General features: G+C 42.3%; 11 protein-coding genes and 1 long non-coding RNA gene across 30 annotated transcripts; 7 read left to right on the top strand and 5 right to left on the bottom strand.

Moving 5' to 3' along the window:
- Positions 1-20,190: 20,190 nt before the first annotated feature.
- On the bottom strand, positions 20,191-50,802 carry ENTHD1 (ENTH domain containing 1). Of its 2 annotated transcripts, none has more exons than XM_081928287.1 (7): positions 50,749-50,802; positions 48,964-49,423; positions 46,224-46,433; positions 43,677-43,792; positions 29,259-29,385; positions 23,937-24,377; positions 20,191-20,919 (listed from the first exon to the last, which is right to left on the bottom strand). In XM_081928287.1, the coding sequence occupies exons 2-7, from the start codon at positions 49,310-49,312 to the stop codon at positions 20,327-20,329; spliced, it is 1,836 nt and encodes a 611-aa protein (XP_081784413.1). In that variant the 5' UTR covers positions 49,313-49,423; positions 50,749-50,802; the 3' UTR covers positions 20,191-20,326. The 2 variants fall into 2 exon arrangements, with proteins under 2 accessions (XP_081784413.1, XP_081784414.1); XM_081928288.1 differs by having other exon boundaries at positions 43,689-43,792.
- A 5,566-nt stretch (positions 50,803-56,368) lies between these two features.
- Positions 56,369-104,924, top strand: GRAP2 (GRB2 related adaptor protein 2). 3 transcript variants are annotated; one of them, XM_081928423.1, is made up of 8 exons: positions 56,369-56,592; positions 86,736-86,821; positions 90,330-90,421; positions 91,911-92,030; positions 95,660-95,831; positions 99,891-100,022; positions 102,157-102,273; positions 102,871-104,924. In XM_081928423.1, the coding sequence occupies exons 2-8, from the start codon at positions 86,744-86,746 to the stop codon at positions 103,048-103,050; spliced, it is 891 nt and encodes a 296-aa protein (XP_081784549.1). In that variant the 5' UTR covers positions 56,369-56,592; positions 86,736-86,743; the 3' UTR covers positions 103,051-104,924. The 3 variants fall into 3 exon arrangements, with proteins under 3 accessions (XP_081784549.1, XP_081784548.1, XP_081784550.1); XM_081928422.1 differs by lacking the exon at positions 56,369-56,592 and adding an exon at positions 83,369-83,501; XM_081928424.1 differs by lacking the exon at positions 56,369-56,592 and adding an exon at positions 84,932-84,954.
- An 18,776-nt stretch (positions 104,925-123,700) lies between these two features.
- On the top strand, positions 123,701-156,741 carry FAM83F (family with sequence similarity 83 member F). Its single transcript, XM_081928316.1, has 5 exons — positions 123,701-125,710; positions 135,763-135,930; positions 143,924-144,045; positions 144,597-145,303; positions 150,216-156,741. Exons 1-5 carry the CDS (start codon positions 125,174-125,176, stop codon positions 150,278-150,280), a joined length of 1,599 nt encoding a protein of 532 aa, XP_081784442.1. The 5' UTR covers positions 123,701-125,173; the 3' UTR covers positions 150,281-156,741.
- A 7,703-nt stretch (positions 156,742-164,444) lies between these two features.
- On the top strand, positions 164,445-262,247 carry TNRC6B (trinucleotide repeat containing adaptor 6B). Of its 10 annotated transcripts, none has more exons than XM_081928160.1 (27): positions 164,445-165,002; positions 167,786-167,839; positions 170,798-170,870; positions 171,728-171,817; positions 198,140-198,207; positions 208,534-208,621; positions 215,492-215,513; positions 215,751-216,098; positions 218,275-220,593; positions 222,582-222,737; positions 225,386-225,564; positions 225,846-225,920; positions 227,444-227,489; positions 229,853-230,001; positions 235,798-235,965; positions 237,270-237,395; positions 238,866-238,997; positions 239,586-239,699; positions 239,870-240,038; positions 240,431-240,568; positions 241,287-241,463; positions 242,547-242,693; positions 243,275-243,370; positions 243,696-243,917; positions 246,626-246,696; positions 247,503-247,642; positions 249,997-262,247. In XM_081928160.1, exons 4-27 carry the CDS (start codon positions 171,773-171,775, stop codon positions 250,382-250,384), a joined length of 5,583 nt encoding a protein of 1,860 aa, XP_081784286.1. In that variant the 5' UTR covers positions 164,445-165,002; positions 167,786-167,839; positions 170,798-170,870; positions 171,728-171,772; the 3' UTR covers positions 250,385-262,247. The 10 variants fall into 10 exon arrangements, with proteins under 10 accessions (XP_081784286.1, XP_081784283.1, XP_081784285.1 ...); XM_081928157.1 differs by lacking the exon at positions 198,140-198,207 and adding an exon at positions 177,751-177,818; XM_081928159.1 differs by lacking the exons at positions 167,786-167,839; positions 198,140-198,207 and adding an exon at positions 177,751-177,818.
- A 2,645-nt stretch (positions 262,248-264,892) lies between these two features.
- On the top strand, positions 264,893-281,214 carry ADSL (adenylosuccinate lyase). The gene is made up of 13 exons (XM_081928346.1): positions 264,893-265,121; positions 269,465-269,668; positions 270,365-270,409; positions 271,851-271,930; positions 272,194-272,365; positions 272,831-272,877; positions 273,550-273,640; positions 274,414-274,483; positions 276,685-276,832; positions 277,734-277,824; positions 279,340-279,429; positions 280,254-280,430; positions 281,060-281,214. The coding sequence occupies exons 1-13, from the start codon at positions 264,978-264,980 to the stop codon at positions 281,144-281,146; spliced, it is 1,446 nt and encodes a 481-aa protein (XP_081784472.1). The 5' UTR covers positions 264,893-264,977; the 3' UTR covers positions 281,147-281,214.
- A 2,169-nt stretch (positions 281,215-283,383) lies between these two features.
- On the top strand, positions 283,384-313,174 carry SGSM3 (small G protein signaling modulator 3). Of its 3 annotated transcripts, XM_081928249.1 has the most exons (23): positions 283,385-283,491; positions 290,319-290,420; positions 291,929-291,991; positions 293,058-293,143; positions 294,349-294,415; positions 295,618-295,826; positions 295,932-296,039; positions 299,250-299,393; positions 301,264-301,459; positions 302,120-302,265; positions 302,823-303,047; positions 304,897-304,951; positions 306,629-306,756; positions 306,981-307,136; positions 307,389-307,443; positions 307,619-307,668; positions 308,348-308,500; positions 308,686-308,756; positions 309,283-309,331; positions 309,610-309,695; positions 309,936-310,058; positions 311,348-311,408; positions 311,657-313,174. In XM_081928249.1, the coding sequence occupies exons 3-23, from the start codon at positions 291,985-291,987 to the stop codon at positions 311,735-311,737; spliced, it is 2,256 nt and encodes a 751-aa protein (XP_081784375.1). In that variant the 5' UTR covers positions 283,385-283,491; positions 290,319-290,420; positions 291,929-291,984; the 3' UTR covers positions 311,738-313,174. The 3 variants fall into 3 exon arrangements, with proteins under 3 accessions (XP_081784376.1, XP_081784375.1, XP_081784377.1); XM_081928250.1 differs by lacking the exon at positions 309,936-310,058 and having other exon boundaries at positions 283,384-283,491; XM_081928251.1 differs by lacking the exons at positions 283,385-283,491; positions 290,319-290,420; positions 293,058-293,143 and having other exon boundaries at positions 291,968-291,991.
- MRTFA (myocardin related transcription factor A) lies at positions 313,121-379,057 on the bottom strand. Of its 2 annotated transcripts, none has more exons than XM_081928200.1 (15): positions 378,989-379,057; positions 344,045-344,110; positions 327,782-327,837; positions 326,885-326,960; positions 325,625-325,786; positions 324,353-324,528; positions 323,504-323,662; positions 322,795-323,048; positions 321,849-322,020; positions 320,111-321,217; positions 318,637-318,732; positions 317,667-317,825; positions 316,917-317,093; positions 316,519-316,579; positions 313,121-316,176 (listed from the first exon to the last, which is right to left on the bottom strand). In XM_081928200.1, exons 2-15 carry the CDS (start codon positions 344,049-344,051, stop codon positions 315,665-315,667), a joined length of 3,174 nt encoding a protein of 1,057 aa, XP_081784326.1. In that variant the 5' UTR covers positions 344,052-344,110; positions 378,989-379,057; the 3' UTR covers positions 313,121-315,664. The 2 variants fall into 2 exon arrangements, with proteins under 2 accessions (XP_081784326.1, XP_081784327.1); XM_081928201.1 differs by having other exon boundaries at positions 321,849-321,930.
- Positions 379,058-379,164: 107 nt separating this feature from the next.
- Positions 379,165-398,812, bottom strand: LOC309379353. Its single transcript, XR_014172428.1, has 3 exons — positions 398,654-398,812; positions 386,305-386,358; positions 379,165-379,250 (listed from the first exon to the last, which is right to left on the bottom strand). It is a non-coding gene; the product is annotated as an uncharacterized lncRNA (long non-coding RNA).
- A 6,308-nt stretch (positions 398,813-405,120) lies between these two features.
- On the bottom strand, positions 405,121-418,249 carry SLC25A17 (solute carrier family 25 member 17). Of its 2 annotated transcripts, none has more exons than XM_081928417.1 (9): positions 418,227-418,249; positions 414,007-414,067; positions 413,057-413,123; positions 411,828-411,979; positions 411,099-411,215; positions 409,250-409,395; positions 409,003-409,098; positions 407,928-408,010; positions 405,121-405,678 (listed from the first exon to the last, which is right to left on the bottom strand). In XM_081928417.1, exons 2-9 carry the CDS (start codon positions 414,059-414,061, stop codon positions 405,531-405,533), a joined length of 864 nt encoding a protein of 287 aa, XP_081784543.1. In that variant the 5' UTR covers positions 414,062-414,067; positions 418,227-418,249; the 3' UTR covers positions 405,121-405,530. The 2 variants fall into 2 exon arrangements, with proteins under 2 accessions (XP_081784543.1, XP_081784542.1); XM_081928416.1 differs by lacking the exon at positions 418,227-418,249 and adding an exon at positions 418,013-418,177.
- Positions 418,250-419,782: 1,533 nt separating this feature from the next.
- Positions 419,783-445,435, bottom strand: ST13 (ST13 Hsp70 interacting protein). The gene is made up of 12 exons (XM_081928401.1): positions 445,145-445,435; positions 441,629-441,710; positions 440,209-440,281; positions 440,009-440,079; positions 438,905-438,971; positions 437,479-437,563; positions 436,390-436,500; positions 435,442-435,544; positions 431,891-432,007; positions 424,164-424,227; positions 422,059-422,171; positions 419,783-421,364 (listed from the first exon to the last, which is right to left on the bottom strand). Exons 1-12 carry the CDS (start codon positions 445,252-445,254, stop codon positions 421,236-421,238), a joined length of 1,125 nt encoding a protein of 374 aa, XP_081784527.1. The 5' UTR covers positions 445,255-445,435; the 3' UTR covers positions 419,783-421,235.
- A 453-nt stretch (positions 445,436-445,888) lies between these two features.
- XPNPEP3 (X-prolyl aminopeptidase 3) lies at positions 445,889-472,382 on the top strand. Of its 2 annotated transcripts, none has more exons than XM_081928331.1 (10): positions 445,889-446,112; positions 448,936-449,052; positions 453,428-453,826; positions 454,789-454,991; positions 457,394-457,456; positions 458,832-458,945; positions 462,815-462,900; positions 463,654-463,837; positions 466,891-467,011; positions 469,342-472,382. In XM_081928331.1, the coding sequence occupies exons 1-10, from the start codon at positions 446,052-446,054 to the stop codon at positions 469,506-469,508; spliced, it is 1,515 nt and encodes a 504-aa protein (XP_081784457.1). In that variant the 5' UTR covers positions 445,889-446,051; the 3' UTR covers positions 469,509-472,382. The 2 variants fall into 2 exon arrangements, with proteins under 2 accessions (XP_081784457.1, XP_081784458.1); XM_081928332.1 differs by lacking the exon at positions 445,889-446,112 and adding an exon at positions 452,713-452,778.
- A 2,714-nt stretch (positions 472,383-475,096) lies between these two features.
- Positions 475,097-484,421, top strand: RBX1 (ring-box 1; the record flags this gene model as incomplete). 2 transcript variants are annotated; one of them, XM_081928493.1, is made up of 5 exons in its annotated part: positions 475,105-475,280; positions 476,530-476,608; positions 478,215-478,285; positions 482,880-482,965; positions 484,244-484,421. In XM_081928493.1, exons 1-5 carry the CDS (start codon positions 475,203-475,205, stop codon positions 484,254-484,256), a joined length of 327 nt encoding a protein of 108 aa, XP_081784619.1. In that variant the 5' UTR covers positions 475,105-475,202. The 2 variants fall into 2 exon arrangements, with proteins under 2 accessions (XP_081784620.1, XP_081784619.1); XM_081928494.1 differs by lacking the exon at positions 484,244-484,421 and having other exon boundaries at positions 475,097-475,280; positions 482,880-482,969.
- Positions 484,422-502,443: the final 18,022 nt, after the last annotated feature.

Below are 502,443 nucleotides of genomic sequence, written 5' to 3'. Positions count from 1 at the left end.
CCCTGGAATCGTCCTACACATTGTAGAAGTCTGCAAACCCTTCATTCTCATCATCTGGAAGATAAACCATCAGGCACGGCATGTGAAAATGCAGGTAACAAGACACCAGGCATAAGAATAGCCCCTCCAGTTCAGGCCAGAGGCCGATTTAGTCCACCATCCTGTTCTCTACAGTGGCCAACCAGATGCCTCTGGGAAGTCCACAAACAGGACGAACATGAGCACAATAGTCATCTCCCACCAGCCAGTGTTTGGAAACCGGGGGGGGGGGGGAGCAAGGCGCTATGTAGTGCCTGGAACCTGGGCTGTGGGGCGCTGGAACACCGCCCGGCACATCCCCCCAACTCATGCAGCACCAAAGGAGGCACATCTAGGGCTGCTCCTTGCAGTGTCAGGGGACAGCGAGATGCAAGGGGTGCTGTGGAGCCTGGGGGCGGGGAAGAAGCTTTGCTGAGGTGAGAGAAGCGAGGCTTCACTTCCCTACCTGGCCAGCTTTGCCTGGCAGAGGTTGGGGCCTAGGAGGAGGAGAAGGCAGAGTCAGCAGGATTGCTCCTGCTGCTGATGGTGCACACACAAAGTCAACCATACCCAAAGCAATTATTTTGAAAATAATATTTGAGAAAATTTGCCCCCCATCTCCATTTTCCCAAAGTCTGTCCCTGCTCCTGCTGTTGTACTCCAGAAGCTGGAGGTAGCATATAGTCATCAGACCTGGTCACTGGTAGCCTGTTCTTCCATCCCTCTCTTAAGGCCATCTACGTTGGTGGCAGTCATCACACCTTGTAGTAGTGAATTCTATAGCTTTACTAACTACCTATGCACTTTGTAACATAAGCATCAGGCCCATCTAGTCCAGCATCCTGTTCTCTCAGCAGCCCACCAGATGCTTAGGGGAAGCCTACAAGCCATAACTGAGTGCAGCAGCTTCCTCCCCCCCTCAGCACCTGGTATACAGAGGCCTGCTTCCTTCTGTCTTTCAAAATTCAGCTTCCATATCCTCCAACTTTACTCATGACGAAAATCAGGACTTTCCTACCTACTCAGCTCAAGTAATTTGTACTTCACTGTTGCTTACATTTAATAAATATGATCTAGCCTTTCTTTTTTTGTGTGGAGTTAAAAACCTCACATTGCGTGTGTGCTTTGCACCCTCTTCTCATTAATAATGAGATTATTAAAAGGAGTCTGCTCAAATATGAATTCAAGCCTTAAACATGTTTTTAAAAGGAGAAGAAATAAGCCTCCGGTCGTTATCCCTCCTTTTAGAACAGAATTCATGAATTTTAACCAAATATTGCCATGTTGAGTATTAATATACAATTATGCAAAACCACTGTTATGTCTCTGACAAAAATTAGATTCCATTGCCCTTGCTATAATCAGTGATGGCATATTTGTTGTGGGTTTATATATATATATATAACGACTCATGACCTAAGATTTCTGTTGCTATGGCAATAGGACTGTTAAGGAGGAAGAAGCTAAAGGTAAGTATGAGCATGCATGTGGATCAAAGGGAGTGGGTGGGTGTTGGCTGCCTATCATGGTTCCCTGGTGCAGTCCTCTCTCCTCTGCCTATTAGCAAACAATACGAACCTCCACTTTCCAGGACTGAAAGAATCCACACTCACAACCTGCTTCTGTATGGGAACGTAACAACACTGGCGAAAGGTGCCAAAGCGACACCACCAGAAAACAAGGTACTACTCCACAAAGCACTTCTACAGAGGAGCAGTGTAAAAACTGAAAATGCCTGGCATCACATTGGACATGATCACACACCTGTCTGTTTCGCAGGAGAGAAAGCGAGAGAGACAGAGTCACATTTGATTAGCTAGATATGGGTTTCATGCTTGTTCCCGCGCATACATTTCTTGCAAAGTCTGACGTGGTCCTTCCACCTTTGATTTATTCACAGAACAAATTATGTGTCGTTCTCCTCATTGGGGCCAAAACCAACTGGTGGGAGGAGGATTTGAAGACTCCAAACATTTTCCATGGTGGACTGCCCCCTTGGAGCCTGCAGCCTATGAGCTGGCACCTATGTGTGCAATTGTGATTGTTTCTATCATCTCCCTGCTGTCCTATATATACCATTCTCTGGGATTTGTTTTTGTCTTCATCATGCACCAACAGAGAAACTATTCAGATAAAACAGAAGAGAGTGTGTGTGTGTGTGTGTGTGTGTGTGTGTGTGTGTGTGTGTAAGGGAGGGAGGGAGGGAGAGAACAAATGACTGAGCTGGCCAAGTTAAATGCCAGCTTCCTGCAGTTCTATTGGCATTTCTTTCTGAGAAAACCACCCATAAGCAAAAAAATTGACCCTCAAAATGGGACAGTTCTATGAGTCATAGATGGATGTTCTCTACATGGTTTTTGATCCAGAAGAACAACTAACAAACTGGTGGTAGGTATAGTAGCGTTAATGGGCTGGGCTGGGGGTTAAAGCCAGTTGTGAAATTGCATTAAAGTGGCAGAACAGATGGATTACACAAAAAGGCTATATGCTTTCTGGAATGGCACTCACAGAATCACTGCCACCAGCTAATTGAAGAAAGCAAATCCTGGTAGATAATTCCCTGTGCCTGGCTATCAAACTGCCTGCCTCACCTGCTCATCCACTAACTATTCCGTCTTTCCTTTATAGATCATGAATATAATAGAAGGGTGAGACAGAAAGCAGCCCAGTTTGATCCTCCCACCCACCCCCAGCCCTCCAGTTCCTGCAGAGCCCTTTCCCCAATTATATTCTCCAGCACTTTGAACAGCCTACGGAGCCTGAGCTCTGTGGATTGCCCTAATTCCCCTTGAGGACTATTCTGTCACATTAGCAAATGCTTCCTGATCTATCTCCAGCCACATTTTCTCTTTGATTAATTTTGCCCACACCTCCTTCATGCCCATTATGCCCAAAAGGATGCTTCCCCTTGAGGTTTTTCATTGGTTTGTTTAGATTTCTAAACAAACCATGCTTTTTATTTTAGGAGGTGTTTTTTCCACACTGCCACGAAGGTTTAAATCCTTTTGGCTCAGGTGAGGAATGAATATTTGACAATTGCTTAACCCTGTTTTTTTTATAAGGGAGTGGGGAGAGGGGGAGAGAGAGGGGAGAGAGAGAGAGAGAGAGAGAGAGAGAGAGAGAGAGAGAGAGAGAGAGAGAGAGAGAGAAACTAGGCAAGAATGTCATCTGAATCATTACTGTCTGGGCTCTATCCCAAAGGATCCATAACAGAGGTAGGCCGCAGGCTGTCTGCTGCCCTCAGCCTTACTGAATGCCTCCTCATCTCCTGTTCCTTCCCTTACTGAAGAAAGAGCAATTTAGCTGCCACCACAGACAAGGAGAACCTCTCCAGCCGTTCCGGCTCATCTAACTCATACCCTTTAACATTCTTCAGATGAAAATAGAGACATTGCTCACTCCCCTCAAAACTGACCCTCCTCAACCCCCCATTGTTGGTGTCCCCCTCTCACAGAGCAATTCCTATCAGAAGAAAGGCGAGTGTCGCCACTACCACACCAATTGGACACAGCATACATGGCCTCCACTATCCTGAGAAAGCCCCTTAATCCTGATTTCATTTCATTTTATTCTTTGGTAGATTTACAAAAAGAACACCACACACCAATTAATAAATGTTTTAATGGGGCAAGATTGGATGTGGATGCACAAACCTTTTTATAAACAAGCAATAAATAAATAAATATTCCTTGTGCTCCACTCTGCTCCCCCTTTTCTTTGTCCGCAGGGCTGCCCTGAGCTCTGCCTGCCCCCCTCCCCCCAATAGTTTATTCAGGTTGGCACCTTTGGAGACAGGAGGATTTCTTTCCCCTTGTCCATAGGTACCTTTTGCTGTAAAAGTAACCCCCTCACAGCCGACACTATATATCAACCTGAACCACCAGTGCTGCTCCTCCTATCCTGCCTAGTTTGCCCCCCGCTGTCTCAGGAAAGAGGGAGTCTCAAAATTGTGTTATCACAATTGACATCTTCTTGCAGAAGATTTCTTGCTGGATTGTGAGGAAAACATGCCCTTGGCTATGCTCATCCTTTATCACAGGAGCAATAGCGAGAGTTCAGGTTTCCCAAGTGAACTGTGCTTTCTTCGGCCCTCCCAACTGCAGCTGCGGAGACAAACGGCCAAGGGAAGGGCAATTTGTTTTGGAAACCCAATTTGTTCCTTCCCTTCGCAATGAAAGGATACAAGTTGCCACAGGGGGAATCTTCAACAAGAAATATGCAGTGAGAAAGGAACGTGGTATCTGGATTTTTTTGTTTGTACTAGAAGCAGTTATGCAGAAGGCCATGCAGACTATTAATTCAGGTCTGTCATTTTCATTTGTGTTTTATGTGTGCAATTATACCACTCTTCCTTCTGCTATCAGCTTGGCATGCTCATGCTAACATTAATCCCAAAGGTCTTTCCATATATTTGACCTGATTCAATCCTTAGTAGTACTGTAAATGTGCCCTAACTAATCCAGCACCAGTGTGCTATCTTTTGGGGAAGGCTTGTATCTCAGCAGGACAGAATCTGCTATAAATGCAGAATGTCCCGTGTTCAGTCCCCAGAGACTCGAGGTCAAACTGGAAGAGAACCCTGCTTGAAACCCTGTGTGTGCAGTTTTGCTGCCATTTGAACCAGGGCTAGATGAGCCGCTCTTTAAATAGTGCTGGGTGAGCACAGGAGCTTTGGAGCAGCACCGCAGGGATGCGTTACTGTGATCGTAATTGAAAACAAACCAGGCAGCTGTGTAAAGGAATAAGACTGTCACCACCAACCTGGTGCCCTCCAGCTCTGCTGACTGAGGCTAAGGGGAGTTGAAACCCAAAACAGCTGGAGAACACTGGGTTGACACAGCCTGGCGTAGTGCATTGAAAAAATGCCAGACTTAAATGAATATAGTAAAGGTAAAGTGACCCCTGACCATTAGGTCCAGTCGTGGCTAACTCTGGGGTTGCGGCGCTCATCTCGCTTTATTGGCCGAGGGAACCGGTGTACAGCTTCCGGGTCATGTGGCCAGCATGACTAAGCCGCTTCTGGCGCACCAGAGCAGCACACAGAAACGCCATTTACCTTTCCGCCGGAACGGTACCTATTTATCTACTTGCAGTTTGATGTGCTTTTGACTGCTAGGTTGGCAGAAACTGAGCAACAGGAGCTCACCCTGTCGCGGGGATTCGAACCACTGACCTTCTGATCGGCAAGTCCTAGGCTCTGTGGTATATAGGTCCTTTGAAATTTGTTGGATAAGGGAGTCTCTTCTGGTGGCTGAAACTTACAATTTTATTGAACTGGGGGGCTCTATCTTTTTAATTTATGTTTTCCTTAAGTGGCTAGAATTGTAATGATTTTATGTGAGCAAAGAGGTTTACAGCAACTCAGCGTATACATAGCTTCTGTATGAAGTGGAAAATGAACACTGCACAAATGTAGCTAACCAACTAAAAAAAAAAAACACACACTGAAGAACCACGTTTGCCCTTCAAGAACAATAAAAAGAAAGTATGAGCCCATGTTTCCCATAATCTCAATGACTCAGACTTAATTATGCGATACTAATAATAAATCATGTTGTCCCAGTCTCAAATTCTGAAGCAGCACATTTCTGTACCACAACTTGATTGGACAAAGCTGTATACTTTTAAGTACCAAAGAAAATTTAAATCTACAATGCTAGTTTACTCAGCCTTCAAAGTCCTACAAAACTTGCTAGATCTGGTACCAAGGCAAGAAAGTTGTTATTTTACAAGCCAAAGTAGTTTGAGGCAGAGCTGGTCCAACTGGACAGAGAATAAGAGGTTAGGTGAAAGACCAATATTTTTAGGGACATCAATAATACAATAGTGTGCAGTCCTGCTGGTGCCACACAATGCCACAGGAATTCATGCTTGAATGTTTGCTTTATTTGGTTTTGTTTCTTTCTAGCATTGCTACCTAACCTTTTAACAAAATAGCCAAGCTGACAGTACAATATATTCAGCCAGCCTTGATTCCAGGATATACTCCGCTACGACCTACAAATCCAATGCACACCAAGTGAAAAAGTTGGCATTATGATAATCGCTTATTCTCTTGTTAATCATGCTGTTCTAAATGTGCCTTTTATATCTGACTGCCTTCAGTAACATTTTCATTTTACATGTTTAAGTTTTTTGCAACCCAGCCAGCCAGGCAGGGTATAAATAAAAAAAATATTAATTATTAAGTATTATTATTAACTTTGCTGCATTAAATGTGCATTCTGTTGTTGACCTCATTTGTAATGTTTCATTCCAAAATCTTTAAGATAATATTTTAGTTTCCTGTTAATTCTGTTGCTTTGAATGTATACTTGACTTTCTACAGCAATGTTTTATTCTGGATTGTTTTATTTGCTGTTTTATTTGATGTAAACCGCTTTGAGGTTTTTTCTTAAGAATATAAAGCAACATAGAAAAGAAATGAATAAGGATAATAATGATGATGATAATTTTAGAAGGCATGTACAACCAGCAGTCCCCCCTTTTTAAAGGGGTCCTGTAAGTATTGTCATCCACCCTCCCTACCCCCTTACTGCCAGTCTTGAATGGTGTTACATTTGCAGTAGTCCCAAGTTACATCAATGGATAATAAGCATGTGCTGGGACACCCCACACAGCAGGGCTAGGAAGCATGGATGACACACAGTGACCCAGCCAACATGTCCTGAATCCCTGGCCTACCTTGGCGCAAGTCAGGATGCCAAGTCCAAAGTTCAAAGACCAGGAGTCAATCCACACATCCAAAGTCCAGGAAACCCAGTCCAGAGTCAAAACCAAAGCACAGTCCCATAGAGGTCCAGGAACATCCTAGCCACAGTCCACCAACATGAGCAGTTCAGCAAACACAGCCCCTCAGCTCTGCTTCCATTTTGTGCTTTGCCTGCTGATTGCAGCATCTGGGCTTGACGAGGGATATGACCCTCACCTGCTCCAAGCCTCCTCCAGCTCTTCCCAGAGCTAGCAAGATCCACCTGGCCAGCTAGGGAGCTGGGCTGTGGGCCTTTGCTTGCCTCAGCCTCCTGCAATGCCCAGCCTGCTGCTCCCTACACCTCAGAGCCCTCCGTGTTCATGAAGAGAAGGGCTTCTCTGGTGATGGGTCCTGCTGTTCTGGTGGTTCCTGTGCACTGACCTCCATCCTCCTGCCACCCTCCGTCAACCTGTGAGTACTTCCTTCCCCATCCCCTGCTTGCCCCAGTGTGTCTCAGTCCTGGCTACACCCCTCGCTGGGGTCCTCTTCCTCCTCTTCCTCCTTCCTGTTGTCCTGCCAGTTCATGACACAGCACTGGGTTTAGGGCAGTTCCACCACACTGGGTGCTGTGCCAAGGGGGCACAAAATAACACCATCACCAACAACCTATATTTGTGTGGGTACCTACTGTTAAGATCCATAAAAGAGCAACTCTCTTTTGTGAAAATAAGAAATATTGGGGGGGGGCACATTTTGTCATCGGTCAGGGTACTCTATTACCAAAGTCCACCCCTGCCCCAGCTCCCAAAATTGAGAGTGGCCTTTGAAGGAGTGCATATGTAGGGATTGTCACTTGCTCATAGGCATTCTCCAGAGTCAGTTTATGACTGGGTCACAATGTGCCTCAGATCTTTAGGTCTGTGGGTGATGCTGCACTAATGGAACCAGCAAGACCCAGTTGCAATGCTAATGAAAAGCAAAGAGGATGTAGCCCACTGCAGTATGACTGGCCTTTCTGTGTGCTGCTTTCATTTAATTTCTAAATAGTGACTGGCGGTCAGTTGAACTGGCATTTGAGATTTACAATGTGTTCAGCTGATGAGGATTTTCTGATTGAACATTACTTGGCTATATGAAATACTGCTTTCATCTATCAAACTCTGTGTGTGTGTGTGTGTGTGTGTGTACACGTGTGTGTGTGTGTGTACATGCACCTTCTTTCCCCAGAATGCTCACTGCGCTCACACCAACTATTGTAAAACTACAACACTGGGGAGACCTGCATTCCTACCATGTCAACAACGTGAGGAACTAATGTTTTATTGCCAAGTGTTCTGTGCCTTTCAGACTCTCTTTTTTCACACTTGAAAGCAGGGTCAGGATAAAGAATAACCTCTACTCATGTTTAAACGTTTGGGAGAAAGTTTTCACTTCTAAATAAAATCTCTCGCTGCAAAAGGAGGAAAGGAAATTATGATCCATTTCCAGGAAAAGTTCTGCTTCTTCTGTGATTGGGTTCTAGTGACCCCTAATGGGCAACTTAAAGCAGCAAGGCAAGTCTGCAGTGGGAATATGCCTACCCTGACTCTGCTGCCAATTAGATTTTGTGATGTGTGTGGGGACAAGTTAAGCCTTATCAGCCTATGTTTGAGATCAACAGATCATTTTTAATGCATGTGTGCCCTTGGGTACACCTGGCTGGTTGGTTAATTCAGAGCTGGGGACAATCTCAAGTCACATTCCACCCCATTGTCTTATGGAAACTGGAGCATGCATGGGAAGGAGCTTACAGCAACTCAGTCTAAATGAGAAATAATAATGCTCAGTGGCAGGGAGAGGGCTAATGGCTAATGCCACTGTTATACTGTCAGATCAAGAGTATAGCAACCCCACAAGCTACAGTGGAATCAGCCCTATTTCTCAGAGACCCACTCTTCTCTTTTCCAAACACAGGAGGGCATTTTCCCAAGCCACCACCAGTTTCCCAGTTTCTTAGCGGTAGACTCTGCAGCTGGGCCCTCTCCAGGCCCAGAGTCCAGTGAATCTTATAATGTTTAATAGTAAGCAATGGGAATCATGGATTTTATTTGTGACACTTCTTACCCGCCCTTTGCCATAAGATCCCAGGGCAGATTGCAACAATATGTTAATTAGATGCTAGAAACAAGTAAAGCAATTCCAGACAAATGCAGCACAGTATACTGTAGGTTAAACAAAACTGAAGTGGCTGACTCCCACGCAAATACCTTTGCTGTCCACGGCCAGGTTCAATAATCCTGTCTTCAGCGTACGGCAGAAGCTATGCAGCAGCAAAAGTGCTATTGTATGTATGTGTTATTTGCCCATATTTTGGAAAGGGATGTTTGCCCTCGCTGTCTATCATCTCGTTTGTATCCTGCTTTTCCTCCAAGGAGCTGCATGTGGACTTGCCTCATTTTAACAGCAGGTTAATGCATTTACAGTAACGTAGCTACAAGCACATAAGTATATAGCACTGCTCTTTTTAATCATGAATTTCAAAAAAAGGTGTTTAGAAATACTCAGCATGGTTTAGTCAAGAGCAAGTCCTCATCCAGATTGCAGCAGGGGCTGCTATTTACTTTGAATACATCTCTTCTTTGACCCTCATTTGGCTGTACGCCAACAGGAGTCACGGAATCATCTGCCTTGGAGGTTTCGAACCAGAAAAAGGACAGACATCTTTCCTGGGGCCTTGAGGTCTTCTTGTCTTAGGAAACTAAGACAAGAACAGATATCCTACTGCTCCCCTTCAATCTCTATGGATCTATGATGGTATGCAAGACAAGAGGGACAAGCCAGCATGTTCTCAGCCAGTCCTGGAAATCACTGTGAGGGAGAAGGAGAGATGAGGAACCTGCAGCTAGAGCAGTGAAAGAACAGTCCCTTAAATTGCATGTTATTTTTATTTGTTATGTGCTACTGCCTCCAGATTTTGCTGGAGGGAGAGTGCCTATGAAGGTGGGCATGGTATAATCTGGAAACAAATGCTACAGAGGAATTTCTGTAGCAAAGCCTCATGGAATTATACAAGACAGACTCCGCCAGCATTTTCTTTTTATTTCATTATATTTATATCCTGTCTTTCCTCCAAGATAGCTTACATGCTTTTCTTCCTCCCTGTTCAATCAAATTAAGAGATCATGAATAGCCCTAGGTCACCTACTCACCATCATTGTTGAGTAGGGATTTGAATCGCAGTCTCCCATGGCCTAGCCCAACCCTTTAAATAGTACATTGCAGTACATTTGCTACCAGTTCCCTTTACCAGCCACAGAATATTCTGAAATCAAGTAATCCACACCTTTAATTCCATGGTACTATGGGATGGAAGGTCCCACTGTTCTAAGACACATGTTGTGGAAACTAACGTTCTGACTGCCTGATGATCAAAATCCTGTAGAATCGCAGCTTCAGGCATAGAGTGAGGAATGCTCAGCTGATACCTCACATGACCTCTTCCCTCGGCTTTGTTTTCCAAATTCAAAGCCAAATCTTGCTGTTTACATGCTCCTTGCTGTTTTCCTCCTTTCCTATCTAACATTGTCAGTCACATCCATGGGAAGATTAAGTGAAACGGAAGGTCGATTGATCCAGGGCACAATTTAAGACTTTCCTGTTCCAGAAGAATAAGCTGCTGACAGGATAAACAGGGCCTGTCATGTTCAAACTGGGAACTCCTGCTTGCTCATTTGTCTGCCCCCCTGTTCTGAGTACTGGAAACATAGAAAACAACGGGGGGTAGAGGCCGTGGGAGTGGGGTTGCTGCTGTTTTTTTTTTAATCTCTGAGGCGGCAGGGCTTGCTAACCGCTAGTGTTTGGGTGCTTCCTCTGTGAATCCTAAGTGCAATGGCTACTAGTATGCTCCACAGGATAAGCCAGAAAACAACAGAGATAGATCCATTAATTGCTTATGCATCTCTAGGCCCGCTGGATCAAGTTTGGTTTGTAGGAGAAGCATAACATGTATGAAATGATACACCAGTCATTCAAAATGCTGAAACCTTGTAAGCTACAGGTTCTTCATCAGGTCTCCGGCTCCCAGTCTTTCTCACTATGGTGAGATGTATTTCTATTCAAATTTTAGTGATCATTTCCGAATTTGCATGTGCACAAATCTGTGTTCTCTTTCGGTGATGCATTTCCTCTTTTTGGTAGCCATTCCCATACTGTGTGTGGAACTCTTTACAGATCCATATAACCTGTACAGTCCTCATAGCAATGTGAGCTTGCCTGTTTGCTTTACAGGACTGAGTCAGAAGTACAAGGGTCAGACTAGTGTGATCTGTGATGCATCCTCCAGCTGTGTCGTCCTCTGATTTTTCAGCAGCAGGAGAGACTAAACTAAACCTTGGTAAACAGGCTGCAATGACTCCACCATTTTTTCTTATTTTTCTTTTTTCTTTGTAAAAAAGCAAAGCCTTTTGTTCAGATCATCTGAGATAGAAAGGGCTCCTAGTACCTGCTTAATACCTTTTCCCTTCCTTTAATTGGCAAGGACCTATTATCTCTAGATCAGCTCCGCAAAGCAATGACTGGGGATTTATAGTCTTTGATCCCAGTTGCTTTGATTCTAACAGCTTTTAACTTACCTTATTTATTCTGTAAAAGTGAATTCAAGCCAACATTATCTGCCCTGGGTTAAATCATAGCAAATGTGGAAATACTATATTTAAGAAAGCAAAAAGCAGGTGCAAAAACACAAAATGAGAAATAATGTGTGTGAGTGGCAGTAGGGGCGTGGGTGTATAATGTATTTTACAGCTTTATAAGATGTCATATATATATATATATATATATATATATATATATATATATATATATATGGGGAAAGGCTACTAAAAATTAAAACCCCTATCATAGTTAAAATTACAAAGTATACAAAAATAGTAATAAACAAAATGCTGCAAAAGACCAATAACATTATTATTTTATTACTTATTACATTTATCTCTCACTCTTCCTCCCAAACAAAGAAGCCCGGGGCATTTTTGTTTTAAACAAAACCAATGCAATACAGTGGTCTACAAACAACAACAGCTAAAAGCATTCTAAAAGTGGTTACAGCTAAAAACATTCCATCTAGTGATCTCGAGGTTCCTATGAACAGCCATTAAATTCCTGGGCAAGCACAGATGTTTTCAAAGCCCTCCTGAAAGTTAGTAATAATGGAGACAGATGTACTAGGGCATTTCACAACTAGACAGCTACCACTGAAAAGGCCCTATCCTGGCTCAGTACCATCCAGGGAACCCCCAGAGTTGGCACCACAAATAAGACCTCGCCTGCCAAAAGTAGGGTCCAAAATGGTTGTTACTGGGGAAGCTGCCCTTTGAAGTACTTGGGCCCCAGGCCCTTTATAGGCTGGTACTAAATCGAAAAACACCCTAAACTGAGCCCTGAGAGTAACATAATGAAACCCTAAGCCCAATGGTGGGGAAACTTAGTCCCTGTGGTCCAGTGAGGCTCTTCAGGCCTCTGCCTGTCTGGCCCTCAGAATTGTCCCCAGGCTACACCTCTTACAGGCCTGGCTTGGTCCCCATATACACCTCAACTGTCATGATTTGACTGGGACATCGTGAAATTACAGAAGCCATCTTGGCTTCTGATTGGATCCTGGGATGTACCGTTTTTGCTTCCGCAAGATCACAGCCCCAAAAGATGCCCATTTTGTGGGTGGGGGCAAGATCGTAGCCTCCAAAGACGCATATTTTGGGGGCACTCATAGAGGCAGTGGCAGCATAGGCACGGGGGGGGTGGACCTTGACACCCTCATCCTTCCTCAGCCGTGGAGAGACAATAGTGTTTGAAAACCAGTTCATGTGGTCCCTGTGCTGCAGGCGTCTACATTATATTGTTCTTCATCTGCTGCTTCTTTCTGTATTGTGTTAAACTGTTTTTAGCTGTTATTACATTTTGTACATTGCCTTGAGACATGTGTGGAAGATAATTAATTAATTAATTAATTACTAGCTTAACGATGTTGTTGCTGATGATAGCAGCAGCAGCAGGAGGAGGAAAGGTGTGTCATTTCAACCAACGCTCATTATTGTGTGAGTGGTTGGGGAGTAGTGACATTCAAAATTATGCCCACGTACATAAATTTCATCAAAAAGTGCACAGCTTTAAGATTATTTTGAAAATAGGTTATCTTCGAGCAAGCTTGTCTCTAGCATATGAGTAATTATTTCAATTGTCTGTTTTCACATGCCGTGGATTAAATGTCCTCTAGAAACATAGGCCAGTTGTCACAGAAAGTATTATTTTCCCGTCAGTGAATTCCTGATCATTTTCAAATGCTATTTAACAGCAGCCTGGTGACTTTATTTATGTCCCAACACCTGCTTGAATCAGGCATTTAGAGCACAGATTCAAAAAGTTTGGCTTTTCCGTGTTAATTGCATTTTATATTTTATTTCTCCCTTTTGGAATGTTGCACATCTCAGATGCCAGAGGCAAGGAAACATATTAAGCTAAAGGTCAAAGAACTGAATTTGTAACTCAACAAAAACCCAACAAAACATTTGGCCACGTTCCATCGCACTCTTTACTGTTGACATGACTCAAGGGGTTTGCAGATGCATGTTTGTGTGATTTAAAAGTGAAGCACTTTTTTCATTTTCAAAAAAACATTTTGAATATACTTCACAGCACTTCAGAGACTCAGACTCAGAATCAGAAACATACTTGATGGCTTTCTGGGGAGGATTTTTTCACTTTTTTAAATTTAGAAGTCCCAACGAAAAGGTAGTTAAGGCTGCAATTCTATGTTTCTTAACAGTGTGCCCCAAGGGCCATAGGATTCCTCATATTTCCCCCTCTAAGGATGAGTGTGTTGTGCTTGGGCCATGTCTGGGCAGCATGAGGTTTGAGCCATTCTCTTTGACCACCTGCTGCCAGATACTCACAAAACCCTGCATTTCAAAACCCTGAGAATATACTCTGTCAATGACCAGATCAGTTATAAGATTCCAAGTTGACTTTGGTCATCAACCTGGGTGCTTCTGACTGACATTTTATCTCCACAGTCTAAAGATGAAACATGAGGGGAAAGGTTTTGAAGCAGAAATGACTCACAACCCAGCCCATGCCAAAGCCAACTGTTTGGCATATTTATCAACCTTTAAAAAGAGTAAGTTGTGGCTGTGGAGGAATAAATCATTTGTTGTCAATACAGTATTTTCAAGGTGTTCAACAAAGAAGTGAAGGCTGATTCCTAGATGTGTCCAAGGCTCTTGTCATCATTTTGGGGTCAGAATCAAACAGTGTCGCCTGGCTGATTCTCATACAGACAAGCAATGCTGATTAATTATTTGAGTCTGTCGGTGACCAACTAGAGTCATAGCAAGAAGAAACCATATTTGCTTTGGTTCAGTTCACTAAATGGAAGTGAACTTATTTTCTGGCTGGGAACAAGTGGGCTAGTGTGGAGAGTTGGATCTTCATGAACTGGTGATTTAACTGCCCCATCTTAACCCGATGACAAAATGATGATGCACCAAGCAACCATGTTTTTGGGGGAGATGTGAGGAGTAGCAATCAGGGTGTGCGGTGGAACAATCAAATTACCACTTTACATGTGCCATACAGCACTTGCTACTTCCTCAGCAACACACATGGCCACTGCACTGTGATAATGTAAATTAATCCTGAACATCTTTTGGAACATTTCCTTAGACCTTTGGGTGTCTACCAGCTTGCAGTGTGGATGAGTTTAAGATCAGGTTCCCAGGAAGCCAAATCTTGCACTAGATTAGGCAATGCAAAACAAGTCTGCGGATGTGAGCACTGAATGCTAATAACCTTGACAATTTTTATTTATTCAACTTGAGAATTTATAAGCCACTCTGTATTTAAGGAATATCTGAAATAAATTCACAGAGATAAGTCCTGCAACCTGCTTCTAGAAAAAGGAGTTATTTACTAATGCCGTTTTGAAGTAGAAATGGATGTCGTCTGTCTTGTCCCTTTAGCCTACTTTCTCTGCATTGAGTAGTGCAAACAATTCTGCTTCATAACACAGTCTGCACATGTCCCCTTCTATAGTGGCTTTACCTTTACAGGGAAATTGCTGAGCATTCTCGATGGATTCTCCCCACTTCCAGGGTCGCTTCTGGCAACCACCATTTTTTTTTTTATAAATATTTATTAGAATTTTTAGAAAAAAGAATACAATAGTAATAAACATTATTGCTTTGTTTTAACAAAATTTCATAATATCCTTGAACTTCCTCACGTCTCCCGCTCCCATTTACATCTTTAATAAATTTTTGTCAAGCAAATTATCATCTTATTTCCAAATCTATAACCACTTACTTAAATACAATAAAATAGTTCTCCTACAAATTTGTTTCTCTTAATCTCTCTTATCATCAATTCTTAATCTATTTTAGTGATGGCCAATTATTTATAACCAAGCATCCTTCTTAACATTCCACTAAATCACAATATTTCTGCAGGTAAATCTTGAATTTCTTCCAATCTTCTTCAATCCTTTCTTCTCCCAGGTCTCGGATTCTGCCAGTCATCTCCGCCAGTTGCATATAGTCCATCAGTTGCATCTGCCATTCTTCCAGTGTGGGTAGATCTTGAGTTTTCCAGTTCTTAGCGAGTAGTATCCTTGCTGCTGTTGTTGCGTACATGAAAAATGTTCTATCTTTCTTTAACACCTTCTGGTCGACAATGCCCAGAAGAAAGGCCTCTGGTTTCTTAGTAAAGGTATACTTAAATACCTTTTTCAGCTCGTTATATATCATTTCCCAGAAGGCCTTCACTTTGGGGCAAGTCCACCAGAGGTGGAAGAATGTTCCTTCATTTTCTTTACATTTCCAACATTTATTATCAGACGAATGGTATATTTTGGCAAGTTTAACTGGGGTCATGTACCATCTGTATATCATTTTCATTACATTTTCTTTCAAAGCATTACATGCAGTAAAATTCAACCCAGTGGTCCACAACCTTTCCCAGTCCTCAAACATAATGTTATGCCCAATGTCCTGTGCCCATTTTATCATAGCTGACTTAACCATTTCGTCTTGTGTATTCCATTTCAGCAGCAAATTATACATTCTTGAAAGTACCTTAGTCTTAGGTTCTAACAGTTCTGTTTCCAACTTCGATTTCTCCACCTGGAATCCTAACTTTTTGTCACTTTTAAAAATTTCCTTAATCTGAGCGTAGTGTAACCAGTCTCGCACTTTATCCTTCATTTTCTCCATACTCTGCAATTTCCAATTATCCCCATCTTTTTCTAACAGTTCCCAATATTTTGGCCAGTAGGCTTCCATATTGGGTCTTTTCCAAGCCTTAGCTTCCAAGGGTGAAAGCCACCTTGGAGTTTTATTTTCCAATAAGTCTTTGTATTTTGTCCAGACATTAAACACTGCTTTTCTGACAATATGGTTCTTAAAGGCCTTGTTTATCTTAGCTTTGTCATACCACAAATATGCATGCCAACCAAAAGCATTGTTATAACCTTCCAGATCTAACACATCAGTGTCTTCGAGAAGTAGCCAATCTTTTAGCCAACAGAAAGCTGCGGCTTCATAGTACAGCCTTAAGTCTGGCAGGGCAAAGCCCCCTCTTTCCTTTGCATCTGTTAATATCTTAAACTTGATTCGGGGCTTTTTGCCCTGCCAGACAAATTTGGAAATATCTCTCTGCCACCTCCGGAAACACTCCGTTTTGTCCACAATTTGCAATGTTTGAAACAAGAACAACATCTTTGGCAGCACATTCATCTTAATGGCAGCAATTCGGCCTAACAAAGAAAGCTTCAATTTTGCCCAACTTTCCAAGTCTCTCTTAATTTCAGACCAGCATTTTTCATAATTATCCTTAAATAGACTCAGATTTTTGGCTGTTATATTAACCCCTAGGTACTTTACCTTTTTCACCAATGATAATTCTGCTTCTGGCAACCACCATTAGGGAGCTGTTTGCAAAGCTCAATTAGTCTAGCTGTTTGCCTCAAGACATAAGTGGTAGTTGTTTGACATGCATGCTCAAGTGAGTTCAAGATAGATAGATAGATAGATAGATAGATAGATAGATAGATAGATAGATACACATAATAATCTTCTCCCTTTCATGTCCAAAATAAGAGGAAGAACAAGCAAATGGTAGGTCTTCTGCATGGAGAACATGGAGAAATGCTATTGGGTGACAGAGAAAAGGCGGAACTACTCAACACCTGTGATGCGGGTGGCGCTGTGGGTTAAACCACAGAGCCTAGGACTTGCCGATCAGAAGGTGGGCAGTTCGAATCCCCGTGATGGGGTGAGCTCCCGTTGCTCGGTCCCTGCTCCTGCCAACCTAGCAGTTCGAAAGCACGTCAAAGTGCAAGTAGATAAATAGGTACCGCTCCGATGGGAAGGTAAACGGCGTTTCCGTGCACTGCTCTGGTTTGCCAGAAGCGGCTTAGTCATGCTGGCCACATGACCCGGAAGCTGGCTCCCTTGGCCAGTAAAGCAAGATGAGCACCGCAACCCCAGAGTTGGCCACGACTGGACCTAATGGTCAGGGGTCCCTTTACCTTTACCTTACTCAACACCTACTTTGCCTCTACCTTCACCCAAAAGGAAAGCAATGCCCAACCTGGTGATAACAGAATAAATGATGTAAGGAGGGAGCTGCAGCCCAAGATAGGAAAAGAGGTCTTAAGGGAACACCTAGCTACTTTAAATGAATTCAAATCTCCAGGGTCTGATGAGCTGCATCCAAGGGTACCAAAGGAGCTCTCTTTTTAAACAGGGGTTGGATGGCCATCTGTCATGGGTGCTTTAGTTGAGATTCCTGCATTGCACAGGGTTGAACTAGATGACCCTTGAGGTCTCTTCCAACTCTAGGATTCTATTATCCCTGCAACACCAGGAAAAGCTCCACTTTGTGTGCTTTCTGTTCTCCTTAGTCCAAAAGTAGATCACCAAATAAACACTTTAGAGCATGTGGGGAGAGGGTAGCTGGGGATTTTCTCACTTTCTGTCAGTAAATTAACCACACATGCAAGCAATTTTCAAATATCTTCCAGTTACTAGTACAATTCATTACACACTTTGTACTGCCTCTAAAACATTAATAAGAAGCCATGTTGTACACGCTGGAAGCAGATCTGCTGACTCAGGAGTTCTCTTTCTTAGGATATCCTTTTTCAAACCTAAAGTTGCATTCAGAACTTTAAAGGTTTTTTGTTTGTTTTTTAGTACAGTAAGTACACAATTTGTCCCCATATGCAGTATATCTACAAGTGCTTGGGAATTATTATAGCCCTGGCCTGTTTTCTTGGGAGAAACAGACACACAGATACACAATTTATTTCAACTTAAGGATGAAAGTTATTTCTTTCATCCTATCAAGTTGGCTCTTGCCTGCAAAAGCATACACCACATCAATGCATTGGTCTTTCTCATTCTACACGGGAAAAACCTATAGTCATGCTGAGTTGTTCTATAAGGGCAACATAGAGATGAGGAAAGAGAAAACAAGAGAGCCATTGGCCTGGTTGTAAGGCGCCTGTCAGACCAGGCTTGGCGGGGCAACACCATCCTCCATTGATGATCAGGTGGGGTGGGGTCTGATGTGGCATTGCTTCTTGGAGAGCATTTTGTCAATGGAGTTGGGCTTTCAAGTCTCAATGAAAAATGGCATGCTTTTATACCATGTTTAATGTTGGAACAGCTTTCTTGTAAAAACACGTTTTGGTGCTTCTGCAATTTTAAATCTGTGCTATAGAATATAAATCCAAGAGTTGGGAGCTCAGGCTAGCATCTTGACATTTAATAGGCGACAAAACAGTTCTAACATTGTCGTAAATAATAATAGCAATAGCGTTACCATCAGAAAAATGCTAAATGAAAAGTTTTAAAATGCTATGCTCTGGCAGGGTTTCAGATTCTCAGCAGAAGTTTTTGAAGGGTGCTAGGCGAAATAATTGAATGGGGGGAGGGGTTACCTACCTTTCAGGGGATCTGCCCACCCCAATAATTTACAACATAATAAATATGCTTTTAAAAATTAAGAGATTAAAATAACAGTAAAATAATAAAGCAACATTAAAAATAGAAGCAGCAGTTGAAATAACTATTAAAATGCAGCACAATACAAATCAAGGAAATGTCAACTGGAAGGCCAACAGAGAGAACAACACATACGGGGTAGGGTGGGGTGCAGTGTAATTCAAATTGCAATGCGGCTACCACAGAGAACACCCTGTTCCTGGTCTTCTCTCCAACCTCTCTCCAGTGGACAGGCTGTGATTAGCCCTGCCTGTGTTTTCTAGTAGGGCAGGCATGGGGAACCTTGGCCCGCCAGATGTTGCTGAACTACAACTCCAATCATTCCTCATTATTCGTCATGTTTTCTGGGGCTGATGGGAGTTGTAGTTCAGCAACATCTGAAGGGTCAAAGGCATTGTTGCACACCATCCCAATCTCTGAGTGGTGTCTTTAGGATGCATGGTTTATTTACACCTATATACAACCTGAGCCTATGATGGAGGTGCTCACAGCATTAACACCTCAAGTGTGTCTTGCTTCTCCCATAGCCACAGCCTTGGACCCCAACAGAAATCAGCCAGTTGCTGCCTGCTTCTTTTGATGGAGTTGCTGCTGGATCATTTACTCAAGCTGCTCCATCTGGAGCTTCTCATTCCTAGCTCACGCACATACACATTTTCTAACTCTGGCCTTTGTCTTTCTAACTAACAAGCACAAAGCCACTTCCTTTGTTACCTTAATGATCCATACTTCAGAGGCCATTATCAAGAAACTTGCCTGGCTGTTCCAGCAATGTGAATCACTGCTGGATCCAGGAATTGGAAGGGACTCAAACATTAGTGCCTACCACCCTGCCCCAAACCCCTCACAACAGTATCATGTTCACTTTATGACACCACATGATCTCTTCTGGGAAAATGTCACTAGTCCCTTATTGTCCCATAAGGTATTTATCAGATGGCATATACACTATTCATTGTAATCAAATGGTTTAGCTTTCTTATTGGCATTTCCATTACTGTATTGTTTCCCATTGCAGGAACTTTCAAATCAATGAACATGGATTACATTTTGTGTATTTTCATCCTGTGGCCTTAAGAGCCACCAGGTAGTTTTAATGAACTTGTGTTTGGCCCAAAGGGGTCCTGTGTGCACTGATCTATTGAGTACTTATTGCAAATATTGGTGACCTCCATTTTCATGTTGTTTCATGGGTGGCATGGAATTTTAGGTATGCAGAGGCACTGAGGAATAAAAGGAAATATGGTCAGCATTTTTCGATAGTTACCTAACTGCTCTTTATTTCTGGGGCTAATGCTTTGCTTTCAGTGCTTAACTCAGATGCATTGGTTTCAAATATTCAATAAATCAAGCTGCAATTTTAAATAATGAAAATATTAACCACATTTAAAATACAAAGATGTAAACAACAATTTATTTTTCATAACAAGAATAACAGGTAAACATCTCTTTAAATTAAAACATTACTTCAGCTCTAAACTATGAGATCTAGCGAATTATGTAAAGCTGATGAGTAAGGCAAGATACATAACAGATCCATGGTTCCTTAATTAAGTTGCCATTGTGAGTGCCAGGGTCAGCTTCAGCAGTCTGGGGGAGCTGCCAAGATTTTGCTCATATTTTGCATGGAAGCCACCATATTTGTCAACTCACTACTGATAGTATGCAGCTCCTTTGCCATACTGCAGAAGTCCCCTCTAAGTCCACAAACAGCGTTTTTAATCTCTTCCAAAAGGGTCATGGCTTTTTGTTCAGTGTTCGTACAAAGGAAGTGTGTACCCGGCAGATCAGCGGCAGGAGACTCAATTGCGGCAGCCACAGGGTGTGTATCATGCACCACATTGTCTTCCCAACTCTCAGAATAAGCGCGGCAAGTTCTACGCCTACAACTATCAATGTTTTTGACCGGACATTTTGAATTATCTGGAAGAAGACTTAGGATGTTAGCATTTTCAAATACATCAGGCACTTGGCAGGGAGATAAGGAATTTGCAATCCTTTCTTTGAGATCGTTAAAGAAAAGAGAAGGCAGTCCATGTGGTGGTGTGAGCATATAAGAAGGTCCACGGGAAGGAAAACAATGAGGCTGTGGGGTGTTGTTTGGAACGGCTGACTCAGGGGATGACATTGAGAAAGTGGAAAAGGAGGATGTTGTTCCCATTGAGCCGGCAGAGTCTGAAATGTACATGAAAGAAAAGTACGTAATGTTATACATTATTTGCCAAAAGTAGATATTCATTTTTAAGACCCCCTGGACCGTGCTAACATCTTACTGAAAATAAATGGAAGTATCTTAACCTACAATGTGCCATGTTTAAAGAAACAACAAACAAACTGAAAGCAAAACATGGCATTCAATACACAGTGGAATCTGGAGCTTAAGATAGTGAGATTTATTTATTTATTACCTGGATCAGCTGTTCATCCAGATGGGGCTTGTCCATTTACATTATTGGATATGCAAGTTCAAGGAACAGGTCTTAGGAACTTCCCCTGAAACAGCAGAATGCTGGCAATGGATATGCCTTAAAGTGATCAGGCCTTTTATCCCCATCTAATCAATACATGGAATGAGAGAAGGGCATTTATTCTTTCGCCTCAGGCAATTTTACAGCCACCCAAAGCTGCTTCTGAATGGCAGCAACTCCACACAGCCAGACTGCATTTGTACTGTGTCCAGTGTGAGGGTCTGCTCAATAGTGTGGAACTTATGGCAACTGACACAAGAGGTGTTCCATGTGAATGCAGTGAAGTTTGTAGAGAGGTCTGTTGCACAGCATTGGGTATGCTCTGGCCACCTCCTGTGTTCCCCTGCCCCTCTCTCCCCCTGCCCCAATCCCTTTTCATTTCTCCCCATAACCTCAGCATTCCTTTCCTCCTCATATCCCTTTAATCTCCTTTTCCTCACGCTAAAGAAGTCGATTTTGTGTTTTATTTTCAAGACTCATGAACAGGGCTGGTCCAATACAAATTGCTGCCTGAGGTGAAGGACAAAATGCCTCCCCTTCCTGTTCCATATAAAGAAGCTAAGAGGGGTAGCAGGTGAAACTTGCTTCAACACTGACTGCATACGCACCTTACTTTAAAAGCACATTCCCTCCAACCACCCCAAGAATCCTGAAAACTGTACTTTGTAAGAATGTCAGGAACTGTAGCTCTGTGAGAGGTGAACTACAGTTCCCAGGATTCATGGGGAGTACTTGAAATGTATGGTGTGTATGCACTCCACTGTATCTGAGGGCAACAGAGCAGGTCATGTGGCACACACAATTCTGTCATCCAATACCTTGCCTCTGCTACTCACCCACCCCCCAAATTACCACCTAAGGGGCCCCCACCCAGTCTTCCCAACAGTAGAGCCAGCTCTGCCCATGAACACAAAATGCTTTGTGCATAACAATTCAGCTTTTTTCATGGCTTGACACCTAGAACTCCCAAATGTTTCAGTGAGTGAGGGTGGCGGGGAAATGCTGGAAAACTTTAATTCCTTAGTTCTGGCTCTTCATTTTGGGATATTCAGTAACTGTCACATATCTGAGCAGACTATTACTGACATGTAGCATTTTCTGTATAGAATTTTACTCACGTGCAAAGAAAATAAATGGATACAATCTGTTCATGTGGCACAATTTTTAAAATTGTATTGTATAAAGGTCAGAATGCTAAAAGACTGGGGAAATTGATAATGTATTGCAAAAGATGACCACTAGTTTCAAATAAATAATAGTTTTGGCATGATTGTGCATGCAGTTAACATGCCTTGTTTTTATATAAAAATAATGGAAGGGAGAAATCATGACCCCATAGAGAGGGAGGGATGTTAAACCCTTCCGCCATATCATGATCACTGTGAAAGCTGTTGGGCCAGATCAGACAACATGGTAGCTTTAGGGGGTGATTTTCACTCAAATTGCAGTGCAAGTGGAAAATGTTGTCCTGTTTCCCCTTTGCTGCATCCCCATTCTTGATAGGGTACCCTGCACCTGCTGTTTTCAAAGTAAAAAACAAGACATGTTAAATGCATATGCACATTTCATGCATTGTCTGGCTTGGCCCAAAATTTGTTCATCTTGCAAGCAAGCTATCCTTGACCTGTTTGAATTCAGTATGCAGGAATGGACTAGTTATACAAGTTCTTACAACAGCACTAAACTCATTAAGTTTCACCTTGGCTTCTGTTATTTAATATTTACTATGAAGCTTCAGAAAGGTGCCACTAAGGCTTTGTACACATTAGCAGCTTAAAATGCAGCAAGGTCGTTTTCTCCACTGCATTTCAAGTCTCATTTTTACAATGCTGTACACAGCAAAGAGGGGGTGCTGTTGTACTCAACCAAAGGCATCAAACAGCTGAAATTCTCAAGAAAGTAAAGCCTACATATAGATTGTGGATAATGGCATGTGTATTCAGCTTCAGACACCACTGGTGGTAGTCAGGGTTGGCTCACCCATGGGGCAAAGTGAGGCAGGATCCACAGGGGCAGCAGATCTCACCTCCAAGATTGCATCCTGCGGTGCAATCCTTGGAGACCAGAGCTCACCTCTACAGTGACCTCTTGGCAAACAGGAGGACTTTCTGGTCTCCTCCCGGCCCTAGGGAGGAAATGGTGGGGTCTGCCCTCTGGGGTTTCCTGAGCTCTGCACCCACCTGGCGTGATTCACAGTGAGCCCCTTCCCCCTTCTGTTGTGACAGCCTTTGATTCCCACTTCAACCATCAGGTAAGGTTGGTTTGATTCCCCACCTCCTCTTGCTCCCAATCTAGATCTTTATCCCCCTGTTGTTCTCAATGTAAATCTTCACTCATCCCTTCTTCCGGGGGGGGGGGGAGAGTGCAATTTTGTGGTGTACCTCAGGTGCCAAAATATATTAGGCTGGCCTTCGGGGTAGCGCACTGGGCCTGGATTAGACAGCAATATGTATGCAGCCATGACCACTTCAAAATAATGTCCACTTGATGTCCCTTTTAAATATGATAAGAGTTTTATCTGCTGTGTAAAGAGAATGCTATAAAAGCAATTACTAGCATCATAGACGTTCACTAACAGTGTCTTAACATCTAGAATCAATGGAACCCAATCCCCTGGGTATTATTCACAAAAGTATTACAGTTTTGCCAAAGCGATAGAGAAATAATTTGGATGGTGAAGCAACAGGCATGTTTCTATGATGGACATGGAAGCCACACGCTCACCTGGCCTTGGGGTTGGTTGGCTGCCTAAGCTGGCTGGCTGTACTGTGCTTTGCCTCAAGAAGCAGAAATTTTTCAGGCTAGATTCACTAGGTTCAAATAGTTGCTGAGAGGAAGCTGGAGTTGTGGTTTTCGTTATGCTGTTTCCCAAAGAATCAAATGTTTGAAAAGTTGGAGATTGGTAGAGGGTTTCAACAGAGGCTTCAGTCTGACAGCAAACAAAATCTGGTTTGGTGTTCTGTCTGTTGGTAGTGATAAACTCTTCTGGGCCCAATGACCAAAGATCAAGCAAAGTTTCTGCAACTTTGTGGCTGCATACACTGGACTGTGTCTTTGGAGGAGATTTAAGCATAGCTTTGGAAATAATAGAACTCTTTGATTTCCTGCCTGAATCCCATTTTGAAAAAGTTAAAGGATTTCTTTCTGAGGGATTCAAATAAGTACCTGCAAGGTAACAAAAGTTATGTCACAAAAAATAACATTATTTTTTGAGTGGAAGTATATAGTTTCATTAGTATATTATATCTTACATTATTGCCAAGTGGCCTCAAGGTGAATACAGCTAAAAAGCAGAAATATAACAACAGAAAACTACGGTATAAAAGATCATACAAGCAGCTGATAAAAGCAGTAAAAGACCAGCAGATAAAATCCAGACAAAACATCAATAAAACAGCAGGGTATCCAGTACTGTTAAAACTCCTAATAGGGCATGTACATTAAATATATATAGGTAATGTAAGGGGGGGAATGTGGGACACGGGTGGCGCTGTGGGTTAAACCACAGAGCCTAGGACTTGCCAATCAGAAGGTCGGCAGTTTGAATCCCCACGACGGGGTGAGCTCCTGTTGCTCGGTCCCTGTTCCTGCCAACCTAGCAGTTCGAAAGCACGTCAAAGTGCAAGTAGATAAATAGGTACCACTCCAGTGGGAAGGTAAACGGTGTTTCTGTGTGCTGCTCTGGTTCGCCAGAAGCGGCTTAGTCATGCTGGCCACATGACCCGGAAGCTGTACGCCGGCTCCCTTGGCCAATAAAGCGAGATGAGCGCCGCAACCCCAGAGTCTGTCACGACTATGGGGTCCCTTTACCGTTACCTTAAGGGGGGAAATATAATGCCTAGATAGTGTGCTATTAATTTTTCTTCATTATTATTTATTAAATTTGTATAACACCCTCCATCCATAGATCTCAACAGTTCACATCATTAAAATATCAAAAGTTTTTTTACAAAACCACAAAATACATAACAGCACATCCAGTGCCACACCTGCAGATGTAAAGGAGAAGTAGAGCTGTGTGTCCTCAGCATATTGCTGACAACATACTCCAAACTCTGGATAATCTGACTCAGTGGTTTCATGTAGATGTTAAATACCATAGGGGATACAACTGAACCCTAAGGAATCCCACATTGAAAGCTCCACGGAGCCAAAGAACACTCCCCAAGAATCACCCTCTGGAAATGCCCATCCCTATTTCAAATAAGGAAATGTCCATCCCTCTTTCAAATATCAGCCATAAAACTATACTATGACTTGAATATGACCTGATGAAACCTTGTTATTTCAAGCCTGGTTTCATGTAGCTAATCTATGTTACTGCACTTAAATATCTGTAATTATGAGCTATAATAATATTGTATTCAAATTTGTCTTGCTCAAGCTGAATGTTGATTTAGTGACTATAATACAGCCCTTAATGGCTATGTATCCTATTTAAATGCTAATCATCTAGAAGTAGTTTTCTTCCTAGGAATCTCCATATCAATTTTATTCAATTGCCTATTATACTGTTCAAATTTCAGTAAGGCAAATGAATGATCAAGAGTGATAAGGAACTAGGCTATATGCAAGCACAGCAGGGAGGGGATGACCAAGTGCTGGAAGTGCCTGGCAATAAAGATCCATAAACCTGACCTCCCACCCGAACATCAAGTTCAGGAGAATGCTTCAAGCCAAGCATTTCATCTGGGAGGCAAACAAGGGAGCCAGTAAAAGACTTGCGTCAAAAGGAAACCTGGTCATTCCCCACCAGATTCCTGACTCTGAGATAAGGAGAAAAATGCATGTGCACTATTTGAATAGCAATGCCCATCAACTTGTGGGGGGGGCTGGCCCCCTCATATATTTTATGGGGGCCCTAGGAGTTGGCTTCTATACCTTTCAGTGAAAACCTCATATTCAGTCTTCACTGAGGCATTCTGCCTCAACATGACAAGCAGTGGAGAGTTTGCAGAGCTTGTAAAGCTTTCCCCTTCCTCAGTGTTCGGTACTGAAATCCACACTCATCAGCTCCTCTGACTTTCCTGAAGACTCCCAGGTGAAAGTAAAAACACTATGCTAATTTCATGTGTGCAAAATGGAAAGCTAATTTTCTGAGTGGGGGAGAAAAGGAGAACGAGTCAAGAATTATTGTGTCTGTGTAACTTGCTGGAATGCTCTGCTGTCCTAATCCATCCCACTTTCCTGCAGAGATTAGCTGTTGATTAGTTTATAGAATTTTGCACATCCCTATTTCCCTATGTGGCAAATACTCTTTGGTGAGAGAACCCTAGCAAAGATTTAAAATCACAAAATATGCAGCAAAGTAAAATGTGGAAATATAGGCTTGAAAGCATTCCCTTCTAAGTTGCTGCCAAAGTTTTCCTCTTCCATTAGCATAAAAAGAGAAACCACATGTTTTACTTACAAATTCTTCAGAGGTAAAATTCATGTGCTTTTCCATACAGCAGTAAGAAAACACAGACTATAAAACTTATATTCCAAAGTAGGAAATGTTTTTAAATTATTTGTATAGAAACACAAAATTGGGCTTGTGTAAACCGTGCAGTCTGAGTCTTTTATTTCTAAAAATAAAACAAGTTACTCAACCTTAACTCCCCAGATGTTGTTAGACTACAATTCCCATACACCCCACCTTATTTGTACTCTTGCAATAAATATGCAACTTCACAGAAATTACTAGTTGCAAGGGCTTCAGACTAGCATTAGAACAAAATGTTGTTCATTTCATTGTTTAAAAAAAATCAGCAGATGGATAGTGGTTTGTGCTTACTACAATTTGCACTTACTCTACTCTTTATCCCTCTGTTCTACTATCTTTGTCAGTCTGCTTAACCTTTCAAAAATATATTCCTGCTGACAAAATCAAGGATGTTTTCACAGTTTGAAACATAATGAATCTGAAAGTCTCTAGAGAGAAAGCTGATGACCCTCTTTGGAAAAATCAAATGTCATAAACTATTAGTATTATCTGACTTGTGCACATTATTTGTGGAAAGAAGCCACGTAAGGAATGAAAAGCCAGGGAAGTACTTTAGATTAAATCCAAGGCATTTTAATAACATAAAACTGTACCACTAGCATTAAGAGAAGGCAAGAGTACATTCTCAGCAAAACAAATTAATTGAGATTTGACAGATTTGGATGTAACCCATGTTCAATTTGTTATCATTAGGGGTTATGCTGAAATTTGTCTTTAGGAAGTCTATTCTTCAAAGTGAATCCCAACCCCTAAATTAGCTTTGGTGAAAATGGAATACAGTGGTACCTTGGTTTACAACCATAATCTGTTCTGGAGGTCCGGTTGTAAACCAAAACAGGTTATAACCCAAGGCGCTCTTTCGCCAATGGGGCCTCAAAAAAAAAAAAAGGGTTGTAATAAAAAAAAGGGTTGTGATCCAAAAAAAGGGACACGCACTTCCAGGTTTGACGTGGTTGTAATCCAAAACAGTTGTAAACCAAGATACCACTGTATTTCACTGTTATTATTATTTTAAAAAATTAATTCTTAAATTGAAATTAACTTAATTTTGAGTGGCTCTATTCCTCCAAATATCCCAACTTTATTTCAGTCTACAAGATGGCAAGGGGTTATTATTTTCTGGCAAAATACAGAAAAAGAAGCACTTAAGACACTTCAGTGTTACTGTAGGATACTTTCACACTGTGTGTGTGTGTGTGTGTGTGTGCGCGCGCGCGCGCGCGCGCATTCTCCCACCTACATAGTTTTAAAAGCAGAAATAGGTATGTTATGGAACACAATAATGAAAATCATTTCAGCTTCTAATCTGTGAGATCTTCCACAGCACAGTCCGCACCCCACCAAGGAGACAAGGCCCAGCATGAAAATAGAATCCTGGTTTCTTGAGTCCACCAGCTCCCACTGCTTACTTTTCTATCAATAATATCTACCACCTGAGACCTTTTCTGTGTTCTTGTATGACATTGTTTGTCTCTATGGCAACGGTTTGTGAGGTTATAGAGAATGCACTAAACTGTGTTAGTCACAACATGTCATGGCAGTAAATTCTGTTGTTAATTTATGTTCTGTAAAATACTTTATTTTGCCAGTCATGAAACAGCCACCAACCCATGTACTTAGTTCATCTGACATTCTAGTACTGGGCCTTGCGGCAAAGGGATGTGACAGCCTCAGGCAGCAGAATCCACAGAGGCAGCAGAACTCAACTCCCAAGAATGCAGTTGCTGCTGCCATTGTTGTAGCAATGTGCTCCTTGAAGCCATGGCTGTAGCCAGGGTTTTTGTTAGTGGGATCAAGTCTTTGGGGGGGGGGGAGGACTTTTGTTGGGGTGGCAGAACTGACATGATTGGTTAGTTAAGTATTTCTATTGTTTTACGTGATCGGGGGGTGCAGCTGCCCCCCCCCCGGCTACGCCGATGCTTGGAGCCCAAATCTGCCACCAGCTTGGTAGCCCCCCACATGCCACCCCTACAGTGGCCTTTTGGTGAATAGGAGGTGCTGCTGGTCTTCTACCCCAGAGAGGAAATAGTAAGGCCGCCCTCTGGGATCTCCTGGGCTCTGCATCCACCTAGCATAAATCAGATTAGGTGCCTCCCCCCCTGCCCCCCTCACCAGACTTTGATTCCCACTTCAACCATTGGGTAAGGTTGATTTGATTCCCCCCTTTGTTCTCAATGTAGATCTTCTCTCACTCCTCCTTCGCTGGTGGGAGTGGGTGAAGACACCATTTTGTGGTTTGTCTCAGGTGCCAGAATGTATTGGGCCAGCCCTGGAAAGAAGTCTACAATGGTTTAAGAATTTTTGTGACTAGAATTGAGACTATTTTAAAAATAACACATTGTAAACTGGTCACATCTCTTTCTTTAGAAGAAGCAACTGTAGGGGCCCCCAATCTGGATTGGAGGGTTTTGGTTTTTTTAATCCCTTTCCATTCCTACACCATCTTCCTGATGAAAGCTGCCTTTCCTCCCAGCTGCTACTTCCTTCTGAAGGTGCAATTGAATGCAAATTCTGCCTTTGCTTTTAACCTACTTGCCTTCTACTTGTTGTTTTCTACTTACTCGCATTCCAGGAGTTCCCGGCCGTTATCTTTGTATCTGTTGCCAATTCCTCTACAGGGACCTTAGTTGGAAATGTTGGTTGCACATCAGTAGTTGAGGGCTCGTCGTCACTAAAGATTATCAAGTCCTGACACACAAGAAAAACATGAAGCAATCAAGCAGAAACAGTTAATTATAAGCTACATTAAGAAAAATATTATGTGGCATTTAACATCACAGGCAGCCAATGACAGGCGATCAATCCACCATCATCCCTCTACTGGCATAGGAAGAGGAGTGCGGGAGGAGCGCACCGCCCTGTTTCAGCAGCACGATCCTGGGGGGGTGCCATTGCGGCTGCCCCACTGCCCACGCTGGGCACCATGCCCCTGCAGGCGGCGTGCCACACCCCCAGGAAGCGCGCCAGCCCCGCCCCGCCTGCTCTCTGCCCCCCCCCCCCGGTGCCAGAGCATGGAGCTCCGCCACTGCGTCCCCAGCTTCAAAGAGATTTTCTGATCACCCAGGCCTTTTACCTAACTCATGTGGTCTAGGCTTCTCGGTTTTTAAACCAGTGGTTTAACTTGGGGGGGTTCAACGAGTTTTTGTATTTATATAGGATTTGATTTTTATGGTTTTATATATTATTGACATTTATGTTTTTGTTGTAATTTTCTCTCCTCTGAAATAAAAACATTTATAATTATATATCAGCTACTGAAAAACAGATTACATTAAAAAAAAAGAATTATTTTAAATAAAAATAACCATTATGGAATTGGGTACACTTTAATTGAGACAATCATGCCAAACCGTGATCATTTGAATAGTTTCCAATTATCTGTAGCCTCCTCTATGTATTCTTTATAACCAGTTCACAATTATTCACAAACAATAACTACAGGTCCTCTGATAAATATATTATGAGACACTTAACTGCTTTTCATAACATTTTAACCTATGTTTACCTTTTTAAAAAAATCCAGCTTGGCTATTCCACCAAAGTGCAGACCAATTAATTCTAATTTGTTTCTATTAATTTTATATCCAGATACTGCACCAATTTGCTGAATAACCTCAGACAGTTCCCCCAACGATTTCACAGGGTTTTGACAGCTAATCATTATACCATCTGCATCTAGTTTGATCTTAATTTTGCTGCCTCCAATTCTCTCAGCAGTTTGGCTGCTGGAAGTAAATGTGAGGAGACTATACATCCCAAGGCTGTCAATAATTTAATTTATTTACATTACTTGAAGGTATCCGTGACCAATTATATTATGGCCATAGGTGCTAGTGAAGGAACAGGAGTGCGGAGGGAGCGGACTGCCCCCGGCACCACTATTCCGGTAGGGTGCCATTGCAACACCCCCTCCCCGGATACACGCCACGCACTCCCGCATGCACCGGGCACTACACCCCCACAAGTGGCGCATCACGCCCCCAGAACGCATGCCATGCCCCTGCGGGCTGGCGCGCCAAACCCTCGCGGGTGGCATACCACGCCCCCGGGTGGCGCGTCACACTCCCGGGGGGGGTGCCATCCATGCCCCCTCCTGCTCTCCACCCCCAGAAGCAGAGCATGCAACTTCGCAACTGGCCATAGGCTCATCCATACCAGCTTTGGTTGGTAAGACAGATATGGCCATTCCTGGATCAGGACAGCTCGAATACAGCTGTCTATGCATTGGTAATCACGTGGTTGAATTAAAATTCTGGCTTTAAAAGTCATCTCTCTTAATCATAAACTGTGTCGCATTACAATATTTGCTGTATTTCTGATGAGGTCTCACACACAAGTGCTAAAATTTGGAGATGATTTTATTATTATTATTATTATTTATTTTATTTATCTTTTTATTTTTATTTGGGGCTGGCCTTATCTGAGATACTTTTTAATATTGGTAGGAAAGCTTTAAAACCATGGAAGGTTAATGAACATAGTGCTGGAAGCAAACTCAACCTTTTCTACAAGAGAAAAACAACTAAGCAGGTGTCAAGTGAAGTGCTAAAACTGGTACAGAAAACACTGTACAACCACAGGTGCAGCTAACTGTATTCAGCACTGTGTAAACCACAGCTTTTGAAGCAATCCTAAGCATTGCTTGCTTTTGTTTTTGCTTGCAGTTAAATCAACCTGTTGCCAGTGGTGTGTTTTTTAAAGGTATTTAATTCAAGTATTGTCACTTAAATTGAAGCTTGCATTTTTAAAGTAGTCCTGCTACTTTTGTTGTGTAAAATAATGCACAGGAGATTGGCATCACTTTTGATGCAGGTATAATTTTGATTTGACATATTGATGTCGCTATAGAGTCAAAATGAAATACAAGTATATTATCTTCCAGGGCGTGTTTGAAGATGATTAATTTGGACACAAGGAAGTAGGACAGCATTTCACAAGAGAAAGTGAATGGAAGTTAAGAGCTGAAAGCCATAGAACCCAAAAACATGTGTGTTAACTAACTCCTCTTAGAGGAACATTTCAAAGCTGACATATTTTATTATACCATCGTACAGCATACACATAAGTCTCCTTCACATATGTATTAAGTTCCAACCTTTACCAAAAGGTACACCCATTATTTTATATCAGACTGTGCAACTCTGCTATGATTGTGACAGAACATGTTTCGTTATTTTTTCAAATTACTTTTATTACTTTTCCAAATTATTACAAATCAAGCCAAATTAAATTAATTTAATACAATTTCTTAAAATCAGGTTTCCCGCTCCTGTTCTGAACATATGATCATCATCATTGCCTCACATTGCCGCAGTTGACATCCTTCACTTGCCGTCAAACATTCTTCCAGCACCTCCGTTGCATCTTATAAATGAGTACAGTGGTACCTCGGGTTAAGTACTTAATTCGTTCCTGAAACTGTTCTTAACCTGAAGCACCAGTTTAGCTAATGGGGCCTCCTGCTGCTGCCGCGCCGCCGGAGCACAATTTCTGTTCTCATCCAGAAGCAAAGTTCTTAACCTGAGGTACTATTTCTGGGTTAGTGGAGTCTGTAACCTGAAGCGTATATAACCCGAGGTACCACTGTAATCCGTTTCACGTGTGTAGTCCTTCATATAGACCTGGTGTGCTGGGAGAGTTAATTATTATTATCCATTGTTCAGTTCTTTGCAGTGTTCATCTGGATGGTAAAAGGTCACATTCCATTCCTTCCGCTGTTTACCGACTAGTGCACAAGCTGTGACCATAAATAACTCGCTGAGTGCATACCTAGTCTCCCGTCACTAAAATTCCGCTCTGTAATCCTTCCTTGGCACACAGTTGAAAACAAGATATTTTCTCAATTTCAGCCTCTTTGCCAGATCTGTTCAGCAGCCTTTCATTCTTTTATCACTGCACCAACAGCACTCCTAGTCCAGTCCAGGAATAATTTTAAATAAAGTCCATTCAACCTCGGTTGAGGTGGGAGGGCATAGTAAAACCTTGATAAATTCCTTGTTGAGCATAAACCAAAAGCCTCCCCCCTCTTTTCCAAGGTAACAAACAGAATAACATAACAGTTACACATCTCTTTCATTTTGCAGGGGTGGACAAGAAGAAAGACCATTTGAAAACTATATGAAAGCACAAAGCACCTTGTCCTCCCCCTTCCTTCCCTGTGTAAGGATTCAGCTGTGTAAGGATTCTCAAGCTTCAAAAAAAACATTCAAGTACCTTCAAAGAGCCAAGCCCAGTCCTTTCGAAAGCTGGCTGATTGCAGCCCTTTAGCATATGTTGGTCCTTGGCGCCTCATGATTAATACCAATTGTCCAAATTATGGAGGAACCAAGCGCAAATCATGCCAGAGACGGAGACTCATCCATGGCAGGGCACACTCCCAGGTCGCACCTGCTCTGCCTTTCAAGTTGGCAGACACAGGCTTGAGCGGCATAGTGGGATGCAGGGAGCTCCCCAGACCCCACTGGGGAACATTGCCAGGATTTTTGCCTCATGAATCCTGGCTTTCCCCTGCCTGAACCTCCTTGCTGCCCACAGAGGGCAGTGAAGAGTGACCACCATTGACTCATGACGAAGCCGGACACCAGAACCAAGTGTTTGTTAAAACTCTTCAGCAGAAGCAGCTCAAACCAGCCTAAGAAAAATTAATTAGTCAATGTGATGATGACTAGCTTTAACAAACATGGAAAGTAAATTATATTATGGTGTCATCAATAAGGAAACTAACCATTTCCAAATGAGCTGATAAATTAAGTTTCCTTTGAACAGCAATTGATTTGGGGCCTCACTTGCCAAGAAGTCTTGCTTGCATAATTATATAGTTCTAAGTTACACTTGTACTGCCTGTTCTGGAATTCTATTCCATGGAGCCTTGCTTAGATTCATGCAGCATTAAATTTTAATGCAACCATAACTTCAATAGCTTATTTTTATCAAATGTGAATACTGCTGCAGAGTAGGTATAATATTGACAGGAAATACAGTATAATGAGCAATAAAAAGGAGACTAAAGTTTATAAAATGTATCTTACAGTGATATCAGCTTTCTTTTAAACAGTCCTGTGGAAGCCTTGTGAAATGACTAGGGAACAGTAGTAAGTGTTCTAATAGAGAGTAGTGCTGAGTTGTTATTGTGCAAGATGTGTTCCTTTCTGTTTTATACCACTACATTAGTCTCCTGCTTTGACTTTCTTATCTTTTAGAATTTTTCTCCTCTTCTTCTAGCATGAAGAAAATATAGATAGATACCGAGATTTGGAACAATTATATATCTTCCTTGTTGTATGTTTGTGAACTTCAAGCTTATAAGTCACTCTTTACTTCTGTGAATCCAGTCTATCAGCCTCTACAACAAATTCTTCTGTCCCCATTCAAAATGATGGGAAACCAGGGTTTCCTGATACATAAATGAGCCCTGGTGAGCCTCAAACGAAAGGAAAGGAAATGAAGTGAAAGGAAAGTCCAATGCTGTAAAGAAAAATATTGCATAGGAACCTGGAATGTAAGAACCATGAACCTGGGTAAGTTTGATGTGGTCAAAAATGAGATGGCAAGAATAAATATTGACATCCTGGGCATCAGTGAACTAAAATGGACGGGAATGGGCGAATTCAGTTCAGATGACTATCATATCTACTACTGTGGGCAAGAAACCTGTAAAAGAAATGGAGTAGCCCTCATAGTCAACAAAAGAGTGGCGAAAGCTGTACTGGAATGCAATCTCAAAAATGATAGAATGATCTCGATACGAATCCAAGGCAGACCTTTTAACATCACAGTAATCCAAGTTTATGCACCAACTACTGCTGCTGAAGAAAGTGAAATTGACCAATTCTATGAAGACTTACAAGACCTTATAGAAGTGACACCAAAGAAGGATGTTCTTCTCATTATAGGGGATTGGAATGCTAAAGTAGGGAATCAAGAGATAAAAGGAACAACTGGCAAGTTTGGCCTTGGAGATCAAAACGAAGCAGGGCAAAGGCTAATAGAGTTCTGTTAAGAGAACAAGCTGGTCATCACAAACACGCTTTTCCAACAACACAAGAGACGACTCTACACATGGACATCACCAGATGGGCAACATCGAAATCAGATTGATTATATTCTCTGCAGCCTAAGATGGAGAAGCTCTATACAGTCAACAAAAACAAGACCAGGAGCTGACTGTGGCTCAGATCATCAGCTTCTTATAGCAAAATTCAAGCTTAAACTGAAGAAAGTAGGAAAAACCACTTGGCCGGTAAGATACAATCTAAACCAAATTCCTTATGAATATACAGTGGAAGTGAGGAACAGGTTTAAGGATTTAGATTTGCTGGACAGAGTGCCTGAAGAACTATGGGTGGAGGCTCGCAACATTATACAGGAGGCAGCAACTAAAACCATCCCAATGAAAAAGAAATGCAAGAAAGCAAAGTGGCTGTCCAACGAGGCCTTACAAATAGCGGGGGAGAGAAGGCAAGCAAAATGCGAGGGAGATAGTGAAAGATACAGGAAATTGAATGCAGATTTCCAAAGAATAGCAAGGAGAGACAAGAAGGCCTTCTTAAACGAGCAATGCAAAGAAATAGAGGAAAACAACAGAATGGGAAGAACCAGAGATCTGTTCAAGAAAATCAGAAATATGAAAGGAACATTTCGTACAAAGATTTCCATAATAAAGGACGAAAGTGGTAAGGACCTAATAGAAGCAGAAGACATCAATAAGAGGTGGCAAGAATACACAGAGAAATTATACCAGAAAGAGATGGATGTCTCATACACCCCAGGTAGTGTGGTTGCTGACCTTGAGCCAGACATCCTGGAGAGTGAAGTCAAATGGGCCTTAGAAAGCACTGCAAATAACAAGGCCAGTGGAAGTGATGGTTATCCAGCTGAACTATTTAAAATTTTAAAAGATGATGCTGTTAAGGTGCTACACTCAATATGCCAGCAAGTTTGGAAAACTCAGCAGTGGCCAGAGGATTGGAGAAGATCAGTCTACATCCCAATCCCAAAGAAAGGCAGTGCCAAAGAATGCTCCAACTACCGCACAATTGCACTCATTTCACACGCTAGCAAGGTTATGCTTAAAATTCTACAAGGAAGGCTCAAGCAGTATGTGGACCGTGAACTCCCAGAAGTGCAAGCTGGATTTAGAAGAGGCAGAGGAACCAGAGACCAAATTGCAAATATGCGCTGGATTATGGAGAAAGCTAGAGAGTTCCAGAAAGACATCTACTTCTGCTTCATTGACTATGCAAAAGCCTTTGACTGTGTCAACCACAGCAAACTATGGCAAGTTCTTAAAGAAACGGGAGTGCCTGATCACCTCATCTGTCTCCTGAGAAATCTCTATGTGGGACAAGAAGCTACAGTTAGAACTGGATATGGAACAACTGATTGGTTCAAAATTGGGAAAGGAGTACGACAAGGCTGTATATTGTCTCCCTGCGTATTTAACTTATATGCAGAATTCATCATGCGAAAGGCTGGGCTGGATGAATCCGAAGCCGGAATTAAGATTGCCAGAAGAAATATCAACAACCTCAGATATGCAGATGACACAACCTTGATGGCAGAAAGTGAGGAGGAATTAAAGAACCTTTTATTGAGGGTGAAATAGGAGAGTGCAAAATATGGTCTGAAGCTCAACATCAAAAAAATGAAGATCATGGCCACTGGTCCTATCACCTCCTGGCAAATAGAAGGGGAAGAAATGGAGGCAGTAAGAGATTTTACTTTCTTGGGCTCCATGATCACTGCAGATGGTGACAGCAGTCACGAAATTAAAAGACGCCTGCTTCTTGGGAGAAAAGCAATGACAAACCTAGACAGCATCTTAAAAAGTAGAGACATCACCTTGCCAACAAAGGTCCGTATAGTAAAAGCTATGGTTTTCCCAGTAGTGATGTATGGAAGTGAGAGCTGGACCATAAAGAAGGCTGATCGCCGAAGAATTGATGCTTTTGAATTATGGTGCTGGAGGAGACTCTTCAGAGTCCCATGGACTGCAAGAAGATCAAACGTATCCATTCTGAAGGAAATCAGCCCTGAGTGCTCACTGGAAGGACAGATCGTGAAGCTGAGGCTCCAATACTTTGGCCACCTCATGAGAAGAGAAGACTTCCTAGAAAAGACCCTGATGTTGGGAAAGATGGAGGGCACAAGGAGAAGGGGACGACAGAGGATGAGATGGTTGGATGGTGTTCTTGAAGCTACCAGCATGAGTTTGATCAAACTGTGGGAGGCAGTGGAGGATAGAAGTGCCTGGCGTGCTCTGGTCCATGGGGTCACGAAGAGTCGGACACGACTAAACGACTAAACAACAACAACAAGAGCCTCAAACTCTTACGCTTCCCCCTCTCCACTCCGCTTCTCTTTTCAGTTACCAGAGGGGAGAGGATTGGAAACATCTTCTTCCACTTTTGAACTAACAGTTTTCCACACTGCCTGAACTTGGAGAAGCATGGTTTGCTTAGGTCACAGAGCCTTTTGGGCCTGTGAGTGCATTTGAAAAGCAGAAAAACTGTGGCAGCATATGCACAATGCAACCATGCACACATATGGGTATGATCTCAGAAACATCGCAACCACATGCACACACACCCAAACCTAATTATTTTGGGATGGGAGGGAATCTTCCTGAAAGACTGAGTGCAGCTGGGGAGGAGGCAACAGTTAACCTTCCTTTCCCATCTGCAGTATCCAGGAAGCCGCCTCCCTCCCCTGCTTTAAAAAAAAAAAGGCTTGAAATAAGACATCTAAGGAAGCCCAACTGCAGCATATTTGGGGGGGGGGAGGCCACAGCTGGGGAAGAAAGGGGTATTCCTCCCTCAAAATCACTCCCTCCCCCCTCACAAAAAATGGGCTGGAAAGAAACCTATTGAAGGATTCTTGGAAGCCTAATTGTGTCACAGGAGGGAATCACAGTGGAGTAAAGGGAGGTTGATTCTTTCCTCCCAGTTTGTAAACCCACCCCATAATCCTATACCCCAGTCAAGCTTGAAAACAGCTTTCTACTGGCTACAATAGAAGGCTTATTTCAAGCTTAATTTGAAGGGAGGAGGAATATGAGGAGACTGGACCCTGTGCAGAGCCGACCCACCAATAAGGTGGGCTGAAGCACCCGCCCTCAGGTGGTGGAAGCCCCACCACGTTTGCTGCCTTGTGGAACACTCCTCCCCTTGCCAGGTTTGGAGAAAGGGGGGCGGGGGACACGTTCCCCTTTTGCCTTAGGTGGCAACACGGGATGAGCCACCCCTGGCCCTGTAAGTGCTCATGAAGCCTTCTGAAAGTGCATGTGTACCCACGGGTGCCACGCTGCCAATCCATGGTTTAAACTATGGTTAGTGAGAGCAAGTCAGAATCAAACGATGGTAACAAAGCCTGCCTTGTTGTGAAACCACCTTTTGAACAAACCAACCAGAGTTCCCCCAAGTTCAGAAATCACAGGGAACTATGGTTTGTTTAAATTTGGAAAGGAAAGCCTTGGTTTGCCTCCATGCAAGCACAAAAGAGAAGGAGAGAGGAGGGAGCCCATATGAGCCCAAGGCTTGCTGGGGCTCAGTCACAGGGTGTAAAACTAAGATTTCCCATTACATTTGAACAGCACCTTTAAAATGCAAGTAGTCCTAGATTAGTAGTGATTGGAAAGAAAGGTTAAGAAACGAATCAGAGTTAACTCTAGCAATAACACATTTTACACTTCAACAAAATACAATAAAAGTTGAGAATAATAAGTATAGTTACTTTCTCATTAGGTTAGAAGTAGTAGGAATATATTCACAAGGGGAAATTCATTTCTTGACAGAATATTAAAGTTTCCAGGTATTAGTATGGAGATTGGAAGATCAACACTGTGAAATTTGACTAGAGGGCTAGAGTTTTTGGAGGACCAACTTATTAGATTTAAGGGAAAACAAGGATTAACAGTGATAGATTCACTAGACTGAGAGAAGTATGTTTGGTATTTCACAGCAGATGGAATAAGAAAAGCAATTTTCTTCCCACCAGCATGACTTTGTTATTTATGCATCATGATGCCAGAAATTATTCCTAAAACCTATTACTGAATAATTCCTCAATAAAATATACTTTTGCATATAGGTAAGAAATTAAGGCTGCAATGCTACATCCACCTACCTGAGAGCAGGCCCAACTGAGCTCAATGGGACTTAGTTTTGAGTAGACCTGTGCAGGATTGCACTGCCAATGACCTTTAATAGAAGGATAAATTCCTTCACAATATATGATTTCCTAATTTTCTCACTGAAGCTTCTATTAGGGTTTGAACTGTTCCCACAAAACAAAGGGAATCAATTACAGCCATGCGGGGAGGAATCAAAGACAGAAAAGGTAGCTAGCTACTCAACTGGATTTGGTTACCAACATGTTTTGAAGAGGCTCTTTATCAAGGGGAATTTTTTTACACTCAATGAAAACTATTTGTGACCATGTTTAAGCTGCAACACACCAAGGCAGACATCTATGAAGCAAGTGCGTGCAGTTAGGCAGATAGAGATCTGTTCCAGTTCTCCTTTTTAAAATCCAAATTAGGTCTTTGTTTGTTCTCTCTGCAACCAGGGATGATGACTGAAGCTGGATAAGACTGATGTAAGAATGCTCAATAGATTTTCCAGTGCTTGTTTCTACTAATGTAGTTAAGATTAGCCAAAATTTTGGATGCAACATTAGATTGTGGTTAATTGAAATTGGAAACCACACAAGAGGAGGAGGACAGCTAAAGCAGTGCAGTAGTCCAAGGCTTGTGCATGTAGCAGTAACCCATTTTTTCATAATGTCCAGACCAGACCACTCTGTTAATTCCTTATTTTTAAAACAGGAAATGAATACATTTTCTCAAGCATCATGACACAGTACAATATCTGGGTCAATATTGACATAAATGGTGATTGAAGTGATCCTTAATTAGTCAGCAGCAGTGACTTGAAACTGTGAGGCACTTCATACAAGTAAGAAGTATGATTAATTATGAACATTGAAAAGGGAGGAAAGAGCGTACTGCTCAGAAATGAAATTTCTATTATGTGCATGGAAAACAAAACGAATTCAATTTGTTTATCTCTAGTTTTTCAAATTATAATATTGGCAGGCTTTGCCTATGCCAATTTTTGCAACATGGAGATGATATCTTTTCAACTCCCCAATGGGGTTTTGCTGAAGATTTCACACCAGACCATAGTGGCATTAAGTCGTATCTTACGGAGCTCCTTCTGAACAGATTGTGGCAAGTACTACTGATATTAATAAAAAAGAAAAGCTGCACAGCGGAAAGAGGGAAAGCTAGTATAATAGGATGCCTTTCAAAGGAACCTATTGTCACATATCCAAGTCTCTTTCAAAGCAGTTGCCATTTACAATAAAAAGTGTAAGATGAGAAAGTATTAGGCAGCAGCCATGTGTGCTAATGCTTTAGTGGGATTGTTTTATTATGGATGTTTTATATTTTTATATTTGGGTAACCTTTTTATACTTTGCAAACCACTTAAAAGCCTATTTTGACATTGGGGTGTTGGCATCTGTCTGTCTCAAGAGACAATGGAGTGCACCTCTGGGGGTGAAATCAAACCGCTGTGTTAGCAGCACAGAACTGACCTCCCTGGAGCGATGTGTACCAGGTGCCATTCAAGTGTCGTAGGGACTCCACTCCAAATTTGTGTAGGGTTTACTCCTTAGCCTTTTATTCTCCTGAAGATGTCCCACAAGGCAGCAGAGGTTTAGGATCAGAGTTTTCCTGATCTTAGATGGGCTACCTTCACAGGTTGAGGAGCTCCATCTGCCCCTCACTTCCCTCTAAAGCACGTGCAGGACCTGCCTTATTATCCGTTTCGTCTGCTCAATCCACCAGAGCCTGCCTTTGCATGCAGGGCAAGTACCTAACCCACCATGGGCCTGAGACCCATGGGCTACCTTTACTTGGTTTAGTCAGCCAGCTGAAGCCATTTTCTAGGGTTTGGCTGCTGTTATATAGTGACAGCTTCTAGGAGCCACAGGGAAGAGCTGAATGCAGGATGGAGACCAAAGGTGGACAAACTACCCCTGAAGGAGCATGGCATGGCATGTCCACCACCAGAGGTACTACCCCTTCTCTAACACCTCATACACTTCAACTTTCAGTAGTATATTAATTATTAATTCAAATAAATCATTTGGTGGTTGGAAGAGAGAGCTGCATGCAACACAACACATGCACCATTCCTTTCCCTGTGTGCTCCCAAAATCTTCTCTGCTCTAGAAAGTTCCCCAATTCTCAGGAGCAGATTTTGAGGGTGCATAGGCAGTTGCAGAAGAGAGGTGGGGAAGTTGCATTGTTCAGGTTGGTTCATATAGGTAGAGGCGGTCCTTGAGGTATTGCAGCCCTGAGCTGTTTAAGGCTGTATAGGTCAAAGCCAGCACTTTGAATTGGGCCTGGAAACTAACTGGCAACCAGTACAGTTGGACCAGGATCGGTGTAATGTGCTCAGACAGTCTTGCCCTGAATTCTTGCCACCGAATTCTGCACCAACTGAAGTTAGCTACCATGGCTAACTGCCACTAACAAACCTATCCCTCCACAGCATTTCCTAACCCCTCCTTTAAAGCCATCTGTGCTGCTGGCCTTCCAAACATCCCATGGCAGCATATTTCATGATAATTTTTCTCTGTGTATTCAAGTACTACCTTTAGACTGTTCTGAATGATGTCCAATTTTATTGGCTGATCCTGAGTTGTTTCATTATGATATGGGGGGGGCAGACGGACGGACGGACGGACGGACGGGACAGACTTCCCACTCTCTTCATAGCAATCACAATGTTTTAAACCATAAGAAAAACTTGTGTGGGTCTATGTTAAGAAAAGAGCCACAGGTTGCTTCATAGAATCCAGTAAATCAACCCATTGACCTGTGGTCCTCCAGATGCTGCTTGACTATCACCTCTGACCATTAGCCACTCTGACTGAGGCTGATGGGAGTTGGAGTCCAACAAAATATGGAGGACCACAGGTCCCCCACCCCTGCATTAAGTAATCATACACAGACTGTAAGGCTGCATGCAGGGATTTGTTGCCTTTTAATTACTTTTATATAGTACAGAGCTTTGCAGGTGTTTTTAAGCACTGAAGAAATAATAAATACTATTATGATAGTAACTTCAAGAGCTTCAGTTATGAGGCAGTCTATAATTTCAATCAATCAGCCAACCAACTAACTAAATATTAGCTATTCAAGAGACTGAGTTGTAGATATTAATAATTTAAACAAGAAGCAGGCAAAGGTAATTAGATTCTGGAATAATTACTAAGGAGCTTGGCAATTACCAACTACAATCAGGATCCCAAAATGCTGGAACTTGTGATATTGTAATTTGCATTCTTTAAACTTATTTTGTAATAAAATTAATGAAGGAATAATATTATTAAACAAAACGCTTGCTGTTTTAGCTAGGCTACAACTACCTATGCTTATGAAAACACCACACTTTTTCACACAGATGCAAATCCACAGATTGCCTATGTACTATATACAGAAGTTAGGAATTAAATAATATTTATTGGACTTTCTTATTAGGATTTTGAGCCATAGTAAACTAAAGAACAGTTCGGCACTGAGCTGAAATAGTTTTGCATATGAGAGAAAGTCAATAGCCACTTCATCATCCATCTGTAATTAAGGACTTCACAATTTCCTATCCTGTCCTGTTTCTGAATCGAAACTGAATGGCTTGGCTGCCCATTCTAGTTTGTTCATATATGACTGAACTATTAACTTCACGCTACCCAAAGCTTTAATACTCATTTCCTACACTGGTTTGATTGACTCCCAATTCGGTAGTCGAAGGCCACATGTTGATCTAGATTGTGCTATGATTTCTAAATTATATCTGTAGATTTAGAACTGCTCAGTGCCAGTGCACTTTATCTAAATTTAGGTAATGAAATTCACAAGTAATAACCTGTGTCTAGGAAAATCTACCATGGAAAGATGCCCCAGCACTCCCCAATCCCCATTTTTTCTTCATTTTTTCTTTATGCAGGCCTGGCACACAGGCACAAATTCCTGAGCAATATATTATAAGTCTCACAATTGTGGCCACAGCCAACATTACCACCAGCAGCAGGTAATGCAATTCCAGTTAAATGACTGCTTTTGACTTCAATCTGAACCCCATTTACCTGGCAGTAAGCCCTATTGGCTTCAGATCAACTCTGCATTACAAAGATGTCTGCAAACATGACATGAAGGCTGCCAACATCAACTCTGCCATGTGGGGACCCTTTGCAGACGACCAGTGCCTGGAGACAGACAGTCAGGTCATATATACATAGCAGTGATCAGAGGACTACTGGGAGGAACGCAGAGAGAAAAAACTTCATGGTACATCTGTAGCAGCACAACCGGACATCTTCACCTGCCCCAGCTGCAACAAAACATGTCACTCGCAACAAAACATGTCACTCTCTGAAACCTTCCAACAGTTTGACTTTATCCCCAAAGGCACACTCCTCCATTGTCTCCCGAGACAGATGGGTGCCAACAACAACAAACTGTTGTTTTAGATTATATGTTTGTAATGTTCATATGTCACTACAATATGTTCTTTTTTAACAGGGCCACAACTCATAAATCTTATATTTAAACAGTAAAGTTCATTAGAAGTACACGAGTGGCTTGTTGCAAGTATTAATTGACCTGGGATTGCACAGAACAGTGGGGGGGGGGGTTGATGTAGGAACTTAGTTTATACGGATAGACTAATGGATGACCCTGGGGTTGCTGATTTCCCTCCCAAGTTACATTATATAGAATTACCACCTAATGTTGCAATTCTGTACACATAGGAGTAAGCCCAACTGAATGTTGCAATTGGACTTGGCTCTTAGTTAACATGCATAGGATTGCTCTGTGAATTGCAACAGGAGTGAAATACATCATAGGCACATTTGATTAAATGCCATATTCAACTATGCCTTCCCTTCAAATGCAGTGCATGATTTACCTCTGACGATACCTTGGCAACAGCATTAAGTGCTGTTGTATCTTGGGCTATCTCTGCTTTGCCTGATGCCTGAACTGCCTGGCATAGTGCTCCTGCAGGTGCCTTAGGGGGGACATCTGTCAAAGAAAAGTACTGTTTTAAAACATATTTTGGTAAAAAGAAAAAAAATAGGCAGATGTTAAATTTTCCAGAGTTAATTGGGCAAAAAAAAAAAAAAGCCTCTCAAGTCTTGTTCAGTCCATTAGCTACAACGCTGCCTGCCAGTGGTTGGATCGGAATGCTAAAAGCTTTTATAATTTTCCGTGATAAGCAACAAACCCAGACAGAATCCTGTTTACCTGCTAACTCTGCTTATATCCTCAGTGCGTGAAAGAAGTCTCATTTTTTTTTCAAGAGGGACAAATTAACATAAAGAACAAACTGTTCTGGTTGTTTATGTGAAAATTATATGGAAGAAACTAGAAAATTAGGGCCAGTATCATTCCCTCTCTCCCACCAAATATTCCAATTAGTATTTAAAAGGAGCATTATTACTGCAGCATGGCAAGCATGTGTTTCACATTATGAGCAGCTAGAAAGGGATTTAGAGACCATTTGAAAGATAATGGAAAAGTTTAAAGGCTGCAGTCCTACAGCAGGGATATTTTATGTGGGAACAAATGAAAATGGATAGCAATAAATGAATTGATGCTGCAGTTTCTGCATTAACTGCTGTTTCACGTTTAAGAGTTCTCTTGTACTCTATATCTTTGAATGGTTAACAAAGAATTGTTTAACACGATACATTTATCTGCTTGCCTAATGCTGCAGCTCCCTAGAAATTACTGTACTACAGAAGGCCATTTACATGTTACAGCTCAGCTCACATCTCCCTCAGAGACAGACATATCTACTGTTATTCTTGCATTGCTCTGTTTTGCTTCCATCTTTGTACAAAGATGTGACTCATATGTATGTGCACGTTGTTAGAAAGTAACATGAAGCAGCAGTAAGTAAAAAGATGTCTTCAAACCTGGCTCAGCAACATAGAGAAGCTCACTTCTCGGGATCAGTTGTTTGGCTGGCCGGCTTCATCTGTACATTCATTAATGACAATATGCAAACAGCATTGACTCTCACAGTAAAGAATCAGCTCCTTCCATGCCGTGTGTTTTAGGCAGAGTTGCCATTTTTTGTTCACACCATTTTTACATAGAATCCTAATGATGTTGCCAGATTGCTGCATTTCAGTATTTTCTGGGTTGTATTCCCTTCTTTTTTTAATACCTGGTTCGTGGTGATTTTTAATTCTTGGCCATAGTGTAATTACATTTCCTATCCAGTGTGAACTAGCAAAACACCACTAAAGCTTTTTAAGAGATATTGCCCCTTTAATTAAAACTGTCTGGTGGTTTTTCTTTAATTAATTGCTTCCTGTTTCCTCATGGGTCAAGACATACCTGAACTCATCCATCATTAGACAGCTCCTGGTTCTTTGCTAGGGAGTTTAATTCCCACTTTCCAGAAACTGCTCATTATTTTTATTTTTTATTAGCACAATTTTAGTTCTGCAATTGTGGTTGGAGGGGGGGAACCCTACGAATTATAAATAATGTGCAACTGCTCTGGCTGCAAATAGGGCAGAAAGAGACTCTGGCAGGTCAGAGAGGTCAGGTTTGATGGGCTGAGTTGCAAGGGGAGACGTAATGTCAACTTGGATGGTGAAGGAGTTTATAGGAATCGGAGGGCTCACAGTGAAGGTGGGGAGCTATGTGCTGGGTGGCTTAGCAGTTGCTTAGCAGGTTCCCTCTGCAGTGCCCTCAGCTTCCAAACCAGCTACACGTCTGCTCTAAGGCTCCTCTGGACTGTGCCTGCCTGTGCTTCATAAGCCACAAAAATGACTGGAATTTGATGGAAGCAGCAAGAGGCCTCCCATCATTTGGGCACCACAGGAACTCCCCTTGCTCTAGATCTGTGGCAATCGCCACCTTATCCAGCAAGTGCTTCTGCACATCTTTGTGCAGAATAATTGAGGCATCTCTGGTGACAGCATCTCTGCAGTGAGACTACAATCCTAGGTTACCATTACCATGGTATAGGGACAGGTACTGCGGGATGTTAAGGAGCATATAGGGGAATATTAAGTGCTGTGTAGAACCATAATTAGAATTGCATTTCCAGCTGATTGTAGAAGAGCAATGTTTCTGCAGTGCTAAAGGGTTCTAGCATGGAAAGGGCTATTACTGGCTTTGTGCAGCATTTTGCTGAATGTTGTGGTGGTAATAATAATAATCCTTATCAGGAGACACAATAAATTAAGAATATAAAAGAGCCCCGTGGGATCAAACCAAAGATCCAGCTACCACAGCATTTTGTTTCCCATGCCAAACAGATGCCTTCTTGCTAAATCACCCAGTTGCTGGTTGGTTTGTGAAAGATGCTAACTGAGGCTAGGAGACACGGATTTAACCAAGAATACCAAGTGGCTCTGAGGTCATGCTGGAATTTCAGTCACTAAAGCTCTGAAATGCAAATACTTGCTTTGCAATTTAAAGTAGTGCTGCTTACGTTGGATGTTCTCTGAAGGAGGGAATTCTGACACAGGATCCGAGATAGGCATTGATGGAAAGTAAGCTTTTTCAGTAACCGTTGTGGGGGAAAGCATTGCATAGGAAGTGCGCCGCCTAGTCCGACGTGCAATTTCACGTTCATTGTACAACAGTTGATCATCTTTTAATAAAACAAGGACTTGCTTAGCCTTCTCCCTCACATGATAACCTGTTTAAAAAGATTAAAGAAATGATTTTTTTTTTAAATGTACTGTTTAGTGTAATGCTGACTAGCTCTGTTGAAGAACTCTATAGATACAGAAGATGCTGAAATTTGTAATGATGGAATGAAGCTCTTGATACCTAGGATAATGAGCTGGACAAATATTCAACAGTTGGTATACATTGGTACATATGTCTATATATTATAAGTATTTAAACAAAACTAAGACATTATTCATAATCATATCAGAGCCCTTGTCCTCATTCACTAATATATATATATATATATTCAATGAAACAAATGTTTTAATATCTGTTTATTTATTTTTAACCATCTATTATTTTAAATTGGCCATGCATGTGGAAATAAATACCAAAACACATATGCAAAGTCACTTTACAGTACAACCTTGGGTACATCTACTCATAAGGACGTCCCACTTCGTTGAATGGAATTTAGTCTCATGCAAGTGGATACAGAGGTGGTAACCAACTAAGTTTTTCTCAGAGTAGGTCCATTGAAATGAATGAGCATTACTGTCTATTCTGAGTAAAACGTAGTTGAATACTACCCTATGTTGGCATCTTTAGTTCCCCATGTGGGAGGAAAAGTTTGATGCTACCCTGGCTCCCATCCAAAAACTCGCAAGCAGAGGACATTACTTGTAAGAAAGAGTTATTTATTAAGGCAAATAATGGTACAGGCTCATCAGCAAATGTAAGATGCAGAAGTCATTGTTCAAGAGTTCAAGAACAGGGCAAGAAGTTCAGAATTAGATGGAAGCAACAAATATGTCCCAACAAGTTTTCACGCCCTGCCCAAGCTTTTAAAGATGAGGTGTAACATGCTTGTTCATAAGACTTGCTCTTCTTGCAGTAATGTCTGGATTGTAAATACATGCTCCTTCAGGTTGGGTGTGCTCCTGTTTGCAAAGGTAGTGCCTGGTTCTAGACAACAAGACTGCACCTTCCTGTTCAGTTAGTGCTGCCTCTAATTCCACCTCCAAGCCCTCCGCATCCCAGCTCCACCACCCAGTGTAGCAGAAGTCAGAGTGGAGAGGGGAAATTCTCCTTCCTTGAACCCAGCTTCCCAATATTCAGCCCCCCCACCCACCCTTTATTCCTCTTCCTGAGTCTGTGTCTGGCAATCCAAGCCCAATCTTGATCGCTGCAAGGCTCGTGACAGATGCCATTACAGCTATAGCAGACCTGCTTCTGCTGACTTGGCATGGTGCTTGCAGTCCAGAGGGGATGCAAACTTGACACATGATAGCCTATATATTGCATCTATTGTATACTGCTGTCCAAATATTGCAAATTATATTTTAGCCAATTTGTGGATACACTTTACCATAGTTTGTGACTTTACCAACTGCATAGATTTATATAATTTAAACTCTGCTGCAAAGAAAGATTGTTTTTCAGTTGAAATAGCTATACACTAGGTATCACTGACATCGTGATTTATGTATCAGTTCCAAGTGTTATCAATCTGAAGCTAAACAGCCATTGTGTCTTGCAAAATAATGAAATTATTTATTATCAAGTCGCTCTGTCACTCATGTAAATAGGTGATGAAACAATACAATAACTTTGCTTCAGTATTTCAAAAGCCATGCTGCAATTCTCCTTCAATATACAATTTTCTCATCCTGGAGAACACATAAATAAAAATACTTGGCACATCTAAATCATTAAAGCACAAATTAGGTTTGTCACAGTTGGAATTTGTTTACATGCATCATATAGGGTTGTAATTCATCTGACAGCAGATATTCATAGAAAGACTCAGAGTTGATGGACTGTTTCCTTCATCTACCAGCTGCTGATATTCTCAGCAAGTGCTGTTAATAATTTAATACATTTACTAGTGCAATACATTAATTATTCATGGCACTAACAGTTTTTCTAGCATTACTGGATTCATATATGAATTTACATAATTTTCTTTTAATCCAACATGTCACCTATTTAATCCATCCTGCTTGATGCCTGGCAAAAAAATATATGTTAGCATCTATATTTTTTTCAAGCAATGGATGCTTTAATAATATTTATCCTCATATCACATTTTGTATAAAGGCCCTCATAATCCTTATTTGGCTCATATCATCTAGGATCTCAGCTCTTTGCAGGGTATGGGATATTCAGCCACTTGCTCCTCCGTGAGTCCGTTTTGATCTCCTATTGCAACTTTTGGTAATGTTCAAGCAGATTTTACTGCGTAATACGCAGTGTCATTTCCGATCTCTTATTACCCTGTACTTCAAATGGAGATGAGTGAATGTGAATCAGCAGTGTGTGCTGGCACTGAGCTATGGCCTCTGCCCATGTCTAAAGCATCATAGCTTTTTAATCCCTCAGCAATTTGATGAATATGTAAATCACTTGGAGACCTTCAAATACAAGACGACACATAAGGTCATAATAAAACATAATAGTAACCTTCTATGTTCCTAACTGCCAACACACACACACATTCACACAGACCACAACTTTATTTTAAGGGAATTCTGAAAGTACTTGGGTAATTTTACCTTGGTCCTTTCCTGCTTCATCTAAATGATGGAAGTCCTTCAACACCTGGATATTAAAGAAGGCCTCTTGACAATTCTGAATGACTTTCTTTGATCCATTCTTGAGGAGATAATCCAAAAGTGTGAGAGACTTGTAAACATGCCTCCAGTTCTTTCCATGGTCGTTCAACCTATGCCATATCATGCTCATAATCTCAGAAAGAGAGACGGCATTAAAAGTCAAGTCACTTATCTCTAACATCAGAGAACTGGAGGGGCCCCAGGGGTCATTAGATGTTGCTTCTCTGACTTTTACCTCGGCTTCAGAATAATTCTTCACAAAGTTCTTTACATGCCTCCTGAGTGCCATGAATGCGGTGAATGGTTCCTTGGTTTAAAAAAAGGATGAGAAATGCTGGGAGTTTTTTCCTCTGATGTCACTCTCTTTCTCCATTCTCCTATGGAGTAAACTACTAAGATTCTGAAAACAGAAGAGCAGGAAGGAGGTTGTATGAGAACATGCAAGTGTTTTGAGAGAAAAGGAGTAGGTACAAAGAACTCAGAGCTGCCACTTCCTTAAAGAGACGCTCTGCCAGAGCTGACCCAAAATATTTTGCTGCTTAATTATTATTATTTGAATATATATACCACCCTATACCCGGAGGTCTCAGGGTGGTTCACAAAATAAAATCAAAATATAAAACCACAAAATACATAATCAAAATAAAAACAACAACCCGATAACCCCCCAAACAAAAAGAAACATTTTAAAAGGGCATAGGATGTCAATCAAATCAACCAAAGGCCTGGTTAAAAAGGAACGTTTTTGCCTAGTGCCTAAAGGTGTATAATGAAGGCGCCTGGCAAACTTCCCTGGGGAGACCATTCCACAGACAGGGCGCCACTGCAGAGAAGGCCCATTCTCATGTTGCCACCCTCCAGACCTTCAGGAGGAGGCACATGAAAAAGGGCCCCAGAAGCAGAGGTGTAGGTAGGGGGGCAGTTCACCCCGGGTGTCATCCAAGAGGGGGAGTGACAAAATCTCCCTGGGCGGATCGCATGTGCGCCACACCAGGTGCCTGAGCAGCTAACTCCACCGCTGCCCAGAAGATGATCTCAGGGTCCAGGTAGGTTCATATGGAAAGAAGCAGTCTTTGAGGTATTGCGGTCCTGAGCCGTTTAAGACTTTATAGGTCAAAACCAGCACTTTGAATAGGGCCCAGAAACTAATTGGTAACCAGTGCAGTCGGACCAGGATCAGTGCAGTACGCTCAAACCATCTTGCTCCGGTGAACAGCCTTGCCACTGAATTCTGCACTAGTTGAAGTTTCTGAACTGTCTTCAGAGGCAGCCCTATGTATAATGCATTGCAGTAATCTTACCTTGAGCATTACCAGTGCACAGAGAACAGTAGTTAGGCTATCTCCATCCTGATAGGGACGTAGTTGGATCACCAGCCAAAGCTGATGGAAGGCACTCAGGGCCACTGAGGCCACTTGAGCCTCGAGCGAGAGCAAAGGATCCAAGAGAACCCCCAAGCTATGAACCTGCCCCTTCAGAGGAAGTGTAACCCCATCGATAGCAGGCAATCGCCCACCCGTCCAGTCTTGGGAACCCACTAACAGTGCCTTAGTCTTATCTGGATTGAGGTGTAGCAGCAAATGACACCCAGGCCGAGCTCCCAGTTGTGGTGCATAATCCCCAAAGCTGGTCAAGTTATGTTGCCACCCAAGGCAGAAAATCCCACAAGTGCCTTTCCCCCACCCTAACAGTAAAAATACAACAACAGTAAAGTAAATAACTAACCATTTATTTGCTCTTTTGTGACATTCTAAATCAGCGATCTGAGGCAGCTGCTTCCTTGACACTAATTTAATAATCTTGGTCTATCAGAACAAAACCTTTATGTTGCTTATTGTTCCCATCGGTATGTTAATAATAAATGCTTACCTTCTGAGCAAAGAACTGTGTGAACTAAAGTTGTGCAAATTTAAAATATTATTACAGCTTGTATTATTTAGTTTGGATAAGAGAGCACCCAAAACAGAAAGGCTCCATTAAAACTTTGCTTTTCCTGATCCTACAAACCACAGGATTATGGATGCTCCTTTCTCATAGACTTGCTCCTCCTTTTCCCAGTTTGTGCAACCAGACTTTGCCACAATGACCAAAATATGGGTTAGCACTAGCCAGGATCGGCTCCAAATACTGGTTTGCAAATCTATTTCAAATCATGGTTTTGGAGACAATTCATGATTAACACTCACCCACAGATGAGGATTCTGACATCAAAGGAAAACAGGAAAGGTACATCAAGCATATTCATTATGCAGCTTTCATCATATACTAAAGACAGATCTCTTTACCCTGGACTTTGACAGTTAAAGTATTTTGCTTTGTGGGAGGAGGGAGCATGCAACTTTGCAGCACATTCTCAATGGTTTGGCAGATCAGAATAATCATGTCTGAAATAAAATAAGAGAGTGCAAACAACTCTGCTCTATGTTAGGCAAATTATTAATCTGCACAGTAGGTTCTGCTGTATCAGAATAATTCATGCGGGCTGCTCTGGCTCCATGTAAGCAACATACAGACACACACACACAGAGAGAGAGAGAGAGAGAGAGAGAGAGAGAGAGAGAGAACATTTAAGATCTAGGGCATGGCCAAACTTGGCCCTCCAGATGTTTTGGGACTACAGCTCCCATCAACACTAGCTAACAGGACCAGTGATCAGGGATTATGGGAATTGTAGTCCGAAAACATCTGGAGCGCCAAGTTTGGCCATGCCTGATAGGCGTTCTTTTGATCCTAATCTCACATCACCAAAGCAGAAATGTAGGACCTTTTTATGCATCTGCAGAAAATGAACTAATCATTTCTTGTCATCTAACATCCTGAGTGGCTCTAAAATTAAGAGGAAATGAAAAAAGGAAAGCCAAAGCCTTTGCTAAACTGTGGAACAGTGTTTCTGTGTACTGATTAGCTTGACTCTGTTGGGTTTCACAGCTGGCACTAGCAACTAGGAGTGCGTTTAAGTTGCTGCAGTGAGGGCATAAAAAGAGTATGCAGCCTCCAAAGAGTATAAATCCTTGTGAATTGCTAGTTCACAGCTTTTATGAAATGTTCCTCCATCTCCCTTCCCTTCTTTTCATTAGTTGGCATCAGGGTGGGTAGGTCTCTGTGCAATTCCTGACTGAGTCACCAGAAAATATTGTCACAAACATGTATCAAATTGATTTCAAGCTCTGACATGCGCCCAGCCTCAGCCAGAGATACAATCTATAATCACATTTTACATGCGCAAATGGCAAAATATTAAAATTCATGACAAATGTGTTGTTTGTTTTTCCTCTCGCATACTAGTGTATCCTAACAGCGTTGTCCTTTCTGACCACTATTATCTTTCAATTAAGTGTGTTTTAAATCCAAGGCTAAGTTGGAATTTGAAGTAAAAATGTTGCCTTATTAATTTTCCAAAAAATACACGAGGATAATTATCCTTTTGATCACAGAATACACAACCTCAAGTAAGCTAGATGGAAAATGTAGTGTTTTAATTAAGATTTGTTGGAAACAAAAAAAAACAAAGATGCTAAGACACAGGAGAGAAATGAATCTTTATTAGATGGGTACTATACATTCTACCACTTGCCATTTCTCCTTGTTTGCACTTCAAATGCAGCCGATTTTATCTGCATTGCTCATGCAGAGAAAATTTTCATTTTATAATGTGTTTCAACGAATCTATTAAAAATTTCAATCAAAGGATTTGTTCTTTGGTTTGTATGTGTCACTCTATCCTTTCAGGCAGAGATGCACTGTGACATTGGTTATCCAGCAGCAAATATTGATCTGTTTTTTCACAAGCCAAAGATAACTCTGTTGGAATCGTAACTTGCTACAAAGGAACAGTTGACCCTACTGCTTTTTTGTGAGTCAATCCCAGCCTGTTTTGATTTTTATGAGACTACTTCTATAATTTGTTTTTACAGTGCTCTCCTGACCAATAAACGTAAGTCAATATATAGCATAATATTGTAACACAGTTGTTTGGCAACAGCATTCCAGGAGGCAGTAAAACTCAAGCAGTACACTACAATAAAATAAATTAAAAATAAAAAGAAGTATAAATAACAGTTGCAAATCCACAAGAAATTATCTGGGGGAAATTTTACCTTTCCCCCAAATACTTGCCAGCACATTATAATCTTAATTGAGCTCGTGAAAACCAAAATCAAGGAGGTTTGCCTCACCTCTCTAGAAATAAAGCTTTATAACCTGGCTCACTTTGTAGAAAGGCCCTCTATGCTTGCTCTGAGACACACATATTGGCGTCAACATAGTAGAAAATAGATGGCAATCCTTTTAACATCCCACACTCCTGGGTATATTTTTTCACATGACAAAAGATAAAACCTAGTACACACAGAACGGTTTTATAGTTTCAATCCTCAGTATATAAAAACATATTTTTTTATATTATTACATGGGTTATCTTATGCTACTTATATTAGATATTATATTAGTCTTATTGCTGATTTTTGTTTCAGCTGGGTGGAGTAAAAATGCTATAAATCCAACATAAATAAGACAGTTCGTTTTTAGTAGACCATACAGTATATAGAGGCACACCAAAAAAAGAGAGAGTACAAATTGGCTTCCAAAAGGGAACTATTCCACCCTCTGCTGAGCTTTCTCCAAACTACCAATCACAGCCCCATACAGAGTATTTTTGCTCCACAAATTTTGTCCTACCTGGCAAAACAACTCAGTTGTGACAGTTAAGACATTTCCCCCATGTATTTGAAACTGCCATCAGTCATTTGCAGAGCCCACCCACTCCTACTCACCTTCCAATCAGAACGTTGATTCTAAAGCCCCTCCCATTTCCTTGTTTGCCATTTAGAGATTGGTTGGTCCACAGCTTCTGTCACTTGTCCTAGGCCCTACCTTCTACAATTCCCAATAGCTGACAACTAGCAATTCCAGCAGCAAACAGTCACCCAGTTCCACAAGAACTGAGCAGTTTCCTTCCCAGGCATAAAATAAGGAACAAACTGTGTGCACAATTGTGCAGCCTGCTAATCACTGGCTAGCCTTTATAACAAGTGTGCTGTGCTGATTTTTAAAATGAAAGATTGTATGAAAGACCTAGGCCAGAACTAGTTCACTCCTCTGGTTTGAGATTTGGTGTGAACTGACAAATGTATTTGCATGAGTGTTTCCTACTAACAAAGATTAAACTGCATCTAAATTTTTAGGATGGAAAATTGACATCTGCAGTACTGGGTAAAGATTTGGTTTTGATTCTATCATTTGGCAATTGAAACTGTGATGCTGTTTGCCTTTCTCCACCTGGATGGTCACAGCTGGCCAAGTTTGGGCCAGATGTTAGATCTGTGCATGACATAACAAATATGAATCTAACCGCATGTCAGTTACTAGAAACATGGGAACATGCATATCTAGTACAGTGTTTGAAACGCCCTATCTAGGATTCCTTGTAGGCTTTTAGCTACTAGTCCAAGTCAGCCCTGTGATGGAAATCTCCTGATTAGCTTCACATTGTTGCTTCTGAAATGATTAATATTGATGCTACAAAGATTATGCTGAAATGATTGACTCTACCAGGATTAATGCTGCTGCTGATTAGCCTTTGTAGAGTGTTTTAAAATAATTTTAGTGTGTTGTTATAGATATATATAACTTTGATCTTAGCTGAAAGACAGATTTAAAATAAAGAAATATGAGGAGTAGCTGAGAAGCTGCACAACTAGCAACCAGATGCAATCATGCATCTGCCTTGACATTGTCCATTGTTTGCACTGATAAATATGTGTACACAACTTTCCCAGCAGTACTGTGATTTATTAATCAGAACGTCAAATCACAACCTAGAGAAGCGTCCCTGTTTCATTATTCTGACAGCTCCATCTCATTCTATCTGCTTTTCCACATTTAGGTTGACTTTCCTACCATGCTCCCACCAGAAGGTGGGATTGTTTGCTATGAAACACATATCACATTGACAAACATGTAAACAGAGATATTCTTTCAAAAGTATGAAATCTATGGTGATTTTTAAGGCAATGTTATGATAATCAAATCTGTCAAATTACCAGTGTGTGTGGATGCAGCCTTAATTTTAAGTATCCAGTATATAGCTCTAGAGACCACAATTCAGCAGAAATTTGGGTTCACAAACACTTTGATGTCATGTTTTTAGATATGTTGTAAGCCGCACAGAGTGGCTGGGGAAACCCAGCCAGATGGGTGGAGTATAAATATGATCATTATTATTATTATTAAGAACATAAGAAGATCCCTGGTGGATCAAACTGAGGGTCCATCTAGTATAATATTCTGTGCACAGTGGCCCATGGAAAGCCCACAAGGAGGGTGTGAGCGCTACAGAACTCTCCTCACTTATATTCCTAAACAAAGTTGGTGGCCATTGCTAAAACTCATGGTAGCAAATTCTATCATTTTAGTGTGGGTTGCCAAATTAAGCATGGCACTCTATTGCATTAATGTGATTAATGTGTCTAGGTTTTGAACCTTTGGGAGGCCTAACCCTTTCCTCACATGTTTAAATCCCAATGGAAATCATCCCTCATCCCATCCTTTCCAGTGAAGTGGCTATTATTCATAGGAGGGGAATGCAATGCTATTGCCAATTCAGTGCAGCAAATAGCATTCTTCAGTCCCTATAGAACAAACTAGATATTACACAGGAGATGCACCAACACTGGTGTTTGCCAGCAGTAACAACCAGTGGCTTCAATTTGGAACAAATGGCCTTCCAAATGGTATTGGACTACTGTTCCCATGACCCTGGCCGTTGGCATGCTGGCTGGGGCTAATGGGAATTGTGGTGCGACAACAGCTGGTGGGTTCCTGGCTTAGACAGAGATCATATATATTCATATCCGATAGATTTTTCAAGAGCTTTTAGCCATGATAGCTAAATGGAACTTCTGTGTTCAAAGGCAATGTGTTTCATAATATTAGGGGTTCCCCCCAAGCAAGGAGCTCACCCACCACTTGCCCCCCCATTTCTGAACTCCTATGATGTATGCTGTTCTTCACCCACCTAGAAAGATACTTTGCCCCTCTGTTTCCACCCCCCTGCCCAAATTTCCCCGTTATGCCACTGATTATTTCCCATGCTCTGTGACGTTGTAAAATAAGAGGAAATCCAAATATACCAGAGATGTGGCAATCCCATGCACAGGGAAATTTCTCAGCTTCATGGAACTGCAAAACCATACATCACTTGACAGTGAGAAAAAAATAATGAGAACCACAGCAGTTAACTAGCTCTTAGCCAACACCCAGCTTTCCGAGTTGTCACATCTGAGTTCCTCCATGGCTTGTGATTGTGGTTTCCTTCTTAATTGTGTGATTGGCTGAACCTCCTTGCGAGTGGGTAAAGGAGGGGGGAGTTCTAAGTGGTGAAAGCCTAGTGTGACAGTGAATGGCTTTGGAAAAAAATATACTTTGCAAGGGTCTAGTCTGAAGGAGAGAGTGAGGCTGGTCATGTGTCATGGAACTCCATCATAGTTTTACTTCGTAAATTCTGCAAGGACGAGATCTAGTAAAGAGGAGCAAGTCACCTCTCTTTTCCAGCCCAATCTGCTACCAGAGGTATGTGGTTAATGCTTGCTTATTAATGAACATTAGGTAGAATGGGTAAGACCTGCAATAAAGGGCTACAATACATAGTGATCCTGCCAAGTGCTCTAGCCAGTGGGAATGGGGGAGAGATTCAAAATAGTTAGCATAACCTACATAATTCACCCTTTCCAAAATAATATGTGGGCCAAAACATCCTTCAAAATTTGCACTTTCCGAAATTTGCACTGCAGTTCTCCAGTCAAGCAACAGGTACAAAATGCATATACTAGGGTAAAGTGTGCATAAAAAATGAAGATATTGGTGAAAATAACATACAAAAATACAGTATATTACAGAGAATTGCCATACAAAAATGTATATGTAATGCAAAATTGCATACAAATGCGTAAATTAGGCTACATTCATGTTAAAATGCTGATGAATTTTCATGAGGTCTTAAAAAAAAATACAGACTGATGTGGAAATGTGGAGAATTGAACTTAAGATTGGACAAATGAGAAGCCGATAGATATTGAAATTGACAGATTTGTCCATCTCTACTAGCCAGCCATGTTTTATTTCAGGATATTCCATTCCATTCTGCCTCTCCCCCCAAAGTTTTCTATTTCTTTCTCCCCCACCCCCTGCATTCCCTGGCTGCTGAACATGCTCAGTCCTCACTGGGATGTGTTTTTTGGGGGGAGGGGGGTCCCCCTGGGTTTACATTTCCAAACAATTCCTGCCCCCACTTCTGCAAACCTTGAGGTTTGCATGTTGATAGCTGCCTATTGTATCCATTTTGGCTACATTCCTAATTCCAGATCTGAGCCACGCTGTTAGGGTCGAAGCAGATGTGATACTTGTCACATAGCTTACCACTGCAAAGTTAGATTTTATTTAACAAATAGCTGATCTTAGGGCAGGGTGGGGGATGTGTGTGTGTGTGTGTGTGTGTGTGTGTGTGTGTGTGCACCACGACCAGATCAGGACTATGAGTTGAGAGATGGGGGGGTTAACTCTTTGCTGCTTCCACAGTCCTAATCAGAATCCTCCCCCCACCCCCAGCAGCTGCTATGCTGCAAATGAGAGCTTGCACTTGTTGCAGAAGACAGGTGCAATGGCTCCTGATTCAGACTGAGACTATGGTGGCACAAGGGTTAAAACCCCACTCCCCACACAGTCTCAATCTGACACCCACCACTACTGACAGCTGAACCTAAAAGCTAAGCCAGCAGCTTGTCCTTGTGCTGCTGTTTTGTTAAATAAAATAAAGCAAGACAGCAGCACCAGGGCAAGTGACTGGTTCAGCCCTTAGGGTCTAGGCAGGAAAATACATAGAAGAAAGTTAGGCAATGTAGGAGAGAATCCAGCTTCAAACCAGCACCAAGTAACCTTAGCCCTGGAAAGCTTTTCAGCTGTACATGTGGGGATAGTTTGGTCTGGGTCATAAATTGACCAAATGACTTTGTATTTGCACTTAGGGCAAAGGGAAGACAAATGGGCTGTTGAGACTTGGTCCCCAAACAAACATAATTAGTTCTTGGAAAGTCATTCTCAAATTTCAAAGCACATTATACCTAAGGGAGGCAACTACACTAGGATGTGGCATGCTGTGAAATTAGGTCAGGGGTGGCTCACCTGTGGCTCTCCAGGTGTTGTTGAACCCCAGTTCCCATCAGATCCAATGGTCAGGGATGACGGGGTGTGTGGTGTAGCAATATCTGGAAGGCACAGGTTAGCCACTTCTGTAGCAGAGTATCTGCTGTGTGGAAACTTCATTCTAACTCCCCACTCTGCCCTGCTGTCTTCTGCTGGTTTTGCACAGTATGAGAAGTTGATCTGGTTGTTGTTTTTTTATCTTCCTTTGTACAACAAACTGTTGCTCTTTCAATGGGAGAGCTGTTCAAAGCAGATGAGGGGATCACTGTCATGTTTATAGTTCATCCCTTCTTGTTGTTGTACTTTGAACGGCTTTTTTCAACTTGTTGAATCGGCTGGAACGATTCCTGCATTGCCTGGGGTTGGACTAGATTCCCCTTGGGGTACCTTCCTGTTCTATGATTCTAAGTGAGATGAAATATGCCGCACACAAAATGTCATTTTTACGCTAGTGTGATAGTCCCAATATTATGCATTATTGGAGTGGAAATAACAGTTTGTGTTGGATTAGAGTTCCGTCAAATGGCCCACCTTCTTGCCTACATTCTCTTCACTCTTTATTTTTTAAAAAATAAAAAAATATTGGGGGAGTGTGATTTTATTTCCCCGTGTATTTTTATTTTTGCTGCTCTTCTAATTTAACTTCTTGAATCACCAGGTGGATCACTCTGTTACTTGTGTTCCATCTCTCCCCCCCCCCCCCCGATCTCCATTATCTTCAATTGGTTCAATTTACAGTTCTGGGTTATTGCTATTTTTTGACAGAGTAAATTTAATCCTCTCCCATTCAGACCATTTTCTCCTTGTGGCAATGGGGCCATCCCAGAAATTAGCTAGCTGACTTAAGAGGCAGCAGAGTGCCATCAAACACAGGAAGCTGTGGCCAAAGCCCCATGATCCACCTGGAACAAAAAGGTCTGACGCAGTGTCAACTGCATGAGATTCCCATTCAGGCATTAATTTTCTCTTACTACCTTCAAAAATGCAATCTCCGGTGTAGGTAATTGCTGAAAGATGGCCTCGTTAATGCCAAGAGCTTTGGCTGTTCACTATTATTAGCTCCCATCAAATCTGCAGGGTACTAAGTTGTTACACCTGTTGTGATCATTGCTACTTCTCACCTTCCCCCTTCTGGGCTTCCTTTCAGTTTAAAATGCCGCCCACCTTGTAGTAACCCAACTTTGACTGTCAATGCAGGTCATTGTGTGTCAATTCACCTGACTAGATGCCAACAAATGAGCTCACAGATGGCTTTAGGTCAGGAGTCCCCAACCTTTTGGGACTTGCCAGGCACATTTGGAAATTGATTGAGGAAATCGTGAAATACCTCTTTTGCAGAAGATAATCAAGCAATACTCAGAACACCCACCCACCCAAAGAAACAGACAAAGCAACTATTGGCCCCAACAATTAAAACACAGACAAAAGCAGACAACATCCCCACAAAACAGGCACACCCATCAAATAACAAAAAAAACCAACTATTTAATTTTAAAAATGGGATGGGCAGGTGCTAAGTGGGGGGGGGTGCTTAAGGGCACTGTTGTTGTTTGAATTTACATACAGTGGCACCTCGGGTTACAGATGCTTCAGGTTACAGATGCTTCAGGTTACAAACTCCACTAACCCAGAAATAGTACCTTGGGTTAAGAACTTTGCTTCAGGGTGAGAACAGAAATCGTGCTCTGGCGGCGCTGCAGCAGCAGCAGGAGGCCCCATTAGCTAAAGTGGTGCTTCAGGTTAAGAACAGTTTCAGGTTAAGAACGGACCTCCAGAATGAATTAAGTACTTAACCCAATGTACCACTGTACTGCCCTCTACCCGAAGGTTCACAGAACAAAAGCAAAATATAAAACTACAAAATATATAATGCACAAAGGTGCCACATTGGGGACCACAACCTTAAAAGCCTGCCTCTTCCAGTCACTCAACAACACACACACACACACACACACACACACACACACACACTTTTATTTAGCATTTTTTCAAAGCCATTTAGAATTTAAATTACTAAAAAAAATGATACAAAATCAAAACAATAAAGGAAGAATTTTTAAAACATTCCTTGTGATTTGGTGTATTTTTCAGGATCACCCTGGCTTAGTCTTCTCTTCCCTAGTAATAGTACACATAATTCCAGCAAAGGGAAGAAGGAAGCCTTTATTACTTCTGCTTTAATTGCCCATGAGTCCTGTAAACTTGCATTCTCATTATCATGATCCATTAGCCTGGGTGGATTAGAATGAATAAATAAGCTGAATGTTGTTATTCTTCAGATGCGCATGTTGAGGCATTATTAAGAAGTGATATGACAGAGTCGTACAGCAGTGGTTCTCAAACGTTTTTCTCTGAGCCACACTTCCAAAATAAAAATTTGCTCCCTCAACACCCAATTTTTTATTGATAAATACATTGGAAAACAAAAAGAAACAACTCCTAGCAATGCTTGATTTATAACATAGAACACAGCTACTTTATAATATGATCAGGGGACAGCCAGAAAGTATAAAACAATGCAGCTACATAAGAACGTGAATCATTTCCAAAATATAATTATAAACAAGCCTTTTACATACTATATATGCTTTACGTATTATACAAACTCAGTGAGAGGTGTGAGCTTGCTTTGCTGGATAATCTCATTTATATTAGGTCTAATTTGAGAAAAATTCATCTCCTCAACAACACAAAGAAGCCTTTCTCTTTTCTGATCTTAAAAATCCCTGTTCACAACAATATGTCATTAAGAACTGTAGAAGTAGCCAGTACTCTTGAAAAGAGGAATGGATACTGTTTCTGCTTGTATATCCAAAATGAGCTTAGTCACTAGAGCAGGCTTCCTCAACCTCGGCCCTCCAGATGTTTTTGGCCTACAACTCCCATGATTGCTAGCTAGCAGGACCAGTGGTCAGGATGATGGGAATTGTAGTCTCAAAACATCTGGAGGGCTGAGGCTGAGGAAGCCTGCACTAGAGGCTTAAACTGGGCTGCAATTGACTTCTAGCTGTTGTGGCCATTGGTTGATGAAGATATCATTCCATATTCTGCAAATAAAATAAAAAAATACTGTACTGTACTGTACTGTACTATACTATACAGTACTATACTATACTATACTATACCAGTGAAATGTTTAAATATTTCTTTGATTGTCCTTGAATCTTCCTGTCACACTTGTCATCCTTTCCTGCCACACCCTTTGAGAACCGCTGTCATTCAGCAAAAAGGCTTGAGCATAAATTCCAATCGATTTCAATCTGCCAGATAGTGCTGCTGTTGCTGTTTATACATGTGCTACATATGTTGGCATCTTTCAAAACCAATCTGATATTATATGACCTTCTGACTTGACGAGAGGTGGGGAAACTTTGGCCTCTTGAATGAGGTCGTTGGGGGAGTGGTGCTGCCCAGAAGACTTGCATCCTGCTCCCAGCCTCGCTTGGCGGGCTTCTTCCCCCTGGGATCCTGCTCTCACTTTGCATGCCCTCGAAATAAATTAAAAAATTGTCCAGTGGCACCTTAGAGACCAACTAATTTTGTTCTGGGTATAAGCTTTTGTGTGCATGCACACTTCTTCATTCAAGCTTATACCCAGAACTAACTTAGTTGGTCTCTAAGGTGCTACTGGACAATTTTTAAATTTTTTAAATTAATTTTATTTATTTATTTTGACTGCGTCAGGCAAACATGGCTACCTACCTGAATCTTTGCATGCCCTACCCTTTTAATCTGCTCTCCCATCTTCCACACCCTAGCCATGACTGGGTCCTCTGATACCAAATTGCCTTTTCTCTTTTGCCCCGCCACACACATCAGATCTGATGGGACTCTTGCTAGTTTGAAATAAAAGCATACAAACATAGGAAAATCTCTTACACTGAGTCTGGCCACTAGTCCATATAGCTCAGTATCATCCATGTTGACATGCAGTGGCCAACCAGGCAAGGGATTCCTCATCCTTCCTGGAGATGCAGCAGATTGGATCTGGGATCTTCTGCATGCAAGACAGTTGCTCTACCTCTGAGCTACATCCCTTCCCCAAACTGTACAGCGAAGTACTGTACAACACTGGCTGAAACTAGATAATAAAATAGTTGCATTGGTTAATGGCTTTCAGCCTTCAGGATATTATCCCTGCAGTATAAGAAAGGATGTGTGGCCTTATTCAAATGCTTCCAGCATTGACTTCTGGCTAGATGAGCTACATGGAGCCTGCTAATTAAAGCAGCCATGGTTTTGTCCTTGTCATTGGAAAATGATCATTATCTTCAAAGCTAGAATCAGTGGAATACTGTTCTCCTGCATAAAAAAAGTCAAATCTCTAAGGAAACGATTGCCTTTGCATTTGAGCCCTCTTTGAAAATGTAATTGTTATCATCAGATTAGGCAGGCCTTTTCAGAACCATTTAAATATAGCAGCAGAAGAGATTAACTTCAGAGGCTTGTTGAGAAATATACATTATTACGCCTCTGAGATCACAGGTCAGCTATGCAGAAATAAGAAAACAGAGAGAATATTAGCAGCCTGCCTCAATTCCAAAGCTAGCATTGGTGGTGTGAACAGGGAAACATCATTTATTCTCTTGGTGGCAAGCACCCATTATTTGCAAATAACCTTTAACCTTTAACATTGCAGATACAGTATGCTAACAACTAATAGTAAGACTAATAGCTGGAGGCCACCTATTTCCCCACCTTTCCTCCTCTTGTTTCACAGTTGTCTAAATGTATTTACCGCCACAGCTTCATTTAAAATAAGGCACAAGCGACTTGTCTTTGTTTTCAAATATACTTTGAATTCATTACCATTGTAGCAAAATGTTCTTGCCGTAATTTTCAAACAGAAAAAGCAGAAGTTTAACAAGTGCAGCAGGAGACAAATTTGTTAATGCTGCCTGTATAAATCCTAACATACTTTGAGCAAATTGCTCATCGGGGAAATCCAATGGTTTTATACTTGTAAACACATTTTTCCTTGGAAGCATGTGCATGGTGTCTTCCACTATCAATCCTTCAAACTGAGGCCATTAGCATCATTTTTACTCATCTACATTTCCTCCAGAACACTGTGATGAATATACTAAACAGAGAGACATTTCCAGAAAAATCAGTATGCAATTGTTTTCCTGTGGAACTATCAACTGGTATTAGGCTTCAAGAAAAGAAAAGAAAAGCCAAATGTCAAAACAAAACTCACAAATAGCCTCTAGCTATTCAAAATTATATCTGTAAACAGCTTAGATGTCTATCTTGGTATTAAGCAGTATATAGAATCATTATTACTATTAGTAGTAGTAGTGTTGGTAGTAATATCTTAAATTACTCGCCACAAAAAGTGCCACTATGCTACCTACTCCTACTGTGGTAACTACCCTTTATATTAACAAATGTGTGCTTTGCGCTTGGATTTCTGTGTTTGGGGTTTCCCTCGTACTTTGGTGGTGCTGCTCTTGTGGTGTGCTTTGTTGAATTTTTATTAAGGCCAGCATGAGCACTTGGCATTCTAGTGCAGCTGCCAGGCCCCAGGTCTATGGCACAGTCTAGCGCTAATACTTTCCCTGAGATCACCTTTAAAACAACATTTCCAGCTCCCACCCACTATTTTGATTTCCCTAAATGCCCTGGTGGCTAGACTCGGCTGGTTTGCACTGCTCAGAAAGCTGCCTTTCCTTCCTAGCACTTCCTGCCAATGTTACCAGGTAAGCCACAAGTACTTAGCAATGGAGGAGGGAGACCACCAGGTTGGTCTTCACCCAAATCCACATCCAGCCATGTATATTTAAGAGCTTGAGCCTAAAGTTCTGCATAGCTTGGCCAACACACAAAACATTGTGTGCTGATTGTGCTGCAGGGGAATCATGTGCCAAGGTAGGAAAGGGTGTGGCAAGGTATCTCTATGTCAGCTCTGATACCTTTGTAACTACTTATCATCACTTTACAAGTAACCAGCCAATGGCTTGTGAGGCAGTTCTCTGGAGGGTTGCCAGCATCCCCTGCTGAATGCCACTGTGTGGTGGAGGGTACCCAGCACTCTAACAGTAGGGCATTGCAAAGCGCCATTTGAAGTACTATTGAATGTGTTCATCTTTCAAAGGATTCAGTATGCCCATGCAAAACTTTGAGCGTTGTAGCTGTTTAACTTTTCCCCAAGACTGAATAGCTGGATGGGGTGTGGGGATGGGGCAGTGGTGCATTCTCCCCCACAGCTGCAGCCCTGCCAGCTGCTGAAGCTCAGGGCAGAAGGTGAGAGAACAGTATTCCCACCAATATTCTCTGCACCACCTTCAGGCTTGTGCAGTTCAGGGGTTCACATTGGGCCCCTTTCTGGGAAAGCCAGCTTTGGATTCAAAGTCTGCATCATCAAGTCCCCTCTTCCCTTGTGACACCCCATTTCGGGGATTTATAATTGTTCAGTAGCACCAGTAGTGTTCCCCCCCCCATTGCACTTTCAGCAGGCAGAGTAGGAATTTCTGCAGAGCATGGCCAAGCATGGCAGAAGGAGACTGCCCACCACATCCTAGCTGCCAGCGGCAGCATTGATCTGAGGTTGCAATTGCTCTGCTGTTTATTATACTGCTGTTTGGCATGAAGGGTTGACTGGATACTTACAAGGTGTTCATTTTGCTTTATTTTGCTATAATGTCCAGTTTCATTTAATGTCTGCTGTCTTTTCTTTAGTATAGTGAGATTTTTCTACTATTTCGCCCCCCCCCACACACACACCTTTTAAAAATGAATTCAGTACCCAGGCACTTTCTGTACTTTATTATGGTTGAACATTATGTGAACATGGAGGTATTATATATTGTTGACATCATTACATCAAGTAATTTTAAGGATCCATTAATTTATTGGCCCGGATGAAGAGCATGTTGTTTAACGTTTTGCAGCAGCACCTGCAGCTTTCACGTTCCTCTGTCAGATATGGCTAATGCATAAATTACCTTAGAAATTAGCGCTTGTTTTGATTACAACATAGAAAGTTACTGTGGTGTGCGCGCATGTGTGTCGGTTGTGGTGGTCCTTTTGAAAGCTTGGCCCACTTTTGTATCATAAGAAGGCTGCCTTTCCCAAAAATATCTCAGCTGACAAAGAAAGTCAGAAGGGATTCATCTTTCCCCCAAAGTACAAGAGAAACAGAATGATAAAGGCTCAAAAAAATGACAGTGGGTTGAGAATAGCTAGGAGACCAATGAAGCAGCTACACCTTATTAGCTGAAGCTTGTAGGTAATAATATAAAATATTTCAGAATGTTGAGGAGAAGGCAAAGTTCATCCAGGTTATTAGTTCCTGAGAGGGCAAGTCGCTCCATAATTGGATGTGGGAAATGACTTGCATTTTAGATATTGGGCTTCCAAGTCAGCCAAAAGGAAGGACAGCAGAAGTCCCCCAATTTTTCCATTTTCTGATATGAAAAGCCTAAAGAAAGAGATGCCATCAGATGGAAACTGAATCTGAACCTTGTCCAAGTTCAGTGCCTAATCTTCTGTATCATTATTCTCTCTGTGTCCTATTAAGGACTATACTTTTCCAGGAAGCATAATTATTCTGCAGAATAGAAGCCCGGCCTGACATTATAGCCTTTTGTATTGCATAAGGCAGCACATTCCTCATAAGCTTTTATTGCACACACCTATACGAAAATCTAGCTTCTTCATTCAGTGCACAGGGGTTATGAAATCCATCATGTATTGGACCCTTTCAGAAAACCAAATCACCCTTGATTCCATTCACCCAATGACTGGGAATGCCAACATACAGAAAGGAAATTTTCATCTTCCAGACAAAGAATGAAAAGTGCTGGTGGAAAGCTTGGTTCCACTCCAGCCGTTTATTCTGGAATTGGCATTCCTTCCCGCCTCCCTTAGTTTTAGCAGAAAATCTAGATGACGTGCAGTTGCAGCACTAGCCTTACAGTGTCGACTGGCAAGGCGCTAATGAGACTTTCCTGGACAGAAAGTGTTTGTAGGATGTTGTACCTACCTGTTGCAAGATACTGTCTTCGTGGTTTTAAAAAATAATTGCCCCTCTGCTGCTGCTGAATATGGGCCACTGTTGGTCTCACAATAAATTATCTCAGCCTGGAAATGGCTGCCAGACCAGTTAGATGTTAGCCCAGCCTTTGCCAACTTGGCTCCTTCCAGATATTTTAGACAACTTCGCTGACTGGGGCTGATGGGAGTTGAAGCCCAAAACATCTGGAGGGTGCCAGGTTGCCAATAACTGTGTTAGTCCTGCAGTGGGCAGGGCTTCCTTGCCAGGACTGATGTCCCCTGCAGCTCCTGGCTGCTGGGAGCAGACATAAGAAGCACTTAGGGCAAAGGTACTTACTTTATACTGATCTCAGTTGTTTCATCATCCCCCTGGTGTAAATACAAGGGCAAATCATGCACATCCACCCACCACCATTTCCTTAAAGAGTCCTGCTTTCATATCTTATTACTGCTGACCAAGAAGCTGTTTTACATTATGCTGCATCTGAAAATAGTAAATGGTCGTATGTTTTAAAATGATTTTGATGTAGTTAAGCTTTTACCTATTATTCCAAAGCATTTCCTGTTGCATTAATAAATGTGTAATTTTCATGGTAAGCCACACAGCCGGATCCTTTCTAATTAGTACTAGCTATGTAGCAAAGCAGAAAATGTAACTAGGGTGTGGGTGGGTGTGGGTGGGTGTTCTCCAAGATTCTGTATTGGGACTTCCATTATTTAATGCATTGATGAGCAATGTGAGCAGGAAGGTGAACTGCAAGCCAGTAACACTTGTAGGGTTTGCAAAATTAATGGAATAGTCAAGTCAGAAGCAGAGTATCATGAATTACTAGAGGGTTTTGCAAAACTAGGTGAGTGGGCAATAAAATGATGAAATTCAGTGTTGATGAGTGTAAAGTAATTTACATTAGGAAAAAGTAACTATACATATAAAATGCTGAGTCCTCAGTTTGCTGTTACCATCAAGCAAGAAGCTGTAGGCCTCATTATAAATTGTTCACTGAAAATGTCAGCTCAGTGCACAGCAACATTAATGAAATAAGAGCAGGGAATGAACAGTACTAGGGAACACTACAAAGTTGGCTGGAAAATATTACAACAACAACAAATCACAGTGCTAATGCACCCACCCACCATGTACACATATTTGTAATACAATTCAGAATTCAACATTTTAACTTAGGATTTTGCCATTCAGATTTCCACATGAATACTGTAGTTTAATTTGGGAACAATGTCCAGGTGTCATCCATAGTGTGTGTAAAAATATATATAATTCTTCAAGCCTACGCCTTGTTCTTATCTTTCTATATGTCAGGATGGTTCCCTGGTGTGTGTTCACTTTCATGGCACCATTGATGGTCTTATTTTACTTGTTTTTCTCCAAGGACATCCCAACCACCATATTAAGGCAGACTGAGAGACAGTAATCTGACCATAGACACCTAGTGGCCTTCATAGCTGTGATAGAATTTGAAGCCTGGCTTCTCATGTTCAAACCCCTAATAATCCAGCCAATGCACAGTAGTTAGTCTCTTATATGTTCTAGCAAGTTCAGCAAGGGCACGTGTCAGGTGTTCCATATGAAATTTGTAAAAGAAAAATCTGTCCATTCTCAGCCAAAACAATTAGGGCCATCTAAAGATTTTCTGTCATCCTATGTGGGATGCAGAAGCACAAGGAAATCCTTATGTAAACTGACACTGCAATGCTATGCACAGAGAGAGTAAGCCTAGTTGAACTAAGTAGACGTGAATAGGCTTGCATTGCGAATGTGCCTGGTAACCATTGTACAGTGGTACCTTGGGTTACAGACGCTTCAGGTTACAGACTCCACTAACCCAGAAATAATACCTCAGGTTAAGAACTTTGCTTCCGGGTGAGAACAGAAATCGCGCAGCAGTGGGAGGCCCCATTAGCTAAAGTGGTACCTCAGGTTAAGAACAGTTTCAGGTTAAGAATGGACCTCCAGCACAAATTAAGTTCTTAACCCAAGGTACCACTGTATATGCTTTAGGCACACCTACCCTGTGCTGCACTTGTGTACACTCCCACAAATTACAAAAATGGCAGGCAATTAACTGGTATATAGCTAGGTTCATATACTGTGTTTGCAACCTGGTGCCCTCATAAGCTTTGGGTTACATCTCCCAGCATTCCCAGCAGCACAACTATGCTGGCTGGGGTTTATGGGAGTTGTAATTCAAACTCATGCTGGCTGGAGATGATGGGAGTTGTGGTCCAAAACATCTGGAAGGCTCCAGGTTGGCAAAGGTTGTCATAGGCAACATGAAACCAGTGTGGCATAGTGGTTAGGGTGCTGGAGTCAAATCCTACCCCAGGGTTCAAATCCCTGCTCAGCCATGAGGCCTAACATACCTCACAGGGTTGTTGCTGTGTGGATAATAGGGAAAGCAGGAGATCCATGGGCACTACCTTGAGTTCCTTGGATGTAAAAGCAAATAAATGAATGAATAGGACCAAGTATCTGTATGCTCATTCTTACTGCTGCAGACAAATGACCTGCTTAATTTTGACACCCTCACTCAAAATACATGCATGCAGGGCTGGCCCCACACATTGGACAAACTGAGCATCTGTCCTTGGTATCAGCCATGGAGGAGACGCTTTTTGTTGTCCTTCACATGCTTCTTAGCAATCTATTATAACTCTGCAATGGCACTTGAAAGCTAGCTGCGTAAAATTCTGCTTCTTATACCTTTGTGCTGCTGCTACTACTACTACTACTCTTAACATCTATGTCACTAGTAACATTTCAAGAGGAGGGTTGCTGCTTATCCCTCCCCTTCTTTGGTCCTGAGGCTGAAGTGACAGCAGCTGGTCCAAGGTGGGATGGTGAGACAATAGGAGGGGCACAGAGTCACAGGGGAGGAAGGGAAGATATGTAGAGCAGTGTTTCCCAAACGTTTTTGGGCAACGGCACACCTGTTTACTGAAAAAAAATCTCGCGGCACACCACCATTAAAGCCCCGCCCCGTGACGTCAGCGCGCAGCGTCACGCCGGGAGGGACGCACAAAAGTGAAAGTTTTTTCCCTCCCCCTTGCTGGGGAACCTCCAAGCTTTGGGGGTGGGAGGAGGCAGCAGAGCGAGGGACTGAGGGACGGCGGCAACTGAGGCGGCGGCGGCTGAGGCAGAGCTGGGAAGGGGGTTTCCAGGGGACACGGCAGCTCCTCGAAAGGCTTCTCTCAGCTGCGCTCAATCCGCCTCGGAGAGGATTTCCCCTCCGGTCCCATGCGTTCGTTCGGGGCATCGCTCCGGCTGCTCCCTCTCCCGCCGCGCAGGAGCGATGCCTCTCTCTGGCTCTCCCTCCGCGCAGGCTGAGGGAGGGAGGGAGGGGCGCGTGTGACCCGTCTCTGCTGGGAGACCAAACCCAGCGAGGCAGAGTCGCGCGGAGGCGCCCAGGCAGCGCTGCCGGCTGCGAGGAGGAGCGCCAGGCAGCAGCAGGAGGCGCGGCCTCTCCTCGCCGCCGCCGCCCCGCCTCTCGCCGCCCGACTCGCCCGCCTCCCTCCAGGCATCTCGCGGCACACGAGGCAACGTCTCACGGCACACTCGTGTGCCGCGGAACACCGGTTGGGAAACACTGATGTAGAGGCAAATCCTCATCCAGACCAGTTCAAGGTCTAGAGTTTGTCCTTTATGCTTGCAAGCACTTGCTCCCACATGTGCATAGCATCATGCTTTAACTCGCATCGCCTTGAATTTTTGCATCTATGCAGCATGCAGAATAATTTCTTCCTACCGGCTGAAAGTATAAGCGTGGATAGTGTATTGAGATTAGAATTAAAGGTAGCCACTGTCTTCAGTCAAGCTGAAAATGTCAGATGAGTCATCATGCACTTTGCACAAAGTTCCAATTTTTGCCACACACATTCTAACAAAGAGGCTTGAAGACCTTGTGGTTCCCTGCTGCAGATCCTCGTCAGATAAGATCTCAGAGAAGTGGTAGATTGCTGATTACATTTGCAACGTGTGCCTTGGCTGCACAGGGAGGCTGCAGCTAACCTAAGCTGGTGAACAGGCTGCAACATCATTGTCTTCACTGTTGTCATGGGAATGAAAAACATGCCATGAATACTAAGAAAAGGGCATCTACGCTTATCTACTTGGCTAACAAGAAACTGGGTAATTCATTGATTTTGTGGCCATGGCCACAACCTGTCATAAGCTAGTGGGTAGGGCTGCCCATACGTCCGGATTTCCCAGACCCTACCAGGATTTCAAAGGCAGAAGGGGGAATTTCTGGAAGGCAGCAGTTTGCCCTGGCAAGTAAACCAAAAAATTACACTGCACTTTTGCTCTCATTCTGCGACTAGAAGCTGCTCTGAGAAACCTAACTGGGATTATCATGCAGAATTACAGGCTTTTAGGCACCAGTTACATGAGAAATTTTCACCAAAAAATCATGGGGTTTTTGGCATTATTGGGGTCTTCTTTTAGAAAAGCTCAACAATTTTCAGGGTGTCCTCATTTTTACTTTTTGAAACAAGGCAACCCTACTAGTGGGTGACCTGGAGAGAAACCCACTGCTGTTCATACCACCGGTCCGTTACCTAGCTATAGATTAAAAGCCATGATGCAGTTAAAGGAAAAGGAAAGAAGATATTCTCAATGACAGGCATAGGAAACAGACGTAGCAAACCAGATGACTGGATGTGTTTCTGAACAGAGTCAGTTGGAATCTAAGTGCATAGCAACAAGACTTCATGAGATGAAACTAAACAATGGAGCTAAACTCCTGCAAAGCCTGTTTTCGTCCTGTATCTCTGGATAACTTTTGCAGTTCCTATACTTACTTCCCTGCTTTGCTCATCTGGATTTAAGGCCCAGAAACCATTACTCTTGCTCCAGAAACAATTAATTTAATATTGATAAAATTGCTTAGTCGGCAGATATTAAATCTCAGTGCATCTCCTCTGCCCAGAAGCTACTTTCACTAAGCTCGTTTAATTTGTTTTGGCACTAGAGTTCATTTAGGAAAAGAAAAAGTCCCCAAAGAGGATCAAGTTGTAGGCTTTCTATGGTAACTGAAACAGCTACCAGCCCTACTTCCCTTTCCCCCCACCCACTCCCCCATCCTGCTAGCCGCTCAAGGCTCACCCACCGCTACTGACAGCTGCAATCTGCACCGCTGCCCTTTTAAGCCTACGCACACACCCTCTGCTTCTGACTCCCAGAAGTGCCCTGGCAAATGACATCATCAAGCTGTGCCACCAAGTTTGGAGTTGGCCACCATGTTGCACAAGGCAGAGAGGCAGGATCCACAGCCAAGGTGGCGCTGGAGGGCAGAGATAAAACCTCGAAATCACAACACCTCACTTTCAGATCAGAAACTGTGGTGGCTTTATCAATTCAGGGACTGTCCTGGTAGAATCAAGGCAGTTGAGGGGTAGTTTAGAGGAAGAAAAGAAAGACATTTTAAGCACATTTCTTATTTCAAATGATGCATTTTTCAGTTGCTGACTTTTAAGTAGCAAATGTGAAGCAGAGTGGGGTCCACTACATAACAAATAGTTAATGGGAGGGAGCATATTAACTTTGCACTCCACATAATAGATAAAAGGTTAATCTCAGTGATGCCAGAACCCAGATCATGGTAGATTAGTGGTGTATTGTTTGTCTTATGAAGAACATTAGAATAGATTTATCATGATTAAAGCCGCATGAGAGACAGAGATCAGCAGGTGGGGAGGGAAAAGAAATATCATCCTTTTCTGGTGCAAAGATGAAGGCTTAGCAGACACCACAGTCACAGACCACTCATCAGAGGGATAATTTACATTCTGGAAATGAATGTTTGGTTGAGTGAATCAGGCTAGAATTGCAGAGCAGTAGCGAAAAGTCTCTCTCTTTCCCTCTCTCTCCTGCCGACTAGCAGGAAAGAAAATCAGCCACCCATGCAGCACATTTTAATTTTGTTCTGGTGACTATGCTACCCCTGCTCAGTTTAACAACAGCTCAAACTGTTATCAGGGAATACTGAGAAGGCAGGATCGACCATTATCATTGTTGCTCAGGTCTATGGACCTGCCAGTGATAGGAATGTCACGATTATTTTCATCTGCAAGCATTGATTTTCCCCCTCACCTTGCAGCTGAATCTAAGATTTTCCTGTCTGTGAACATTTTCTTCCACCCTGTCCTGCAAAGACAGTGATGTGTGACTGATGGGTGGCCAGTTGTGTTACATTCCTTCTCTACCATCCATCCACTACTGGAATTTGGAATTTTATGTGCAATCCTTACTAAAGTCATCATACAATCCATATATAAATTCATGAAAGATCATTCTGTCAACAGCTATAAGCCACAATAGTTAAATGATACCTCCTTGCTCAGAGGCGATATAACTCTTATTACCACTAGTGACGGCCAACAACTTGGATGAGATGTATTCATGGAGATGGCTACTAGCCGTGATGGCTGTGCTCTGACTCCACAGCGGGAGGCAGTAGTGCTTCAGAATACCAGTTGCTGGAAACCACAGGAGGAGAGAATATTCTTGTGCTCAGGTTCTGCTTGAGGGTTTCCCACAGGGGCAACAGACTAAAGGGGCCACTGGCTTGATCCAGAAGATGCTTCCTATGTATTTATGTTCTTATCAGTTGCCGGGGTGCAGGGGTGGGAAAATGGAAGAAAAGGCCTTTGTCTTCATGCCCTGCCTGTGGGCTTCCCTGAAGTACATGAAAACCAGCATACAGGCCACAGTTCTAAATAAACCCTTAATAAAGACTTGGATTGATGACTTTCTAAACCCCATAATAACCATAGCAATATTCTCAATGCAGAAAGCACGCAGTGCAAGTAGATAAATAGGTACTGCTCCAGCGGGAAGGTAAATGGTGTTTCCATGCGCTGCTCTGGTTCACCTCTGCTGGCCGCATGACCAGGAAGCTGTATGCCAGCTCCCTCGGCCAGTAAAGTGGGATGAGCGCCACAACCCCAGAGTCATCCGCAACTGGACCTAATGGTCAGGGGTCCCTTTACCTTTAGCTTTAATCCCATTTAATGATTTTAATACATAGTCCCTCAGGGAGAAAGCTAGGTGTTCCTCCTGAGTAACAATCACCTATGATCTGTAGCAGCAGCAGCAACAACAATTTTATTATTTATACACTGCCCATCTGACTAGGTTGCCTCAGCCACTCTGGGCAGCTTCCAGCAAAATATAAAAACACAACAAAACATCAAACATTAAAAACTTCCTTATGCAGGGATAATAATAATAATAATAATAATAATAATAATAATAATAATAATAATAATTCCATTATTTATATATGAGAGGACTCCCCCACCACACCCCTCTAAATGATTCCAATATTTCTATGGGGTTAAGGTCATTATTCTTTGAATTTTACAGAGGAGAAATTGAAGTGCATGAGCCAGCAATTAAATTAGCAGTCTGTAATTGGAGTGGGGTGGGCTAGGGTTAATAAGAAGCAGCCCATGGTGGAATGTGCTTACAGGTTTGCAATGAAGTGACTGGCACAAATGAATCCATTAGACCAGATGTGAGTAGGGCAGCCGAAGCATCACATTCCGAGATTTGAGGGCAGAATCCAGAAAGCAGGAGTTGCAGCCGGCCTTGACAAAGATATATTGGTAACGCTCTGCACAGACACACATGCCTGCCCTGTGTACTTGATCCTTCTCTGAAGCAATAACTGCCCGTTAATGACTTGCCATTACACATGTCCTAAACCAGCTGTCCTTAGTCAGAGATGCTACAAGGAAGAGGATGAATTGCTGTATGTGGGACACATCTGTGGGACAGGAATAGATGGAAGATGAAGAAAAGCTGGACAGCTCCCATTCATAACCCTCCACTAGTTGTGAATTTGCAGTCCAACACTCTTTTATCCGTTGGCTGATGAATTGTTGCTCACTACAAAACATGACAACTGAAAATCCTCCCACTTCCAAGATCACACCTTCTTAGGCTTTGCCTCCTCAATTCTTGACAGTATTACTTTCCTGAGCCAAACTAATTAAGAAATGGCTGGGCCAGTTTAGTTGTTAAAAAGAGAGCCTGAGGGCCAAATTCCAATTAACCTCAAATGTTAACTAAAGCAACCTGAGCTGGGGGAAGCTTACACTCTTGTTCCTCTCAAAATTTACTTTAAATTTTTTATAGCTATTTTACATTTCAAGACAGAAAACCAAAAGGGTTAAAAAGATACACACACAAATGACTTTACCTCCTGACACAAAGAATTTGTCAAGAAATCAAAGACTGTAGAATCGTTACTCAGAAAGTGCTGCCTTAGTGAGATATTTCTGTTCCTGTTTTGTATATAATATTCTTTTTTAAAAAAAGAAACTCAGTTGTGTAACGGGAGTCTCAACCATTTCAAAATGACGTGTGTGTGTGTGTGTGATGAACTGACAGGATGGCAGGGAGGAGGAAGAGAAATCCTACTAAAGGGTGTAGCTGGGACTGGGACATACTGGGGCAAGCTGGGGATGGGGAGGAGAGATTGGTGTAGGAAGTGCTCATAGGGTGACAGAGGGTGGTGAGGGGATGGGGGTCAATGCACAGGAACCAGAGCAGCAGGACCCAGAGCCAGAGGGGCCCCTGTCTCCACAAACATGGTGGGTTCTGATGCATAGGGAGCAGCAGGAGAGGCGTTCTAGGAAGCTGAGGCAGGCAGGGCCTAGAGCCCAGTTCCCTAGCTAGCCAGGTGGGGCTTGTTAGCTTTGGGTGAAGGTATATGATTCCTCAGCTGAAGTAGGCTCAGAACAGGTGAGGGTCACCTGCCTCGTCAAGCCCAGATGCTGCAATCAGCAGGCAAAGTACAAAAGGGGAGCCGAGCTGAGGGGCTGTGCTTGGTCAACTGCCCAGGTTGATTGGACCATGGCTTGGATGTTCCAGAGAGCTGGTTGGGGCTGTGTGTATGCAGGACTGACCTCCATGTGCCCTAACCCTTGGATCAGTTGTAGAGATGGGAATTTGCCTGCTGGGGCTTTGGACCTGTTTGTCTGCCGGACTGTGTGCTACCATCTGCTATAGAACTGTGCACTCCAGCAGGACTTGCTGCCAGGTACCCTGTGGTTCAGGATGGTGTGTGTGTGTGTATGTTGGAGTTCTGATTTCTGGGGATCTGAGCCAGCATTTTGCTGTATTGGTAACAATCATCAGTGCAAGTCCTCTGATAAAGACACAAGTCTGGATCTCATCTCCAAACATCTTTGGGTCTGTTTGTTTTTTAAAGTATTATGACGAAATGAAAGGCCTTGTAAATACTCATACATGTCTACCGGTTTAATTGTTTAATTTCGTTTGTTGAAATTAATCTGAGTAAGCCACTCTTAAATTCAAAAGTGTGTGGCCATTCCTTGTTCTCAGTCGCATAAGTGTAAATTTGCTCCCCTTGTTAAACAAAAGTAGCTCAAGCACTAATTGGTTGTGATGGTGGCAGATTCTGTATTAGGAGGCAGGTTGCTGGTGAATTTCTATAAAATCGGAAAGGTGTTAATACTTAATGCTGGAAGAAAGAGGGTACAGAATTCTTTCACTGCCCGCACTTTCCCTTTGAAATCTCTCCCCCATTTTTTCCCCAGTGGGTTTCTGAGACTAGTAATCTAAGAGAAAGTAGACTTGGGGGGGAGGTAGTTTGGGAGGAAAAGTATGGATGTGGAAGGCACCTCCTGCCTGTTGCATATTTGCTTTCAAATGTTCCCACCCTTAGGTTATAGAATTTCAACACAGCCTGTGCCACCATAAAGTGTAGCGAGCCTGTAATATAGTTGCAGGTGTGGTATAAAACTGATTCCGTACAACTGCACAAACCTATATGAAAGGTGAACTTTAAAATAATTTTAAAAATAGTGGGGGGTTGCCCACAATGCATTACTGGTTGTTTTCATTTGTATATATGAAACAGAAATCAATTTTGCTTCATGGATTGAATAAAGGGGGCTTTGTCATGAGATGGTGCTTGCAGCTGTATAGGAAATTATCCAGCTTATTACATTGCCAGATGGCTGGGCTAATGGGCAGTTCACAGTACCTCTCTCATTGGAATGCTCAGTAGGCAATAGATCCAATCACTGGAACCATACAGTAAAGAGCTCGTTTGGGTCTGGTAGGAGGTGCTCTATTCCAGATAATTCCCAGGTCATGAAAATTAATGTAGCTTCAGACTGATAATACATTGAGAACATGTATCAAACTGACCTGGCAAAATGCTGGTGCTTTTAATGATGCATAGAACAGGACCCTGACATGGCCTTTTCCTCTGTGCAATAGACTGGCTGGCATGGACCAGATATGCAAGTATTTGGTGGTGCTATCTCTCAATTGACCTTTAAGACTCTGCTCCTTTTAATGAAACTTGGAATTTGTTTGGTTGCAACATATAGAATTTTGGAAAAGGTTGGACTCAGCCATGCAAAACATGGTTGCTCCCTCAGCTGGTGTAAAGCTACTGTTTTGTGGGAGGGGGGCAACAATTGCTTCATCAGTAGACCTTTATCTTGATATTGGACATTAGTATCACATTCTCCCATACCTTCATGTCATAGCTGCCTTGCCAATACGCTTGTCCAGCTCAGTGTTGATGGAGAGGTTTGCTGGTTATGGTGGAGCCCAGGTAGACAAAATTGCCTACTACCTCAGGCGTGTGACTGGTGATGTCCTGACCAAAGACGTTGGTCTTCATCAGGCTGATGGTAAGAACCAACTCCTTGGAATGTGGTGTCAAGGCTGCATCATCTGCAAACAACATCTCTCAGATAAGGACCCACCACGCTTTTGTACAGGCATGGAGATGGCTGGATTGACCAGACCCCCATCACTTCTTGGAAGACACACTCTTCAGTTGAGCTGAAGGCATAGGAGAGAAACAGGGAGGAGAATGTGCCAAGGGGAATTGGGGTGAGAACATAGCCCTGTTTCACACCACTCTTTATAGGGAAGCCATCCAAGGATGACCTGTCATATGGGACAGCGCTAGGCATGTTCTCATGGAAGGACACTATCTTGTGGAGCTGAGGTAGGCATCCTATTTTATGGAGAATAATCATTTTTGGCTGACAAAGGTCAAAGGCCTTTGTCAGGTCTGTGAAGGCAATGTACAAGGGGCATATCAGCATTTCTTCTGCAGCTGACACAGTGAGAAAATCATGTCAACTGTTGATCTCCGAGCTCTAAAGCCTCATTGTGACTCGGGATACACTGTCAGCGAGTGACTATAATCTGTTGAGAACTACACAGGCAAAGGCTTTCCCCACAGTACTCAGCAGGGAGAAAGGTAATTGACTATTGTAAATTATGGCTGGGTGTGTATAATAATAACAGCTTCCTTTACAGAGCTATATATTGCATAGAATCAAACAGTTAACTTCAATAGGTTGCAGAAATGTATGTGAGACTCAGCTTAGGAAAAGACAGGATTTCATTCCCAGTGTGAAAGGGCCTTTGATACCATCTTGGATAAAAGGTCCTTGAGGAACATAAGTAAGACGAAAGCAAGAGGAAAGGAACCCTCACAAATGTCAGGGTGGAACTCTGTTTCATATGCATAGAGAAGAACAAACCATTAACCGGAGGGGGGGGGGGGGTCAAAAAGAATCCAGTACTGCTCTTTGAGATCCACAAGGAAATATTTAGGGGTTGCTTTAAGTTCATTTGATGAAAAGTGTTATGCAGGTTTCAAAGGCAAAATTACTAGTCAGGAGCAGTGAAGTAAGCTGAAGAAGAGCTTTAGGTGCTGGTATTAGCACAATTTTTCAGGCCAAGCTGAATAGCATATATGATATTTCAGCCACTTGTAAATCCAGCCCCTGGAAATAAAAAATAACAGCAACCACATTTAATCCATCTGTTCAGTTGTTTCAAGAGGGCTCTTTCTCAGTCTCTCACTGAAGTTGGAATCTGTGAAAATAAAAACAAGCAAGAGTCGTCCTTTTACGCTTCCTAAATGCTGCTCCTTTTATGGGATCCTGCCTCAACTATCATTAATGTCTTTTTGGAGGTTGGAGTTTTAAACCATCTTTCCAAAATGCATCTTTAAAACCTGTAATCCCTACTGGGAGTTATTTTTCAAACTTATTTTTATTCAAGAAGGGTTAGTTACTGCCACTAGAATCTGCAGATAAAAGATTCTACTTCTGCTAAGGCTGTGTTTTCATAGAATTGTAGAGTTGGAAGTGACCAACAAGGGTCATCTAGTCCAACACCCCCTGCAATGCAGGAATCTTTTGCCCAAAGTGGGGCTGGAACCCATGGCCCTGAGATTAAGAGTACCATGCTGTTCACATTAATGACAGCTAGGTCATTCTTGTTCTAAATACCGGTTGAAGCTGGTTTGGAAGAAAGCACATAAAAACACATTATTTTGCAAGAAATTGCAGGAAAGATGCAGATTGTGGCTAATGTTGCATGTAATGGCTTAAAATGCAGGGGGGTGACTGCTCTTCCCCACTGTTTCAAGTCTCATCTGCAGTTGCTGTACACACCAGAGAATAGGTGGGGATGTCTTCACCCAATGCACATTATCTGTTTGGTTTCTCTGTACCTGCAAGCCCCCTCCCCCTCCCCCACAAACCCGTATTCATGAAGCTGTCATCTGTGCATGTGCAATGGCTATCTCAAATGTACACACCCCAGCTTAACAGCAGCATATGTTTTCAAATCAAATGGAAATTGCTTTGAAGAAAGATCCATTGGCTAATATCACATGAGCAGGGCCTTCAACCAACTTAGTGGGAGCACACACTGGAATGGGAAGGATTGTTAATGCATACATAGTTTTAGTTAAAGCAAGTCAGCAGTACTTTTGCAATGTTACTGTCTCTGCCACAATGACCACCTTTCAAGCAAACAACTCATCCATGGGTATATATGCTCCTCATCTTCCCCTTGATCACTCGGAGAACGCTGCACATGATTTCGTACACTCACATGCACTCATGCATACAGAGTGTCCCAGTGCACCTGAAGAGTCAGTCATGATCAAAGAAATCACTAGACCAGGCATAGACAAACTCCGGCCCTCCAGATGTTTAGAACAACAGGGATGATGGGAATTGTAGTCCCAAACATCTGGAAGGCTGGAGTTTGCCTATGCCTGCACTAGACAATGGTGTTCTTGACTCATTCATCAGCCAGCAAGCCAACACATGCCTATCCTGAGAACTGCCTTTTCAACAAGTTTATGATAGCTCTTTTAGCCTGCAAAGGGTTTTTGAATATATAGGCAGCTCCTCAAGATGTAATAAAAATCCTTTCTTTCTGACTGTGTAATTGTCTTAAACTATAAGCCATTTTACAGGCAAGAGATGAAGGATAAATTACCAAACACATATCTTCATGGGAGTTTCCCATGTGCCTGTTTTGATGCCTTAGCAAAACTTTCCTCCACCAGGTGCCCTCCAGATGATTTGGACTATAACTCCCATCAGGTGTTGCAGTCCAATGCAACAGGAGACTATCTTGGTATATGAGCTTCTTGATAGATAATGAATGATGTGACATGGGAAAGCCAGACAAGGGTGTTGCTTCAAGCATATCGGTCTGTGACCCATACATGCCCCCACCATCTCCTGTACCTGCGGTACAGAATCTCCAAGTGTCCCTATTTTCCTGGGACGTCTCTGATTTAGACAAGCCATCTCGGTTTCTGATTTAATCCTGGAATGTCCCACTTTTCCTTAGGACGTCCCTATTTTCATCTGAGAAATGTTGGAGGGTATGTAAATAGGTGGGCAGAGGCTGTAACCATGTAGGGATAAACTTGTATGCAGTGCAGTCTGCAGGGACCAATAACATAACCATATATACAAGCACATGTGAATGAGCTACTGGTTTATAATTAGGCACAGAAAATAAGCATCGTACACAAAAAGTGCAGTTGCAGTAAGAAGGGGGGGTAGATTTATATTCATACATTATTTGTTTCATTTAAGATACATCCATGCAAAGAGATTTCTCATAAAGCTGTAAATTTCCAATATGCTTTCTATCATTAGGAATGTTACGAGCTTATGTGAAGATTCTCTAGCATTTTATTTATTCACCCCAGCAGGGAATTTAATTTAAGACCAGGATTTTGGGGCTATCAGAAACCAGGATAGCCCATACCTCTAAGAGATGCAGCATAAGGACAGTTAGCTATTTAGGGAGCCTTCCAACCCCCCAGGGGGACGCAGGTGGTGCTGTGGTCTAAACCACAGAGCCTAGGGCTTGCCAATCAGAAGGTCGGCGGTTCAAATCCCCGCGACAGGGTGAGCTCCAGTTGCTTGCTCCCTGCTCCTGCCCACCTAGCAGTTTGAAAGCATGTCAAAATACAAGTAGATAAATAGGTACCGCTCCAGTGGGAAGGTAAACGGCATTTCCGTGCGCTGCTCTGGTTCGCCAGAAGCGGCTTAGTCATGCTGGCCACATGACCCGGAAGCTGTCTGCGGACAAATGCTGGCTGCCTCGGCCAGTAAAGCGAGATGAGCGCCGCAACCCCAGAGTCGTCCGCAACTGGACTTAACACTCAGGGTTAAGCACAACAATTGAGCTTGGATTGTTCCTGATGCTGTCATGTGATCACATCAGGGTTAGCTTGGGATCCAGTGTATCCCAGGCCAGCTCAGACTTCTGCCTGACTGCATGTGTGGTGGGCAGAAGGGAACTCTGTGCCAATGGAGTGAAGCTGCCTCCCTCTGCAGGCAGAGACCAGCAGGGTCTTAGGGAGGCCAGGAGCGGCTGGGTGAAGGATGCAAAAGCAGGTTGAATTGCTCCGTTAATACTGTAGTGTCCACAGGGCCGTCTTTAGCATATGCGCTGCCAGGGTGCAAAAATTGGCCCAGAGCCTCCAAATTTAGTTTAGCCACCCCCAGATTTTTTGGGGGGGGGGGGGCGAACTCAAAGTTATTGAGCTTTTTGGGGAAGGGGGCAGCCAAAGTTGTTGACCTTTTTAGGGGAGGAGAATTGCTCACCTGTAACAACGACGCAGCGGAAATAACTGCTTTCATTTTCCTGACTCGGCGGGAATATTTGATGCTACAATATTTGACGCTACAGAATAACAGAGTGACGGAAGGGGGTGGGACTTTCGCTCCATTGCTTTTCACTGCCGCCAATCGAGAGGGACCGGATTACAGTAGGTATACATTGGTACCTTGGGTTAAGTACTTAATTTGTTCTGGAAGTCCGTTCTTAACCTGAAACTGTTCTTAACCTGAAGCACCACTTTAGCTAATGGGGCCTCCTGCCGCCGCCGTGCTGCCGAAACACGATTTCTGTTCTCACCCTGAAGCAAAATTTTTAACCTGAGGTACTATTTCTGGGTTAGCAGAGTCTGTTAACTGAAGCATATGTAACCTGAGGTACCACTGTACATTTGGCGCCTCCCAGAATTCGGTGCCCGGGTGACCACACCCCTTACAGTCCTGGGTAAAGACGGCCCTGAGTGTCCAACATGAAATTGCGGGGTTATAATTTATCAGGAAGTTCAACTATGCAGCTATATACAGGGTGAGTCTTTTAAAAGAGGCCCTGCAGAACATGTGTACTCTGTATCCACAGGGCCTCTTTTAAAGGACTCATCCTGGATTACTGTTTTCATGGTGCTGCAAGGCATTTTTGTCACACCAGATTAACACAGCTACTCTTCTGGAAATTGTTATTTAATTGAGAAAACTCTTAATGGTGGATTGTGGTAAGATACATCATTGCCAATTGTAAGCTATGTTTACATTTTCTGTACAAAATGAGTAAGTGTACTGGCATCCATGATGAAATAAAAGTTTCCAGAATGATATAAAAACAGGTCCTATGCATGGTATGATTCTAATCATTGACAGAATTTAATAAATCTCCATTTTGCGGATATAAAGTTTTAAAACTCCCAGCCCTCCAAGCTTGTTGCCGCTTCTGTGTACAGTACATCTTTTATTTGACTGATCGTAAATCAACATCTGTAACTACTTTATTCTGCATAGCTCTTAGCTTTTGAAGGCTCTCTCCAGTCTGCACTCTTTGCTGGCAGCATTGGATTTCATGGGCTAATCGGGGAGGGAGCGAGGAAACTGGCAGTGACAGATGAAGCACTGGATTGAGCTAAATAGCCTCCCAACTCTCTGGATCTGCCTTACTGGCAAATTCTTAAGAGGCTGCAGGAGCTACTGCCACTCAAGGCAGACCAAGCTGTAAGGCTGTACAGCAACACGGCATGTACTTCCCAGGAACTGCAGCCTAAACAGAATGCTGGACAACAAGGTCACATTGTGCCAGCTAATCTGGGTGTCGGCTGCCAGACGCCTGGCCTCCATTCTGCCTGTCTCGTGTTCAGTCACATGAATTCAAATTCATCTAAAATAAGCAACAAGGAAACAGAAAGTGCCGAAAGACACCCAGGAGGAAGTGTGCGAAGAAGATCCTTTTTCTATTTAGGAATGACAGGTGATAACTCTCAGTGATGCGTCTCCAGTGGACCATTACCTTAAAAGTGATGAGGTTCCCCCCCCCCTTCACATAACACTTGTGCCTTCCTCACTAGCATATTTTACTTCTGCTGTGAGAGGAACTTGTTGCCATGGAAGTAGCCAGGATTTATTGGGGGGGGGCAGGCACCTACCTGTCCTGTTCCAGAACCTGCAACATGATAGGTCAGTTTGCGGAAGCCATACCTGTCACTCAATCGGGTTAGAGTTAGGGTTAGGGTTAGGCTAGAATGCACCACAACCTCATCCAAGTAACCTCAAAGAACATTTCTGTTTCAAATATTCTAATTGTTTCTACTTTTAGTTACGTCTTTTTTTATTTACTTAGGGGAGTACAGCTGCCCCCGGCTACACCCTCACTTCTTGCTAAGGGACTTTGGGCTGGTTCATAAATGGTCTTGACATGTAGCTTCTACATGTGGTAGAGCACAGGCGTATGCCTCTGACTCATGCATGGGGATGTGTCAGTGCGCACACACACAAATGCACACAAAGCAACTTTAATATGCTTTGAGGTCTACGAGTCCCACCCACTGACACCCTTTCTTCTTCGTGAGTTGGGTTTATGGTGTTCATGTAATTTAGCAGCAGTTGGAGGGGGGCGCTCCTTGAGGTTTCTTTACGGTAAAAACAAAAGTTCAAGGCAGCTTATACTGGTAAAAATGATGAAATAAGTAAAACGCAAATTTTAAGCAGCAACCGGCAAGATGGGAGCAGAGCAGGAAGATAAAACAATGTAAGCTGAAGACAGAAAGATAATACTAATGCAGTTTTCTCCATGTGTACTCAGAAGTAAGACCCACTGAGTTCAATGGGACTCCCTCCAGGTAAGCGTATATAGGACTGCAGCCTTAAAGGTGTTTTTCTTTTGTTTTTGTTTTTGCAAATGTCATTTATTGATAAATGTCATTTATTGGCAAATGTCATTTATTTATTATTGCATAATAAATATTCATCAACCTACAACAGAACAAATAGCGAGGTTCCTGTATGGTGCTCTCATCCTAGGTGAGTGTTCTGTTTTAATTTTAGTAAATCTCTCCAGAATGGACGTCTTGGAGGCCCAGTATTTTCCATTCTTCTATTATAAATCACAAAAATGGGCACCAAACTTCTTCAAAATTGTCATGCCTCATCACACATGCACCTCACCTCACAAGCCTGCTATGGTGTTTTGTCTCATGCATGTTGGTTCTTATAATTTACAGCACATTATAAATGGCTGTCGACCCCTTCCAGTGTTCCCATATTTAGGTATGAGTCATGTATCCTAAGGCAAGTTGGTTCATCTGTATGTAAATTTCCCATGCTCTATCATGTTTTGAACCTACATAAGGGGGGTTGCACAGAGGAGTCAGATGGCAGAAAATGAACAAATGAATCCATAAATGATTTCCAGACTCTAATTATTCTCCTACTGCAGATGAAGTACAAGACTCGAAGTTGGATGTAAAATTGTCAAGTTTGTGGCGTATCAGTTACAATTTTAGGCATTTGATAAGACTGTTTTAGAGCAGGGATGGCTAACATTTGTTCCTGTTCTTCTAATTGTTTTATTTATTAATTGCTTTGCAAGAGGCATCCCAAAGCAATTTACAGTATTTTTGGAATATTCTAACTTTATGGAAATGCTGTGTTTTTGGAATATGGTTTTTTGGAAAATTTATATTACCCTGATCATTGGCCATTCTGACTTGGGCTGTTCAGAGTTGTAATCCAACAACATTTGGAGAATGAACACAATGCGCCAGTCGTGTGTTCTCTCATTTGTTCTGACGGTACTCTCTACCTGCGCATCTGTATCATCATAAATATCTGGAAAACCAGCTTTATTATTCTTGTGAATGTAACATACCACGCCAACCTTAGCTTGGTTTGTTTTAGTTTTTATGTGTTTGTTTCATGAAGTTCTATTTTTAAAAAAGAAAAAGTATGAGCACAATGCAATAACAAAGAATTGTGGGTAATGAAGCACATTCTGTAGATTTTTGCAAGGGCCATGTTATCTATTTCTCAGCTGCTGTTCATGGTACAGCCTCTCACATGCACTATAAAGTGAGCCACTTCCTGCCTTGCTCTTGGCAGCTTGAGCAGGGAAGAGCAGCAGATTGAGGTAAAGGGACTGTTACATCGATAGTCCTTTCAGATCATATCACAACCCTGCTAGCAGGAAATGGTAAGAGGAGCTTTCCTGTCCTTTATCCTAGCATCATCGCTTGCAAACGTAAAAACAAGCCTTTTTGTCTGCAGCACAATCAGACCCCAGTGCATTCATCTGAGGTACGTTCAAGTTCTGTACATTTGATCCATCTGAACGCATTATTAGAATACAGAAACACAGTAGTGTACAGTGATACCTTGGTTCTCAAATGCCTTGGTACTCAAACGACTTGGAACCCAAACACTGCAAACCCGGAAGTAAGTGTTCCGGTTTGCCAACTTTTTCAGAAGCAGAACGTGCTCCATTTTGAGTGTTACGCTGACAATTTGAGTGCCACACTTCCGTTTTGAGTGTTACACTAAGGTCTGTCTGTTTTTGCTATTTATTTAGCATTTTTGTTTTTGAGGCTCTTTTTCTTTTTTGTTTCTGTGACTGTGTGGAACCCAGTTCAGCTACTGATGGATTGATTGTGTAACTGCAGTACATTGTTTATTGCTTTCATTTTATGGATTCAATGGTCTTGTTAGGTAGTAAAATTCAACTTAGATTGCTGATTTAGGGGTTGTTTTAAAAGTCTAGAATGGATTAATCCATTTTGCGCACCTTGGTTTTGGAACGCTTTAGTTTTGGAACAGACTTACAGAACGGATTTAAGTTTGAGAACCAAGGTACAACTGTATTCATAATGGTGTCTTCTTTCACAATGGAAACTCTGGGGAACTTGTGACCAGCCAGATATTGTTAGACTCCAACTTCCATCTTTCCCAGCCAGCATTGTCAATGATCAGAGCTGATGGGAGCTGGAGTCCAGCAACATCTGGAGGTCCACAGGTTCAACACCATTGCACTATGTAAATATCTCTATTTGGTGCCAAAATGGAGTTCTTGTAGAGCTCCTGTGCACCGGCAGGTATTCTGACATCATTGCAGCAGGGACGAGAAACCTGTGATTCTCGAGACGTGATTGAACCTCATTTCTGACCATTGGCCATGCTGGCTGTGGAGGGTGGGAGTTGTAGTACAACATCATCTGCAGGGTCATAGGCTTTTCCATCTCTGATTCTGACATTTGTGAGAATTGATAACCTGCCTCTTGTCTTTATTTATATTTCTCAACAATTTTTTTAATCCCAGAGGATATCGAAGCCATTTTCTCACTGTGGTCTGGGCTGCCTCTTTCTGGTTCAGCTGAAACCCCAGCTGATCCTTCTCTTGGAGACGTGTTTTAAGCATGTACAGGCAACTTCACAACTAACCTATTGTAATGCAAGGTTCAGAAAGTTGCTGCCCTTGAAGACCATTTGTAAACTGCATCCTGCGCATTCTTATGGAAATTCTCGTGTGGAGGCACTGCTCCTTCAGCAAGCCTGAAGCCCTCCTTTTGAGAAGCATATGGTTTCTCCATATGCAACACTATGTACATAAGGAAGCACTGGTGTCTTTCTGGCCACTTGTTTGTGCATTTTTCAGAGGGTGTGTGTATTTGTATACTAGGCTGGAAGACGTAAATGGAATTATCTGGCCATTGGTGCATGTTGACTGATAGTGCCTTTCCTGCAAGGATGATGATGCCGCCCAAGATAATGATTGATTTGATGATGGGGAAGGCTGTGGGAATGTATTTCAGTGTGACGATGCTTAGCTTTTCTGACTTTGGCCAATTGTGCTATTGACCCTGTTACAGGTTGAGTTGAATTTAGGATTGTGACTCGATTATGCTAGTGTCCGTAGTGGCATAACAGTGACAGTCAGACCTGTCCAGGTGGGGAAATACTTATAGAACAATCTCGTCCAAAGATACCCTGAGTAAAAGGGCCTTAACAAGCTTTCCTGTGTTCAGTACAGTTCCACAAAACAGATATTAATACTATACTAAGCTTTACCATTGATCCCTTCACAGGAGACAGTATGGAAGCTACTGCAAAGTTTGACTTCAATGCAACAGGAGAGGATGAACTGAGTTTCCGGGCTGGGGATGTTCTGAAGGTAAGTGCAAACCAAGGTTTCACCCAAGTATTTTCTCTTTTAACACTGTAAGTTCTGCTCAATGCTTATGAGCTTGTATTAACAATCCATCCCATAAGACAGCAAACCCACAACTGGCACTGGTAGATTAGTGGTTCACTGATAATTCCCAGGTTGCATAGTAAAAAGAAAATCCTTCTTAGTCCAAAATTTAAATCTGCATTTCAAAGATGAACAAGAAGAACAAAGACTCAAAGTAGCACCTTCTACAAGGACATTAAGCAATCACAAACAATGGAAGAGTTATGCACAAGGAAAGCATTTGGGACCATGTGGGCACGGGGGGGGGGTCTTGTTTACCAATGTTCTTTAAACCCTATGACTGCCTTCCCCAACCTAATCCCCCCCAAATGTTTTGTACTACAACTCCCATCCCCTCTGACCCTTGGCAATGCTGGCTGGGGCTAATGGGATATATAATCCAACCAGGTTGTGGGAAGGCTGTCCTCTGGAACAGTAACCTAACTGTGAAATATTTCTATTTCACACAAAATGTACATACCAAGTATCAGGCTGTTTTTGAAAAGTGATATGGGTCGCAGCCCTGATGTGGAAAAGATGAAAGAGGCAGGAAGTGTGAGGCCCACTGACAGGAGGAAACCTATCTCCTCACTTCAACCCCTTCTTTAGAAAAATGATCACAAGCCAGCCCTCCATGCACCAGGGAAATTGATTGCTCCAGATACCTCTTTCCAGGAAAGTAAGCATTAGACACAGGTCGCCTTTAGTATTTTTACCGTTTGAGCATTGGCCCATGGGAAGATAAACAGCTGCATTTATTTTAAGTGATATTTAGTTCAGCCACTGGCATAGCTAATCTAGCTGGTTCCTAGCCACACGTATTTTTGGTAGTTTGGCATGAGGTGCCATCACTAAGGTTCACCAGGTGATTACGTTGTGGTTATTTCTGTGAAGAGCAAAAATAAAGTGAGATTTTCTACGATGAATGCAGATATAGTCATTTACAAAAAATTCTAGCCTGCTTAATGGTTTAAAAGTCTTTATGTGGTGTACTTTATGTACAGTGCAGCACAACATAACAGGAATTATCCTCTGTTGTGTTCCACTGTCTAGGCATTTATACCTGTGTGTGTAAGGAAGTCAAGGTGCTACCAAATTCAGGAAAGGATTGATGCATGAAGAGGTAGAGCCAAAACACAATGGCCACAATGCAATGCAGGATTCTAGACATTGAAATCAATGGACTTAAGTGCATTTCTCTACATTGACTTGAGCTTGGTAAATCATGGGCAGTGGAAAACATTAAGTTTCTATTGCCTATAGTGGTTACAAGTTTACAATTCTTTGAATTCTTGTTGGTCCAACCAGCCTTTGGGACTTTTTTGATTCCATGCCTCAGCTGCTTTAGTGCAAGGTCAGCACAAGTAAAGCTGCAAACTTGCACACACTTACCTTGGGGAGTAAGTCCCATTTAAGTCTGTGGGACGTCCTTCCACATAAACATCTATAGGATCTAATGCAGGCATTGCTCTATGGATCAGGGGGCTTTTTTTGGCCGCTCTCCACCCTGTTAGTTAAATGGAAGGATTTGTATTTTCCTGGTGCAGACCACTAAAACCAAACCAACCCATTAAAAAAACTCTCACACAGTTCCCTAAGCCCCCTGTAAGATCTTCAAAGCAGAACTCTTTCATCAGAGACATATTAGAAATACACATCCAGATCCCTCCACCATCTGAACAAGTCTGCAGGAATTTGGGCAAAACTAATGAGCACTTCCTCTAATACCTCTGTGTCCTCCTCATAGTTTTCTTTCTTCCAAATGCATGTTTTGCTCCCACAGTGGCTGCTTTTCTGCAAGAGCCCTTGATACCTATCCGGTCTATGATTGTCTTTTCAAATTACTTGCTTTGTTTCCTTTTTTCTTGCGACTGCATTGCCTACCTTTGAAGTCTGGTTCATTTGCTACAGGGATGGATTAATTATTATGCTAACTACATTGCAGAGCAGGATACTACTTGCCAAGTGGGCACCTTTGCAAAGTGGTTTTGCAGTGTGAGAAATGAACCTGTTCTGCTCCCTCTCTCTCTTTTATGGTTCCCTGCAGGCAGCAGGCAGTGACTAGGGAGTAGCTGTGTGTTCCTACGCACCCACCCAACCTCGTGGCAGCCTTAAAATCCCTGGGCCTGCACCACTTGCAGATCAGAAAATTCTGTCTGCTGTACTGTCATGTGAAATTACCACTTCAGAACAGAGGAGGGTCGCTTGTCTCTGTGGCTGAGTGACCATATCTGTGTGCAGGCTGAAAAAGCTGTGTTATCAGGCAGGACTGAAGTAGCACTGTAATTAGTCACTAACAAACAGCAGCAACTGTTAAACAAGGAAACCAATTTACTGAGATAGCAAAGTCCAGTGCAGCTGATGAGTCTTGCAGAAGTCTTCCACGCTGGCCAAGTATCTGTATGTGTTTGTGTGTTTGACTCCTAAAGATGTCTGTATTCTCCCAAGGCGAAGCATTGTTAAGGCATCAAATGAAGCATAAACTGAAAGTCCTACAAGTCCTAAGACCCTATACATACCATTTTAAGGAGAAGGGTTATCGCCCCTTGAACCATTTTTTCAGCAATTACGGTAACCAATCAGTGTCTGGGAAAGGTTTCACAGCCTGCTTCCTAATTTGGATAGGTTCCAGCTAGGACATGTTTTGAGGACATGTCCTCAACACCCACACTCTGCCTTTATTTTGGGAACCTTGCTTCTATTACTGGAGTTGCATCCTTGTATCTTGTGAACACTTCAGGACCCTTCATACATTTTATTGTGTTATACAAGGGGCAGCAGGGTTACACCATTGCCGCTACCACCATCCATGGACATCTGCAAGAGCAGAGCCTGAGCATTTATACCTCTACATGGGTAGGTTCCTGTAGGAGCCGGAATCCTGTGCAGTCAGGGTTCCATCTCCTAGGGAAGCCCAGGTGTGTAGAGCTCTAAGTGCATGGGCTTTCCACCTGCAGACATTCACACTGAATGTGTAAACACTGAGGATGGGAGATGTCATGCATCCTCTGCAGCAGGGACAATAGTGCATCTCCACTGTCCCTTGACTGGGTAGAGCAGCCTTCGCATGCAAACTGCATGAATTGGGCTCTCAGTCAGGCACAGTGGCTTTGCCATATCATTTCTATAAGGCAGGTATGGTGAACCTTTTGGTCCTTGAGTGCTGCTGAACTACAACTTCCATCAGCCTCAGCAAGCATAGCCGTGGATGGTAGAAGTTGTAATTCAGCAACACCTGGAGGGCCAGTTTTCCCACACCTGCTCTGAGAGAAAATTGAGGTTTTCCCCCAAAGAACTGCTGAAGCTTGGTTCAGAACCTTGCGGGCAAGTTGACAAATGTCTAACAGTGGGGCGTGTGCCAGGAGGGGGACATGGGACATTTAAAACCCGGGTAGCATAAGACATATATGTCCTTTAAACTAATACTGACTCTCCTTTTGGTGCATAGATTTTAAGCTCTAAGGAAGAGTGGTACAAGGCTGAGCTGAATAGTTATGAAGGATATGTCCCAAAGAATTTCATAGATTTTCAGAGTCCCAGGTAAGTATGTCAACTCTTCTAGGTGTTTAGCTTGAGTGTGTCCTTGCACACTGCGGTCCTGATGAAAGTCAGGGGTGAGGGTGTTCCTAGAATTAACATTTTGAAAACTCCTGCTAGACACGCAATTAAAGCGATGTTTATTTTGATCTTCAGCCCTGTGCACCTGCTCCATTGTAAAAACAGGATTTATTGTGTGCATGAGCAGAGAGGAACATCTCAGTCATTTGTTAAGTGCAGGATCCTGCTTTCACAGTCCTTAAGTAAATTATGGTTTGCACCAAAGCTGCTAATTAAACCACGTTCACAGTGCCCAGGCATAAACTTCTCAGCCTCTTGTGCTCATATGCTGTGGTACCATATGCAAGTTTATTATCCTTCTCTGCAGATTTAAAGACAACAGCGACAATCAAACAACTTTGCATCCTTTTTATATAAAAAAGCTTTCCCCCCCTAAAGTACTGTGTTGTAGCACAGAGTACACCTGGTGGCTTGACTTCAGTAGACTACATGCGTGGCAGTGCAGACTTCTAAATAATTATTGGCATATTATTAACCTGGAGCAGGTGTGCGAGGAACAATGTTTGTAGGCTCTGGGGGATTGTCGTTGGCTTGTATGTGTTGCACCACTGGCCCCTGCTGGATGGAACCAAAAGGAACTTTTTGTATAGAGCAGTTCCATCTGCTGGCAGCTGAAGGGTGAGAACTCAAAAAACAAAATGCAGGCCTATATTTTATTTCATTTTTAGACAAAATTCATCCATTTTTCTCTTGCAAGTACCTGTGCCTTGGGTTGTACGTTAGGGTGATATAAGCTCAGTTCTATGAGCCTTCTGAACTGTGAGTCTCTACACGTGAATCTAAGGATCTGATAGAGAGGGGCATACTACATATAGCCATGACATTTAACAATAGAAATGGCATACTTCCATTTTCTGAGCTTTGAAACACTGTGAATATAGAGGGGCATACTACATATAGTCATGACATTTAACAATAGGAATGGCATACTTCCATTTTCTGAGCTTTGAAACACTGTGAATGTTGAAACCCTTGAATTAATGCCCCCCTCCCCCCTCTTTGGATGGTCATGTGTATAGCATATGCCAGCCCCACAACATGCAGGGGCCCACCTGCTCATTCTGGTGAGTGGGGCCCTGGACTTCTGCCCCTATGTCCTGCCCTGGTGTCATCGCATTTCTTGATCTTTGTGAAAGCAGCACATGAAGGAATTTGGGGTTTCCAAAATAGGGGTGCATTTACTTATTTTTACTCAGTTTTTCCTTTAGCAAATAGCTGGGCTGTTCTATTTCAGAATCAGTCATGTGGCATTTTCTACCACTGTACCCTCTTCTCTTTACTTGGCTCACTGTAAATTTTCTCTCCAATTTTTTCCCCCTTTATCACTTCTTTCTTTACTTCTTTCTTTCTCTGTCTCTCTTTTTCACCACCTACATTCATCTCCATGAATGCAATCTGTTGCACTTTTCAGCTGGTTCCATGAAGACGTATCCCGCCATAAGGCAGAGAATATGCTCAGGGGCAACAAAGTGGGCTCCTTCATCGTCCGAGGTACTCAGAACCGTCCAGGCGACTTCTCCATCTCTGTCAGGTACTTGTGCTTTGTAGCCTTCTTACCTACCTTTTAGGAAAGACTGGCATTTGGGACTGAGGAGGTCTCCCTCCAGCTGGCATCTTTAAACAGGCCTGTTTTCTGTTTCTATGTATGAAGATCTGTTTAATTACGAATCTGTTATCCTGTTATCTGCTTCCAACGAGGCCTGACAGAATAGCTTACAATATAAAAACATCAGCCAATCAAATATATAAACGATGCAATCCTTTACTTATTCAGAGAGCCAACCAGGGAGTCAGGCGACTGGTCTGGAGACCTCCAGTCCTGTGACTGAAATGTCTAGGTCTGAAGGTGTATTGGGGTCAGTGGCAGTATGGTCTTCTGTTGGGGGTCCTGCTTCTCCTCCTCCTCTTCCTCCAAGGTAGCCCTGTTTCCAGACCTGAGAAGGACTGAACCCTGACCTGCAGCTGCCCACTGTAGCTCTAGTGCTCAAGCAGAGCTCAACCTATACCAGACCCACACCTTATTTCCCCTCCTATTTTTGTAGCTGTTCTTACTTTTATGTTCACACAATGGCATCGACATCAAAACAGCAGCTTGTATTCCCCACCCCCTTTAATACAGATTTACACTTTGCAGGGGAAATCCAGTAAATTAAAAGTCCTGCTGCTAATGTTTGCAGAAATGAATCATTTGCAGTATTACCACTTGATGGTGAAGTATCCTATATTTCTGAGAGAACTTAGTTGGAGAAGGAGGCTTTCATGCTGGCTGCAAGTCCTCTGTAGTTTGCTAAGGATGGTAGTAATTGTAGCTCAGCGAGGGGTAAACTTTCCTTATTTTTACTATTGTTTAGTAAATTTGTATACTACGCTTCACCTGAAGATCACAGGGCAGTTCGCAAAATAAAAATACAAAACGAGAGCACAGAATACACAATAAAGCAAGAAACAAACAAACCACTGCAAGGCCATCTTGCCCTGAGAGGGAGAGAAGCTACAACAGCCTGGAGAGCTCTCAGTAGTTTACCTGAGGTGGCCTCTCCCTCCCGCAGGATCACCACAAAGCTGCCTAAGGAACCATCTTGCCCTGGGAGAAAGAGAGATTTTGTGTTTGGTTTTTTTCCAAAAAAAGAGCCCTCCACCCCACTGCAGCTCCCCAAGACACCTTGCCTTGGCTGTTTATATAGCTTTGAGTGATGCTTACTGTTTTATCTGTACTACATAAACTGCTTTGCGAGATTCACCTGCAAAGCACTATATAAATAAATGATAAATCAAAAAAGATCAGCAGCCTTCTTGCCCAGTATGGACCTTATAGTCCTGGCTTGCATGCTGAAATGTTTTTTTTCTCTCAGCCTCCCTCCCTCCTTCCCCACTCCACCACAGCCATCCTTTTGTAATTGAAAACAGAGCACAGCATCTCTCAAAAGTGGCTGTGTGATGCTTCCTCTTTCCCAGGTAGACCATTATTCCATCTTTTCAAATGTTTATGAGTTGCCTCTTTGCCAAAGCACACAACATGACTTCCAACAATAAAACCAAAAGGAAATGAAACATAAAACAATAACAGGTAAATAGCAACCATCTCTACAGTAGCAGCATGAAGCCCTCTTTGAAATAACAGCCAATCAATCAAGCTAACGACATACAGGCTGAAATAAACGTAATGTTATTTCAGCCTGTACAACATACAAATATATAACAAGCTGGGACATGGAGCAGAACCACCTCATTAAATCAGAGGTGGGAACCTTGAGTCCCTCCAGACATTGTTGGGGTATGTACACATTACCATTTATTTTGGCTCCAGTGGGCTCCCACTGCCAGTGTGTGAAACTGAGGCATGTGACACTAGCCCCAAGCCATCTGTAGATTTTTGAGAAATACTGTTCACAGTATCAAATGATCACCCTAAGCAAGAAGACTCCCATAGCCGTTGCCTTTGGACAAATTATTTTAGTTATTGATTTACTACATTTATTCATTTGTTCAAGGAGCTTGAGGCATCATACTCCTCCATATGATCTTCACAGCAGCCTGTACGAAGCAGAGCCTGGATAGCTCAGTTGGCTAGAGTGTGGTGCTGATAACGCCAAGGTTGCAGGTTTGATCCCTGGATGGGACAGCTGCATATTCTTGCATTGCAGCAGATTGGATTAGATGGTCCTCAGAATCCCTTCTATGATATTTCTATGATTAGGTTGAGAGATAGTGACTGACCCAAGGTCACCCACAAAGCTTCATGCCTTAGAGGAGATTTAAACCCTGGTCTCCCAGATCCTAGTCCAGCACTCTTAACCATACTGGCTCAGACACTGTCAGGCAGCAACTTAAAACAGGAAGAAAGCGATGTGGGTGGGAACCTGACTTTGCCTGCTGACTTGCTGGAGGCAGGTAAACAAGCACAAGACAAAACTGGCAGCAATTCAAGTGATAGGGAGCAGTTCAGTTGCTTCACTCGCTCTTAGGCTACTCCTTCAGCTGCTTTAGCAACAGGCATTGAGAGAAGCTTAAAACAGGGAGGAGCCCAGAGTACTGTCCCACCAACAGCAAAGTATGGATGGCCAGTGGGTGGTCCTGCCCCAGGCACTTTCAAGCTGGGTTTGGCCTAACCTGCATGTGCTCTGCCACTGAGCTATGGTTCCTCCAAGTGAGGTCACCTTATTCTCAAATAACTAACTTTCCTTCTTGTATTTGGCAATGCAGAAACCATGAAGGTAGTTTCCTTCTGCCCTGACCTTTTATAAGAGGGTTGGGAAAGCTCCTCCCACCTCAAGGCCGCATTCACTTCTGGACAACCTTCTGAGGGCCACATGCCAATGATGAGGAGCACCAGAAGCATGAGTGGTTGAAGCAGCAAATGGAAAGTTTAGCTTTGTACAGTCGGCTAGTTTCTACATGCACACACCCATCTCTATCCTCCATCCCAACAAGCAAGAGGCATTATCAGAGTTCAAGGAGACATTCCAGGCAGGCAAAAGCACTCAAGGAGGGTATGAAGTAGGAGCCAGTGAGGGGCGTGCCCCGGGCGGAGAGTCCTGAGGGCCAAACAAATAGAGTGCAAGGCTGCATTATCCACTGGGCCTGAAGTTCCCCATGCCTGTTTAGCGAGTACCCTTACACAAAAAGGCTGTGGTTTATCCTTCATCCTTCTCTGTTGGGCCAGGCATCATACATGCTATTCATGGGAGCACTGATGCTTGTGTTAGTGGGCTTCATATTGGCCATTGGTTTAGACTGAGTTGTATTACATTGGTTTAGCTATATTAGAACAACAGATGCCTAGGAAGTTACTGCCCCGTCATGTCTCCGCTGGTGATGGATGTTAATTCAAAATTGCCTTGATGATTTGTGTGATTAAATATTTAGTAAGAGGGCCTGACTGACCATTTTCATTAATACAGCACCATTGCTCTTCATAAAGGCCTTTCATAGGCCTCTAAATGCTAAGGATTTTAAGCATAGCTTTAGTGCTCTATCCCATGCTGGTTTCTGCCAGCGTTGGAAGCATTTTCACAACTGCTCCAAAGACTGCTTTACATCCCAAATGTTTCCTTTCTAAATGTCATTAAAGTAGGATACAAAACAAAACAAAACCATTTAAAAATTAAATGAGTGGGAATGAGACTGTTGTCAAATGTTTTTTCTCCCTTTGGTACCCAGACATGAAGAGAACGTACAACACTTTAAAGTGATGAGGGACACAAAGGGCAACTACTTTTTGTGGAGCGAAAAGTTCCTGTCACTAAATAAACTTGTGGAATTCTACAAGACTTCTTCCATCTCCAGACATGCGCAGATCTTCCTGCGGGACGAGACCCAGAAAGAACAGCAGGTAAATCTCAAGGAGCTCTGTTTTTACCAAGCCAAGGTGATCGAGTACATATGAAGCAGAAGCATGTCATTAGGAGTCCTAATGGTCTTTCCCCATGAGACAAACTTGTGCCCAATCCCACCTTTTCTTTTCTTTTTTTGTTAGTTTTAATGTTATAAAAATCAATTGATTTTTATGGAGACATTTATAGGTGAACCAGGAAGTGACCTTTCCAGACCAAGCAATGTAGTAAAATTGATGAAATTTGACAATGAGCATGACTGGGACGGCTTGCCTAAAAATAAAGGTCTTCAATGGAATAGAAGGTGGGGACTATGGTGGAACTATGGGAAGAGCATTCATGCTGGTTCATTGAAAGGATACACTTTTTGCTGAAGCCGAACATCTCATTTCACTGCCTCTTTTGATTTATTTTACTCCTAACAGCAATCTACACAGAATGCAAAGGAGGCCTTGAGGTCGGAAACAAAAGGCATGGTTTTAAGCATAGTGATAAAAACAAACAAACCCAGAATGAATGGAGCACTGAAAGGGGGAGAGAAATGTCACATCCACACCACACATTGAATCACACTTATACCACCTTAATAATCAAGGAGAATCCTAGAAACTGTAGTTTGCTAAGGGTGCTTAAATTGTATGGTGTGGGTGTGACCAGAGTGCAAAAGGTAACCCTGGGATGTAGGTAGATCCCACGTTGCTGGCAGCTTGTTTCAGTCTGTGCCAGAAGAACAAAGAAACGACAGGTCGCAGGTTGTAAACCATTACTCACAGTGCCGTACTGAGAAGGAGGAGGTACGGTAACTACAGTAACCAGAGAGCCCTGCTTAACCAGGATGTGGACTCTGATATTAAATTACCAGGATGTGAATGCTGAGGCAAAGCAGAAAATAGATTGTGCCCACAATAGCAAGGAAGTTTTGTAACCCACATTGTGCAGGGAGGAGCACTTCCTTATCCGCTTCAAAGAGAAGCAATGACACACCTGGCAGAGAAGATCATGTTGCTGACCTCTGTCCAGCCAGTTATATATCCATTTTTAAAAGACTGTCTTGGAAAGTAAAGAAGTGTGTTTGTGTGAAAGGACGGGTAAATGGCATCAAGTATTTGCATCAGGGATTATTCAGTTAGAAAAGAAGCATGAAAGCATCTGACAGGGATCTTCTTTGGCGATCACTCGTCACTGAGTAAGATTGTCTTCCATAAACACAGTTTTAACAATGAGTCCGTAAGTGACTGTGGAGGCCAATTCTGTATCTACACATCCTTCCACAGTGGGGACATTGGTTTCTGGGTGGGAGTTGATCATGGTGTGGATTTGCCAAGCGTGCCTTCCTCTTAGCACGTTTCTCCCTTGCGTCCTGAGTTCAAATGTCGGAACTCATCCCAGACCACACGCTGCACCTGCCCTGCTTTGCAGTCTCCTGAAGTGTCTTTGCTTGGCTAGAATACATCCTTGAACTTTGAGAATGCTTCTTATTTGCCAGGATGGAGGACAGCAAGGGGTGTGTGAGTGGAAACAATCCTGGTGTACAATCCTAGCTCTACCTCTCTTTTAAATCAGAACCAGTGAAGGCGGTGATTGTCCTGTGTGAGTGTATGGAGGCAGTTGGAGGATGGATGGCGGCGAACAGAGTGAGGTTGAATCCTGACAAGACAAAAGTACTGTTTTTGCAGGACAGGGGGCAGGCAGGTGTGGAGGACTCCCTGGTCCTGAATGGGGTAACTGTGCCCCTGAAGGACCAGGTGCACAGCCCGGGAGTCATTTTGGACTCACAGCTGTCCATGGAGGCACAGGTCAATTCTTTGTCCAGGGCAGCTGTCTACCAGCTCCATCTGGTACACTGGCTGTGACCCTACCTGCCCACAGACTGTCTCGACAGAGTGGTGCATGCTCTGGCTAACTCCCGCTTGGACTACCGCAACACGCTCTATGTGGGGCTACCTTTGAAGGTGACTCAGAAACTACAATTAATCCAGAATGCGGCAGCTAGACTGGTGACTAGGAATGTCCACCAAGACCATATAACACCATTTCTGAAAGACCTACATTGGCTCCCAGTACGTTTCTGAGCACAATTCAAAGTGTTGGTGCTGACCTTTAAAGCCCTAAACGGCTTCAGCTCAGTATACCTGAGGGAGTGTCTCCACCCCCATCATTCGGCCCAGACACTGAGGTCCAGCTCTGAGGGGCTTCTGGCAGTTCCCTCACTGCAAGAAATGAGGTTACAGGAAACGAGGCAGAGGGCCTTCTCGGTAGCGGTACCCGCCCTGTGGAACACCCTCCCATCAGATTTCAAGGAAATAAACAACTATCTGATGTTTAAAAGACATCTGAAGGCAACCCTGTTTAGAGAAATTTTTAATGTTTGATGTTTTATCGTGTTTTTAATATTATGTTGGGAGCAATCCAGAGTGGCTGGGCAAACCCAGCCAGATGGGCAGTGTATAAATAAATTATTATTATTATTATTATTATTATTATTATTATTATTATTATTATTATTATTATAATATTATTATTATTATTATTATTATTATTATTATTATTATTATTATTATTATTTTATTATTATTATGTTTGTTTGTTTGTTTGTTTGTTTTAAAGGTAAAACTAACATTCATTGCTCTCCCAGCACTGGCATTTGGCCCTCAGAAGGTTGGCCAGAAACGAATGTGGCCCTTGTTTACCCAGCTCTAGCCAGTGAGAGACAGTGTTGGGGCTGAGGGATTTTTTCATACCAAGAATACTCTAAAATGGAAAGGGTATGAAAAAATCTTAATTGAAGGAGGGAAAATTGTAGGAAGACAGTGATTTGGGAGAGAATGTCATATACGGACAACACAGGAAGCTTACTATCCACATTAGAACAGAGGATCTCTGTGCCTCCTTTTTGTACCTGGCAACCCCTCCTCCGCATTTGCCTTAATCCATTTTTGCTTCCTTCATTTTGTATTGCAAATAAAAAGCCTATGTGAATCTGAACTGCCAATTTGCATTACAAAAGCATCTTTATCCGCTATCTCTTCTGCATTGGCAAGGATCCCTGGCTAGCATAAGCAGAGCAAGAGAGGCTCAAAGGTGATTTAAACCTCAAGTGTGAAAACACCAGGAAGCAAAGCTTTCAGCCGGCACAACCAACATATACAAAAATTAAAGGATAGGGGTCTTTCTTTCTGACTCCACTGTTGTATATGCTTGTTAGGATTGCAGGAGCTGTAGAAATATTGGCAGATCCAGTTTCAAAGACAAATTAAGCCTAAAAAGCTTAATTTTAAAACACAGTCAAATCACTAATGATTAAGATTAGACATTCCTGAAGCTCTCTGTGTGTGATTAAACCCTATGAAAAATGCCGGAGTTTTCCAAAGAGTTAAATATGCCACAACTTGCAAAAAAAGATGAGCGTAAAAACTATTATTAAAAAATTAAATCTAACAATTGACCGTGGCTTTGTGGTGAATCTGTGCCATGAGAAACGAGTCTCCTTTGCACATGTTTATTACATAAACTGCCTGCCATGTAAAATATTAAGTTTTATATATGCACACACATAAACATACACATGTGTCCATTGTATGTGTGTAGATTATTGGGGTTCTCCATCCAAGTTGCTGATCAGGTCTCCACCTCCTTAGCTTTAGTAAAGCAGTATTACCTATTGTTTCTAGTATCAAGGGGGCAGTAAAGGGTCTGAACATGTCAGATTTCTCAGCAGAAGGTCTCAGATAAGCTGCAGCTATGAATGTTTTTGGACACTATCTCATGCTCTAGACACGACTATAAATGAGGCGAGGGACAAAAACAACAACAGCAGAATGAATACATTCCTTTGAGTGGTGCCCAATGGTGTCAATAGTAACTGTCAGGATAGTGATGAATATCCATGCCTTAAGAAAATGGAATGTGTGGAAGATAAGGTGCCAATCACACGCAAAGGGGATGGGAATGGTTCTGAGTTATCCCTTTGTGATATGAAGCCCTTATCTGGAAGCACTCTGGGAAAGAATACCTAGAAGGACAACAAAACATAACAGGATAAACCTCTTTCTTTCCAGGAAGCCGCTGTATGGAACCTGGCCAAAAAGACACAGGAAGTGCTTCACCTGAATGGAGGACATGGGAAAGAAGCAGGAGCATCAGGGCATAACAAAAATGTGGATCAATCAGCATCTTGGCAGCATAAGCAGGTAACAGAAAGAGCTGGACCTGAGTTGCTCTCTCCTGCTTGCAGACTTCCCATAGACATCTGGCTAGGCACTCCAAGGCTGCATATGCACCGTAACTTTAAACAACATTCAAAACATATCCCCACTTCACAAACTAATCTGGGAACTGCAGTTTACCCATCACAGAACTACAACTTCCAGCACCCTTTAACAAATGACAGCTCCCATTATTCTTTTTTGGAGGAGAAATGCGCTTCTTAAGTGCTTTAAAGCTATAGTGTCTACATAGCCTGAAAACAAGATGCTAGACTAAGCTAGACCTTTGGTCTGATCCAACAGGATTCTTCTTATTTTATTACATGTCTTCCTGCATGATCTTGAGATTACACTCGGTCATGCTGAGCTGTGGTGGGAATTGATACACCTAGCCTCAAAATAAATTCCTTGCCAATCTTTTAGGCATAACTGTGCAGCTCAGGACATACAAAATATATTAAATAGTGCGTTTCCCCCCTGGCTCTTCTCCAGGTTGTCCATGTGGCAGCAATTATAAGGATGCATGTAAAAGAAAATATCTGAGAATCCTATCTGATCTGGTGGGAGGGGAGGAAAGTCACGTACTGGAGAAAGCTGGAAATACTGCAACTTAGAATGTTCCAAGGAAAGGCTGTTCTTATAACAGAGTAAACATGCCCTAAACTACGCTATGTGTACACAAGACAAGAGTGGCCTCTATTAAAGGATGGAGGCTATATCTCATCAAAAACAACCATGCTAACTATCTATGAGTCATATGTCTGACATCAAGCAGAAACGTGAACTACACACACACCTGGTTTAAAGTCAAACTGATTTTGACTCACTCTTAACATCTCTAGCGGGGAACAATTGACATACATATCTGCACTGAGTCGCACTGACCTTTTGTGCTGGCTGAAAGGCAGGTAAGACACCTTCAGGGGCAGTTTGAAATGTTACATTTAGTAGGAGGAAATTGGAAAATACTTCCAGTGCTACAAACAATAATCTTAGCAGTTCTAAAGGGCAGTAGTTGTTTTATGGACAATAGAGCCTGCCTGCCTGCCTGCCTGCCTGCCTGCCTGCCTGCCTGCCTGCCTGCCTTCAGTACAGCTTTCATCAGCCTGGCGCCCCCCAGTTGTTTTGGGCTACAATTCCCATCAGCCACAGCCCAGCATAGTCATGCTGGCTAGGGCTGATGGGAGTTATAGTCAAAAACATCTGGAAGGTGCTGGGTTGGTAAAAGCTGGATAGGTGTAAACAACAAACCTTCCTGACAAAGGCTTTACTCCAAATTGGCCAATACATTTGACACAGTAATGGATTGTGCCACACCTCTGCCTCCCACACAGTGCAATAGTACAGGCATCTAATAAGTGGCATTTGATAAAGCTGATGTAAGACACTGCTCAGTGCTGGCCCAGGACATTTTTCTGCCTAAGGCATAAGCAAAATGCAGTGAACTGCAGTGTAGCAAGCATTTTGCACAGAGGTGGAAGTGTTTGCAGCCTCAAAGAAAAATAGGAACAGCATTTCCAGTTGTCCAGTTTAAAAATAAAATAAAATAACCAGGCACAAAAACTCAATGCCAGTCACTACATAAATGTTCCATTGTGTGACAGAAATTGTAATAAATGCCTTGTACACATCACTGGTTACTCCAGTGCCCTCCCGCTGCTGGTGTTTGAAGCTGAGTACGCATGACAGTACGCATGACATTGGCCACAATTCATACGTACTCTACAGTCTCTTGAGAAATTCTCCTGCTTCCATCCAATTTGAAAACATAAGACACATTCACTTTGAAATTAAGCTGAGGTGTGTACATTTGAGACAGCCATGGCACATGTGCAGATGACAGCTTCATAAAAGGAGTACATGGCGGGGGCAGGGAGTAGCAGATGCAGGGAAAACAAACAAGTAATGCACATTGGCTTAGGACTTTCTTTCCCTCTCTCTGGTGTGTGCAAAAAAGTGCTAATATGACTTGCAAAACAGCAGGAGGAAACAATCTCACTGTGTTTTAAGCCACCAGTGTGTACATAGCCAAAGTGTTTCCTGTTCAGCAGGTAACTATGAAAGTATCAGATCCCCAATAGAACAGATTCATCATTATCTTATTCTCTTTACATTCTAGGACCGACGTGGCAGGAGTCTGGACATTAAAGATACGTCTCAGAGCCAAAGACACCATGGAGAAGGGAGTGGGCCATCTGTGTTCCGGAGACACACCGATCCAGCACAGCAACCACAGGTATGGCAGGTACCTGTCTTTCTTGAGAGGCAGAGTCTAGATCTAGGGGAATGTGAGGCATGTTTCTATTCAAAGAGCAAAACTACATGTAGTATTCTGCATATGCCACTTCGAAATAAAAGTTATGCTAAACTTTTATGCAAGTTAAGGAACTTGGTTCTCTTGTTAGATCCTTGGTGGGAAAGGAGTAGTAACATCACTTTATTTTTAGATATAGCTGTGACATTTTAAATAGTTTACACTGTACAAAGTTCCTTACATTTTTTTTTAATTATTATTATTTTGTAAAAAGACAGCCTGAGTCCATGGTCAACCAAGAAAAAAGGGGGAAACCATAAGAAATACAAAGGTATCGGGGAACTGATGGCTATCTAGGACAAGTGTCTTATTTTCCCCAAAACAAAATATTTCATTTGCTGGGTATGTCTATGCAACATGTGCAACCTTGAAGGAGGATGTGCACTCTGTTCAACAAATGAGACTCAACCACTCCCATACTTATTGTGCAAATATAGCTAGTTAGAAAGGCCATCAGTGGTTTGGTGGGGGCATGTTATGCTACAGCTGACACTTTCTTTTGTCTTCCTCTGTTATTAGCGAACACAATGGGTCCGTGCCTTGTATGACTTTGAGGCAGTGGAGCAAGATGAGCTAGGTTTCAACGCTGGAGATGTCATTGAAGTCCTGGACAACTCTGATGCATTCTGGTGGAAAGGCTCTTTACATGGAAAATTGGGTCTCTTTCCTGCCAACTATGTAGGGCCAATGTCCTGGTAAATTTACATGGTTTGTGACTGTCTCTGTTTTAATGAGAATGCACCATCTTATCAATACCTTTTATGCGCAATCATAGCATCAACTATTCAGCACTCAATATTAAAAGAGCTTATGCTCTTTTAATTTTTTGTTCTTAATGGTAGCAAGAGTCTTAGGTTGTCTAAAAGAGCTCACTTAACTTCCTATGAACTGTGTCTCATTTCACAGATCTACGTTAACATGCATCTTTCTTTCAGTGGCTATTTCTTAGGCAATTCTTCAGAGAAAGTTTTGGTTTCACCTCAAGTGCCCTGTGCGCCATCCCAACTTCATAGCTGTTCTACTGCCACAGCTGAACTATGAAACTTCATGTCAATTGGGTACAGTTCTGTCTTCTAAGAATACATACAGATGTACATAATTTGAGCTTTTTATGTCACCATCTTGAGTTCAGAGACCAGGCAGTCATGTGTTTCATATGGAAAGTGCATCATGTACAACTCTGATTGTATCCTCCTTCGAACAGCTTTTCAACTATTTTATAATTTATTGTTTGCTTTTAATTTTTAAAAAGTGGATGAAGGTATGTTTAACTTTATAAGTGTACATACAGTGCTTGAATTTTATTTATTTTTTTAACTTCAGACTGCTCACCTGAAACATAGGAAGAAGCCAGGCAAAAGAATGAATCGGTGTTCAGTTCACAGATCAGTACACCTGTCATTTGCATTTCAAATTCAGGAAAAAGCACGCCCAGTGGGGGGAAATGCAGTGCAACTACTGTTTTTGTTTTGTTCTGGGTATGTATTTACATACCCTGATTCCCCTTTATTGTAAGATTATAGAATTCCCAAGTAAGAAATTTTTGCATTATTGTTCTCTAGTTTGGTTGCCCTTTCAGACTGTTGCAAAGGTGTATATGCATGCTTACTTTGTTCAGCAATTCATCATCTGAGAACACTGCAATTCTGTTGTCTTGGACTGGACTTGTGATTTGCTGTTGCTGTTTTGTGTTTACCAGTAATTTGGATTGGGCTTGGGCTTCCCTAGTACTAGCTAGAGAACAAAAAAAAAGCTCTTCTTCACAGAGCTCTTCTCAGCAGTCAGCAGCAGGAGCCCCATTTCTGTGGAGCAATTTATATTGCGGCCATTTGGTTTAAGGCCATTTGATGTACCATTACCATTGTCTCAATAACCATGTGGATCCACATAAAGACATAGGGCCATTCCATATGGCAAACGTGTATTGGTTTTCTACCAGTTGGTGGTGGTTGATCCATTAGGGCTTCTCTTGGTTCATTTGTCATGCTAAGCCAAACCATGGTATGGTGCAAGCATGAGAGCTATGGGACATGATATTGTGGTTGCTTTGCTCTTCCCCAGTCATTCTGCTGCTATGCTGAGCTAAACCACAGCTTGGTTTTGCATGTTGTCCAAATCATGAGTTCTGACAAAGGTTTTTCTTTTCTGAAGGACTCATGCCCATGGCTGTTTGGGTTAGCATGGTGTACAAGCAAGGCCATTATCTTTAGCTGTTGCCTGTTAGGTGGGGTTGCCGTATTTTGAGGAGCAAAAAAGAGGACGCTATGACGGCCATTCAAAGCAAATAAATGCAATTTGCCTTGAATTTTACCCCTGAAAAAGAGGGTGTGTCCTGGAAAAAGAAGACACATGGCAACCCTACTTAGGTGACAATAATCCAACTACATCCCAGAATCCATAGCCCTGCCTTTTTCTTTTCTTTCTTTTTTTGTGTGAAGACAAACTATGTACTTGCTGTCAAAAAATATTTTAGTGTTATATTATTTCTATCTGTTGGAGTACTCCCGAAGGGGCTACTCCGTAATCCTGAGAATGTATAAAGTTATACTCATTAAAAATATATTGAGTTTCTATTACTTTGAATAAAGATGGCTATTTAGCAGTACTGAAACAAAGAGGCAAATATACAACCAAAGGGCAACTGGGGTTGTCATAAGTACAATAAAAAAATAAGTTTAAAAATCCTAAAACCTGAAGTACAGTAATTGTGCATCTTAGCTGAAATTTAGCTAATTGTGTTCACCCAATCATATCATTCAGTTCAGGAAGTAATAATTAAGTGTTAAGCTATTATTTCATTTGAAATTAAAAAGTCAGCTAGCAAAACCATGCCAGTTCCTAATGAAATTGACATACCCGTTGTCAGTCTAAGCAAACAGAAGTAAAATCAGGTGATTCACACCCCACACCCAGCACTCACAACTAAAGCTTAAGTACATACTGCTATGGTCAGATTTGTAATGTTGCTTACCCTTCAGCAGCAAACATGAAAGAAATGTTTTGTTTATAGAACTTTCCTCCAACAGCAATGACAGTATGTGAGTTATATAAAGTAGATATCTTCAACCTCATCATCCACGGGACTGAAGACCCACTTTAAACCCAAACGTGCATTTTGGGACCTATTTCTCCATCTTTTACTATATATTTACATGGTTGCAACCCACCTTGGCTCAGGCCAGACTCACTAGTGAGTCACAACCCACCAATTGAAGACCAGTGACACACAATGTATAAGAGCTGAGGGAGTACATGGGAATGAAAGGGAATTTTCCTCACAGGAACGAGATGACAAAAGCTAGTAAGAAAGTGCTAATTCTTTTAATAGTAAGTGAAGGTTTGGTTAAAGCACAGGTTGTTAAGTATTGCTCTCAGCTGGGTTGTTCTTGAGACTACCTTTTTGCCCTTGGAATGATAGAAATCCATACTTTCATTTACAGGGTCCCTGTGGTTAATAAAAAGGAATTAAATGAAAGCTTTAATGTTAAAGGAGACTCCAACACTATTGTGTGCTGCCAGTAGAGTAATACTTCTCTCACAGTCGGGCACAGGGGGGAAATGGAGTCCTTCTGCAGCTTGCTTGCGGTGCTACAGAGCCACAATGCAGGAATGCCAACTTAAATATAAAATATTGGGGGAGGGGAAGGTAGTGCTTTTTTCTTAAAAAAAATATATGTTTAGGGATTCTCTCATTTTGACTCAAGAAAATCACTATTTTATAGTTCAAATCGGGATAAATAAATACAGTAAATGGACAAAAGTACAAAAATTCACAAAATGTTTAGGGGTATGCATACCCCCCAGAAAAAAAGCACTGGAGGTAGGTATGCCCTGTCCCGTATAAACAATTACAAGACACAGTGCACACATACACCAGTTGAATGGTAATGCCCATCAACTTTGAGGGACAGCAGGCCCCCTCAAATACTTTATGGGGGTGGTGAGTGGACCTCAGCCCCTAGGAGTTGGCTCCTATGCCACAAACTTGGGCCCTGTGTGCACTCTTTATTTAAAGCAGTATCATACCACTTTAAATAGTTATGGCTTCTCCCAAAGAATCCTGGTGCTGAGGGTTATTAGAAGGCCCCCATCACCCTTTACGGAGCTACAGTTCCCTAGGGAGAGGGATTGGTTGTAAAGAACTGTGAGAATGGAAGTGCTGTGAGGGGGAATAGGGGTCCCCTAACAACTCTCAGCACCCTTAACAAACTACAGTTCCCAAGATTCTTTGGGGGAAGAAGCCATAACTGTTTAGAATGGGATATTGCTGCTTTAAACGTGTAGTACAGATGGTGCCTAGGGCATGTCAGTAGTCTCTTCGTTCTGGGAGCTTTTTCAATCTGAAGGATCTCATTACCTCAGAGGGGCAGAGATTATGGTGGGCAGGGTTGGAGCTAAACATGGATGGTTGCACTTCTTTCTCTTACAGCCCCACCCTTTCTTGTTCTGCTACCCCACCCCCTCCCACACACTCCTGCTCACTTGGGGCTGAGGCTAAGGAGGAACATCTGGGCTAGTGAAAGGATCTTGTGTGCCACATGGGAATCCCTCCATGGGCCTCATCTGTCCTATAGGCCAGCAGTTCTCCCCCCCACCTCTATGAAAGAACCTCTGGGCCCTTCCCGTTCCTCTTCAGTGCCGCTGCTGCTTGCTTACTCGCTCTGAATAGCTGAACCATGAGAGAAATTTACAGAAGGAGCAGTAACTGTAAAATAACTTGTCCTATCTGTCTGGAAGTTGGTGCAGTTTTGCCCCAGAGGAAGAATTACGTGAAAGGGCAATGGCAACAGTGTTGGTGAGATCTCACTCAGAGAAGGTGGTGACCATCTTAACCAAGCCCCCCCCCCCAATCCAAGTTGGAACCAGCACACAATAGCGTGCTTGATTATTTATTACAAATACACATTTGTTGTGCCAGAAACAGTGCATTTGCTCTTTATTGCCTGAATCCTTCCACCTATAATTCATTTTGCACAGATGTTATGTGTTTCACCTGTGGCCCTCCAGATTTTTGCAAAAGGAAACAGGTAGGGGGTATCACCATGTTATACAATATTTGTCAGAGTGGCAGAGCACTGCCAGCTACTTTCGCTTTCAGAGGAGTCTTTAATGTGACATTTTCTGTGAAGTGGGTTAATTTGCATGAAACATGAAAGATGCCATTTACAGAAATAGAACTGACAACCGGAAAGGGCTGTATATGTAGCTGTCAGCTACTAGTCTGTGGGAAATAGACAAGTGAAGCAATAACTCATGATGAACCCAGTGCAAAGGAAATGTTCAAAGCACATTGTATGTATTAGTGAGAAATCAAAGCCACAAACCTGACAAAGAATGTACTAGAAAAGACGAATAAAGTATTGCGGAAGACAAGTCATGACAACTCTCTGCCTAGTAAACCTTCTATGGTGCCCATCTAAAAGAAAGGTGGAATTTTGCCAGTGTGAGACAAAAGAAGTGGAAGGAACAGGAGCTCTGGTCCAGATATACCAGTGTTTTTTAAACACTGAGCAAACTCTTCTGAATTTATTCTACCTGTTGCTTCCTTCCAACTGAAGACCAACGGATGATTTTGAGAAGATTATCATAAGACGCTGTATACAGACAGACCTGCCATATGCAAGGATTTGTGGATTGAGGTACTACAAATTCAGTGTTTAAGGCCTAGTTGTTGGAGGGAGGTTGACACCATCTGTCTGAGGATCTTTGTTGTTGTTTAGTCGTTTAGTCGTTTTCGACTCTTCGTGACCCCATGGACCAGAGCACGCCAGGCACTCCTGTTTTCTACTGCCTCCCGCATCAAATTCATATTGGTAGTTTCATTGTCCAACCATCTCGTCCTCTGTCGTCCCCTTCTCCTTGTGCCCTCAATCTTTCCCAACATTAGGGTCTTTTCCAGGGAGTCTTCTCTTCTCATGAGGTGGCCAAAGTATTAGAGCCTCAGCTTCAGGATCTGTCCTTCCAGTGAGCACTCAGGGCTGATTTCCTTAAGAATGGATAGGTTTAATGTTCCTGCAGTCCACTGGACTCTCAAGAGTCTCCTCCAGCACCATAATTCAAAAGCATCAATTCTTCAGCGATCAGCCTTCTTTATGGTCCAGCTGAGGATCTTACCCTTCCCTTAAACTCCCCCCCCACACCTTCATGTGCCCTGCATACATGCCACAAAGCAGTAGGGTGCTGCTCCACAGTTTGACAATTGCTATACTCTGTGTGCATACATGTGGGAAGCCATTGTTCTGACAAATCTGTGTGAAATATTATGCTTACTGTTGCAGTAAAGATAATAAACTGAATGTCAGCGACCTGTACATCCTGATGATTGGATACTGACAAGCTGGAATTAGTTTGAACTAATCCCATGATCATGCAGTTAGCGGAATTTTGAAGGAACCATCAGGAAATGAGTGTATATGGTGCTGTGGGAGAGACGTTATCAGAGCCGTAGCTAGGTGATCTTGCGCCCCTGGCAGAACCATCCAGATTGCGCACTCTAGCCACGTACAAATTAGCGCTTCTTTCTGCCTCTCCTCCAACCCCTCAACCCCCTGCACCCATTCAATTCACCCTCTATAACCATTTCTAATGAGGCAATAATTGATATTTATATTTATGGACATATTTTTAGCTGATTTTGCACCACCCCTATTGCCTGCACCCCTGACGGGGGCCCACCTCACCACCCCGGAGCTACGGCCCTGGACATTATGGGGGTAATGTTGGGGGGGGATTAACACCAGGTGGCTTGGGGTTCTGATAGAATGTCAACTGAACCCGTGGCCTTTGTTTCATATTGTAGGGAGGCATCTTTCACACAGACATTTATCCATGTATCACATATCTCATGTAACAATTATAGCATTTAACTAAGCAGTAGCAAAAGTAGCACAAAATTAGAATAATCATTAATTATTTTTAGCAGTAAATGTCATCAATTATTTTTAGTAATAAAAGGAGGTGGAAGGAACCTTGCATGAAGAGGAGAAGGCATACAAAGTGGGGAAAGACAAAGGGAGAGTTAAGTGGGAACAATCTAACACAATTAGCTTCTGTGGTCTTGGTTTAAAATGAGGTGACACTAATGGCTCTAAAAAAAAACCACCCTTGATTCCAGTGTCATCTGTCTGTCCTATGAGGTGAGGTCTTGTCCTGGTCTGACCAGAAGAGGTCTAGTCCTACCTGCAAGAGTGCCTCTCTCCCAACTGTCCAAGCGGTGCATCCAGCAGCAGAGGCTCTACTGGCTTCATGCACACCATACTTCAAAAGCGCGTGATATCTCCCAAAGAATCCTGTGAACTGTAGTTTGTTAAAGGAATTGTAGCTGAGAATTGTAGCTCCATAGGAGGGGTAAACTACACTTCCCATAATTATTTGGGGGGAAGTAATGTGTTCATATTATTTTTCAGCTAACTTGACCTTCACATAATCCATTATTCTAGTTGCAGGTAAGTAGCCATGTTGGTCTGCCGTAGTCAAAACAAAATTAAAAAAATCCTTCCAGTAGCACCTTAAAGACCAACTAAGTTTGTTATTGGTATGAGCTTTCGTGCGCACACTTCTTCAGGTAACACTCTCTCTGCATGGAGGAAGATCCCTGCCTTCCCCTTCCCCTGGCCTACGCATTCTCTCCACCAATGAACAGGGGAGGGGGATTGGCCGGTGCTATGTGCCTCCCCTCCACCTGCAAAATACCCCAGCTAGAAATGTGGCTGCCCCACATGTGATTGGTCTACATAACAAAGAAGGCTGGCTACAGGGCTGGACCCCTGGATCAGCCCAGTTAAAGCTTGCATCCTATTTAAAACAGAAAATCAATCGAAGTCCTTTCATTATATAAAATATGATTGCACTCAGAATCTAAAATGTATAGCTTCTGCATCTCTGTACCCTCCAAATTCAGTTTGCCCAAAAGGTTGCTTGTTTGGGGGTGGGAGAGGGAATTAACAAATGCTCATTAAGATTTTCTGATTGTGCTCCAAACTAGTTCAACCAGAATGTCTTGCTGCTGATACCCTTTTGGGTTGGGTGCAGCAGCTATCTCTCCTGCTGATCAGTTGGTTAAACCCTCCAATGCTTACACATCAAAGTCTTGAACATAGCATGAACAGAATTATAGCCGGAGCCTATCATCTGGAATCTGCATAGTTTTCATTATTCTAAAAGCATTGTTACAACAATGTTCTAATGCTGACTATGAACGTTTCACTATCACTTCTGATGTTAGGCCACAAAAAACAAGTTGTCAGCTATGGCTGCTTTCTGTTTAGATAAACCATTGAATTCACAAGATAGAAGGCTTCATTGGCTCTTATGGGACAAGAAGTAAACACTTTCTACTTGAACTAGGAAAAAAGAGGCGGAGGGAATTAATCTGATGAAAGCAAGTAACTGCTGGCCTAGGAAGTAGGCACTTGAGCATTGTGCAAAAGCATTTTGTAGCCTAAACTGATTTTATATATGTTCCTGCATTTCTATTGTTGATTATATAGTATTCATTTAATTGTGAGTGCATATGGGGAAGTGGGTGTGTTCAAAGAATTATTCAGTTGTGCCTTGTACATTCCCCATCTGTTAAAAAAAAGTGGGATAATGATACTCAATTACCTTCCTTGCAGGAATGTTACACAGGCAAATTAATGATTTGCAGATGAAGAAGATTTGGTATAATACTGTGTAAATACTGTGGTGGGAAAGTTGTCTTGATTTCACTCTCTCAACATTTGAAATGTAGCCATTTGTCCAAAAGGGCTAGTGGCTCTTGAGAAACACACACACACACACACACACACACACACACACCCCTAGTCCAATGTAAATAAAGACCGAGGGCGAGGGAATATCTGTTTGTTGGAAGAACAAGTTCTCCAACAGGTGCTGAGAAGATAATAGAGATTGCACCCATCTGATATGCAGTGAGAGGGTGTTCCAAAGGACATGTTGACAAGGGACAAAAGATGCCACACTACTCCAGGTGATGAGCCATAATATCAACATGGGTCAAACACTTCAGGTGTGTCAACTGACAAGAACTATATTAACTCATGCTCAGCAAGTGTTCTCTATTTCCCTGTTATGGTTATGGCATCAACCACATGCAGCAAAACCACATGCAGACCAATCCTGAACACCTAAAATGAGCACTTGTGTGTTTTAAAACCATTTGGAGTGCAGTGGTCACACAGGGATGCATAGTGACTGCTTCATTTCACAAAAGTTGCTAAGAAGGGTACCTGCACATTTTGCTTAATAACCTTTTTTTAGGTGGGCTAGATGATTTGTTTATTTTTATTTTTTAAATAAAGTTTAGTGTATGTGCCTGTGGCAACCTATATGTTCTGTTGCTGATGCTTTTGTTGATAATTTGCTTTGGGATGTTTCATGGGAAGTGATTCAGAAAATAAATGCCTAGTTGTTCCACATGTACACCTAAGGAACACAATTTGCATTGTTAGCTTAGGTCATGGTATGCCACAGCAAGAAGTGGTATTTCCTGGAGGGAGGATTAACAACAGGAAAGTCTCCTAGAGTTTGGATGGCATGCCAAGTCAAAGCTTTTGGTTTGGTTACAGCTCATGGTTAGTAAGGAGAGAGCATAACCACAAATGCATATTGTTTTCCAGACAGGGTAGTCATTGATTGTTCTTTTCCCCTCTTCCTCTTCCTCTACACACACACACACACTATATGTACCTATTTGTTTGTGGGAATTTTTTTTAAAGTTATTGTTCAGACTTAGGGTTGCCATATTTCAAAAAGTAAAAACCAGGACACCCCAAAATTGTTGAGCTTTTTAATTCTCCCCTCCCAGACATCAGTTCCGCCTTTGAAATCCCGGTAATGTATGACAGCCCTAGACAACATGCTAATCAAAATCTTGGCTTAGTCCAGTGCAGTGTAGTACAAAGCATCAGAGAAGATCAAAGTGGATCTTCTCCAGAAGCCTTCATATTTGCACAATTTGGCTCAGTATCTTGTGTAAACCAGGTCAACAAATTGGAATATAGAGTCCTCAAATACAAGGTTTCTTATATGAATATATAAACAAAACACATGTGAAGCTAGACTGGCAATGAATGAGTCAGAATCATAGAGGAAGCCTTGGCAGACCAGGCAGGAACAAATAACAGATGGGAAGTATATGAGATCAGGGCTTTCCTAGAAAAAATTGTCTTTTATTGAGAAAAATACAACGAAACAGCAATGAAACGGCTAACAAGGCAGCTTTTCAGATGGAGAGAAGGGTTGTTCCACAGGATGACCTTAGGCTGCCAAGGAGTTTAAACAGAAAAAAGGGAGATTGCAGCATAAGTTGGGGGAAGAGGGCAAATGTAAGGTATGCATTTTTCAGTTAAATATCTGGCACATGGCAAGGTTTGGTTGCTAATTCATGCATGGTGCAGGCTTATAGTACGAAATAAAAAATGTCGTTTAGTCACTAGCTCAGCTCAGACAATGGAGCAGTGAATCAAGATGCAGGTACGAACTGCAATGCTAAAGCGTGTCCTCCCTAAAAGAGGGCATGTGTCGGGGTGAGACCTGGAGACCGACCTCCTGGTTTTGGATGGGTCTGTTGGATAGCCACAGCACCCGAATTGGTAGGTCCCTAAATGATTTGAGGGACCTATTTAATCCCTTGCATGTGACCCAGAGATTCTCTTTCGGCTCGTGCAAACACCTCTCCCTATATTTAGGGTATTTTGTGATTGACCTTGCTATGCCGTTGTGTGTCATCTGTCGTTGGGACAGGGGCATGGCAGGAATTTTCCCCACTTGGCTGATTGGCTGTTGCCATTTGGGTTTCACTTGCCGCGTAGCAAATCGTCACAACTTGTAAGGTTACAGATAGGCACTGGTTCAGGTGATAGGGATGGGAGAACGGTCTCGCCATCCCTATGTGAAGGGTATTCCGTTAAAGGAATCTAGGGACTCAACTTGGTTTGGTCAACCCCCGAGAAGGGGTTGTGCCCTGGCCTGAGTCCAGGGGAGCATCTGGGAGAGTGGACAGAGTCTTTTCCCGGGCTTTCTACCTACCTCAGGTGTTCACCCTTGGCTGATGTATGTTGGTGCCCTGGGTCAGCACTACCTGCAACGGTGTAGGGAGCTAGTCGAACCAGAGCCTATGCAACCACTCACTATTCTGTAATCAATAAAGTTGTGGCCTAAATTCTGCCAAAAACCAAAACTAAAATTTGAGTCAAATGTGTTTTTATTTAGGGGGGGGGTCTCTGGGTCTGAACATGCAAAACAGGTCTGCTAGGAAAACTAACTTGTGGAGGCTGAAGAGAGACACAGGGCAGAGTGGAAGGAAACCCTATGCAGAGTATGAGGCAAGAATGGTGTTTCCATTCCAGGTACACACACGCAACAGAGAGAGTTGTTCTCAGAATGACTGACAAGCTGGTGGAGTGGCAGGTGGTTTTTTTCCTTATCTTTTATTTGACAATGGCCTATTTTTAGGGTGAGGCTTTTCCTCGTACAAACTAAAAGTGAAAGGAATGTAGATGACAGTGGTGGAATTTCCCTCTGCAGGCAATGAGTGCAGAGTGCAAGAGGAGGTTGTGTATACCTTTTGGGTGGAGTCTCCAAGCTGGAATGGGTGTAATTGCTTTTAATGGAAGCTGCCAGACAACTTGTTTGTTGAGCATTCATTGTGATTTGTTTGCAGGGAGGCTAGCTGACATTTATTTATTTCACAAAATTTATGTATCATTTGATGGCAATGAACTCTCCAAGTTGCTTACCATGAAAACCACTAAACAATAAAATTATCAACAGAAAGTTTAAAAACAATAAAGTATTCAAAACATACCGGTAATTTAAATCCACAATAAACTAAAAACCAGATTAAAACATGCTTTTTATCTACTGAAGAGCTTCAATAGCACATTTCAATCCTATAAATGCTGCTCCCTCCACGTGCATACAATGCAGCTAGCACGTTTAAACAAAACAAGCAAAAAAGCCTTATGCTCTGGATCGCTGAAATAGCATCCACTGGTTATGAAAGAAAGAAAAACACCACTGTGTACTACTATGTGTGACACATTCCTAGTATAATCATCATGCTATATTTGTTCTGCAGTTTATTCCTTAATAAAATGCTGACTCATTCAGGTACTGGTGCTATTTGTTCCAATTTGCCTGTAGCACAAATGTAATTTGCTCTGTAAGCAATTCCGATTGAGGTCAAATAAAAGCCATGTGGCCTATTTAGTTCCCCAACAAATAAAGAGCTTAGGAGAAGAAGGCAAGGCATGCCACATGACTTCCTGAGGTTGAAACCTGCCTGAAACCCTGGTCCAGCAAGGCCAGGCCACCCGGGGGCAAGGTGATCCCAGTATTTATCTTTATCTCCCCACCACCACCACCTTGTTCCTGATGTAGAATATGTACAGTGTTGGGATTGTACAGTTAAATATATGCTGTATCCAGTTGATTAGAGGAGCAGACTTTAATCAGTGTTGCTGAGAGTTCATGTTATTTTGCTTCTGGGAAGTTAGAGCAATAGAAAACGAGAAAGGAAATATTAATTAATGTGCATTTCCTCTGTCAGTGAGTGGTAGCTTTCCCTTACTAAATTATAAATCAACCTCATCCTTCATTCAGTATCATAGAAGAGTACCCATATTGAGCTTTTTGATAAATCAGGGCAAATTAATTTAAATTTAATTGATTACAGCAATTAAAATGGCCATGAATGCATTATATGGGTGAAGAATTGGATTTTCCAGGTATAAGATAGTGAACTTTAATTGCTATGGAGATTGGGGAAGAGGAGGAGGAAATCAGACATCTCTACTATAATAATTCCATCAACATCAAGCCCTACAGGCTTGAGACATAACTAGCAGCTATAATCTACAAAAGCAAAATAACTGCTTTGCGCCTAAGGGACAATGGCACCATCTGTACTATACATTTAAAGCAGTATCATACCACATTAAAGATTCACGGCGTCCCTCAAATAATTCCTGAAACTGTAGTTTAAGAGTGCCAAGAGTTGTTCGGTAACTCCTCTTCAGTTCATGGAGCAACAATTCTCAGAGAGATTGACTGTTAAACCGCTCAGGAAGTTGTAAATCTGGGAGGGGAATAGGAGTCCCCTAACAACTTTCAGGGACGCGGGTGGCGCTGTGGGTTAAACCACAGAGCCTAGGACTTGCCGATCAGAAGGTTGGCGATTCGAATCCCTACGACGGGGTGAGCTCCCGTTGCTTGGTCCCTGCTCCTGCCAACCTAGCAGTTCGAAAGCACATCAAAGTGCAAGTAGATAAATAGGTACAGCTCCGGCGGGAAGGTAAACGGCATTTCTGTGCGCTGCTCTGGTTCGCCAGAAGCGGCTTAGTCATGCTGGCCACATGACCCGGAAGCTGTAGGCCAGCTCTCTCGGCCAATAAAACGAGATGAGCGCTGCAACCCCAGAGTCGGTCACGACTGGACCTAATGGTCAGGGGTCCCTTTACCTTTACATAACAACTTTCAGCCCTCTTAACAAACTACCGTTCCCAGGATTCTTTGGAGGAAGCCATTATTATTTAAAGTTGTGTGATACTGCTCTAAATGTATAGCACACATGGGATCCCTGCCAGCATTTCTAAACTGTATAGTGCCCTTCTCCAACCAGGTGCCCTCCAGATGTTTTGGATTACAAATCTTATTAGCCCCAGGCATGTTAGGAAACATTCCCAAATGCCAACAGCTGATATATCTCACAGTTTAACAACAACTGAAACACTGCCATGAGGGAAAGAATGAAGACTTTGTGAAATAAATGAAAAACAAATGTGAATTTATTTATTAGCGCCATAAAGTAACAGTGATGCTTAAAGGAAAAAAAGATGTTACCTTAATTACTGATACTGAAAACGCTAGAAGAACAAACAAAAGACCACATACATTCAGACTTATTCCCTGTGGGCGCTATCTCCAATTTAAGAACCTCCAAGAAACATTTGGCTTGAATGCCTTTTTTGTTCTTTCTTGTTCCCATTAGAGGACTCCCCAGTCAGATCCACAGCTCACCCCTTTGCATAGGAACAGGAGGTGAAGAAAGGGATGAAAAGCCTGGTTTTCCTGGGTTATAGATGGAAAGAGAGAGGGCATGTGAACACAATGTGACTCAACTAGAGCAATTTTCCAAATCAGCAGTTTGCTTTTTCTGCCAGAGGCTGAGCAGCAAGACAGGTAGAAAAACATCTGACACTTTTTCTTCCTTCAGTTAAAAACCTGTCAGCCTCTGTCTTGCCACATAACTATATCCCCTCCCCTTTTTGTTTAGATTAGACCTAGGAGTCTTGAGCTGGGGTGGTGGAACACCAGGCTTGGTGAGGACTGAATATGGCCCTCCAAACCACTCTATCTGCCTTAAGGACTCTAGCTATGCTCCCTCCCCAGGCCCCACCTCCTGCACATCCTCCTGGAAGGCTATTGTCTGGCTGGGATGTTTTTATGCCTCTTACTTGTCTGGATGAAGGATAGAAGACTATGTGTATTTGTATAGAAGCCTCCAACTTTTGCATGGGTGGAATGTAGCATGTTGTACAAAGGAAAGTCACATCCCTTGTTCCACCCATTTTCCATTTCTGGTCCCAGCCAGTTGATGCCTCTTGCCCTGCTCACCACTGTCATGTGCCCCTTGGAGCATTGCAACAAGAGATTGTGTCTTTGGGGCAGAACATCTTGGGATACTGGTGGCAGAGTAGCAGTAGAGGACCTTTCGCACTTTTCCTTCACTATACAAATTATGCCTGATGGGACCAGCATTTCACAGTTGTTGTTTTTTACATAGTTACTGATTATGGCACACACACTCCTTTTTTAAGAAGGGGACTACATTTGCCCACCTCCAATCTACAGGGACCTCACCTGTTCTTTAATAATTCTCAAAGACAGGGATCAGCAACCTTTTTCAGCTGTGGGCCGGTCCACCATCCCTCAGACCATGTGGTGGGCCAGACTATATATTTTTTTGGGGGGGGGGATGAACGAATTTCTATGCCCCACAAATAACCCAGAGATGCATTTTAAATAAAAGGACACATTCTACTCATGTAAAAACACACAGATTCCTAGACTGTCCGCAGACCGGATATAGAAGGCTATTGGGCCACATCCAGCCCCCAGGCCTTAGGTTGCCTACCCCTGCTCAAAGATAAGGGCTCTGATATTACATCCGCAAGGTCCTTTAGTACCCTTGGATGCAGCTCATCAGGCCCTGGAGATTTAAATTCATTTAAAGTAGCTAGGTGTTCCCTTACTACCTCTTTTCCTATCTTGCGCTGCAGCTCCCTCCTTACATCATTTATTCTGTTATCACCAGGTTGGGCATCACGTTCCTTTTGGGTAAAGGCAGAGGCAAAGTAGGTGTTGAGTAGTTCTGCCTTCTCTGTGTCACCCAACAGCATTTCCCCGACTTCTCCACACAGAGGACCTACCGCTTGCTTGTTCTCCCTCTTACTTTGGATTGAGATGTTAAAGCACAATTTCATCTATTAATGATTATATACAAGTTCTCTCATTTCATTGAGGGATTTGCTTTTAAAACACTGCAGGCTATTGTGTAAACAGCTGTGAAACTTCACTAAATACTGCTGTAAATGTGCTGACTGTTCACAGATATTGAATATGCAAAATCTTCTTAAGAGGCATCTGCCATACAACCAGTTTAATATATAAGCATCTTTTCGCTTTTGGACATAGCTAAGCACTTCAGTCTCTGTTGACCATTTAGCAGATCAAAGGCTTCATGCTGTAATAGGAATACCAACTAAGACACAGTAATGTCTCCACTTATTGGTAATTGCATGCCTGATCCAAAAATCAGACCCGCAAACACCTGCCAGACGGTAATAAAATGGAGTTTCCCTAGGACCAACCAGGCAACAGACTTCCAATGCTCTTAGTTTTCAGCTTGTGCAATAAAATTGAAAATGTAGGAAAAGGGAGCAAAGTGAGTATCATGAGGAAAACATTGGCACCTTTGGTTCCCAAGACACACATTTTTTAATCTATCAGTATACTAGAACAAGGGAACATAGAAGCAAAGCAATATAATAGCTATGTGTATTTTACATTCCTGACATAGGGTTGGTTGTATATTAACATAATTAGTCTGTATAACCTAGGTTTAAGCTTTGCCATTATACTGGCAGCTCCCACACTGCAGAGTGAGCTATCAATTTCCCACCCCTCTTAATTAGTATAAACAAAACGTACAAAATTGCACTAGTGTGCTGACATGCATTCTTTCATCACTGACATGCAAAATAAAAGGGAGCTAAACAGCCAAAAACTCCTCAGGCTTTCTGCAATTCTTTGGTGGCTAAACTGAACATTCTGACATCTGATTTTGGGGAGCTGGGTCTTGTGGTTGGCAACTGTGGGGAAACATGATGCAAAATTAGACAGGCTTCCACCAAATAATCACGATAACTTCTTGACACTAAATCTCAGTCTGTGGGATGAGTGTCCCTCTTTTTACAACTACATGTTGATGCCTTTCAAGCAGGGCAGATTCTTTTTATGGTCTCTCAAGGTTAAATTAAAACGTGTACAGGGTTGGCAGCAGTGGATCAACTAATAGCTCCTTCATGGGCAGTTCATTTCCTCCCATCCACCTCACCTCACATGGAAGAAAATGACAAACCTTTTCCTTTGTTGTTCCAAGTTTGGCACAAGAAACTATAACATCCTTTCTTTCTCCTGTCATCTCTCTCCCTTTTTATCCATCATTTTAAGTGCCTGACAATGTCATAATGCACAAAGTGGTCTGTCTTACTTTTGAGTCTGTCTCATTTGCAGGAGGCGAGATTAATGTTTGAGGGCAGTGGGTGGGGTCTGCTTAGGTTTAAGACTGCTGTGATTATGGGAGAAAGCAGAACCTCTTGGGGTATGAATGCTATGGACCCCATCATTATAGGCTCAGGTTGCTTATGTGTGGATAAACCATATATCATAAAGACACCACAGTCTTCACTGTGCCTCATTTTCCAAAGGAAGCAGACCCTGATGGGTAAGGCGCACCATGAACTCCCTGGAATCTCAAACCACTTGGAGACTGGGGTTGGCAGGTAACAATACTCTGTTGTTGCTTGCAGGGGTCAAGCAATGCTGTGCGTTAATGCAGAGCTTAAATGAGACGGGGACTTATTGGCAACTCTGATGGACTTGTCTAGACCCTTTGGGAAACAGGTGGTGAAAGAAATCGGGGGAAACTTGATATTGGTCCCCAAGTAATGTTTGTTGTCGGTGTTTGAGAAGAAGAATGTATATTGTGGAGAAAGAGCTAGTAATTTAACTGTTGCAGCTCAACTGGTCATTTCACAGAGCTGGAAAGATTCCTCATAAGTTACTTTGAATACAGGGTATTCAAAGGCAAGGTTATTGCCATTTTGGAGACACTAACCCATCATTTAAAGACTCTCAGAGGTCAGGCACCCCCAGAGGATTTTGCAACAAATTGGTGTAAGTTTATTTCACACATGAACAAAGAACCATTTTGGATTTCCATTCCATCAAAGTATGAGTTTATCTGGCCCCTTTTGCTCGTCCTTCTTATCCTTGCCTCTGTTAGCTCAGTGGATACCCCTGTTGTTATCAGATGTATTGGAAGTATTTATTATGACAATTGTTTGGGTCACTCTCTCTATATTTATCATATGCACATGCTTTACTTTCAAAATTAAAAGGGTTTTTAAAAAAGAAATATTTTTTAAAATAACATTTTTGAAATGAAATGACAATTAAACATACAAAGAAAAAAGGAGCTACACACTGAGGTTGCTGATTGCATTCACAGTCCGTGGGAAGAATAATAATTATTGGTACTGGAGGGTAATAAGTTTTTAAAAAGTGTTTGTTGTCAACCACATGGCAAACCATATATATTATATATATATATATGATGATGACAACAATGTTCAAATGCTCTGGTGAAATATGCTACTATTTGGAATTCTTAGTAATTGTCCAGCTTCAAAGAGATGATATCACAAGACCTCAAGGGCAATACTGTGATGCTCAGAAAAAGCAGGGCTCTTATGTTCTTAACCACAACCAAACGTGTGACCGTAAACTTTTGGGTTACTGCCAAAGCATGAGACCAAAGGTATGAACCTCACCGTTCTTCAGAGATTTGTATCTCATCCTAATCACTATTCACTTTCCTTCTCAAAGCTCGCTTTTATTTGGCATATTGCACTAGTTGTTTTTGGCATGGAAACTGTTTATTGGTGCATTTGAAGTGGAGCGGGGAGCTAGCTGTTAAAGTGAGAAGGCAGCAAATGAGGATTTTGCATTTGAAGAACTGGGTATCAAAAGTTTTATAGCAAGAGTTTGTGACGGAAATTGCTCCAAGGAGGAAAAGAAAAGAACCACTAGGGAATTTAACTAAGAATATATCATGAGGCAGGCTATTTAGGGACTAAAATTACACAGCAGAGACTGGCAAGGGACACATACACTAAAGACAAACACAGCTACAATTAAATGTTAAATATAAGGTGTCACATCTTTTATCTAGTAGTACACAACCTGCAAGCCGCTGTAAAGTGAAGTAATTAGGGCCAAGTAACCAGAATATACGTGGGAGGCATTTGGCAGAGGAAGGTTCAAAGCTAAGTAATGAGAAGATTTCAATGAGAGGCCCTATTTCTTGAAAGGACATTTTAGTAGCTTTGGGAATTATCTGGAACCAGGCCAGGAACATAAGCATACAGCCAATACGATTTGCCTGGGAGAAAACCAGCATATATAAAGGCATGAAATAGGCCTTCTTTTCTATTATTTACTCCATACATCTCCTGATCCCATTCCTGTTAAAGCCAATGTGATAAAAAGTAGATGGCATGTAAAGAAATGGATCCAATTAAAAATGTAGTGGGGGGGGAACAGAATACATTATTTTGTACTTTTCGCATCTTCAGGTTTATTGCCTGCTGAAAAATAAGGTTTATCTCCATCCCTGTACTGTAGTAGATAACTCAGAACAGATGGGTAGAGCCTTCCACTGAACAGAGGGTAAAGCAGAATTAGAAGCATTTTTGCCCGTAAGACTTTAATGGCCACTTCGGAGCCTCTCTCTCACTACTTATGTGCAGCTTTTGTTTATGTTAACATAGAATGAAGAGCAGAAGAGACATTTATAACTTAGATGTGCATTATTTTCCATGTATGTTTTACATTCAGATTACAAACTGATTTAGGCAAAAAAATGTTGAAGTCTTGTGCGTAAAAAGCCTTGTGCCATGGGAACAGCTCTTCTTCTTGCCACAGCGTTGTTTGGTGGGATTTGGCAAGTTTCATTCACAAAGACCCCGTAAGTCCCAGACCGATTACTGAGATCATCTAAAGGGACTCCCTATTAGCGGTTCTCCCACGGACCAGAAGCACAACTCATGTCAATGAGGAATCATGCCTTCATTATAGTGGGTCCAACTCTATGGGACTGTCTCCCATTAGAAATCAGGCAGGCACTGTGATTTCTTGTGTGTGGTTAAAACAATTTTATTTCAGGAGGCTTTGGCACTATGAATGGTTTAATATTTTTATTTCCTGATGTTTTGAACTACCGTATGTTGCAAATTTCGTATGCCCTGTATTTTTTTCTTGTAAGCCTTTCTGAGACTATACTCCTGTACAGTGTGGCTCATGGGGAAATTGGGGATCGGAGGCAGGCTTCCAATCATCCACAGCTCAGTAGGGAAGCACATGCTGCACATGCAGGCGGTTTCCATTTCAATCCCCGGCAACTCTGGTTGGAGTACCAGGGCTGGGAAAAACACCTGTCTCAAACCAGACAGATAATACTGGCCTAGACAGTCCAATGCAGCTTTCATATATGTTCAAGCTGCCACACATCTGAAGCTTAATGGGACTACTTTTACAAGAAGTGGGAACAGGCCAGGTTTTGGCCTTCTGTCTCATTATTTGCATATAATTAATTTATGTGAACAATCCCTCTTAAGTCCCTGGGTCTAATTACCTGCAGGCGGTGAAGCACACCTGTATGGAAGACAGAAGCCCAAGGTTTCTGTGAACTTCAAACAACAAAATAGTTAAATTAGTATTGTTACTCAGTCAGAAGGGTGCTGTTTTGGTTCATCTCCATTTATTTTTGTTTTAAATTATTAGGGCTTAACCAGATGACTCATTTAAAACATACTTCTGTGGCATCTTTATGGCCTTTATGGACAGTCCAGCAATCCTATATTACAGGGTGAGGTGCAATGTATGGAGCAAGAAGCAGAGAGTGTTGAAATGCTAGAAAAGGGGAGGAGGAAAAGGCTATAAAACAAAGCGCGGGGAAATCATGGTGTATTGAAGGGTGGCTTCTCTGGTTTAGGCAATGGTACAGCAGTCATCCTTTAAAATTTAACAGGAAAACATAGGAAATAGGCTATATAACTCACAAAATGCCATTAGACTTGGAGACAGGAAGAGTTGCATAGTTCATCACTAGCGACAGAGCAGACATTAGCCAACCAGTGACCTGATACTTGTGCAACTACATTCCACAATGTATTCACAATCCAAACAAAATATATTTCCATCACAAATGGGAAACGGGGAAATGCATTTTAACAATGAGTTAAACAATGAGTCTGCCTTGGGTTAATTACTGGAATGATTAGATTTCTGCTGTATGGAAACCCCTAAGTTACCGAGGGTTTGAAAACCCATTGGCTACCCTCACCTGGTTTAGCTGGCAAGTTAAAGCTGTTTCCTGGGGTGTGGCCACTGTCACATGTGGACAGCTTCTAGGAGCCACAGGTGAGAGCTAAGTGTAGCGTGGACAAAGGTGGACAAACTACCCCAGGAGCACAGTGTGTCCCCCACCAGAGGTACCATCTCTCCCCTAACACCCCATACAACACCACAATACATTATATTTCAAGCAGATGACAACACAAATGTTTGTTTGCTTATTGGACAGTATAAAAGAAAATAGAACCATAAGAACTGTTAAAAGCAGCAGTTTTAAAGGCCTGGAGCACAAAAGTAAGGATCAAGGTATTGATCTCACTGGCTTTAGTAGAAGCAAAAGCTGTTTAAATGCATGCCCCCGCCTCATCCTGTAGGTCCAATCCAGCATGGTTAAATTTGGAATTTCCCTTTTGCATTGGTACAGGCACATCTATTTTCTTTTAAAAGGCAGAGATACAAAGTGATGCTCTCTAGCGATCTTGCCACAAAAGTGGACTGTTACGAGATGGCCTAAGTGCACAATGAATGCACATGGCAAATAAGCACACACTGATGCACCAGTGCCATAGCAAACATATTTGACAAACCACAAATCTGTACTATAAATTGATTTATCAAGCACATTTGCCGCCTTACCAACCTTTGCCATTTTTCCTCTCTACTGAGCAGCCTGTCAGACAGCCCAGCCATCTAGGTTGTTAAAAATAAAACAAATAAATCCTGCAAGCCAAAATGTTTGCTATTTTCCTCTCTCAATTTTTCATCATCTTCTCCCAAGAAATATTACTTGTCCAACACATGCAATGAGCAGTTCAGCTCAGACTCCAGTTTGACATGATACTACCCCATCAGAGCATTTTACACTGTAAGATAAAGATAGACTACCTTTTATCCACCCATAGAAGGCAATTCCTCCCACTTCTAGCAACTGTAGTGCCATTAAAAATCACAGAGCACTGGGGGGGGGGGGGGAGAGTGCAATCCATCAGGAACTGGGCTCTCCCACACAGCAATACATGCATGGAACTCCTGTACCAGGCAGTACTATTGACACAAGTGACCGAATTGTTCCCTTGTAACTGCAGTGAGACTTACATAGAGAATCCTATAGAATGGCTGCCATAAAAATAACAGGGCAGACATTGATCTATTGGACTGGAGTACTTTTAAAAGTAGTTTCTGCTGTTATGCATTTATTTAAAGAATTCATTAAAGGATGGAATCATAAACAAGAAAAATGTAATAAATAGTAATTATATAGGAGGCGTTATTGTTTTCATTTGTTGTTACGGTATGTATTTTTGTGTTTTTATATTGTAAACCGCCCTGTGATCTTTGGATGAAGGGCACTATAGAAATGTAATAAATAAATAATAAAATAAATATACACTTCTACACATGTCTACTCACAAATTACTTCAAATGATTGGGACATACTCTTGGGTAGGTGGGTGCAGGATTGCAGACTAAAGCAAATGTCATAATATCACCGGCAAAAAGAATTTAACTTGGGCCCTGGATTTGCTTTTCTCCCTTCCACATCCTTTTTTCCTTTCGTGCTGCGTCCTTTTGACTGCACTAAGCCCTGCAGGCAGGGACTGTCTTTGTTTAACGGATTGTATGCCAGTTGCTCTGGTTGCCTTTTTGGCTGGCAAGCAGGTTAAAAACACTCTCGGGTCAACAAGTAAATAATAAAATATGAACTGCTTTCATGCATAACACACCCACCCCACCTCTTAGGACAGAGCTCTCCTGAATTGGCTTAACACAGAACACGTACAAATATAAAGTACAACTTCACATTACAAGAAAATCCTTTAAGAGAGCAGTAAAAGTAACAGGCCAGATAATCATTGAATATATGAATTAAATGTTGATGGTGTGTGGATGTCAGCGTCCCTCTAGCCTTGGCCAAAATAAGAAGTCAGAAGGGCCGAAGTCCGGCTAAAAAAAGCCCTGGAGCGCAGCGGGGCGCGCTTGGCTTCTCCTTCCCTTTTTGGGTCTTCCCACGCGGAGCAATGAGACGCGCGCCTCAACCCGCGGCCCTTTGCTGACTTCGCGGCTCCCGCGCAGCGCGTTGCTGGAGGCGAGCGCCGGCCCAGGTGAGGCGAGGCGGGACATGCCGGCTCCTCCCCTCCTCGCCGGGCTCCAGGTGTCGTTGGCAGCTCGGCAGTTGAGGAGCCGTGGCTGCGGCGGCGGGAGAATGGCGGACTCTCAGCTGCTGTGCCTGGACGACGCTCACGTGAACGAGCGGGTCAGCGAGCACCACCCGCGCTACTACTACAGCGAGGAGCAGCGGAGGGCGCTGGAAGTCCTGCTGGCCAAGGGGGAGAAGGCGTACAAGGAGCGCCTGAAGAAGGACCAGCTGCGAGACTTCCTCTCCAGCCGGGAGCTGCAGGCCTTGCGGGGCGGTTGGCGCGCCTACGATGCCCACCTCGAGGGGGGCAAGCCGGTGGTCGGCCCTTCGGGGAAGCCCCTGTCCTTGGCTTACTGGCCCGAGAGGTCCGACACCGAGATTCCACCGCTGGACATGGGCTGGACCAACACTTTCTACCGGGGAGTCAGCCGCCTCGGGCTGTATACGCACCCGCGCAAGGAAGACAACGCGCCTCACGTCAAGCAAGTGGCGCGCGAAATGATCCAGCAGGCGCAGAAGGTGGGTATCTCGCCTGGGAGACCCTCGGAGGCGGCGAGGGGGAAGGCGCGCCTCTTCGGAGGCCTCGACAGCCGCCTGCTTCGTGCCTTTAGAAACGCGGATTAAGGGGGCCGCGTCACGTCTGAGTGTTTGTAGGTGAAAGGGGACGGAGGCGTCAAGAGGAAACTTCTTACTTAGGGCAACGTTCGTTTCCAGCTCCTCAGGACCCAAGGCCGCTTCTCCTTCCCTAATAAACAAGCACGTGCGCCTTTCTTCTGCTAACAGGCAACTTTTTAGTTTATTTTCAAGGGTTGCCTTTCTCATAGAATTGTAGAGGGTCGTCTGGTCCAACCCCCTGCAAGGCAACGCAGCCCAAGGGACCTCATAGATATGCCTTATTATGGAACGACCCAACTCCACAGGACAAGCCCCAACATGATTTTGTAGTGTCCTGTATTTTGAGTTTTTCATCCAAGAAGTTCCTCTATTATGCCATGTGGATTTCTCCTGCAGAATATATGCTGCAATCACATGCCCTCTTCAGAGGAAGGGCACTTGATAATAACCGTAAATATACAATCTGTTGTGCTCTCCTCTTCAGGTCACGTTGAAATGAATTACAGATGTACTAAGCAGCCATTGTTGTGCCCTTTCTGCTTACTTTGTTTTATGGCACTTTTATCCCTTACTTCCTCTAATGGGTTTTCCCCATTTCCTTAATACCTCACAACACTTTGTTAGGGTGGGCCTAGAAGTGGCGAGTGGCTGAAGATTATTTAGTGAGTCTGGCTGCATAGAGACATGAAATTAGGTCTTCTAAGTCCTCACATCCTCACCATACATTTAAAACATGCTTTACTATCAGACTATCACACAGTCATGGCTTTCCTGCAAAGAATCCTGGGAACTGTAGTTTATGGGTGCTGTGAAGTGTAGCTCTGTGAGGGGTAATATATAGCTCCCAGGATTCTTTGAGGAAGAAACTGGATTATTTGGAGTAAATGATACTCCAGCCAATACACCAAGGACTGCTGGGATAAAGAAACAAATATTGGGTGGAAAAAAATTGAAAATATAAAATCCAGCAGCTACTCACACATATCTCCACTGCTTTCTCTGTGTTTTGGGATTGTGGTGCATGTATGTCAAGGACTGCATCCTTACTTGTTAGTCTTCTATTGGGCCACAGTCTTAGACACACTTAAATACACTGAGTTTAGTGGACTTTGTTTTCTTGTAAATAGGCCTAGCCATGAGCAGACTAAGTCATAAGACATTGGTCATAAAAGGCATTTTTTTATATAGGGAAAATCCTTGAAGTTTTGAAGAGTACTGAAGTAAAAGACAGTCTGAGGAAGTGTGAAATATAAAATACGGTAGGTTCTAGACAGGAAAACTGGCTGAAATGTCCTCTTTAATAGAGGGCAACTAACAACTTTAAGGGCACCCTGCAAATTACTCAGAAGTAAATATTCCTAGACAATTTGCTTATAGTATGCTTAAGAACTTCCTAAAATTATAATAACTGGTACTTAGAGGAGCCAATTTTAATCATTATGACCTCATTTGAAGGCTCTAGATTCTGTTTTGATTTGTATGGCATTAAAATACCACAAATGAACTTATTATTTCTACTACATTTGTAGTGTTGTTGTTGTTCAAAGTGTCATATGTGGTTCTCCCCACCACCTTTGATACTCTCACAAGAATCCCATGAACTCCACTAGACTGAGAGAATAAGTCTGCGACCCTGTGCACACTTCAGTAGATGCTGTTGAATACGATAACACATACATCCTTCCCTAGAGACACCTGAGTAGAGACTACTGCATTCTGTCAGAGATACTGTACAGTAGTTGCAATATTCCTTCATTAAGCAGGGAATTGAACTTTCTGATCTCCAAGGTCCTTCTATTTATTACAATTCTATTCTAAACACAGAGTGGATTGCACTGGGCCAGGGTCACCCATTGACATTCATGAGTCTGAGCAGGCATTCAAGTCCTGACCTTCTTGATACTAGGAACATAGGAAGCTGCCTTATACCAAGTCAGAACCATTGGACCATTTAGCCTGTACAGTATTGTCTATACTCACTGGCAGCTCCTCTGCCAAGATTTCAGGCAGGAGTCCTTCCAGCCCTACCTGGAGATGCCAGAGATTAAACCTGGGATCTTTTGTATGCAAGGCAGAGATCTACCACTGAGCTAACCCAATATTCTAACCACTACACTACATTTGTGCTACTCATATAGTTATAATTAAACTGTATTCCATAAAAGTATGAGTACTCTGATGTATGTGTTTTGTGGATAGCAGTCTTGGGCCTAAATACTGAGCATGCACTGCTTACTCAGCTTCACATAAGACAGAGTAGTAACACCTCAGACATCCTTTTCCTGGAGACTGTCAGGATTGTGTAGTAAGTATTCTATTCTAATTACACAATTGTTAGTATAGAGTTCTAGATTAATTAATTCATATGAATTTTAAAGGTGTGATCCAATATGCAATTGTATATACAGTACATGAAAATTACTATTGTATCCACCCTTGGATGTGTAATCTTGTTTTAATTGGTTGGTAGCCAAGCCATATTCAGAGTAGACCCACTGAAATTAATGGACTCAATTTAATCTAATTCCATTTCATTAATCTAATTCCATAACAGAATAAGCAATGGAAGGAGAGAGTTACAGCCCAAGATAGGAAAAGAGGTGGGAAGGGAACACCTAAGTACTTTAAAGGAATTCAAATCTCCAGGGCCTGATGGGCTGCACCCAAAGGTACTAAAGGAGCTTGCAGGTGTAATCTCAGAGCTTTTGTCTTTGAGAATTCTTGGAGAATTGGTAAGGTCCCTGCAGACTGGAGGCAGGCACATGTTGTTCCCATCTTCAAAAAGGAGAAAAGATTCCCTTTACAAATATGTTCAAATGAAAGCATTATTCACCTGTGAGCTCCATCATTATTGAGAGTAAAGGTTCTATAAAGTCTTAAATGAGCTATACTTTTGCAGTCATTTAGATACTTTTAGCTGATGTCAGGGAGGGCAATTTGCCAAACCTTCGAGTACCAGCAATCCAAATGGGTAAGACTGGAGGTCTTACAGTATTTGGCAGTGGAGCCCCAGGCTTAAAACATAAGTTATTTGCTTTTCAAATCCTGCTGTTTCCATACACAGGTTCAAAAGTGCAAGGTGGAAAGATGGAGCAATAATTTGTTTAGTTATCAAAGAGATCTCAGCAAACACCTTATTCCAAAAATCAGCCAGCCCACATGTGCTTATATGTGCCAACTGCACAGCAGCCCCTCCAACACTATGAATATGTACCTGGGTGCACAAAGGAGAGCTGTCGTTGAGTAAGGTACTAACCATGTACCAACCTGAAAGAGGGCTATTGGGTTTGAGACTACAAACTTCTGTATGTCCCAACTGGATTCCCACCATAGCTTTTGACTCTGGGCCCCAAAAGAGACATTAATAAGGAATTTTATAAGTACAATATAGAGACCAGTGCCTGTGTGATGTCTTTAACTGATTCTTCAAAAGGAGTTCATTACCTAGTGTCATCTCTTTTAGTAGTGGGACTGATGAGAAAGGACCTCAGTTGACAGCCCAGTAGCCAGGGAAAGGTTTTATCACCTCTATATGGTTTCATATCATCTATAGAAAGGGAACTGTTTCTGTATAATAACTCATTAAGCAACATAGTTTACAGGATTTCCATGACACAATATCCTAAGATATCCCTTTGATCCTAAAGACTGGATGATACTGTAGTGGTTTAAGCAAGGACAAGCCTGGTGCTAATTAATATCATTGCCCATTTAATCCAAAGCTGAAAGGTCATTAGAGAAAACATGCTGGTTATCCATGTCAGGATCTAAATTTGTACAAACCTGGCAATGGATATTGTAATGGTTCTAGGGGTTGCTCGTGCGTAAGTTGCCGCTGTTATAGTTCAGAACTTAACTGGTTAAATTCCCTGGTGTGTGTCACCTGCTGACGTCAGCTTACAGAAGCTGGGCGGAGACAGAAGCTTTTAGAAGCTCAGGAGGAGGAGTTTTTCCCTGTACTTTCACTTCTTCTCTCTGTGTATCTGTGAGAGAAAGACGTGCCTTTGGACATGGCTGAAAGAAGCCCCGGACTTTGATGCTGTAATGTTTTAATAAAGAGCTGTAAATAGACACACCTGTCTATGTGTGCTTGCCTGGAAACTAGGCTGCTTTACACGCTGTGCTTCTACTCTGCTACAAGCCGTGACTGAGAAGAGACAGCAGGAGTTATTGCGCAGCTTCGGAGGAAGCGTGCCGGACCGCTGTAAATGATTGATTGGGATCGTAAAGCTGTCTGAGATCGCGGCCCCATCGATCAGGGAAGATCGATATCTCCACAGCCGCCACTCCTGGCTAGGTTGCCTGGTTGAACCCTTTCTGTCTGGACAGCCTTTCATCCGTGGCTGTCTCAATCGCTGGCAGAATCCGTCAGTGGGCGTTTCTTGAACTTCTTCCAGCAAAGAAGTTCTTTGACGCCAAGTCTCCTCCTACTCTCCCTGCGCGGAAGTCTTCTGTGCAGGGAGGGTGTGGGCAGCGGAGTACCCGTGCTCTCCCCGCTGGTCTCCGGTGAGGAGTCCTGGAGCCTCCTCTCCGATTCCCCCATCTGCACCCCTTCTCCACTGGTGTTACGCTGATTTCCTTCCCCAGCAGATGGGCTGCCTCTCTCCCTACTGGGACCCTCTCCAGCATCCCTCCGGAGCCTTCCCTCCGCCTCTGGCTCCGATGGCAGCTCCCTGACAGATATACTATGTTCATTACTACAGTGTATTATTAACTAATTAACTAAGGCCAAAGTGGTGGGACCACCATTGCATCTGCAGTCGTGCCGCTCATTGTGGCCATGGCAGAGGGTAGGGTCGGGACCCAATTGCTGCACCAGCTCCTGGCTGGTGTGTGATGAGGCCTGATGCCATTGTGTGGCAGCACTAAGACAGTCTCAGGATCCAACAAACCCAAAGCTGGCTTAGCCCTGCCCCCTCCTCACTCTTGGAACATGACAGGGAGAGCAGGACTGGGAATTCTCAGTACCTTTCTCTCTGCCTCCTGATTATTTTGATCCTTGTTCAGATTTCCTGGCTTCCTTCTCAAGTGTCATTGGAGGCATTTCCAGAGACCTGAGAGTATTGTTCCATACTTGTTTAGACAAGTGAGGTGCTTTAACTCTTGCTTGTCTCTGCTGGGTCTATACAGTGGACGGGTCAGTGTAGGCTGTGCCAGACATACTTTGGTTTCTCATGCTTGTTGTTGGCCAGGAGAGTGGAGTTACTTTGCCTTTCCCTAGGACACTGCATGCTTCCAGGGACCTTCTCTGATCTTATAATTGAGACTGAGGAGTCTAGACTTCCTCTCTGAATGGAAATTCATTTATTGCAGCTAATGCAAAAATAAACTGTATGCCTCAGAAATTTTCAGAAGCCAGTAAATGCAAAGTAAAGTTCATGGAATGAGTTCTTTTCCATTAACTGTGCACCGATGAAGTTTAGTGTTATTAAACCGGTGCTCAGTGAAGCCTCTGTGTATCTCTTGCCACTTCATTAGTAATCAAAATAAACTTGAGATGTCTTACCGTGTCACGTAAGTGGTCTATCTGGCTCAGTTTCCTCTGCACTGATTGGTAGTAGCTCTCCAGGATTTGAGACCAGAAACTTTCCCTCCCCAATCCAGAGGTGCCAGGAGTTGAAGGTGGGACCTCATACATGCAAATCGTGTACTTTACCGCTGACATATTTCCTTTCATTGAACTGTGCCATTGCATCTTAAAAATCTGCTTTGTAGCCATAGATACATATAGACATAGGTTCCTGCCTGCACACTGAGATCTTAATCAGAGGATTTCTTGGTGTGTCTGCTTTCGAAGACTGTGAGGTGGGCATTCACAAGAGAGATGGCCTTTTTCAGGGCTGGCCCACCCATGAGGCAAGGTGAGGTGATCACCTCAGGCAGCTGCATCCACAGGGGCAGCAGGTATAGCCTCCAAGGACTGTATTGCCCGTTCCTGCTGCTGGTTGGATCTGTCATCTGTTCAGCAGCACCCATGCTGCCTCTATGGTGGCCTGTTGGTCAATAGGAGGTGTTTGCTGGTCTTCTTCCATCCTTCTCCCTGACGTAGATCTTCACTTACTCCTTATTCCCTGACTGGGAGGAGGCACCATTTTGTGATTTGCTTCAGGAGCCAAAATGTCTTGGGCTGGCTCTGCCTTTTCTGCACTGGCTGCTTGCCTTTGGAACTCCCTTTCAGTAGAGCTGCAGTGGGCAGCTATACTTCAGGCTTTAGGGGAGGACTTAAAGACTCATTTGTTATCATAAGTAAACCCCACCTGCGATCACTGGAGGGAGACTGGAATATTATGTCTGAGTCTGTTTCCACCTTCTGTGAATGCTGTTTTATTGATGGCTTTAGTAACAGTTTTTATATAGATGCTATGGAATTTTAAATTAACTCTCAGTATACTAAAGATTTCCTCTTCAGATTTTTCAGTCTCGGGTCTGCTCATCTGATGCATGACCTTTTGGCTACACAAGTCTCCTGGGAAGCAGACCAGTGGCAAAAAAATGTAGAGGATTTCATGTTACATGAATGTCAGATGCAGCTAATTTTTTCATGGCTTTAAGAATGGATGATTTGTAGATTACAGTCTTAGTGAAGTACTTGCAGAGCATTGGGAAACTGCCTAGAATCAACTTGGATACCAGGAAAGGTTGCATCCTTCCTTCAACTCTATAATTTTCCCAACTCTTCTCAATTTGTCTTCTGTTGGAAATGGGGCTTAATATTTTCCTCTGAATATACCCTGTCATTTGAAAACCAAGCCTTCTTTCCATCCCCATATTGTTTCTGCCTCTTTCTGCCGCCTGCTCTCCCAGTGCTATATAATATCTACCACTGGAGATTATTGCTTGAGCCATAGCAATGCTTTATATTTCAGCCACTGATACACTGGTTTACAGTGTGTTCATTTTAATAATTTCAATATTTTTTGCTGACTTTAAAAAACGGGAAAATCTCCACCCAGCATTCTGAAGGTGGTTACGTTTAAGAGAGTAATCAGCTTTCTTAATAGGTTGGCATCCGTTTGTCTCGTGAGACAATGGAAGAGTGCGCCTTCAGAAGTGAAGTCAAGCTGTTGGAGAGTTACAGCGCCTGCTCTGGCTGTAGAGACTAATACAGAAGAGACCTGTTTTGTTACAGCTGGGGCAGATGGAGGCGTCCAGTTGTGCTGATGCAGGAGTACTATGGCATTTCTTCTTTCTGCGCTCCTCCCAGCGTTTAAGAGAGCAATCAGCTTTTGTAATAACTGCTCATGTTACCACATCCTAAGGCTCTTCTTTACTCCTATAGAAGTGTTGAGATGTTCGCTGCCAGTATCTGTGTTAAAGCGTGAGTCCTATGAGGAAGGTTTGGAGGAGTTGGGTGTGTTTAGCCTGGAGAAGAGATGATTAAGAGGTGATATGGTAGCTTTCATCAAATTCATTTTCTGTTGCTCCAGAGGGTAGGAGCTAGCAGGTTCAAATTACAAGGGAATTTTAACTCAACATTAGGAAGAACTTCCTTAACAGTTTAAGCTGCCCTTTAGTGGAACAGATTGCCATAGAGAGAGGTGTACTCTCCCTCGTTAGGGAATTTTAAGCAGAGATGTTGTAGCATTGAATTTCCTTCATTGGCAGGGGGTTATGCTAGAAAACTTGTGAATCTCTTCTACCTCAATGGGTTGTAGCCAGTTCTGTGCAAGAGCATACGGAGTTTCACTCATGCAATGTGACTTCCATTTCATCTCCTCCTATGCCTCTCCCCCAATCTGCTCTAGAGGGTCCACCAACCCCCTTGAGCTGATTTTGAGGTAGCGGGGAGGGGTTGGAGAGGATAGGACAGTAGTATGTTTTGCATTGTTGGAATACAGTTCTATGATTATCTTAAGTACAAATGTTACATCACAGAGTTTGTGGAGATAAAATAACTTGGTCTACACGTGTAGGCATATGCAAGTAATTTTTAATCTGAGCTGTTTTTGGGAATCTAAGGAATACCATAACATCTGAATATCCTAAAGGAAAACCTACTGCCATAAACTTACCACAAACAGTCAGGCAGGTGAGACAGAGACCTCCATTCAGATAATCTTCAAAATAATGTTTTGGAGAATTGGGATTCCATTCCCTCTGGTATAGTGCTAACATGCTGCAGAAGGGTACAGTTCTGCAGTGAAGAGGAAGCTGAGAGAGGGAGTGCTGAATTATTTTCATTTGAAATTTGTCTCCCTCCATTTGCTTTTGTTGATTTATCTTCCAGATTATCTGCCATCCTGTTAAACATACTGATTCTATTATACCTCTTATGAGAGGTATCACCTTTACAAAATGTGTGCTGTTCCACCGCCAAGCTCTAGTTAGAGTTGCACATAATCTAGAAAGGCTAAGTAATTTAGCTATGGATGCGGAATAGTACTGTACATTGTTTCTCAGTCCTACGCCCAAATACATAAAAAGAGAGGGTTGCCTTTGTTGTAAGAATCCAGTGATGCAGGGTACATCAAAACCCCCAAAGCAAAGAAAGAGGGATCCTATTTAATAAGCAGTGTCTGGGCTCTATGACGCTTTCAAGTTCCAAGGTAATGCATTTCCTCAACAGGTAATGTATGTAGCAGTGCAGATTGGCCTCTAGGTCTGTAGAGCACCTCCCTGTTTCTCACTTGTTCTTGCTGGCCCTCTATTCTGCTTGTATGGTCCTGTCTTCATTAAGGGGAGTATTTAACAAGTTCCAACCTTTCTGAAACCCAGTTGACCTCCATCAGGATTGGCAGCCCTGCAAGATTTGCGCAGGCAAGACTTCCAAAGAAAATGCCTCTAATTTAGAAGGAGAACGCAGCTAATGGCAATCTGCCCCAAAGCAGGACTAATAAGTAGTGTTGCTAGTATTTGAGTTCAAACAGTTTTTGTAACACAAACGTGTACAATGTATTTTAGATATTAAGGATGGGCCAATATAGCAAAATAGGTGCTCTTTCAAATAAGTATTACTAATCCAAAAATAGTGTAGTTTATCTGAAAAACAAGTGAGCTCATGTGCACAACACTTGGGTATAAGTCACATTGAATTCCACGGGACCCATGTGCACATGTATATAGAACTTCTATAAAAATCCACTTAATGTTACGTATCACTACCCAAAGATAGGAAAGAAGCAATTTAAAAACACTTTTTTGGGGGGGGCATACTTTAAAATCTCTTTCCACTGCAGTATGGAACCCGCGGTATTCATTTTTGAGGCCCCCACAGGAGGTTAAGAACAGTTTCAGGTTAAAAACGGACCTACGGAACGAATTAAGTACTTAACCCGAGGTACCACTGTATTGTTTTCTTTGATGAGTAATGGCTCTCAGTCCAAGTTCTTTTGCATTACATGCTACCTAATCCTTTCGCTAGGAATTGAACATGGGATCTTCTACATGCCCAAGCATGTGCTCTACCACTCAGTTATGGACACCTGCATTGGTGGAGCTCATTATTACCATTAACTGCTAAAATGATCAATTGTAACATTCCACCTCATTGAGAGGGTGAGGACTGTTAAAAAAGGGGGGGGGGATATTTTGATTAAATCCTGCATTAGGGGTTGACTATGATTCCTATTAGGTGGATGAATACTAGATTGGGTTTCCGGGAGAGGGTGGGTACGTCACTTCCAGAAAACAGGTCAAATCATTGTGAGAAGTCAGGTTATGCAGTTTAGATGAGAGCAAATACTGTGTTTTTCAGACACTACTCAACATGGAACACTCAGTGAAAACCCTAGGGTGGCTCTGAACAAGAACTAACAAGCTTTCTTGTCTGTTCAGGCAGTAAAAACCACGCTGTCAAATAATGTACTCCTGAATATGTTGAAGCATATGTTTTTCATAGTGTGTAGCGTGTCATGGGTGTATGTGATAAGCCCTGGTGGCATAAGGACAGAAATCTCTGCCTTATTGCAGTATTGCTTTTTAAAATAACTGCTTGTTCTCTTTCTGTTCGTGGCCAGATCATTGCAGTAGTCATGGACCAGTTCACTGACAGGGACATCTTCCGGGATATCGTAGATGCATCATACAAGCGTCGGATCCCCGTTTATATAATCTTGGACGAAGAAGGCTCTAAATTTTTCCTGGAAATGTGCAAAGGCATGGAGCTGAGTGATTTCTATATCCGGGTGAGCTGATGATGTGCACTGTGATTAATGAGAATCGTGGCTGAGAGGTATCAAAGCACAGTTTTAATATAAATTTTGAGTAGATTAAATAATTATTGTATTGATAGAGGACTTGGACTTGATTCTTTCTTCACCTTCTATTGCCACTGATCACCTAGCCAGGTGTCCCCCCCATCTTCTCTTTGTGCAGTTGGTTCTTCCTGTCTTAAGTGTAAAACTTTGCATTTGTCCCTATTGGGATTCATTATTAGTTTTGACCTGGTTCTCCAACTGTTAAGGTCATATTGAATCCCAATTCTGCCTTCTGTGGAATTAGCCATCCCTCCCAGTTTGGTGTCATCGGCAAATTGGATGAGCATCCCTTCAATTCCTTCATCCAAGTCATTTATAAAGATGCTCGATAACAACGGGCCCAGGACAGAAGCCTGCACTTCCCCACATGTCACTTTTCCATGATGATGAGGAACTATTAATGAGCAGTGTTTTTGTGTGGTTGTTTCACATTTCATGAATTTATGCACATCTTGCTCATGAATTATTTATTTATTTATTTATTTATTATGGAATCAGTCAGTGATTTATCGTATGGTCACAGACCCATTAAAATTATTATAGAATTGTTACGTGACTTACATTGTAAGCAGGGTTGAGCACAAGTCACTTCTCCACCTTCGCTGGAACCTTTGTCCTCTAATGAAGACGCAGGGAGAATTACTATAATCTTAATGGGACTCGAGCAAAGGTTGCAACATTTTCAGATAGTGGAGTACCACTGTGATGGGACGATGAGCTGCTTGTGCGTAAAATGCAAGTCCCTCAGAGTTTGATCAGGCTTTCAAACCTCTGCCTGTGACGGAGCCCCTCCAGCATGGCTGCGTCAATCACTAGTAGTATCCGAAAGTGGCTGCTTTCGGAAACGTTTCCAACATAAAAGCTCCTTAACGGAAACACGTCGTCTGGCCTCTCGGCGTGACAGTTTCCGTCGAGGTGTGGGTGTCCCTATAGGAGGTCCTGAGACCTCCCCACTGGTTTCGCTTGAAGCGTCTCTGAGCCATCCCTCCGACTCACTTTCCCTTGGAGTTCTTGCTCGCCCTCTACTGGTTCCCTCTTCCGCTGCTACTGCTCTCTCACCCTCAGTGAGCCTTTGCGCCTCCGGCGCTTTAGATGTCAGTTCCCTGACATCCACCTCCCCTCCAGGGCCCCCTTCACCCCCTCCCGTCTCCTCTCCTACTGGCGGTGAGGAGGTAAAACCCTTGAAAGAACCTCCCTCATCTTCCGACGTCGCGAACACTTCCTTCCACTTGTTGCTGTTCCTACTCTCTAGGTACTCTTCGTCATCAGAGTCCACTCCCTCTTCCAACTCCGACTCCGCGAACCCTTCCATTTCCTCTTCCTCATCGGTGGTGCCGAAATACTCCCTCCTAAACCTTGCTATCGGCTGAGGTTTCCTCGGGAACCTTTGATGGAACGTTTCTGTTAAAACCTCGTCATTGACTTCCTGCGCACTTACCCAGGTGTTTTCTGACTCCGGTTCCCCTTCCCACGCCACTAAATACTCCACCTGATTTCCCTTCCACCTGGAATCGAGGATTTCCGCTACATGGTTGCGGCGTTCCCTCTCTTCCAAGGCTGGTCCCCTGACGTGCTCCCCTTCACCTCCTCCCCTGTATGGTGACAGTAACGACCTGTGGAACACTGGGTGCAATTTCATGTGATTGGGTAATCGGAGTTTGAAAGCTACCGGGTTGACCTGCTGAATCACCTCAAAGGGTCCCAATCTTCTGGGCCTCAGTTTCTTACAACCCCCTTTGAACGGCAACCCTTGGGTTGACAACCACACTTGATCCCCCACCCTTATGGTTTCACCTTCCCTTCTGTTCTTGTCTGCCTGCTTCTTATATTGTGCCTTGGCCCTTTCTAAGTTGAGCTGGAGCTGCTGATGGATGGCTTCCATCTCTTCTACAAAATGTTCAGCCGCTGGAACGCTCCATCTCTCCCCTCCTTCCCCTGGAAATGCCCTGGGGTGACACCCGTAATTAGCCAAAAAGGGACTCATCCCTGTGGACACATTCTCCGCATTATTGTAGGCAAATTCTGCCAACGCCAACTTTTCGACCCAATCGTTCTCTCTGTCATTGACATAACACCTAAGATATTGTTGAAGAATGCCATTTGCCCTTTCCGCCTGCCCGTTGGTTTCAGGGTGCCGGGCAGTTGAAAAATTGACTTCCACGTGTAACAAGCTCATGAGCTTCCTCCAGAACCTGGAAGTAAATTGTTTGCCTCGATCTGAGATCACCCTCGAGGGAGCCCCGTGCAACCTAAAGATATGTTCCACAAACAACTTCGCCGTTTCTTCCGCTGTGACTGCATGTGAGCATGCTACAAAGTGGCACATCTTAGTTAACAGGTCTACTACTACCATGATGGCTGTTTTCCCCTTGGACCTTGGCAGATCCGTCATAAAATCTATTGATATCGCTTCCCAAGGCCGTTCTGGTGTGGGTAAAGGTTCTAATAACCCTGCCGGCGCCCTTCTTTCCCCTTTGGCTCGCTGACATTGGTCACACCCTCTTACATACTCCCTTACATCTTCCCTCACCTTAGGCCACCAAAATTCCCTGGTAACCAACCACATGGTCTTGTGTTGCCCAAAATGTCCCGCCGTGGGGCTATCATGCAACTGCTTGAGTACTCTCCCCCTCAATTCACCTTCGGGTATATACAGTGCCCCTTTGTAATACAATGCCCCATTTCTTTCCTCAAAACCTCCGGGGCTCTCGCCCTCCCCCCTGAGACCTCTGAGCTTATCCTGGGCATATTCATCATTTTCCGTTTCCTCCACCAGTTCTCGTTGCCCCACCATCGCCGCCCCACACACCCAGCGGTCCTCCGGGATGACATGTCTCTCTTCGATCACCCCCTCCCCTTCCCAATATTCTGGTTTGCGTGAGAGCGCGTCCGCCCTGACGTTTTCTGGGCCTGGCACATAACAAATCTCAAAGTTAAATTTGGAGAATTCCTGTGCCCATCTCACTTGTCGTTGGTTGAGCACTCGAGCTGTTCTCCAATACTCTAAATTTTTGTGGTCGGTGCACACTTGCACCTTGTGTTGTGCCCCAATTAATAAATGTCTCCACCTCCGGAATGCTTCGTGAATGGCAAGTAGTTCCCTGTCATACACCGTGTAATTCCTCTCGGACTTATTCAGCTTCTGCGAGAAGAAGGCACACGGTCTCCACTCCGACGCACTCCTCCCCGGTTGAAGAAGGACCGCCCCTACCGCCCGGTCGGATGCATCTGTTTCCACTCTCATGGGTTTTCGTAAATCCACATGCAGAAGTTGTTCTTCCGAGGCGAAAGCCCTTTTCAGTTCTTCAAAGGCTCGATCCGCCTCTGCCGTCCAAACAAATTTCTTCTTGCTGCTGAGACAGTCGGTGATGGGCGCCGTCAAGTGGGCAAAGTTCTTGATGAACTTCCGATAAAAGTTCCCAAATCCCAAGAATCTTTGCACGTCCTTCTTGGTCTTCGGTGTCTTCCATTCCAGTACCGCTTGGACCTTGCCTGGATCCATGGCCAATCCCTTGTCTGACAAGCGGTACCCCAGGAATTCCACCTCCTTGGTATGAAACTGGCACTTCTCCAGTTTCACCCACAGCTGGTTGGCTTGCAGCCTGCCCAACACTTCTCGAACGTCCCTCACATGCTGTTCCTCATTTTCCGAATACACCAACACGTCGTCTAAAAAGGCCACACAATTCTTGTAGAGCAAAGGTCCCAGAACGTGGTTTATAAAAGCTTGAAAACACGCGGAGCCCCCTTGTAGACCGAAGGGCATAACGAGGTATTCAAAGGCTCCCAACGGGGTAAACATGGTGGTCTTCCATTCATCTCCCTTCCTTATGCGTATCAGATTGTACGCCCCCCGCAGGTCCAGTTTTGTAAAAATCTTTCCCTTCCTTACTCTGGTCAAAATGTCATCAATTCGGGGCATAGGGAAAGCCAGGGGCTCCGACACTGCATTGAGGGCCCTGAAGTCACACACCAGTCTCGGTTTGTCTGTGTTCTTTTTGTCCACAAAGAACACTGGGCTGCCCCCCACCGCTCGGGACTCTCTGATGAAACCTCGCTTCAAGTTTTTGTCAATGAACTCCCTCAGCTCCTGCATCTCCCTGTCTGACATGGCGTACAGCTTGCCTACTGGGAGTTGGGCCCCTGGGAGTAGGTTGATTTGACAGTCAAAGGGTCTATGCGGTGGCAGTTTGTCTGCTTCCCTTTCGCTGAATACGTTGCTCAGATCTGCGTATTGCGGGGGCACCTTCCCTTTGTCCATCACTTCCATCCCCGCTAGGGTGACTCTGTCTCCTCCCGAAACCTTCCCCTCCTTGCAGTGTTCTAGGCAATGCGCTGACCCAAAGGAGACCACCCTCTGATGCCAGCCCACTAGCGGATCGTGTAGCGCCAGCCAGCTCATCCCCAAAATGATGGGCGCTCCTCCCAGGATGGCCACATTAAACGCTATCTGTTCGGTGTGCCTTGCCACTCTCATTATCATCGGGACAGTCTGTTGGCTAACTTCTCCCCCCAACAGCTCTCTGCCGTCAATCGTAGTCACCTGCAAGGGGTTACTTAAAGGGATAGTCTGTATCTGGTGCTCAGCTGCAAACTCCTTACTCATGAAATTACAGGAGCTGCCTGAATCCAAAAGCGCCTTGACCTTTAGTGGGTGTCCGTTTGGCAGTTCTAGTAACACCTCTATCACTAAAGCGGGTCTGGGGGGTTCTGGCATGGGCACTTTCATTGCTCTTTGGCCTGGCTGCTGTGCCCCAACGGTGGCAGCCAGGCGTTGGCTTTTACTTGCTCCTTGCCTTCCTCTTCCTTTCCCCCAACAGCTCCTGCCATCCCTTGCCATTCCTTTCTTTGTGGGCAAACTCTGGCAAAGTGCCCTGGCTGTTGGCAGAGATAACATCTCTTGGCGCTCTTTCCCTCCTTTTTCCGCCCTTCACTGGGATTTGAAACTGCGCGCGCCCGCGCTGTTCCAACTTCCATCGGCTCTGCCGGCGGGAAAGGTGGCTCTGGAATGTCTGGAATGCGGAACTCCCTCCAACGGTCTCCTTTCCCTTCCCGCTTTTCCATAGCCCTCGCCTCCTGGCGCGCTCCTATGGCCAGCGCAGATTTGGTTAACTGGTCCATAGACTCCGCCCTGGGGCCCCGGGAAAGCTCATCTTTGACGGTTGAAGAAAGCCCCTCTTCGAAAAGCATTTGGATGGGCTCCGCCGATAGGTCCCACCCCAATTTGTGAATCAACATGGTAAATTCAGTCCAGTACTCACGGACAGATCTGCTTCCTTGCTGGCAAGCCATTAACTGCCTTCGCACCACCCCCTGCTCAATATCGCTGGAAAACATCAGGTCCATGGCACGAAAAAACTTCCTCGTGTCCTTTAAGATCTCATTATTCGCTGCCATCAGGGGTCTAACCCAATCTTTCGCCCCGGATTCGAGATGGCCAATCACATACGCCACTCGCGATTCCTCATCGGGGAAGTCATCAAACTGCAAGTTTAGAGCGTATTGCATCTCTGTTCTAAAGGCATGATAGTTCCTGGGATCCCCCCCGAATTTCTGCACCAATCCTGGCACCTTTCTGGCGAGCGGGGTGGTTTTCTCCTTTCCCTTTTCTGCATCCTGAGCCCTCCTCTCCTCAAGCCTCGCCGTTTGCAGCGCCAACTGGATCTCCAACGCCCTGTACCTTTCTTCCAGGCTTGGACCTCCTCCAGCTGCTCCTGCTTCCCCGGTTCCGGCTGGATTGCTCATGATGCTTCTCCCTGCACAAGCTGGCTTTCGGAGACTTTCGGATTGCTGTGATGGGACGATGAGCTGCTTGTGCGTAAAATGCAAGTCCCTCAGAGTTTGATCAGGCTTTCAAACCTCTGCCTGTGACGGAGCCCCTCCAGCATGGCTGCGTCAATCACTAGTAGTATCCGAAAGTGGCTGCTTTCGGAAACGTTTCCAACATAAAAGCTCCTTAACGGAAACACGTCGTCTGGCCTCTCGGCGTGACAGTTTCCGTCGAGGTGTGGGTGTCCCTATAGGAGGTCCTGAGACCTCCCCACTGGTTTCGCTTGAAGCGTCTCTGAGCCATCCCTCCGACTCACTTTCCCTTGGAGTTCTTGCTCGCCCTCTACTGATTCCCTCTTCCGCTGCTACTGCTCTCTCACCCTCAGTGAGCCTTTGCGCCTCCGGCGCTTTAGATGTCAGTTCCCTGACAACCACTTTATGAGGCAGCCTTTCCACCTTTTCCTTTCCTTTTTAACATGAAAGAAAGGCAAGCTTCTATACTCAGCAGCAGCAGCTGCCAGTTGCTTCTAAAATTGTTTCAGAATGGCACTGGGAACATTGCTAGATGATGGCAGAGTGTGGTTCCCAGCAATTTTGTATGAAAAGAAAGATGGAGGTCCATATGTGCATAAGGATTTATTATCACTGGTTTCAGAAGCCCTTGTTTCTGAATAATTGTCCTCAGCATTGCAGCCTAAGCTGCAGTGCTCTGTAATGCTCTGGTATTTGCTTCATTCTCTCTGCAAAAAAAGGTGTGCGGATTCTTTCTTTCTTCAGTTTAAACATTCTCTGTAGATTCCCACAAGTTTTATTGCATGAAGAGGTGCTCTTGCTTTCTTCTAAGACTGAATAGCATCTTTGTTCACTGACTTTCACCTTTATAGATCTGGTCAGCCTTTTGCAATGCATGGTCTCTGATCCTCTGTTCCCCCAACTGTTTGAATGCCCATTGTCTACTTTTTCAGAGCTGTTCAGATGAATGAAGTAAGAACTGTCAAGCACTTTTTATATTCAGCATACTATGGAAATTATTATTGTTGATAATCATCACCACTTTTTTTTCAGGTACAAAGAATCTTCCCTAAATTAGGGTGTTTCTAATCATGAAGGTTCTCATTCTTCACCAGACAACTACTTTTCAAGGCTCAAATAAGTTTGCCTTTCTTTCTTTCTTTCTTTCTTTCTTTCTTTCTTTCTTTCTTTCTTTCTTTCTTTCTGAAGACGGTTAAGAAACTTCAGCTGGTGCAGAATTTGGCAGCCAGGTTGTTCGCCTTTTGGCAAGATTGTTTGAGTGTATTATACAGTGGTGCCCTGCAAGACGAACGCCTCGCAAGACGAAAACCCGCTAGACGAAAGGGTTTTCCGTTTTGGAGGCGCTTCGCAAAACGAATTTCCCTATGGGGTTGCTTCGCAAGACGAAAAAAATCTTGCATCCCCCCGCGGGTTTTTTTCCACTTTCTTCGCCCTTTTCTTAAGCCGCTAAGCCGCTTATCAGCTGTTCCGCTGATAAGCCACTTAACAGCTGATCACTGGAAGCCGCTTGACAGCTGTAGCGCTAATCCGCTAAGCTGTCAATGGGCTTGCTTCGCAAGACGAAAAAACCGCTAGACGAAGAGAATCGCGGAACGAATTCTTTTCGTCTAGCGAGGCACCACTGTACCGATCCTGGCCCAATTGCACTGGCTGCCAATTAGTTTCTAGGCCCAATTCAAAGTGCTGGTTTTGATCTAAAAAACCTTAAAGGGCTGAGGACCAAAACACTCCAAGGGGCAACTCTCCACATATGAACCTACCCAGACCCTGAAATCATCATCTGAGGCCCTTCTTTGTGTGGCTCCTCCACAAAGGGTCCAGAGAGTGGCAACACATGAACAGGCTTTTTCTGCAGTGGCTGCCTTGTTGTGGAATGCACCTTCATAACATATCTTTAGGCTCCAGGCAAAAACATTTATGGTAACCAGGCCTTTGGCTGATTAACATTCTATGACCTTTTACATGTGTTTGTGGGAGGGGAGGTTATTGGTTTATTTTAATTTTATTATGTATTTTGGGTTCTCATTTTGTCTTTGTATGTTGTGAACTGCTCTGTGAACTTCAGATGAAGGGTACTAAATAACAACAACAACAACACTGTGCTTTTTCTTTCTGTCAGAATATCCGTGTGCGTTGTGTGACTGGAGCTGGGTTCTACATGCCATCAGGGAAGATCCAAGGCAACTTGGCTACACGCTTCCTGATGGTGGATGGTGAAAAAGTTCTTACTGGATCGTACAGGTCAGTTGCTAACTCAGGGTGGGCGTTCCTTTTACATATATGCATGTAACTTTCCCTCTGATAACTGGAACATGAAATGTGTCCTGATCCTTTTGCAACTTAGCTTAATAATTTGTTCCTAGTTTCACACATGAAGTCAGACCTTTGGTCCATCTTACCCAGAATTGTTCTCACGTTGCCTATGTTTCTAAGTAAAAATGCACAAGATTGGGAAGCATGAGGGCAAAGCGGGATGTAGAAGGAATAAGAAACACAGAACAAAGGCAGAAAGGAAGAGAAGTATGTGAGCAATATGAAGCAGGATTAAGAGGGGAAGAAGGGATATAAGAGAAAAGATGTACACAGAAATGACAAAAATGTTTGACTGTCACCTGTCTATCTTCCAAGTACATTCTCTGCTATGTATGTCTACAAATTAACAAATGCACTTGGATAATAAATATGCTTCCTGATTACTACGACATGTTTTCCTAGATGGTATGAGCTTAGATGCGAGAGGGTAACTGTTTCTGATTGCAGTGCTTTTAACAACAATATCTCTTGTTTGATAGTTTCACATGGACCTCATCCCACATAGACAGAAACATGGTCTTGTACTTGACCGGGCAGCATGTGGAGATGTTTGATATTGAATTCCGTGAACTCTATGCTATTTCGGAGGAGGTCAACCTCTACAAGGAGCTGAACCTTCCGTGCCCTTTCCGCCAAGGCGTCGGGAGAATGGGATTTTCCTCCTCTACAGTGGCCCGGAAGGCCATCAGCCCAAAGTATGGACTGGTAGTGGCAGTTCCCCCAGGTGAAATGATGCGCTGGGCGTCCCGCCAGAGGCACGAGTCACAAGGGACTCAAGAAGCACAGGAAGAAGAAAGTGAGTCCAATAGGCGACTACAAGCTTTTCTGAATGACCTTATCACGGTGGAGCAAGTGCTGCCAGATATTGAGCCTCCACTTGAGGACCTGAACAGAGGAAATCGGAGTCCTCAGAAACTATTTTCCCTATTAAAATCCAAATCCAAATCCAGGGAGTCCATCCGTGACCTCAGGAAAGATGATGTTGCCAATGGGGAAGCTGGTTCCAAACCAGTCAAGAGGTTTGGCAGTGGATTTTTCAGACGGGCCAAGCGGCCACCACCCTTCAATGCTGATGCCAGTTCTATTGCCAGTGATATTGCTGAAGACTTTGTGGTTGTGAAGACAGGAAAGGAAAGCCAGGCTAGCCCTCGCCCTGACAGTGTCCGTAGTAGTGGGGCTAATTCAGGTAAATAATCCTGGGGAAGACTATTTTTTGTTTTTACCAACAAAATAGTTACTCTTTTAGGATTTATTTTCCCAGAAAAGCTTGCCCTTCTCTATTCTGCTTTCAGATCCCCAAACTTCTATACTGGGTGATAGACCAGTCAGTGTATGGGCAGAGTAAAAGGAGGGCAGCTATATCAAGTATTAGTATAATCCTGAAGTCTGACGCTAACCTCATCTGATAGCTTTGTTTCTAGATGAGTTTAATTTAGGGGGCTAATGGGATAATTTCACATTTCTCTCTCTTTCATAAATTAGGTTCATAAATCAGGTATTTTGATTCCAAGAAGGAAGCAGATTGTCATTCTGTGTTGCGTGAGTGTAATGTAGGTTTATTAGCAAAACTGAGATGCCTCATGACACTTAACTTTATATGACTGGGAAGAGAGTTGCTGTGACAATCATGGAAGGTATTTGTATTCAAAATGCGCCCCTGGATGCACCAGCCGAGGCTTAAATAGACTCCTCTTATGTTGTTTGACTCTTTCATAAACCTTGATGCATTTAATCTGCTATCTTACACTGTTCAAGGGTGAAGGGTGAAATTCTGACGTCTTTGTTTTGTTAATAGCAAAATATTTTATCATGGGGTTGGGAATGAGACATGTCAGAGCAGACAGATCCACTCAGCATCTACCGTGTGTGTGTGTGTGTGTTTGTGTGTCTATGTATACACATGTGTCCCTATCCTCTGATGAACAGAACCCCAGTAGAACACACTTCCTTTCCCTGGAGCTCTCATTTGCAGTGTGGTTTGGAGAAGGAAACAAGTGTTAAAAAGAGACTCCAGGTGGTGTTTTTTTCTGCATTTTTCATAACCTCACATAAATGAGGCAGTATCCTGCCTGTCCCCTAAGCCCGCTGTGCATTCTAGAGGGGGAAATGCTAGCAACAACCATTAAAAGGGGCTCTTGTAATAAGCTAAGCCAGCATTTGTGGAATCTTTATATGAGGCCTTTTGGAATTCCCTTATAACAATTCTTTCTTGTTTATAATTACTGGCTACAGTATGGCTTGCAGTTGTTTAGTCTTCTTAACTTTGGGGGGAGGGAACTAACCTGTGGCCCTTCAGATGTTGATGGACTCCGGTTTCCATCCGCTCCAACCAATAAGGCCCAATGGTCAGAGATGGTGGAAGTTGCCGTGCAACAATTTGACTGATGGTCAGTTTTGTAGCTTTTAATGACCAAAGTCCTGTAGCTATTAACTACTTCCTCTAAAGCAGACATGGCTAACCCATGGGCAGCATCTGTCCCTCAAAACATTTTTGTGAGTCTCCAACAGCCCCCGCTCCACGTCATATGCCAGTTTGGGGATGGAACTGGTTAGTGAAGTTTAAACAACAGCCTTACTGTGTGTGCCAAGTTGATCAGGCTTGACCTGAATCACTCAGTTTGGGAATCTTTTTTTGCACAAGGAATGCAAGGATAACTGGAGCCTTCCCCACAATTTGGGTTTTCTGCAGCTTGCCTTTTGCTCCAATTCAGCTTTAAAATGTGCACCATGCTTGGAAAGCGCATAGGAAAAGTAAGTGTGGATAAAGCTCTAAAAGTAAGCTGTTTTGTAGTCATATATCTCGAGAAGCAAAAGTTCTGTCCCATAGAATCTAGAAATTTGATTGACTTTTGAAAACAACATTCTTCTCTGCAAAGATTCAGGTATGAATTGTCTCAGTAATGTTCTCTCGACATGCATGGGAACATCCTCCATTTGCGTGGGTACAAAAATTTCTCATAGTAAAATAGCAAAAGTCTGCTTTTTGCCACCTTGCATCACAGGCCCAACTTGATGGTCTTCATGCTTCCTGTTAGCAAAACCCATTCACACACAAACTTCATGCATGCCTGTGGTTTCCAAGCAACTACTAAAGCTTGTCTATTGTTCTTGAGAAGTAACTACAGCTTCAAGGCTGAATATCTTACAAAAGCTAAGCTTCAAACTAGGTTACAAACACAGCTTTGCTAATAATGAAAGGATAGCATTGAATTTGAGAGGTTTTACACATTTTAAAAAAGTATTATATGTAATAAAGAAAGAATATATCATAAGCATAAATGTCTCTAGCCAGCATTAACTTCCTAGGTTACCAAATACACAAGTTGGCCCCAGTGTGTCTGCTTGTTAGGGTTACCAAGTTACTAAAACCATGTTTCAAGATGCATTTTAATCATGACACTCCCAATGAGTCATTTGTTTTTTAAAAAATGAGTTTAAAATTATTGTTGACTCCAGGGGGGTCTCCTGCTGTGATGGCATGATGCCAGAAGGTTTTTTTTGTGGGGGCCCCATATCCCCCTGAAATTTCCATTAAAACTAAATAATAGTCTTTTAAAATTAAATAAAAGATTTGCTGCCTGCTTCCATATAGTCTCCACAGGTGCTGCTTTGTCGAATTTAATATAGAACAATGAATGGTGATGAAATGTTTTCAAATAATGTAGAATGGCTGATGGTAGTGCTTGGGAAGGCAGTTCTTGCCACGGCTGTTTTGACCCTTAGGGTTGACCCTGGGTCAGTGTGGCCCTCAGTCCAAAAAAGATTAGCTACCCCTGCTCTGAAGTTAAATCTGTTCACTGTCTAGCCTATCCTCTAACAGTGGCCGTGTAGGATGAAATAGAAGAAGCTGCAGAACCAGCACAAACTGTGGGAGAGGGGAGAGCTGTGCAGTAGTCAGAAGTTTCTATACACGCCCCCCCCCCCACATCTCACAATCTTTCCAGGCAAACGAGGCATAGTTACAGTTCAAGTACCCATTCCAGCCGCACTTGCCCTCCAAGCCTGAGCTTTCCTACTCCTGGATTAGAGACTTTGGTTTAGTATTTGTATTCTGCTTTTCCAACAACAAATGTTGAGCTCAAAGCAGCTCACAATAATCACAGCAGCATTTAAAAAACAGGCATTGCAATCAATAACACCGCAGTATATAAATAAAGCAAACAAAAAATTCATCAGAGCAATACAACTCAATAATTGGAATCCCAGAGTTGATACTGTATGTGAAGTTGTCTCAAAATACAGTATACACTAAGCCGAACAATTTCAGATACTTCAGTAGGAAGGAACCCACTTAAGGCTGTCGAAACTACTAATCACCACAGTTCAGAATTTGCTCCGCTTGCCTTTGCATAAATGTTTTATACTTGCAGCCAGTGCAAGAAAGCACTGTGTGTTTCACTGCCAAGGAAGTAATCTATGGCAGCCTGAGAGACCTATGGCATATAGCAAGCTATAGTGAGAAGCCAGCTACATGTCATGTATAAAACATTAAGCTGGCCACCAGACCTGGATGGTATTTGAGAAGATGGGAAATTGGGTAACAGGGCATAAGCTGTGCTAATTGGTACACTAATATTTCTAGGTATACAGGTACTGTCTTTTAACATTGAATGGTTATCACTCACAGTAACTAGAGTTTCCCCATTGGAATATGCATGGGGAGGTTCCCAGCTGTTGAGGAAAGGAAATAGGAAGATGAGGAAGTTCTGGTTGGATATCTTGAGGTTTCTGCCATTTTAGCTTGGAAGCGATGGTCAGAAGCACCTCCCCCACCCCCACTTTTTTTTTTTTACTGGAGTATAAATTGTAACACCGAAAGTTTATTTACATTTCAGCTTAATACATTTTGAGACCCTTCTTGGAGATGGGCGGTCTGTTTCTTTTGCGTTGAAATCTGCATAGCACAAGACATGCACATTGTGTTTTAATTCACAGCAGAGAAAAAAAACCATTTATCATTTGTAACATTTTATTAAAGTTGACCAGAGGGCATGCAGCAACCCCTAGTGATAAAACTAGAAAATAGCAGAGGCCCATATAGATATATAATCCAGAGTGAAGGTTATTAAAGCTTTCTGTATGTTGAAATTTTTCATTCTGTGTATGCAGTGAAAAAAGTTTTAGATTGCAGCAATTAGAGCACAAAAAGAACAGCTCAACTCAGGTGCCAAATGGGCAGGTTGATATAGTGTGCATGGAGGACCAGGACTGAATCTAAAGCTTAAGTTTTGAACGTGAATCAGTGTCCTGGTACCTATCAACTAGTAATTTTACAGTGGACTATTCAAGTAAATAATGTCTAAATATAAGTCACATGAACAAAGTGGTGCATGTGTGCACATGCAGTGCCTGGTGGAGAGCACTTCCTGGACAGGTTGCCTTTCTGCCTACTCACCCAGTTAGGGGATTCTCACTGGTATTGTCTGTGGCACACAGAGGGAGGGGGACTGGGGACTGCTTTTCCAGGGCACCAGCTAAAGAGGATGAAAACGGCGGTGGGAAAGCCAAGAGAGGCTACTTCCACCCTTAGCATCTGCTGCCTGAGGTGATTACCTCATTCTTCTTAACTACCCTTAATGTAGTTTGCAATTATCTAAATAATTTTACTTTGAACGAGATGCGTTTAAAAAAACGTTTTTGTTAATGTTGCTTCTAATAATCCTGAAAAAAGGAATTGGCCTTCTCAATGGCCTTCATTTGATAACTGTATATATAATATGATGCTTAAATACTGAAGTTCTGCTTTATTTACAAGAAGTGTTTCAAATGCATACAAGTCTATAAAAGTATTAGTAATTAAACATGGTGCCTTGATGGTATCTGCACCTCTTGTTAAAAACCTGAAAAGACCATATTTTGTGCCGTAACAAAATTTGTAAATTAATTGGGAATAAACAATCGAAATAGTTTGAAAAATGCCTTCACTGTGGAAACATTTCTGGAATATGTTTCCTGTGGCTGTGGGTGGGGATCATGAGCTGCAGAAGGCAAAAGGAAAACTGAGAAGGTATACCTGAATGTGTCGATTTTCTTTTTTAAAAGCACGCTTGAAATCTTTTAATTAGAAACATTTGGTTCATTTTGTTTTTCTGATACAGAAAGAATGAGACCAAGCTCCCCTTCAGGGGACAGAGCCAAACAGTCCAACTGTGTGGTGTCGTGATCTGAGGAAAACAGCGACGGGAAAACTGAGAACCCGAAGGGACAAGTGTGGCTGTGGAAAATACAGCTGTGGGCTGATTTCAAACCTACAGTCCCAAGTTCCTCACAATGGTCTGTATCAACACTCTACTGTCAAGGTCAGAGTTGGTACATCCATCTAAAGTGCTCATGCAGAGTAAAACACATGACATGGAAGATTCCTATGTGGAGAGGTAGCAGCATGAATTAAATAACAGTGATAAGTGGAGTTTGGAGTTTAAATCTGTGCTGACATACATGTAGGGGTGCTTTCTATTTCTATGTGTTGCTTCTTAAATTTGGTTACAGGCTTAAGAAGAACACGGTTATATTGTTGATAATTGTACTTCACTGCTGTTGATTTTGTGAGTCTGAAACACAAATCAGAGTTAAAAGGTAGAATCCAGAGAAGATGGTCAAAGCTGGGGATTTTGTATGTCTGAGGCAGCGTTCCTCAAACATCTGAACATCTCCAATCATCTACACACCTTTAACATTTACTAGATCTTCTGCACCTTCCATAACCTTTTCTGTAATCCTAATGTATGGATAGCCACCATGTGGCAGTGATAAAGACAAGAAGGGGCTGTGGAATTGCTAGAGAAGGTCTGGTGGGCTCATGCTCCCGGCTGTGGCACAGAGTTGGGCCTATGCTCCTGCTTCCTTCTTCTGAGCTACACAACTCCCTACCTGGACTCAAAACAGTTATGCTAAGGACCTGGGAGCTGCATGTAAATTGTACAGTGGCACTAGTTCAGAACCTCAGGTTCATGGCCCATATGCAACCCTTCAGGCCTCTCCATCTGGGCCAGACCCCTTCACCAGCCACACCCCCTGCCAGACCTGCTTTGCCCCCTCCTTCAGTGTTTTTGTCTGGTTGGAATGATGTGTCCCTGAAGCCTGCTGTAACAAACATAAAATTAACATTTTTTGCTGAGCCCACCAGTGACATGTGGCCTCTGGAAAGTTGCCCAGGAGGTACCGTGTCCCCCTGCCCATCACTAATCTAATGGGACTTGCACACTTACAAAAATGCACTAAATTATATGTGCTGCCCCCACTTCCTCTGATGACTCCTGATTTCCATTGGGGGGGGTGGCCTAAGGATTTCTGTACATGTTTGTTTCTCCTCTTCAGAAATCTATTAAGGTTGCTCTAGGCAATGAAGAAAGAGTCAGTGAAATTGATATCCAATTCCTCTTCATTCCATATAGAGCTTGACATTTAAACAAATTTTATGCCCTATAATGGTTTTTTGGATGAAAGCATGGGTCATAATACCAGATGGTGCTTATTAAGGTGTGCAGGTGAGATTCTACATGGTCTCTATTAAAAAAACACAACTTAAAAGATGCACTAATAAGAGTAGCAGGTGGAAAAACAATGCAAGATTGGTATAAATGAAATCATTTAATCTTCCCTTGCATCTCATTACTTTTGTCCAGATTTATAACAACAAATGATTAAAAGTACCTAATTCAGTTCCTTATTCCAGCACTTTAAAAGTCAAGGTTGTCAGTGCAGAGTCACACTACTTTATACAAGCCCAGTGGATTAATTCAATATATGGACATTTGTTTTCCAGACAGCTGCCCTATAGTCAGTCTATGGCTTTATGCTGCCTTAAACAGTAGCTTTCAGGCCCTACCAGAGGCTGTCTGCCTTTTTGTATCCAGCCTGTCTGTTACAGAATACTAATCAGCAGAGAGTGAGGTGCAGAGTTTGCCTTGTTTAACACACATGCTAGCTCTGTTTGAGAATGTTCAGTAAGAAATACATCCAAGAGAAAATGTCACACACACTGTGCTTTCGAATTGCCTGCTGTGTCAGCTTTTATAGCAAGGGGTCTTCCAGAAATTGGATTACGTTTGGATGGCTGAGGGGTTGCGGGTAGGGGAGCTCATGCCTAGCCAACCATCTATTTATTAGTGCTATTTAACATTGATTTAATGGTATGCGGGGCATGTGCTATACTCTGCCTGGAAGCTGTTCATTACAGCGATTTCCCTTCTTCTGTACACATGGCTAGTTAAACTGGATTCCATGGAGATGAACAGTGTATTAAAACCGCAATGGTATTCACCCACTTCTCCATCTATATTCAGATGGCCAACTTTCAGCCAGACGTGGTATATGCACGCAGTATATTTAACTTCCAAGTGGGATGATTGTACTTCAAAAATATATCAATGCAACCATTGTTGTAATAGTCACAGCCTCTGCCTTCACTCTGCTGAACATAAGCAGTTCACTTGTGTCAAAACTGCCTTGAATCCCTTGAAAAAGGTAGTCTGTTTTGATTTGGAGTAGCTCCAATTGAAAAATATGTACTTATTAAAACATCCGGGCAAATTTATATTTAAAAGGTAATTTATTTTTAAAAACTAATTCTATATTTTAATTCCATGTGCACTTGTAAGTTTTTACAGGGCTCAATCATGCGTTCCAAAAACTATAAATCCAAGTAAGTTTTGGTTTTGGTTTTGTTTTTAGAACAAGTCCCATGAATTGTTCCCATTATCCCCAGGTACTTTTTTTTGTGGCTCTTGTATTTGTTCATGATCTTAAAAAGCCACTTGATTTCAAAAATGTTTCATGATTGTGCATATGTATTTTTAAATGTGATACTTTTGTTGTTGTTGAAATGCAGAAACCACAAAATGAAATGAAACTAAATCTTGAACATCATGTTTTTCTACAGCCACAGATAATTTGAAGGGACGGACTGATGTGTCTGAATGTTTTAACATCCAGATGAAATTAAAATTGATGTGGTACTGGAATTGTACTTTAGAATGATAGTAATACCCATTGCATTGCAATGCAATTCAAAATATGCTTAGGTGCATACAGATGTGCATGCAAACAAGGCCTGAATTGTTTCTATTTGACTGCTGAAGCCCCGTTTCCCCTATTTGATAGATGTATCAGTCAGCAAATCAATTTCAGATCTAATACTCCAGCGTTAGTCAACCCAGGGCCCTTCAAATGTTGGATTCCCCTCCCAGCATCACTGATGATTAGACATGTTGACTGGAGCTGGTGGGAGTTGGAATCCAACATCAACTGTGAACCACCCTGAGATCTTATGATGAAGGGTGGTATATAAATCTAATAAACCATCTGGATGGCACTACATAGCTACTGCTTCAATAGTCAGATCTTGGTTCCCATGTTAAAATGTACATTTTTAAACTTTGAAATTGCTGCATGTACATGAGCATGCGTACATTCATTCACCCCATGAGCAATGTGTGTGTAAACATTGGCAAATTGTTTTGGGGGAGGGGGAGATAAGTTAGTGATGGTACCTGTTTAGGGCCAATTAGTACTGTGCTTTTGCTGCAAACGCTAATGGTTTCCTCTGAACTTGACCCAGAAGATAAATTAGTATATTTTAATAAAAACATGAGTGTGTTTTGATGATGGGTTTGCCACTCAGATTATGTTCATATGTGCACACCCTTCTTTATGGAAAGCTTCAACTGCAATTAAATTATCTGACAATCAGATCTACACAAGGGGTTTGCACATTGACAGTGGTATTGGGAACAGAACTTTCACGAGGAAGATGTACAAGCACATATTGCACAAAAAAACCCAATGCTACACAAATTGCATTTTGGGATCTGTACAGATAACCATTTCAGAACACATTCTACCAGAGATGTGTAGCAAAGTTCTCCTTAACACTAAGTCAACTAAACTATGCCTGGGGTGAACAAAGTAGCCTGTCATCAGGTATTCTAGTCTAGGGTGGTTTAGTTGGGTCACTCTGCCTGAGGCATAACACCCACCATGAACTTTTGGGAAGGGATTGTGGCATGGTGTTGGGCTTTGCACCCAGAAGGTCTCAATTTCATTCCCTGGCATCACCAGTTAAAAGGATCTTCGGTAGCAAGTGATGAGATAGACCGCTGCCTGAGAAATTGTGGAGGTGCTGTCAGTCAGAGTGGACAATACTTGGCTAGAGGAACAAATAGTGTGACTTCATGGAGCAATTTTCTCTTGTGTGAGAGAGAGGGAAGGAGGGTCTGGCTGACTTGGTGAGAGCACAGAACATCTACTTACTGAAGTTTTTAATGACGTCTCAAGCTGATCTATATTATGCTAGCAAGCAGACCTGGTCATTGCTGAGGCTTTGATATATGCAGGTTATAAATCTACACGTAATAATACGCACCTAAGTTCCATTTAGGTTGGTGTGATTTAAGAGGGCATAAAAGAGATCAAGATTTCAGTCTGAGTTTGCAATTAATTGATGATCATCTTATAAACATTTTAGGACCCATTCGTTCTAGTCTCTCCCTGAAATCTGGTAGCATAGTGGAACCGAATTGGCCTAACTCACCCTTGTGAATGTTATGCAAATGATGTTTAGTGATTTTATTTGTGCAGTATACTTCTGTAGCTTATGCTGAAAGTGTTGTGTATATTTGGAATTTATTTCATTACATTGCACAGGATTGAAGATAAGTGGATCTGGTCATAACTCTAAAATAATGTCTTTGAAAATTCACCACTTTTCTTCAGTCCCTTGAAACTTTCTGTTTCTCCATTATGAACAGATTTTGATTAAAAACTGATCTCAGGAGTTTATTAGAAGATTCATCTCATAGCCTGTCGACTTATTGTATACCCATCTTCTGAGTAATTTTCATCAATATTTTTAAAGGTCTTCAATACTTCCTAGTTATCCAGAAATTATTTGCTGCATATTTCCCATTAAGGCTAGGCTTAAAAGGAAATCTTTCAGCTGACTTTCAGCTATTTAATTTAACCCTGTGCTCACATATAAAATTACTGAGTGCTTCCCTGATTATAAAACCTCTTGGTCCACTTCATATACAACATGAAAAAAGAATATGGATTATCAGCTGCCTTTCTATGGGGGGGGGGGGAATACTAGTGCAGCCAATACCTATTGAGGGACACTTCTAAATAATTGGATATACACATAGGTGGATCAATAGTTTGGCGGTATAAAGCAGATTTGTAGGTTAATTTTTGAGGTGCAGTGTGGTCTGTTATGAATGCACAGACCTGCACACTTTGGTTACAAGCCTCAGTAAAATAGTTGCGCTGCAGCCTAGGTTCACCTTTTTCTTACACTGAGATTCTCCACATGAAGGGAAAATGTCATGTGGAAAGAGGACTGTACACTAGAGCAATTCCAACAGTGCAGATTTAACATGAAAATATGTTTTATTAGTCCTCCCCCACTTCAGAATCTGCTCTTGAGTGCCTTAATCTTGAACCTCTTCCTAGAATGGAACTTTAGTGGATCTTGAAATTGGTTTCTCTGTGCCTAAGCTACGGCATTTAATCTCAGATCTTATTACACAGTGTTTAGCTTTTTAACATTCCTTTCTACACTTTATGGGTTTTGTTTAACTTTCGCGACACTTGCTCTCTTATGCCCTAGTAGTCTTTAATACCAATTTTCTGCTTTGACAGCATCAGCTGAAACTTTTTCTGCTCGTGTTGAAAGCTTGGATTTACTTTTGACTTTCTAGTGTGAAGTTCAGATCTTTGGAGCATGTAGAAACTTATTGACACATTAAAATGGTGCTGGCAGCTTCCGTGAGACCAGGGATGGGCAACGGTGGTGGTGATGGAAATAATTATGATTTATTTTGGCCAGTGCCGTTTATCATGTGTCAGCACTTGAGAAATAATGTGGCAATGGATGTATGGGGCATCTCCCTTGCTAGCAAAGTACGCGAAAGGAAAACGTAAGCCTCAGGGTACATCAGGTCTGCACAGAACACTTGTGGTGCTTCTTGCTGTGGGACTGTAGCACCAGGTTGGAGGCATGAAAAACAAGCATGCTATGGCACAAGCAAGCCCTCTGCCTGCACCATAGGTCAGATCATGACAACTTCACATCCTCTGCTGGCTCTGGAAGCACTTTTCTGCAGTGCAAATAAGTGTGTATGTGGTGGTAGAGGAGCATTCCAGGCTTGAAACTTTGATATTTGTGAAGGTCTGGTGTACATGACTCCTCAAAAGAAGCCCACCATGATCCAGCATGTTGCATTCCCAGCATTAATTCATTGAGTTGTGGCTTTTGCTCAGGGAAACTTTATTTGAAGTGCCATTGGATAACAATCCCACTTATATCCTTCCTTGGTGGAATAGACTGAGCACATTGCAAAGCAGCAATGTTGTTGACTTTCCATGGGATAAGGAAGGGATCTGTAGTTCTTTAACCTCTTTCCCTTTTTTGGGCTCGCAGTGCCTGAGTTGATCATGCCTTGTAGCTATATGGACTAGAATAGTCTACACTGGCTGTTGCTGGCAACAGCAGACCCAGGTTTGGTGGGCAGCCTTTTGACAATATGCCATATTGTTGCGCGTAAACATACTTGTTTGGTGTGTACATGTGCCTTACTGTCATAACAAATGCATTTTATACAACAAATAAATTCAAAACTGTTTTAAGTAGCCTTGTGTTTATTGGCATGGTGTCATCTAACTGAATGTGATCAATTCTCTCTCTCTAGTTTTGTAATGAATTACGGGCGAACATGTGGGGCCCCTCTGGAAAGATAGGTATTTTGGTGAGCGATACACAGCTCTGCTTACAAAGAAATCAAGAAAGGGCATCAGCCCTCGAGGGAAACTCTTGAGAGGCCAGGCAGCGGCAGGGGATTAGCAGCTGATTAAACTGACTAAAGTCAAGTATCCATACTTCATTATACATAATACTAATTGACACGGCATATTTCTATGAAAGAAAAAAACAAAACCAAAGTAATTATATAACTACTACATATGTCAGGATTATTGTATATTATAACTTAATAAGATTTTTGAGTTTGGGAAGGGGCCTCAAGATTGTGGGCCCTCATGCACCACACCCCATATGACTGCCATTGTGGACAATAGTAAGGCTGCTCTGCATTGACTTTTATTTTTTACAATCAACCTTTAATCACAAGGAAAACAAAACTAACTAAGATACAGGGGGAGATAATAAAGGGAATTTCACATTACTAAGGAAGTACATACAGTATTATAGAAAGGTGCCCTTACTACTTGTTTAGCCTGCCTTAATTGCCAGGATCATTTTTAGCGCTGTTTTATCTTCCTGCTTTTCAGAGAAGAGGATGTAAAATGAGAGTGCAACATAGAGGTTATTTAAAATAAAATAAATGGGCATTGAAGACCACCACCCTCTCTAGGGAAGTAATCTGCACACGCCCAAAGGCATTCATTATTGGTATTAGTATTTAGATCTATCTTATCCAAAGATCTCCAGGCAAAATAAAACAATTTTTACAGCACTGGGACCTGCCTGAAATTGTCCTAGGCACAGGGGTCAGCAAACTTTTTCACCAGAGGGCCGGTCCACTGTCCCTCAGACCTTGGGGGGGGGGCGGACTATATTTCTTTTGTGGGGGAATGAATGAATTCCTATGCCCCACAAATAACCTCATGTAAACACACCAAGCAGGGCCCACAAATAACCCAGAGATGCATTTTAAATAAAAGGACACATTCTACTCATGTAAAAACACGCTGATTCCCAGACCGTCTGCGGACCAGATTTAGAAGGCGAGTGGGCCGCATCCGGCCCACGGGCCTTAGGTTGCCTACCCATGTCCTACGGCTACCATCAAAAAGGATAGGCAAGCTTTTTGGGGGGGGGGGGAGACTTATTTGAGGCTTTCTACATGAATAGAGATTTTTATCTTCATGGAGGGTATATATACTTTCCTATATGTTTGACAAGAAAATTGCCCAGTCTTCAAAAAATATTGGCTTAGCTGTTAAAATATTTGACACGCTCTTGAATTCAAGAGAAACAAGCACTTTGTTATCTCCAACCTGCCAGGAACTCTCTCCCATCTGCCAACAATACTTGCACTGAGCACTTGCAATTGAAAGGCAGAGGTTGGGCGGGGGGGGGAGCAAGTCTTAAAATGTGATCACTCTTAGCTGTCTTGCTAAGTATACTGCGTTTGTACAGAAAGATCAGTTCTGGTTCAGCATGGACATTGCTGACATTGTACTGCTGCTTGAAAGAATGGGAAGATGGCTCTGCCTTAGTGCGCTGAGGGATAACTGCAACAATCATAGGAGAGGGGAAAGCATGGAGGTCATCTTGTCCATTACTTTTCCCCAGTGCCATTATTCTCCTCAGTACATTTTCTGCCAATCTGTAAATGATTCAACCATTTGTATTTCTCAGAAGTCTATTCCCCGCTCTCTTGCCCTGTCAGAAAGTTAGAAATAACATTGACTGAATTACTCAGTATGTAGAAGCCCTGATAGCTGAAGCAGTGAAAGAAAATGACTTGTTTCCCTCCTTCAGCTTACCAAAGTGTCTGCTTTTTATGCCTTCAAGATAGGAGCATACTAATAAATGCAGAGCAAGGGAAATGAATCCAAGCTAAGGAGCACTTAAACAAATCACAGGATTTCTAGGAAGAAAGGCTGGATGTTTTTTTTCTGGACTTTTCCAAACTTTAAATGGTGAAGTTTGGCCAAAATATATTCTTGCTTTCTATTTTTAAATGGACTTAAATAAAGTTCTTGAATAAAGATAACATGCAGTTGCATACATGGGAGCATATTTTCTCTCTCGTACAAAAGCTACATGCATTTTCTTGTTGCAGGGGCCATAACTTGGAACAGGGCTCAAATTTGTATATAAATAACATTCTCTGATAGGGAAGCATCTCTTCCCCTGCATTCTTATCGCTGATGTTTAGGAACTCTATAGCATAGTTAATTAGTAGTGAGATGAATTTATTTATTTAGAGTATTAATATCCCACCCTTCAATTAATTCTTCTGAGATAGGGGGCAGAGGAGGGGTTAGCTCCACAAGGAAAGATCCATAGGTGGGTCTGAGACCTCAACCCATGCCAATTTATCCTAAGAGCCACTGGCATGAAGATATTCCCCCATTTCATTGCCCCTTCTTTTTGTCTTTCAGCAGTCTTTGAATCCTTCAGCCATTACAGCTTGTGGTATGAGAATGGTTTTTCTGTCTTTCCCAAAGCATGGAATTTAAAGACATGCCACTGTGTGGATGATGCCAGTTTATGGATGTATTACTTGTATGTCTAGCCAACTTTTCACCAAAAGGTCCCAGGGAGAGTTATAAAAAATAACACAATTAAAAAGCAAATACAAACTACATTAAAATAACAACACACACACACACACACCCCAACAGTAGCGGAAACCTCCTTGTTCCCTCTGAATCGGAAGAGGTCGCTGAGGTGCTAGACCAGTGTTTGCAGGCAGTGGTGGGCTGGATGTGAGACAAGAAACTGAAACTGAATCCTGAAAAGAGGTGGGAAACTGAAACATCATCCTTTAATTGTGGACTTTGTTTGACTTGTGTCCATTTATTATTCTTTTGTACAGAATTACTTGTTTGTCTTATGTAGACAGAAGAATGGCATTGTTGAAAGGTGCTGTAAGAAATTGTTTTTAAAATATTAAGTGGTTTAGAAAATGGCTGTTCAAAATCTTAAATGGTTTTTAAATGTTAGTAAATAAATAAAATGAGCACACTGAACAGACTCACGGTGCAGTCTTGGACTTGTCTACTTATTGGTAATCTCCAGTGAATTCAGTAGTAATTACTTGCCTAGTGAAACAACTATCTACTAGTATAATAGTGACACACAGTGGCTAAAGGAGGCAATGCATTTTCTTCACCTTTAACTACAAGTAACAGCAAATAGGATGCGGATGGCGCTGTGGGTTAAAAACCACTGTGCCACTTGGGCTTGCGATAGTCATGCTGGCCACATGACCTGGAAAAACTGTCTGCGGAAGCGGACAAACGGCGGCTTCCTCAGCCTTTAAAGCAAGATGAGTGCCGCAACCCCAGAGTCATTCGCGACTGGACTTAATTGTCAGGGGTCCCTTTAACAGCAAAGTTAATGAAACAACATTGGGAGTGGGGACATGTTCAGACTTACGTAGGTAATTAAGAATACATCTTTCCACAATAGTTACTTGATTTCTGATTTAAACTTTAAATACGCTTTCAGGGGCGGACTTTGGTCTTTCAAATTTTAGTGGCGCCCTGTGCAAAGCCAAAATTTGTCATGCCCCTCACCTTCTATTCTCCTCAAATCACTATATCACAAATGTGACACCCTACAGCACCCCTAAGCTTGGCACCTAGTGTGGCAGAACCTATTGGCTGCCCTAAATCTGCTGGAGGACTCCCAAGGAGAGGAGAGAGAAGAGGAAGCTGTGGGAACACAGGGAGGAGTGAGGGGCTGCCAGCTCTGCAGGCAAGGGGTAACATATGGTAACTGGGCTTCTGAGGCTTGGGGTGCGTTTTTCCACAGGGAGGGCTGTAGAATGTGGTGGTCAAGGGAGCCATGGACTCAAAAAGGTTGAAAACCTCTGCCCTAACGCTTTTCTTTTCTCAGAGCTTTTTTCTTACATACTAGAGCCAAGCTGATGAGTCCAGCCTAATTTTTCCTGCCACTGTGAATCTCTCACCCTCAGAACTCTCTCCAGTCCCCACCTCTCTCTCTCTCTCTCTCTCACACACACACACACACACGCACACACACACACACACACACACACACTCCCCAGATCTAACTCCGCACCGGCCCTGCTTCACATAAGTGCTTTTGCCTGCCTGGACTATGTCCTTCAACTCTGATAATGCTCCTTGCTTGTCTGTCTGGAGGATAGGAGAGGTGTGTGTGTAGACATTAGTCTACTGTAAGAAGGTAAACAGTGCATTCATTGCTCTGCCCACTTTTGCCTCTAGCCTCTCCTACCATGGGTATATGCTGCTGTGAATGTTGCCCAGAAGGGGATGCAGCACAATCCACATCCCCAAACCATAACACCGGGGGGGGGGTAGGGTGGTCCACCCTTGAACAACTCCACCAGCTTTTGCTCACAGAGCTTCCTGTTCTGCCCGCTGAAAGTGTGTGTGGAGAGAAGTATCACCTGTGGAACTGCCCCTTGCAGTATTATTATTATTTATTAAATGATTTGGTGATGAGCTTGCTTGCTTGCTTTCTTTCTTTCTTTCTTTCTTTCTTTCTTTCTTTCTTTCTTTCTTGGGACAAAAATACATTTGGAATGAACAGTAAAATGCTCCTAAGCATAGGGTTGGTGGAATATACAGTACAAATACTGTAATGTATAAGGTACAACATTTATTACAAAATTGTGAAGGGGGAAAATAACTATGACACATAATATAATAATAATAATAATAATAATAATAATAATAATAATAATAATAATAATTTATTATTTGTACCCTGCCTACCTGGCTGGGTTTCCCCAGCCACTCTGGGCAGCTTCCAACAAAGATTAAAAATACATTAAAATGTCACACATTAAAAACTTCTCTGAACAGGGCTGCCTTCAGATGTCTTCTAAATGTCAGGTAGTTGTTTATCTCTTTGACATCTGATGGGAGGGCGTTCCACAGGGCGGGTGCCACCACCGAGAAGGCCCTCTGCCTGGTTCCCTATAACATGGCTTCTTGCAGTGAAGGAACTGCCAGAAGGCCCTCGGCACTGGACCTCAATGTTCGGGCAGAATGGTGGTGGTGGAGACGCTCCTTCAGGTATACTGGGCCGAGGCCGTAATATTAAAATGTATGCATAATTGTTTATTAAAAACATGGATATAAATAAATATATATAACCAAGGACTTTTTACAGCATCGGTAGGTAAACTAAGACCTGGGGACTGGATCCGGCCCAATCGCCTTCTACATCTGGCCCACGGACGGTCCGGGAATCAGCGTGTTTTTACGTGAGTAGAATGTGTCCCTTTATTTAAAATGCATTTCTGGGTTATTTGTGGCGCATAAAAATTTGTTCATTTCCCCCCCAAAAAATATAATCCGGCCCCCTTCAAGGTCTGAGGGACAGTGGACCGGCCCCCTGCTGAAAAAGTTTGCTGGCCCGTTTTACAGCATGTTAGATACAAATTGGCTAATGTCTGCCACCAACAATGAAAAGGAAAATGTCACTGGTATTTAACAGGTCCTTTAGCAGAGCGAATGAATGATACATTAATGTGTGCCAATATGTTCAATAGGACCTCAAAAGGGAAAAGGAAGCTCCAGTTCTACTGGTATCTAGTAATTACCCTGTGTTTTGTTTATTCTTCTCCAGGTGTTCGTTATGACAATTCAGCTGGCATCCCCTGAGTGCCCTATGCATGCTTTCAAACATTTCTTTATTCCAGAAATATATTTGAATAAATCTGAAGCCCCATAGCCCCCTCTAAGTGAACTTCATTCAATTTTAGGGCAGGAGGGATGCTATACAATAATCAAGAGGACCTCTTTTTCTTCTCTTTTTTTGCCATGGTAGTACCATGCAGCACTGGAGCTGTGATGTTTAGATCAGGGGTGGGCAGAATATAGATCTGGGTTGAGTTTTTAGAAGTTTGGGTGATTTTCGGAAGATTGGCAAGGATTTTTGAATCCCAGTGGTTTAATAATAAAAGCAAGAAATGACACGCACCCTCCTTTAATAACACTGCTAAAGTGAAGAACGCATGGGGGTAACCATGGATAGATGTTAATGTGGCAGCACTTGAAGCTCCATTCACTTCTGATATTTAAAAAGATATTCATGGGAATAATTCTAATTTATGAGTTTAGCCTCTGCTTGGCAGAACTTGGGGGTTCTAGTAAAACAAGCACACACATGAAGTAGATCCTGCAAATCTGAAGTCTGCTCACCCAAATTAAATTGTGAGCCCACTGGGAAGAGAAATTGTTATTGTAAGGAGCCACTGGCCATGGGTGGGGGTTGCCCCCACAACCACAATGCCCAGCTTTTTAAAGAGGAAGTTTCTTGCATTTGGAGCACTTGACATATGAACAAAACATACATGCACTATTCTATTCTCAGAGAAAATCGCATGCTTCTTTTCAGTGCTTTACTGCCCTTTCAGGAAAAAAAAACCCAACTTTATGGCAGCACTCCTGCCTGTTGTCTTGTTCTTAGTAAAGTGTCACATACTTTGATTGTTAATAAAATAATAATATACAAGCAAGTGTGTAGTCGTTTGTGTGTCAAACTAAGACTGGAGTGATTTATTGACAGTCATTAGCCGAACTTTCCTCCCAGGTTGCTACCAGGATAAAAAAAAATGAGGGAAGAACCACACGTGGCCTTCACCTCACTTGAGGAAAGGCAGGATAAAAATGTAGTTAATAAACCAGGCCAGTTATGGACACTGAGGTGTGATTGATCCTATATTTGGCCGGTTTATGTAAAACCACATTAGAGTTGTTTAGTGACTGAGTGGTCTATAAATGCTGAATAAATACCGTAAATTAAAAATTAAAATATCACGAGGAATTTTACTTCCTCTCCCATCATTGTTCAGCATTCTTAATTGTTGTTAATGCAGGTTATGTGCTAGTTTGGCAGGACTAAGTACTGCACTAAGTGAGGCTGTCCTATGGAGAGGGTGACTGGCACGTAGCTAGTCATCCCCGTGCCAAGGGAGAGCTCCACGGCTGGATACGGGGATTGAAAGAACCAAGCGGACTGAGGCGCCTCACAGATCCGCAGAAAGGCAGCGCGTCACCGCCACCCAAATGGACGCCGGCTGTCACCGTCACGTGGAGGCAGCCCAGGGCCACGTGCGAACACCAGCCTCAAGGACTCACGTGGTACTCCAACTGCGCACAGCGCGGGGCACTGCGGCTGCGCAAACCTGGCTTGTTATTACAGTATTTGCCTCTACCCCCCTCCCTAATTCATAAGAAGGCGGGGCTGTTCTTGGCAATCTGAGGGACCGTGGCATATTACCCAATCGCATGTCGCCTTCTGAGAAATTAGCCCCACCCCCGTCAAATTGGTCACCTAGGCGACCAATGACGTTTCCAGTCTTGAGGCCAGAGAGGTACGCGACTCGGCTGTACCGAAGGCTTCGAGATCTGCGATTAGCCGGTTTAAGGTTGATTGACATCTTCAGGAGCGAAGACCAAGCGCACGCGCTGTGAAATATTTATTATTATTTTCGGCTCCGTTTTTACGGCGATGCGAATTCGGTGGCCATGATTGGCCGGCTATAATGACGAAATATGTAGCCAATAGCCTTGCAGTAAGGAACAATATGGGTGGGACAAATGCGTGACTTGACCAGACGAGCTGTGTTTTTGTCCAATTGGAAAAAAGCTAGGGCGGAGAAAGCGGAGGAGTGCAAGTTAAAGCAGCATAGGTAGCTGGTTTCACCAATAAGGAGTCGGGTGGTTTTCATGCTGCCCAATTATTATCATAAACTTATGAGGCGGAGCTTTGCTTGATATGCAGCCACTGTGACTAATGCATCTTGAGATGGTTGAAGAGTCGCCCAATGGGAAATGAGGAGGGGGATGGAAAAGGGGGCAGGTCGCCTTGAGACGGCCAGATAACTTCGCCAATCAGTGTTAACATTATTGCGGTGGTAGCCAATGGACGGCCACTGAGGGCGGGACCCGATGTGTTTGGGTTCGTGCTCCTCCAGGGAGTGAGACGGCGGCGACGAGGAAAGTTTATTTTTTGGTGGCGGTTGACCCCCCCCTCCCCCCGCCATTTGTTTTGATCTCTGTATCTGGCGGCTGGATTTCCCCGGCGGGTAAAACGGGCGGGAAAAGCGGCTCCCGCAGCAGCGCCCGTGGAAAGGAGGTGGGCTCTCCGTGTGCACCGCTGCGGGCGAAGAGGCGACGGCTGCGGCTCCTCGTAGGTGAGTGGCGAGGCAGGCCTCGGGGGCCCGTGGCGCGCTTCTGCGAGGCTGCTGGCGCGGGTGAACGGCGAGGCCTCTTCGCTTTCCTCTCAGAAGACGCCGCAAATCCCCTCAGAGGGGCCGAACGGCTCCTTCTGGCCCCTCCAGCTGTCTCTCAGCTCCGAGGGTGTCATTGTTGTTAGTATTATTATTATTATTATTATTATTATAACATGTGTGTTGAGATAATGATGGTTCCTGGGGATACCTCTCTCGTTCCAGTTTCGCGGCTGTAGCTGCAGGAGCTCCGTTGGGTAAATGAATTTGGGGCTGTTTAGGATCGGGGCGCCGGTGGGGGGGGGCGACGGGAGGAGAGGGTTTTCCATCGCTTTCACTTGCGCGTGCGCAGTGGCGCTTCCTTCTCTGAGGGCATCGGCGGTGGAGGAGCAGAAGGGGAGTTTAGTATACAGTATTTGGAGTGGGACGTGAAACTCGCTCCTCGGATCATGACGACCTGAAAGGGTAACGGGGCTTGAGAGTTTTTCTTTCTCTCCCGAGCTAATGGTGAGATTCTTCTCTCTCCCCTCACACCGTCCAATAATTCGGGATGGAAACTCAGGTTCTGTGGTGCAACCAGTCAAGATCGGGTGGAAACAGCCAAGTACCCCGAGTGTTGCCGTAAAGGCTTATTTATAGCAGCGCTGGTTGTAGCAAGCCCCAGCTCTACCCAAGCAGGATGAAAAATGATCCTAAAAGATATAAATAAACACAGCCGACTGGCGGCCTCTTGCTTTCTGCTCTCCTATGCTTCCGTGAGTGGGGCTCTCTTCCACCCAAGGGGCGATGACCACCTCGAGCGTAACTCGTTTGGCATAATAATATTTGAAGCGGATAAGAAATGTTAGAACTGTTGACTAGAGTGCCCACTCCTTAGCAGGGTCAGAGCCTTTTAACTGAGAGAGGCCCGTGGGAATAGTTTAACATACAGTGGTGCCTCAGGTTACATACGCTTCAGGTTACAGGCTCCATTAACCCAGAAATAATGCTTCAGGTTAAGAACTTTGCTTCAGGATGAGAACAGAAATTGTGCTCCGGCGGCAGCAGGAGGCCCCATTAGCTAAAGTGGTGCTTCAAGTTAAGAACAGTTTCAGGTTAAGTACGGTCCTCCGGAACGAAACAAGTACGTAACCCGAGGTACCACTGTACAAGGTACTGTCAAGCTACATATTCTGGATTAACATTAGTGTGTAAATAGGTGGCAAGAGAAGGGGGTTGCAGAGTCAGAAATGTTTATGTTTTTTGTTACTAAGTGTTGTGAGGACAGCTCTTTCTAAAGATGAAGGAACAGCTGGTGTTATGCGCCTCTGAGAACCCCATTTTTGGTGCATAACATTTTGCTGTGTGTTTTGTGTTGTGTACTGATCAGGACTGAATTGGAGCTACTGGAAACTTGGAGGCAATGATCTCCTCTTGCCATACCTCCTCTGCCTTTCCAATGCCATGTGTAGTAGAGTAAAACTGGCATTTATTTGCTCTTGTGAAATAACATCAGTGATGGAACTTTGTTTCAAATCCACATTTCAGGGTTAAATCAGGCCATAACCTTTATTCACTGAAGTTATCTAAACTCTTAAGAACATGTTGTTGTGGACACAGAGTGGTAGGGTAGTCTTATTCTCTCATTGCTCCAAAGTAATGCTAATTATTTACATTGAGCTTTGTTAGATTCTGTGCAGCACTCTTGTATTTAAGAAGTATTGTAGTGTTAAAGGGAAATGCCTATCTTAGTAATTGCTTTCCTGTACAATTTTCTTCAGAGTCCATATAGCTGCATACCCTTCTTGGGATCCTATTATTTTTAATTAGGTGACCTAGGGATTTTATTATGAAGTAAAACCTTTTTATTTTTCTATTCTGAATTGGGATAATACATTTGGGGTTCTTTTATGAATATAAGGAGAGTTTTCTGCAGCATTTGTGCCAGCAATCCAAGTTTTAACTTTATAAAGAGTGCTTTTATCATGTTACTTGTGCTTTAAAAATGACATTTCTACTATATCGAAACAAAATATATCACAGTTATTCATTTTAAAATTGGAATACAGTATTTATTACTTTGGTATATTATCAGCTACTTTGTAGACAATTTCCTCTAAGTGGAGTATAAATCCCATAATTTTTCCTTTTTGCTTTTATATGTGTCATAATGCTACCAAAAAATCTTATTAGTTCAAACTTTTTTATTTGGATTGCTTGCAGTGTACACTATAGGGTAGCCAAGAGCAGTGTCTTCTCTCACCCTGCTAATTCTGATATGGGGTGGGGAGTGGCAGAATTAGTGGAGGCTGGAAAGGTGTTAATATACCCCCAAACCTTCAGAATTTTCTTCTCCTGCATGTCCATAAAGACCAGATCAGAATTTTGTGGCTAAGTAATATGGAGTTGATTAGTAAGTTGCTTTTTTCAGATAGTGATGTTGATGTTATCAAGTTCTCTTAATCACAGAATTCTTTTTTGCGAACAAAGCACTTTCATTGCCTAGCATAAGTAGAGCATTGGCTAAGAACAATGCTGTGCCTGGTCATTCACAATGGAAGTGGGTTAGCCTCCTTAGTATGAGGGTTAGCCTCGTATGTAGGGGACGCAATTTGCACTGAGGATAGCTCATAGCAATTCAGACAGGGGTCCTGTGAAATCAACATTGGTTAGTGTTAACCGTGGTTACAATCTGTACCAAAACATTCCTTAATCATGGTAGAAGTTGGGGATGGACTTCTAGTTGACCTAAGTGCTTCATATTGCAGGTGGTAGGCTGGAGAAAGAGAAAAGATTGGATGTTCTTCATGTATCCACTTCTGGTGAGTGCACATAACCTCAGCTAAAAGCTGGTGTGGTATAGTAGTTAAAGTTCTGGATTAGGACTGGGAGACTAAGGTTGAGAACATCATTCAGCCATAAAGCTCATTTGGGTGACCTTGGGCCAGTAACAAGGTTGCTGTGAGGATAAAAGGGAGAGGAAGTGAATATTGTATGCTACATTGATCCGTTTGGAGAAAGGTAGGATATAAACACAGTATAAATAAATACAGGATAAAACTAGCATGTGGATAATGCATAGCCCATAGGCCTCCGTACTGTATGACTTTGTAAGAAAGGTAGGTGCCCGGTATCCATTATGTAGTACAGTGGTACCTCGGGTTGCAGATGCTTCAGGTTGCAGACGCTTCAGGTTACAGGCTCCGCTAACCGAGAAATAGTACCTCGGGTTAAGAACTTTGCTTCAGGATGAGAACAGAAATCGTGCTTCGGCGGCGCAGCAGCAGCAGGAGGCCCCATTAGCTAAAGTGGTGCTTCAGGTTAAGAACAGTTTCAGGTTAAGAACGGACCTCCGGAACGAATTAAGTACTTAACCCGAGGTACCACTGTACTTGATTCCCTGAACCGAAGTTCAGACTGATCAATTTGTCCCGGTTTGGATATAATGATAGAATCATAGAACTGTAGAGTTGGAAGGGATCCCAAGGGTCTTCTAGTTCAGCCCCTGGCAATGCAGGAATCTTCTGCCCAATGTGGGGCTCAAATCCACAACCCTGAGATTAAGAGTCTCATGTTCTACTGACTCAACTGCCCCTTCAACATAAACAGTGGTTAATTAAAAAGCTTCCAATTTCCCTGTGACACTGCCAGAGGAGAAGAGATAGTACTTGAGCCTGAGCTGATCAGCCATTGTGGCTTCTACTCCAATTTCCCCCAATTGCTGTGGGGGGAAGGGAAAAGTGAAAAGGTGACTGCAAGCCAGATGGGGTGGTCCTACCTATCAACCAGCAGACAAAGGATTCCCCACCACTTTAAAAAAAATATAATTTGACTTACTCAGGGGGAGTGCGTGATTTTTCATTTCTGGTGAGCATACCTAGTACTTCATATGGGAATGAAAATACTAACCTTAGCTTATCTGTGTGGATTTGCTGAAGAGGAGACTCAGAAAGATGGTGTGTGTGTGGAAGGGGAGTAATGGTGTGTGATTGTTTTTGTCTGGCCTCATCATATGCTGAAATGCTGCTCCCAACACCTTTACAACATGGAAATGTAACTTTGGGTCTGAAAAAAGTTCCCCATCTTTGGTTTAAGTTTTAACCCCCTGTTACTTTGTATAAAAAATAGTGGCTACCATGAGAGAGAGTTATTTTGCTGTTTTTAGAGCAGTCATCTTACCAGCCTCTGTGTAAGTTCCTTAGGAAATGCAAAATTTGTTTTAAATATGCAAATACTTATTTGCATGTATGTTAGTAGATAGAAGGCATTTTGCTGTTCTGAAACAAGTTGTCACCTTGGAAAATATAGTGGCATCTACCATAAAATTGATTCTGCATTCATCTGTGATAGTGACTACCTGTACAGTCTTAAAAACACTGGACAGTGCTGCAACCACTCTAGTTGCCTTCACTTATCTTTATGCTCCAGTGGCCAGAGGCGTAGGAAGGGGTGTGTGGTGGGTGCGGTCCGACCCAGGTGTCATGACAGGGGGGTGACAAAATGGCAGGTGAGTGGGCAGCACACCTTGTGCCCGGCGGCAGCAGCCCTCCTCAGCCATGGCGAGGCACACCCGGCGGCAGCAGCTCTGTTGCCAGGTCATGTTTGACCCGGCTGCAGAGAGCAGGAGGAGAGTGAGCAGCAGCTTCCCAGCCCCTCTCCTACCCTGAACTGTGGCACATGGGAGGGCACCTGCTGCGCCCCCTCAGGAGCTCGCCCGCCCTGTGCAGCACAGGTATATGCTTTGCCACTGCCAGTGACTAACAAAATGCTGCTGTTGCATTGTATTAGGCAAGAGTATTTGTTTTCCAAACTTTTCTACAATCATTATAGCTGAACAATTTGCTGTTCTTCGAAAATTAAAATGTTTTAACTCATATGCTATGGTAACATATACCACATGTGCTTGATATTAGTGTGAATCTCATAAAGAAACTATTGCTAGTATGTAATAATGTTAATCTATGTCTGAGCCTAATATACAGGTGAGAACATTCACATTGAAATAGATCTCCATTTTCATTTTATATTTAAAGTCAGAAATCAAGCCGCCCAAACCAGCACTGTGGTAGTATGCCTGCATTCTTTTTAATATGGGTTTAACTACACAGAAAGCTTGATTGATGGAAAATCTGAAATGCTTGTCAGCAGTAATCTGCCGCCTCTTTGGTGTAGAGGTTTGAAGTGAGGTCTCCGAATATATATATATTCTTTCCCCTGAAACATGTTAACGTTCTTTAATTTGCCATTTCACTTAACTACCAGCTAACATGTTCCCTTATGCAAATATGTATTTAGTGCCAGTCCTCTTTGGAATCAAATGTATGTCAAGGTAACTTTTTGGGAAGAAAAATTTAAACTTACAACTTGATTGATGCTTTTCATTCATGTCAGGCTGCAGAATTGCATGTTAGTGGTTCCTACTATGACTTTCTGGTTACCATCTTTTGGATTCTTTTGGTGATTAGGTGCTGCAGGGTATAATTTAGTACACTACTGAGTATGTGGAAATGTTTGATCTTAACAGCCATAATGCATTTTAGCCAGTTCCATTATTATACAAATTTGTAAGACAGTGTTGGAATGCAATATTTCTTTTCGATTATCAAGTCTAACTACAGACTTTGAATTTCCTGTCATCTTTACCAGGTGTAAAAAAATACCAACTGCAAAAAAAGCAACCAGGATTGCTTATGTTGCTTTGTTTCTTGAGAGGAATTTTTGTATGTCATGCTTATGTGCTTTGAATAATAGTATTTTTTTTCATTATTATTTTTTTGCAGTGGTTTGACTTTTGCACTGAATGTAGCCGGGATGGGTCCTTTCGGGCTTCAGCAGCCCTGAGAAGCTGTCGAGGTAACTTCTGTTTAAAATACAAGTGCACTATTAGTAGAAGGCAGAGGTGGGTAGAGAAGGTAGAGGTGTACAGAACAGTTGTTTGATCTTTGGACATACCATAAGTCATGAAATTGAGGGAATACATTCTCTCTTTCGCAGGGAATTATGATACATTGATTATGGTCTAGAGAAGTCACACAGAATGCCTATTATTAGAGAAGTGTTTTATGTTGTCCTGTTTCATGTGAAGCTTTGTATGTACAGTTTAAGCATGTCATGTTAAGATAAAAAAGAATTTTTTTACTGCCAGTATAAACATGCTTTCAGTAATACAGTCATTGAGACTTCTGATAATTTTTTGTTCAGCTGAAAAGCTGTGGCATAACTGAATACTGGAGAGAGTTGTATGCATTTGGAGACTTCAGCACAGTAGGCATTAGAGATGGGTTCCTTATCCTCTAGTTCATGGGTTGGCACTCTCCAGCATGGGGGCCTAGTTAGGCCTGGCATGAGTCCTAATTTGGCCTTTGAGGACATTTCCCCCAAACCTTGGCTACCTGTTCTTTCTTAAAACTATTTAATCTGAAATAGTCATATGATTAGCAGATGAGTGAATAACTACTAGCCTTTCCAAAGACTACACCTACCAACTCCAAACTACTTTATGTGTGTGTTTCTCCCCACTTGCCTGTCTGGGCCCCTTGTGCCTTTACTCCTGAGACATTTGTGCCAGTCACTGAATGTCCCTGATTGCAATCTGGATGATTTTTTTTAATGGCCTAAGAATCCTCAGTATTTACAATGTGCAGTATGACTCATAAAATTTCAGATTCCACCTATTTTATTATAACATCCTTCATTTTATTTCTTTTTAGGCAGAATTTCGTGTTTCAGCAGAGTTTTGCACAGATTCTGTTCCCATGCAAACTGATGAGGGAGAAATTTTGTCGGAAGCTGGTTCCAAGGTCAGTGAATTCACAGAATGAGACTAGGGTAAATGTTGATACAATTAACTATTACTGTGAATATGTAGGTTTGAAACATGAACATGGTGATTCCAGATATAATTCATTGTATTGATAAAGATTAAATACATACAAAGTCTTAATTTAGTCCTGTGCTGATATTAACAATACCATAAAATGTGGCAATTAATATAAGAATATTGTTTCCATAGGAATATTTATATCTTGGAGTCTTTCCTCATCTTTGTGCAGCAATTATTCCTGATAAATATACACATTTCAAATGGGGATGTAAATAGTCGCTCACCTGGTTGCTTGTGACAAGAAAATGTTGCCTTTAGGCAATTGGGCAGGGAAGATTTTGTAAACTGGAAAGAGCTGAATGTTCCTTCTAGACCACTGATGAAGTGTAAATACTACAGAGTTGTATAGACTAGTCATATTTATTGGTTAGTAACTTCTGTGGACTGGCTTAAATCAAACCTTTTAAGAAGCTTATCTACTGAAGAAGTGTATACTGTATAACTCATTTGAACCAATTCATGTAACACGTAGGGTAACATAAAATATCTTTAGTTTAGCTAGTTTTAGCTAAGTTGCAAATGTCACAAATTATTACTGTTGTATTGAACAAGTACTTGATGGAAAGTGTGTAAAACTCATTCATTACAGCTACTATTTGAATTGGTAACTAGCCCATCTTGAAAACGCAGCAGCGTAAATCTGTATTCTGAATAAGCCTTTTCAGTCTAGATAAAGGTTGTAGAACAGTTCATATTAGGCTACCAACACAATCACAAAATACTGTTCCCTGATAATTAACAGTAAGTGTTATACTCCTGCTTGCAAATTTTGCAGTGTTCACCTATGCTTCTCTGATAGCCCACTTGTTACCTGTGATTTGAAATTAAGTGTTGTGTGATAGTAGTTTTATTTAAGACTAGAGGGGGTGGAGCCTTCACACATTCTTCAGAGGTTTAAAGGCCAGAACACTGAGACCTGTTAGTGCAGCTGCCATGGTGCTGGTTCCCCAGCTTGGCAAGCATAGTGCTCTGCTTGCAGCCTAGGCATGTGCAATTTGTTTGTGGTATTTACAAGTAATCCTTCTGCTCAAGTGTGTGAGGTGATATGCAAGCATTTATGTATGTGTACATAGCCACTTATCTGAGGATAACTGCTACTTGCTACAGATATCTAGCTAATTGCTTGGCTAAAATTAATATTGGAAGTATGGTATTGGCACTAAACATATGAATCTGCTTTTTATGGCGTCTGAGCACTCATCCATTTGGGCCAGTACCATCCATTCTTGCTTTTACAGCTTTGTTACCTGATCTTATAACTGGAAGTGTTTGAGTACTGTAATTTGTGCAGTGTGTGTGCTATCACTGAGCTATGGCCTTTCCCACAATCAGATAAACACATTACTACCTTAATTTGGACAACACTGAATGGATTGTGGTACTGAAAGAGCGCAGTGATGGGATGTAGATACTACAGGAGCTAAGGAGTATGCACATGCAAACTCGTTCATCATCCAGCCTTGTCCCTACTGTTTTTATATCTGAACATGGACTTTTGCATTTCAGTATGCTTTGGAGCTTTACCTGAGTAATTGCTAATACTCGCTACAGAGACCCAGAGCAGTCAATTATGTTGAATGATTTTAGTATCAGTTGTGCACTCTAAATTATTGCTCAGCAATTTTCTTCAGAGTCTTAGGCAAATTACATTCTGCCCCAGTAAAAGTAAATTTTTATAATTGGTTATTGAGATGAATGAGGCATAGTTGTACACAGTACTGTTTTTCTAGAAAAAGAGGTGCCGGAACTCACCTCCCTCGTTCTTTTAGAATGGCAATGGTGCCCACATGAGAGGTGGCCAAAAGTGGAGTCTTCTACAGTGGTCTGTGTAGATGTGCACATTCCTGAAGTAAATGAATACTATTTGTTGAATAGGAAAGTTGAGTGAATACTGTACTTGCCCATGGCCCTTCATCTGATGCATAGAGACTTTTAAAACTTGGTTGCACTTTATGGTTCTTTTCACATGTGAGGGAAGCCATAGTTTCTGCCACTTTTGTGCCCAAGTGTCAGGTTTGTGCACTGTATCCTCCTCTTGTGAGGGGGCAACCTAAGTACACATATTTGCATAAATCATTGTATCTTAAACTGGGAAGACAATTTAACTGCAAACAGAACTGGAAGCCATAGTCTGAACGTAGATGAACTATGGCTTGGAGAATTCAAAACTTTGCCTGTTTCTACAAAGAAGTAAGTGAGTGAATTGAAGAATGCAAGGTGGGAGAAGAGTAATTAGCCAGACCATGGTTTGCCATTAAAAGCGTAAAGCAATGCAGTTCTGGTCTACACAAAATAATCTATACCTATGTAAGTGAAGGGAAGTATCCCATTTTGAAATTTTAGACTTCTTACTCTTTGGTGTTCAAAGCAACTTACACAGAAAAATTAAAAGAAAAAGCTGATATGGTGTATTTCATATGCTGCATTACCCCTTGTGATAATAGTCATACAGCCACATTTGTACTCTTAATTTATTCTTTGACCTATGGCAGGTTTCTTTCATCTTTATAATAAGTTTTTAAAGTGAATTCAGATAAATTGGATTCTAACATTTGTAAAGCAGCAAGTAATGACAGTCTTCCTATTAGTTATGCAAGACAGGAGTTTAAAATTGGCCATCTCATGTTGCACAACCAAACAGTGGATGTCTGGAGATGATAAGAGCTTATCTCTAAAGCCCAGCAAGGTGTTAGGCTCATACTTAAAGCAGAGGCTCCTGAGTTTTAAGAATTCTGGCAATGCCATTGGGCTGAAGCGGTTAGAGAAATATGGAGAGTAAATAGTTGGTGAAATTTTAAAAGGTAAGGGATTTGTAGAATTTATTAGTCTACTTGGATCAGAAAAGGAAGTACCTATTATGAATCATGTATGGCTTGAAGACCAAGAAATATTGTTAACCCTTTTTTCCAGTAATTCTTTAGGTTTGTTCTTTAATTGTATGCCCTCATGTACCCCGTAACTGGTGTGACTTTTTTTAGCATGTACTGTATGTCTTAATTATAGAATCATAGAACTGTAGAGGTGGAAGGGACCCTGAAGGTCATTTAGTCCAACCCCCTGCAATGCAAGAATATTTTGCCCAATGTGGGGCTTGAACCTACATTCCTGTGATTAAGAGTCAACTAAAGCATCCAAGACAGATGGTCATCCAACCTCTGCTTACAAACCTCCAAGTAAGGAGAGTCCACCACATTCCACTGTTGAGCAGATCTTACTGTCAGAAAGTTCTTCCTGATGTTATCTAGGAATCTCCTTTCTTGTACCTTGAAGCCATTGGTTTGCGTTGTACCCTCAGTAACAGGGGAAAACAAGCTTGCTCTATCTTCCATGTGATATCCCTTTATATATTTGAAGATGGCCATCATACCTCCATCTTTTTAAAAAAGTAATTCTGTAGCCTTCCTAGAAAGTAAGTTATGGGTAAAGTGATTTATTTGAAATGAGAGAGGTATAGCTGCCTTGTATATTTTTCCTGGTACTGAGTAATGCTCCCTGTTGTTATGCAGCAGCAGCATCTCTGTGTGTATGTTCGTTCTCAGTATTCAGAACCAGCAGGACATGGAATAAAATCGTCAGGGATGGTTAATTTTGTGTTATAATATGCTCCCCATTGCAACCGTTTTGTGAATGGTCCCCCAACCCTCTAAAAATTCAGAGTGTACCCACTAGTACAAAACATTTGGTGACCTCAAGAGTAAGAGTTTTTTCCCATTTGAAAGTCAGCCTAAATTTCCATCTAAGCATATAAATTAGCATAATACTTTATGCACACGAATCATGGACCTGTGCCCTTAGTCTTTTAAATATCTAGCAACACCGCTGTTAAGGTACTTCTGGACAGGGTAAAAAGCTGAAATATATGGCCCGGTTTGCTAGAGAACTGAATTTTGGAATTCTAATAACTTGTACAGGAGTATTGGACATCATACTACCCAGCCCTAGAGGTGGCACATGTAAATAGCTTCAGAAACAACCAAGAAGAAAAATACTTTAAATCTTTCAAGTCACTGGAGTAGCCAACATGATGCCCTCCAGATGTTGATGAGTACAATTCGTACCATACTGACTGGGGCTAATGGGAGTTGGAAGTCAAACAACATCTGCAGGACACCTCTTTGCCTATCCCTGCATCATGTCTATTCTGAATGCAGACCCTATCAAATACTTAAGCACACAGTTACAAATCTGTGAACAAATACATGGTCCGGTGGAAGCGTAATGTCTATAACCAGATGCACTGAAGCCAGTGCTAGTCATGATTAGTTGGAAGCCAGAGTTTACAATCTTAATTCTATTCATACTTAATAAGATTGCAGAACATGTAACACTAACCGTGGAGGGAGAAAACATTGTGGGATGGAGACTTGGAATCATAGAATTGGAAGTGACCTAGAGTCATCTAGGTTTCCTAACAGTTAAATTGAAACTTGTTTCTTAACCTGCAAAAACAAACTGGTAGTCACACCCAAGTGATTGGTAATATTCCAGTTTTTTTAAGCTGGTGTACTGTATTTCAGCCATTTTTCATCTAATCTCTGGAATTTGGGTAGTATGCACTCATCACCAAAGAGATGCCCCATGATTAAAAAAAATAGTGATGTGACCAATCTCAGTTTTCTTAAGGAAAAGATTTGGTAGTTTACTAGAAAATGTGAAATGCCTTAATTATGCAGCCACTCCTGTAGCTCTATATAATGTTAGTGCTAAGCTTTCTAGCCAGTTTCTTACCCACAGGAAATTTTGTTTGTTTGGAGAAGTATTCAGTTATTTGAGTCTTTATTTGCAGTCTGAAGTGATGTATACCAGACACAGGTTTGCCATCTCAGTGAGAACTAGACATTGGATGCCAGGGCAGGATGTGGCCTTCAGCCACATCATAAGTTGTGGAAGTTCTGCGAATTATTTGCAAAAATAGTGTCAAAAATTCACCCTTTCACAAGAGACCATTTCCACGTCCATATTTTCCTTTCCCCACTAGCTTCTCCTCACACTGTTGCCCAGCCTCTGCTTTCCCATATGCTTTCAGTCTCTGCCTGTGTCCCCAAATCAAGGTTTGTTAAACCCTCACTATTCATACTTAAGCATCTTTCTAATCTATGTATGAGGGGAGGGAATGACAGCAACATTTTAATCTCTTCTGGGGTGAATCAAATTCCCTGACACCCACTCCTCCACCCATAATGACTGTTGCCACCGAGCATGCGTAATATAGATGTATAGAATGGGAGATGGAAAGTCCACAATGGACTTTAAATTCTAAATGAAAGGCAAGCCTTAATAACACATTTAAAGTTTTGAAAGCATCAATCGCTTTGGCAGATGTTAAAGCCTTCTTAAAAGAAGATGGGTTATTCTTAGAGGAAAGAATCCTTCTGTCCCCAATGTTTAAATGATACTCATCTGGCTATTGTGTCCAGTTAAGTTTGGGAAATTCAGACTCTTCACTGAGGAGAATTCTCTATACCAATTTTAGAATGGTCAGACAAATGTTGATTTTTAATAAGGAAAAACACATCTCAATGTATATATTCAACTTATACAACTTATGCAGAATAAAAATATGGAAGCCCTTATATGAAAAAGTAAAGAATCTAGGTCCCATATTTACTCATTTCATGTTTCAACATATAAAACTTTCTTCTTCATGTTTTTGGCTTATTGTAACTATGAGTGATAACCATGAGAGTGGCAATATGACCGTGGGGTGTGCATTTGTTAAACTTCAAATGGCAATCTCTTGGTTAGAGCTAACAGTGGAAACTGGTGATAAATTCTGATAGGGAAAAGGGCCACTTTGGACAAAATGTATTTTGCTCCATCAATGCTGACCTGCAATGCTTGCCTTCGCAGATGGAACATGAGGATTTTGTAATGGAAGGGCATGGCAAGACTCCACCTCCTGGTGAAGAAAACAAACAGTGAGTCATGTTTATTTAAAAAGGGCCTTAATCAGTAAATTATACAAAACATGCAGGATAAATGTGTCTGAAGCATTGCTTCCTTTTTAACATATTCACAGTTTTGTTGTTTTACAATTAAATCTTAAGTGGCAAAAATAAGGGTTATAATCCTAAACACACTTACTAGGGAGTAAGCCCAATTGACCACAGTGTGCCAGGTTCAACTAATGAGCCACACTCATGGAAACCCAGACAAGGACCTGCTAGGGCAGTGCATTTCCCCCTCCCCCCCCCATTGGCTTTGGTGTGTGTGTTGAAAGAACCCCCAGAATAGCACAGGGAAAAGAGGAGAAGAGGGATCGTTCTGTCTGGCAAGCTGAAATGCTTGGGGCTGATGGAATGATTGTCATAGTGCTACATTAAATACCTCCCAGTAGAACTTACTTTTGAATTGACATGTGTAGGGTGGCCTTTCCTGGAGAACATAACATATTGCTAGTGGTGTGTGCAACTTTACATCACTTTGCTAGAGAAATCACAGCAGTATGCAAGGTAGGGCCTCCCTATTAAGTTTATGATGTTTATCTTAGAAAGTATCCTTTTTCAAATGTGGGCCTTACCTTTCAAAGGTAAATTTGGATTTTTCACTTCTAATATGCCCAGACATTAACATGTATTCCGGTATGGTAGCATAGTGAATTATTTTTGGCAGTGCGCTCTGATTTTACAGTTTCTGCAGGAGAAAATTGTTTACATGCTCAGTACCACAAGAAGGTATGTGGTTGCATTGATGGATGCATTAGCCTTTTATTCCTCCACCCATTGTTCTTAGATTCCTAGTTCTCATTCCACACGGTCTTCTGTCCCCTTCCAGCTACTCAACTTCTGTACCCTGTCTTCTTTTTCCTCCCTCATAGGCATGCAGATTGAACTTTCTAGCCCTCAACCCTTTCAGCTGTCCAACGTCCTTGTCTTTGCACTCTACCCCTCCCAACAGTGCACAGCTGCCCTTTTCCCTCTCAGTGTTTCCCCCCCCCATTCTTGTATGATATTCACTGTTCTATCTCTGTTCTATCCCTCCTCTACCACACTTTGAATGTTCTTCAGTATTACTAATTCTCACCCCAAAAGAGAGGGTGGGTTTACAGGTAATAGACATATTCTTTTGTATGCTTATGGATGGGTAACCTGTTCCAGTCAGAGGACCACATTCCCTCATGGACAACTTCTCTGGGGCTTTGTGCCAGCAGTGAGGTGGGTCTAGCTCAGGGATAAGGGAATCTGTTGGGCTCCAACTCCTGCCAGCACTAGCAGGCATGGGCAGTGGAAAATGTTATCTCTATTTATCTCACCAGCTCTATTTAATGATTAAAATGTATTCAATTCATTTAAACATTTTAAAAAGAATATCCTCTTCTCTCATGGTAATACGACTGAAACCTATGATTTCCTACACACTGCTGAAATTGAAACCAGACTCAATACAATATTTGCTTCTTGTGGTGTTACAGTTTTCTGATACATTTCCAAACAATGCTATCTGCAGTTCTACTTTTTCCCTATATTTTCCAGCAGCTTCAGTAAAATACATGCTGCTATTCATGGTGATATATTATATTATATTATATTATATTATATTATATTATATTATATTATATTATATTATATTATATTATATTATATTATAATTATACACACACACACACACACACAATTTCACTAGTTAAGAACTGTGTGGGTACTGGAAAAAGAGCTGGGTATGAAAGCGTTGAATCCATACTCCTGACTTGCTTAAGACTTCTGTATCTCCTGCATTATTATTTTTTTGTTTTAAGAGAACTCTGTTTTGGGCTACTTCTACTCACGACAAAAAAAAATCTACTGGTGCCAGGGAAGGAAGAATCTGTGGTAGAAGATAATCCAAAGGCCTACTGATCTTTGGCTAGCACAGAAGTTGTGGGAAGATGGAGGGAAAACAAGGACACCAACCAGCTTTAGGACTGGCATGCTTTTCCATCCCAGGGGTGGGGGGTGTCCCATACAGACACCCTTTCCCTTTTACTGCTGTTGTGTGCTGGCTGCAGAGTTTCCACAGTCTCACTAAAAGACTCCCAAGAGTGGTCCTCCAAGAGTGGCCCTCCTCGGTGCAATACAATATCCTATGGCTCCCAGAGGCTATGGAATTGCACTCTCAGAAACCCTTGGGCTTTGAAATTGAGGATATTTTATAATAGACAAAACTTCAACTAGTATGTGTAACTTTATCTTTTAAGGTCTCCTACTTTTTGCTAATAGCAGTGGGTATTTTTTACTATTTGCCATTAAAGTATGACAGTTGTTCTTTTTTGGGGGGGGATAAAATCTAAGGAGCAGGAACTTCTGGATGGGACACAGAGCACTCATTACAAATTTGGCAGAAAATAGTAAAATACACGCCTGTTTAAAAATGCCCTTAAATTTGTTTGGTTGTCTGCAGTGGATTCCACTCTTACGTTGCAGCAGTCTAAAGTTGTGCATGAATAACACGAATGTGCTTTTTTAAAGGTTTCAGGAGAGTTAATAAATGTAATTCTTAGGATGTACATGACTATCTAACGTAGCCTTTCATAATTTTCTATCTCTCCTACTTGCATGGTCATACTTTAAAATAGCACCTGGAATTGTATAATGGGGCAGTGTGGAGACTTGAGTACGCATCGCCTCCATCAGCCTTTCCCCATCCTTGTGCTCTTCATATGTTTTAGACTACAGCTCCTATCATGACCATTGGCCATGCTGGCTGTGTCTGATAGGAGTTGGGCTTCCTACCACTTGAAAGGCATCAGATTGGGAGAAAGCTGGTTATGTCATTAGTTTTGAACTGGAGGATTTCTCTCCATTTCTGAGTCTTGGTGACTGAATTAAGTTGCATCAGCAGTTGTTTCCCCAATTCTTACTCCTCCTTCTTGCAAAAAGAAAAAAAGAACATGAGCAAAGATGATAGCCCTAAATCAAGATTTTTACTTTTACTCTTAAAATTACAAGGGATATATATATATATATATATATATATGGGTTGCCTTGGAAGATGGGTTTTAAGTTTGGATTAGGAGAAGCTGGGGTCTGCACTGTTAATCATTTCTATAAGACTGTGGTTTATTTTGTATAATGAACTCTTTAATGAAAGTTAAATTAACAATCCTTTTACGTAAATTAGGCCACCGAATAAGGCTGTTTAGATGTTTGTTTTCCTCTGCTGGGGAAACAATGGTTTCAGTATTCAGGGTTAGGAGTGACCTCTGTGTAATGTCTATGGTTTTGATGTTCACTTCTACATGTTGTGAGGGAAGTGAGCGAGGAAGCATGTGAACTGCATGCATGTGTGGGGAGTAGCATCCAGCAACATCTTACTAACTTGCTCAAAGCTGTCATGTGAGTTATAAGGTTAGACTGATTAGTACCTAGGACTTCCTTGTCCCACAGCTGAAGTGATACAGTGCAGGAAAATGTTGAGGTCATCACATGCTGACCCATGATTTGTCTCTGTGTGGAACTGCATTCTGTATCATACTGAGCTTTGAGGTAAGTAGAATAACAGCACAGCATGGAGGTAGTCTTTGTGGGCAATTATTGGACTGATTTCTCTTGGTATTTTTTTAAAGAATGAAAGACAATAATAATAATAATTTATTTGTACCCTAGGTGGCTTCCAACATACTGGGTTGACTGGGTTACTCTGGGTGGGTTCCAACATATATAAAAGCATAATAAAACATTTAACCTTAAAAAGCTTCCCTATACAGAGCTCCCTTCAGATACTGGGGGAACCCAGCCAGATGGGTGGGGTATATTATTATTATTATTATTATTATTATTATTATTATTATTACTGCTTTTGAGCTTTTCCATGTCCTGCAGAAAGAGTACTGTATTTTACCTGAAATTCCATTTCCCATCAAAGCATTTGCTTTTGAAGTAAATGTGTAAATACAAGCTCTTGATTGTGACTGTACAAATGAAGTAGGCATTCAAATGATAGCCCCTTTATCTAGAAGCGGCAACAGTCATTTACTAAAATAGTCCCTTCATGAGCTTTTGAAGCAGAAGAAAAAATAGGATTCAAGTGACCTGGTAACTGCCATGCCACACTATATTAGTAAGAATTTGTGTGTAAATGTCTAGTTATTTAGAAGGCTAGTGTAGCTAAAACAAAACAAAATTGGGGGCTTGCAATGGTATCTTGTGAAAACAATGTAGCACACCCATGCATTGCTTTTATCATGTCCTTGAATTGAATACTAAAATGTTTTTTGTGCAAAACATGATAACATGTCCATGCTGCAGGGAACTCCTAAGTAATTCTTGTTATCCCTTTTTGGGGGAGGGGTAATGTGTGTTGTTGATATAATGAGTGAAAGAGCCAAGGTTTTGGATGATGATGATGATGTAGATTAGAATGTCTGATTAGAATGTTCTAATGGAAGAGGGATGGTCTAGTTTGGCTGGCACTGATGTGATGTACTTCGGTCAACTTACCAAAGTTCACTCATGCAAGCGTGCACGCATCCCTTTCACTCACAAACATACAGATGCCCATACCTTTCATTCTCACTTCTCTGGTGTAGTGCTTACGAAGGCATTACAGTGGTACCTTGGGTTACATACGCTTCAGGTTACAGACTCCACTAACCCAGAAATAGTACCTCGGGTTAAGAACTTTGCTTCAGGATGAGAACAGAAATCGCGCTCCAGCAGCAGCAGGAGGCCCCATTAGCTAAAGTGGTGCTTCAGGTTAAGAACAGCTTCAGGTTAAGAACGGACCTCCAGAACGAATTAAGTACTTAACCCGAGGTACCACTGTAGACATATTGAGCTGCAATGTGCTTTTCCTTTTGAGTCCTATACGGCTAACAAAATCAGAAGTGCTGCAGGAAAGAGCCTTGGATTTTCCCCAGTTGTTGTTGTTGTTTAGTCGTTTCGTCGTGTCCGACTAAAATAGGTAGTTCTGTTCTGTTTTTAACCATTCTATTCCTCTCTGACCCTTATTCATTCTGTTCCTCTATGTACCATACTCTTGAGTTGGTTACTGCCAGCTGATGACTACTAGATAATTGCCTCGTATTTGGAATCAAAGCTTCATGCAATGAGTCATCAGTTCAAGAGGTTTAGGATGAATAGTTCCAAGATGTATGAAGTTGTTTCAGTTAATTAAAAATAGGTCTTCAGGTAGTAGTTGCTGTTTTGAGGTGGGTGGGGGTAGATCTAAGAACTTCCAAATGGCTACAAAATGATTCCAGTCCCAATGCTAGGAAGGATTGTGTGTTTAAACTTGAAAAAAAGGCTCTAGTTTTTAAGAAATAACTTTTTTTGTAAAATTCAAGCTCCCATTGTTTGGAGCCATCAGTGGTTTACAGCGGTAAAATACCATACATTCTTAGCTTCCATATATAATTTATTTCTGATAAAGTTCAGATCTTGCATATACAAATTGATAAGAATTGGTTTATCATTTATTAGTGAGTTTTTTTGTTTATGGTTATTACAGATGATAAACCAGATTTAATGTCCCTAATTATCTAAACTTGCAGTGGTGTTTGCTATACCTGGGACATGTTCTGTTTGTTTTTATGGTATTTTTAATAAGGATTTCCAAAACTGTGGAAGCGTAGAAGGAAGGCATCTCTCTCTCTCTCTATCTATCTCACTTTCATCGATTATTGTATGTGAAGGTTTGTCTGCATGAACTAAGTACCACAGTACTTTTTCACAATCTAAATCTGAATATCCATTGATTGAATTTTGACTGCTTAGGGCACATGTAATGATCTTCAAACTTGCTAAGTTTGACATTGCTCCGATACTCATAACCAGTAAATAGTCTAGTTGCAAAGCTCCTCTGGCTCAGTTGCTTTAGGCCTGCTCAGGATTCTGATGCTGATTAGACTTTCTAGAAGGAGCAGATAATAATACACAAACTAAAACAGATGCTTTATTTGCATAGCCACTTTCATCACAGAGCTGCTTTTTTTGTGTGAAAGCAAATATCATGCAACTATTGTAGTTCTTGTTGTGGACAAGTGTTCCTTTTGGTCCTGAAATGCAGAATTGTGTGTGAACAACCCACAGTGTAAGTGCATCATATAAATGATGAGGCAGAGTTTAGTTGTAAAGGTCTGCATACCGTACTGTTTACTCATAAGTAGCAAGCTTGGCCTACACAGTTACAACCCAAGCCAAAATCCATGGAAACTGACTCATAGAGGAGCATTCTGTGTTTATATGCTGCCCACACCAACCAATAACTAAACATTTGTTTTCAGTTTCTGTAAAAATGTGATGGTTTCATCTTTCCTTTGCTGTTCTTTGTCTCCTCCCTCCCCTGCCATTCTCACATTGGTGATAAGCTAATTGCCAGCTACACTTTAATTTAAACTGTTTCTTGTAACAGTACCAACACTTTGGAGATCCCTTCATAGATATATTTGCTTTATTTTATTTTGGGTCACAACCTTTGAAATCTTCTCTTGTATTCTGATATGTTTCTTCGAGATTCTGTGGCTGTTCTAGCATTGTATTTATTGGTGCCTTATTTATTGGTGCCTAGTACATTGTTGTGTATTCTCACTTTGTAGGTTGCTTTTTGTACGTACATACATACATACATACATACATAGAAAGAAAGATGTGGGAGAGGGAAGACTTTTTAGAGGGTGAAAATGCATTTATTTTTCTAAAGTTGGAGGAACTACAGTATGAAAAGTGAAATGGTCCCTGTTAAAAACATATAGTGAAAGAAAGCTCCAAAGCAGCAACACTTATAGTTTCCCATGCTGGGCTGACACCACAGTGATTCCTGCCCATCCTGCTGGTGGTGCTGTGGCAGTTTGCCACTGTTTGTTATTTAGCTTTTGCAGTTTAGGGTTGGGTGTATATATCTGTAGGAATCACCCTGTTGCCCTAATTAGTGGTGAAACCTTTCTTTTTGGTCTAGCCAGGTTCAGATTTTTATGTGCCTCTTGACTGGGCTGAGCTAGATTACTACTGTATTTTATGTTTTTAGTATATAAAAGCTATTTAATAGCCTTCTCTACAAATAGCCTGTAGTCTTTTGGGGTGTTGTAGTACAACAGATGCAGATCCATATTTAATCTAAATGCTTCATCTTTGTGGACTTATCTCAAAGTAGCCTCAACTAGCATAGAGATCATGGGGACTGTAGTGCAAAGCATTTGGAGGAACAGGCTTCTTCAGATTGATAATGATATGCTGCATATTTTTGCTTTGGAGCCTGTTGAAGGTTCAGATGACATAGAACTTGACAATAGACCTGCTAACTGTGATACGTTGCTGGAAACATATTACCGTATTTTTCGCCCTATAGGACGCACTTTTTCCCCTCCAAAAATGAAGGGGAAATGTGTGTGCGTCCTATGGGGCGAATGCAGGCTTCCGCTGAAGCCTGGAGAGCGAGAGGGATCGGTACGCACTAACCCCTCTCGCTCTCCAGGCTTCAGGAAGCTCTGCGCAACCCTCGGGAGACCGGCTCCCGATGGCCGCGCAGAGCTGCCTGCAGTCCCGGCTCAGCGCACTTCTCCCCATCGCCAGCCCCACAAGCTTGGGGGACAGTGGGGAGGTGGAGCGCGCCTTCCCGCTGTTCCCCGACCTGGTTCTTCCAGCCCCGCACCTGGGGGGGGGAATAATTTTTTCCCTTTATTTCCCCCCCAAAAAACTAGGTGCGTCCTATGGGCCAGTGCGCCCTATGGTGTGCAAAATACAGTAATACATTTCTAGTTGTCCTGGCACATTTCAAAGTGCTGGCTTTGATCTTTAATGCCCTAAGCTCCTGGGGTAGAAAGTATCCTGCAACAACTTCCTCCCCTGCATCTCCTACAAGTTTAATTTAGTACATTGAGCTGATTTTTAAATGACAAGTAACAATTATCTTTAATTTACACAGCCTGAAAAAGAATTCTGATGAAGTGGAAAGCTTGCTCACTGCTTATTTAAATTGGTTCTAATGTTGCATTTGTATTTTTCCCAATTGGTCTTCAAACAGACCAACCACTATTTTGGAGTAAGGGGAGTGGAAAGCATTTCCTCAAGGTAGGTTTTAAAAAACAATACAGAAAATGTGTTATCCTTCTGGAGCTAAGAAATGTTTTTTTTATGGAATAGGATTGTTAATGAACTATTTCACACTTTGAAGTAGTTGTCAATTTCTGGATATGGTGCAAATTTAGAAGCATTTGCAGGTATGTGTGGTGCATTACGTTTTTGCTATTTACTAATAGAGCTTTCACACACACCATACAAAAGTCCTGCGGAATGGAATAGGCTTCAGATACTGTCTGGAAGAGATAGGGAGGAGACCTTCAGGAGCACAGTTAAAAATGTGTTAGGGCAAATGTATTTCATAATAATTCTCAACTTTTTCTGTAAACCATTGTTGCAGCTTGCACTATTGTGGCAACAGTGGTTTACAAACTAGGTTGATAACTGTTATTCAGGAGTGCCTCCAAAGCAATGTTTATGCTTAAACCTTTTGGGCTTACTGCTTTCCTGTGCACATGGAAGTCTTCTCCCTATTTCTTCCTGTTGTTAGTGCCTTCCTGTTTGTCATAGGGCCAGGGGGAGAGGTAGTCCTGAGTTTCATGGCTGAAAAGGGATTTGAAGCTAAATCTTCTAGTCCATGTTCATTTGGTCCACCATATCATGGAGAGAACATAGCCTTCATGGCTATTAATTTTTTATTCCATAAATTTGTCTAACCCTCTTTTGAAGCTGTCCAAGTTGATGGCTTTCACTGCCTCCTGTAGATGCAAGTTCCATAGTTTAACTCAAGGGTCAGGAAACTTATTCAGCAGGGGGTTGGTCCACTGTCCCTCAGACCTTCTGGGGCCAGACTATATATTCAGACTATATATACAAATTCCCATGCTCTACAAATAACCCAGAGATGCATTCTAAATAAAAGCACACATTCTACTCATGTAAAAACACCAGACAGCCCCCCCCCAAATAACCCAGAGATGCATTCTAAATAAAAGCACACATTCTTCTCATGTAAAAACACGCGGATTCCTGGATCATCCACGGGCTGGATTTAGAAGGCGAATGGGCTGGATCCAGCCTCCGGGCCTTAGTTTGCCTACGCATGGTAACTATATGCTGCATGAAGAAGTTCTTTCACCTTTCCTGAATCTTCCAATGTTCAGCGTTATTGATGTCCCTCATTTTTAGTGTTAGAGGGAGAAAACTTTTCTCTGTTTCTTTCATGCAATGCATAATTTTATAAACTTCTGTCATGTCACATTTTCTCTAAACTAAAAGTCCCAACACTGCAGCCTGTACTGATAATGGGAGTTGCTGCACCCCCTTGATCATTTTTGTTACCCTTTTCCAGCTCTGAATATCCTTTTTGAGGCAAGGTGGCTGGACCTGCACACAGCATTCCAGATGCAGTCACACCAAAAATTTGTATACTGGCATTGTCATATTGGCAAATGCATCTTCTATTCCTTTCCTAAACATGGGACAGGACCTTCGCATTTGAGATCCTCTGCTTGTAGTACTGTACTCTTACCTCTGAATACTACTTGCTGGAAATTGTAATGGGTGGAAGGACTGCTGTTACCCTCAAGACATGCATGCAGTCTTCCTGTGGGCATCTGGCTGTGCACTGGGAACTTGAGGGGCCTTTGGCCTGATCCAGCAGGGCTCTTCTTATGCTCTTTCCCCCCAGGGAAGCTTGCTGGACACCCACTCTGTCATTTGAGTGTCTGATTAAAGATTCACATTTTCCCAGGCTTCTAACTTTTGAGATAGTTTAAGTTTCATTTTATATTTTGTATTATGACTTCACAGTTTTCATTTTTAATTTTGTAAACCACTCTAGAAATATTTATACTGAAGGCTGGGTTCCATTAATTATCTCGTGTTATGTAGAGCTTGCTTTTGACTTGAAACATAGACTCATTCCACCATGCAGCTCACTAGTGGCTTCTGGCAAGTCACTATATTTCAGCCTAGCCTATCACAGGGGAGTTGTGATGACTAATGAGTATTTCAAAAAAGTATTTTGTGCACTGAAATGGACTATAGAATATTCAGCCTTTATGGATGGTAATAGCAGTAAGTGTAAAGGCTACTGAACAATGGATAAAACGTATGTCCATTCATGTATATGCCACTTCCTTGCCAAAATGTCTTCTTAGACTATATTAGTAAAGAACACAATTTAAGCCAGCACTGTATAAAATTTTGCAGTATAGTGTGCCTTCATATATAAGTAGTTACTGAATATGCTAAATTATAAGAATACAAATGAGTAAGGACTACATTGAATAATATTGCAGTCACAGGACTTGTATCGCAGTGCCATAAAGTATCTGATCCCTTTTTCCATACATTTGGAATCTGAATATTGAAGAGTGATTTTGATAAAAGTGTTGGTAATTTTAAATTGCAAAGAGTAAGTCTTTGAATTTGTTTGAAAAGCTGGATTTTTAGTTATTAACCACGCAGAGTTTGTTGCCTTTATTGATTGAGCAGCTGACAGAAGTGATGGGGTACAAATTATAACAGTAACAATGTTATTTGGGGTGGTATTGCTGTTACCAGTTAATTGTATCGTGTGGATTTATATATTTTTGGGTGTTGGTAAGCATTGGTGAGAAATGCAAAGTGAAATTGAGAAGCTTAAAATGATGTGTCTATCTATCCATCCTCCGATGTGTCCTAGACGGCGGACGACAAGGACTGCAGCTTTTTACGGGATTATTATTTTAGAATGTGTAATACTGTTGATTATACACTTGAGGAATAGTAGAAAACGTGCGCTGTTGCAGCTTTCACAAACGGGAGCGCGCGAGAGAATGAAAGAACTGCGTTTCCTTTAAGATTCTAGCTTTCCACCCTCCTTCCTGATTGACAGCGTGCGCGAGTCACATGGCCTGCCTCTATTTGAAGGTCACAAAAAGCTGCTTCCTTTATAGAGACGGAGGGGGAGAGCGAGGAAGAGGGAGTGTGTTGTGTGCGCGCGCGCGCGAGCGAGGGAGAGAGGGAGTTCAAGCCAAGATGGCCGACGGAGTCTCTGCTGGCTTTTGAACATTTCAAATTGAAATCATAGAAATATAGCAAAATCATTTTTGAGATCTCTTAACTTCCATTTTTACCCTGTATGCCTCAACTTGCTGGATTTAAGCACTGTTGCACTTTATGAGGTTAGTAGTAGTTCTATCTTTCTTTGTCGCGTATTGATTTTTTCTTTTTTAGGGGGTGCGTTTAGTTTGACGGTTTCGTCTGATAATTGCAGCACGACGTTTGTCTCGCGTAAGCGTCTGTGAATCGCTTTGATCTTAGATCAAGTGCAGTTGCCAGGATTTAAAGAAAAATCTAAAAGAAATACGTGGCATATTTTGGGAGGTTTTAAATGCGTTTAAAATACCTTTGCATAGAAACCAGCTTTATGTGTGAAATCTTTTCTTTTCATAAGGTTCTCAGAGTGCCGTCTACACACACTTGAGGCTTGTAAATCTGCTGCAAAAATTAGCATAAATTAAATCGTCTTGCATTCTTGTTGCTAGGATTGGCATATTATATAAACCTATAGTTCTTAAGAGATTCAGAGGGCAAAAATAATACAGCAATGTTTGCACGTTTCTTTAAAACACGGCTTTCGAATTAGTATTGAAGCAGTTTGAGATTTTTGAAGATGCCTACGTTCAAAATCTACCATGCATAATGTATAGGAGTGCACATTCTCTTGCGTGCGGGTGCAACCCCTCCCCCAGTGTGACTGCATCCCCTCCCCCTTTTCCGTTGCAACCAGATGCATTTTATTTGGATTGCAATTGGAACTAGATGGTCGCGCTCTGCAAACATAGCTTGTAGAGTTCAGAAGAGGCAATCTTACTAGTTAATGTCAGTTGAGAAAATGGTCTCCTGCTTTAGAAGCCTTTCTTTTAGCGGCTTTCCCCTCTTCTTTCTGGAAGTTTTAAATCTGGCAATGTTGGCACCAATATTTTTAAAAAACAACAGTGGAATGTGAAATAAGTACTTTGATTTTACATATTTAATGTGTTTGAAATGAGAACTCATGAGAAGAATAAAGATGATGCAGTATCTTACATGGATTTAAAATTCTTTCCCTTTAAAACTAAGCCCTGTGTTTCACATCTCTCCAAAGGAAGCACTTCAGCAATGGGGGATCATTGTAAATCTTGCTTTCTGTGGGCAAGCCCTTCCCCCTGCATTGTGTGAATGTGATGTAATGCACCTCTCTGTGGGGTAGAATTGAATAGGACAATGTGAATTTTGATTGTCATGTATTTTCTCCCTCTTTCTGAAAGGCCTTGTGTTCTGTTTGTATTATGTTTATTTCTATAGCAAGAGGATGGGGCTAGTCTGAATTTCAGCTCTGTAATTGATAAATTACAAGAACATTTAGCTGACTTTATGGCCCTCACTGACTTAATATGTTTCTTGCAGCACACAGCACAAGTCAAGTAAAACTTGAAGCATCTCAACAGTTTTTTAACCAGTTTACACAGCTTAATGACACAATTGTCAGTATTTTAAGCAATGTTGTTTCAAGCCTAGTTCCATTGAGAGTCTGTTCCCTCCTTGAGCTTGTTATGTACTTGTGTGTGCGTGCACACATGTATGCAAGTGGGTGACCTACTTAAGACAAAGTAACCTTGGCTCAGTTTTGAGGGTTAACTTGATTAAGTATGCATTGCAGCTGGCATGCTTCTGTGTCACATATTTCTGTATCATGTAGAGAAGGGCATAGAATTAACCATTTAAAAAGAAAAAGAAACACTGTCTTTAGAAGTCAGCAAAGATGATGGATACCGTTTGAGCCATGAAGGCCATCATACAGACTTGGTTAATATGAACTGTTTCCTGGGAGAGGGGTGCAGAAAGCGATGGCTAAGGTGACTGAATTTAAATCATCTAGAAAAGAAGACTCTACCATTTTGAAATTCACATTTTCTAAACAAATATGCTGGTTACTATTACAAGTAAATTGCAAGAAAACAAAGACTTTATACAGTCTAAGAGCACAATCTAAAATCTCTTGTCATGCAGCCACATGCAGTGAGAATGATGTTTGCTTAGGAAATGAAGACCGGTATCTTTGTCTGTGTGTCGATCACTTCCTTGGATAGAAGCAGCAAACATATGGACATGGAATTCTGAATAAACATGTGTAAGGCCCTAGGTGTTTAGAACATTCGACATGCAATGGTTAGTGCTTACCGGGCAATGTATTTCTTAATGAGATGGAAGGTTAGCTGTACATGCTATCTTGTTAATGGTAAATATTCATATCATAGTATTTTGCTAAGTTCTTATAGTGAAGGCCAGAAAACAGGAGTACAGAATAAGAACATAGCCCTGCTTATTCAGTCCAGAGGCCTGTCTAGTCTAATGTATTGGGAAGACCATAAACATGGTGTTAAAGCAATAGCTCTCCTGCTGTCAGCTACCCCCACAATTGGCATTCTGTTATGTACTGCCCCTGAACATGGGAGATAAAGGACCCCTGGCCATTAGGTCCAGTCGTGACTGACTCTGGGGTTGCGGCGCTCATCTCACTTTATTGGCCGAGGGAGCCGGCGTACAGCTTCCAGGTCATGTGGCCAGCATGACTAAGCCGCTTCTGGAGAACCAGAGCAGCACCCAGAAACTCTATTTACCTTCCCGCCAGAGCGGTACCTATTTATCTACTTGCACTTTGACATGCTTTCGAACTGTTAGGTTGGCAGCAGCAGGGACTGAGCAACCCCGTCACAGGGATTCGAACTGTCCTAGGCTCTGGTTTAACCCACAGCGCCACCTGCGCCCCTAACATGGGAGATACCTTTTAGCTATTACTATGGCTGCAGTTCTTTCCCAACTCACCCATTTCAACCACATTTCCAAGATCACTTATATGGACTCAGTAGGTGGCTGTTCGTCTGATAGGAAACTCCCTGTAATAAATACAAGGGCCAACAACATGGTACCTGCAGGTGCATATGCACCCCAGAGACTTCCTCTGGTGCCTACAGGGGTCCCCCCCCTGAAATTAGATTTCAAAGGAGCTGGTTGGTACCTACAACTGTTTCTTCTGATTGCAAATGGAATCAAAAAGCTTAGTGACTTCTGACTTACTGTCTTGATCATGTTTCACTTCAGTTGAACATTCCTCCTCATAGCAGAGGTTTTCAACATTTTTGTGTCCATGGCTCCCTTAACCAACTACATCTTTCTGTGGCACCCCTGTGGGGCTCAGGAGCCCAGTTATGTCACCGCTTGCCTGGTCTCTCAACCCTTTTTTTGAACACACTCCCTTGTGGAGTGTTCCCCCAGCCTCCTCTCCCCTCTCCTTGGGAGTCCTCTGGGCAGCCTCTGCTGCTGCCCTGGTCTCTGAGCTGCCCCACCCCCACCCCAAAGAGAGGTACCATTCACCTGCGGAGGTTATGGCCAGGGCTGCTGCAATAAACAGCTGTGCAAGCCTTTGGAGGCAGAGACGCAAGTGGGCATCAGAGGAGGGAGGTAAGGAAAGAGGGGCAGTGGCCAGTGTTGCCCGCAGCACCCCTGACCATCAGGATTCAAAATTAGCAGGGCCAAAATTAGTCTGGGTGCCATTAATTCATGCTTATCAAAATAATAAATAAAAAGTGTTGCCTCCTCTCCCCTCCCCTCCCACAACCCAGGTCCCAGAAGTCATTTGGCTCCTAGCTGTTCTATCCCACTTTCTAACACTGCTGACCATCATTCAAGGCACCCCAGGGTGCCACGGCACACTGGTTGAAAACCATTGCCCTATAGTGCAAAGCAACCTGTAACTGAGTTTTAAGAGGCTATAGCCCAAATCCTTGTGTTATTAGACTGTGGACAAATGTGCCCACATTCTCCTGCCTTTGCTTTGTGATCTGTAATGGGACTTTGGGGTTAGTTAAGCCATACTTTCCCATTGCTTATGAACTGGGAACCTGAATTAATCTTGAACTACAAATGGGGTTTTAGAGCTTGGTTTGAAGTCCAAGTTTAAAATACAGTTTCCCGGTTCATATGTAATGAGAGAGAGAGAGAGAGGTTTACTAAACCACAGAAGTATTTTATTATGTTTTGTCAGAGAACAGAATTTAGATCTTAATCAGTGTGTAGGCTTTAACATGTTTTGCTTTATATTGAATTGAGATTTCATTGCACACCTGGTTTATTTTTAAATTTAAATGCATTTTAAAGTTTAGTCTCAATTAAAACTGTTCATCTATATTTATAGCAGACAATGTATTCATTGGTCTTTGACTTCCCCTCATCCTATTAGTTCATCTCCTCGTTTTCAGCTGGGTTGATTGGATGCAACTTTCCAACATGAAAAAGGATACGAAATTGAAAACTTCATTCTGTACTCCCACTGGAATCTACCCTATAGAAATGTATAATGGGAGTAGTATTCAACATTAAGCAATTGAAATATAAACTGGTGTGTGTTTTGATGCTATATTGAATAATACTATGAATCCTGTTGGAAGAGTTGATTAATAACCATTACACGATCATCCTTGGGAGAATTGGCTTTTCTTTTTGCTCTGATGGCTGTTCCATTGAGAGTACCGTACATAATTGAAGGTGAACTGAATTTAGCTTTATGTGCTAAATAGTGAAAATGCTCTGTTACCTTTTCATGACTGGCATCATGTTCTTTGACACAAAAATTTGGAAGAACAAAGGTGTGTGGATTCTCCACAACTACTGCTTTTCAGAGTACACCAGATCTCTTGGTTTTGTCCTTCACTATCTTGGCTTTAAAATCTTCCTATCCCTGACATTTCATAATCTAGTCTGTGCCTTCTATTTCTACTAAGTGGTGGTGTTTCTATAGAGCAATTTATTGCTACTTTCCCTGCAGCATTCAATACTCCCTAAGGACTAGGCACATTTTGCAACTTGCTATGGTCCTATTGTGACCTATTTTAGATGTATGGGCACATGTATTGTGTCTAGGCCCTTTCTCTGCTTGGCATACAAGCGCTGTCCTCCAAGCTCCTAGCAGCGTTGGAAATTAGCCAGTTGCCAGTCACATTTTGCAACTGGTAACCAGCCTTTTGTGTCTGGATGCAGATGTCCAGGTGCCACCCTTGGCACCTAGCATCTCCACTGGTTGCAGTCAGCTGGTCTGCCGGGCACAGCAGCAGCAAAAGACATGCAACTTTTTCTGTAGTGCTATCCCCACCAAATGCCTGATTTGCCCAGCAACACAGTAGCAAAAGACACATCTCCACCCCCGCACCCCCCCCCCGCTGCGCTGCTGGGTGAATCAGGTGTTTGGTGGGATAGAACATAGCAAAAAATACGTCTTTTACTGTTGCGTTACCCTGCAGACCCCCCTGGTTTACCACCAGCAAAATAAAACAACATTTAAAATTTTGTTCCTACGCTGGCTGGGTGAATCAGGTGTTTGGGTAGAAAAGCCGCTTTTTACTACCACTCTATCCGGCAATGTAAGAGTGAATTGGTCAGAATATGAGTGTAATTCTATGCATGCAGCCTTACTCAGCAGGAAATCCCGTTGACCTCAGGTAAAACTTATTTTGAGGTGTGTTGCAAGATTGTGGCCAAAACTACATTAAGTGTGAGGAGTTGTTGTTGTTGTTGTTGTTGCTACTGTTGTTAAATTTGTATATCCCTCTTCATCCAAAGATCCAATGGCTGTTTTCATCATATTTTACAGTCTTGACTACTTTTGACTAAGAAAACATGTTAGATGTTTATAGGGCATAAAAATTGCTACGTACCTTTTGTTCACTAAACATAAGGCAAATAACTATTCCAGGTCAGATTCTAAATCTGTTTAAAGCTTTGGGATACTTTTTTATGAATTCTGAAATTTTCTGCTCTTCATTTTTTTAAATGCCACTTTCTGGATTTTTTTAGAATTGCTTCTTTTTTACTCCCATGACTAAACCAGACTAAGGCAACCTTGGGTGAACTGTAAATCCAACAGTATGAGGGAACTTTTTTCCATTGTTCAATTGCTATAGTTAAAAATAACTTACATATGCTTTCTCTTTCATTGAATAGTTGTTCTCAAGCTCAGTGATGAGAGGGGTGTGGTTTCAAATGTTCTTAATAGCAACCATTGAAATTCTATCCTATTTTCCTCCTAGTCCCAGTGCTCTACCTGCATGGGTGGTTGCTAAGGAGGCGATAGTAGAATCAACCCTCATTCTCAAACGGGACTTAATAGACATCTTTAAGATATGCTGCTGCCATATTCATAAATACCCTATACCCTCTCCTGGTATAGTCTCCTTATTCACAGATGTCATGTTGCTGCTCTGTTTAAGGCATGAAACATTGGTTTGATAATCAAGTCCTCTTTCCCTTGTTTTCCAGATTGAGTCTGCCACTCTTGTCAAGAAAATAATATTTTTTTCCAGAATGGAGTGGTAATATGTGCAGGGCTAAAAGCATGGCCCTGGCTCTCCGTCAATACTGTTATGCCCTGCATGTGGGGTACACATGAGAACATCATAGTCTTCTAATAAATCTTTCTGTTAAATAATAAGGAATTTACTTGGTGCTTTCTGTTTTGAAATGTAAGAAGTTCTTACAAATAGGGCACATGCAAGTGCGTGCTGGAAATCTCCTATGCCAGCTCACACATTAATCTTCATAGCAGATTATAGGGTTAATATTGCAGGAAAGGGTCGACCTGCTATATTAAACTGCTTGTGACCTCTGTCTGTCTGTCTGCTTTATCTCTGCAGATTAGATGACCATTTCATAGAATAGTCAGGGACTTAACTATCCTGTCTGTTACCTAAAGTACACTTCCTTCAGTGCCTTTAAAGAGCCCTACCATGTTTATTTACAAATTGCAAAATGACTGTGGTGGTGAGTAGAAAGATTATGTTGCTTTCGGAAATTGTGGCCATAAGCATTTCCAGCTAAGATGTAGTGAATGCATTTAGTCTGGCGATTTTTAACTTTCAATTTAGCAAAGAAGATCCTTAAAGTGGCTTACAAACAGATAACATCAGTAGGAAATGCCTTCTAGATTAGAATAACAAAGCTAAGTAATAGCAGTCAACATAGTCTATCATATGTCACCCCTCTCACTGCAGGGCTGAGGAGGTGTTCAGAAGCTTGAGCTTTTGGTTAACTGAAGCTTCTTGTGTTGTCTGGACACAGAACTATTTTTAAACATAAAACTAAACTTTGTTAAATAAGTCAACTTCAGAAACTGGCAGTTTTGAAATAAAGGCAATTTGTTGGCCTTGAGGCAAATGCTTCTCAGTCAGGGTGTGGTGGGGATAGAGAGTGTAAAGGGAGGGGACAGTAATATTTTATCAGATAATCCCTGCTAATAGTTTTTAAATTTAAAAAGTGGGGATTGGGGAATTCTTTGGCAGGCTGTAAAATGACAACAAAGCCGATGAAATGCCAAGGGAGCATATTTTATAATTGGAGCACTATCACAGAGAAGACCCTTTCCTTGGTAGCCAGCTACAAAAGACAAAAGGCACCTAGTAGAAAGATCTTAATGTACAAGTGACACAGACAGACAGCCCTTTAAGTACCATGGTCATAAGCTGTAAACAACTAATTCAAGATCAGCAGTGGGGAACTAATTAGGCCAACCAGCCCTCCTTATTTGGCCCATGAGGCTATTTTGGGCCAAGCCACAGCTACCTGCCCTGTACTTGATTCCATTTATGATGTCAGATGTGGAGCAGGAAAAGTCATGGTTTTGTAAGAAGGGTTTGCAGGCACCACTGATAGCATCTGCAAAATGCTGTGCGTAATGCCATGTGCACCTCTTTGCTAGTTCAGTGATCTGCTGATTGCTGATGTTTTGAAGCCCAGATTATCAGCTGATAGTTGGACACTGGAAAGGGCTCCCATTGTCTTGGCTTGCAGAGTAACACTTGAAGGTACAGCTTCAAAGCACTGTGCAGGCTTGTCTGCAAGCATTGATTAGCAGCTGATCATTAGAGCTGTCAGGGACCTTAACAAGCATTTTGTTGCCCTCACAATCAGGTGATAAGGCTTTAAAGTGCTGCTTTGAACTCCTGTAAGCACTGACAGTCAGCTGGTTATTGGAGGTTTAAAGCACGCCATACACAGGCCATTGTGATGTCTGGTGTTTGACAGTTCTGGCTACCTATCAAACTTGGCTCATGAGGAAATTGTTTAATGGTTATCAAATGCAAGCTAGATTTTTTTTAAGAGGGCAGAGGTGAGAGGAGGAATAGAGGGGCTAGAACATTTTGTTGGAGATCTCACTTTCTGTACTCATAATGCCCAGTCCTATTTCGTAGTCTAGCTGCTGCACTCACAACTAATTGCAGTTTTAAAACAATTTTGAAAGGCAGCTTCATGTAGAGCAGAGCTTTCCAAACTGTGTTGTGACATTATTTGTGTATCGCAACAGGTTGGTGTTTTGGCTGCAGTGTGTAGGTGTGTTGTATGAATGCTTCCCATGCTTCTGTTGGGGCTGAGAAGGGGTTTATTTAACCTTTGGTTTGCTAGTAAAACTGAATTACTGGGTTGCAAAATGATGCATGTCTTAAAAGTGTATCACCAAAATGAAAAGTTTGAAAAGCTCTGATGCAGAGTATATTACAGTAGTCTAATGTGAAAATTAGAGCATGGATTGGGACACTAAATGAGTGGAATTAATAAGTTGAGATTTTTTTAGGGTTATTGTTTTGTTCACTTTCTTTGGAAAAGATTTGTTATATTAGCTTTTGAAACAAATCCATATAAATCTGTGTGAAGGAACAAACAATAGGGACCTTCCTTTCTTGCTTGGTTATGCAGAAGCAAGCGCTAGTCAAGATGTGTTTGGTCTAGTGTTTCCCTGGAAACAGGAATAGACATTGAGCTTACATCCTCTGCTGTGCAATGGTTCAAATAGAAAAGCTGTTGGGACATGTTGACGAAACTAACTTCCTAACTGGCAGGATGCAGTAAATACTTAACTTTCTCCTTTGAGAGAAGTAGCGCCTCTACATATCACTCATGCAGGCATAAGATTAACAAATAAGTGATAGTTTTTTATTATTTTAGAGTAAACCAATAACTTTCAGTGGGAAAAGTATAATATTATGTTCTTGATATGCATGTTATTAGTCCCTGTAATTTTAATTGATCATACACTTACTGCTTTTTAAGACTAATATGCACTTTTATGTTTAATGCATATTGTACAGTGCTTACCCTGAATTAACACACAATATATTTCCAGTGATCTTGTTTTGGAATGCCATTCAAGCTGTAACAAATAAACAACTACTTGCTTTTTTTCTTTGTAAATGTTTCGTATATTGAAATTAATTTTTGAATTACTTTCTCAGGAAAACTGCTTCCCAGTGTTAGAAAAATTATACCCCCAAAAAACTGAATGGAAAGAAGATGTTCTAAGGTACAGCTCAATGATTAGATGCTAGACTCTGGAAGAAACGCTGATAAATACCTTTACTACAAAGGACCTGAAAGGTTTAAATGGGGACTATGTTTATTGGATCGCAAATTGTCTGATCTTGCTGGATGAATAAAGTTCTTGTCAATCCTCTGTTTCTTGTTTTGGAAGAGTAGAAGAAAGATCAATGGCCAAATAACACCCTTCCACTTTAGTTGTTGTCCCAGTACTTGATTCATGTCTTGAATGTAGCTGACCACCAAATTGTAAAGAAAATATATTGTCTTTGCACGTACAGTGGTACCTTGGGTTACAGACGCCTCGGGTTACATACGCTTCAGGTTACAGACTCTGCTAACCCAGAAATAGTACCTCAGGTTAAGAACTTTGCTTCAGGATGAGAACAGAAATAGTGCAGCAGCAGCGCAGCCGCAGCGGGAGGCCCCATTAGCTAAAGTGGTGCTTCAGGTTAAGAACAGTTTCAGTTTAAGAATGGACCTCCAGAACGAATTAAGTTCTTAACCTGAGGTACCACTGTATCCTGAAAGAAAGAAAATACATGGATTAAAAAATGGAACATCAAAACATTCCAGTAGGGAGCTGCAACTGTTGCAGTAGCACCCTATCCCTAAGCAGCTGTAACATACCTGGCTCTTTAGAGAAGTTAATAAAATAACATAAATGGAAATATTAAGGTCTGAGAAAGTACTTCTTCACATAGCACATAATATTTTAATACAGTCTGTGGAATTCGTTCCCCCAGGAGGTAGTGATGCCCACCAACTCTGAATGCTTTGAAAGAGGATCAGATAATTGTGGTGAATAAGGCTATTGGCTACTACTAGCCACAATATCTATGTTTTTCCTCCACCATCTGAGGCAGTATATCTCCGAATGCCTGTTGCTGGGAATCAGGAGTGGGAAGAGTGGTGTTGCACTCCGGTTATGCTTGTGGGATTCCAATGGACATCTGGTTGGCCACTTTGAAAACAGGATGCTGGACTAGATACTGGCCTAATCCAGAAAGGCACTTTGTGCTATCTTGTTGTGTTGAGTAGAACTTACTTTGTAGTTGCATGTACGTTAACACTAAAAGGTGGTATTCTCTTTCCCTGAGAACAAGAGCAGACCCACAGAACCACAATATTTAAATTCAAGAGACATTTGATAAGACTATACATACTAGCTGGCTACTGTAACAATTAAATACATTTTGTTTTGCCACTCAGATATCTAAGAAGAGATGGATTTCAATGTGATTCTATCCATGGAATAATACTAAGTAGGATCATTTACTTGAAGGCCGATCATAACTGCTGATGATGTGTGCCTGGATCCAGTAGAAAGCTTGTATAATAAATGTAGCACATAAATTAAACCATTGGTTTGCATTTGGTTTACAACAGTGTTCAAAAGCTGAAACACGCCTGAGTAAGGCATGTGCATATCTCCAGTGACCTGTGGTTTAGTTAATGCATGATACTGAAATAATAGGTGCTGCCCTCCTCCCTTGCTGCTGGAAACCCCCCAAACAAACCATGAGTGGTAAAACAAAGAACAAAATTTGACTCCTGCTTAGGGTTTATTGTTTTCTCCACACAGTGAGCCCAACATGAGAAGCCAGACCATAGCCTTTTCCCCATCTGGACAGGGAGAGGAATGAAGTGCAGCCACATTTATTAGCACATTATGCCATAGTAATAAACTATAAAATATAGTTTAATACGATATGAGAACCAGGTCAGGGTATCAGTCAACCTCAGGCAGATATCCACCTTTAGCCTAATCTGTTTGGATGGTCATTATTCTGTTTTAAGTTAATACGTGTAGACCTTACTATTGCCTTTATTTAAATTTAGGTTGTATTTTAAACCAGGATATTTTAAGAAACATTAATATAACTCAGATGGCAAAAGACAACCTGTTTTGTTGTTTCTTGATCACTGAGATTACTTCCCCATGAAAAAAGCAAACCTTTTGGATTAATATATGTTAAAGAATTCAGACCCAATCCAGCACTGTTAATTGCCTGACAGTAGTGCAATACAGGAGGGTTCTTCAACCTTTGTGCCCAAGATGTTGTTGAACTGCAACTACCATAATCCCTAGCCAGTTTAGCTGATGATTGGGGATGATGGGAGTTGTAGTCCAACATCTGGGTACTGAAGTCTGAAGACAGCTGCATTAAAGGAATATTAGTATTCCGATTTGGGAGTGGAAGATTCCTTCCTGACCCTAATGTTGATGGCTTGAGACTAATAGAATTTGTCCACTAAGTCTTCCTGGGGAAACAAAGTTACAGATAGGTAGCCGTGTTGGTCTGCCATAGTCAAAACAAAAAAAATTCCTTCCAGTAGCACCTTAAAGACCAACTAAGTTAGTTCTTGGTATGAGCTTTCGTGTGCATGCACACTTCTTCAGAAACAAAGTAATATAACAGAAGACATCACTGAATCCTGTGAAATTATTATTTCTTTTCTATTGAGAAAAGAGATGAGACACAATTTTCGCTGACCTAGAGTGGACATAGTTACAGGGATAGAAAAGCTTTTCACAATTTTCCTGTGTATTTTTCATAAAGAGAATGTCCTTCTTGAGCACAAGTTGAAATATTGGGAAACACAAAGTATTTCTCAAGGGAGAAATAACTGAAGTAAGAATATTTGTTTCTTTGGGGAAACAAAGTAAGAATATTTGTTTCTTTGGGGAAACAAAGTAAGAATATTTGTTTCTTTGGGGAAACAAAGTCTCTATTTGTTTACATAAAGTTTTTTAGTGGGTTATTAAATCATATCATATATATTTTTGCCCTTTGCTAGTTAGGGCTCTAAGGGAATGCTGTTTTTAAAAAGCTAAGCAAGGCTTTGCATGTCAGGTTGGGAGCAAGATCAGACTCTTACCTTAAAATACGTGGTTTTTTGTTTTTGAGAATGTCTGATTATCCTTGCTTTGCTGACACTTTTGAAGAGAGGTAGTATTGCAGCAAAAACAATGAAGATTTTTGTGGTACATGTATAGGTAAGAGCCAGGTTCAGCTGCTGCAGTTCATCATATGCATCACCTAAGTACACATGCACAGCCTGAGTAGAAAGAGGAGAGAACATTCTCTTCTTTTGAAAATGAGACCAGGAGGTCAGGCTGTGTAAGAGATAGCAATAGTTGTGACAATACTATGCAGAGAATAAATTACTGTGGAATCCAATTCACATGGGTGTGATCAGCTAGTCAGAAATGGGCCACTGCCATATGTATGGGATCTTTCATTCATTTGATTGCATTTTCATTGTGTTGTTACACAAGGTACTATTGATATTGAACTACAGTGGTACCTCGGGTTAAGTACTTAATTCGTTCTGGAGGTCCATTCTTAACCTGAAACTGTTCTTAACCTGAAGCACCACTTTAGCTAATGGGGCCTCCTGCTTCTGCTGCGCCTCCAGAGCACGATTTCTGTTCTCATCCTGAAGCAAAGTTCTTAACCCGAGGTACTATTTCTGGGTTAGCAGAGTCTATAACCTGAAGCATATGTAACCCGAGGTACCACTGTATTGATATTTAATGATCCAAGAAATCATATATCTAGTTCTGTATGTGCAAGTTGGTTTTGAGCCTGTTTTTCTTTAGCAGCTTCCCATTCTGCATAGTGAACACCTTTAGAAATGGAGGGTTGCTTCTAAAGCAGCTGGTGTTGGGTGATATATACAGGTTTGTTGCTTAATGAGGAAAGTCAGAAGTCCTGTGGGGTATCTCCCAAATGCTTGACTACACATAAAGTAGCTCTTTGCAGTCTATCTAGCATGTATGTAATATAACAGAAGACATCACTGAATCCTGTGATATTATTATTTCTTTTCTATTGAGAAAAGAGATGAGACACAATTTTCGCTGACCTAGAGTGGACATAGTTACAGGGATAGAAAAGCTTTTCACAATTTTCCTGTGTATTTTTCATAAAGAGAATGTCCTTCTTGAGCACAAGTTGAAATATTGGGAAACACAAAGTATTTCTCAAGGGAGAAATAACTGAAGTAAGAATATGCTCTTGCACATAAACTACATTTAGAGAGTTTTGATGGTAGAAAAGATACACTCATGTTTTGTATAGCGCCTGAAATATTAGGTTAGTCCAGCGAGTGGTAAAGTCACATTTTGCGAGGCAATTTGAAATGTGTGGTGGTGCTTCACATCCTCAAGGGGTGCTCCCTGGATCCTGAGGTTTTGAGCAATTATCACCCAGTTGCCCGTATACCTCTTTGGACAAGGTACCTGAGGGAGTTGTGGCCAGGCACTTTGGACACACTTTGATGAAGCAGATTTCCTTGACCCATTTCAATACAGCTTCAGGGCTTGGTTTGGCACTGCAATGGCTTTGGTCGTTGTGGTTGGTGATGTGTTTTTGGAGAGACATAGCAGTGGTTCCCTGTGGTCACTCATTAATCTGTTAGCAGATTTGATCCTATTAACCATAGCATACATCTGGAGCAGCTGTATGGGTTGGTGACATGATGATACAGTGGTTCTGTTCCTGCTTGCAGGGCTGTTTTCAGGGAACCATAAGAGTGACATGCTTGGATCTGTGGCAACTGTGATGCAGGGTTCAATTCTGTCCCCAGTGCTATTTAACATCTATAGGCCATTGGGTGGAATCATTGGGAGTTTGGGACTGAGTTTTATTAACATAATATTCAGTAATATGTTGATGTTGAGCTGGTGTTTAGCGGCAGTAATGGGCTGGATGAGAGCTAGTGAACAGAAGCTTAATTCGGACAAGACAGAGACATTGTTGGGTAGTTCTTGTGTTTGACCTGCTGCAGATGGAGTAACACTCCCCCTGAAAGAACAAGTTCATAGTCTGGAGATTCTCCTGGATCCATCTCTGCACTGTAGGCTTAGGTGGTTTCTGTGGCAAGGAGAGCCTAGTTCTAGCTATTGGCTTTTCCTCGACACAGATGGGTGATAGTTTAGAACACTCTGATAACCTTCTGTCTCAATTATTATAGTGTGTGCTATGCAGGGTTGCCCTTGAAGATGGTCCATAAATTGTAGCTTGTGCAGAAAGCAGGTGCTAGAGCAGGGGTCAGCAACCTTTTTCAGCCGTGGGCTGGTCCACCATCCCTTAGAGCATGTGGTGGGCCGGACTATATATTTTTTGGGGGGGGGAAATGAACGAATTCCTATGCGCCATAAATAACTCAGAGATGCATTTTAAATAAAAGGACACATTCTACTCATGTAAAAACACGCGGATTCCCAGACCGTCCGCAGGCCAGATTGAGAAGGCGATTGGGCTGGAACCAGCCCCCGAGACTACCCATGTGCTAGAGTACTTGTAGTACTTAGGTGTTCCATAGCATCTCTCCATTCTTGCGGAATCTATGCTACCTGCCTGTGCCCAGTGTTCAAAACTAACCAGGCACCAAACATGTTTTGCAATTTGTGTGGGTCTAATTGCTACCACATGGAGATCTCCAGAGGCCAGGTTGGCAGTTGACATCTTCATCTGACTGGCCCCTCCATCTTTCTTAAGCAGAATAGCTTATTTATTGCATTTATATCCCAACCTTTCTTCCAAGAAATATATGGTTTACCCCCACTTCAGTTAATTCCTACAACAACCCTGTGAGGTAGGTTCAGAGGCTGTGACTTGCCCAAGGTTACTCAGTGACCTTTATGACTGAGTGGGGATTTGAACCCTGGTTTCCCAGGTCCTAGTCCAACACTCTAACCACTACACCACACTGGCTTCCTAGAGTACTTCTGCTATGGGGCAGCAGTATAAATAAAGTAGGTAAATAAATATGGGGGAAGCAGGGAAAGATGATGCGTTCTCCACCGATGCGCAAGGTGACCCGGAATATAACCCCCACACTATTGGGGGGGGTTGCCTGTATATTTATTTTATTATAATAATAATCCGATGATATCGGGGCAGTTCACAAAATAAAAAAATACAGGACAAAAGCATGCTGATGAAAAGTACGGTTACGTGAGTGCCTTGGCAGAGGGTGTGCTTTAATCTGTTGTAACCGTTGTAAGCTGAGAGAGATTCTCTATTTGTGGTTTCAAAGGAAATATTTAACTGCCGTAAGATATTAACTCATTCATTTTGGGTAAACAGAGTATTCTAGAGTATTCAGTGTGGTGAAGTTTTCCATCTACATGGGCATAATGACAAGCTTGAGGACTTCTGGTGGCTGCAAATCCTTTCACCACCTCCTCTTCATTATAAGGTAGCCATGCTGCCCCCACCCTTAAAAAAGTGCATAGAGCTGAAGGAAGAGTCGTGTGTTCACACCATTTTCTTTCCGATCTACAGGCTATTTCTAATTGTGTCACTCAGCTGGTGGTAAAGCTTCATTCAACAGAATGAGAGGGAAGCACTGGATTTGTGAAGTGATTTTATATTTTCAGTCTATCCAATATTGGCTTTAATTTTATGGTGGTACTGGGGTAACTCTTATGTAAAGTCATGGAAATTTAGGGGACTCTATTATTCTACTGGATCTGATTTTTACCCTTATCTCATGGAAAAGCTGTGTGTGTGTGTGTGTGTGTGTGTGTCTGTCTGTCTGTCTGTCTGTCTGTCTGTCTGTGTGTAGGGGCATGTGCATGCCCCAGCACATTTATTTTCTGTCTTTGGGGTGTGTGTGAAGCAGTTAGAGAGCATGATGCCAAGGGCACTCTCTCAAAATCCCAAATACACTCATTGATCCAAAGAGATTGGTGATCTCTCATCTGTATGTTGCATGCTATTGGGTTTTCTTGCCTAAACAATACCTGCATGGTGAACTTTATGAAAAAAGAATGAAGCTTATATTAAAACTGGAGCTACTGCTTGCAAAGTATGTTTAGAAATGTGTATTGTTCAGGGCTTCACTATTTACAAAGGGCTTTTTTCTAATTGTGTCACCCAGCTGGTGGTAAGGATTGTTTCAGCAGAATGAGGGGAAAGCAGTGTTCACCTCTTCCCCGCTGCACCCCTATATTCTGCTTTGGAGTCCCCCAACACTTCGGAACAGATTGCCAAAAATGGCATCCCTCCCAATTGTGCTGAAGGAAACCTTGTCATCTGACTGGTACCATTGGATACAAACCAGAGGGTTTTAAGTAGATGGAAATTCAGTACTTTATTTTTAACTATTGGGTTCTATATAAAATACTTAAAATGGATGTGAGTACTCTTTTTGACTCTTTAGGCACCACTGCGCTCACAATAAAAATAAAAGTAAATCTCTCTTCCTTTTCTTTTTTAAAGACGTAAGGTTCCAATCTTAAACATAGCACTTAGGATTTCACCACAGTGATGCTTAGTTCTGAGTAAACAACATTGGATTATGCTGTAAATGTACCTCCTTTTAGCCAAGAAGCTACCAGTATTTTTGTCACTACAGGATAATGTGGAGCATGTTCTTTAATTAAAGTTAATTTTTAAAATTCCACAAGTCCTCAAAAGTCCATTTTTATATTGTCTGGAATTGATTTTAGATTAAGACATTTCTGATTATACGTTCACACAGTACTTTGTTTAGGAACAGTTTTATGGTTAGGAAAGAAGTTACTGAAGAATTCGGAATGTTGCATTACCTATTGAAGACATTAAGTAATTCTGACTTGCCAGGTCCTACTTTTTAAAATGAATTATAACATTCACAGATCATTTATTGCTCAAATTATGGTTATTTTAATCTTATGGAAACAAATTTTGTTCATACATACACCCCTAACACTGAATATCCATTCCCTTAAACATCTATTATTATCCTAAGCGTGGATGTTCAAGCCATTTGAGTAAACAAGACAGCATTGTTGCATTAGTTAACTGCTTTTAAATGCATTGTGTTTTACTAAGAGTGCCATATCAGTTGTTCTAGATACACTATATAAAGAAGGCAGACTCCTTGCTGTGATGCTACTTCGGATTTCTGCCAAGAAACAACAAGCATTGCTTGTTGGTGAACAAATCTCTGCCTCTTAGAGTGATTGTTTTAAATTAGTTGGCAGTCCTGATTTAAACATAGCTCTGAAGGATCTTAATTTTCCCTTTGTACACTCTCTGTTACATCTCAGATTGCTTCTCAAATCTCAGAACTCTCAGAACCTTAGGGAATTTTTAGCCGCAGAGTAGTGTTCATTTCATGTCTATCTCTCTTTACCCTACAACACAAAGAACTGGGGAAGTATAAAGGGAGATGACCTATTTTAAAAGTATTTGTTTGCCATTATATTTTAGGGCCCCTGCTGTAATACATAGATCCCAAAGGGGCAGTTAGGGAGCTTTTTAGACGTTGAGGAATTCCAAGGAAAAACCCTGTGCAATACACTAAAGTTATAAATCCTGGCCCTCCATAATGTTGGTGTTCTTCAACATTAGGTGAGATAAGTGAAGACTACGTGGAGAAGTGACTGACAAGAGAGAAGCAAGTTAAGTAGTTTCTTGGCTCTGGAGGACTTATAGTGGTTGCCTTTTAAAAAGGCTTAGTAATTGGCTTTTTATATAAAATCTTATCTTTAAACCATTACAGTATACAATTTTGTTTTTGTTTTTGTTGTTAATGCTGAAACATTGTTTTGTGGAGGTTATTTTTCAATCCATTATAGTTTCTCTCAAATCTCTACATATTTGGTCTTTACCATATTGCACTATGAAATGGCATAACATTACTTTGTGCTTATGTAACATGAGAAATTGTCACCATGGGTTCAGCTCATAAACCTTACATTCAGACTTCAGACTTCTTCCTTGCTCATCTAAAGGTTGATCGTAGCAAAATGCACATAATGACTTGTATTATAGGAATTAATCATGGGAATTAAGCAATAAACAGTTTATTCCACAGTTTATTGTCTTATTGGAGGCAGTTCTTCTTTCACATGTTGCTAGTTGAATATTTGTTTTATTTGTTTATTTAGGTTTAATGCCTCAGTTGTACCAGTGTATCTGGAAATTTGGTTATGTAGCTACTGTTGGTTAAAAGTGAAATGAGGTTATTCAGTTTTTGCACAGTAAACGCAGGAGGGAGAATGGAGTAGAAATGCACAAGGATCTTTTAGCTCCCTTTTAGGGGTTGGTTCACACAGTTATATTCATCACTAAGTACCTGCAGCATCGGTAGTCTGTTTGCCTGTGCAAATGAGTCATCTGATAGTGAAGTGAATGGCCCAGTGCTGACCAGTATGGCAATGAAATAGGCCTTTTCAGAGAGAAGTGGGTAGTTTCTGCATGCCCATAAAACAATCTGGGTATGCAGAAAAACAGTTAGAAAAAACAGAAGGTGAGAAGACTGATGACTTTGCATGCATGTATATTGCAAGCCATTTGTGTGCCCTGTGGCCATTAGGCCAAAGAAAAACATGTGGCTTTCCACTTTCCATTGAGCAGTGTGGGGGACATGATGGGCATGTGACATTCTGCATATCAAGGTCATGAGGTAGAATAGTAGCTTCTCAGTACCAGTTTCTGGGAATGATCTTGGATCATTATTACTATGAGAGCATTAACAGCCAAAGGATGGTATGTGTGTACATGGTGGAGGACCATGCATATGGAATTTTCCTTTGAATTTTTGCCTGAGCAAAGAGGCAAACCAACTGTTAAGTTTAAAGATCAGTTTGTATTTTGACTATCAGTAATGGTGAGGTGTAAGCTTAAAGGAAATCAGAAGCTCTGCAAATTCTCCTTCCAGTTTGCTTGCAGTTTTTTGGATTTATGCTGGTATATTAAATAATTTGTGTGGGAATCTAACTCAAAAATTGGATCATATGTTGACTTTAGACCCAAAGCGGACAGCCTGCAATTGATGATCAGGATTTTTTATTGCATTCATTTAATGCAGTCTACAAAATGTCTGTAAGCAACTTACAAATATATAAAATGCTAAATAGCTTTCTCAGTAATTTAAAACCAAATATATAGAATAAAATACAATAGAACAAAAATTTATAAAGGTTTTTATTTAACAAGAATAAAAATGACATATCCTACCCCATCCCACTGAAAGAAGAATATCATGGATATAAATCATACTACACTATGCTCAAAGACTGAAAGCCTGAGCAAACAGGAAAGCAGACATTGTTGGTGTGAGGTGTGTTTCCCTGGGGAGAATTTCCCACAAATGCAGAGCCTTTCTCTTTTTGCTACCCTCCGTACCCTCCAGTGACAGGCTTCTGGTTGATTTATATTGGAGGGCTGACTCTTCAAGTTAGGTATTATATGGTGTTTTACACAGTATAGTTAGCCAGCATCTCTTTTCTATTGCAGAGGATTTGGCTTTTTTTTGTATAAAGCATATATTTAGGAATAACTTTTTAATTTTAAACTTTTAACAGAGAGAAGGAGCAAGAAAAGGAAGAACAGTTAATGGAAGACAAGAGAAGAAAGAAAGAGGATAAGAAAAAGAAGGAATCTACTCAGAAGGTAAGCCAGGTATTTGTTTGATCATACTTTGTAAGGTCATCCATTTATAATAGTTGACCAGTGAGCATCAGGCACCTATGATTACTGCAACTACTATATTCTCACTCACACATCCCAGCAATGCTGCATGTACATCTCAGCTCATCTTCTGTATTTTCTAGTTAGAATCCTTTTCCTTTAAAGCTAGAAGAGGATTTATTTTGAGGTTTGCATGCAATCATCTCAGCCATGCCATATTAAACATAGATCAGTGTTGATCGAGCTGTAAAAGCAGCTGGTTTCCTCAGTGTCGTTTATAACTTGGGTGCTTGTCTGGCAACAATTGCTGCTTTCTCAGACATGCAGGTGAGTAGCAAATTATAAGATTGCTTTAAATAAATCTATTTATGGATCCGAGAAGTGTTCCCAAGATGTATTTTACATTGGTAAGTGCGAGACCCTTTGTGCTTCTCTTAGCTTTATTACTTGAGCACATGAATTGAAACTGCTTGGAGTGGTTCCCAAACTCCTGTGGCTGAGGTCCTGGGATTATTGACTCATACATTGCCTTCATTAAAGCACATGCAGAAACAGCGTTTTGTCTACAGCCCATGTTGGGGGGGGGTTATTTTAATTTTTACACTTGTACCCCACATTTAAGAACATAGGAAGAGCCTTCTGGATCAGACTAGTGGTCCATATAGACCAGCATCCTGTTCTCACAGTGGCCAACTCAATGCCTGTGAGTCCAATGGCATTCTCCCCCCTTATGCTTCCCAAAACTGGTAGTCAGAGGTTTGCTGCCACCAGCGATGGAGACAGAACATAATAGTCATCTTGGCTAGTAGCTTTTTATAGCTGTGTCCTCCAGGAATTTATCTAATCCTCTTTTTAAAGCCATCCAAGTTGGTGATCATCACTGCCTTCTATGGGAGCAGATTCCATGGCTTAACTATGCACTTGTGAACAAGTGCTGTCTTATTTTTGTTCCAAGTCTTCCAGCATTTGACTCCAATGGATGTTCACGAGTTCTAGTGTTATGAGAGAGAGAGAGAGAGAGAGAGAGAGAGAGAGAGCTTTTCTATACTTTCTCTGCACCATGTATAACTTTATATACCTTTAAACAAAAAAATCCAAAATGTTGTAACCTTTCTTTATAGTAGAGGTGCCCTTTCCTGAACCCTTTCCAACTCTATAATACACTTTTTGAGGTAAAATGACCCAGAATGGTACACAGTACAGTGGTACCTCGTGTTACAAATGCTTTGGGTTTCAAACACTTTGGGTTACAAACTCTGCTAACCCGGAAGTAGTACCTTGGGTTGAGAACTTTGCCCCAGGATGAGAACAGACATTGCGCGCCGGCAGCAGCAGGAGGCCCCATTAGCAAAAGCACGCCTCAGGTTAAGAACGGTTTCGAGTTAAGAACAGATCTCCAGAACGAATTAAGTTCATAACCCGAGGTACCACTGTATTCCAAATGCATCACACTATAGATTTGGATAATGGTATTATGATATTGACACTATAGTTTTCAACCACTTTTCTGATGATTCCTAGCATAGAATTAACCACTTTCACAGCTGGCACGCACACAGTTAGCTGCTTCATCAAATTCTTCATTATGACCATAGGTCTTGTTTCTGATCAGTCACCAACACTGCATGAACAAACATGTGAAATTTTACACTTGCTTACATTGAAATGTATTTGCCATTTTACTGCCCGTTCACCCAGTTTGGCGATAACTTTTGGAGATCTTCACAATCCTTTTTGTTTTAATCACCTTCAACAATTTAGTATCACCAGTAAAAATGATTACATCACTGCTTGTCCCTAGCTGTAGACTATGATCAAGTTAAATAACACATGTCTCACTACTTATTCTTGGAGGACTCGATTTTCCACATTTCCATCTTTCTGCTTCATGTTTCTTGTCAGTTACTGATCCATAAAGAGGACCTTGCTTCTTGTTCATGATTGCTAAACGTACCTGAAAGTATTTGTGAAGTACTTTGTCAAAAGCCTTTTGAAAGTCAAAGTTCATAATGTCAGCTGGATCACCTCTATCTATATACTAGTTAACAGTCTCAAATAACTATAAAAGGTTAGCGTGATGGAAGTTAACTTTGCATAAGCAGTTTCTGAAAGATTCTAGGGCACTTTCTTCCAAGAAGCTCAAGGCTGCATACACACTCTGCACCCCCCCCGCCTTAATTTTATCCTTACATTAACCCAGTGAGGTAAGTTAGGCTGGCACAACATAATTTAGTCAACTTCATGGATGAGTGGGGATTTGAACACTCTAGTCACTCTCCCATGCTGTATTTATTACTATTACTGTTTAAATTTGTATAGTATATGGTTCTTCATCTGAAGATCACAGGGTGCTTCATAACATAAAAATGCAAAATTAGAACACAAAATACATAAAAACCAAACAAACCAGTAATTCCAAAGACACAATTAAAAGGCCATATAATGTTTAATCAGCCAGAGCGCTGGTTTTAGAGAAACATTTCCACCTAAAGATTTGTAATGAAGGTGCCAGGTGAGTTTCCTTGGGGAGCATATTCCACAAATGGGAAGCCACCCTAGAAAAGACCCATTCTTGTGTTGCTACCCTCCAGACCTCTTCTGGAGGGGGCACACAAAAAATGGGCCTTAGATGATGTATCTCTTCAAGCAGCAGCATCTAAAAATTGTTGAGGCTTTTTCTCCTCTTGGTCTACTTCCCCAGGACCTGATATGTCAGAACAATAGAATCTTCAGCCTTAGAAAAGCACTCATAAAGATTTGTTGTGGCTAATGATGTATATTTGAGCAGGGCCTCTTAAATTCTAATGAGCAAAGACCTTTAAAGTAAAAATTGATGGCATTTTTACATCTTTTTATGTTGCTCTTTCTGGTTTACTGTACACAAAACTAGCTCTTAATTCCTCAGACCTATTAAATGTGAAGTTTGACGTAGGCAGGAATATTCAATACTGCCTGAAAAACCACCCATCTTTTTGATCTAGATCTTCTTGATGAGCCAGGAGAGACAGAACATCGATTTAGCACCAACCCATTCTCTTTGAGATGACTGCAGAGACAGGAGGTGATTTCTAAGCACTGTCACCTGGAGGCACAGGCGGGGCAAGGTGTTCCCATTAATAGTGTAATAACAAACCACCTTTTTTGCTGCTCACTGGCCTTCTACATCAGTGCTTTATACTGTGGCTCTTTACAGATGTTAGCTTGCTGGTCCATAGGTACAGTACTCCATGTATGCAGTGTTGAAAATGGGCTATAGAAGCTTCAAACCATTATTGCGTATTTATCGCGTGGGTACCTTAAGTCTTCAGAGATAACAGATCGGAATCAGAGCTTCCATTATGGCAGCTGTCAAAGGCACCTTAAGTCATAGAAGTAATAGAAACTTTTCAGTAACTTAGTGAGTCACTTTCCTGAGTGTCTTGGTGGTACTGGATCATTCCCCCCAGCCCTACTCCCAATTCTATGAAAATACAACACAGAGGATACAGGTACTGATTCTGTTGTCAGCCTTGGGAAATGGCATCTTGATTCTTTATGTTGGATCTTCTTCACCAACCGAGTTTGCGCAGCTACTGGGGCGATGGAATAAAAGCTTTTCCCACAATATCTTTGCTTATCTTTATTTTTAAATAATAATCAAACAGCTGCAAAACACCCCTTCTCACCACCTTTCCTCAACAGTCCTTAACAGTATTCTATAATAGTATTCCTTAACAGTACACACTACACCATTTGATCAACTTAAATACAGGCTTCCCTCCTTCACCTCCCCCAACTGATTTTCAGCGTCATGCTGCCTCTGAGCTTGGAGATGCTATTTAACTATAGTGACTGATAGCTTCCATTATAATTTTCCTCTAGAAAGGGATTAGACAAATGCATAAAGACATCTAAGCCACTGGCCATCTCTACGTATTATGACAGTGAATTCCATGTAACCTGTACTTTGTGTAAAGCCCTTCTTATTGTCTGCCCATAATCTATTCCCAGTCAGTGGTAAGTGACCTCCCAAAATTAGTGTTATAAGAAAGATGACATTCTTTCCATTTTTCACTGTCAAGTTAATAATTTTATAAATGACAGTCATGTCCCCCCCTTAGTCCCCCCCCTTTTAAACCAAAAACCCATGGGATTGAAAGGGGGACGGACAGGACAGTAGTGAGAGTCTTAACTCAGTAGTGGGGGGGGGGCTTGCCCCTTGTGCTTCCTGAGCCACTATGCCACCAACCCAGGTTAAGAATCTGGACAAATCATACTCCCCTGGTAAGAACATGGCCACAGGATCAGGGTTAGCAGCGCCTACTCCTGTCTGGGGTCTCCCTCTGTTCTGAAGTCCTCCTGAGTGAGTGAGTAGATGCCCTTACAGCCATTGTAATGTGAGCTTGCAGTCCTTCCTGCCTTGGGTAGGAAAGTGCAGGGAGGGTGCTGCTTGCCTGCATCCTCTTTTGAACAATTTCTCCCAGTATTGGAGAGGAAAATGTGTTGGCTTCTCAGACGGATTGGCACACTCTGCCCCAACCACTCTCCTGTGACTCTGTTAAATTAAAACAACAACAACACCGTGCCAGCGTCTAGGGCAGGCACACACCAGTTACTGCTGCACAATTTCTTCCCACCGCTCTCTGAGCTTTTCTTTTGACTGCTTGGCCCCTTATGCCCTGTCTTGACTGAGGCCTACCCACCCCCACCCCCACTTTCCTGTTAAGCAAACACAGTTGGTGGGTTGGAGTTGGGGCAGCACAAAGGTGTAAATGGGTTTCCAGTAAAAATAAATAAAATAAAAGCAAAAGTAAAATACAAATTTATACATCTGCCAAAACTGAGCACTATGTGAGCTCTGGAGAACCACGATCGTTCACTTGTGAGACAGGGCCAGTCTGGGGAGAACAGGATGGTTCCTCCTCCAGGAAGCATCTTAAAGCATCCTGCATAACCCACCAGAGGGGAGGAGCCTTCGTCTTGAGCTATTTGAGGAGCGATGACTAGAACCTGTGTGTTCTCTTCAATACTTGTGCTCAAATTGGCCTCTCAAAGGGTTTTTATTTCTGGATTTGGAGCTCATGTCTGCTTGCAGCCTTTTAGGGCCTGCTTCTTGAATGGTAAAGAAACAGGAAGCACTCGTTAAAAAACGGGGTCCTATAGCCGTAATCTTTTGCTAATTCTTTTAAGCCCCATTACTAACGTAAATCAGGCAGAGTTGTTTGTGGGCAGTCCTGTATCAAATAATAAGGTGAATTATACTGTGTTTTTCTCAGTTGTCATGATGGACATGGGGAAAGAGGTGTTTTGCATGCACTGGCGGAGGAAGAGGGGTGCGGGGGGAACGCACTGCCCCAGGCAGCCTGATCCTGGTGGGGTGCCATTGCGGCTCCCCCCCCAAACGCACGCACGCGCTGGGCACCACGCCGCTGCAGGCGGCACATCATGCCTCCCGGGACGTGCACCAACCACTCCCCCACCTGCTCTCCACCCCCAATGCCAGAGCATGAAGCTCCGCCATTGTTTGCATGTGTGTTTATTTTACAAGAGAGATTTGGCTAGGTTGGTGCAAACAATAAACTCACATTGTACTATACTGCAACACTGCACCAACCACAATTATTTTAAGAAAAGATAGTTAAAACTCAACTATTTATTTTTTCCCCATTGTTGTGTAAAGTGTTCTTTACCAAAAGCTTCGAAGTTTATAATAACACAGAGTTTAAGGAAACTTCCTAGTCGTAGAAATCTTGAATAATTGTATTCAGAGTCTTGTTTTCTAAGCATTTTATTCACATTGGTTTGACTTACTGAAAAGCTTTTAGTGGCATTGTGTTTACCCTAGTCAGACTTTCAGCACAGTTTGTCCCTGCAACATTTGTTGAGTTGTTGGAAATCTAATAGTGCTAGAATTCCAATGTTTTTTCACTTGTGACCATTCAGTGTTGGAAAGCCGTGGCGTATATGCTGCATTGAGGTAGCCCCTTCAGGTGTTATGTTGCCTTGTATAAGAATCTGTATCCTTGCTCATGTTTACTTACTTGAAATTTGTTAAAGCAGTGGTTCTTCAAATAATCTATTACTGGGAAGAAAATAGGCTTGTGCTTTAAGATGCTCTGTTTCTTAGAATGGGGAGGTGGGTGGTGCTGTGATCTAAACCACTGAGTCTCTTGGACTTGCCAATCGGGAAGTCGGCTCTTCGAATCCGTGTGTTGGGGTGAGCATTGTCCCAGCTTCCTCCAACCTAGCAGTTCAAAAGCACACCAGTGCAAGTAGATAAATAGGTACTGCTGTGGAAGGAGGTAAATGGCGTTTCCGTGTGCCCTGGCACTGTGTTCCATTGCGCCAGAAACGGTTTAGTAATGATGGCCACATGACCCAGAAAGCTGTCTGTGGACAAACACCTGCTTCCTGAAGTGAGATGAGCGCTGCACTCCATAGCTGCCTTTGACTGGACTTAACCATCCAGGGGTCCTTTACTTTTACCCTTAGCCATTTCTTACAGTCCTGTTGAGCAAACACTTCAGTTGTTAGACAAAGTAAATTTTCTTGCCTATCTTGCGTCAAATATTCCTGTTATCTGGGTTCTAGTACATACATTAGTATCAGTTTTCTTTTACCTGCTTACTTGCAAAATGAAAGAAATGCCTAGATATTTGAAAAGGAGGAAGAATCTTTTGCTAAACAAAACGTATAAATACTGGGGGGAAAACAAGTTGTTTGACCATTTTAATATTTGTATATGCCTAAACAGGTTACGTTTAGGCATATACAAATATGCCTAAATGTAACACAAGTTTACCTTTAACACAGGCGTAACTTAGTTAATGTTAATAAGTCTATTTTTATTTATTCTTCTCATTTCACTTACAGGTCACAGATCAAAAAACCAAAGGTAAAAGACTTTTAATTTTTCTAAAATTTACAATAAGTTTTTTTGGTCTTTGAGCAGATCATTTTCCACTTCTTTCTTAAAACAAAGTTCTTCTCCCCTTATTAGCTTCATAGGATCAGGGCATGAAATATATTTTAATACTAAAAATGTTTTTTCATAAATAATTTTAAATATAGCCTTTCATATTGTTCAGCTTGCAAAACAATTCAGAACACCTATTTACATATTTTGTTGTAGTGCCCGAAGCGACGAAACCAAGTTTAAGCCAACCAGTGACCGCCAGCCCAATTGGCAGCTCTCCATCGCCACCAGTCAATGGTGGCAACAATGCCAAAAGGGTGGCAGTGCCGAACGGTCAACCGCCAAGCGCCGCCCGCTACATGCCTCGGGAGGTGCCGCCGCGATTCCGTTGCCAGCAGGACCACAAAGTGTTACTGAAACGTGGGCAGCCCCCTCCGCCATCTTGTATGCTCCTTGGGAGTGGAGTAGGGCCACCTCCTTCTCCAGCACCTGGAGTAAATCCAAACAACGCACAACTAGTAACAACAGGAGTGCTGCTGCCATGTGACAGTGGGACTGCAACAGGTAGGAAAGCTTTTGTTATTTCCCTTTGGGTTTGAGTTCGACATTATGTGATCCTAACCCTCTATTTTCTTGCCAAATATCTTCAAGAAAAGGCTAAGGAGTAAACCCTACACAAATCCAGAGTGGAGTTCCTAAGACTGTTGGATGGTAAGCCTCCTGGCAACTCCTGCAGCCAAGCTGGTGCCAAATGTATTGCTCTGCTTTCCTTTAGACCACATCAGCAAGGCTGAGGGTGGGGGTTATTGTTGACTGGGCAGCCCAGGACCTCCATACACACTGCCCAGGCTTGCGCCCTGGGGAGGTCACTTCAGTGCTGATAACCCCCAGAGGCACACTCCATTGTCTGTTGAGACAGCCGGGTGCCAATAACAACAACATCCTCCTGAATTGTTTTAAGACAATTTTTGATTGGGTAGATAGGGAGGTAGCCCATCTTAAAAAGTGATGTTGTAGGAATAGAAAAAGGGAAATTAAAATCCTTAAACTCTGGGCACCTTCCTTATATATGGATAGTCTAATGAATTTGGAGTCTAATGAAGGCGAGTGTTACATTTTTTTACAAAACGATGAACGATGACAAATATGTATAAAGTAATTTTTCTTTAATTATAATGGAAGTTTGCTTCTCCTGATTAAAATTGGTTACCAGAACATTTAGGTCTGACAAAAGGAGGTACTTCAAAATAGCACATGCAATTAATTAGCATGGAATTCACAACTACAAGATGCTAGGTTCATGGCGTTCAGGTCTCAACAGGTGGTGGCCATGATAGCAAAAAGAAAAACATGTTCACAGTCTGCCTTAAATATCTTTTTATAATATTTTGTTTTAAAAGCATTAGTAGAATTAAAATATATACACATTAAAGATCACATACAATAAAAACATCACAGCACTAGCCCTTTCCTTAAAAGTAAGTGGCACTATTAATAAAGAAGAAAGTTCCAAAGTGCAAACTGCAGCAAGCTGCTGATTCTGAAGGTTCATCCTATCTGTACTTAAAAACAGTCATAAAAACAGGAAGAATAAAATTACAAGATAAGAAAATAATAGAAAGTCTAAAAGAATGAATTACATAAATATATCTTCCGTATTTTTACCAAGCATACCAAATATTCATGAATGTTGCCAAATAAATGTAGTGGGACTGTGTCAACCATTATGTTGTTTAGTCATATAAATCACAAACGGCCCCCAAGTAGAAGCAGAAGCAGTTTTTTCAGAAATGCACATGACTTTTAAAATAATAAGATGCACTCTTCCACATTAAATATTGGATACTAGGAATAAACAAGGAAAGAGCAGCATGTTTGCCCTTTGCTTCCCAAAGATAACTAGCTAATTCTTCAGACACAGAAAGCTGGATGAGATAGATATTGGTTCTAGAAGGCAGTTATTATACTGCTTTCAGATATCTATGCTAAACCTGATTTTTCATTGCCCTTTTACCTTGGAGAGAGGCTTGCATGCTAAAGACTTGAGATGGGCTAAAATTTCTCCCCAGAAGGTACCAAGTGAACAGATCCTCAGTGTGTTTAAAGGGTAACTGAATGTAAATGTTTTAAGGATTATTATTTTTATCTGCAAAAGATGCTATCTTTGGAGAAGTCTAAACAAGTACTGTTATTTTGTTTTTTCATCTAATTTGCACCTCTCTCACAAGCTAACCTTGAAAGTTAATTGGTACAATTGATGATGGCCCAGTTATCAATTTGCAGGACTAGGAGGTATTTTATTTGGCCTGATATGGTACTCTTCCTTACTGAGTATGGCACATAATGCATACAAAATTAAATGTGACATTGTTAAGAACATTAATGTAGCCCTTCTTGATCAAGCCAAGGTCTACCTAGTTCAGCATTGGACTAGCTCCATGCCTCTGGAAAACCTATAAGCAGGCCTGAAAACTGAAGCCTTCCCATTGTCTGTCCCTATTGATTGGAATTCAAAGCCATACTGCCTCTGAACATCCAGGTGCCATTTAGGCTATGAATTTGTTGAATTCTTTTAAAAAGTCATCTCAGTTAGTGGGCACCATAGATTTTGTGATTGTGAATGTCATAAATGATGGCTTGTAAATACTTTAAAATTCAGAATAATGCAAATAACTGGTATGTGCTGTTTATCGTTCTCCATGTGTTTATGTATAATTGTGAATAAGTTTCATTCTTTTAGATTCAACAACTGGAGGTGGTGCTTCTTCAAATTATGCAAATTCCACTTGGGGTCCTGGAGCCTCCTCCAACAGCACCAATGCCAACCCAACTCACGTCTGGGACGCGGTGATTGTAGACAGGTCTGACATGGAAGAGTGGCCTTGTATTGCCAGCAAAGATACTGAGTCTTCTTCCGAGAACACCACAGACAACAACAGTGCCTCGAACCCTGGCTTGGAGAAGAGCACTCTGCCAGGAAGCACCACTAGTAACAAAGGAAAAGGAAAAAACCAGTGCCAGTCTGGAAGCTCTGGTAACGAATGTAATCTTGGGGCCTGGAAATCTGACCCTAAAGCTAAATCTGTTCAATCTTCCAATCCTGCAGCAGAGAGTAATAGTGGTCTAGCAAGCTGGAGGAACTTGAGTGGGCAGGACAGAATTGGCCCCAGTTCTGGCTTCAGCAATTTCAACCCAAATAGCAACCCATCTGCTTGGCCAGCGCTAATTCAGGAGGGCAATTCAAGGAAAGGGACTTCAGAATCTGATAATGGTGGCTCCAATGCACAGATTAGTACAGCAGGTCAGACATCTAGGGAACAGCAGTCAAAGATGGAAAATGCGGGTGTTAACTTTGTCTCTGGCAGAGAACAGGCTCAAATTCACAACACTGATGGACCAAAAAATGGAAACACTAACTCCTTGAACTTAAGTTCACCAAACCCAATGGAGAATAAGGGAATGTCCTTTGAAATGGGCTTTGGGAACCCCTCCAGGAACACTGATGCCCCTTCACAAAGCACTGGAGAGAGAAAGACTGGGAGTGTTGGGTCTTGGGGTACAGTTAGGGGGCCTTCTGGAATGGACAGTGTCTCTGGTCAAAGCAATTCTGGAAATCATGGGAACAATGGAAAGGATAGGGAGGACTCGTGGAAGGGAGCTTCTGTTCAAAAATCGAATGGGTCACGAAATGATTCTTGGGATAACAGTAACAGGTCTACGGGTGATGGGTCTTGGACCATTGGCCCTCAACACTCTAGTGAAAACAAATGGAGTGAAGGGAACAAAATGACATCAGGGGTGTCTCAGGGAGAATGGAAACAGCCGTCTGGGTCTGATGAATTGAAGATTGGAGAATGGAGTGGTCCAAACCAACCAAATTCTAGCACTGGAGCATGGGACAATCAAAAGGGCCACCCCCTTCCTGAAAACCAAGGCAATTCCCAGGCTCCCTGTTGGGGTAGATCTTCCAGCTCTACAGGAAGTGAGGTTGGAGGTCAAAGCACTGGAAGCAACCATAAAGCAGGAAGTAGTGACAGTCACAATTCTGGACGTCGATCATATAGGCCTACACATCCTGATTGCCAAGCAGTCTTGCAAACTTTGTTGAGCAGGACTGATTTGGATCCCCGAGTGCTTTCAAATACTGGCTGGGGTCAAACTCAAATCAAGCAAGATACTGTTTGGGACATAGAAGAGATGCCAAGGGCAGAGGGAAAGACTGATAAAGGAACTGAGGGGTGGGAGAGTTCTGCCATTCAGACAAAGAGCTCAGGGGGCTGGGGAGATGCACCCAGCCAAAGCAATCAAATCAAGTCTGGATGGGGTGAACTCTCTACTCCGACAGAGTGGAAAGAGCCCAAAAACACTGGAGGATGGAATGATTTCAAGAACAATTGTTCTAATTGGGGAGGAGGAAGACAAGAAGAAAAGGTGACAACATCTTGGAATGAGAATTCCAACAAAGACCCAGGGTGGAATGGACGACCACCTAATCAAGGGTGGTCTTCTGGAAAGAATGGCTGGGGAGAGGAAGTTGACCAAACAAAAAATAGTAACTGGGAAAGTTCAGGAAACAAGTCCATGTCAGGCTGGGGTGAAGCTGGTCAAAATGAGATTGGGACTTGGGGTAATGGTGCAAATACAAACTCAAAAGGAGGGTGGGATAATAATAAAAGAACTCCAGCATGGAATGATTCTGGTAGACAAGCCAATTCCTGGAATAATCAGCAACAGCAACACCATCCGCAGTCAGAAGCACCTGGCTCCTGGGGCCCACCACCACCACAGCCTCCAGGAAATGGGAGGTCACCCAATCCTAACTGGAATAGTGGGCCACAGCCAACTGCCTCAAAGGATGAGGAACCCAGTGGCTGGGAAGAACCATCCCCCCAATCAATTAGTCGAAAAATGGATATTGATGATGGCACCTCAGCGTGGGGAGATCCCAGCAGTTACAACTACAAGAATGTGAACCTGTGGGACAAGAACTCACAAGGTGGACAAGCTTCACGAGAACAGAATCTGCCAACTCCAAGGCCCAGCAAAGTAGCACCCTCAGGTATTCCTTTTATTTGCCTTCTTCATTGTAATGCAAACTAGTAAATGCAGATCTAAATATGGTGAGAGGGTACCTGCATTCTGTAGCTAGGTCTGTGTCATTTGAAATTTTGGAGACACAACTTCATATATCAAAGAGGTGGCTTCATGTGAAATGTTCACTGTTCACAAGTAAGGCTGTTTGCTGTGTCAGGAACTGGGAGAGGGGAGCCCCAATGTGTTTAACTTGTGAAAGGGGGAATAGTGTTAACACAGAACAATCTGCAGCCAGTGGTGCTTGAAACTTCATCTGTATGGCACCACAAGGATCCCATCCATGTGCAGTCTTGATCCTATTACTTAAGCTGAATGTATGTGTATATGTGCAAATACACCTGCTGAAGCTATGCCCTAAAAGGGTGTTTTTGCAAGCTACCAGCTTACTGTCACTAAAATTTTGAATTAAGACACCCACTTGTTACTATCAAGGGGATCTGTGAACAGTAGAAGGCTTCCACAGGGTGAGTCCTTAAAAAGAGGACCTGTGGATACAGAGTACACAAGTTCCATGGGGCCTCTTTTAAAAGACTCAACCTGTATATGTGTATTTCCTGCTGAACCAGGAACTTTGTGCATGATTCCCATAGCTGGATCCCATTGTTTAACCTCCAGGACCACATGTACTATTTTAGTGCTGAATTGGGGCCTCATCCTGATCACTGTCTTGGGGAATGGTGGTGAAGGGTCTGTGGGTATTGAATTCAGCTCTCTTATCCAGCTGGTGATTGGTGCTTTCAAAGCTGACTGGTATATGCAGTCTGTTGCTGTACACTATTATCTTTGGATTGTGGGTAAGGGGACTTGTCTCTCAAGATGCATCATTACCAGTAATGGTGGTTTTTGTGAGTCAGTTTGCATCCTTGTTTCTTCAGTAGAAATATATAGCTTCATCTACAGGCAGCATTGGGCCTGCAGTTAATTTACAGTAGGGGTAGGGTATCTTTGGCCCGCATGCCAAATTTGACTTGCCCTATCTCTCCATTTGGCCTACCAGGATGTTTTATCCAAGCCATACCCAACTACCCCACCAGTGGGGCAGATAATTATGGGACTTTGTCAGAGGGGGCTGTTGCAAAGTGCTTGGGAAGCACTGAACACAGAAATTGCAAAACTCTTCACATAGCACTTCCAAAACATTCAACGATCGCCTGGTTATGACATCAGATGATTTACCGGTGGATGGTCTTGCTTATCTGTCAAAGTTGGAATTGGGGGAGATCAAGATTTGGCCTGCCAGGGCAAACATATTCCCTACCTCTGTTTTAAAGTAACTAATTGGATTAGTTAATGATTCAAATTATCCAATTTTTCTTGAATTACTTTGCTTTCCCTAGAAGTGACAATGTAATTCAGCCGCATTATGTAAAAAGCCATTTTTTTTGTTGAATGTTCAACTGCAGTTAGGTGCAGCAAAGCACCCAGGCCCCCTTCTGTGTTGGGAAGGGTGATGTGCATCGAAAAAAGGGAGTGCTTATCCTTCCTTGCCAGTCACCTCCCCTCACCCAGTTTCTCTTACTTTCAACTATTGCAGACCCTTGGTTTTTCTAGAAAACTGCAGGTGTCTGCATATACAGTTTGTTACATTTCAATGTAACATGATTTTCCTTTCATATTACCATTTTTCTGACCTCATTCAGGTATATTTTAAAAACATTTGCTTAAAGTCTTTGCCTTAGCATATAGAACATCTAATTATTGACAGAGCTTGTTTTGCGGATAGGATCAGACTTTCATTTTAGTACAATAATATTACATTATCACACTGTTTGTGTGTTTTTCTTTTACACTAAGAATCATGTGGTGTAAGAGTCAGAACAAACACTAAAGTATGATAGAATGGGGTCAGCAGTATAGAAATATGTAGATTTTTCTCAGTTGATGCTGTGCTAAATGTCAGAAAGCAACTTCAATTCATTAAAAGTGCATAATGAAAACTCTTTCTATATGAAGTCTGGAACAAAAGCACACCTCCTGCTCCAGATAATGGTACAGCTGCTTGGGGTGAACCAAATGAAACCAGCCCTGGATGGGGTGAAGCTGATGATACAGGGGCTTCTACAGGTTGGGGAAATGGACCCTCCACTGCACCAAATGCCATAAAACCTAGTGAGTACTTGCCAGTTGCCATTTCTATAACAATTTTATGTACTTTTAGATAAAAAAAATAGGTTTCTGAATGAGGGTATGGTGCTGCGCCCATGTCTGGTGTTTATTTCAGCTCTAGCATGGTAATAGAGGAAATTTTTACACACCTGATTGGATTAGTACTATATCTTGGGCAAAGATGGCATGGTAGGCAAGGAAGCAATGGAGGACCCCCCCCTTTGTCGACCTAACACAAGGTAATTTAGTCACTAATTGAAGCTCCCTGGTCCCTTGTAAGGTAGATAACAGAGGCAAGGTAAAATGTCAGTATTCATCAGAGTGGACTAGGCTGTTTGCGTCATTAAATGGTCAAGAAGCGTGTAGTGCAGGGGTGGGAATCTCTGGCCCTCCAGATGTCAGTTAGACTCCCATCAGCCCCAGCTGATGACTAACAGTCAGTGATGATGGGAGCCTAGCAGTATCTGGAGGATCACAGATTCCCCATCTCTGATGTAGGCACTCTATTCTTCTGCTGTGAATCTTACGTGTGTTTGATGATAATTACCATTCCGATATAACAAAGTCTAATATACTTACTCCATGTTAATGCTTTTATCTGCCTGGTCAGATTATTGAAAATAGCACAATAATAATTCTGTTGGAGGGTTATGTGGTTAGGAATTGGAAAATGGCAGTAATCCAGGTATATCTCTAAACCAAAGCAACTACTTCAGATTACTGTATTGGTCTGAATATGAGCCTCACTTTCCCCCAAATTCCAACCATGAGAAGATAAAGTGTGGCTTATATTTGCAACCTTATGGTATGCAGCCAGGAGCATGGGGCACCCTGTGCATAGTCCCCTTCCTCTCCCCCAAGGCTGGGAAGGGAGAGAGCAAGGAGGGGGAAGGGCCACCAGGAACGCAGCATGGCTCCCCCCCCCCCCCAAGTATGCAATCAGGAGCAGTGAGGAATGGAGCAGCTTATATTTGGGTATTCCCCCCACATTATAAAGGTGCGGCTTATTTTGGGTGCGGCTTATATTTGGGCCAATACAGTAGTTATTAATATAGGTGGCTGCACTCCTACTAATTTATAGTGTACAGGTATAAAATTATTTACTATGTTAGAATTACTGGGCACTAATTCAACGTAGCACTAAGGAGATCGTTCCATCAGCACAATCATTTTTGCCTGCCTGAAGGAACTATCTCCCCTCCATGCTCAGTGTTCTGGGGATTCACCCAACCCTCCAGAGGCGGAATTGAAGGAGGCCCAGGGGAGGAGAATTGGGGGGGGGGGAGGCCCTTTGCACTAGCAAGAGTCCTTGTGCTAGCTTCTGCTAGCATGGTGGGGTAGTTGAAACCTATCATTCTAATGCACTTTGTCACAAAACTTTGTTCTTTCAACAAAATACAGATCTCGCCAAAACAAAGTCTAAAGGCTATATTGTTAAATGTGAGGAAATGAGGGGAGCATGACAGCTACCCCTTTATGGTTTCTTGAAAAGTAATGCCCTTGGGTGGTCAGAAGTTACAAATTTTATTTTGTGCATATATATAGGTGAGTTTTTCCAACTCTAGGAAGCTGAACTTATCAGCTTAGTGTTGTATTTCAAGTTTGCTATTGAAGGGCATCTTACAGGATTTTGAATCCTCATTAGTGCATTAATTGGAACACAAAAGTTTAAGCTTTAAGACAAGTGTAGTATAAAAGAAATCTCTAGTGGATGAAATTATTAATACAGTAATACTATTGGGGGCTTTTAAAAGTTACAGTGCCAGTATCGTACCTCTATATTTGCATGACATTAAGCAGAATTAGACTGCAAATTAGCCATTACCTTGATATCTAGTCACTAGTAGTAAGGGCAGTTTTCTAGTGCAGATGCATGCAACATGGTGCTGTACAGATATTGTTGGACTTCCAAGCAGTATCTGGAGGGAACCATGTTGTTCACCCCTGTTCTAGGGTTTTTTGTGGCTACTTGCAAGTTTCTGACCATTCTCCTTTCATGTAGTGTTACATTTCTGTAGAAAAGAGGTTCTCCTTTATTAATGCAGCTAAAGGAATATTTTACTTGAAAAAAACCCACAGTTTTTATAACTGCTGCTGTAGAATATGAAACTGAAAACTATTTCTGTTCATTAACACCCAGACCTATGTCTTGTGATATTTGGTGTCTTTTTGTTTGTCTCCTTTATTCCAAATCAGAAAACATTAAGGCTATTATCCTATGCACACATCTTTGAACTAACTCGTATTGAATACAAGGAGACTTAACTTCTCAGCAAATACTGAAGTGGGGGGAATAACTTTGCTGTCTCCATTGTGGCTCCCATGGGCTCACTAAGGCAGCCTGCCCCTCACAATCTTCTGATTTTTTTTGCCTTTTTTGAGGGCATTGCCTGTATGTTCATGTTTTGTTTTGTGGTGTGTAGGTGTTCTTCCTATTTGGGGAGTAAGGTTCTGACCATTGTCATTTCTTCTTCTATAACATAGGCATTTTTTTGTGTTGACAGCAGTTTCTTAAACTTGCAAATGTGCCCCAGGGCCATAAAGGTTGAGGCTCTCTGCTGTAACCCCTTGATTTTGCCATGTGGTATAATAAAGTCAAGCGAGTTAATAATTGTGATTAGCTTTTGACAATGTTTTCCTCCCCATCGAAGGTTCCAAACCACCTCAAGATGGTTGGGGTGATAATGATGGGCCAGTATCAGGAACGAGGCATTCCAGCTGGGAAGAAGAGGAGGAAGGAGGAGTCTGGAACACAGCAGGCTCTCAGGGAAGCAGTTCCTCCCATAATTCAACAAACTGGGGACAAGGAGGAAAGAAACCACAGATTAAGGTGAGAAAATGCTTAATTCTGTATACCTTAAGTTTCCAAGGAATAATAGTAACAGTGTTTGGTAAATCTGCTTAGTATTTTAATAAACCTTCCTAACCAGCCCCCACTGTAAGGTAGGCCCTTTCACTAAAGAAGAGAGAACCAAGGCTTGAGCAGAATGTCTAAAGCTTACTGGGTTTATTTATGACATTTGATACTTGAAACAGGGAATTGCTTTTTTAAGCTTTCATTCTTAGTCACTGCATGGTGAAATAAACTGATAAATTGTTTCTTTGCTTTAGTGTTCGCTAAAAGGAGGAAGCAGTGATTCGTGGATGAATTCTTTATCTGATCAGATGTCAAATATGGGATTACTAGTAAGGCTTTTAAAATGTCATAATTATGTTTTATATAAACTGTTTACTGACCCGTATTTAACAGACTACAAACAGCTATCTGTCCTAGGCACCTCCATGAATAAGTATTGTCTACAGGTGACCAAGCTGGGAAGCTTTTGCCTTATGGATGAGATACAGGGTGGAATTCAATACAACACTAAGGAGATAGTTCTGTTGGGCAAGCGGAAATGCTTGCACTGATGGAGCAATATCTTTTCTCCACCTATGGGCTTCTCCGGGACATTGCCCAACCCTCCAGAAAGGATTTGTGGGAACCTTTGCACTGGCTTCTGCTAGTGAAATCGGATAGTTAAATTTGGCCCGAGGTCCTCAATTATTTATTTGGTTATTTTTATATATAGTGTTTTATAGGTGCAATCCAGTTGAAAGCCGTGTGTAATATAAATTTAGATCAAACACAGAGTGTATTATGTATACATTCTAAGCTACTGTAAGTGAGGAGAACACAGACAAGTTTCTGTGCTGGACTTTATGGGGGGGGGGGGAGTTGGAGAACACACTGCTTGGCATATGGCGTATTTTTTTTAATAGCCAATTAGGAGGGAAGCTATTGTAGTGCTGTGATAATGCTTATGTTACTCCTGAGAGTCACCCAGGGTTTGGTAGCAAATACCATGTCAATCCAAACTCCAGCTCACTGGGTTAAATAGTTGCACCTTTCCAGAGTTACGGGAACATCCTGTCCCATACTGCCAACACAAGGATTACTTGGCAGCACATTTTAAGACTAGATGCATCTTGAGGATGAAGTAACATTCTGGCTGCTGTTCTCAGAATATAATCCCTTGACCACAGAAATGTCAGGATAGAGAGGTTTGTGTCCAGAGCAGCTGTCCAGCTATTTTTCTCTCTGTTTCTCTGTGCTATTGGTTCATACATTTCTGGCTGTATTTTTGGACACACATCACCACCAGCAATTAGAAAAGGCTATGCTCAAGGTCACACATCACCACCAGCAATTAGAAAAGGCTATGCTGGGGACGCAGGTGGCGCTGTGGGTTAAAGCCTCAGCACCTAGGACTTGCCGATCGAAAGGTCGGTGGTTCGAATCCCTGCGGCGGGGTGCGCTCCCGCTGCTCGGTCTCAGCGCCTGCCAACCTAGCAGTTCGAAAGCACCTCCGGGTGCAAGTAGATAAATAGGGACCGCTTACCAGCGGGAAGGTAAACGGCGTTTCCGTGTGCGGCTCTGGCTCGCCAGAGCAGCGATGTCATGCTGGCCACGTGACCCGGAAGTGTCTTCGGAGAGCGCTGGCCCCTGGCCTCTTAAGTGAGATGGGCGCACAACCCCAGAGTCTGTCAAGACTGGCCCGTACGGGCAGGGGTACCTTTACCTTTACCTTTATGCTCAAGGTTAGTTCAGTATGCTATTTTTAAGCCTGCCAATTCACCTCTTTAATTTATAAAATGTATGCCCCCCCAAATACTGGATTTTATATTGAACAGCATAATACTTTCTAGTGTTTTTTCTCTTTCTTTTCCAGAATCAAACTGAAGACACTCCGGGCAGTAAAATGGACTTATCAGTAGGTGTGTACTTAATATGGCAATAAGAAAAACTGATTTGGTTCATGAGGCTGAAGTGCTTGGCTTTGAAAACAGTATAATAAAGCAGTATGTGGCCTTTTGCAAAATGATTTTAGAACAGCTTAAGGACCTTTTATATAATTTGGTGTGTAGCTGATGACAATGAAAGAATGAAAGTTTGAGCTAGGATAATGGGAAGGGACTAAGTCTGGTTACTGAGTGCATTAATAAACAGACCGTCCTTGCACAAAGTCCGTTTGTGATAACTGGGTTTCATTCTGTTGAATAGTACATAATGATTTATGGACTTCTAGAGAAAATGTCAAAGACCTACTGTGGAGAAAGAAAAACTGATTTGCTTAGTGGTAGTATGAAGGGAAGTTTTTGTGTGTGTGTGTTTACAGTATTTATAGCCTACTCTTCATTGAATGTTTTCATTCCCAGAGCAGGGAGCAAATGAAAATAAACAGAAAAACAATATAAACAATTTGTATATAAATGAGACCCATATACAAATAAAAAAAATTATCTCAAGGTAAACAAGCAAAATTACAACAACATAAATTTATATTTCCCATTTAACAAATACAAGCCTCATAGTCAGCTGGGCTGTAAGGCAGTGATGTGCAGTTGGGTTTGCTGGCCTCTCCCATCTACCTTCTCTATACTAGCTAGCACAGACGGTATTCAGGGTCCTCCAGGGTCTTGGGAAGAGGGTCTGTGGCCTGAAAGGCAGTCAGTAAACCACAGCTGATGTTTCTCTCCTGCTCAGTACTGGGGAAACTTGCAGGCCTCAAGATCAGCAGGACTGCCAGTTAGTGATGCTTTTAGGATGTTGTTTTTTTTTCTGTCAACAGCTTAACTAAATGAAGCTTCCCCGTCTTAGAGAAGATTGTCATGACAGAGCTTTGTAAAATTATAACCACTTGAAGGAGAAACAGACTGATAACTTACCTAAATTGTCAGATCTCATTCTAAAAAGTAGTTATAGAGGACTTATGCTTAGCCCCATGCAGGCGTGGGGTCCTGCAAAGTTCCATCTTGCCCCTCATGTGCTTTAATGTCTATTTGTAGCCTCTGGGGGACGTATTCAGAAAATGATGTTTCCCAGCATGATTGAAGTGTCAGCAGTATGCTGATGATATCCAGCTCTGTTTCTCATTTTCATTTCAAGTCAGGTGAGGCTATGTGCTAGACCACTTTCTAGAGGCAGCAATAGGGGGAAATAAAAGAAGGCTGAATCCTGACAAGATAGAAGCCCCGGTTCTTGGGTCTGGGAATTGGGTAGGTGAGCGCACCCACAAACAGCAGGTGCAAAGTTAGGGATGTGTGTGTGTCAGGATTCAGCCTTCTTTTATTTGCCCCCATTGCTGCCTCTAGACACTGGTCTAGCACATTTTGTGCCCCTCAAGTCCTTGGGCCTCCAGTGTGCGAGTGCCTTTTTTTACTCTTGCTGGTTTGCCAGCTATGTCTGTTTCTGGACAGATATCCTGCCAGGGTTACCCACTCCCTAGTAATATTCCATTTAGATTCTAATACGCTGTACATGGGCACACCTTTGAAGATGGTCTGGAAGTGACAGTAATGCAGAATACATTCTGTCAGAATGTTAGCTCATATCACAAACTCTGATTCTGAAAGATCTGCATTGGCTGCCTGTATGCTTCCAGATGGAATTTAAGGTACCATTATTCACCTACAAAGCCCTAAATGACTTGAGACCCAAATATCTGAAATGCCGTATTTACTCGAGTCTGATATGCCATTGAATCTAATTTGCACCTCAATTTTCAAAACCTTGAAACCAAAAAAAGGATTTTCTGGCAAATGTAAATGTCCCATCAAATCTAATGTGCACCTTAATTTTTGCAACGTAATTTGGCCAAAAAAGTGAGCATTAGATTCGAGTAAATACAGTAATTCAAGTAAATACAGTTCCCTTTATCTAGGAACTAGGCCCTCCCTGCACATCCCACCATCAGGACAAGTATATTCCGAGGTCGCCCCCCCCCCCGGGTTATGGAATGCCATTTCCTTGGAAGTATAACTGGCACCAATATGTCTGGTGTTTCAGCAGCAGGTAAAGGCCTACTTGTTTGCCTGAGTCTTTGCAAAGACATAATGTGTTCTTACCTGCTCCTTTGATTTTATAGGAATTATTATAGCTGAACATTAGATCATATGATGAAGGGTAGGCTAAAAATGTATTTAATACATTTATAATAAGGCCGCTAAGGAATTTTTGTAGTTATTGTAGTATATGAGTATAAGTGGAAAATACTTCATTTAGTAATTTATGAAGTGTTGCCGCAAACCTATAACAGCCATTCATATGAATGCTTCCACTTCCCACTTTTTCCTTTCAGGTGGTCTCCAAGATAAGAAATTTGATGTGGATAAACGAGGGATGAATCTCGGGGATTTTAATGACATTATGAGAAAGAGTCGGCCAGGTTTTCGTCCTCCTAATTCCAAAGACATGGGAGCCCCAGATAGTGGGCCTTACTTTGAAAAGGTAAGACACATTTTGCTTGTAAAAATCTGCAGCTTATTCCAGATGTAATTTTAACATCCCATCAGATTTCAGCATTACAACTTAAAGACATTGTTTTATTATGAGACTTAAAGGGGAGAGAAAAAAAATGCTTGTTTGGGGCAAATGAGAAGAAATGGGGTGAACTGAACACATGGGTGATCTTTGGAGTAATTATTACTTTCTGGAAAAACACTTCAGGAGAGTCCTCAATCATGTGTTTGTATGAAAAAAACATACCGTAGTTTTTTTGGGGGGGAAATAAAGGGGGGGGGAAATCCCTTTATTTCCCCCCCAAAACCAGGTCGGGGAAACCAAACCAGGTCGGGGAACAGCGGTGTGGTGGCACTCCGCCTCCCCGCTGTCCCCTGAGCTTGTGGGGCTGGCCGATGTCTGCCCGGCGCGCGGGGCGCTCTGCTTCAGGGCGCCCCGCCCGCTGGGCAGCAGGCTGCTATCCGCAGCGTGGGGAGCCCTGTGGGAACTCCTGCATGGCTCCCCAGGCTTGCTGATAGCTTCCTGAAGCCTGGGGAGCGAGAGGGGTCAGTGCGCACCGACCCCTCTCGCTCTCCAAGCTTCAGCAAAAGCCTGTATTCGCCCCATAGGACGCACACAAGATTTCCCCTTCATTTTTGGAGGGGGAAAAGTGTGTCTTATAGGGCGAAAAATACGGTAACTTTTTATTCTGAATGTATTGTACATTTCCAACATTTGCCCCTAAAAGTTACTGGATGGTTTTGCTAAGACTTGAGTGCCAAATTAAAAAGTACAGCAATGATGAGACAATACTTTTAATACATGCAACAGCCCTTTCCTCAAAAAATAGTTGGTTCCCAAAGGCCTGTTGAAATAGAACTGTCTTCACCTGCCAGCAGAAGGACAGCAAGGGGGAAGTCAGCCTGACTTCTCTAGGAAGGGAGCTCAGGAGTCTGGGATAAGCGACTGAGAAGGCCCTTTCCTTCATTCCCACAAAGCATGCTTGTGAGGGTGACACGGGGCTGAATCTTAATGGTGAGCCCCATCAGATTCATATGAGGGAATATGGTCTTTCAGATAGCCTGAACCTAAGCTGCCAAACACTGAGTCAACCTCTTCACCCTGCTATCCACTATGATCCTAAGGTCTCATTCCTAGTCAGTCATTCACAGTTCAGACCCCAAGGGTGTGTGTGTGAAATTAAGGTTTTCACCCAACATGCATCACTTTATACTTGTTAACACAGAATTGCATTTGCTTTTTTACAGTCGATTCACTCAGCTTCTAGTGGTCCTTTTGGTCTTTTTAATGACCCTGAACAATTTAGTATCTTCTGCCATGGATTACCCCTAATTCTAGATCATTTATGAACAGGGCAAAAAGCACAGGTCCCAATACTGATCCACTTCCTGCATTTCTTAATTTGAAGAACTGTCCATTTATTCCCATTCTGCTTCCTGCTACTTAAACAATTCCTGATCCAAAAGAGGACCTCTCTTATTCCATGACTGCTAAGCTTACTCAGGAGTCTTAGATGAGGTACCTTTTCAGGGGTAAATTGAAAGTCCAAGTGCATGGTCAGCTGGATCACCTCTGTCTATATGTTTCTTGACACGCTCAAAGAATTCTAATAGTTTTGTGAGAAAGGACTTGGCGTTCCAGAAACTATGCTTATTCAACTTCAGCGAGACTTATTATTCCATATTCTTGATTATTTTATGTTTATCAATTCTTTCCACCAGTTTTTCTGGGACATAGTTAAGATAACTGGCCTGTAATTTCCAGGATTGGTGTTAAATTAGTTACTTTCCAGTCCTCTGATATGAAAATTTATCTGAGGAATAAGTTACATTTTTTTGTTACAAGATCTGCAATTTCCCATTTGAGTTATTTGAGAACTCTCAGGTGGATGCTATGTGGACCCAGTGATTTGTCAGCTTTTATTTTGTCTATTAGGCTTACAATTTCATCTCTCATCACCACTGTCTGCCTAAGTTCCTCAGACTTTCTTTCTGCAAAAGTTAGTTGCAGCACTGGACTCTGTCCTATATCTTCCATTGTGAAGACAGATGCAAATAATTAATTTAACTTTGCCACAATATTCTCATCCTCCTTTTGCACACATTTGACTCTCTTGTCATCCAAGGGTCCAACCATCTCTTTAGATGATCTCCTGCTACTAATGTATTTAAAGAAATTATTGTTGTTTGTCTTTGTACTTTTAACATAGGGCTCCTCAAATTCTTTTTTACCATCTCTTTATTGTCTGTTTGCCAAAGTTTGTGTACCTTTTTGTTCTCTACTTTTGGGTAAGACCTCCATTTTTTGAAGGCAGTCTTATCTTCAATAGTTCATGTTATGAGGAAACAGATTCCACAGGACACATAAATCAGTAATCTGAAGATGATGGAGACAGCAGGTCAGGTAGAGATCCCAACCTGTGATCAAGATCTAAGAGCATAAACATTGGGAAGTAAAAGGCACTACAAGGCAGGCATTAAGCATACATGTAGATCAACAATAACAGCAATAAGATGCAGAGTTGTCAGGATGCTGCTCAAGTCACTGAGAGCTGATCGCTTGTTCTCATGGAGTATCAGTTTCAACCAAGCCCTCACATATATATCCTGGCCCTGATTACCCCTCCCATGCGCTACCTATTTGGCAGAAGACTGGAGAGCCTTATAGAGGCAGCCCTTGAGCCAAGCACCCCATCACCCCTCCATATGCTCCCATCAGATGTTCTGCTTGTGTTGGTCTGAAAGACTGGTTTTCAAACAGTGCGCCGTGGCACCCTGGGATGCCTCAAATGATGGTCAGGGGTGCTGCGGGAAACACAGGCTTCTGTCCCTCCTTCCTTCCTTCCTTCCTTCCTTCCTTCCTTCCTTCCTTCCTTCCTTCCTTCCCTCCCTCCCTCCCTCCCTCCCTCCCTCCCTCCCTCCCTCCCTCCCAAGCCCTCTTGCATCTCTGCCTCCCAAAGGTTTGCACAGCTGTTTGTTGCAGCAACCCTGGCTACAAGCATCCCAGGCAAATAGTGCCTCTGGGTTGGCCAAGGGGTGCTGGTTACCAGGAGCTGAAGTGCCTCACAGACCAGGGGTGGCTGCGGCTACCTGGAGGATTCCCAAGAAGAATGGAGAGGAGAGGAAGCTAAGAGAACACTCCACAAAGGAGGGTGTTTGAAAAAGGGTGAGAGGCTGCCAGCTCTTCAAGCAAGGGGTGACATAACTTCGTTCCTGAGCCCTATAGGGGTGCCACAAAAAGACTGTAGTTGGTCAAGGGAGCTGTGGACTCAAAAAGGTTGAAAATCTCTGGACTAAGGAGAATGAGTCAGGCCCTGGTTCCTCTGGGGACTGCAGCTTGGGGCTGCTCTTTCCATTTCCAGCTCAAGGACCTTGTATTCCAGAGTTTCCTGGCTGTCAGATTCAGGCTTGCCATTGAGATTTCAGCTCATTTCCTGTGCCACTAGTTTGCTCAACCTAGCTGGTACCTTTTATCTCTGTCAGAATTCTGGCTGCTGTTCCAGGTCTAGGCCATGACCTCAACTATGGTTCCTTTGTCTGTTTTTACCCTGTTGGAATTCACAATGCAGTATACGCCTATTTCCTGGGACCCTGAACTTACTGAATTCTCAAAGAAGTTCCATCCAAATTTCAGCTTCATTTTGGTGACAGATTTGAGGATCAGACACTCATTGCTACAACCATACCCTCAGTGCACAGTGGGTTAGAAAAAACACAGTATGGATTTATTTGGAACCTGGACTGCTGGTCAATATATTTCCCTAAAGATTCATTAGAATCATAGAATTGTAGAGTTGGAAGGGACCACGAGGGTCATCTAATCCAGCCTCCTGCAATGCAGGAATATTTTGCCCAACTTGGGGCTGAACCCATGACCCTATAAGAGTCTCACACTCTACAAACTGAGCCATCTCATACTGGGACAGAGTTAAACTTTTAAAAAGTCCTGCTTCCAATTCCTCTGAATTAAGACATGTGTCATTTGGAATCAAGTCAACACAAGTAAGAAACTTCAGAGCCATCAAATTATTTCAGAACTTGGTTATTTTTGTAACCATTTGCAGTGGACCCCCTCCACCCAAGGTATCTGCTCTGCTTTTTAATGCCAGAATATGTATCTCATTTACTTAACACTTAATCACTTAACCACTGGGTCATTTCTTAATACTACAAGAAATAATCAACCCAGCATTGTAATACACTTTTTACCAGTGCCAGATCCTCAAGTTGAGATGGTACCTAGTGTTGTTCTTTTCTGGCTTCTGGTAGGTTTGGTCCTGACATAACAAAACCATAATGTCCTCTGTTTAATTACTTAAAAGAAGAGAAGATCTCAGACCTCTGTTTCTTTGACATCACCTAAAGCTAGGAATTCACCCACAGAAAGAAGGTACCTGATCCATTTCCTTTTGATAGGATTCCAACCAAAATTGCAGTTGCCATAGAATCAAGTGTATCAGGTTATTAATGCTGAAGGACCCTTCAAAATTCTATACCTATACAATCTTACACAAAATAAATTTGCTCAGTCATCCCTAAAGTCTTCTAGTGTGAGCAGACAAGAATTTCAGTGTTCAAGTATTGCATCAGGTATACAACTTTAAAAACTTGGAGCACCCTTGTAGACTACATTTCTTGGTTTTTGTCTGCTGTTTGGCCTGGTCTCTGGCTGTTGAAATAGTGGGGGGGGGGGGTTCTGTACCTAGCCGTGCTTGTAAAGAACACAGCCAAATTCAAAAGCCCTGTTTGTCACCACTAAGTTTCTGTATTATTTGTTTTTTGGAGAATGACAAAACCAATGGCTATTATAGAGGTAGCTGAAGCAGAATATCTCAGAAATATAATTTCTAGAAATGAGGAGCATTCAGGGAGCCCCAGAGCTAGGTCTCAAAGAGGGGACTTTGATGGCTATTTCATATTTTTGCATTTACATAAATAGCACTTCCATGAAACAGAAGCTAAGTTAGCCCTAAGCTGTCTTAAATATGGCTTGATTCTCACATAGGCAGTAGGGAATTGTATTGTCCAGAGTAGCCAGTGTCAACCTCAAGCCGAAAACAACAGCACTTCACCAAAACTGCTTCCATCTTCCTGGGCTATCAGTCTTTCTCTTCTGATCAGGGAGTGAGGAATTTCAGTATTCTACACTGACCTTGCTGGCTGACACTGTGCACCAGAGACAGATAAGGACATTAACCTGAGAAAATGAATCAGTCAGTGTTTATTTTTTTGTGTTTGGTTCTAAAGAGCTTTTGGTAACAAAATACTCCATGCGAGGATGTTCATTCTCTTGCTTTGTAAGAAAGATGGACATACTAGTGTCAGTCGAGTAGTGCTTATAATAACCTACTGGGTGGAAGATCTTTAAATTGCCCAAGAACCGAGATATTATTCTGATGAGATTTCTTTATTCTTCACCTGCCTGAATTCTTCTGCTTGCCTCATCTGCTCTAGGTGTTACTCAGTTATAGATCTCCTGAAAAGAAATAAAATTTTGTCAGCAAATAGAAATATTGCATCTCTTTTATTGAAGATTATCACTTCCACAAGCAGGGCAGCATTAGCTGTGGGTAAAGGTTTTTAAGTATTGAATTGATTGTTCTGACTTGTCTCCTTTTAGTCCATATTTCCAAAGTAAGTAGTGTACTTTGTTGGAACATATCCTTTTAATGGTTAAAATCATACTAATTTTGCATAATCTTGGTCATTCATGGTCGCTCTTTCTCTTCTTGCATTCTGTTGCTTCACTAACCAACTCCTGCTGATTGGCTACTTATTTCTTCAGCTGACTTTGCCTTTCTCCAATCAAGATGGGTGCCTTGGGGATGAGGCTCCCTGCTCTCCCTTCTCCCCTTCTCCCAACTACAAGCTTTCTCCCTCTGGTTCCACACTACCCGTCTGCCTTGGGGCAATCGGCTCAGGGCTCAACCCCCAAAACTTCGCTGCTAGACAAGTAAGGAGGTCACATTCTTGGTTATATTACTTCTTGGCTGCATCCTATAGTTAATCCTTATCAGCTTGGTTTTTGCACCCGTTTTTTTCATGGAAAATGTAGTAAGATAAATCTCAAATTCAGGAACCCACCAGTCCTTATTGCTTCCTTCCAGACATTCAATATGTTGCTTACGTCTGTTACTTTGATCCCTTACTAATACCTCACAACAGTCTGTGAGTTTACTTTCTCAAAGAAAGTAATTAAAAGTTGGGGAATAAACATTTTGGAACCCAGTGCAAGAATAAACACTTTCCCCCTTGTTCTAAAAAACAAATTTGGCACTAAAACTTCATACTACATTTATGCAGTAGTTACTCTGTTTAAATTTGTATGTGTGTTTGCTCTTAACTTATCCTAGAGCAGTTTTGAAACCGAAGAAGAGACTAACAATTCTATCCGTTTGGAAATCTCTAGGAATAACAACACAAGCTATAACCACATCTACAAATGTTTTTCTAAGGTTAATATGTATCGTGAATGTATCCCTGCAAAGGGACTAGGTCACTTCTACTGGAATTTGTTTTCAAATTGAATATGCAAGAGACACCTGGCACAAAATGTTGCAGTGTGCTGTGTTCCCTGTTCTGAATTCCAGACACCAGTCCACCCCACCACCACCCCACGCCTGTTTTAGAGTCGATTCCCCACACCTCCAAACAGTCTGCATTACACGGCCTCTGAGCATGCTCAGATCCCATTGGGCTGTTTTGGGGTTTCCCTTCCCCTGAGTCTGCTGATACCTCTCTTTGTATATGATGGTGCTGTTTTGACTGTGTAAGCAGTGGCGCGTTCTCTCTTAGAATATTGGAATTGCTTTACTGTGTATGATTAAATGCAGTTTGAGGACTGCTTAAGACCTTTGAGTAACTTTCCATATTAAATAAAGAAGCAGCTAAAAACAATGAAGTCCATCATATTAGGTAGTTCTTAATATTTTCTTCTGTTATATGTAATAAGTAATAAATACTGCTATCTACAGTATTCAAACACAAAAGACAAATCCCTTTAAATATAAACATTGCTTATCTTTTCTCTGCACCTTCTTTTCTCCTCTTTAAAATGTGTATGGCATACAATCAAACCTCTTAGAAGGGAATGTGTTTGAAAAAAATGCCAAGCAAATGAATCAAGATGAAATAAGGATGACTATCATTGGCATGTTACAAATTCTCATAGTTATATTAACCCCAGGCTCCAGCTAACATATATAAACAACTATACTCACAACCTGATTTGACTTTCTTTCATTCATTCATTTTTAGGGTGGCAATCAAGGTCTGTTTGGAAACAGTACAGCACAATCGAGAGGAATGCACCCACCAGTGCAACCGCTAAACCCTTCACCTAATATCCGGGCACAAGTGCCTCCCCAGTTTCTTTCTCCCCAGGTAAACAATTTTTAAAAGTTTCTTTGTAGATGGTTTGTTATAGTCTCTTCTGTTGTTCCACATATGGAGCTGGATTTGAGGACATCTGGTGGAGGGAAAAGGCTTTAGTCCGTTTCCCAAAGCTACATATTTTGTATGGCTCACCAGGAGCTAAAGAGCAGGCACAGTGTCTTTTTGCGGTCTTCTTTCTAATAGCATAAGCTTTTTCTTCATCTGCATTTGTTGTTTTCTGCTGTTGACTTTTTGATGTAAGAAGTATTTGGTTTCAGTTTGAAACTTGTGACAAGGGAATCCAGATGTGCCATACAAGAGTGAAAGTGCCACCCACTTCCAGTTTCTTTTAATTGGTATTTATGAGAGTGCAGTGGGGGCATGAGATTGATGGGTGCTCTTTGATGAGAGGGAGAAGTCCTTGTAGAGGGGATGTGTGACTTTGAACCTAAGTAAGGGAGAGAGCCTAGTTGGGTGTGGATTGCTATCCTAGAAAGTTTTCTAATAGGTGGGTAGGTGAGCTTTGTTTAATTATGGCTTTACACAAACAAGCAGTGTGCTTGTGCATGCTTCTCAAAGGTCTCTGCTTAGTTCCTCTCCTGCTTCATGTTGGGAGCAACAAACTATGATTGGTAGCCAAGATTTGGTTTTGGGGTACGACTTATAGTTCCCTTGAAGAAAACAAACCATGAGCCCAAGTCTGCATAACAACAAGCCAAAACATGCATTTTGTTATTTCTGATGCTGCTAATTCATGTTAAATCCATAGGTAAACATCAACTGTGTTTTAACATTATGTATACTGAACCAATGGTGCCCCCACTCCTTAGTTCATCCTAAAGTGTAAAAAGGATGTAGCTGAAGAGAAGAGGGGCTAGCAAGAACCTCACTCTGTCAGAGTTCTATATAATGTTGTTGCACATTCAGAAAAAGCTCATCTTCCTCAGAGGAACAAGTTGCTCCTTCCTCCTCCTCCTTTGTGCATTGCAGTCTCTCTTATTCCTTATTCTCTTTCCTTGCACCCCATTTCAAATGGTGTGGGTGGGTGTGTACATATACATGCACCATTTCTGTATAATGTACTGTTAAAGCTACTCATCCACCAGAGCCCTGCCACAAACTGAAATAGAATATGTTAACTCCAGAATCATGTTCCATATTAAGCTCAAGCTCTTTTCTTTAAATGTACAAAATGTTTGTGCATTGTTCAAAATTTCAGCCAAGCAAAAGCTAGCCAACTCAAGTAATTGATTCCTTTCTGTACTCACATATTGCTATATGTGTTTGTACCATATTCTTTATGTTCACTTTTCCTTTGTTGCATTATTTGTTGATGTTCAATTTCATTATGATTAAGATCACACACTTTCTGTTTTCAACAGAGACATCTTGCTTTTGTATACAGACCTGCTACAAATGTCTTTGTTGTTCTGTCAGTTTCTGGTTTGACTTGTGTATGCCTTTGCACTTTTTATTAAGGTTTCTGCCTCCATGCTCAAGCAATTTCCTAACAGTGGTCTGAACCCAGGTCTTTTCAACATGAATCCCCAGCTTTCTCCTCAACAGATTGCTATGTTGAGCCAACTTCCGCAGATCCCCCAATTTCAGCTTGTAAGTAACTATCCTACTACAGTAGCTGACTGAATTTTGCATACTCCTGTGACTGTTTTTGCAGCTTTAATCTTTTTGGGAAAATGTTGTACTTCAGATCTGTGGAAATATATACTTAGTTGTTGAAAAGGCACAAATAAGTCATATGCAGTTGTGGGAAGGGGACACTTTCTAGCAATGACTTGTACTTACCTTTACAGTAAATCAAGCTTCATATTAGAAGTACTGGGCAGAGGCACACCATGCATTTAAACCACATGACTTTCCCAAAGTATCCTGGGAACTGTCGTTTGTTAAGGGTGCTGGGGATCATAGTTCTGTGAGGGGAAAACTGCAGTTCCAAGGACTCTTTTGGCAGGTGAGTCATGTGCATTAGATGTCCTTTAAGTGCTTGGTGTGGATCATCCCACTATTTCTAATTAGATGTAAAAGGGAAGGCTCATCCATAGTCTAAAACGTTCATGGTAAGTTTCTTTTATTATAAAAAAAAACTTACTATGCTAGTCATATCTGCTGAACAGTGCTCATTTGCCAGCAGTTGATGCCTATAAATAAAGTCCTTCATTACCTCCTCTACTTGCCTTCCAGGCTTGTCAACTCATCCTCCAGCAACAGCAGCAGCAGCAACAACAACAACAGCAACAACTGTTACAGAGTCAAAGAAAGATTTCCCAAGTAGTACGACAACAGCAAGAACAGCAGGTACAATATTTAATCAGCAATGTATGCATGAGGTGTACAATAAAGCCTAGCAATATACCAAGAAGATGTTATTAAAGCTTTATTATTGCTTGAAACTAATGCACTATTCAAAATATAATCACTTGTTTGTACTAAGATAAACAAATTCTTCTTTATTTCATTAACTGCAGATTGCCCGTATGGTGAATGCCTTTCAGCCACAACAGAGGCAACCTGGCATGAAACATTCTCCATCCCATCCAGTTGGGCCTAAACATTTAGACAGCATAGTACCTGGTGGTCTGAATGTGAGTCTCTCAGATATACCAACCAAAGGGCAAATTCCTGGATATAGTTCAGGTAAGTACTGTAAATAGCTAAAACAGAGTGATCTGTTTTGATTTCTTAAGCGCTAAGAATCTGTGTACCAAACCCAAATACTGGATTTGTTGTTTGTGTCAGTTGAATTGCTGAATCAGCCTTGCTACATAGAACTCTAGCTTCTGTTCTTCTCTGCAGAGTGTACTTCAGCGTTATGTTGACTCACTAGCTTTATTTTCAAACAGCTTTGCTTATTGCAGGATATCATGTTACAAAAAGTATTTGTGCAAAAGCATAAGACAGCCTTGTAGTGATGAGCATTTGCATCATCACATCCATCTATATGGTTTAAAAACATAATTATAAAGCAATTTAGCTTAAATCAGGGGTGGGAAATCCTTGGCCCTCAAGTTGTCATTGGTTTTTCACAGGTTTTGGTTCGAGTGGCATGGATTATGGCATGGTAGGAGGGAAAGAAACTGGAACAGAATCTCGCTTTAAACAATGGACTTCTATGATGGATGGATTGCCATCTGTAGCTTCCCAAGATGCCAATATGCACAAAAATGGTGAGAGATTCCAGCTTACGTTATCAAAAATGATTTTACAAGGTATATTTATATTGCCACTTTTTGCCTCTAGTGAAACACTAGGACAGCAGCTTCTCCTGTATTGTTGTTTTGCTGTGAGATTGTTGTATTTTAAGTGTTCTAAGCCACTGTTAGCAATGCAAATGCCTTTGGAAAGGCAATATATAAATCTGAACAAATCATAATGGGCTTTTTGTTTTTGTAACCTTTTTTAAAAAGGCCTCTAATTTTGTATTTTGTTTTTCTTACATTATATATATGCTATTTTCTTTCTTACTCTAGTGCAGGGGTTGCCAGTGTGATTCCCTTGGGCACCAGTTTGCCCTTCAGTATTTTCTGTAGCACCCATGAAAGGTCTTGGTAAATATCCCCTCCAAATTCCACAATGCATGAGAGACTGTTCACTCAGTTCCTGTTTGCACTGGTGTGTCCTCTCCTATATGCCTCCATGGCAGCCATTTTGTCTTATGCCACACCTCCATAGCAGTCATTTTGTGACTGCCGTCCACAACACTTTCACAAAATTCCAAACATGGCCACTGGCCCTCAAAAGTTGGTGACCCTTGCTCTAGTGGCTTTATTGTTACAGTGAAACTGGTATGAATTGCCATTCTGCTTTTATGTTAGGTTTGAGCCCTGTTTCAGTTGCTACCATGATGTCCTTTTGTCAAAATAATATTTTTCCTCTTCTTTCCAGGGACGATTGTGCCCCCTGGAAAAGTACGAGGGGCATCGCCCTATAACCAATTTGATATAATCCCTGGCGACCCACTGGGCAGCCACACAGGTCCTGCTGGAGATAGTTGGTTACCTGCCAAATCTCCACCAACAAGTAAGATTGGAAGCAAATCCAGCAATGCCAGTTGGCCTCCAGGTAATTTCAGTGTCCTTGAAAACTGTTCATAAATGTTACATCCCAGTTTATAAAATAAAATTTGTTACTTCTATCAATGTGTCACCTCTGTCAATGGCTTTCTATGCACAGCAGACTGGTGCTGTGCAAACATGCATTGCAAGAGGGGGGTTTTTTGGACCATTTGCCTGTATGAGGTTGTGTAAAACTTGTTTCAGAGGTGTAAACTCCATTTTAAAGAAACCAAACTTCTTTGGTCTGTATAATTGACATGAACTAAGCACTTTTTTATTTTGTATAATTTATTTTTGGGGGAGGTTTAGGGTTAGGATAAAGTTGCTACACTGAACAGTAATGACCACTGGGGATGTTATACAGTAATACCTCTTGTGAACATCCGCCTTGTCTAGAGTCCATTTCGGCGAACATCTGCGGCAAACCCCGAAGTACCAGAATGGGTTACTTCCAGTTTTGCCGCATGCGCAGAAGCGCAAAGCGCTCCGTACACAGACGCAGCGCTTTGCCCTGCGTCCTTTTTGGCTAGCAGCCAGGGCTCTGGAACGGATCCAGGCCACAAAACGAGGTATGACTGTACAGCAATTTATTTATTTCTGAGACTTCACCAAGCGTTGTCTCTCTCCCATCATCATCATCATCATCACCACCACCACCCTGAATTTTGAAAATAGGTGTGTTTTAAGTCTACTCTTGAATTGGCATCTTTATTGTTTGTGATTTATATTGTAATGGCATTTGGCTACAGACAATAAAAATGTGACTGATTGACTACATACACACATATAGTAGCAATATTAATTTGTATGCTTTTTAATCAGAATGTAGAATAACATTTTAATTACTATTTTTGAAAGGGTAGGAAGGAATGGAAGAGCTAATAAAGGACTAGGAAACACATATATGCCTTTAGATTCCTCTAATAACATTATCTGCACTCTCAAACTGATCTCCCAAGACCCCAGAATTAGAAACCTGACACCACACATTCTTGGACACCTCATATTTGTTGGAAGAATTTAACAACTTTTAAGTCTGTATGATTGAATATTTTATTTGAAATACTGTATGATTATTGTTATGTTTCAGAGTTTCAGCCAGGAGTGCCATGGAAAGGTATTCCAAACATTGACCCTGAATCTGATCCCTATGTGACCCCAGGAAGTGTGCTGGGGGGTACAGCCACATCCCCCATTGTAGATACTGATCACCAACTTCTGCGGGACAACACCACAGGTATATTTATTATTACATAATACAATTTCTGTTTACCTTGCAACTATTATAACTGGAATAACAAGTTGGATCAGCAAATACATGTTTGCTGATTATAAGTTGGGGCAGGGATACATTTGCAGGGGAGAATCACCAAAATTGAGGGTGGTTAATCTCTCTACACAGCCAATTATTTTTCCTTATAACCTCTTCTGCCAGGTCCCTTTTCCCCCCAGCCAGTCTTAGTTGCAGTTTTAGACTTAGCTAGAGGGGAAAATAGGAAAATATCTATCTGGAGGGTAAGCATTGGTGAACCAAGAGAATGAATTAAAACCCTGTTTGCACTTAGCAATTTCCCCCTGGAAATGCCCCTGTCCTGTATTAATGGCAGTAGTCAAATACAAACAACCCTATTCTGCTCTGTATTCTGTTCTAAAGTTTGAAGATGCAGATGTTGCTATGGTTTAATTTATGTTAAGACTAAATACATGGATCTGCAATAGGTTTCTGCCATTCATTGTCATTGCTAGAAATGTCAGTTGTCACGTAAATTCTTTATTCATCTATAATGTTTTTCTTTCCCTTTCCTTATTATGCCATAGGGTCTAATTCTTCCCTCAACACCTCGCTGCCTTCACCTGGTGCCTGGCCCTACAGTGCCTCTGACAATTCCTTCACAAATGTTCATAGCACTTCAGGTATCTGGTTTCCATTCTCAATGCACCTAGCTCACATTTTATATTGTAGCTGGAAAACATTGAGATATTTAAGCATATATAGTAATGCTTTGTAAAATAGATAGTTGCCTGGGTTTTTTCCTCAGTGTAACTTTTTTTTACGTATTAAATAACTCCCTGGTGAAGTTTTTTCAGATCCGTGTACTATATTGTCACAAAAGCATGTAACCTGGATCACATGCAAATATACTTCAACAGACTGTTGGCAAAAACTAAAATTATGATGATCTGTGTTATGTGTATTAACTTTCACTAATTGATTGGCTTTTCCTTTCCTCTGTTGTAGCAAAGTTCAGTGATTACAAATCAACATGGTCCCCAGATCCTATAGGACCCAATCCCCCTCATCTCTCCAACAAGTGGAGAAACAATATTTCCTCAAGAAACACTACAGGGCTACCCCGCCCACCTCCTGGTCTGAGTAATCCAAAACCATCCTCTCCCTGGAGCAGCACAGCACCCCGCTCACTCAGGGGGTGGGGGGCACAGGATTCAAGGCTTGCCTCTGGTGAGTAGAATTTCCTAGCATTCTTATTGCTTGGCCCATGAACAAGTTCCACAGCATTACTAGTCTGGATATGATAAGACCTTTAGGTGAGAGAATGTTATAATTGCTCAATGAGAGAAAAGAGAATGTTCTATCTCTCTCTCTTAAAAGGGCTATGGGATGTTTGTCAGAAACTACTGAGGGAGATGCAGCTAGACCCTTCCTGTCAGAAGAGGTCCTTGAAAGTTGACAAGGAACATGTATTGAATAATTTGTGGGTGGGGTCTCAAGAAGATGCAGTTCTTCATATTGTCTGTGCAGATCCACAGACTTCATCCTCACAAAGCAGCATTTAGCACTTTCTTGAAGGTTTAGATGGAAAGCTAACCCCCCAACCCTCAGTGTGCACCCTCAAAAAAGGTCAATGTGGCTCCCATTTTTTCTGGTCACTGCAGCAAGAGAAACTTTCACTTACCCCTGAGAGAGCATATGAGATAGACCCTTCTTTTCCTTCACTTCATCTTTTGCACCTTTTTGTCTCTACAGTGGATTTAAAAAAACAAAAACCTTTGGGCTAATTCTGCAGCAGTGCATGCCTCACTCTCAAGCGGGTGTTTGTGGTGCAACTGGCACTTTTTAAGAGGTGTTCAGTTTGTGGCAGCAGACTACCTCCTTAACTCGGTGAGGGACCTGTAATGCATATGGTTCCAGCTGTCTATGTTTCACTAGGCAGACACACAAAATCACTTGTTTCAGGCACAGGGAATGTTGCTGGAGCAGGCTGTCTTTGCTTTCAGTGCCAAGGTCAGAGTCTCCAAAGCAGCATAAGCTACACAACTTTGTTCCGCTTCAGTTCTGCTCATGTTGTTGATGGCAGGGACGGTATCCTTGAACCGATAGGTCACTTGTGCTATGGAGGTCTTCCATAGCTTGCTTACTACACTGTCCTCTATGGGAACTGAATTGCCCTTTACATTGACCATGGCTGTTAACCTCTCCAGCCTTCACTTCTGCCTCTGATTCTGGACTGCTCTCTGCCACAGACTCTTTCTTGCTCACTAAGCCCTGTTTCCTCTTCAGCTTCCGACACCTCCTTCCTGTCTGCTCCCTCTGACCACTCATCATCATCCCACCACTAATCCCTGGGCTCTGAGTCTTGGAGGCTCCCCAGCTGGTTCCTCCCACCACTCAACATCCAGTCCATGACACCCAAATGTGTTTTTCTTTTCTAAACTTCAGTCCCTTCTTTTAGAGGAAAATACCAAAATCTTCCTCTGAAAAGAGATAAACTGGTGCTCAATGCCTTGTGCATTTAGCATTTTTTTAAGCATTTCGCTATCCCCCAAAAGACTGAGGTCTTTGGCCACTTCTGGACCTTCAGGATGTGTCATAAGTCCAAAGACATGCAGGATGGTAACCCTTGTCAAATTCTTTTAAGTGAAAGCAAGCATCTTTCATGTCAGAGCTTGGTCCACATCCACAGATTTGGAAGATGCTTAGCATTTCAGCCAAAACTTTGCTGTTTGCCTCACTTTGCTCTGAGTGACTGCAGCTTCTCTATAGGATTGCAAAGTTTTAGAGCTATTTAGAACTGTCATCATTGCACACTTCTGTCAGTAAGGGATTTTGATCTTCCCATAGATAGATGACTGCCTACTTATTGCATCCACTCAGACCAAGTTGCTTTTACACTTTGCGTTCACAGCATCGGGCTTCTGTATCAATGTGGCAAAGTTTCCAATACATCACCCCATGTGCTCTTTTTGATTCTGGTAGAAATTTATGAATCTCCTGCCCCCTGGCTGAGCTTGAAACCTTATTGCAGGATTGAGGCACCTCAGCCCCAGGGGTTTGAATTCTGAACTCCAGGCCTTTCTGTCTTTCCCTTGGAACTTTCCCCAGGCAGTAACCTTCACTGGCTGTGCTTAACACCCCAAATGTTTTTGCCAGGCTGCAATGTGTCCTTGAACTCTGCTAATGTCACTTGAATTTCTGGAGGGAGGATAGACAGAATTGTGTGAGTGTGTGTAGAAACTAGCTCACTGTACAAAAGCTAAAAAAATTGCATTTGTTGCTTCATCCACTTTTGCCTCTGGCTTCACCCCCACTGTCATGTGGCCCTTGGAAGATTGCAGAGAAGGAAATGTCCTCCTTTGACTGAAAAAGGTTCTCCACTCCTGCCTTATTTGGGTGGCTGCTGACACGGCAGTTCAACCTAGATTCTGGGGCCAATGGCCTTGAGAACTGTCATCCACCCATCTGAGAATGTGTCCTCTTTAGTGTTGATTTCTGTATGTGTTCCAGCCAGGAGTCAACTCCCAGGCAAAACATCTCATCTTGTCTTCTCAGTTCTGCATTCCTGTCATGGTTTAATCCTCAGCAGCTATAGTTCCACCTGATACTGTAACTGCAAATGTCATTTTGACCTGCTCTCCATCTCATGTTTCTTTATATAGCTGCCGCAACAGGAAATTGTTGGGAAAGTAGAAGCCATACTCCTTTGAGTGTGCTCTTATCTTTTGAAAGTTCTGAATGTTACTTTGTGCAACTGCAGAATCCATATGTGTAGCTGCACCAGTGACCACTTGAACAACCCTGTCTTTCATGTTAAATGTGGCAAGTGAAATGGTTTCTATAAAGCACAGAATTCATTCTGGTTTTCTGTTTATGATAAATTTTGAAGTAGGTCTCATCCAAATGTATCCTGCTTACTGTTTAATCATTTGCAGCCTCTACCTGGAGTGATGGTGGATCTGTTCGTCCCAGCTACTGGCTGGTTCTTCACAATCTCACTCCGCAGGTATTTCTGTCTTCTGCTTCCTTTTTATTACTGAAACAAGACTATTCTGAATTGTTGATTATTTTAAATAAATATTGTATTTATGTACCAACACAAGCTAACTAGTATGACAGTGTGTTTAGGACATGAGAGACCTCTGTAAACCACATTTTCAGCTTTTTTTTATTGGATTGTGAATTAATTGCAGTGCTTGTTTTAGTTAGGTAAGTAAGCAATTTTGTGAATGCAAAACATAGTGTTGTCGTTTTTTTACAAAACTCCCAGTCTTCAGGATGCTAGGCAGAATGGCTAGTTTTTTCTCTCTTATGTTTTCATAGCGAAACCACAGAATGTTTCCAGCACTGCAGCCAAAAACAAAGGCCTGTAAGGTTCCTTCAGCTTTTGTTTGTGTCTGCTGAGACACCATGCTTTCTCAGTACAGTCATACCTTGTGTTGCATTAGGTTCATGTTGCGTCTTTTCAGTTTGCGAACGTGGCAAACCCAGAAGCGTATACTTCCGGGTTTTGCCCCGTGCGCATGCACAGAAGCATTCTGCACACTTAGCACATGTGCAGAAGCGGCGCTCTAGTTACAGACTTTTCAGGGTGCGAACGGCAACCCGGACCAGATCAAGTCCGTAACTAGAGGTACCACTGTATTTTGAGCTTAGTTTATTTCTCTTGTGGCATTTACAGTACTTGCCTGATATTTTTGGTTTGTATATTAACCATACTATTTCAGATATATTTACAAATGAAAATACTTACCTCCCCCCCCCCCATAAACCTGCTGTTTGTCTTTGTTCTTCCAATCTGTTCTTCACAAGATTGATGGGTCAACTTTGAGGACCATCTGCATGCAGCATGGTCCGCTGCTGACATTCCATCTCAACCTGACCCAAGGCACCGCCCTTATCCGATACAGCACCAAGCAGGAGGCAGCCAAGGCCCAGACTGCACTGCACATGTGAGTTACACCAACAACCTTTCCTGACCGTTTGCAACCTCATTTTGTCGGTAGATGGAAGTCTTGTGTGCAAGAGGTAGCCCAGTAATGTGTTTTGTTTGCCTAGTGCCCAGATTTGAAATGGCATTAAACAGTTTTTTCCGCCAGGGGCTCCTGGAGGGGCAGCATTATACTGGGATGGCTCCTCCCATCTGGCTGGACAGGCAGGGTCAGTTAAGGATCATTGGCTGGGGGAGGCGCCATCCCCACTTTTGCCAGACCTGCCTTGCCTCTCAAGTTGGTCAGACAGGTCTCTAGTGCTGCAAGGCTCCTGACCCAGCACATTTTTTCATTCTCATTTATTTTCTTTTAGCTTGCATTTTTCCATTTCTTATTTAATTTCTTTTTCCTTGTAATTTCCTTTCTTTTAATGCCCTTCCCGCCTCTCCTTTTGCCTCCCTGACCAAGGAGGCAGACTCGGCCAGCTCTGAGGAAGAGCTCTGTATTTTTCACGAGGAGGCTCTCCCCCAGAGCCCACAGGAAGGCACCCAGGCAGCTTCTGCTGCCCCAAAGAGCTCAAATGCTCTACACAGTGAAATAGATGCTGGACAACTGATTTGCGCAGTAGTGCAACAGCAACAGTTCCCTGTCTCACAGTTTACTTGTGTGGCAGCAAAAGGAGCTTGTGTGTGCCATTTCTGGCTGGCACTGGAGTTTCTCCTTTAGTCTTCACCTTTCCCTGGACAGGGGAGCCCAGGGGAGAAGCACGGACACCAGGTATGCTAGACTAGACGGTCCGTTCTCTGATCCAACACGGCTCTTACGCAGTATCTAGAAGGTACAGGCATATTCTGTTATCTGGCTGAACTGTTCTCACCTCCAGGCAAAGTCCATTTTGTGGCCTTCCACTAGTTAGGCAAACTGAAAAAGCAAACAAAAATATTTCAGGTAATGGTGTGCCTCTTTTTAAAAGCTAAATTAGTATTCTCTTTAAAAGCTTTTGAAATCTTTCTGTTAACTTAAAATATTTTAATAAGGATCTCAAAAGGATGTTCAATTAGTATTCTCATTACTGTATCCAATTACATTTCAGTTTGGTTAACTATTTGAGTGAGAATAGAGAAGAGATTAGATAAGTCAAAGCTTTGATTATGACCTGATTGAGGCATGGCAAAGCATAGTTTGTTGTTACTTACTTGAACTACAGCAAGCCTCAGATTTATATGCTCCCTCTGCTCTTCCTTCTCTCTACTTTGAATGGGAAGGGGCAAGGGAAATTTAAAGCTCTGTCACTTTTTGAAAAAACTGCAGCTTCCATTTTCATCTGAATACCGGAAATTGGTTTATTTAACCGTAGTTAACTAATTAATAAACTAGTATATCAAAGCACCATTTGATCCTGGTTTGATAAAATCAAATCTTGGTTTCCCATATGTAAATAAAAAGGGAAGCATTTGGAAGAGGCATGGCTGTAGTTTAGTTCAGTTACCCCAGGTGGATGAGATCTGGCTATACACCTCTGAAGTTTCACGTTTGCACTTCATCTATTCTGGGCAGACATGTTCTTTACTGGCTTTTCCTTGTCTTCTGTGCTCTTTTGCCCTGTGCTCATGAGTTTCGGCTTAATTTGTTTCTTATCCCCTCACTCTGGGGAAGAGGGCTGTCTGCTGGGGTAGGGGCCACCACTAGCAGCTGGATGGTAACAGCTCAACAGGATGCTTGCGTTGCCTCTCCCCTCAGGGAGTTTTGAAGGATTATGTGAGAAGCATGAAATTTATGTAAGTGGCTTTCTTAACCAAAAATTGTGGATGGTATATCCATGCTTGTATTCATCCTGATGCATGTTTCATGACAGCATTTACATTTGCAGGGTTTTTTGGTACACGAAGAACATGCAAATTTTGTTGCTGCCATAAGTTTGTGGGCTCTTGGGGAAAGCAGTGGACTTGCACACTTGTGAGGTGACCATGACTCTGCTTGCAATGGGCTACAAACTGGGTCTTACTTGCCTTGCAAAAGTACGCTAATATTTGGACAAATGTTAGGGCCCCAGTATGAATATTTGCGACTCTTACCACTATTCTCAGAAATCTCGCTTGTATATCAGCTTCCAAATTTGGAAAAACTTTTGCAAAAATATGCATACATGCTTAAACCATTTTTTTTCTTTTAAAGTAAAAGAAAACAATATTAATTCTGGAAAACAAATGTAGTAAGGATGAGGGCACTATATAAATATTGTTCTGCCGCTCATACTAATTTTCTTTGTTGAACTATATATTCTTTGCAATGTTAAACTGTGGATTTGGCTCATGTTTCTGGGATATATTTTCCTGTTAACTTTTGTTTCTGTTCATTCTACCCTATTTTTTTAGGTGTGTTTTGGGAAACACTACCATCTTGGCTGAGTTTGCCACAGACGAGGAGGTTAGTCGCTTTCTGGCACAAGCTCAGCCTTCTACACCTGCAGCAACACCCAGCACACCTGCAGCAGGCTGGCAGTCTCTAGAGACAGGACAGAATCAGACAGATCCAGTGGGACCTGCTTTGAATCTTTTTGGTGGGTCAACAGGGCTTGGGCAGTGGAGCAGCGGTGGTGGCAGCAGCAGTGGGGGTGACCTTGCTGGTGCTTCATTATGGGCCTCCCCAAATTACTCTTCAAGCTTGTGGGGGGTTCAGAGTGTAGAAGATCCCCACAGGATGGGAAGCCCTGCTCCCTTACTACCTGGAGACCTTCTAGGCGGAGGGTCGGATTCAATCTGAACTTCAAACTTTCAACTCTGACCTCGTGACCTTTTTTGGAACAGCAGCAGCACTAACTTGACCTTTTCTTTTTTTTCAACTTGCAATAAATACATTTTAAAAGGAAAAAAGAAAATGGAGAGAGAAAAAAAGGTGGGTCATTGACAGGACTGTCTGAGCACATAGTTGCCTCCCTTATAACTTCAGTTTTTTCGTTTGGAATATGAATCCAAAAAGAGAACATATCACTCTTGAAATACTTGAATCATGAACGCCAACTTAGAAAGACAATGTGAAGCAAGTACACATACCATTCAAATCTAAACACAAAAATTTAAAAAAATTAGTTTCTAGTTTTTCACTTTTTCATGTTATACGGAAGTTGTTGCTACGAAACATATATACTGAAAAATAGCTTTTTAACTTTGTTTGCACTGGGTGTGTTTCCGTCCTTAGGTCTACTATGTCGGGAAGGGGCAGGGTTCAAAAGAATTGGGGGTGGGGTGGGAGGGGAAGACTTGACGGAGCCTCACTTTAAAAAACAAAAAAAGGAAAAAAAACACTTTGTGATTGGCTGGTTGATATATACCAGTATGTTCTGGCACATGTAACTGCCCCGTGTGTGTGTGTTTCTGTGAGAGCGTGTATGTGAGCATGATTGTGTGCGTGTGTGCGCATTTTTGTCTTGGAAAGCTGCATTGCTGTTGGTCAGCAACCTACCTGGCTAGACTCTTAAACTGAATAATGATGGTGCCTATGACTGGTGCAAAATCAAATTGACCTGTGTTAAAATCTGTCGGTGGTATTTTTATTTTAGCAGGGTATTCAGCGCAGTACAGATCTTGTTCTGACCCTGTCATAGAGCAAAACACTGCCATATCCTAAGGATTTGGTGAGAGGGGTGCCAGTGTGGGAGTTCAGGGTTTTGAGGGGGGGGTGATCTGTTTTGCCTAGAAGTGTATTTGTGTCTCTAATGAGACTTTTTGAGTGAACCCAAGCTTACTTTTTATGACAAGGCCTTTCACCTTTTGGGGGGACACCAGGGGCTAATGGGCATCACATTTCTTTGTGACAAAGACCTATGTAATAGTTGAAGCTTCTGCAGTCCTTAAGAACCAAATCCTGTAGCTATTCCTCAAGTCTGCATACTAAGGTTCTTATCCTTTCATGGAAAATCCACCAAAATTCAGGCCTAACTGTATTTTCTTAAGTGGTCTGCTGTTTGTGACAAAACTAAAATGTCAGTAGTTTGCTGGCCTATCTTGTATTGTGAAAGCACATGCAGCAACTTTTGTTCTCCTTTCTCCATAGTGAGCGTTACCTGTGCCAGGCCTAGGTGTATTACAGCACCAGACCATCACTGACAGAAACGTTTACTTACGAATGTTCTTAAACCAGTGTGTACTTTGAGCATTTTTTCTCTGTGTATTTCCTGTGTATGTCTTGCTTAGGCTTTGCTTAGGCAGGCATATAACTAGCAAAGACTTCTTTTGTTTATAAAGTATTGCACCTTTATTATTTTTACTTTTCCCTGTACTGTTGCTTTTTATTGTCGGTATTTAAAGAAAGGTTGTATGTTGTTGATGTTGTTGTTGATGTTGTTGTTGTTTTATTTTTTTAAACAACAGTGTAGTAGTACTCTGGGCAGGATAGGGGAGACCTATACTTAATTCAGAAGATAGCCAGTGTGTGCACTGGGACAGAATTGCTTGTTGTGAAGAAAGCCGTAGCAAACATTGCCTTTACACAAAGCAATTTTGAAGATGGGCAGACAGGATAAGAACAGGGAGAAGGAGGCATTATTCTTTGAAGTGTTAGAACTTAGCTCTGGATTTTTGCTAGCTCTGCATTATACTGAATAACAAAAGTGCTGCAATATTCTGTACCAGCAAATACCTACATAACTCCGGTACTTGGAAGTAGCAGATCATAATGTACAGGATCACAACAGAAGATTCTTTCTCCTTAAGCAGTTTCATTTTTTAAAAAAAAAAAAAACAGTGGTGTCTGCTATATAAGTATTGATAGCAAAATTAAAGCAAAAAAAATCCTCACATTTATGTAGAAAGGGAGGAGTTGTGAATTCTGTACATGAACTCGGTTTCACAGGAAGACTAAATAAGGGGATTACTGCATTTACATCTGCCTGTTATTTTGCTGTGAAGTTGAGTGGTAAACATAGACAGGTGTTGCGTATTTAACCTTCAGAATCTGCAGCATATGTGGATCTTTTAAGTGTTTCCCTATTTCTCCCTTTGTCATTTTATCTTGTAAGTTGAAGCAAAATGTTCCCCCCCCCATTCCTGCCAGTTAAGTTTCCCTTGCAGCCCCTACACATGCCTGCTCCTAAAACAGCTGTATTTGTCTCTGGGGCCTCAGTGTTGAAAGCATGCAGGACAAACTATAATAAAAAAAAGCTCTGAGCTGGGAGGACATCGGAATACTGCACCTCATGGCCTAGAAAACAGCTATGTGCTCCAATATGTGACTTGACACACAAGCAGGTTCACTACTGTGTTATCACTCTCTCCCAACCTGCCCTATGGTCCCTTTGCCTGCACTTTGGATTTGTTGAGTTCATTACGATACTACGGTGAAAGCCGGGTGCTAGAGCCCCTCTTGTTTACAAGACATAATGAGGGATATGACATATTTAAAAAATGAAAAGCTAAAATGTTCTTCCATCACAAGCTTAAAGGGAAAAAATTAAAAACTTTTTAAAAAAAGACCAAAAAGTGCGTGTGCATATATAAATATATATATATATATAAGATGAAGACTAACTCTGGGAGCATTTAACAGTGTTTTTGTGTTTTAACATTTATTTTCCTGCTTTAAATTTGCAAGCATTCTCAGGAATTCTAGGGTAGGAAGCCAGTTTTCGAAGATGGTTTATTTAACCTTTACCTTATCCTAGATAGATGGTTGTTTCTTTCGTAAACTTTTACAAGTTCCTGAATCTTCAAAAAGTTTAAAAGTTTTTTTCTTTACAAAAAGCAAAAAATTTGAAAAACAAAATCTAACTAATACAAACTCCAATTGTCAGAACTGGGGATCAAAAAAAATCTAAAGTACAAATTGATTACAAAAGAATTCTCAGTAGCAGCAACACAAATTCATTGTATTCTTAAAAGTCCAAGTTGTGCAAAGATTTATACTTTTAGAGCTTAGTCTCAAGTGGAAGCGCGTGTGCAGATGAGTGGGGGAGAGGATTGCATATGAATGAAAGTATAATCATCTAGTTGTTTCACAGTGAGCATAAAATCTTCCTCCAAGCACCTTTTTAAAATAAACAGTTAAAAAAGAGTAAAAAATGCATTTTGATTTGACTAAATCAGTCAACCACAGTTAAGAAGAATTGCTGGGAGTACAGGATGGTGCTTCTTGAAACCACTTTTAGATTGACAGTGCTTCAGAGAAGCAAAATCTTTATTGTGACCCAGTAATGGAGCTGTTTTAACTTTTACTAATTTTAAAACAGAAAATAGGGAAAGAAGAATGTGGGAGAAATCAGTGAAGTGTACCTGGGAAAAATGGCTTGGTGTATTTTAATCATTTTGAAGATTTTTTTTTGTTTGTTTGCTTTTTCCATTTATCAACCAGAGATGTGTAAATGAGAAATTTTGGGAAGTGGGTTGGAGGTAAGATATATTAACTGCTGCTGCCAGCTACTGGGGCTCCCATTCTTAAGAACCAGTTTACTGCAGCTTTTTCCTGGGATGGATAGCTCAGAGCTTCCAGCACAAAGAGAGAAGGACTTAATGTGCTTGAAGCATTTTTGTTAGAATGAAAATAACAAGCCGCTTTAGTGCCTTTGTAATACATCCTTGCATCCTACAAAAGACATATGCAGTCTAGTCACTCCAAGGAAACAAATGAACCCATTTTTCTAAAACAAAAAGCATTTCTCTTGAGCATGCTGAATAGAAGCCTCAAAGGCCTGCCGTGCAAAGAGTTACATATAAAATAACATACATGTAAACATTTTTCTTTGAAATCTAAGGGCAATTTTCATGCATTACTACTTTCTTGTTTTCAAATAGAAGTGTGAAGTAATGCCTGGTTTTCTGTGACATCAGTTGTGTGTTCTTTAGTTGTGTGTTGCGTTGTTTCCCAAATTGCATCTTGGAAAAAAGTGCATCAACTGATTCCTAGTGTGATAGGCCAGTGAGAGGAGCTCCCTTTTGTTTTTTTAAAGGAAGTTATTTATCTGAATGCTTTATCAGAGGCTTTGACTTATTTCCCCCTATAATTTTTTTTAAGTGGAAAATTACAAAAGCCTGTTACTTGGCTGACAACTGCTGAAGAAGGTAGAAAGGTAAATGTATAACTGTCATATTTAAAGCATCCTTTACCTCTCAACATTTCAACCTATGCATATTGAAGTTTGTCATATTTTTGAAGAAGTGAACTAAAATATCAATCTTGGCAACCTTCCATCCCTGATGAATACCTGGAATGTTTAATCAGCCCTTTGGACCATAGCAATACAGGTTTCCAAACACCTTTTCTGTTTTGAATCTGCTATGTTCTCTGGCCAGTGAGGATGATACTTTTGGGAACTAAGCACTAAACTATACTTGAGAAAATGTTTTCTGCAGCTGTTTTGTGGGTGGTGTTACTATATTTTCATGTATGTTCTACACACACACACAAAAAGGCAAGAGGTCTCATGGGGTGTTGGAGACCTCTTCAGATTGCCAGAGAACCCTGCGCAGCTTGAAGCCACGTGTCAAATTTTTCGTTTTATAAAGTTGCTCCTTCCATGAAAAGGAGAAACAGTCCATATCAATGTTTTGTCGTCCTTTTTAGTTGTATATTTTAAATGCACATGCCCAACTTAAAAAATAGCCCTATTTTGGTTCTATTCACTCTTTTAATATATGGCCTATATGAACCTACTGCCAGAACCAGCATCTAATTGGATGGGTCTTGCGATAACACCTTTCCTATAAAAGTACTATTCCCAGAAAGCTGCTTATTATGACCTGCCGAACCATTCTGAGAAGGTTGCAGTCTTTTCCAGTGCACCCGTATAAAGGGGTTGGGTGAGCTTTTCCTTCACTCTTGGGTTCCCTTTGTAAAGGAATATGTTAAAAGCATGTTTTCCCTCTGCCACTTAGCCAAAGCAAAACTCTTCACCTTATCTTTGAAAAATTTTAAAATAAATTACTGAATATAAATAAACAGACATTTCCTGTTTGATTTTCAATGCAGGCATTTGAATTGGCAAGTGTAACAAGTATTAACACCTCTTTCTATTCTGTCCTCCGCTGCCATGGCAAATGTTACCCGATCTTCACTGTCATCCAAATAGTAGTGTTCAAATCATTCACCTTTATTTTTTTATATTGGCTAACTGAGATACTCTGTTCTCCCTGAGAAGGTTCTGTTTAGTTTAGTTGTATTGTTCATTCATTATAAATATGCAACAGCAAAAACACTCTGCATATAATACAAATGCTACCCAAAATGCAGTTAAAATGATGCATTCTGAAATGAATACATGCTTTCCGAGGCATGCATTGATTGGAGCGATACTGGCTGAAGGAAGATGGATAAAATCTATATTACTGGTTTCCTTAGTTTTCCACAAAGCTACAGCTGTTCATTTGAATGCTGATTAGTCTCCGTGTTATGATATGCTAATGATATTGGGAGCATTATGTAGATGGATGATTTGGTAGTAACAGTTACACCTGTTATCAGCAAAGATGTAATGTTGTTTATTCTTTATTCCAATAATATTTTGCAGATTTTCCTACTGTTGCAATCCCTCTCAAAGGTTTAAAACTTTGCTGATTTTTTAAAAGTATATATTGACTCTGATCCATACAATTTGGTCATACAGTTGTTGATCTGTTATGAATTAGTAAATTTCTAAGAAAATTCTGTAGTGCTCTTAAGGATGGGCGAAAGGAGTAAAACAAACAAATTTTGTGCTGAAGATAGCTTTTATCCTCCTTCAGAACATTGCTAAAATGTATACAAACAGTCGCCAAATTAAAAGGATTATTCCCCTCTTATGCTACAATAGGGAACAAAATTCTAACCTGATCTTCTGGCTGTCAGGCCTCATCAGATGCTAGCAGTTGTCAGACCAACCTAAGTGCCCTTAACTGTTCTCCATGGCCATGTCAGATACAGATAAGCAGTTTCACATGGCTAAGAGGATATTTAACAGGCACCATAGACGTTACCAAATGTGTGATATGGAACAGTGTCAACATACCTGCTTCTTAAGTTTGTGCAGTATGGCATATTTTTACAAATTTCTCAGAGGCATGGGCCATAGAAGGATCAAAAGAATCAACCTCAACTAAGAGCCAGTTTCTTCATGTACTTGGCAGTGGTGATAGCTAGAGTTATATACCCTTGTCTTTTTTTTAAAATGCATTTTTTAAGCCATAGAGTTTTAATGTGTTTTTACTTGAGCCTGACAACCATCCATTTTAACACAAATCCAGGTTATTGAACTTAAAGCATTGTGCCAGGCAGCCTGTGGGTATATGATTAGCTGTCCATGGAGCAAAATAAAATAAGAATATGGAGAAATGTTCCATGGGTAAACAACACAGTTGGACAGTGTCGAGCAAGAAGTGGTGTTTTTGTTTTTTTAGCGCTTAGTGCCTCATCTTAGGTAATAGTATGCTAGTTAATGCATTCAAAGAACTAAAGTTCCTCATTTCTTACCATGTTTTAATCAGAGAAAATAAATGCATATTGTCTTTCTGTATTAGAAAATGCAGCGGTTAATTGAGTCCTCCTTATAAAGATTGCTTTGCTTGCTGGATAATAATTTTTGTGGCATGGTTGTGAATATCAAGTGCTTTTCTTCTCCTTCCTTATCCCAGCCAGACTGGCTCACCCTCCTTTTATATTAAGTGCTGAGTGCTTTGAAGTTTGGGTGGGAAGGGGCAGGGAATAAAGGAAATAAAGGGAGCCAAGTTAGAGCAGCCTTACTTTAGGGAGTAGCCTTACAACAGAGCTTTATAGTGAGGGTGTGCTGTATTCCAAATTGTGTAAGCCAAAAATGAAAAAAAAAATCATTTATGCAAAAAGAGGCGTTAACTTCTTAACATAATATGTACCTTCTGAAGGTAGAATAGGGTCTCATGAAGTGATACATTGTGATGCTTCTTGCTGGGTCAGTAGGTATGGGATTTGGGATATAAGCGCTTAACATTCCCTTGTGGGGTTTTTTAGGGTTGTGTTTTGTTTTTAGTTTTGAACAAGCAGTAAGTTAAATGTGGTATCTCTGAATGTGCCTTTGTGAGTATGTGACTGTCAGTCCGAGAAGACTACTTGGGCTTGACAGGGGGAGATGATAGTCAGTTTATTCTCTCTAAAGGTCAAATGCAAAGATTCCAGCCTGCTGGTACCTTTTGACAGTGTCTTTTGGGGCTGGTCTCTTAAGCTGCGCAGTATGCAGTTGTGTGTGGCAGATGCATCCAGGTGTGGATGGGTTGTAATTCACATGTTGACATTTTTAGGCTAGTGCTCCGTTGCTGGTTGAATTCGTATATGTATTATGTACCTATTACATTTGTGTATGTGGCTTGCTTTAACTTTTTTTTTTTTAAGCACTGGAAAATGAAACGCAGTGATGTTTGAGACACATTTATGCATGTAGAGAAGAAGGTATTTTGTAGCTTCTGCCATTCTTGGGTGTAGGCACACTTTTGCCCTCTATCAGTGTCCTGATAATAGAAGAAGAAAAAATCTACCCTATAACTTCTAGCACACTTATTGTTGCCATTTAAATGAACAGGGTATTACACAAGAAAATAAGATGTTTTTGAAATGGTGAGGAAGAAGTGTTGTTTTTTAATCAAAAAGTAATTCTTTGTTTCTTTGAAGCTGTTTGTAGCTAAACATGGGAATCTGCAGTGTCTACTTTCATTTGTTTTTTTCATATATATTCCACCTCTTCTTCTCCCCACCTCAAATGCAAGGTGTACAAAATCAAGAGCTGCTGTAGCACCTCTCAGCAACCTTCCCAAATGAAAGCTCTAGCAGGCTCTCTTCATCTCCATTCAGGAAGACAAAGGGAGGAGAGATGCTGCAGCTTTCTTGCTTCGCTCTCATTCCTCTCTAATGGCCTTGAAATGTATTATTATGCAAATGTGAATTTTGATACTGAACTTTAAGAAGAGGTTGTTTCTTTTTCAAACAAAAAAAAGGTCCCATATGTGGTCAGCATTGCTTCTTTTTCTTGTAAGTGAATTGTAAACTATGCATTCAGCAAGAGATGGTTTGGGGGAGGAAAAGAGAGTCCTGCGAAACTGTTGAAAATGTTTCTGTGTCCATTGAATTCCAACACTGATGTAGGAGGAAAGAGGTTCATGTCATGGGAGGACTTAATGGAACCCATCTCTTCAGAGAAGTTGACTTATTTGATTGCCAGGCAGATTTGTTTTTGGAGGAAATTAAAATCAACTTCAGAAATGAAGTAATGTCTGCCTGTTTCACAGGACTGTGCTTTCTTGCCATGCAGTGTTAGACCAGGATCAGCAGCATGACACAAAACAGCCCAAGGAGAGAATTTATCTACATAGCACCTCCTCCATTTGTTCAACCTCAGGAAATGGCACCTCATGCACTGTCTTTAAGGATTTACTCTACAACTTGTTCTCCTTTACAACTGCCCTTGTTCCTCAGGAGAATTACAATGTGGCTTTTCCTTGCATGCATTTCCAAAACTCTGTCCTAAAAGTTTCTACCAATTCCCATCGCAGATGAAACATAAAATAGCAATGCCAGCTTGGAACTGCTGTAGAATATATACTGCACTGGCATCAGTCAATTCCTTGTCTTCTAATGTTCATCAGAACTTTTCAAGGAAGACGGCATGCTAGTCACCATCTGTGACTTCTTTGAGCTAATACTACCACTAATAAAATGGAGGCGAGTGATAGAGACTAGAAGAGGAAATTTATATGGATGCTTTTGCTGGCAAGAAGCTGCTTTGAAAGGAGAAAGATTTCACTTCCTTACTTTCCGAATGTAGAGGCTGCTTCCCATGTTAATGGAGGCGTGTTTCCTTTACAAGTCTCCTTTGGGTGTTGTGAACTGTGGTATCTGCCTCATTTCACCTTGGCATCATCATAGCCAAGAAATTCTCCTACCTATAATTCAGTGTTTTTTTTCTCACACAGCAATTTTTTGTTGGTGTTCACAGTACTGTAATGAATAATAAATAGCCTTGACCGCTCATTCTCACACGCATACTTGCCTTGCAGATCTGATCTTATCAGGATTCTTATCTGGTAGATTGCCTTTTTTTGTTGTTGTTTGTTGAAGGGGAAAAGTTTCCAGCTCTTTGTCTCAAAATACCTCGTGGCGCATATTTACCTTTAGTGTAACTGGCCTTGTATATTCTCTTTCATACTTAGTGAGATTATACTGTTCCTACATTTGTCCTAGTGGTTTGAAGACTGGATCATGAGGCTGAAACTCCTGAGTTCTAATCCTGGCCTTTACTCTTCCCTCTTTTTGCCTTAGGCAAGAGTCATTTAACCTTTGCCTCAGTTTCCCCATCTGTAAAATGGGGATAATAATACTTACCTACCTCACAGGGGTTTTGTGAGGATTGACTACAGGTTTCTGTGAAGTGCTTCAAAGAAAAAGTACTTTTTATAAGTATTATTATATGGAGGTGTAACTAGCAGGCTACCTCCTTTCCCAGTCTTAGACGTACATCTCAGGGATGTGCAAAGAGGAAATAGGAGAGGAAACAGTGTATTTTATTTTTTACTTGTTAAGCCATCAAATACTTTAAACTACTTTTAACAAGAAGGAAGGAGCTAAAGAGCTGAACTATTCACAAATCTCCCTCGAGTTCCACATATAGCATACAGAAAAGCCAGTCTTTTAACAGACACATTTTAAAAATACACTTCCTCTTGAATTGGAATATGTAAAGTTTGCCATCTTTTGTACGTCCCCCTTTTAATTAGACATGGACTTTTTTGTTAGATTAACAATGGCAGCACATCTGCTGCATTTGGGAAAGGAGACATTGCTGTGTAGTTTATATGAGGTCTGTAAAATGACAATGTTTGTCAAGTAGTTGGCTTAAAGATGGGGACACTATCCAAACTTGCTTTCCTGTTTGTGTGTTAAACATATGCTGCCTCATTCCCAATATACACAAGCCATTGTATGCCAATAAAACATGGAAACACAGTAATGTTCATTAATAAGAGCTGCTTGTGAATATGCCTTACAGCCTTCTCAAAATCTTTGGGAGGAGGGGTGGAATAAGAGGTTTGGGGTAAATTCCATAGTTAGGGAGTCTTTGCTGCTTCCTCCCTTTTCTGATCTATTATGGACACCATTCTCTCTTCAATCTTAGACGTGCATCTCAGGGATGTGCATATTGAGCCCAGCATTCGGATCTTGGAAAACCTAAGATTTGGTTCCATTCTATATTTGAAGTCTCCATATTGGACACTCCCTTAATCTTTTTCATCCTTTACTCCCCAAGGAGCAGCTCTGTCCACAACTGTTAGGTGATTAAAAGTTCTACGGTGATCAAATTCAACATGATGCAGGTATATTTGTATCTGTATCTCTCTGTTTTTGTGTGTGTGTGTGTAGATACATGCATACATATACGAATGCTCACTCAAGATTCCACCTTCCACTAGTTGGGGCAAGAAAACTGAAGTGCAGATCACCTAACAAAAACAAACAGCAGCTTTGCTCTGCTAATACATATGCACTGCTTTCTTTAAAACAAACCTTTTTTTTTTTTTTTGAGGGAGGGATGAAAAAAGCAGTGGAGTTTAGAACTACTTTAGCATCCACTGGTTAGACAGAGACTTGAAATGCTGCTTTAATTTCAGAGCTCCTCTGGGGCTATGTTTACAAAGAACTGATCAGGAAAATGACCAATTGTGGATATCCAACTTAGTGAATTATGCTTCATTTCTGGTGAGCAAGCCATGTAGTGGAAAATGTCTTAATGGAAAATGAAAGAAGTTTAACTCCACCTAGCCTTATTTGTGAAGTAAACAACATTTTATGTCCAAAACATCATGATTAGAAAAGGCAGCTTTTCTACTTTGCACATAAATAGGTAATACGAAGGTACAGCTGAAATGCTATTGCCTGAAACACTGTCCCTTCCCCCAAGCAGGCATAATAGTGGATACATGTATTGAGGCTCTTTGCAAAGATACCTATTAGTATTTTTCCTTATACTTGAAATAACGTACCCATCTCTATTTGTCAGTTGGGCATCCAAGAAGGGTTGGAATAGTGGAAAATAGGAAAAGGCACAATATGTTTTCATGCTAGAGTTTGCTTAGTTCTCTCCCCTCCCCCATAGTGCTTTTATTTCAGCTTACTTTCTATCCTAGGAATTCACATGGACACAGAAACACAGCACTTTATGTGCTCTTGCATGGCATGCTGCCCTCCCCTTCTCCCTCTCTTCTCTATTTTTATTTTAGTATAGTGGTACTTAAAATCACTGTTTCACTTAAAAAGACAATAAAATGTTTAAACTCTACTAATGTACAAATAAGCTGAAATGTTGCATTTATGTGTATTTTGCCATAGCAGGTACTGTATTTCTCATGCTGGATTTCAAACCAACAAAAGGGTGATGTTTTATTGGAGTGTGACAAGTTGAGAGTAATAAGGAATTAAGTCGTCGTCATTTCATTGAAATTGAGAGATGGTGTAATACATATTACGTTTTCTGAAGGTTTTTGTTTTTTTTGCTTTTAAGCAGCTTTTGTTTTTATTTTGTTTTTGTTTTTTAAGATATGATTGTATTATGTGCAACTCAGTTGCTTACATTATAACTACAAAATATTTTTGGGTTCCTGGAAAAAGAAAGACTAATAAATGTGTTTGGCTGCTAAGCATTTAATCCTGTGACTCCTTGTCAATTTATTTTTGTTTGTTGATTCGGTCTATAAAATGCAGTTGTTGACTATAATTTATTGTCTGTGCATTTTCCCTTCAGGAATTCATACTCACTATTTACACAGTCTTGCAGCAATAAATTGATAGTTGATTATTTTTATCTTTAGTATCTCCTCAATCATGTAAATAATTGTGCGCACACATTTTTCCTAGGTTTGGAGGCAGCTATTTTTATTGAGAAATGGCATCTTGGCTTATCACAATAGCACATTGTTATTCTGGTATCAGAGAAATTCAAGGGTTCTAGAATCTGATTGAGCTTTACTGGATACCAAGGAAACCAGACAGATGGACAGTTTTCAAACCTACTTGTCAACTCTCAGATAACTGTACAGGCTGGGCAAACTACAAGCATTATCTAGCAGGAAGATGTGAATCCCCTTGATATCTTTATTTGTTCTATATTGGAGAGGAGAGCTCAAATCCACACTGGAATCGAAATGAACTGGGAATTCAGCAACGCCCAAAATAACTTACATTAGCTATGTAAGGTGGCTAGGTAAGCCGCTTCTCCCACTGTCCATGCCACCCACGCTGAATATATTTTTCTTGATGGTACATTATAGTATATTCAGGGTACCATATGGGTTATCTCCCTGGTTCTTCAACACAATACACATTGAACATGACAATGGTTGCTTCTTCTAACAAAATTATAAAAGGGTTGCATTTCGAAACACTGCTCAAAGCAAGCTATTATTCACCACTGAGGGAAAGCATGCAAAGCTAGTGTGATGTAGCTGCTAGAGTCTAATATAAACCTGCACTCTGATGTGACACTCATTAGGTATTCCTGAGCAAGTCAGATCTGTGACAGCAAAAATTGCTGCTTTAATCTCCTTGGAGAAACAAAAGGTTACAAATCTTATATGACCTTGTTATGTCAACAACAGATTCATTATAAGCGATGTCAGTTGTCAAGGAATGCTCACATCATGAACAGAACACTTTCATAGCCCTGGAAACAAAATTACCTAAGATTCAAAATTATAGACACTGTACTGAACTTGCTGAATCCTTGAAAATAACTGGCTTATAAAATCATGGGAATCAAAAGTGCAACATATTTGCAAAGAGACTGTTACACGATAATTCTTTTCCTGCATCAAACAAAGGTCTGACTTGTCTGGATTTGGTTTCCAGCAGTGACCAACCAGCTGCTTCTGGAAGCTTCCAAGCAAAGCAGGTGATGAGTCATAGTTTGTATCTTGTACTCAGAAGTATAGGGTGTCCACTTACAGACACTTTCTGTATAGCTGTAATGGCAAGTAACACACAAATTGTCTCATTCTGCTCTTAAGTCATCTGAGCTAGTAAAGGACCCCTGACACTTAAGTCCAGCCGCGGATAACTCTGGGGTTGTGGCGCTCATCTCGCGTTACTGGCCAAGAGACTCAATGTTTGTCCACAGACAGTTTTTCTGGGTCATGTCGCCAGCATGACTAAGCCGCTTCTGGCGAAACCAGAGCAGCGCATGGAAATGGCGTTTACCTTCCCACTGGAACGGTACCTATTTATCTAATTGCACTTTGACGTGCTTTTGAACTGCTAGGCTGACAGGAGCTGGGACTGAGCTTACCCCGTGGGGATTCAAACCATCGACCTTCCGATCAGCAAGCCCTAGGCTCAGTGGTTTAGACCACAATGCCACCTGCGTCCCATCTAAGCTAGTAGTCCTCTTCATAACTTATGGCAGTGAATTCCACAAGTTTATTTTGCTATGTGAAGTACTTCCTTTGGCCTTCTGTGAATTTAATGCAGATCTGTTCCTGTAGAGGAATGTCCAAGTTCTACTGTAACGGCATTTATGTTATCAGTCCATCCACATTACATATGTTAATAAACAGATGCAAAGGCAGCTCATACAGATACTACTTAAAATCTAATCTCTCGGGCCTTTGCTTACATGGAAGGTTCTCTTATCTCTTGCTGATTTTAGCTACCCCCTTATAAATTATTATTTGCAAATGTGACAAGGAAAGGAAAAAAAGATAAAAGCAAACAAGGTAAATTAAAGTTGAAGAAAGAAGAGGAAAAATTAGTATACAAATAATACTAATATCAACGGTAGATCACCATTGGTACACAAATCTTAAACATACAAGTTAATACATACGGTAAGTGCTCCAGATAGCCACACAAAGTTGGGGCAGTGAGATCTTAAGACCATTTTGTAATAGACCCATGTCTAATTCTTCCAACTCCACCATAAACTGGGGCAAGCAATATTCGAAGCAGCCACACCATACTTTATATTAAAAAAAAGGAACTGCCAGGCGTTCCCTAACACGGAATATGCCTCCCCTAACCCCACTGCAACAATGGAAGCTATTTACAGTAAGAATTTTGCCGAGACCCCTCAAAACTTCTTCGGGAGTTGCTGCCAATAGGGACAATAGTATACTGGGGAGTTAACGCTTATGGGGAGCTAGGGCTGCAGTGCAGCCTCCCAAGCAGCAGGGGCCGCTGCGACCCCGACCGTGCACCAGTCCAGTCGCGGGCGAACCGGAAGGGGGCCGGGGCGCCGGAGGTGAGGTTGAGTTGGGGGCGGGCCTGAGGGCGGGACCTCTCCGCTCCCTTTATTACGGTCCTGGGGCAGCTGCCTCCCTTTCGCCTGCGGGTTGCAGCTGCTTCTCTCGAGGGTGCCGCTTCCCTGCGCGGGACCTTCTCCACGATGGCCGAGGAGGATCCTTTCTGCCGCTACCGCTCCCCTCTCGTCTCGCGCTACGCCAGCCCCGACATGGCTTTTAACTTCAGCGAGAGGAAGAAGTTCAGCACCTGGCGGCGCCTCTGGCTTTACCTGGCCAAGGCTGAGAAGGTGGGCGCGCGCGGGTTCGTGGCTGTGCCAGACCAGCTCATTAAGTCGAAAGGCCCCTGTCCACCCCCACCCCCAATGCAATGGGGGTTGTGGCATTTGCAGTTTTACTGACCCTGCCACACACACACACACACACACACACACACACACACAGAGGTAGCAGACCTCCTTCTGCGCAAAAGGTGAAGGGGCAACATGCCTGTTCTGTTTGACGCCACTGTTTGCATACCTACAGGTCCTTTATACTTCTCTGTGTGTGTGTACATCTGCCCACTGAAGCTGAATGGTAAGCAGCCAAGATTAATCCCCACCCCCTGCCCCTACTCAGTACCTTGGATTACAGACGTTTCAGGTTACAGACTCCGCTAACCAAGAAATAGTACTTCGGCTTAAGAACTTTGCTTCAGGATGAGAACAGAAATCGGGCAGCGGCAGCGAGAGGCCCCATTAGCTAAAGTGGAACCTCAGGTTAAGAACAGTTTCACGATACGAACAGACCTCCAGAACGAATTAAGTTCTTAACCCGAGGTACCACAGTACTTAGTTAAACTAGGGAATTTGCTGCTACAAGAAGGTTGTGATGGCTGCCACTTTAGGCGGCTTTAAAAGGGGATTTTACCCATTGGTGAGGGTTATGGCTGTCTGTGTATTCAGATGATATTGGATGTCTTGTGGCCTGAAGGATCCAATCGGACATAGCACAGCTTCGAATATTGATCCCCGGGAAATGAGAGCAAGGTGTTGTTATGCTTGCAACTTGTTTGTAGGCATCCCAAAGACATCGGGTTGGCTTCTCCAAATTGTGTTTTGTTAATAATGCTTTATATAAGTTTTTGATACTGTTGCACAGTTGTAAGGCTATATTGTGCTTAGCAGCAACGGTTATTCAGAAACAAAATAAAAGGAGCATCACCACTTAGAGAGAACTGTGATCAAGCAGTATACAAATTGCAGAAGTAAAATCGTTGCACTCTACTTCTAAATTTGAATTTTTTTTAGTTTTTGCAACAGTGTAATGTTTGGTACTTATGTCTAGTAAATGTGTTGTGGTTCTTCATTTCTCAGCAGATTCTAGGAGCCTGTTCACCTGGAAAAGGTATTTGGCTGAGAATTCCAATGTAACTTTTGTCATAGGCATCTGCTCATACTGCAAGTGTCCATTGTTGCATCAGGATCCTTATGCAGAGTTACATTTTTGCTATTCTCATCTGATTACAACAATATGACAATGGACATTTGCTAAAATGGTTTCTAGAAACGTACTCAGAAACATACTGTCTCTGATGATGGAGGCAGAACATATTCATTGAGGCTAGTAGCTATTGATAGCCTTTACCTCTATGAATTTGTCTAATCCTCTTTTTAAAGCCACCCAAAGACTCTTCTCTTCTGATTACCATTCTCGAGTTCACTGCAGAGGTGGTATGTTGTAAGTGTGTGCATTTCAATGCAATTTATCAGTCACCAAGGGGATGGAAGCAATATTCCGAACATGTTGGTTGCACAAACCTCTGTACGTCACTCTAAACCATACAGAAGATACAAGGTTGTTTGCATAGCCGTAGGTAACATTTCATATGCCCCATCAGCCTAGAGGGGATTGACCCTGACTATCAAGCAATAGCACTTTATCTCATGTGTATTATACCTCACAAAGTGATTTTGTCAATCAAGAATAAACAAAGAGGATTTTAGCTTCTGATCCAAATGTTAAACTATTACAACTATTAGTGGGATTCACTTACCCTCAAAAAATCTTTAAACGGTACCATGTGGTCTTTAAAGTATCCTGGATCCAAGTTTTTTGGAACTTTCTAGATCTTTTTTTATTTATTTTTATTTATTTCTGACAACCCAGAAGTATTAATAGCAGGGTGCTACTTTGTACCATAAAGAAACAAAGAAAGAAAAAGAAATTGTAACACACCAATATACATTCAGGTATCCATGTTTCCCAGGCTACCATGGGTGGTGACTATTGCATGTACAGTCAAAGCATAAGAAATAAAATCCTGCCAAATGATGTAGAAGTGTTCTGGGTTCTCCCATTACTCTGGAGTCACACAATAACCAAAAGACCTTAAGTTCTTATATCACGAAGACCAATGTAGAATTTTTCTAAGCTTTCCATAGCTATAGATAGTTGAAATCCTAGCAGCAGCTAGGATCCATGTCAAAAATTCTTTAGTGTGACAAGCTTTCCTATTATCAGTCCACAAATTCAGTAGTGACAGTTGTGGATAAGCCTGAGCAGATGATTTAATTATTTTAAGTATTTCTTTATAAACTTGGGATCTGAATTATGAGAGCAGAGGGCATTCCCACCAAAGATAGAAAAATATTCCCCGGAACCCACAGGCCTGCCAGCAATCCTGTATTGATTGCGGTATAATATGAGACATCTGCACAGGTGTACTATTCCATCTGTGCACAACTTTGAGCATTCCTTCACAAATAATGGAACAGATTTGTGAGGCTTAGCTGACCACAGTGATTTCCATTCAAATTCCTCTTTTTGAACATTTAGATCTTTCTCCTAGTAAAGTATAAAGCGAACCAAGGGACTAGTGGTGTGCTCTGAAAGCTCTGCATAAATAATAGAGACCAGTTCTTTATCTCTAATAATAGAGACCAGGATTGTGTTGATATATAATCAGCACAATAACTTTGAACCTGGCCCAGGAACATGTGGGAAGCCAGTGCAGATGTTTCAACAAGGGTTGTCATTTGCTGAAGTACAAGATATAGTAGCTATGAAGTTATGCCATATAAAGTTTTAGAGTGTGTGATTTACAACAAAGGGCTCATCTATGCTTCTCTCCACTTTTCTATTATTATTTTTTAATTTTTTTTATTAATTTTGTATATCACCCTTCATCTGTAGATCTCAGGATGGTTTACAACATAAATTATGACATAAAAGACACAAAATACATAATAAAAATAGGAACAAAAACCCCCAAATATTCCCCCTTGCAGAAAAAGGGCATTGGATTTCAAGGCAAAGTTCTCTGTCCAAGCACTCCCCCCATGCCACTTTCTCTGTGAAAACCAAATATTTATCACTACATAAGAGCAAACGGCAAATGGGTGAGGGTCTCTAGATCATCTTATGATTATTTTATTATATAGCAGCGTACATATTGCTTTACCAAGTCACATATGCAAAAGATAGTTCTCCTATCTAAACAGAACCATGTTTTCGGAAAGCATGGCAGATGTTGTTGTAACATAACTTGTGCTTTAATGTGAGTTGGGGAGCCTGTTATTTTTATCCGTATGTTCACATTCCTGAGGAGTTACAACTCTGGCCTTGATCTTCAGCTGGAAATGGAGAGACAGACAGACAGCACCTGTTCGTTTCAACAGGGTTCTGTCAGATTGCTACTAACAATCCCCAATAGACCTCCCTTCAGTCCGACATGGGATATGACTAGATTTCTAGTTGTAGGGGATTCAGTGTAGTGAAGAGTGTGTAACATTTATGTGTTGTTTGCCTTTGTTTTTATATAAGCAACATCCCTGCTTGTTTTTTAATTTAAATTGCATTCAGTGGGAACAGCAGCAGAAGGTAAACGAGGAGCTTAAGATTCTGCAGGCAGGTTAGGATAATAGATGTGATGTTACATATAAATCATGGAAAGGCAAAGCACAACTTTATTTTTCCTCTGAAAAATTGAAAAAGGTGTAAAAAGACGGTTATGGAGACTTTAGTCGATTACAGTAAATTCTGGGTAGTGTTTTCAGAAAGCCTAGCAGAGTCAAGTACAATGGCTTCCTTTAGAACTCTGAAAAAAATCCTTTGTACTGTAGGTAGAGCATTGTAGTGCCTTTTCATACAACTGGGTTGACATTCAAGTTTGAGGCAACTTCAGTCTATTTAGTCTGCTGTCTCTTTCCATTTTTAAAGCTATTTGGGACACGTACTGTCAGAGACAAAACTGAAGTAACTGCTTGAATATCGAAGGTAGAAAATGAAATGAACTCTATAGTAAATCAGCCAAATTCAAAAAGAGAAATTACACAGTTCTTTTACGTTTTTATTTAAATCAAATTGTTGTGATCTATAAGAGTAACATTTTTTCTAATATTAATTGCAGTGAAGTGTTCCTTTAAAATTAACTCATTCAGAACGGTAATAACCTTGGGACTTTGGATTTTAACCTCAGTAGTTAAAAGCTAATCTTGCATAAACTGGGCTTTGTGTCACCCATCCCTGATTCTGAAAGTTGCATAAGAATAAGATCCCAGTCGATTGTGTAAATTCAGTGATCTTACTAGTGGGGGTGTCCTTGAATAGGGGGTCATGTGTTAGTTAACTTCAGGTTTTTCCCTCCTTGCAGTCACTGGGTCTACCCATCACAGATGAGCAAATACAGGAAATGGAAGCAAAACTGGACAGCATAGATTTCAAGATGGCAGCTGAGGAGGAGAAGCGGTTACGTCACGATGTAATGGCCCATGTGCATACATTTGCCCACTGTTGTCCAAAGGCTGCAGGAATAATTCACCTTGGAGCAACTTCCTGCTACGTGGGAGATAATACGGTAAAACAACGTTATGAAATTGTTCTCCATAAGCTGGACTGAATCACTATACAGTGGTACCTCGAGTTACAAACGCCTCAGGTTACAAACGCTTCAGGTTACAAACTCCGCTAAGCTGTATGAGTTACCTCGAGTTGAGAATTTTGCCCCAGGATGAGAACGAAATTCGTGTGCCAGCGGCAGCAAGAGGTCCCATTAGCGAAAGCACACCTCTAGTTAAGAACAGTTTCAGGTTAAGAGCGGACCTCTGGAACGAATTAAGTTTGTAACTAGAGGTACCACTGTAATGGTGCTTTTCTATCCCTGCTTTACTATCTGAAATACCAAGCTTGTAAAGTATCAGCAATATTTTTTCTTTATTAAAAAGACAAAGATAAGTATTGTATAGCTAAAAATTCAAAACCCAGTAATGTTCTGAGTGAGATAACCCCGCCTCTCTCGTCTCTTCATTTTCACCCTCTTTGGTGGCACAGAAGTAATGCTGATCCCTTTGAGGCACAAGTGAATTTGAGAGTGACCAAAATAAATGCTTGTGCACAGTAGACTACTTGATTCCTTGATACACAAAGAGAATGTTAGTCATACCCATTTGTCTTTATGGAAATTGCAAATTACCCTGAAAGGAGAGTGTAGATAAGCACATGACTATTGAATAGAATTGTGACTGACTGACTGTTTTATTCCTTTTTCTGTTAGGACTTGATAGTTCTCCGGGATGGATTCAACCTGCTTCTTCCCAAGGTGAGACGCAGTTTTTAAGAGTTGGGTGCAATTGATTCCAATTGGCTGTCTGCCAGAGTTAACTAGAAACAATTAGGAGCTGGCAATGCACTGAGAAAAAGGTACCGTATTTTTCGCCCTATAGGACGCACCGGCCCATAGGACGCACCTAGGTTTTTTTTTGGGGGGGGGAATCAAGGAAAAACATTTTATTTCCCCCCCAGATTTGCTCAGCCATCCCCAAGCTAGAAGAGGGAGACGGAGCGCTCCGTCTCCATCTTCTGCCTTCAGGGACAGCCTCTCTAGCCTCCGTGGGGCAGCGGCTTGCCCCGCTGTCCCCCGAGCTTGTGGGGCTGGCGAAGGGGAGAAGCAAGCTTGCTTCTCCCCCCCGCCAGCCTCCAGACCAGGTCCGGGAATAGTGGGGTGGCGGTGCTCCGCCTCCCCGCTATCCCCTGAGCTTGTGGGACTGGCGGGGGGGGGGGAGAAGCAAGCTTGCTTCTCCCCCCCGCCAGCCTCCCCCCCGCCAGCCTCCAGATCAGGTCGGGGAATAGCGGGGTGGCGGCGCTGCGCCTCCCAGCTGTCCCCCGAGCTTGTGGGCTGCAGGCTGCTGCCCGCAAGCCTTGCGAGCCCGCGGGACATCCCGCCAGGCTTGCAAGACTTGCAGATAGCTTCCTGAAGCCTGGAGAGCGATTCCAGTTGTGTTCATACAGAGTTCATAAAATAACATGAATTGATTTTATGTACTGTATATGCTGTTGTTTTAAACATATATATATATATATATATAGTTTTCATGTATTCAGTTGTATTAACTGTTTTATATATGTTCTGTTACAAATCCCTCACTCTGCAAGGGTCACACCTAAATGAAATAACTAATAGTAGTAGTAGTAGTAGTAATATAGAGGCATCATATTAAGTTATATATTTTTCTCTCTAAGCATTTTACAATTCTTCTTGGAGAATGATTCAGACTTGACTATCAGATTCTTGAAGAACCTTGTACAGTGGTGCCCCGCAAGACGAACGCCTCGCAAGACGAAAAACCCGCTAGACGAAAGGGTTTTCCGTTTTGGAGGCGCTTCACAAAACGAATTTCCCTATGGGGTTGCTTCGCAAGACGAAAAAAATCTTGCATCCCCCCGCGGGTTTTTTTCCGCTTTTTCCGCCCTTTTCTTAAGCCGCTAAGCCGCTTATCAGCTGTTCCGCTGATAAGCCGCTTAACAGCTGATCGCTGGAAGCCGCTTGACAGCTGTAGCGCTAATCCGCTAAGCTGTCAATGGGCTTGCTTCGCAAGACGAAAAAATCGCTAGACGAAGGGAATCGCGGAACGGATTAATTTCGTCTTGCGAAGCACCACTGTATTCTGCCCTACCCTTCTTGAAAGCAGAAGTGGATAAAAATGTAAATAATTATTTTGTGACTTCCTTTGTGTTTTCCTTCTTTCATTCAATCTTGCTAGCTTGCCAGGGTGATCAGCCGTCTTGCAGATTTTGCTGAGAAGTATGCTGACTTGCCCACCTTGGGCTTCACTCACTACCAGTAAGTAATTCATACAAATACTCATTTAATTCTGTGGATGCTGCTCCCACTTCTACCCCATTTCTTTTATTCACCCTTAGATCAGCAGCCTTTAATTGCTACTGTGCAAGATTAAACTCCAGAAAACTAAATGAATTACGGCTATAAGATTCTGAAAGAAACTGTGATAGAAATGCTTGCAAAGCATCAAGTGCAAACACTGTCTAGTGACATGAATGAAGCTGTACAGGCTTATTCTTGAGTCATATTCTGTCTTCTTTTAGGCCTGCCCAGCTGACTACTGTTGGTAAACGCTGTTGTCTGTGGATCCAAGATCTCTGCATGGACCTCCACAATCTTGAGCGGGCACGAGATGAGTTGAGATTTCGCGGTGTGAAAGGCACCACTGGTACACAGGCCAGCTTCTTGCAGCTCTTTGAAGGAGATCATGATAAAGTACGTATCCCCAGCAAGTGTCAGTTTTGAATTGCAATTAGTTTGGGAACACTTGACTGTTATATTATGTGGTGGTAATCACAGGCTGCCATTCAGCATAAACATCCTGAGCAGTAGTGGAAGAAATTATTGAAACAGCATCTAAAAACAACAAAATCCCACAGCAAAACCAGTAAAAAAATAGTTCTAAATCAGCAGTCAGAATATCCATAAAGTGCATCAAGAAACTAGCAAAGTTGCTTCCTGGGACATTTCACTCTAGGGCTTTTGCCAATATGAAATTTGCATGAGACCTACGGAAGAATTTTTATTTCTGTGGGAAGCAGACAGCAGATTGAGCATAGGGCAATATAGTGATTGCATCAGCAAAACACCTATAGTGCTCAGAATGGTGCAAGAGGCACAATCATTCCCACTTCAGCCACTGCATTCTGAGTGAGGTTCCTATCATATTTTTCCCCTGAGGTGGAGGAGCTGGACAGGCTGGTGACTGCAATGGCGGGATTTAAGCGGTATGTAAAAAAACAAAAAACCCTCTCCTTCCTTGCCTTTACTGCTTTAAGAGCACAGAAATCTGCCTTTATACTGAGTCAGACCACTGGTGTTGTCTTACATTTAGTACTGTCATATCTGGACTAAGTGACTGGCAGCATGGTTTTCCAGAGCTTCCAGCCTTACTTGGAGATATCATTGATTGAAGCTGTGATCTTATATGTGCAAAGCCTGCCATTAAACTGAGGCCCTTCCACATTCTTAAGATGAGCACCTCTGGACCTATGTATAAATTCGGATTCTGCTCTGCAATTAACATCCCCGCTGTTGCTGCTAACTGCTAGGACCTATTAGGGGAAAGGTTGTGCTTACATAATCTACTCCATGATGTAGGTTTGTAATGGAACTTCCTCCCATCTTAGTCCTTTGCAGTTTTGCTCTTCTCCATGTGAATGCATGTTTCCCTTTTTTTTGCTACCCCTACTGCATGTTAAACTGAATTGTACAGTCACACAAAGAATTTCTCTAGATTGTTTCAAACGAATACTGTACCTTCACTGGATCAGGAAGCAGATATAAAATGAGGGAGAAGGAACCAGTTGATGTTGTGTGATATTCATTCGTTGTTGCATGCTCTCTCAATCTCATTTATAGGCTCTGTTAAACTTCATGATCTTTGTGTTTGGTTTCAGCGCTTACATCGTCACAGGGCAGACATACAGTCGCAAAGTGGATATTGAAGTTCTTTCTGTTTTGGCCAGTCTAGGGGCATCTGTACATAAGGTAAGAACTACTTCAAATTCTATATTCAAAGGCACCACTGAGAATTGGGGCTCAATTGGATGCCTTCTTGAATTGCACAGCCACATAAATTTTTTCTTTAGAGATTTCAAGCTTTTAGAAACTGTGGTCACATTCTGATGTTTTGCTTTTCTCCTGTGTTTAACACAGATTTCTGTAGTATAACTGATATCTAGGAGATATCCTAGATCTATTGAATTATAGATGGCTGAAAAAGTGAAAGCAAGCCAGTCCACCATTCCTGCTGCTGTGCCTGCACTGCCTTGCCTCTCTCTGCCAGTAAGCAGAAACAATGCACAGTGTTCGGAAGTTGAGAGAGTGACTCAGGGGGGCAGACATCTGGGAAAAAAGACTTTGGCAATCCCACCCACCAGTGAACCCAATGTGTTTTCACTACATGTGATTTTGGCTTTATGTGCTATCCCCAGAATGTAACCCCACCATAAGTTGAGTGTCACGTGTATAATAGGCTTGAATTCAAATCTATATTTTGGGCTGGGGAATATGTTTATATTCAGAATTTCTCCTATTTCCTTTAAAATAAGATGGTGAATTTTTTTATACTATTTCTTTGTATCATAGACTCAGTGCTAATTATAAAATCTTGCATGCAGTAAGTCTGTGCCTGCATCTGAACTGAATTAATCTCTTTTTCTCCCCAGTGGTTAGTAAAACGAACCAGCTCCAAGATTTCTGATGGATATTAATGCTGCCCAGAAATAGTGTCTGAACTAATTAGAGTTGTTTTTCTCCAGATATGTACTGATATTCGCCTTCTGGCCAACCTCAAAGAATTAGAGGAACCTTTTGAGAAAGACCAAATTGGTAAGCAATGGCTGTAGAAACAGAATTTTGTTGTTTTAAATTAACTTGTATTGATCGCCCTTTTGAAGTTGAATGATTGAAATTAGAATGAAAATGGAATATGTGTAAACATGTCTCAGAGTGGATCAGCTGGTACATTTACATCCCATTTTTATGTACAAGACAGTTAAGGAGTGCATGCATGCATACAGTTACCAGCAAATTAAATTTCTGAAGCTACTGCTTTGCTAGCTATCCAACAAGTTGCTGTAAGGAGTCTGAAACTGTGACTCCTCTGAGAAAGTGAGATAATGGGCTGCTTTAGATGTAATTCCAAACCATGCCCTAATGCTATGAAACTGAACAATTAAGGAACCTTGGCTTCACACACTACTCTCTGTCTTTGCATGCAGTGATTCCTCATTGCTTGTTCTGAGGCAAAGTGGAAATCTATATTTTGCACTTGTGTTTCAAACAAAGAATTAAAACCATAGTTTGATCCTGGTTTCCAGTCATTGTTTGCAGGCAAAGTACAAGCCACAGTTTGTCTCAAGACTTGTTCTCTGGAGGGCCCCAGACTGAAATACAGTGGTACCTCCACTAACCCAAAAATAGTACCTCGGGTTAAGAACTTTGCTTCAGGATGAGAACAGAAATCGCACGGCAACAGCACGGGGGCAGCGGGAAGCCCCATTAGCTAAAGTGGTGCTTCAGGTTAAGAACAGTTTCAGGTTAAGAACGGACCTCTGGAACGAATTAAGTTCTTAACCCGAGGTACCACTGTACTAAGGTCTTTTCAACCCCTAACTGACTTTTCTTTTGTTTTCAATACAGCTTTTAAAAAAAATGTGATTAATTTATGTAATATATGGTATAATTGATATAATTTTCGCCACAGTTTACTTTCAGTCTCCTTCGTGATTCTATCTAGTTGGACTGTGCTTTATTGCTTAATTTTTGCCTTGTTCTTGGTACTATTTTGTATCACTTTAATAAAAATCCAAACTGCGGGAGGCAGTGGAAGACAGGAGTGCCTGGCGTGCTCTGGTCCATGGGGTCACGAAGAGTCGGACACGACTAAATGACTAAACAACAACAACAATAAAAATCCCAATAAAAATTATTGCAACCTCCTCCCAGAAACTACTACTATTATTTTATTGAATTTATATACTGTCCTATACCTGGAGGTCTCAGGGTGGAAACTATGGTTTATTCAAACTAAAATCAGTGTCAACAAGTCAGATTCAAACGATAGTTTCAGATCCCAATTTGCTAGTTAACCTTGGGTAGAACAAACCACAGGTCCCCAAGTTTGAATATAATGTGAAATTCTGGTTTGTTTTAAAGCGAGAGTATGAGTTTTCACTCTTTTCCCTTCTGTGCAAGAGGGGGTAGTGTGCAGGCCAAAAACTCACTGCAATCTGTTCCCAGTCTACATTGGGGTAGGAAACCTCTGGGCCCCATGATGTTGGTGGACTTCCATCTCCCACCATCCTTGGCCATGCTTAGGTTGATGGGAGTTGCCCAAAACATCTAGAGGGCCATAGGCTCCCCATGCCTAGCCTTAAGGATAGTAATTTTGGTACAAAAACAGCTGCTAAATTTAACTAAGCTTTAGAAGTAGCGTAGCTATGTTGTGCTCTGTCCAACTTACCCCATGGGCCACTAACAGGTGGGAGGCCACCCCTTTTGTCGTCTGATGTCACCATGAAGTTAGCCAACCTATTTTCCTTTGCACCCCAACTTGAACACCTGAATCTATACATTTTTGTGTGCAAGCTCTGCTCTCTGTTCAAAATTATTGGTACAGTGGTACCTCGGGTTAAGAACTTAATTCATTCTGGAGGTCTGTTCTTAACCTGAAACCATTCTTAACCAGAAGCACCACTTTAGCTAATGGGGCCTCCTGCTGTTGCCGCGCCGCCGGAGCGTGATTTCTGTTCTCATCCTGAAGCAAAGCTCTTAACCCGAGGTAATATTTCTGGGTTAGCGGAGTCTATAACCTGAAGCGTCTGTAACCTGAAGCGTATGTAACCCAAGGTACCACTGTATTGTTGAGGATTGTGTTTGCTGATAACCGGAGCAACTTTTGTAGATGGTGAAAGAACTTTAGAAAGGCACACTATGTTTAACATTCTTGTTTTTTATTCTTTCTCCTTCTTATTTGCACATTCTTCCTTCTCCTGTTGCCCATTCCCCTCACCCCTCCCATTGTACAGGTTCAAGCGCTATGGCTTATAAACGGAATCCCATGCGTTCAGAGCGATGTTGCAGTTTAGCTCGTCATCTTATGATTTTGATCCAGGACCCCCTTCAGACAGCATCTGTGCAGTGGTTTGAGCGCACTTTAGATGATAGTGCAAACAGGTACATTCCTGATTCTTGTCGCTAGGTCATGAAGCAGAGAGATTATTTCTTTGTTTTCAAAATACATTTAGAAACTAACGGATCTTTCTATGATATTGTGAACTCCACCCAAAATATTAAACATAGTTACTTGGAAGTGAACCTCTGTGATTTCAGTGGAACCCTTTTTAACAAGTATAAAATGTACAAGGCCACCATTGAAGGATGTGATTTCTGAAAGCTAAGCTGGAGGTGCAGAGGATTCTTGCTCATTTTGCCCCCATTGGATTCATGTGTGACTCAGAACTTGGATTTGTGGATTAAGACACATAATCAATGAACAAATCCATGCCTGCTTCTGTACTGTACTTAGGAGTTTTAACGTTTCTTTAAAACTTGACCACCTACTTAGAGCAGCCAATGTCTCCTCCAAGGCTACACAGTAAAGAATGTGTTTTAAAACGCTCCCAGAAAGCACCTGTATATCACAACATGCAGAATTGTACAAAGAAAAAGATGGCTGTTCCCATGCAACGGAGGAAGTATTCAGTAGCTGTAAAATGTTGACAAAAGGGGCAGCCCTTGGACCATCTCATAAGCAGTTCTTTAGTAAAACGGGGCAGATTTTTAAAATTAAAAACATCTGTCTATAAACTGGATGGCATGGAGTTAGTTTTGTGAATACACGAAACTGACACAGGACAGAACTTGGATCTCAATATCATACACGAAACTGACACAGGACAGAATCCACCCCAACAAAATGTTCCTTAAAACACTGCCTAGTGTGGAAAATAGGAAGAGTAAGCAAATTAATGAGGAATGAAAAAATAGTACTGAACTGTTTAAAAAGTCCTTTCTGTGGGAATGCTGCAACTTCTCCCTCCCTCCAATTCTGGTACTCTTGTGACTTTTTCCACAGGCGTGTGTGTTTACCCGAAGCCTTCCTCACTGCTGACATAATACTTAGCACCCTGCAAAATATCTCTGAGGGTCTTGTGGTATATCCCAAGGTAAGAAGACTCAGAGGAAGTGTGAGCAGTCTTTTTCTCCTGTATTGGTGGTTTTCAAACTGTTTTCTGGAAAAAGCCTGGGATCCCTTGGAAGCTTTTCAGGGTGTTGTCACCTGAAACACAGCTTGCTTCCTGTCTTCCCTTCATAGCCACTGTGAGTTGAATATGTATTTTTAATACACACTCAGCACAGGGGTGCCGTCAAGGACCAACAACCCTAGCCACAACTCCACATAACTAAGCATGGAGACACACACACACAAACGAGCAGGGCTTCCTTTGCAGACATGTGATGAGTACTTTAAAGACAGAAAATTTCAAAAACTCTGCCATAAATCAGCACCCACTTCCAGCCCTAGGCATGTATAAGGAAGGAAATAGCTCAGCTGTTAGAGCATGAGACTAAGCTTGGGGTCATGGGTTCGAGCCCCACGTTGGGCAAAAGTTTCCTGCGTTGCAGGGGGTTGGACTAGATGGCCCTTGTGTTCCCTTCCAATTCTCCAGTTCTATATTCTAAGCTTTTAAAAACAATCTGATTCATGTCAACTGTTAAATTCATTTAGCTGCGTAGTGGGGTTTTTACAGATGGTTAGGTCACAGTCACTATGAAGCAGATACCCAGTGCAGGTCCAATCTAATGAATGCTGGGCACATTTTTTGTTGTTTTTTTAATGTGTTTTTATTAAAGATTTTCTTGATTTACAAAGGTATGTGCAATGTCTCTCTCTCATTTTTTTTCCACGTAACACTTTTTAAAAAACAAAAAAACCCAAAAACAAATTGGTTTCATTTGTTGAGACATTGCTGGGCACAGTTAAGTATGGGAACCTCTATCCAAGGAATTAAGATAGCAGTTTCTGGACTTTATAAGAAGAACCCATCCCCTGAATAGTTTTTACTTCTCTTGTAATATTGAAGAAAAAAGTCATTTAACACATAACTGTTTAAATTAATAAATGCATGTGTGGCATTTTATAAGGTAAGAGCAGGCATGCAACTCCCTGAAGTATGGTGGTGAGACAAAACTGACAACTTGAAGCATTTTTAAAATTTATTAGCTGGCTTGCTCCACAGGAGTGCGGCGAAGTTGTTTTGACTTCCTGTTTTAACATTAAATCTGTGTGCATCTGTAAGGAGACAGTATTTCTTTTCTTCAATTTTAGTTAGGAATGAGCTATTATTATTCATGAGGTGTAGCAGAGTTTGGAATGATATAAAATTTGAGACTAGTGAAGGACATGCCATCTAGCAGTATAAACTGCTTTCTAAATGATGAATCTGTTTATCCTTATATCCCAGTCTTATCTATTCTGACTGGCAACAGTTCTTCAGGGACTTGGGCAGACGTCCTTCTAACGTGCTACTAATCTGGGACCTTCTCTATTCAAAGCGTGTTCTTTTATTGCCGAGCTGTTATCTCTCCCCTGAATAAATAAAATAATGAAGAGTAGCATAGAAACTGGATTTTCCAGTCCATTTTGTAAATACTGTACTTATATTTGATGTTTGATGTAGGTTATTGCAAGACATATTCAGCAAGAATTGCCTTTCATGTGTACAGAAAATATTATCATGGCTATGGTGAAAGCTGGGGGCAATCGCCAGGTATGTACCTAACTGTAGGCTCTCATTTACATGCCCTTAAAGGGACTTTTCATGCCAGGAAGTAGAGGGGTTGGAAGAAAGTTATGACACCAGTATCTTGAACTCTTTGCTGTTTCACAATCTAGCCCTATTGTTATGCACATCCTCTTTCTCTCATCATGTTGCATATTTCTAAATTTTACAAGTTCAGCTACCAGGGAAGGCATTAGTTTTGTTTTATCACCAGTTTTAGTGTCACTATATTAGTATTTAGAAAGCAAAGATGGAACGTTATGCTCCCTTGATGCATCTAGAACTGAGAAGTTATTGAGACAATATTCTGCAGTGATTGGCTACACAAAATATTCTACAAAGTACTGGAAGTTTCAGAAGAGGATGGAATTTTGCTATTTCTTATTGCAGTTTGTGTGTAATTAAAAAGAGAACTATTATGAATGGACTGAATGATAAAAAGACCCACTGAAGAGAGAATTCAGGCATTGCAACAGTTCTGTCACACACAGTTCAAATGTTGTTCATTTCCAGGTAGCCTAGCTCAGCCTCTTTTTGATGAGCTCCTGCATTCCATATTAGGACCAAGACCAATTCAGACTTTCTATGGCTTAAATACTAAGCAATTTCCCCCACTACGCTCTTTCCCCTCTTCCTCCCTGACTATATTGTGACATTTTGGTTGGCCTAATAGATACAGCCCTACAATGGATTTTGGATTTTTTATCGTGAGCCACAGCTACATTACTTTTTGTAAATCCTGTATATGATACTTAGGATGTTTACTGTGTTTGCTGATGGTTTGTAATGTGATGCTGACTTCTTTTTCACAGGATTGTCATGAGAAGATAAGGGTTCTGTCCCAGCAGGCAGCTGCTGTTGTGAAACAAGAAGGGGGTGATAATGACCTCCTTGAACGTATTCGTGCAGATCCTTATTTCAGGCCTATTCATGGAGAACTGGAATCTCTTTTGGAGCCCAAATCCTTTACTGGACGTGCTTCCCAGCAGGTAAGAACAGGAAAGTTCTTATGAGGTTGCCGTGGACTCTAGTCCACCTAAAGCTTTATGTTCTCTACCTGTGACTGTTTCTTTGTTTGTCTTTCTTTGTAACCTTTCTCACTCCATTTGGGGGGGGGGGAATCATCTATTACCCCTTGTTTTTGTTTCTTCTGCCATAAGCTGCAAATGAACCCCTTCCTTATTCTATTTAGACATTTCCTTCTTCCATTGCTACCCAACCTTCCTCTAACTACATATTCCTGACTTTTTATTTAATTGCCTGCCCCACCCTGTCTTACTGATTCAGTGCAGATTGTAGTCCAGTAGCCTGTATCAGCCAGTTCTTCATTTACCCGTTAAGCAAAGCTAGGCTTTTAACAAGAGCAGTCTGAGAAAGATTCTTGGCATATCTCCCATATCTGGAATAATTCACTTTCTGTACTTCTAACATTTCCTTTTCGTTGTTAATGGTGTGCTTTGGGTGGGGACAAATCTAGTCTTTGCCTTATCCGGTTCCTGCGTGTTCTGAGTTACAGGGAAGTGTGCAGAATAGAGTAATTGGTTAATATGCTAAGGCTAAACGAGTATTTGGTCCAAGTTATTTTTTAATGCCTTTTTCCTCCCTTCTTCCATAACAGGTAGCAAGATTCCTAAAAGAAGAGGTCCACCCCGTGCTTACCCCTTATAAGAGCAAGATGGATGTGACAATGGAGCTGTCTCTTTGAATTAGTATTCAATTAGTATTTCATTAGGGTATTTGTGGGGAAGATAATAAAATATATTTCAAAACAGACGTGATGTGTGAACTGAGTCTTAGAGGTTTCTGTGGCAAGTCTAGGAAATCTTAAGGACGTGTAACACTTCTGGGAGAAGGATATGCAGTTGAATTAAAGCTAAAACTTGTATTGCAGTTGTCATGGGGCGGGGAGTTGGAATTTGCAAAAGCAATTGTTGGTTGAAGTGGGAGATCTGTAGGATAAAGTGTAGAGTTTCTTGGTGTACAGTGTCTTCAGCTTCCTGGCTATAAAATGGGAGTGGCTGACATACAAAGAGATGAAACTATTGTATGGTTAGACCGAGCTGCTCTGAAATTATAGAGGTTGGTGCAACTTCAAAGAGTTCATGCACACAAACAAATATTAGACTCTTGTTATAAATCACTCATTTCATTCATGGTTGTTACATTGTTCCTGAGGCAGGAATTTTAGGAATTGTTTTAAGCACGGGGTTGGAATCAGAAAGCAAGGGGGAATTTTACTCCTAGGGTTGCATTGTTTAGTAGAAGAGGAATGAATGCCTCTTCTCTCTCAGATAGAAGGGAATTCCTGCTGGGATGTGCTGTATGGTTCCCACCTCTCAAAACAAGAAATAATTCATTTCCCCATGAGAACTGTTTTATACAGATTTAATCAATTGAGTTATTGATTCACACAATTATGTATTTTATTGAGTTCATTTTATAAGGGCCTGCAAGGGGCGCCAGAGTAGCCGGGAACTGCAGTAGTAACGCGAGAGATTTATAAGAAGCTTAGAGAAAGAAACTAGTCACGCTGCACAGCTGGTCTTGTTTATTTCCCTCTTTCTCCTTCATTTTACGCTTTGGGAGGAATAAAAGTACATCACATTTCCGGAGAGTCACAAGGTGTCTGTATTCATTTCAGCTTCGGCATTGGGCTTGGAAGGAGGTGGCGCCGAGGGCTCGGTTTAACCAGATTTAAGAACATAAAGAGAGCCCTGCTGTTTCAGACCAAAGACTTCTTTGGAACAGCATCATGCTTCCCTCACTGGCTGAGTAGTTGCCCCTGGGAAGCCCACAAGCAGGACATGAGCACAATAGTCCGCTTTCCTGCTCATGAGCCCCAGCAATTGTCAGGCAGGCTAGATTCCTGCGTTGTAAACAGATCCCCTCATCTTAAGATCCCATCACATGACACAAAAACTAAAGTTGTGGGAAACACTAGTATGCAATCTTGGACTATACAGAGAGTGGCTACATTGCAGGGCTGTTGTAAATCAGCAGGTCAGCCTCAGCACCACCTCCAACTTGCTATTTTAAGAGCATGCTGCATAACAGTGTGTGCTATGCCTCAGTCGCTGAGCTGCCCCAATTTGCAGCATGAGGATAAACAATAGTAGATCACATTGCAAGGGATGTGGAGAGCCACCCTCTCTCAGCAACCCGCTTGCAATATAGGGATTTGCATTTTCAGCCGTCTTTTTATAATCATAATAAAAAGTTTAATGCTGTTGTTGCTATTTATTTTTGAAACGCCTTTCATATGTGTGCATTCTACAACCATAAAGTAAAACAACTAAAATAAGTTTAATAACAATACAAATATCAACCTAAAGAAAAATTAACCCAGCTGGGAAAGCTTGTCCAAACAAGGGTGCCTTCCGTTGTTTTAGAAAACGAGAAGTAGCAGGCATGTCTCTTAGAGATGCTGTTTCAACAAGATGGACAGCCTCACTCAAAAGCCCTGATTTGGGGTGCAATGGAGCAGGCTTATATTTTAGCAAATCCAGGGAGAAAGCAGTAGCTGCTGTTGCATTATTTTATCATATTAATTTCGGACAAAATAAGATCAGAATTGGAAAACAAAATGAACGCCATTCTTGATTATATCTTTTCTCCCTTTGGGTGGAGTTGCACCGGACAGAGTGAGCTGCACAGTCACAGTTTAAACGCGGAAATCCTGGATTTTTCCATAGTTCTTGAAGGGCAGCCGTCACTTTTACCCCGCTGACAAGTAGTCCCGTTTTTAAAACAATAAGATCGGCTGCAATCCTAACCGTCTCTTCTCGGAAATAAGCCCTGCTAAATTCAAGGAGTTGCTCCCAGGCAAGTGGGTCAGGACTGCAGGCGGCAGCAGCAGCCTTCTCCCACTTTGAATACTGACGCTTATAGAGTCGAAGATTCTAGCGACTACAGTTCCCGTGGTGCTCTGCGGCGTTGGCGTCACGGTCGTGGAGGGGCTTCGGTTGCTGCGCATGCGTCGTGGGTTCGGTAGGCGCTGACGGGAACTAGATGCGGGGAAGAAGTGGGGGAAGGCTGAAACCGTGGACGAAGGTGAGCGTTTGGAGTCCGTATGGATGGGCGGGCGGGCAAGAGGGACGGGTTGCTGGTGGGTGGAGACAAGAAGGGAGCAGGCAAGGGGGTTCGCGAGGGGGAAGAAGCAGGCGGGGACCCCCGAGAACAGGCGTCCTGTTTGCGTGTGTGGACGGACGGAGTGGCTGAGGGTCAGCCCCCCCTCGGCGTGGCCGACTGAGGGACGGAGCCTTAAAAGAATTGCCCCCCCCCCAGCCCAGGTGAAGGCAGGTGGAAGAGAGGTGGCCATAAATCAGGTGGGGGGGGCGCTGACGGGTCACATGACGTAGATCTGGTTTGGGGAGACGGTTAGGGATCCCCGCACCTTTCGCCTTTCCTCCCCCCGCCTGCGAAATTAAGGTCTTGTCCCCGGGCTGGCCGTGAAGGAAACGCTGCCACTGTAAGTAGGAGAGACGCTGTTTCGTTGAAGCAAAGCAGTTATGCCTGATAGGAGACCATCTGGTCTAAATGGAAGCCGGCAGAAGGTGTCAGCATTGTATCTGCTTCTTCCTCTTCCAAAACTCAACAGGCTAAGAAGGTGGTCACCAAGGTCTGGACTAGTTTATCCTTTATTGATGAGGCTCACATGTCTTGTCATGCCTTTGTGATGGCCAGCTAAAATTCACAAAGTAGCCAGCAAGCTTTTGCATCCTCCAGAAAAAGTGTTCTTCTGGCTAGCTTTTACCCAAAGTGGACAAGGAAAACGGTGTGAGGGGGGTGGGAAAGACATGATTTTAAAAGCCCCCAAATCTGCAGTTTGTAAGATGGAGGGTCAGGAAGGGTTATGCATGTTTAATTAGATTAGAATGTGTTTTTCAGCTAGGACTTTCTAATCTAATTAAACTCAATGTTATTAAACTACAATGGATTTTGGATTCCCCCTCCGCAGATCAACAGAGCAATCCATAGGTAAGGGGGGAAAGACAGTTAAATGTATGACCAGATATAAATAGGTAACCCAATTTTCCTACTATTGACTTCTTATGTTATCAGTGTATTATACATACTTCACTTTTGCCCTGCTCCTTTAAATAAGTGTGTGCTAACTAGTTTGTATTATTGAGACTATTATGTAGAGGAGACTAGAGTGATATTTTGTATGGGATACCTTTAAACAGAAATGGATTTTTAGCATTTCATAAGGGAAATATCTGCTGTTGTAACAAGGGCACATGTAAGCTAGAATAATTCTATTGCATTCACACATGTCCCACTTGATGGCACTGTCAGGTGTCGCTTGACATAGAACATCCTGTGCAGTGCTTTTCTCTTCCCTCTAATTACCTCTCCCCTGTTTCTGAAGCTTTTGTGTCCATCTATTAATACTTTCCTCTTCTAACATGTTTATATCCTATCCAATTTTTCTAGAAGGGTATATGGAGAAACAAGGTTTCAATGAATACAACAGTCCATACAGCAAAATCTTCTATTCCTTTAGCACTGTACTGTGCACAGTGCTGTCCCAAATGCATATGCGGGTCAGTGTGTACTGGTGCTTTGAGGCAGGTTTTGTTTTGTCTTCCCCTCTCTCAACCAAATTCCTGTTTGTACATAACCACTTTGCTTGCCTAGGCTTTCCTCCCTTTTTGTGCCCTCCATTCACTATAATGACACTCTGGGATATCACTAATCCTATTACAAGTAGGTAGCTTGAGGTTTAGAACTTGCCAGAATTGTACCCACATTATGAATTCTAATCAGTCTACTGGAAGAAAAAAAATCCAGATCAAGGATATTGAATCTCAGAAGCTGTTGCTTCATCTGAGTTTCATTATCTTAAGTTACACTGATTACCTAAACGAATGCCAGGTGCTGTTGTAGATGGCAGTTTCATTTTATAAAAAGGGCCTGCTCCTTCATCTGGAGTGATACCAGTATTTTTCAATATTTCATTGAAAGATTAATTGTTGTGCTTTGATGACTCACAGGACCACACTGCAGTTTTCTGACTCATTTCCCCCCCCCCAAAAAAGCATTCATGATTAGATTTGTTTGTTTGTTTGTTTCCTTGCATGTTCCCTGTTCATTTTTTGTTTCCCTTTCTTTCAACTTTTCTAGTTCTCAGTCCTGTAATGTGATCTGTTTTCTCCTTTGAAGTAGCTGATTGCTTGCAAGTGACCAAATCATGTGATCTTTCAGTTCTAACAGACCGACCCTATGCCTGTTTATCCAGTAATAAGTCCTAGTGAGTTCAGCTGGACTTGCTGTTAAATTAACTGTATTATAACAGCTGTTCTTTATTCTGTGTGACTTACTTCCAAGTAAATGTAGACTTGTTATGCTACATGCAGTTAGGCTGCAGTCCTAATCCCACTTAAATGGGAGCATGCCCTACTAAATTCAATTGTACTTACTTCTGAGTAGACCTGGTTAGGTTTGGGACTAAGCTCATAGCACCCAATAGGATTTAATTTTGAGTAAGCATGCATGGAAGTGTTCTGTATTGATGTATTCCTTGCCTTAAAAGCCGCTTACGATAGAATCTAGTGTTGTGCACTCTCACAATGCAACTTGCCCTTCCTCTTTTCTCCACTGCGCCCCCTACACTAAACTGCTCTGGAGGGTTAGGGGATGCTCTTAAGCAGATTTGGAACTCATAGTGGATTGCAGGGGCAATGGGAGGAAGAGGAGGTGTCTCTTGGCACAAGTGAAGTTTGTTCCACTTGTACATGCACAACATTGGGCTCAACTCTGTGCCTTGGATAAGGGTTAATTTCAGGGGTTCCTAGAATTAGAATAAACATAGGCTTTTATAAAAGCCTTCCTTAAGTAAGAAAACTAGAGAAGTGAAAACGCATTGGAGTCTGAGGGACACAAACATCTGAGTTTATATGAGAAAGTTCTTCTGAAGTGGTGTATTTTTGGTATTTCCAAAATACCAAGGGTAGTTGATTTTCAGCAATTGCTGTAGTTTCTTTTGATTACAGAATTACAACTTTCTGTTTAATTATCCCGTTTTGCTTTGCAACAGTCTATTGTAGTGATGTGTGAGGCAATATATTATTGTCCAGGTAACAAGGCAAAAAGAAATGTAATGTTTAGGACTGAACATCCGTGAGTCATTGAAGGTGCCAAAAGTCTCTTTGCAGGAGTTAGGGATGTTTGACTTTCAGCATTTCTCACTTGGGGACATGTTACATGTGGGATTCTGTAGAGTTAAATATGAAAACATGTTCAGCAATCCACATTGGTTGTGTCCCTTTAAAACTTCATACAAAATCCCTTATGCACTGTAACTAGCATATTGCTTTAATAAAGCCTCAGGAAAAAATATTCATTTAACAAATCAAACCACAACAGATGTTCTCCTGATCCTACCCTTGCCTCTCTTATCTGTTACTGCCCTGTTGCAGGTGTGTATGCTTTACCTAGAATTGGCATTAATTCTTCAAGTTAATATTTGATTTCTGAATGGGGCGGAGCTCTTGCTAGCTTCTACTAAACAATAGAGAAGTAGACATTCATGACAGATGGGATAAGAATAGGTATAAGGAGTGGCCTTAAACTTCCTTCAGTTGACATAGCCTTTCCTTTTTCACCATGCTACGTAGCTTGAGTTTTTACAAATTCCACGTGTCATGTTGAACAACTTTTATTGTTTGCATGGGCCTAGCTCACTCTAGGAAACACCTAAAGACTGAGGGCTATTAAAATGTTAATCTATAGTGAATTAGTTGTTTCCCTCTCATGTCTATATTTTAATACCTTTTAAAGATCTACATGAGATATTTTAAAGGAAATTAATATTTCATATTTTTTAAAAAAACTTACTATCCTTAAATCATCTTCTAATAAACTAACTGGAGAATTACATAAAATGGCTACAAAATCTAAACAACCACCAGCTTTATAACATCAATAGTTTTTGCTTTCACAAATATTGTTCGTGTTCTGGTACCCCTGGCATCAGGCAAATCAGTTGTGGTACCCCTGGCATCAGGCAACTTTATTTCTGTATTTATTGCTCTATTACTAATGTGTTTTATATGTTTGTCTTGGCCATTCTTTCACTAACATTTTTTGGTCACATTTACAAGAATTTTGGATTCTGCTAATAAATTGTCAAGCATTGCTCTTTTAAAAAAATAAAATTTCTTCAATTCTTCAGCAAAATAACCTCTATAGTAAACTCCAAAACATATCTTATACATTCCTTGATAACTCCTGGAAGATATTTCCAATATATTGTATTGTCACCAAATATATAAGAATTCTGCTAGTATGCAGCGCTAATTTTGTTGCCTTCTAGGATCTCCCCTCCCGCATTCTGAAAGTGTAGCAAGAATGAAAGAACTTAATATTTGGTACTCTCTGCTTAAAATGTGTCTCGAAGTTCTCTTGATTGAAAGGTACTCATCACATGACAGGGCCTTGTTGGCAGTCTCTGTAGGCAGAGTACTTGCTGGAGCTCTTGTAATGCCACTTGTTATTCTTTGTTTAATAAACAACGTTGGTTTACCTTGGGTTTACCTCTTGGTTAAATAACATGTTTATAGCAGTAGTGCAGACTAATTATGAGTTGCTCTGGGCTCTTGTTCACCTGAATAAAATGTCATTGCAGAAGTGCATTTAGGTATGTGATGGCGCTTAAATAAGTAGGAACACATTGGGTAATAAATAACCAACTAAGTCATATTTATGTAGACCTAAACTGAGTGATTATCACTAACATTGGATATCACCTGTTGACATTAATGTCCAGCCATGTGAAGGATTTTTAATGGAGTGACCTGATATTTATCTTTGTAGAGAGTTGAGATAACATTAATGTTGTTCCTTTGTTTTTTCAGCTCTGAAAAGCAGCACTAAATATTTAATAGACTTATGAAAACCATCAATATATTTTTTACAGGTAGAAGCTTAATAGAACAGCTCTGCTTGAGAAAGGAGTTTAGTTTAGTATAAGACTGACACCTTTGTTCTATAAACCCTAGATCTCTGGCTTTGGTTCCCATAACATAGTGCCCTCCTTCCTTGCATCCCAATTTATGGCCCCTTTCTGGTCACCAGGTGTGATTCATCCACCCTCTTTTGCAACTTTCCTTTAGCAGTGCTGTGTTTGCCTGCATCTCTTCCTCTTTGTCAGGTCTTGAAAGCAGTTGCTAAGGAATGCTCCATAGCAACCAAAGGCAGGAAAAACCTGCCCACCTAGTTCAGTTTATTTAATATTCATCTATTTATGAATAAGTTTAGTGAGCTGTGCAGGGGTGGGAGGGAATAGGTAGGAGGAGTGGGCTGGTGATCACGCAACACATTAGACATGGCTGCCTATTATTTGAGAGGAGAAAGAAATTCTCACATAACTGCCTTTATTACCTTAGTCTGAAAAGGACCTTGGCAATATGACTTTCTCCAATACATATTGCCTTTCACATTCCATGTTGGAGTACTCTTGTCTGTGACAATGAATTTGTTAGCAATCCTAACCCCACAAACCTGGGAGTAAGCCTCATTGAATTCTGTAAGACTTACTTCTGAGTAGACATCTGAGTATTGTATCTATTTCGATACACTATCCTCTGCAAAAGTTACAGGGCAGTTTATAACAGGCAAATTGATGACGCAATGCATAAAATCCATAAAATAACACAATCCACATAAGCACATAACAAATCACTGTAGTGCAATTGCTAATAGCAGCAGCAATCAGGTCCTCCCCTCTTCAGGCACCTGCTTAAAAAGGTGCAGCTGAACTATCTGCCAAAGGTGAGGCCAAATGCACCTTGAAAGGGAGGGAGCTCAACATAAAAGGAGCTGCCACTGCAAATGCCTTTTTCCACATACCTCATCCTGAGAAGGGAGCACCACGAGGACTCATCTGCTGATCATGAAACATGGGGAAGCTATTATTCAAAGAAGGCATTCTTGCAGATATCTGTGTCCCAAGCTGTTTAGAGCTTGCCTGGTGCCCTCATTACATATCTTTAGGTGCCAGGCGAAAACATTTCTCTGTAACCAGGCCGTTGGCTGATTAACATTCCATGGCCTTTTAAATGTGTGTGTGGGATGGGGATTATGGATTGGTTGTTTGGTTTTTGTTTCATTACGTATTTTGCGCTCTCATTTTGATTTTCTATGCTATGATCTTCAGATGAAAGACAGTAAACAAATTTTAGTAATAATGATGATAAGAGATCTTCATAGGAGTGAAAAAGTGTCTCTGTATATGAATTAGGACTGAGCCAAAAATTTCCATCCAACATTGGTTTAATTTTCTGCAGGTTTTTAAAAAAACTTTTTTAATGATGTTTCCGACAGTCACCTCAAAACTTTAGATAGTTTTCTTCCATGTTCTAGATACTGCTCAGAAACCATGCAGGCAGCCCCAAAATGCAGCAGAGAAAGGGATTAGTAGAATGCTGCAAAATTGATTTATGAACATGATAGTCTAGGCAGCCTTGGACTACCATATTATTTATAATAATAATTTATGTAGTTCTTTGAACATATTGGGTGCTCTAGAATTTTTTTCTCATTCTTGCCTTGGAATAGTTCCTTGAGATTTCCTGGTATGAAAAATGGGAATCAAGCCCAAGAGTAACTAGGCCACCATACAGATCCCTTAGTGACCAAGAGGTCTTCCAGTGTAGCAACATTTTGATATTGTATTCAAGTTTTGAGGAAATACAACTTCTCAAGAAAGTTGTTTTCACTTCTTGCTGCTACTCAGAGTGAAAGTGACAGGTGAGAAAACTGTATTGAGAAAGTGTGTTCAAGTATTGAGAAACTTGAAGAGTTTTTCAAATTTAGAAACAAAATAATTGTCACCGCTCATCTTTGTGAAGGTCTGTTTGACTTCTTTCTTGCAGTAGCCTCCAACGTGGAGATTCTGAACCATTTCAGTCCCGGCAATGTCTGCTTTTGCTTGGGAAAAGCAACAAGCAGTGAACCTCTGAGGCCTACTGTGTCAGGTTTGTATTTATATTTGATAGTAAACACCAGTAATGGGGAACTGTTGGCCCCCCACGTGATGTAGGACTGCACCTCCCATAATTCCTAGCCATTGGTTGCAACTGTTGGGCGCTGAAGTCCAGCAGTGTATGGAGGGCCACAGGTTTCCACCCCTGGCATATACCAACTACTAGCTGTCAAGGGGAACATGTGTAGGGGACATCATGCATTATTTTTACAGAGACAGTCAATGGTGTTAACATTTCTCTGGAAAGGTTGGAGTTGAAAATCTGAAGGCAGCTCTGTATCAGGGAATTTTTAATGTCTAATGTTTTACATTTTTTGTGTGCTGTAAGCCACCCAGAATGGCTGGGGAGACCCAGACAGATGGGCGAGATGATATTATTATTATTAGTAGTAGTATTAAGAAATGGACATAAAGTGTCATGGTGACTCCCTTAGCTAGACTTGTGTAGCTGAATCGTTAAATTAAATGCTACCATATCCTGCTTGTCGATACTTCCATCTTCATGCTTTAATTATAGGAAGCTATACTCCTTCTGTTACTTTTAATTTAAAACTTAACATTTAGACCTGCCCCATAATGCTGGAAAACTACACCAGTGTCAGTTTAAGTGCTAGGACAAACATAATGCAAGATAAGACATAATCTGTGCTAGGACAAACATACATGTAGGCCCTGCTATCTGTACACTTGCTATCTTAAAATCACTTACCTGTTTATAAAGAATTATGCCCAAACTTCATTATATGCACTCCAGATTCAGATATCCGAACATTTGGCTTCCTTATTTCCTTGTTTGTGCTTTGCTGTCTGGAGGCAACCTTTTCAGACAGAAACCATGGACAGAGGGAGATGGGAGCAGGAGAGATTGGATAAATTAGTTTGTTTTTATTTGTCTCTCTTTTGCTGATGAACTGCAGCCATTTCAGGAAGAAACCATGGCACATCCTGCATTAGAAATATTTATATATATGAAAAATAAGATTATAATTATTATAGTTATTATGTCTTTATATTTTAGTTTTTTTATTTGATTTGATATCTTAATTAGATGTTCTTATTGGAAAACTAATAAACGCTTTAAAAAGATATATTCCCAAAAGAAATAATGTAAATCGTGGACTTGTTATGCGAACTCTCGCCTAACAAACGGTTTCCCGGGAACACATTGCCTTTGATAAGTAGGGCCTGCATGTATATATTACACTAACCAAGATGCGAACGTGCCCAGGGTTATTCTGTAAAGATAGCTGAGCAGACATTTGAAGTCCAATACTTCATCTCCTACACTTGAATGGCTTCCTTTATGTGTTGACTCCTGACATAGAGTTACTCTTGGAACATAGAAATAAGTTTATTTGGTAAGGATTGATTTAACTAGTGTTGGCTCTGATTAGAGAGCAGCTAACTGTGAATCAACTATACTTGTTATGCATAGTTTGTTGGTCCCAAGATTAATTGCTTTATTCTTTCTGTATTATGCCTGCATCTATGTTGTAACAGGGCAGTGACCTTCTGAAGAGTAGAATAACCACCATTGCCCACGTTCCACTGCCACCATGTCAGGTAAGCCCTTAATCAATTATTAGTAATTTTGATACTTTATCAAAATCCTTCCAGTTTTAAGAAAAGACCAAGCCAACCATACCAGTGTTGTTAACTTTATTCCAGTTAGCTACATGCGTCATGTAGTGTTTTGAAACTTCAGAGAGTCAGGCTGCTCATCAGATCGGACACACAGAATCACCGACATCTTTTCATTTACTTTTCTCTTGCTCTCAGACAGAAAACTCGGTTAACACTACCATATTTACAAGAACAGAATATGTAAATCACTGGCTTGATCCGGATTTTTGAGTGGAAGGCCATTTTCCCCCACCTTTTCCTCCCCATTGCAGTCCCCTTTGCCCCCCAAAGCTGCTCAGGAGGAACGGAGTATGGGAGATTGCAGTAGATGGGGGAATGCGCAATGAGGAAGAAGCTTGAATGTGTCAGTGGTTGAATTCTTGCAGTTTCTCCCCTCCCGCTGTGTTCTGTACTCCCTCCTGTGCCATTCTGAAGGTATCCCTAACCCTCACAAGTAGCTTTTTGGGATGGGTTGGAAAAGAAAGGGGAACAAAGGCCCCATAGTATATGTAGCTTTTCTGCTTGCAGAAAGTCTGGGTCTGAGTAAAGATCTCTAGCAAGGCCATGACTGGTTTACAATGCCCCTAACTAATACATTAGGAATACTTTCCTGGTTGCCAATAAAAGAAGGCAATAAGAAGCTGTGCTGAAATAAGTGTGTTTAGAATTTAGCACTTCAAAGGTTTGAGAAGAATTGGGGTTCACATGGTATATTCTGTTCCCCCACCCCTTCTAGAACAATAGTTATTCCCATGCTTGTGAAAAATGAATTTAATGCTACATACATATCTGAGTTACTTGGGCTATCCTGCATAATTTAGTTGCTTTTCCATGTTTCCATGTGTCCACAGTTTCCTTATGGTGATTTCTGGACTTTTAATAGCACAAAACTGGAGACAGAGTCTTGTGAAGTGTTTTAGGATTGGCTAATCACAGAAGTGTTAGTGTGACTTTCCTGTCCCTTGTGTTCCATTGTTGTGTATGTTTGTAATGTTTTTACATATAGGAAGCTGTACCCCTACTGCTGGTGGGCCCTTCTCTGCTCTCACACCCAGCATATGGCCTCAGGAGATCTTGGCCAAATATGCCCAGGTACTACTATAAGACAAAGTGAAATAATAAATATTGCACCTAATTTCTCTTTCATTGTTGAATAGTAAACAGTAGTGTCATTATGAATGTTTGTATGTGTCTTCAAGTACCCTTCTAGGCATTTGTGGCATTTAATTGCTGGTTCAGCAGCTGCATTCATTCTAGCATGAATGGAGCTCTCAGGTAAATTGGCACTGCTGGCAAAAATCTGATATAGAGCCTGACTCTAATAGTTTATTAGCTGGTAACCTAAACACAAATTATGTCTGATCTTGTATTATGTCTTACATTTGGGTAAAGAAGCCAGGGTATAAAATACTTCTGATGGCTGTGTATACCCTTTTAAAAAGACTGGGTAGTGGAAGCCATGCTCTTGAGACCTTGCCAAAGGTTTCACACATGAATAGCCTATAAATTTAATTAGAAGTGCATGTGCCTGGCACAACATATAAAATGAAAAATCAGCTGTGAAACATAGAGTCCATTGGGATAAAGGCTGCCAGTAAGGAACCCTTACACTGATAAAATAAATAAGACAGGTGAGCAGCTGCTTGCATGATAGGCACTGTTATATGTACAACTGCTTGGTGATGCTCAAAACTCACATTCAAAGACAACAGGGACAAAATGCTTTCTGGGGCCATCGGGATTAACAGCAATCCCCAGGTTGAATCAGGAATTCTGTGGTAGATCTTTACATCCAAAAGAAACTGGGACAGCTTTGGTACTAATCTTAGCATGTTAGACTTTGGGACAATATTGTGCTTAAGTGGTTTAAACAGTACAGAATTCGAAGTATTAATTGTGTCTAGACTAGTAGTTGTGACAAGCATTGCTAAGGATGCACACATGGAGAAGCATAAATGGGAACAGTGTTTCCTGTGCATACAGTATATGTACGCATAGAATAATACGTATACTGAGCCAATGAGTGACCAAATCATCAGTCTGTAGGATTTTGATGCCTTTTAAATAATGAGAAAGGGGTTAAGGTTGGGAGAAGCAAGGCAAAAAATCTCCAATGGAAATATCTTCCCAACATGTTCTTCCTAGATTTACTGTGGAAGTTATTTATATAGGCTATAAGAGTACAGCACAAATGCATAGAGTGCTCCCATTTTTATTTTGGATGCCTGCAGCGTGTAAAAGTGTTGTACCACCTAGTGGCAAAGAATGGAAAGCAATTCTTTTCTTCGGTTTTCCAGAAAGAAGAATCTGTTGAACAGCCAGAGTTCCGGTATGATGAATTTGGTTTCCGAGTAGACAAAGAAGGCAAGGCCTTTTATTTTTGTGGTGTAACTTGTGACAAGCTCTCCCTGGGGCTCTGCTTCAGAAGTCACTTATTCCCAGCAGTCCCTTTCCAACTCTTGATTCTGGTGGTGCTTTGAAAGCAGTTGACCTCTAAAGAAATTAACTTCAGGCTTTACTAACATAACATTCTTGGTAACATGTCATTTAGGAACAGTGCACATGTATGTAAACAGCAGGTTTTCCTTCTTGAAAAGACATGGAGGTGATAACCAGGATAGGATCAGGGTGTTGCTCGTATGTATTTTAAAGCTGCAATCCGTCTACATGTTTGTCTGGGCTCAAGTTCTTGAAACCAGCGGAGTCTGAAACCCTGGACAGCTGCTGGAGGCCGCCCAGAGTGACTGGGGAAGCACAGCTAGATGGGCGGGGTATAAATAATAAAATTATTATTTGTGTACATTGTTTTCAGAAGATTTAAGGTAAAGGTAAAGGTACCCCTGCCCGTACGGGCCAGTCTTGACAGACTCGGGTTGTGCGCCCATCTCACTCAAGAGGCCAGGGGCCAGCGCTGTCCGGAGACACTTCCGGGTCACATGGCCAGCGTGACAAAGCTGCATCTGGCGAGCCAGAGCCGCACACGGAAACGCCGTTTACCTTCCCGCTAGTAAGCGGTCCCTATTTATCTACTTGCACCCGGAGGTGCTTTCGAACTGCTAGGTTGGCAGGCGCTGGGACCGAGCAGCGGGAGCGCACCCCGCCGCAGGGATTCGAACCGCCGACCTTTCGATCGGCAAGTCCTAGGCGCTGAGGCTTTAACCCACAGCGCCACCTGCGTCCCTCAGAAGATTTAGTGGTATAGAAATCTATATGCAAATAATAAATATTAGGACAGCTAGCCACTTTAGGCATTTCATATGAGCCAGAATACAAATGTTCAAATGGAAAAGTAAACACCTTCATTTTCCTGTTTGAATTTCAACTGGCTGGTGCCCATATACCTCATAAGGGACTGTCAGAGTGGATTTTTCAACATCACCAACGGTGGCGGTCCGTGCATGCTTTGGGATCAGAATTGGAACTTGGTTATACACTTGCCCAAGCATGCACAACTGAATTATTGACTCTCTAGATTGTAAAGTCCAGCTTTTCAAGTAATTATTTTTCAGATGTAGGCTACTTGCTACTTTCTTCCCCACACCTAAAGCTGGTGTTCTTTGCTACAGATGGCGCGGAGCCAAACTCCAGCAAGCTCTTGGGGATCCCACTGGTTGAAGAGCCACAGCACAGGCTGAAATGGCAGGCCCACTTGGAATTCACACACAACCATGACGTGGGGGACCTCACCTGGGACAAGATAGAAGTCACACTTCCACGTTCCGATAAGCTGCGATCGTTGGTGTTGGCTGGCATTCCTCATAGCATGAGGCCACAGGTGAGGCATTCCTGGTTAATCATGAAGGGGAGGAGAGCTTGCTGGTGAGGTTTCCTGTCTTAAGCATGAAACCCTTTCTTTCTTTCCTTCCTTCATTTCACCCAGCTGTGGATGAGACTGTCAGGTGCTCTGCAGAAGAAGCGAAATTCAGAAATGTCATATCGGGAAATTGTGAAAAACAGCTCCAATGATGAAACCATTGCTGCCAAACAAGTGGGTACCTTGTCATGGGTTAGTTCTTGGGGCTCAAGAAAGGGCACTCTATCAGGTGGGTGGAAGAAAGGGAAGATTAAGAGCAGCGATTGAGAGAAGGAGAGGGTTACCCACTCAGTTTCTCGGAGTTGGTAGTTCTCTTCTAGTGCTGAAAATGAGCTTAGAGGGATTGGCTCACAGCGTTCCTCCTGATATTAGCCAAGAAAGGATTTACTACCACACATCACCTCTGTGGATTTAAAGTTTATGTAGAACAAAGGGGGGTGTTGCACACTTGCTGCCATCATGCTAAAAGGAAAAGAATAAAATCTTCAATTGTTAGAAGGTAGGAAGTTTTGAGGTCTAGGTACAGAACTTTGTAAGCATCTCTCTCAGCCAGCACAAATCTTCTTGCCACTCAGCAGCAGCTAATTACCCTTTAGGTGTAGAGTGTGCATAAAATATCTTCTGTTGATGTACTAACATGTATTCATGAGGCACTTTGCTTAGACTCTTGTTGTTGGATATAAATACTGAACAAAATGTGAAGAACTAGTCTGGAGATCACTATACAAGGTTGTGTGTCTTAAGCTCTAAATAGCACCACTGAGTCCTAACTTTTAATCCTCAGACTCTTAGAGCAGATCCACACCATACATTTAAAGTACATCCAACACGCATTTAATGCACATGACTTTCCCCAAAGAATCCTGCGAAGTGTAGTTTCGAATCTTCCATTCCTGGGTAAGGTGATTGAGAGAGCGGTTGCTGAACAGCTTGGTAGGTTTCTGGATGAAACATCGGCTCTGGATCCATTCCAGTCCGGCTTCCGCGCTGGTCATGGGACCGAGACGGCTCTGGTCGCCCTAACAGATGATCTCCGCAGGCAGCTGGATCGAGGCGGGTCGGGGCTGCTGATTCTTCTAGACCTGTCAGCAGCCTTCGACATGGTCGATCACGAACTCCTGGACCACCACCTTGCCGACGTGGGGATCCAGGGCACAGTCCTTCAATGGCTGCGCTTGTTTCTCTCTGGTCGGGGACAGAGGGTGGCGCTTGGGGGGGAATTGTCATCTCGCCACTCCTTGGTGTGTGGTGTGCCCCAGGGTGCAATACTCTCCCCGATGCTTTTTAACATCTTTATGCGCCCCCTCGCCCAGCTTGTCCGGAGTTTTGGGCTGGGCTGCCATCAGTATGCTGATGACACCCAACTCTATCTGTTGATGGACGGCCACCCGGACTCGGCCCCAGACACACTGATCAGATGCTTGGAGGCTGTGGCTGGATGGTTACGTGGGAGCCGGTTGAAGCTAAATCCTTCAAAGACAGAGGTCCTCTGGCTGGGACGGGACGACATGGGACTGAGGGGGCAACTCCCATCTCTTGCGGGGGTGCAATTAGTGCCAGCACCGTCCGTTAAGAGTTTGGGTGTAATCTTCGATACCTCCCTCTCCATGGAGGCGCAGATTGCAGCTATAACAAAGGCGGCATTTTTTCATCTCCGCCAAGCTAAGCAGTTGGCTCCTTACCTCTCTCGCCCTGACCTAGCCACTGTGATCCACGCGACGGTCACCTCCAGACTGGATTATTGTAACTCGCTCTACGTGGGGCTGCCCTTGAGACTGACCCAGAAACTCCAGCGGGTGCAGAATGCTGCAGCGAGACTCCTTACAGGGTCTTCGCTGCGAGACCACATTCACCCGGTGCTATACCAGCTGCACTGGCTCCCGGTGGAGTACAGGATCAGGTTTAAGGTGCTGGTTTTAACCTTCAAAGCCCTATACGGCCTAGGGCCCTCGTACCTACAGGACTGCCTCTCCTGGTATGCCCCACAGAGGAACCTACGGTCTTCAAATAAAAACACCTTGAAGGTCCCAAGCCACAGAGAGGTTAGGCTGGCCTCAACTAGAGCCAGGGCTTTTTCGGCTGCGGCTCCAACCTGGTGGAACGCTCTGTCACAAGAGACAAGGGCCCTCCAGGACTTGACATCTTTCCGCAGGGCCTGCAAGACAGAGCTGTTCCACCTGGCCTTTGGTCAGGGCGCAGCCTGACTCCCTCCTTTGGCAATCTTTACAAAACTTTAGTTTATGGTTGCCATCAATTTTGATTTTAATTCATTTTTATAATGTTTTATAATGTTGTACTGTTTTAGTGTTGTTAGCCGCCCTGAGCCCGGCTTCGGCTGGGGAAGGCGGGATATAAATAAAACTACTACTTCTTCTTCTTCTTCTTCTTCTTCTTCTTATTATTATTATTATTATTATTATTATTATTAGTTTCCCCCTCATAGAGGCACAATTTCCAGCATCCTTAACAAACTATAGTTCCCATGAATATTTGGGAAAAGCCATGTGTTTTAAACGTGCATTAGATGTGCTTTAAATATATGCGGTACATCTGCCCTTAGATTAATGTGATTCTCAGCCCATTAAGGACAAACACCAACAACCTAATGAAGGGGACAGGACTTTGTAAAACTAGTAGGGAAGACGAAGCAACTTTATAAATAAAGCAAAATGGGAGATGCCATGTATAGTGCTGTGAGTGCCTTCTTCAGATCTCATACCTTTTGCAAGGTGCATAAAGTTGAGCCTTCCTTCCCCCCATTGTAACTAATCTGTCACCAGTCGTTGGAAGGTGACAGGTAGGCAGGAAGAGAAAGAATCACAGAGTAGAGGCATCCAAGACAGCCTTTGGAACTGGGCAAGGCTTCTGAAGCAAAAGTCAACTGTTAAAGCAGGCTTTGGTAGCCTGGTGCCGTCCAGATGTTTTGGACTGCAACTCCTATCATCTCTGGCTATTCTGTTGGGAGCCATCAGGAGAGCGCCAGGTTGAGGAAGCCTGCTAATAGGCCCTCACACAATGGCACCATTTATACTGTTTGTGGCAGTCAGGGTCTCAACCAGGCTGCTGGGGGGGGGGGACTGCTAGAACTATTTGGTACATTTTTATCTTGAGTGTGCAGTAAGAGATGTGCTGCTTACTCGCTCACTTTGAGCAGTTCACTTCAGGTTGCAGATGAGGCATTATACTGAATGGATGGAAGTTTGCATGTGCTTTGTGAGGCTTCCATTCTGAGGTGAAATGGCAGTCTCAGACTACAGGCCTACTTTGTGGGGGTGCAAAGAATGTAAGGACAGCCCAGGGGACTAGAGAAAGAAAAAAGAAGATGGGGAGGATAACTGCTAACTGAGTCTAGAATGCTAATCTGTGATACTTGATTTCTGTTAGATTGAGAAAGATTTGCTCCGCACCATGCCCAGCAATGCCTGCTTTTCCAACATGAATAGCATTGGAGTGCCGCGGCTACGCAGAATTCTCCGGGGACTGGCATGGCTGTATCCCGAAATAGGCTATTGCCAAGGCACTGGCATGGTAAATAAACCTCTCCTATTGTGGTTATATGTGAGTTGTTATTGTTTCCCTTGGGAATCTGCTCACAGCAGGTGAGAGGAATTCACAGGTAGCAAGATACTTTTTTTTTATCCAGTAGAAATAATAAAATAAGTTTACTGCAGAGGTGATGGCACCACTAAACATAATATAATACTCCTGCCAGGAGTAGCATGACCATGGTGAGCATTTGCTAACACCCAGCTGTAAGCCATAAAGTAGCCTGTTTCAGGTATAGCCACTGTAACTTGGAGAACCTCCACATCCTCAGAAACAGCCACCAAGAATTGGAAGTAGGGAAATGGAGATTCCTACAGTCATCTGTGCAGTTAGATGTCCTATATGTTTCAGCAGGGGGAATGAAGAATTGTTATACCACATAGGTACCATTTTCAGCAACATCCCTCTTGCCCATGTAATATTCACTGCAGCTCAAGGTCTTTGTGATGGGGAGAAATGAAGGCCGTTTCAGTGGCAGGGCTCACCAAAGACTCTGGAGCTACCTCTGTATGACTAGCAAAGTTATTAGCACCATAGGTTAGAATCAAAGTTACTTTATGAACTTATGCTACATTGCTCCCTATTCATAACTCTGTTTAGAATTTATTTAAATCATATGTAAGCCAGCCTGCAGCACAAGCTCCCAACTTGGCTCACATTGAGAGAGTGGCCCACAGTTATGCAATGGAAAACTAGCAGACAAGTCAGTCTACAGATATTAACCCTTTAGGAAGTGCAAGTAAGGGTGAACTGGAGGCGGTATCACTCTGTACACCTGAGGACATCCATTCCAACAAGCTAGACATATCAAAAGGAGCAAACTTACCAGGCCCAAGGGTAATTTAATTCTGGGGATGCATCATTGCCCGCCTGACAAAAATGCTCTGGTTGTTTATGAGATGGAGAACTAAATCAAAAGCTGCATCCAGTGAGGAAATGTAGTTACGAGTGACTTCAGTTATCCTCACGTAGATTGAATCAGTGTGTGTTCCCGTAACAACAAAAAAGTACAATTACTAGATAGGCTAAATGACTGCACCTTAAAGCTAACGGTCATGGAGATGACCCTGCACTTAATTTTAAGTAGTATTCAGGGCCTGTTGTGACATATACGTGTCATTAAACTGCACAATAAAATTCAGCATATATATTCAGATGGACAGTCCCCAAAAAAGTTTAGTACAGTCATGTTTGATTTCGTAGAGGAAACTTGGGGGCGGGGGAAATAAGACTTCCTTCAGAAAATGGAAGTTGCGTATAAATAAGAAGAAAATAAGCACAAACTTAGAAAAAGAAACGATAAGGGCAGCATTCCCTTCTGGTCAACCTTCCAGGGGTGAAATGCCAGTAGTGGACAGCCAACTGTGCAGAGCAATGAATGTGCACTGTGGCTTGTGGGGTAAGCTACTTCCTAGACACACCCCTCTCTACCCAGGCAGGCAAGTAGCATAGTTCAAGGACACATTCCAACCAAGCGAAGGGACTTGAGGAGGATGTAAAGCAGGGCTGGTAGGGATGTGGTCTGGGGACTGAAGGGCCACAAGGATCCTTCTCCCTCTTCAGAAGAACTTTGGCAATTAAGCAGTATATTAAGCGCTCAAATAAATAAGTCTTCCTGGAGTCACAGGGGTTTCCTTTATCCCATTATTATCCTTTTACTGAAACTATGAGGCTGCTTTGCATGAAAACATTAGAGTATTGCTCATTTGGCCCAAAGGTTCATCATCTAATATCCTGTTCTCACCATGGCTAATTACTTTCTATCCCTAAAATTCTGCTGCTGTGAGGGAGGGCACCAGTGGGCTGTTACAGATGCTTTTCAGCTTATCTCCATGTTTTCCTCTTCTGCTAGGTAGTCGCTTCCTTACTTCTTTTCTTGGAAGAGGAAGATGCCTTCTGGATGATGTGTGCTATCATTGAGGACCTGGTGCCGGCCTCCTACTTCAACACTACTCTGATGGGCGTCCAGACTGACCAGCGCGTCTTGCGGCATCTCATTGTGCAGTACTTGCCACAGCTGGACAAACTTCTCCAGGAGCATGACATTGGTGAGAGCCTCCCTTGGTCAGCTGAAGGTTTTGAGCTTCAGGGTCCAACTCTCTTCTGTGAGCCACACTGTGCATGTGGCTGCTAAGGGAATTTAGTAGTGCAAATGAATCTAACATGCTTTTGAGCATGAGTCACTTTAGCTTGGTATTTGGGTTGAAATGGAAGGAGAAATATGCTTGTGTGCACATAATCTCTTGTGCTATTTGAAAATTCTTGTTTTAAGCAGAAATATTATCAGTGGCCTCATTTGCTTGTTATTTGCTTGTTAAGCTATAGTTAATGGCTTGCTGTGAATGTGCCTATTTGGGCCACTTTTCCTGCATGCCAGTAGCAAGCAAACCACAGTCCTTTGCTTAGTATTCTGTCTGAACTAGGAACTAGGTTGTTTTGCTCCAAGCAAACCACAATCTGTAGGCAAGTTTAGTCCTTGGTTTACTGATCATTGTTTATTTGGCTCTGGTTTGACATAGTGAAAAGGACTGAGAAGGGAGCTGTATTTGCCTGCACTGACATAGGTAGATGATTTGGAATAGATGTGAGTGTTCTCTGTTTTATGTTGGAAGTGGACAGGCAGGAGGGCAGGAGTAGGATGGATTCTTCCTCGTGTGGGTGACTGGTAAACTAGAATGATACACCTTCTTTACTGTCTCCATTCACAGAGCTCTCCTTGATCACCCTGCACTGGTTCCTCACATCATTTGCTAGTGTTGTGCATATCAAGCTGTTACTACGAATTTGGGACCTCTTTTTCTACCAGGGCTCCATAGTTCTCTTCCAGGTCACACTGGGCATGCTCAGCATGAAGGTAAGCAACACTCCTCCGCTTTCCCCTCAGGAATGAGTTTTTATATACAGGGTCCGCTCTCCCGATTCCCCACCCCCATCTTAGGTATTTGGGGAATCCTTTATGAGAGGCGGTCTGTGTGTGTAAGGAAAGAAAAACAAAAAATGCCATATATCGTTCTTTTGAAATCTGGGTGTGCAGTAGCTCCTTCTGCCACCCGCTGTTGCCTTTGCTGCTTTCTTGTCTTCTGAATAATGCCAGCGAACTAGCATATAGACTGGGATTGTTGACAATGATCTGTTTCAAGAAACACTTTGAGAAATAACCTCTGCTCTTCTAGTTCTGTGTTGGGCAAATTGTTGTGTGGCTGAAATTCAGTGTAGCATTAAGGAATTCCTTTATAGGAAAATAATTGGGTGCAAAGGGAGATTAACGGAAGCATGCATTAATTGTTGTCCTGCATTCACCATGCAAACTTTCATCATGGGAATAGAGTTAGATGCAGATAATGGGGCTGTGAGAATTGCAAGGGTATTCCAGAGCATAACACGCAGAATGCCTTGTTCCTGTTAATGCAGGAAGATGAGTTGATTCAGTCAGAGAACTCTGCCTCCATCTTCAACACACTCTCGGACATCCCCTCTCAAATTGAAGATCCAGATGTGCTCCTGCAAGAAGCCATGCGTGTTGCTGGTTCCCTGACGGACGTGGCAGTGGAGACTCAGCGGTGCAAGCACCTAGCTTACCTCATTGCGGACCAAGGGCAGCTGCTCAATGCAGGGGCTTCTGTCAACTTATCAAAGGTTTGTTTCTAAAGCTCTTGGGAATCACAAGTTAAAAAATATTTCCTTTCTCAGGCTTGGCTTCTGTTGCTTTTGTTGTTCATAGGTAGTGGTAGTGATGTTGAGTCAGTCTTGGATGTATTATTGAAGACGTGCTGCCAAACTTCCCATACTTCCTGCTACATCCAGTATAGCTTTTCTGGTCACCCATACTTCTCTTTTTCTATTCCCCTTGGGGTGGCATGTTGTCTGAGGGGGAGGTTGTTGCTGTTGGCTTTTTGTATCTTTATTTTAGATCTTGTTGTTTATGTGGAAATTGTTCCATTTGGTTGCATATTCTTTGATGTTTTGTTTATTGTTTATGACTACAGTGGTGCCTCGCAAGACGAAATTAATTCGTTCCGCAAGTTTTTTCTTCTTGCGAGTTTTTCGTCTTGCGAAGCACGGTTTCCCATAGGAATGCATTAAAAATCGAATAATGCGTTCCTATGGAGACCGCTTGCCAGGTTGGCGGTGCGGAGAAGGGCTTTACTCCCCACCGCAAGCCTTCAGCACAGGTACGGGAACAGAGGGGAAGGCGCACAGCGCTTCTCCTCTGTTCCCGGGGCTTGTGGTGGGAGGAGGGTTTTTCCTCCCCTCCGCCAACATTCAGAACAGCATTCTGAATGTTGGCGGTGGGAAGGAAAACCCTCCTCCCACCGCAAGTCTTCAGGACAGCCTTCCGAAGGCTGCCGGTGGGGCGGAGAGACCTCCTCCCGCCACCAGCCTTCGGAGCAGCCTTCCGAAGGCTGATGGCGGGAGGAGGTCTCTCCGCCCCACCGCCAGCCTTCAGACAGGTATGGGAACAGAGGGGAAGGCGCACAGCACTTCATCTCTGTTCCCGGGGCTTGCGGTGGGAGGAGGGTTTTTCCTCCCCACCGCCAACATTCAGAACAGCATTCTGAATGTTGCCGGTGGGAAGGAAAACCCTCCTCCCGCAGCCAGCCTTCGGAGCAGCCTTCCAAAGGCTGCTGGTGGGGCGGAGAGACCTCCTATAGCCGCCAGCCTTCGGAGGAGCCTTCTGAAGCCTGGTGGGGGGAGAAGGGCTCTCCGCCCCATCGCCAGCCTTCGGAGGAGCCTTCCGAAGCCTGGCGGGGGGAGGAGGGCTCTCCGCCCCATCGCCAGCCTTCGGAGGAGCCTTCCGAAGCCTGGCGCGGGGAGGAGGGCTCTCCGCCCCATCGCCAGCCTTCGGAGGAGCCTTCCGAAGCCTGGCGGGGGGAGGAGGGCTCTCCGCCCCATCGCCAGCCTTCGGAGGAGCCTTCCGAAGCCTGGCGGGGGGAGGAGGGCTCTCCGCCCCATCGCCAGCCTTCGGAGGAGCCTTCCGAAGCCTGGCGGGGGGAGGAGGTCTCTCCGCCCCACCGCCAGCCTTCGGAGGACGTCCGAGGACAGTGGGGAAGACGCGCTGCGCTTCCCCACTGTCCCGGAGATTTCCCTATGGGCTTTCGTCTTGCGAAGGAAGCCCATAGGGAAATTCATTTTGCGAAGCGCCTCCAAAACGGAAAACCCTTTCGTCTAGCGGGTTTTCCGTCTTGCGAGGCGTTCGTCTTGCGGGGCACCACTGTACTTTCATTATGTTGCAGTTATGTATTATTTTTGTGTTGTAAGCTGCCTTGAGCATGATTTGAACTGTGGAAAGGTGGCATACAAATAAAAATATGTACGTACGTATGTATGTATGTATGTATGTATGTATGTATGTATGTATGTATGTATGTTTGATGTAAGTGACCCACAAGATCTGTTTTACCATACTGAACATAATGTAGCCAGTCACTATAGTGTTTTTACTTTATTTACTCTTTAATGAGTCTTGGTCTTCTGTCTCTCTCAGATTGTGCGACGCAGGACGCAGCGCAGGAAGTCTGGCATCACCTCTCTGCTTTTTGGTAAGGAGAAATGCATGAGCATATTATTGTTGCCCTGCACAGGCTGGAACAGTTGAAAGAGCAAACATGGTAAATCTAGAGGGCAAAACATAGTGGGTGCCTGCAAGATTGGCTGTGTTGGCACTTCACCCTCAACCATATTTTATTTATTTATAGTGTACTGGGATGTGTAATGGAATGAGCCAAATAAATCCTCAAGCTTCCTTTCTCCCCACCCCCCACCCCGATGCAGAATAAGTGGCTGAGGGTGCGAAAAGGAGTACATGAGTCAGAGGCACATTCAGGCTCAGTCCAGCTTGTGCACATTGTGCTAAATTATGATTTAGTGCAAACATGGCCATAGATTGTCCTTGCGCTATTGTACACTGTACTAAGCACTCTGCTTGCCTTCAGGGTAAGTAAGGAGACACTTCTGTCTGCTGCCTAGATTCATCTTTTTAAAAATTAACCTCTTGGGAGTCGTGTGCAAGCTGTTTATTCTGCTGTACGTAGGAGTGTTCCTCTTCAGTGGCTGTGATGGAACCCCAGGTGAAGCCCGTGCTCTTTGTCCTCTTTAAAGGTCCAGAGAAAGAAAGTAATATGAGACACACAAGTAGTATTTACGAGTAGAGAACTGCCCTCCTTACTTATTGATCACTTCTGAAAGGCTGCACTACTTTTGAGACTATTCACTAATAAAGGTCTGTCCCTGGGCAATCCACTCTGCAGAAACAAACCTGTTTTTTAATCTGTGTAACTGTGCCATGGGGTTTATAGGCATTTAAATCCCTCACTGAAGTTGCTTTGTAGGGAGCTCAGGGCAGTTAACTTAGTTTTAAGTTTACACTGTAGGTGTGCCCTTATTTTATTCTAGCTTAAGCACACACTAAGGTTTTCTTATGTAGCTTTTGAGGAGGCCTGAGAAACTGAACTAGGCTTCAGTCTCTCTCTGCTAAGAGGCTGGTTATAAAACATATTTATGGGGCTTTGAGATGGGGCATAAGGCACATCTCCAGTCTTTCTCATTTCATGTATTCATGTGGAACACAGATTGGATTTTTTAAAACAGCTCTTTGTAATTAACATCAGTTCAGGAATAGAGCGGCATTAAAAAGTAAAAGGAAAAACACAATTGTTAGGAACTAGGTATGGGTGAAAATAAAGCAGCAAGTATTACATTGCCCATAACTCCATGAAACACCCTTATGTAGGTGTGTAGAGTTCTGTTGCCTTCTCTTAAAAGAAATATCCTGCAGAAATGAAACTAAAAGTAGAAGACTTTAGGGGAAAAATATGACTAGTGGGGAAGTGGATGTGATTGAGACATAAAATGATGGAAGAAATTCATCCTCTCTCGTTATACTAGAAGGGCAATGGCAGTGGTCTTTCTAACCTGTGGTAGTGGCTAGGGAGTATGGGTGTAGTAGTCTACACATCAGCATTGGCCACAGGTTGGCCAACTTTGGATTAGACAATTGGATAGAAGAAGGGAAGTCTGTCTTTTTGCTATGAGAACAAAATGGAAACTTGGTGTACAGAAGCAGTATGTTTCTAAATAGCAGATGCTTCAGATGAAGAATGGAAAACTAAGAGGATGATGATGCTTTACTTCTTATACCCCACCCATCTGACTGGGTTGCCGCCTTGCTCTGCTTGAGTGATTTCCTTATCCTTCCTTTGTTCCTGCCTTTCTTCCAGGGGAAGATGACATGGAGGCACTGAAGGCCAAGAACATTAAGCAGACGGAGCTAGTTGCGGAGTTGCGCGAGGCCATCCTGCAAGTGGCACGGCATTTTCAGTGTGTGGATCCCAAGAGCTGCAGCATAGTGAGTAGGGGATCTCCCACAAGAAAACCTATGCTTCCTGCTACTGAGATGGTCACCACTCTACCCAGTTTACTGAAGGGGGGGGCTTGTGCAGTGTTGGGTGAGAACTTGTCTCATGAGGGAATAAGCGAAGATACAAAACTGGAAGAATGTCCTCATCCCTTGTTAATCTCTGCCTTCTGCTTGGCATGAATTCAGATTACTCTTGTTTGTCCCCCAATCAGGATTTGACTCCTGATTACACCATGGAGAGCCATCAGCGGGACCATGAAAGCTATGTGGCTTGTTGTCGGAACCATCGGCGACGGGCCAAGGCATTGCTGGATTTTGAGCGCCATGATGATGATGAGCTGGGCTTCCGTAAGAATGATATCATCACGGTACGATGGTCGGGACCAACAGAATGGTAGCATCATGTAGGCGGGTGGAGAAATCAGACATTATATGAATAAGGAACACCAAACAGAGTGAAGTTTGGTTTTTTCTGCAGTATACACTAAAAATAATTGGGGGCAACTTCCACTACATGGGTATCTCAGCTCAGATTCCGTATTTGCTCCCATACATTGCTCGCTGCTCCTCTTTTTCCTCTGTATGATCAAAATCTCTTTCCCTCCTTTCAATTGCTGCAGATCATCTCTCAGAAGGATGAGCACTGTTGGGTGGGAGAACTGAATGGCCTGAGAGGTAAGTGCAAATGGGATTTGTGTGAGGGGGGAATCTCTGCCCACCCCCAAACAATAATATTAAATCTATTGGGGGGCGGGCTACCTTCACAGCCTGTGCCACAAATACTGTTTGCTTATATACAGGCTGATACCAAGACTAGATTGCTATCCTGATATTTCCCTGCTCTTTATAGGTTGGTTTCCTGCAAAGTTTGTGGAAATTCTGGATGAACGGAGCAAAGAGGTAAAGTTTCCATATTAAATTTATGGCCCTGCTTCCTGCCATTAGTGTCTACTGTTCTCTGGATCCTTGTAAAGGACATGGTGGGGTAACAGATGCTGAGAAGCAGAGTTTGGGTCTGGGCGAGTGGGAATCACATGCTGGAAAAGCCCATATCTCTTAGTCACCCAATGACAATCTGGGTTACCGGAACACAAAACCATTAAATATAATCTCATTCTGTTCAAGCTTTGTGCACTGTATGTTTCAGATTTGGGAAATAGGAGATACCGTTATTTCCCTACCCCAGTGGGAGAGATAGACCATATAGGAATAAGGTGACAAATCCAAGCTCACTCAATAAATTATTATAAAGCCAATAATTTATATTTGGGACGACTGAAGATAAAACCAGATTTGCCAGCAACCAGTTGGGAGGGGCAGTGAAAGGGATAGTCTTAACAGCTTCATTCATATACTTGCTAGCCAGGTGATTGGAGGAGCTTGGTAATGCCAACTGTGAGCTTATTAAACTATTTTGTCATATGGACTTTGCGGTTGCCTAGGCATCCTCCTATGAAATAGTGGGGCGGGCATATGAAACAGCATTCATAAATAGTATGGTAAAGTTCTACCATATGTGCCTTTCTGTTTGCTGTGGCTTCTCATCCATTAATGGAGGCTGTGCTCTTGTTCCTCTAAGTATTCCATTGCTGGAGATGACTCTGTCACTGAAGGTGTGACGGACTTGGTTCGAGGGACACTCTGCCCAGCCCTCAAAGCCATATTTGAACACGGGCTGAAGAGGCCATCTCTGCTGGGGGGGCCCTGCCACCCCTGGCTCTTCATTGAAGAGGTAAGAGAGGCACTTGGTGTCTGCAGGGTCTTTAGAAATAGTATGGCAAGTACATAAGACCTCTGTGCAGCTGGCAAGTACAGAGGCTTCTGGGAGAGTGTAGTAACTGCGGGGCGGGGGGAACCTGCCGGTCTGTCACAATAAGAGACAGCCGTATCAGTAACTGTGTGCTCTTCTCTATCTAGGCTGCTGGGCGAGAAGTGGAGCGTGATTTTGACTCTGTGTATTCTCGTCTTGTACTCTGCAAGACCTACAGGTAAATGTTTCTCTCATCAGTCTAGTGAATTAGATGTTCCCTGTCCATCACGTACCCTTCCTGCTGATACTTATTTTTCTTGTAATGTTTTCACATATTACCTTGTCAAACAGATAAACAACTGTTTGACATTTAGAAGACCTCAGGGAAGTTTTCCACAGTCAATGTTTTATTGTGTTTTTATTATTTTGTTGGGAGCCACCCAGAGTGACTGAGGCAACCCAGTCAGATGGGTGGCATATAAATAATACAGTGGTGGTGGTTATAGGCCAGGTTATTGATGTAGGATGGGCTAGCCAGTGTCTGCTGCAGAGATTACTTGCCAAATGAGGCTTTCTTCAGAGGGCTACAAGCTTTTAGTGGTGTAAGTTCCTAGCCAAGTGGCCTGTGTTGAAATTTGCAAGGACTACTGAGAATCTTCTTTGAAAGGAACTGTTGCTTCTATCCTGTGTGTGGCACTGGGTAGGGCAAACGTCTGACCCTCGCTTGTTTGGTATTAGCTGGATCTGTTAATTTACTGTTCTAGGTTGGATGAAGATGGGAAAGTGCTAACTCCAGAGGAGCTGCTTTATCGGGTAAGATGTTCTAGTGTTTTAATTGGCTGTGGTGATGTCATGAAGGTGTCTTTATGATGGGACAGTCTGTTTTCAGGGTCTAATGATGGGGACCTGTGATGAGCCCAGAGGGCTGTGTCTTCCAGCAGGTGGCAATCTAGAGTCCTTTCACTCTCATTGCCTCTAAGGCCCAAATGCTTTGGTTAGAATACCTTCTGCATGCAGTTTGAGCTTTTTGGCTCCCAGGAGAGAAAGCTGCTGAGTAAGAATCCATATAACTCCCTTTTCCCCCTTTGCAGGCGGTGCAGTCTGTCAACATGTCCCATGATGCAGTACATGCCCAGATGGATGTGAAGCTTCGTTCTCTTATCTGCATTGGACTGAAGTGAGTCTTCCAGTTCTTTTTCATACAAGGCTGTTTTTGCTAGCAGAGAACAAGAGCCTAATGGGTGGCTTAGATTGGGCTTCATCAGCAGGGGCTCTGAGCTGTCAGCCTAAGGTGTGATCTGCTCTACTGCTTCTGAGCCACAAGGTCTTCCACCTTTTATTTTCCCTGAGTTTCCTTATGCAGTGGCAATGGAACATGTGTGTGTGCTAGTAACTTTCCCTGTGCCTTGTTTTTCAGTGAGCAGGTGCTGCATTTGTGGCTTGAGGTGTTGTGCTCTAGCCTGCAGACTGTGGAGAAATGGTTCCATCTCTGGTCATTCTTGCGCAGTCCTGGCTGGGTGCAGATCAAGTGTGAGCTCAGGTGGGTGGAACCTCCTTTTCCCCACTTTATTTTACTGCCCAACTCCACCTCCTGGTAGCTGCAGCCTTATGTAAGTGAATGAAATCATACTTGGCTATGTCATACAGGGAGAGAGGGTATGCTAATTGCTTTCATTGCCCAATCTTAGCCTCCTTGGGAGGAATAGGTCTTTATGAGCAAGGCTAATGGCAGTACATTGTGATAAGCTCATCAGTCATTATCCTAGCAGAATAGGATTTGATTCCCCCCCGCCCCCCTTGCCATCATACACCACCAAACCTTCTTGGTTGCCACAGCCAGCATCTCCAGAAAAATAGCAAATAACCAGTTGTCACAGCTCACATGAAGATGCATCAGCCAGGCTGGCTCATGGAAGAGTAAAATAAGGGCTCATCCACCCTTCTGCTTGCCCCGACACTTTCCCAATCCCTGTTTGCTGCTGGATTGGGTCAATCTGCAGAAAACCTGATGTTCCATTTCAGCGGCAAATGCGATTTTCCCAGGGGAAACCAGTGGGGCAAGCAGAAGTGTGGACAACTACTAAGAGGGAACTGCTCAGAGTTTCTACATTGGAAAGGAAGGCTTTTTGCCTTAGATGTTCATGAATGAGAAGAGAGAAACACAGGGGAACGGGTACACTTGCGCTTCAGCTGTAGTAGAGCTGAGTAGAAAGCAAACTACAAAGGAGTTAGTCTGTGTGCAGCAAAACTAGGAGAAAATGTATTGATTACTGAAGTACCTGAGTTTTGTATTTCATAAGGACAGTTAGACCTGGAAGCATGCTTATTCTGTTAGGAGACAAGTTGTATGATTTACCTATGTTCTTACACAGCCGTCAATTGTGCCCGTGGCACTGCCAAGTGCTCTAAGTAAGGATGCTGGGAATCCTCTTTTTAAAATGAAGTATTGTCTCTTAAATAGATGAGGCAGTATATATTTCACATCAGCTGTGTTAAATGTGAGGTGACTAAACAATTCAGGTCTAGATTTTTCTCGTGCTTTTTAAAGAGCCACTTTTAAAAAACACCACCAAGCACCCACGCCTCTTTTCTTTCTTGCTTCTTCACTTCTTTACAATGTCAAATGACTTGAAGACTTGATTTGTGGCAGCAGACAGATACAATGTTTTGCAGTTCTTGTTTATGGAACAAGCACAATTTTTAACTGTAAGAACAGAATGAAATAAATGTGTCAGAACTTAATGTGGGTTTCAGTTTGATTACTTTGCCTATAGTGTTTGCATAGCCCTCCTTTTAAGCTCTCTTAATGGTTGATATGTTCTGTTGCAGAGTCCTCAGTAAATTTGCATTCAGCCTTTCTCAGGATTGGGAACTCCCTGTAAAAAGAGAGGTAAGCATGTGTCCCTTTAGTCAATCAACAGCCCATGCATTTGCATCAACCCCAGTTTAGGGTTAGACTGTGTTCTCTCTTATATTTGCATAGGGGGCTGAGGTACAGCAGGCCAATCTTTGCCCCAGCCTGGACCCTTTTGTTTTCTGGGATGGTATGGTGGTGGGCCCTGAAGCACACACACACACAGTACATACATATTAGCGACAGTGGGGAAATGTGAAAAAACCTTTGCCTTCCTTTTTTAGGAGAAGAAGAAACCACTGAAGGAAGGAGTCCAGGACATGCTTGTGAAGCACCATCTCTTTAGCTGGGACATAGATGGGTGATTCTTTGGCCTCAGTTTGGACTTCTTGGATGACATCAAACCATTGGCATATTCTCCTCCCTCGCAGCCTGTTCCCCCTTCAGTCTGTCCCTCTCACCAACAGTCTTTGCTTGTCAAGAGTTTGCTTAACAGGTGGGCAGTAGCATATTGAAGAGAGCAGGGGTTGTGCTGCATTGTTTGAAACTGTGGCTGTCTAGCTTCCCTTTCCCATGGTGTCACTAACTTGATTGTGCAGAGCATGTGCATATTATGGAAGTAATGTACCACTCAGGAGTGTGTGTCCCTTGGATACCAAGCCTGTTCAAGGCCTGCTGGTCTGGGCAAGAGGGAAGACAGTAATGTTAGGCAGAAAGTTGTCTAGGTGTGGTGTACAGCAAGAGGGGATTCCCCCAAGGTTAACCAGTCTAGCTGTTAAGATTCATTTATGGCAGGGAGAGGAGACCAACAGATTCCAAGTTCCTCCAAGGCTCACTTTATTCATGATGCTTATTTTCTTACATACACTAACATGTGAAACACCCCTTATTAGTGTGTGTCTGAAAGAGAAACTGTGATTCATGACTAGTTTTCCCAGGTGCTACAGTGCATGAATGGCTGGGCTACTGCCACAAAGTGCCTAAAATGGCTAGCTGGTTTAAAACTGCCTTGGGTGGAGCAGCAGGAGCCTAGCCTTTAATTCTGGCTCTTAGCTGAACAGCATCAGTTCATTTTAGCCTGGAACTTTGTAAAAAAAAGAGAGAGATTACCAAAAGATGTAAAATGTATCCAGAAATCTCTGTATATTTTGATGTAGATTAGCAGGAAATGGATTCAGGACCGAGATGGCTCAGGGAGTCAACTGCAACCTACACTGATGATGATGGTAGAGGCTGCAAGACAGGAGCACAATCACTTGTCATTTTGGTTTCTAAGTAAATTGCACATCTTGTGACTAAGACAGTAATAGGGAAGTAGGACTGCTTTTCAGATGCCTTTAGCCTCATTTCTGTTCTCCTGAGTTATGTGGAAGTATTAGTAGTTGGAAGGAAAAATTGACACTTCTGCGAATGATTCTAGGATTTGAATGTTAAGTAAATCAGCCTTGAAATATTGTGTTTCTTATTCAGTGAATAGTACTGTTACAGTCTGGTCAGCTAGAATATACTGACTGTGACCTGGATGAGAATAGATTGCAAGCCCCTTTCCCCATAGTTGCATTCTGTTCTACTACTGGATAACTTGCCACACTTCTTTCAAGGTGCTGTTTCTAGGAAGGAGAAACTGTCACAATAGTGTGAAATGGCTCTTCATCCCTCCACAAATGTTGAATGCCTTTGCTGTCTTTTCACCATGGCACGTATCAGTATCCATTATGCCATGACCAAAGATGAGATGTACAAAGATGTTACAACACAATTTTTTTTAATAAAATGGATTTTTCAAATAACTGAAAAAATAATTTGATTTATCCATAATATTCATTCCATACCCTTTTCCAGTTGCATGTTCACTCCAGGTCCAATACTATAGCACTGCGTAAGCCTCTTGCGGGTGCTGATAACCCCTTTCATTGATGCATAGTGGAATAAGTGTGCGTGCTAATCAAATACAAGCAGTGGTTATCAGCAGAAGAGTGCATACATTCAAACCAAAGGAAGACCCTTAGACTCTTGTTTTACTTTGGGGATATAAAAGGAGAATTTAGGGAACTTATTTTATAAGCCATGTGTTTTTAGACACTGGCAAAAAAGCCCATCTTAATACCAGTCACTTTCTCGTTCCACAAAAGAGTAGTATTCCTAAAATGGGCTTAACCCATAGCACTTTTCTTTATAATTTTACACTAGACATGTTTACCCTTTCAAAACCAGGCAGCTGTTGGGGATAGCACTTTCAGCACAAACCCACTGCTGCTGCTAAAGCAGCCCTGATCTGGCCAACAAGTACTTTCCAGTCTAAAGTCATTAACTGCTCTTAGTCTGAAAACAGGTAAGATGATACTACTGAACCAGATCCTCTCCCCACAATAAGTTGGCTTATTCTGCTTTTCTATACTGTGAACAATCCCAAGTCTAGATCCAACCTTCCCAATCAGTGATAGACTGAGTGACAATATTAGTAGTACGTCTTGAAGAGTATACAAGAGATACGCCACCTTCAGCAGCCATTAATCTAATTTCCAAAACAGTCATATTTTACTGAATGAAATAAGACTCACGTGCAGTTGGCCATTTCAGGATAAAGACTAATCACATAACTAATATTCTCTTCAATTCCATTCATCATAAAAGGGGGTGTTTAGGATATGTTATGTAGACTTGATAAAATATAAGAGAAACAGAAGGGGCTCCTGGATCCTGTCAAATGACAGAACCCTTCTTCCTTCTGCTTTGGGGTGAAAGGCAGTGCCAGCAGACACATTTAACTACGTATTTTCTATGGGAGGGAAAGAGACTAATAGAAATACAATTTCCTTTGAGTGACATGTGCAATAAGGCTAAAGCTGGTAGTCTAAGGACCAAATCCTCTTTCCCACCAAACCACAGGCTAAAATACCAGCTCCCCAACAGTTTACCGCACAGTAGGAGCTAAAGGGAAGTAACTACCCCCTAACCAGGTAGATAACTTCATCTGCTTTCCAAAAACAAAACAAGTTTTATAACTGCTATATACAGAAATTTTACCAGCTATAAATGAAACCAGGTATCAAGAGGCAAGACTGTGGTTTCTAACCATTCTCTTAACCACACAGCAGCAGGGACTATGGCTACAGGAAAGTTCCTCTGTGCAATGAAAGACATGCAACTCCTTAGGCAAGCAGCACCAAAAACACTTGCCTCAGAGAGGTGGTTAGTGCTCATGCTCTCGGAGATCAGCTGAACTCTCCAAACGGAAGTGGAGCCACAACCCTTAACCTACAGCCAAGACCAGACATCCCCATGACACCAACCTCCAGATCAGAGAAAGCTATACTTCATATGCAGGAAAACCCTTGGGATGAGTAGCTGAACTGAAAGCCATGAACAGCATAAGCACTAAGAACAGGAGAGCATAGTGCAGCTCATCTGCTCCAGTGCTTATGTTTCCCAAAGGCCCAAATTTCACAGAGCGCCACCACTTTGAACAAGTAAGTTCTAGCCAACTAGGTTTCCTAGGCAGGGTTATTAAGAGGCGCTATTACAGGGGGCTCGGAGTATCATTCCCGATGCAGCTGTCTTGATTCATAACCGAGTACCTGAGACAACAATGTCAGGTGAGATACAACAGCTAGGGCATACAGCCGCCTCTTTAAGTTTTAGTGGAACAAGGGCTACATGCAGGAATTAGCAAGCCAAAGGAAGATGGCTACTATCTAAGCTGTGGCACATAACTTGGGCTTGGCTTTCTGGCCAGGCAGAAAGCACCTATACTATGGCATTGTTAGGGAAATGCTCTTGGAACAGGATCCTCATCCATATAAGCAGAAACCTCACTAGTCCTGTACTCATCCTCCCACCTCCTCATCTCTAAAGATGGCCAAATTAACTTTTGCCAAGTTAAAAAAAAGCACAGTTGCTTCCTAACAAGGCAGACTGAAGGTCAGGAAGGAAGCCTGGTTTCTCCAGTAAGTTCTTCCAAACTGCTTTTGATTCTTGGCTTCGAACTAAATCCTCAACCCCACCCAGAGGCAGCATTCCATTCTGAAAACCTCCAACAAGTCATACAACTGGTACGACCACTGAACATTTGAGGAAAGGACCATGCCTTAGTCCACCAATAGCTATGAGAAGTGTGATAGCTTGCCTGAGGTTGAATCAGAAGACATCACTGGTACGTGCCCTTGGCTCTAGCTTCATGAAAGCTGGTCAAAATGCAAGGCTCTTAAGAAAGAGGCGACTTTCACTTAAGAGCCCATCCATGTCCTACAACCCAGCTGTACTGCTCCCCTGAAGTCTGCATGCTCAGAGAGCTATAAGCAAGAATCCCAGTGCAGCTGTAAATCATGTCCATCAAGGAAGTCTGTGGAGAAGAGGCTAGGTGTTGCAGTACTGAGGGGGGTGAGGCTCATCACTGGCCCTCCTGACAGCTCCAACCAATCCATACTGTCCAAGTTAGCCTCTCCCAGGTCCAAGCTTGGTTCCCCAGTAGACTCAGGGGCAAAGTGCAATTCTGATGTGTCCATAGGTGAAGATGGGTGGTCCAGGATAGCTGAACTGCTTAGCATCTCACTGTAGAGGTCAATTAGGGACAGAGGCTCAGGTCCATCAGGGCCAGCTGTCAGCAAGGGGAGGCCAGTGCTGCTTACCAAGAAGTCTTCCAGCCTGCCTGCTGGGGTGGGATTAATAGAGCTGGAGTGGCTCATGGGCACCTGCAGGGGGAGCTCTGAGGAATGGTGGCTGTTGGACGGAGAAGGGCATCCTGGGGAAATAGTGGCGCCTTTCCTTCCTGGGGAAGATTGCTCCTTGAACTGAGCTGAAATCTCTGAGAGAGAAAAAAACACACACTTAAATCCATGGATGCTTGCAATATTTTTACTGCTCTTAAACATAGCCACAAGTCTTAGGGCTGTGCAAGTGCTGCACGCATCAATGGCTTAAAGAACCCATGAGCACTGCTGCAGATTAAGCTGCTACATCGTTTTGAAATCTGCTAAGTGGCACAAATGTCTCTTTCAGCACCAAGTGTACACACAAATCTACAAAGGAAATTTGTTCCTTAAACTGGCTTCAAACAAAGGGTCATTAGTGTTCTCTTTCAGATGGCCAGCCTCACTGCTGCAGAAGCCACAGAAGTCCCTAACATAAATTCAAATTGTCTACTTACCTCCATGCTCAATTAAGATGTCAAACAGGTCATCCATTTGCTGACTGGAACACCCATTTTCCTGAAAAAGAAGGAACGGGTGCTTATTTAGACATTGCCATTCACCAGCTATGCAGCAACACTTATCTTCCAATGATCTTCTGGCCAAACTGCACATTCACCAGACTGTCGGTGTCACAGCGCAAAAATGGCACAACCACAGCTTGGTATGAAGGGTGGACACTTGCAATCTGTGTCCTACCTCACATAAATGGAAGATGACTCTAACCCTAGGGAGGCTGTTGCATATTTGATTCCTGAGAATTTCAGGACTAACAGACAAAGTGTGCACTATTTTTGCAAAACAGCACCAACACCAACATGCTTCTGATTTGTCAACACAAAGGAGCTATTCTCACCTCAAGGGGCTTTGGCTGCTGCTTCACGGCCTCTTCATAACCTGGTGGTTCTTTCATCAACACGGAAGAGGCAGGGAGAGGCAAAGGTGGTGGAGTACCAAAGAAGGATGAGTTCTGCTGCTCAAGATCCATTTGGGGTGGAGATGGAGGAGATGGCGATCCTGGCTGCGAGAGAAGCTGTGAAGAAAGAAGAAGAAAAGCAATGAACAATATTCCCAGATGGGCCATTTGCATGCATCCTCAACATACAAGCCTCCCTTCTCAGAGAATTCACAGTGGAGCCTCTGATGTTACCTTTCCTGCTTCCCTCTTCATCGGCATCATAGCTACTTACACCACGGTCAAGGGTATACAATGCATGACCTCATCTGATTCAACACTGACTTGCCTGGCTCAGGAAGTACTGCATTTCTGCAACACGGCAATTTTCCTGCAGGCCAGAGCCAAGTCCTACATTTTGCAGAGCGCAAAGTTTCTCATGAAACGTTCCCCACCAATCCACCCCTGCTTCAGTTCTGCTGTTATTTGTCGGTTATGGGAGCAGGAGAGGTCAGGTCCCAGTGCCCTGAACAAGCAAGTACATGTATACATTTCCAAATACCTCCCCTAAACAAAAACAGAATGTTGGAATGTTGGAAGCAGCATCATTTCAGTAGGACACACATTTCTAGAGGCCTGGCCTATGACATCTATTGTCTCATGTTCCCCAACATATTCATCTAATTTGAGAGGGGTTTGTTGGCAGGGTACCTTTTTGGGCATGCTGGACTGGCAAGTTTTACCACTTGTTTTCATGGGTCCTTTGTGAAAGCCATTCACGAAGAAAGGCTGCAAGTTGGGGGGCGAAGAAAAAGACAAGACCGTTTGAGGCAGCTGCCCCGTGACTATCTGCAGGCCTGGCTTCTGAACCTATGGAGAGGCACAAGGGATAGGAAACAGAAGGAAAAAGTCAGACTCAGGCTGGTCCAAAGAGTAGTACCACATGCCAAGTGTGTTCCCAAAGCACCCAGGCAAAGCTGGGATATCCTCAGCAAACAAGAAGAAAAAAGATTCTATGCTAAAAGAAACATTCTAGATGAGAAGCATGGCAATAACAGTCCCTCTGAAGGAGAAGGTACATAGCTTAGGAGTATGTCTGGACCCATTATTGTCATTTGAGGCTCAACTGGCATCAGTGGTACTAAGTGTCCTCTATCAGCTTCAACTGGAGGCTCAGCTGTGTCCCTGACTTGTATTGTCTATGCTCTGGTAGCTTCTGGCTGGACTACTGCAGTGCACTGTAAGTGGAGCTGCCTTTGAAGACAGCTTAGAGGTGTCAGGTTTTGACCAAGGTGGGATGGTGTTTGTTCACAACATTTATGTACCATCTTGATCTGTCATGCAGCTCCCCATTTCATCCTCACAACAACTCTGTGAGGTAGGCTAGGCTAAGAGATGGTGACTGGCCCAAGATCACCCAATGAGCTTCATTATTTTTTATATTATTTATTGAAATTATATACCGCCCTATACACGGAGGTCTCAGGGTGGCTCACAGAACAAAATTCATGGCTGAGTGGGGATTCAAACCCTGTTCTCCCAGGTCCCAGTCCAGCACTCTAATATATAATACCACTTCTGGCACAACTGCGCTGGATACCAATTAGTTTCCAGGCACAATTCAAAGTGTTACTTGCCCTAAAATGCAAAATGTTAGCTGACCACCTGTTTTGTTCCCTACCTTCTTAGTGGGCTCCATTGGCGGTGGCTGCAGAGGCGACTGAGAGCTGCTTACAGGTTGTTGGATAGATGCTTTCACAGGTGGTGAGGACACTCTCTGAGAGAGAAGGATACACAACATTTTAGAGGTTTTTAACACACACCACCCCACACTCAATCTTTAGAGCTAGTTGCTGCAGACACAAATTAAATATGAAATGACATTGACAGAAGTCATGCGCAGGAGTGGAATGGGTGTGGAAATATTAACTACAGGGTGGCTGGGGAAGCAGGGTCAGTGTCACAGGGAGCATAACAGCAGGGCTTGTAAACCCAATGAGATTTCTGGGAGCAGGGGCAGGTGCATTTAATCAAGAATCAACAATTATGGTTGCCACTGTCACCACTGGCACGCAGACTTTACTGGCACGCAGACTTTAGCATGAAGTGGCAACTAAAAGCCCAAACTGCTGATGTTTTCCTTCACTGTCAGACCAGCTCTTCTGCTGATGAACCAGTAATTCTGCCACACACCCATTTTGTTCATGCTCTCACTGACTCTACACCTCAGGAGGGCCCTTCTCCTGTCTTCAACTTCTGCTCACTTTACCAGGCCTCATAAACCCCAGAGATGAAATTAAAGAACTGCTGCTGTTTGGGGGCCTTTTCTCTCTCCTCACCCCACCAAGATACTTGAGTTTTCTGGGGAAGCTTTAGCTCAGCTCCGACTCACTCTAGCTCTACCCTGGAATAGTGTTTTAATAATATAAACAAAGAACAAAAGAGTTGCTGCGAGGAAAGAAAGTAAAACTGGAAAGGAATTCTGCAGGCAAGATTAGCCTTCTATCCTGGTCTGTTCAGGAACAAATTAGGTCCTGTGTAGAGGTGAGTTCAAAGGACTGAGAACCTGCTCAAGGCAAAGGAGTTGAAAAGATGTGAGAGAAAATACATTTTGAAGAGCCTCTGCACAAGAGCTATGAAAAACCAGGAGTAGTTCCTTTGGTGAGAGAGGCCGTGTTCTTAAATTGTGCAGGCAAGATATTGTGAGTTCGGTTCCAGACCACTGCAATAAATTGAGTATTACAATAAAGCAAGTTACACTTTTTTTTTTTAAGTTTTCCAGTGCACATAAAAGTTAAGTTTACACTATACTGTAGTCCAGCCTGCTTGCAGGGAGGGCCGGAGGGAAAAAACCTGGCTCTAGCCTGTGGCCAGAAGAGGGATGGCAGTGATGGGGGGGGGGTTCCTTTAGGCAACTCAGTAATTGTAATCAGCCAATCAATACATTGATGGTACTCCCAAAGAAAATTCCCAGCCATTCTTTGTAGAGATCATTTTGTGCTGACACGACACTTCCATAATTACAAGCACAGCTACAGGAATTAAAACTATTCAATTCTAAAGCAATGTGATTTGAGTCTGTTCATTGTTTGAAAGCCCTCCTCTGGTTAGATAGACAGCCTTGACTCAAGAATCATCACTGCATGTATACCTACCCTCAATGGCAAGGGATAGCTCCCCGCTTTTTCCTGAGGCGAGAGGCCCTGCCTCTCAGCATTCTGATTGGTCACGGTGAGAACTATGTGAGTGCCAGTGGAATCTGTGATGAGGGTGGGGGGAGGGGCTCCTTTGATGAGGTTACTGAAGCCTGCACCTTGCTGGCCAATGAAGAAGCTTGAGGTCTGGCTTGGCGGCTCAGTTTCGGCAGCTGGCACCTCTTGCTTCACCATCACTGCTTTCTTTGGCACTGAACTTTCATCTGAGGTGTCCATTTGGCTAGTGGTCTGTGTGGGTTTTGATTGGTCGGTTTGGCAGCTGGGCTGCCCTGAAGATTGGCAACTCAGAAAGCCCTTTTCACTCTTGACACGGGTGCCAAAAGTGAGCGGCTCAGGGACTGTGGCTGTGCCCTCTTCTCCAACAGAGGTGGCAGGCAGGAGCTGCTGAGACCGCTTTTCTTTCTCCAGCTGCAGCTTCAGCATCTCCACCAGCTGCTGCTTCTGTTTCAACATGCGGGTGAGCTCCTCAATCTGCTTATCTTTCTCCTGCAACATCTGGTCTTTATCCTGGACCTCCATGTCTTGCTGACTGTTGTTGCAGCAGAGCTCTGCCTTGGATGTTGAATTAAAGCTGCAAGTGGTGCCTTTGGAGCTCTCTTCCTTCACCAGAAATTGCACGGGAGATGCTTGCAAGGTAAGCTGAGTCAGGGGAGAGGTCACCATCTCCCCAAAGGCATCCCCACTGGTCGAATTCTCATCCCCGGCACTCACCAGGGAGCGCTCTGAGGGGGTGGGCGACACAGGAGGAGTCGAGCCTGTGCTACCAAACTTCATCACACCATTGCCAGCGACTGTGGCCACAACAACTTCGGCTGAAGTAATGCCAGCGCTGACCAGGGCAGGCCCTGTGCTCAGCCTGGCAGCTGGGAAGGCCACCACCACATCCGCAGCCTTGGGGAGAATTGCTGTAGTGGGCTTTGGAGCGGCAGCTGCTCGGCCAGCTGCACCGTTCTGCTCCTGATAAGCCTTGAGCCGCTCAATTAGATCCATCTTGGTGCCTGACACAGGCAGTGCTCTTAGCTTCAACTCTTGCTTCAGCTCTGCCACCTAACATAAAACAGTTTGCAGTCAATCAAAAGCCGCATCGGCTAGAACAATCTCATTTACAACACCTACTTCAATTCGTATGCAGCTATGTATACAGTTCCAAAAGAATCTAAAATACTGTAAGAACAATACAAAATAGTAATTAAAATAACTAGCTCAACTTTTAAAAATTTAAACAACTAAACAGGCCTCAATAGGCATAATCATCCTTCTGGCAGCAATGCTGTATTTAGCACAAAGATGGTGAACCTCTGGCCCTCCAGATGTTGAACTCCAGCTGCCATCATTCATGACTAAGGTGGCCAGTGCTCAGGGCTAACACAAGGAGGAGTTCAATGATATCTTGAGGGTTACAGGTTCTCCATCTTTCATTTACCACTTGCCGCCAGGTCCACACTATCAGTCCAAGAGTTTCATCACAAAAGCAGAAAGGCCACTTACTTATTCAACCATCCGGTCTGAATACCAATACTGACCATCAAGTTCAGTGCTAATAGCAGCAACAGCACTTATTTTAACAAATTTATATCCTACCTTTCTAAAAGAAAATATGTGCTCACACCTTCTTGTAACATTTATACCCCCACTTTCTTCATGAAACACCAAGCTGGCCAATAGATGCTTTGTTTACCTTCATGTCGTCGAGATTAACAGGGAGAGCTCCTGGTTTGCCCACTGGAGTGTTGCTGTTTTGCCGCATCAATCCATTAGAACTGGAAGAAACAGAAGAGGTGCTGCTGACAGCAGTGGAGAGACTACGCATGGGTGGGGCACTACTGCTGCTCTGCTGCTCTCCGGGAGGCCTGAAGGGAGAGGAAAGCGGGAGCTGAACACTGGGCAGCGGAACTGTTCACAACACTCTGTTCTTCGCCGCTACTACTGGGAAGCCCAATGGACATCCTTATGATCTCTTGAGAAGGTGGTCAATAGTCTGCCCTCAAGATACAGTGCTACACAAGTGACCCTTCCCAGCTCCATGGTTGCTTGGAAATTCAATTTTGGCAGCCTCGGCGTGTGCTTGCCAACTGTCATTGACTGCCCTTTTTATTCTAATACAGCAGACATATCAGATACCTTGCTTCATTGCCTATATTCTGCTTGTTGTGAAAACAGCCAGATATACTTGCAAAATGAAACAACGGTGTATACTGAATTCATATCAAATAAATACTGGTGATCTGATACTGAGTCAATTCTATGCACAAGCTTCCATTTCAAGTTAGAGGTGATGGACAGGACTTTAGAAGAACCTTACAAAGTCATACTGCCAACCACACCTGAAATGCTTATCTAAATACTTTAAACACACTGACACTAAACTCCTGAAGAACTTCACAGCTTCTTGACTGTCCCAAGGACCTCTGCACACAGCAAGCTAGTTCTGAAAGCTGCAAGCACTAACATGTTTGCAATACCTACATAGGCAAGTTACTCTGAGAATGAGGGGACAGTGGATGGTGTACAACTCCCGTTCTTGGGTGGGATTGGTTGGATGGAGAGACAGATGGATACTGCTAACACAGGACCGCCCATGATATTGGGGGGGGGGGGGAATAATAGCATGAAGCAACCCATACTTTGGTGGAGCTGGCAGAATGGTTTGATAGTTGTAGTGCTGCTGCTGCTGTTGATTAAGGATCTGAAGCTGCAAGAAAAGCTGTTGTTGCTGCAGGATTTTGGCATAAGATGAATCCATGGGAGGAGCTCCTTTGTCCTGTTTTTGGTCCGGCGGGATATATTGGTGATATTTCAACTTCTTGACTTTCGGTTTCGGTTCCTTTGATTTTTTGCTGCGCTGAGACTTCTCGCATGAGGACTTGGACTGGCTTTGCTATTCAGAGTGAAAACACAGGTGAATCAAAGGGCAGGAGGGTAAGAATAAAGAGTGCAAATGCAGGAACAGTTACTAGTATTTGCTGTCATGTTCCATATGGCTGGTTCAAGCTACCGGCCCTTTCCAGAATATGTAGAGCTACAAGCTACGGAAGGGGACACAAAGTTAGCTTTTCCTGAATTAACTACAAATTCTTTGGGGGGGGGGCAGGGGTGGAATACATGCGCATTATGTAACAATACAAAAGCACAGCAAATGGGAGGCTAAATCCCAACTGCCACATGTGGGATAGGGTAGGGGTGTGTTTATGGACACAGCAGTTGGAAAGGACTTTTCTTAAAAAAAGGTTCCCTGCTAGCAGTTTAGCATTACAGAAGAGCAAGGTCAACAATTCCCACCCAATCTTAAACACGCCCACATTCCATCAATTTAACCCCTTTATAGAAAGGTACCTTTATAAGGGTTGGGAGTGGTTTGGCAGCAGGAGCAACAACACCATTGGTGAGATTAGGAGGCACTGGAGGCGGCAGGGGTGGCAGGGGAGTTGGTGGCTGCTCAGACAGAAAAGGGGTCTCACTGGAGTCTGCACTGATTTTCAACTGACACACGACCTGCAACAGTAAATTCAAGTATGAGATGCACGTGCCCATATCTACACCTGAGCGCTTCCCTTTCCAAGATATGGAAGCAGCTTTATGGAGTCGAAATGTGTCGATTACATGCCAGACAAATCCCATTTTTGCAGGAAAGGCAGACAAATCCCATTTTTGCAGAATTGTTGCTTCTCACTTGCAGCTGCATGCAAAGAAACAGTACTGTGAATGGGCTCAATTCAGAGGAAGAGCTATAGCTCAGTAACAGAGCATCTGTTTTGCACGCAGAAGGTCCCAAGTTCAATCCCTGGCATCTCCCAGGTAGGGCTGGGAATGTCTCTTCTGAAACCACTGCCAGTCAGTCTGGACCATACTGAATGAGATGGACCATTGGTCGGCTTCAGTGTAAGGCAATTTCCTATGCTCCCAGTATCAGCTCCACTGCAGAGCAAGGCCAGGACCTTATTCCTCCCCCAAAACAGGTTACCCCTTTGAGTTCACATTCAACTATTTTCAGTCCAAAGTAAAGGAATATAGAAGCTTTCATTAGCATAATTTCAGTATTCAGGTGTTTCTGCTCTAATCCACAAATGACTCCTTTGGAATCCACTCCTTGCAGAGGACTTTTTTGTATCCTCCAGGAAAAGGCACCTATGTGGCTAGTGCAGGCACCAAGGCACACAAGAGCCAAGGCTTTGATAATCTCACCTGAGCAGGGGATGCTGTTGTGGGGGTGGGAAGTGACTCGCAAACTCGAGCTTCCATTGGGGATGGCACAGATCCCTGGGATTCATGGCTAGCTGGCTGTTCTGGAGACAGGGCATCACTGCTGTCCTCGTCAAAGGAGGAGCTGTCTGCTACTTTTGGGTAGTTCACTTGACCTACTGAAAATAATAAATTTACATTTATTCACTAAACAAATGGAAAGGGGTGAAGGATGATTAGCAGAAGATGGTTCTGGACATCACAAGAAATCTGAGACAGTGAAAAACCAAACAAGCTTTAGACAATTTTTTAAAAAATCAACGTCACAACCTGAGAAGAAATAGTTAACACCAGGATTAACAAGAATATCATCTTCTGCCTCTCTGTAGACAGGTGTAAGGACAACTGGAGCAAGCTTTGTGTCATATCCTGCCTGCAGGCTGGAATGAACAGTTGAGATTATGAAAGCAAAAGGAGCACTGGAGACAGATATTTTGCCAGTTGTCTTTTTTTTTTTTAAGAGCATAAGAAGGAATAATCTGTGAGGCCTAACTGCTATAGACACTTGTGTTTATTTACGATTTATATCCTTCACAAAAAATATTCCTGTATTTCTTAACAAGATTTTTTTTTCTGTGAAAGGAGGTTGGGTAGAACATGAGAAAAGGAGAGTTATAAGACTGTATGATGGAGGAGAAAGACAATCCAAACCTCTAGAGTTGCTTTATGTCAGGCTTATTTCTGCTACTCCCTAACACTTCCCAGAAGATTAACGTTTTCTCATTCAAAACTATTTCCCTTTTCTTCTCTGAAGGATGCTACAGCAAAATAGTCTACCTAAACTAACGATGAACAGACCATACAATGGTGATTCCTCTGGCCAGAGGATGGCACTAGCAGACCACACAGCTGTTCATACTTGTTTTGAAGAAGACCAAACCTTCCAACTTTCTCTTTTTCTCTTCTCACCCCTCTCGCTTACCAAAGCAGGACCACTCAAATGAATGGCTGTAAACAAGTAGATAGGTTTTTAGGAAGAAAAGCAGAATGTGCAAGCTAAGAGAAGACAACCATCCTACAGCAGCTTTTATAGACATGGAGATCAACTAGTGTTTTTAATACACTAGGGTTCTGCTTCAAGTCTGCCACATCCGCTGGATAAGGTAAAATGTATACACTGCTTTCCTTGGTCCAGTGGCACAGTGAGAGGTGCTAGCAAACTGCCACAGGACCCAACACATACATCCAGGCCTCCACCTACCCCACCAACCTTACCAATGAGAGCTTCCTTCAGGCTTGATTCTACAGGCAGAATGTTCTTCTCCACCAATTCCATGGGACCTGGCCGCTGGGCAATCTTCTCATTGAGGTCATCGGCCAGTCTGGCCCGCTTCAACTTCAGCTGCTTGGCCTGAAGGGAAGGTTCAGCAGAGGTCTCTGCTCAGGGGAACAGCAAAAAATATGATCACCTCTCAAGTACATGACCTCGGTACAAAGTTGGCAGTTCACCGTCTGCATGGATACATGCCCTCCACTAAGAGCAGTTCTATTTGTTGGCAGCACACTCCCCTCCATCAAGAGCAAGCTGCATACAATGAAAGTTATATTTGGTCTGCTCTTTTACTGTCATGAAATTCATTTATTTTTTTAAGTTAGTAGCTCACAGTAAACTCTCTATTTTTTTTCTCAGAAAGAGGTCGAATTGGCCTGTAAAAAACCCAGCCCCCATTTATTGCAAGTCTCAAGCCCCCACCAAAAGAAAACTGAGCAAATGATGCACAACGGTCAGTGATGTGTAAACAAAATACCTAACTAAGTTCTAATAATCCAGTTCCTGTGATTTATATTACCTGTTCTTAATTATGAATTTAAAATTTTTGTGATTTGCCCTGGGACCCATTGGTGAAGGGCAGGTAACGATGATGATGACAACAACAACAAACAAACTGCCCAATCCTATTCCACCAGCACACTAAACTTCCACTGCCATCCCTTAAAACATTTAGAAATAATTCTCTGCAGAATTTGCTAACCTGCCACCCATCACTTTTCCTGACTCACAAAATCATTTCTGTACATCCACATTCACTCAGGATTCCCCCCCCCTAAAGAAAAGGTATCTTAAATGATGTGCAGGGGTTGCACCATGCTCATAGATGCAATGGTGTCCTTGAAGTCTTCCCCTGGTGCCTATGATGTATCTGAGGCCCCACCCCTGCCCAAGTCACAAGGTGAGGAGGATGGTTAGCTTTTTCTTCCTTGAGAAGTACATGGGGCTCAAGGAGGAAGCTGGGACCCACAGCACTTGTTCAAAAACCTACTACAATTCAAGAATACAAACAGTGTGCCTGGAGGACCTTGATAGCAAAGTACATTGCTCAACGTTAAAGCACTGACCGACACCAACAGTACTGGCCCAAGCCACCAGCCAGTCATCCCCAGCTGAATAAGATTAACATACAAGAGCCATGAATGTAAAGTTGTATCTATAAGGGTGAAAATTTACAAGAGAAGACTGCACGCCAAGAATCATACCTTCCAGAATGTGCATCCTCACTAACTCTGATCTCTCTGGCCGGGACCGGATCTTCCGTTTCAGGTAGTCCTCTGTCTGCAAAAAAATATATATGGAAAACAGCATGCTGAACCCAAGCAGGAAGACAGGACTGAGGCAAATAACGTACATGATATTTTAGCAGAGAAATTATCTTGGATTTTTAAGCATATGACGAGATATAACTTTCCCACAGATTTTTACTACCCCTGCCATTGCAGTAGGCTAATGATTCCAGAACATTTAAGCAGTATCAGAGAACCTCAAGCAGAATGGGTCACAGAACTTAAAGCACCAAGCGCTTAAGAGATTCTTATATTGTGGTATGTTAAATTCTCAGGTTGCTTGGGTATAAGGAGAAACACATCTATTGATCAGGAAACTTGAGGAAAGTCAGTTACTTATCTTGAATCCTCAGTCACCTTACAAACTGTATAGCAAATCTGGAGTGATTTTACCCAGGCTCTAATTCTAATAACTTTAAACAAATGTTAAAGGAGAAAGAGAAAGAGAAGATAACAATTCAGCAGCCAGTACATTCACTTCTCATCCAGCTAACAAGAGGCTCTTTTGGGAATGAACTGAAGTACTCCCAAAATGAGACACGGTGCCTGCATTCAGTTTCCTTATTTCTCAAGAATCAAAGTTTTCCACTTAGCTTCTGTATTATCAAGCTCTCAGCTAGAGAGAAAATCAAGCAAAGTCCAAGGTACCTGAAAGGTGCAGACATGTTTATAATTGAGAGAAACTATCACAGGTGGTGTACAGAATGGAAACATGCAAGATGCTCAACAGAGAAGCACTTAGAAGAATATGCAGACAGTTTTGAAAATACATCACACACACAGTAACTCTCTTGAAGCTAACTTGTGGCTTACCCTGGCCCGTTCCAAGCTCCTTCTCTGTTCATGAAATGCAGCTGGACTTTTCAGAGCTGTTGGAAAGATAACAATGAAGGAATTACAAGAGTTGGTCTCGCACATTTCTAAACATGACCATGCTACTTAAGTGTCACTCAATTCAAAGTACAGGTGTTACAATTAAATAATACAAGATGCCATTTCAACATGGTTTTACTGTGTTGGCAACCACAATCAATCAGAAGCATCAGGGCCAATTTGACAACTGAGTCAGTCAATGCTTGTTAGAGAAATATATGCTTAGGATATATTCATTCTTTATTATATATAATGATTTTAAAACAGGTATTAAACCTCTTAATTCTGTTCTAGCCTTTCATAAAATCAAGAGTCTAAAAATTTAGCATAATAAAGCCTTGGGGTTCTATTAGCAATAACCTTGGAGATAACAGTTCAAGTCTTAGCCATGTTCTTAGCGACCACATTCCAGAAAAAGGTAGGTGTGTGTGTGTTTTGTTTATGGAGGCTAAGAACAAAGAAGCAGGGTTAAGACTAGAAGATGTGAGGTGACACGATCAAGTTGGAATCATGATGCATGCAATCTGGACTTTTGCTACTTATTCTTGGGCTATGTAATGAATATTCCTGTGCATGTGAAGAGGACAATATTGAGACAAACCAGGATTTTGGCAATGGATGTGGGTTGCAATGCAACCTTATGACATTCTGGTTCCTGTGCAATGAGACTTGGTTTTCCATTGTATATAAAGACAGCTCTGTCTCAGTGCCAATTCAGAGAAGGCTACAGAGCAAACCCCCAAAGAAGAAACACTTTGTCTGCAGGCAACTACTTCCTGGACATTTTCAGCATATGGACCAGATCTTCTATCAATTTGGGATGGCTTGAATCCACACAATGGAGTAAGCTCCCATTGCTCTGTCCCAGCTTCTGCCAACCTAGCAGTTCGAAAGCATCCCAGTGTGAGTAGATAATAGGTACTGCTGCGACGGGAAGGTAAATGGCGTTTCTGTGCGCTCTGGTTTCTGTCACGGTGTTCCACTGCACCAGAAGTGGGTTAGTCATGCTGGCCACATGACCCAGAAGAGTGCCAAAAACCCCATAGTAGCCTTTGACTGACCTTAACCATTCAGGGGTCTTTTACCTTTTTAAACTTTACCTCTGTCATTTTAAATTCACACCCTGGTATGCTGTCAACCTAAGCCAGCTGAGGAAGTAGCCATTTTTATAAATTGCTTAGAGGCACTCTAGGTTTTTATAAATCACTTAAATAAATGCAACCCCGCACTGTTCCTCACAGAAGGTACATGGACAAGAAAGATTTGATGAAGGGATAATATGACTTCACCAAAGAAGTCTCAGTGTAGCTGAAAATTTTGGCACAAGTAGAACTGATCATGCAAGATACATGAAGTCTGACATGTCAACACCAAGATTACACACAGCCACATACATTAGGATCTGATCATTTACAGCAGGTCCACATGCAGACAGGAGCAAGGAAGACAGGTCAAGCACACTTGTCTACCAATACAAAAGTGGTAGAGAATCTAAGAAGTAACGTAAAGAATGAACACCTTCCCTGTCTTTTCTCACCACTGAAGAACTGCCAAGAGAGACCCTATTTTAGGACACTGATCAACTGCTGCTGAGCACTGTACAAGCCTTGGAAGAATCCTTTGGCAGGGCTTTTTCTCTGCCAGATTCCAGTAAGCTCACATTGGCTAGGACTAATAGGACTGCTGTCTGCCAACAAATCTTTTCTCAGCACATTGTGGTAGAGTGCTGGTTGCCAGCTGAGTACTTGTAATGTGGAATGGTAGCTTCAGTTGCATAGAATCCATGGGTCTATTACAGTGAGCAGAAAAATCTGGGACTTAGGTCTTCCAATCTACCACCAGAAGCCATTCAGCTCCAGGTTAGTGGTCATACTGGAACCAATCACAGAAAATGATACCACACCATATCAATACTGCCTAAATAATGCATGTGTTAAAGGTGTGGTCCTTAATAGCTGCAATTTCCTGGCATTTTGGAGCTTGAGTGGACATGGGAAGTCCTTAACACAACATGTCAAACCAAAAGGGTTTTTGTTAATTGAATTCTGTTATTAAGGTGGTCCCTCTATTCTAATTTTGTGTGTGTGTACACACATGGAAGACTAAATAACTTTGTGTGGAGCACAGCAGACCTCTAGTAAAAACATTGTCAGCAAATGTAGACGCAGGATGCTTTTTACAGCACACACATCTTTGAGAGGCTTCTTAATAGTGCTGCCGCTGTGTAAGGATAGGGTAACTGAGAAAAGCTCCTGAAAGAATGCTTTCCACTATGTGCTCCCTCAGTCTCAGAGGTATTCAGAAATACAAGGTATAAGGGTAATTTGGTGGTGGCAACAGCAACCTGTTTAAAGAAAAGTCCGATCCCCTACAGTAGAGTAGTGTTATTCTAAAGCAGCAATGCGGCAGCAAGCAAAGGCTATAGCAGCCAAGACTGCTGCTTGTGGCTGGAAAGCCAAACAGGAAGTTTGTGACTGTTGCCATGGGAACAAAGGGGCAGTCCATTCTCCTTATTGAGCACAGGATATGAGCTCAGTGTTTGTCATAAGACCTGTACAGGATGTACATGGGTGGAGTTTATTCTAACTGCTGATGAGTGCAGACATGTTTTCTCTGTACTGAAGTAAAAGACAGAAATAAAAGATGTAAATAGATTTCTGTCTGCTTCTTTCCCCTCCCTGGGGACACCAAAGGGGAGAGAGGAGCAGTTGGTGTGTTTTCCTCACAGCCTGAGGAAAATCGCCGGAACGGACCTCGCGTATGTTTTATCCTGCCGGGAGTCGCCGGAGGGAGGTCTAAGGAATTCAGCCGGTGCCTGAACAGATAGGCACATATCGCTGAGACGGGCGAGAATTCCAACAGTAACCAGTGCCAAGACGCCTATGATACCTTTGTGATCCATAGCAAGACAACCAGTAAGAGGAGCTTTCCTGCTATTTATCTAGAAGTAGTTAAAGGTAAAGGGACCCCTGACCATTAGGTCCAGTCGTGGCCGACTCTGGGGTTGTGGCGCTCATCTCGCTTTATGGCTGAGGGAGCCAACGTACAGCTTCCGGGTCATGTGGCCAGAATGACTAAGCCACTTCTGGCGAACCAGAACAGCGCACGGAAACGCCGTTTACCTTCCCGCTGGAGCGGTACCTATTTATCTACTTGCACTTTGACGTGCTTTCGAACTGCTACGTTGGCAGGAGAAGGGACCAAGCAACGGGAGCTCACCCCGTTGAGGGGATTTAAACCGCCGACCTTCTGATCGGCAAGTCCTAGGCTCTGTAGTTTAACTCACAGTGCCACACCCCAACAAAAGTCTTTTTTAGTATTCTGAGTGATGAAATTCTATTATTTGTTGTTGTTGTTGTTGTTGTTATGATGAAAAGGAGTAACTAAGAAGCCTGTTATCTTTCAATTGAATGCCCCCAAAGGGAAATTCTCATTCTCACAGGTATTTCTATGAAAAACACTTGGCTTGTGCTTCATCCCAATGCTGGCAGTAATGCAAAGAAAAGAATTCCATTCTTGACCTCTGAAAATGCTGAAGGGAACAAGTCTCTACTTCTCCCACAAGATTCTCTTGGAAGAAACCAAAGATCACTGGTATAGTATGTATTATCAGACTCCATCCAAACTAACCAAACAGTGTACATTTTTCTTGGCTACATAAAAAGTACATAACAAATGGCCCAGAACTGTCAAACAACTCTACCATGTCAGTTAGGAGATCGACCTTTTCTAGCATGGCCTTAATATATTGTGTGTTTATGAACTGCAGTAACCCACACTCTAGAGAAATAGACTGTCGTTTTCAGCTTTACATTTTTAAAAGACTTCCATCCCTCAGGATTGTGAAAAACATGGAAACATAAAGGAAATCATTGCTGAAAGCCGTAAGACTAATATCAAGATATGGTCCACAAGACAGCCTTTGCAGTTCCAGTTCAAAGCCCACCATTGTTCCGGGCTTATTCCATTCCACCTTAATTCAATGCTTTGGGGCGGTATTCAGCTACTACAGCTCATCAGTGCAAGGATTTCTGCTTGTACAACAGAATTCCCCCCTCTCCTACCCAAATCTGCTCCAGAGGGTTGCAGGAACCATTGAAAAAGATATTTTGGCAGGGGGAGTGCACAGGGAAGGTGAAGAGGAGAACATTCCATGTTACACTGCTGAGAGAATGTTTACTTAAACAGTACATTGAACACAACCCTTTATTTCCCAATATGGAGGAGAGAATCTGCCCCCAAATTATCAAACCTTCATAAAAATAAGAGCAAGGGATATAGTACTGCCTATTAGGTAGAATATACATATTAAATGTGTGCTGTGTATGCACCCAGCTGTTCACTTATTCTAGCCAGTATCAAGGAGGAATGGAGCAAGACAGCACCCAGTCCCTCAAGGACTGCAATGTATAAAGAAAGCATTTAAAGAGGTTGCAGAGTCATCTCTGCAAACCCCTAGGTTCCATGTAACAATTGTACATGTACATGTCTTAGATGTACATGTCTAAGACAAACTGTACATGTCTTAGATGAATAACTGCACAGGCACCAGGAACCTCACTCATTCCAGCCTCTATGCATCAGCAACATGACACAGAAAAGTAGCCATAGGCCAATATTCCTTTCCATACCCTACCTTTGCTCTATTTTGAAGATTTCAAAGATCCTTAAAGGACATCCATTAAGGTGCTGGCAAGCAAACAGTCTGAAAATTGATTCTAACCCAGAGTAGTTGCCAAACCTAACCATACTATCACACTTATTGATAATCAAGATAATTAAAAACTTACTTGAAAAGAAACAGATTCTAACAGTAGGACTTAAAGTGGGGCCCTTTTAAGTAACATTGGTGCCACCACCAATGTATCCCTGTTTGATCTGATGAAGTGAGAAGGAGGTACAGTAGTACCTCTGGTTATGTAAACTTCAGGATGCGAAAGCGGCAAACCCGAAAGTATTTGATTGGGTTTCGCCGCGCGCATGCGCAGAAGCGGTCCTCAGGTTGCGGAAACCTTGGGATCTGATTGGACCTCCGGAAGAGATCCCATTCGCAACTAGAGGTACCACTGTACTTGGAACAGGACTTTCTCTGAGTATTTCAGTGGTAGGCTCATGGCCCAGGCTGTGTTTTCAGCTGCTGGGAATTGCAAGTGAGGAGAGTACTGTTGCCCTCTGACCCTGACTGTGGTCTTCCCATAGGTTGGCTACTGTGACAACAGGATGCTGAACTAAATGGGCCACAAGTCTGATCCAGCAGGGCTCTTCTGATATTCTATAGGGGGAAAACCCAAGACTTTTAATTACACCTTAATTTAAGCCCAGTATTAACAGCAGCAATTAAGAGCTAAATCGGAAGAGATTTCATTCCTCGAGTATTATTATTTTAGCACTAGCTGAGAAACAATTCAAAGCCATGAAGCAAGTTGTATGTTTCTATTATGTTCTCTTTTCTTAAAAGATCCAGGTGTCGGTATATTCAAGTGTTGTTCTAGGTAAAACAACAAGAATGAGACACACTAACCTCATAAGTTCAATATTTTAAAGTAATTTAATGGTATCACTACTCGTGTAGATAAAAGCCCATCTATAGGAGCTTACAACAGCTCACAATGTGTTGCCCTGTAGATGTTGTTGGACTTCAACTCCCATCATCCCTAACCATTGGCCATGCTGGCCGGGGCTGATGGGAATTTTTGTTCAACCTTGGGGTTTCCCCCCACAAGTGTTTGGGTTCTCCCAAGTCTGCTGAAACCTTCCTCTTGTGCATGGATGATGTCATTTTGTCTACAAAAGGATTGGTAGCCAGAACTGAGATCACTGTAAGTATACAATATGATAATGCTGTAAGGTTGCCATAGCCCTGTGGCCCCAGGCGACAGATAGGGTTTACACTTGATTTATGGTAGGGTAAACGCACATGCTCATAAATCCAAAAATACTCTTACTGCTAAGCAGTTGGGCTGTATCTGGATAACAGACTCAGAACATTGTTTATTTTTCTAGTAGAAAGGCTTTAGCTGCAAAAGAGTTCTTTTTTTCTTGTCATCAAGAGTTCCATTTCATTTTGCTTTGAGGAATATACACCATTTCTGAAAGCATGTTTAGCTTTAGTGTCATATGCAAATCTGTCCTCAGACAGCACCCTGGATCCCAAAGAATCAATGCCTTCCAAGGAGAAAATAAACGTAGATCATTTTACTCAGCGCTTTGAAAACAGTTTGCATATACCTGTTTTGCAGCAAAGCATGGGAAATGCAGCATGGGAAATATTCCTCTGGAGACTCCTTGTTGTAGGTGAACATCTGCACTACAGTGAAACCAATCAAAGAGGCTGTTCATGAGCATGGCACAGCTTTGAAGGGTAAATATTTGCCATAAAATGAACAGAACATTATATTAAACACTGTAGATATTATAGTAGCTTGCCAGTATCCCCAGCAAAACAGTGAGACCTGTGCCTTCTCTGATTTTAAAATTAGGCGCATTAGCTACAATCCAGAGAGTCGGTACAATAAAGGCTTGCGTATATATCTCATAGCTTCTATTTGTGATGCACCATAAGGGCATGACATTGAAGTAACAACTTTTGAAGCTCTCCCAAATGTGCTTTAGATTTGCAACCTCTGAGTGAGAGAAGAGAGTAGATCAATTTATCTTAATGATGCTTTATAACTTCCCTTCCTTCCTCTGTATCCTTGTTCTTGCAGCACTCTCAGTCATCACAAATATGAAACTAACTCCCTGCAACTGTTGGCACATGTAACCCTGAGGCATGGTGACTGAACCTGGAAGTACCATAGCTCAGTGGATGCAGAAGGTCCCAGGGTTCAATCCCCAATATCTCTAGGTAGGGCTGGGAATGTCTTCTGTTGGAAATACTAGAAAGATGCTGTCAGTTGGTGTAAACAATGCGGACCTAGATGGACCAATGGTCTGACTCCATAGAAGGCAGCTTCCTGTTCCACCAGAGCAAACTTGTATTAAAACAAATGTCTCTCTTTGCCAAAGATCCTGAAGTTCCCTGTATGTCAGGAACACATAGTTCATTAAGTCTGGCATAATTTGTTACGCAGGGTAGCTTTGTAGTTCACATTTTAAGTAAACTACAGTATCTTTCCCATCTAGTTCAAGTGGTGAGGAAATGAAGCAGGGCAGAGAAATGTTCCTTTTTAGCAGATTAAAATTATGAGAAAAGGCAAAGCCATTTAGATAGCATTTCCTCATTTTTGCTACTTATTAACTGCTCTTGAAACATACACAGAACTTAGCTGAAAGCATGACCAACTAAATCCCAGGAGCCATGGGAACAAATGGATTAGTTTATACATGAAATGTAGATAATGCACTTCCAGAAAAAGTTAAAGCTGTTGATAGCTCTGTTTTGTGTTCTGCAAGGATTTGGTTAAAGCGGACTACTGCATTCTGAACATAGCACCACTTTTAAAAAGCTTCATACAACCACAGAACACTAATTCAACTGAATGCTGTATACTGCTGGTTCAGATTGTTCATCTTATTGACCACTATATTGGTTGCAAAAACAAGAAGTCATTTGCAATCATTCTAGCATCATGGACCAGAAAGTCAGCTTCAACCAAACTACAGCAATGTACCATTTACTCTCTCTCTCTCCAGTATATTTACTCTGAGCTCCCTTGACCTACCAGTCGATAACATTAACTAGTTGTAATTCTCTTTAAAATATGTTTTAAGTACTTGTACAATAGTTTTTCATAGTTGTTAACTAATCCCAAAATAGAAACATTCCTTCCTATGTTAGACTTCTTACTAATCCCACAAATCAGAAGGAATTCTATTGAGCTAGCTTAATGATTAAAAGACAAACTGGCTGCATTCAGGCAGAATACTTTTGCTTCCATTTTAGATTGACCACAGCTTGCCATTTCATTTCAGACCCAACAAACTTACCGGTAATTCTTAATTACAGATCTTAATTACAGTTTCTTAAAACAAGACATCTTCATAATTTAAGAAGCTGGGATTTTTTAAACAAACCATAGTTAAGGGTTCAGACATAAAGCTGAACTGCGATTAATCTAACATGGAAGCTTCTGATCTCTTCCTTGTGGAAGGAGGGGAGAACACATGAGGCCAAGGTTTGCCACAGTTCATCCTCACAATGATATATCATTGTTTGGTTTAGTGTTACATGTGAATTGGGTCAGTGTATCTAGGTTTGGACATTGCAACAATCTGTGGTTAATTTAAAAGGAACCAAAAGCTTTCTACACTCTTCATCATGGCTCCTGAGAAGTGGTGAGAACTCACTGCAGTTCATTGCTATAACTCTGAACCATGATTTAGGACCACGTATGAAAGACAAGTCTATTACTGTATTTCTGCAATACCCCAAGCTGGTAACTTGAAGAAATGTTGTCATTTGATGCCAGGGACAAATGTGAGTAAAGTTAAAAGATAGGTAATCTTGATAGTCTTTTCAAATTCTTGTTGACAGGGTTCCAGCAATGTCATTCCTACACTGATCACAAAGGGGCACTACAGAGCAGCACAAGGAGTCAAGGATGGGGTTCCTGCAGCAATGCCCTCTCCATCGGGCTTGTCTCACAACAAGGAGAGAGAGGCAGAGGTCTATGTAAAGCACTAACCACAAGACCACTGTGCTTGCAAGGCTATATTTTCACAATCAATTTCTGTGGATTTCCTTCCTGCTTGGTGGTTTGGAAATGTTGACAGTATCCAACAACCTGCAAAATGCATAATGGAAGGCACAGGGCAGATGTCTCCTGTGGTTTCACCACATAATTTTATTAAACATGCTCTACAATATGTACATTTCTGTCTTGGAAGATAACTGCACTTGAAGCATGTCAGGAGACTAGTAGTCTTTTTTTAGCCTTATATATAAAACTGTTGTGGAGGCCACTACACCTAATGTCTTTTGTATAGGAGGCGGTGCTAGTTGTGGACACACAACTCAAGTACGGTACAATTCTAGTGATGGTTCTTCTCTGTATGGGTTCTGGGCATCTTTTTCTCAACACTTAGGTAAGCTTCACAATTAGGGCATCAAGGTAAAACACAGTGCATGAAGTGATAACTAGGGCAGGGGTGGGGAACTGAATCCAGCCAGATTCATATCCTTCCACCCTTGTGCGCCATGTAACAGGTGGGCAAGACCACACACCACTCAATCCCCTAACATCACAATAGTACCAGGTGACCCATGTGGTACACAACATTTTGAAACATTGCAAAGTCTTTCCAGATGGTGTCTGCATGCAAACCCCTTTTTCAAGTGTAGGCACATGCCTGGTGTCATTCATTCATTCATTCATTTTCTATGTGGCCCTTCATCAGAGAGGATCACAAGGTGTTTTACAATATAAAAACACAAAAATACATAAAAAGCCAAACACTGATTAATTAGCCAAATGCCTAATTAATATGATGGCAAGTGGATATGCCTTGATCATATCAGCCTTGCGGGCCAAATGATAAGGCCTGGAAGGCCTAACTGGGCCTTAGGAACAGACATTTCCCACTCCTGAGCTAGTGTTTAAAAGAAAAATGTATCAAGACAATGTTCCCACTGGACAAAATTCCGGTATCTGCTTTATTCTACATTTAAAAGCATGAAGTGGCTAATAATGGTGTTGCAAAGTTTCTGTTATGTAGCCTATATGCTATACTATTTTTTATTCCTCAAAAAACAACCCCAAACCCTTCTCAATGTGAGTTGTCAGCTAATTCTCACAACAACCCTGTGAAGCAGGGTTGGGCTAAGAGACAGTGACTAGTCCAGTAAGCTACATGGCTGAGTGGGGATTTGAAGCCAGATTGGTCTGGTCTCATTAACTACTACATGACTCTAGTTCTCTACCAAATTCATGTGAAAATTTCAAAATATGAAAGTAGGATACCCAACAGTACCTAATATTCCTCTCTCAGCCTCCCTTTTTGCTGTCACTTGGAGCAGCTAGAAAACAGCTGTACCCTCTTGCACTTGTTCACATTCAAATTTCAGTGCAAATAAGAGCAGTCTCTTTTCCACTTGCACTTGCTGATCTTCTTTCACTTCCTTTTAAGTCAGAGATTGTGAAGGAGTAGGGAAAGACTCCTATGGTTCCTCATTGTTCCCAAAATACCACAAAGGATGAGAATCCTGCCTTTCCCTCAAGCTCTCTTCAAGTATCAGAAGACTCAAGGGAAAGGCAAGGTCTACTCTAGTTTGACCAGGTGTTTGGATAATAAAAGTGTGGGAGAGGCCCCTCCCATTTCTTACTTCCTCCACAAATTAGAGAAACCCTTGTCTCTCCCACAAGCCTCCTTGTGCATGCCAGATAACAGAGGAGGAGATTGGCAGCAAGCACGAGCAGAAATTGGCCAGTAAACCTCAATGCAGATACAACAAATATAAAAATCTGTCGTATACTGTTCAATCTACTCAATATCTGTCTACAATTGGAGGGGGGGGGAGAATCAGAACCAAGGGACCACTGTAACCCCCCTGACCTCTCTAGACAATCCTTGAGACTCGCCCTAGGACCCATCTCTTACCAGCCCAGTGGACACCTCTGATTTTTATGTAGCTGGAATGTAGAATGCCATGCTGTACAAATGGAAAAGTCCCAATTTTGCCCATGAAACAGTGCAGCCCTTAGGCTGAAAAGGGTTTCCCACCCTTGAACTATAATGGCTGGTGGTAGAGGCTCTCCAGCATTTCAGACACAGCTTTTTCCAAGCCCTACATGGAGATATCGGGAATTAAGCCTGGGGTGCCTGCATATAAAACATGTGCCACTGAGCTATGGTCTTATCCTTGATACTCTAGTTGAGTTGTGTGTGATATATACAGTGGTACCTTGGATTACAGACGCTTCAGGTTACAGATGCTTCAGGTTACAGACTCTACTAACCCAGAAATAGTACCTCGAGTTAAGAACTTTGCTTCAGGATGAGAACAGAAATCACGCCGCCGCAGTGTGGCGGCAGCAGGAAGCTCTATTAGCTAAAGTGGTACCTCAGGTTAAGAACAGTTTCAGGTTAAGAATGGACCTCCAGAATGAATTAAGTTCTTAACCCGAGGTACCACTGTATGCTGGCTTTCAAGAAATGAAAATGTTAACTTCATCTAGAAATGGTGCTTTTAAGTTAGCTGCTTGAGATAGCCACAATGCATTAGGAAATGCTGAACTGTAGAGTATATGCAGGTTTACTAGCTCCCAGTCTGACAAAGCCCATCACGTTTTACAAGTTTACTCAGGGCAAAATAATATTTCACTATTAGCATACCAAGAAAATTAATGAAGGCACACAATGTGGTTTTAATTCCACTAGTTTAAAAAGTATAAGAAGTAAAAGTACAGCCAACAGCTTGCATTATTCTAAAACGAGATGGGTTGTTTTGAATGGGTATTTAAGCAAGCTTAAGTGTACTTGAGAAAAATAAATGTAAAAGCTTCCTATTTTTTTCTGCTCCAACCTCAAATGAAGATCTGTTTTGGAACAAACTGCTCTGACCTCAAATCTGTTCTAGGAAGAATGCCCAAAAATGCAAAGATAGGATCCATTTAAGTGAGTAAAAAGGAACCTATCAGGTCCTTGACTGCAATCCTTCTCCTCCCTAGGCATTTCACAAGTTGAGTAAGTTCATAAATGAACTATATATCTAGAATATGCAGCCCTCAGCCTTGCCTTATACATGCTGAACTGTTTAAATTAAGGAAGTTTAACAAAATACTCATATAATCTGAATGAATAGGATTGGAGGACACAACAAGCAGAAGCGTCTCGCCATTTGTGGTTTCTCTAATTTGCAACACTGCCAAGTTAAAATGAACAACTTCTAGAATCTCTCTGAACTGCACACTGGCATTATGGTCAGCCCATACTATTAATAAGGCAAGATACCCAACCTCATAATGTAAATTCAGTCCTCTTCCTTCTCACTCTGGTGATTAAAGCCTTTATTGTTTGTTTATCATGTGCCTGTTTTATCATGTGCTTGTTTATCATGTGCTTGTTTTATGTAAACAATTTTGGAAGAGAAACCCAGAAGGATCAAGCATGGCTTCCCTCAAAAGCAAGGTCAAGGAGTGTCATTATAACATACCTGAATATACTTACACTGAACGTGCACAGAGACAAGGATGGAGGACAATTTATGCATTTCTATGCATTTATGCATTTCCGTGTGCGGCGCTGGTGCTGGCTCACCAGATGCAGCTTAGTCACGCTGGCCACGTGACCCGGAAGTGTCTTCGGACAGCGCCGGCTCCCGGCCTCTTGAGCGAGATGAGCGCACAACCCTAGAGTCGGTCACGACTGTCCCTGATGGGCAGGGGTACCTTTACCTTTACTATTATGGCAGCCACTATTCTATACTAGGACCAGCAAAGGTGCCTTGATTCTAAATTTCCATTAACATAACACCAAGATGCAGAATCAGGGCTGAACTATGCAAACATGGGCTAGTTCAGTTCTCCAATGCTTTCATTAGTACGAAGTATGTATGCATAAAAAGGTAAAGGGACCCCTGACCATTAGGTCCAGTCGTGGCCAACTCTGGGGTTGCGGCGCTCATCTCGCTTTATTGGCCAAGGGAGCCAGCGTACAGCTTCCGGGTCATGTGGCCAGCATGACTAAGCTGCTTCTGGCGAGCCAGAACAGCGCATGAAAACGCTGTTTACCTTCCCGCTGGAGTGGTACCTATTTATCTACGAGCAGTTCATGCTTTCAAACTGCTAGGTTGGCAGGAGCAGGGACCGAGCAACGGGAGCTCACCCCGTCATGGGGATTCAAACCTCCAACCTTCTGATCGGCAAGTCCTAGGCTCTGTGGTTTAGACCACAGCACCACCCGTGTCCCATATAAGCATATATTTAAGCTATTTATAAACCACTTAATCATTGAAGTTTCTAATCTGGTTTCACTCTGGAACATAACTGGGGGTAGGGGGTAAAACCTGACCCTCATCCCTGTCACTGGAATCACTGTGACACTGGAACAAGCCAGGCCTCCATCTCAACTATTTCCTTGTGCCCCTATACTTTATCCCAAAATGGTTTCCAAAAATAAAGCACTGTACTGGGGGCCTAAACCAATCTGCCAACCATAACAACAGGAGGACTGGCCTCCATTAACAAGGCCCTCTGTATACAGAGATGCACAGCACCCGACAGCCCCTTCCTCTATACATGCATGCTTTATTATCAGAATGATGGGCATTTAACTAATAATAGATTAAAAGTACATTATATAGTTTGAATCACAGCATACTACACAGAATGCTTACTCTGTGTATCTATGACAATGATTGGGAAAATGTACACACACACACACACATACCCAAAGAAAAATTATGGGGAATGATGGGAGTAGTAGTCCAACATCTGGAGGGCCACAAGGCCCCCATTCCTGACCTATGCTACAGGTAAACCCTAGCAGCCAAGAGACCTGTGCCTGATAAAGTGTAGTCAATAAACACAAAAGAATGCAAATAAGTAGGTCTGAAATAAGAACTAACTAATGAACCCAAGTAGTCAATCAAAGGTTTTTATCAACCTACACTCAACCATAAAGCTCGCTGTGTGACTGTGAGACAGTTACACTTTCTCAGCCTATCCTACCTCAAAGGGTTGTGGTGAAGATAAATTTATGTACGCTGCTTTGAGCTAACTGAAGGAACGGTGGGATAAAATATATTTTGAATGGATATGGCACTTCATTGATCTAGCAATGACTACATATCATAGGAAGGGATGACAAGGGTTGTGTGGACTCATGGCAGAAATCTAAAGCCAAGGTCTTGCTTGCTGTCATCAAGGTGGAAGGCACTGGTGATACTGCTGCCTGCTCCTCCAGTCAAAAGCCTGGCCAACCAGTGGGGAAGACCGGGTTGGGGGTGGGAGGCAGAAAAGGATGGGTACTGGGTTCCTAGAAGCCCCTCTTGCTGCTTCTCACTGAAGCACAATAGTCTGGGTAAGGGCAGGCAGGCAGGCTCTGGGACCCCAACAGCTCCACCCACTGCTAGAAAGGGAAATCTCCAGCACTTTGGAGTTGCTTCCTCACAGACATGGCCTGGGTCACCTTCATCTCTCAAATTTCAATATACAAAAAATAGCTGCACACACTGACATTTAAAATGAAAATTAGATATATCTTATTAAAACACTATGAACTGAAACCTACTTCTTTTCTTCCACATCCCCTCTCTTCCATTTAACCCCCCCCCCCATGCAACAATATAATTCTTTGGTCTAGAACAAATATTTATTCTGATCTATCCAATGTATCAGAGTTGTATGTGTTTTACTTTCTGTTTTTTAAAAAAAATCCTGGAGAGTATACCTGAACATTTAAAAGTGTCCATTAACATTCTAAATCTAGAATTTATTCATGTGCAAGCTTAACTTATCAATAAATAAAGTAAAACTGATGGTTAATTGACTGGAAGTGTTTTAAAATTGAATGGCAGGCCCACAAATGAGACATGAGGATGGCAGTGAAGAAAGGGAAAGGTGAGCTAACCCTAGTTTTGCAATAATACATTTTCAACTAATGGTATTCTGTTTTATTTGCTATCAATCTATTCTTGACAAGTTTTTTAGATTCTCTCTGCACTAGAGGAATAACATTCACTAATCTGCTTGCAAAATATGTCTGTTTATACTGAAAAGATCAAGTTTTATATTAGTTTTCTACCTATAATAAACCTATTCAAAACACCTGATTGCTCTTAAATTTGTTTACATCTAGTGCCATTGCCCACAAAGCAAGCCAGCATGCATACAGAATCCAGACTCCTGCCTATTGGAACTACAGAGGCAGCACCGGAAATAGCCCAGTTAGCTGCTGTAACACTTCAAACGTATCCGAAAACTTATCAAATCCATTATAAAGAAAGTCACTTGGGAAACAGTCATTCAACATGCAATTGTTGCTGCACATTTTACTACGGTTGTCAATACTGAAATTAAAGGTGCTGAACAGGTCAGCATAAGGCACTGGGGAGTCTGTTAGAGCACCCTTTACACTGGGAGTTCTGTTTGAAACCACTTTGCTCACAAAAGGCACAAACAAAGCAGAGAATCATGGAACAATTTTTTAGAATTTGACAAATTTTATAAACATGCCAACTAAAATCATATGTCTGAACATGAAGAACAGAAACCAAAAGTGAACGGAATAATTTACTAGTATCGAGATACAGGAAAATATATGTGCAAGAAAGGGCCCTCCAAACTCCTCTTTATTTGCTTTTCAGCTTTTAGAGAGCCAGGAACTTCCCCCAGAAACAACTGTGTACTTCCAGCTAATCAACAGACAAAAATGTTTATAGGCCAGCTTCACATAAAGTCCCACTTGTTATTGCAACAGCTAGGACTTGCAAAATAAAATGTTGATATATCTGGATGCTGCTTATAACAGGAAGAAAGAAAATCCTTCTAACCCAAAATGAGTTGTCTAGTACTCTTGTAGCAAAACAGCAATATGATATTGGTACACTGAGCCGATGCTTGCACAATTCTTAGCAGAGCCAACACCTTTGTAAAGGCTTCAAGGCAAATACAGTACAGAGCATGCAAAAATAATTCAACTGCTTTTCTACCAGCCCTCATGTTACTTCTCCTGATGCATTTGTCTATTTGATCATAACTTTTCATACACTAAAAAGTTATTTTCAAAGCGTTCCTTAGCCTGCATATATTTGTTTCATCACTGACTTGAGCCACACCTAATGAACAAGCTATTGCAGCACTTGTCACCATGCAACAAAACCTGCTGTCTAAAGGCTACAGTGAAATTCTAAACAGCAGCAAATGCAGAAAAAATCTTTGTTGCATGAACATTTTATAGCCAGGGTACTACTAAGCATGTGTGCAGCCACACTCCCAGTTCAATGGCAGGAAGCATGCTAAGAAAATGACTACCATGCACCCAGTTTTTCACATGTTTCTAGCATGGCAACATCTTCCCGTAAGTCCTTCTTTATCAAGTAATACAGCCACATCTTACTCTGTGCAGCAACCAACTTCCAGAAAATAGATGCTAGGGTACCAGTCCTAGAAATTAAAAATGGCACAAGGCTCCACACACCGTACATGGGGACTGAAGTGGAATGAATCTTGGAAGGGCAGATGTCTCAAAGCTCTCTCTCATCTCAAAAAAAGACATTGTGTATTCAAAGAGAAAGAAGAAGTTTAAACAAGTTATACTTACGAGGCATGATCCCTTGGCTAACCAGCTCCTCGCGTGTTCGTCGCTGCTGGAGCTTCAACTGTAGCACTGCAATGAGGCAGACAAAGAATTAAGTGCGGAACAGGTTACTGTGACATGCCACAATGCAGAGCATATTTTTCTCTTCATTTTCTTTTCTTTTAGCTCCAGAACATTAGTGTGTAGGAGAGAAGCCCTGTCATCCCCACCCAATTCTTAACTCTTGCAATTGCAGAAGTGGCCTCAGGCAGCAAGGTTTCCGTATTCTGCTGTAGACAGTGGGGAGAGGAAGTTACAATGCATTTTAGCAGGTTGATAAAAAAATCCACAGAGTATGAAAACAGGGCCTGTTGCTCAACAACTCCTGCAGCACCAGAGTCCTTTGCAAATAATGAAAGCATAAAAACATGGGGACCACACAAACAGACTCTGAATCAGTAAAATGCAGAAATTCACATGTACACCTAAGTTTATCACTAACGACTATACTGTCAGTTGCATGGCTTGTCCCTATTTCTTACAACCAAAAGGCTGTACCAACACTGTTTCCAAAAAACGAGATTCCAAGAAAAAATCCTTTTAAGGATTTGAAGGGTTCAGCGTAAACCATCTACAGGTTTATACTGAAGGGCACATAACATGGATCAGTTTCTTCTGAATCTGAATGTACTTTAATTATCCTCACAATCCAATAGTTAATGACACAAGGTATATTTTACGTACTCTCTCAATGTATGCTTACAAATCATAGTGTGGTATTAAAATAGACTAGAAATTGTGAGAACAAAACAGAAATAAATTCTGAGTAGCATATCTGCAGGAAAAGGTATTATGTTATGTGTCTCTTTAGACATTTTTCTATGCAGAAATAGGCACAAAGATAATGAAGCTGAGTATAACCATAGCTATGCATACACACAATATGAATATGATATATATGCAAATCATGTTGCAATTATGTGCTTATATAAGGTGCTGATACAAGTTAGCTGCCCCATTTAACTGAAAAATTATTCTTGATCTGGTCCTCCACACCGTGTTAAGAGGCACCAACTAAAGCTGTTTGGGCTGTTAGGGTTTGAAATTAGCAGGGTACCAGGAACATTTTGCACCTAAAGATTCTCCATTTGTGAGCACCTCAAAAAGTCTGGGTGCCATTTTTTGTGCCTGGCTGACACTCGATTAGTGAAATGTATGTGCTTTGAAGCCTCGAAGTATATGTTAAGAATAGACAATATGTTAAGGAGTTTAACAATAAACAGTGTTTTGAAAACACCAAATTAAACATGTAAAATGTTTAAAGTGTGATATTAACGTGTCACTTATGTGAATTGCACATTAATTCATGCTTATCAAAATAAGAAATAAAAAGCGTTGCCGACCCTCCACACACACACCCCAGTGGCGACTACATTCTTTTGGCGCCCACAACCCAGGTCCCAGAAGCTATTTGGCTCCTAGTTTTTCTATCCAGTTTCTAACACTGGTTATGGTAATATAAAACTCAACTTTTGTGTGGCCTTTTTATGATTGTGCAAGTTTTGATTTCCTAAAGACTGGAATAAGTGGAAGATACAACTTTTTAAAAATTGCTTTCATAAGTACAAGACAGTCATTTGTTAACTATTCAAGTGACACCAGTATTACACAAGTAAACTTAAAGTAATTCTGCAAGATGACAACATACAAGCATGTTTGTATCATATCCTGAGCACCAAAGTTTGCAAAAAGTTACAATATAAACTGGGATCAAGTCGCTTTAGAAGAAATATAGATGAAACAACTTTGAACATCACAGACACATTCAGAAATAATTTCCAGAGAGGCAAGTTGTTTTAGTGTGTTGCAGAAAAAACAAAAGAATCTTGTGGTACTATAAAGATTAACACATTTATTATGGCATTAGCTTGTCTGGACTAGTCTACAAGTATATATCTTTGAGGTATTAAGTACACATTTCTATATTGCCTTCATTTGAGAAAAGCATTAAAAATAATCTTACTGCCAGAACAGTGCAGCAATCAAGTGAAGCCACTGAAGGGCGGGTCAAAATAGTACTGCATGAACCGTTTGAATCGGAAGTGAAAACACCCATTGTAACCAGATGAAAGTATACGAGAGGAACTTAAGGTATGCTGAAAGTAGTTACTCAAGAAGCCTGCTAGAATGTAATGCTGAAAGGCTGCTGTCAAGTAGCATACACTTTCATGCTGAAGAGAATGTAACAACTCATCTAAAATCGTTAAAGCTGCTACGAGTCTATTGCTAGCTTTCCAAAACCCACTTTCTTTTCAAACATTGTTTTAAAATATTTGCATTGTTGAAGTATATAAACACTGCCCCAACTCAAAATTCTGTTTGTGCTCAGATATGTGTGTAAACTGGTATGGGGCTACCAGTTCCTGCTACTTTAAGCTTCTAGGTAACAATCCATCTTGCATCCGGCCCACATCCCCACTTCCCACTCTTTCCAATCGCCTGCATCACCACCAGGCCACACAAGAGTTTATATCCTGCACTCAGTGCTTTTGCATCTGATAGCAGGTCTGAACCATTTCCCTTCCACATCCTTTTCAGCAGCTAACTGAAAGCATTTCTAAACTAAGCCTATAGCCCCCGCCCCCACTTGGAACTCTCTATGTTTGATTAAAGTAGGCAGTGTCACTTCAGGCTTGCGGGGTGAACCTCAGAGTGAACCCTCTGGCCACCACTGCAGTGGGCGACCCCAGCTCCTCTCTCCTGCTCTAATGCAGTGTCAGTGGGCCTCTCCACAAATGACAGCAGAGAGGACGAGGAGGTGGCAACCAAGGCAAATGAAGAGGAGGATGAAGGAGCAGCAGCAGGAGCACAGAGCGAGAAGTGACCCTCAGCATGTTAAATTAAGTAGGCACTGCCCTTTGGTGATCAAATTCTATTAAGACTACAGTGGTACCTTGGGTTACATATGCTTCAGGTTACAGACGCCGCTAACCCAGAAATAGTACCTTGGATTAACAACTTTGCTTCAGGATGAGAACAGAAATCGTGCTCCGGCAGCGCGGGAGGCCCCATTTGCTAAAGTGGTGCTTCAGGTTAAGAACAGTTTCAGGTTAAGAATAGACCTCCGGAACGAATTAAGTACTTAACCCTAGGTACCACTGTATTACCCATTCTGTTTTATACATTGTGAATTTGTGATCATTTTATTTATGTTTTTAAATTTGTAACATTTAAAATATAATAAATAAATGCAACATTATTTCACCTCAAGAGGTAGTTGGGGCTTGTCAAGCTGGGAAGGCAGCCCATCTAGGAAAAGAAAAACTGATCCTAAAAGCTAAGGAGGAAACCCTATACAAATCCAGACTGGAGTCCCTAAGACAATTGGATGGTGCCTTATATGCTTCCTTCTGGCAACTCCTACAGCCAAGCTGGTGCCAAACATTTTGCTCTGCTTTCCTTTGGACCACCATCAGCGAGGTGGGGGGTCTTGTTGTCTGGGCAGCCCAGGACCTCCATACACACTGCCCAGGCTTGCACCCTACGGTGGTCACTTGGTGCTGCTAACACAATGGTTTGACTTCACCCCCAGAGGCACACTCCATTATTTCTCAAGACAGATGGATGCTAACATCAATTTCAATTCAGTACTAACTGCTAAGCTACCAATGCAAATAAGCCATTTAAAGAGCTCAAAACCACCCTCCCATGCCCAATTAATCTGAACTTTATTTGAAAAGGTTATATTCCTTTCTTGCTATGGTGACCCTGACAGCTAGCAACCAACTCATATGAAATGTTCATATTCCCTTCTGAATCATGAGTGCTCACAAAACATACTCAGCATAGAAGGTATTTGGTTCCAAGTGTGAAACCATTAAGAAATAAAAATTAAGGAGCTTACAGTGAAATTGCTGAAAGCTCAAAGTGCTAACCAGCTTTTAAATGGATTCATAAAATATCGTTTGCCATGTCCAAAAAGAGTAGAATGCGGCAGAGACCCAGAGTTATGCACAACAACAACAACAACAATTTATTTATTTATATGTCACTCATCTGACTGCCCCAGCCACTCTGGGCAGCTTCCAACAAAAAACAGTAAAAACACAATACAACATCACACATTAAAAACTTCCCTGAATGCCAATGCTTTCTTGTAGAAAACATACGAGCTTCGATCTTAGATTGGAGGTGCTCCCAAGCTTATTTAGAGCAGGCTTTTGCCTTATACATGAAACATGATGCCATTCTAGAGAATAATACTTTAATCCACTGAAGGCTGAGGGGAAATGTGAACTGTCTATGCACTTTGGCAGATTATATAGTTAATAAGCTTTTAAGTGAAGCAGATTGTACACACCACCTAAAGAGTGATGGCTGTGTATTCCATCAGCTGGAAGAAGATCAGCAATAATTTGTATTACGGTTTACCAACTGGAATAAGGGGAAAGAACTTGCACTCATTTCAATTTTACAGTGTATATTGCTCCTATGATGTGTATGAACTCTTGAAGAGCTCATCAATCTTAAGCATCAGTCAAAACTTATAGAAAACTGTTTCCTTTACTACATCTCACACTCCATTCCTGGTTTTACTTGAGTGCAGGAACTACTGCTGCTGCAAAATGCCAGGAGTTTCTTTACGGCTTCCTTGGCAACCACAGTAAGGAAGAGAACTTGCTGATTTACTCTGTAATATCTTTAGGAGACACTTGGGGCAAGACACCCTATTTATATTCATGTCAAGGGATTATACCAATGCAAAAATGCTGAGAAAAAATGAACTACTTCCCGTTGGGCTATAAAGGGGTGGCTTACAAAAGCAGATATGAAATGTAGAAAACAGAATCAGTTCCTTTAACTGCATTTTACTCAGTTCCAGTTGGTGGAAGGAAATCTTCTCCACCTCAAACCACGGTGATTTAATATTTGCATTTCCAAGCTCCCAGAAATCTTCCTAAGAAACAAAACAGTTTTTACTTCTGAAAGATTGCTAAGACAGCTGCCAGTAAGCAAACCAGGCATCTGTTCACATTCTTACAGTGCTGCTGAATACAACCACAGTCCCTTGCAAATAGACAAGAGACACACATTTCAAAAGCATCAAGGAAAACAGATGCACTTCAACAGCCTTCATACCAGATCCTTCTCCCCAATAACTTTTAGAATTTGAGAAAAATCTCGAATATATTTTCATCCATTTCCAACAGCCTATTTTGCGCTTTCCCTTGAAGCCGATCTAGTGATAAGGAACCCTTTTACTAAGGGTAAAACAAAAAAGATTCTAAAGAGGAGAACCTGTGAGAAAGTTCCCTAAAACTCAAGCTTTTGATCCTTATTATGTAGTCAAAACTATACTATCCACAAAAAAGAGGGGGATATCATCAAGCTTGAATGGAAGTGCAAAAATACAAAAAGGTATTCTATTTTTTAAAAATGTAGGTCCCACTTGCCTTATTCTATCTCCAAAGAAAATTATTCCCTTTGATAAGGGAAAGGAATTCCAACACTCAAATCATTAGTGTGACTAATGAGTTATATGATCTTGACGACTGTGTGTCATACTGAGTTTTAAAATGATAGATCAGGAATTATCAAGCTTTCTACCCCCAAGGCAAAACCTGAGATGGCTGGAAATTCCTGAGGTGCATCATCACACAACGGAAGAAGACTTTGGTACAATCAGCTGGCCGTTACTGACATCATGCTATCTAATCCATCTCTGGATATTGCTAAATTCTTTGCCATGGCACTTTCCTTGTAGCAAGGAGTTCTATAGCTCAGCTTTCCTTAAGCTTAGTACAGAAATCTGCTCTGGAGATAAGGTACAAACTCTACATTTGGGGCAAAGTTTGCTGATCCAAAGTCTGATTCGGAGTAGGAGAATGTTTTTTCTTTTGTTTTCCCCTACTTCCCATCCCTACGTGCTTCTCAAAGTATTTTACCCATCTCCTACAATTTCTTCTCCCATTCTCCTTTCAGACTCAACTTGTACCGTAACTCTACCCCCACCAAAATTACCTGTTTGTTTCATCCAGTGGCACTGAGACCCACTGGCTGATGCTGGTCAACTGTTTCAGAAACACTGTTCTGGGTAATCTGTAGATTCTTCAAAACTTTATTTAGCACTGTGGCCTAGGATATCTGATTATGCCAAGGGTCAGGAACCTTTTCCATTCAGAGGGCCACATTATAGCAAACATTCCAAGGGCCATGGTGCCAGTGGTGGGCATGGCCACACACACACCTTAGTCTCTATCCTGGCCAGAAAGAGTTGTTTTCTCAGTTCAATCAAATGTTCCAGCAAAGTAAAATCACTAGAGGAGGGTGTGGAGCAGGACCAATGAGGGTGTTTGGCCAGGGCAGAGTCCCAAGGGCCAGGTCAAGAGGGATGCATTTGGCCCCTGGGCCCAAGATTCCATACACCTGATCTATACTGCTAATATGGTTAATTGGGTAAAATTCTGGACTAAGACTAGAAGTTCAGATTCAAATGCCCACTCGATCATGGAGCCCATAGTGGGCCAGCTGCTCTCTCTCAGCCAAACCTACCTCACACAATTGTTGTGAGGGAAAAAGTGGAGAGGGAAAAGAAGACCTTGCATGCCACCTTCAGCTCCTGAGGGAAAAGGCAGAATATAAATGTAAAACATGTAAGTTGGTTTTAGCTAAATGTACACTTCCCCAAAATAAATAATACCTTTGTCTTGAAGAGATGCTTTGATCTATTTGAACTGACACTAATTAGTATAGCAAGAACACACTCAGTAGTTCAACAACTTCAAGAGACATACAGTTCCTTTTGTTTTAATTTTGCAAGCCACCCAGAGGACACTGTCCTGGGGGTGGCCTAGAAATCTTTTTAAATAAATTAATATTTTTCTGCTGATCATTTGCATTTGATGTTGCTGCAATAACAGAATACGACAAAGCTTGAGGAAGTTAATAAATCTATTGTGAATGAAACAGAAATCTTACTTTTATACAAGGTTAGGCTTCAAGGTATCACTCTGAGCAGCAACTGTGAATCCTTAATTTGGTTAAGTCAAAGCTCAATGGTGTGTGCCTGCACCACATTATGTAATCAATTATGGGGGCGAAACTTACCTGCCCATCCCTATTTTATTCAAGTTAGCTGACTGAAATGAATGCAATATTGCCATTATAAACACACACACACGCCTTGAACATCCCCATTAATACTGGGCCACTGCACTGTAATCATGGTCAAGCATCCAAGAACATTCTCAGACACATTAATTGTTATCTTGGTATGGAAGCAATAAAAGTGCGATAAAAGCACAATGGGCTATAATCAATGTTAGTCATATTCCTGAGTAGGCCTATTGATATTAACGGGCAAGACCTAAGTTAGTCTATAATTTTAAATGGCTCTACTAAGAGAAGACAACTCTATTTGGGTGCCAAATTTCTAAATCTATAAATTCAATGACTATTTTAGAAAACAAACTTAGATCACAGTATGCAAAGCAAGCGTGCCTCAGACAGTTGCCACTAGGTCTAAGGCAGGCATGGCCAAACTTGGCCCTCCAACTGTTTTGGGACTACAACTCCCATCATCCCTAGCTAACAGGACCAGTGGTCAGGGATGATGTGAATTATAGTCCCAAAACAGCTGGAGGGCCAAGTTTGGCCATGCCTGGTCTAAGGCAACAGCTGTGGCTCATAGGAGCAGTCTGGAAAACTAGGAGAGCGAACATGTAAAATGTATCCAAAAAGTTTGAACAGAAAGCAGCTGCTTCAGGTATCTATACTCTTCCAAACTTCCTTATCACCTAATTTCTTGTAACATCCTAAGTCTACTATTCAGAGGGAGCCTTTCTTCCTATAATTCCACATCCAGCCCTTACGTGTTCATTAGTTTCAGTTTTCCTGTTTGAATATTTGGTATATTTATGCAGTATGCTTTTAAACTGTGTCATAATGACCCTCATTTATAAAAGCTGAAATGTGCCATCTTTACTAAGGACAAGGCAGACAACAAGAAAACAAAACCACCTGATTAGTGCATGGTGCTTACTAGCTGAATGTATGTTGTATGTTCAAAATGAGCACACAGTGGCAGTGCCTTTCAGTCTGGCAGGGACCAGTAACTTGGGACTATACACTACAAAACAATAGAGTTACTTTCCTCTGAAAATCAAAATATTAGAGAAATTCTGAACAAAGCCCTTATACCTAGACATAATGCAACAGTAACAATTTGAAGTATGATACGCATCATAGCACAAATGGACCACTATGAAAGTAGCTCAGTGCTTGGGACTGGCTCTAACAGTACAGTAGAGGTTAGCAAATTATCCTAATTAATCAGAACCCATAAAGAAGAAGAAAAGGGTTTATTCAAGTTGTGGCCTCCACCATACGTATTTGCTTAGCTTCATCAGACAACACTTTCCCATTAAACCAAAATCTGAAATTTTGGTTTGAAATGAGTTTCCATTTCTGGGTTGGAGGGCAAGCACTAACCATTGTTTGCCATTTCAGCTGTCACAGCAAGACTAGAATGCTGACAAAGTTCACAAACAAAAGGCTTGCAATAGAGGTATTACAGTATTGCAAGAGAACTAGACTAAATCCTAACCACTAATATAGAATTCCACATGGCAGAAACCTAGATAGTGGGTGAGTCAGCTTCAAATAAAAAAAGGTAAGCTTAACTTTTAGATCAAACTCAATGTATGTAGATTTCAGTTTATATTAAATGAATTACACTTCCTAGATTAAAAAAAGGACCCAGCTGAAAGTTTCAGCCTTCAGTGTGAAGGATATCCCCGACAGCAGGCATGTCTGACCGTTCAATCGCGGGGCGGGGGGGTCTCCTGGTCAATCGTCATAGTGTTCCAAAACACACACACACACACCAAACTTCTGGCAATGACAATGGGTAGATCACAGCCAGTCTTTTTATACTGTGAGCAGATCACAGTCTCTTGGGAGTTGGACATGCCTGCCCTAGAGGGAATACTAATAGTGGCTGGTTTGATAATTGGGGGCATGCATAGCTGGGTGTGTGATGGGTGTGCAGACTGCCTTGTTCACCCCACACAAAAATTGTGGGTGCTGCACATTGTCTAAATAGCCTGATAGTTTGTGGGAGGATTTAGTGGCTGTGATACCAATGAAGTGAGGAAATGTAAACATGAGGTCCTGGAAGTGAAATTTAGGCTGCTAGGTAGGATGTTGAAAGCAAGGACCTTCAATGTTGTTTTCTCTGAAATGCTACCCATTCCAAGTGTAAGGCCAGCAAGACAGGCAGGCACAGGATGAGAGTCAGAAGGGGCATGTTATAGCAGTACAGAGAGGCTAAAGCATGATAGGCTAAAACACAAACACCAAATACATCTAAATAGAGGCACTATATGGAAGTGTTAATGCTAGAAGTCTCTGAGCCAAGGTGGGCAAGCTGGAGTGCTTGGTCTTAGAGCATAGACAGAGTAGCAGTAACTGCTAGAGTGCAGTGCAATGCATTTCCACAGAGCTCACAGCATCTGCCTTTGCAAATACATTACACAAGCACAGCTGGTATAATGGGATTGCAAGTTAAAACAAATAAGTCAAATGGCATGCAGCTGGACCATACTGGGCTTGAATAAATTCCAGAGTATATGCCTTGTCTGGGAGCTATCCAGAATTGAAGTGTAAGCTCTGGCAGGAATCCCACCCCATAAGGTCAGTCTTTCATGCTGATTCTTCAAAAACCTGACTGTAAGCTGCACTTCCACTTGCAATATCTCTTTTTTAGCTTCCTATCCCCACCCCCCTGAGCCTTGCATTAACAAGAGAAGGTTACTGGCTGCTGCTCAAGCCTGTTTCAGTGTGAATGCTTTACTTTGTCAAAAGTATCCCAACTGCCTGGTACAGCTGAACCCTGCCTTTTGTCATGTCCAGCATCCTTCTGAGTATCCTAGAATTTTGGAACACTACACAAAAAGCAAATGACCCCATCAACAAATATTCAAAAAACATACCTGCTTTTACTTCCTTCAAGAACCAGTCACAACCTGATACCACACTTCTGCTACATATTTGCTCTCTACATCTTGAACACAAATTCCAGCTCCCATTCCTGTTGTGGTCTTTTCCCAAATCTTCTACTTACATCCCATGGGGCTGGTAACCCACTGATTGCCTTGGCTGGCAATGTTTTGAATTTACCTACATGTCTCCGGCAGATCCTGGCAATGTAGACTTGCTTTATAGAAAGGATTCTGGACTTACATGTTTCCAAAAGAAGCAGCTTCACCAAACAGTAAGCATCTTTACACCCCTTTGTGTGGGAGTTGGGAGAAGGAAAAGATGCACTTACCCAACAGATTTGAATGACAGTTTCAAATGACAGTTTCGCTTTGGGGAACAGTTAAGAGAGATAATTGGCAAAAATGTAAGTAGGCAGCCTTTTATCAGGTGGGTTCAGATTATAAACTTAAGGTGTTGGTTGGTTCCAATCCATAAATCACCACAGGGATGTGTGCTAAGTCCCTACCTGTATTCATTGTATACATACGATTGTGTATCATCTGACCCGTCTCCTGCAATTATTAAGTTTGCAGATGACACCACCATAATGGGTTTAATAACAGGTGGAGACGAATCAGCGTATAGAGGGGAGGTCCCAAAAATATCTACATGGTGCCTAAGGAACAACTTGCACCTTGATATCAGCAAGACAAAGGAGATGGTGTTGGACTTTCGGAGGAAGAGAGGGGAACTAGCCCTGCTGTACACCAGGCAGGGCTGTGTGGAGAGAGTTTATCTCAGTGAAGACCTTACTTGGAAAATAAATACAACCCAGGTGGTTAAGAAAGCCCAACGGAGACTCCATCTCCTCAGAGTATTGCAAAAGAACAGTGTCAATCAACATTTGATGATCTCCTTCTACCAGACAACAATAGAAATTGTCCTTTCATACTGCATCATGGTGTGGTATGCTGGTTTGACATCAACTGATAGGAAGTGCCTACAGAAGGTGGTGAATACAGCACAATATATTATGAGCTGTCCCGTGAATCCGCTGGATGAAATAGCGGAAGAACGTTGCCTCAGGAGAGTGAGGAAAATTCTCAGGGATGATTCATACCCTGACCAGCAATTTCTTGATCTCCTGCCCTCAGGCAGAAGATATAGAAGCATGATTAGTCGCACCAACAGGGTAAAGAATTGCTTCTATCCGTGGGCTGTTAGGCTGCTGAATGAAAAGATAACAACAGGGAAACTGACTTTCGGGTTTGGTGGATGTGCGTCAGTAAACGAGGGGAATTAAGACTAAGAGAGCTGAGTGGGGGGTGCTCGTGTAATCTCACTGTGTACAAATTGTACAAGTGACAATAAAGAATTTCAATTCAATAAATGCCTGCACGAACTCAGAGGCATTTACATTTTTTAAAAAATCTCTAGTTTACAACTGCCATGTGTGAAACATGTTCCCATTCATCTTGCTAGAGAAGATACACAATGCTCGGAGAAAGCAGACTTCCTTAAAGAAACTGATGCTCATTTTACATTTCAATTAGATATTTTTTTCTATGCACAAGCTCATATTTTAACATATGTGGTAAAGCAGTCTAAAATGACACCGGAAAACACCTAGTTTATAGTTTTTAAACTTTTGTGAATGTTGGAGATGCTTAAAGTACTGTTTCTTCGTCTTAAACACAATTTCCTTATTCCAGGGCAGTAAATATGGTATTCTCCAGATGTTGTTGGAATTTCTCTTCTGTCGATCCCAGCCAGCACAGCCAATGGTCAGGGACCATGGGAGTTTTAGTCCATCAACAACTGGAGGGCACTTCATTGGTTACACCTGCCCATAAATTCACCTTCAGCCTTTCCATATAATGGCATGCTAGACTTTATTACAGACACTTTCATTATTTCTGCTAACAGGAACCCTTCTGCTGACTGCCTCAATTTCCTCACATCTCCTTCCCTGCCCCAATACTGTCTGTTCTTCAAACAAATCTCCTACAACCCCCCTGCTTACAATAATATTCATTTCTTGGATGTCTCATACCTTAATTCCCCCTGCCCAAATACCTGTTCAAGAACATGGATCAAATATTGATACTGCACTACATGAATATTCATAACCAATTTATATCCTTTTTCTGTCCCTCATAAGCACTCTGTACCACAACTACATGTTCTACCGAGACACTGAGGCCTGCTGAAGACTAAAGTCTCCCACATTTGCTGTAAAAACCAATTAAATTTCTAACAGAATGATTCATACCCTTGCTTACAAGAGACCTTCATAAAATGGAACAAGGAGCAGCTTCCAAGAGAAGCTGAAACACATCCAAGTAAGTAACACTACCAGCACAAACTAATTCATTGGAAAGATCTATGATATACTGGAAGACCGTAAGAGATTCAATATGCAAACCATTAAGAACGGTCACAGGAAAATAGGAAAATAGAAGGAGCTTACGAACCTTCCCGCAGGCTGTGGTAAGAATCCTGACTCAAGCTTACATTCTTTTGTTCCTTTGACACAATCTCTGCAAATGGCACAATCCCACCATAAGCAGGCTGGAGGGTTTTGGTTTTGTCCAACATGCTGAAGAAAATCCCAAGTCCAAAATGTCCCTCAGGCCTCTGGAGAGCTGTATAATCCTCAGGAAGGGACTCGTCAGAATAGGTTGCACAAAGACGCTCGTGTAGCCTTACTCTCAGCTACCAGCCAGTTTCATTAACACTGGATTCATAAAGAAAAAGGCCTTCCCTCTCCCAAGAAGGGGTGTATGTACATAGACATTGTAAGGAGCTAGGGAGTACTGAGCCTCACTCACGGCTGTGCACACTGACAGATGGATGGATTCCTTCATGAAGCTGCTTGCAGCAACAGCTAACCTCATTCACCCAAAATAGTAAAGCAGTTGGTTTCTCTACTCAGACCTCAAACATTTGTCAGGCAAGCATCATCATGTAATTTAGTTCCTGCCCTCTCCTCCTCATCTCCACCGCTGAAGCTTAACTGCTGTGTTCACAAAGTTGTTTTTTTTGGGGGGGGGGGGAATCTCTGGATCAGTAGGCACTGAGGCATCCATTTAACCGATACTCAATTATAGTATACCCAGAAAAAGTGCTGATTAACACAAGAGAGAAATCTCTGCGCATTAAAGACCAAAATACAGTCATACCTCAGGTTGAAGTAGCTTCGGGATAAGTATTTTCGGGTTGCGCGTTGCGGCGACCCGGAAGTAACGGAGCGCATTACTTCCGGGTTTCACCGCTCGCACATGCGCAGGTGGTCAAAATTACATCATGCGCAGAAGCGGCGAATCGCGACCCGCGCAGACGTGGGTTGCGTTCACTTCTGGATGCGAACGGGGCTCCAGAACAGATCCGATTCGCATCCAGAGGTACCACTGTAACTGTATCACAAGGAGTGGTTTAGTTTAACCTGTCTGCTCCATTTCTGAAATGTCAGAATAAGGGCAAGACCTTATTCTGGTTTTCAGTGGTTAACAACTGTTAAATACTACAGTACAGTGGAGCATTGTGAAAGAAAAACATTAAGAGAATGCATCTCCATTTTATAAAAGACTATCATGAACCTCCAGCTGCTTGCTACCATTCACTGCAGAACTAGAACTTGCAATAATCAAGGAGAAAAGATTTTTCAACTCTTAGCACTTCTTGATCAATTTGATACTGCTTTCCTCAAACAGGCGAGTATGTTCCTCCTAGGAACATTGAAGGCTTTCTTATACAGAGTCAGACACTGGTTCATCTAGTTCTTTCTCTACACTGGTTAGCAGAAGGTATCCAGGGTTTCAGACAGGAATCTCTACCTGGTTATGCTAGGGCTTGTACCTAGCCTTTTTGCATGCAAAGCAAATTTTCTGCCATTGAGCCACAGCACTTCCCTTCCCTCTTGCCACAGATAGTGAAATCTGGCGCAAGTTGAAAGAGAGCCATAGGGTCAGCTAGGCTAATTCTTGCTCTAATACTAGATACCCTAGATCTAAAGGACATATACCGTATTTTTCGCCGTATAGGACACACTTTTTCCCCTCCAAAAATGAAGGGGAAATGTGTGTGCGTCCTATGGGGCGAATGCAGGCTTTTGCTGAAGCCTGGAGAGCGAGAGGGGTCGGTGCGCACCGACCCCTCTCGCTCTCCAGGCTTCAGGAAGCTGTCCGCAAGCCGTGGGAGCCCGGTGCGAAGTCGCGCACCTCTCTCATGGCTTGCAGAGATCTGCCTGCAGGCTTCGGGCTTCGCGCAGCTCTCCGCAAGCCGTGGGAGAGCTGCGCGACTTCGAGCCGGGGCTGTTCTGGGGCTGGGGTCGGGGGAAGCTCAGGCTTCCCCTGCCCCAGCCCCAGCCCCGCGCCTGGGGGGGGAAATAATTTTTTTTCTTTATTTCCCTCCAAAAAAACTAGGTGCGCTCAATGGGCCGGTGCGCCCTATGGGGCGAAAAATATGGTAATAATGCATCTTCTTGTCTTGAAAACATTCAAGGAAGATCCCTTCTCTTGGTTAGGTCTGACACAAAAACATTTCAATTTCTTTGCAAAGAAATGTTGCAACGAATAATTATTGCCTTATAGGGCAAAAACAGCTTAATATTTAAAATATTTCACAGATAAAAACATTACAACATGCAGTCCCACAGGAAAGAAAACTGGAATAGCACTCCTAGTCCTACTCCCTGCAGTGAAAGAATTGCACAATTTTCATCCTAGGAATTAAGAGGTCTCTTGGATGTTATTGCTGAGCAAGAACAAAGCTTCAAAAATCTAGAATGAAGTCCACAGAGAAATCCAAGACTTCTCCAAATGATTGCACCCAGATTACTATGGAACACAAAAGGGAATATAAATTCAAAGGCTTCACTCTAAATCTACCTTTACAGGGATTGCATGATATTTTAGAACATTTTGGTACACAGACTACCTAAACAAGGGGTGTTCCCAAGAAGTCACTTTGTGGTGACTATTACTTTCAGAGCAATTGAGCAAAACTTCAAATTATGCATTGTACATGCTGCCCAGAGCGTAGAGCTTATCCTTCCAGGCAACTGGCTGCAGCTGCTCAAGCTGCCCTAGCCATGATGGACAGAGAAACTTCAGTTGCAGTTTCTCTCAGGCGCAGGGAGTCAGCCAGCCTGGGAATCTGGATCCCTGCCCAGCTGCTGAAAGGCCCCAAGGCAGTCCCTGCCCCCACAGTGGACCTGCATACACACAGGATATACTGCCACCCTCACTTTTGACAGAGTTTTAAAATAACATGAACTGTAGATGCAGCAAGAATAGCCGCTGCATGCTGGAAAACCTATCAGATGACGTCAAAGCACATTCTGAGCTCTTTCCACACCTCCAGACCTCCCCACTTCCTTTTCCATATCAGTTTCTCATTACCTCACAAATCCAAGGGCACTGCACTTTAAATATTTCAACTGCCAAACTGTACTCTAAGCACCAAGAACCAGATTGCCACTCCCTTTCAACAAATATGAAAACGCACCCAAGATTTAGCTCTGCTTCTGTGACAAAGTACATCTACTACATTTTTATGTTCCAAATGTGCCGCCAAGGCAACAAAACCCTTAGCAGATATAAAGACACAAATGTGATTTGAATGCTTCATTTACACAGAAGCAGAGACTCCCCTCTTGCCTCCCCGGAGCCTCAACTGACTTATTTCTATAGATGCCCAATACACACACTGAACTATGCCAACGGTCTTGATTTAGCTATAAATTCAATACCCTCAAGAGAGGGGCTAAAAGGCCAGTTCAAAATTAGAGGCCCCACGTGGTGGCTGCTGAAAAACCATTTCAGTATTGTAGCACAGGTCCTGTAGCATTTGTGGCTATGTGGCAGCCTGTCCATATGGAAACTGTCTATGTGGCAGTTCTATGAATTCCCAACAGTTGTTATCACCTGGACAGTCATGTGGTTTTTTAAAAATGATTTCAAAGTTACAGCTACAGCAGCCATGCAGATGCCACATTTGGAGAGGATGGGAAAATCTATCAGCCTTCACGTGAATCGACCCTAGCATTAGGGAGACGGTAAACGACTAAACAACAAATCTCCTGTTTAAAAATATATTACAAAACATGGAGTAAAGAGCTCTACCAATTTCAAATGGAAATTTGTCCTCCCTCCCAAATTGCAGTAGAACATGGGCAGGTGACCCTTTGGGGATCAAGTGCTACATTCCTGCAGTAGAAAGCAGTCTGGGACTGCATACTAGCAGCAGGTGAAGCTGGAGTCAAAGTGTGCGCTCGCTCTCTCTCTCTCTCTCTCTCTCTCTCTCTCTCTCTCTCTCTCTCTCTCACACACACACACACACACACACTCCGTAATCAAGACCACCCAGCTCCCTCTCATCACCTTGTTCCCATCTGGCCTCCACTGAGCCCCAAACCTGCCCAGCCCTGTTCCTTCCATCCTGCCACTGAAAAGGAGGGGAGATTTGCTAACATCAATGGGCTTCAGGCTTACAAATTCCCTTCCTTCTATTTCACATGTCAAAAGATGACCAAAACTTTGGCTTTGAATTTAAACCAACCATAGTTTTCTGTGACATCAATTTAAGGAACTGAAATTTGTTTAAACTACAGTTAATGGGAACAGTCCAGGTATCAAACTGTGGTTTCCATTCTTGTAGAAACAAACCACCATTTCTGAGTTTGGTTTGTTTAAAATCAAAAGCGGCAACTTTAGATAGCCTCCTCCTATATGCAAAACAGGAGAAGGAGCACACAAGCGCCTTGCATACTTGTTCATGTAGTGGGAAACCATGGATTTTCTTTACATCTGAACCAGGCCAGCAGATTCATCTAAGAAAGCCATAATGACCACAGAATAGGCAGGAACTGAACCACAAATAGTACCATAAATTGTTACCCACACATAGTGATGCTCTTTATGAAAGCATCATAAAGAAAATAAATTTGACAAAAGAGAATTCCAGCATCAGACTCCATCTTTATTGAATTTACTGCTTTCGGGAAAGTTATAAAAGGTGGCAGTTGCATACAATAAATGTTTAAAACTAGTGGGCCAGTTTTAAGGATTTTGTGAAGTACCACCATTTTCCGGAGTACCACCAACATTTCACAGGCCTACATCGTTGAACAAAGTAAACTTTTTTTGCCTCTGTCACTCAATGTCAATAGAAATTTCATCCAGCTAAGCTCCTGTTTATACAAGGACCTTAAAGAGCAGCCAAAGGATGAGGCATCTACAGATCACTGTGACAAGTTTAGTTTGTACTGTTCTACACTGATGAAATCATTCAAATATGATTCATCTTGAAAACTACGATTACTACTGCAGCCACACCAGAGGTATTAGATGCAGCCAACTGTCATAGCAACTTGGATCAATTTAGTATTGTTTCCCTCAAGGATGTGGAAATAGTATTTGGGATTTTGAAGGATACTGTATGTTCTTTCAGATCCATGCCCATTACAACTTAAAAAGTAAGAGTGTGCTGCACAGAACTTCAGTTAAAGCTAACTTTGCTTTGTTGAATGAGAGAAGTTATTTACTGGGATGAGATAAGGCACTGCTGCGCTCTAGTTGGACTTTCAGACATGCTACTGAGGAGGTTGCCATCTTCAGTGTTGAAGCCAATACCCAATATCTTAAACTGCTTTACTTTATACAACATTTTAAGTTGCACATCTTCCTCTACAGAATGTTCTATATCCTCCTTCGCTGTATTTCCCTTTTCTTCACCGCATAGTTCCGTAATCTTCAGCTTGATTCTCCTTTGGGTATTACCCACAAGTTTCCTAATTTTATATACCAATACACTTTCTCATTATGTATAGTGCCTTCTGCGGGAGCTCACTCCTTTGTGTGGATTTGAACCACCGACTTTCCGATTAGCAAGCCCAAGAGGCTCAGTGGTTTAGACCACAGCACCACCCACACTCTGTCCCAGCTTCTGCCAACCTAGCTGTTCAAAAGCATACTAGTGCAAGTAGAAAAATAGGTACCACTCCAGCAGGAAGGTAAACGGCATTTCCGTGTGCTCTGGCACTCATCAGAGTGTCCTGTTGCTCCAGAAGCAATTTAGTCATGCTGGCCACGTGACCCGGAAAGCTTTCTGTGGACAAACGCTGGCTCCCTCGGCCTGAAAAGTTAGATGAGCACCACGCCCCATAGTTGCCTTTGACTGGACTTAACCGTGCAGGGGTCCTTTACCATTACCTTACCTAGTGACTTCTGCATCTACTAGAGAAGCAGCTCAAGCTACTTGAATTTGAAAGAGATGACAAAACACGGATAACCAATATTGAGCAAATTCTTCCCTTAGTAGTAGCACTCTTCTTCAAATTAATTTTATGTTACATGTGTAAAAGTCTCTAAGTTGTTAGGCTTCACAATCTTAACCATTTGGGCAACAGAGACCCACACAACATGCAGTGATCTGTCCACATCACCAGTATCTATCTTCTTCTACTATGCCATCACTGCAGTGGTACAAAACCAGGCTGAAGCCAGGTCTGTGTGCTAAAAAGGCTTGGTAGCAAGTTTTATTTGGTCTGTCACATTTTTACATCCTCCCACCAGTTACCTCACAGCTCAGTTGGAGTTACACAACCGATATTATTATTTTTATTTACTGAATTTTTTAGTCACTTCATCTTGCCCAGGGCAACCCAAAGCAACTTACAAACAAAACCAACAAAAAGTCCCACATAGAAACATTAAAACCAAGAGGGGGGAAAAACATCCTGGCCACTTCTAAAAGGTTTTGTCAGAGAGGAAAGTTTTGGCCCGGCACCTAAAGATTTATAATGCTAGGTGAGCTTCCTTGGGGAGAGCATTCCACAAATGGGAGCCATCACAGAAAAGTCTCCTCATGTTGCCATCCTCCAGACTTCTCATGGATACATGTTAAATAAGGGGTCCAAGAAAGCACAAATAAAAAGACTGCCACTTCCTTACACATCTCTCCCACCTCCCTTAAAACATCCTCGTGAATCCATAGTCTTATCAATAGTGTTCTCACATAACCTGCAGCTGCCCCAACAGGTGGTAAAAAATGCCAAGATTCCCACTGAGGCCCTTTCATATTCAAACTAAAGGGTAAGTAGGCCAGCTTGACTAAGGAATGCTTTTAGACTGACTTGATTTCTAGCTTCACTACAAGGCCAAAAAGTCAAATGTTTCTCAGTGACGCAGGCTCCTTCTCCAAGAATCCCAAAGATTCTTCCAAGACTCTAAATCAAAGCATGAGGAAAACAAAAGTCACTACAAAAGATGGGGAGGAGTTTTGCAGTGTTTCAGCTAGCAAATATCTGTGTATGAGAGTTAAAGTTTGAAAGGGAAGGAGTGTAAAAAGCTTAAACGCAACATTTTAACTAAGAAATAAGCTTCTGCGGGAATAGCAAGGAGGGGGTTATTTAGGGCAAACCATATTCCATTTAAGTGAAACATAATGCACACGTTTTAACTTTAGGCCTCTGATGGATGAACAGTTGTGTTGCATGAAGACTGGTCCTAGGTTCAATCCTGGCATCTCTAGCCAGGGTTGGGAATATGCTCTGTCAAACCCTGGAGAGCCGCTCCCAGTGCATGCAGACAAAACTTCAGCTAGATGGACCAAGGGTCTGACTCAGTATAAAGGCATCTGCTCATGTTTCTTTTTCTAAACAGATGCTGCATTTTATGAAATGGTGATTATGCTGAAGCCAAGCAACCCTGAATGGCAACAAAGGTAGGGACTCCATTGGCTATCTAAATATCACTGGATATATTAGACATGCGGAACCTGCAGTCCCCAGATCAAATTGGACCCATCAGGGGCCATTTTCTTTCAGTCAAGTCCACGTGTCTCAAACTTTTAATGTTGGTGACACACTTTTTAGATATAAACCATTTCATGACACAGTAATTCAGTTTTACTAGCAAACTGGAGGTTAACCTAACCCCTTTCCAGCCTTTGGGAGGAGCACAGGGAACGTTTGCACGGCATACTTACACACTGTCGCAACACAGAGTTTGGAAAGCTGTGCCATACATGGTGTCATACGACATCAGGGATGAGGCAGGTAACATCAAAGCTCCTAAAGAACCACTGGAGCTCACTTCTTTTAAAATTTCACGTCAAATGCAAGCCTCACTGGAATTGGTTCCACATGGAGAATTGCATTAACCAGGAATCTTTGAAGCCATGGCATGAATTCAAGCAAGGGTTGCAAAGGAATAAAGAATTGAGAGCCTAAAGAGAAAGCAATTGCTTAGCCTACTATGATCCCACCGGAGAGATAAAAGAAATGCTCCTTGAGCAGGCAGAGGCTTATCGCATCACAGAACTAAGATCAGAGAAAAGTCTCCGCCTGCAGTCTTTTAACAAGTAAGCAGAGGTTTATTGCTGATCTTAAGGCACAGGTCAAATCTGTATCCAGGGCAGCTGTTTACCAGCTCCATCTGGTACGTAGGCTGAGACCCTATCTGCCTGCGGACTGTCTTGCCAGAGTGGTACATGCTCTGGTTATCTCCCGCTTGGACTACTGCAATGCGCTCTACGTGGGGCTACCTTTGAAGGTGACTCGGAAACTACAACTAATCCAGAATGCGGCAGCTAGACTGGTGACTGGGAGCGGCCGTCGAGACCATATAACACCAGTCTTGAAAGACCTACATTGGCTCCCAGTACGTTTCCGAGCACAATTCAAAGTGTTGGTGCTGACCTTTAAAGCCCTAAATGGCCTCGGTCCAGTATATCTGAAGGAGCGTCTCCTCCCCCATCGTTCTGCCCGGACACTGAGGTCCAGCTCCGAGGGCCTTCTGGCGGTTCCCTCCCTGCGAGAGGCCAAGTTGCAGGGAACCAGGCAGAGGGCCTTCTCGGTGGTGGCGCCCGCCCTGTGGAATGCCCTCCCACCGGATGTCAAGGCGATGGACAACTACCTGACATTCAGAAGACATCTGAAGGCAGCCCTGTTCAGGGAAGTTGTTAATATGTGACATTTTAGTGTATTTTTCATTTCTGTTGGAAGCCGCCCAGAGTGGCTGGGGAAACCCAGCCAGATGGGCGGGGTACAAATAATAAATTATTATTATTATTATTATTATTATTATTATTATTATTATTATTATTATTATATTATAGTGCTGTAGTGCTGTGGTGCTTAGTGCCAAGACTGAAGATAAGAGATCAGTTGTCTGTTATCTTAGCACTTAGCTCAGAGATCTCCATGTCCAATGAAATTTAAAGTCAGGTGACTTAACAGGTGAGCATGGCTGGTCTAAATTCAATTGTCTGCCTGGTTCCCCACCCATGGACTCAAGCACTAAGGACACTTGAGTTCAAGTCTACACTCAGCCTTCGGCAAGTCACTGTCAGCTTTCAGAAAATGAGGTTTATTTGGGTATAAATGGGCTAAACCCGAGTACAATCTACTAAACTCCTTTGACAAAACACGGGATATAGCCAAGTTTAATGTTAGTAAACAATCAAATTAGCTTGTGCAAACATGGATTTCTAGACACTTTAGCTGAGATTTGTTTCAGGCATATCCTAAAAAGCAAGACAAACCTTACTATGGAAAAGACACACAGTACATTTGGCACAACTGACACTTTTAATAAAATAACATTAGAACAGCAGAGGGTGCTGTAGATCCAAGAGATTGTGTCAATGTAGCACCAGAAGTGTCAGGTAAGGCTATTCCTGACAAACTGATGGTTGGATACTCTGTAAGGAGAGTTGCTACAGGGCAGAACTATAAAGATCTCTTGGAAACTGGAAAAGTCAACCTAGTAGCTACCTCTGCTTTCAACAATGGCTATTGTGATACAAAACTGAGGGCTTCTGTGCTACCAGGTTAAATCAAAGTTATTAAGCCTGATGATGACCTATTAATGACTGATGCCGAAGGAGAAAGCTCTGACAAACCTATAGAGCCTTAGTCCCAGGTGGGATTCCTAAAGCTGCTTTTTTATTTGAAAAGTCAAAGATAAAATACTTCCCTTGATATTTTGAGCTTTTGGAAACAAAGCATTCTCAATTATTTTTATTGTACTGAAATAATTTATGAGTCTCCTTCTTTTCATTCAAGATCCTGTGTAAGGTTAAGGAGCAGACTTACAAGGAAGCAACACCTCACACAGGAAATGTAATTAATAAATAAATAAATAAATAAATCCTGAAAATGGTAGGTTAACCAGTGGCTGCAAATGGCTTGTGAAACAAACTGGCTGCAAAAACTGTAAAGCAGGAGATGGGAACCTCAGGCTCTAGGCTCTCTCTATATGGCTCCTACAGCACTTTCCCCACCCTCCTGGAGTATTTTTGCCTACTTGGGATGTATCACTGAACTGTGATAATGGGCAATATCCAACTAAGTTATACTGAGAACAGACCTACTGATTTATTATACAAAATCATTTTTCCTATCAGAATTTCCATCTTATTTAGAGCCACTACACAGTACTAAAAGCCTAACATAATCCTGCATTATATGGAACTTAAAAAGAAGATGTGCAAAGTCAAACATTTTAGTGCCACCGATGCTAAACAGTGTTTGAAGGCTGCTAGAGAAAATCTGCTCATATTACACCCTGTTTTCCCTCTCCAAGGAAAATACATAGGATGATAAAGGTTTGATGTAGATGGCTCTCTCACACCGATATGGCACTCTAATATTCCTAAAAATAAATCTGATAGGCAATGGATGGAAATCTAATAAAGTTGTCAAAAACATAAATTTCACTGTTCAAGTACACTGTGTCCTGTGAAAATATCAGGCATTCAGTCAATAAGGACAGTTACTATACATTACAATAGCTCCAGATTCTTCCAAGAACATTTGGCAACATAAATGCTTACTAAGTAAGAGACACAAAAATATATGTGAAAGGGTAATTAAGATTGACCTTTATTTTAAAAAGCTCTACGTTAACACTTTCTAAAAGAGTTCAGGATAGTTTTGATCTGGGGATCTTCCACTTTGTCCAGTTAAGGTGGTATATACCTTAAGAGCAAAATGCAAAACCACACCCACAAAACAACTGGTGGCATGGTCGTCTAGAGAAAATTAAGTTATTATTAGTGTGCTATTCATTATTCTTGACAACCTGTTTCCTTTTAGACAGTTTTTTATCTCTTGGGGGTGAAGTAGAATGGAATACAAGCTTGCACATGTTCAAGTAACATATCCTCAAAAGTGCATCTAAGTGCCAAGAGAATTCCCTCCTACACATCAACTCACTAGATGGCTTCCTTGAGCAAGCCTTGCTTCTCAGCCACATAGACAACTAGGCACAACTAGGCAAATGGAAGGGTGGGAAAACTCTACCCTTGTGGGGAGAAGGAAAGTTAATCACCCCTCAAGGTACCATACTTAAGAACATAAAGAAGCCCTGAGGCATCAGACCAAAAGCTCACTTAATCCAACGTCCTGTGGCCAACCAGATACAAGTGGGAATTCCACAAGCAGGATTTCAGTGCAAAAACATTCACCTTCTACGTGTTCATTCCCAGCAACTGGTATACAGAAGCATAGCGCCTCAAACAGTGAAGGCAGAACATAGTCACTGAGGCTAATAACTATTAACAGACATCCTTCATGAAAACTATGTTTTATCAATGTGCATTTATTTCCATTAGCTGCCAATAATAATAATAATAATTTTTTTATTTATTTATACCCCACCCATCTGGCTGGGCTTCCCCAGCCACTCTGGGTGGCTTCCGACAAAATACTAAAATACAGTAATCCATCAAACATTAAAAGCTTCCCTAAACAGTAAATACTTCCAAGCAGCATGCTCACTTCCCTCCATAGCTGCCTACTTCTAGGGGCTGAGGTCCTTTCAGTCTCTCCAATAAAGAATTTGAGGGGGGCAAGCCCCCTCCCAAGTTGATGGGCATTGCCATTCAAATGCTCTGTGTGTGCTGCATCTTGTAATCAATTATGGAGGGTGGGGCTTACCTCCCTCCCCCCAAAAAATATTTTATTCAAGTTGGCACCCCTGCTGACAGTACAGAGTATTAGAATGATGGCACACTTGCTGCTCCTGTCATTCTTCACAGATATACCACAAACCACCAACATGGACCACAGTTTGGGAATGCCTGATCTAAGCTTATTATTATTATTTATTGAACTTGTTAGTTGCTTGTTACATAAAATACATCTTCAAGTAATTTCCAACATTAAGAGCATAACCATAGGTAAAAAAACCATGGGATGCATTTTTTAAAACCCACAAGGCCCCCGCCCTCATATATAGTATCTAGGCATAAGCAAAAGATACCTGCAAGCTCTAAATTGCCAGGAAAAAATGAAAGCTAGAAGAAGGAAGATCTTAGTGCCAAAGGGTGGGAAAGATGCGGGGGTATATAGCTGAAGGAAGATGGTTGTTCAACTAAGACTATAGTTCTGGAAAATCAATACAAGAGTCACAAGTGGGTTTAAGCCAAGTGCCAAGTACAGTTCCTTAGAAGTGTGGACTATTTCAAACAGAGATTATGTAATACGCCAAGCATGGGCGCTCCATTTTAATGGAAGGTAGTGAACTAGAAAGATGAAGGATTATGTAGTAATTAAACTACAGAGTTTGGATGTTCAAAAGTAGCATTAAGGAAGGAAACTCAAGCAATTGGCACTTCAAGATTATCTTCTCATTTCAGAAGATGCCTAGCAGCATGTGAAGACAGCACACAGTGTCTCCTGCAAGTTGTCTGAATGTTAACAGCAGCCTTGTCTAGAGCTCAGATTATACCCTCATATAGCCGACTGCATCCAGGCACTGGTGCAGGGCCCCCAGTGTCTCTCCTCATTCAGATGCAATGAAGAAATAGGGCTGAGTGTCATCAGCATATAAATGATACTTTGCCCCAAATTTCCAAATGACCACTTCCAATGGCTTCATATAGATATTAAAAAGTACTGGGGATAAAAGAGTGCTCTGTGGAACCCCAAAGCATAACTGCCAAAGGCAAAAAGCACTCTCCAAAACTATTCTCTGGACCTCGCCAAGTAGGCAGAACCAGAATGACTAACACAGTGCCCCCAATTTCCATTCTATGGGGCAGTTCCACGAGGGTATCATGGTCAACAGCATACTGAAAGAAGCAAAGATCACCAGTGTTGAAGGAAGGATTCTTCAACATCAACTTCGTTGGACTGGTCATGTTTTTCTGATGCCTGGTTTTGTCTTCCAAAGCAACTACTGTACTCTATTCCGAACTTAAAAACAGAAAGTGTAATGCTCGTGGTCAACAAAAGTGGTTTAAAGACTCTCTCAAGGCAAATATAAGATAAGGTAAGAAACACTAGGAAACACTGGCCTGCAATCACTCCAATTAGAGAACAACCTTTACCAAAGGTGTCGTGGACTTTGAAGACGCTCGAACTCAGGACGAAAGGGAGAAAACATGCTAAGAAGAAGGCACGTTTGGCAAACCCTCACTGTGATCAACTCCCACCTGGAAACCTATGTCCCCACTGTGGAAGGATGTGTGGATCCAGAACTGGCCTCCACAGTCACTTACGGACTCACTGTTAAGACCGTGTTCAGGGAAGACAATCTTACTCTGCTACAAGTGATCGCCAAAGAATAATAGGTGGGTAGCCCTGACCACTTGTCAAAGTGGCCCATGGAGTGTGGGAAACATCAGAATCCAGCCCGCCAGCCCGACCCAGTTCCCCACACCTGTTTTAAGCCATAACTCAAATTGTGATTTTATGCCTATATAAACACACACACTTCTTTTTTTAAGCAGCAGTGGCCTCATAAGCTACAATGGATGTTGAGTGTACATCCCACACGTCCTATTTTAGAATGCCATGGAAATCCCTCTTCACTATCAGCATTTGCTTTAATCTAAGACAGCTGGAACTGGTTTATGACATCAGCCAAACAGAGTTTGAAAGACAAATCTTAAGTAGTTCTTTTTCTGGGAACCAAGATACTTTAAAAAATAGATGCATCCCAAACACTGGACATGCTAGGAATGTTTTGAAGGGGGAAAACCTCAATTCCAGTTTATCTGCAGAGGAAGCTGCAAACTAAGACAGCACACTCACAAAATGAAAGGAAGTGAACTTAAGAAAAATCTCTGTGTGTGTGTGTGTGCGCAGAAGAATCTATTTAAATAACTGGAACTAGTTTCTTTAAAATAGAAAAAAGGAACCTGACACATATGATCACATGCAACAAGGTTTACGGATACTTATCTACTCATATAAACCAAACACTGACAGAGCTACAGCACTCAAGTTGTTTTTAGTAAAGGCTTTTTTTAAAAAAAAGCAAGTAGCTTTCAGCAAATATTTAATGCCAAATAATTTCATAAATTGTGTTTCATACACCATCCTATAATAGTGTTCATTAGACTTTAGTGCATTTCCAGTGGAAATGGTTGAGAGAGAGGAGGGCCACATTCAAAAATTACTTTATATTATTTTTAAAAATCACTAGTGTTACAGAATTTAAACACACACAGCTTCAAACTACAACTGTATGGCTCTCTTCAGGTTAATGAACCCTGATCAGACACTTGATTGCAAGCAGGATTTAAGCCATAGTTTCCTGGCTCATGTTGGCCTAGTTAACACATCAAGCTAAGCCAAATTGTGGTTTAGTACAATGTGTTAGCATGTGGTCATTTGAGAAGGAGATCACATCCCCTTCATTCCATCATTCTGCTAAGCTGTCATTGCTTGGTGTGTCCAACAAACTGCAATTCATTGTTTACTTCTCTCCAGACTAACCACAAGCCATATCCAATGTTGGTTCTTGGTTTACAGCTTTTGGTTATTCTGGAGTGAGCTAAACCATGAGGATAGGTTTGGACAACATGTTCAGACATGTTTGGGATTGCCAGTACACCCTCCAGTACACCCTGTGGCACTTGCAAAAGGTCTTGGTAAAAATTCCTTTAAAAATTGACAATGAATGACAGACTCTTTGCTATTCCTGCTCCAATCCCTCTCCTACATGCCCCAACAGGAGCCATCAATCCCAACACAGATCATCACAGTATACCACTCTCTAAAAATTGTCCTTTGTTCCAAATTTCACGTCCTGTGTTTTATTACTGATCCATAAATGTCTAGAAGAACTAGCCTGGCTGCAGACCCTAGCATAACTTTTTAGAAAGAACAAAGTAAAGAAGGCAATTCCCCACCCCACCCCGAGCAACTGGGACTTGTATATTATTCCCACTCTCATCTTTTTTTAAAAAAAGAATGTAGGAATTGTCCAGTGTGCAAGGGATAACAGCTTTCTTAAGGAGTTATCTGAACAAAACATTCCACTAGCACAAGAGAGCTGATTCTCTGGACCTCTTGTAAACAAGAGAATATTGCATTGCCATTAGACAACACGTTAGACAATCCCTAACTTTAACAGGGCATGCACTCAATTTCCACTGCAAGTGTTTTTACAGGAAAAAGGTACTGTATATGTACATCCTTACTTTGGAAAGGTATCAAATCTCTTCATTTCACACAGTTTAATCACATGAGAGTGGATCTTTACAAGAATTTTTACTAACCATGCTGTCATACAATGAATTTGAAATGTAAGCAAAAAAACAATTTTTGTAGAAGTAAAATTCTATAAAACGCAGAAGCAAATTCCCAAAGATTAGTCCAAGTGCTCCCAGCAGAACTCCTGAAAAGCTAAAACCTGTAGCCTGCATGCTCACAGCCAGTAATCAGGAGAGGAGTCTTTCCCAGTAAAATTTAGTTCATTAAAGAACCCAAGGGTTGGCAGCTATTTGCTTGAAATTCAGAGAAGTGATCTCATTGTTCAAACATTTGAATTTATGGGGGAGGAAATCTCAAAGTTGAAATACATACAACCTTTTTTTATTTAAAAAAAATCACCTCTGCATTCTGTTCCACTCCCCAGATCCTGGTACAGCTTGCACATTAACATTGTTTAACTAAAGGGAAGTTACCTGATTGAACTGCCATCAATATAGTTTCTGGTTCCAGCAGAATCATACCAAATCCTTTTCTCAAGGGAAACTATCCATGAAATGAAAATTCAGGAAGGATTGCAGATTCAGACTCATTCAAGACTTTCTTTCTAAAAGCAAATCCTTATAGATTGTCACTAAGAAGTGATCTTTTTCTGTGCATTTCCAAGGTTATCTACTCTACCGGTACAATGCAAAATCAAGCTACAGAAATTCCAAAAGATTCGAGCTGCAGCAAGCAAGGATCCCTTCAGAACTCCCTTCTGTGAACAGCTTCCTTGCACAATCCCTCTTGTTTGAGAAAGGAAGAGGAGGTTGCATGTGAACTCTTAAATTCCCCAGAGGACTATACCAATGAGGGAGTTCTCTTCCAGGAATTAGTACACCCACATGACCCTCTAAACTGAGACATTCACATAGCTTGAAAATTGCAGCCCACAAGACGTACAATAACTCTGACACATGTTGCATCCAACAATATTTACAGATGAGACAATCAGGCTGAGAAATGTAGCAATGGAGTTCACTCCCATTTTACTTGGTCATTATTTCTTGTCTCCACGTGGAAATTTATTTTAAGTTTATTACAACAGCTAATTTAAACATTTAGTATAAAATAAATGTATTACAGCAACTGCCTTTCCACCCCTCTCCTATAGTTCTCCTAGACAAAGCAAGTTATGAACTTAGTAGGTTATAGTATAATACTAACTTTTAAAATGTGCTTTCTTTCTGGAGGAATTTATATCTCATGAATTTAATTTCTTGAAACCATGGATTGCTTTTTTAAAACGACAAAAAAACCAAAGAGACATTTGAAACATTTCTAGCATTATGACATGTGTCTCAGAATTTTCTGTGCCATGCACAGCACTTTAAAAAATGCTCTATACTTTTTCAAATAGCATAGTTGGGATTACTCAATTGCTTTTGTTCCAAGATTCCCCCTCCTCAAGCTGACTCTAATAGGGACTGTTACTCTTTGCTAAAGTTAAATACTGAAATAATTCTAGCGTAAATGTAATTCTAAAGCTATTACTACCTTCAGAATTGGGGGGCACTAACCAGAACAAACCAAAGAGATCCTGGAATAAATTTGCTATCACACAAGCGACTGCTGCACTATGATACACAGTATCTTGAAAATGAATTATTGACACTGCACCTAACTATTTACCGTATTTTTCGCCCTATAGGACGCACCGGCCCATAGGACGCATTTAGTTTTCAGGGGGGGAAATCAAGTAAAAAAAATATGATTTCCCCCCCCCCAGCAGCTCTGGGAGCAGTGGACAGGTTGCACGCAGCCTGTGCCCTACTCCAAGACCTTCTCCCTGCTTTTGGGGGAGGTGGCGGAATTCCCCCACCTCCCGCAAAAGCCCGCAGGAGGGAGAAGGGACTGACTCGGCCAGTCAGTCCCTTCTCCCTCCTTGGGGAAAAGCCCCCAAGAGCGGTGCGTTCTTTAAAGGGTGCGCGGCTCCTGTGGGCTTTTCTAGGAGGTGGGGGAATTCCCCCCCTCGTAGAAAAGCCAGCAGAAGCCACAGAGCCCCTTTAAAGAGCGCACGGCTTTTGCCTGCTTTTGCGGGACGTGGGGGAATTCCCCCATCTCCTGCAAAAGCCCACAGGGGGGTTGGAGAGTAGCGGGAAGGCGTCGCGCGCCTCCCCGCTGCCCCCCATCCTCTGGTGCTGGCGATGGGGGAAGTGCTGCTTCCCCCCCCCCGCCAGCCTCGAAGCCGGGTCAGAGAGTAGCGGAAAGGCGTCGCGCGCCTCCCCGCTGCCCCCCATCCTCTAGGGCAGGTGATGGGGGAAGCGCTGCTTTCCCCACCGCCAGCCTCAAAGAGCAGACTCTCCTGGCTTCAGCGGAAGCAACGCGAACCCTCCGGAGCGCAGGCTTCGGAGGCTTCACCTTGCTATCGCTGAAGCCTGCATTCGCCCCATAAGACGCGCAAACATTTCGCCTTCATTTTTGGAGGGGGAAAAGTGCGTCTTAAGAGGGCGAAAAATACGGTATATCACATTTTTAGTTTGTCTCACATTTCATAACATTTGTATTCACCCTTATACAAATCTAACATGCAAGCTGATATTACACCCATTTTAAATATAACAATTTGAGGCTAAGAGGTTGCAACTGGATCAAAAGCTGGCACAAGCACAGAAGCCGAGATTGGACTTGAGGGAGGCCAAGTTTCTCAGATACAAGGCTGAGTGCACCAGGACCAAAATAAGAGCCTCTTAATGGGTCTTCTTCTACACAGAGTATGTATATTATCATGAGAGAGCATGAAGCAAGTGTATTTTAACATAAATAAAGATATCCAGAAGATACCTTATATTACTGTAGTATCACTTAATGAATCTAAAAGTCAATTAGACATCAGTAAGATGAAGTATTATTTATTAAAAATTTGACCAGTTAAAAATCTCTACAAAGTTTACGTTAAAAATAAAAATAAAACATTCAACAAATTTTCCTTTGAAACAAGATCAACAGAAAATGCAACTGTATTTCACAAACAGCGCTGAGCAGTGCACACAAAAAAGAGCATTATGCCCTTACTGTCTTCCTCTCATGAATTACTCAAAGCAGGCATTCCATGCTGGTCATGGAATGAGGAACAGGAGCTTCTCAGATCTTAAAAGATTGGCTTTGGCTGCACCAGGGAGAGGCAGTCTGCTAGGCTATCCTTTCTCATAAAAAGGTAAAGGTACCCCTGCCCGTACGGGCCAGTCTTGCCAGACTCTAGGGTTGTGCGCTCATCTCACTCTAGAGGCCGGGAGCCAGCGCTGTCCGCAGACATTTCTGGGTCACGTGGCCAGCGTGACAAGCTGCATCTGGCGAGCCAGCGCAGCACACGGAACGCCGTTTACCTTCCCGCTGGTAAGCGGTCCCTATTTATCTACTTGCACCCGGAGGTGCTTTCGAACTGCTAGGTTGGCAGGCGCTGGGACCGAGCAGCGGGAGCGCACCCCGCCACGGGGATTCGAACCGCCGACCATGCGATCGGCAAGTCCTAGACGCTGAGGTTTTACCCACAGCGCCACCCGCGTCCCGATCCTTTCTCATAGTGGGAACCAAACAAATGCTACCACAGAAGCTGCATGTCCTTCCAATTGTGAAATCAACATGCTCCAGTTGCCCATTTATTTATTCAAATATACAAATTAAATTTTGCTCACGTTCTTATGCTTCTATGTACCCAGTGCTTTTTTTCTGGGGGTACGCATACCCCTAAACCTTTTGTGAATCTAAGTTTGGCCTCATTGAGGGGTAGTATTTCAATATGCGTAGGAAAATGAGAGTACCCCTAAACATTTTTAAGAAAAAAAGCGCTGTATATACCTCTGGATAGACCTCCAAAACTTTGTCAAATGTATTCATTGTCATTCTACCAGCACATTGTTTCATTTGCATACTGTGTCTGGGAAGAGCTGCATGTGCACAAAAAATGCAGGGCAAAGCTATGATCTAATTTCCTTTGGTCTGAACTGAAATGAGAGAGAAAAAACTTGATTTAGATCTGTTGACTTTTGGTGGTGCTGTGGCACAATTATCTGATGATTCAAGCTGAATCAAGGCAACTTCATTATTTGTCAGGCTTCCACAAAGATCCTTGTGGGTTTTTCCAACATTAAACGCATACTGTTCACATCTGCAAGCAACATTCATGGATCTCTTGAAAATGAATAGCCTGGGGATCAAAGGCTGAAAAAACTATTAGGTATACTAAACACTGACCCTGCACCAGCTATGACAAGTTCCAGTTCCAGAACAATATGTCCAGAATTTCACAGCATGTTTGAAAGAGCCCCAAACATTGTATAGCTGAGTGGAAACTCTCCATTACCTGAGGCATTAAGTTCATTTCATGAAGTGTCTCAAGACTGAAATTCCGTACATTCCCAACAGCTGAGTTTCTCCAGAATGGGCTCCTTTTCTACACAGTGAAAACTCCTAAGCTATGCATGTCAATGCAGATTAACAAGCTACTGCAAGTTCTACCCAGTCTCTTCTGATCAGTTATTTGACTAACAATGCACAATCTGGAGAGCCAGGAATGTGAAAGAACCAACACAGACCCAGACTGATACAATCGCAAGCTTTATGGCCTCAGGACATATGAAAGATTACAGCTTCTGTTGACTAAGGCTTTACAAGTGATGAAGCACAGGGAAATGGTGATGTGATCATTTGATTGCAAGTGAAAGCCAAAATTATGAAATAAAAAAATAGAATACAAGAATTATTTTTGAGAGGTGCAAGAAAACATATTGCTACCAGACAGCAAAACCATTAAGGCTGAAATCCAAACCAAGTCTACCTGAATTCAGCTGGATGGCTTTCGACTCTGGTCCTGCTGAGTTATATAAATCAGAACCATTATTTTATGTGTTGGAGAGGCTGCAAGGACAAAGGCATCTTATATCACTTATGGTGGACTTGTCCTAAGGTGGAAGGTTACTGGGCATTAATTTTTACATATATTAAATTGTACAACAATCCTTAACAGGTGACCCTCTGCTTGCTCTCCTTGCTAGTAATCCCTGGAATAGAATTTGTCTTTTTCAAAGCTACTGCATACAGGTTTAACATCATCATTGAGCTATAATGACATTCCTGGAACACAGCTTTCTTTAAGTAACCAAATATATTTTTGCCAATTTTATTTGTAACACAGAGTTTTGAAATTATATGGTGTTTATTCTCCTTAACATACTGTATGTTTCCAGTCTTGAGGTATTGAACTTACAGCAATATATGATCATACTAGGTAACTAAGAAAATGGAGTTCATACATATTTGGCTACCAGGCACATCAACATTATAAGGAGAACCACATTACAAGTGCAAATGTAATCATTTCAGACTTTGAGGTTGAAATGTATGCATTTCCTAGTAAAAGACTGTGTAAATACATTTTTTCTATAAAAACATGTGCAAATGTAAGGCACACTGAGGGTTAACCTCCTGGGAGGCTACTCAGCACATTAAGTAAACTCAATTCTGACTCAGCAGACTGTGTCTGGAGTTGAGAACAGAAGAATCCTTCAGAAGAATTCTTAACAACAATAACAGTTAACTTTTTCTGCCCCTTGTAATGACTACCTCATGCCACTGCTAGCATATTCTTTCCACTGCCCAGCATAAGAATTAGTCATACAGTCAGCACCAGGTTTACTGCACAGCTAATTTGATAAAGCTAGGAGTGTTTAAACAATGAACTGCAACCCACTTACACTGCACTATCAGAGTTACAACTATGGTCAAAATGAGGAGGAAATGATCACACCTAGACAGCAAACATTCATGGCTAAACCTGTGTATGACGTGGCAAATTAAATATCTACCTGTATCCATGCCACTTTGCACATTCCTGTTTAAGAATTCAATAGAGAATTGTAATATAAAAGCACTAATTATCTATTCCTAATTATATAATTTCAGTAAAAATACACTGCTAATTATACATTCCTAAATCTGTAAAGCCAAATGCTTTTTTTAAAAAGTAGTATTACATACAGCAGCTTTCATGCTAACTTTATAATTACATTTTATTTTTATCATACATCCCAAATTACCTGTTGTACAACTGAAGATGAAGACAGATGTAAACTTCGGATATATTATCAGGTCAGTTTTCCCCAAACCAATAATGGTACAGGTGGGCAAACTACAGCCCTCAGGAGCTCTATGTGGCCCATAGAATTCATTTCTAAAGTTATTGCAAAATTGCTCCAGATACTAGGTTTCTAAAGATGTGCTTGTGACATCACCTTCTGGAGTGGACCAACCCAATGGATCCCACCCTTGCAGGGGGAGTCAGTCACAGCCAAGCCAAATCTCGCCAGATCGTGATCCATTTATGAAAACTAGGTGACACTCACCCCTTCAAACACTTGTTTACTTCTATTCTGTAGGAAAAACCAGATCTGCAAATATGCTGAGCCCATGATGTATTCAGACAGCCCACTCTATTCTAATGGCAAAGACGTCCTGAGCCAGACTAGACAAGGCTGACCCAAGCTGGACATTCAAGTCCACCAGAACCCATTGTTCTTGCTCTCCAATACTACACCAAGACTGCCTCTACCAACTGAGAAAGGGAGGCAGCTGGGCAGCAAGTGGGTAAACACCCACAAGATCCCTATTTGTCTCTCTGACCCAACACCAGGTACAAGCGCTCACATCTGGCTGAGGTGGGTTGGTTTCTCTAAGAGGGAGAGGAATATGGAATCCCTTGTCCCCAAACCCTCGAACCTATGCTGATGCTGCACTGAGTACCAAGACAGGCAAAGTAGAGCTTGCCCAGCCAAGTCTTAGTACCCCAGGTCAGTCACCTCCTCCACAATCATAGTATGGTTGAGAAGTGTTTGATTTAGACTGACAAGATGTTCAGCAGCAGCAGCAAGTGAGAAGGCAAGTTGACATGGCTACTCAAGATCTGCTGACTGAATGGCAGCCCAGAGAGGGAAACAGCATGCAAATGATTCTTAGCTTTTCTCTTAGGAAAACATGGTCCAGCCCTCACACTAAATAACCCTAATAATTTTTGGCTTTTCTATAGCGCTTTAAATACTCCACCATGGCAACAACCCTGCCTTCACAATAACAAAGCTCAGTGTTAGTAGATCAGCTCTGTAGGTACTAATGGCACTGGGCTTTATATCCCCATCAGATATGGATCTCCAATTACACAACTGAACATCAAAACTACTTGGAGAACTGCCACCATATGCAATTTTATGTTCCTTGGGGGGTGAACTGTGGAAGGCATTCCCAGTCAGGTTTCTTCCAATCCCAATCAACTGCAGCTTGCAGAAAACTGCTGAGTGTAATACATATTACTAGTTTAAGAACTACCCTCTACTGCCCATTGAATAATTTATACAATTTATAGACAAATATGACTGTGATTCTTTTGCAGTGGTAAGAATTTAAGCTGCATCACTTCCAAAACCTGTACAAAAACAGCCTGCTTCAATATTTGTAAGACTGTCAGGGACGAAGCATAAAGCATGAACCGTCACTGTTCCACTTACCATTCTTCCTCTCACTTAGTGGAGGAAGGTTAGGGTTCCGGCCAGGATGGAGGCCTAGGGTCAGCTCAGGCTGCAGGGACAGCTCCTGCAGCTCATTGGCAACAGCTTCACTCTGGGGGCTTGGTGCCGCCGAAAGAGACACCAACACTGCTTCATCTTCATTCTCGCCGGCCCCTCCTCCGTCCAGCCCATTTGCAGCAGCGACGGAAGGGGGCAGGCACAGCACTCCGGAGAAATCCACCTTGGCTTTCGTGATGGCAACCTGAAGACAGAACATATAAGAGTTGAACAATGGCATATATATATTATTCAACCTTCCAAGAGGTAGGCCTCTTCTCTAGCTGTAGCTCTTTTGCAGAGGTCCCTCCCCCCATTGTTTAAAGTTCAAAATAAATAGGCACAAACAAACTGCATACAAAACCTATGAGCATCTACAGCTCAAAGCAGCTAGAAATGTCTTCCTTCTTCCATTTCATACCTCAGAAAAGTCACATTCATAAGAGTAATCTGGATACATTAACTTTATTTAAAGGTGTAATATAATCAAATAAGCCTATATACACAACAAAAGAGGAAACAAGTTACTATTAACAACTAGGAACTGAATGAACTGCTGAGTTTGGCTCTGGAAAGGCTCAGCATATCCTGAAACAAGCTAATTTTGCCCTGCCCAAACTCCACAGCAAATTGCAAAATTCTTATAGAAAACTTTCAAGAGCTCAGAATAGCCTTCAGGCATGCATTACAAGACCTAGTGTAGCTGTGCTGGGCCTCTTCTTACAAACACAGCAGTCTCTGATGTACCGCAGGATCAACGACAATGTTGACCAACTGAGCACTAAAATTGCAAAGCAAGTCCCATCATAGCAGCCCTTACAGCTTAGGTTATTTCTAGACTGGAACCAGAGTCCACCAGCACTGGACAAGTGCTAGGTGACTGGGGTGGATTTTGGTACTATTCTTACTGGTTATCAATTTTATAGTTCTAATTTATTAGTTTAATAGAGCTAATAAATTCCCTTCAAAAAGCACCAGGCAGCTGTACTTTGCACAAGACCAGGAAACAGCCCACTCTGGTCCTCTTCCCCCATGCCCACTAATTTACAAGATTAATGCTATTTCAGTGCTTTCTCATATATTATCACAATAATACTTCCTTTATGCCCATTTATCAGCTTGTATGGTCCCACAGCGAGGTGTACGAGCAGGCAATTCTTACTCGCATGTAGAGTTCGAATAGAAAGTCCCTTCCCTGCCTTGTTCATTGTTTCCTCCATCTCAGAGTTTGTACTAATGACTCGTGGGTCTTTGCCAGGCTGAGCTTACTGCACTTTTGACTGCATGAGGGGAAAAGACAAATACAAAGATTTTCTTTCCTCTTTCTCTTGGAGCTGGGAGCAAAAGGGAAATGAGTAGAATGAGAGTTGAAGACTGACTAATTTGGGGCTGAATCTGGGTGGGAATGAACTCGGAGAAAATTGATCTGGGGTGTTATGCATTACTGGCTATGATACCCCTCTGTTCTTCATTTCAGATGTCCTCACACGTAGCAGCAAAGCTTGTAAGGCTATGGGGACACAGAGCAAGCCTATAATCATATGGCATGTTCTGTAATTTTCTATAAAGCTGAACTCTACAAGTATGTTTCTTACATTTTAAACCCATTTCTAACAGGGACTATGCATGAAGAGTAATAACACTCCTGTGATTACTTGTCAGTAATAACTCCAGCTAATTTCAAGGTTTTTTCTACTTGAATTAAAAAACCATCCACCCACAATTGGCTGTCAATTGATGAAAAGAATTTTTCTTAATTAATCAGTTTATACATTATAAAAATTAGAATATGGATATTCTTTGGAAACAATGAATCATAACATAGCTTGAATTAAGTTGTAAGATATCACTCATCTTTTGGGAGGGGATATATTTAATATTGTTTTTCTCAGTCAATGTAATAGGGACATGCTAGAACAAAAAAAAAGCCTTTAAAATGTTGAATTCATAGCCCCCCCAATTTAAAACTGGATCACTGATTAAGGTTTGTGACCCCCATATAAACTGCATAATACTTTACAAGTCTGAGGATGCAGTTACATTATAAAGCATACTGTCATTCTCCACATATCCCCAGGAATCAAAGTTTCTTTTGGTAGCATTATTTTAAGACAGAAAGGTGGGGAAGTAATTCCATTAGCAAACTTGCTATGGACGTTTCTCTCTATTCTTCGTTCCTTTAAGTCAGTTTCTATTTAGGAGTGGTTACCAGGGTAATGGCAATTTCCTACTCATTTAAGAATTGCTAAGCAACCTGTATCAACTAGCAGCAGCAGGTGGCATGCAGAAGTAGGCTATTTTGGGAAGCAGTAACTACTTTTCTTGCATTTAAAAAAAGCCATCTGTTACATGTCTCTGGCAACTGTGATCAGGAGGCCAAAAGAAAATCTAAAGTAATCTTTAGGCAGAGTGGTGTTAAGTGGATCAAGTTTTAAGCTAAACAGAGAAGGAAGAAGTAGTGGTGTTATAGCTGAGGACAACATTCTTTCTAGACAACCCTAATTCAGAAAAGTAGGAAACAGCACCATGTTGTTGATAGTCTACTAATAAGCAGAAAACAATCACCTAAAACTGGGTATTTACCCAGAAATATCAGTGCTCCAATCAATTCTTCAGAGGTTCAGGCACAAGTCTTTCCCTATCCCTGTTACTAATGACACTACAACTGGAAATTCTTAGGATTAAATCTAGGAACAAAATACATTAAAAAATATGCACTGCCTAGAGCCATGACAGGTCTTTCAGATAACTGAAAAATAAGGCCAGGAAAGTCCAATCAACATAGTTTTCTTTTATTCATTCATTCATTCATTCATTCAATTCCATTTATCCTGCCCTTACTCCCAAAGGAACCCAGATGCATACTATAGACTGAGATCTGCATATTTAGGGAAGTTCTATTTTATAGAGGGACGTCCACTCTGCTACCTGCTATGCTCTTTCTTGGAACTTCTCTATACAGACAATTACCTGAGTGTGGTCTTTTGAATAATTCTCCAAGTAAGGAACTAAAGTGTGCACTCATTTTCAGTGTACAACCTGAACGGTATAAGAAGGCACTGCTTTCCCTATTATCCTGTCACCCCCCAGCACTGCAAGGAGGGAAACAGTACATCCAGTACTTCTACTGGCAGAGCTGAAAATCAATGGTACAAGCACCTGTTTCACAAGGAACTTCTGCATCCCTATGGTTCTTTCCTTGTCAGATTAGAAATGCCACAGGGACAATGACTTGTCATTCCCCAACCAAGAGCAAACAGCACCAGTCTTAAGGCAAATTCATACCAACTATATTTAAGCACACTAATGTTTTATATGGTTATGCAATGAACCATATATCCATCATATACAGAGCACACAAAAAAAATGGGTTCCATACAACCTAACTGAACAGTTCACAGAATTACTTGATTACAGCTACTTTACACCTATTTTGCCTTGTGGAAAGCTGTACATGCACTGGATTTCCTGCATGGAAGGGCTAAATTTTTATTGTAGAACACAGAAACCTGCCAAACCCAACTGGGAAGGCTTCAAGGAAGTTGAAGTAAGTCCCAGTCTACAGAAAATTCAACGCCTGTTCAGTCTTTAGGTACACATGGATACATAAAAATATGTATTTTAACTTAACAAGCCTTTCCTAGAAACCCTGGTTTAGTCTAACCACAGGTCCAGAGGATGGCACTATCTAGTCAATCAAATGCCAACAATGCAATCAAATATTGCTAATATTAAAGTTGTATAGCATACAAGCATAGCTACTGTAGATTGTATGACTGGTAATAATTATACTGTTGCTCTTTAAAGTGCACAGTCCAGTAACAGAAGCAGAAGGCGAATAGAAAATTATTGTGTCTCTAAGTAACGCCTCGTTTGTAGCATATTCAGTAAGTTAGGGGAGAGATAGCACAGAAATGTGGACACCTTGAAAGTCCTTTTTCCGAGTTGCACAAATTTCCACTCCCAAGCTCTAAAAGCATGTGATCACAGAAATAATGTTAAGTGGAAATTGCAACACTGATGTTATTTTATCAGTCCTATAGCTTCTGTTTGTTGTAAGAAGCAACAGATGTTAACTATATATCCATTGATTGAGGAAGCATTCTGCAGGCCCTTGATTGAGAAAGACCAAAACAAGTTTTGCAATCCATGTAGACAGAGGAGCAAATGTGATAAGGATTTGACAGATGGCATGCTGATACAGGAAGGGGGTCTGCAACACTGGACCTTGCCTCTTCGTTATTTTCAAAAGGAATAAATAAACAACATGCAATGATCACCTGAAATATCATTGCTGCGATATGAAAGGATGAAGTAATAAAACAAGTTGTGCCCCTGCAAGAAAATCTGAAAAGGCTGTGATCCTATAAATACTTAAGCTTCGTATCTGAAGAAGTGTGCATGCACACGAAAGCTCATACCAAGAACTAACTTAGTTGGTCTTTAAGGTGCTACTGGAAGGAATTTTTTTTGTTTTGACTATGGCAGACCAACACGGCTACCTATCTGTACTTAAGCTTCGTTTAAATGACTCGGATTTGGGTTCACCTGCACATATTAACAGTATTTGTGTCAGCCTACTGTACCAAGTATGTGGACACATACCTAGGAGGGAGGAAATGCATTTATAACTGGAAGCACATTTCCAGATACCATTCCACTAAAAAGCACTGGTTCCCACAATGGCCAGCCAGATCTCTACAGGAAACCCAAATGCAGGACATAATGACAATGGCCCTCTACAGATGGATCACATGGGTGTGGCTTCAGTGAGAAGTCCATGCAGCCACAGCAATTAGAGCTTCCAAAATTACCAGTGGTGCTTTTTTCCTTAAGCCCAATATAAAATGCTTTTTCTATAGCCAGTCCAGCCAAATCATAGGTCAGCATTTAGCAAATGATGTTCAGGCATCACTTGCTCAGCACTGATCCACACCCTTCAGGAGCACAGCCTGCACAAAGCTGTTTGACTCACCACTGTATTTCAACAGGAAGTCTATTAACCTGTCATACTCAACCATCCAAAACTCTCCAACCTGCACACAGACTTGGATCTATGAATGAGTACTTTTTAAACATTTAAGGTTGTCCCCCCCCCCCAAATTGTGGTAACTTGTTTATTAAGCAAAAGGGGGGGAGAGACTTTAAAAAGATTTCCCAAGCTCTTAACAATCAACTCTTCCAGAATCTTATCAGCTTATCAACCCTCCCCTCCACAAAAATTATTCTCCTCCATACATCCTACTCCTCTTAAACTGCCATCTGTAGAAACACAGATGTTTTGTCATCTCCATAGGCAAGCTCACACTTTGTGCAGAAATGTTTTCTGACTCATGCTTTGCCATATACACATATAAAGTGTTAGGGACAAACGGGCATCTAACATTTTAACATGGAGCAGACGTGCACCAGGAAGCCATTTCTAATCAAGTACTTACTGCAGGTCCCAACGGGGTGATTTATTTAGAGCAGGGTTAGGGGACCTCTGGCTGACAGGTCAAATTGGGACCTGTGCTGAACCACAAGCTACAGATTTCCCAAACCTCACTCATCTGCCTTTCACCTGACATCATATGTGACATCAGGTGTGGCGCAGAGATGCAGGGGGTTTGGCTACGCAACAGAGTTCCCTAAGGGGAACTTGATCACATATCCAATCCCCGAAGAAAGTAGCTTTGCCAAGACTTTACTTGGCACTATGAAGCACTCCCCACATGCCAGCTGGCTGTAAGGCATTTGGGAAGCACTTCACTAAAAAGCTTTGCAAGACTTGTGCTCAGAATTTCCCTAGTGCTGAAGATAAGGCTTCCAAAGCTCCTTGCACTGAGGTTCCCAAGTGCCTGCCAGCTAGGTCACTGTTGGGTGCCTGGAAAGTGTTGCACAAACCACTTTGACAGGTGAGTTGGCCTGCCCACCTGTTTAAGTTGGCCTGTGGGCTATAAAGATTCCCCACCCCGATCTACAGTTTAATGTGAACCTTTGGGCAGGTGGATGATTATGAGAACATGGAGCCCCTGAATTTGAGTTTTCTGGATTATCAGCATCAGTGCCTTTGTCAGGTGAGGCAAGCATGTCTGTGATTCTTTCAAATCATGAGAGTTAGCAACTTAACAAAAATACCAGTGATATGGGATGAAGAATTTCCCACAGCTATGTTTTTCCATGGACCCAAGTACATTTCTAAAGATGAGTTGTTCTGGGGAAGTATTAGTTTGAATACTATAATTAATTATGAAAAAAAAAAAAATCTAAGGCACAAATAAATTTTCCAAAAAATGTTTTCCTTAAAAAACTTTCTGATTCAAAATTTTCCAGGAAGTCCACATTGCCCATGAAAACCATGGGTTCTGAAATGGCTACCAGATTTTGTGTTTGGTATAAAAATACACAATACTGTAGTAATTAATTTTTTACACACACATCCAAAAAGCTAGTATCAGTAAGGTTCCCCTCAACTCCTCCCAACTATAATATGTCAGAGCCAATCTCCTTCGCAGGAGGACACGGTTGCGGGCTGGCCTCACACTTTCCCGCACTTAGTGGGGGCGTGTCAAGTCCCCCGCATCATCAGGGAGTCGCGGCCCACATCACGCCCGCAGCCAGCCAATCCAAGCTGGGAGCTCTTCCTTCTGCTTCCTGCTTCAGCGGATCTCCCGCCCTTTCTTCTTGCATTCGACAACTTAACCTTGCTATGGACCTCGGTTGGTCGCCTGTTGAAGGGGCCTGGTAGGAATTTTTCTACTTGGCAGATTGGCACCAGCCACTTGGTTTTCACCTACCTCATAGCAAATTGTCACAACTTTGTAAGGTTTGGTGGTTAGGCATTGGAAAAGCTTGGTTGACAGGAGGGGAAGTTGTGGCCACCACCTGCCCCTCCCCTTTAAGGGTATTCCGTTAAAAGAATCCGGTGGTCGTGGTTCCTGTCCAAAGCCCGAGTAGAGGCTAGGGCCATGGCACGACCACACCGGTAACCCTGAGGGGAGATCCAAGTTGATGTACATAAACGGGGCTCCCCCTACTGGTTGGTTAACCCTTGTGAGACTCCCTGCATGGTGGGCAGGAGCCGGATATAGTCGGTTTGGGTTCAGTGCCTAAGCCAATACCATTCACATTCTGTAACCAATAAAGTTGCGGCCTTTATTAGCCCATTAACCTAAAAGACTGGTGTCCACGTGTCTTATTCATCAAATGGGGGGGGGGCAGGGCCTTGGCACACAATTAATTTTAAAAGGAAGCAATGCAACTGGAAGATTACAAACCTTATAGTTCCCACAAATCAATCCAGTTCTGTTCCATGCCAGGCGCTCCAATCACTACAAAAGAAACAGAAATCACACAAATCAAATCTCTTCCACAAGACTTAAGCCATGTTACCTACAGATAAAAAACAAAGCACCTCCCATCTTGTTGCCACCAAATTTAAGTAGTTTGGCATCCCCTCTAAAGCGATGTCAGGATTCAGACAGTATTTGAAGGCTGCATTCAGATGATACCTCCTCTACCTGTGGTTTGGAGAATCAGGAACAATACTCCTCCCTTCACAAGCACAATTTAATAAATTATTTCTTGGTTTAATCCAGTCCTGGTTTGTTTGCATATGAGGATCAAATCCCAGTTGAGACAATCTGTGATTCTTTTAACATCTTATTGGTTAATTGTGAGTGTACAATGTATACAGAAACAGTCTTTATTTACAAATAAGGTTTTTGTAAATAACTTTGCAAAGTATTTACAAATACAGTAGATGATGCAGCATTCTAAAGGCAGCCTAAGCAAGTCTTAAGTGACACAAAGCAGCAACAGTTTTAGATGGGAGTATATTCTTGAATATGTCTATGCAATAATGGGACTATCAGATTATCAGATTCTGCTAAGTGGCTACTGCAGCAACATATGGAGTAGTGCATACATTTAGAATAGCAGCGCACTCTCCACATGCCTTATGCATGAGGAATTACAATACAAGCCGCTTCATCTGAAAAAAGTATTCCAAAAAAGATACCAAGGAATATTATATCTAAATTTCCTTAACCCTAGACATATCCCACTTTGAACATACCAATAGTGCACCAAATATAGATCATGAGCAATGCCAGTCATACTCAGAAGAAGATTTGTTTAAATAAATGGACCTTAATAACTTAGGTATATTAATTTCAATCTACTCTGAGTAAAAGGTAAAGGGACCCCTGACCATTAGGTCCAGCAGACGACTCTGGGGTTGCAGCACTAATCTCGCTTTACTGGCAGTGGGAGCAGGCGTACAGCTTCCGGGTCATGTGGCCAGCATGGCTAAGCCACTTCTGGCAAACCAGAGCAGCACACGGAAACACCATTTACCTTCCCGCCGGAGCGGTACCTATTTATCTACTTGCACTTTGACGTGCTTTCGAACTGCTAGGTTGGCAGGAGCAGGGACCGAGAAACGGGAGCTCATCCTATCACGGGGATTCAAACCACCAACCTTTTTTATTTTATTTTAAATTTCTATACCACTTTATATTTTTAATAAAAACCTCAAAGTGGTGTACAGAATATTAAATCAATAAAACAATAGCAGGACGATGTTCGTCCGACCTCTTGAGGAGCCTCTTCAGTGGGGCTGGTGAGTGGGGCCCTCGGTCCCTAGGCCAGGTGGAAAGGTTGTAAATATACAACCCCATATTTATCCTGCCACCAGTTATCTTTTCCAACCTCCATCATGTGGCAGCATTGGTACTCAGGTGACAGCCCAGGTTTTTATGAAAAATAAGGGTATAAACTACTGTAAAGTTGGTAGAACCTGATGGTAATCACCACCAGAACATTTCAGTTTGAAATTTTCATTACATTAATTTGTGTGTGTGAAAGAATGCTTTAATCTTTGAAGAGCAAGAGCTCTCAACTAGAAGAAGCTGCCAGGGACATAATAATAGACTAAGTTTTACTTGCTTCTACAAGTGTGCATTAGCTACAAATCACAAGAATGATATATTTAATGTGATTTTTGCTTCTGCATCTTCGTATTCTAGAGCCAGAACTGAACAAATGAGAAACCACATTAAAAGAAAAAAGTATTCAAAGAATAGGTCTAACATTTGAATTTTAATGCACACAATTGGATGTGGTCCCTTTAGTAACAGATTTTAGCCTAAATGCCAGTAGCAATCTAAAATAACATGCTTTTTGAGCACTATTTCTTCCTGCCTCTTAACACAACTTAGTTTCTTTCAATAGCTCTAAGCAGTCACAAAAGGTGAAATAGAACCAAAGAATTACACAGCTGGAAGGGAGCCTGAGGATCATCTAGTTCAACCCCATGCAATGCAGGAATATGCAGCTGCCCGTTATGAGGATCGTGCCTGCACTATGCTCTAACCAACTGAGCTATCTAACTTCTCACAATCTTCCAGACAAGGATGTGCAGTGTATTGCATCAACCAACAGATTTAATTGACTTCCCTACTGCCAAAGATCACTCAGTCAACTACCATGGAAGTTCCCAGGAATATCCAGAAAGGTGAGGGGTTATGACTACACTAGGTACAACCACTTCCTTTATGGCTGTTGGGTAGTCCACAGCAGATAATTAGCAAGCCAGTTTGCCAAGAGGTGGGCGTTAAAGGCCTCATGAGAAGATATGCTATAGCACTTCTTTCCCAATACCTGCTTCTTTTCTGGCATTGACATCTATGCAGTAATACTTAGTAAGTCAATGGCATGATGCAGCTTTAAAAATCTAGCTTGGGACTCTAACAGAAGGCAATGTAGGAGACACTTTACTGCAGTGAAGGCTTAGCCATTAGTCTTAGCTGCTAAGATAGCCCTTCTGTAAAGCTTCTGTAAAGCATTTACCAGTATATAAAAGCTCCTTTTCCTTAACTCTTTTCTCCAAAATATGAGGGTCTTGAAATATTGTAAATAGAAATGAGAAATAAAAAAAGAAAAGGTAAAGCCCTTTAGACCACTTGGGCATACAATAGAAATGAGTAACAACTTAAGTTCCAAATTCCAACAGATCCCAACATATTTTCTGCCCCACCCCAGCTTACATGATTAGTCAATAAACATATGTAAGGAAGCAATTTTTAATAATTTCATGTATTTTATTTTTCTTAATAGTGCCATGTTATGTCCACAGCTTAACTACACAGCTGGTAACAGAACCACTATGAAGTTTCCCCCACCTCTTTTCCAGCTGTGTGGTATGACTGTACTGTAATAAAATAACTTTCACAAGTCCCCTCCCTCTGAGAAAATAACGTCAACTGTAAGAGATGCAGAAGTCTTGTCTTGCTCATAAACTTATAATTCAGTGGAAAAGTTTATACACCATTGTTTACATGTTCCAGCTAAGCTGTTGGTATTCTAGCAATTACAATGGGTTATCTGCCTTTGCTAGTGGTGACTCAGAGTTTGAACAACATGGAAATTCTCCAACTGGCATTAAGAAAGAGCCTCTGATCTGAATGCAACAAGAGGGGTTTAATTTTCATATCCCTCTTTCTCCCACCAGTTACATACTTAAAAGCTCAAGTAGCTCTCCCTACAACCATCAAGAGTCTAGGATCCTTCATCTAAACTTAACAATCCCAAATTTCTAATTATGATTTCTGTTGTCTATGTGGAAGGAAGGAAGAGTCCCTTCTTCTATTCCCCATTAATGAAAACCACAAAGCAAAGTTATGAATTCCTGTACAGCAAGAATAATGAACTTCTAGACCATAAGGTCCCCCTTTCCATCTCAAAGTCTCTGCTCTTGACCCCACCCCTACACTCCCACACTTTTTAAAAAAGCCTGTCACATGGTAGGAACAGCTGGAAAGGAGTTACCTTTCCCCTCCTAGTTAGACAAGACACACACAGCAAGTAGGACTTTTTGAAAGCTTCCAGGCACCCAAGTACTGTGGCACCCAAATCTTTAAATGCAGTCATAATTTGTCATCTGTAGACAATGGCAGAACAGACCAAGGAGGAAATGCTTGGCAGCCCTTTTCAAAGCTCAGCAACTCAACATCTCCACCCTGCACAGTCTCCAACTTTAAACATCAAGCCCACTTTGAAGAGGTTTTGTCTGTTTGGGAATAAGAAAATGGGAATACTTCTGACAGCGACAAGGTAATGGAGATGCAAGGTAAAGTAAAAAGCAAATGAAATGTCATCAGATCAAATTCCCTACTTGATTTCTAAATAGCAAATTCAATCAGAAAATAAAATGCCTGTAACTTCTACAATGGCAAGAAAGAAGGTTCTGAGAAAGCAAAGGCTAAAAAGCAAGCAAGCAAAGCCTATCCCACTAACAAAAACAAATTTAAAAAGTGCATGTTGGAATGGCGTTCACTGTTGCTACCATAGTTTCTCAAATTACCTGAATCCAAAATGTACATGTGAACTTGAAGGAAGGTTCCTAAGAAAGGTAAGTTTCAGCTGCTCTGTGTAAAACACTAACTGCTGATCCAACTTCCGCATGTTTAATTAGAATTCCAAAATTAAGAAGGCCAGAGGCAGAAAATGAAAGCTTCCCTCTCTATAATTAAAGAGTGTCACCAAAGTAGTCACACTGCAAAAACATACTGAGGTGATAGCAGACATCTACCTACCTTCTAAATAAAATGACAAAAGCAAGCATAGCCCAGCGTCAGCAAGCCGTTTCAGCTAGTCCTTGGTAGCATTGCAAAGTCCTAATGAAGGTGTGCACTGCCCAAAGCTGCACTGAAGTATATACTCTTTTCAGAGTTGCAACTCTTAATTTTAATCACTCGTGTCCAACCATCTGCTATAGGACATAACTGGAATTTTATTTTATTTTTAAAAAAGAATGAAGAATCCTAAACTATTACAACCAAGAAATGTTAGTACACAACAAGCATAGGTTACTAAAGTAACAATAAGCAGAATAAAACCGCAATGGAAGTGTGACAGATAGAAGCCCAAAGACTCCTCTTTCCACCCATTAGCCTCACAATGCAGCTTACTTAGCTTCTTATATCACATTAAAGACCTTTCATTTAGACCTCAAAAATAAAGTTATTAAAACACTTTGCATCTGGGCGTTCTGACAGAGCTTAGATTTTTAAAGCACTTGAAATGCCCACTTTAAACATTTCTCACGTCACAAACCCCTCTTTAAAGGGTGAACTTTCTTTGAAACACTATCATGCACACTGAGTGGGCCACTCTGTTGTAAGTGGCATGTGTGCAAAGGGCTGGATTATTATCATCATTTATTAACTATGTATACTGCCCTTCAGGGCAATTCACAGCATAAAAATACAAGATAAAAACACAAAAGACATAATAATAATAATAATAACACAAACAAAAATGAAACAAAATATAACCCCTCTCCCATAAAGACATTTAAAACCATATAGGATGTCAGTCTGCCAAAGCCCTGGTTGAAGAGGAATGCTTTGCTTTTTGCCTGGCGCCTAAAAGTGTATAATGGAGGTGCCAGCTGTACCTCCCTGAGAAGAGCATTCTACAAATGGGGAGCCACTGCAGAAAAGGCCCATTCTTGTGTTGCCACCCTCCAGACCTCTCGTGGAAGAGGCACACAAAGGGCCTCACATGATTACCGCAGGGTCCTGGTAGGTTCATATGGAGAGAGGTAGTTCTTGAGTTATTTGTGGTCCTGAGCCATTTAAGGCTTTATAGGTCAAAACTAGCACTTTCAATTGGGCCCAGAAACTAATTGGCAGCCAGTGCAGTTGGGATTTCATAACCTTCAGATGTTTTAAACCCTTATGAAATATTCAACATTTTCTATCCATATCAGGGATCTCTAGCATACATTACTGTTTCGAGTAGCTATTCAAGAACCAATAGCTAGAAACCTTATTTCCAAGTTAAAATTATCTGTGAAAATTATATCCTTGCTTCAATATTTTTTAAACTTAGGTCAACTCTATCCCAACTGCAATCTGTTTCGTATGTTGTTAGTAAGGGAACCCCCTTTAACCTAATCTCACAAGAGACGCCCTTTTCCTATAAGAATGGCTTTTACACTGAATCAAGTTCCCATAATGTGTTTTCCTTGTTCCCGGGTAATAAGAGACTAGCAAATTACTCCACTGTATCATATATTACCATGAGTAATCTCTCCCACTAGTGAAAACACCCCAGAACCATAGTTACAAAGAATACAAATGGCTCATTAGTGGCAAATAACTACAGATATCTTGTCACTATCCAGTATTTAGTTGTCTTCCTTTTTCCACTAATGGATTTGTGACAGACACAGCAAAGCAGACAGGTTTCTTTTTCTTGATTAGCAGCTATTAAAACTAATGAAATTCATGTTTGCATTACTCCAAACCAGGTAAGATCAACGAAACACAATATGAAGCAGCTTTTTTAAAAAAACAGAAAAGTGCCACTGGGCAAGGCAAACCAGAATAGTTGGGAAGGCTTAAGGAAGAAAGGTAACACAATTATACTTACAGCAGGTCCAAAGCTCATCTAATAAAAGTCTCAAGTGGCACAACATATTTCGGAATTCCTTTGTGAAAGGGAATTTTAATCTCAAGTCAGCCTCCCTTATATTCCTGCTGTAACTCCACAAAACCTTAACTATACTGTATCCAGTTTCAAATTTGTCATAATACCACAAAATTAACAGGAAAACAAGCTATTTACAAGCATCAAGCAAATTCGTAGACCTCTCAAACTATTATTTTTAAATTTAAGAACTGATATTCACTACAAGGTTAAAATTGCAAGTTCCAATATACTAGTTAAAACTATTTGCCTTTTTCTAAAATTGTGCCACAAATATGGTCCTCAAACTATCAATTTTATTTTTCCATAAAGTGCTTATAAAAAGAATTCCACAAAATTTCAAGTATTCATACACAGTGCAGTAACTGAAATCTCATTTTGCAAGATTTGTGGCATTTTGTTTAACTAGACACTATTGTATGTCATACCAGAATTATCTTTATTAAATGTATTTCAAGACAACAATCTGGATTTGCATAATAAAAAATTAATATGTAATTTATTACAAGTGGTGTGACACAACATAAGCAGACACTGGAAAGACCTTTCTAGCACAATGGTAGACAACTGGTGCAAAATAGTTTGGAAAACAGCCTTCCTTGAGAGATTAACAAGTAAACTATGCTTGACATGTGGACAGATCAAGAAAGATGGCTTTACCCTCATGTGATTTAATTTCATAACATATGTCAGTATTCCAGAAAATGAACAATCCCTTCCATCAGCATTTGGTTCAATCTGGTTGATCTAAACGTTAATTTAAACATAAATTATTATTTCTACTTTGAACTCCCATGTTCATCAATATATGGTATATTATTTCAATGGAAACATAAATAGGAAAAATGATTATTACTCATATTTCATCTAAGCACTACCACAAAGATTCCTGATTAGGCGTTTAGCTATGTGTTGTTGAATGTTATCGGTTAACTCTGTTCTATCATGTTTCCCCTTTGTTTTTGTTTAGACCAATTCACGAGCCAAGAACTTACACATGGACCATTAATAATGACAATATGTTGTAGATATTACTGCAAATTGAGAAGACTTGGTCTATTTATTTGTATCATTTATTATTCCTATGATCCTTGTATAAAACCCAATAAAAAGTTATTTAAAACAAAAACCAAACTAGACACTATTATCCTCTCTATTCCTAAAGACATGAAGTTTGGAAGATGAGTTCATTGCTGGGTAGTCTCCTGAAGTTATACTAATTTGCCCATTCCAAAGTTAGGCCCACAATAAAATGAATTTAACAAGGATTCTTTATTTTCTCCAGACTTGAGGAGCAAGCAAGAGGAAACATACTAGAAGTTATACTGCTATTTAAAATCAACACAACTTTCAGTACCACAAATGTGCAATGCAATCCAAGGTATGTCTATTCAGAAGTTATACTGAGCTGAAGTGCTTTATTCCTAGGTAAGGCTACAACCCAAAACAGTGAGTTAAAATATAAAGACAGTTTCAACTTATATATACAGCAAAACTAAGAACAAAGGCTGAATTCATCCCTATATTTTCATGTGATTTCAAAAGAGTGGAGACAAGGAAGCAGCAAAGAACTGATGTGATTAAAAGCCTAGGCAGGAAGACACAGCAAAGGACAGATAGCTGTTTGCATACTGACCCCTAGGACCAAGTCCTTGTGCATGCAGAATGCTGTACTCACCAGTATCAAATTCTGTATCATTCTGACATCTTGCGCAAAAGCACAGAAACACTATGGGAGGAATTCAACATTGTGCTAAAACAACTGTTTTGGCAGGGAAGCATTTGGGATCCCCAACCGTCCCAGAGCCAATTTTGAGGAAGTGGACGGAGGAGAAAGGAAAAAGACCCATTGCACGCAATAGTCCTTGTGCAGGGCTTCCACTGACTGGACTTAGTTGAATCCCGACCACTATGCTCTGGAATTGGCTGGTGTGTGCAGAGTATCCCTTTACTTAATTTCCCCATCCTCTTCCAATCTGCATGCTATTTCTATTTTAGTTAAAAACACATGTAAAAACAATATATTCAAATGTAGAATGTCTCATTGAAATTCAAGCAATCTGGTTTTAACAGAATGATGAATTGAAAGATACTGTAATCTTCAACAGTCATGAAATGCCTATAGGACCTCACCAACACAAAGGAATTAAAGTTTCACTTAAAGTAAATTACAAAAATAGAGAAAAGGGAAATTAAAACAATCAGTAATATCCTTCTGCATTTCTTCATAAGAAGTCTGAATATTTAGGTTAAAAAAATATGTTCATGTCTGAGGCTCAATTTGATAAAGGTTTACAAAACTACTAACAGCAAGGAGAAGCAAATAAAAATTCTCAGTACATTTCGGCCAAGAGAACTTAAAGACAACAAACTTGTGGCACGTGATGAGAAAATCCTTCACATAATGTAAAACAAATTATGGATTTCTTTGTCACAGGTTGTTGTGATGGCCACAAGCAGACACAGATTTTTAAAACAATTCATCAAATTCAAAAAGGACAGTTTTTTAAAGCAGCCAATGGTGGGCCAAGCAACAAAGGGCATAATCGCTACCATGCTTCACTTGTGAGTTCTGTGCATATCTGGACTTCACTGGTCTTTCCAAATTCCCAGCTATACGTAGGGCTATAAGTTCAGTGATAGAGTATCTGCCTCACATGCAGGTTCAATTCCCAGCTTCTCCAGGAAGGGCTGTGAAAAGCTCCTGTCAGAAACCCTGGAAAGCTCAGTCAGTGTAATCAATACTGAGCTAGATGACTAAAGGTCTGACTCAGTACAGTGGTACCTCAGGTTAAGTACTTAATTCGTTCTGGCCGCCGGAGCACGATTTCTGTTCTCATCCTGAAGCAAAGCTCTTAACTCAAGGTAATATTTCTGGGTTAGCGGAGTCTGTAACCTGAAGCGTATGTAACCCGAGGTACCACTGTATAAGGCAATTTACTAGATTCCTAGCACCACTATTAGTATTCAACATACTGCTAGCATAGCATGTGCTTACAATCTACCACCACCTTAGCTTCCATTTCTCCCTTTAAATTTTCATCATACATTGTATTAACTATTCTACCAACATGAAGGATTTCTTTACGTGTCCCAATAGACCATAAACCTGATGATTCATAAGGATAGATGTAAGAACTATACACTTCAAACTCAACTAAGAATGAAACTCCAAGTTATTCAGCTTTCATAATGACAATAGATGGGCAGTGTGAACTTCCAATAAACAATATCCCTCAAAAAAATCATTCTGCACTTCCTAGGCACCCACTTTAATTAGCAGAGCAAGTTTTTGCTAAACATATTTCTGTCATGTATGAAGTCAGCTATCCACAGAAAGCAGGAAACAGGCCTGGAAGCAATATCATCAGTGAATTTTTATTTATTACACCAGTTCTATGCTACGTAATACATAAAAGACATATCTATGAAGTATACAGAAAACTGAAACAAACACTAAATATTACAAAAAAAGTTAACATATAAAAATATTACACTAATACAAATAAGCTGCCTCTCCACTCACAGTTCTTACTGCAGCCTCTGCCCTATCTTCTCCAGCTGCTTCACTGTCCCATGATCAGGGCTTGCTTTTATGGGCAGGCACCAAAGTGGATGGAGCTTCCTCAGGCTGCCCACACACCTGTGTTCCATTGAGCCACTGTTGCTCAAACTTGGGTCCCCAGCTGTAGTTGAACTACAACTCCCATAATCCAAAGCTAGCAGGACCAGTGGGGAGGGATGATGTGAGGTGTAGTTCAACAACCGTTAGGGACCCAAGTTTGAGAAACACTACATTAAGCAATTAGGTGCACTCTCCACACCCAGCACCAGGTGCAATATGGTTGGCGAGTTTCCCAGGGTATCCCAATGATAGAAAAAGGGCACCCTGCTGATCACAGTTTTTTCTACTTCAGAGCATATTTTGTACCTAGAAGTTATTCATCCTTATACTCTATCTGTATACAATGACACCAAAACTGACATTCATTGGTTTTATATTGCATTTTTGTCTAAATTATATTGTTTCATACTGCACACCATTTAGAGCAATTTTTAAAATACTGTATCAAGCTTGATATTAAAATCAATATTTATACACATACCAACTATTTTTCTACACACCTGAAATATCAATCTTCACATTCTTTTCTGTGTACCTTAAATAGAGATGCAAAATATGGAGTGCAGTGGAAATTTTGATGTAATTATTTCATCTTTGGATTAAAAATGCCTACCAAGTATTGCATGCTCATGCATTTTCTGCCCACCTATACTCATGTACTGTACTTTTCATTGCACCAAGTTACACAATCCCATGCCATAATTTCATAACTACCATTTTCCCATACTATACTCCTCAAAGCTGGTGAACTGCACTCTTGAGATACTACCCTAGGAAACAAAAAGGGAGGCTCCTGCTCAAGACCTTCACTAGGTCAACAAGTATGCAAATCCCTTGCTACAGAATTAGCTAGGGCAATAAAGACTTACTAACACAGGACTGATCTGACAAGTCACTCCAGTGTTTGAAAACAAGAAGTGTACAAGAAAACTTATGCCATAATAAATGTTTTCAGCCTAAGAGCCACAATGCCTTGCAGGCAACCTTCTAGATCTCGCCTACCAGACACGGCAACACGACAGAGGGGGAAAAGTGGGCAAAGCAACAGATGCAATGCTTACATTTGTACATTCAAGCCACACAAAAACCAGAGGTTTCTCAACATTCAAACACACACCCCTCTTCATCCAGGCAAACAAGAAGCATTACTACAGTTCAAGAACAAATTCTTGCCAAGCAAAAGCACTCAAGGAAGGCAAATGGCTGATAAGAGGTGTGGCTTGGGCAGAGCCCCAAGGACTGGCTAGAGAGGCCTAAAAGGATGCATTTGGAAACCACCACCACCCCAGGGCCTGAGGTTCCCTACCCCTGCCTTAAGGTATCATAAGCCTGCTTTTATTGCAACCAGTGAATACGCTCACTCTTCTGCAAGTTGCTACCATGTGATGTCCAGATGCTTTCAAAGTGGGAAACCCAAGAGGAGTCCCATGTCTTTATGCTGTTAAAGAGGATGCATCCTTAACTATGGATGAACTATAAGTGCCAGTGTGATTCTATTCACAAGCTCAGATCGTCGGATGTTAAGCAGCAGGGAAAGTACTAGCAAAGGATATTCTTGCTGGCCTCCAGCCCACAATGAGCCAGCCGCATTCAACCACCCTCCAGCACAGGATTCTGGGAAGCATCAAATGATAATTCATCCTGAATCTATATGCTCAACGCAGATTCCTACATGTGCCAGTGGGTGGGTGTGATCAGCTCAGCCCATATTCTCAAAACAGTCTTCCACACAGATTGCAGATTACAATTCTGAAACTGAATCAGGGGCAATCTTGCATTCTTGAAATTACATAGAGAAGATCCAGTACATTTACATTTCCTTTGCAATTAAAATTTTCTGGGAGGAAAAGAGTCTCAAAGACAAAAAAACAACCCAAGAATTTTTTGGTGGTGGTGGTGATGATCCTGGAGGTTTATTCTTGTCGTCCAATAAAAACCCAATAGTTGAAAACAGTGGAAAGGGAGGGATGAGCAATCCGTTCGGAAAACGGTGAAATGACACAGCGGAGGGGGGCGTTCCGGGGAAAAGCAGAAGCCTGGCTGGCGGCTGATGGAGAAAAAGGATACCTTCGGTGGCTCTTCTAGGGGAATTATTTGGGGGTTGGGGAGGCGGAACATTCGCCGTTTTACTCACGAGCGCATAGCAAAGGGGCGGGAGGGCCACGCCAGAGTCACGTAGCCCGAAGGAGAGGCCCGGTCGTGGGAAGGGGGCGCTGCAAAGGAGAACGGCGTGGGGCGACGGAGGGGGGGGCTGCGTGGCTCGTGTGGGACGGGAGAAGGAGGGCGCGGTTCTCCCGCCAGCCTCCGCCGTGGGGCAGAGGAGGAGCGTGAGGCGAGCCAAGGCCAGGCTCTCCCAGCAACCGGGGCAGCCCCGCTTCGTGCTTCCCAGAGGGGCGGTTCCCTGCCCCATACATGGAGGGACATTCCCCCCCTCAGCGGGCGGGCGGCCGGGCGGGGCGAGGAGCTGCCGGCACGCTCCCTCCCGAAGCCCCGCTTGCACTCACCTGGTCACGACTCCATCCCAGCTGCCCGCACTTGGCCGCCTTCCCCTTCCGCAGCCTCCCACAGAAAACTTCCCCGAGCGCGCAAAAAAAAGAACCCCGGCCCTCACCACCGCCGGCTCAGCTCCTCTCAGCCGCGGAAGCTCCCGCCCACCAGAACGCAGAGCTACGGGACGAGCAGGCGGCGCGACCAATCCGAAGGCGCGGAGGCGACTGAATGACGCCAGCGCCCGTCAACGGGTGTCGAGTAACTCCGGGTGCTAACGGGCGAGAGGCGGGGTGGGGAAAGGGGCAGGCGGGGCAGAGAAAGGTGACTGAAGAAGGAAGCAGCCAATTAGAGGATAGGAATTATGTCATCGGCAGAAGGTGAGGCTGGCGTGCTCGAGCGCCGCGGAGGAGCCGCGAGGAAGGAGGGGGAGGAGCCCTTAAAGGGACAGTGCGCCAGCCTGGGCACGTAGCGGGCTGCTACTCCTTTGCAGAGGCTTAAAATATCTGCCCACCCCCACATAGGCCCGCCTGTCTCTGACCGTTAATAAATAAATCTTTCACAGGAGCATCCGAAGCACGTTGCTGAAAAGACAGAAATAAAGCATTCCCACGCACATTTACTTAGGAAGGAGCCCCTATTAAACTCAGGGGAGTTCCTTCCAAATAAACATGCATATCGTATATTTAAACACGAATTAACTTGCCAGTAAAAGGTTTGGAGGGGGGGGAACCGGAAGCATTTTTTAAAACAAGTTCTATCAAGCATGCAAAATTTCTGAAACTTCTACCGCTGCTTAGTAATAGGGCAGATGCTTCGCAGGTGAAAGGCCACAGGGTTCCATCCCTGCCTGACACCTCCAGATAGGGCTGGGGCGAACTCGATCCAGGAATGCCAAAAGGACTGAACAAGGTGGGGCCGAACTGCCTTGATGTAAGACAGCTTCCCATGTTGAGGAATCTAGCAAAAGGAACAGTTTCTACAGCTGCAAAGAAAACGTTTTGTGTGTGTTTTAAGTGCAATATACAATGTGACACTAGATGAAAATGGTGAGCCTTATGGAAAATTCAATGTATTTTTAAAAAACTTTTTAAAAGGCATTTTCAGAACAGATTTTATATGTGTGTATCTACAACCAGATTAATTTTCCACCAGCTAAAGAGACAGTTTGCTTTTTGTGGACTATGTATTTCCCAACTCCTAGAATAAACTACCTAATTTGGCTTTGGTTTTTTTTAACCTACTAGTACATCACCTAAAACGGATATTCAGCTTTGCTAATATAAAGAATATCTATGTTGTTGTTTACTTCTGCTCTGACCTGGAATTTAAGGCCGATCTGAGTAACTACAGGACTTTCATCCCCCCTGTTGCACTTACAAAATCCAACTCTACTGATGACTTACAACATTTGAATTTTATTTTAATGCTGAGATAACATCTCCTACCATACCTTGAGGTAGCATGCTAACTTAAGGGGTGCAAATCAGGTTAGGTTAGGAGGAGCAGTTGGTGGCTCTTGCCACCTCCAGTATCTGCTGCCTACATCAGATGTAGGGGCAGACCTGGCTACAACATTAAGCCAATATGTTCTTGCTTCACCTCTTCCTACCTCTCACTGTATGTAACAGCCAGCCTGATGTTCAGAAAAACTCAAAAGCTTGCTCACTATTTTGTGGCACCTTGATTAGTCCAAATAAATGCAATGCATAACTGTAGATTGCCAAAGGCAGATTGTTCACAACCACAGCCCCTCTGTTCCCCAATACTAATACTATTTCGACTATCTAGCATCAGAGATTACTAAAGAAAATCAGGGTCAATTCAGGACAGCATATTGCTAAAAATATAAGCATTCATGTTACGGGGCTGTAGAAATAGAGGTGCTGCCTGCTGTTTTCTCTCTGTTTGTAGTTCCAAAAAAAATTATACTTAAAGGAATACGGTTCTCCAAGTGGTCTTCTTCCTGCTTTTCCAAATGGCTGAGGCCCCTTGTACACTATAAAGAAATTTCACAGGGGAATTAAGGACATCTTTAGAAGAGGGTCGATTAGTTTTGATGCTTTCCCTAAGTGTCACATGCTTTATCTGTCTCCCACATTTTGTAATTATTAAGGCATTTTGTTTAAGCTTTAGATACATACACCACATATTGTTGATCAATGGTACTAGAATGCTTCAGTAATATTCTGCTATTCTATATGTATATTATTTGGTTCCCTAGTTTCCTCTTGTGTAGACCAGATACTTACTCCATGCTTTATTTGCTTCTCCCGGTCTTAGGAAGTCTTCAACATTTTCTCTTTTTTTGACTCACTAATGCTACATAAAGCACAGATTAACACCCTTGTGCTCTATTTTTACTAATCCAAAATAACCACAATCCTGCAATACTGTAATGTTTTCTCAATCACTGCCTAGTGCATAAGATTCCTTTTAATTCCCCAATCATTTGAAAGAATGGAAAAGTTCCCCACTTAACAATACTTAAACACCTTTCTGTTTAAGGCCAACAGAGGTTAAACAGTGTAAGGAATAACACGGTTTCCATTAAATTATTCTAAGTATGCAGCCTAAGACCTACTTTGAACACTTCCATTTAAAAATACTGTACCTAAGACTGCACATAGCATAATGTATTTCCTGGCATCCTATGACCTCTAGTGGCTGTACCATATAATAGCATTTCTATGTTAAACTACTGTATACAGATCACTGGAACAAGTTACAGCAGTGGGAAATTGTTTTTAGATAGACTATAATTAACACCATTTGAATATTAAACTCTTTGCAGTTTTATTGTGCCAGAATCTGGTGTGTGTTTACAATAGACCATGAACATAACAAAAATTTCCAACTGCATTTAACGCAGAACGAATCTAGTGGCATAACTAGTTTATTGTAACACAGCTAATCTTATTGGAATTGACACTAATTTAAATAGCAAGTTTCTGATCTTACTAATAAATATACTAGTTTTCAGAAGCTTTAAAGCTCAATTAAAAACTCATTCTTGCCTCCCTCGTGATGCTGCCCATGGTCCCAACACAATTAGCATCTGTGCATCTATTCTGGTACCTGGAGAGAACCTTGAGAACAACCAACTCTTGCTGGATGCAGAGCCAGCTGAAATGTGAAAGATACTCTTCACACAACTTTTGCCTTATTGAAATCAATTGCAAAGTGCCATTATGCAGTTGAAAAACTGGGTGTCTGAAACCACTGTAACTCTATTAGCCAGTTATAGGTAGATTGTGTCTGTCAGTACCAACTGAGATGCAGAGGGTGAACAATGGATTTCTCAAAAATGTTGCAGTAAGTTAAGTTGTAAGAAATAAAGACCAAGTCTGTGACCTGACAGTTATCACTTAAACTTTTCACGCCTTTGTTCAATTATGAATGGTCAACTTGAAGCTGACAAGGACTCGGAATCAACACAAAGCATAATAGGGTTATAAATAACAGGAAATATGTTTGTGGAAAGTTATGGTAGACAAGGGGATAATGCAAAAAACGACCTATTACTCTTTAAGTGTTTTTGCTGGTAACAGCTAGGCTAGGGTTTCAAAACAGGAAAGTACGCAATAAGATTTCTCTGGACTCATGGTACCTCATGGTATGGAATGTTGCTCAGCTGGAAAAACTGGTGAACCAAGTCCACACACACAAAAGGACAAATGGACTCATGTAATGTAGCAAAGTTTTAATACTTACCTCAGCAAGAAGATCCAGATAAATGGTCTGCACAGATGCAGGGACAGATTTGGAAAGATGAGCTTGGTTGATGCAAGATATGTAATGAATCTGTAGTTAATAGCTTTCTGATGTGTGTTATGCAGGCCACAAGTTGGCTGAAATAAGTGGCCAAATCTGAATTGAGCGGCTACCTACTTTTTAATATAAATTTGTTTAAATGAAATAAAATGAAAGATAGATGTAGGTACTGGGGTAGGATTAGGGAACATAATCTGTTTGAGGAGAAAGGGATTTGCCCCCCTTAATTGCATTGCCACATCTTTAGATCACTTCTGCCAAGCAAAACACCCACACAGTTTGAAGTTCTCACAGTTCAATCCAACATAACCAAAGACAAAAGGGTGTCATCATAAGCAGAAAGCTGGGATGAAGAAAGCATTTGCAGATCAAACCGTACCAAATAATGCAATCAATTGAGGCACATCACAGGCCAAATTAAACACACATATATGTTCAGTACATTATTACAAAATACATTATTACAAAATAAAGCATTTACATATAGCATCTGTCCCATTTTATTGCTGAAGAATACAGAGACTGTGTGAGATAACTGACTCTCACACACAAAAGTTGTTCTGCCCATTGCAGGCGTTCATAAACTCTACCAATCTGGGCATGTGTTTATAGCACAAGGTAATGGCTTTGGCTGGCTAGTGAAGTAGAGTGATTTTGAATATCCAAATAAGTTGTTCTGTGGGTGGGCCCTTCACTCGCTCCACTTACTTAGCTGGTACATAGGAGAACAATAACCAGATGTGAAAGGTTGGAAGTGGCTGACAGAAGCACATGTCTTGCCTGGTGCTGAGCCTAAGCTGGACTTCAGGGCTTCTCTGGAAACATAAAGAGGTAGCAGACTCTATGGGGTTTTTTAAATGCTGTGAGCTCCCTCATTCTCAGATTGTATACTGGGAAAGTGTTTGGAACCCCTGGGATCTCTCACTGCTCGGAGACTGGGGTAGCACGCAACACAGGTGTAAGAAGTGGGATTTGGGTTTACTAGAGGAGGAACTTGAGTGAGGTGTGCTTGAGTTAGGACAGATGGAGGAACAGCAGAACTCCAAAACAGATGAAGCTGATGTTCCAGCAGCAGAGGCAGCAGTTTGATGAAAAATGGAGCAGCAGACCCAATGGTCCCAAAAGGAACGGCAGCAGCTGCTGGCAGAAATACCAAAAAGCACTACTGCATACTTTCCAGTTTTGCACTGCTTTGAATACAACAAAAGACTGCCAAATTACAAGCTACAATAATATGGTTTGCGCTTGGTTTTTGTTCTGTCCAACTTTTCTCCTTCAAAATTCAGTTGCAGTTTTAATTCTGTGTCATATTTACACTTATTAAGAAACAAAGCCAATTTCAGCCTAACAGTATACCATTGTTTGTCATGGAAGAATAAAGCATTGGCTCATGTGTTCCATTAACCTCTTCAGCAGCTTTCACTTTACATCTGAATCTTAAATTGTGGTAAAACTTAACTATGGTCTGTTAAAACAAGTCAGCTTCACTATTCTGCGGTGTGAAGTTAGCTTATTTCAAACAAACAACTATTGAGATTGTTTATTGGGGTGGTTTGTTGGCTTCAGATGAAACCAGTTGCAGTTAGCGAAAAATGGAAGTAAACGTTGCTGCTCTCCTCGTGGCTCCACCTACAAGAGAGGGTGGGGGGAAACGTGAAAGCCCAAGGCTGAACATTACCTGTTCCTGTGTTATCATGAAGCTTGAACCAGCTCACACAGTAATAATACTGAGTTGAAGCTGTCATTTCCAAGATGGCCTTTCTGGTGGGTTGGAGGTAAGAAAGGGATACTCCACTCTATTCAATACTGACAGAAACTAGGTTTTAGCCAATGATTCAGATTTTCAGAACCTCAGGTAAAGCATTTTTAAGACTCATAAAAACAGAGTACTAGAATATGAATAAGATGGTTTTGCTGCCTTCAGATTACTTCTTGTATAAACTCCCAATATTCCATTACAGATCAAATATGTGCAGAAGAGAATATAAGGAACTTTTCAATTTCTTAAACTTAAGGAATATGAATCTGATAAGACCAGTTCTAACCGGAATCTGATAGACTTTCATCACTGGTGTATACTGAGCATGTGGAAGAACTGCCCTATGGGCCAGAATTGGCCTGCAAAGACCTTCTGTTTGCCCTGAAAGACACCTGCCATATTTGCTGCTGGAATTGGTGGTGGCAGCACTGGTGAAAGAAGTGGCTCCACTGCTAAACAAAATGAACAATGCAAATGTGAGGTGATAATAGTAATGGCAGTAGAGAGTATCACAGAGTCCTCCATTCCCAATTTTGTGAGTTTTCAGGAATCTCTGAGTACTTCAAGGGTACTCAGAGAACAGAAGAGCACTGGTTAACACCTGAAACAAGGTTCCGCTCACAACTTGAAAAATATAATCTTGGGAAGGGAGCCATTTGCATAGGCCACTGAACACTCCTAATGCCCCATTGGGAAATGTGAGAGGCAATGAGGAAGGTGATCTTCTAGTGATTCTCCTGGTGAAGTGCAAATGTGACCCTCTGGCCAAAAAGGTTACCAATTCTTGATATATATTAATAATTTTTACCATAATGGATGAGACATTGGGATACTAAACAAAGTTGAGCTTAAAGCAATGTATAGACCTCAGTCTACTGTAGGCAGAAGACTCTACAGGACAGTTCTTTTAGGTCAACTGTGCAAATTAAAAGAAAGCTTATACTAAAAGAATAGTTATTTAATGAAGTCTTTTAATGGGCCAATAATCGATGAGGTTATACAAAATCAAATCCATGAAAAACACTGACAGCAAATGGAGAATGAATTATACAGTGAGTAACTAAAGCTCTCCAATGAGTTTAGTAGACTTCTTTTTCTGAACAGTGAAATTTTATTTTCCAGTTTGCTTCCTAATCAAAATAGCTGCAGAGAAAGATGGTCAGGCCATCATATGGTGACTGACAGTGCAGAGTTCCAGATTACTCTTCAAGCTTCTCCTTCAGATACATTCTGAAGCTTTGAGAGCAAGAACACAGCAGAAGAGTCCTGTAGCCTTTGAGAGGAAGCTTCCACGGCACCCAGTTGTGTCCCAGCTTGTGTCTTTCTTTCCCCTTGTTTAATGTGTTGTGGAGGCCCAGACTTCAGTTCCTAAGTGAACGTTTTAATCCCATGACTGTGAAAGTAGCAGCAGTAATTTTTTCATAGACCAGGAACATCAGTGCAGCAGTGAGGACTGTTTGCAGTAGCTTTGCTTCAAGGCCTTTGTAGAGACCTACTAATCCAAAACGCCTATCGAGAAAACAGATTTAGCATATGGTAAGAAACTACTTTCCAAATGTAGGGAAAATGGCATACAAAGCCAGGACACCATAAAGTATGTCTGTTCTTGCCTCCACCACCAACTATTAAAACTACCTAGGATTGAAACGTTCTTCCTCCAAGTGCTACTGCTCCATTTTTCAAAAAGAGTGCCAGCGGGGGGAGCATGATTTTCAGGAGAAAAGTGTCTGACAGAAGAATGCTTAACCCTTCTCTCATCTGCTGCTTTCCCCCAAATCTCAAACTACAGTGGTGCCCCGCTAGACGAATGCCTCGCAAGACGAAAAACCCGCAAGACGAAAGGGTTTTTCGGTTTTTGCGACGCTTCGCTAGACGATTTTCCCTATGGGCTTGCATCGCAAGACGAAAGCCCATAGGGAAATCTCGGGGACCTTTTTTTAAATGCTGGCGGTGGGGAGCAAAGCCTTCCCCCCCCTCCGGACTTCAGAAGAGGTCCAGGAAGGCCGGCGGGGGCGAAAGGCTTTGCTCCCCACCGCCAGCATTTTAAAAGCGGTCCGGGATAGCAGGGAAGCGCTTCCCGCTATCCTGGACGGCTTTTGAAGGCAGGCAGGGGGGGCAAAGACTTTTGCCCCCCCTGCCTGCCTAACCGGGGGCTTTTAAATCGCCCCGGGACTGTCTGGGGCGATTTAAAAGCCCCCGGACGGCTTTTGAAGCCTCCCCCCCCCGCCCGGCTTCGGGGCATCATCCCGATGCCGGGCGGTGGGGCAGGAACGCCTCCCCCAGCCGCCCGGCTTCGGGGCATCGTCCCGATGCCGGGCGGTGGGGCAGGAACGCCTCCCCCAGCCGCCCGGCTTCGGGGCATCGTCCCGATGCCGGGCGGTGGGGCAGGAAAGCCTCCCCCAGCCGCCCGGCATCGGAACGATGTCCCGAAGCCGGGCGGCCGGGCGGGAAAGCCTCCCCCCCCCGCCCGGCTTCGGGGCATCATCCCGATGCCGGGCGGTGGGGCAGGAAAGCCTCCCCCAGCCGCCCGGCATCGGAACGATGTCCCGAAGCCGGGCGGCCGGGCGGGAAAGCCTCCCCCCCCGCCCGGCTTCGGGGCATCGTCCCGATGCCGGGCGGTGGGGCAGGAACGCCTCCCCCAGCCGCCCGGCTTCGGGGCATCGTCCCGATGCCGGGCGGTGGGGCAGGAACGCCTCCCCCAGCCGCCCGGCATCGGGGCATCGTCCCGATGCCGGGCGGTGGGGCAGGAAAGCCTCCCCCAGCCGCCCGGCATCGGAACGATGTCCCGAAGCCGGGCGGCCGGGCGGGAAAGCCTCCCCCCCCTGCCTGCCTTCCCAGGGGCTTTTAAATCGCCCCGGACAGCGGAGAAGTCCTCCGCTGTCCCGGGCGATTTTAAAATGCCGCCCGCCAGAAGAGGTCGGGGGAAGGCTTTTTCCATAGGAACGCATTAATTGATTTTCAATGCATTCCTATGGAAAACCGTGCATCGCAAGACGAAAAACTCGCAAGACGAAGAGACTTGCGGAACGAATTAATTTCGTCTTGCGAGGCACCACTGTACTGGTAAGTGAAAAGCCTGTTTATTTGTTTAAATTATTTATGTACTATCCATCCTCAAAGCTTCTAGGGTGTTTTATATACCAGTATAATACATTTTATATACCAATATAATTCAGTATCAGGTGAGCCTTTCTGTTGAAGGAATTCCACCAACAGGGGGCCACCAATGAGAAGCTCTATCTGTACCTCAGATGGTGGGGGTGACTGGAAAATAGTCTCCAAAATGACCTCTGCTCCAGAGGGGTGGTTGAACCTCCCAAACAAATTTAGCGGGAGCCCTGTTGTGCAACTGGAAATCACTCTGCTCGTGCAAGGATTTTCCTAGCACTACAATGAATACCCATAATTTCATCATAAGGCTGCTCCAAGTTACATTGTAGTTTTATCATTATAAGCTGCCTAACATGCCTGTTGAGTGCAAATGCAGAGTAGGGGAAAATAGATAAATTAAGTGGTAAACCTAGCAGTGACTATTATATTTGGAAAATAATGACCCGGCTTGCTTAATATTTCCATCACACTAGATCAAAAAGTCTTCATAAAGAGGATTATTGATCTCGTATGACCCTTTTAGTGCTTTAAAGGTCAACTTTTTATTAAATAAAAATTATACAGCTATTTAGGGCAGATTATCAGGATGTTGACACAGTACAGGACAATATTAAGATATATATGGATAAAATAAAGACAAAGCTTACTTTATTCTCTGTCGAAGAAGGTAGATAACATTCTTAAGGCTGCCTAGTCTCTTGTTTTCTGGGTTCAGATGGTGACGTCCAAACTTAAAAGGAGACAAAATGAATCAATGAGCAACTTTTCCTGCTTTGTTTTCTCCTAATTTCTATTTACTATGCCTGATCTCCAATCAGTGATCCAGCCCTATGTTCAAATCGTTCTCCCATATCCAATTGTTCAGTGCTGAATAACATGTTTCTTGCTCAGGTCAGAGCAGCTTGCAGTCTCCACTCACCCCAAAATATGTTAAATATTGACCAAACAAAGCCATACACATCAAAATTATGCATTTTCATTATGGCTGGAGTGGTAGCAGTGGTACAATAAAGATGTCCTCCAAGCAAAAGAATATGGGGTTGTCAGGCTCTTCCCACAGCTTAACAACATGCAATGTCTATGCAGAGAGCCAACTGGGAAATGTAGCCTAAGTACAAAGTAGTTATGTATTCTAAGAAGTAGGAAAAGTTGCCCAGAGCATCCAATATGTAGAGCATATGCTATGCAGTTAGAACACAAGACACTAAAACAGTTACAGTGGTACCTCGGGTTAAGTACTTAATTCGTTCCAGAGGTCTGTACTTAACCTGAAACTGTTCTTAACCTGAAGCACCACTTTAGCTAATGGGGCCTCCTGCTGCTGCCGCGCCGCTGCAGCACGATTTCTGTTCTCATTCTGAAGCAAAGTTCTTAACCTGAAGCAGTATTTCTGGGTTAGCGGAGTCTGTAACCTGAAGCGTGTGTAACCTGAAGCGTATGTAACCCGAGGTACCACTGTACTCATTTCCCCCAAAAGAAATATGCTTTTGTTTACAATCAGAAGTGTAACCTCACATTTGCCACAGTTTCTTGCCCATTCAGTTAGAGTGATTATGACTCAAGGAGCTTTCTAGACTTAGTTAAGAGAAGTTGTGCTCTTCAACCACAGCAACAAATTAAGATGGAATAGCTGTTTGTCAATTTGAGTTCTGGAATACTGGCCAAAGGCAACTGTATAAAGAAACAGTAAAATGAAAGTGATCTGGTGCAATGGATACCCACCCGTAAGATGGACTGTACTGTCTGCATAGGGTAAGTGAGGGTAGTAGCGATCGCTTTGGCTATTGCTCCAATAACAAATGCATCTAGCGAAGAAAGCTGTAAGTGTAAATAAAGAAAAGGTTATATGCCTGCAGAAAGAAATCTAGCAATATATGAATTTAACAAAGTGAATAAAGGAAAAGGTTTCATAGGACCAATGTTCAAAGTCAGAGTTTAACTGAATTCTTTGCAGGCCTTGGAATCTCACCTGTAGTTGCCTCTTCAGAATCTTCCTCTTAAGCCCTTCATAGAACATGAACTGTATGGCAGGATTGAATACCAGGAGCAGCGAAGGAAAAGTACCATTCCACAAAGCTGAGATTCCTTCATCTCTTATTATCTGATGAAAGGCATCTAATGGGAAGGATAAAGAAGTGGCAGGAATCTTTTAAGAATATTCAAGATACAGGGATCTTAAATATTCAACAACAGTTTGTGCGCAGAAGAAGCAGTGAATTGCATATTTTGCCTATCAACTTGTAATCCAGGGATGAGGAATATTTTCCTTTTCTTTTCTATTGGTCTCATTGATGTATTGGTCTCATTGAGGACCAAGATCTGACTATGACAAGGTCCTTCTGGGCAGTTTCTTCCCTGCCTTCCTTCCTCTGGGCTTCCCAAAAACCTACCTATCTCCCTTCCTCTGGGCTTCTCCTCTCTTCCCCCACAGACCCTGCCAAAGCTTCACCATCTAGTACCTGCAACAGTTATCCAATTAATTTTTACCTCTCTCTTCCCACTCTTCTCACACACGTATGTTCAAAAAGGTAACACAGCTTGTCCTTTGGCACAAACCACCTGAAGAAAACACACATACACAGTCCATGTGCATTTAAATGCACTGCCTGCCTGGAGAGCCAAGAGTGGGTTCACTTCAAAAAAACTGTTTATATTTTGTTTTTTTTTACAACTATCTTGGTACGAAAAGCAAAGGATGTCCAATATAGTAAAGCAAATAAATGTATCAAGCCACATGCACTGGAATTGGCAGTGCTATGCACACTTACTTGGGTAAGTTCTGTTTGAATTGTGACTTACATCAGAGTAAACATGGTATTCTCTCTTCCCAATCACTTTCTGTACTAAAAGCTTGCAGCTGGACCCAATCTTGCAGTCTAAGCTATGTCATTTCACATATTCTGCTCATCCTCTTAATCCATCCCAGGCCCCAAGATGTTGCTCTAATATATTCTCACACAGTTATATGGACTAAGTGAAATGATAAGATACTACGGTGAGCATTTTTATCACACGCAGCAATCACTTAGTTCACCCAGAACATGTTTTGTAATGGAACGTGTTTTGTAATGTAATCATGGCAACCATACTTTCAAAAACTCTGAACGCAACAACAGGTAATCTAGGAGTCCTGATTCCAATACTGATTGGCAGTTTTCCCACCAATAAAACACCACCAAGAAACCTCCCTCCCATTTCTAAGCTGTTTTGCAATTTAAACTATCAGTGCTGTATCCTGATTGTCCAGTTAGCACAAGGACTTCTGCCTGTACTAAAGGAAAGTCCACTCCCTCTCCTCTCCCCACATCTTCTCCAGCGAGTTGGGGGAAACCCCAGGACTTATTTGGGGGCCTTAGACTGCATACACAGAGAAGATGAAGTCATTGTGCTACTGGGATCACATTGTTGGAAACCAACCCCATTTCATTTTTTAAAAAAAGGTTGGGGACAGATGACTATTAAATGTATTAATATTTATGTGGCACTTTCTGATTTCATTTTTTAAAGGGGAGAGACTGGATTGAGCATAGGAGAACAGAAAAGAGTGATGGCTGAGTCAGTGTTGGATATGCTGGCACACATGTCTAATTTCAGTTACAGTTAGACTCATCCCATCTCAGAGTAATACACTATAAACTTTCTTACTGTTATATTTCTTTCCTGATTATCTAATAGCTCACTGTTTTAAAAGTGGTTGTATCTATAAACTGAACAGCAAAACTGAACCATAGCATCCATTTTGTAAATGAAAGCCTTCAGTCCACAAATCTACTAAAAAGTACCAATGCAAACTAAAAGAAATGACAACAAATGCCTACCTGCAACGCCTTTGTAGTTAGTCGGCACAATGTCTTCATTTCTGAATTTGGCCCCCTGGAGTTTCAGACGTGTATTCACTACCCAGAGTGGAGTAGTCAACAATACATTCACAATACCTAAGACAACACAAACAAAAAGTTGAGTAAAAAGAGCCCTAACATTTTAAAAAGCAGGTTGAATCTTCATGTACAAAAATGATCCAATGTACAAAATAATTAAGATATATAGAAAAGTCCCCCCCACCCCAAAAAAACCCCCAGAAGACACACATTCTTAAATCTTATACTGAGGATTTTGCTCTTATTTCTGCACCATACTAATAGCTGGCAGAATGCCTTGTGAGGATACACACAAATTGCTTAAGCAAGCAGGAAAAGCAAGTTTATTTTCATAACAGGTACACACCTTAGTGCTCACAAATAACTCCCCTGGACTGACGCAAGCCTCCCACATTCATCTAGGTCATGGAATCATGTACTTCTTAATGAAGATCAGAAATGGCAAATTATTTTTTTAAAGTAATGCTTCAAGAGGCTGCGTGTCAGGTTTAGATTTTACCTACCGGTATGTTTTTCTATCCACTACAAGTTACATGCATTTGAGTAATATAAATTATAATAATAAGGTAGCATAGGTAGCATAAAAAGTGCATGCAGGGAATGTAATAAACTGGTTCAACCCCTTAAAATCTTAGCAGATTTGTAGCACAACTGATAGGGTTCTATTACCTGCAACCACCCCGAGAATCAAGTCTTTTCCTGTGGTTGAATGATGTCCTTTGACCCAAACAGCTTTTAAACTGTTAAATGTATAGAAATAGACGAAGTTGGAACAACAAAGGCTGGAGATGACAGGAAACCACCCTCGATATGGTGCCAGGCTAAGGAACAAGCAATAAAGGCAAAAAGTAACTATCATGCAATTACCAAATAAGCAAGAAATAAAGCAACAGCATCTGCAGCCTAATCCAGAACCTGGAATAGTGTTTGCCTACAAAATAAAATAAGTATTTATAAGCAGGTACAACAAAGTATATTTTAACAATCAGAATCCTACACAAACTTACTTGGGAATAATTCTAAGGGAATTCAATGCTACTTACTTCTGAATAAATGTGCAAATAACTAGAGACTGATGGACAGGATGGGAAGAAACAACAGTACCAGTGTCCCAAGGTTCCCTAGCAGAAATAGTTCCTTGCCATATTATGCATGCTTATTAAACTGACAGTTACGACAACTGTTCCCTATAATAATTAAGAAAATTGTTCAGTTCACACTGAGGGCCTTAAAGATGCCTGCATGTGTCCAGAAGCATCTGGCTGGTTGGGGGAACTGGTTCTGACAGGTGTTTCAGCCCTTTCCAAAGGATGGAACGGTATTGCAGAAGTATTTCCAACAACGGGAATAGTCGATCCCTTGTTTTTACAGTGTTTTGAATTACAATACAAATATGACATCAACTTGCTTGTACTGTACTTTCTAAGTAATTCCCATTTTTCAACCAGTCATTTTTATTAGATCACAAAAGGACAAGGATTGGACTCCCTCCTCCCACTTCCAAATTGCAATCTGTGGCAGCAAGTTTCTAATTAGTATTTGAAAGGACCGGTTTTCAAAAGCATGCCCTTGGTTTCTACACATTTTATGTGCAACAAGAGTTACAGAGGCTATAGAAAGGCCTGCTATTAATCACTGGACTCTCCCCTTTCTAATGAAGGAGTTTGCCTTAAGATGACCCCAAAAGACTTAAGCCTTTGTGACTAAAAAATATTGCACTCTGTTTTTTTAAAGCTTCATTGCAAAGGAGCTCATACATTTTAGTGTGAAACTCAATACCCCTCAAATATTGGGCAAATTAAGAAACTACAATATGTGAAGTAGAGGGACAAAGACGTGATGAATGCTCAACATTTGTGAATATTCACATACTGCTTGTTACAAGGTTCTATACTTACATGCCCTCTTCTTTTATTATCTCCATGAGAACTTTGTGGGTTCTTTTAGATTTGCGTTTTTCATCAACTGGAAGACAATAATTATACACAAAGGGTAAACGTAACATATATTTGAATATTAGGGCAATACATTTATTAGTGCAAGCAGAACATCACAAAATAGTGTGCAAACTTTTGAGTTTCTCAGAACTTCGTATCAGCTGATTGGCACTGAAAGTGCATCTTCAAAGGAGGTTGTTGCAATAATAATCCACAATCCACTGACTGGCAATTACAGTAACCTCCTTGGAACTTTGACAGTGATGTCACCTGACCAGTGGCATAGCGTGGGGGGTGCAGGGGGGGCCGGCCGCACCGGGCGCAACATCTGGGGGTTAGGGTTAGGGGGCGCAAATCCACGGGTTAGGAAGCGCAAATCCACAGGTTAGGGGGCGCAAATTACTTGCCTTGCCCCGGGTGCTGACAACCCACGCTACACCACTGCACCTAACATCATTATGCTCCCACCCACCCATCAAAAGATGGCATGTATGGGGTGGGGAAGATCCAACTGTTCATCACTGGGTTAGATAGTCAATAGAGTACATGGGAGAGGGGCAAAAAAAGTTGGTTGTTGGTGAAGTCAAGGAGGGTGCAACTGGTCAATCTCAGGATGCTTTGAAGGTGCAATCTGAAACCTGCAGAGAACCTATCAGAGCTTCATCTGACTATCTGGTTTCGCGTCCTACACATCATTTCAAGACTGACCAGACATAGGTTCTATAAGCCAACTTTGTTAGCTCCCCCCACTCCACTTTTACTATCTAGCCTGAATAAAAGTTCTGAAGAAAGATTCCACACTATTATTGTTGACCTAATGAAGGCATTGTCCGAATATGGATTTTGACATTTTCTTATGGGCCCAGATGAATATCTTTATTTCTTAGATTACTTAGTACATCTTTGCTTACCTTGAAGTCTTAGTCTAGCTGTATCCAGGGGGAAAAACACAGTCATTGCAGTCATGCTACCCTAAAAAGTTTAAAAATAAAGTCAACTTTACTGTACCACATGGTGTTTTTTTACAAATCTGTAATAAAGCTAGAACAATGATTAACAAATATCTGAGCAAACAAGCCTTGAAGTATTTCTGTATTTGAATGAACTTCTTGTTAAAAAACGCAGGTTTTTGCAAGATAAACAGTTAAAATCTTTAAAAATTGACAAGGAAAAGAAAATTCCATTTGATAACTATGAGTTTAACTTTCACTTTCTATTACAATTCTCATCATCCCTGACCACTGGTTATGCTGGCCTGGAGCTGAATGGAGCCCAAAACATCTGGAGGGCACAGCCGGCTTTTCCCTGCACTCGGTTCTGAAAGTAGCCTTAATGCAGGCAGTGGGACACATTTGTAAATGTGTTTTCTTTATTTGTTTAGGTTAGGCTCCATATGCATGTTATGGCACTCACAAGTTATATTCTTCAAAAATTCAGATCCTTCTCATGTGGAAAGGACTTAGGGGCAGCCCCACCCCCAACTAAACAACACCAATTTGCATTTAACACATATCTAAGCAGCCGCTATTTGGAGCAGAAAGTACCCTAATTTCTTTATGAATTATCAAGACTTCTCAGACATGGTTAGGGAAGGGCTTGAAATTTGTGTTTTAAATCCTATAAAGTCTTTAAAGAAATTAAAATGTTGCTCTGAAAGCCTCGTCAGTGGGCAAATAAAACAGCTCAACTTCACTCCAATTGCTGCTCCACCTTTACAAGTCTGAACAATGTATTAGTGGGCTGGGTAGATGAAGACTAGTAATGATTGACTGCACCTTCAACAAGTTACACAAACTACTGTAATTGATCCTCTCAGTACTAAGGCTGCAGGCATCAATGTAAAAGTATTAAGCTGTATATTGAGGACAAGTCGTCCCACAAAGTTTATTATTTACAAATGTATCCTAACCCAGTGATAACAGAATGTTATGGACAAAGTACAGGGGGGAAATCTGCACAGTTCCAAGAACTACAGTATCTGGTTTTCAATAAAGAATCTGGTGTCTGCTAGAATCCTGAGGATCACATTTCTCAAAGAATGTATAGCCTTTGTGACTGTGAAGATAATTTCTAGACAAGTAGCAATTTCTGCTAGAGACTTTTTAATCGGTTAAGTAGAAAGCAGCATGCAGGAATAAATTGCCAGTTCTCACAATGGAAAGATGTAAGAAATGGGGTCCCCCATCATGGGCATAGCCAGGATTTATCGGGGGGGGCAGGTTTTACGTTGGGGACAGGATTCAAAATTAGCAGGGTGCCAGGTGCATTTTGCGCCTAAAGAGTCTCCATTTGTGAGCACCTCAAAAAGTCTAGGTGCCATTTTTTGTGCCTGGCTTACACTCAAGGATTACTGAAATGCATGTGTTTTGAAGCCACAAAGTATATGTTAAGGATAGACAATATGTTAAGGCATTTAACAAGAGTAGAGTACTTTGAAAACTGAAGTTTGGTACCAATATTTTTATTGTAAACACAAAATTAAACATGTATTAACAATTTCTGTTTAAAATGTGATATTGACAATGTGTCACTAATGTGAACTGTGTATTAGTTCATGCTTATCAAAATAATAAATAAAAAGTGTGGCCAACCCCCTCACCCCAAAATGGTGACTAGACATTCTGTTTTGGTGCCCTTAACCCAGGTCCCAAGAGCCATTTGGCTCCAACTTTTCTATCCCAGTTTCTAACACTGGTTGGGGAGCAGATCCAAGTTAACTGTGATGCAATTAGTCAGTTGGTTAAGTATTCTTATTTATTTATTTATTTACTTGATTAGAGGGCCAGCTCCCCCCCCCCGCCCCCACCATGCCCATGTCCCTCTTGCATCTGTATTGGGACCACGGCTTTATAACTTGTTTATATTTATCAATCTGTGATTTTTGTACCTCCTCCATCCTCCCAAAAAAGAGCACAGGACAACAAACATAAAACAGTATGCCTACAAGCTAGATAGAGCCTGCTGCTGAGTGAGCCAACAATGCTGACCAAGGAGCTATCAGGCTGGGAGTGGGGGGATATTTACATCTAGCCCCAGCTTAGGCTCTAAGCACCATTCACTGAGAAGGTGACCTTGCATTGAGAGATGTGAGGGAGCGCAACCCTGCTCTTTTTTATTGGGCTTGGTGGCTTGCAACACCATTAATGACGGTATTCTTTTGAAGTGGCTCAAGAAGATGGGGGCTGGGGCACTGTACTTTAGTGATTCTGCCTCTATCTCCAGGCTATTTGCAGAAAGCAGTTGTGGGGGAATAATTTATGGAAGCTTTATTGTGGTGTGCCCCAGGATCGCATCTTTTCCCCATTCTATTTAACATTTATATGAACTGTCTTCAATAGTTTTGGAGTGAAGTGTTACCCATATGCAGATGACACCCAGGTCTATCTCCTTGTTAACTTAGAATCAGTAGAGGTGGCCAAGGTACTAGATGGGTGTTTGGGGGTAGCGATGGGCTGAATGTGGGCCAACAAATCAAAACTGACTCCAGAAAAAAACAGAGGTGTTATGTGTTTCAATTCTTAAGTCCAGGAGGTAAAAAGATGACCTGCTCTTGACAGGGTTGCACTCTTATGGAAGGAGGTTTGTCACCTGGGGGTACTCCAGGATTGCCACTTGAGACCCAGGTGGCTAGGTGTGTCTGCTTCCAGCTCCATCTTGTTTGCCCGCTATGGTCCCTTTTGAACAGAGATCACTGGGTCACGGCACTCCACACTCTGGCAATTTCCGCATGTGATTGCTGGAATGCACTCTATGTGGGGCAGTTTTTGGCAAATGTTAAAGGCACACCTTTTTACCTTGGGCTTTGTTAGCAGAGGTATATATTTTCAGGACCCAACCTATTATTGCAACAATATGGATAGATACAAAACACAGACTATGAAATAATATGTAGCTGGAAATGTGGACAATAAGACCCATGGAGGGGATGGGGGGAAGTCGTGAGATTCAGAGAATTCTCATTTTATGGATATGTATCTGTAACTAATTTTCATTTGTTTTATCTGTTTTTAATTTTGAATTTTAAATTGTTGTAACCTGCCCTGATCTTGTATGAGAGATCTGTGCAGTTGACCTGAGTCAGGTTTGCCAGCTGCATCCAGCCTCAAAATTACTAGTATCAAAGAAAATATTTACCATTTAGACAGTTGTGGAACAAAAAGCTGAAAAAGCAGGGAAGATAGAAAAAAGGGATAATCCTGGCATCCCAATACAGCACAGAGTGATTGGGTATAAGCAACCTATTTCTAGGTTACTACAAATACTGATCCTGTAGCTGAGACTGAACCATAAAGGACAATTGCCCAACCCTTTTACACTTTCTGAACTACTGTCCCTCTTTGCTTTTGCTTTTGCAGCTCAACAGCAAGTTTGCACATATGATTGTCCCCAGACAGGTATTTTAATCCCAAGCAGAAAACCCTGGCAGGCGAGTATAGGCAATCTAAGTGATAGCTTAACAACAGAAAGTGCACCCGATAGGACAGTTCACCTGTAGCATCTTATTCCAGGGGCGAGGAGAATTACCCCATAACCACACCGTAACAGTAACGATCATAGCAATACACACACCCCAAAAACCGTGAGGGAGAGGAATACAGAAGCGGTAAAACCCTCCCCGTTCTCATTTAGCAGGGCACCACCGACGACGACTATACTAACTGGGGGCACGCAAAATCATACAGTGGCCGTTTTGTATTCACTCGGAGCGGCATGGACTAGTTGAGAGGCACCCACTAGGACAGAAATTGGTGCGAGTGGGGGGAGGATCTCTGTCCCGAATACTCATCCCAAGGCGACCAGGTGCAGTTTAGCACCTAGCCTAGTATTGCGCGAGAGGCGAGTGAGCCCAGCAGCCCCCGGAGCCCAGCCCCGGAGCCCCCACTAACGCACCACCTCCGCTGCAGTAGTCAAACTCACCACAGCCCCCGCCACAGCGTGGACCAAGCTCTCGTAAGAGAACACCACGGCCATGGCTGAACCTCCGGCGCCGCGGGAGCCAAGGAAGTGCTGGCCAAGGAAGAGCGGGCGTCTCCGTCACCGCCCCGCTCCATGACACTCGGCGTCACGTGGCTCCAGCGCCGCCGCGACGTTTCTGCCAGCTCCGCACCTATCAGGCGGCGGCTCGTAATACCTCGGCGCAGGTGGGAGGGCTCGCCCGGCAGAAGGAGCGCTATTCGCCGGCTGCCGCTCCCCCCCCCCCCGCAAGGCAGAAAGGGGCGTGTCCTCCTTACTCCCGGCTCAGGCGCGCGGGTTTCGGCTGACGGGGGTTACGGCCGTTTCGGTTGGCTGAAGAGGGTTCTTCCGTCAACGGCTGGCGCGCAATGAGTGAGAGGGCGGGGAATACGTGAGAGGGGCAGAGCAGCTCGAAGCAGGCTGGTTTGCGGAGGGGCAGGCGCAGCCGCGTCAAAAGGGTGTACAGTGGTACCTCGGGTTACATACGCTTCAAGTTACAGACTCCGTTAACTTCAGATTAAGAACTTTGCTTCAGGACGAGAACAGAAATCGTGCAGCAGTGGCACAGCGGCAGCAGGAGGTCCCGTTAGCTAAAGTGGTGCTTCAGGTTAAGAACAGTTTCAGGTTAAGTACGGACCTCCGGAACGAATTAAGTACTTAACCTGAGGTACCACTGTACAGCGAGGGCAGGCAGTAAAACTGCCCAGCAAGTCCTGTCAGGCCCACAGAAGAGAGTGAGCACCCTGCAGAAAAGAAGCCTTGGCAGGGAAAGGCAAAACTCGAGGGCGCTGCAGTTTGGCCTTTATCTATTTTAAACTTTTGCGAGAGGGCCTTGGGTGTGGCTGCTTGGCCGCTTCGATTGGCACACCTACAAGTGCCACACAATACCTGATCTGCATTTGTAGGAACAAGTGGGGAAAGTTGTGCTCAAGCGTCCCATGCTTTCAGGCTTCCCATGAGCCACTTAGGTGAAAACTGGACGTTGGACCAGGTGGGCCTTTGGGCTCATTCAGCAGGCTCTTGTATTCTGATTTGCCTTAGATTTCCCCTCATCAACAACAGGATTCTAGACTGTTTCTAGACTGGTGAGATTGTAACTGCTGAGATAACTTAAAAGAAGCTGCAGAAGGAGAAGAATCTTTATTTGCATCAGCCACTAGCCATAGCACTAAAGGGATGGCTCACGCCCTGGCCAGCACTTCTTTAATCTCCTACCTTTGGGTAGGAGATACAGACGTATAGTCAGCCCCACACCAACAGGTTAAAGAACAGTTTTTATCCGTGGGCTGTTGGGCTGCTGAATGTGAAAAAATAGTGGTGTAATTGACTTCCGACAAGCACACAGAGCACGAACAAGACAGTGTATTGGGGGGGGGGCCCTCATTTGATTTCACTGCACACAGGTAGTGTGGTGACAATAAAGGATTATTATTATTAATGATTATTATTATTATTATTACTGAAGATAGAGGTAAAAACTTAACTATAGAAAATACATTTTTGGGGGGTTTACATCTTATTCTAATTGCCTCCGCTAAAAACATTGCAATTTTTGCTGTCACCTGATCATCTTGATCTGCTAAAAGAAAAGACACAGTAGCAATGGTTGAGCAACCCAGCATGGACAATAATAGAGGGGTAATAACCCCTCCAACTTAAAACCTGGAATAGCTTCGCATGAATTTGTTTTAAGGCTTATATAAGCACCACTTATGCAATAATTAACAAAAAAGATTATTCAAAACCAGTCTTTATTGTTTTTAAAGGCAACTAGAAGTATTTTCAGAACTAATTCTTAAGCAAAAATGGATTCATATTTTTTTCATTCAATGAGATTATTATTGTATGAAGAAAAAAAACTTTTTGGAGTTTATTTTTAGAAGTGAGTTCCTAAATCTGTCCAGATTTAAACAAACAGAAAGCATACATCACTTATGGGTTCAGACAAAATTACAAGAGCACAGAACAGGAAACATTCAAAAGCCCTAGAAGAGACCAAGACGTAATTATAACAAGGTTTCCAACATTAAGAGCGGGAATCAAAATTTTAGTAGAGAGAAAATAACAGATTTAATTGTATTAGTTATCAATGAACATTTCAGCAAAGTGTCCAATGAATACACATGCTGTAATTATACTGAAGATTTGCCATTCCAACAAAGGTCTTCCTTCTCTTCCTTTCAACTCAAGCTCCACAAGTATCAGTGTGATAGTATGACAAACAACCCCCCACCCTATAAAAATCAGTATTTGATACTCTTAACTAGGATATATGGAAATAGGGAAGTACTCAGCTGCAAAAGATATGTAAGTTCATTAGAGCTTCCATGAAATGAGAATCCAGAACTTCACCAATCTTAAGATCTATGCTGTATATATTCATTCTGAATTATTTAAAGAATGAATACAACCAATTTGTTTTCCTCCTACAATATTAGGAAATTAAACCAAGAATAATGTTCACTAGTTACAGGAAGGCTCTTACCTTTTGAAGGTATTCAGCTGACTAATGTTAATAAAAACATTTGCCCCCTACACAACTTGACAGAGACAATTAACAAGTTAATTGGCTCAACATTGATTGTATAAGTAGTCCAGCCTCAACAGCATTTGTACCAACATATTAAAAGCCTAACCCACTGCTGCAGGGATCTGATCTGTGAAGAATCTGATTGCAACTATTTAAGTCACCCTTGTGAATATATAAAAAAGAATATTAATTGTGTATTATTTCTTCCAGTTAAAATAAAAAATACTGATCCTCACTTATGTTAGAACTTAAGAATTGTTACAAGCTTTCACAAAGGAGTTCAGTTACAGGGAAACAGAAACCCAACCAAACACTATTACTTTAAAAAAAACAAAAAACCACACGCCCCTCCGAGAATAGCCCCCCCCCACAAATTTTGGTACAATCTACTGGAAGATTACAATTAATAAAAATTTAAAAGAAACTGCACTACTGTTGAATAAGACAAACTCCTGGGCAAAGGTGCTGAGAGGAGGAAATGTATTTTTTTTGAAATAAAACCTGAATACAATCAAACTGACTGCCATTTCTGAAGCACGGAGGGAGGGAGGAGGAAAAGGGATTCTAGCCAGAGCACCCTAATTCTCTTCTGAGAATTATAGGTACAATGGTTTGTGTTATTGCAACATCCCCCACCTCTTGCAATGGAAGGGGATTTTAGGGTTGATTTCCAAATTTGGCTGATAGTTTGCCAATGAGATTCATGACTTTGGGGTTATTCTGGTACTTTGACATGTTTGCTGGGTTCTGTGCAACATCCTGGAAAGCTGCCATGACTTCTGGATCCTGTAAAACAAAAAGGGGGGAAATGGCTTGTACTGTTGTATGAAATTAAGTGGGCTTTCATATCCAGGTTAAGGCCACAATACAATAAAAAATCAAAGTATGATAAACCTTAGTGGTATGGGAACTAAGTGTTCTTAACTATGGATGCTGCAACGTGTCTGTGTGAGGAGCCTGGAGAGAGGCCAGGTCTGTTGCCGTGACATTAACTATATGCTAGTTGTTGTTGGCATCCATCTGTCTTGAGAGACAATGGAGTACATCTCTGGGGGTGAAGTCAAACCTCTGTGTTAGCAGCACTGAAGTGACCTCACTGGGATGCAAACCTAGGCAATGTATATGGAGGTCCTGGGCTGTCCAGACGACAAGAGCCCCTCTCAGCCTCAAGAACAATTATATAAAAATTGTAAAAAATTATATAAAGATCAATATAAAAATATATAAAAACATTGTATTCAAAGGCTGTTTAGGCACATCAAGTGATATTTCTTGCAGTTAAGATTCCTCTTGTTAAGAGGTGTCATTTGTTACCTTGAGGACATTTTTAAAGCAGAATAAAAATGACTGAAAATAAATCAATGTTGGAATAATCAACTATTTGGGGGAAGGTCCTTAGAGAATAAGCACAACTCATATGAAGAATCAGGGCTCCATAAATCTCTCAATCATCATTGTTTTACTTGTTCTATGTTCTCACCTGCATGGCTGCAAGAACTTCAGGGTCACTGAGAATTTCATTGAGACCAGGCATGCCCCCCATTCCAGGCATGCCACCAGGCATACCGCCAGGCATGCCACCAGGAAAATTACCTGAAAATGTAAAGCATAGACTTGGAGCAGGGATCAACAATCTTTCTGGATCAGAGGGCACATTTTGAGAAAGTGTCATGGGTGCTAGTCACAAAATGGATACCAAAGGGTGTGTGGCATAATGCAAAATGGTTGTTATGAGGGGTGTGGCATAACAAAAAAATTAGAGTGAGTACAGTCATTGCTGCTTTCTCCCCAACCCCCTGGACAATCTCATGCTTATCATGGGTAGTCAGCTATGTCCTACTAGATCTGATTGTAGAAGGCACACTATACTGAATACCCATGCACAAACCAGTGAAGTTGCTGTCTATTAATGGGGAGCATTCCACAGTACAAGGAAAAATATACAAAGTGGTCACATCACACACACTTTTATGCACGTGCATGCACAGAGCACCCAAAGAGACCACATATACACATAAATCTCTCATACACACATATGCCACGTACCCCCACTCAAACACAACTCTCTCCCTCTCTCTCTGTCCAAGTGCACCCATTCTTCTTTATGAGACCACACATTGGTATTTCCTGCCCTCCCACCCTTACAGACTGCACCACATACATACCTCTGCTTCTTTCTTTGTCACACATACCTCTTCTCTCTCTCCAAAGTGTATATTTCTTAATCACACACACAGATGGAACCCCTACATGGGGTGAACAAGCAACAAGTGCCTGCTGCCAGTTCCACATAGCTGGTGGGCAACAAGCAAACAGGATGGGCCATCCCTGCCACTTCCTAACCCGCCGCTCAAACATCCTGCCAAACCAACCAGAATGCAAAGAAGAGCCTTTCCAGCTGAAGCAACTGCACTGCCATTAAAAATCCTCTACAACCCGCCCCAATATCAAGGGAAACCAACCCAGCTCTCACAGGCAGCATGATGCCTGCAGGTGCCAATGAAGGCCTTTGGGGGCTCCGTGGCACCTGTGGGTACAAACCCTGCAGCAAAGCATACCCTGCTTTCACATGTGTGTTACATCCTTACATATTACCATTCTTTGGAAGCCTCCTATAGCCAGGAGAGCAAGGGAACTAAAACCTTTCTTGAACAAAGGTCAAGACTTTATCCTGTGTTCCAATACCCACTCCTATACCCACTTAATCTTCCGGGTCCAAATATGGTTGCTTTCAGCTGGAGGTTACCTGTGAAATAGTTATGCTACCTCAAGGCTTTGTCTTATCATAAACAGAGGAATGCATTATCATGGCTTCTTTAGCAAATTGTATGTGAAGGATTACTGCAGCACAGCAAGTTGTACATACTCTGTACGATCTTACCAATAAAGCAAAACACAAGAGAGGAGGCTGTATGGGCGAATAATTTTGCAGTGTATGTGATTTCTAAGATTTGCTGTTAGCAAGTTTGTTTATCTACCACCCTTCATTAGATTTGGTTCCAGGGCGGTTCATAAAATTAAAGGATTAAGAAACAATCAACCACATAAAAAACAACCCGCAGTTTAAACACAGCAAGCAGTTAAGACCGTAAAATGCCTGAAATACGAAAAGAATAAAAAGAGGTTCTCTGGTCCCTAAAAGCAGTGAGGTGAGCCTTTCTGTGGATGTGCCTACAGAAGGCTGCCATGTGCTTACAGATGGCATGCCATGTCCAGAAAGGCTTTCTCTTTGGTTGCAAAGGAGTGAGAGAGTGGGGGGGCAGGATGATATGGGTGAGGCTCTTCAGGTCTCAATAACATTTCCCTCTTTTCCAGCCCCCAAGTCACTTTCATGGTCTCCTAGGCCACTACAGTGAGTGTTTGTTCCCCTACAATGAGTGTTTGTTCCCCTAGGCCACTACAATGAGTGTTTCCTTCACATACAGATATTCCTTTCCAACAGCACAACAACTTTCCCTCTTGCTTAGAAAAACCAAACTTACATAAGTACAACTTTTCTTTTGCTAGTTAAACAAAATGCTATGGCCCAGATCCATTAAGTTACCATCTCTCTGTTGCTATTCATGCTTTGAAATGAACACATACCTGGGAAACCACCTGGGAAGCCACTAAACGGAGGTCCTCCCGTTTGTCGTCGAGCCTCTTCCTCCTGCAATCAATAAATCATGAGAAAACTTCACATGCTCTCCAACTAATCAAGCTTAGATATAGAAAGCTGAGAAGGCTATTACAAAAGGATCCAAAGCCTATTATATAGACCCTACATGCTCTTAGGTTCTGCACTACTGCTTCACTCCAGGATAATACTGAATTTCTAGGCCCCTGGAAGAGTGAGTTTTAGAAAAGAAAATAGTTGTGATATTTATTTTAATGCTCAAGTTTGTTGCTGCTCCCTCAGTGTTTATAGCACTGGGCTTCAAATTACAGGTAACTCGCATCTTACGCAGCAGGGGTTATGTTCTTGGCCATTGCACATGTAAGCAGCGCAAAGCCATAACAACCCCTAGAAAACTGTAAAAATAAATAAATCACTGCACTCATCAGTGGGTGACAAATAAGGCTCTTAGTCTTCCTCCTCCTCTTCCTTGCTAAATGATGCTTTAGAGGATGATATTGTTGGTTTCTGCTTCCTTCTCTGTGCAGCGAAGTGCTTGTCACGAGACAGGTTGTTTACATTCCACAGAGTCTGTACTGTTGGAGGTTTTCCCACGGGAACGGGAGACTGGATATGACGTACACTGGTTTCCTGTTTTTCACTGTTCTTTGCAGTTTCTCTTTGAGATTCTCTCCGTGCCTTAGAGGAGAGATGACGCTTTCTCTGCTCTGGCAGAGGGAAGATGTTTTTCTGTAACTTACCAGCTTTGAACTGTAAATAAAGTAGTATAGAGCATGTTGGCTCATACTTCTCATCATTCCGCTGTGCACTGGACACTGCTTATCAACAACATTAGGTTTCGGGCCCAGAAGAATGCAGTGTTTTGAGGATGCAATCCAGAAGTCGGGCTCCTGGCAGAGGAACAAAGGAGCACAGAAACGAAGTGCCAGCAAAGCATCGGAACAGCGGCAGAGAGACGGATCGCAAGGTATCTGCTCTGCGCGTCAAAATGATTGATGAAGGTATGTGCTACTGCTCCGGGCAGCCTGCCAGCTTCTAATTAATGGCTTTATGGCTGGACTTTGGCCTTTTAAAGCCGTTTTCCACGGCACAAGCGTAGTGGCTTGGATGGCTGGGAAAGTGAAAGTAACTTTTACAAATGCTGCAGTTTCAAAGCAGCTGCAGATGTGACGCAGCAAGAATTAAAGGGCAGTAGAGAAAGCACTTGGGGACTTTCGCTTTTGAATTTGCCTTTGGAATGCAGTTTGAAGCAGCTGCAGATAAACAAAGCAAATAAACAAAAGAGCGGCGCAGGCTCAAAGGCAGAGGCTGTTTTGAAATTGCCTTTGGATTGAAGCAGCTGTACACAGAAGCAGCATGTATACAGCAGCTTGATTTAAAGCAGCAGTGATGATGCAGGAGGCAATTGCCACAGTAATGATGGCTAGCTGCAGAAGGCTGGATGAAGCAAGTGGGGAATTTGATACCACTGATCAGCCAAATGCTCAACTCACAGTAGCCTGTGAAACTGCCATGATTCAGAATGGAGCAGATCGGCGGGGTGCTGGCTGCATGGGAAATGGGGAGACTTCACAGTCATCATCCCATAGTGCAGTGGAACCACCAGATGGCGCCAAAGCTTTGAAGGCAGTGAAATGCTACTCGTGTGGACGTCTAGGCCATATGAAGAGGGAATGCAAATATCCCAGGGCCAAGACAGAGCAGCGCAGCGGAAGCTCATCGCGTGGAAAAGGCCAGAGCAAAGGCAAAGGTCCGGTGTCCAGGACAACGCAGCACAAGGCAATGGTCTCACGCTACGCTCCAAAGGTTGCAGAGGTTGCAGAGGTCCAGAAGAAGTCTAGATCTTTCTTCGTTGTTGATTCAGCTGCAACGCATCACATGTGCAACGATAAGCGACTGTTCGTGTCTTTTACACCGCAGGAAGGTGCGATTCACCAGGCGGATGACCACACAATCCCCAGTAAAGGCTACGGAACTGTTGTTCTTCACAGTTTGGACTTATCGATACAGGATGTTCTTTATGTGCCGGACGCGAAACATAATCTGCTCAGCGTTGGACAGCTGATTGAGAAGAAGATTGACGTTTCCTTTAAGAACAATAGATGCATCATCACCAAGAAAAATGATTATCAATTGTATGCTGAATTTGTTGATCGTTTGTTTGTTTTGTATTATGATGATGTTGTGCAGGATGACACTTGTTGCATTGCAGGTTCTAACAAAAGTTTGCATGCAGAATGTATTCACGATTTTCACAGGAAATTTGGTCATTTGCATTTTGAGGCAGTATCTAAAATGCCTGCTTTGGTTGAAGGTATGACTATTAAACCCTGCAGGTACCACATGAAGTGCAAGGCATGCGCAGCAAACAAGGTGAAAATGGCTGCGAAAGGTAAGGTGTCTAGTAGGCAAGCTACAGAACCATACCAAATTATTCATGCTGATTTGGTTGGACCACTAGCGCCCTCTTTGGGTGGAAATAGGTACTTCATGGTTCTCATTGATGCATTTTCCAGGTATATTTTTGTGTACAATCTCAAGCAGAAATCAGAGGCTTTTCCTAGGTTCAAGGAATTCTGTGCTTGGTTGGGAAATGTGCATGGTAAGAAGATAAAGACTCTTTTCTCTGATCGCGCGGGAGAATTCACTTCTCAGCAGTTTGAAGCTTTTCTGGCTGAGAAAGGAATTCAACACGATTTGTCTAGTCCTCGCTCGCCATGGCAGAATGGGCTTGCGGAACGAGCAAATCAGACATTGCTTCAAGGGTTAAAAACCTTGCTGCATGATGCAAATCTTCCAGAGAGTTATTGGGCCGAAGCTCTCTCATGTTTCACTTACAGTTATAATCGCAGGTTATCTTCAGCGATTGGTTGTACCCCCTATGAGAAGATGTTTGGCAAGAAGCCATACATCAAACACATGAAAATTTTTGGTTCGGACATGTGGGTTCACTCACCACAAAACTCCAAGTTAGACAAGCGTGGATTGCATGGTATCTTTCTAGGTTATCAGAAAGGGTCTTACAGAATAATGATGACTGACTCTAAGGAAATTAAGCTCACAAGAAGTGTTGAGTACAATGCCAAGTGGGGGGAGAATGTGGGAATTTTCCAATGTTATCCTGATGACAGTGATGAGACTGAGGATAGTCAAAAGCAACCACAACAACCCACACCCACTGATGAAGGTTCTGATTCTGAAACTGAAACTGAATCGGATGATTCAGAGGATTTCAAGAGTGCGAAAGCCTCTATGCGACCCTCTGAAAGCTCTGATCAAGAATTGGAGGAACCATTGTTCACAATAGGTCGCCTTTCTCCCAAGAAGGAAGAGGAGAGTGTTGAAGACTTAAGGCTAATTCGAAGGTCACAGAGAGCCACAAAAGGCAGACCTCCAAAGAGATTTGCTGATGAGTTTGCTAAGATAGCAGTAACAGCTGTTAAAAGCCCCAAGAAGGTTTTTGAACCTTCAAGTTTCCAAGAAATCCAGGATTTGGATTCAAAGGAAGCTGAGCCATGGTTAAATGCCATGAAGGCTGAGCTTGATTCCTTGGAAAGGAACAAAACATGGGACCTTGTTCCAGTAGTTCCAGGAATGAAATTGCTTGGAAGCAAATGGGTCTTCAAAGCGAAGACTGATCAAAATGGCAAGATAGTCAGACACAAAGCCAGATTGGTAGCCAGAGGTTTTGCACAGGTACCAGGTGAAGACTATCACGAGACCTACTCACCTACAGTGAGGTATGAGAGCATTAGGCTTATGCTCAAGCTAGCTGCAGAAGAAAATCTACACATTAGTCACCATGATGTGAATACAGCTTTTCTGTACGGATCTCTAGGTGAATCACTTTATATGCTTCCACCTGATGGCGTACAGGTAAAACAGGGATTTGTTTGTGCTCTGAAAAAGTCAATTTATGGTCTCAAACAAAGTGCACGGTGTTGGCACACAAAACTCACTGAAGTATTATTTTCTCTAGGTTTTAAGCAAGGGAAATCTGATCCATGTGTATTTGTCAAAGAGGAGGGGCAAGAGAAACTGTATTGTTTGTTTTATGTTGATGATCTTTTATTCTTTTGGAAAGATGTCACAATGTACAATAACGCCCTAGCTCAACTGAAAGAGCACTTTGACATGAAAGATCTTGGTGAGGTAAACAACTACCTATCTCTGGAAATAGAGAGAGATCAAGATGGTAACATTCTAGTACACCAGTCACGGAAAATTGCTGATGTGTTAAGCAAGCTAAACCTGATGGATGCTAACCCTGTAGACACTCCGATGACAACAGGTTATCAGGTAGATGACACTGAAGAAGCATTTTCTGACACTACACTGTACAGAAGTGTGCTAGGCAAGCTAAACTTCATTGCCAGATGTTCAAGACCAGACATTGCTGTTAGCTGTAATTTGCTAAGCAGACAAGTCAACAATCCTACTGTTAAGGATTGGAAAGCTCTGAAACGCATAGCGCGGTATTTGAAAGGCACTATGCATTACAGACTGAGATTTAACAATCAGAAGTCTGGTGGTCTTGAGATATTTGCAGATGCAAGTTTTGGAAGTGACACTACAGACAGGAAAAGTACGTCTGGAGTTTGCTATAAGTACAATCAGGGTCTATTTGATTGGTCGTGCAAGAAGCAAACAACAGTTAGCTTAAGTACTTGTGAAGCTGAACTGAATGCACTGTCTTATTCACTTAAGGATTGTGAATGGTTGTTACAATTATGCAAAGACATGAAAATTCCTGTCAAATGTCCAATCCAGGTTTACCAGGACAACAAAGCATGTTTGTCTTTGCTGAATTCTGAAGGTTGTAAGCAAAGCACGAAGCACTTGCAATTGAAGGTGCAACATGCTAGGGAACGTATTCAGAAGGGACTCGTAACGGTGTCCTATATGCCAGGTAATGAAATTCCTGCTGATGTATTGTCCAAGATTGTATCAAGGGATCAACACTGTACCTATGTGCAGAAGTTGGGTTTGTACTGATATTGTACGAACACGCTGCCCAGAGATGTTCACAGAAAGGGGGAGGATGTTGGTTTCTGCTTCCTTCTCTGTGCAGCGAAGTGCTTGTCACGAGACAGGTTGTTTACATTCCACAGAGTCTGTACTGTTGGAGGTTTTCCCACGGGAACGGGAGACTGGATATGACGTACACTGGTTTCCTGTTTTTCACTGTTCTTTGCAGTTTCTCTTTGAGATTCTCTCCGTGCCTTAGAGGAGAGATGACGCTTTCTCTGCTCTGGCAGAGGGAAGATGTTTTTCTGTAACTTACCAGCTTTGAACTGTAAATAAAGTAGTATAGAGCATGTTGGCTCATACTTCTCATCATTCCGCTGTGCACTGGACACTGCTTATCAACAACAGATATGAGGACAAAGGGGGTTGCCAGATAGCCAGAAGAAGTGCTTGGCTGTGGTTCAAATCCAGGGGTGGATTGCATGGGCACAATTGCCACTACTGTCTCTTGAACTCATCAAACATTTACTTGCATGGTCTCAGTGTCTGTAATCCTACAGATGTTCTTGAGGCTGAGTTCCATGAAGGGGTCAAACTCTGCAATCAGATCATTTGTGCGCTTTATGACTTGGAAGAGTTGAGAAAATTTCTGCAGCTTCCAACTTGCTCTCCATCCTCATCCTCACATTCTAAACTTGATCTGACCAGTTTCTTTCTAGCTATTCAGCAGTCAATACCTATTGGCCCTCAATTAGTTCTTCTACTTCTTCCTGGATGAGGCCAACAAAGCCATCACCACCTACTTGCCTAGCCATCTGCACAATGCCCTCCACCTCAGTGACCGTGCTTGAAAATCTCTTGAAATCATGCACACATTCCTTCCACAAGTTCCACTAGCATGCATTCACTGTTTCAGGCTTGACTGCATCCAAAATGGGTGACGCAATGGGTAACGCTGAAGGACATCCAGCATACCGTGGAGTCAAGAGATGGATCAGCATCCATTGCATTGATAATCCAGGTGATGAGCTTCGTGTGAGTAGTCTTGGAGCAGTGGATCACACCTTGATGCAGAGGCTAGATGAGGGATGTCCTATGCGGGGGGGGGGGGCTACCTTGCTGTGTGTGAAGCAGAGTCCTTCAATGCCCAGCATTGTCCATAAGCATTATCACTTTAAACCACAGTTGTTTCTCTCTGAGGAACTGTCTCACCTCTGGAAAGAAGCAGTTATGGAGGCAGTCTAGAAATGATGATGTCACCCAGGCCTTTTCATTGGATTACCAAAATACAGGAAGTAGATTCTTCTCCTTGCCTTTTGCACAGGGGTTTTGAGACCTGTACAGCAAGCATGGCTTTATTAAGTGTCCAGCTGCATAATAACAGAACAGCACAGCTACTCTATCCTTTCCAGCCTTGAAGCCAGGGGTTTGCTTTTCAGCTTTGGCAATGCAAGTCCGCTCAGGCATTTTCTTCCAGAGAAGTCCTGTCTCGTCTAAAGTGAAGACTTGCTCTGGAAGATAGGACTTGTCCAGCAGCTACTTTGATTGTGCAGGGTATGTTTTCACAGCCTCTTTGTCTGCAGATGAAGCCTTCCCTATTGCCTGGACATTCTTCAGGTTGAAACAGATCTTAAAGCTCTTAAGGCAACCTGAGCTAGCTTTAAATTCCTTGCTGATTCCCAGCTGTAGTGGAAAGTTTACTGTGGCCACAGAGGCTGAGAGATTTGTGGCACGAGAAGCTGCCATCCATAGCAACATGTTTCTGGTTCTTGTCTTCCAGCCACAAGTTCAGTGCCTTCTTTGTCTTCACCAAAGCCATGTCTTGCACTTGGCTGGTCACCTTTGCAGCCAGGGATGCACTTACTGCCACTCCTCCATGGACCTCATTTTCATGCACCTTGATGGCATGGGTGCTGTACTCATTCGGGCCATATTTGTGTGCCACAGCACACACAGACATGCCAGCTCTCAAGCAGCTCAGCACAGCCAACTTCTTTTCCAGTGTGGGAACCATCCTTCACTTATTCTTTCGTTTCTCAGCAGCTGATGATAACGAGGATGCCTTGTGTTTTGCGGCCATTCTGCAGCTCTAACCACCTCATCCACAATCCTCCAAGTCTCCTCCAATGTCTCTCCAAGCCCCTCCACAAGTCCTTCAGACCTCTTCCAACCACCTCTTCCAAACTCCTGTGATGTCTCTCCAACCTCCTTCAATCTCCCTCTCCAACTGCTTCTTCCACAGTCCAACCTCCCCCAATGTCTCTCCAAACTTCTCCACAAGTCTCTTTGGTCTCCACCAATCAGCCACTCTAACTCTCTGCTACCCCTCTGCCTTCTCTTCACACTCTGCAGACTCTTCAACCACACTCAAACACTTTCACAAAGACTACCGGGATCTTTTGCAGTTTCTTCCTGCTCAGCCACCCCTTTCACATTTTCATGGTATTAAAAAGAAAATTAAAAAGAAAATTGGTGATGTGCATAAAGCCGTGATCATGTTAAGTACGTATTATAAGTGTAAGATGTGAGTTACCTGTACAAAAAATAGTTATCATTTTGAAGTTCTCTGCAACTAAATACAGACTCAGTTAAAGACAGACATTCTAAAATATAGGTTAGCATTTGAAACTGTAGAAGTGCCCCTTTTTTAGCCTATTTCCATGCACATTTTTTGGATAGAGTTATGCTGGGTTATTTTCCTGTTGTACATGCTTTATTAAGCTCTCACCCTTTGAGCTCTCTCATGTTCCTCTCGAGCTTTCTTTACTCTTTCCATCCTTTCCCTGATTTCTTTTTCTTCACGCTTTCGTTCATATTTTCTTCTGTGTTCCGCAATCTTCTGAGCCTGAAGCACAGAGGGTGGGTATTGGTCATATGAATCCAGAGCATCTTTAAAATACCATCTTAGCACTTTACCTACCTCAACTAGTTTTAATTGTTTTGGTACTCTGCCAATTCTTTTTAGATATTTAAGACACATACCTTCTCTTCAACAGGCAACTTAAGATTCAATATGTTGCTGGGTCCCACAGGATATGAAGTCAGTATTTCACAAGAGGGCAAAACTTGCAGCCTGAAGCCGCTGATGGTATGAGTGAACATAGTGAAAACAATTATCCAGGCTTTAAAAGTCTGGAAACCTACCTAGGAGTTTATACTACAACTCATGTGTAAAAATATTTTGAGAGGATTGCTTATAGTGTTCTGGCCAAGCCAAGCTAAAGGATGAAGACTGCCACTTAAAAAGTCTTAATCAATAATGGAGTGTCTTAACATTTTTCAGCCTCAGGGCCACATTGGGTTAGGATCCTCTCCCAACCCAGCATTGTGGTGGAAAGAGTTGACCAACCTTCCTCTTTCTGCAGTGCTTGACCCCTTAGCAATAGAACCATGTTAACTGGTGAACAGGCACTCCTGTGGATGGAGGATTTTCCTAAAAGGGAAAGTCAATTTTCCCAAGGGATGGTAGGTCACCAGAAATGGCTTGGCAGGCCAAGGCTAGCCTGCAAATTTGCCACCCTTGATCTAGACAACATAGCATATTTAGAAGCCAGAAATGTTAAAACCAATGTTCAAAATGTAAAATACCAGGGAGTATACTACACACTTGGCATACAAAACTTTAGGCTCTAGGGATATCACATTTTGGGTCAGTGGTATCAACTAGGCTTCTCAAAACATGATGTATTGAAAAAAACACGCCTTCAGTTGTCATCAGTATTTGGCAGCAAAAGCTCTTAGTATCCATAACACTGCTACTTAAAGAAGCCATTACACTATTTTTCATAGGTTTCAGCTTCCAGATGCTTCTCCAGATATTATAAAGGACGCCTTTCTGCATCGTTTATCAAAAACTTTAAAGAAACTTTCAGTAGTAGGTTCCCAACTAGGTCAAGTCTCAACTATAGCCTAGTCAGCAGAGAATGAGACTCTTAATCTCAGGATCATGGGTTCAAGCCTGACGTTGGGCAAATGAGTCCTGCATTGAAGGAGGTTGGACTAGATTACCCTCGTGCTTCTAACTCTACAATTCTAGGATTCTAAGTCTGCCCTGGCTCAGCAGTGCTAGAAACTGGGATAGAAACCTAGGAGCCAAATTTTGGCAACACACTTTAGTTATTATCTTGATACACATGAATACACAAATCACATAAGTGACACATTGTTAATATCACATTTTAACAGAAATTGTTAATACATGTTTCATTTGGTGCTTACAACAAAAATATTGGTACACCACACCCTACTTGTCAGGGAACTGCCATCAGAACGAGAGACGGAGGCAGGGCCACCCAGCGATGCCGGAGAGGGGACGAGCAGGGGGGAAGGATTTCAACGTAACACCCATAGAGAAGCGAAGGAGATGGAGGAATTGGTGACAGGGCTCCAAGACCCTTCCCCCGACGATAGTGGAGAAAGCGCTGGGACGCCCCTTCCTTCCCCTTACTTGCGCAGACGCGTTCCGCGCAGAGAACATAGGAGGAGACTCGGGGTCAAACAGCTTTTATGCTGGAAGAGGTTCAAGAGACGCCCACTCTCGGATTCTGCAAGTGACTAACAGGTCACGGAGGGCGAGCTCCGACCCTGGGCATGGTTGGGGCAAGCAAGCTAACTGAACTGAAGTAAGGTTACGCACAAGTAACCCCTAACAACCATTACACTACTCTTTACTGTTAAACTCCTTATTAACATTTTGGCTATCCCTGACATATACTTCAAGGCTTCAAAGCATATACATTTCAGAAATCCTTGAGTATCAGCCAGGAACAAAAAATGGCACCTAGACTTTTTGAGCTTTTTGCAAATGGAGAATCTTTGGGCGTGAAATGTGCCTGGCACCCTGCTAATTTCAATCCCTGTGGCTGAGACTAGTCTATCTTACTTGGTCCTCTGTCTTGTGAAATTATACTGTTTCAATTAGTTGCTCATGTTTTTATTATCATTCTCTGTGCTGCATTTTCAATGAGTGGGAGGAGGGAACTGCCCTAAGGCGTCTTCACAGGAGTTGGTCCTTCCCACCTAGCAACAACAGGCATTTCCTAAACATCCCCACTCCTATTCATGTGGCAAACAATAAAGCAATGGACCTGGAGACTGTAACAATGAGTATGGACAGAGCAGAGGCATTTCCTACAACCCTAAAATGCCTTCTCTTCTTTTCATCCATAAAAGCCATGGAGAAGGGGAGACATATGCCATTCTTTAGGAGTTGTCAATGAAGTAAAAAGAATATGTGGAAGGCTTAGGCTTGTTGAATCAAATTTTCATTCTATCTGTGGGAAATAATACAGTGAAGAGAGCAGCTCCAGATACACAGTGGCAGGGAGAGGAAGCAGAAGCCAGGCTGTCACATCAAAGCTTCAGAAATGTTCAATAATACGCATGATTATGAGATATCAAAATTTATGACCTACTTGATGGGTCTTCCTTTTGTACAAGGTTAAGATTTATCCCTTGCTAATGTCAATCCTAAACTTACAGTAGGAAGGGCAAAGATTTGGCCCTATGGACACTGCTGAACTAAGACTTCCATCACCCCTAGCAAGCATGGCCAATGGTTCAAGATCTGGAGGGCCAAAGGTCTCCACATATGATCTCCAGAATGCCAGACCAGATGAAACAGTACAGTTAAATAATTATTCAAAAATATTCTTTGAATATATAGGCCAGCTTGCGAAAACAAGGAGTGATTCTCTAGAGACAAGGCTGAAGTTAAGAATTTTTTTAACTGTTTGTAATCACAGCTGACAGCACTCCCATGCGGCAATGATGCAAATCAGTAAAAAAATATTGCGTTCTAGCCAATGCACTGATCTCGGATGATCCACATTTTATGCAGCAGATGTATCTACAGTTTTCCCACTGTTCCTTTCCCACAAATATTGGGAACACATGCCCATATCATACACACACATTTCCCCTTCAGATCTTATAGGAGCTTATTCAGAGACATGCAGTGGACACATGGCAAACTTGTCTACTTCCAGCAATCGTCTGGAAGTTAGAGGATGGAACCACAGCATCCTTAGTTTTGAACTATGAGGCCATGCATAATTCCAACAGACACCAATTTCCGAAATAAGTTCTGCCTAACACCACAGAAGACAAACCATGAACAAGGCAATAAATTATTGATGTCCCAAGGTACGTGAGGCCACCTCTCTGTTCAAGCTAAGGAGCTCTGGGGTAATCACATATACACTGTGTTCAGGTCCACAAAAAAAGAAAGCCAGGATAGAAAATGTAAGAAAATAAATATGCATCCCTGTTGTCACTCACTCTGGGCTGCACTTCCTTCAGCATGGCACTAGCATCTTCATCATAATCCAGTTTACAGGCTAATGCCAGGTCATGTGCAGACTCCTCCCAGTGACCCAACATCCTGGCAATGACAAGATTCAAGACATTTTAAAATCAGATTTAACCCATGGCATAAAATAGGGGTGGGCATCCTTTAGTCCAACAACTTCTGAAGACCACAACTCCCACCATCCCTGAACACTGATCATGCTGGCTGGGGATTATGGAGGTTTTGAGTCCAAAAACACCCAGAGGATCCAGAGAATGACATGTTTGTCATCCTTGGGCTAAAAGAAAACCCATAGTTATGCACAGCTTGAAAACTACACAGAAACTTTCCATTTCATTATTATGGTACAGTCATACCTCGGGTTAAAGTCGCTTCGGGTTAAATCTTTCCAGGTTGCGTCCCGCGGCAACCCGGAAGTAACGGAATGGGTTACTTCCAGGTTTTGCCGCTTGCACATGTGCAGACGCTCAAAATGACATCACGCGCATGCGCAGAAGTAGCAAATCGCGACCTGCGCAGACGCGGGTTCCGTTCTGCTCAGGATGTGAATGGGGCTCCGGAACAGATCCCGTTCGCATCCAGAGGTACCACTGTACTTGTATTTTTGCAAATCCAAACTGTCCCTTAATTCCAAGTTTTACATTGAAGAAGCAAAGGAGAATTTACAGTGGTAACAGAACAGTACAAAAATGTGCATTTATATACGGTTCAGATTATCTGCCCTTCACTATAAGGTCTTGGGGCAGGTTGAAATAATTTACAATTATAAAAACAGACACTCATAAGTTGAATCAATTTAATAAAAAATACCAGCTACGCAACTGGATCATGTTTATGCTATACAGCAAACCAGACTGGTAAGTTTGTATCTTCATTAATCAGAGGAGTACAATGTAAAGGGAGGTTAGTTTCTTTACCTGTGGGCTTTCCCTCGCCATTTGTAAGGCTGTGCTGAATCAGGGTTAATCTGAATGGCTCTATCACAATCTCTGATGGCAGCATTTGGCTTCTGCATTTTCACAAAGACACTGTCGACAACAAGGAAATCAAGTATGTTTAAGGAACTATCAGCTGCACATTTTTGGGTACTCAGAATGGAGTCTAGAGATGCTACAAGTTACATGACAGTCATGCTGCCTAATCATATTTTTTCCCCTTCCACTGTCCCAAAAACTGCAAGCTGCTACAGTAATTTGGATACATCCTCTTCTAACATGTATGTTGAGCTTTTAATGCTCATTTTAAAAATTTCAATAATAATGTGGTTTAATGGCTTATACACTTTTCTTTTGCTAAGATTAGTATTAATGGCATAAGCCACCTATTGCTTCAATTTTTATCTGACAGTGACTTCTATGAAGCAACATTAAGCAGGAGCTCAACCTCCAATTTAATTTAGCTAAGTCCTTTAATAAATACACATACTTACTCTGTCTTACTCAAGACAAAAATCAAAATTAGGAATATGACATCTAAATTATGTCCAAGTGTGCCAAGAAAAATAAAAATGCTTGTTTTTTCATAAAGTCATTCTGTAATCTGATTTTATGTATACAGGTATGGTAGCATTAAAGACAAGGGAAAGAGAAGAGGTATATGGGAAGGAGAACATGGAACAGGGTCATTAGAAGAAAAGACAACCATGAGCACATAGCAATTTAGAAAACTCACATTTACACTTATTATTCTACAGACCATCTGGTAAATATTTCCACAACCACAAACAGGACTTTTCAGGTGAATAACAGCACCTCAAAATGTCAAAGACTGTAGGTTGGCTTGCAAAGGAGCTTATGAAAATAAATTTAACAAAGAGGCACAAGAGGCTTAACAGTTTTTTTGCAGCCAGGTCAAGGCATATTGTCACATTTTGTACAATATATACATTTTACTAGCAATTCATTTAGCAAGAGAATTCTGGAGTTAATTAGTCTAGACTAAGCTGTGTTTGGGTATATGTAGTTTGGCATCCTCTAGTGCACTTGTTTTCTAATTTAAAGTCTCACCTGGCTCGTTTGGCATACAAGATAGCCAGTTGTGGATTCAACTTGATGGCTTCTGTGAACAAATCAATGGCTTTCTGAAGTTCACCTGGAAATATAAATAAAGCTTCAATTGTACCCTCAAAGAAGAAATCTACATGATATACTTGTCTTAATTAGGAGTACTGGGCATATGGAATAAAGGGAATGGTACATAGTGCCATCAGTCTTGTCTCATTGGCAAGTTGCAGACATACTGTTTTGGGAAAAGGCACTCAAGTGAATTGATGCTGTGCAACCCCAGGTATTTGTAGGGTTTTCTAGACAAATTTAACTTGGTTCCAAGTCCTGTTTTGTTGTAGAAACCGAACTGGTCACCCTACGTGATAACCAGTGCCAAGAGAAGAGGAATACAACCCTTTTGATACCCCTAGCTCTCTCAGCATCTTTTGATACCATCAACTGTGGTATCTCCATGGAATGACTATGTGAAATGTATATGGATTGCATTTAGGCAACGGAGCCCAACAACATGCGCTTCCTCCCTTGCCTCTTGGGGGGGAGGGTGTGGGGAGAGAAAAATAGTGTGAGAGAGTTAGGCAGACACACACACACACACACACACACACACACACACCTTAGTAGGACCTGCATGGGAGGGGAGCCCGATGAGTGAGAGGCAATTTGCCTGGCCCTCCACTTTTTTTACCTGCAGGTCAGTGGCCCATAACATAAAGAAGATTTTTCTTTAACCTTGCTTTAAAGCCTTTTAACAGTTTGAAACACTGGTCCCTTAAGGACTACTTCTTCTCTGTCAACCTACATGGGAGCTGAGATCTTCCCATGCAGGTTGACAGAGAAGCCTTTCTCAGAGTTTCACCACCATGAGCAATCAAGTGGTAGGCAATGCTTCTGACATCCTGGTTACTGAATGAATTCCTATGCCCCACAAATTTTAAATAAAAGCACAGATTCCACTCATGTAAAAACACCAGGCAGGCCGCACAAATAACCCAGAGATGCATTTTAAATAAAAGGACACATTCTACTCATGTAAAAACACGCTGATTCCCGGACCGTCCGCGGGCAGAATTTAGAAGGCAATTGGGCCGGATCCGGCCCCCGGGCCTTAGTTTGCCTACCCATAGTCTACTGGTTATAACATCCTATTTTAGGTGTCAAGACAAAATGTTTAGTCTCAAGCAGATGGGAAATGAAATTAAAGACAGTCATTCACTGCACTGTCTGAATCGAAATTATGGTGAATTTGGAACATACTTTTGTTTGAATTATGTACTTATTGAAAAGACCAACTTCTGAATACTGTTCTCTTAACACTGTGGGAATTAAACTCACAATCCACCCTAAAAATAGAAGTATGCTAGATTACATATTTTGTTTACCTCTAAAAAGCTTGTCAGGCAATTAATTTTCCTTATAAAGAACTCACCTTCACCTAGTGCATTAATAGCTTCCATCTTCTTTTCATTCGCCTGGTCCATCATCTCTTCCGTTACCTAAAGGAGAGAGAAACAAAGTGACTCAAATTCACGCAAAGTATTTGGAAAGCATTCTTAATTCTAGAAATTTTAAAAGGTCTAGAGCAGGGGTAGGCAACCTAAGGCCCATGGGCCAGATGCGGCCCAATCACCTTCTCAATCCGGCCTGCGGACAGTCCGGGAATCAGCATGTTTTTACATGAGTAGATTGTGTCCTTTTATTTAAAATGCATCTCTGGGTTATTTGTGGGGCCTGCCTGGTGTTTTTACATGAATAGAATGTGTGCTTTTATTTAAAATGCATCTCTGGGTTATTTGTGGGGCATAGGAATTCATTCCAAAAAATATAGTCTGGCCCACCACATGGTCTGAGGGACGGTGGACCAGCCCACGGCTGAAAAAAGGTTACTGACCCCTGGTCTAGAGTATCAGTATACGACTCAACCTAATCTCAGCAGAGAGATGTGTTTCAAAACTACTTAAAGGCAATAAGAAAAATATCTATCAACAATAAATTTCTTCTTTTTAAAAAGCCACACAGACTATGAAGGAGAGTTGAAATTTTCTTTATTTATTTTTCCATCCTTTAGATCAGTGACTATTTAGTTGTGGTAGAACACATTTGGTGCACTGGCAGTCTGCTGGTCTGATCCAGCTCAGCAAGCTCTTCCTGCTAGCCCACTAGCTCCCTGTCTCCATTTCGCATGCAAGAGGACTGCTTTATTTCTTCTGCTTGGCGTATTGCACATGTATGTGATACAGAAGTGTATGTGCAGACATGAGATGGCCAGATCCACCTTTCTTCTGGCCACAACAATCTTTCTAAGATATCAGTTATTTTTCTTAACATTAAAAGGGTAATTTGAAATCCACGTTCTGCATTGGTTTCCTATATATTAGTACAGATTGCATCATGGTGGATTTGTTTAGATAGCTCTTAAATATTGTAAAGTAATTTTCATGCTGTGCAATCCAGAAATGTTGATTGATTGATCGAAAAAGCTACATGAGGTTTTACAAAGAGAGACAGTTCCAATCTCAATTAAGCTTATTACCTCAAGACTTTCATCTCCCATTTCTTGAGGTTCATCACTGTCTGGTTCAATCACTCCTTCATTATCAATTTCTGCAAACAAAATCACCACTAATTAGAAGAATCCTAGTTATTCCACATAAGAGGCTAAATATGAAAAAAGAAGCCAAAACTTTGCATCTACAACACGGAAACCATGCAATATAGTACTGAATAACTCACCCACATCACTCTCTTCACTCTCAGGTTCTGATGGCTTTGGTGGTTCCTCTGGCTTCTTTTCTTCTGCTTTCGCCTAATGAAAAGGATATCAAATTACTGGCAGGCTCATTTAAAGCTTTGCTTAGGGTGGTACTGTAGGATGTTCAGACAATTCTAGAATAAATTATTTTCAGGGACTGAATTGGAGAACTGTTGCACTGTTTTTCTAGCTGGAAAGCTTAAAATTTAAAAGGTGAATATCTCAAAAATGTAATTATGATATTTTGGTTATTTTACTTCTGCTTGCTACAGACTGCTGGAAAATCCAGACTTTCTACTGTTTTACAATTCATCTGGGAAGTTCTGGAAACATATAAGTAACACTGAAACATAGGGCAAGGGGCCCCATCAGAAAAGCAGCATATCTGACCAATGAAGTATTTGTTAGCAGAGTTTGATTATCACCGACAGCAATCAGCACTACTACTGTCAGTTGTCAGGATTCAAAGAACTATGCAACTAACTACACACCCAAGGGAACTTTAGACTTCTGCTTTCCAAAGAGCAGAAGCCTTTGCCACATGGCAAACCACTTCGGAAGGCATAAAGACTTTTAAAAAGCCGACAAACATAATGGGGTGACCTCCTGTTCGGGGGATAGTGGAGGGAGGATAAAATACATCATCTCTAACTACCTCCCAAAAAAGTAACGTGTATGACATGTGCAAACTCTCCTGCTCTTACCTTTCCTTCATGTTAGCTGACCCATGACTAGAGCTGGGCGATATCTGGTTTTCAACATCATAATATATCAGCAGCTAAATATCGTGATATACTGATTTATCACAGTGTCTGAAATGTATCTCAGCTGCTGACAGAGATTTATATAATGCTTTTGTCCATAAATCATTCAATTTATCTTCTTCAATGTTCATATCCCTGTTTAATTCCCAGATTTTGTTGCGGGTAAAATTGGTTCTCAACAAGGGTTCCGTATATCTTCCCAAATGATTTTTCTGTATAGGCTAATGGCCCTTTATGTACAGAAGCCTCAAAAAATGATTATCATGGAATCAACAAAGGATGTGGTATCCAACATGCATCTTTAGGTATGCGCAAAGAAAGCCTGAGTAATTACTAATGATCTTGTTGACACATGAAGAAGAGACACACACTTGTGTCCAGGGCAGATGTCTATCAGCTCCATCTGGTAAGCTGGCTGAGACCCTACCTGCCTGCACTATGTCTTGCCAGAGCGGTATATGCTCTGGTTATCTCCCACTTGGACTACAGGCAACTCCCAATTTGTGATTTATAAGACAGCATCCACACTATTGCACAAAGTTGAGATGCAGGTCAATTTATATCAAATTGCACCCTATATTAGGAATTGTATGTACAAACATAAAAGCCATAATCCTAACAAGTGTCTCTCTCTTACCTCATGTGTTCCTTCCGCAGCTCCTTCTGCAGCTCCTTCCTGAGAAGTGTTGCATGGAGCTGGTGGTATTTTACCTCCCATACTTTTCAAAAAAAGAAAAAGATTGGTGAGATACAGAGTTTGACAACATTTGGTTTAAGATAAATGAAAAGTATAAACCACTAAGTAACAGTTAGCAATGAATATTTATTCATGACTAAAGAATAACTGAACAGAAATTCTATTACCTTAAAATTAGTCCCATTTGCTGTTCTGAATTGGTACTCAGGAATGCTTCAGCACAATTTTATGTTATTAGGGTAGAACAATTGAAACCCCTTTAAGCATAGCAATGTCAATTAACTAGCATTTGCTGCCTTCTAATCCAGGAAATTTGGAAAGAAAGAAAAAGCTGTGGAAGCTTAAGCATTTCTAGATATAACTTGTACTTCCACATGCCGCAGTATGATTCCACAACACTAAGGAAATTACCCTGAACAAAACACTCCATTTTTACCCATACTTTCAAGTCAGAACTGCAATATGTACAAAGGTTACAAGCAATAACACTAGAAAAAATATAGCTCTGATTCCCAAAGCATGTGCTTTGCACCACAACTGATTTCCCTAAAACTGGTAGATCCAACACATGACTTGAGGGCTGCAAGGAGCCTTTGAGACCTTTTTTGAGGGCCCACAACAACATCTTGGTACCCCCCCTCCTTGCACTGCTTTCCCAAAACTGGGTAAACAAGATGTGGGAAGGAGATGTCAGGGCTGGGAAGGGCTCAAATTTTGGCCTCCCCTCACAGCACAACAGTGCAGGGTGTGGCCTGCAGGTTCCGTGTAAAGTACTCTTGCAGCCCACTTGGTCTGAAAGCTTGGACCTCCCTGCCCTAGAATGTACAGCAAAAGGTGGTGGTGGAAATCACACTTCCTGTTTCAATAAATTAATGATGCGCTTTCCAGAAACATTTACAGTATCTGTGAAACACTTCTGAGATGAAAGGAGCATCTCTGACACACTCCTCTAGGAATAATATTAAATGTTAAATTAACTGAAATAAAATTAACCCAGAAGAGTAACCACCAAATAAGAACTACTAATATTCTCCGGCCACCCTATTTGATTTACAGTTTCACTGGTCACTTTGTTAGTTTTTGAATGGTAAAGTCTTCCTAACTGATACTTTTATAGCCCAATCGTAGTATGAGTTAGGCATACCTGAGTCCACTGATTACAATGCATGCAAAGCCTCCTAATGCTACAAGACTGTTATTAAACAACTATTTGATTCAAAATAAAAACCATTTCACACACAAAGAGATTTCAAAAGAACAAGCTCTACCACTCCAGCAGAAAACCTGAAATCTTACTACCCAATAGATAGAGCTACAGGTTACCTTGTAAACACAGCCATGTTTGTTTCTACACTCTTCCACAGCATAGCTCTTTCAGCCACAACTCTTTCTACACCCCTCCCTCCACAGCATGAAATGCAAGCTTTTGCACTGTCATGGAACAATACTTTAAGGTCTGCAGAAGCCAAAGCTAGACTGCTTTTCTTCACAGAATCATCAACATTATTACTTGAGGGGGTTTTCCTGGGCTATGAAACAGGACTCCATAATGGTTTTTAATTCATTTAGCTAGAATGTGGTTGGCTGCATAAATGGCACTCTTGGCAACGTAACACTGATTGCTTTCAAGCAGGATCTGAAATCATGGAGGGGATATTAAGAGAACCATCTGGAAAATTTTAACAGCCAATTTTACTATTGTACAGATTTCAATAAGTAATCCAGTTAAATGTTTTTAACCATGCTTACAACAATATGAAAGCAGCTCTATCTACCTTAGTTTTACATAAATTGAATACTAGATCTAAAAACAGTTACATATTGCTATAAGTTGGTGGGGAGAAAGTAGGCTCTATGTGAGATCCTTCTAATCTAACCCCTGGATCTAGCAAGTGTTAAAATATAAGCCAGGCTAGCTTCCTGTGTTGGGGTGAAAGTCTGGGTGATGAGGCATTAAGAGAAGGGGTTATGTGTGAGAAGGCAAACAGCTGGGGGGTGCCCCTCCCCCAGCTCTGTTAGTTAAAAGGACAAAGCTGGAATTTAGAGCTGAGTTGCAATGATGTGACCTAGAAGTAAAGCTGCAAGCTGGTGAGAGAGTCAGAGCACGGTTTGATTTCTGTTTGAATCCCCTCCATTGTAGGTTCAGGTTGCATATATGTGTAAACAAACCATATATCATAAAAAACATATAAAAAATTGTCCAGTAGCACCTTAGAGACCAATTAAGTTTGTTCTTGGTATAAGCTTTCGTGTGCATGCACACTTCTTCAGATGCATGCACATGAAAGCTTACACCAAGAACAAACTTAGTTGGTCTCTAAGGTGCTACTGGACCTTATATGTTTCGACTGTCAGACCAACACAGCTACCTACCTGAATCATATATCATAAAGACACTAAAGTATCAGCTGTGCTTCATTCCAGAAAGAAAGTGCTTGGAACCCCTGGAATCCTGTCCTGCTCCAAGATTGGAGTGGCATGCAACAATATATTTGCACAATCCAAGGTGCATTGTGGCTTGTGTTACACACACTTCCACAAAAAGTCGTTTGATAAATACACTCTTTTTTTCTAAAAGATGAAATAACAATCCTAAGCAACCCAGTTTAAGGCTACTCCAAAATGCATGCTTTTTTCAACAAAAAAGGAACTTCCAGGTGGAAAGGAAAGCATAGGCAAAAATGTGCTTGGCGTGTAGATTATGATGTTTGTTTTTCACTAAATGTGCTCTGGTGCAGTAACTGGGGACAATATTCCAGCATCAAAATGCCTACAAGACGGAAAGAAAGTGCAACACCTGAGCAATCATCATAATGATCTGAAAGCTTTCTCTTATCCTTTCCTCAGGCACAAAACAACGTTTTCTGTGCAGCAGAAATGTTCGTACACCGAGGGGATTAAAGAGCACATGTTAATTGTAACAGCCTGAAACCCTTTCCTTGCCGAGAAGGGGGGGGGGGGAGTGGAGTAACTGGACGCGAGAAGAACAGGTTTCCAATGACACGGCTAGGCCTTCCGTCCAGAAATCCGGCCATCCGTCCCTCAAACAGCCTCGGATTCCAGGGAAAGGACTGAAGACTCAAACCAAAGCAGGCACCTTTCGCAAGGCAAATAAATTATTCCGAAGAATTCCCCACCTTCCCAGCCCCATACAAGTCCCTGCAACTCCTCCAGCTCCGCGCTTTGCAAGCCCGACCTCTCTCTTATTATCGAGGCCTGATCCAGGGTTCGCCGCCCACCAGACACCCCCCTCCCGCCAAAAACAAAAACCCAGCAGCAGCCCCCCCCCCAAGCCCTAACGTCCGAAAACTGAGCACACTTTCATCACCTGAAAACGGGGGTGAGGGGGGGAGAGAGAGAGAGGAAGAAACGGGGATACGGAGGACCCCACTCTACCCCCACCTCCCCCTCCTCCAATGCCGCCCCATGAGGGGCTTCCCAAGCCTCCCGACTTACCCCTCCACCCAGTCGCGGAAGAAGCGCAGGTCGTCGCTGTGCAGGATGGCCGGGTTCTCCTTGCAGAGTTTGACGAAGGCCCGCAGCTCGCTCACCTTCCGCAGGTCCATGGCTCGCCCGCTTCCCTCCCGCGCGTCCCCCTCGCTGCTGCTGCTACTGCGGTGGTTGCCGCCGCCGCCGCCGCTTGAGCTTCCCTCCAAGCGGAGTAACGAAAGTTCCCAGCCTCCCTCTTCCCTCCCCTCCCGCTCGCTCGCTCGGGGGCCCCGCTGCCTGTCACGCGCGATTCAGTTCAGCGCCACGCGCACGCGCTCCCCGCCCCTCCTGCCCCGCCCCCCTGTCAGCTTTTCGCTCCCGCTGGCCGCCTTCCCCCTTTGCCCACGCCCGAGAGGCTCCTCCCACTGTGCCCTCGCGACCCACCCGCCGTGGCCCTTCGAGCGACGCTGGCGCGCGGCGGACCGGAATTTTCCAGAAATGAAACCCGAGTCGCCCAAGGCGTTTGCCTCTTTCCGTTGTCCCCGCCCGCCCCCGCCATTCCCACTTGGAGAACAACACCGAGTTATTTCACACGCCAGAGGGCAATAACTGAACTTAAACGGGCTCTCTGCGCGCGAGTATGGGTCTCCCTGTGTTTGTTTTTACACGCAGGCGTTTTACTTAGTCGCCAAAGTAAAAATTTTCCTAGGAAGGAAGGAAGTGGGATGCAATCTCCGGTCGAAATGGGCGTAATGACGCCATCAAACTTCGACTCAAAGCGGAGAAGGTCCTCTCAACGTGCCTGTGGTCTATTTGAGCTTAGTTTAGGCTGGCATGCTAGGGAGTGGGGACTTGGGAAAGAGAGGAAGAGGGACGCCGGTTTCCCCTCAGAGATCGCCCTGTAGTGGTGGGTGCTGTCCTTGCAGGTTCAGCCATGGTGTTGTTCCTAGCACAGAGACTTATGCAGCCTGTAAGGGGCATGTGCAGCTTTTCAGGTCAGAGACTTTCTTTCCTTCTAAAGATGAGCTTCCTTCGTTCTGGGGAGGGTGGAAGTTCCTTACGCTAGGCACTCGGTTCCACTGTGTGTGCACTTTAGTTTCCACTATGGACAACGGAAACCAGTTTATGTAACTGGCTTATTAATCCAGTTAAAATATATTTCTATGATGAGACACAAAATCTTCAGAAGGTCATATTAGGTTAATCGGAAGAATTCATATAAAGACAAAAGACAAAGGTTCTCGGATGTTTAGGGTCGCTAAAACTTCATCAACTTCTGAATTCAGAACTGAGGTCATAAAAAAGAGCATAGTTTTCAGACAATGCAATTCATTAAAATCTCAAGATAGGAGAGTTATATACTCATTTAAGTCTCATTGTTCTCAGTTGGAGAAATTATGTGTTTTAACTCTTCCACACAGAGATTAGTGGACTTGTGTTTTCAAGCATGGCTGAATTTTAGTTTTATGTCTTTTGTGTAGTTTGTGAAACTGCCTGGTATAGTTTCTCTTATACTTGCATTTGTTCAAACCTCTTTATTTTGGCCCTTCCATTTGTACATTTCTGATAATTTTGTGCAATTCTATAAAAGCAAATAAAAAATCCATTGTTTCAAAGTCTTTTGTTTATCTTACTAATTTTGAATTGTTGAATTGGAAAAAAAAAAATAAGGTTAAGCTTCCTTGTCAACCTTTGAAACAATCTGTTACACGGTACAGATTAAAAGGACATACATTAATGGTTTTTAACTGAGAAAGTGAATGCTCAAGATAATCTAGTTCTTTTATATTTTTTATACTATACTGTATATCACCTTCCAAAATGTGTAAAAAATGAAGATTTATATGATAGGAAAACCTGTATGATCACACTGAGTTTTCTTTAAAAGGAAAATTAAATTTATTTTTAAAAACTTGTTATGCTTGAATTGCTAGTTTATGGTGTAAAATAGAGAATCCAAACTCTCTGGGTAGCTGGATTCTATGCAGTACAAGGTACACTTAACTTTATTGACATCAGCAGGCTTAGGCATGCCCAACTCTGCATAAGATCAGGCTGCAATCCTCTGCAAACACTTATGTGAGCATTAAGTTCCATTGAATTCAGTGGGACTTCTGAGAATGCAATGACTGGATTGGGTCTTAAGTTTGTAGACCTGAGCACCCTTTCTAGGAAGAAAGTTCTACGGAGCTCAGTAGTATTTGCACCTGGGGATGCTGCTGCAAAATGCAAGCGGTGAGGGAGGTTGTAGTCATCTGCATGTTTACTAATGGTTTACTAATGGTAGACCCTTTAAATTCTGTTGGATTTATTTCTACATGAAAATGTGGGCAGCCTATTCATACAGTACTTATATTGGAATATGTCCTACTGAGTTTCTGAGTAAACATGCAAAGTATAAAGCTGAAAAGTTGCATTCCTGAGCAGATTTATGAGGGGTAATAATTGGGTAATTCCTTCTAGTAGACAGTCATCACTCTAGTTTCCATTAACTTCAGTGAGTATGTAGTCCAATCTCATGCATATTTACTCGGAAACACCTGTTGTGTGCAACTGGGCTTGCTCTTAAGGAAGTGTGTATAGGAGACCCTGAACCTACGCAGGGACTGGGTTCTACAGCTGCAGCCCTTTGCAGAGTTTGGCATCCCCAACCCAACTTAATTCAATGGTTTTTATTCACAGGATTTCAACCTCAGCTACTACTGGTTTTCTCTAGATTGTATTCATGGTCTGTAGTGATGTCTATTTGCAATTTTTATGTACCCACCTAGTTGCCCACTCTTGTGAATGTTAGCAGTTTATTCAAACGTAGTATTTTGGCACTTGAATGAAATACTTTGATACCCGCTCCCTCAAATAAGTCTGATTCTCAATATTTTCAGTATATTCCAAGTGCATATGAATAAAATCTATATTGATAAGAGTGCATTAATAATTGGGCAGATGGTAAAATGTTTTCGTGTCATGTAGTACTCCCTACTCAGTTTCAAGGAAGAGAAACATAAGCATTACAAGGTCTACCAGGGCAGAGGAGAGTTAGGACTGTGTCCTTACAAAACAAATACTGCTAAAAATACTGTGTTGCACAGGAAGAGATAAAAGGAATACCAGAATGTAACTTGCAATACAGTCACATTCTTACACACACACACACACACACACACACACACTCTAATCTCATTGTATGGTTTTGAAAGGATGGTTAGTAGTTAATAGAAGCATCACTGCAATATTTTAGTTATATTGTAGAACAGGTGTGGGGAACCTGTGCCCTCCCTAGAAGTCATTGGATTGCAGCTCCCAGCATCCTTGATCATGGATCATACAGACTTGGGCTAATGGTAGCTGGAGAGCACCAATGTTTGGATAATCACAGGTTTCCTACCCCTCTAGTAGAAGAGTATCAGTTAACCTTACCCTGGTAAAAGGAGGGTAAGCTCCATGGCTAAGGTATTTGCAGCCTTTGAGATGGAAATAAATACTGAGGACAGACAAACAAAAATCTTAAAAGTGATGTCCTTTCTGAAAGTTAAAGAGAATTTGTGCAATTCTGTTCTGTCACATTTGTAAGTAAATTGAAGATTTAAATCTTTTTGAATCTGCCATCCATAGCTACTTTTTGGAGTAAGTACATGTGAATTCAGTGGGGCTTACATCTGAGTAGACATATATAGGCTTGCACTGCAGGTTATTCCATGTGGATTTGCCTTAGAAGAAAGGTGAAAAGAACAGTTCTTAAGAATGGCAAGCGTGTGACTTGACTGTATTACACCTAGAAAGGTCTTTCAGCTTGACACAATGTAGCTGTTTTCTTTTAGACTGCAAGTTCTGTTTCTTTCGGAATTTGTCCATCCAGCCTGTTGAGCAAAGGAAGATTCCAAACCGGTACCTAGGTCAACCTAGCCCTTTCACACATCCACATCTTCTGAAACCAGGTAAGGATCATTTCAGTACAGTCCTAAGCATATTTACTCAGAGGTAAGAAACACTGTATTCAGTGGGACTTACTCCCTGCCATGTTTGCATAGGATAGCATCCACGGACACTAGTTTCTAAGCTGTGTCATTAGATTCTTTTTATTTTGCATGAAGAGGAGGAAAATTGTACATCCTTAGTGGAATTCACCTTCAGAAAGTATTTCCTAAAATTCCAAAGAGGTATCATCCATGTGTATGCATTTCTCAATCCGTTCAGACTCATTGCTTAAAATAATAGAGCATCCCAATATGAGATAAAACTTGAGATAAATACAGCAAAAGTTTTAAGTATAGAACAGTGAAATGGGAGAATGGAAAGTGTACAGTGGTGCCCCGCAAGACGAACGCCTCGCAAGACGGAAAACCCGCTAGACGAAAGGGTTTTCCGTTTTGGAGGCGCTTGGCAAAACGAATTTCCCTATGGGCTTCCTTCGCAAGACGAAGGCCCATAGGGAAATCTCCGGGACAACGGGGAAGCGCAGTGCGTCTTCCCCACTGTCCTCGGACCTCCTCCAAAGGCTGGCGATGGGGCGGAGAGCCCTTCTCCCCCCGCCAGGCTTCAGAAGGCTCCTCTGAAGGCTGGCGATGGGGCGGAGAGCCCTCCTCCCCCCGCCAGGCTTCGGAAGGCTCCTCCGAAGGCTGGCGATGGGGCAGAGAGCCCTCCTCCCCCCGCCAGGCTTCGGAAGGCTGCTCCGAAGGCTGGCGATGGGGCGGAGAGCCCTCCTCCCCCCGCCAGGCTTCGGAAGGCTCCTCCGAAGGCTGGCGGCGGGAGGAGGGTTTTCCTTCCCACCGCCAACATTCAGAATGCTGTTCTGAATGTTGGCGGTGGGGAGGAAAAACCCTCCTCCCACCGCAAGCCCCGGGAACAAAGGAGAAGCGCTGTGCGCCTTCCCTTCTGTTCCCGTACCTGTCCGAAGGCTGGCGGTGGGGCGGAGAGACCTCCTCCCGCCGTCAGCCTTCGGAAGGCTGTCCTGAAGACTTGCGGTGGGAGGAGGGTTTTCCTTCCCACCGCCAACATTCAGAATGCTGTTCTGAATGTTGGCGGTGGGGAGGAAAAACCCTCCTCCCACCACAAGCCCCGGGAACAGAGGAGAAGCGCTGTGCGCCTTCCCCTCTGTTCCCGTACCTGTGCTGAAGGCTTGCGGTGGGGAGAAAAGCCCTTTTCCGCACCGCTAGCCTGGCAAGCGGTCTCCATAGGAACGCATTAATTGATTTTTAATGCATTCCTATGGGAAACCGTGCTTCGCAAGACAAAAAACTCACAAGAAGAAAAAACTTGCGGAACGAATTAATTTCGTCTTGCGAGGCACCACTGTACATGTGTGAGCAAAGGCAATATGCAAACCAAGCAGGTATGGTAAACAAATATTTCCATGACAGCAGCAGCAGAAAAAAAATTCCACATACAGTGGTACCTCGGGTTACAGACGCTTCAGGTTACAGACACTGCTAACCCAGAAATAGTACCTCCAGTTAAGAACTTTGCTTCAGGATGAGAACAGAAATTGAGCAGCAGCAGGAAGCCCCATTAGCTAAAGTGCTACCTCAGGTTAACAACGGACCTCCGGAATGAATTAAGTTCTTAACCCAAGGTACCACTGTAGTTCTTATGATTGACAGAACTTACCTCCTTCCCTAAGAACTTTTCTGAACACCAGTTCCATATTTTCCTACCTGCAGAGTTGCAGCAGGTGGGCAGAATGTCAGGTCCTTCCTTATCATAGCACCAAAAATCTGGAATACCTTCCCATGGCAGTCTGGGCCCATATTTATGAGTCTTCAAGTGGACAGGGAAGACAGTTTTGTTTCCAATAGTCCTTTAGGTCATTTTACTGATGTGCTTCTGACAGAAGAGTGGAATAAAAAAGTTGGTAAATAATAAACCCTCTCTGCTTGATTGACATTTGTAAATTAGGCCTGGGACCGTCATTTAATTGTACAGTCATACCTTGGAAGTCGAACGGAATCCATTCTGGAAGTCCATTCAACTTCCAAACGTTCAAAAACCAAAGTGCGGCTTCGGAAGCTGTGGGAGCCCCAGCGGACGTTTGGCTTCCAAAAATCGTTCAAAAACCAGAACACTCACTTCCAGGTTTCGATCGTTGGGGAGCCGATTTATTCAGGAGCCAAGGCATTCGAGATCCAAGGTACGACTGTATAGCTAGCAGTCAGTGTTCCAGAAAAGGAATCATTCACCCACACTTGAAACTCATTGTTATTCAACCATGCTTTCTTCCAAAAGTGACAATCCTTTTCCTTTATCTCAAACACTTTTATTTTCCATTTGTATTCTATGATTTGCCTCTCTCTCCAAACATGTATCCTGTTGTCATGCATGTTTAAGTCCCACTGAGTTCAATCAAATTAGTATCGGAATGCACTGTGTGGTTATTTGTGTATTATTTTATACCCTGCCTTTCTACTAGTAAGTTAAAATTACATTACTATGGGCTGGTTCACATGTCATTTTAAGTATGGTTTAAAGGTGAACATATTCTTGCATGTGACTAAAATAACATCCAGTTTATTCTCTTCTCCACTCTTGCTGCTGCTGCTGCTACACTGCCAGAATCTAAGCTATACTTTGGCTTTGCATTGTGTCTGAACCCAGGCTCACGCTATATATGGAAAGAGACAAACCATAAATCTAGGTTCAGACATGATGTGAAGCCAAAGCACGGCTTAGCTCCAAGCAGCATGGCAGTGGCCACGGTGAGGAAGGAGCGAAGCGTCCACATTTATGGTCCCATATTTAGCACGTTGCAAGTATACTAAAGCTTAGTTGTGGTTTCAGGTGGTCTGCAAACTAGGACAAAATATTACTGGATTACTATAAAACTGAACCCTTGTTCTTCCATTCCAACATAAGAGAGGCCCTAATGGAACATATAGTCCAGCAATATGCTTCCCAGTGTCCAAATGTTTCTAGGAAGCCTCCAAACACAACATGAAGAAAACAACCCTTCCCTACTGTATTCCTACAGCAACTGGAATTCACTGGCATGTTGTCTCTGAGTGTACTTTTCAGTCTGCACTGTACTTTCTTCATTATGGGTTTGATCCAGTGGAGGCACCTGTTAGTGGAAGTGGGAGGCATAATTTTCACCAGTTCTACCTCTTGCCTGCACTACTTCCCATGCTATTCTGGGGGGGTCCTTCAGCAGAGGGCAGAGGCTGGAATGAGCAGAGGTTGCCTCCACCCACTTTCATTAGCAGGTGTTGGGAGAGACCTTTTTAGGAGTAGAATGCCACTCATGGGATCATTAGAGGCAACCCAGATTATTGTAAAGGAAAAAATTCTGAATGCAAGGTAGCCATATGAAACAGGCAGCATAAACATCTAGGCAAAGACCTTTGGCTTGAGAACCTCATATAACTGCTTGCAGCATTAGTCTCCTATCATTTTCACTGGGACTTCCTTCCATGTAAGCTTGCTTAGGGATTGTAGCCTAAGGGTGCAGTTCTCACATAAAACGTCCCACTTAACTTCATTAACATGTACGAGTGCAGGATTGTGGTCATAGATTATGCCAAGAGTGTACCTCATTTGCAATCAGCAGCTCTTGTTTCTTCAGTCCAGTTGTGTTAAAAAGACTCTGTACTTTGCATTCTTTGCAGATAAAATGTGGTTGACAGATTAAATCTGCAGTTCCGAGAAAGAGAATTTTTCCTTGGAGCTATTAGGTACATAGCTTATAATACTAAAAATAGTCCGATGATTGTTCACTGTTAGAAGCTTGATAAGTTTTGGAGAAATTTTCGCTGGGCAATCTAATATCTCTTCTGACTTCACCTTAAAGGTTGCACCCAGCACTACCATTGTCTGTGCAATATCCAGAAGCTGAAAAAATGTAGTATTTCAATTGGGTTAAAGTGTACCTATTTTCTTCCTCCATCATCACCTATTCTCCAATCTAAAAATTAATATCCTTACGTTAGTTTGTGGAATGCCTTGAGAATTAATGTTAATTTCAAATGGAGCTTTTTTTTCTTACACATGACTGTGAAATAAGCTGAGAATGTGTACACATTGGAGCAGGGCAGGGGTAGCCAACCTGTAGCCCTCCAGATGTTCCTGGACTGTAATTCCCATCACCCCAGCCGTTGGTTATTCTGGCTGATGCTGATGGGAGCTGGAGTCCAGCAAGTTTCCCATCTTGGAGTAGGGAAAAGAATAGTGATGAGGAGAAAAGGGGATGTGAGGTGGAAAGAAGAGAGGAGCAATGGCATGCTAGAGGAGGGAAATTTGCTGCTTAGCAGCATAGCGCAGAAAATTAACAGCATGAAGAGGTGTTTTTGAAACAAGAATAGCTATTTTGATTTCTGTTCACAGGAGAAGTAACACCGGGGTTGTCGCAAGTGGAGTATGCTCTCCGTAGGCACAAGCTGATGGCTCAGATACACAAAGAGGTGCCAGGGATGGACCACACAGTGATTCTGCTATCCAATCCTACCTACTACATGAGCAATGATATTCCGTACACCTTCCACCAGGACACTAACTTCCTGTATTTGTGCGGGTTCCAGGAGCCTGACAGCATCTTGGTGCTACAGACTGTGCCTGGCAAACCTTTGCCATCCCACAAAGCTCTGTTGTTTGTCCCACGGCGGGATCCAAGCAGGGAGCTATGGGATGGACCACGGTCTGGTACGGACGGGGCAGTGGCTCTCACGGGCGTGGATGAAGCATATACCATAGAAGAGTTTAGGCACCTGGTGGCTAAATTGAAAGGTAAGAAGAAGAAGAAGAAACATACAGGAGATGTGGATTGGTAGGAGTTTCGGCAGGGTGTACAAAAGCCTTTGGGCAGGTTGCTCACAGGTGGAGAGCATAGTGGAAACATGCAAAGGAATTTTGTGCTCCCAGCTACCTGGTTGTAATTCCCACCCACCCACCCCTTGAGAAAAGTTGCATAATTAACATTTTTGATTCTCCTGCGGCTGTTGGATGGCCTGTGGCTCAGGAATCTTTACTAATATAGTAGAAAAATCACAGAAGTCTTCAGTACTGTGGCAAACATTTGCATTTTCCCTTCAGGATCCCTTTATTTGAATAATGACTATTAGGGAAGAATAATGTGTCTTCTTGACAGGCTTGCTTCTTTCTGACATATATCATCCAAAGGCCTGGTTTTCCATAAGATTAGATGACATATTTACATTGAGGGAAGTGGATATCCTATTTACACAGACAATTTTCAGCTGTGAAATATCTATAATTGTATCCTGCATTTTAGATCCTACATTGAGCCGGGGGGGGGGGTGGAGTGATGACCTCCAAGGTACCTTCCAACTCTATTATTTTCTCAGTTTATAATTAGCTGGAAGCCTTATACCCAGCATTGCTCGGGAATTTTAAGTATTAAAATCAGTGCAGGTTTGAAAAGTCTGCTACCTTAATTCAAAATTGTATTCAAACAGAGATGAAAACCTTCTGTTTGATCTCAGTAATCGCCATGTAAAGCATGGTTAAGATAACTTAAGTGATGTCCTCAGATGCATGGAGAACAGGCAAACTTTCCAAAATATATAGTCGTACAATTTTGTTTCTAAGTGGATGGTGCATTGGAATAGAAAGAATAGTTTCAGCAATAGTTCTTGCTAATTCCTTTCAGGCAGATTTTCAAAGTACTGATTTCCCCCAAGATAGATATGGCTAATTAAACTAATGTGTGTTTATATTCTGTTTCACAGATGAATCTAGTATGGTTTGGTATGATTTTGCTAAACCTGTGCATCCACAACTCCATTCTGATTACTTGCTACACCTGGCAGAAGTCAAAGCTAGAAGCAAGAATCGTATCCGAGCAATCAGGCACTTAGTGCAAAACCTACGACTGGTTAAATCTGCTGCAGAGATTGAGAGAATGAAGATTGCTGGCAAGGTGACATCACAGGTATGGGACAAGGCAGTTGTGCCTAACAGGATGTTAACAGAAAAGTGCAGAAACACTTTTCAAAGGAGAGATGGGATGTGGACAAACTTGGGTTGCTTCTGGTTGGATGGTTCTGGGGACTGTTCTTTTGTAAGTGGGTAATCCCAAGGAAAATACATTCTTCGATTTTATGGGAAGGCGTTTGTATACTAAGCTTTCCAATACGGCAAGACCTTTATTGGCTAACACAACTATTAATTTCATACAAAGTAATTCAACAAAACACCAATCAGGTGGGAACCAAATGTACTTGATCTTCTTCGTTATTACTGTACTTAGTTTCACAATCTGAGCCAATTCTATCTTGGGTTATGTATCTAGTGACATCCTGTGGTTGGCCTTAGAATGCAGGGTTTTGGAATAAACTTTGAGGGGCATTTTAAAGAAGCAGAACTGGCCTTTGCAAATCCATAATAATCCATTATGGAAATGATTTCTGATGATGTGGGATAAGATCAACCTCAAATTAAATTTGAAAACATGCTCTTTGACTATAGATTTTTATAATGATGTATTTAATGATAGTAATTCCTGGTTCGCCTTTTCCAAATAGGAATATTGCTAAGAATAAAAAAGAGCCTTTCGGGATCAGACCAAAAGCCCATCTATTCTAGCACCCTGTTCTCACAGTTGCCAGTCAGGTGCCTATAGGAAGCATTCAAACAGGACATCAGTGCAATAGTCCTCCCACTTTTGTTTACCTAGCAACTAGTATTCAGAGGCATGGCACCTCAAACACTGCAGGTGGTACACAGCCAGCACATATATCAGCAATTGGTCGTGTTATTCTTCATGAATTCTTTTAACCCCTTTTAAAGCTATCCAAATTGATGTTCATAATTATGTATTGTAGTGGTGGATTCCATTTCTCTGTCCAGAATCTTCCAACATTCAGATTTCTTCTGTAGAACAGTGTTTACCAGCCTATGGGCTGGGACCCACAAGTAGGTACCAAAGCCTGTGAAAGTGGATCAGGGGCTTTATAAGTAAATCCAACACTATTATTGCTCTTAATCTTACAACTTTTGTTTTGTTGGCATATACTGTGTTGCTGTGTTGACGCTTGTTACAATAAATATTCATGTTGCTTTAGATAAGCTTTGCAACTTTATTTACTCATTAAGGACATTATTTTATTGCATTGTAAAAGAAAACAATGGTTTGATGTCAAGTGACTGAGGATACAGGCTAATTCGGGCATCACATTAAGCCATGATTACGGAAGATTGATGAAGGTCAAGCATGAATTTTCAAGTAAAGAATCACTACTTTAGATTAGATAGCAGATCAGTATCAGAAAACATGGCTTGTGCTAACTGTGGCTTGGTTTGAATTGAATTGAGTAGTTATGACTCTGCTTCCAGAGGCTGCTGTACCATAAAGCCAGAAGTGACTGGTCTGGACAGATTGCCTTGAGATCTGTATGGGAGCATGCAATGTGTTTTTCTCCCATGTTTGGCTACCTTGTTTAACTGGGTGTTAGATGTGGGAGACATACCTGACTAAGAGATCCCAAGCATTTGGAATCTTGCCACCATATTTCCCTCCTCAACCAGGATTAGAATGTATTTACAGCAGTCCTGGCAGATATACATCCAGACCCAGGTGGGCTTTATACCATGGAGGCAAGCTAACAACTGTGTGAGAAACTGAAAGATGCTGTACATAATTGACCCTGCTTTGTTTCAGACTTCCATGAACAAACCTCTGTCAGCTTTTGAGGGTAATGACAGAAACAGGGGTATGGTTTTGAAAATTTATACAATCCTAATACAGTGGTGCCTCGGGTTACATACGCTTCAGGTTACAGTCTCTGCTAACCCAGAAATAGTGCTTCAGGTTAAGAACTTTGCTTCAGGATGAGAACAGAAATCATGCTGCAGCGGCAGCAGGAGGCCCCATTAGCTAAAGTGGTGCTTCAGGTTAAGAACAGTTTCAGGTTAAGAACGGACCTCCAGAACGAATTAAGTACTTAACCCGAGGTACCACTGTACAAATATCTCCCTCTTTTGTGGTGCAAAAGCTAGCATGGGAAATGGGTGTGGGGTTTGGGGTCAGGTCATTGTCATAAAATGTGGCATGTGAAACCTCTTACCCTCAGTCACTGCTGATATTTATGACAACTTTCTTAAGCTCATACATTGGTGGTTTTATGTACCGGTTCAAGTGGCCATATTCAGAGTAGTGGTAATGCTCTGTGTTGGCTGTGAAATGCTGTGAAAGAGGCAGTTATTGGCACCTCTGGTGGACCTGCCCAGCAGTAAAAGCCTTCTGGGAATAGCTGTAGAGATGAATGTCATCACAGGCCATAGATTGGTTTTGGGTCCTAAGTTATGCTTATTCTATATTTGACTTTTTGACAGGCGTTTGTGGAGACAATGTTTGCAAGCAAAGCTCCAGTGGATGAAGCATTTCTGTATGCTAAGGTATGTGCTTTGTAGTATCCGAGAAAGCATCATAATTCTTCATGCAGTTGGGATGGATTGATTGATTGAATTTATATACTGCCCTTCATAAGACCTCAGGGTGGTTCACAAGATAAAAATACAGGATAAAAGCACAGATAAATAGAACAAAAACGAAACAGTAACATCCCCCCTCTTAGTATTGCATTGACCTCTTAGGCAGCAGTCCTATGCACACATACTTCATAGGGGACACGGCTGGCGCTGTGGTCTAAACCACTGGGCCTCTTGGGCTTGCCAATCAGAAGGTTGGTGGTTCGAATCTGTGCGACGGGTGAGCTCCTGTTACTCTATCCCAGCTTCTGCCAACCTAGCAGTTCGAAAGCATGCCAGTATGAGTAGATAAATAGTTACCACTGCAGCGGGAAGGTAAGCGGCATTTCTGTGCACTCTGGTTTCCATCTTGCTGTTCTGTAGTGCCAAAAGCAGTTTAGTCATTCTTGGCCACATGACCCGGAAAGCTGCCTGCGGACAAACGTATGCTCCCTCAGCCTGAAGCAAGATGAGCGCCGCACCCCTTTGACTGGACCTAACCGCCCAGGGGTCCTTTACCTTTACCTTATCTTACCTTATACTTCAGAATAAATCCTATTGGCCTCACTAGGACTTGCTTCTGAGTAGACATGTGGAGGATTGCACTGTTAGTTTTCCTTCTAAGACAACAATGGGAGCTTAATATAGGCCTTTGCTCTGCCACAACTCATTATGCATCTTTCCCTAAACTTACTTCCTATCAAAAGGATAACAGACATGGGAGTGAGGCTTCAGAGAAGTTTAGGAAAAAGCTGGCAAACCTGAAGAGGTGTTTACAATTTTGCATGTTAGTCAAACAACAAATATTTTTATTTCATATGCACTCTCATATGAGGGTTTTATACCTTCGTATCCAAGAATGTGTAATTCTTTCACACAAGCATAATGACTTGAATATTTCTATATTGTGCATTGTACAGACCTACAAGTCTTTCTTCCCTGCATAAGAAATGAATTGGCTAGCATATGGATTGAGCCTGCCACAGAGAATGTGCTTAATGGAATTAGAAATGCCTCCTGGTTTTCCACATTTCTTTCAAACAGTTCATCCAATGAGCCCAAATCAGAAGCATCCAGGAGATAAATACAACAAATGGGAGAATTGTCTGAGGCAAAGGGAGTTGTGTAAATCTGTAATTGATTTAGCCACTTAAAAACTACCAGTGAATCCAAGCCCAACATTGTATCCTCTACACCTCATTGGTTTGTTGTCCATGCACAAGCAGAGAAGGGCTCGGATGCGTACTGTGCAATCCTGAGCCAGAATTAATGGCTTTTCTTATTTCCGACTTAATTATTCCAGTTCGAATTTGAGTGCCGGGCTCGTGGTGCTGATATTTTGGCTTATCCTCCTGTGGTTGCAGGTGGCAACAGATCCAACACCTTGCATTATGTGAAAAACAACCAGCTCATCAAGGTAACCAAATGGATTCTGACAATTCTTACTGCAACCTACCGATAACTTCATCTCTCTGGAGCCTTGCTAAACTATTTGGAGAAGTTTTATTCTGACCCATGTTTGCTGTTTTGTGCACCCCTCCGAGTTGTGACCTCTGCTTCCTGGGTGTGTGTCCAGGCCATCTCTTACCATAGTTAGCTTAACGTGGAGGAGAGGGTGTGGCCAGGAGTATGCCTCAGCAAAGCCTGAGCTATGGAGTGACTCTGCAGTGTTTTTTCCTTGTTATGTTTGCATATCTGACTTGAATCAGAGAAGCTGTAACATTTATCTTGGGTGTTGTCCTCACAGAGTTCACATGGACTGGTTCCAAAACTGCTGTTGTTTGGCAAATCTTCCCATTAAGATCTCCGGTTTGACAACTGAACCTTCACTGTTCAATGATAGTAATTGCCTTCAGAGGGTGTCTGCACATAAAGCGTTCTGTGTGTGTGTGTCTTAGTAAACGAGGCTTGCATTCTGCAAGCAAAGAAAGGAGTGATGAAATCTCGGATGAAATCTCGGAAGTTGCCAAAACCAGATTTATTTGGCCCAATACATTTTGAAATGTACAGAATGTCAGAAGCACTCCAAACATACCACTGTGTGCTCAGTGAGCAAATAGTGTTTTGGTCAGATAAGCCTTGTTTCATAAGCAATATTTCATTCCCTGTCTTTTTTTCTGTTAATTGTGATTTCTCTCCAGTTATTTTGCATTCAGCAAGCATCAGTTTTACCTGCCTGCTTACTGGAAGCACCCCTTTCCCAAATGCAAAGAGAGACAGTGGAACTCCTGGTGCCCAACATTCCACCCCATGTGCAGATTGGCTTATTCTGTGTTGGCATATCTGGTCTCTTTTATGCTTTAAACTTCATGTCTCGTGTTTTAACCATAAGAGGCAATCATGCCAGGTTTTCACACTTTTCAAAAATAGCTATGTGCTGAATTTTGATATGGTGGCTGAGTGATTTATTTATGTTGAAGAGTGATTTACAAACAGTTCCATGTATGACAGGAGTGGGGCACCTGTGGCCCAACAGATGTTGCAGGGCTACATACAACTCCCATCAGCCGGTCCAGTCCATCAGGGGTGATGGCAGCTGTAATGTAGCATCTTCTCGAGAGCCGAAGGTTCCCCATCCCTGCTATATGACCACATGTATACTAAACTTAACCTTTCTTGCTAGTGTGGGAGCAGATTGATTTTGGAGGTACAATTTGAGTCCCCCATTCTGAATGAGAGCTATACAAACATCACCCTTTCAGATTATTCTAGTAATCAGCATAAAGTCATACCTCGGGTTGACGTAGCCTCAGGTTAAACATTTTCAGGTTGCGCTCTGCGGCGACCCGCAAGTAACGGAGCGTGTTACTTCCGGGTTTCGCTGCTCGCGCATGCGCAGATGCTCAAAATGACGTGGCGAATCGCGACCCGCGCAGGATGTGAACGGGGCTCTGGAACAGATGCCGTTCACATCTAGAGGTACCACTGTACCGTGGAAGTGTCCTGCAAATCCAATGTGTCTATACTGTGCTAGAGTCTAGCTACAGCCTAACCATCCAGATGTTGTAGGACTGCAACTCTCATCATCCACGACCATTGACCTTGCTAGGTGAGGCTGATGGGAGTTGTAGCCCAAAACGCTTGCAGGGCACCAGGTTAAGGGAAGGCTGTTACATTATTTCCTACTGTGTACCAGTGTCGTCGGTTGATTTGTGAAGGGTAGAAGAAAGATGCTGGAGGCAACAAAAATGTGTTTGAAGGCAAAGAGAGTCCTCCAGGGAGCAGAGCCAATTTCCAAGTCAGTGTAGAAAATATCTATCTTAGTGAATATTTTCAAACAGTCATCTTCTGTATCACCCCTTCTTCAACTCTGGTAATTGATTCAGATATCATGAGCTTGGAGGGTCCCATGTTTGCTGTAAGTTATTGTGGCTCGTATTGCATGAATCAACCCGACTGAATGGTCTGGCTGATGCCATTAACCATCAGGGTTGCTGGTGTAGAAATAATCACAATGTCTGGCCCATATTACTTGTATATATTAACCACCACGATGGCAAAGCCTCAAACTCAAGTAGTTTTGCAGCAGCGCCTGTCCTTGAGGGGCGTGTGATCATTGACCCATTGAAGAGAGCAGTGAAGAAAGAGCAGGACTAAGACATCTTAAAAAGAGGGCTACACAGTCTTGTTCCTGAATGGTTTATTGAGATACACATTACTAAAGTAAAACAGGGACTCCCTCTCGAAAAAGCCAAGCAAAGAACTTCTGGGACATTCTCATACATCTAGATCAAATATGATGCTCCTTGTGGGGGGAATAATAAGGGACTATATTTCTGTACACAAAAACTGAACAGATGTAATGCATGTTCTCGTATCTGGATGGTCCCTGCAGAATTCCCCTAACACTGTTTCCCCCTTCTTAGTTTGAATGCAGTGTCACAGAGTCCAGGTCTTGATTATTCAGTCATTTAAGAAAAGTCTATTTCTTCAGAAGTAGATGTTCTTTTCCTTCCTTTCCTTCCTTACACAGAGACTGGTGAATGGGGCCACATGATGCCTGCCAGTTTCCAAAATTATGATGCTTTTTAACAGGTGACTAATAATTGCTGGGGGAAAGGGAGGCTTTTGACTAAGGAAGGGATTTCACTGTTCTGATTACTTGGAGGGAGATTGGGGGGATATAGGAATGATAATGAACAGCTGAAGCGCACAAGCACAGGGAGGCCCTCTTGTCGCAGGGCAGCAGGTGGACTCTTTCTAGAGTAGCATATTACTGGTGAGACTCAGTTCTTAAAACAAGGTCTTTTATCTCCACCGTTCCCTTCTGGAACTTAAGAACGCTGATCACAGCTGCCCTGAAATGGATTTCGAGGTTTATCAGAACAACAGAATCTTTTGTACGCTTTCCATCCAGTTGAGCTGAACTGTCACAGAGATCACAATAAGGTTTTAATATGCTTCCAGCATGTTATAAAATAATAATATATCAATCCTATTAAAATAAGTGAATGGTGTTTATTTTTAAAGACAGTGAGTGTGATGATTACGTCTGTCCCATTCAAGTCTCTGCAGGCAGGCCTTACACTGCAAGCCGTCTGTGATTTTAATAAGAACCCATCAAAATAGGGTGACCATTTACGTACATTTAGAGGGACTTACATAAGGTAGAGAACATGAAGTCGGCATCTATAACAAAGATTTTAGTTACTTCAGCTAAATCATGGGCAATGCAAAACATTTCAAACATATTCATTTACCTTTAGGACACAGATGGGGAACCTGTGGCCCTCCGTGTATGGTTCAACTGCCACTCCCATAATCTCCAGATAGCATGGCCAATGCTCAAAGATTATGGACATTGTAGTCCAACCACATCTGGAAGGTCACAGGTCTGCATTCCTGCATTACCTGCAGTTGGCTTCATGGGTCATTGGAACAATCTGTAATTGTGCATAAACAGCTTTTCCTCTTTTGTATAGCTAAGAATAGCCCATCTGTCTAATCTATTGGCTGGTAGAGTTCTGTGCAACTCAGAATTTTTCTTTAAAGCACTGCTCTAGGAGAAGCTGATCTGATTAGAAGATGCTTATTTTGTATCTCATACTGTCTTGAGCAAACATGGCACCAACTTTTAAAAATTGCTTTGGCCTAACCTAGGCAGACAGGATGTTCAGGAAAGGGCAGGACTACAGCTGGAAAACAGCTTCCAACACCCTGGTCTTCTGTCTGATGAAAAAGTAGTAGTAGTTTATCCCACCCAGTATTATGCATGAATTCAAGTTCAAAAAGTTCTCTCTTATTTTCTGCCTCTGATTGCATGAATTGCTTTTTCTTCTGCCCCAGGATGGAGAAATGGTTTTACTGGACGGGGGATGTGAATACTCTGGTTATGTAAGCGACATCACCCGCACTTGGCCCATCAATGGCAGGTAGGTTCTGTTCCCAGCAGGAGAATACCGCACTGTTTTTGAGGTCATGAGAGAGCTGCAGCTTGCAGTCTCCTGAGCATGCCTGCATCTTACCTGTTGGGGAGTTTTGGAAGGGTGTTGGGGAAATGAACCCAGGTACAATTTCAATAAACCTGTGATAGCTTTGCTCTGCTGAGTTTCCTCAAAAGTGTCTCTTCTTCACCACTGTCCTTTCTCTAGTTCGTTGTGCTTCAGGGGCTTTTCTCCCCTGCATATACTTGCATGTTCTTTCTCAGTACACAACGATCAGCCTGCTTCACAAACTTCAGCATGAGGGTAATGGCTTATGGTTGTGGTGATGCAGAACTACCCTACTCATTCAGATATTTCGCATGGTTCTGTTCCACTTCAGAATGCAGCTGGGGCTTCTGTTTGAATTGTTAGTTTGTATTCATATTTTGTGCATACTTTGTATGTTCTATCTGGAAAACACAGTAAAAGTTACTTTAAAAAAAGACATATATGGGGCACTCATTCCCCTTCCTGTGTGGAAAGCCAGCATTTTAAGCCTTGTCTTCTCCTCAACATACCAGATTTTGATGCGTAGAGCGTATTTGATAAGAGGCGAGTATTCGAACGTGCACTTCTCCACCTGCATTCTGATGTGGAACGGTTTCGGTGGGGTCACATCACATCTTTATTTTGTAGCCTGGACAGGCTTTCCTTCCTGTTCAAACCCTGCTTGAAGTGATTGCATTTGTCTCTCATTCTCAGGTTCTCCAGTCCCCAAGCAGAATTGTACCAGGCTGTACTGGAAGTCCAGAAGTCCTGCCTGAGGCTGTGTTCTCCAGGCGTGAGCCTAGAGAACATTTACAGTCTCATGCTGACCCTCACTGGACAGAAGCTGAAAGATTTGGGGATCCTACAGAAAAGCACCACCGAGAACCACCTCTTCAAGGTACTGTGAGTAGATAACGATGCAAGGAAGCAATCTACTGCCTTTTTCATAAAAAAAAGTAAACAGGCACTTCAAAACTGGCCATTGCAATTTTGAAGTGCCAACTTCCTGCCAATGTGGGTGTTTCTGCGATTTCTGGTATTGTTGCAGGTCCAGAAAGGATGTGTCTTGTAAAACCAAGGGTTGGTAGCAGTACCTTTCTCGTGCAGCAGATGGCAGAACATTCAGCTAAGTCAGGCATGCAATAGTTTAATTCCTGACAAGTGTCAGTTGAGTAGGGTGGGACTGTTCTAACTTGTCTGTGATATCATTAAACAGAACTGCCACAGGGGGCAGGCGAGGAGAGGGAAATGCTGCATTTTGTGGTGGTGGTGGTGGTGAGAGTTACGGGAGGTATGCTCACAGAGCGATTTTGTTCTCATAAAAAGTAGGAATCCGACTATTCTGGAAGTGTCTTATTAACGAGTCACATTGATTCTGTTTCCCTGGGTAATGCTGCACACAACAGGTGTGTTTTTCTTGCTTTGTTCTTTGATGGACAGACAGAAGCACAAATAGTATTTCAGCACAGGTTATTTCCCTCTTTTGATTGCCACTCCCTGGAATTATTTGAGGGAGATCAGATGTTCACCTCTATAGGAAGCTTTTAAAAAAAGTAAAATTCAATTCCCTTTCTATGATACGTCGAAAGATGTAGCAGATTAGAGAGACCCTGTTGAAAGTGCAAGCCAATCCTGTGACTTGGATCAGGCCGAATATATCCTTTTATAAATGCACACAGAGGATGAGCCATAAGTCAGCTGCATTCACATACTCCCTGGTTCAATCCCTGACATTGCCAGGTAGAAAAGAACCTGGAGAGTCGCTGCAGCTCACTGACAACAATACTGAGCTAGCATTGCTTTCAGTTTATGAAGGTGAGGCTGAGAATTTGATGTACAATGGTACCTCAGGTTAAGTACTTAATTCGTTCCGCAGGTCCGTACTTAACCTGAAACTGTTCTTAACCTGAAGCACCACTTTAGTTAATGGGGCCTCCTGCTGCCGCCGTGCCGCTGGAGCCCGATTTCTGTTCTTATCCTGAAGCAAAGTTCTTAACCTGAAGCACTATTTCTGGGTTAGCGGAGTCTGTAACCTGAAGCGTATGTAACCTGAAGCGTATGTAACCCGAGGTACCACTGTATTAAGAACTTCTTGATATTTCTTTTTTGTGGCAGCCAAACGCATTGTAGCTAGATATTGGAGGTACATTAAATTCCTTTGACAAATGGTAAAAACAGATTAGACCTTAGCCTTGATGGAGAAGTTAACAGAAAAATGTAAAGCGCTTAGAACTCAAACCACTAGTGAAGACCTTTATTCCACGTGACATTCTTTTTTATTTACTGTGCAAAACAATTATTGTCAGCCACCTGAGAAAACATTGATTATTGTGGAGGAAGGTTTTGGGTTGGGGGAGGAATTACAGTATTTTTTTAAAAAAAAATTATATTTCACTTGATTGTAACAAAATCTCTTAAGTGGTGTAAAAGAGATATTAAAACTAAATAAAAACAAGTAATGAAATGCAAATGAAAAAGAGATTAAAATGCATCAACATCTACATGTCTGGATTGGCTTGGCCAAACAAAAATGTTCTAAGCTGGTGGCAAATAGAGTACAGTGGTACCTTGGGTTACAGACACATCAGATTACAGATGCTTCAGGTTACAGACTCCGCTAACCCAGAAATAGTATCTCGGGTTAAGAACTTTGCTTCGGGATGAGAACAGAAATTGTGCTCCGGCGGCGCGGAGTGGTGCTTCAGGTTAAGAACAGTTTCAGGTTAAGTACGGACCTCCAGAACGAATTAAGTACTTATCCTGAGGTACCACTGTACAGTGAAAGTGCTTGCATGATATCAGTGTGCAGAGAGTTCCAAAGTATACGTGCTACAGTTTGGTTGGAAATCAGACATAGCAACTTTGTGGCAATACTTCTGAATTTGTCCTAGTTTTCTTCTGTTTATATGAAAAAGCAATTAAAATGTACAAAAAAAATAAACCAAAAAAAAATGCAGAATGCGCTCCCCACATGCAACAAAAACAAACCCTGGGGACATCCTGCTAGAGAAAGGCACTTGTCTGCTCAAGATGGACAGCAGTCGCTTTGTGTCCTCCTATTCCCCTTCACTGAGAGAAGGCAAGTACAGTGGTACCTCGGGTTACATACGCTTCAGGTTACAGACTCCGCTAACCCAGAAATAGTGCTTCAGGTTAAGAACTTTGCTTCAGGATGAGAACAGAAATTGTGCTCCGGCGGCGCGGCAGCAGCAGGAGACCCCATTAGCTAAAGTGGTGCTTCAGGTTAAGAACAGTTTCAGGTTAAGTACGGACCTCCAGAACGAATTAAGTACTTAACCTGAGGTACCACTGTACTAGGAGCAATTCCAACCACTGCCTATGTTGGCTAGTGGAAGAAGGTGAAGATCCTGATTCTACACATTGCCCAGTTAAAAAGAGCATTTTGTGAATTAGCTGTTGGAAAATCTGAATTATTGTGGTGAGACAGACAAGTGATCCTTTTAGCTGCAGTACTCCTGCCTTCCAGTGGTAGTCAGGGAGATGTTTCAGGGAGCTTCATGAGCACAGTTTAAGTGCACCTAAGAGGTCAGAGAAAAACTGTATCTCAAAATGGAGGTTGCAATTTTGGCTATTGAAGCTGATTCCTACCGATAGGTCTGCAATTTAATGCAAAACATTTGAAGGTCACTGAGCTAGTTGTAGTCACAACAATAAGTTCCTTATATTGTTTGTGTTAGAAGCTTCCTTTTTATCTTCAACCAGCTGCCTGTGAATCTGAACATTAGGACCAAAACATTTTTTGTTTTGTGTGAGAGGCTCAGGAACAAGAAGACAAATGAGAGGAATCAAATGATGCTAGTTGTACAGAAGCCAGAACTATGAATTAGTTGCATACTTCCCTTTCAATGTATGTTTCCACTCTCAGCGCTGAAGGAATGTGTGCGTCCCTTCACATTTTGCTTCCTTTAGGAATATGTCCTTGTCTTGTAGGCTGTTCGGAAATACTGCCCTCATCATGTAGGACATTATCTGGGAATGGATGTTCACGACACCCCTGATGTATCTCGATCGATCCCCCTCCAGCCAGGCATGGTGATCACCATTGAGCCAGGTAAAAATACACCTTCTCAACAATGCTGGAATAAAGTTTGCAGGACTGTGTGTGCATGTATAGACACTTGTGTATACAAATGCCTACAACTATAAACATACATGTATGTGCATGTATACCATGGGTTCACAGAATTGCCATTCGGTTGGCATATATGGTATTTTCTCCTAACTTGCCATCCTGAGAATCCTAGTTCTCACATTTCTAAATTTCTTACATTTCTAGCTTTTACAGCAATGATGAAAAGCTAGGAGACGTGTAGGCAGCATCTGGTAAAACCTAGGACAATAACCTGAGGGCTGAGCAAGACTTGAGCTTCTAGGGGCGCTGACACTATACTAAACACAACAACTTACATTTTTCCAAAATGCTCTGAGCACATAAAATAGGGTATTATTTCAGTAGAACCTGCAATACTGTAGGTTGGGCCAGGTTGAGCCAGAGATTCCACAAGCTTTATTCTACTGTGGATGTATCGATGGTTCACCGTCTTAGCTGTGTCTTCTACAAGAAGAAAACACTAGATGCACTTAATGAGGAAACCCCCAGAAAAACCTCCGCATTGGTATGGGTCAGAATCATGGTTGTATATTTAGGATCACTGTGCAAGTTCAGAGTTGCTGCTGACATTTCATATTCACCTGCATGGTAGTGCAACATGTTGCTGGTTTTCCCCCCAGGAAGAACAATACAAAGCTGCTTTTAGTTTGAGATCATCTTCCATCAGCAAAAGAGGTTCAGTTGGTGGGAATGGGGGACCGAGCCTTTTCTGTGGCAGGTCCCATTATAAAATTACCTTCCTTAGGGAAGTTAGACTGGCTCATCCGTGATGACTGTTAGGCAAGCAGTGGAGACTTTTAATAGTTTTTAATTGGAGGCTGTGGATTTTAATTCTACCCTTTTTGGTTTTCAACGCTCTGCTTTAATTCTATTACTGTTTCGTTTTCTCAATTTGGTTTTGTAAACTGCCTTGGCAGCCCTCATTAATAAAAATACCTGCATTAGAAACAAAGATTACTGACCTAGCTGAATAGCCACAGCATGCTACACTGGTGTGACACTGTTTGAGCAGTGGCAGATCTCACCTTGCCCAAAGTGTGGGTCAGGATAGGGCTCACAGGAGCATCTCAAGGCCTATCAATCTTCTCAAGGCAAGCAGCTACTCAAGCCAATGGAGAACTGATTTCAATGTGATGCCTCATTAAAAGGCAAACATATGAATTGGGGCTAAGAATGGAGAGGTTCTTCTTACTGCATAAACTCTCCATCAGGGGTTCCCAAACTGTGGTCCATGAGTCTGCTTCATTCAAATGGTCTGTGACATGTCTTTAAAATTCAATAAGAAATCATACAGCACCTTGCATAGTGCATTGCAATTGCTACAACAAACAAAAACACATTAAGTGATCAGCCAAGACAATGGCAATTTACAAGTGGTCTGTGAGGGGGGAAAAGTTTGGGGACCACTGCTCTACATCTTTTCCTCTGTGATTTAAACAAGTTGCACATACATTTCAGTGGATTTGGTGGTTAAGTGCTCTTCTTCTTCTGACAGCCTTTTGCATATTTGAAAACTATCAGCAAATCTTTTCTTTTTACACAATACGACTGGTCCACACTGTATAGCAGGCATCTGCAGAGACATGAATAACTAACCAATAGACTATGTCACCCACCTCCATCTTGTACCAACGAATGCAATATGCAGAGTTGTGTGTCCTTGTATTGTACCACTACTGGACAAAGCTATTTCTCACAATCTTCTTGCTTGTTTAGAGTCTTTTCTCTAGTGTGAGCCCACATAGCCTTCCTCAGTCCTGGCATATATTTGTATCAGGGTTGAAGATGAGTGCAATTGAATTTTTTATTAATACCGGAGAGGACTGGACAGTTGATTCCTTAATCTAAGAAAATGAAGCCTTTACAGTCATACCTTGGAAGTCAAACGGAATCCGTTCTGGAAGTCCGTTCGACTTCCAAACGTTCGGAAACCAAGGCGCGGCTTCCAATTGGTTTCTGATTGCGCAGGCATGCCGGAAACAATAGCGGAAGCCACGCCGGACGTTCAGCTTCCAAAAAACCATTTGGAAACCCGAACACTCACTTCCAGTTTTCGATTGTCCGGGAGCCGGAACGTTTGACTCCCGAGGTATTTGGGAGCTGAGGTACGACTGTATTCGTGTATCCTGCCTTCTAAATTCTGTTAGTTTTTTTGAAATATTAAGTGGTTTATAAATGTTTTAAAATAAATCATTAGTGACATGCTGCATATTTGTGACATAGTTTTTAACCCAGGCCCTTTAGTTTTGGATTGCCACATTTATTTCCAGGCATCTACATCCCCGAGGATGATGTGAGTGCCCCTGAAAGATTTCGTGGCATTGGTATACGCATAGAAGATGATGTTGTAGTGACAGAGAACACACCATTAATCCTATCTGCAGACTGCCCAAAGGAGATCTATGACATTGAGCAGGTTTGTGACTGCCGCCCTTGAATGTCCTTCACTGCCTTTGACACCTTGCTCAGGTACAGATCAAGAAATATGCTCTCCCAAACATTATGTAGTCCTTTATAGACTTTATAGTGTATTTATAGGATTTTTAGAGTGGTGCCGCTGGAAAAATGTTACCTGCAGGGAAATGTGTGTAAATATTCTTGGACAGCATGAACAAAGTATTTAAGTGGGGGAAATGTAGTTCCATGACAAGTCGTCAACTTTGATGCAAATGTTAAAGCAAATCAGGCACAGAAGCTGGATTTCTATCCCACCATCTGGACTATTTATTGCCCCTGTGCAAATCTTGTTTGTCACTTACAGTGATATATTGAATTGTGGCATGGTTGTTTCTTAGTTTCTCAGATTGGGTTGTGGGGGCAGAGCTGGATTTCGGCTTCTGATGAGATTGCCCTTTGTTTTAATTTCACAAGCAGGAAAAGAGTGTTCTTTCCTTTTTCTCCCTTGCAAAAAGTGGTCTTTTGAAGGCAGCAGCGCAGATGCTCCAGCTGATGAATAAAAAACCGAGAGACAAAACCTGAACATTTAAGTAACACTTCTTTCTTTGAAGGCAAAAGAAGAGCTTTAGCTTTAGGAAATGGTGTCAAAGTCATTCTGTGAATAACAACTCACAACCCAATCCTATGAAAATGAGGTGTGCCTAAGAGCATTGATATAGTGAGCTTAAGCAAACCTAACTTTTAAATCAGTCAGTACAAGGCATAGAAATGACAGTTTTAGGTGTATAAGCTAATTTGGTGGGCTTGCATGTAGTTTCACTGAGGAAGCTTGCCATGGGTTACTTTTTTCTGTACGTTTTCTGCCTCTTTTTCCTTGGTTCTTTGAAGAGTCACTGGCAAGGACATTCTGGAACTGTTTGTATTTAGGGGTAGATAACCAAGTACATAATATATGCATTTTACATTCAGTATCTTAGAACCTAACTTTCCTTCCCTGAAAAGGGCAGAATTCATTCATGTTCACAGAATGAGATTTTCTGACTCCTTCTATTTACAGCCCACTGGATCCTCCAAAAATCTTCTCTTGAGGGTTGTGGGACTATTGGGAATGGTGTGGGTCATGATGCAGAGAGCTGCATTGGGAGTGGGGGATTTGCAGAAATCTCACCACCACCTTTAGTATATAAGCCATGTGTAAGTTTCCTTGGCCAAATGCAGAGAGATGGTGACCAGGCAATGATAAATTCTCCACTTCCATATTTTTTCCCTGAGAAATGCAGCAATTTAAATGTGACTGCATCATTCTGAACTAATGCAAGGTATCAGTATTCTGCATTTGGGTACTCATACCAAAATGTAAGGCAGGATGCGATCCTTAGATAAATGTGATTTTTTTTTAAAGTTGTCTTGCCTGGACAAGATCAAAAAATGAAAACTAATGTGAATGAGATTAAAGCAAAGTTTAGTTTTTGTTAGATCAAGAGAAATCTTTTACATTTGAATGTAAAGGAGAAAATGTTACAGAACTATCCAGCAACCAGACTTTGTCTGTGTAGCACTTTTTGGATCTCTGAATGAGATATTTTATATTTGTAAAGAGTATTATTATAATATATATATTTATATATAATGTACAGAATATTTTGTTCTGATATGAACCAAAAAAAAAATCTGAATCAGTAAAAGGTGTCGTTTAAAAACATTGCTTTAAAACTCTGATTATGTGATTGCCAGTCAGAAGGCATTTTGCCCATCAGTGCTCATCTTCTTGTGATAGCACTACTGAAATTGGGACTTTCTAGTTTTCTACCAATAGCAGAAGGTATATCCTTCTTTTTTAAATATTCTAAACTTAAATGAGTATGTACAGCTATGTATTATTTTTTGAAAAGGACAACAGCATCTAAATTTAAGCATTAGGTTTTGTAAAAGGACTTAGGATGTACAATTTTTAGCTGCTCCTCTGTGAGGCTGCAGGACAGAAGACACATGCAAGAAGGCACACTTCAGGAATCTTATATGCTTCTGTTCCAGCCTGATGCTAGGCTGATCCATCCTTAGGTAAAGGCAGCTCATGTTCCTTTTGCCATGATGACTTGTTCAACACCTGCCTGCCGACATGTTTACATTTCACTGGTTGCTGTCCACCTGTGGTGGGTGTGGGGCTGGTAGCAGTGAGGAAAAAAGTGAGCTTTATCCTCCTTTGAGAACTAGTGGTATAAAGAACTTGTAAAGAAGGTCGCTTGGTTGTTTCTCTTTTGGGCCCTTAGGGCATTAACCAGCTGGAAGATGAAGTTGGAAGTGTGTGTCTACACTACAGAACATCAGCAGTTAGGTGTGGGGGGATATCTTGGTGATAAGGCATTAAGAGGCCCTTTATAAAAAGGATAAATTGGCTGGGCAAAATGTGAGGATATTGCCTAGTAGGGATAAAATAATTTCTACAGAGAAAAAAAGATATATCTGGGATCTACATTTTTCCTCTTAGTTCTCTTTGCTCAAAATATTGTATTACTCCTCTTTTGTTAGCAAGGCCTTATACACAAGTTACTTTATCTATTGATACACTGACTAGAAAGCTAGACTAAACAGTTTAATTGTATTTGCTGCAGTTTTTACAGAACTGTGGTCAAAAGCTTGGAGTGGTGTTTTCTGTTTGTTGAAGGAAGTATTTAGCAAACTTTAGCCCTCTTATTGGACATTTCATTTACCAGTCTCTATTTCTACTATTCTCATTGTTTTAAAAGCTGTAAGACAGAATACAGATAAAAAGTACTTACCTTCTATTTTGTATGTAATGTTTGTAGAATGAAACTCATGTAACTTAAATACTGTTACTTTTTGTCAAATACTAGCTGAAGTCCTTAGAGTTTAAAAGATATGTGCTACCAAATAAAAAAATGTTGTAATATCATATTGACTTTGTCAGTTTCTTCCAAAATGTGACGCAGCAGCACTCAGGTCTCTAGTTATTAATTCATTTACATGCAATTAGTCTTAAGCTACACTTGTGCATTATACTGTAATATTTTAGTTAAGGTGGCCAAATAGAAATGGACAGAGCTCCTGAAACATTTATAGCTGAATGGAAAGAGGGCATTTTAGCAGGTGTAGCTTAGAATCATGAGGTATCTGTAATATTTATTTGGCCTTGTGAACCTTGTTCCTCCACTGGTTCCCTCCCATACCTGGAGTATTAGCCTTATCTTCTATGATCACACTGATACTTTGGCAATCTAGAACTTTATGCAAATTAACTATAATCTGGAAAGAGTTTTATTTATTTATTTATTTTAAATCTCCAATTTCCAAATCCCTGAGTATTGTAGGAATTTATTTATTTTAACTATTCCACATTTTAGGCCAGGGCCCCACCAAATGGTTAATATGACCAATTTAAAAACATTCTTGGCTGTTGCAGAAACATTGCATTCTTCTTCCTGTTGTATAAAACTAGATCTACTAAAGTTAGATTTTACAATAATCTTGGCAGGTGTGTTGTGTACCCTAAAACTATGTACATTTTAGACATGTTTTTGATACCTGGAAAACAGCATCTTAAGTGTAAACATATGGCAAAGGAGAGTTCAAAAGCAACTGTAAGAAGGGTTTGTTAGTACAGTCGTACCTTGGAAATTGAACAGAATCCGTTCCAGAAGTCCGTTCGACTTCCAAAACGTTCGGAAAGCAAGGCGTGGCTTCTGATTGGCTGCAAGAAGCTCCTGCAACCAATCGGAAACCGTGCCGGATGTTCGGGTTCCAAAGAACGTTCGCAAACTTCTGGGTCTGTGGTGTTCGGGAGCCAAAACATTTGATTCACAAGGCATTCGGGATCCAAGCTATAACTACAAGTTAGAATTCAAAATTCTCAACGAGTTTATACTGTACACTAAACAGCTCCCAATTTACAAAGAAAAGAGTTGGAAAAGAGAATATGTGTCTTAAACAATATTTTTAAATGTTTTCTTTATTTCTAGCACAGTGGTACCTCGGGTTAAGTACTTGATTCATTCCGGAGGTCCGTACTTAACCTGAAACTGTTCTTAACCTAAAGCACCACTTTAGCTAATGGGGCCTCCTGCTGCCGCCATGCCACCGGAGCACGATTTCTGTTCTCATCCTGAAGCAAAGTTCTTAATCTGAAGCACTATTTCCAGGTTAGCGGAGTCTGTAACCTGAAGCCTATGTAACCTGAAGCCTATGTAACCCGAGGTACTACTGTATTGTGGTCCTGTTAGTGTCCACTGGAAAGAATGTACATTTTTTTGCTGTGGCCAACCAGATTAGTCTGGTTCCAGGATTTGAAAAAGTCTCTGTTATGCTGCATATACGCTCTTGTGGACACTGCTCGTGCAGGAACAAATAAGATCAACCATGCAGGCCAATCATATTTATAAGTACAGAGAGAAATCCCACTCACTTCAATGGCACTCAATTTCAAGTAAGTGTACATCTTATTGTAGCTTTTGGAGCATCAGTGTAAAGTGCGATGGTGGCATTTTCTTGCACTCCATCTCTCTTTTCCTGATGGGTTGTTGCCAGGGGCCTAGGGAACCTCACCTATTGCTCCCCCAGATATCAAAAGGAAGGCAGGCGCATATGGAGTATAAGAAGTGACTTATAATGCTCTGGTGCAACTTGTTTGAAGTTACCCTAGCTTGCGCAGATATTCCTGGGTGCCGAAGCTGCCCGTGGTGCCCTCCCAGCCAACCCATTTCAGGACTTCATTCAGCGTGAACGCTTTGACTGGGTAGACTGTGCAGAAACGATGATGGTTCAGACGCAAGACCCCTGGAGCTCCGCGGGTCTTTGCTTACAAGTATAAACATGCCCAGGACACATCTGTGTGCATGCTTCTTCTGCTCTCAAGCGTGGAGCTACTTGGAACCACCACCGCTCGCCTAAAGGGGGGCTTCCTTTCGAGCAGATCTGCTGCTCGGGGGCTTTCGATCCATAGGATCCGTCGCAGCCCCGATGCTGCAGAGTCGCGCGGGGGGGGGATTCGAGCTGCATCTCCCTGCTAAAGACAAAAGCGATGGGGTTGTGGGGGGGGGGTTGTGGGGGTGGCGCTGTACACAATGCCGGAGGCTAATAATGGATTCTCGAGAGATCAGCTACGCCACTGGTTTAGCAAGGATTAGTCATCCTAATTAGGGCTGCGCGGCAGCAGAGCGGGCGGATGGATGGGCAGCGCCGGGAGGGGAGAGCAGAAACCGCCGCCCCCACGGGGCGAGAACCGATTAATGTGATTTTTCAGAGGCCAGAGACTCTCAGCTCCCCTCACTCGGCCTTGGCGCCGAATTCACGGCGGTTTTGGGGGCCCTCTCCGCTCCTGAGGAGCTGACATTGAGTAATTTGCGGGTATCCCTTTAAGCGAGCCTGCGCTTGGGCCCTTCCCCTCATCTCCTCTTCCTCCTCCTCCCCCCGCCCTTGGGTTGGGCAACTCCGCGATGAGCGAAGGCGAAGACGACGCCAGGCCCTGCATAACGGGCTCCGCCCTGACGAGCGCCTTTAAGAAAGACGGTCGGCACGTGACCAGGCCCCTCCTCTCTCTCTCTCCCGCACACACACACACCTGTTTGGAGGGAGGAGGGAGGCGGCCACGGAGGGAGGCAGGGTTAAAAAAAAAAAAAGCCAAAACAACGCAACGCAGAGGAGAAAATGCCGCGCGGCTTCGTTCCCAAGTCCCGCGCAGGCGCGCTGGTAGCATTCTGCCGGGACTGGCTTATCCAAAATGGCTGCTGCGATGGATGTGGACACACCGAGTGGGACCAATAGCGGTGCCGGCAAGAAGCGCTTTGAAGTAAAGAAGGTGAGAGGGCTGTGACGGCCGCCGGGACTCGGGGCCGCGCCAGCGGCGAGAGTATTGGTGGCAGGGGCTAGGCCTCATTCTCGCCGGAGACCGGTTTCTCTTCTTTCGTTTTAACGTACTGTATGGGGGGAAGGCGTGTGAGGGAGGCCCTGCGAGCGACGGGGGTCGTCTTTGGCCCAAGGGCCGAAAGAGGGTTTGTAACAGAAGAAGGCGAGCGCAGGCAGTAAACAGGTGGGTTGTTGTTATCACCTGGTGGCAAAGGGAGGCCTAGTTTCCGTGAACTCTACTCGCATGTCCCATTTGAGAGGGAGTTGTCGTTACTGACACTTCTGTTCTCTTTGACTTGAGCTGCATGTAGTGGAGTAAGTCAACCTTGTGGGGAGGGAGGTATGGCGGGATACGCATCTTTATTTTGAAGTTACCAGAGTCATGGAGGAAGTGATGAAAGCGTCAGGAAGCTGGCTCTTCTATAACTCAGCTATAGTTCAGGCCATTGAATAATTAGCTAGTTCCTAAACTCTTTAGAACTAGTTAGTGTAGTTAAAAAGGTAATTATAACACTACTGGTTCATAAAAGTGGCAGGAGCAAGTTAAACTTGTCATTATGAAGTGTTAGCTTGCTGTCACTTTACCCAGTTTTGAGATCTGCAGTTATATATGTGAAAGTACTATTCAGGAGGGAAACCCTGTCTCAGTTGTAGGGATTACTTCACACAAAAATTTCTAGTGATTTTCCTCAAAATTTTTAATACTAAAGGTTGAACTATAATGTTCTTTTTCATGTCTTGATAGCCTTTCACTTGTGGCCCAGGTACAAGAAAGAAAGTCACTGTCAATACTCAGCCCCTGCAGGCCATTGATAGTGATTCTCTGACATGCTTGGGTACTTGCTTTGTTTTACTTGCATTCTATGAAAATAACAGGCTGTAATCTAGGCCATGATATTTCCTCTTTACAATTCAGCTGCATAAAGTGATTATTTTTTAGAAGTCTGTGCATAGAAAACTTAACTACAGCATTGGATGAAGTTCAAAGCCATCTCTCTTAAGCAAACTGACCTGTCTATGTGATGTGCTCCTTGGTAGGCTATAAATGTGCATTGGTACTGGGGTTGAATAATTCTATTCCTAATTCTATGGATGAAAAGTTAATATTTGAATCGGGAGGAATGCTGGCAAGGAATGCAGAAAGTAATTTCATTCAAAAATTATTAGTATGCATTTCAGATAAATGTCTTTTATTCTTGTAGTGGAATGCAGTTGCACTCTGGGCTTGGGACATCGTGGTTGACAACTGTGCCATTTGCAGAAACCATATTATGGATCTGTGTAAGTACCTGTAGATAGAAGTAGGAGGTGAGCAGTATAACTATGTATGGGCAGGTTCATGGCAAAGTGAAGGGAAGTGATGAAGGAAATAACTTTGCAGCTGCCCCAGTGACTCTTGATGAATTGAGATGTTAGGTTACAGAGATGGAGTTAGGGCAGCCATTACAATTACAACTACATCTGCAATGTAAATTTAAACTAGTTGTACTTGTTTCCTCCTAGGAACCCTATTTATTGTGGTGTCATAGCTTCAGAACTCTCTTCTTTATCCCCAGACCCTCACTGAACTGAACTTCCTTATGTAGTGGCAAAAACCATGACTTCAGAAAAGAAAATACGGTTATAAAATTAATTTAGCCTCTTAGATCTTTTAGAAATACTATTCTGGTATGTTAACTGTGGTATAGAAATTCCTATAAATAAATTACTAAATTTCAAATCAAGCTCTTCAGCTGTTTGAATGGTCTTTGTATACTACAGTGCTTGATTTGGTAACAAGTGACTTCTGAGTCTAGGATACGGGTCTGCAAAGTTTTTGTGGCTTGGGCTGGTTCACGGTCCTGCAGACGCTGCGGTGGGCCAGAGTGCGCATGCGCAAACACTCTTTCCGGCACTCCTGGCATGGAGGAGGCGTGCACAGCTTCCCATTGGCTGCAGGAGCTTTCTGCAGCCAATGGAAAGCCGGCCAGCATCGCGAAAGGTGGTCCCCATTCTGCTCTGCACCGGTTTAGCACAGCACACGGGAGCCAACTGAGTGGGCAGCGGGGGTCCATGGGCCGGCCAAACGACCCTCATGGGCCGCTTGTGCCCCATGGGCCATAGTTTGCTGACCCCTGGTCTAGGAGAATCCTCTCTGTATCAGACTAAACGTTTCCCATAAACTTGAGAAGCAACCCAACATGGATGCTGATGTGTGAAGTTAAGTGTGTCTATTCGCTCCAGTGGGCTCATGCTGCATATGACTAATACTGGATACAACCCTGTGCCTCCAATAATGCTCAACTCAAGAATGTCATTTTAGACCCATCACAGCTAGTGAGGGTGAGAGATTGTGCTTTGCTAGATCACAGTAGCCTAGTGGAGGACAACTTTATTCCCCAACCTGTGCTGAGCTCACAAGCCCATTCCAGTCCCAGCAGTTGTGGAGGAAGGGAATCTGTTCACTCCACTGTGGCGGACAGTAGGAAAACTTGATATCACTTGCTGCATACTTAGTTGACTGGCTTTTATAAATTTGTCGTGCTGCAGCCATTTCTGTCATGATATAACAAAGATGGAAATTCAAGAGTTTCTCTTAATGGACTTATTTAAATTGAATGTTCTGTTGTAATTTAGATTGGATTGTATGTTTTCAATATTCACTGATGAAACTGCATATTAATGTGTTCCTCCTTGGAAAGGCTTCAATCTTGAAAGGTAGCCTAGAAATATTTGAATGAATAAAAAATGTGATACTGAACTTCCCTTGTCAATGTACAGTACTGCTTCCTCTTTAATGATGTTCTAAAATACCCACATTTGACCAACAATTTACATTGTTTTTCATCTACTAGAGTCACTTGCTATGAATCATGTTAATTTGTGTTCACAAATCTTGTTCTCATAGGCATAGAATGTCAAGCTAACCAAGCATCAGCTACCTCCGAAGAATGCACTGTTGCATGGGGTGTCTGCAATGTAAGGATTCTCTTCTTCAACTATAACAAAGGCTGACCCTATTCTACTTTCATATCAGTCTAGGAAACTACCTAGAAGTATATTTCATCAAGAAGTAAAGTTTATGGTATCAAAGTCATGGAAACTTTGAGAAAACAAGAGTCAAATGAAATACAAGGCTGAGATGTGAAACAGTAGATAGGGATAGAAGGAAAATAAGAATATAAGAATGAAGAGGGCGCATGCACCCTGTCCTCCTTAACTGTCTTTGCAGGAAGGTAATTGGCATTGCTTCTCAAACAATTATGACCTGCAAATTGATCAATCATCACAAAATACATAATGGCTTACTTGATCCACTTAGAGTGTATTTTTAATCTTCAGGAACGAGTTCCCACACTTACATAGGTAAAATGGCAGCACCCATACATAAGAGGGAAGTATCAGCCAACTCAGTACAGGAGAACCATGAGGTTTGCAGAAGTACTGGAAATCTTTAGAAGGAACAAGTATAGTCCGTTGGAGGACTGGGCATGCTCAATGGGCATGGGATTATGGCTGAAAACAACAGAAAACTAGGTCAGAGGAAGAATGGAATAGAGTCGCTGGAAAGGAGGAGGGAGTAAGGGACAGATATAAAAAGGGTGATGAGAACATTCATTGCCCGGATAGGTAATTTCCTGGTTCACAGATGTCCCAGTATATGGAATTGAGAGCTGCCAATAGAAATAACTGGTGAAAGCCAAGATTTTAAAGGATCTGGGATTGGGTACAAGTATGTCTACTCCACCACCACCTCCAAAATGCAAAAGGTAACAGCAAAGAGTTCCTGCTCTTTATAACTCAGTTCTTTTTTAGTATGAAACATTTTAAAAAATCCAAAGTCAATGTAGTTCATTGTGCTCATGTTACTGACTGGAATAACAAGGGAAAGTGATTTATAATAGCTCTGAAGTGTAATTCACATTGAATGCTACAGTTCAGTGACTTCCAGCAAGCCCGCAATGGTATCCAGTCATATGGGACTCCTATTGCACATATAGTTTTACCCCCACAATATCCTCACATTACAGGTTAGACGGAATATAGTATTCAGTGGCCTTGCTGTATCATACCTTTACTGCAGATCAGAAGGCTGTGCTTAAAGAGGGTAGCTTTCGAAAGCTCTGCAATGTAATCTACTGTTACTATTGCAGGTCAGAAATGAAGCTGCACTGGTTTGAATTCTCAGAGGAAAAACCTTTTATCTACCAGCTTCCAGCAATGGCCAATCTGTTTAAGTGTTATCAGACCACTTATTTGCATGAAGAAGCCTTATGCTCTTTTGACTTGTATGCAGACTGGTTGCACTTTAAAATTATTTATACTGTATATGAAGTTAGAGCAGGGAATCTTGTCCTTTGATGCTAGTTTTTTATTTTTTCACCCTCTTCCATGCACACGCACAAGACATTTTATTATGGGGCCCTACTTAAAAGCGAAACAAAAGAAGTGCCATGGTCAGATCACTTCCTGGTGCAACTGGACTTCTCCGCAACCCTTCCCCTCCGCAGGGAGGTGGGACCGATTCGGATGGTCCGCCCCCGCCACTTAATGGATCCAATCGGCTTCCAGAGAGTGGTAGGGGATGCTTTATCCCAAGTTGATGGCCTTTCAGCTGATTCCCTGGTGGCCCGCTGGAATGCGGAGTTAACCAGGGCAATTGACTGTCTGGCTCCGAAGCGCCCTCTCCGATTGCATGGAGCCCGGACAGCCCCGTGGTTTTCCCCGGAGCTGAGGGTGATGAAACAATCGTTGAGACGGCTAGAGCGCCGGTGGCGGAAAACTCATTCTGAATCAGACCGGACACGGGTTAGAGCTCAACGTCGAGCCTACCAAGTGGCAATGGCGACGGCGAAGAGGGCCTTCTTCGCCGCCTCCATTGCATCTGCAGAAAACAGCAGCAGGAGACTTTTTCAGGTGGTTCGCAGTTTATCGGAACCACCTGTACCACCGGGGCCTGGTAGGGACCCCAAGATCTCCTGCAATGCTTTTGCAAAGTTTTTTGCAGATAAAATCGCTCAGATTCAGAAGGAGGTAGACTCCACCGTGGGAGCAGGGCCAGGGCGGGAGAGTGCTAGAGTTCTGTCTGGTCCTGTTATATGGGATCAATTCCAATCTGTTACCTCCGAGGATGTGGACAGGCTGCTTGGACGAGTGAAACCGACCACCTGTCTCCTTGATCCTTGCCCATCCTGGCTGATAAAAGCGAGCCGGGAAGCGCTGGGCGATGGGCTCTGCGGGGTGGTGAATGCTTCCCTCTGTGAGGGAGCCTTCCCAGACCCGCTGAAAGAGGCGGTCATTAAACCGCTTCTTAAAAAAACATCTTTAGACCCGGCCAATTTGGCCAACTATCGCCCAGTCTCAAATCTGCCATTCTTGGGCAAGGTGATTGAGCGGGTGGTTGCTGAACAACTCCAAGCACGCCTGGAGGAAACGGACCATTTGGATCCCTTCCAATCGGGATTCAGGCCTCACCATGGGACTGAAACTGCCTTGGTCGCGCTGGTTGATGATCTCCGGCGGGCTAGGGACAAAGGTGAGAGCTGTTTCCTAGTTCTGCTGGATCTCTCAGCGGCCTTTGACACCATCGACCATAACATCCTTCTGGACCGTCTAGAGGGGCTGGGAGCTGGGGGCACTGTCATACAGTGGTTCCGCTCCTTCCTCCTGGGCCGTGTCCAGAAAGTGGTGGTGGGGGGTGAGTGTTCAGACCCCTGGGCTCTCACTTGTGGGGTGCCTCAGGGTTCTGTCCTCTCCCCCATGCTTTTTAATATCTATATGAAGCCGCTGGGAGAGATCATCAGGGGGTTTGGACTGGGTGTTCATCAATATGCAGATGACACCCAGCTCTACCTCTCCTTTAAATCAGAACCAGTGAAGGCGGTGAAGGTCCTGTGTGAGTGCCTGGAGGCGGTTGGAGGTTGGATGGCGGCTAACAGATTGAGGTTGAATCCTGACAAGACAGAAGTACTGTTTTTGGGGGACAGGAGGCGGGCAGGTGTGGAGGATTCCCTGGTCCTGAATGGGGTAACTGTGCCCCTGAAGGACCAGGTGCGCAGCCTGGGAGTCATTTTGGACTCACAGCTGTCCATGGAGGCGCAGGTTAACTCTGTGTCCAGGGCAGCTGTCTACCAGCTCCACCTGGTACGCAGGCTAAGACCCTACCTCCCCGCGGACTGTCTCGCCAGAGTGGTGCATGCTCTAGTTATCTCACGCTTGGACTACTGCAACGCGCTCTACGTGGGGCTACCTTTGAAGGTGACCCGGAAACTGCAATTAATCCAGAATGCGGCAGCTAGACTGGTGACTGGGAGTGGCCGCCGGGACCACATAACACCGGTTCTGAGAGATCTGCACTGGCTCCCAGTACGTTTCCGAGCACGATTCAAAGTGTTGGTGCTGACCTTTAAAGCCCTAAACGGCCTCGGTCCTGTATACCTGAAGGAGCGTCTCCACCCCTATCGTTCAGCCCGGACACTGAGATCCAGTGCCGAGGGCCTTCTGGCGGTTCCGTCATTGCGAGAAGTGAGGCTACAGGGAACCAGACAGAGGGCCTTCTCGGTAGTGGCGCCCGCCCTGTGGAACGCCCTCCCATCAGATGTCAAAGAGATAAAGAATTACCTGACATTCAGAAAACATCTTAAGGCAGCCCTGTTCAGGGAAGTTTTTAATATGTAATGCTGTACTGTTTTTAACACTGATTGGGAGCCGCCCAGAGTGGCTGGGGAAACTCAGCCAGATGGGCGGGGTATAAATAATAAATTATTATTATTATTATTATTACTTGTTATAAATTTCACATGGAAGAGGCCCAAATTATGTACATACATTGCAATTTTTTTAAGAACTTCAAAGTTTTTTGCAAGGCCATAATCTCCAAAGCAACTCTTAAAGAGTACATAAGGGAACCAGATGCTCAGATACAGCTTTCTTTATCATTTTCACTGCTGCTGTTTCAGTTATGAGGAAAGCAGATACTCTGTTTTAAAAGTAGCTTGCCTTGTTGACTGTGAAACCTGAAGCATTGAAAACTGCAAAGAAGGTTCTGTTTGTGCATGTTCCCATACATATGCTGAAATATCCACTCTAGCTTACAGCAAAGCGGTGGTGAAACGTAAAAAGAATAGAATTAAAAGTAAGTAGATTCGTATGACAGAACAAAAACTTGTGGCTATGAGGAGAGAAGGGTAGATGTAATGTAGGTCACATTTTGTCTGTTTTCACTGTGAAAGCCTTTCTCAGCCCCTTTCTGTTTCCCATCTTTTTAAAAGTCATTTTTGTTGTTGTTTTAAAGCTGCTTTAAGGTAGCCCAAAATTCTGTTGTGTTCAGCAAGCACAAGTTTGTACAGAAAACCAATGTAGTGTTTTCCTTTCTGACTAGTTAACATTTATAAATTCCTCTGGTTATTTATATAGTTGTGCTCACTGAAACTGTTTCACATTCTACAATTCTGGATGTTGACTGTTTTCTGCTCTCTGCTGTTATCTCATCATTTCCTAATATAACTTACTAAATTGCAGTGCACCCAGGTTGCAGCATGCTGTTTGAGTAATTTGAGCTTTCTTTTTTCAGCATGCTTTCCACTTCCATTGTATCTCTCGTTGGCTTAAGACTCGGCAGGTGTGTCCATTAGACAATCGAGAATGGGAATTCCAGAAGTAAGTATCTTATGCCTTTTGTTAGCAAGGGGAGTAGAGTTAAGCATCCATGCTATACCCCTTAATTCAAAACAGACATACTCAATGTAGTTACAGCTCACCTTGAATCTGAAACAGGAACTTCTGCCTCCCACCACTGCATCTGCCTTACAAAGACGTAGATGAACAAGTGCAAGTTAGCATAGTTCTTAATATCCCTTTAGACAGCAGAGAAAGGTGGCATTGAGTGAAAGCATAGTGTACATCTCATTGCATGAATAGTTTGGGTTTTCAAATCCATTTAAATAGAGCTTCCCTTCTACCAAGGGATCTGTTCAGTATTCCCTTTTTTTAAGACACACTGTTGTTGATCAAGTATATTTTAATGGAAAACTTGGCTAGTTGAGCACTGATTTGCTATAAAGAACCAAAGAGCAGCATTAGATTTCTTAAAGTTCTGACTAGGTTAGCTGGACCTATTACTATTTCTGGCCAAAAGCATGGCATACATATTAGGTGACATGTGCAAGCTCACTGCTTGTAGTAAGAAGGATGTGGAATTTGTGTAATATCAGGAAATTGTCCTCTTTGTTTATGTTACAGTTAATTATTTTTCTGCATTACACAAATACTTATATATAAGGTAGTCTTCCCCTATTAAACATTGCTCCCTAAGTACTTTGATATATGAATTAATAAGACTGAATCATCTCTTCACTCTGCAAAAGTGACAGGTAAATATAGTTCTGGAGTAAAGAATATTTGCTTGGTAGAGCTGTGGTGGCAAACCTACGGCCCTCTAGCAGTTGTACTCCAATTCCCATCAGCTCCAGCCAGTATGACTGTCAAGGATGATGGAAGTCCAGCAATATATGGAAGACCAGAGGTTCCCTATGCCCTATGCTAGAGGATTTGTGTAGGTCTGCTACACATTTAAATTCTGAGATATGTCCTCTGCGCATACATACACACCCACCCACCCTGATTATATGTTGGGTCAGTTGCAGTAGACATTAACCAGATGTGATAGGGGCATGATGTCTGTTTCCTACTGATTCATTGCATTTTTAAATCTGATCACCATCTTTGTAATAGCAGAATAACCAGCCTGTACAGATTAAGTGAATTTAAAGGTGGTATGGGCACATCTCTGACATGTTATCTAGACCCGATAGTCTCCAGATTTGCAGATAGTATCCAATAGATCCTACAGCTAGCCAACTTCAGAGTGTATTTAAAAGCTGATTTTGTACTGATAACTGCTGCTGAGTTCTAAAACGAGAATAAATTTCTTTCTAGGTATGGGCACTAGTAGGAGAGAGAAGACCACCAAGTTTATTGTTCTATCTTCAGATAAGCCTTTCGTCTTGCAAGCAGCTTGATGAAGTCTGTGTAGCTTAATAGACACTTACCTTGCTTTTTGTTTTCACCTTAAAATAGTTATTGTGAATAGTAATAAACATGTTTGTCTCTTGTCTGATAATGTTATTCCTTGAGTTTACAAAGTCAAACTAAGAAAGTTCTCACAGTTACTTTCATGTTTTTATTTTTTTTAATTTACACATACATGTACCTTTATAAGATAGTAAAATTTGCAATGCATTTTGGTTAAAAATTCGTTTGGGACATTCTCTTCAAAAGTAGTTGCCTTTATTGAGAAATTGTCTTGAGAAGTGCCCCTGAAGAAGACTTAACCAAAAAAGGTTGGGGATGTCACTATGTTATACAAATGTTTTATTATTTTGTAAAAAAGCATATCTATATATCATTTTGAAGCATTGGCGCTGCTTTTGCTTCAGCCCAAAAATGACTGCATATACTTACAGAGGTGGACTGTTCTAATTAAGAAAGTTATCTGAACTTTTGAACCCAGAAAGAAATTTCACTGTAAAGCTACGTGAACGCTGGTTTTTCTTGTGCCTTTTTATTGATTATTTAACAGTGCAGGGACATAACACTCTTTAGCACAGAAATAAAAGTTTTCTCTTGCATTTTTCAATCCCGCATTAGCAGGGCTATTTCATTACTTCAACTTCCAGTTGAAGATGACAACAAGTAAGGCAGCTTGCCCTTGAGCTCTGTGGTCTGCTTTCATTTGGTTTTATTTTGAATAGTTTTAAAGTCAGTTGGCCCAGCTGTCAATGTTAATTGCAACATAAAGGCAAGGAGCATATCTGTTTTATCTGTTTTAATTTTACTTTTACGTGGGCTTAAAAACCATATATTTTAATTGGATGACAGATGCTGGGGCAGAGCAGCTGTTTTGACTCAGCTGATAAGGAAAGACTAGAAGCTCATCTCCACCGAAGGAGACTCTCTGCAGTTTTAACAGTCTTAATACAGTTACCACATGAGCACAGTCCCATAGTATTTCAGATAAATTGTCTGGAACTCCACTGCAAAATTTAGTCCAGAAATCTGTGCTGGACTCTTGTCAGTCAGCAGCTGGAGCAATGGATTATATGGGTAAAAATTGTAGGAGAGGGAAATAACAGTGGCCTTACTGTGGGTGTCTGCTATAGACCTCCATACAGGCCTGAAGACTTGGATTATGCCTTCCTATAGCTGATTGCCAAACATTCAAAAAGGAGACCTACAGTAGTCGTGGGAGACTTCAACAACCCTGCTATCTGTTGGAACTCAAATTGCCAAGAATGCAAGGTCAAACAAATTCCTGCATTGCCCCGCTGACAATTTCCTTTCCCATAAGATAGAAGAAGCAACAAAGGGTTCATCTATCTTACACCTGGTCCTCACCAGCAGGAAGGAACTGATCAACAAAGTGGAATTACTGGTAACCTTGGGTTTCATGATACAGAGGCAAGGGAAAGTTGAGTGTAGTCGGACATGCATTCTTTAAGAAGTACGATTTTTAAAAGCTTAAGGAACTACTGGGTGAGATCCCACGGTCCTATTCTTCTTCTGAGCATGTTGACAGACTGGAGACCGTACCTCTACTACTACGCCAGTATTTTGTCACAAACACAAATTTCTAGTTAGTGGAGTTTGATCCCAAGCTGAAATACTGAAGGCAAACAGTTTAATCCCTTAGCTCCATAACAATACGGAGAGGTGCACCAAAGTATTGAAAAATACTTTTATTGTGGTCAAACTGTTAATTTTTTTTTAAATATTGTCAGAGGTGACCAGTCTATAATAGATGCTGCAGGGATATGCACAATACTTTTCACTGAGAGGTGTTCAAATATCCCTCTGCAGGCAAAACAGTTTGCTGTTCTATAATAAAAGGTGATACAAGCATACAAGTTAGAATCAGAGAATCATAGAGTTGAAAAGGACCTCGAGGGTCATCTAGTTCCACCCCCTCCACTGCAGGAATATCAAGTAAAACATCCATGACTGGTGGCCATCCAATATATTTGTAACCGTATATACAAAAAACTAGAGGAACATGCAGATACACAGAGGTGCTTAATAAGGTTTGATTCTAAGGGACTTTCAAGTTAACACTTGGGAATTTCAGCAGTAGTGGGCATCAAGCTATATTTATGAATATGCATACTGGTGTTATTTAGTACAGTGGTGCCTCGCAAGACGAAATTAATTCGTTCCGCAAGTTTTTTCGTCTTGCGAGTTTTTCGTCTTGCGAAGCACGGTTTCCCATAGGAATGCATTAAAAATCAATTAATGCGTTCCTATGGAGACCGCTTGCCAGGCTGGCGGTGTGGAGAAGGGCTTTTCTCCCCACCGCAAGCCTTCAGCACAGGTCCGAGAACAGAGGGGAAGGCGCGCAGCGCTTCTCCTCTGTTCCCGGGACTTGCGGTGGGAGGAGGGTTTTTCCTCCCCACCGCCAACATTCAGAACAGCATTCTGAATGTTGGCGGTGGGGAGGAAAGCCCTCCTCCCACCGCAAGCCTTCAGGACAGGTCCGGGAACAGAGGGGAAGGCGCGCAGCGCTTCTCCTCTGTTCCCGGGACTTGCGGTGGGAGGAGGGTTTTTCCTCCCCACCGCCAACATTCAGAACAGCATTCTGAATGTTGGCGGTAGGGAGGAAAGCCCTCCTCCCACCGCAAGCCTTCGGAGGAGGCTGGCGATGGGGCGGAGAGCTCTCCGCCCCATCGCCAGGCTTCGGAGGAGGTCCGAGGACAGTGGGGAAGACGCGCTGCACTTCCCCGCTGTCCCTGGAGATTTCCCTATGGGCTTTCGTCTTGCGAAGGAAGCCCATAGGGAAATTCGTTTTGCGAAGCGCCTCCAAAACGGAAAACCCTTTCGTCTAGCGGGTTTTTCGTCTTGCGAGGCGTTCGTCTTGCGGGGCACCACTGTACATAAGAATATCAAGTCCAGAAGGAAAATGGTTTTAGGTTCACTGCAGGCTGATTAATCAAGAAGGGACAAAAGCCTGTCTTTCCTACACTTCCTGTTCTTCAGGTGCCTGCTCTGTGCAGCACTTTCTTCCCCTACCCACTGGCAATGGCCCGGTTCCAAGGCCTTTGACTGTCTCCATCTTCAGCCAGATAGGTTGCATGCAATTTTACTGGTTGTTCCTGTAAGTCACAGTGAACTATGAATCATCCACTGAGCAGAGATTTAAATGGTCATAATTTTCCTTGAACAATTGCATATCTGATCTTAAATTCAACCCTGAAAAACAAATTTACATATTCATTCTGTCACAATGTTAGAAAGCAGTGCTAAGCATACACGCTGCATGCATTGAATAATGAAAATAGGTTGCAAATACAATACAAATGAACTCTTATGAATGGAACTCAGATAAGGAAAGAGAAGAGGGGGCAAATAAAAACACGTAGAGCTACTAAGTGACACAACCTGTCATACCGGTTGCTTTGTACAAAGAGATTATCTGTCATTGATTCACATGCCAGAGTTGTGGAGTGTTACTGTCTTGCCCCTTTTTATTTTCTTCCCTTCTATTCCCCAAATTACAATTTGAGATGAACAACCGGGTGTGAATGAAAATTAAGCATTTAAAAAACAAACAGTAAAGTAACAGTATTCACTCACATTTATATTCTGCTTTTTATTATTAGTTCACAAAGTGGTGTACAATATAAAATTCCAATATAAAATTTAATAAACATGGCATGGATAACCAATTAAAATCAATACAAGCAGCAGAGGATTGTCTTAGGATACTGCCTTATACTAAGCCAGCCCATTAGTCCAGCACAGTAATGGCCACACTGACTGGCAGTGTGTCTCCTGAGTTTCAGATAGAACATTCCCAGCCCTACCAGAAGATGCTTGGGACTGTAGCTGGGACTTTCTCCATGCTAGGTAGGTGCCCTTATCTCTGAGCTATGGACAACCATTCAGCATAAGAGAGCATTTTTTTACCACATAAGCCTCAAAAGCTAGAAAAAGGAAGAAAACTTGCTTGCTTCCCAAAGGAAACTGATGAGGGGTGACAGTATTCTTGGGGCAACTATTTATTAGTTCTTGTTCCGAGTGGATACTAATCTGGCATTCAGAAAGAATACACTGAATAGGCCCTCTCTTGTAAATCGCAGGTAGCAGCTGGATAATAAATTCCTGAGCCATTTTCAGTCCCTGACCATGTGGAGCTTTAAAGGTCAGAAATCACACTTTTGAGTTGAACTGTGTTGTAGTCAATTCAGTTATGGTACAAATTGACAGAATATGTTTCTGCTGACTTCTTCCAGTCAAAAAAGTGTAGGCTGACAGTATTTGAAGGTAACAAGTCTACATGCTTCAAGGGTGGTCACAAAGAGTGCATCAGGTTAATCTGGATGTTACCAAGGTATGAATTACAGTGGCTACATCCTTACGTTACAATAGTGAACATATGTAATAAACCAAACAAATATTAAGGCAACAAATGCCACAGCTATTTGGTGCTGTATAAGAAACACTGCCCAGAAGTGCCCCAAAACGCATTCTTCTGGAAGAGTACAATCCTACCCAAACAAGATATTCTCCAACTAACCTGTACTGGGGTTTCTTGTCTAACAGCATAATCTGGACTGACTTTACGTTTATTTCAGACCATCTGTTCCTTCAATGATTCCAGGCACCTGTTCAGAGGTGTCACTGCTTCAGCCAGATCTATGAAAAGGCAAAATAGAGCTGGGTATCATGGCAAGTACTGATGACGATGTACTCCATATTTCCAGACTCCTTGTTGGGCTGAAGATGGTAGTTATATGGGTCATTCAAACATAATGTCAAACCATGCTCTTACAATACAAAACAAGAAGGGTTCTGAACTTGTTCATTCCATATTTCTCACTTCTCTTGTTCACAGCAGTTAGTAACTTCTGATCCTTTGTAGCAAGCCATAGTTTGCCTAGGGTTAGACAGACAAAAGCCAACTACAGTGGTACCTCGGTTTAAGAACAGCCCTGTTTACGAACAATTCGGTTTACAAACTCTGCAAAACTGAAAGTAGTGTCCCGGTTTGCGAACTTTACCTCGGTCTAAGAATGGATGCCGAATAGTGGAAGGGCACCAGTGGTGGGAGGCCTCATTAGGGAAAGCACACCTTGGTTTAAGAATGATTTCGGTTTAAGAATGGACTTCTGGAAAGGGATTAAATTCATAAACTGAGGTACCACTGGATGCTATCACTGCTTACTATTGTAAGTGTTTGCCTTTGACCCCCAGAAAATACTCCTATCCAGAGTTAAAGGGGGAGCATAAGGGATCTGGTGCAAGTCTGCTTGATAACTTTTGGCATGACAAGGCTACCCAGACTCAGTGGCGTAGCGTGGGGGGTGCAGCAGGGGCCGGCCACACCAGGCGCAACATCTGGGGGTTAAGGTTAGGGGGCGCAAATCCACGGGTTAGGGGGCACAAATTACTTGCCTTGCCCCGGGTGCTGACAACCCACGCTACGCCACTGCCCAGACTGGCACATGGTAGAAGGGACTGAAAGGTCTTTAGCCCATTTCTATTACACAAACCTCCTTGGTTGTTAAGATCAGCAGAGGGGGCTCTCTTGGTAGTTCTGCCATCCTCAAAAGTGTAGGGAATGGCAATTCAGGAGAGAGATTTCTCAGTGGAACTCCCTTTCCACAGAGGTGCTTCTACCATCTTTAGTTGCTTCAATTCTTTTATCATTGTAATGGTGTTATCCATTTCCATGACTGTATATTCTGTTGTTCTAACTCAGCCTGGGACCTTCTGGTGTTGGTACAGTTGCCAAGAATTTCAAACCACACTTATTCAGAGCAGTCTTTAGAAGCAAAAACAAAACAGTCTCTTCTGGCACCCTCTACTAAAAATATTCCTGTTGTCTAAGCTTGTATGGGGCAGAGCTTTCTTCAGTAGATTGATGAAATGTCACTAATGCTGCAGTCCTGTATAATAATAATAATAATAATAATAATAATAATAATAATAATAATAATACCCCCCCACCCAACTGGCTGGATTGCCCCAGCCACTCTGGGCTACTTCCAACAGAATATAAAAACATAATAAAGTGTCACTGATTAAAAACTTCCCAATACAGAGCTGCCTTCAGATGTTTTCTAAAAGTTGTGTAGTTCTTTATTTCCTTGTCATCTGATGGGAGGGCATTCCACAGGGAAGGCTCCACCACCAAGAAGGCCCTCTGTCTGGTTCCCTGTAACTTCACTTCTCACAATGAGGGAACCGCCAGAAGACCCTCGGAGGTGGACCTCAGTGTCCGGGCTGAATGATGGGGAAGTAGGTACCATTAAATGGAATGGGAAAACTTTTGAGTAAACATGCATAGGATTGTGTTGTTAAGGGAATAGATATACTGTACATAGAATAGAAGGATTTTCCTTGTTTGCTTTTTGTTCTACATGCAATGCTAAAATGTCCAAACAATGCAAGAAATGTCTACATGTGTATCACAGTATTATGTAGATCACAAGTGAATACATAATCCATTTGAATTACTGATGTTGTTGCGGTCCTCAGCTCCCTAGTTCCGAATACAAACCTTGACAATTCATAATGCTTGCCTCCAGTCTCAGGTGAGTGTTACAGCCCCATAGTTTTTGTCCAGCTTGGATTGTAATCTGACCCAGAAAAGAATTTATAACTGCCTCCTCCCCAGCAGCTGCAGTGGCAGCAGGAAGAATCTCATGAGAATTCAGACCCCCTAGCGCTCCCACTGATGTAACTGAAAGTGCAACAGGTTTTTAAAACGTTTGGAATTGGGCTTGAAACAACTGAGCTATTTTCTGACTTTTAAGGAAAATAGCTCAGTTACCTGAATAAAGTTAGGAAATTAGCCCAGGGAATTTGCCTCTCACTAATTCAAATGAATGCAAGATCCAGTCAGCCAGAATATAAAACATTCTTATCTAGTGGTCTCTGGTGTTTAATAGGTATAGCAAGATCAATAATGCAAATGAACATATAATGAGAAACAATTATTTTCTGTAGTAAGCTACTCCCACAATTCATTCAGACCACATTCCAAAGGGCAAGATTTGCTAATTCCAATTTGGCATATTTGTATTGGTGTTAAAGTTCTTACCAATTGTCCACAATCTCAAAAGCTCAAAGTACTCAAAAGCAAGGGGGGTCAAACATAGTCATCGTGGCCAGCAGCCACTCATAGCGTTAACTGCCATGGATTTATCTATTCCTCTTTTAAAGCCATCCAAGTTGGTGGTCATCACTATTAGTTGGGCGATCAGATGCCAGAGTTTAACTATGTGCTGTGTGAAGAAGTATTTTCTTGTTTCTGTCTTGAATTTTCCAACATTCAACTTCATTAGATGGTCCTGCAGTCTGTATTCTTAGGGTGAATACAGATGACCAGATGTGAGGAAGGTTGCTTGTATTTTAAATGTGTACAGAAATGCAGCAATGTAGGCAACTGTTGCTGTTGGGGGGGGGGGTATTCCATGATTTCTGTTGCTCCATTCCACGCTACAGACTCTTTTTTACCACAGACTGAATATCTTCATTCTGCCTATCCCTCCATGCACTGCTGCAGAGTTTTACCACTTTCTGGGTGTTTCTTTACAAAAGGAGATTGTTTATTCTGTTCCTACATGCTTAAAAGCTAACATGCTCACAATTATGCTATATGCATTGGTTTCCAAATATGCATGTAATGTTTAATAACAGCATGGCTTTGTTTATTTTTTAATGAACTCTCCCTAGCTCACATATAAATATCCTTTGCAGAAAAAGGATTGAAGGGAGGGGGGAACAGAGAAAAGCAGGGAAAGCAAGCCATTCCTTAACTTGGGTCACAACCACACAATACATTTGAAGCGCTTATAACTGTCATGGAGAATCTTGGGAACTGTAGTTTCTTAAAAGTGATGGGAAATTAAGATTCTAGCCTATTTACAATGGCATCTGGCAGTTAATGTATTTTTGTAGGATTTATCCCTTCTGTGTTAATCTATACTGTATTGTACTGCTTTTGAATATAATTGTTTTGTTTTTATAATTGTATGTAAGCGGTTTTTACTTATCTGTTTTTAATTGTACAATTGTCTTGCTATAACCCAACCTGGGACGTTACAAGGGCAGATAAGAAACTTAACAAATAAAACTATCAATTGAGGAAATTTCTACCATATTCAGGAATAGAAGGAAGCCAGGAATAGCAGGAAGTCTCACCACAAAGACACCTCTCTTTGCCACACAAGAATCAATGACTGTAAAATATTGTTTTGTAGTACTATAATGCAGATAACTAAGCAACCATGGGCTAGGATACTCAGCTTACTGCACAGTGGTGGGTTTTCAGTACTGGCTGTGCCATGTTAGAAGGAATCAGGTCCTTGAAAAGGCTCTTAATGACAGTGTGTCTGGGAGTCATTATTTTTTTCATCTACATAAGGTGGTCCAGCCAATGCTCTATTTTTGTTTTGGTAACTTAGTTATATTGGGGAATGTGAAAACAGAACACTGTCCTTTTTCCCTTTTAAATTAGGAATAGTTCTCAGCTACTCAGTTCACTGTTTGGAGGGTGAGGGTTGCTTCCATAGTAGGTTAGTCAACACTGGAGCAAAATTTGAGTTTCCACCTGCCTGTCTCCCCAATAATGTAGGACTGTTCATATGGCATCCCAGTGGCGAAGTGTGGGGGGTGCAGGGGGGGCCGGCCGCACCGGGCGCAATATCTGGGGGTTAGGGTTAGGGGGCGCAAATCCACAGGCTAGGGGGCACAAATCTACGGGTTAGGGGGCGCAAATTACTTGCCTTGCCCCGGGTGCTGACAACCCACGCTACGCCACTGTGGCATCCTTCCCATCACTGTGTTGCCCTGGACCTTTTCACCTTTAAATGTGAGGTGGGGGGGTTGATTATTGGAAAATGTGAAGCAGCCAGATGAAAACCCCCACATTTAAAAGAAGGTAAGGTCCAGGCCAATACTGGGGAAAGGAAGATGTCACAGGGACACCTGCACATTAATGATTTGCAGGCGCAAATCGGTATTTTGCTCTGATGTGGACAAGCTCAGTAGTTCTTTAAGAGCAAAATTTGCAAAGCGTGCATTGAAAATTATTTTCTGGACAGGCTGCATGTTATCATCTACTTCTGTGTACAATAATCCTTAATAACTTGATAGAGGTAGTGTCTAGAAACCTATTTGAATGCCATCTAACAAATGATAGATATGTAATCTTTTATCGGACTCTTATCGGAATGCACTACTCTATGTATACAAGCCCTAGATTGTGACGCTTTTCTCCCTCTCAGAAAGGCTGGGGAATTTTGCTCTTGAGCTCTAGAAGCCCAGAATTAAATGAATGCGAGCTTGCCTTCTATTTATTTCCAGGTTAATCTCTTCTTGACAAACAAGAAGCCATGGCTGAAGCAGGAGGTGATGTTTCTCGATTGCCAGAGAGAAGGAACACTAGGCGAAAAGGAACAGATCTTGGCATCCACTAACCTGCAATTAACCAGCTCCCTATGGGAGTTGAAGTGGAGCTTCAGGAAAGAATCTGATTGGCCGAGACAGCCATCACCAGTTGTTCCACTGGCTGAGAGTAAAATTGCCTCTAACCTGATTGGCTATCGTCGCAAATGGTAAACTGCATTATCCTTTTCCTTCATGCCTTTCAGGAAGAAGGGGGGGGGGGAGGCCCTGACTGAATAACAATCACATCTGCTCCCCCAGCCTAGCCAGAGTAGTCTCTGAAAGCCAGGGCTCCCGGTCATGGCACATGCATGCAGCACTTTGTGGGTGTACATTCATGTAGATAAGAAAGCTGGGCGAGCACGGTCTGAAGCGAGCTTTCTGATTCACTGGCTGACGAAGCCTCGCCCTGGCCTTCAGTGATTACATAAAAAGAAAGGAAGGGGGGGGGGGGAGAGAAAGCTAGTCGATTTCTTAAAGGAGCCCTACCAAACGCTACACGCTAAGCATTTGCTTTTTCCATTTCCCGATTTTAAATGTATAGGTTTTGCACAAAGCTTAACCAAGTATCTTGGGCTGTTTTGTCAAAGGTCAGCAGCGAACCTCTCTCTTACACATTCCCTTGCAACGGGGCAGAAGCAAAGTGACGCCACGGCGGACGCCAAAGTGGAAAGGCTCAGAAAACGAGGAGCACATAATGGATAAAAGGACGACGACCTCTCTGCTACTGGGCCGTTTTCGTGAAAGGGGCTGCTTATTGCGGAGGGATAAACGAGCAGAAGGGGCTGGCCCTCCCGTTACAAAACAAACCAGGTTACTCCGAAATGCAAGCACGAGAGAGAGAGCGCAGCCAGTCCGCCCGGAAAGTTGCCTCCTCTGTAGTGGAAGCCTTTTACAATCCCGGAGGATCGGGAGCTGCCTATGGAGGGGGAAATGCACACCCGCTCGCCCGCTCAGGGCACACCGTCTATTGTTGCTTCACATATGACACGTTTAGCTGAGAGCTGGCAGGGAGCCAGGTTGTAGCATTCAGCCCAGGTGAGCTTTGGGCACGAGAGAAGCCTCGCTTGCCCCCGAGAAGCCTCTCTCTTCGCTGGCCCAGGATGCCTCAGCGTTGCGAGAAGCGCGGGGCGGAGTGAGGAGTCAGAGCGGCTCAGACGCAGCTAGCTTTGCTACAAAACAATGTGCTTTTACAGTGCAGTTTTCAAAGACAGTGCCATTTTACTGCCTCGTTATTTCCTACGCTGATTTTTCTCTCATCAACACAAGCTCCAGTGTAGGAGAGACAGAGTGTGTTCGCGCTCTTCCGTGTGAGAGAGATTTTTTTACATTTTGCTTTAAGAGTAAAAAAATGACTCAGGGCAGCATTCTGAAAGCTTTTGGGTTACTCATGGAGTGGGTCAAAGGCCCAAATGTGTGTGTCAGATACTAATTCTGTCATTGTTCCTCACGTTTCCCAACTGAATCCTGCCATTTAGAACTGTTTCCGGGACTGCCTTAAATAAAGCCCCTATGGTCACCTAGCCACAACACAAAACAACAGAATCCTGTACATGTTTCCTCAGAAAAAAGGAGGGCCAAGGCATTCAGTGGGGCTTATTTGCAGGTTCACGTTGATAAGATCACAGCTTTAACACAGCAAGCATATTTGTGTATCACATACCACGAAAGTGTCGTATTGGGCAGATGCTTTGGACAACATGCCAAGCATCATTAAAAGAAGGCAAATTTAAAGTTTTTACTTACCTACTAATTAGGATTTTTTATATTTTTGTACTTGGGGGGATTTGAATTTTTTGCCTCGTGTACAAAAATATCTGGCCCTTAAAAACTAACTAGCGTGTATTGGCACACGGCTGCACATAAAGCTTGACTTGCTAGATCCGACCAAAGTCCATCTGGCTCAATCAGCAGTGATTGGGTAGTCTTCTGTGGGTGCTAAATGATCTTTTTTTGTCATTAGAAGTGCAGGTTAGCTTTCTACTTTTATGCTAGCTGCAACCCTACCTGGACTGCAATGTCCTGGTCTCAGTGATTGATGCCATGATAACCTCCATATTAGACTGCTGTAACATGTTAGACTGTGAAACTGTCTTTGAATATGGCTTGGAAACAACAATTAGTCCAAAATACATTTGTGGTGCTGTTAACTGTGACTGGAGGTTATGACCACATTAAGCCCTTCCTTTGCCAACTGCACTGGCTCCTAGTTCAGCTGCATGCTCAATTCAAAGTTCTGCCTTCAGTCTTTACAGCCCCTCATGGCATGAGACTGGAATATCTGCAGGACCACATGTCCACACATGTGCCTGCTTGTACTATAAGCCAGCGGTTCCCACAGATCATTTAAAAATTCTTGAGGGTCTTGGAGAAGCCCTTCTTTTTCTGCCTGCTGTGGCAATTGTAATGTGTTGTGCTAGATGCAATATAATTTTTAATTGCATTTTGATTGCTTCTTTTATTATATTTTATTGAATTACAATTTGAAATCCATAGAATTCAAATTGTGCTTTTCACAGACACGCCACAGACCTCCCAACTGAAGCTCACAGGCTTCATTTGAGATGGTCCTCAGACCACAGTTTGGGAATGCTTGCTCTAAACTCTTTAATTGAGGCCCTTCTGAGCTACCTCCACTACCCAAGGTATGTCAGGTGACAGTGGACTTACTTGGTGTAGCAACCTGAATGCAGAATTCTTGTCCCAGGGCGGCTGGGATTTTCCAGCATGGCTGTCTGAAATAAATTAGCAAATCATAGAAAGAAATTAGCAAATCATAGTATCTAAAGAAGTGTGCATGCACACGAAAGCTCATACCAATAACAAACTTAGTTGGTCTCTAAGGTGCTACCAGAAGGAATTCTTGTATTTTGTCTTGACACAGAATCAGAGTTGGAAGTGACCCAGAGAGTCAAGTAGCCCAATCTCCCTGAAATGCAGGAATATCAACTACTAGATCATGCATGATAGATGGCATCCAACTTTTGCTTAAAAGCCTCCAAGGGAGGACAGTTAACCACCTCTCGTGGGAGTCTTGTTTGATTGTAGGTCAGTTTGTGTCGCCCTTGGCAAGATAAAGTGGCAGACATATCAAACAAACAAACAGCACTGAAATTTAAAAACCTTTTGCCACCTCATCATAATGATAAATTCCTCACCCTATCAAAAGTTGCTGGCATGCAACGTTGAGGTAGCCTTCACCAGCTGTTTTCAACCTCCCCCCAAATGCTAACTAAAGCAGCACAACTAATAATTCAACCTTGCTCTAATTTTCCAAGGCTTTTTAATCCTCTGTACAGCTTTTATGCCACTTGAGGTTCATTTATATTCTGCTGCCTGCTTTTCTAGTGCTCTTCTATATTGTGGTGTTTTACTGATTTATTTCGAATTTGTTTTCTTGTACTGTTAACATTTGATAAGCCATCCTGGGTACCCATTGAAGGGCAGGGCATTCATTGTGCAAATTAATAAAACTGCTGGTTTTAAATGTTGTTTTCAAAACAGTAACTGTCTTTTATTATGTTTTATATTTCTGATATAAGCTGCTTTGAGTTTCTTTCAGTGGAAAAGCGGTATATGCAATAAATACATAATATATAAATTATTTTAAATAACATTTTTAATGCTTCCATCCCACACCAGAGCTGAAGAGTGGATAATAAATAAATGGGTTTTACTCCAAGGTAAGTGGATGTAGGATTGCAGCCTAACAGTACAAGAGAGAGAGAAGTGAAAGATCTCCTCTGGGCCATGTTCTCATCCTAGACAACACTAACAGTAAATGTAAGAAGGTTTAGACAACTCTTGACAATTCCCAAACCATCCCAACAGGGGTGCCGACTTGAATAAAATATGGGGGGGGGGGTTAACCCCTGCCCTGCATAATCAGTCACATGACATGGGGGCACGCACACACACAAATGGGAATTCCCCTCAGCTTTGGGAGGGGGCCCTCAACTATTTTATTCGGGGGGGATGGAACCTCAGCCCCTAGGAGTTGGTTCCTATGCATCCTAATAAGTTTCTATAAGGGTTCAACCCCACTCAGACCTTGAACCTGGGGGCCGCTCAAAGGAGGACCAGGGGCAGCAACATCTTCTGGTACTGCCAGAGACCCTGAGGAGCCATTGGCTCCAGACATCCTTGACCCAGGACTGAAGGTCTCCACATCAGTTGCCTGAATTTTTGGTCAGCCCTCAGACGGACACCCACTGCCCCGTAACAGACAGGGGGGCGAAACTAGGCTTTATTTCACCCGGGTCAAAGACCCAGTTTGGCACACATTTGAGTACACACACTAACAGGCTGGGAGCCTCGATGCTGACCCTCTGGGGGTTTCACCCGGGGCAAAAAAACCTGCCTAGCCCCCTTCCCCAGCAACTATGGCACTAATACCAAGTATAAGATCACAGGGGCAGAGGAGAAAGCTAACCAGGCAACACTTTCAGGGTGACTGGGAAGTGCCTGGCTAGCTGCAGGTGAGGCTACTCATTAGGAGGGGAAAGCACATGGCTGAGAGTGAAGAAAGGGTGCAGCCTTGAGCTCCTATTTAAGATCTTGGTCTGTACAGATTTGCTGCAAAAGGAAGAGCTTCAAGTTTCAGTACAAAGCCTTTCAGAACTGGGAGAAATATGGCCTTTTTCAAATATTTATCTTCCTCAGAGATTCCATTAAAAATGTGTCTCTGATAGTACAATATTTCACAGAGGATTATTTTTGTCAGGCTAACATTGCAAGGTAGTTTACATGAACTAGATAGTTACCAGCCAGCAAATGATCGGTTTTTAAAATAAAAGGGAAAAACAAAACAATATGTCCTGTTCTTTATATACCTAACTGAATAGCAATAATGGAAATATGGAGAATCCGGAATAATGTCTACTTGAAATAGGTGGACCACAAACAGATTGTTAAAGCTGTGCTCAGTTGCCATAGCAACCAGACTTCCAAAGTGATGCAATGAAGAAATGGCATCAAAGAGTATAGCTAAGTGTACATGACAAAGTCAGAAGCAAAGGAGACCAACGGAGTGGAGAGCTCTCCGGGCTGCAGAGAACAAAACTGCATTGCCTGGCTTTGCAAGTTGGGTTGTGTACACGCTACTGGTTCCTCCAGCTGGAGTGCGCTCCCACCGCTGGCGTCTGAAGCCACGTACAAGTGACGTTAGCTACAACCCCTATGTACCTTGTAGGTTCTTGAGAAATACTGCTCATTGGTGAGTTTCCCCTCAAACCAGCTTCCATTCAGTTTGAAAGTCTGAAGCATCAGTGAAGCAAACATATGTACATTTGAGACAGCCATTGCGCCTGTGCAGATGACAGCTTAATTGAATAGAAGTTCATTGGGAAGCAAATCAGGGTATGTGCATCGGGTAGACATCCCTTCCTGCTCTCCGGTGTGTAGAAATATACAAAGGTGACTTGAAACAAAGCAAAGGGAGGGGGAGAAACAACCCCTCCATGTTTCAATCCACCAATGTGTACATAGCATTAAATGGCCAGAGGTGTGGGAGGAAGTCAGCCAGTCCCAGGAGCAAAGCAGAGGTTAATGGACAGATCACCCAATTAAATGGTGATCACTCTATTTTACAAAAGGGATTTAAGCACATTCCAGAACTTTAGGTTTGTGCAGTTAAAGTGGATTAAAGACCTCTATCAGCCCCTCCAAATGTCCTTATTTTCCAAGGATAGTCCCGGATTTACAGAAGCCATCCCGGTTTCTGATCTGATCCTGGAATGTCCCACTTTTCCCTAGCACGCCCCTATGTTTATTGGAGAAATGTTGGAGGGTATGGAGTTATGCAGCCTCTGAGCCAAGGAGCTAAGTAACTGTACAACCTTTAGCAGGCATCCCTGTATAGGGAAGTTAATTATTTTTAATTGTTTTTATATGTGTTGGAAGTTGTCCAGTGGCTGGGGCAACCCAGTCAGATGGGTGGGGTATAAGTATGATGATGCTACTGCTGTTGCTGCTGCTGTTGCTGCTGCTGGTGCTGCTGGATGTCCCTATTTTCATGGAGGAAATGTTGGAGGACATGCTCTATCACCCTAGTGCAATAAATCCACATTAAAAAGAAACAGGTTTTTTGTAGTTAGGGAAGTGAGGGGGAGTTAACAAATACAGGAAGAGGAATAAATACCCCACAAGTAAATCAGAATGAATTATCACAGAAGAAATGGGGCCAAAACCCCAGACCCCAGATCTTTGGAAGGCCCAGAGTTTTGGAGGCCTGGACTGTGATCAAAAACACTTTACAAAATTAATTTTGATAAATTCAACAGACTATAGTGTGGCTACAATGGCTGTTGCTACATCTCAGCATACACAAGATACAAATTGTGGAAACGTTCAGAAGTATGTATTCTGATAAATTTCATCTTGGCTCTGTTCTGTATTATGTTCACCCTCTGTATCCTGTAAGATGTGCAATAATAATTCAATATCCTGGTGATTGACATGTCCTTCTCTTTTATTTATTACAGCTTAAATAACAGTAATAGTCAAATGCTTATTAAAAAGCCCAAGTAAACGCTGCAGCTAATACTTTCATTTGAACTTGAAGGAATGCAATTCAGTGGCGTAGCGTGGGTTGTCAGCACCCGGGGCAAGGCAAGTAATTTGCGCCCCCCAACCCGTGGATTTGCGCCCCCTAACCCTAACCCCCAGATGTTGCGCCCGGTGCGGCTGGCCCCCACTGCACCCCCCACGCTACGCCACTGATGCAATTAACAGCAATCTATCGCCCATATCATTGCCATAGTTTATTCGCACCATTCCTGGCCATTAGCATGCTTGCCGGGGCTGATAGAAGTTGTAGTTCAGCAACATCTGAATCGAAGGGGAAAGAAAAGCAAATAAAGGCTTTCAATCACTCTTAACAGCCATACATGGTTAACTGGTGCAATAAACTTGCATGTTAGACAATGGATTTCAACAAGGATGTAAATATCTATCTTTCTGATTCTATGATTCTGTGATTCTGATAAATTCCACTGGGGAACAAACATAGGAGAAGCTGTTTCCCAGGAACTAGGTTGCAGATTTGACTCCTACTGATATGGAAAGCTGTGCCTCCACTGTGCTGACACCACTCCAAAGAGACAAGAAACCTTACAAGATACTTGCAATGTTTTGATGCTCAAAGGTTAGGGACAGTGGGCCAGTATCACAATTCAATGCAGCCCTGAAATCAAACTTCATTAAGACTCCATGACAACCATCACTTGGTTAGTAATTCAGCCGGGCAGCAATTTGGATCGTGCAACCAATGTCTGACTGAGCAACAGGACAGTCTCAAATTCAGCCTTTTAGATACATTTGCAAAATTTACTAGGCTAGGGTTTATACTTATCTTTCTGCCTCTGCGTATAAAACTGAGGTAAATGTTTAAATAAGCCCACTCTGCTCCACTTTTTAAAAGTTTATTTCATCAATCGAAAAACATTATTCTAGGCCTGCACCCCACACCCAGGATGCAGGAACAGAAGCGATAAATGGCATAGAGTGAGTTTTAAAAGATCACACTGTTGTTGGTTATAGCCCACAAACTATAGTGTGCCATGGGGTAAACATACCATCATCAAGTGGGCCAATGTCTGGATGATGATGCAGCTCAATACTCAGGCCGCCTTCTGAGGGTTGGTCTCCTTGCAGGCCCACATCAGTGTGGACTGGTCTGGTGGGTCCTTCCAGCAACCTGGGAGCACTGCAACTCAACAGCCCCCCAAGCTGCTGGGGCCATGGGTGGAATGCAGCACCTCAAGATTTCCCAAGGGGAACTGCCATTGACTCCCCAACAGTAGGCTTGCCCACACACCAATGCGGACAAGTGACACTCTTGCACCCACAAAAGTGGGCTGATCACTTACTCCTGCCTGTGCAGGGGCACAAATTGCAGTCCTTTAACCTAATATATGCATCTTTGTAAACACTGTTTGGATGCAGAAGTGCTTCACAAAATTTAAGATAAGTGCCAATTTTGAAGGATGGCTGTTTCAGTAAGTGTGAATTTGATAGAGTTGCTTTTTAATGCAAACTGAATATAATTTCTCCCTCATCCCTAAGCTACTAACCTACGCAGTGTGGGATATGGCTTATTCCCGGTGCATTTTCGAGCTTCTGCTTTTTGCTTGTGTATTCCTGGAAATTAATAATGACAAAAGTACACCTGGGAAGGAAAACCACTTCTTCATATCACTTTGGCCCGAAGGCTTTCCTAGTCACACCATTCTTGCAGTATGCAAACCCACAACTATGCTGCTTTCCATTTCAGGCTTGGTTGCTCACCAAGGGATTCCTCTTCCCCTGGAACACATGCTTTTGTTTAAATTACATTCTGTAAAACCATATTAATGGCATCTTTCATAAGATAGAAAAGTTGTAACATAGTTTACATTCTCTGTTCACATAGTACAGTGGAAAGGAAATATCAGAGCAGATTTATGCATTGCCATCGTAGCTTCTTCACACACCAGTGTTCCAATTCTGTCTGCAGTCCGTGATCACATGGGGAAGGTGGATCACAAGGGGAAGTGGTCCCATCAGACCTGGACTTGGGGGCAGAAGTTAAAGGCAGGGCTCTGGTCAGCTGAATGAGTGCAGAAGGGCTGCCAAATGAAACAGGACTGACTTTCCGCATTTTCCCTTACCATGTAAAGCAAGGTTGGGGAATCTTTTACAACCCAAGGGCCTCA

This window comes from Podarcis melisellensis (assembly GCF_964234715.1).
Source record: "Podarcis melisellensis genome assembly, chromosome: 10".
NCBI lineage: Eukaryota > Metazoa > Chordata > Lepidosauria > Squamata > Lacertidae > Podarcis > Podarcis melisellensis.
This window is presented reverse-complemented; position numbering and strand designations above follow the sequence as displayed.

Bases quoted from the DNA above. Each gene is read 5' to 3' on its own strand.
- SLC25A17 (XM_081928416.1), bottom strand. From the start codon at position 418,066: ATGGCCGTGGTGTTCTCTTACGAGAGCTTGGTCCACGCTGTGGCGGGG. The intron at 413,124-414,006 runs GTAAGCAAAGAT...ATTGTCTTCCAG, and splicing joins AGCTAGACTAAGACTTCAAG to TTGATGAAAAACGCAAATCT. The intron at 408,011-409,002 runs GTGGGTATCCAT...TCTCCTTTTAAG, and splicing joins CAGTACAGTCCATCTTACGG to TTTGGACGTCACCATCTGAA.
- GRAP2 (XM_081928422.1), top strand. The intron at 86,822-90,329 runs GTAAGTGCAAAC...TTTGGTGCATAG, and splicing joins GGGCTGGGGATGTTCTGAAG to ATTTTAAGCTCTAAGGAAGA. The intron at 95,832-99,890 runs GTAAATCTCAAG...CTTTCTTTCCAG, and splicing joins AGACCCAGAAAGAACAGCAG to GAAGCCGCTGTATGGAACCT.
- SGSM3 (XM_081928249.1), top strand. The intron at 295,827-295,931 runs GTGAGGCATTCC...CATTTCACCCAG, and splicing joins CTCATAGCATGAGGCCACAG to CTGTGGATGAGACTGTCAGG. The intron at 310,059-311,347 runs GTGGGTGGAACC...GTTCTGTTGCAG, and splicing joins CAGATCAAGTGTGAGCTCAG to AGTCCTCAGTAAATTTGCAT.
- XPNPEP3 (XM_081928331.1), top strand. From the start codon at position 446,052: ATGGTGTTGTTCCTAGCACAGAGACTTATGCAGCCTGTAAGGGGCATG. The intron at 446,113-448,935 runs GTCAGAGACTTT...GTTTTCTTTTAG, and splicing joins GGGCATGTGCAGCTTTTCAG to ACTGCAAGTTCTGTTTCTTT. The intron at 454,992-457,393 runs GTATGGGACAAG...ACTTTTTGACAG, and splicing joins CTGGCAAGGTGACATCACAG to GCGTTTGTGGAGACAATGTT.
- MRTFA (XM_081928200.1), bottom strand. The intron at 325,787-326,884 runs GTATGATTCTTG...TCCCCTGAGCAG, and splicing joins GAGGATGCACATTCTGGAAG to AGACCTCTGCTGAACCTTCC. The intron at 324,529-325,624 runs GTAAGGTTGGTG...TATTATTTTCAG, and splicing joins CCTGAAGGAAGCTCTCATTG to TAGGTCAAGTGAACTACCCA.
- ENTHD1 (XM_081928287.1), bottom strand. From the start codon at position 49,312: ATGGCACTCAGGAGGCATGTAAAGAACTTTGTGAAGAATTATTCTGAA. The intron at 46,434-48,963 runs GTAAAATTACCC...CTTTTTAAACAG, and splicing joins TGAAGCAGGAAAGGACCAAG to GTTATCATGTGAGGGAGAAG. The intron at 20,920-23,936 runs GTGAGCGTGTGG...TGTACATTTCAG, and splicing joins CCAACCAACCCCAAGGCCAG to ACTCTGCCGGCTCAATGGGA.
- TNRC6B (XM_081928159.1), top strand. From the start codon at position 171,773: ATGCAAACTGATGAGGGAGAAATTTTGTCGGAAGCTGGTTCCAAG. The intron at 246,697-247,502 runs GTATTTCTGTCT...GTTCTTCACAAG, and splicing joins TTCACAATCTCACTCCGCAG to ATTGATGGGTCAACTTTGAG. The intron at 247,643-249,996 runs GTGAGTTACACC...CTATTTTTTTAG, and splicing joins GCCCAGACTGCACTGCACAT to GTGTGTTTTGGGAAACACTA.
- ADSL (XM_081928346.1), top strand. From the start codon at position 264,978: ATGGCCGAGGAGGATCCTTTCTGCCGCTACCGCTCCCCTCTCGTCTCG. The intron at 276,833-277,733 runs GTACATTCCTGA...CTTTTTCCACAG, and splicing joins TTAGATGATAGTGCAAACAG to GCGTGTGTGTTTACCCGAAG. The intron at 279,430-280,253 runs GTATGTACCTAA...TCTTTTTCACAG, and splicing joins AAGCTGGGGGCAATCGCCAG to GATTGTCATGAGAAGATAAG.
- ST13 (XM_081928401.1), bottom strand. From the start codon at position 445,254: ATGGACCTGCGGAAGGTGAGCGAGCTGCGGGCCTTCGTCAAACTCTGC. The intron at 441,711-445,144 runs GTAAGTCGGGAG...TTTTTTGAAAAG, and splicing joins TTCCGCGACTGGGTGGAGGG to TATGGGAGGTAAAATACCAC. The intron at 436,501-437,478 runs GTGAGACTTTAA...TGTTGTCGACAG, and splicing joins TTGTATGCCAAACGAGCCAG to TGTCTTTGTGAAAATGCAGA.
- FAM83F (XM_081928316.1), top strand. From the start codon at position 125,174: ATGCCGGCTCCTCCCCTCCTCGCCGGGCTCCAGGTGTCGTTGGCAGCT. The intron at 144,046-144,596 runs GTCAGTTGCTAA...CTTGTTTGATAG, and splicing joins GTTCTTACTGGATCGTACAG to TTTCACATGGACCTCATCCC. The intron at 145,304-150,215 runs GTAAATAATCCT...TTTCTGATACAG, and splicing joins TAGTAGTGGGGCTAATTCAG to AAAGAATGAGACCAAGCTCC.